The 429,894-nt window shown below is 35.1% G+C and overlaps 29 protein-coding genes and 1 long non-coding RNA gene across 95 annotated transcripts; 20 read left to right on the top strand and 10 right to left on the bottom strand.

Annotated features, from left to right (window-relative positions):
* Positions 1 to 3,698: 3,698 nt before the first annotated feature.
* LOC106172165 (opioid-binding protein/cell adhesion molecule homolog) lies at positions 3,699 to 10,410 on the bottom strand. Its single transcript, XM_087001821.1, has 10 exons — positions 9,875 to 10,410; positions 9,624 to 9,739; positions 8,601 to 8,805; positions 8,158 to 8,313; positions 7,128 to 7,265; positions 6,551 to 6,838; positions 6,180 to 6,233; positions 5,965 to 6,056; positions 5,305 to 5,509; positions 3,699 to 5,079 (listed from the first exon to the last, which is right to left on the bottom strand). Exons 1-10 carry the CDS (start codon positions 9,942 to 9,944, stop codon positions 4,991 to 4,993), a joined length of 1,413 nt encoding a protein of 470 aa, XP_086857947.1. The 5' UTR covers positions 9,945 to 10,410; the 3' UTR covers positions 3,699 to 4,990.
* Positions 10,411 to 12,014: 1,604 nt separating this feature from the next.
* LOC147764414 (cell adhesion molecule CEACAM1-like) lies at positions 12,015 to 14,284 on the bottom strand. The gene is made up of 4 exons (XM_087001822.1): positions 14,140 to 14,284; positions 13,832 to 13,935; positions 13,065 to 13,284; positions 12,015 to 12,215 (listed from the first exon to the last, which is right to left on the bottom strand). The coding sequence occupies exons 1-4, from the start codon at positions 14,225 to 14,227 to the stop codon at positions 12,208 to 12,210; spliced, it is 420 nt and encodes a 139-aa protein (XP_086857948.1). The 5' UTR covers positions 14,228 to 14,284; the 3' UTR covers positions 12,015 to 12,207.
* Positions 14,285 to 15,995: 1,711 nt separating this feature from the next.
* On the bottom strand, positions 15,996 to 107,994 carry LOC106172222 (protein amalgam). 5 transcript variants are annotated; one of them, XM_087001817.1, is made up of 9 exons: positions 106,953 to 107,994; positions 35,151 to 35,266; positions 29,324 to 29,528; positions 28,661 to 28,816; positions 28,003 to 28,050; positions 22,812 to 22,943; positions 22,017 to 22,304; positions 21,092 to 21,277; positions 15,996 to 18,977 (listed from the first exon to the last, which is right to left on the bottom strand). In XM_087001817.1, exons 1-9 carry the CDS (start codon positions 107,134 to 107,136, stop codon positions 18,868 to 18,870), a joined length of 1,425 nt encoding a protein of 474 aa, XP_086857943.1. In that variant the 5' UTR covers positions 107,137 to 107,994; the 3' UTR covers positions 15,996 to 18,867. The 5 variants fall into 5 exon arrangements, with proteins under 5 accessions (XP_086857943.1, XP_086857944.1, XP_013408308.2 ...); XM_087001818.1 differs by lacking the exon at positions 28,003 to 28,050 and adding an exon at positions 23,981 to 24,025; XM_013552854.2 differs by lacking the exon at positions 106,953 to 107,994 and adding an exon at positions 77,736 to 78,161.
* On the top strand, positions 18,130 to 111,577 carry LOC106172325 (uncharacterized). Its single transcript, XR_001239417.2, has 4 exons — positions 18,130 to 18,248; positions 28,679 to 28,740; positions 30,072 to 30,220; positions 110,584 to 111,577. It is a non-coding gene; the product is annotated as an uncharacterized LOC106172325 (long non-coding RNA).
* Positions 109,663 to 129,363, bottom strand: LOC106172184 (uncharacterized). 3 transcript variants are annotated; one of them, XM_087001814.1, is made up of 32 exons: positions 129,019 to 129,363; positions 128,659 to 128,739; positions 127,182 to 128,221; positions 126,922 to 126,999; positions 126,586 to 126,627; positions 126,357 to 126,449; positions 125,993 to 126,103; positions 125,585 to 125,671; positions 125,267 to 125,329; positions 124,974 to 125,075; positions 124,584 to 124,667; positions 123,143 to 124,393; positions 122,622 to 122,762; positions 122,177 to 122,324; positions 121,627 to 121,736; positions 121,276 to 121,413; positions 120,426 to 120,600; positions 119,638 to 119,775; positions 119,291 to 119,354; positions 118,922 to 119,033; positions 118,401 to 118,643; positions 117,883 to 118,134; positions 117,490 to 117,703; positions 116,940 to 117,193; positions 116,480 to 116,601; positions 115,045 to 115,222; positions 113,989 to 114,174; positions 113,019 to 113,193; positions 112,616 to 112,750; positions 112,130 to 112,260; positions 111,687 to 111,800; positions 109,663 to 110,857 (listed from the first exon to the last, which is right to left on the bottom strand). In XM_087001814.1, exons 3-32 carry the CDS (start codon positions 128,211 to 128,213, stop codon positions 110,579 to 110,581), a joined length of 6,252 nt encoding a protein of 2,083 aa, XP_086857940.1. In that variant the 5' UTR covers positions 128,214 to 128,221; positions 128,659 to 128,739; positions 129,019 to 129,363; the 3' UTR covers positions 109,663 to 110,578. The 3 variants fall into 3 exon arrangements, with proteins under 3 accessions (XP_086857940.1, XP_086857939.1, XP_086857941.1); XM_087001813.1 differs by lacking the exon at positions 128,659 to 128,739; XM_087001815.1 differs by lacking the exons at positions 126,586 to 126,627; positions 128,659 to 128,739.
* A 112-nt stretch (positions 129,364 to 129,475) lies between these two features.
* LOC106172195 (uncharacterized) lies at positions 129,476 to 149,968 on the top strand. Of its 3 annotated transcripts, none has more exons than XM_013552815.2 (12): positions 129,476 to 129,658; positions 133,177 to 133,346; positions 136,979 to 137,064; positions 139,373 to 139,513; positions 141,826 to 141,981; positions 142,366 to 143,941; positions 144,120 to 144,654; positions 144,874 to 144,996; positions 145,890 to 146,047; positions 146,330 to 146,418; positions 146,788 to 146,928; positions 147,258 to 149,968. In XM_013552815.2, exons 2-12 carry the CDS (start codon positions 133,209 to 133,211, stop codon positions 148,999 to 149,001), a joined length of 4,887 nt encoding a protein of 1,628 aa, XP_013408269.2. In that variant the 5' UTR covers positions 129,476 to 129,658; positions 133,177 to 133,208; the 3' UTR covers positions 149,002 to 149,968. The 3 variants fall into 3 exon arrangements, with proteins under 3 accessions (XP_013408269.2, XP_013408285.2, XP_013408276.2); XM_013552822.2 differs by lacking the exon at positions 129,476 to 129,658 and adding an exon at positions 129,833 to 130,003; XM_013552831.2 differs by lacking the exon at positions 144,874 to 144,996.
* A 441-nt stretch (positions 149,969 to 150,409) lies between these two features.
* Positions 150,410 to 158,581, top strand: LOC106172358 (uncharacterized). The gene is made up of 12 exons (XM_013553018.2): positions 150,410 to 151,078; positions 152,159 to 152,332; positions 152,793 to 152,966; positions 153,296 to 153,442; positions 153,682 to 153,846; positions 154,155 to 154,301; positions 154,756 to 154,905; positions 155,124 to 155,300; positions 155,760 to 155,943; positions 156,285 to 156,550; positions 156,730 to 156,869; positions 157,399 to 158,581. The coding sequence occupies exons 1-12, from the start codon at positions 151,012 to 151,014 to the stop codon at positions 157,555 to 157,557; spliced, it is 1,950 nt and encodes a 649-aa protein (XP_013408472.2). The 5' UTR covers positions 150,410 to 151,011; the 3' UTR covers positions 157,558 to 158,581.
* Positions 158,582 to 159,662: 1,081 nt separating this feature from the next.
* On the top strand, positions 159,663 to 164,731 carry LOC106172134 (uncharacterized). The gene is made up of 8 exons (XM_013552737.3): positions 159,663 to 159,826; positions 161,559 to 161,588; positions 161,919 to 162,002; positions 162,144 to 162,244; positions 162,442 to 162,541; positions 163,010 to 163,183; positions 163,404 to 163,564; positions 163,936 to 164,731. The coding sequence occupies exons 1-8, from the start codon at positions 159,757 to 159,759 to the stop codon at positions 164,038 to 164,040; spliced, it is 825 nt and encodes a 274-aa protein (XP_013408191.2). The 5' UTR covers positions 159,663 to 159,756; the 3' UTR covers positions 164,041 to 164,731.
* A 141-nt stretch (positions 164,732 to 164,872) lies between these two features.
* LOC106172605 (uncharacterized) lies at positions 164,873 to 171,516 on the top strand. Of its 2 annotated transcripts, XM_087002179.1 has the most exons (6): positions 164,873 to 166,036; positions 166,595 to 166,647; positions 166,978 to 167,187; positions 167,594 to 167,770; positions 168,027 to 169,170; positions 169,379 to 171,516. In XM_087002179.1, the coding sequence occupies exons 2-6, from the start codon at positions 166,608 to 166,610 to the stop codon at positions 169,767 to 169,769; spliced, it is 1,962 nt and encodes a 653-aa protein (XP_086858305.1). In that variant the 5' UTR covers positions 164,873 to 166,036; positions 166,595 to 166,607; the 3' UTR covers positions 169,770 to 171,516. The 2 variants fall into 2 exon arrangements, with proteins under 2 accessions (XP_086858305.1, XP_013408849.2); XM_013553395.2 differs by lacking the exon at positions 166,595 to 166,647.
* A 256-nt stretch (positions 171,517 to 171,772) lies between these two features.
* Positions 171,773 to 182,363, top strand: LOC106172624 (uncharacterized). 2 transcript variants are annotated; one of them, XM_087002188.1, is made up of 11 exons: positions 171,773 to 172,027; positions 173,361 to 173,570; positions 173,800 to 173,976; positions 174,234 to 174,299; positions 177,480 to 177,693; positions 178,004 to 178,032; positions 178,378 to 178,443; positions 178,685 to 178,894; positions 180,835 to 181,011; positions 181,257 to 181,322; positions 181,510 to 182,363. In XM_087002188.1, exons 1-10 carry the CDS (start codon positions 171,964 to 171,966, stop codon positions 181,319 to 181,321), a joined length of 1,278 nt encoding a protein of 425 aa, XP_086858314.1. In that variant the 5' UTR covers positions 171,773 to 171,963; the 3' UTR covers position 181,322; positions 181,510 to 182,363. The 2 variants fall into 2 exon arrangements, with proteins under 2 accessions (XP_086858314.1, XP_013408879.2); XM_013553425.3 differs by lacking the exons at positions 177,480 to 177,693; positions 178,004 to 178,032; positions 178,378 to 178,443; ... (2 more) ...; positions 181,257 to 181,322; positions 181,510 to 182,363 and adding exons at positions 175,305 to 175,704; positions 175,905 to 176,651 and having other exon boundaries at positions 171,859 to 172,027.
* On the bottom strand, positions 181,822 to 189,877 carry LOC106172615 (E3 ubiquitin-protein ligase rfwd3.S). Of its 2 annotated transcripts, none has more exons than XM_013553406.2 (15): positions 189,733 to 189,877; positions 188,688 to 188,931; positions 188,146 to 188,277; positions 187,797 to 188,000; positions 187,434 to 187,519; positions 187,123 to 187,225; positions 186,642 to 186,820; positions 186,374 to 186,476; positions 185,804 to 185,905; positions 185,394 to 185,557; positions 184,796 to 184,996; positions 184,276 to 184,370; positions 183,996 to 184,087; positions 183,308 to 183,496; positions 181,822 to 182,909 (listed from the first exon to the last, which is right to left on the bottom strand). In XM_013553406.2, exons 2-15 carry the CDS (start codon positions 188,793 to 188,795, stop codon positions 182,760 to 182,762), a joined length of 1,908 nt encoding a protein of 635 aa, XP_013408860.2. In that variant the 5' UTR covers positions 188,796 to 188,931; positions 189,733 to 189,877; the 3' UTR covers positions 181,822 to 182,759. The 2 variants fall into 2 exon arrangements, with proteins under 2 accessions (XP_013408860.2, XP_086858306.1); XM_087002180.1 differs by lacking the exon at positions 189,733 to 189,877 and adding an exon at positions 189,251 to 189,644.
* A 564-nt stretch (positions 189,878 to 190,441) lies between these two features.
* Positions 190,442 to 200,406, top strand: LOC106172639 (alpha-1,3-mannosyl-glycoprotein 4-beta-N-acetylglucosaminyltransferase C). Of its 3 annotated transcripts, none has more exons than XM_013553436.2 (4): positions 190,524 to 190,663; positions 196,600 to 196,817; positions 197,031 to 197,156; positions 197,644 to 200,406. In XM_013553436.2, the coding sequence occupies exons 2-4, from the start codon at positions 196,670 to 196,672 to the stop codon at positions 198,708 to 198,710; spliced, it is 1,341 nt and encodes a 446-aa protein (XP_013408890.2). In that variant the 5' UTR covers positions 190,524 to 190,663; positions 196,600 to 196,669; the 3' UTR covers positions 198,711 to 200,406. The 3 variants fall into 3 exon arrangements, with proteins under 3 accessions (XP_086858313.1, XP_013408890.2, XP_086858312.1); XM_087002186.1 differs by lacking the exon at positions 190,524 to 190,663 and adding an exon at positions 192,612 to 192,955; XM_087002187.1 differs by lacking the exon at positions 196,600 to 196,817 and having other exon boundaries at positions 190,442 to 190,663.
* Positions 200,407 to 205,857: 5,451 nt separating this feature from the next.
* LOC147764413 (alpha-1,3-mannosyl-glycoprotein 4-beta-N-acetylglucosaminyltransferase C-like) lies at positions 205,858 to 214,519 on the top strand. Of its 4 annotated transcripts, XM_087002181.1 has the most exons (5): positions 206,520 to 206,674; positions 207,895 to 208,117; positions 211,488 to 211,705; positions 211,926 to 212,045; positions 212,470 to 214,519. In XM_087002181.1, the coding sequence occupies exons 3-5, from the start codon at positions 211,558 to 211,560 to the stop codon at positions 213,699 to 213,701; spliced, it is 1,500 nt and encodes a 499-aa protein (XP_086858307.1). In that variant the 5' UTR covers positions 206,520 to 206,674; positions 207,895 to 208,117; positions 211,488 to 211,557; the 3' UTR covers positions 213,702 to 214,519. The 4 variants fall into 4 exon arrangements, with proteins under 4 accessions (XP_086858308.1, XP_086858311.1, XP_086858310.1 ...); XM_087002182.1 differs by lacking the exons at positions 206,520 to 206,674; positions 207,895 to 208,117 and adding an exon at positions 205,858 to 206,032; XM_087002185.1 differs by lacking the exon at positions 207,895 to 208,117 and having other exon boundaries at positions 206,453 to 206,623.
* A 1,163-nt stretch (positions 214,520 to 215,682) lies between these two features.
* LOC106172372 (CB1 cannabinoid receptor-interacting protein 1) lies at positions 215,683 to 219,011 on the top strand. Of its 3 annotated transcripts, none has more exons than XM_013553044.3 (3): positions 215,683 to 216,087; positions 217,757 to 217,901; positions 218,217 to 219,011. In XM_013553044.3, the coding sequence occupies exons 1-3, from the start codon at positions 215,921 to 215,923 to the stop codon at positions 218,376 to 218,378; spliced, it is 474 nt and encodes a 157-aa protein (XP_013408498.2). In that variant the 5' UTR covers positions 215,683 to 215,920; the 3' UTR covers positions 218,379 to 219,011. The 3 variants fall into 3 exon arrangements, with proteins under 3 accessions (XP_013408498.2, XP_086858315.1, XP_086858316.1); XM_087002189.1 differs by lacking the exon at positions 215,683 to 216,087 and adding an exon at positions 217,055 to 217,188; XM_087002190.1 differs by lacking the exon at positions 215,683 to 216,087 and adding an exon at positions 217,197 to 217,337.
* A 129-nt stretch (positions 219,012 to 219,140) lies between these two features.
* Positions 219,141 to 222,108, top strand: LOC147764412 (uncharacterized). Its single transcript, XM_087002191.1, has 5 exons — positions 219,141 to 219,392; positions 219,913 to 219,975; positions 220,304 to 220,433; positions 220,598 to 220,698; positions 220,900 to 222,108. The coding sequence occupies exons 1-4, from the start codon at positions 219,374 to 219,376 to the stop codon at positions 220,692 to 220,694; spliced, it is 309 nt and encodes a 102-aa protein (XP_086858317.1). The 5' UTR covers positions 219,141 to 219,373; the 3' UTR covers positions 220,695 to 220,698; positions 220,900 to 222,108.
* Positions 222,109 to 222,289: 181 nt separating this feature from the next.
* On the top strand, positions 222,290 to 224,275 carry LOC106172365 (alpha-1,3-mannosyl-glycoprotein 4-beta-N-acetylglucosaminyltransferase-like protein MGAT4E). Its single transcript, XM_013553031.2, has 2 exons — positions 222,290 to 222,850; positions 223,162 to 224,275. Exons 1-2 carry the CDS (start codon positions 222,622 to 222,624, stop codon positions 223,812 to 223,814), a joined length of 882 nt encoding a protein of 293 aa, XP_013408485.2. The 5' UTR covers positions 222,290 to 222,621; the 3' UTR covers positions 223,815 to 224,275.
* A 1,133-nt stretch (positions 224,276 to 225,408) lies between these two features.
* LOC106172650 (ruvB-like 2) lies at positions 225,409 to 233,284 on the top strand. Its single transcript, XM_013553446.2, has 15 exons — positions 225,409 to 225,483; positions 226,165 to 226,219; positions 226,676 to 226,800; positions 227,235 to 227,307; positions 227,644 to 227,773; positions 227,934 to 228,000; positions 228,410 to 228,516; positions 229,056 to 229,149; positions 229,445 to 229,568; positions 229,871 to 229,965; positions 230,343 to 230,461; positions 230,829 to 230,948; positions 231,150 to 231,279; positions 231,516 to 231,630; positions 231,932 to 233,284. The coding sequence occupies exons 1-15, from the start codon at positions 225,475 to 225,477 to the stop codon at positions 231,961 to 231,963; spliced, it is 1,395 nt and encodes a 464-aa protein (XP_013408900.1). The 5' UTR covers positions 225,409 to 225,474; the 3' UTR covers positions 231,964 to 233,284.
* A 320-nt stretch (positions 233,285 to 233,604) lies between these two features.
* On the top strand, positions 233,605 to 267,000 carry LOC106172396 (uncharacterized). 27 transcript variants are annotated; one of them, XM_087001786.1, is made up of 18 exons: positions 233,605 to 233,794; positions 243,236 to 243,334; positions 244,774 to 244,872; positions 246,455 to 246,526; positions 248,101 to 248,125; positions 248,835 to 248,924; positions 250,540 to 250,575; positions 251,938 to 252,039; positions 252,470 to 252,544; positions 252,925 to 253,005; positions 254,099 to 254,209; positions 255,601 to 255,724; positions 258,170 to 258,190; positions 258,540 to 258,640; positions 264,078 to 264,121; positions 264,684 to 264,725; positions 264,954 to 265,053; positions 265,399 to 267,000. In XM_087001786.1, the coding sequence occupies exons 2-18, from the start codon at positions 243,279 to 243,281 to the stop codon at positions 265,456 to 265,458; spliced, it is 1,239 nt and encodes a 412-aa protein (XP_086857912.1). In that variant the 5' UTR covers positions 233,605 to 233,794; positions 243,236 to 243,278; the 3' UTR covers positions 265,459 to 267,000. The 27 variants fall into 27 exon arrangements, with proteins under 27 accessions (XP_086857912.1, XP_086857950.1, XP_086857936.1 ...); XM_087001794.1 differs by lacking the exon at positions 233,605 to 233,794 and adding an exon at positions 239,867 to 240,043; XM_087001824.1 differs by lacking the exon at positions 244,774 to 244,872.
* A 1,087-nt stretch (positions 267,001 to 268,087) lies between these two features.
* LOC106172483 (uncharacterized) lies at positions 268,088 to 285,190 on the top strand. 6 transcript variants are annotated; one of them, XM_013553296.2, is made up of 13 exons: positions 268,088 to 268,201; positions 270,988 to 271,083; positions 271,707 to 271,739; positions 273,142 to 273,196; positions 273,360 to 273,476; positions 273,815 to 273,901; positions 274,440 to 274,589; positions 279,730 to 279,951; positions 280,417 to 280,457; positions 281,687 to 281,713; positions 283,006 to 283,042; positions 283,222 to 283,302; positions 284,617 to 285,190. In XM_013553296.2, exons 2-13 carry the CDS (start codon positions 271,028 to 271,030, stop codon positions 284,617 to 284,619), a joined length of 909 nt encoding a protein of 302 aa, XP_013408750.2. In that variant the 5' UTR covers positions 268,088 to 268,201; positions 270,988 to 271,027; the 3' UTR covers positions 284,620 to 285,190. The 6 variants fall into 6 exon arrangements, with proteins under 6 accessions (XP_013408750.2, XP_013408741.2, XP_013408682.2 ...); XM_013553287.2 differs by lacking the exon at positions 281,687 to 281,713 and adding an exon at positions 281,300 to 281,362; XM_013553228.2 differs by lacking the exons at positions 281,687 to 281,713; positions 283,222 to 283,302 and adding exons at positions 281,300 to 281,362; positions 283,351 to 283,675 and having other exon boundaries at positions 268,103 to 268,201.
* Positions 285,191 to 288,917: 3,727 nt separating this feature from the next.
* On the bottom strand, positions 288,918 to 293,568 carry LOC106172138 (uncharacterized). Its single transcript, XM_013552752.2, has 7 exons — positions 293,072 to 293,568; positions 292,574 to 292,753; positions 292,044 to 292,218; positions 291,673 to 291,955; positions 291,206 to 291,310; positions 289,836 to 290,081; positions 288,918 to 289,547 (listed from the first exon to the last, which is right to left on the bottom strand). The coding sequence occupies exons 1-7, from the start codon at positions 293,226 to 293,228 to the stop codon at positions 289,260 to 289,262; spliced, it is 1,434 nt and encodes a 477-aa protein (XP_013408206.2). The 5' UTR covers positions 293,229 to 293,568; the 3' UTR covers positions 288,918 to 289,259.
* Positions 293,569 to 293,704: 136 nt separating this feature from the next.
* Positions 293,705 to 338,378, bottom strand: LOC106172541 (laminin subunit alpha). Of its 2 annotated transcripts, none has more exons than XM_087002700.1 (72): positions 337,942 to 338,378; positions 333,825 to 334,061; positions 333,407 to 333,577; positions 329,362 to 329,575; positions 329,084 to 329,202; positions 328,761 to 328,851; positions 328,334 to 328,430; positions 327,929 to 328,104; positions 327,479 to 327,616; positions 327,077 to 327,214; positions 326,720 to 326,854; positions 326,255 to 326,392; positions 325,761 to 325,940; positions 325,272 to 325,430; positions 324,881 to 324,980; positions 324,421 to 324,577; positions 323,943 to 324,112; positions 323,392 to 323,592; positions 322,976 to 323,141; positions 322,629 to 322,789; positions 322,281 to 322,395; positions 321,590 to 321,672; positions 321,171 to 321,312; positions 320,563 to 320,692; positions 320,064 to 320,212; positions 319,575 to 319,690; positions 319,089 to 319,306; positions 318,450 to 318,808; positions 318,032 to 318,172; positions 317,644 to 317,793; positions 317,214 to 317,315; positions 316,777 to 316,860; positions 316,423 to 316,544; positions 316,075 to 316,183; positions 315,734 to 315,847; positions 315,317 to 315,435; positions 314,879 to 314,971; positions 314,103 to 314,320; positions 313,740 to 313,840; positions 313,312 to 313,492; positions 312,982 to 313,119; positions 312,570 to 312,721; positions 312,274 to 312,378; positions 311,860 to 311,971; positions 311,336 to 311,506; positions 310,912 to 311,105; positions 310,288 to 310,404; positions 309,869 to 310,026; positions 309,476 to 309,614; positions 309,003 to 309,102; positions 308,624 to 308,743; positions 308,191 to 308,376; positions 307,748 to 307,902; positions 307,075 to 307,248; positions 303,855 to 303,985; positions 303,044 to 303,194; positions 302,507 to 302,631; positions 301,884 to 302,209; positions 301,379 to 301,475; positions 300,989 to 301,112; positions 300,386 to 300,544; positions 299,421 to 299,563; positions 298,909 to 299,079; positions 298,497 to 298,612; positions 297,945 to 298,110; positions 297,500 to 297,689; positions 297,107 to 297,271; positions 296,706 to 296,859; positions 296,116 to 296,246; positions 295,621 to 295,726; positions 295,217 to 295,339; positions 293,705 to 294,884 (listed from the first exon to the last, which is right to left on the bottom strand). In XM_087002700.1, exons 1-72 carry the CDS (start codon positions 338,341 to 338,343, stop codon positions 294,742 to 294,744), a joined length of 10,938 nt encoding a protein of 3,645 aa, XP_086858826.1. In that variant the 5' UTR covers positions 338,344 to 338,378; the 3' UTR covers positions 293,705 to 294,741. The 2 variants fall into 2 exon arrangements, with proteins under 2 accessions (XP_086858826.1, XP_086858825.1); XM_087002699.1 differs by having other exon boundaries at positions 299,421 to 299,590; positions 337,942 to 338,377.
* Positions 338,379 to 339,482: 1,104 nt separating this feature from the next.
* Positions 339,483 to 372,460, bottom strand: LOC106151265 (uncharacterized). Of its 9 annotated transcripts, none has more exons than XM_087000839.1 (22): positions 372,332 to 372,460; positions 367,239 to 367,310; positions 363,762 to 363,961; positions 362,805 to 363,110; positions 362,174 to 362,297; positions 358,556 to 358,567; positions 357,051 to 357,244; positions 354,133 to 354,293; positions 353,546 to 353,693; positions 352,968 to 353,059; positions 351,995 to 352,208; positions 351,524 to 351,654; positions 350,862 to 351,024; positions 350,489 to 350,653; positions 349,863 to 350,021; positions 349,440 to 349,527; positions 349,221 to 349,287; positions 348,386 to 348,433; positions 347,037 to 347,138; positions 345,186 to 345,352; positions 344,844 to 344,959; positions 339,483 to 344,597 (listed from the first exon to the last, which is right to left on the bottom strand). In XM_087000839.1, exons 3-22 carry the CDS (start codon positions 363,913 to 363,915, stop codon positions 342,073 to 342,075), a joined length of 5,136 nt encoding a protein of 1,711 aa, XP_086856965.1. In that variant the 5' UTR covers positions 363,916 to 363,961; positions 367,239 to 367,310; positions 372,332 to 372,460; the 3' UTR covers positions 339,483 to 342,072. The 9 variants fall into 9 exon arrangements, with proteins under 9 accessions (XP_086856965.1, XP_086856970.1, XP_086856968.1 ...); XM_087000844.1 differs by having other exon boundaries at positions 358,556 to 358,568; positions 362,193 to 362,297; XM_087000842.1 differs by having other exon boundaries at positions 367,249 to 367,310.
* Positions 372,461 to 372,478: 18 nt separating this feature from the next.
* LOC106151267 (tartrate-resistant acid phosphatase type 5) lies at positions 372,479 to 377,346 on the top strand. Its single transcript, XM_013524434.2, has 6 exons — positions 372,479 to 372,652; positions 372,987 to 373,195; positions 375,118 to 375,242; positions 375,416 to 375,616; positions 375,809 to 375,956; positions 376,543 to 377,346. Exons 1-6 carry the CDS (start codon positions 372,607 to 372,609, stop codon positions 376,786 to 376,788), a joined length of 975 nt encoding a protein of 324 aa, XP_013379888.1. The 5' UTR covers positions 372,479 to 372,606; the 3' UTR covers positions 376,789 to 377,346.
* Positions 377,207 to 398,399, bottom strand: LOC106151269 (SET domain-containing protein 9). 3 transcript variants are annotated; one of them, XM_087000856.1, is made up of 8 exons: positions 398,334 to 398,399; positions 396,980 to 397,404; positions 396,603 to 396,726; positions 396,160 to 396,275; positions 395,728 to 395,851; positions 395,151 to 395,363; positions 394,058 to 394,896; positions 377,207 to 377,642 (listed from the first exon to the last, which is right to left on the bottom strand). In XM_087000856.1, exons 2-6 carry the CDS (start codon positions 397,233 to 397,235, stop codon positions 395,273 to 395,275), a joined length of 711 nt encoding a protein of 236 aa, XP_086856982.1. In that variant the 5' UTR covers positions 397,236 to 397,404; positions 398,334 to 398,399; the 3' UTR covers positions 377,207 to 377,642; positions 394,058 to 394,896; positions 395,151 to 395,272. The 3 variants fall into 3 exon arrangements, with proteins under 3 accessions (XP_086856982.1, XP_086856980.1, XP_086856981.1); XM_087000854.1 differs by lacking the exon at positions 398,334 to 398,399 and adding an exon at positions 397,974 to 398,180; XM_087000855.1 differs by lacking the exon at positions 398,334 to 398,399 and adding an exon at positions 397,963 to 398,155.
* On the top strand, positions 378,897 to 382,775 carry LOC147764411 (tartrate-resistant acid phosphatase type 5-like). The gene is made up of 4 exons (XM_087012142.1): positions 378,897 to 378,989; positions 380,824 to 380,900; positions 381,817 to 381,964; positions 382,539 to 382,775. Exons 1-4 carry the CDS (start codon positions 378,897 to 378,899, stop codon positions 382,773 to 382,775), a joined length of 555 nt encoding a protein of 184 aa, XP_086868268.1.
* On the top strand, positions 379,040 to 389,067 carry LOC106151266 (tartrate-resistant acid phosphatase type 5). Of its 4 annotated transcripts, XM_087000850.1 has the most exons (10): positions 379,040 to 379,664; positions 379,817 to 379,941; positions 380,824 to 380,950; positions 381,238 to 381,412; positions 381,817 to 381,964; positions 384,362 to 384,570; positions 384,916 to 385,040; positions 387,744 to 387,944; positions 388,211 to 388,358; positions 388,616 to 389,067. In XM_087000850.1, exons 6-10 carry the CDS (start codon positions 384,469 to 384,471, stop codon positions 388,856 to 388,858), a joined length of 819 nt encoding a protein of 272 aa, XP_086856976.1. In that variant the 5' UTR covers positions 379,040 to 379,664; positions 379,817 to 379,941; positions 380,824 to 380,950; positions 381,238 to 381,412; positions 381,817 to 381,964; positions 384,362 to 384,468; the 3' UTR covers positions 388,859 to 389,067. The 4 variants fall into 4 exon arrangements, with proteins under 4 accessions (XP_086856976.1, XP_086856977.1, XP_086856978.1 ...); XM_087000851.1 differs by lacking the exons at positions 381,238 to 381,412; positions 381,817 to 381,964; XM_087000852.1 differs by lacking the exons at positions 379,817 to 379,941; positions 381,238 to 381,412; positions 381,817 to 381,964.
* On the top strand, positions 390,331 to 394,531 carry LOC106151268 (tartrate-resistant acid phosphatase type 5-like). The gene is made up of 6 exons (XM_013524435.2): positions 390,331 to 391,144; positions 391,515 to 391,729; positions 392,368 to 392,492; positions 393,085 to 393,285; positions 393,570 to 393,717; positions 394,044 to 394,531. The coding sequence occupies exons 1-6, from the start codon at positions 391,099 to 391,101 to the stop codon at positions 394,287 to 394,289; spliced, it is 981 nt and encodes a 326-aa protein (XP_013379889.1). The 5' UTR covers positions 390,331 to 391,098; the 3' UTR covers positions 394,290 to 394,531.
* LOC106159640 (NADH-cytochrome b5 reductase-like) lies at positions 398,322 to 405,244 on the top strand. Of its 2 annotated transcripts, none has more exons than XM_087000857.1 (7): positions 398,322 to 398,474; positions 398,791 to 398,968; positions 399,450 to 399,747; positions 400,118 to 400,254; positions 400,586 to 400,778; positions 401,134 to 401,337; positions 405,079 to 405,244. In XM_087000857.1, the coding sequence occupies exons 3-7, from the start codon at positions 399,469 to 399,471 to the stop codon at positions 405,112 to 405,114; spliced, it is 849 nt and encodes a 282-aa protein (XP_086856983.1). In that variant the 5' UTR covers positions 398,322 to 398,474; positions 398,791 to 398,968; positions 399,450 to 399,468; the 3' UTR covers positions 405,115 to 405,244. The 2 variants fall into 2 exon arrangements, with proteins under 2 accessions (XP_086856983.1, XP_086856984.1); XM_087000858.1 differs by lacking the exon at positions 405,079 to 405,244 and adding an exon at positions 404,201 to 404,842.
* On the top strand, positions 405,136 to 414,926 carry LOC106159655 (uncharacterized). Of its 2 annotated transcripts, XM_024076245.2 has the most exons (13): positions 405,175 to 405,307; positions 405,573 to 405,686; positions 406,993 to 408,576; positions 408,888 to 408,997; positions 409,297 to 409,425; positions 409,867 to 410,008; positions 410,309 to 410,458; positions 410,768 to 410,828; positions 411,020 to 411,066; positions 411,270 to 411,360; positions 411,655 to 412,213; positions 412,482 to 412,568; positions 413,143 to 414,926. In XM_024076245.2, exons 2-13 carry the CDS (start codon positions 405,593 to 405,595, stop codon positions 413,209 to 413,211), a joined length of 3,123 nt encoding a protein of 1,040 aa, XP_023932013.2. In that variant the 5' UTR covers positions 405,175 to 405,307; positions 405,573 to 405,592; the 3' UTR covers positions 413,212 to 414,926. The 2 variants fall into 2 exon arrangements, with proteins under 2 accessions (XP_086856975.1, XP_023932013.2); XM_087000849.1 differs by lacking the exon at positions 405,573 to 405,686 and having other exon boundaries at positions 405,136 to 405,307.
* A 52-nt stretch (positions 414,927 to 414,978) lies between these two features.
* On the bottom strand, positions 414,979 to 429,683 carry LOC106151260 (ALX homeobox protein 1). The gene is made up of 4 exons (XM_013524414.2): positions 429,275 to 429,683; positions 427,144 to 427,445; positions 417,392 to 417,550; positions 414,979 to 416,869 (listed from the first exon to the last, which is right to left on the bottom strand). Exons 1-4 carry the CDS (start codon positions 429,471 to 429,473, stop codon positions 416,549 to 416,551), a joined length of 981 nt encoding a protein of 326 aa, XP_013379868.1. The 5' UTR covers positions 429,474 to 429,683; the 3' UTR covers positions 414,979 to 416,548.
* Between the last annotated feature and the right edge of the window lie 211 nt (positions 429,684 to 429,894).

Here is a 429,894-nt window from a genome sequence, read left to right as displayed (position 1 = left end):
TAAACATATTTATTTACTTAATTATTTCTCTTTTTTATGATTAGTTCTTACTGCGGCATTTTAAGCATGTGGACTGCATGTGCATTAGGATAATTACATATCCTTTGTATCCATGTTAAATGGAGACAATTCTCTGTAGACCTCACTTAACTTTCACCTTAGATTAGGGTTATTTCTTGGGACAGATTTCCCTGGGTATTTCTTCTTCACACATTTAAATGACTGTATAATAGGATAAAAAGTTGTACTAGCTACATTCTGCATTAATAATCTATCTTGGTAAGGCTGAAACCAGACCCCCCTCCCCTCCCCCAGAAATTGTACAGTCCATGCATACAAAAATTCATATTGAGTTTATTTGCTTTTCCATGACAACATTATTTCACTCAGCACACATTTAGAAACATAAAAGGAACATCAAGCAAAAGCTTTAGAGTGTGGAATCACAAGTGTGGAAACTCTTAAATGGATAGTGCATGATAACATCATGTTTTCTGCAGTGTAGATAGCCTTTCATGTTCTTTTAAGTGAAAAAAAAACTCTTCTTCTTTCTTCTTTTCTTTAGCTAGGTACAGAAATGGGTACTGTGTTTTTGTTGAATCAAGATAACATGTTAGACACACAGATACTGGTTCCCTTAAATCATTGAACCACGATCTTTTTTCTACTGTACATCTTTGGTAAAGTAGGAAGGGCATCTAATTTAGTTTTGCAAGTTTGTAATCAATTTCCTGTATGAAAAAGAGACATATTGAGTAATATATTGATATCATGCAACCTAGCAAAGTTTTTTCCCCAATTAGTGATATTAACTGACAACTTAATGTCGTTGAATAAAAAGGGACAGGGCACTTTTTCTGTTCTATTGTTCTATATTTTTCTTGTTTATTTTACGAAGAACATGCCCTTAAATTAGAAGCTTATACTTGACTGTAAGTTCTTAAGATATCAGCTTGACTGTTAAAAATAACAGTGCATTTTTGCTAAAGGATGTAATGGATTTTATGGTAAACATCTCAAGAATTATTGACATGCACAACATCTTAGTATTGGCATGACTATTGTGCAGTGGCATTATATGTAAATGAAAAATGGTTTTGAATGTAAACATAAAGTTCAGAATAACACTACTGTTCTGCTTGAGTTAAAAAGGAGTAAACATGACAAAATTGCATTTAAAACCATTAAGCTGTCATGTTGTTTTGTAAATTAATTTAATCATCACCCAGTGTTCTATTTATATCTCCAACACATTCATTTCACGATTTACTTCTTTTTTTTTTTTTTTTTTTGTAAAACCACAATGTTGAAAATGTAGCCACCATTGTTTCTTCCCACATCTTGAAGTAAATGCATAAGCATGAAACATGTTTTAACATAAAAAAAGGAAAGTAGACTAAAAATAGAATTTTTAAATACTTGTTAGATTATTCACAGCGCGTTTGTTTCAGATATGTTGAAGCCTTCCATTTTAAGAAAATTATTATCAAAGGTCAGATGCATTTACATGCTACTTGATATGATAGTAAATTTATTTAGTACCCTTATACTAAAAAATTTTGAGTGACTTATTTGTAAAAGATCATATTCTGTAACCTCAAGCAAAATAAATGTCATTACACATCCACTGAAAGCATTTCTTTTCATGAATGATAGTAAAGAATGGGAGGGATCAAAATAACCATTTTCATTTCAGCCAGCTAGCTGAATATTTTCAATCAAATTATAAATGGGAATGGCAAATTGCCAAAAATCACAAAATCATTATTTGTTTATTTCTTATTGCTAGCTAGATTTTTTGTTCTTCATAATGGAATAGTGTGTGTGTGTGTGTGTGTGTGTGTGTGTAGTAGCCAAGATTTCATTCTGTGTCCTGAGTTGAGGACACAGAGCTATGTATTGAGCTGATCAAAGATGTCCTTTCTCTGTTACATGTAGCTTTCAATGGTTCTTGAGATCTTTAATGCATTAAGCTCCATACTTTTTTAGTGAGCCCATTGCTGCCTGCTTTTATTTCCTTTGTTTTCTACAATTTCATTTATCAAATAACTTAATTGGAATTTTATGTGAACAACCAAACTGATATTCTATATGAACAAGCTGTTTTTTACTTGGTGTCATTTTTTTTCAATTTCGGATACTTAAAAAGTCTTTTCACACACCAAGATTCAAAGCACTTGATGTTATTTTCCTCTAGTTGCTCTTTGCTTTCCATTAGTGAACTTGCAGTAGAGTTATTGGAAAACCGTTGTCAGTACTCTGGTTGTTTTCTATTAAACCATTTATCTTGAAATTAATTTTGCTTTGGTGTTCATTCGTTTCACCTTACATGTTAAAAGGGATTGCTATTCACTGCTACTGACCACATTTATATTGATTTGTGCTTTAATTGAAGTTTAATTTTAGTGTCACTTGCTGACTTCTGTTGCAATGAATTTCTATCTGTTTTATAATGTTACAGAATAGACAAAATAATGTTTTTGGCATAATTTGATAATCTCACATCCCTAAAGTATTTAATCAACTGCTATAGTTTTGACAGCCTTAGATAAACACTTTTACATGTTAACTGATCATGTGTGTTTATTAAGGGTTATATACATTAGATTATGAAAGGTTGTTGTGTATGTTTTGTTATACATCTTAGAAAATGGGCAAAATTTATATATAGAGACTCTTATATATGTATCTTGTATATACTTTTTTTTTGCAACCACTTATTCCCAGTATGTTTTACTTATAAAGGAATTTATCATACAAAAAATATTGTAATAACCCAAGTGATGGAAGGTGCATTTTTTTTTGTCCAGTTCAGCACACTTTGAATTGTTATTGCTTTCTTTTACCCCTTGTCAATAACCAATGTTTGTTAAGCCACAAAGAAGTTGTTTTCTCAAAGTTATCAGTTCAGATTTTTGGACATGATGTCACATTTGTTGTATTTGGAGGCATAGAATTAGACATTGGTAGGTATTGAATCAGGCCTGTTTATACAGGGGCACAGGTGCATCACCCAGGGGGCAAATGGCCTAACTTGTTAAGCATTGCATTAACCTGTTTGTCAGGTAAAGAAAGGGCCCAGTGTGGAAAGGAAGCAGAAAGCCCAAAATCCTGCTTGGTTTTCAATAGCACATCCTACTGTTTTCTAGAGATAGGAATTCCTTCTCAGCTTGGGAGCAATCCTCCTAGGTCCTGAGGAGTCTAAGCAAATAGCTAGAATATTACTTTTTGGATGTTGTACAATGGAAAGGAAAGGAGAGGGGAAACTTAATTGGCTCTGGAACTATGGTGTTTTAACAATGCAAGCTTAGAGACTGGCATAGCCGTTGGCTGATGCTTTGTAGTCTAGAAGTTAACTGTGGCGGTAATCCAGCCTATCCCAATCAATTAAGAGAAAATAAAGGCCCCCTTGAGTAATATAGTGAACAATATCATTACAGTAAATTAGAAGGTGAAACTAGTACAGACCTTATTGGCGGTTCCTTATATGCATGAATATATATCATTTTGTATGTTTTTAAATGGGAATATGATAAATCACTCATGTCACATAAAAACATTCATTTCTAAATATGTTTTGGAATGCACTGCTTTCAGTTCATAGAATATTTTTGTGATTGTACTTTCCTCTGTTATCAGCCTCTGTCTATACCACCATTATCATTGCCATCAGTGCTCTTTTAATATGCACCCCCCCCCTCCTCCTGGTAATTTGGCCAATAAAATAATTAAACATCAGGCATAGGGAATGGAGCTTGTAGAGAACTTGTGAAAGAGAATAAAGTTCCCAGTTGCATAGTTGCATGGTATCACCTCATAAAGCATACCATTACAACTGTATTTCACAAAGGCCTTTTTCGCATTAATCACTTTACTTAAGCAATACATTCTGTGCTGGTACACTTTGAGAGGTTGTAGCATGTAATTAAGGTTTCTGGGGGTTTTGGTCCCTTTCACAAATTTTGCACAAATGTGCTTCATGCTATTTAGTTAATTAATTGACCTTGTCAAGCATTGAAGCTCCATTTAGGTGGCTCTCTTATGAAATAGTATAGGTTATTTCAAAAGTTGCCATTCTTTCAAAGTATACTGGCACTGAATGTATCACTAAAATATACCCCTCGATGCGAAAGGAGTCCAAAAAAATAAAACTCAATGTGAAAAGTTTGAGTCAATACTTAGGGGTTGAAAGTTTTAGTGTACACTAACCTAGAAATAATCAGTAGTAGCCCACATAAAAAAGCTGAATTCACTGAAATTTGCTTGTGTATACACTACTTATTTGACTACTACAACTTATAGTACCGGAAACTAAACTGATAATGCATTTACAGTCCAGTTGTGATAACTTCACTTACAGTAGTAACATACCACCTAAGTGATGACTGAGTGATTATCATTTCTTATCATCCCCTTAACTGAGCAGAGCGTGCAAGTTAACTTGATTACCATGGCAATACATAGAATAACAGAGTTATAAGACTAACTTTCTGTGATTGGACATTGTTATCAAATAATCTGCCTGGTTATTCTGTTATTTAGCCTTTACAAATAGATTCCAACTGCACCTGATCTTTATTCCATTCTGTCATTGATCAACCATTTGATAAATTATTTTGTGAAAAGGGTCATAAAAGATTTTTCCACTTGTTAGTGGGAAGCAGAAAAGACTGCATTTTAGACCTGGGAAATGAACCATACACCAACAAGCAAAACTACAAGAATCTGATTCCTGTTGAACATAATTGCTGTTGTTGTGATGATTGTGATATGTGGAGATCTAAAGACTATGGTGTGAAAACTGCCATTGTGGTATGTGACCTCTGATTGTGTTTAATAAGTTATGCCTTTTGATGAGGGTCTGAACGAGAAGTTAACACACACATACTTATATTCAAAATGGTAATACATACTTGATATGTTATATAGCTCATTTTAGGAAGCACTCATTTGTTTTTGCTGCTGGGAATTTCATCCCAGCTTACAATCTCTATACATTATAAATGAAACTAGGAACACAAAGTGTATTGCTGTTGTTGTGACATTTGTTAGGTATGAATCTTCTGTGGGGTGCTATATCTGTAAAGACAAATTAATTTTTAAGAAAAGTTTCTCTTATTTCATAAAAATCTAACCAATTGTTGTTAATATTAGATATTTTATAAGACGTGATTATGTAAACATATTATTTATACACAACAACACATGTAACATGTACTGAGACTTGCTGGGCTTTTCTTTATAAGCATATACACTATCACTTTACTTAAGAGATTGATGCAAACAAACCTTAAATATGTTCACCTTTAACATAAAGTCTGACCACTTTTTTAAGTGAAGGATTGGAACGTATGCCACATGTGTAAGTTCCATGATCAGTCTCTTTGACTGCATCAATGCGTAAATTCCAATCTCTTATAGAAGGCCTCAGAATACTGAAGCGCTTGTTGGCTGAAAATACTACATCATTCATGGTTAACAAGTTCTCATCTGGCCCTACCCAGTACACCTGGAAAACACAAGGAAATATATTTTGTACAGATATTATAAAGCAGAACTCTAATTTGGTTATGTTTGGGTAAAAAAAAAACAATATTTAAAATGCATTTTAGCACAAACGCTGCTAGTATATCTTTCAAAATATTGTGGAACAGGAAGCTGTTTGGAAAATTTCATCTTGGCATAATGCATGATTTATCATTTGCAAAAGGTAATGTTTGTTTTGATTTTATACTGGTGGTACTTCATGAATTAAATTGGACAAAAATTGTATTGTAACTAGTTGTTATAGTAACAAGTAATTAACATTATAAATAAAAAAAAAACATTGATATTAAATATTCAATAAGACCAGTTATCAATGTATTAACAATCTTTATCTGTGAAAAGGCGCAAATGACTGCTGAGATACACTGCATATATAAATTAGTATTCACTCAAATAGATATGAAACAATGAACATACATTTGGCTCTCCCAGGTAATAGACAGAGCATGGCAGCACAGTATCTTGGTTGACTAGCACTGTCATATTGATCTCTGGTGCACCAAGTACAGCTGTAAATAGATATAGAGATACATATGTATGTTCAAATTTGTTTTTTTCAAAATACATCTGGTAAATTCAATGCATGACATGTAACATGAAATCTATTTATCTCGGAAATATGCCATACATACCTGGGCTCTCATTTTTTGGGTTTATTGGTTCAATTTTTCTTGTATCTGCATTTTCTGAATGTAAGACAAAAACATCAGTGGGCATTCTTGTATTCTTTTGATAATCAAAATTATATTCCATAAGATATTTCATTGCAGTTTTCTTTTAGGTCGTTCATGGTTCCAAAGTCTTGAATTTAGTAATATTTTGGTGATGAAAACCACATACTTTGCGGTTCTCATCACCAAAAATAAAATTGTGATTTATGGAACAATAGCTTTTGTGGATTGTATTTTTGCCACAGGATGTTTTAAGATAAAAAATAATTATCTTTTCATGTCTTATCTAGACTTGAGAAAGTACTTTTGAATACTAAGCTTATACTACTTACCATATACTGTCAAAGACCCTTTCACTGACCCAAAATGGTTTTTGGCAATACAGGTATATTCTCCAAAATCTTCTTCTGTGAGGTCATGTATTCTCAAACTGAGGCCTATTGCATCACGACCTTCATTGTACATAACCACACTGTACTTAGAGGAGGTTTGGGTCTCCTTCCCCTTATACATCCAGTAGATTATGGATAATGGCTTTGCAGTAACAAGGCACTCAAGAATAGTGTCTTTGCCAACAGATTGGCCAATTCTAAGGTTAGGCAAGCGTATACGTGGGGGAACTGAAAAAAGTTTCAAAGTTGGATATTTTTGTGACAGGTATTTCAGTGCAAAATTGCCATTTATAAGGTACATTGTAACATTGTGTGTTATGTGATGTTTTTAGAGAAATAGTTTACTGCACTATTGATATAATCAAATTTATTATATGTAACTAATTAATTCCATGCTGATACAAATGGTATTGTTTTTTGTGTATTTGAATGGACAGATAGGTAAATTGGTCTTTGCAGATCAACATGGTACCAATAAAGAACAATCACTTGCTGTTGAAAAGATTTGACAACTTACATCCATATTCCACCTCAACACTCATCAGTCTTGAGGCTGATGTTCCTACTCCATTATGGGCCTGGCACTCATAGATACCATCAGAATGCCTGGAGATATTGTGGATGATCATGACTTCACTGTCTATCTCAATGGCCTCTAAATGTCCAAAGCACAAATTCTTAATAAAGCCTTGATTTGTCAATGTTTTCTTGCATGGTAGTGATGAATTGCTGCCTTTTGAACTCAGATGACATCAGATGATGGATGTACAGTTTTTAAAGAAGTTTATTTGTTTTTAGTGAGGGCATCTTTAAACTATGCTGGTTCAATTTAAACTTATACAATTTTCTATTGCACAGTTTATTTTTTAAACTTAAAGTTGGCTTCTATCTAAAAAGTAGAAAAACCAAAGTGGGACTTTTTTCCATCATGGCTCCTACATAATACAAAGCTAAGCAAATTAAACGTTTTTGTCCTTATGTCCACCCACTTAAAATCATGAAAATGAACAGTTTTATCTGCATATTGGTACTCACTGGAAGTATTGAAGTAACAATATTTCTCCCCACCCCTTTGACCAAGGGGTTCAAGGGATTAAGCAACATTGAGAGTGAATTTTAGGGACCATGCCCACAGATATTGGATCGATCTATCTCCCTGAGGAGTCTTACTAAATTGCCATCGACTTAACCAGCTTGAATGTCTGTCACGCCTAGTAAAGCTGTTAGGGGGTAATTATCTTTACCCCTTAGCTGATTCGGTAGGCATAACAGACATTTAAGCTGGTTAAGTTGATAGCAATTTAGTGAGACTCCCCAGGGAGATAGACTGATCCAGATGGATTGATCTAGGCATGGGAACCCAGTCTAAGTCACAAGTAAGATAGAAGCTATTCACCAGGATAACCTTATTTCCTGATAAAGATGCCCTGAGAGACATGGAAATATTCGAGTTCATATTAGCTGTCAGTATAAGCTGTTGAGTGAAAAAAATCACTGTATTATTGGTTTTTTCTTTGATTTGAAAACAAACCTGTAAAATAGCTTACTCTTTTTTGCATCGGCAGATTCTGTGACCTCTCTTCTATACCATTTGACCTTTGGTGTTGGCTGACCTGTGACATTGCAGGTCAGTATGACTGTGTCACCTTCTTTCACCTTTTGGAGTATGGGACTTGACCTGTTTGACACTATTTTTGCAGGAACTAGATTAATGGAAGACCAGAGATTAGACCAAGATTAGCACCAGGTTGTGCCATTGTGAATCCAAATGTATTAATTGTAACAAAACAAACTTGACTAGGGGTAGTGCTGGCATGCTTGTATATCACCAAACCACCTAAGAAAGATGCATTACATTTTTCCTAAAAATCAAATTATTCATTTAAAAACTACTGCAATATTATTTGATCTGCTATGTAAATTAAAATTTGTATTTCACCTAAATAGGCCCTATACACTTTATTTAAAAATTAATTAATTGAAAGCCTACCCTTTATATGAAGACTAACCACTTTCATTAGCACAGGGTTGGGGCCTATAGAGCACTTGTAACTTCCCTGGTCAGACAATTTTACTTCATCAATGTATAAACTCCAGTCTGTATAAGTAAGCCTTGGTATGCTGAACCGATTGCTGTCTATAACTCTTCTTTCATTATAGGTTAAAATAAATCCCTCTGGATCTTGCCAGAGCACCTTGAAAAGATAGCTAAATAGATAACAAAAGCATCACATTGACTTAATTACAAAAAAGACAACAATATGAAAAAAGTTTACTTGGTTGTCAGATTATGATATGAAAGAAACAGTTTGTATTTGATTGTTATTTTAAGAGTTAAAACTCTGTTCAATTGAAGATTGCTTATCAAAGATAATTTTTACATGATTATTTTTCATTTCCCTCATTGTTTATGTGTATTTTTATGTTTTTAAACTTTTTGATGAAACCATCTCTTTATTAGTATTTAGGACTGTTCCCATAACCCTATTGCACTAGATTGATCCAACTTGGCAGGGATTCTCGCTAAATTGTAATCAGTGTAAGTGGCTTAAATGTCTGGCACACCTACTTGAGCTGCTAGGGGGTAATAAACAATAGTCAGTTACCCCCTAGTTACTTAAGGGAGGCATGCCAGATAATAAAGCTGATTACACTGACACTTTAGTGAGAAGCCCTGCAGATGGGTTTATGGGAACGCACTCTTTGATTCTTCTAGTGAAAGTGCAGGTGCATCATTTTTAAGATGCATGTCATTGAATTTAAACATCTGCATTTATTAATTTTTATTATTATTATTATTTTTTATTGCTTTCAATTTCACAGATGAAATATATATTTCTTAATTATACCATTTGGAGTGCGTATCACAACATGTTGCATTATGTCTGAGAACTCAAGTACATGTGCATATGTGTTCCTGCATGGCATATAGACTAAAGCAAAATGCATAAGCTGCAACTCTGTAGGGAGTGGGAACCAATAGTTTACAAGAAATAAGAAGCCCTTTACTTACATTGAGCCCTCTATCTAGATCCACTGAACATGGGAGCATGGCATCTTTGTTTTCTATCACCGTCACATTGACATGTGTTGTGTTAAAACTTGGTAACTCATACATTCTTCCCTGAACTGTAAAGAGAATAACATGTGTCATATATACCTTTATACAAACTACTGTATTAAAATCCATCTTACATGTCTGCTTCTAGCTCCTAGTGTGACTGGATATTGTTTTCTTCTTGGATTGATATCCTACATATATACCTCCATGTAAGGATCCCATTTCTCCACCAAGTATGAGACAAGAACAAATGAACACAATGATATTTGCCATATTGTGTGACTGTTTCAATGAACAGGCCTGATATGTAATACCAATCTGAATGTTATTATTTTTTAATGTTCAAATATGTTATCATATATTAAAGCCAGTAGCTTTCGTTCATTATTTACCAAGTTTAATACACATTTCAGGAAATCAATTTATTATTTTGATGATGTGCAATAGAAAAATGATGGAGAGGAAATTGTTTTTGTGATAATTGTAGTTTTCATTCCTCACCCAGGTGCATTGCTGTGTAGGCCCACCACATCTATGTGCAGTTGCCCCCAAAAACTGAAGTAGATGATCTAAAAGTTACATGCCATTCCATATGGATGTTTTTAAGGATGAACAAGTAACCTATTTTATGGTAGATTAATTCATTTTAACCTGTTGTAGGAGAATAAAGGTCAATACACCAAGATTCTCTCTTTATTGTCATTATCTAATAAGCATTTTAGGAAATGCTGGATTTCTGATAGATATTGATGTTTAGAAAATGTATTCAATTAGAGTTTGACAGGAGAGGAAATTGATTTATCAGTGCCACATACAGATACAGATACAGATACAGGCCAACACTTTCTGTAGGGGGGGGGGGAGGTAAATAGGGATGAAGGTTAGTGGGCAAAGAGATTAAGAACCATGAATCCATAATCTTTTAGATTACTTTGGAGGAGCCATCAATCGACACACCACCAGAAAACAGTATAACTCCAATTGACCATTTCCCATAGGTCTGCATGTTGATACCCGACACCCGAGGCATCATTTTATGGGAATCATCCTACATAGCCCCAAGTCCCCTGTTGTTGTCACACATTGCCTTACTTTCAAATATTTATCATATTTTAAATGTGTATCAACAGTGGGAGCACATGGAAATCAATCCATAGAAATAATAAGATAAAAGGAATAGTTTTAGCATATCCTTAACAGAATATATGTTAGCCAGTTTATAAATTTGTAGCAGTCCTCCATTATCAAACAAACAAACTTTAGAACAACGGACTAACAGATCAATCTGCGGATCAAATATGGCTACTACTAAGAAGCTTGTCACTTGATTTCCATTTAGAAAATGAATAGGTTCCTTGTGGGGATTACGTAACAAGCATTAAGGTGGGTCGTTGGATCTGTTAGTCTTCTGTTCTGACTGTGCTCAAACTAAAGCAATGGCCATGAAGTGCATTGCTGTTGTTGAGATGATCTGCACATCTATAGTGGGTAACAACAATCGTTTATCATCTTTGAAAGTCTGTCAAAATATTCCTATGTGTTGGATTACAATGGGAGTGCTTTTATGTTAAAGAGGATGAATTTGTCTTATTATAACAAACAATTTTGTGTTTCCAAACATTGTTGTGTATTTTAAACTTTTTAATTCTTAGCCGAAAATGACACTAAAATAGCGCTTAAATCTGGGACATAGACATCCCGTCTGTTTTGCAGCTGTACAGTATGGAAAAGAAAGTCCCAGAATAGTATTGTCACGTTTTTTGTTCATCTCAGGGATCATTCTAGATAAATACAAAAATTTTTCTTCATCACAAATTTTGATGGATGAAGAAAACAGGTTATTGTGCATTGTAATATTAGCATTGTTTCCGTTTTTAATTTCCATACAGAGTATGATCTCCCATACAGGTGAACTATACAAATCATTCAATTTCAGGATTTAAATACCTGAAATACCCTCTGCTTTTCATTATACTGTGTAAGGAAATCCTAGCTGTCATCTGAGCATGTAATCGCATATGTTATGACTCAATCCTGTTTCAATTCCTTCAGACATGCATGACAGCAAAACCACAGCGTGTAGCATGTATATAGTTTCGTTTCTCCCTTTCTCCATTCAAATTCAGCCCAGGGACCTAGCATACATAGTGGAAATTTCCATTGATGACATAATGACCCAGTCATTAAATTAGCTATAGCGAGTTTGCACTTTTTGGCGTGTAACTCACTATAGATGATTTACATTTAGAAGTACACTGATATATGAGGAGAATCTGGTTTTCTAGAATTTCAAAGATGGCTTTTGTATGTGATTCAGGGAAGAACAAAGTAAATAGCTGAAAGTCAATTCAGTTTAATTTAACATTCTTGTTCAAAATACTTTACAACTTTCCAGAAATAAGATGCCTTATGTATATATAGTGCGACTCAAAAGTTACCACGTCAGTGTCATGTATGTAGACATCAGTGTTTCACTGTGATATGATACAATAAATCATTTGTTTTCAGTGGAGCTCCTGCTGCTGGGCACCATTTCTTATGGAACTGAAATAAAATTAAGTGCACTAGTAATATATTTAAATATATTTTAATGAAAATTGTGAGTGTGACACACAGTACACATGTTAGTTTTATATCAAGCTTGCTTAATGTGCAATACTTTTGTGTGGTAATTAAGTTTGTCCAAATTTGTAAGGTATGATGGTAAATAACCAGTACATGACACGCTTGCTGTGAGACCATGTCAAAATGTGATCAGTTTTACTTTCATAACAACAACACGACAATAAATAAAGAATTTGTGAAAACTGACAATAGGAAAACCAGTCTAACTGGAGGTTCTACTTGATGTTTAATGCAAATGCCTGCAGAGGTTACAGTATATCTGTCATTGATGGAATTTGGGGAAATTATGGATTCTCTTAAGAAGAATATTTACTACTAATGGATTGATGTGTTTGGAAATCTTGATGTGGTGAAAACTTAAAGGGAAAATAACTCTTTGTTTCGGCCAAAAAATGAATTTTCCTGGAGTAAACAACAATTTTCCCATACTTACCAATGGTTAATGAATCCATTTTTACATTCAAAGTTAGTCCCTGGTTTTTTCTAAAAAGTTTGGTTTTTTGTTAAAATCTCTTAAGAGATTTTAACAGAGTATAGCCATCAGTGGAGGTCACGTGGTCTAAAGACAAATTCAGATATCAGAATAATAGCTATAACTGCTGTTTTTGTGGTAAAACAGAATATATTATATTTCTATGAGTTATCCACAATGTTTTTATTGTGAAATATAGATCTCATAAGAAGAGTTATTATCCCTTTAATGCTAAGTTTACAAGGGGTTTCCTCAGCGTAAATAATTTCTTTTTCAGTTTGCAGCAACCTTCATACCTTCTACATTAAGACGTATTTGATGTTTCAGATGAACATCAATATTTGTTGAAACTTCACAGAAGTAGATGCCAGCATCATCCACAGATACCCTGTTAATCTTGAGGGAACATTTGGTGTCCTGGCCCTTGAGTTCACAGGCTGTGGACAAACGCTCATCATCAGTGAACACAAAATTGCCCACAGTGAGTGGCTGTAATAAGCCTTCCTTTTTCCATACCTGAAAAAATATAGACATTAATATCAATGAATATAGCTTATTGACAACTTTTGTGCACCATAAAGTGAACTAAAAATTTTTCATAATGAACATGCATGTCACAGATTGATTTTAGTTACCAGCTTGAAAGTAGGGTGTACAATTTTTTTAACAAGTTATGCACTATATATCATTGACACACACACACACACACACACACACACACACACACACACACACACACACACACACACACACACACACACACACACACACACACACACTCTTAAAGTGATCGATGTCACTAAAATACAGGGAATTCAAAAATCAGTTTGAAACCATTTTTTTCAGTTATGCTATTTGTTTTTGGCATATTTTATTCTATATGCAATACAGATATAGTAGAAAATTGGTGGTTTATATGCTGAGAATCATGTAACACTAAATTAAAGATTTTTTTGCTTATATATGATAATTTTCATTTTTGACAAAAAGCTATTTTGTGCATTGCCATAACAAATGCTTTCAAATGAAAACACTGCTAATTATTATTTTGTAAAATACTTACAATGAGCTCTCCAAGGTGATTCACAGAGCATGGGAGAATGGCATCTTTGTTTTCTGTCACCGTGACATTGACCTGTGGCGGTGACACATTAGGTCTTCCATACACTAAAAAGAGAATTACATGTAGATATATGCATATCTTCATACAAACTTCTGCATTGAAATCCATCTTCTAGGTCTGCTATTGGTGTGACAAGGTATCTTTTTTTCTTGGTGACTTGTTTTGGTTTCTTTCTTTTGCTTGATGCATTGATGATAAAATACAAATAATCCTACATATATAAAAATTAAAATATCCTACATATATACCTCCATGCAAGGATCCCATTTCTCCACTAAGTATCAGACACAAACAATGGATCACAATGACACGTGCCATATTGTGTGACTTTTTCATTGAACAGACCTGATGTATAATACCAATTTGAATGTTCAAATATGTTTTCAAACATTAAAGTCAGTAGCTTTCTCTCATTATTTACCAATTCTCATGTGCATTTCAGGAAATTGACTTTATTATTTTTATGATATTCGATAGAAAAATGATGGGGAGGAAATTGTTTATTATTATTATTATTATTGGTAGTTTTCATTCCTCACCCAAGGTGCCCTTTTCAAATGTGTTGGTATTCAAACTGCCATGATGATCATCAGCCCTATGAGCAGTTGCTCCCAAAAATTGACAAAGTGATTTAAAAATTACGTGCCATTTCACATGAATCTTTTAAGGATGAAAAACGAACCTTAGTCTATCATATGGTTGAATAATTGATTTGAGGGAGAATAAAGGTCAGTGAATCAAGATTCTCTCATTATTGTCATTATTTAATATACATTTTAGGACATGTTGCATTTTTGATGATAAATACATTGATGTTCATATTAAAGTGACAGGAAAGGATATTGATTTACCACTAAGAGGTATAGGTCAACTCCTTCAAGGGAGGGAGGAGGGTGGAAGGGTTTACATAAATTAGTGAGCAAAAATGTTAAGAACCATGAATACATAATCTTTTCTGTTGCCTTTGGAGTCATCAATCCACAAATCATCAAAAAACACAAACTCCAGTGGACCATTTCCCACAGGTCTACATGTTATACCTCGACATCTGACCGAGTCAACATTTTATAGGAATCATCCAAGATAGCCCTAATAAGTCCCCCATTGTCACACATTGCCTTGCTTTCAAATAGCTATGAGAATATGTCTGTACTCTTAAAGATTTTAAAGTAGTGTATGTCAACAATGGTAGCAGATGGAAATCAATGCTTAGAAGTAGTTATCTGTTTATCTCAAACTCTATCAATCACCATGAAATGCATTGCTGTTGTTGAGATGATTGTGGTATATTTAGATCTTAGCCCACCTCTGTCATTGTGGTAGGTGACCTCTCATTGTGATTTTGACCCTATCACAGCCTTCTGTACAGTCTTTTGTTAAGGCTTTAGTTTGAGAGAATGGAACCACCACACTCAATGTGTTAATTTTGATTGGGACTTGGAAATAACTTACGAGACTGATTCCTGAGACTAAAATGTAGATTAAGTTTGAAAATAACCCTGACTGGATTGTTTTTCTTGAAATTATGCAGGGTTTTTTTGTGTGTGAATTTTTCAATTTCACTTATTGTTTTTTCGAAGTGTAATTTGAATCTGTACTATCTGAAGCCTTGTGTTATTTACAGTTTCTGGAAGTTCACAGTAACATTGTCTTCAAAATTACAGAACTGATAAATATTAATTAAATACAGTAAGAGTTTGAAAATCACCATGATTTGATTCATTTATTGTTATTATCATTATTATTTGAAGTTATGCATTTTTCTGCAAAATGTTCATTTATCACATCATTTTTAAGGTGTAAATTTGAACTTCCATAGGTCTGAAGGCCTTGGTTAGTCACATTTTCTGAATATCCATGATATCCATGTGTTATTGAAAGTTTATAAGGATTACGCTGTTAAGCATTATGAAATATTCATGAAAATTGACAAAAAAACTTCCTTATTTACATTGGTTGTTTATTATTTTATGCTGATTTAATATTACTGCTTCTGTCAGTTTTGTCATCTTTATGTCTGTCCATATGACAGTTTTGCTACCTTGTCTCCCTGTGCTGGTTAATAGATTTATTCATTGTCCAAATACCAAACCAAGAAATACAATTTGTTTTTGGGACTGCTTTATTGAAAATCAAATTTATTTACAAGTCATTGGTGTTACTGTGACCTTGAATCATACTGAATTTCTAAAAGCATTGTATCTGTTCAAGTTTGAAAAATTACAATATAAAAGTCATATTCAGACCAGTCCCCCTCTCCCAAAAATGGTAAGAAAATTAGGGCAATGGCTTTATCTTTTCAATGGGGAAAATTGACTTTTGCAAATATTGCGTAAACACATTTTTTGGTAATAATTTTTTTTAATTAGGACATCGTGATTGGTTGCAAAAAAAAAAAAAATAATAATAATAATTGAAAGGCAGGCTACCTTATAGTTCTATTGTATACAGTAAAAGCGCCATAAATGGTACACAGAAATATATTTTTTTGTGATTCCAAAATTATACATCTCAAAGATTGATAATTTTTCCCAATGAAAAGATTGTACTCTGGACTCTGAAAATGATTTTTATCATATTCATTATGCATTAAATTGCACAATTTTGCAAAATCCTTACCCATTCTTGTATTCTAATCTGCCTGTATGTCAAATACCTCCATATCAGTAAGAGAATATAAATCTATTTTCCTACAGTTATTACATATGATCAGATTTTAATAGTCATGCCTATACCCAACTAACTGATATACAAAAAGGAAGAATGAGAAGAAATTCTAGAGTTGGACAACCATTAATAATGTTTCTCCACATACTTATCTATCAGCATATAAACAAGGACAGCTGATTTAAATTTGGTAATGATGTCCATAAAGCATAGAAATACAGTATTTTGGTGAAAAAAGAATAGTTTGTATTGTACATGTAACTCTTGAAAATTGAGGGGTTGAGGAGTTGGTGAGGTTATAGCAATGTAAAAAAATTTTTCTCTGTCTTGAGTTCGGTTTCATCCCTTAGTAAAATATTAGATACTTCACCATGTAAGTTTTGGCATTTGATATGGGCATTAATATAATTTAAGATCCCATTTTTAAATACGGTTTTATTTCTTTTGGCAAATTACAAGAAAAAACTCAGGAAGCAGAACACAATGGTGGAAAGGAGTAGGGTATACAGGGTTGCCAAAATTTAGTACTAAAACATGTACATTTATTGTTAAATGTGTAGTTAACAACAGAACACCTGAAAGCAACAGGAACCAATGCTAAATTTGTAGAGTTGGCAACCCTGTATAGAATTTCAATACCAGTTTGTGATCAGACTCCACCAAAACAACTAATATATATATATATATATATATATATATATATATATATATATATATATATATATACATATATATACAGAAAGCCACAACACTACTTGTACAGATACCATATACATTACTACTTTACACAAATTAAAACATTATTTTATAGGTTATTACAAAGAAGCACTAGGGCATAGTGACTGCTCAACATTAAACAAAAGTTTTACAGAAAGCAATAAGAAAGATTTTTTCTCCGATATTATATAATAACTAAATCTTGCATCTATATCATAATCTTAAAAAGTAATACTTGCTTAATTGTTCTGAAATGATATCACAATATTTTACTTTGATTTTTCATTAAAGCCAATCCACATATGTAAAACATAAATATTTACAAATTTTGAATGTGGCCTAATCACAAAATTATGAACTTCTTGTAAAGAATATCATATGGAAGCTCTTTTTTAATCTGCTAAAGTCGACCTAGAATAGTAATAATAATGTAGACATTTAATAAAATACAGATTTTCTTGTGACCAGTATTTACGTATTAGTTAAGGCATTAATGTATCATTGATAAAAACTTATTTATCCACATATACTACGATAGACATATGTCATTGGTTATACAATAAATACATATTTTTATATCACAAAAAGTGCAATGCAGACTGAATAAAATACCTTTTTGTTGTCAAAATTTTCAATATAACATTTGATTGTCATTGAATAAAATCAAAAAATGTTGAAATGCAGTTTACCGCATACCAAAGATGAATTATATGTTAGAAAACTTTAATTGTACCCTTGTAGGTACCAGATCTGCTTATGTTTCATGATCTTAAAAAAATCTTGATATGTTACATGTAACAGTGCAAAGCATCATGCCTGTTTCAATTTAAATCATTTGGGGGAATTAATAAATATTAACATTTACTTGCAGAAGCAACAATGAGAAGATTCGGCTTGCAAGATCACATTGAGAGCTTGCACATAATGCAGGAGAGGTGGCCAAGTAGAATGTGGGTGCACCAGTAAAAAGAAGGTAAACAAAAATGATAATAAAATTTGCAATAATTATTACACATTTCATTGTTATGTTTTTGTATACAATAATGAACATGTTCAATAGCCACGTTAATCAAATTATCACCCTGGTCTATCCCAGGTTCTAAAAGGAAATATTCAGTAATATAAATGAATAATACTTTTAATGCTAAATCAGTTTTATATGAAACTTTGCTAATGTAGATGATACATATGTTTGTAACGTATTGACCACAATTGGGACTCTAAAGATAAAAAGTAATGTTATATATGCCAGTTTGTAACTGAGCATTTTGTCAAATGGTTAACATATTTGTATATAAATAAAATAAATGTACGTAAGTTTTACTTGTCAAGAAAATGACTATTCTTGATTAACAAAATTAGCTTTCAGCTGACTATCCATTACAAAAGGATTTCTCTGTTAGACTGTTACATTTTCTTTCATTAATCTATAATTCATGTATGTATAACTTTACAGCAAATCTCTTCTTAAGCAACTGCCCATGTCAATGTACACATTTTCTATCAAGTGATTCAACATCCTTCATCTTTGCTTATTTCACTGCATCTGTTAAAAAAAGTTGCATCCAGAATGCCTGGTTTTAATGCTCATGTCATTGCAACAGTGCTGTCAGCATTGTTGTCAAGCACAGCAGAGGAATAGTGGTGGAGACTGTGGAAGCTTGACCTTTCTGTCCCTTGTCACTGACACTGCCGATCACACCTAAAGTGAATGTTAATATACAGAAAATGTGTGCTGTTGATAGACATCAGTCTTGTAGAAACCCTCTCCTCCCCCTCCAAACCATCCCTTTTAGGAAAGACGTAACTTGATTGACACTGAGCATAAAAGGGAATTTTTGAATACTGCTATTTACTGAAATTAATATATAGTTCTTTTTGTAATGCAATATGATTATCTTGTAAATAGTGCAAAATTACAACTGATAAATAATATGTTTTTAACTCTCTCTCTCTCTCTCTCTCTCTCTCTCTCTCTCTCTCTCATACATCATATTTAGACATGATATCTATCTTTGTTGATGCTACCATTTTTCAGTGGAATAACAAAAGAGTGAAAGAGAAAAGTCTGAACCAGTTTCATGGTGTTTTTTTTATAGATTTTTAAAAGGCAGCTTGCACCTCACAAGTGCACTGGCCATGATTGATGGCTTTGTATTATCTGTGCTGGCTTTACTGTCCCTGCTTTCATTAAATTCCATTAAATAACAATTTGTAGAACTCCAGGGACTGTATTGTGAAGCCTGGATTACTTTCAAGTGGATGTACTGTAATCTGTGATCACAGCTTTGGGTCAGAGGATAAAAAATTACTAAACCAAAAGTGAAATACTTGTAAGGAAAATGCACATATATCATGGTTACAAAATGTCTAGAGGCTACTTATATTGTGGCTACAGTGTGTACATGTATAGTTGTGTGATTATTTTTTTGTTTCTCTGAAAGAAATTAGCTACCTGATGTTGAAGTGCTTGTAACTTAATACATGTCATGATTACAAAATAGCGAGGCTTTTTGCATCCTAACTGTAATTAATTATTTTTTACAGCAGGGTTGCCTACTTTTTGCACCTGAGCATATTCTATATATTTTGTCTATTCATTCCTTTTGTTTTCAGGTGATTATCAACACTTAATGATAATGCACACAGGCTCATCAAATATTTTTATGCTAAGGGCTCTAACTTATTTGTAATATTTTGTAATGATTTATAAGAACTAAATGATTAATGTGTCATTGCTTCTCTCCTTAGTCTTACTATTACTAATTCCACAGCGCATTTAAGCTAATGTATTTAACTCAAGCAAATGGAATTATATCATTTTCTAACAAAGCTAATTTTCATGCTTGTTTTAATTTTTTTCATCTCTTAGGTCTTAATCTTATCTCAATCTGCAAGTCTGTTATGGTTGAAACCAGCTGTTATATTTATAAATGTACCAGGTATTTTTTTAGAAATTCATTTTGTGGGAAATATATTTTTCATTTCCATTGTAATAAACTCAGTTTATTAATTGCTGAATAAAGAAAAGGTACATATGGGGCTACAATAATTGTAATAAAATCTGAAAATATAATTTCTTAATCACTTTACTTTTGTTGTTTGAATTGCTGATATTTGAATATCATTAGAAACATTTTACTAATCTTTCATGACACCAAATTTTCACCCATATTTACAACTTTAAACATTTTTATTACAGGTAAAGTTTTCTGTTCAACTCCCCTTAGAGAAATAGTCTCAATTGAGCTACATGTTGTATTCATGCTCTTACTAATTATTTAATTATAATGATGTGGAGTGTCACTGCTTGACCTCATTCTACTACGTAACCACTTCAGCTAGTTTTTTAATGACTAAAATAAAGTTGACTCTTATTCTGCTCAAAATACTTTTAAAACTGCACACTTCTTTATAATTTTGGTACGATTAAGCAAGAAGTTATGGCCTCTTCGCAACCCCACAAGTGAAAATGGTGCATAATTGTAGGTAAATAATAACTTTTACTGACTCATTACAGCATTATTTTTAGGATATTGAGTCGTATTGACTATTTAAGGTATATTTTTAATCTATCAATTAATATTTACTCCTAAATATTTATATCAATTAACCCAGGCAACAATTCATTGCATGGTCAAATAATTAGGCAATTGATCAGTGGGATTATACAATAAAAGTGGCCTTGTTTGGCCAAATCTGAAACAACTAATTTTCTGTGTTGCCTCTTTTCTTGGTATGAATATGATTATGAAGGTTTGAGGTAATCTGGGATGGAGGAGACATAAAAAAAAGTATTTCTGGAATGCACCATACCTGGTCTATCATTCTTTGGATTTGAATACCCATTAGTTGATGTTCTGGTGAATGATGTTGCCTCTGGATCATCATTGGATGGTTTCATGACCTCTACCTCTGTGGCAGTATTTTCTGGCTCTTTTCCTTTAATGGTATAATGTGGTGTTGCCGTTGTTGAATCCACTTCTTTTGTATCTATATATTCTGAAAGTTGAATAATAAATATATTTCATGTAAATTTATCAATCCCCTCTAGGTTGTCTATATGATGTCACACAGAGAAATAGAATAGAATAAAATAAAAAAATGTATGTTTGTACTCTTGGTCATGGATGTCATCAAAGAGGGAAGGTGCAAAACTTATGGTCAAAATACCTAAAAAAATGTTTTATTGGCTTGCTGTATATGTGATTTTTGGTAACATTCAATATTTCAGACTTATTGGGTAGATGCTTCTGTGAGTACACAAACTAAAACAGAAAATGAAATTAGGATGCTGCTTAAAGCTACTAAGAACAGCAAGGTTATTATCAGCCCTTCGAATCCCAACTACCAGACTTGGCACCCAATGATCCTGAATTCACTGGTAGATTGGACCACACTACCCATTTTCAAGTTGTGCGTCAGTACACGCTTCAGAGTATCAGACGTGACACTGCTCTTGCCTAGTACGCGAAGTGATGATTCTCAGCGGGGCTGGAAAGTAGTATGGGGTATGATATACTGTGAAATGCATACTGACACACACCTTGAAAATGGGTAATGTGGTCTGATCTACCGGTTTTGTGATCATTTGTTTGTAGAGTTTGGTAGTTGGGTGAACCTGATTATATTTCATTAACACGTTTCTCTTGATTTATGTATTTGTTTGAAGGATACCTCCTTAAAATACAAATAAATCAAAATCCGTGTCATGTAAATATAATGGGTTTGCACTACTTACCAAACACTGTCATAGATTTTTTCACCATTCCAAGCTTATTTTTGGCCACACAAGTATATTCTCCAAAATCTTCTTTGGTGAGATCAAATATCCTCACGGTGAGGATCACTGTCTTGGGTCCCTCATCATATGCCTCCACATCATACCTAGTGGACCTTTGGATTTCAGTATTTCTGTACATCCAGTAGATTGTTACAATTGGTTCTGCAGTTATGATACACTCAAGAATGGTGTCTTTGCCTACAGACTGACCAATTCTTGGGTTTGGCAGACGTACCTCTGGGGGAACTGAAATAAATTTGGAAGATTGGTATAATCAAAGCCTTTCTTTGTTGATAGCATCGCACTGTTGACTTGCAATGGAAACGTTCATATTATCTTTGACTTGCATGTGTACAATGCAAATTGTTCACATTTTATAGACCTTTTCAAATATGAATAAACAATCATGATTTCATGAGACCTATCATGCACACACACATAGGCTACTGTACCAACATTTGAACTTGTTTGCAATGGGTGTGTGGAACATTAAAAAATACTGGTCTGTTTCGACAGTATTAATATAATTAATGTTTAAATAAGCTAAAACAATTATTGAACATGAGTACTAGCTAGTAACTGTACACTTGCTTCCATTGGACAGAAGGCTATGTTGGTTACAATATAGTGATCTTGATCTAATTTGCATGATAAATATTTTATCACTAAAAATATCATGAATTATATGGATCTATAGCCTTCATCAATATGAACATTTTCCCCAGCCAAATATAAAAAACCAAATATACTTACATTCCACCACCACCCTCATCAGTCTTGAGACTGATGATGCCACTCCATTGTAAGCCTGACACTCGTAGACATCATCACAATATCTGGAAATGTTGTGGATGATCATAACTTCTCCATCAAGCCCAACAACCTCTGAAATGTTTTAAAGAAAAATAATATTTTAGAAAACGGGTGTTCTTTATGCTCTGATTCTGTGCTATGGCATTTGTGAATCTGACTCAAAATCATGTATAGAAATATCTTTATTTCTTATAATAAATAGCATCTCAAAACTGCTTGTTTTTTGTTTAGCTTAAATCACTGAAGCATTTAGATGAGTTTGGTTTAAGGTATTTGTATGCCATTTTTCTGGAAATTGATAAATGCTATTAAGTTAAGAAATGTTTATAAGTTTATCTGATTCTATATAGCAAATAAAAGGAAGAATATAACCAACACAGCATACTCAAAAATTTTAAATAAAATCTCAACCACATTTTAAATTAGTCCTGAAACCTGAAATTTAGAAGTTTAAAAATGTTTATTAAATAACCCATATTTAATGTTGAAAATAAATTCTGTTGGAAAAATATATGGTTTTTAATTTATTATTTTCTAGTACAGTAGCTAAGGGTACTTTTATATTTTAATTTCTTCACCTTCATAAAAATTCAAAAATTGAAAACATGAAGTTGGACATGTAAACAGACCTCAAAAAAAAAAAAAAAAAAAAAAAAAATTAAAATAATAATTTGAAATTCCACTCAGTATGATGAATAAAAACAGTGACATTCCATGAGCTAGCAACACCATTGTAAAAAGCTACAGTTTTACATGTGTATATAATTATATAACCTCCACACATACATACATGTTCTTTATTTTTCTGTAAAGACACTTTTACAATTTAGAGGACTGAAGCACCTCTACTAGTGCAATAAACAAAACAAAAAAGTGCTATTCATTGTCTTACAAAAAAAAAAAAAAAAACGATTATAAGTAAATATTTTATAGCTGTAAGGTAAAGTGCCTGTGAGTGGAGCGCATACTGAAATTTGTGTAAAAACATGAAAAGCATTACGTAATGCAAAGTGGCTATGCTGAATTGAGCTCACATAAAAAAAACTATAAAACATGCAGTGAATAAGAAACGGGTCAAACACTGAAAACAATTGGCATGTGAGACATACCAGGGAGGCGTCCCCTGGAAGTAGATAATCTTGAAACTGAGGCTGCTAGAAGGAAAGAAATAATTCAACAAAGCAGTGAACAAAGATCATTGATAGTGCATAACTGAAAACAAATTTGTGCTTTTTCCTAGATCTTTTGGTGCTCGTTCACTGTCCTAAATCTGTATCACATTTTAAATAAATAAATTTCTGTGCTTGTAAGATAACTGGGTTGAATAAATATGTGCTTATATATCAGGCCTACCCAACTACCAGACTCGGCACATAAGGATCCCGAATTAACCGGTATATCGCACCACACTACCCGTTTTCAAGGTGTGTGTCAGATCGCATTGCGGAGTATCATACCCCAGAACAAATTTTGTAGGACGACTGTGGGCTCATCCACACTCGACTGTCACCTTGATTGGATAGTAAATGATTGTCTTAAAATCGCTATATGATTTTAAAACCAGGTGCATAAATTTGAAAACCACCTAGAACAACCTTTGACTTACTTTACAACCTTACTCTTACTTTAGAGTACTCTATTTTATTGTCTCTATGGGGGTATATGGGCACTTTACGACATTCGGTTTGAATGTTTTAACACCTTTTGATAGGGCTTTTTTGCATTGTATTAGATTAATGTGGCAGTCTAAGGTTGTTCTTGGTGGTTTTCAAATTTATGCACCCGGTTTTAAAATCATATAGCGATTTTACGACAATCGTTTACTATCCAATCAAGGTGACAGACGAGCGTGGGCTCATCCTGTCGGTGTTCTGACTGATACTCTGAAATGCGATCTGACACACACCTTGAAAACGGGTAGTGTGGTCCGATATACCGGTTAATTCAGGATCCTTAGGTGCCGAGTCTGGTAGTTGGGTAGGCCTGTATATGAGCACTATTCATCTGTTTTTTTTTTTTTCTCCATAGTAATGGACCAGGTTGACAGGTGTTTGTAAAGAAGAGGAAACATAAGGCTGTTTTGTTTTCTTTTTCATATTTTTTTTCATATTCATAAAGTCAAATGATGAACATCTTTCCATTCTAAAAAATTTGCCCAAAAATATAAACATTTTAATGAAAATATAGTTCTCTCATTGAATTGTTACTAAGTTTAGTTACTAATTTGAAAGTGCCATAGGTATTTAAGTGTATGCTCTCCATATTGCACATGTTTGATGAAAATCACACCCTTGTGCTATTCAGATAAGAGATATATATTCAGCTTTGCTTATTTGGAAAATGCCTTGGCACCCATGGTTTTGATCTAATGGGTACATCTTAGTTTGAATGGTTCAATGTTCTCATCATTGGCTATTGTTATCAGAGAACAGGGACAGTTTTTTCTCAGATATATTGTGTAAATAGAATATGCTTTTTTGGACCAATGAATTTTAGACTAATGAACCCTTCAGACCATTGGGCCTATGAGTTGCCCAGTTTTTAGACTAATGAACCCTTCAGACCATCGGGCCTATGAGTTGCCCACATTAACACTCCTAATGTTAAATATGTTATTGAGAGCTTAACAGACAAGTTTTCATTGTGCAGAATTCTGTGTATAACTATTGTATTTTGAACCACAATAAATAATATCACAAAAGTTGGGAATGATCTGACTGGCACATATCAAATCATTTTACACAAAGATGTTTAAGCAATACAGATGAAGTACCAGGATCTCTGACCTTCACATGTGAATAAATATAGTGCGTCTGCCAGTGCTTGTGCAAATGTGAAAAGGAAAGAACACGAACAATGTCTAAGCAGACAATAGAAAGAAACTAACAATTGCATCAGTTCTAGGTGAAATTTAGCAATAAACAAGTGCAACTTGGCATCCCTGCCCAACCTGCACTTGTGTGATAAACTTGGCCACCACATGTATGGATTTTCAGTGCATTATTCATAAACATACTGATCACAGACAGATTGAACAAAAATTTGTGATAGGACATAGGCCCCCACTTCCACCCCTCCAAAATGTACTTGGTTATTACACATCAGTTTTTTTTTTTTTTTTTTTTTTTTTAGAAAAATGGGGTGTTCTGCAGTAACAGGGTTGCTTCAAAGATTGGTTTTCCAGGTATCTTGGAATGGATGGAATACAAATAAATAGCATCTTAATTTTCATGGTGCTATGAAATACAGCTTTCAACCTATTCTTTAACTAAGTACAATAGGAGAAAAGCTACAAAATATGTCCCCGTTGCAATTGTTAGTCCACTTCACACAAGTGTGCAGTGACAGTAGGGAGAGCAAAGAGTAGTACCAGTCCAGGAAAGCTCTGGGAAATCATCTTTACCTCCTTCGCCTGCAAACAGACACAGGAAAGAACTAGAGAAAAGCTGCAAGCATCAGCATATAGCTATATGCCTATAGGCTTTGACGATGCTAGTATGATTTATATACTATAATAGGAAGACAGTTTATTAGATGAAAAGCTTAGCATATTTATATGATAAATATATTTCTGAATCATATAAAACAATATTTTTGCCCTATGTGGGACAACACTAGGTATATACAAGTTCCATTAAGAGGTTTATTTAACTTGCTTTGCGATTTGTGTGTTTGCTGTAAATGCCCCCCCCCCCCCCCCCTCCAGTTCTCTTGAGAAATAAAAGGAAGAAAAAGTCAAATCTGTGCAAAATAGTTTCAGAAAAACATTGTGGTGAAAATTTAATCACCTTTTTTGTTTGTCAAATTTCTGTTATCATATGTTACTTCATATAAATTGTTTTAAAAATATGTTGTCACTTGATTTAGGTACATACTGGTACCTACACATTCAAATTTAACCAAAATATAGGTTGTGTATTGATAAAAAATAGGTATCAAAGCAAACATGTAAATTACACATCCTGATTCTTTCTTTCTTTTTTTTTTTTTTTTTTTTTTTTTTTTTTTTTTTTTTTGTAGTAGTAGTAGTAGTAGTAGTAGTAGTAGTAGTAGTAGCAACAAAGATGATGCTCATGGAAAATTGTATTAATCAAAATTCTGTGGGCATGTTACATTTCATTTATACGTCAACAGACAAGATGCAAATCATCATCTAGACATACATATTTTGTACTATTGATCAAAGGGTTCTGACAGATTGAGATAGATAGATAGATAGATAGATACCTGTTGTGATAACCTCTTTTTGAAATTGATAATATGTAAAAGAATATATTGTACTTGCATTTGTGGCTTAAATATGAACAAAAAACTGACCTTATTTTATAGCTATAATGTAAATCTCACAGTAAACCTGCAGATACAACAATCACTGTGATTATACAAACCTTCTGTCATGACATACAGGTGATTGAAAATAACCTTAAATTTTACAAAACTCTATTACATAATAAATACAGATTAGGAAATTTTATCTGCTAGTAATTAAATGAAATAGAAATTAACACTGATGAAACAGAAATATTAAACAAAAAGGCTGCTATCCTATTCACCTATTTTTATCTATTAAAAAGCAAACCTTATAGCTATGTGAGTATAATTTGAGAACAAACACATTGTATTTAATATGAAAAAATGCTGAATACAAACACATTGTATCTAATATGAAAAAATGCTGCACAGTTGAAAAATGAGGAAGTTTTTCTACAGCTGATTTTGGTCTTTGAATATACTAGTATTCTTTTTAAAAATGAGTGCAATTGGGCAAGTGATGTCACTGGTAGAAGTTTGTTGATTATGAAATAAACTGATGTAATTTAGACATGCAGTGCTACACGTATTTAAGCAGATTATAATTTAAATTTCATTTAGGTTTTTTATTGAAAGGTAGATGTTTTTTCCAGTTAAAGTAATTGATATTATTGGCATAAAGAGAGAACCAAAAATGAAACAAAATATAGAAGCAGAAAATATAACTGACAAATAATTAACCTGTTGTTAAAACTAATGTACCTATTGTATAAAATTCAGCTAATATATACTAGGGTTAATCTCTCTTAACATTTTCTACACCTACTTCTAATGCACGCAACCTGTTCTGTAAAAAGATGTTCTAATAATCCAAGCCTACCTTTCCACAGTGGAAACAGGGCAGCTGTTTCCTCATCACCTGTAGCCTCTAAGCAATATGACATAATAATGCTAAAACATTGCATGCAGTTAAAAAAAGATACAATCATTTGACACCGAAGAGATATTATTACTAGGTTCTAAACACCACATCACAATGTGCTGTTTTAAGTGAAGTAAAACTTTGTTTAAGTTAATATATCCCTCTGCCTTAGCTGCAACCCTTCTGGTGAAGACGTCTTACCACTTTGCCTGATGGATGTTGAATCATTGATGTTGACAGTTCAATTGCTCCAAAGTAGTGCCATTTTAATTCACCACCCATGTGTCATAATTGGAAACCTTTCTAATGGATTACACCTTTTATCTAATTAGTTTTTTATGATGCAATGTCTAGTTTTGAGTAAGGTATTGAAAAACATTTCTTAGAGGATTTGGAAAGCTTTTAGGGAGTAAAATACTTGCTGACTAATACAATTGACCGAAGATGGTCTAGAAATGCACTTGCACAGCTTGACTATGAAAATGACATTCTTCGGGGAAAAATGAATTACAGAAGCAATTTTTTTTATAAAGGAGCCACTTATATAGTGAAATGGAAAGCCCAACGATACAGCAAATGTTCTTTTGAATTTATGTACCTGTAATGATTTACTTACTTTCTTTCTTATCATCAGACTCTTTGGCCCCTCTTCTGTACCAGTTGACCTTTGGTGTGGGCTGACCAGTGACATTGCAGGTCAGTATGACTGTGTCACCTTCTTTAACCTTCTGGAATGTGGGACTTGACCTGTTTGACACTATTTCTGCAGGAACTGGATTCAAAAAAAGATCACAGATTAGACCAAGATTAATAGCATTAGTTTATCGGTACAATTGGTAGTCTGTAGAACCCAAAAAAAAGCAAATCAGTTCCAATATTTGGACTGCAACCAAGCAAGATGCCTAATAAATCAATAACTCATTTTCTATTCCTGATGTAAAAAGCACACTATGTATACGTATACGTAAGATGTATACTACAGAACCAACAGCAGGTGTAACATTGCATCAGGTTGTGCATCATAATGTGTTAGCTGAGACAAAACTAAGTTGACTAGAAAAGAGCAAGCATTCTTGGTTTATACAAAACTACACTTAAAAGATGTAATAATTAGATATTTTAATAAAAACTAAATTATTCCTGTAATCACTGCTATATTTGTATGTAATATGTAAAAATAAATTTTAAATATACATTAATCGATCTGTTGTGTTAAATTATATTTCACTTGAGTAGATTCCATACAGTTTACTTCAAGTAAAATTAATTACATGCCCACCTTTTACATGAAGATTGACCACCTTGGCAAGCACAGGTTGGGGTCCTATAGAGCACGTATAACTTCCCTGGTCTGACAGTTTGACTTCATCAATGTGTAAATTCCAGTCTCTTAAATAAGGCCGCACAATACTAAAGCGATGGGTGTCTATTACTCTCCTGTCATTCAGGGTTAAAACCTCCCCCTGTGGACCTTGCCAGAGCACCTATGAAAGAAAGAAAGAAAGATAGATAGATAGATACATTATCTTTGTTGATCCATACTCCCTTTTTGACCATCTTCCAATATATAGTAAGTTAGTTGCACATCGATGTAAACTCAAAAATTCTGACTGTCTTCCAGAAAACCCAGAAGACAGCTTCTGCCCACCCCTGCAATTATTACATTGACTTACTTTAAAACAAAAAGATATGCTTAAAGACATGAAAAAGTTACATGATTGTCAGATTATCTTAGGTTCAATCATTATTAACTCAATTGAGTTGAATTTTACTTTGAAAATAATTATCAGTTATTTATTTCCTTTGATTATATTTCAGTATGTTTAGTGCATTTAGAAATCCAGCACTATTAGAGTTTAACTATTAGTGTAAAAGTATTATCTCTAACGTCCATGTGGTTGGTATTTTACTTTTGCGTTTATTGATTTTAATTTGTTCTAATTTTTTCAATTCCACAGATGAAATTGATTACATTATTGATTTATATATTTTCTAATTTATTAGTTGAAATACATTTACACTTCCAGGTATCTTCTTAATGTGCCTTTAAAAAAAGCAACTGCTACATGTATAATCTAGTGCATGGAAAGAGACCAGCAGCCCAAGAGAGAAACAATCTCTTAGATCTTGTTGCTGAGGTCAGATCATCACAGACTTAATTTCCCATTCTTGTTAGGTAAGTCTTTTATATGCCAAAGAAAGGAAGAGAAAGAGAAAGAAAAAAAGACAGAAATGTCTTGAAAATTGGAATTTTCTTGGTTCAAATCCACCATGAATTTTCCCGTACTGATAAGTTAATTTCCTTTTGTAAGAAAAAAAATTACATAGAAAGAGAGGAACCCAGAACTGATAATTATTCTGAAATGTAATTAAGTTTGAGGACCAATTCATGTGAGAGATGCATGTAATGGAGTGTAATAACTAAATTTTCTTTCAAGATGCACACACACTTTTGGCACCTTTCTGATCCCATTTGAAACCTTCAAAAACATCCGGTATACCCTAAGGTAAAAAAAGTTGGCAGAATGTGGTTACTTTTTTAATCAGATTTTAACCTTTAAGAAGTTAGACAATTGTGCTGCATCTTTCCTTTGACAGTTTGATTGGAAACTTTGCGCTTTTCCATAAAAAAAGTTCCCTGTATTCAGCAAAAATTTTCATTTCAAACAGGTCTGCATGACAATAATGTCATTGATATACTTTAAAAAGACATTTATTTCCAAAATATTTCATCACCCCATACCTGACATCCCCAACCCATTTTATTCAATACAATTTTAAATTCTGAATAAACTTTTGCCTTTTTTTAATGGATGGGTCTGACTATCTAACGATGTTAAGTATAAACGAAGGTCATTGTTAATGCCCAATAACTTGAGATTGGAGGAGGCAGTTGACAATGATCAACTTCCATTGTTCATGACATCCTTGTCTTGCTTGATTCAGATTCCCCATGGTGATTAAACTGTTCTTGGCTACGCAATGCACTTATGGTAGAAAAGAGAAATCCATCTTAGGACCATGATGTCCTGTATTCAATTTCTCATGATCATGCCCCAGGTGATATAAGTTTTTCCTGTATTTATAGATTTGAGATGTTCGATGATATTGCAAAGCTTATTTTAGGAAGGCAATACAATCGTTTGATTTTTCATATCCAAGGTGGTATAAAATTTTCTCAAATAAATTTTTAATTGATTTATTTTATACTGAAAATTTAACTTACATGTAGTAATGAAGCTGTCCATACCTAGATCAATCTAGCAGGATTGATCCATATCGGAGGGGTTTCTCGCTAAATTGCTTTCACCTTAAGCAGCTTAGTTGTCTGGCACACCTACTGAAGCTGCTAAAATGGTAGTTAATTACCCCCTTACAGCTTCAGTAGGTGTACCAGACATTGGAGCCTCTTAAGCTGAAAGCATTATAGCAAGAAACCCCTTGGAGATGGGTCGATCCTGCTAGATCGATCGATCTGACAGGGTCTAATATAAATGGTTACATAATATAGATGAGAGGAAGGGGGGATGGAGATGATGCACCATTGTATAAGCAGGGCCTTAGGTATAAAAAATAAACAATTGAAAACCAAATTCTTTCTCTCAAAATCATTTAAGGATGGTATGAAAAATCTGTTTTTTATTACATGTATCTACCTCTTAAACAGTTATGTGAAAGTGCAGTAAAATATTTTATGTCTGACAGTGTTTTGAATCATACTCTATTTGTTTAAAGTTTTCAAAGTCACTTTTTATCATGACTAATTAACCAACTTAAACTATAGGGAAAAGATTTAGTTGAGAAGATGTGAACAGCTTCATAAATTTGATTTTAACATCTGCTTCAACTTCCATATCACTTCCTGACTATTTGCAAGGTGACCCCACTTGAGATGAGGGGTGCTCAATAATTGTATGGACTGCTAGGCTCACTCTCTCCATGGAACAAGAATTCTACTGAGTTTTGATCATTCCAGTACATGTAGATCAATTTGCTTGCAGTTTTCACTTATGTGCATGCATCTTTAGGTTTGGCTGTTCTTCAGGTCAAAACTGTTCTGTCCACTAAAATGACATGTTACTAGCTTGTTTACATATACCTTGAGGCTGCGTCCAGATTAACTTAAACAGTATCATTGATATTGTCATTTAACTAAAAGTTCATTTTGCATGGATCTGCCAGACAACAGTGTCTCACAAAGTCATTATTTAATTTTTAATTTTTTGTTTCAATTTGACTTTGATTTAGATTCATATGAAGGTATGAGGAGAAAGGGAGTTGAAGGAAACTGGAAGGGGGGGTTAGTTTGGTTAACTGGAAATCTCGGGTAGATTATTTCAGGTTTAAGAAAGTTTAAAGTACCTTTGTGATTTGAGGCTTTAGTGTTCATTTTAAGTCGCTGGGATGAATCATGTTTGGCAACTTTGTAAGATACAGGGGCGTAACCAGACCTTTAAAAATTGTACGCACAGATTTTTAAAATTCCCAGCAAAATGTAGACTAACGCAAGAGATGAAGGACAGCGTAATTACAGCATATGTACCACACATCGCAGCTTAATTTCCATTAATAATAAAATCATCATTTGGTCAGAAATATTCTCGCAATTAAAAAAGTTTCAATATTCTTATTACCCAGAACGGTATATTTATTTAAAAGGAGGCTAGCTTCGCATATGTGGAACCCCCTTCGATTAATCCTGGATCCACCTCTAAGTTGAACTAACATACGGTTTCATTCACCTTACATGTGGATGCATGGCTCCCAAAAACAACCAATTGTACGACACGACAGAGCTCTGATACATCTAAGTTTAATTATTTGTTTGTAAAAATTGCCCATGTCACCCTGTTAGTTTGGAGGGGTAAGCTGGGTCAAGTCCGTGTCAAAATTCTTTGAAGCTTTGTAGGAAAAATCCTTCCTTTGTTTCTCTAGCTCCTTCTTAAACCTGGTGTCCAGATTTTATCTAGTGCCCCCAGGGTTGCGGGAGCTGCTCCTTTAAAATAACACTCAGGCAGATTTTTACCTGAGATAAATATTGCCAGCGAGAATGCGTTCGATATTCTCAAGAAAGAGGGTACAGAAGAGTTGAGGGCCACTGAACCCTCCAATTAAGAGGTAAAGGAAGTTCCAGTTAGATGGACGATTAAGATAGGACTTGTTAAGGTTATAGGCATTGTTTACCTCAGTTTGCAAGACGGGGGGGGGGGGGGGGAGTCAGAACAATTGTGCCTATACAATTGATACAGAGGATTTGTATACAGGTATACAGGTGACTTTAATAAGCAGAGGATTTTCTTTTATATTCCATGAAAAATACACTAAATTTATATAAAATAATATCATGGTTGGCCAAAAAATTGTACGCACAGTGCATCCGTGCGTATGCCTAGTTACGCCCATGAGATAGCAATCTCGGAATTATCGCCAGTCACTCACATTATTGCCTGACCAGCTAACAAAAGCTTAGTAATCAACTAAATTATGTGCTACATGTGTATCTTGCAAAGTGGAATGGTCATTTTGATAAAATCTAAACTTGTAGTGTTTTTATTTAGAAGTTTTTTCAGAAAAAAAAGAAAAGTGAATATTTTTAGGAATTTCATTATCATATAGTCTGAATATTTTAGTCATAGCCCTTGAACATTTCTAAACTAAGTATATTTGCCATTGGCAGAGAAGGTGCATAGGAATAAGGTCTTTACAAGGTTGACTTCAGTGTCAATTGATCATTCTCTGAGGAAATCTGCACTTACTATTTTAATTGACATTTCGTAGGACAAATATCATGTTTTGAGGTTGAATTGTCAGTTTGACATTTATGTTGAAGTCAATTTTTGATGGAAGGAACTTGGAACTTCATTCAGGAAAAGTAGTTCACTTACTTTATTTTTAAACACATATAATTAAGCATTTGAGTTTTATTTCATGCTTTGTGGTGATTTTCCTCTTGACATATTCTGATCATTTTACGTTTTTAACAAAATTTAGATAACAACAGTTAATTTTGGAAATTAATGACATATGGAGCTAAACAAAAGTTATGAGAAATATACAACTAGTTTTAAAATAATTTGACTTACAAGGTGGGTAATTAATTATTTTTGAAAAAAAAGACATGTAAGTGGCAAACTGAGAAACAAATTGAATTTGCTCTACCTATAAAATAGTCATGTGTCAGAGTTCACAAAGTGAAATAGCTTGATCATGCAAGTAATAAGGGAGATGGACATTAAAACCTCAATCAATTTTACATAAGATCATTAAAAAAATTAGTTTACTTCCTGTACTAGATAGCAAGACTGCGTAGGTTTTAGAGATGATTCATACTGTACACATGGTCATTTTAAGGTGATAGGCATGAAGTGTGACAGTTGTTAAAGGGTTGTATTCTTATCTGAAGTGAACATACATTTCAGTGGTATTGATCAGAAGGTTGATGGTGTGCTTTATAATGCAGCCTGCCATTTGTCTGTGGTGAAGTATAGCTGTAAGTACCCGTGTGCATCAATAAATGTTTCCGAGTAAATGCACATTCCTCTACACAGTCATTTTTATGCATGTATGTCTCCTTTTTTATTACTATAAGAATATCCAATGTACAAATCCAGTATCTTACAACTAAACATCATATAGCATTAGCTTTTCCTGTGAAGATGGCTTTTCCAAACAAGCCTTACTGCTAGCTCTGTACATGTAGTGCTATCAAAGTACATGCGTGTGTAGATTATATTATACAAAAATCAAACATGTTTCTGGAAATTTTTCCTATCACAATTGTAGCTATGAGTCTCATATTTGGTACTTGAATATCCTTTTTCTCTTCATACACCATATGTGGTGAATATGAAATCTTATTTGGTTTTAGGATGTAATTTGGATAGAGGCATTTTTTACTCCATTCTTTTTTATACCATGTGGTGTACATGTAACAATATACTGGACATACCTGTGTGAGAAAATACCTGTATATATCTGCTAATTTAACTTATTTAGCAAAAGAAATACTCAAGCTGCAATTCTCATGGAAGGATGAAGTAATAGTTTCAGTATCTTAATTTTATATTAAGAAAATAAACATTAGAAATAAGAAGCCTTTTACTTACAGTGAGCTCTCCAAGATGATTCACTGAGCATGGGAGCATGGCATCTTTGTTTTCTATCACCGTCACATTGACCTGTGGTGTGTCAAAACTTGGTAAGAGATTAGGTCTTCCATACACTGTAAAGAGAATTAGATATATGTATATCTTTACGCAAACTATTGTATTAAAATCCATCTTCCAGCTCTACTACTTAGCTCCTGGTGTGACTGGGTATTGTTTTCTTCTTCAGGTGACTTGTTTTGATTTCTTTCTTTTGCATGAGGCATATATTGTGGCAGCAATGGTCATTATTCATAAATGAAAAGGAAATCCGTTGTGACATGGAAGCCCCTTGTCAGCAAGGTAGTGGCATGCATGGTGCTTAAAAATAATCTTTCTTTTAAGAACTTGACATTTTAGATAATAACAAAAAATGAACAATATGCATATATTTTTTGTTGCTCTCTTTGATCTTAGCTGTTCCTGTTAATTTAATCAGTTGAAAACAGACATCATGGGGTAAGGGTTTTTGTCCTGTGCATGTTTGTTTATGTTACATGAGATGGTTCATTTAAGTTCCCTTTGTCCCAGTATTGTGTATTGTTTATTTCCTCAAACAATGATAGGGTCCCAGCATAGCAGAGAGGTCTTTCATTCTTACTGAATTGAAAAGATGTATGAATGTTGCATTTTCTTATGTTTTTATACGTACATGTTTTTTGTTCAATTTCCATATCTTGCAGTACAATCTGCAGCTAAGACATGAACTACGATGTGATAACTGCAATAATGCAGGAAGTGAGTCATTTCAATCAATTTTGTACTTTATTTTTGCTGACGAGAAGTGGTTAACTTTATTTGGTTGGTTTCATACAGAATGATTGATATGAGATATGAAGTTGCATGCAATCAGATAAAAAGAATTTGTTACACTCAAGTAGTAGCTGCCAAAAATCAGAAAGTGAAAAATCTCCAAAAGTACTAAAGCAACCACGAAATATTTTGATTTTCTCCTACATTAATTGTTCACCCTAAACATAAACTAGTCCACCTTAATTGGTGTTTAATGTTCTATTAATTGTCAATTGTAATATTTCTTGATCATTAGGCTACAAGTTCAAACCGAAAGAAAACAGTTTGATCTCATCTAAAGACAAAAAGGATAATGTTGATGATGCCTATGATTGCATTAAATAATCTCCATGCTGTAAATAGGACATGTTAAGGTTGTCTAGACGGTATACCTTCTCTAATTAAGATTGTTCCGAAATTAAGAAAAGAAATCAATATGCAATGTTCTTCAGACACAAATATATCATGTTACCTGGTGATGATGCAGTGTTCTCAGATTACATGGAACGTGCCCAAATTATTACTAATATCTCTGTAAAGTATATACAGTCTGGAGTTGAACTGAGAGGACATTTGCCACTGCATAACAGAAAGTGATGGATGAGAACATAGTGTGTTCTTTAAGAGCATATGCCACCAATTTGGAAAGGCTTTATCTTGATTTCCGGTTCTCATTTTTATTTTAATCAGTCATTTATTGTAAAAATACAGGCAAATCAACTAAAAAAAGAGATTCTTGCATGGTGAATTTATTGATCTATGCTTAGCCTCAATGTTTAGACAAAAAATTGATTAAGGTTGGATTGCTACTGGAAAAACCATTTAAACAAAAAATAAGCCATGTGCATTTTTGTACTTAAAAAACAAGCTCCATTTTATTGAGGGGAAAACCCTTAACTTGCAGGCATCTGAGATACTTAATATGTATTTCTTTCAAAGTTTAGATTGTAGATGTATCTGCTATACCACTCTTTTATGAAATACGAAATCCCATATCTATCGATCTGTGCTTGGGTGATATTTATGGTGAAATACACATCCTTGACCTTTTGGGTAAAAGATAAAGAAGAATTAATTATTGGCAAATAAAAATCTAAATTGTGTGTAGTATTATAAAATGGTGGCTCTGCTCACTGATTGGGTCATACTATAGATATCTGTTTATCTGGAAATTGGTATTCTGATGTCTTCACTAAATCCAATAAAAATTGAATGAAATATTAGAGGACATTTTTTTCCAGTTGTGTATATACATGTTTAAAGCAAATACTTGTTTGCATTTGTGATTATCAATTCTTATGGTACAAGTTTGATAGCCAATAAAATGTTCTAGAGAATTTGGATCAAAATCAGTTGACTTGTCAGTTTTTTTCCCAGTAATGTACACCTGACTTTTGTCCAACATCAAGTGGTTTTTTTCTCAGTGAAAAATGATTTTTCATTGATTTTGGCTAGGATCACCTTTTAAAAGCCATGAGACGCCATTGGAGGAGGATTAATGGCCCATTAATTCTTAAATAAACATAATTAATGACATCATTATTGTTTGATTACAAACATTGGTGAATTTTGAAATGGTTTGCATGTCAGATAGGGAGAGATGAAGGAGGAAATCATAGTTAAAATATGCAATAAAGCGTTTTTATTGTCTTGGAAGCTCCCACCCCTTAATTATATCAAGGTGATCACATGCTTTCTGATTAGAAATTGTAGAGCAGAAGATCTATTTCAGCTCTATGTTTGTACTACATGTAAGTGTGGGAGCTTGACAAATGGTAATTGCATAGATCTAAGTATCTGTCCCTCTTCTGGAAATTAGCAGTACAGTAGGACAATGTTGAAATGAATTGTAATGGTGATGACTACAGGGAACATGTATTGCTTTTGCCTCACTGGTCAGTGGCATATCCATATATAGTAATATATTAAAACTGGTAGTAGTGTTTACGTACATATATCAAAATTCAGTGTACAGACTGCAATGTATGGCATGCTTTAAATTAGTATTTGGTATGACACTTCACATTAGATCCAGGTTCTGTTACACATATACTAAATAAGTACCATGCTGTAAGAGCACATACATTGTATATTTGTTTGGTGGGTGGAGGGAGGGCGCAAGACAAGTATATAAAAAGAGAGGATGAATGTCACACAAAGAAGAGTAATTATGAATGAAGCAAAATTGCAGTATGCAACCATGTTGCTGTAAAAGATACTAGTATGTGGTACCTTTCTTAGAACATTATTTTTACGGATCATATTTAAAATGTTAGGTCTTGGTGATATGAACTAATTTTGGACATAATAAACAGGGCATTTTAGCCACGTTCTATAAGTAAACTTTACTAAAATAGAAAACTGATGTCATTTGCTCAGATGCTATTTGCTATGTATGCTGTTGGGCAGTAGTGATATTAAAATCATCCACTCATCTTTAAACAATTTGTGATGCGGTCATCAATAAACCCCATGCAACAGATGCCTTTCTGACTGTCAAGAAAAATCGATAACTCCTTTGCCACCCTAAATGAATTAGAACATATGATTCTTACTGATATCTGTATTTGTATATGTCCAGAGAATACTGAAAATCCTGACTACTTTTTGACCACTGCAGGGTTTGCTTATAGTATGTTACAAAACTATTATATCGGACCCTGTGTGAACTTAGATGGTCATAAGGAATGTGCTCCTTGCTCTTCACCAGACACACCCCTTGGTATTAAGAGGAACACACCCCAGTCTGTTATTTTATGTAAGTCAAGCATGGCCTCAGATGTAGAACCCTTTCCCATACCTAGATCGATCTAGCAGGATTGACCCATCTCTGAGGGGATTCTCACTGAATTGCATTCAGCTTAAGCGGCTTAGATTTCTGACATGCTTACTGAAGCTGGTAAATGATAGTTAATTACCCCCTAACAGCTGAGTGATTACACCCAACTGCACACTATGAACTTCCTCTGCTACTGAACCACCATTTAAGGGGTGGGGTAGTTACATTAGAGTAGATGTCTGAATTGGGTGAGATCTCACAGAGCTTTAATTTAATTTTTATTTAATTTTATTAAATTTTACACACTGTTTTAGTGACCCCTATGATATAAGAGGGTAATTTATGACCAGTGCCCATATGTGTGTGTGTGTGTGTGTGTGTGTGTGTGCGTTTGAGTGCTTTTTCTTTGGAGATTATTTTATTTGTTAACAGATGATCACAGATGGTTAAGGTCCAATATTTTGATGATTGGAAATTCAGAAGGGATACAGGCTCCCTCTTCCAGGGGTCTTCTCAGCCTACTCTAGCTGTTACAGAATGTGGATGAAAGGCCCCTGTGGGATTTGAGATGATCAAGCTGTCTAACTCATATGTAGCCAACCCACCCCTACCCCAGTGCACACCCCTACCCACCCCTTAGTACACTGATACAGCAGCAGAGGAGGTGATTGCAGGGTTGACTGTAATCACATAGCAAGGCACCTTGAATAGGTCTGAAGTCATGCTTAACCCACTGTTTACAGCTATAATTAATATATGGACAGTAATAGGCACTTCCCAACACCAAAGTGTGAAGTTTTCCCTGCTGTTTTATCGTTTTTGGGGGTATATACTGTACATATAACTTGCATGTTGTCTCTATATAGTGTGTTGTTTAAGTCTAAAAGTAATCCATAAATAGAACACGCTATGATTTTCAACCACAATTTTCATCATCAAATTATTGTTTTTTGATGATAGTGTCCCAGACAGCCTCAGTAATCTGGCCCACATCTGGCCCAGATCTGGCAACGTCTGGCAATATCTGGGCCAGATTTTGCCAGACACTTGCCAGATCTGGGCCAAGTCTGGCAAAGTCTAGCATTTATGCCACATTTTGCCAGACACTTGCCATATCTGGGCCAAGTCTGGCAAAGTCTGGCATTTATGCCACATTTTGCCAGATGCTGCCCAGACTTGGGCCAGATATGGTACTTTCATTTTCAATTTTTATTTTCTATTTATTTATTTTTTATTGACCAGTGAGCTGAATGCATTGAACTGACGTCATTTGATAAATTTTGATTTAATTTATCTCTCTCTCTTTTCTTCAAAGTCCCCTCATAAGTGTGCTATTTGTTTTCACTGAATTCACTGTTCTAAAACTTTTTTTGAACTACTCGTTCCGCTGTTGTAAGATTCCGCTTTTTATACTAAGCCGGTCAAGGACCCGGATGTAGCGTTTCTTAGAGTTATGGATATGAAAAAAGCACAAGCGTATCAAACTGATACAATTCGTTGAGTGATTTGATTCGTGATGCGATTTATTTCGAAGGCATCAACACTGGCGACGAGGATTAACACTAGTGCAAAACTGTGAGTCAACTTTCTTTGAAAAAATGGAGGAAAAATGTGAAATTACGGAATTCGAACCGTACAGAAGTCCAGAGACATTAGGGTCACGCTCGACGCGATGGCTAGACAGTTTTAACCTCTTCGCTGATGGAAAAGATTGATCTTTTCAAAACCAACGGACGGCATGAATAATGAACAAAGATAGAAAATTAAAAATACATGACAGAGGAGACGCGCGCTTGTGTTGTATTCAGCAGGGACAGGTGTACAAGATTTTTTCAGGACTCTCCCAAACACAGGTTAGAAACATGAATGTACATAAGACAGTTAACGCTTTGAATGAAATTGGAACACCAGAAACTGTGAGTATGATGAAACCGAAGTCATTTGACAAACCAAGCCAGTCTAAACATTACAAGTTTAGACATAAAAAACGAAGTAGAAACTCCCTGACTGAGAAAAACATGGAACGTTGGATCACTTTGCAAAAGTCTGCAAAACTGAAACTATTATTCATGTAAATGACAGCTTTGAACATGATAATCCAGGAGTGCATATACATTTGGTGTGGGAACCAATGCAATATACACAGAAGACATGGAGGAAATAGAGGTGTTAATCTCAGTGTATTACCAGATTCAGGTGCATATTGTAATATCATTGATGAAAATACATGGAGAATGCTGAAATCCAAGAAAAATAAATGTGATTCTTGTGGAGGACCAGAAAACAAACAGTATTATTCATACACGTCTGAGAAACCTTTAAAAGTGAAGGGAACATTTGAATGTGACGTAAAGGCAAGCAAAGGAAGAGACCAGTAGTAGTGAAAGGACATGGGATTTGATATGAGTTGATTAGTTTTGAGAATTTTCAGTGTGGTTTAAGGAATAAAAGTTGGAGTTCATATGCTATTCTGCAAATGTTTGAAAAGACATTTTAAAGACTGAACTGTCAATTAACATGTTTTGAAAGGACCGTTTCTCTCCAAGAAAGGAAGGGATGTTGTGTTTTGACTTGACATTTGAATGAACTGTTGTTAACTTGGTAGAGTTACTTGTTCCATTGTTGATTCCTTTAATAATTATAAGCTTGTCAAGGAGCCGGATGTATAATTTCTTAGTGTTATGGATTTGAAAAAAGCGCAAGCATTGCAAATTGGTTCAATTCATTGAGTGATTTGATTCGTGATGCGATTTAATTCAAAAGCATTGATACTGGGGTTTGTTTTTGTGCACATGTAATTCTCTTTTAATTGTACATCTATATCTGTGCTGGAGTATACATATTTTTTTTTTCAGAATTTACATGTATGTACAGTACTGTAGCCAGCATGCAAATTGAATTGAAACAGTTACTGCATGGTTATTTATAATTTTGTTATAACTCTCCATCATCTAAAAAACAATGTTTTTTCATTCATTATTCAAGATTTATTCATTACAAAACTATATTCATTAGTGATTATTATTATTAATGATATGTTTGAATTAGTTTAAAAATGACAATGTATAATATTATTTAGGTTGAGGTGTGCAAAAATATTTCCCCCTCAAACCCCTCCCCCCCCCCCCCCCCCATGTACATGCATAATTAATTACAATTTTTGTAATTTGTGTTAATTCAGATTCGATGAGCAGCTTTGTGTTGAAAAAAAAATTGTTATAACTGTTTTCTTTGCATGTATGTAAGTGACATTTCCTCCTGTTAAGTGTCTGTATATTTGCCTTTTTGCAGTGTAGTTTGTTTTTTTTTTCAAACATACATTGTTTTGTACAAAAAGACAAGGAGTGACCCTTAATTTGTTACATGTTAGTTGCCAGCAAGGTTATATAATGTGTAATAATTTTGTTTAGGGTTTTAGCACAGAATAAATACTTGAATCTTGAATCTTGTATGTCTTTTTTTTTTATAGTAATCTTATTGAATAATTAAAAATAATTTAAAAAAAAAGAAAAAAAAAACAATCTGGGCCATATGTGGTCCATGTCCGGCCCTAATCTGGCCCACTTCTGGTCCACATCCGGCATGCCATACCTTTGCCAGATATTGCCAGTTCTGGGCCGACATCTGGCCACATGAGCAAATGTGAAATAATAAAAAAAAACAATCTGGGCCATATGTGGTCCATGTCTGGCCCTAATCTGGCCCATTTGAATATGATCTGGCCCACATCTGGTCCACATCTGGCATGCCATACCTTTGCCAGATATTGCCAGATCTGGGCCGACATCTGGCCACATGAGCAAATGTGGACTGGGCCAGATGTGGCAATGTCTGGGCCAGATCTGGCCCAAACATTGCCACATCTGGCCCACATGTGGCAAGCCATACGTGGGCCATACCTTTTGCCAGACGTTGCCAGATCTGGGCCAGACGTGGGCCAGATCACTGAGGCTGTCTGGGGTTTGTTTAATGGTCAGTCAGATTGGTGTTAAACAACCAAGCCTTCCAATTGCTTTTCATGAACACCCCCCCCCCCACCCTTTTTTTTTTAAGAATTGACTCAGACAGTCTAATATTTTGGCATATCTGTCAGATAATGTCATTTACCAGAGTCATCCAGGAATTGTTACTTAGCTGAAAGTAAAAAAAAATTAAAATGAATTACAAATAAATATCTCTTCCACTGGCACAATGGAACCTTACCAAAGAGAGGAGATGAAGTGGTGCATAATTAAATAAACTTGTGGTCAATGCTAGATCAACTGTTCAAGCCTGAACATTAGGATTTATTAAAACTGGTTACCTGTTAACAGTTAAGAGTTGAGTGACTTGCATTATCAGATATCAGTATATGCTCAATTCATTCTTTGTTCTTTTATTTTTATTATCTTAAATGTACATATAATGGTTTCATGTGATTTTTAATTTGTAGATACCTGTAGATAATTGAAATAAACAGTTTTAATCTAACAGTATTTATAAATGGAAATTTGCTGCAGTGCACTAGAATGATTCAGACCATGTACAGTCAGTTCTAGATCCTTTCCTAGTAATTTCAGCATTAAAGAGATACAAAATTAAGATTATGATTGATACAGATCAGCCCATTATTCCTCCCTCCCCAGTCGACTCTAAACTCAGTTATTGGCTTGATCCATACTCCCATGAGTTATTTGGTTTGTGGTACATGCATGAGGGAGCAATGAAAGGGGAGGGGGAGACTTTGTTAAGAGATGAGTGTATTATTTAATGAAATAGACCTACTTTGTGTGATTTCTAGAGATGTTTTTTTGTCATCTGAAGATCTATATGGTATAGGTATAAATGCTCTTAGCTATAAGTAATGTCTTCTATTTTGACCACTGCAGTTGCCAAGATTACTGTAATAGCAGTAAACATGTATCAGTACTGTGAGTTTAAGAAAGCTCAACCATGCAATTTGCATGCAATGTAATAGCATGACTTTTGAATCTTTTCTTTAAGTATGCAGCTATTTCTGTCAAACAGAGACAAACAAGTAAAATAAACGAGCAAAAAAGTATTCGTTGTGAGATGTGAAATAGTCCTTTTCAATTTCCCTAGGGCACATGCTTATTTTATGAAAGATTAAGGACTACAGAAAAAATATGTACTGAGTAATTTGGATATGGTCTCCAGATGATAACACAGCAATTGAGAAATACATCTAAGAAGTAATTAAAAAGTGACTTTTAGTTTTGTCTCGCTATATAAGCTGTCAATGCTGCCAAAAACGATTATGTTTTCATCATGGGAGTATGACAGATGATAGCTGCATGTAAGGTAAACTCCCACATGCTCATGGAGAGGTTCAATTTTTAATATACATGAGGAATAATATATGTTGCGATGTAAAAGCTTTCCATTTAGAAAATTCTGGGGATTTTCTATTTTTGACTAAAGAATTCAAGATATCAAGTTTTGTAGGCTCAATAAATTCAATTTTAAGATTAGAATTGAATTATTCTTCAAGATATTTAAAAATCTGTAACATAACATAACCATTATTTTTAAAACTTGATAGAACTGATCCTGGTTAGCAGTTTAAGGGATAGTTGATTTCTTATTTGAGACAATAGGAGGGTCAAATATCAACCGAATATTATCCTTCTTCTACAAGAATTTTTTTCTAATTTCGTAAACAGTTGGTAGAGGTTACCACTCCTTTGATACAATTTAGTTTCTATTCTGTGTAATATTTTATTTCATAAATGAGTTATATGTGATAGTACTGATAATATATTTCCAATTAAATGATTGGTGCAGGCCCACAACTCCTACTGCTTATACTATCTTGCCTCTCAATTGGGACCCTCTGCCTTTGCAAAGACAGGCACAGTAAGACAGCAAGCACAGTAAGGTGTTGCTACAAACACAAACATGTGTTAATTTGACAGCACTGTACAGCAGTGACGTTCTGAAGCAAATGGATTAAAGTGGTAAAGAAGTGCATTCTCTTGTACTTCCTAGCATTACTTCACATTAGAGAGGTATTGATCTAGAAGAGATTACAAGTGCTTTCATTTTCTGAGACTTCTGTAATGGATCTCTATATTTGGTTGTTGCGTAGAGAATCTCTTCCTTCTCAGTCGCCAAGAACATTAACTCTTGTATAATTTTATTCTGAATTGATATTTTAAGCATTCTTTTCAGTGGTGCTTTCAGAAATTATGTCACCAATCACCAGTATTGCATTCTTTATGTTACGGCAAATCTTTTGATAATGATTGAAAAGGAAAGATCATTTGTAATATACTTGTAATAACAAAACTACATAAATTCATAACTTTCAAAAGTATGGGTTTTTTCCAGGCTAGATTTAATGCTGAATTGACCTTAGGGGTATAGGTATTCTTCACTTAATTAACAAATGTTTGAAGTTAATAGGGCTCTCTATTTTCCCATAATAGTAGGGGAATTTTCTCATTATCTTACATGCAGATGCTGCAATGTGTAATTTACTCAACCACAAGGGAACCATTCGTTTGGAAGAAGAAAAAAGGACATGAAATGAGGATGAAATTATGTTATCTGGGTATTATCGAAATTGAATGTGTCCCGACAGATTATACTTTAATGTCCCTGCATGAAGTTATAAATCGCAATACAGTTTGAGATTTGTTAGAGCCAGGAACACATTCTCTGCAGGAAGAGACATCAAATATTTGGTTCTTGATGCTTTGATGATAACAATATATCTTTTCTTAACTCGGTAGAAAAGGGGGAAATGATAAGGGCGTGCATGTTGTTCTTCAAAGACAATTGTCCAACATTAAGAATAAATCAGAAGACAGAACTCAGACTTCCAAGATATTTACTTTTTCAGTGATAAGGAATGACTGAAATGTTCTTTTGCTTCCTATCATTTTGCTCCCTTTTATTTTCATCACCATGCATTGTTCATATTTCAGTTATGTATTTTTACTCAGCATCCTGAATACCAACACACAATATGTGACTATTTTAAGCAAACAGGTTTTCCTGTAAATCATAATTGTATTTCCGACTGCACACAATTATTCATATTCAGAGTAACATGTACATGAACCAGTATGATGTAAGTCACGTCAACTTGCCATGTGCTTCTCCATTTAATCCCCTTTGCTGCCCTGTTTGGAGATTTGAGTATTGAACTGGAGAAAGGGAGACGTGTCACATATACAAATTAGTACACCAGAATTTAACAGACATCAATTTTACTGATGGGACTATGATCCAATATGCTGTTTAAACTAAAGCTGCAAAGAAAAGTAGTGTCAAAGAAATAAGAATAAGGTCATGATATACATCACAATAAACAGGCTGTAGGTGATAAACTTTTCAAAGAAGTAATTTCCAGGAAGCTACCACTCTTACACAGATCAAGTATATTGTCCTGATAATCTAGCGTGAAAATGTCAGATTAAAGGAGGAAATGAGAATTACCCGTTTTATTTTTAATCAAGAATATTTCCTCCCATCGGGCTCATCTTATATTGAAAATATTGCATATATTTTCTACTTAATTGTTTGTAAGATGGATTTTCAACTTGGCAGTGTGACAAAGAGATTGATATTTTAATCTTTTTTAAGAGGCAACATTTAGCTAGTATCATAGGCAGGAGCTACTGATCAAAAATGTAAGGACTATAAACTGGCCCTGCAAAGGTATATTGCCAGAGCAAATTGTGGTAATTTAAGGCAAGGCAAGTACCTCATCTGCTTCTACTGTAGATCACTGTGACTAAGATAATGTAATTTAGAAAAATATTGTAAATTCACAGCATTTTCCTTATAGGAAATCGTGTCAGTTCTTACAAATGTGTATAAGCACTTTTTTTTTTCAGGCAAAAACTTATCAATTAAAATGTCAAATTTGAAAATAAATAGGACTTAACATTTTGTCTTTACCTTACATGTATGTCATAGAAATGTTCTTCCATGTAGCCCAGGTATGAAAATTATATTGGCAGCAAAGTGCATGTACCACCTTTTCTTGGTGGGCATTTGTTTCTTGTCAGAATAAGTTTTCATTTTGTTGTATAGTTGAGAAGTGCTGTTGAGAACCTTGCACGAGCCAAATATTTTCTCTCCAGTTCAATTAGCCTTTTAGGAATTGAATCCAGCTATTTTTACATGTGATCTTTTAAATATATCTCATGCATGGACCTAGCTGGAATTACTAGTACATTACATGAGCAAATTTTTGTGGATATTTTCTTACCTTTCAGCAATGCTAAAGTTTAATGTCATATTTTATAGATAAGCACCTGAAGCACAGTAGCTGTATGTACTTATGATATTATTATATTAATTTAACTATACAATAACACTAAAAAAGTAACAGAATTGGCCCATTATGATACTGACCTATTATTTCTCTGTCACCATCCTGTGACTTGCATTGGCAGACGAAAAATGATAAAATGGCAAACAGAATACTATAGACCTCCATCCTGTCAAGTGTATGAATTCAATCAATGGTAAATATACGATTGAACTATCCTCCCACAAAACAACATTGAATGTCGCTCATGGCCTTGCCTTTCAAAGTGATGAGGTCCCACAACAATGAATATTTTACTCTATTCAGTGTAGATGCTGAGGGTCCAGTAATGTCCAGTTTATCCCTGTGAATGGTCAGTGTGTATAAATCAATCTGTAATTATCCATGTCTATTATCTATATAACCAATCTATAGACCCTTGCTGATTCAGTGGTTGTCAGTATTTACTGCATGTCTTACAGAAACAGAAGTCACTGCTGCCTATGAGTGCAATAATTCGAAATCCCAATTACTTTGCTGACAAGTGATATTTTCAAACAATATCGAGAGCTTTTGTGAAAAAAATGTCACAGTTTGCCTGGGACACCTATAAACTTTCTCCTTTTTCTGTTTTTTCCCCTTTCTAGCCTATGCTATATTGTTCTTGAATAAGCAATGTGTATTCAGCTTAACCTTCAAGTTGGATAGCAACACACTGAGAACCTCAGGAGAACTTCAAGAGGCCACTTTTTCAGTCAGGTTCCAACTCTTGCTAAGCTCCTACATGGCCGTTTTACAATTCATAAAGTGCTGTGATGAATTGCTGCTCTGTGTTTCCCGTGCTCTTTTCACCTTCACTATCTCTGACGACCTCTACTTTTTTATTGGCTCTGTACTTGAATACTTTTCTACGTCCTAATGTCACAAGCCAGGCTTTCTGTCCTCTTTCTACCTGTGTGATTTCAACAAGAGAGACTTTTTTCAAACTGTCATCAAACTTGGCACAATCTCTTGGTGACAGAGTAATGGAAGGACAATCTACTGGCACCAGTCCTGCTCCAATACTACAGATGTCAGGAAGGCTTGGCAGCTAGAATCAATGGCTTAATGCCATGTAAAATGTCCAATCAGTACACAGCACACTGTCTCTTAATGCTCATCTCCTGTAAAGTTTTTACCAGTAGCATGGCCCAGGATGAGGTAGAAAAAGCATTTTCATGTATATTGATGGGTTGGAACTAGTAGTGGGTCACACTGGGTGAGAACTAATACGGCTGATGAAACTGTGTTCAATGATAATTGATCTCTATTGAATCAGAGTTGAAATATTGGCATGTGCATACTGGCTTGCCATGGAATCAGATCCCACTACTCCTATGTGTACTTTTATATATTGGAATTCTCTGTAGACTTATTTTTCAAATTTTTGAAGAATGTGAAAAAACAAGGTAACCAGGATGTTGCAGCATATTTCTTTGAAGCTTAAAAGTTTTTTCTAGTAAAGGTTTAGTGAAATGATTTTTTGCAAAAACCTACTGGTAACTAGATGGTATTAACAAGTAGGATGTTTGCGTGTCAAAAATAATGGTTGTATAACTTTTATCATGCTATTATGCTGTATTTTAATTTTTTGTCAAATATCTTAAATAATCAAGGAGGATAGGCCTGGTAATAAATTGGATTGATGTACTGTTCTGGGACCCCTTCCCCCTTTCCTGATCCACAAAACACAGAATTATGCAAAGTTCTTTAGGTTTATTTTTTGGTGCTGTTACCAATGATATTATCAAATGTTGCATCTGAACCACAGTTATTAAAGAATTGATGACTGGAAAATGATACCAATGACAGTTTGATAACTAATTCACTTTGGCAGGGCTTGCATACAATTCATCCCCAAGGCAGTTTCATATGGCATTTGAAAATCAGATTAGACTTAGAAAAGGGCTTTTTGATTTGTTTATTCTTTTCTTTTGTAGAAATTGTATTATATATCCACTTATTGAAATTAAATTCAATCCTTTTTTTTTTATACAGAAAAATTCAATTAGATGTTGACTAATAGCATCGCTGTTATGGACACTGCCTATTTTTATTGCTTTTGCCAAGTGAGTGCTTCAAATTTGAAACCACTAAAATAAAAACCAAATGTATTTAAGCTGTTTTGTTGCATAAAAACATAATTTGGAAATATGTTGTCAAATCTCATAATTGAAAACATTATTGATTTAAACTACAATGTATAAAAGCACCAATGTTACGCAAGTACTGTAATACTGTAAGGGCATGACCCCTTTGTTTTACATGTGTTCTGCAAACTATAATAGTCAATAAAAAATATAGGGTGTTAGTTTAACATTTAATAAAATATTTTTTGGCTTCCCCTGGGCATGTGCAAAACAAATTAAAACATTTTAAACAATATTTGACAGTGGAATTCTTATTGTAAAACTGTGATACAGTACCATTAACTCTTGTTTAATGATTGATCCCATATGGTAAATATTTTCATAGAAATGGGCAATAGATTTATGAAAAAGGTTTCTTAAAAGCTCCATGCATCTTATCAGGTTGTGATCTTCAAACTAACAGTACCAGTATGATATCTGTGCAATTTCATTGTGTAATGATTTGTAATTTTATGAAAAATATTTTCTCAGCCTCCCTCCCAGGATACACATCTATTAGACTTTAAATGGTTACATCCTCTTTCCATTTCTAGGCTAACTTTTTTACCGTAATTTATGTTTTTTCTGTGTGGGAAACTGGCAGTCCTCTATTATCTACCAGTCAGATGGATTGCTTGTCCAGACAAAAGCACGATGTTTCAATTTCCTACCAGTTGAGGGAATTAAAAGCCTCATTGCCTAAGGTTGTAAAGGAGAAATCTATGAGAGCACTGCATTCTGTGTCTCTAGCTGGCCATTTATTCAGGAGTAGACTCACTTATTTGGGAGATGGGAACAAATCTTTGAAATATTGATCTAGATCTGGCTGGCATTTTACAGCATCATTGTACTCTACACATTAAATGCAACCGATTTTGCATAACATGTGACGTGCACCCTTTTAAAAGGCGACCATCTGATCCCTATCTTATACTCACAGTAACCATTGATTAGTTATACATTCACTCTCTGTAAATACCATATCTAAAATGTATCCCTTGTTAAATTACATAATGTGGTTTATGGCCAGGTTGCCCCTTTATGATGTATCATTTTGTCTTCTTTTTTTTTTCAATTTTTGTAAGATTATTATTTTTCAAGCATGGTTCTTATAATTTGATAGCTGTTATTTACCATAGTCTAAAAGCCCATAAGAACTCATCCTTTAAGCTGAGGATCTCACTTCAATGAATCCATTTTAATGCACTTAAGCTTCAGATGTATGAAGTGAAAAAAAATACTAACTGATAAAACGTATGATGAAACTTTGACCACATAATTACCTTTCAATGCAGAGAGATGGGCATATAAGACTTGGACAGTTTACTGATCACGGACATTATTGATCTTGATCGAAGGATAATTTGATATTGACTCCCAGCTCTGCAGGCACAGCTTTGCTGTCTGGACTGCATTATATCAATGAGCACAACTCTGAGCTGACATCTACAATTCCTAAATCCCGTAGAGAGCTCGGCTACAAACTAGGGATTAGAACCTGAGCTCTGCCAGCAGGACAGCATCATCAGCTTAGGCAGTGGGTTATGACTGTCGTCCCATCAACAATAAATTATGTGCATGAGTACTTTGGTTTGAAAAATACATTAAAGAAATACACTTTATAAATGCGTTTGTGTCCACCAACATGAAATACCAACTAATCTCTTCAAGATTTACTCAGGCCCTGGTAGTCAGTATAATTCCTTTTTATGGCCAGACACTACATGTGTCTAGACATATAGTCATCACCTGTGTCTGACATTGCTGTCACCATGCACTTTTTATTGAGAGCACAATAGAAGAAAAAATCAGTTACTTTTGATTCTAAAATTTACAGGACTAAAATATAGCTCCGAGTTCAAAAACCAGTATGGTTTTATAATATTCCTGTTTTTTATCTTCAATACTTGATTTATTTCCATTTCAGTATGATATATATATATAGAAGAAATAGATTTCAGATTTGTATAATAAAGGATAAGGGGGGGGAGTACAATGATCTGTTACAAACATCACAAAATGCATTTGCATGCAACCCTAGGTTTTATATTCCACATGCATTTAGATTTTGCCTTAAAGGTACAGGTACATACGAACCGAGCATCGGTAGAGCGTGGATTCCCAGTAACACGTGTAAACCACTTCTACTAGATTCTTATATGACTCAAATAAATTCGACATGCCAAGGAATAAACTGAATAGATCACTCGATTAGCCATAAAAGACCTTTAGACTGCTCCTTTCTTTAAATTTTTGGTTGTAAATTTTACCTACTTTCGTGACCTACTTTCCTGCCCCATTGACATACAGCTTAGAATGCCAGCAGAAAAATCCGTTCAAACATCATTTTCGGGTAAAATTAAACAATGCCTTTTGGTAATTCTCTTAGTTATACTACTTGAAACTATATGCTGGCATTTGGTTGGTTTTTGTGACAAAAAATTGACTTTGTATGCATCTTTAAATCAGCACCAGTCTGTTTATACAAACTGAACTACACCAACACTGTACCGGTAAGCTCACCATTATATCATTTTTATAGTTTACCATTCCAAATTACTAAGATTCTAAGAAATATTTGTCAAAAAAGGCATGGATGAAGTGTGTTCATATACATAAACATGCCTTTGAAACTTTTTAGATAAATCAAGACATTTTATTACTTCAAGTGCCTTCATAGCAATTAATTTCAATTGAAAGTGGAGAAATAAAATTGTCAACTGAGGATATTTTCCATTTGTATTTTTTTATGTTTTATGTTTTTAAAATTCTATTTTATTATGAAAAAAAAAATATTACTGAAACACAGGAGGATTCCTGTGATATCAAGAAGTTTGATGCCCAATAAGATGTCTGTCTAGAATGCAAAATACTGGAAAAACATAAATGGGAATCATTAATTGCCAGTGACATCATAAAGATTATGTTACTACATGTATCTTACAGACAGAGAGTACCAAGATTGCAATTGCTTTAAGTAACATCTATCTCAGCAGGTGGAGTCTTTTTTTCAAAATACTTTTTTTCAAGATCCTTATTCCGCTGTGAGATACATGTTGCATGTACTGTTACTTGGCCTCCTTGTACAAATGTACTGTAGTTACTATACATATATGCATACCTGCACTTTTGCACTACTCTCTCTCTCTCAGAGACCTGCAGAGTGATGACGTAAATGTTGTGCAAAAATTCTCACTGGACCTTTAGGTGAAAGGTAAGAAAAGGACCAATTCTCTTAACTTAGGAGTCTAATTTTCTTTGCTTTTGTACAGCAACTATAGGTTCTAAACTCATTATGTAATATGACTTCACTTATCAGTCTGGCAAACAGGTCACATGATTAGAAGGGGTTCCCTATACTGTACACAATCCCTTTCATTAATTTCAAGAAAAATGGCAGCATTCATGCCTGGATATACCACCTTTCACAGAAAAGCAAAAAAAAATGTATAGTTTTTGAAACTCAGTTGAACCAAGGACATTTATTGACATCTAATACTAGTAGGTCCTTGGTTGAACAAAGTCTTGTAGGCTTCACAATTTCTTTCACTTCTGCTGGCGGTGGAAACCCAGTTTCCCAGTGTCACAAGCATCTTTCAGGTATGAATGATCTTTGATCAGTAATGAGATGAAACAAAGCATAAATAAAGTATGTTTTCGAAACTTAATTTGATAGTTAAAATTTCTCTGAATACGTAGTGGAAAAATTCTTTCAGTGACCCAGGTGGAAGGTAACTTTGCACAATGGTTGTATAATGGAAGCAAATGATAAGCAAATAACAGTATATTGCAGTGAACCCTTAAAATTTGAATTGATTAGTCTTCAAAGTACTAATTGGTATCAGAAGTACTGTTTTTCTTAATTAAACATTAATTTTGACATCTATAAAAAATCACTTGAAATCAATTTATCATTAATTTTGCAAATTCTTTTATGACTCACAGCAATGAATATTATCAAAATTACCAGTTGAACATTTCTAACTCATCCAAATATTTAAAGATCATCTCAGGTACTGACATAAAGCTTCTGCTGAACAGAAGATTGAGAGCAGCATGCCCTTGGTGGATGAGATTGAATTATTGCCTTTCCCAGAATCTAATACAAAATTTCATCAACTTGTATTTCTGCCTGCTTCAATTTAAGTATTGATTTTCTCTCAGTGGTTGTTCCCACAGATCTAAAATAGTAGGACCTGTTTTTAGGAAAGTTTCTGTAATTTCTTTTCTTCCTTTTGAAGTTCCTTAATACATTTCCTTGATACAAGCTATTGTTAGAGAGGTTTTGGGTCAATAGTACATTGTCATTTTATTTGTCATTTTAAGTGGAGTGAAATTGTAGGGAGCTAACGCGAATCAATGACAAAGCAGCAGTAAAAAGGGGAACTTATTTCACATGATCTCAGCAATCTTTGGGAGGAAAAATCAATGTGTGAAATTGCATGGAAAGGTTAATTTCCTGGTAATAAAACAACAAAAATATCCGAGCAAAAGGCTGAAGCTTTGCTGATGCCCTTCTGTGCTATTCTGATGGCTTTGATCGCCCGATGATGCAGAGTTGGAGATAAACCTAATGTGTTTCTGACTTTGCCTCGTTCATGTAAAATGATATGACAAATGAGTCTAAGCTTTACCATGTTTGGGGGGTCAGAAAGTGAAAATGAGAATATTTTAGCTTTGTATGTTAAATTGCAATTCATGTTAAACCATCAAAAAGAAATCTTTTAAGATTGTATATTTATGAAGCAGATATTGATGCAATGATAGCTAGATTTTGCTATAAAAGTAGACTCAAAGTATAAAATAGGCTACATATTTTATTTTGTGTTAAAATGTACTTTTCCAAAACAAGGTATGCCCTGATATTGGTATGTAACGTTTAAATGAGGAATACGGTAAAAGTAAAACTGTCAGCCTAACAAATTACTATGAAATTATAATAATTATCTCCAAATGTCAAATAACCATGTATGTTCATAGTCTGTCACTCACATGGGTGGTCTTAGCTAACAGTGATCAGATAGTTGCTGATAAATTATTCACACCATACACATATGTTTATCCTAGTATAACAGTTAAAGACAATCTTTAGATGATAATTAAGTCATTATATATTACCATTTGGCTCATTATCCAAGCTTAATTACTGCAGCCCCATTGTTTCTAAGTCTGCCAATATTGATGTAGACATTACTGCCACTGCACATTATTATAAGACTAGATCAACACTGCTATAAATTCTTTATTCATGCCTTATGGTGTTTTCTCATGTAGATGTAAATTTACCCAGTATCAATTGATTTATTTTGGTTTCCTTGACAATTATTGTGCCTTTGACAAATGTAGATATGTTTAATCACTGTTATACAGATTTTTTTATTTGAAATATGTTTGGAATGGCCTCTCTGTTGACAATGGTTGTATGATGTATATTAAAATTATTTTTGCATATATATTGAAATTTTGGAGCCTATTTAAAAAACAATTGAAAAAAGAATGTTTTGCCCACTGTAAATATAAGAAGTATTAACACTGAAGTGGCAGCTGATTTATCGAACTGATGTAAATACCTCAAAAAGCTGTGAACAAAAGATTAAAAGCCCTGCCTATTCTCAGGGTTTCTCTCTTTACTTGCAATTAGTCTAAATGCATTTTGAGCCTTTAGGGACTTGACTAGTTACATTCATTGTCAACTTAGTAATGTACTTATTTGTTTTAATCTCAGTTTCTAACTACTCAATTTTTGGAAAAAGTTGGGTATTATTTTCTAATTTTTTCTGACTTTTATTTTTCATTTGTACTGTAATTGTGATCATGCAATTAGGCTCTCAATCTTGGTCCGTTTCCAGAGTGGTTTTAACAAGGGATGTTTTACATCTATATTTAGGAAATACTAGAAGGCGCTTGACTGTTCCCAATTGCAATGTAATCCATAACTATAAAAGTTAAGTAGTCAGAAAAGTGACTAGATGAGAAGATCTAATGAGTGATTACACACACTCCCAATAATTACCCAGAAGTTATGTTGCTATGAATTACAATCTAAATACAGTATATATGCTTTCAGGACCAAGCTGGACTGTGTCTGTTGTGATGCAAAATTTTAGAATGATTTTTAAAAACTTTAAATGATTATGTATGACTGCAATTCCATTACAATTTTATTTTGTTAAAAATAGCATTCTTGATCACAAGAGGGTTTTAATAATTTTTGTCAATAAAAAGTGAAGAGTGACAAGTACAAGAGTTGGGTACTAAAATGTTTCATTTTTACGTACTTTTAAGAAGTTGTGTCTTTTAGTGAATCCTGCCATTGACAGCTTGAGTTGACTATAAGCTTTATCTATCCTTACTGAATGCTGCCACTTATTTATGTTGTTTTATTGGCATGATGGTGAACAAATTAGATGTGCCCCAAAAGTTATGAAGAAAACTATGAAATGTCACATGGTCTGCCATGTTTTTGCTCAGCCCATTCGGAACTGGATGGCATACATCATAGGGTGGGCTGAGTGCGTCAACAGGTCAGTCCATTTCCTAGGACAAATTACCAGCAATTGGTCTGGAATTGTGTTATAAAACCTTTATTAATAAGGTATGTGGGTCTTCGATGCATAAATTTTTTTTAGATTTACAATCAGAAATTTACTGAAATTGAATTATCACCACAAGCAACCTTGAGGTGTTCTATTCAATCAAATAAATTATACTGCAAAATTTTCTCAGTAAATTGGGATGGAAAACCAATCAATTATTATATTTTTTATTCATCAAATTAATCTCTCTCTCTCTCTCTCTCTCTCTCTCTCTCTCTCTCTCTCTCTCTCTCTCTCAGCAGCCAAATTTCCATCAAATAAAAAAATCACGTAACAGACCCTGGGTAAAACTTCATCCAGTTAATATGTATAATAAGTAAATTATGCCATCTCAGTATAATTACATTAGAAGGAACTTTACAACAAATGTCATTTAGATGAATAAAACACAACAAAGTATGCTCAAAGGGGTATACAATTTCATATGTTGTTTGGCAGCAAATTTCCTAAAAGAACTTTTATTGAAGACAGGGTAGTTACAAAAAGCATGTGTAGATCTATAAAGTCCCTCAATTTCAATTTAGCAGCTTATGTCAGTACATGCAAATTTTGATATTTCAGTCGCATTTACAATTAAGCAATTGTCACCATTTCAGAGTGCCTGTCAAGGATATCTTTGAACTTGCTACATTTTTGTTACTTCTGTTGGAAGGCCCACCACCACATCTGTGGTACTAGCAAATGGCCATGCACATTTTGTGTGGCCTTTAAAATGTAGAGTTTGATCTATTAGGAAAAGAAGACTAGATCTATTTGAGGTTCTTAGAGTACTGTTAATACAAGATTGCGGCCTTAGAGACAGTCCCAGTTATGATGCGAAATAATAAGTACCAATGGGGAGTCGCCGGATCGACGTACTCATAACGGGTTGTCTGGGTGACTCCCTATCGCCACTAAGCCTATGACGTAATTTTCAAACATAGCAAAAAATATATCTTTTCACTTAATTTTACACTTATTTTGAAAAGGAATAAAATATGGTTGACTTTTCCATTAATATGCTTGAGTGACATTTACCTAGATGCAAAAAGGAGTAAATAGTGATATATAGATTGGGATCCCTATGTAATCTGGTCATCTGATGATGCCAAATCTACTATTTCAGGTTAAGATTAGTGAGTCTCAGAAATCCACCTTTATAGCTTCAGGGCACATTTTTTTCTATTAATATTATCTATTTGAGATCTTCCTTGTCTATTCCCATAGCCTATCCAAACATAAGCAAAAGCTGGAATAGTCTGTTCCTTCTTAGCCTGTTATTTCTAGTGCATTAAATTCATCTGAACATCTCACAACATGTGCAGTGGAAGTGGATTGCTTTTAGATGTGAAATTATTTGATCTACTTGAGGGCCACGTGTGTTAAGCTACAATGCTATTTTAAGTGCTGCAGCCTTATCTGTGCAAAACAGCTCCAACAGTAAAATACTTTCTATATCTGTTCTCTTTAATTCTTCCTTATAAACTTGTTATGGGGAGTAATTTTGATTTTTATGGACAGACACTATGTGTTTGGATGTTGACATTTAGCCATCACTTTTGTTTGTCATTGCTGTTAGATTACCATTGCCATTGCTGTGAGCTTGTTTCTTGTTTAAAAAGGAAACTGTGTACATATTTATAATATTCTCAAATTTACAAGAATATTTAAGGTGGGTAATAGGGTTAACTACGCTTAAAATCATGTCTTTGAGTTTTTTGTGTTTCTATTAATCAAAAAAGTATCTAACGTTGGATGTAATAATTTTTTTGAATTTGCACCGCGAAATGTGTCTTTTGATGAGTTTTTCAAACGGCACGCGCCCCTGTCAGGCTGACAACTCTGTTGCTAAGGGACGTTGCCATGAGGGGGGCGGAGCATAGTTACTGAGTTATAAGCCGATTACGTGTGCGGTGATAGGTCATAAGTCTTACATCAGCTAAGCAGTGAAGGAGTCGAGTACGCTATGGGGAAGAGAAAAGTTCGTGTTAAAAGTCTATTTCCAGAGGAAAGAAAGAAAATTTTGAGAGTATGTGGGCGGTTGGAGGAAAACCAGTATTTGTTCAGTCGGTTGACGAGAGAGAGAATCTACCTGGAGTGTGCGCTCGTAAGATTTTGAAGGACTTTGAACAGCCCTCAGAGTCTTCTGACAGTAATCGTGAGGAAGAAACAGTGTATACTGGGTACAGGCTTTGGCACAGTGGACAGTTGTTAGAAAGTGCCTACAAGTCATGTGTTTGTCATGTGTGTGGCGGCGACGTTGTGTTGGTCGAAAGACAGTTACAGCTCAAATAAAAGCATCATGAAATGTTTAATAATATTCGTCTTTCTTTTTTCTTTATGTAACCTAATAAATGGGTGAAAGAGTAAATCGAATCATCTAAATTAATTGAGAAATGTATTTGTAAGAAAAATTTATTACTAAAAGAAAAAAAAAGCTAGAAACAATACTTTTAGCCTAGCTCTTAATTTTGGCGATATATATATCGGCAAGCGTATCTGCGACACGTTACGAAACTGGAAATTATTGTTGGACGCCGTTTGTAGAAGGTATAAACTAATGTTGACAAAATATAATTTTATTCTCCAATAAATGAAATCAAGGAGCTTTAGAGACACGCAAAAAATTGATGTGAATGGCCAAACGAGAGAAATCCAAGCAAGGGTTGACAGTATGATTTAAAAAATTACAATGAAAATAAAAATGCATGTTAACTTGCATTTTGTGATGTTCGGAGAAAAACAATGTCAAAATCACAGATCAAGTGGGAAGAAAGAGTTCAAAATGTACCCAAAATAAAAATCACAAAAAGACTTCTTGAAAAAAATTAATACCCCACCCCCGAGTTCACAGTTACCAGGATAATCAGTAAAGAACTACTACTGTCACCCAGTTTTATCTGATCACTTTGCCGATAACAGAAAAGGAATCTCTCAGGTAAAATTACTCGATTGCTGAGGGATACCCATTGAAACGTTCAAATACAACTTCACACCTCTTAATTGCGGTTAAACGTAATCGCCTTTGTTAGCGCTTCCTTCTACATATCCTTAACACCCTACTGGGCATCACTAGGCTAGGGTCCTGTCCAGAGCTGTCAATCAAAATGGCAGCACGCTTACAAGCCTAACGAGTGGTCGGAAAATGTAACAAAAGCACAATTTGCTGCCCTTTCAAAGCACCCAAACAAAATATTTTTAGATGACAAGGAGCAATGGTTCCATCTGATTGTATAACCGATATCAGGTAAATTTGCCAGCTAAGCATTTGACTAATAAGCTCTGTTAACCAACCTGTGAACGTTTTTGGCTGTTTTAACAGCTTTCTATATTGACGAGATAAGTGAATCGCTGCCAAGTGTATCTCACTATCTGAGCAACCGATCGTTATAAAAGTTGCACCTATTGTTGTTGGGAATGTGGACTACAGCATGATGTCAGGGGTTTAAGAGAAAATTGTTTGTTTGAAAGTTATCGTCTTTTGAAGTGAATAACCCATTGAAATATGGGGTAATTTAACGTAAAAGATGATAAAATCAAAAGTAAATAGTTTAAGACAATTCCCTGGTACCGCGCTGAAGTGCTTTTACCCAGCTTTATGAGGCCTTTTGAATCACTTGAATAGCTGTCTTGGTTATAGAGAAAATCCCAATTCCGAAAACGGCATTTTCCCCCTAAAATTGGCACTATAGCGTCATCCGTTGGACACTGTACTTAATCCCTGTCTTTAATTTGCCTTTTGGGAAGTTTGTTTTAATTTTTTATAAAAACTTATAAGCCCAGGGCTTTGTTTCTATGACTTTGGTCCTTTTACTATTAGTCCCCTTTATAAGAGTTAAATACAACTTCAGTTAAAAAAAGCAACCTGATTGGATTAGTTTTCTTGAAGCAATGAAGTTTTCTATTTTTTTTTTTCATTTCCTTCTAATTAGCGTTTTTAAGAGGTGTTTTTGAATTCATGGGTCTGACGCTCTATGCTTGACAAATTTTCTGAATGTCCACAGTAACATTAGTACATAATTAAAATTGGTGGTGATAAAGCTGTTAAGCATTTAGTACTATTGCATCAAAATCATTAAAAATGTTTTATGCATTTTCTTAATTTTAATGAACATTTCGTTCTGCTCCTATCAGTTTTGTCACTTGTATGTCTGTCCATTTGCCAGCTTTTGTGCTTGTTTATATATAAGGGGAACTAGGGAATCTTGACCAATTGGGAAAAATCATATTTTAAAACTTGAGAAAATAGGAAATTGCATTTTCATAGCTGGCAATTTAAACCATTAGAGCCATATCACAAGGGACTTTCTCTCTGGGTGGAATCCAGAGTGGGATTGATTTTTATATTTATGTGTATCTTAGTTTTCCTATTTTCTAATAGTGGATTAATAGTTCATTAACCTTTCAGCTTGCTGTAATTGATGGTTCAAAGCCTAGGCCAGTGTAAGAATATACAAGCACCGCCATTTAATGTCTGATCAATGACCTTTAATTTTTCTTCCAAGATGCGCATTTTTGTAAACTCATCTCACAGGAAGTAAGTAGACTTGGGGCCAAGCGTGGGTCCAACCTGACCAATGACTTTCTTGAAAATTAGGCCCTTACTGTGTTAATTTGTCACAGATTGTGTCAATTCTCCAAAAAAAAAAAATCTGTATATTGATACCTGCACTTGCATACTTGTTGCAGTTTTCTTGTCCGTGTGTGTTTGAGTAAGGGAATTCAGATGTTTATGACTTCTTCAGACTGAATATTTAATGTACCACACATAAGACAATCTACAGATTCATGCATTATGGCATTTCATGCTTAAAACCATAAGAAATTTCCCCCAATATCATCTAGATAATGTATATTGTCTGAGTGCTGTATGCGGTGTTGGACAACAAAGACTATATTGCCAGACATTTTAAATTTGTACTGCACATAATTTGCAGAGAACTGAGTCAGCTTTTAAAGATTTATGGCAATGTCTTCTGATTTTTCTGTGGAAATCTTTTAACTTTGTCTAGGGAATATTTATAAAAGATTACAGTGTTGGCAAGGATGGATGTGTTACCATCAGACCATGGTTCAAAAGGCTAATGGAAGTGTTGTTGCTTTTTTTTTTTTTTCAGTAAAAGATAAATTTGTTTTTCTTGGAAAAAATGATGAGTATTAAGTGGATGAAGGCCTTATTATTAAATATTTCAGCATTATTTTCAAATAATGGTCTTTTTTTGCAATTTATCTGTAATTCTGATTTGATAATTTTTATTACCAACATTGATTATTTTCATTTTTCATTAAAATTTTGCTTTCATTTTTTTTTTTTCATTTCAATATGTATTATTTAGCTTAAGGTTATTCTTTTAAGGTAGTTTGTGTTTTTGTGAAATGCCACCAAATAACGATTTCCAAATTCTTTGCAAATGTACTTAACAGCTCTCATTGTTTTGCCTTTAGATTTTGCTTCAGTTCAAGTCTCTAGAGACCAAAATCTGTAATTTCTCTAATGTGAACTCAGAAACTAATGTATAGTTGAATTGCTGTAGTAAAAAAGGTGCCATTTTAAAGTGCCACAACATGGACATTTGGGTTTTTGAAGATATGGATAGGTATTATATTGATAAAGTTAGTGAGCATTTATTATGTGATTACCACACCAATTTAAAAGCAATTCCACTAATTGCTTTTTGCACATTCTGGCAACTGTGATCTTAGAAGAGAGAAATGTAGAAATTTAATAATTCAACTGTATTGACAGTTATCAACTCAACATCTGTGTCCTACCATTAAGTAAAAGCAAATTGAATCTTGACTAAACTGAGACCACTGGTTTTGAGAAGTGAGAATAAAGGAGGTAGTGATGCAATTAAACATTAACTATGCAAGACTTTGTTAACATCTTAATATTCAGAATGAAAAGATGCATTTTTTTTTGTTATATTAATATTAATACTTGAACTTCCACTCACTGTCATTATGTCTACTTATTTAATTAGGCCATGAGAAGCAGGAAGATTGTAACATTAACACAAACAACTTCATCTTTTATGACTTTAATAAGGGCAGATGGGGAAAGAAATTTGATGAACAAGTCTGTCAGTACCACTGCATATGTGTATGTAACATGTATGGATAATGAACACATTGCAGTAGAGGGGATTGGAAAAACGCAATGAACACAATTGAACATGATTGAGCTAAAACACAATCATTGATTTCCCATAAATGACTTGAACTGTCCAATTCATCACAAAATGTTAATAAATAAAACTCTTACTGATTTAAATCCATACCTTGTGTATATAGTAGGTAGATACATATGCTTGTGTATAATTGAAAAATGATTCATCAATCCAGGCCCTAACAGGAGAAGGGCAGTTTCGTCTCACCATCCTTGACCCTCTCTCATGTGTGCTCACTCTACATGCTGGCTATGAGCAGGTGATAATTACATGTACACTAAAACCTGCTATTCCTAAATTATGAATAAACTAAATAATTAGGGAAACTGTCCAGCTATATACACAATAGGGTTACTGTATGCAACAGATAAACTGGGTCTGTAAAGTGACATGAGATTTATCAGCTTTTAACTTTTAAAATCATTGTACAAAAAGGGAAGAAGAATCTAAAAAGCCTACCCTGTAAGTTTAAAGAAATATATAGTTTTAGGATGCTTGTGAACTACAATGTTTTTCAGTTCTTAAAACCAAACAGCAATATGCCCCTTCAAGTTCTGCCTGCCAACTGATATCAGGTTAGTCATTTATTGAAGTTAGATTGATTTTTACAAACTAGTTTTACATATAACAATGTGTTCATTATTCTTAAGTAGATTTCAGAAAAGTAGGCCTATTTGCTAAATGTTTATCACAGTTGTACTTGGTGAATATATCGGGTATGATGTCTTGACTTGACTATCTGATTTGCCTTCAGCATTGTGTTGCTAAATGTTGAGAATCTTCATTGTGTTTGTGACATTTGCAGATCTCAACTAACACAACTGACACAACTAAAAAAAGGTGTAAAGGAAACCAAGCCATCAATAGTTGTGGTTTCTATATAATTCCGAGTTAATCACAGTTCTGCTATTTTGTTCACTCTTGAACAGCTCTTATCATGAAACATTTTATTTCATTGATTTGGTGTAAACTGGACAGGAAGCTGATGGTTCTTGATCAATTAATAGTACCTGTGATTAATGAATAACAACTTCCACTTGAGAAGACATGAAAGTTTGATGCATTGAAAGCTTATTCATACACTTAACACAGCAGTTTTGATGGATATTTTATCTACAATAGATCTATCTATTTACCTAACTATCTATTTAATTATTTGTTTTTGCATTTTCAGCTTACTGCCATCTTTTCACACTATGCCTCTATTTGCAGCTGCATGTTCACATCAGTAACTAACTTTGATTGTATAGCTGGGTGGACTACCTTTTGAGTAATGGTGAACTGATGACATAAAATTTGGACTGTTTGACTATTGTTTTGTTGAACAGTGTGACCACAACCAGATGCCTCATAGTACTCTGTATCTGTTTGAGTGGACAAATTGAATTGACTGATGGAAATCAAAATCTAGTTTTCTCAGGATAAAATCAATGTTGCATTATGTTAGCAAACTGCCACACGTCAATTAGACCTTAATCTGCCCCATAATCACTCCCTGAAAACATTTTCTTAATAGAAATCTACTTCACAGAATTCTACATATCATTCTGTATATCATTCCAAATTTATATATATACAGCTTTTCTAGTTTATCCAAGATGAAAATAGTCTCTTCAAGTTGAGCTTTGCACTTTAACAATTCAATGATGAAGATATGTTTAAACCCTTAATGGTATAATTATATTCCATTATTACTAATGCAATCATCAATATTACTTTTTGTATAAATAGTTTATTGAGCATTTCCTTTTTCCACCCTTCAGGTAGGAGAAAGTATAGATAATATGCCAAGAACAGTGTAAAAATCATTAAAAAGGATTTTCTTTCTTAATTATAGTAAATAGGCCTTTTGTGTATATAGTGGTATTTGTTTCTCAAGAATAAAGCCACTTTTCTTCTTTGTGTAGACCATGTACAGCTCTTGTTATCTTTTGTTGCTTAAGTGAAACCTGAGATATTGGTTTAATTGACACAGTATTGTCATTTAGCTATCATGGCTAAGGAAAGAAGTTACTTTTACAATGACCCAGAGTTCACATTACCTAATGACATCAGATTAACAGAATGGGGAGTGCCTTAGGAAAGTGGTGTCTTTGAAAAAGTAATTAAGTTCTGAAATGAAAGTGACTTTTTGCTTGGAGGAGAACAAGAGCACTGATAAAGAGAAGATACCATTATGCACAAATTGCTCCATCTTTTAGCCAAGGAGTATTGATCACTAGTCAATCAAAATTATATACATTTATGCCATAGTATTACTGTGATAAATACCCCTTTTATTAGCTGGTGGCATAAGAGAGATGTATACTGTGGGTGTGATTGCTATGGCTCTGAAGTAAAATATTTTGGATAAAATGTTTTAATTTACACAACATTATAATGTATGGGGCATTTCAGATAGTTATCTATCAAATCTGCTCTTTTGGATGCACTTGCCCCATCTTTTATTTCTAAAGATTTAGATTACTGGACCCAAGGAAGTGGTCTAGACTACCTCTTCCTTCCAATTTATTTATTTATTTATTTATTTATTTATTTATTTATTTATTTATTTATTTATTTATTTATTTATTTATCTTTTATTCATTCATTCATTTCAGGGGGGTTCATTAGCACCATCCTTCTCCTTTACATAAAAAATATTCATCTTTTTGAATCTCACAAAAATTGAAAAAAGTGCATCATCTTGACTATTCTGAAGTAAAGTGGCATTGCCAAATGTTATATTGGCAAAATACTTGGCAATTTCCCTTGCCATCTTATATTTTAACCAGCAATCTGTCCCATTCTTTCTGAATAAAAGATTATAAAATTGTCCAATTACTGTCTTATCATTGACACACCTAACTGCCTTTTTAATTATGTGGGAAGTATGACATTCTAATCAGTTCATCACTCCAAAATAAAATCGCTATCAGCGATAAAAAGAGTTCTGTTGTTTTAACATGCATATTATACCATCTGGATTGCTACTCAAGTGAATAATGTGAGATTCATTTATTTTGCCACAGATAATTCTTCATTGTTCTCAGATGCATTGTGGATGAATGTTGTTCATTTCTATCATTAGACTTTATGTAATTGATCACCAACCCACTTGGGAGAAATTGGACACCACGCCAGCGACATTTGTATACCCCCGGTATATCTTGTTATCTCTGTAAGCATGCATTAAAATTCAGTGATAACAAGAAAAGAAATTTTATAGATTATTTTAATGACTGTTCATTTTTTCTGCCATTTAGCTTACACATGTCAGAGACAGGAAAAGCACATAATAGAATCAGACAAGAATTGGTTGAATGTGAAACATCACCTGTGTACTCATATTCCCAACCCTTTAGACAACAATTTATCCAGCGCTATCATTGATTACAAAAGTTCTTTTGTTTTTCTTTTCTTTTTTAATGGCAGGAAAAATAATGCCAGCCACATATGGAGTCTGTTTACAGTGTTGATACATCTTCCCCCTGAGCTCCAGAATGATTTCCCTTCACTTCCATTGTGGTCAAAAATCAATGAGGTCATTTTCAGGTATGCTGTCTGACTACGTATTACAGTAAATGTCTTCATAAGCAACAGTGCTGTACTTAGATAGTGTTGCAAGCTGAAATAAATGTTACACATTCCCAGTGATAGACTAGATATTGCCTATTTGTTAAAGATTATATTGTTCACAATCATGAGCCGTATTAGCCCAGTTTACTTTGAATTGATATTCATTGTGATGGTTAGTTGTTCAGATTGATTTGGACAGCTACATACAAAGATACCTTTGAATTCTGAGTATGTTAAGCTTGATATTACATGATATATTTAATGGCCTGCCCCCCCCCCCTTCCCCAGAATATAAAAGTAGAAGCTTTCCATATATTATTGTACCCCCTGAACTCTTCAAGTAAATTTAAGAGTATAATTTGTATTTGATATTTATAAATAGATACCTTTCCATTGTATACTTTAGGCACATGTTGCTGTCAAAATATATAGGTTTGTTCGAATAGTAAAAAAGTCACTTGCTACATTATCTTTATTTTCCTACATTATCTGCATGATTAAATGTTGACAGTAACACAAAGGTAATAAGCCTGCTTGGTGTATTTCGAAAAGCATTATTTAATATATCATGACGCATAGCATGATGCCAGTTGGCAAAATCATAGTTGTAAAGATAAATAGAAATGTGATTCAAATTGAATATACCCTCCCAAAAGAGCTAGAAATGATGGAGCAAGTAACAGTAATTGGCAGTCTCATTTTTATCTGTCAGTCAATGCATCTTGTCTTTGATTTTTGGCTGTGGCTTATCTTTCATCACTGATGATCTTTTTATGCTGTAGAACTATATATATGATGTACCAAGACTGGATGCAGGAAGAGAAGAAGAAACATGGGCCAAACAAGTGTGTGTGTGTGTATATATGTGTGTGTGTGGACCCCGTACATGTGTGTGATTGTCAAAATTTTATTGGGCCTTGGCTTCAGTGATTATATTTTCTCCTTTTTGATTTTTCCATCATTTTTCATAAACATGGAGCTTATAGTTGTGTACACCAATTATTTTTTCAACACAGCTCAGGGATTCAGTATCTGGAAAAAAGCATTAATAAAAAAAACAGGCCTGTAGCCAGAACTTTCAAAGGGGGTTCTTTTTTTTTTTTTTTTTTTTTTTGAAAATTGGGCATTTTTGCCCTTTTAATTAATCCAACATGAAAAACGGCATAGAAACTTGTTCATATTTTGATTCAGAGCAGTTCATTTGAACACTCCCCTCACCCCCCACCCCAAAAAAAACGGTCTTGGGGCCTGGATACGATATACTATCCAAAAGTGCCATCAAGTTTTTACAGTAACTAATAGGCAGCAGCTTTTTTTTCATCTGATAGCACAGAGCATCAATATGGAGATGTGGCCATAATGTAGATGATCATTTGTGATAATAATCAAGGTTATTAATCACTGACCAAATGGAGAAAAAATTAGATTTCTGAAAATTCCCTCGGTATTTCTGTTTAGGAAGGCACATAAATTAAACAGCAATTAAGTTTGTATGGCATGAGTAATTGTAGTAAATGACTGATAGTAATTGGAAAATGAAAATGACCAAAAGCACATGGCAAGTATCAGTGACACACCCATTAAGGCTAGCTGTTGCTAGGCATTTGGACTGAATTTTTAGGAATCTGAAGGTAAATGCTAGAGCTTCTTTTGATGAAATGAGAGTTAAAAGCAACATAGAATGTTTATTAATATGGACTGTTTATATGACAATAGCAGCATATAATGTATTTTACTATGACTATTACTTAAATCTATCTAGTATTTTCACTCCTTTGTAAGGAAAATCCATGTATCATGTCTTTCCATAATTAATTATTGTTAAATTTTTATCATCCCCCCCCCCCCCTCCCCCAAAAAAAGAGAGAGAGAGCTGAGAGGCAGAACAAGGTTGTCATCTGCTTTGTGCTCTTATCTGCCATTGTAGGAATTCTCTTAAGATTTTATTTACTTGGCTGTCTGCATTGATTCACACACTGAGTTCATTTGAGATAGAAGATGTCTGTAATGTAATATGACTCACTGCTCTTTCTAGGGGCCTAGAAAATGTTTGATGATTATTTCTTAACAAACAAAAAAAAACAAAAGGATAAAGATGAAATAATTCCATGTGCTAATTACAAACATAATTGCGTACATTAAACTCCAAATATAACTCATTTTAACATAGAGTCTGTTGGAAAGTTTGTGGTTGAAGTCTTGTGATTTGCAAAACATTTATTGTGTTCACATTTAAGACTTACATAAGACTAAAATGGTTTTGCAATGTTTTGCAATAGCTGCTGACGAATTGCATTATGATTTAGTCTGTTCAGATCAGAAAAACTTTAAAAGCGTTTCTGTAGCCAAAATAGAATGGAAAGAGCATGCCAAATGGCATCCCAGACATGTTCTGTAATACAGTCCGGACTCCCTCTAATACAACAGCACTTAATGATGATTGTTTTCTGTCTCTTTAACCTTCGTGCAATATTGATCTTACATGCACAACAAAGCATGGAAGATTTTAAAGAAATGTCTCCAATCTTTAGCTTCTTTGGAAGGCTGTTTCATGTTAGTTGGCTTGGTTGCCATGGATAGAACCCACACAGCAGTGTGCACTACATGTATTGCTGTTCCAACCTCAGACTATTGTTGGCCATCTGAAGACTAGGTGTGGGCTTTATGCAGTCCTGTAGTCAGCAATTTCAAAAAACAAATGTTCTTTTTCTGAAAAATTGGACCTTTTGGGGGCATCTTGATAAACCAAAGGTTCGTTGGTCTGAAGGTTCATAATTGGTCCGAAAAATAGTAACATTTTCATCGTTTTTTTTTCTTTTTTTTTATCAAGGGTTCATTAATTGGTTCTATAGTGAACATTTGGACCAATAAACCTTCAGACTACCTTTTACCACTTGAGATATGGACATTTTCCAACAGGGCAGTCCTTTCGAACCTTAAACCCACCCCCTGTCTCTGGACCTGTTATGCTACAGAAAAGTTTACTTTGCTTCAGTACATCATGTAAAAATATAAATATATAAATGGCTTAGTAACAAAGCAGTTGGTTTCAGTGCAGTCAAAGTTGGAATGCAGATATGAACTCCTATTGACTGTCTCTTGATGCTTGCATGCTGTTTTACATGTAGGTGCTTTAAATTGCAACTCGTTTAAGGTCATTCCTCTTAGAGGTAAATAATGAAGTTAATTTTGCCCAACCAATATAGCCATGCAGTCTTGTGAATAACAATTGACATTTAAGTGGATTTTTACCTTACACATGCCATGTGTAGCTTGTAGGTAATGAAAGGTAAATGTAGTTTACTACAGTTGTATAAGTTAATCAGAGAGCTTGACTCAGTAGCGTTACAATTTGCATGCCACTAAAAGACATAAAAACAGCTTAACAACATGTTGAATATGCATTTATTGCAGGAGTCTTTAAAACTCTTTAAAGTCTTTCTATTGCATATTTTACCTATGAGAATAAATATTTACATGTTATTACATAAATTTATATTTACTTTCCTTTCATGTCAAGCAAAAAAAGTAATAATACAGTGGTAATGGTGTCCTAGGAATACTTTAATTTGAGGAAACTTTTTCATAATAGTTTCACAGTATAGTAGCTTCTATATTACTTTGCAGCAATTAAGAACAGAGAAGGCTAACAGTGGAGGAAATCCCTCCCCAAGCTTCCATTACAAATATACCTCCTCTAAGATCCTTTTGTTTTTAAACATACATGTATCTTACAAAATTTGGCAGCTTCAAATGCTTGCTGTTGCTTTACTGCACTCAAAGCCCCATTCCAAATTATTATTGTTATCAGAAAGATTCAGTAGTTGCATGCATATCCATATCTGATCTTATGTCCTCAGACTGTACTTTTGTGTAAAGTGTCAGGGGTTTAAGTAGAAACTTATAGCAATTTGTCAACTTCGTAAGATAAATGTGGCAGCAAAGCCTCAAAGTATCACAAAAGGCCATTATTGAAGTATCAAGGAAAGTAGGCTCAGGTGTTGTATGATTTATCCAAATGTAGAATTGCATTTACTGCTTAGTTGGTGTTATATGAGATGGAAAGAATATAATAGATTGAGTTTACTGCTCTGAGTAAAGGGTATGCAAATAATGCCAATGGCACTTTGTGAGTTAGCAACCCATTTTCTTTTCCCACCCTAAAATGTGACAAAATATTTTTTCCCAAATAATTTGCTGCCTTTTTTCACTGTTGCAGTAGCTGTTGTATTTACATGTGTGATGTTGGGACATTTAATTTAGTCACAATAAACAGAGTAATCAACTGCAAATATATTTACTTAACTTGCTATCTTACATGAAAAATTCACATTTCAATAAAAGTAGGCAAAGTTGCTCATTGGTTTTTCTTTATTATCTGTTATATATAAATCATCCATTAGAGACTATATGCCTGGGGGTGCTTTCACATGATAACTAGTATCATGATTTGCTGTCTCTTGGAACTATTAGTGTTGCAATAGTAATTATTACCTCAGAAGATGTTTTTCTAGGACAAATACAGTCAATAACTTTGAATATGCCTTTTTTGTCTTTTTTTTAATTGACATCCTCAAAATGTTCATATTTAGACTTTACTTAATCCCTTGACAATAAATTGCAGCTCATGTAAATTTAAAAATTCAATTGTCATTTCAAAGATCCTTCTATTTTCAAAACTATGATACTGTCGCACCAATAAGATATTATGAGGTGAAAGGCATTTGGATTTTTAGATTTTTAAAAAACGTTGATCCCACATTGAAACTATGGCATGAAACTATGTTGTTGCGTTGAGAATTTTTTTGTTATAAGCTAAAATTATGTTATCTCTTTTAATATTCATACACAGCATACATTTTAAGTATTACCTATAAAGTTTTCATATACTCATCAACAAATGTTGAAAAACTTAACCCTATCAGAATGTAAATTTCCTCAGTAGGAGTTAACAGACAAATTACCTACCAGCGGATACAAGTTTGTTTGAATTGAAGCAACTTAAGAGGACTGAGAAACACAAGTCAAACAACTCAAACTTTTTGGTTTATGCTTTAAGAAAAGCCCCAGGAGTTCAGCACAAACTTATATGTAAGCATCCATCTTTGTCATCGTCAAATGGATGAGTGATGTTATATGCTTTTATTGCTCATCAGAGCCTAAAGACACACACGGATGCTCAAAAAACATTTTATTTCAACTTGAATTGATACCCCTGTGCTTATTGGGAACATTCATAGCCAGTTGAGAGACAGATAAGCAATAAGTATTCTATCACCAGCCAAGCTTGCAGTGAACTTAACATACAAAGATGTATTAAGAGATGGTAATGATCTGAAAATGTCCCCATCAGCAATGAAGCTGAACGACAGACCAGGCTTATTATACCTGATTGTCCAGACCTGTGTTTCAGAAGGGCCAAATTAAAAATAACTCATACAGAAATGAAAGTCATATGAGATGGCAATTATTATTATTATTGTGAAGCGAATCTACTGATGCATGTGTCCAGGAAAAGTAATCATAATGGTCTAAGATAGAACCACAGAGGTTGTTCAAATGCAATAAAGAGTTTGAGGCACTATTTATTGAGGTTCATTAAAGAAACAGTAGAACTACTGGAAGCTTTGCCTTTTTAAAAAGTACAAAAATCTTTTAAACTAGAGTAATAGGAAAGAAGAAACAATTATTGTGTATGCTTGTACTGTGTAAACTTTTGTATGGCTTTACAAACATGCACTATAAGATATAACACAAAAGTTATGAAAATATGCAATAACTGTCTCACACGAGAAGTGTCCTTACCGAAAAAGCACTAACTGAAAATCATACTGAATTTGACAATGACTTTGACTCAGATTTATTTGCCAAAATTTTATAAAGTGTATTAGAGAGATAAAAGCTGGACAGATATTTTAATTGACCTATTTCTTAAGTGGTTCTGTTTGCTGGAAATGCCAACCAATTTTGCCACCAGAACAAATGAGGTCCTCTGGGGTTGAAATCCATAGAAGTGACACCTTGCCTAGCGCCAGTTGGTCTTGTGTGAACATAAGTGGCTTATGACCATTGATCCATTTTAACTGACATGTATGTTATTCCATAGACTCAAGAGTTGTAGAAATGCTAGGGCACTATCTTGCTAAGGTGATGTGTGTGCATGTGAGCATATGTTTGTGTGTGTGGGGGGGGGGGGTTCATTCCTTTGCTATCCTCAAGTTTTATGTCTCTTAATCAAAGATGTACTTGCTAGAAAATGTTGTTTGATATGTATATTTCACATTGAGATGATCTTAATAACTAAAGGTAGAACCAGTTTAATCTTCATACATTGACAGAAGTATAGGTACTATAGCTAGAAGATGATGAAAAAAGATTAAAGCATTTTTTTGGGGGGGAGGGGGGGAGTAGGCATGGAGGAGGGGCTAGATCATTAACTACATAGTGTGCATGACGGGCATACTGTAAAGAATAAAACCAGTGAAATGACTTGTTCCTTAGTACTACTTGAATTGACAATTATACAAAGTGAATCTTATCAACATCCTTCTTGGATATTGCTTTTCTTGTTTTGAGTTAACAGGGACACCAGAGACTTGGAGAGACCTATTGCAGCATGTTACCAAGCCATTAGTTTATAAAAACTAATTGACACTTGTTTGTCATGACAAAAATAATCAAGATATTGTCAGCATCAAGCAGTTGAAGGATCAAGAGAGTATTGATTTACCTTAATAGTGCATACATGATAGGACTTGGACATAAGTCACGGGAGAAGAGATTTTTATTCAAAGTACTTTATTTGCTGCCATGCTACAAGTATTTAATGAAGAAGTCCATTATCCTTGGACCTCCCTAAATAATTGATATATCCTCTGTAAGTGTCTATTTCAGGACACCTAATAAAGAAAAGCCTAATGTAGGGTTGTTCTTTTCCCATTAGCTGAACAAGAACTTTCACTTGTTTTCATCACATTATCAGGTTCAGCTCTCACTTTATTACTCTGCCAGTGCTCAATTGTGATGTTTTTTCGTGTACTGAGTGGCTCTCCCAGGAGCAAAAGGGAAATGAAACCAGCTTTATCAAAAGAACAAACACATAAGGTACACATTATGGACTCAAAAACTCAACATGACATATTACTGTCCACATCTTCCATGATTGTGCACAAATTCTTCATCTAGTCCAAGTCATTTTGAAGACAGATTCTGTACAACAAAATGATCTTTTGACTGAATTTCTTATGCATAAATACTGTATATGTGTTGGTTTCTTCAGAATTATCAACATTCCACTGTATGCTTTCAATATGACTTTTCTTTCAAACATTTAACTTGTCTTATTTGCCCACTTACATAATGTCTGTGATCTTGCAAGGTGCAAGTTCAGAGTTTGACTAAGCTCAAGCAGTTTTATTGAATCAGATATTATTTAGCATAATTTGCTGCATGACACCAGTGATAGCATGTGTGGGTCATGTGGTTAAATCACTTCCATCAATCTTTTCTGAATGTATTTACTTTCTAGCAACATTTTGCTTTTAATATGCAGTTTTATTATTCAATCTATGCCATTACAAGTTGTTCCTTGGGGATAACAATCACATTTTAATTACTATTATCATAAATTAAATTATTGTTATAATATAAATTTGAAGATATTAATCCTTGTTACCTTTCCTAAACTCTAGTTGGTATTCATTGCAACTTTGTGAGATTATTATTTTGTGTTCAGGGCCGTAGCCTCCGGGGGGGCAGGGGGGGCAGCTGCCCCCCCTGGGATTGGAGGTGCAAAAAAATAATCGCAAAGGTAAAAAAAAAATGATTGCAAAGTTGGTATCAATTCTGTGAGAAAATGCACTCATGACCACTAGACAATCATTCAACAATCTGTTTACAAAGGTGTACTGTTTTTAGCCAACTCAGTTCATGCCAAAAAGCTATCCCTCCCTTGGGAGCTATCCCCCAGGCAAAATGAACCCACAATTTCTAACTTCTGATTGAGCAATAAATAACAGTTAAAATGCACCAAAATTCAGTATTATACATAAAGTTTTTAAAAATTTTCCACACCGTGGGAGGGGTGACACACCCTCCCCCCTTCGGGGCTTCGCCCCCTCGTGTCCGCTTACTGCCCCCCCTGGCATTTTGCTCAGGCTACGGCCCTGAGTGTTTGTGCATCCTTTATATAACATGCATGCAATAACGAAGCTATGTGGGCATTTAGATCGTCATCATACCCCCTGTAAACAGGGATTTGGGAGGGGGGACATAGTTCATATATATTCTTTATAGAGCAGCCTGATATTGTATTAATTGTGTTAAAATGTGATTTATTAGCTACTTTATTACTGAGACAGCTGATTAATCTGTTCTTATTCCCATGGCAAAGATAGCAAGAAATCAGAAGAGATACCAGAGATTATCAGACAAAGGGGAGAAAAGTACCCAGAAAATCAGCACAGCACATGCACTTTGTACATTTTGGTTATCATGATTCATCGGCGCTGGATGACTGTTGCAAGGGGAATGAGTTGTACATGTAATTGAATCATATATTAATCTCACCTACAAAATGTAATCATTTAGTTCAAGAATTTTTGTATAAATTCTTTGAAATCATTTTTGCCTGAAATATTTTTCTTAAAATTTTGTGTCATATTACATGTACATGCCATGCAATTAAAAATTGCATTAAATTATACCTAATTGCCCATAAAAACAATAGAGTTACTGGCAAATATGGGCACATAGTCATGTAATTAATGCAGGTTCTGAACATAAAACTCTGTGATGACAGTATAATGAACAGAACACAGCATCATTCTCAGTATAGCCCGAAAAGCTCTGAGTAATCCAAAGCCATTCTGCTGTGGGTTGATTGCAAGTTTGTGTCCATAGGGGCTTGGCGCTGCCTTAACAATCACAAGCTTAGGCAGAAGGTCTTTAAAATGGTACAAGTCTTATTTAGTATCTTGTACTTGAAAGCTCATCTGGGCTGAAACACAATTTTCACTTTGTCTTAACAGTGGTTGTTATGAAGCTTCCCACAAATCTCTACTGGTATAGTGTGAACATGTAGTATGGCCATGCATTCAAACCACAAGATCAGATTTACCAAGTCTGTCCTGAAGCCAGATTGTGTCATGTTTGTAACTCAGGGACCAAAATTTTGCTGGGAGGGAGCAGCAGTTTAATTACATTGATTCAGATGGATAAAAATATTTAAGAGAAAATGAAAAGTAAAGGGGAAACTGTCAATATTATAATGGAAACACATGTAACCCAGCAAATACATCTTGCCTTCAGGATGTATATCTTCTGTTAACCTAAAAGAACTGGAAATTCGGTATTGATGTTTCTTGCTAAAGGGTCATTGTCAACAAAACAGAATATCCATTTACCAACATACATTGTACCAATAGGAATGCTACATATTTACTTTGTTGTTGCATTTCTTTACTTCATCTTTTTTTAAAGATTGGCTATATTTCTAATGTTATTTTCTTCTCTTTATTCTCATCGTGATCATTAAGCTTTAATGAAAAGAGAGTTTAGAACACATTGTTAAAATTATAATTAGTTCTAGTCTTTCAAGAGTTATAGTCTGTTAAAACAAGTGTTTAATTTAAATGTCTAAATTTTATTTATTCTATTTATTTATTTATTTTTATTATATATCATCATTATTATAATTAGTAAAAGTATACTCTTTTTTATTTTGATTTACTCGTTACTTGTATGGTGGTACTTTTCATTTTCAATAAATAGAAATAAGACAATTCACAACATGCATAGGTGAATAGGTTCTTCAGTTTTGTCATTTGTAATTTGTCATTTTTCCTATAACTTTGCTGATCAGTGCATGCGTGTCATGCACAACACAATTCCCAATATTAAATTATTAAATAAAAAGTTACACAAAATAAATTTGTGAAAAGTTACATCTTCATTTCTCAGATTAAAGTATTTTAGAATTATATTTCCTCTTTTCATGCCCCTTTTTCAAAGTCAGACTCTGTTTAAATTACTTTTGAGCCACTGGGCGTTTGTTTCCTATATCTGTTGATTTGATTGATTAGACAATAGATACATCATGGAATTTTTCATGGCTTTTAGTGGATTGTAATTACATACATTAATGGCAGCACTGAACTACTGGGCAGATCTAAGGAACAGAAAACATTCCATTAGTCTTCAGTACATAAATATGCTACAGGGGAGTTCACTGTCTTTCAGAAGTTTTCCACAAGTGCACTGATCTCTGAAATATAGGGAAGATTGCATTGCATTTCATTTGTTCCCATAAAAACCTCTTGGCCTTGATAAAGGAACAGATATTTACTATCCGAATTTCACTTAAAACAAGGAAAAAGCTAATTATTAAGTTTCACTGATTAAATGACTTGAAATATGTTTTGCTTATTGTCTATAATTCTAGCACATATGCAATGGAAAATTGTCCTGGTATTTTTACTTCAAAGGAAAAATGGATAAGTAAAGACATGCATGCACATATGTCAAAAAAATTTTTTGTCTACAATTGTGATAAAGCTTTTACTTCATTAGCAGCATGTCATGAATTTTGAATTTTGGGAAAAGCAGTAAAATGCCATGATTGCTCTTACAAATCTAATAAATGTTTAATCTCGATCTAAATCCCAATCTGATAAAAAGACTTCCCAAAGAACATTCCTTCCCCGGAGTTTCATTTGAGTACATTTAAGTACCTGATATTTCATATATGTCAATGACAGACTTAAACACATGTCAGTGCTATACTTATCAGCTTATTTCAAAATCTGTATACAATATGTATAGTAGAAAAAGTTTTCATGTAAGTCTTCATATGTCAGTTGTTTAATATTTATTTTTGTTTTTTATTTAAAATACAGATATTTTGTATTAATTTGTCCTAATTTGTCTTAATAATCTCATTTCATTGGTGGTGTTTTAAATGGTACAGATGTTGGCAAGGTGTGGCTTATTGTTTACTTCTTACAATGGCTTTCATTCAAAATGTTAGGTAGATTGTTAATACCAATTTTTAAAAACTAAGCCTTATGTCTATTGGTCCCACTCTGACAAATTTTGGTACAATTATGTTCCAGTATTAAGTGTTGAAAAAAAGGGAAATAATTTTTAAGTCCAGGGCTCACGTTTTTATTTGTTTGATTTTTCACAGATGATATACAATGCTGTCATTAGTTTATTCATTGTATGAAATAATGGTCCTGTCATCAATTTGTCACAAATTTCCTTTCCAAATTTTCATTATGTGAACTAATTGCATCCTGTACATCCATGCAGTATGTTGTTGTGTACCTCAAATATTCCAGTTGGAGAACTGTGTAAAATGTAACAAAAGCCTATACATGTACTAGTGCATATATGTACTTTAATTTGAATTTATACATGTTGCTGCAAAATTGGTAAAAAGGGTTTTATGTCCTCCTCACACACATTTCTGCATATGTAAAGACATTTTCCCTCTGTACACTGGCAGTTACACATACACCAAAAATTGTACGTATGCATGCATATGTCACACATCCACGTTAATAAAGAGCACTCAGAAATCCCACTGCTATGTATGAAGTCATCAGGCAAATAACAGTATGTTTGCTCTGAGAATATAGAATTTGTGATGGCATTGCATTACCCAGAGAACTAACACAGCTGATCCATATCTATATCTATTAATTGTCACTAATACGCTATGTTGTAGATACATAATACAAGTAGATATAAATCCAGTTCCATCTTCTTACAATGACACTAATGATTATCACTGTATACAACAGCAAGAATATTGCATTTAACCCAATAATACATAGATATAATTCACACTGACATTGGGAGATTATAGATAGTATATGGAAGTATTCTGTATGCACAATGTTATGAATTGCTTAGTTTGCTTAAGCTTGAAACAAAAAATGACTATTTGTGAAAGTGCAGGCAATTTAAGATTTTGTCTATCTGAAAACGAAAGTGTCGTTATTTATTTATTGTATGTTGCTGGTAAGTGCTGTTTGTATTCCATAAGAAATTTGGTTATGGTTATTGCTTATCATATTTTTTCATCTCTCTGTAATATTCCATTCTAAGCTTCATACATGTATTGCATTTTTTATGAGATTGTGGCTTGATAAACATTGGTACTGTTGTCCTTGTCCACCTAATTCTGGTTATAAATGGCCAGTTGTAATATATAATGAATAAATAAAGAACAGCTTACCTGTGCTTAGCAGTGTGCAGAGGACTGTCACCAAAGAAGTAATTATCCTGTTGCACTGATTGAAATGCATGTTATTCATGCTTGGAAATAATACTGACATAAGGCCTTTAGAGTCCCAAAGTCTCGGTGTTGCGTCAGTTATTCCGTTGACACTTGCGTTGTCTCTCTCCTGAAGTTAGTTTCTCACCCTAACATGTACTGATGCAGTTTGATGTGTTCCATGGGACACCCCATACAATTTTAGTCTCCTTGAAGTTTCTGTGAGATACCCTAAACTACATTAGCTGTTCCTGCTTCCACCACTGTGAGGCGTCTGTATGTGTAAATTATGTATAATGCTTGCTCAAATTCAATTACTCATTGATTGAGTTTGACTAGAAATTTCATTAATATACCTAAGAGCTCCTCGCAGAAATGCTCATGAATAATTAATTGGGTCACTGGAGCAATGGATGAAGCGCCCCACTGGATTTATTCAACAGGGGCTTTTGCTTTCCCAGAATGCAGATTGTTGGCCTTCTTATAAAACCAGATGCAGAATAAAATTGTTTAATTAGCACGTCTTCCAAGACTGGATGTAACCACACAATACAAGAGCCCGTAGGAAAGCAATGCCCTATTCTTCACCAATCAATAAACAGCTCTAAGTTTTCCCATATTAATAAGCCCATTAGATAAGATAGCGATGAGTCTTCAGAAAATTTTGATAATTATTCCTTGATTAAACTAATGGAGAAAACACCTTGCTGGTCGAACTCTAGTCAAAATTAAATAAAGGAATACTAGAATTGTTTCTTCTGTTATTCTGGCATGTAACACATGTCCGCAAAGGCAACAGGAGCATTGATTAATGGTACTATTTTTGCAGATCCACTGCCCCCAGTGGAAATTGAGTAAATTTCAGGTTTAAGTCATACTTTGAAGTCTTACTGGTTAACTGAGGCAAGCAATCCAGATAACACGTAGATACTATTTTTTTAAATTTTTCAAATGGAGAGAGAGAATAGAATTGCTTTGCATAAATTATAACACGTAGATACTATTTTTTTAAAGTTTTCAAATGTAGAGAGAGAATAGAATTGCTTTGCATAAAATTTGTTTTTACCATTTATTTTAACTTAAAGAGTGTGATGGAGCCATTTTATGTCCCCTCCCCTTTTCAGATAATGGTTTTAACTTTTCAAATGTTATGCATTACAAAAATAGCAAAAATATTTTCAACAGCAGACAGATCTTCACTATGACGTTGGTGTCTCATCATCATCATGTTTCATTATCAGTACATCTCCCTTGAGGGTGAGCTCAGACTTGAAATGGATCTCAATGTCAAAAGTGCACATTTTGCTTTAGAGTTGTGTTAGAGCCTTCTGGACATAATAGAAAATAAAATTGGGGTGCTAGGCAAAGTTAAAATTGAGATAGATATGACCATTATACACCGCATTGATTCCTGTTGAGGAAATGTAACATCTGCATGTAGGTGTGGAGACTATGGTCTCTATAGGAACTAAGCTTATGTTGTGTGAGCATTTTTTTTAACTTGTTTTAAGACAGGTGCATTCTCATTTATTTTTCGAAAGATAAAAGAGTTATTGATTTTTCTATTCCCCAGACTGCCAGTGGCTTCTTGAAATGTTTGTCATAGGTTCCTTCATTTGTTGGCAAGTAAATTTTGTTTCTAACCATGTGGAACTTCCTAGGAGAAAACACATCTGCCAGATGTAACATAACAACTTTGTTTGTGTATGTGTGGTGTAACTCTTCAGATGGAATTTTTTTACTCATTTGATTTTTAGGCATGTCAATGAGTCTTTTGAAAAAATTAATAAGATATACATTTTTTGTTTAGGTAATGGACATAGAATGGGATGTTAAGTTACAGTCCATCACTATCATCATCACTATCATCATCATCACCATCATCATCACTATCATCATCATCACCATCATCATCATCATCATCATTGTAATCAATATCTCTCATGAAATGAGACATAGATACCAAAAATGAACTTTTTATATACTGTAGGGACTAACATAGATATCAAGGTGTAAAAATGGTTTATTTATGCAAAATAATATACCTCCATAAGCTCTCAAGAATAGCAAATTATTAAAGTACTTTGCCATGTAGATCATACAACGTTCCCTTTGATGGAGAAAATCCAGATAAAATTAGTATATGTAGCACCTAAAGTGCACCCAGGAATAACAGTTTATTGAGCTTTGAATAGAAGTGCAACTGTATAGTTATTCCTCAACATATGTACCATATTATATGAGTACTGTTATCTTAGATATATTGTACATAATGCATGTGTGGGCAAGTCTCTAAAATATAAGTTATTATACCAAGGCCAATCCAGGGAGGATGGCGAAAGCCCCCAAAAATCAATTAAATGAATAAATAAAATACAACATAAATGATGAACCAGGAGAATGGAAGAATGGAGAAGAACCATTTTCAATCTCTTCTTGACACTAGTGGACTGACTACTGCCCAGGGAATTACCATATATTATGACCTACTAGTAACCCCCATATGTATTCACCAGTGCAGACCACAGTGAATGCCTCTCTGATATTAATTGTCTGAAAATAATAGTCTTAACGATAATTGAAATAATTTATAGGCTAAGTTAAATTCAATATCCATCTGTCTATTGATGTTCTCTTGATTGTCATGGATAATTAGAGAATTCATTTATTACATAGAATATGGTAGCTGATGGAAAATTCACAAAATGTGCTGCAGTATGACCTCACTGTACACTTGAAATGGATATCTTTTTAGAAGTAAGACCAAATTGTAAAATGATGTGCCCTTTCCATCATTAATGCCATTTTCATTTCCATTTCCATGGTACAGTTCAGAAACTAGGTTATTAACCTATTCGATACAGCGGGTTGTAGGTGTGCTCTCCTTGATTAAAGGAAAGAAGATTACCTTATTTGAACTGCTTGATGAAATGTTACTGCGATGGTGAGATGAGGTGGTGGAGAACTGGAAACATTCATTATTGCCAGGTTCTTGCTCAAAATTCCATAATGTCCAACAAGGTATAAAATTAGTATTCCATTGGCAAATTCCATACTTGAATATTTTGATAATAAATGATGACACTCTATTGACTAACCATCATATCAATGATTATATTATAAGGTTAATTAAAAAGAATTTTGATAATCTACATGAAAGGAAAACATAAATAAAGAAGCTAGGGAGGAGAGACATGACACATCTCAAGCAGTGACTCATCCCTCTGGATCCAGCCTTGCTTTTGTGGAGATTTGTCTTTTAACCTTTAAATATGTAGCAGTACATTGTAAAACATCCTTACATTGGCTAGAATGTTGAACTGGAAAAGGGAAGTCATAAAATGTTAATAATGAAATATTATTTTTCTGCATTAAACTGAGTAAAGAAATTCATAAAACCTTTAATACCTGATATTTGCTTTTCAAAAACTTACCCAAAATATATGGTGAAAATATAAAAAGAATAATAATAATAAAAAAGCTGTTCACCCTGTGATGGCTTTTATCCTGTGTTCTGCAAGTGCCTTCATTTCCCCATTTATTTTCAAATTACATTACAATTTCCTAAAATGAATTACAGAAATTAGCACAAAAAAAGATGGCAATAACATAAAACTATTCACCATATGATGGCTTTTATCTTGTGTTCTGCAAGTGCCACCATTTCCCTACTTTCTTTAAATTACAGTGTGATTTCCTTCCAAACATATTTGTAATTCTCTCGCCCACAGTAATGTATCTCCCTTAATCCGCAACTTAGATCTGTTGTAGCCATAATTATAAGGTATTTGCTAAAAAAGTTTTGATAACACTTTCTTGATCATCATGTTGGACTTTTGCTATAGATTTACATGCATTTGTGCTTTAGTGTCACTCAGAGTCCAAACCCATCCCCACCCCCACCTCAAGTAAAGGCACTTTCTGCTTATTATATATCTGAGGTGGTCATATGAATATTGTTTCTAAGATTTTATCTAAATTTAAAGTGTGTCCTTGTAAAGAAGACCAATTCTCAGTTTCGTTATATTGCATTTTGCAGGTTAATGGTATGAATTGTCTTTTTTGTATATGTGTGTATTTATGACTCCCTTGCTCGAAGCTGACTTGATGGCGCCTATTTCAAGTTGGAGCTTCATCAACATATTCCTTGATCATGTATATTTAATTATATGTACAAAAATGTTGTAATATTTTAGTCCCTAATGTAAAACATGGCTACATTTTAACGTATGGCTTCTTCTGCCTGTGTCATAGTTTTGTTGCAAATTTCAGTGAATGAAAATCAGATAGAAATCTTTCAACCTACACAGTGAAATAAACACAACTGACAAGGCATGCATGCTTTTTAAAGGTTGTACTACTGAAACCATAGGATAGGTTTTTTATCTTGTTCACATTTTACTTATTAATCTTCAATTTTCATGCTCAGAATTGAAATGCATCTGTAGTCCCAATGTGACTTTCAACTTATTTTTTAGATACTAGTACAGTGTATATGCTTATTTCCTGACCCATCTAATGTAATATGCATACTTAAATAAGTTTCACAATGGCAATGGGAATTTTAAAAGCATTTTCTTTAGTTGTTGAGCATCTGCTTCTAATTTCACAGCTGTAGCCTGTTGATGTTGGGCACCTAAGCCACTGAACATCTTTTAAAGTGTTGCTAAGTAATGGATGTAGATGTGCCACCTGCTTCCAAAAGTTTGCTTTTAGGTCAAATAGTTTCTGTTTGAGCACAAGGTATCTTGGAAATCTGAGACAGTGTTGAACAGAAGAGGGCAATGCAATGATTGGTCCCATTTTTGCCTTAAAAGAAAAAGCAGTTGTTTATAGTATTTCCCTCCTTTTGTAACTTGAATGTCTAAAACATTATTTTTTAATAAACATTTTTTCGGGGTATGTGTTAATCAAATTTCAAACATGAGAAATGAATTATGACTCAGTCATTGTCATTAAAGTTTTGTCCATGCCAGTCAATGTCAAATTGAATTACAATGGTTTCTGTTGAGTTATGGTATATTGACATCTTAATTGCACCAGGTGAGAAGAACAGCAATAATATCTCTAAGAAATTTCATAATGATATTTGGCAAAACACATTTTGAGGAAACAGCTTGACAAAATTAGATTTGTTACACAGGGAATGAAAATGATTGGATAAGGTGATGGAATTACTAAAATGTTCCCCTCTTGCTATTAATAAGATTTAGTTATTCAAGTTAGTTTTATCATAGTGCTTATAATAGTCTCCATGTAAAATTGACTTAGTTCAGTTTTATACTTGGGCCAGATAATCAATGAAATGAACCATTCTGTTTTGACTTTTATTTTTAACCATACTTAAGAAATGGAATCGAATGAAATCGAAATGGAAAAACTAGAAAAAGAAGTTGCTCAAAATATGATGAAAATAGCTAGTTCCAGTATTTTTTCAGTTCTTTTTATAATGAGTAAGTTTAGGGATTACTACTCAGGGAGTACTTTGTTCCAAAGGATGTGATCATCCCAACTTAACTGATGAGAACCAGCAATCAGTTGGCAAGGGAGGGGAAAATAAGTTTATTGAGCCAACCAACCCACTTGGGCAAGCTTGCTCTAGCATGTTACATTGATATGGAGGTTTCCCTTGGTGAATTGGAACTATGGTAAGTAGGCGTAGAAACTTGGAGCATTCAATATCTAGAACTGGCAAAAACTGTTGAATGTCAGATGGTCTTATCATAATATGTTGTCTGCTTGTAGTATAAGTGGTGAAATTAATAGATCTGAAATTGAATTGGCCATAAGTTCAATATTGGAATTATAGCATGATATTGCACTAGGATTTCTTCTCTATTATGTCCCAGGAATGATGTTTTAAAACCTAAAAGCAAGTTAAATGAATTAGATAAAAACCAGAAGCAAGATTTCCCTGAGGGGAACATTAGTTCATTTCTTTCGTCTACAGGGTATTAAAAAAAATTATCTGATGGAAGCTTAACTTTTGACAGTTTTGTTGTATATTAGACTTTTAAGCTCAAATTTGCAGAATGGTCAGTTTTAGTTGATTTAGTATTATTTAATAGTTTTAAAAATATATTATCTGACAAATTCTTTCATGTGACATCTTTGTGGCACATTCATTGATTTTTTTTTTCTATTTAAATGTAATATCTATGACATTTTTTAAATAAAATTATCATTATTGCATTGATTGATCTTAACACAATGATTGCTCTCTTTAAAATTACAGTGGTTAATTTTCTGCTTTGTTTTGCATGAAATTGCTGACATCAAATGACTTAAAACTTGCTGCTCATGTTGACCTAGATCGATTACTGCAAATTGCTGTAGTGCTCTATTATGCTGTCCTTCTTTATACCAATCAGCTTTGCCCCAAGTGAATTTGGTGAAAAGTATTGCCAATTAACTTCATTTAAAGTATTAACTGACAATTGGCAGAAATTTTTCAAAGGTTTCCATGCTGGGAACCTGAAGAAACCAGAAATGCATAATGTTTACAAAGTTGCACATGTATTATATTTACCACATACAGATCCATAGGCAAAGGTTTTTATAAGTGGCAAGACCAAGCACCTCGATGCCCAGACCAATTTTCTTAAGGCATTTTTGTCAGTAAAATATAGGGAAATCTGAGAAGTGGAATGGAACCATGGTATAAAGAAGCAGTGTGTGCTATGTCTTAATCAGTGTATCTCTTTTCCTTTATTATGAAGATTTATGAAAAGTGGATTTTTGGTCATTTTAAAATAGTTGGCCATGAATTGCAGTTGGTTGTGCATTGTGTCTCACGTAATTGTGATAGGTGAGCTGGCACAATAATGTCTACCATTAAAACATATTTGAGTTGACAAGATGGGATGCTAAATTATTAATTTTATATTGCATTAATCTTGCCAACAGATACATCAGTTATCACATTTTTTTATTATTGTAAGTGACTGGAGTACTTGTAAAGATAGTCTGACATCCAAGTGCCAACATTCCACTTCTGAAGCTATAACATATTAATACCATGTCAGTTCATTATGGTTGGTTTTAAATTTATATTCTTGAAATTCTGAAATATCAGCATTTTGAAGGAAAGTTGATGAAACAAATTATCATTCTATACTTTTGACTGAAATATATTTAGTTAGATGAAACATATCAAATTTGATAAAGATGGAAAAATTATGCTTCTGGTATTTACCTAAGAATGAGGTATATGTTGGAAACTATTTTCTTTTGCTGTTTGATTATTTTTGCAGAATTATTGACAATATTGACAACCACTAAGCAAATTTATGTCTATGAAATTAAAAATAAATCAATAAACTTTGTCATGGTTACCAAGCATGTTTATATTTATTCTTATTTTCTGCATAATAAAATTGACATTTTTGGCAGCATGCTGAAAATTATGTGTGTAGCAAACATTTGGAAAGCTTTTCAAAACCTAATTTTAGAACCTTTATTTGGTTGGGCAGTTATAATTATGCAACTGAGGCAGTTGTTTGCCAAGTTTTTATTTGCATGTCTGCTATCTAGACTTTCCTGTCAATCACACCATACCAAGTATAGGATGCTGGCCATTTACCTTGCCAGTTTATGTTCATTGTTTTTGAGGAAACAAATGTGAATACAAGTCTTCTGGAGAGATAATTGTTCTAAATAATTGTCCCAGGAGCCAACACAAGATACCTGCCATGCATTTTGTTTTGTAGTTGAAAATATTCAAACATTGAACCAATTCTTTTCATGTTTCAATAAAGACTACAATATTAGCAACCCTATGGGTGATATTATATTTTTTATTAATTGGGTTGTATGCTGCATTCAGATGTGGGTAATTTTACTTTTGTAGTAAAAGTACTCGCCTCTGTTGCAGGAGAAATTGGTATGCTCTGTTCCCCCTTCTCCAATCCCTGTTGTAATTTCCATTCATGCAGCAGCCGTTAATGACATTCAGGGTGAAACAAAGTTTTATTTAGAATAAAGCTTTAAAAAGTTGTCTGAGTTGTTCACTTTTGAGCTCCATTATACAATACATGTAAGAAAGACATGTTATTAAATTAACAGTCATGTTAAACTCACATACCTCAGACATGTCCCCACTTCAATAGAACTTGGATTACTTTGGAAACTATACTTGCAAAAACAATAGGTATGTTTGTTCGGATCTCTCAAATATGGAAGGCTGGGCATTTTTGATGTCATCAATTGATATTGGTGATGCTTATCTTGTAGAAGTGGGGATGGTGTGAAAAATAAACTTCTTCCTTCACCTTGTTTTGTGTAGAAATGACAGTATTACCTGATATCTTTCCAATCTGGTATCTTTCCAATCTGTCAAGTCACCTGTTGACAAAATGGGCATTTGATGTTTAATTGATATTAAACTTAGCTTATATAATAACAACCATATCTTAATGAATGCTGCCCAATGCTGATTGATAATTAAATGATAAAAAAGTTGATTGATTCATACAAATTACTTATATTAGTCTGTCATTGCTGTCCGACAGTTAAGACAGGCATGTTATAATCATTAAAATGGGAAAAAAGGTCCTTTCATTCATTATGTTTGTTTACAGCATTGTTGTTCTACACAATGTCCTTAACCTTGGTATTTAATCTGGTTTCATTATGCTTAGTTTTTCAGAATTGTAGATAAATCAGATCATGCCAGGCACTCAAATGAGACTAACTGCTTTATTTAATAATATACTGTACAGCAGCAAGCATGTTTATGTAAATAATTCAGGTGTTAACTGGCATATCGGATGGACGGGTGCTAGTAAGCTAGCATTGGCCATCTAAAGTGATTACAGTTACATGGGAATGTTGATGAACACTTTAAAGAGAAATCTCTAAACAAAGTCACTGCTTGTACATAGTGCTCAGCATGTACTTCTGCATTATTGTCTGACTCACATTTACTACTTGGACTGATTACTGTTCTTTAGAAAAGTGGTGCCGTGCCATTTGCTCAGCATAGTTACGTGTAGTGTAATAAGTGCTGTCACCAGTGAATCCAACTTTACACTTCTAAAGCAGTAAAGGAAAATCTGTGATACATAAAATATACATCTAGCAAGTCTGTAATGCATATGAACCACCTAAGTAGTTTTTAGTTGTGTCCACAGTATATACAATACCATATAAAATTCCAATTTCATGCCAAGACCAAAACAGCAGTATTTTGACTCCTTTGTCTTATAGCTCATAATTTTTTGCCTTCGTCTGTTTGTCCTATAACTTCATCAGATTCTTTGAATGTGATATTTCTAATAAAGTTGTATAAGAATACATCATTCATGAGATCAATCTGATCATTCCAATTATTTCCTAATTGTTGTTTCTGTAATAGGCAGCATTAAGGGATTTTTATGAAGGTGCCTGGATTGAATCTCATTGAAATGGAAAGTGACTGTATGACTGTCAGTATAGTTTCATTATATGAGAAATCACATCTTAGATGACAAGTAACTTTTCACCAGCAGGGACCATTCAAATCAATGGCTTGGTTGCACCAAAACCTGTTGTCTGACTAATATAGAAAGAGGACGCTTTGATTTTGAGCCTTGCTGAGCACAATGAGGTACCAAGGCATGCCCTCACTGGGTCTGTTCACCCTCCTGATCCTTCCACTAACAACTCCACTCTGAGATTACACAAATGATGAATACATACAAATGGTGGAGTTCACATTGTTTTTTGTTAGACCTGCCCTGATTCCGACCTTTAAGTAATCAGTCATTTTTGAAAGAAAAAGGTTCTTGCTTGAATTAAGAATCTGCCATTACAATAATGGCTTGGTTGCAGCACAGTTTCCTTGAATGAAGAAATCACATGTTCTAGATAATCTTAGTATTATAGGTCACATTCCATCAACTAAGAGCACTAAGCATAACCCAAAGTAATCAATCATGAACTGGTTTCACGTTGAGGAAGAATGTCATTGGCAACTTGGTTCACAAAGTATAAAAAGTTTATTGATCAATAAAGTATGATCAAAAAGTAAGATTAAAAAGAAATGTGATTGAAAAATATTCTTAAGGATATTGGCAGGTTGTTAAAATAATCATTTGTCATGTCTTACCAAGGGGAGAGAAGGAGTAACTCTGAGACTTGAGTCAAAAGGATTACTGTTGTATCTACTACTGCAAAATACTCAAACAATTTTTTAAATATCACCTTCACAAGGGAGGGGGGGGGGGGTGATATGCAACTTATTACAGTCCATAATTGTAGAATGGGATGGAAGTTTACCAGGGCAATTATTGAAAAGTACATAATTATAATAATTTTTATCCTTGTAAGTATTTTATATTTGTTTCATATCAATATTTTCAACAGATATTGAGTTAAATGAATTATTCCATTTTACCAATGAATGGAAATTCTATCCAGCTATTTTCCTCATCATAATAATTGTTGATTTGATAACTCATCTTCATTGACTCCAATTACAGTTGTGCTGGATATAAAATTGTGTCACTTTACTAGAGAATTGATTATTTTTACAAATCCAGATGCTATTTTCCCATTTTGAAAAGTCTAGTGGGAAACTATGGGATCCATACTATACTCACTATGTCAGGGTGCTTTTTAAGGATGGTGATATTTACTTAGTGGTTATATTTTTCATGTTTCAAGTGGCCTACCTGCAGTGGCTATATGTTTACAATCTATATCAAGACTTAGAGGCCATTCGGAACAGAAGTTCCAAGGATCTACATGCGCCATTAAATGGTTTAAATCATGGCTCTGAGGTTTAATTGCTAGCCCCCTGCAAGGACAGAGCGTGTGGAGATGGGGAGACCATCAGCGGATTAGTTGGCTCTTCTTTCATGTAGGGTCTGCCACATTTGATTCGTGGATCTATAGATATGTTCTGAATGGCCTCTTAATCATTCATTAAATTATTTCCTATGCATTTACCTACAAACAGATATTTGAAATTTATCTATACTTAAATGACAAATTCGCAATATTCATTTAAAGTTAGCTTCATGTATCATGGCAATAGACTATTTTTAATCATATAAGAACATTAGATCTGTGAGAGTTTTCTACCTGTTAAAAGCTGTTGAGTGTAACTAAACCATTTTAAGACAAACTAATATGATTCTGGAGAAAAAAACTACCAATTTATACATTCCCAAGAGGGTTTAATTTGTTTTGTGTATATGTCTTGGCTTGTTATAAGAATAGGTGTTATAAGTACTGAGCCACAGGTCCCTTTATGTAGCTTATTACTTTAAAAGTGTGGAACACACTGCTTGTAAGTACCATGAGACTGCCCAAGGGTGTTCTACCTTCCTTTTTTATTGAAAATTAATCCATGTTTGATTGAATATGGAATACCAACACACAGGATACTTACCTTTTCTTTATTATCACTAGATAATGTAGAACAGATTTTATTAACCAGTCCTGCATACTGTGCAGCCATAATGCATTCAATAAAAAAGTTTATTCATTTGTTTGTACTAAGTTACTGGGTAAGTTGTTCTTCTCTTTTCTGGTCTAGTCTGTAATTAGTTTGTAGTAGCATTGAAACTTCACAACCCTTCATAGGCACACAATACATGTTGCACCATTATAAAGCAAATGAAAAAATCCTGGAAATTTTGTTTCTGCATTGTCAGCAGCTCGGAACAGTGCTAAGCAGGTGCAAAACACTTGTTAGTTGTTACATAATCTGTCTGCCCGTATCTGTCTGGTAAACCAAGCACTATAGTAAGGAAGGTATCTGTCATAGTAGAGCAAGCAATCAAGATCAGAGCAATAACTGTCAAGATCAGAACCATTAACTGTCAGAGGGACTTGGCAGAGATATGCCAAGCGGCAGTGACAGAGTACAGTGACCAATCCTGTAATTTGGTCTTCTGCACAGGGTCACAGTGTAGGAAAGATCATAGAATAAGCCAGAGAACTCATTCAGAACAAGTTGATCCACAGGACTAACAGATCTGCAGATCAAATATGACAGACCTACTGAAAAGCAGTGCCAACTAATCAGCTGGTGGTATCCCTGCCTCTACACGCCTAGTCCCTGCAGGGGCCTAGCAAGTAAACCTATTTTAATTTGTTTAATGGCACGTATGTGTGGAGGCAGGGAGACCATCAGAGGATTAGGTGGCTTGCTTTTAAGTGGGGTCGGCCATCAGGCCTTCCCAACTACCAGACTCAGCACCTACGGGTCCAGTATAAACCGGTTTATCTGACCACACTACCCGTTTTCAAGGTGTGTGTCAGATCGCATAAAAGAGTATCATACCCCATCACAAATTTTGTAAGCCTACCTGTCATCCGGGTATCGCGCCTCGTTTTCGTCAAGTAGGAGTCGTATGAATACAACAACATGGAAATCGGCAATCCTCGGCTCATTCCGCAAGCTCCATACTATTGTCGAGTGCGGAGACATTGGTGTAGTTCCGAGTGACAACATGGCGACAGACGACTCACTGAATCTCGTCCAGAAAATATTTAACCCCCGACAGATCATTGGCTATGTTCGAACCTAAATTTTATGTTAAAAATTGCGGTATTGTCAGATTTTTAGCATAAACAGGGAAAATTGCAGCAGCGCATGAATGTAGATGAGATGCACTACTTTCCGACCCCGCTTTAGACCACGGTGGAAGTGAAGAACAAAAGATTCAGACGTGGTGTAACTCGCATAACCGCACGTCTTGCATGAATGCGTTATAACCCGCTAATGGACCCGTGGTCTAAATAAGATAGATCCCTCGTCAGCGAGGGTTATGTGACATCCACTCGTGCTTCGCACTCGTGCATGCCACATAACCCTCGCTGACTCGGGGTCTATCTATTACTAGGATCATCGCCATCACATCGCGCACCAGGTAAAATCGGTGTGGTGGCTGATACTCTTTTATGCGATCTGACACACACCTTGAAAACGGGTAGTGTGGTCAGATAAACCGGTTTATACTGGACCCGTAGGTGCCGAGTCTGGTAGTTGGGAAGGCCTGGCCATGTTTAGTCGGCAGATCATCTGTTCTCAGTGCGACCAGAGACATATCTGTGAATATCTAGTGAAAAATCAATCTGTGGCCCTGGTAGAGGCTTAACATTTATCATCTCCATGCATGCGAGTAACTAAAAAAAAAAATTCAAGAACAAGTTGAACTTTATACATGTTGATCATGCATCTGTGAACAGTTTTGAATGCTATATACATGTACTTAAATCATTCAGGGAAAGGTGCCAAATATTCCAGAAAAATTTTAATTTGGCTATATAATTTTTAGGTCCAACAATAAACTAAGGACACTATAGTGGTTTGTTATTTATAATTAGAATGATAACAGCAGCTCCTGTTAAAAAACGAATCCAAGAATTCTTTCGGGTTTACTAGGAACATACCTTTGTACATAAGAAAATTTTCCTTCTACATTACAATATAATAATTTTAAATTTTTTTTATTTTCCTGACTTGACTACTCTAAAGAAGTCTTTGAGGGATGAAGCATGTTTGCACTTAATTGCATTTGGGTACATTATACCATGTATATTTAAGGCTCTATTCCCATAGATTTTAGATCGATCTATCCCTGCGGGGAGTCTCACTAGATTCAGATAATCCGACTTAAATGTCCGTCCCGCCTACTACAAGCTGTAAGGGGGTAATTAACTTTCGTGTTTGCCTGGCTGACAGCTATTTAGCGTGAACCCCCAGGGAGTTAGGTCGATCTAAAGTAGGTCGATCTAATCTATGGAAATGGGGTGTAGGATAGATACAGAAGTTGAGCAGTTTTGCTTAGATGCATGCACATGGGTACACTTACTTAGAAATTGATAACTTGCATGATGTGATTGCATGTTTTCCTTTTTTTATAGCTAGATGTTATAATCAACCTTGAACTTAAGATTCTTGCAGGCGATATTGTCAACTGACATTGGTAAAGTACATGCATAGTCTTAATACATGTACCATTGTCCTTTACTATTAGTTTAGTTTATTCACTGTAACATATGCATCCACCTGGGTGGATGAAAATGACAATATAAACATAATTTTAGTGAATGTGTTATAAAGCAATTACAATGTGTAGGACTATTTACTTACTAAAAAAATTAACTTGAGTTTCTATTACTACTTCTAGATCCCTCCTAGCAAAAGTGGAGAAGAGAAATTAAGCTAGTGCAGTGAGGGTTTCTTCTTCTTGGGACTTCATAATGATGGTAAACTTTTCATCAGTCGTTCTGAGACCAAAGTGTGTATAGTGTTTTGTAAATACCTTATATAATATTGTTTGCAGGTCATTGTACAGGGGCAAGTTGTGTGAAAGTGTTTTTCATCTTTAATTTTGTTTTTAGAACAGTAATAGCATGTTATTAGTGACATTTACTGTGCCCGAGTTATAAATACTAATTGATATCAGCCTCCAATATAGGGGGCATGATTACCCCAATTATTTCATGCACTTAAAAAATAGTCCAACCTGGACATCAGTAATACTTTCTGAAATAATTGTTGAGGTTAACTTCTCATTTAAATAGTTTGATTTTATAGAAAATGCTACCAAAATGCTTGGTTAAAATAGTTCAGTAAAATGATAAAACAATATACTATATTTAAAGAGGGTAAGTTAACTTTCCTTCCACATGGCTCTCTGAAGGTTGATACAAGGATGTTTTAAAATCAAAACTTTCGAATTTAAGTGAAATTAAAATTTTGTTTAGAACACATTGATAGATATTGTTAGTTGAAATTACACAACATAATGTAACATATAATATAAACAATTTTTAATATGACCTAATGAAAGAATCCAATTATGCAGTTTTTGATTGCTGTTCTTAGGTGACCTTAAATTATATATGCATTGCCCGACTTTCTGAGGTCTGGAAAACAACATATTGATGGAAATTAGAGTCAGTTTTTGTTTTATTTTATGATATAATACCTGGATGTTAGTGGCCTCCAAGATATGTCAGAAGTTGCAGCCCTGTCATCCTGCTTTGCTTTTGTCTGATAAATAATGTCTTTTTTCTGTGATTGGCTATTACAGCAATTACACCTTAGGTTGATATAATGATTGGTGATAATGTCATCGGTTGATATTAAAATTTATCAGACCTCACATTTCTGGATACAAGATCTGCTATGCTTATTATATAATAATTAAGTATATCTTGATGTTTACCATTTGGCAAAAATGCTGAACCTGAATGAATTTCTCAAATTGGCCTGTACAATGTACAAGAAATTTGAATTAAGTTTTCTTGGACTTAAAATCAAGTTCAGATATATCATATCACAGGCTCACATCTTCAATTTCTTCATTTTGGTTTCTTCTATCACTTTATCCGTAGTAAATAAAAAAACATTTTAGGCTTGCTCTTTTATCTCTTGCTTGCCAAAAACATGCAAATCAACTGGGAAACCACTATAAACAGGGTTGGGAATTGGCTTCGAATGAAAGCTAGTCTATCAATAGCAACTGTTCCAACTAACAAGTGAGCCTATGTGGTTCACCTGAGATTGTCCTATACAGGAATATTCCCCTGTGCCTCTTTGATTCTAGTGAAGGAAAAAATCCAAACGAATGTGATTAATTTCGATATCTGAAGTCGGCGAACTCTGACATATCTGCTGTTGGAGTGGTACTGGCTTTTTCTTGGTTCTAGAATTAATGAATATATGCATAGGGAATGAAAACCTTTTATGTTGTAATATGTTTCTGACATTGCCTGTCTGTTGACAAGATGCTTCCTGCCTAACTTGACAGTTTACGGAATTTGTTTGATTGAAGTTATCTATATTTCAGGGAATAAGGAATGCACAAAAGCCTAGCAAAAGCAGTGGGCAATCTTTGTGTACAGGTACAATGTATAAATCATGTTGTACATCTTTGGTTTGTTGCCACTAAGTGAGGGTTTACTTTAGATTACCTTTCTGAAACCACTGTAATATTTGCAAAGCTGCATAATATCAACACAACACCCATTCAATGGTATTGATCATTCAACCAAAATGCTCAGATGCTTGAAAATAAAGAACCTCGTAAAATTCAAATCATTTTATATATTCATAAGTGATCATTTTGGTACCTCTGAGTTCCCTATCCCATCTTTTTTTACACTAAAATTATAATTACATAACTTTAAGAAAGGTATTTTAAAAAATAATTCAAAACCCATTAAGTCAACCATTATGGACATTTTTATTAGATTTTTAATGATATATAACTTTGCTTTGTCCTCTTTTTGCAATCAGAGACATTATTTTGACTTCTGACAGTTTGTTTTTAGTCAGATTTCAATAGAACATTCTTGGTAATAGATTCTGGACTGTCTTAATGTTTTTCTCAGGTATGTAGCCAGAAGTTTGAAAATGATGGCAATCATCCCTTTTTATGGGAAGGGCCGGACCGCTGCTCAGGAATCAGCCTTATTAGTAAGATACGTCTGGGGAAATACCCTATTATCTACCCTATTATCTGAAAGAGCTGAGAAAAAAGTTTGTTCTTTAAAATATCAAAAATTCAAGAAAAAAATTATGAGTAGCACAGGAAAATCTAGTAACGTCTAACTAAAATTTGTGACTTGAGCTATATTGAATTATCCTATATAGATATATTTAAAGTAAAACAACCAATTGCACCTTAGTTTTGTGTATTGCTGTTGATGATGGAAGAGGTTCAACTAAATTATGCAACTGGTTGAATATTCTATTAAAATTTCTCTATTTTGAATACCTACAGGTAATTCATTCAAAACATTTTTCAAATGATCAAAATTGCCTTAAATAAACCACGTTTTATTAATTATTGCATTTCTTCAAATTCTGATATAAATGCACCTCGAAGGGTTTAATACCAAATGTGAATTGATAGACTTTCTCTTGAAGGAAGCCAATTGAGCAAAGACAGGCCGTGGGATTTTTTCATTACACTAATCAATATTGTCCTGACATATACACCCTTTTGTCAATGAAATTGTGACTCTTCATCAATCTAATGAACCATAGAAAAAGATAATATTTCATTTTCCCTTTTAACTGGATTTTCAGAGAAATGACAACTAAATATCATTTGGGAAATAGGGGTTATCCACTCTAGGTGTTTCATGGGGATGTTTTTAGGTTCAAAACAAAATATACACACTAGGACCATGCAATCCAGATTATTTTGTATGACTTGTATGTGCCTGGGGCATCTTGTAGAATAACATTGCTGCTGTTGAACAAAAAGAAATATTGCCATTCTTCTACCGGGGTATCTCAGTCTTGCCCCTGTTCTATCTCAATCTTGTCCCTCTGCTATCTCATGTACCTTCATAATTGAATCTAAACTGATGTGGTGTGCTCCCACAATTTGTCAGCCGATCAACTCTGGATGTTGGTGTCGAACATTGCATTATGGTATGATGGAGAATTTTCCATTTTAATGCATTCTTCATGTAAAGGTCTAAAGACTACTTTCATGAGTTCAAAAAAGGATTGTGAAAAGCAAATGGTCAAAATGGGTGGGTGCATATGTGTGTGTATCACAGTGTGTGTGTGTTCATTTGTGTCACAGTGTGAATGTTTGTAACGAGAGAGACATAATTGACAAAGATACATAGTTTTAGAGACTTGTAATATGGGCATGAAAAGAGTTGAGTAAGTAGTTGGAATGGTCATTGGAGAGAGTTAATTTTTTTCCTGAAATCAATAAAAAGCAAAATGCCAAGAGACTTCTTTTGGCTATAAGTGCTTAGTAATCCTTCAGTATTGCCAGTTGCTGGTAAAGCTACTGCCAAGCACTCTCATGAGATAATTTCTTTCATTTGTTGTTGCGCATTGTGTTTTTCAAAAAGAAAAGGGTGATTATTTGTATATTCCTAGAGAATCAAGTGTCATTGTGAACAGAAAAATTAGATTAGTCTTCAGCCTAGGTTCACTTCAGAGGTATTCATGACTTAAAATGATTGTTTTGCCTTTGATAATTTCATTTACTTGTTTTTTACTGTGCGATGTGCTTTCCCATTATTTCAAATAAAAAACTAGGAACCAGTTTATAAAAAGTACATAATTAAAGTTATAGGTTGGCCTTGCTTAGAAATGGAAAATTTTTAGTCATATTTGCCTCAGGATAAATCAATGGTAGCTAGTCTACTTATGAAATTAAAAGGGGATCTTGGGCCTGTTTCGAAGAAAGGATGAAGTGGTTAATATGTAGGAAAGACAGCTGCTATTCTAGTGGACTACCACTGATTTAATCCCATATCTCAAAGTGGAACAAAATTTTTGTTCTGTTTCTGTCATTATAGATAATGCCAACTTCTGACTAAATTCTTTTATGAAACCAGTCCTTGATAAAATTGGTCAGTATTATTCAAATACATTGACATTATGCAATCAATTATTACTGTAAGGTCCATGCTGTATCAAAAAATTTCCCCATGGCTGTGTGATTCCTTATGTAAACAAAGCAAGTCTGATCGAGACAGCCATCCATTTTAACATTCAGGACAGGGTGGTTAGAAATTGAGTACATTCAGAATAAGTTGATTTAACAGATCTGTGGACTAAATATGGGTGGCCCACTTAAAAGCAATGCTGCTAATTCCCTGATGGTCTCCCCACCTCCACAACCACCATTTTAAACAAATAAAACCTTGGCTCCAAGGTTTAATTTTGAGGCCCATACAGCAACGACACGATTGGAGGTGGGGAGACCATCATGGAATTAGCGGCATCGCTTTTAAGTGGGGTCAGCCATATTTTGTCGCCAGATCAGTAAGTCCATGGATCATCTGTTCTGAGTGCGCTCATTGAATCCTACTGGTATGTTGGAAATCTTCTGTGATTATGGTCAAAGCAAAATCTCAGCACTAACGACAGACTGTGATAGATAAGTCAATTTTATTTCACAGAAGACATTGACTGAGCTACCTAATTTAAGCACTCATGAGCTCTTTCAAACATTACATGTTTGCAAATTATGCAAGTATATAACAATTGGTATAGCAAGAAAGAGTAATGTTATTAAAACAATTAATATTCCTGTTTAACTCCCATACTTTGCAATCAACTTTTTTACCTTAATTGTCACCTTTGGTCAATTGTCACTACTTGTGAAGACTACAGGCATGTTCCAACAAAATTTATTTAAACTGGAGATTATTAATTTTTTAGGATTATTCATTATTCAGGAGACTTTTTCTATATTTTTTATTAAGAAGAATATAAAGACAGACTTTTTTTTTCAAAATCAAGTTCAAAACTATTTTACTGTATTTACTGTAATAAAAACCTTGCATAAACTGTTTCTGTGAAATTGATGCATCTATTGTATCCATCTTCTTACAGAGTCAACATTCTTGTTAATTTGACATGTTTTTGTTTGGTCAATTTATGCCATATATTATGAATTTGATAATTGGAAGATACTATTTCGTGCATTTCACCACTTTGATATTCAGTTCATGTGTTTATCCAGATCTGTAAGTGCTATTCTGTGTATGTAATCTTCAACCTTACCATTACAGAGCACTGTATCTGATCTATAAAGACATGTGTTAACAGCTGTATATGCCCTTATACAAATAATTCACAGACCATAAATCTATGCGGAATAAGCTTATTAAGTACCAAATGGAAACAGACACAAGAACATCCTTCAAGTGGTTATGGAAGGATTGTTTGTGTTTGTGTACGTGCTCTGCTCTGAGGATTTGAGTACATGGTAGGGTGGATCTCATTGATTAGCTCAGGCTTAATTTTGCCACATTTAGACCAATTAAGTATTAGAAATAAATGCCTTTATAGATATAACAGAATAACAGAATTCTGGCACACTTAAATAATGTCTTGCACTAGTCTTGTTTCCTCGGCATTTAGATGGATCGATCAATCATTATAAGAAAATTGATTTGTAGGGACATTTAATTCTTTTTATTGTAAACTTTGACATCTGCTGTCAAGTTATTAATTTCTTTAACCTGTTAGTGTTTATATTCAGACTTAAAATGTGTGCGTCTTCAGCCAAGAAATGGGTACATGCAGCTTTAATGGACCCATAAGACACTACTGGTAGATTGTATAATGGTCCTAAAGAAAATGTTTTGTTAGAAACAATGTGGTCATTTTTTTTTTCAATATCCCTGCATCATTACTCCCCATTAGGTTGTTAACATGCGTGCATTGTTACTCTCCCCTAAAAATAATATTATAGCATGGGGAGTGTCAAGGACAAATGATTTAGATATGGTGAATCTCCAATAGCATAACAGGCACCTGTCAATAAGCACTGTTATTGTTTAAATATAGACTTAGAGTTTGTGTGATTTCAGCCAAGAAACTGGTACATTCAACCTAAACTGAGCCATTACACATTAGGTTGCATCAGCTGTTGCATAATGGGTCCAAGATACAGCTAATGCAAATGTTCTTGTATATGGGGTCATCTGTTTTTTATTCCCATATTGTTACTCCCCCTGCATTGTTACTCCCTTAAGTAATATTATGCTATACTGCTATGAGTGTCAAGAGCAAAATACCCAGATGTGGTGTATCTTGCATATACGTCTCATATTTGAGTTACATCATGCCTGGATCTTTTGTCCTCGCTGCCTGTGGTCATAAAAGTCAGATACAGTCATCCACTCTTCAGCAAGGTGTATGCAACATCTACTGCTCTCCTCATATCATGTACGTACAGTACACCTCACAGACTTAAATTTTTTAACTTCATCATTCCACTTTCGGCAGCACTAGTGGCAGCAGCAGAAAGCTTGTGTTTAGTAACGTGCCTGAAATTGCCTCTTTTTCATTCCCACTCACCCTCACCGATACTTATTTCATCATAGCCACACTTCAAAGTAAATTCCATTCTTTCTGCTATGATAAGGGTGAGGATTTCTATTCTCTGCCAAGTTAAATTTATGAACTCCAATTTGTGAACTCTTTTTTTTTTTTTTTTTTTTTAATATATAGGAAAGCTTAAATACTTTTGGGTAGTTAGGGTAAGTGTTATTAGATAGAAAAGCAATAAATGCTTTTAAGCTCACTCGTTTGTTGTTTTAACTATGACACATTACACCCACTGTTATATTGCCATACCACTACAACCACAGGCAATTGGAATAAATGAAATTTGTTTGCCTCAAAGAAACAAATTATTTCACATTGAAAATGCTTCCATGAAATTGTTTTAAAGGGAATGTCTCAAACTTTTTAAGTGCAGCTTTAAAGAAATATCAAAGGTAAAGGTTAAGATGACTTATTCAAAGGGTCCAACAAGATTTTTTTTTTTTTTTTTTTTTTTTTTTTTTGATAAGAAAAATCAGGGAGGGGTGCCTTACAAAAAAAAAAAAAAAAAAAAAATCATGGCGAATCCAAGCTCCTTATAGGGCTGGTGCTAAGATGAGTTTGCCAAACACCTTGACTTGTTTGAGGGTATTGTAACCTTTTATTATCATCCAGTTTTTTTCCTGCATCTAATTATTCAGTAATGCATCTATCTTTGTGCTGATTTAAAATAATAAAAAACCCTCCCAAATATGAAATATCAGCATTTTTATTTCTTGTTGCAATGTTCAAGCATAGGCAACTCAAATCTTTAATCATCAGTTTAACACCTTTCTATTTTGAGGTGAGATAGCAATTGGTATGGTATGTAACTTCATCCCTGAACAAGATTTTAAATTGGCAGAGTTGACGATAAATGTATGGGCTACAATTATGTGCCGTCATTTTGGTTTAAACATTTTGTTATGGAATATGAGCCCCTAATTACAGATTTTCATTAAAAAGGTATTATTTTGCTTTTGACTTAAGAAAAATTGCTGGCAGGGTTTTGGAGTACTAAATTGAGTCATTAAATTGGTATTGAAATGGTGATCGTGGGTGCTCAGGTTAAAGAGAAATTTGAGAAACCAATTTTATGTAATAGATAGACCCCGAGTCAGCAAGGGTTATGTGGCATACACGAGTGCGTAGCACGAGTGGATGTCACATAACCCTTGCTGACGAGGGATCTATCTTATTTAGACCACAGGTCCATCAGAGGGTTATAACGCATTCGTGCGAGACGTGCGGTTATGCGAGTTACACCACGTCTGAGACTTTTGTTCTTCACTTCCACCGTGGTCTAAAGTCTATTACCCCAAAATCGCAATTATGATACCATTGATAAGATGTCATGTGTAAATGTGAATTAATATAGTCACTGAACACTGAAGATTTATTTATTACCCAAAAGAATGTATGTAAGGCAGTAAATAGGAGTTTTGGGCATTTGGTGCCAATATCCTTAAGGTCACGAAGGTCATCTATTGAAAACCTGTGAAGTGGATTTAACTTGAAAAAGGGTTTAGTGGGAAACTTAATATTCTTGCCATTTCAGGTGCTCTATATGTGATTAACCTACCAAAATGAATTTTTCCTCAAAGAAAAAGCAATTTTCTCCTACTCACAAATTAATGTTCGACCTGTCCCTGCACTTGGATTCAATGTCTTATTCTATTTTTTAAATTATATGACCAGTCATTTAGATGCCATGTTAGCCATGCCTTCATGTCTTTCATAAAAAAATATTAACATCAGGAACCTTTTTTTAGGGGCTAAAACTGTTTTTGAAGGACTAAATTGGGAAAAATGAGTACTTACAAAGGATATGTATATACATAGAAAAAAATGACATTGAGAAGTTTTCAAACGTGTAAAATCAGTACAGTGTACCTTGAAGTATAGATATGCCTGACCTATTTTTTATATGCCTTTAATTCTGTTACCATGGAAACTTGATCTCATCCTGCTTTCCATTACCTCTAACAAAACAATACATAAGTGGTGGTGTGAATCATGTTAAGTGACATTTCTCTTTTTATTTGTTAAAATATGTCTATCCTTATTGAGTTTTGGGTTTATTGGCTATGCAGAACATGAGGTTATCTATTTTTAGCTGTATATAATCGTTTTTCCCAACCTTTCCCTTTTTTATGGTTTATTAGATCACAACTGTACTACACCATTGTACTGGTATGTGTAATGTTTATTTACATCTGTATCAATTAGTGGCATACCTGGGAGCTTCACCAGTGATACATTATAAAGTGACTTATAGATGTTATCTACTATACTTCTATAGAAAGTTTTAACATTTTCTTTTTCATGGAAAATATAGCCCAATTATGAATGATTCCTCACTAAAGTGTTCCTGCAAGCCTAGAGGATTGATGTGTATTTTTCCTACTCCCATGGGCATGATCAGTGTAACATTTCCCTCTTTTAGACTAGTTGGCCTACTGCAGTTTTATACCAGCGGATGTTTGGATATTGAAAATACTGTGCATGTACATGTATTTCAGCTTGACATACCATTTGTTTAGTTGATTTTATCTTAATTGATAATGGACATAAGATATGAATTGACTGAATTACTTTTTTCTGTTTATTAGGATTCATACCTCAAATCTGGTCCTGTGCCCGATTTAAAATTGTCAGAAGAATGAATGACATTCTTTGCCAAATGAAAGATATGAGTTTAATTTATTTTGGAGCCAAACCCAGTGATAAGAACTAATTACGTAAACCTCTAGATTGTAGTTGTGTTCATCTCTAGACTAACATCTCTCACTGAGTTTTTTTTTTTTTTTTTTTTTTTTTGTAGCCATGCAGCTATTTTAAATAAAGCGAGTGAACATCTCTAGAAACAATGAAATAGTCGTATACATAAGTTCAAATTAGGCAAATGGAATGTAGTTGAAAATGATGTCCCCACTATATATGTACATAAAGCTTTAATTAGGAAAGGAAATTTGATTAACTGGGGTGACTGGAACAGTTCTAGATCTGATATGCATGTTTCTTATTCTGGTGGCTCACATGCTTGTGTGTGCTAGAGAATTTAAAAAATGGGAAAAATTAGGAAAATGGAAAAATGGCAATAAGATTGCCCTGTAATTATATAGCCTACATATTATGTTAGCTAGAATATTTTATTATTTAATCATGGAAATATAATGTATCGTCAGCGAAGAGACACACAATAAATCATCAGATAAAGTTTGTGCTTTTTTCCTAGAGAAGTGTAATTTTTTTTGAAGACAATGTTTACATAGCATGATGGAGCCAGTTTGTCTATTCATAAGTGCTCTCTGTTTTTTTACAAATCACACTTCCCTGCTTTCTGAACCATTAACATACACATAGTCAGTAGCTTAACATGTACTCTTAAAACGTCCTAGTTGGATTACATACTCAAGGGGAGGGATAGAAAACTACTAGTACATTTATCAAGTGTAGTATGATTCAATCACAAAGTGTGAAATGTTGTAAGCATTCAGGAAACACAATTATTCCCTTTCAATTATAGTGCTTTGAGATTTTTGAAAGCTGCAAGTTTTGTTTCATAGTAAAATCTCATGCCCACACTACATTATTACTCATATATACAGACACTGTTTGGGTCTTCATATAGTCAGATTACTGTCTGCCCACGTCTTCGCTGTTGCTGTCACCTCCTGACACTTCTGTTGTTAACTGCCAAACAGTATTTTGGTTTTGTTTAGTTAAAGGACAGGTTCCTTTCTAAAATCAACACTATCAATTCATATTTTACAAAATTGATTGTTAATGTTGAAATGGAGAAGCGGGAATGACTTTTTTCTGTTAAGTGTCTGGATATTTGCAAACCTTGCTGCCTAGGTTTTTTCCAAGACATGTCTGTATTAAAAAAGTAATTTTACTTTTTGGCATAGTCAAATAATTTTCCTTATTGGGAAACCTATATACTAAATACAATCTGGCACTTATTTGAAGGCTAAATTTTGGTCGCTTAATTTTCTAGTTTCCACATTTAGGCTTCGTTCACATGCAATGTCTATTTTCTATTTTCTATTTTCTATTTTCGGTATGTCTTATGATCACGGTCTGTGCACTGAATATCCCGCCGCATAATTACTGGCAACGCGAGCCAGTTACTTATAGTAACTTATAGTAACTGGCTCGCGCTGCCAGTAATTACGCCGCGGGATATTCAGTGCACAGACCGTGATCATAAGACATACCGAAAATAGAAAATAGAAAATAGAAAATAGACATTGCATGTGAACGAAGCCTAAGGCTTCGTTCACATGGAAAGTCTATTTTCTAAAAATCTATTTTCTATTCCAGTATCTTATGATCATGGTCTGTGCCCTGAATATCCCGTGGCGTAATTACTGGCAGCGCGAGCCAGTTACTTATACAAAGCTGTAATTAATTCTCGGCTGTGCTCGCATTCTATAAAATCTCATCCTCCGTTGCCGCATCGCTTGCCATCGAATCATGATGGTTGTACTCGTATCTGTCGTGTGTATAGCTTCTTCATCTTCTTCGTCTTGTTGTTGCACAAGATCGACAAACACATTTTTCATAGCAACCGTGACCGCCACTGCGCAAGCGCCAAGGTATCAGAATCTCCTCTGAGTACAGCCGAGAATTAATTACAGCTTTGGAAGTAACTGGCGCGGGATATTCAGGGCACAGACCGTGATCACAAGATATACCGCAAAAAGAAAATAGATTTTTAGAAAATAGACTTTCCATGTGAACGAAGCCTTAGTAGACAGTGCCAGCAGCAAGGTCTCAGTCAATATGGATTTACACCAGTTTTTCAATATTTTGCATCATTCATTTATAAAAATGCATGCATATTTATACGTAGGTGAAATGGTAAAATCCTTGATGTGTCAGTGACACATGCAGGATAACCATGCAAGATCGATGAAACAAAAATCAAAGGATTGCTACAACCTTATCATAAATAATGAATATTAAAAAAATAAGTTGAATGTCAGTGCCAGTCTCGTCATTGCCTTAACTAACTAGGTAACACATAAAATAGATACTGTAATGTAGTGGCATTTCTTATCCAGTTTTTTTCTTTTTATTTCTTTGTTTCTAGTTATTTAAAAATGCACTTACAAGTTCCAGTGTTGCTCATTAATATGAGTCTTACATTGTAGCAGAAAAGATTTGAAGATTTTTCATTATAATGGATTCCATATGTTTAAAACATTTACCAAAACTTAACATAACAGCATTGCACTTGATGATGTTATTGAATTAGTGTCTGATTATTTGGCAAGTACATGTTTCAATGATGATAACTAGGGAGTACTCCAAGAGAACAGACCAAGGTAAAAGACAATGCAAAATTATTTTAAAAATATTTTGAGACCAAAAATCAGTTGAATTGGAATTACTGTTTTCCCTTCCGAGTAAGAGTTTTCCCCAACAGTATTGTCAAAACATTTTTGAAATATCTTGTGCAACAACATAAAGATAAACAAACATCAATGAAAATATAACTTATGATGAAAAAAATCTAATACTGGACCTATAAAAAGTGATAAAGCAAGAATCCAGCATTGCATTCTGACCACTGATCTTAAACAGGGCAATGAGTGCCATATTGACCTGATGAGCTGGTCACATGACAGTTTCGGTCAGTTGGATAGCTATCTCTTGAGGGCTTGGTCCCAGTTGTCCTTCATTGGCATAGGTAATAATGATAGTAGCAAAGCAATATCTTCATGCTTGAGAAGTGTCATTCGTTTAACCCTGTTCAGATTTCACACCAACTTAGTTAAGCTACACCCCCCTTACCCCATCTTCAAGTTAACACTAGAATTGGCAAAGCTGCTGTCCAACTGCAGAAAGTCTAAACAAATGTAATCACAGGTGGAAAGTGATATGTTCTTTACATTATTCCTATATTTCTAATTCTGCACCCATAGCTTGTAATAAATAAACCAGGTTGGTGACTTGTAAGCATTGGAAAGCAACTAACATATGCTTTCATACTAGTATCTTACACAACTCAATCAACATTAATTTTCAAAGTGAATGCACAGTGAGCAAGACCTTTTGCAAAAAAAAGGTAGATTTATCCTTGGTTAAAATAGACCAGAATTTCAAGTGTTAAACCTCCCCCTACAACACTTTTGTAACCAGCCCCAGCACTTCTGGGCTTGCTTGCACTTGTGGTCACTGGAAAGTCCTCTGAGACTGTTTTGGCATCTTAACACCCATCAGAACAAACACCATATGTATCATGTGAGGGTGTTCCTCTATTTTGAATGCAGCTGTGGTATAACAAAAAGCTGTAAATTTGTTCATGTACCTGTTTGTGGCATTATACCGGGTATACATGTTTATTAGGTAGGTTCTATTGTACGCAAACATGAACCATTTTTTCATGCCTACATCCAAAGCCCCCAAGATGATATAGAATTTGATTACATTTATTGTGATTGTTATCCTGCCTTGAGCCTTTTAACAAATTAAAGTCAAATGATGCAATTTACTGGTGGTTTCTTTATTTATGTACATAATTGAATATTATTCTTTTTTAAACAAAACAAGGCAATTTACATTTGATTGATGCTATATGATGTATGGTTGTAAAGACTAAATTGCTTAATCTTTTCCAATAATAACTGCACCACTTAACTATATCCATTAAAGCACTTGCAACTTTTTAACTTTTATGCTGAGAGAAATGAATTGTATTAGCACTTGCTAAATGACTGGATCACATGCAATGTTAAAATGGCAAAAGCTGATCAAACAGATGGTAAGTACTTGATAACCCAGGGGCATAATAATACATTTATATCTAGAAAAAGAACATTGAAACCAACAGATCACCAGGACAATGATTGTTTTTTCTTTATTTTCCTACTTAGAGGAGCTTCAAGACACTGCGAAGAACAACATTTTGCACAGACAAACCATCAATATTAATGAAGAGCATTTTTCCCCTAGCATGAGTTCAATGGTCTCTAGTCTTCAGCTTCCTTTAAATCCAAAAAAAAGGGTTGACAAGCTTTATATATGGGTTATCATGGTAATTACTTTTAAATTTCATTATCTCTTGGAGTCTGCTGAAATGGCCAGTAGGCTCATAAATCACCGTTTTCTGCTGACAAGTATCAAGATATATGCTAGTAAAAGCACTGTATTTCCTGAAATCAGAAACTGGGTAGATGATATACCTAAATGATTAAGATGTTAAATGTACTTAAGTACATGTATATATAAATGAGTATACTGAGAGTGTAGAGAATGGCTATTTCTTGGTCCATGTTTCAAAAAATATACAAATTCCACATCAGAATAAATGCACATTGTATGTATGTATGTATGCATGTATGTATGTATGTATGATGTGTCATCTCTTCTAAATCAGCTGGAATAAATTCAAAATTATGATTCAAAAACTCAAATTTCCATTTTATCAACCTTTGCAATTGCATTGTTATCTTCACCATATCAAGGATATATACATACTGCTTTGATCATATTAAGGTTTACATTTTGATTGTAATGAAAATAATTATTAATTACTGTCTCCTGCAATAAATATACAACTGTATGACAGTCAGTGAAATTCTTAATACCACCTTGGATGTACTATAAGATTTACAAGATCAGTGCATTCTTAATATAGATTTTAAAATGAATAGATAAAAGAACATATTTTGCATACAATACAGAAGAATACATAAAATGAATACTTGATATGAATCTGAATATGTAACAATTTGACTACATTTAACAATATTTCCATAAACATAATTTCCATTTCCAGTGGGAATGGAAATACTTGGCATTTTGCAATAATATATTTTGTATTTGCCTAATGATGGAAAAGAATTTCCCTAACACCAAAACAAATGTAAAATAGAAACTCATATAAGATCATTTGAATTTTGATCATATTGTTAAACTATGCAATTTTTAAAAAAAATTAAACCATTTAGGACTACTGCAAAATATAGAGAAATAAAATTGAAAGTAGCAGTAGAAACACATGCTGCAGGGGCAGATGAGGACAGTCTCCTGAGCCTTCTGGAAGGAAGTCAAAAAAATTTGCCGAAGATAATTTTGTAATGTTAAATTATTGGATTTCTTAATAAATACTGAAACTGTGTCAGCCTGGCAAAAAGACTGTAACTTGCCTGATTGGATCTGCATGAGTTTCCAAAATTTCCAAGATAATGCCCGATTTCAAGATTTTCAGTCTTCATTTTGATAATTTTTTTTTCATATGGTCTAAATGGGCTGAGAAATTGCAAGCTACATTTTCAGTTTTTACAACTTTCACCCATGGATCTGCCCCTGTAAATTTAATAATACAACACTGAGCTATAAAGAAAGAATAAAAAGTGCAATATTACCTTCTTCGAAGAGCCATTGCAGTATGTTACAGGTAGCATTATTGGGTTTGAAAATATTAAAGCACAACTTACTGTACCCATAGTCTACTTCACAGCACACCTGTGCCACCTGTGTGCTCATACACAACAGTAGGACTATGATACTTATGGCACTTGATTGACCTGGTGACAGTAATAAGCCCATAGTTGTTGAATTACTTCTTTCTGCAGTGTAACAGTGGAAACATTCCAATTTAAAGAGCTAAAGAAATATGCACTATCACAGAAATCACAAAATGATTTCTAACTGAAGAGTAACTGCGTCCAAAATCTTGGCTTTAATTATTCTTATTCAAATGATTCATTTTCTCAGGGCTTTTTTTTCAGTGTGTGCCAATTTGATATTCAGCTTGTTCAAACCCACTTTTTTCCGTTGTATTCTTCCCAGATGAGTCCTTGCTGTTGATTATATGTAACACCTAGGTCTCCTCTTGATTTCCTTAAGTATTGCCTCTCCAAATTCAGTTCAAGTGCCTGTTATTGTTCACACCAAATGCTGCATCTATTTGGCCAATCATCAATAGCTGGTGTGAAGGGAGAATAGGATTTCCTGTACTAAGTAAAAATCTATGCTTTGCCACTGTGCCCGATTTCCAGCTTGTCATGGGACCAACATCAGCTCCGACTGACTGACAGTTTGTCAAGTGTCTCTCCTGTATGTGATCAGTTACAGGAGCGGATATGATCAGTTACAGGGTGGATATCATCAGTTATCCAGATGGATCAATGTTAAGCTTGGCTATAGCAGCTGCTGCTCACTGATGGACGATTTGAAAAGAGCTGGAAATTGACGAGGACATACTTGACTGCAGTCCAACACCTTCATTACATTTAGTCAGGGTATATAAAGTGTGAAACATTAAAGTGGTCCACAATTCTAGTGGGATTGAAATAAAGCAAAGTTATTGCTAAACTAAGCTTCGCTGAGCCTGAAGCAGGGGCAATGGATTGGTAATCTTGCATTGGTATTATAGAAATAATATAATTATAGGGTCATGAAAAGAAAATTCCATTTCCTTAAAGATTTTGCTGATAGAGCAGCATCTGGTTGTATTGGAAAGAAAACTTGATGGCAAATATACTTTACTATACTCTTTCAATGTGTATGTGTGTTTACATGTGTGCTACATGTGTGCATGCATACATGATTACAATACAAGTCACCAATATCCATGGTTCATTTACTACTCAGTCAAGTGATCACAGTTCCCTTAAGAGCTTTTTCTTTCAACTCTACTTGGTACTGCTTGAAAAAGAATGCTTCAGTAAAATGGCTTGTAAAAAACAACTTGGCATTTCAAACATTTGATTGCCAACTTGCATATTAGTTCTTCATCTCAAAGCCGAATATTATTTTTTAAAAATCAAAAATTATAGGCACAAGTAACCTATCTCTCTAACTATTTAAAGTTTGAGAGAAAACAATGCAAATTAGTTTGGCCAGTAATTATGATTTGTAAAGAGTATAATCATAAAAAAATTGTTACTTCTAAGAAAATTGGGAGTAAAATGGCTTGCTGTTTAGTTTGGTTTCTTGAACCTCAGTGTGAATTATTCATCAAAGCACATTTCAAGATCCCCAGACACTTTAGTCTGAAACCAGAAAGATGTGCAAGACATTATTCTATCTATAGAGATAAACTAAAATAATTCATTTAAACAACTGGAGTTTTTCCCAGTCTAGATGCCAAGTTTTTTCAAAACATCAATTTAGTAGTAATACCAGCTCTTAAGATTTTATCAGGGATAAAAAATTCAACAAGCATGCTGTTTTCTTTTACAGGTGAGTCTGTGATTCAAAAGATTAACCAATACAATATTGGCCAAAGGATTTTCCTTTGTTCAGTTTTGCACTGCTTCTGTCCTCAGAGGTACATGGCCAGAGATTGAGGAAAATTCTTCTTTCTTACTGCACATACAGTCCAATCCCCCAAAGTATTCATGTCAGAATTCCCTCACTTCTGCTGCATTGCTTCCAGTATTGATAGCTTTTCTGACTGGGACAATGGGTCATTGAATAGCAAACTAATCAAATCTGCAAATTGCTAAAACTAATAAAAATTGGGGAAAACTTAGTTATCAGTTATATTTTGGCTGTGTATTGTTGTGTAGTTTGAGATGTTATCGGTTTTAAGTTCCATGAAAGTTGGGTAAGTGCGAGCAGGGGATAAAATATCTGGAGAAGATCAATACACAGTCCTTCTTACCTTCTATTGTGATACTGTATTACAGCTCATAATAGTGGAATGTATCCTGTCTAGGGGTAATGAGATTGTAGCAGTATATTTGTAGTTGCTGACATGAATACTAATGATAATGCACACAATTGATCTTTCACCTTATGCTCCATTCACTACAGATATAAACCGTCTTCGATTGATTGCATCTTTTTAAACTTGGATCATTTTTTGGACCAAAGCTAAAAAGTAAAGGCAATCAGTCCAATTCCACTGTTTAAAGGACATCAAAATTTAACTTAATTTTGATCTAAATGTAAATGTTTAATTTCTGAATCTTTAAACCACCCATGCCCAGAGATCAACTGAAATGGTATATTAACAAATTTATGTGAGATGTTATTCAGGTAAATTTTTAATAAAAGAGTTTTCAAATTAATCCCAAAATTTTCACAGGTATAGCCTTAGTGCATGAACAAAGACACCAATAAAAATTGATATGTATCAAAATGTATTACAAACAGCAACCATCTAAATCAAATTACAAGGTGTTTGTAAATTAACCATTTTATAAAAAAAACACTGATAAGAAAGTCAAGCATTTAGTCCATATCCAAAAAATAATGAGCACAGAAAACGACAAAGCATACACATGTATCATGTGATAAATACAACAATATCTTTACAGCCGTCAACAAGGATTAATCCATCTTCTCAGAAGGTATCACTCTAGCTCCCACAAATGATAAAATGACTATTCATCTTAAGAAGACAAAGAACAGCCTTAACTGGCCAAATGTCAATGAACCTCCTTAACCTTATGTTTGTCATTGATGCATTTGATGCATCTTGTATTACTGGGGATGAAGGAAATAAAACTTGGCATCAGCAATTACTTAAAAGAGAGGGTAATTGAAATGTGTATTCTGACATTTTTTACATGTAACATTTGCCTTTCATATCTATTTAGTAATATCTCCAATTTATCAGATAAGTAAACCTTTTACAAGAATTGACATTTATAAAATGCAATAAATACATATCAAACAACTTGCCAAAAACATTTAACCACCAGTTTATGAAAAATAACCATCACCTTTGATAGTAAAATGGAAAAAAATTCCTTCAAAGTATTTATAAAATCTTACTTAACATTATTAAATCAGCACACATGAAAAAGATGAAAAACAAGTCCACTCTTATGCCTTAAATGATCAACATTTGGTCTTGTCACATGTTCATAATTAATTTCACAACACTTTCTGCCACCAGTTTTCTACATGCAATGAACCAGATGACATTTACATTCTATGTGACAGATTCATAAATTGATATCTCTTCAAATCTTACATATGTTTTCTCTGTTGAAAGTTACCAGACTTCCCTACACTAAATGGAATTTATTTTACTTCAAGGCTGGTCACCAGTCCCATTTGCATGGACCTGAGCCTTGACCACCATGGACTGACCACTCCCTGTGGCTGATGGAATACTGGTGGACAAAGAGGTGGACCCCCTCTCTTCTGTAGTTTGGGTGAGGTTGACCACAGGATTGGGCAGAAGTGAGGGCATGAAGGGAAGAGTGGCTGGAGGTGTGCTGCCTGCCTGAGCCTGGTGGGTTTGGGCTTGGGCTTGTTGTTGTTGAGCCTGTACCTGCTGGGCCTGGGCTTGTTCTGCACCAGTAGGGAGCTGAATCAGAACAAAAATACTAAGAACAAGAAAAATATGAAATCATGCTTAATATTTTTAAATTAATGATTAATAAGCAAAACCACTTGCTTTGATTGCCAAAAATAAATGTGGGTACGTTGCTTATTCAAAGCTGATGGTGTGGTTCAATAAGAGAAGAAGAAAATCACAGGAAGATTAACTTCTATAGACTGTGACAGCCAACTTTTTATGACAAATAGGAGGTTAGGGTCATGAGGCTCAAGTATTTGATGGCATGCCCTTAAAAAATTCAATAGCTACAAATCTATGCCATTTCTTGTTAGAACTAGTGCCTACTGCAATATAATAGTTCTCTCTGCTTCAGAGTATTATCAGAAATAATGTCACAGTATGCAAAAGAAACTGGATTTTCAGCTTCTGAAAAAGTTGGCATTTCTTTATTATTCATTTCTATGACATTTTCCCCCATTTTGAATATCTGGACTGCCAGAAATCTCTGTGGAACCGTTTCGTGTTTGTTTCCCCGACCTGTGGGATCACTTTCTGGATGCCAAAGATAATTTAGATGTTGTGATTATTTAGATAAAAACTGCAAAAATTAAATTGTCTGCTGCCACAAAATGGCGAGTCCAATAAAAAGCAGATGGGGATTAGGGGACAGGTGTGATAGCCAGGTCATGACCTTTTGTTTGTTCGAGAATAAATGTACCATGGGTTGGTTTTATTTTACTTATGCTATCAGATTTGCTGTAAATGATTATTTCTTTGTATTATCTTCTCGTAAAATTAATCCTTCATTTAAGAAGTTTCAATTATTACAAGAATCTGCTTGCTTTGAACAGTATACCTTTTTATACGGGAACCCTTGCTGCTTGAGGATGGCCTGGAAGTGATACATGAGCTGAGTTTTCAGAAACTGCTGCAGACGTCTCTGCAACTCATCAATTGACACACCGGGGTTCTGAAAGGATATGGAAAGTACTCTAAACAACTGCATACAAGTTACATGAATCAAGATAAACATCACTTCATAGTAATATCCTGTTGATCACATCTTTTTAACTGTACTGAAATTTTTTAACACAAAATCCTTTCCAAATTTTGGGTGCCTTGATAAGTACTCAATGCATCATTATCTGAATTATAAGTACATAAATGTTATTTCATCACACACTAATAAAACCGCCTGGAAAAACATCCAACTCTGATCATATATAATTGATGCTGCTACCAGACAGATCAATAATTTACTTTCAATAAAGATTTTATTATAATCTCTCATGCACTTACAGTCTTTAGAATAGCCTGTATGACATTGGGCAGCTGCCTCTGTAGTTGCTGATGAAACTGTGGGGTTAGAGGCACGCCAGGGGGCAGATGTTGGTTGATGCCCAGGGTCAACTGCTGGTTCAAATTTGGGACTGATAAAATAAGATTTTTTTTTAGAAATCATGAATTTTCATGTGCAATGATCTTCCAACATTTTGTGATTTAATATGTTAGTCTCTACAACTGCACATCTTGTCTTTGAAAAATGTGTACCAAATAAAAATTATCTCTTAACGTTATTATCCTGGTATGATAGAAGTGTTGTTTAACACTGATTTGTCCATCTGATAGAAATGATACACTAAAAAAATTATCTTTTTTATGGGTCATACTAAACTTTCGATCATTGCTCAATAAATAAAAGAAAATTTCAGAGCAATTATATTCACTTGAAAGGTCAGAACCCAGTCAACAAAAACACATACACCCGAGGTGTGTAAAACTCACATGATGCTAGACTGGGTGGCCTGCCCCCCAGAGAGGGTGGATGAGCTGGTCTAGGGGCAAGGTTACGATAAGGCTGTGACTGAGGTCTTGGATACATGAATTTGAACTGCATAGGGGGTGGCGGTGGAGCAAATGCTGCATCAACAAAGAAAAAAAAAAAAAGAATTCAATTATCTGTAATGGTAATTCAGTAGATTAAAGTATTGGAAACAAGCAGTTATGAAAGTCACTAAAATATAACTTTGAACACTGCTAAGAATTTTTTCTGTTAGTCTGAATAGAGTGGAGTAAATCTTGGACAGTCTCTAAACATCTCATTTTCATTATGGTAAATGAATCTTTACAGTTTTTATTTTCTTATGCTATCATTTTACTTGAATCACCTCACAAATATCATTTTTACCTGGTCCCAGATGTGTAAAAATTCCCTGCTTTTCATTTTCATACTCTTCCCATGCTGTCTTGCGTTCCTCCTCTGTCAATGTTTCTTCCTCTATATTCTGCAGCAGGGAGTCATGCTCATGGTAGCCAACCAGCCAGTCTTGTCGAGTACTGAGAAGTTCGGCTAAAATTTTATCCTGAAATTTGAGACCAAAATGTGCATTAAATCTTTTTTCTATAGTCCAATGACTAATTCTTTGGCATATAACATCCACAATTTATAAATCTATAGTGTTATTTTAACAGAAACTTCTAGAATGCCAGCATTTCAGAAGAAAAAACTGAAGATATTTCAGATAATATAAACTCTTTCTTATTAGACAGTACATAATAGTTTTAAATACACTTTGACACATGCATGAACAATCCATCCTTTTAAGCTTTTGGACCAAAGTTGAACCTTAAAGACAATAAATCCAGTATTGTTAAAACGACGTAAAAGAATAACACTTACTAAATTTACATCTAAATGGAAATATTTAATATCAGAATTCTCATTTTGTCACCAAAAGATAATATATCAGAAGGCAAAAATATTTCTAAAACTAAACATGCACATAGTTATGGTGTACCATAAAGCCAAAATATTTTAAAGGCAAGTTCACTTTCTGGGCTCTGGCATCAATTAATTCAACAGTAGACCACTTGAATTCATTTTAGCACGTGTCCCAAGTGCATCAATCTCTTTATATTATTTTTGGGCACACTGACAAAACACAAATTCATTTTGTCTACTTCAGCTAAATGAAAACTTCATTGCCAATAAAATAAAGGGCTTGAACAAAACAATCAATGAACAGTTATTGAACATGTTGAAATATCCACAAATCATAAATTTAAGCATGTCATAACCCCTGAAAATCAACATTCAATTTATTGTCTTTAAGAAAAATTAGTATCTAATGATATATTAATCAAGAAGAGCAATTTACTTTTGGCAGCTTGGGAGTTGGTTTCTTTTTCCTCTCTGGATCGTCCAGTCTCTCAGGCTTGAAGCTGTACAACTCTGCCAAATCAGCAGCAGAAAAGTGCCTCTCTATTTGTTGTTCATCAACTACTCTTTGAGCCAAAGATTGCTTGGAAACTTGACGCTGGTAGATTTTTTCTTCCATTGTGCCCTTCAAAGAAAAAAATTTATCTTCAGTCATCTCTTGCTTGCAAGTTCTTTATGGATGCTGGTCAAAACTGAAACTTGTTACTGTGTAAAATTTTATGCTCAAATGTATGCATAATCTGACTGGAGATTTAGATATGTTACAAAGAAGAAAAGCAGTTGAATATTGTCAACACCCCATCAAGTCATCCACATGTCACATTTTACATTAAAATATACAGAAACAGTATTAAAGTCTTTACTTAGCCTGAACACCAAATTTGATTAACTTGCACAAATCTTTTTTAAATGAACTAAGTACAAATATACCCCACTTTCAGACACTGTGCTCTGTTCACTGCTATTTTATTGACTAAAAAATGTAATACAGCTTATCCTGTGTAGGATTTCTACACAAACTCCCGACACACTCAAACACACACACATGCTAAAAGTAAGAGTTACTACTCCCTCTGAACAGGTGCTGATATATACACAAAAAATTGGAAAAGTCACATGATTTGCTTAATTTTGTTGCTATTCAGAAAAGGCATTTTTGGAAAGCCTCCATGGCCCCCGTAGTAGTAGTCGTTTATACAGATTTAAACAATAATATTAAACAAATAGAGCATAGTTCCCCATGTACTTAGATATTTCACAACAATATAATTTTGATACATGTGTTGCAACTGACATCATATATGACAAATAATAATAAAACATCCTTTAATGACCAATCAGACCCATAAAAATGGGGTCACTCAAAAGCGAACAGTGATATTGAATGACAGTAAAATACAGCATATTGTAAAGAACAGGGCATTGTAACAGACCAACCAGAGGTCTAGAATTCTATAAGGGGTATAATTCATAAAAATATAAATATTTATCATACCTGTGCCAGAAATCGATAAACAAACACTGGTTTTTCCTGCCCAAATCTGTAGACCCTGAATATGGACTGGATGTCATGGGATGGGTTCCAGGAGGCATCAAATATTACCACACGGTTGGCAGCCTCCAGGTTGATCCCCAGGGAACCTGCCTTGGTGGAGATCAGGAATAGACGGCCCCTGAAATACAGAATGGCATTTACAAACATAGGGAGAAAGCTTACTTTCTTATTTCAGTATTTCCAAGATTACTGTGTATATGGTAGAAGCACTTATTGCATAAAGTTTCTGCAATACTAGGACTAGGGAAAAACTCTTGGATTAACAAATTGAAACGATACTCATTAAAATACAATAAAATTGAAAATATACTTATTAAAATATAATACTCTGAATACTGTCACCTACAGTATTTTTGTTTTATACCACTGAAGAGATGTGAAAATAATTATACTGAAAAAGAACCCCCCCCCCCCCCCCCCCGCACCACACACACATTCAAAATTATTATATCAAATCTCAAATGAAATTTCATGTCAGTCTTTCTTTTTAAAAATTTGTGTTCACAGTTCATTTTACAGTCCCAGCCAAATAAAACCCTTGTGCAAATAACAGAACAGTCATGCAGCCTAATACCACACTGTATGTTGCAGTAGTCTATAGCTAAGTAAGTGCATTAAGTCACACATGTTGTGCATATACACCAGCCTACTATTCCCCAGTGTCTCCTATATTGAATTAATCCCCATTCGCCACCAGTTCTAATGTCTCAGGAAATGTGTTGACTGGGTTTTACAGTTCACTGGAGACTGTACTTCTCATTTTTCACATGAAAATGCCCTTACGCAACTTAAATTATTTATCTCATAAACCCCTTTATTGAAAGTTGATACTCATGTGGGACATAAGGTTGAGGAGGAGCAATCTATATCAGTTTATACAAGTTTTTTTATAACTGTGAAGGCAATTCTGACAGCTTTAATACATAAAACAATTGGCATTAACCTTATAATACAATAGGGTTAAACTCCCACACCAAAAGTACTTTGAAAAGGCAGGTAATACTCAAATTTAATCTCTTTTATCCAAAGTTAACTCCAAATAACATGTGCTCAGCTTTTAGAAACCCTGATTTTAGTGTGCATCCACAGACTCACTTAATGCACACTAAAACTGGGGCATTCACAACCTCGGCACCTAGGACCTACTTTACTGAATCATTTGGGACAAATAAAGCCAAGATAGTGTAGTTACTCTGTGCTGGAATTATTTTGTGTGCTTTATATCTTTAAATGTGAAAAAAGATCAAGTGTCAAGACAAACCTACCTACTAAACATACTTTTCGCTAGGGAGTTCAACCCTTTTTGTAGTATTTCTCTTCTTTTTTGATCTTATTTATGCCATTTACGGCCATACATAAAAAGCACAGTAATTACTTTGTATTTTTGTGGTCCTGGAAGTCTCCCATATACTTCTGTCTGTGTTGGGCAACCGTTGAGCCATCAATTCTAAAGTAGTCTTCATTTTTGGTCCACGTATTATACAATGGATTCAGCTTCTGAAATTTACATGAATTTACTAAAATTACAAGAAAGTTACTTTAAACAGGAAGTTTTGCAACTTTTTAGTCAATACCACATAAGCACATGTCATTTCCATTTTTTGTGTGTGCCTTCTAGTAGCAACTTCAGACTATTTACCAACTGTCCTAAACATTTAAAGAAAAAAGATCTCCAAGATTTTCATTTTATTTCACAGCATGAGATAACTTGCAAATATAAAATGTTTATGTCTGTTACATAGACTTTGGTATCCAGTTACCAAAAAATCTCTTCTAGGCTTTGATGGAGTGTGACACTGCACATAAAGCCACAATGAAGCTTAAACTTGACTTACCTTTTTTGACTTCTTCAGGTTGGTTCCTGCCTTTGCCTGCTCATTTATGCGTGCCAGGAACTGTTCTATCAGATCCAGAGACAGCAGACTCTGACTAAAGACAAGCACCTTGTCCCCAACTGCTTCAGCCATCCTGATGATATCAAACAGCAGCATTAGCTTCCCACTCAATGCTGGGTCATGCTGGTCTTCTTCTCTGATATATTCCTCCCACCACTCCTTTTCACGCTCCTTTGGTGCCTCTTCTATGAACTCTGTGAAGAGAAACAATTAGTCAGCATGGTCATCAACTACAACCATTTCTACTGAATATTTGGTTGGTTTAATACATATATATTTCAGTTAACTTTAAAGAACCGATTTTACAGTATCCTTCATTCTTTCATTTTTCCTATTAAAAAGTAAGAACGTTTCTACATAATTTTGAAAAAAAATATTTTATGGCTTCATAAAGAGTTCTAAAAACAGTTCTAAAACATTTTTAAAACTAACAAAAACATACTGAATTCTGTGCCCCACATAAACCACTTCTTCATAACATAATATATACCTTTTCCTCCTCTTCTTAGTGACTTCCATCCTCTCACATATTCCCCATGTATTCTTGTCCTCAGCTCATCATCTAGGTCCCTAAACTTGATCTCTTTGTCTTCATCTTTCTTCTTTGGCACTTGCTTGGAAGACTTTTTGTTTTCAGAAAGAACTGAGGAGCTTCTTGTTCCTTTACTTAACTTGGTGTCCTCCTTACTTACATCCTTTTCAGTCTGAAAAACAAAGAGTTATAGATGTTTTTTTTTTATTAACAACAAATAACTAAAGGTTGGAATACATAATTGTTACAAAAATAAGACACTGGATGAATGCCTTCAATCTTATACAAGATGATGAATAATTTATTGACATATCTTAGCTCTGTTCACTTCAACAGAAGGATATTACTAACCCTTCCTTTGCCTTTCAAAAGGGCTTCTTTCCTATTTTTCTCTCTGCTACCCTTAGAGACTTTTCCTTGTGACTTCTTATTCTTCTGGCTGCCTTCTTTGGAAACTTCACTTTCAGATTCTGATAATGACATGGCAGATTCAGAGGAGATGTCACTAGGGGATGTTGTCGACTCCACCTCCTCTAAAATCTCTTCTTCAGATTCCTCATCTTCACTGCTCTCAGCAAATGAACTAGCACCATCATCAACCATCTGTCCAAACAAAACATATGACCAAAACATGTTTACAAAATTAGTCTTAATGCAAATAGTACATTTAGTGTATATTTTTATATTATAAATATCCTACTAATTTTTCTGCAATGCAATAACTTCTCAGTCAGTTTAAACTGTCATTAACACTTAATCCATACACAAATGACACACATTTAGTACAAACAAAAAACCCAATAAATACAAAACTGGTAACTTGATAGTTAATTTCACAATTTCACCAAAGCCATGCAACTGGCCCATACCCTGTTCTCCTGCCTGATCTGCTCCAGCCTCAGTACCCATGGGTGTGTCCAAATCCTGTGCAGGTGATGGTAGTCCTGGAACAGGCTAGCACCAGTGAAAAAGTTTTTAGGCACGGCTTCACTGCGACCTGTGCGCTTCAGATATTCTTGGTATAATGTCATCTGAATGGGGGACAGACGGACAGACAGTATGTACTCATACTTTTCTGGAAGATACTTGGTAAGGGCAGAATAGTCTCTTCTCTGAAAGGAGAATGTGAGACAGTATTTTTACTAAAACTGTAAGAACACATAAAATTGTTTTCCTCAAGCAAACACATATCTATTTTATGTATCAATAAGACTTTGCCACAAAACAAAAATATCTTGAAAGTCAACTATTTTTTCCAGCTCAATTATATTAAATTACTTTCTGCTCATCTTCACAGAAATTACATCCTAAGCTTTAAATGAGCTATTTGTGGGTCAATTCTCCTGGTTTGCATTTAACATCCATCCATAAGGATTTAATCACCGCATACCTGCACACACCCAGACAGCATTTCATGTAGAACATGAGACCTCTTCTTCATCAGTTTCACATCTAACGGAGTGGAGTCAGAGCACTGTCCATTTGTGATGGGATTGATAAACCTAATGGCACAGAAACGAATGGAAAATTAAAACAATAAAAATTATACTTTCAAGATATTCTGGTGCTGGTGGCAAGTGGTAGTTTAAAGGATTGTATGACTCATTGCTATAAAAACTGCTAAAATCTGATTATGTAATCTGCACTTGCCTGATGTCATGTCCAATTTTGGTGCTATTTAAACTTAACTTAGTGAGCTTTTTGTGTTAATCTAATTTTGAGCAAAGAAATTAGTATTAAGAAGTAAAAACATCCATACCTATTAGAGAATTCTTTGCGAGTACCCAAGAGATTAGGCTTGACAAAATCCACCATGCAATGGTCTAAAAATGTAATAAAATTTTACATAAAGATTACATCGGATTCTGTTTGTTGTTATCTTAACAAAACAAAATTAGATGAATGGAGCTACTGATATAATTGATAACTTAAATCAATCATCACTTCACAAAAGGAATTAAAATGATATATATAAAATAAATTATTAAAAATTTTACAGTAAAAATAGGTGAACTTCATAAGTGTTTACCTTAGTCACAGTAAAAACTGATAAATGTATCAAGTCTATTGTAAACAAAAACAGAAACAATGAAAGTCCTTCCTTACACTCAGAAAGATTATTCTGAAGTGGAGTCCCTGTAAGTATTACCCTTCTCAAAGTTCTGATTTTATTCATGGCTTTAGAAATGGCAGAGCTGTCATTCTTCAGCATGTGACCTTCATCACAGATCACAATATCAGGACCTAAAATAGGATTGCATGAAGTCTGAAATATCTCAAAGCCGAAACAGTTCCCACCCTCATCTTCCTCTCATTTTACAGTGTCTAGACAAGGAGGAAAAACTTTTACAGCAAAACAGATATCATTAACCTGGGATGTTTTTAGCCTGCAGCTCTTGCCAATAACACTATCTCTGATGATTCCAGTTATAAAAAAAACATAGTTGTGAATTTTGTGTGTCAATTTATTGAGTCATCACCATTTCATTACTAAAATGTAACACGTAGCAACATCTTAATCACATTAGGTGCATTAATAAAACTCAAAATTGAAGTTCACACATTAAGTTTCCTGATGAAGAGAGACAGTAATAAATTTTGTTTGTCCCAACTGATATCAAAAACTGATCCAAAGTATGCATTTGGATAAAGTTCTCTGCATGACTGAAAAAAGGTGAAGATAATGTTGGGCCTTAAGGGAAAAGCAACAAAAATTCTGTCAAAATGCGTTTCAATCAGCTCCCTACACTTCAAGTTATACTACATGCTTAATAAAATGCATTCACAAAAAACTTGTTTTTATATAGCACAAAGATAATCTAAAATTGCATGCACAAATGCAAATGCCATATGGATATAATTTAGCAAATAAAGTTCAGTGGAATATGACTTACCTGGATCCAAAAGTGTAGTCGTGAAGATCTCCTTCTGCACTTTACTTTTTGTATGTGAATGAGACAGAATACGGAACATCTGATATCCAATGATCATGACTCCTCCACCATTATGCCATTTCTTCAGCAACTCAGATCTTTCCTTGTTGACTTTTACGCTGACAATCTCGTACACCTGCAATAAAGACATGCAACAAGGAAAATCTTAAATACTGGATAAATAAAAGAAAACAATACAAACCAGCAGTTCAAAGAGGCAAGGGCTTCCTTCTGAATAGGTACCACCAGTCATTTTTTTGAAAATGGAACAATAATACAAGATAATTTTGCAGCAGACTGAGATGTAAGAGGAATATTTGAAGGTAAAGTGAATATAATAAGGTTTATGATAAAGCATATTACTGGTGTAATACCTGTGCAGTTTAAAGCACCAGCCCTCAAATTGAGTAATATTGGAACAGTAGTATGAGACTTAAAAAAAAAACACAACTACTTAGGCATAATAATACTGCAGGAAGGCGATTAATATGTCTGAGATGATTTGCAATTTGCAATATTATTCAACAACTCTTATTGCTGATGAGATATTCAGTCATAAATCTGTTGGAACAATGACTGACATGCAAAAAGTCTCAGGGTGTATTTCATCTACCTGAACAGAGGTAAAATTCCTTATGGGTAACAAGGTTTTAGATGGAGACACAAGCACAAATGCACAAATCCAGATTCTTGCAAACTGGAAATGCACATATAACACAGCTTTACCTTACGAAAGTACTTATTATTATTATTATTATCACTTCTAAAATTCACTCTTACTGCACAAGTATAAAGTCTGATTATTTTGTACCTTCAGCCTATCCTTTTTGTCTAGCCAGTAATTCAGCTCATGCTTCCAATTCAGCACTGTGTTCAAAGGACACACCACGAGGCAGGTCTTCAACCCTGTCACCTTGTTAGATAACAGTGTGTGGACTAGTGTTATTGCCTAAAAAACAATAAAATAAATGAACAATAGCACGTGAATATTGTTTAACCCAAGATTTCCATGCAAAAAAAAAATCCATCTACCTAGTTATTACAACATCAGTTTTAGAATGACTAAGTTAAAAATGTTGATTATAGTAAATTACATGAGTGTAAAGTAACAGAAGAATGTGTCTGTGATGTAGGTAGGGATGAGCAATATCAATAAGCTTACAGACAAAGTCTTCCCTAATCCCATACAATGTGCCAGAATACAACCACTGCCTTCTTCCTTCTTCAATGTGTCCAGGGTCTCTATGCAGCAGTCCCACTGAAACTCTACAGCTGGAAAGAAAACGGATATTTTTTTCAATAGAAAAGAAAGACTGCATTTTTTATTTATTGTAAAATGCTAGCTTTTAAAACCACGTATCTCTATGTTATCACTTTAATGACAGTTCCAAAAACAAAAATAGGTTAAAATAAAAGGTATAATGTTGGACATAAGTCCTTATCTTCATAAAAAAAATAATTCACTATTCAGCAAAGCTAATAAATATACAGAAACTTGGCATAAGAAATTCCATTGGTCTATTTCTACATAAAAAGGCATATTTCAGTAACATCAAAAAATTACATATATAAATATCCAACTTAACAATGCTTTTAGTGAACAACTTCACGAACAGTGAGCAATGACCAACAATCAGGTTGTAGGCCAGCCATAACAAATATTTATGTCTTATAAAATCTAAATATTTATGTCTTATAAAATCCAAAATTACCTTCTACTTGATGTGGTTTGAGCTTCTTTGCCAGTTTGCTGTTCACTTCAATTACAGGCTTTCCATTGGCATCCATTTCCAGCACTAGCTTGGTGGTCACTGGACATTTATTGGGGGACTTGGGATCTGGGACTTGGACCACATGGTGCTGAATTAAGATACACAGAGTACGTCATGTACTGTCAATTACAAAATATGGGAGAAATGTTTCAAGATAAATCATTTATAAACTGTCTAGCATGCAAATGTTGTTGTATTGTTGTTCCTGCTGGATTACTTATTGTTTCACAATGTTAAATAAGAGGACTGTTTTTGCTTATAAAACTGCACTCTAAAAAAATTGACTTATTATGCAAAGTTAAAGAATCCAAGTTTTACAAAACACATGTTTTACACATGTTTAACAAATCAAATATCTACAAATCTCTTAATTCTTAATATCCACCTTTTTCTTAATCTCTTCAACTCTCTTGAGTCTTTCTTTTTCTGCTTTCTCGGCCTCCAATGTCTCCTTCTTCAGTTTGCTCCTCTTAAAAAGACGCTGGATATCCCTCCTCTTGTACTGCCCAGGTGTGCCATCTTCTTTCTTAAAAAAAAGGTTAAAAATCGTATCCAAAATACATCTTTTTCCTGAAATCCAGTCTTGACCAAAATTACTTCAGTAACAAAACTTACCAACATTTTACTTCACTGGAGTGCAAGCACCTTGATATCAAGGTGTCCACAATACTTTGAAATAGGGAGCTACTTTGGACCTCAACTAAAAATTCATGGGGTTCAATGTTGAGTAACTGTGAGAAAACAAGTTTGGAAGGAACTCAAATGCTTCCCAAAGTTGTCCTAAAAAGATCCTTGATAAAATGTAATAACCCAATGCAATCTCCACCTTTTTTTTCCTTTCTCACATCCCCAAATTTGTCTAGCAAAAATCCTAGATGTAATGTAATAACCCAATTCAATCTTTACCTTATTTTTCTTTTTCTTTCCTTTTTTCCCTCCTTCTACAGATTCCTCATCATCATCTGCTTCATCATCATCAGCTTCTGCCCCACTCTCACTTTCTTCTGACTCATCTTTTCTGCTCCTGGTTCTCCTTTTGGTTGTCCTCATAGGTGATCTTTTCTTCCTTTTCCCATTTGCTATTTTTTTCTCCTCTTCTTCCTCGCTGCTCACAACTATAATATCTCCATCATCTCTTGTGTCAATTTCACTTTCATTATCACTTTCAACTTTCTTTTCATGTGTTTTTGATCCTCTGAGAGACCTCTTTGTTGTTGATGATGCTTCTTTCTTTTGTTTACCTTTACTTCCTTTGATCTCCATTTTCTTTTTGCCCTTTTGTTTCTCTTTAGACACGGATCCCTTTTTACCTTTGTTGGATTTCTTGTTGCCCTTCTCCGATGATGAGCTTTCTGCTGATGTGTCAAGGATTTCTATATCAGAATCTTTAGATATATCATTACCTGAAGTCTTCTCAGCCTCATCTTTTTCCATTTTCTCCTTGACAGGATCCTTGATAGCATCCTGATTTTTGTTGCTAACCGAAGTCTTAGGGATATTACAAGATTTGATACCATCCACCTTAGTTAATGAAGAATCCTCGGAGCCCTTTGTTTTCATCTCACCCTTCCCTTTGGAATCTGCAGTTTTACTGGCCAATTCATTGAGTTTGCTTGTGTTACACAGAGAACCAGTGGTAGTAAAATACAACCTAGACCTGTCTACATTTGGTATAGGTGCCTGGCTGGCACTTAATGCTGAGAGTTGCTGGGAAGCTACATTGTTTGTTAATGGGACTGAGGATAATACTGGTGACTGTGTCAAATCAACAATGGCAGGCTGCTGTGCTTTTTGACTCTGTGACAAAGTAGATGATGTCGAGGAAGAAACTGATTCTGCCACTGACACTAATGTTGCTGGTTTGGCTGATGATGTGGGTGCTGAGATATGAAATCTTGCTGCTGAAGATGGAGGCTGTCCTGGAAGCCTAGTCTGATTAATTGTCTGCCCCTTAGCATTGGCTAAGGTATGAGCAGCTAGCATGTCTGCCATCTGAGCCAAAGCCTGACCAGGGGGAAGGGAATTTGACCCAATCCAGCCATAGCCAGGAAAGAATGCTGAACCAGAAGAAAACCCTGGGCCTGGAGGTTGTTGAGGGGCTCCACTCCCAGATGCAGTCATTGAGGTGCCAGGGAATGCTGTGTTCTGGGATGCTACCTGAATGAAGACCACTTGATGTTAACCACTGAACATATCCAGGTGTACAAGAAGACCATTCGTAACTTATTTTTATTACAGTTCTTAACTAATAACCTTAACTAATTTTATATTTAGAATTAAATTGCCAGACCTCATTACAAAACAGTAATCACTCTTCCTTTATAAACATTTGATAATGGATACCAACCTGTGTTCCAATTCCTTTCATAAGATTTTTAAGCATTCCCTCTAGCATGCCATTGACTGTGTTTAGTGTAGTAGTCTCATTTTTCTATAACAGAAGAAAACCCGTCATAAATTGATATCAAAGCCAAACATCACACAAGCCTTCAGTTAGGTCATTTTTAACTTTATGGAGGGGCATGTAAAATAAAATAACCCAGACTAATTATAAGCCCTATTCAAATACCTTTAAAATGGCTAAACTTTACAGACAACTGGACCTATAGACAGTTACTGGTAAACTAAATATAGTTGTTTAACCATAGCCAAAACTGATGAACTAAACTACCAATTCTAAAGAGTGTGGTCACAGACTGTTGCATGTCATTGTTGTTAAGTTTTAAGTGCACATTACCATCCTATCCTGCTCATTCTTCCACTGATCCTCTCTGGCTTTTTTCACCATTTCTTGCAACTTCTCATTTTCTTGTTGCAACTGGAGCAAGGCCTTTTCTGTCTGTAATATCATATTCACAATCCACTGATATAGATTAAAATATAGGTTTAAAAAGTTTCATACTACCTTAAGCAATGAATGTGTTAAAAAAAAGAAACATAACATAAACTTATCATTTATCAAATTTTCAAGACAGTTTTCTTTCAAGAAAAAATTTTCATAATGTGATTATTGTGAAAATTGTAAGTCACCTGCTTCTGAACCTCCTCATTTTTCTTTTTCCTTTCCTCTTCCTTTTCATAGTACTGTTCTCTCTAGAAATTGGAACATATATCATCAACACCTTCATAGATAGGTTAAAAGTCTGTTAAATAACAAATCTTTTTCTGTAGGTCACAAAAAGTCAGCATATGGTCTTTAAGTAGAAACAAGCTGCTGGCAGTCACTGTGTACAGCACATGGCATCATGTGGCTTCTAAATATACAAAAAGTGAAAAAAAAATCCTATTTCACCCCTCACTGGTAAACCTGTATTCAATAAGTCCTGTATAACCCTATTTACACCTTACCTCCTTGGAATGCTGCAGCTCCCTCAGCCTGGATTCCAGTTCCATGTTCACTTCAACTGCAGACTCCAAGGCAGTCATTTCACTTTCCTTTCATGAAATATGAAAAATATTACAGCAGCTGTGGTTTGCAGGGGATTTTGAAATGAGCAAAACAAGGAAAAAGTTTTAAATTTATGAAAAATGTCATATTATTTGGTTTTATACAGCAATTTTTTATTAGCACATTGCATAATTCTATGATCACTTCGTTAGAAACAAATTATCTTAAAAGCTTAATACTAAAACTTCTCATAATTCATTCCCTTTCACAAGACAAACCTACCATTTATTCATGACCCTGAAAAGGCTACTGCAATGTGAATTGTTCATAAAAATATACGTTAGTACTAAAACACGGTTTCCACTCACTATTTGTTTAATTGAATCCTTAAACTTGGTAATCTGTGATTCTAAGGGGTCGTCACTGCATTCTGGTAATGTCAAAGGTCGCAGCACCACTTCTGGGTTGTTATCTATTACCTGAAATATTTAGTTTCACTCATTTAACTATAAACTTGAAAATTGCATCAGAAAAGCAGATTTTTTTAAATTCTCTCTTGAAATGACTTTTCGAAAATTCCAAAAAATGTCATACTTGCAATGCTGTTTTGTGAGTCTGTAAAAGAGTATATGTACACAACGCGTTAGTCATTAAAAAAGCTTGTGATACTCATTCTTTCAATTCATTCTTTCAATTCTCATTCAAGAGATTGGAATTTTTTCAAATTCATACCTGACTGCTATTAGATTTTGTAAGTTGTGCAATTTTCTTTTCCAACACTGTATTTTGTCTTTGAACTTGTCGCAGATCCACTAACTGCTCTTGCTGAAAAGAAAAGGAAGTGGTAAATTGATTTTTCCGTCTTTTTTGAGAGGTATAAAGAAAATTTAACTTTTCAAAATTTCAACAAAACTTCAATGACATAATTTACATTGTGTTAGGCCATAAGTTGTTTACGCACCTTCCATATCAAAACATTTTTCAGTCGCTTGACCTCATCCACCTTAAATGTAACATACATTTTATAAACAGATGCACATTTAACCAAACACTGGCAACATAACAAAACTACAAAATCCTTCCTCTTTGATAAACAGATGCAAATACTTCAAGTTGCTCATTTTTCAAGATAAATTTTTGGCAGTTTTCCCCTATGTATTGTTCTGCCAGCAAATTCATTCATGTGAAATAAGACATGCATACACTTATTACCTTTGGAAAATTACTTAACAATTGGTCATGGGGTTCAGTTTGCTTAAGTGCATGACAATAATTACATGGTATCACTTTATCTTACCTGCTCTTCTTTTTTCTTCTGTTCTTCTTCAGCTTTTCGTTCTTTTTCCACTTCTTCAACCGACAAGGTTTTTATAACCTGAAAATTTAAGTATTTCATTCAAAAGATCCCTGCCATTTATGTAAAATAAATATGGATCTGACAACAGTTAATAATTCCATAAATTTTAAAGAAAATCAAATGCCACAGTAGCATTAATCAGTGTGCATTAATTCTCCATTTCTGTAAAATATCATTTTCTAAATAAAAATTGTGTTTACACTAATGTCTTCTTCTTCAGAACTATCACCAGATGAATCCTCTAAATGTCTGTCTCCATCATCATTCTCAATGGCATCAACATCACTTTCCTCCTCACTTGAATCTTCTGAATTTGACTCCTGAAAAGACTGTTTGAACTTTGTTTTAGAGGTAATTGTTTTCAGTTGACTGGTATGTGAGGACTTTGGTTTTGATGCAATGTCTTTCCTTGCAATTTTTGGTCTCCTAGCAGAAAGCCCTATTGCTTTATTAATGAGACCATTTGCTTCATCCTCATCGCTTGACCTGCTGGCTGAATGGTGCCTTTTCACTGGTGGAACCCGTTGTCTCAACTTTCTCACGGTGCCCTTCTCCAATTCAAGTAATTCTTCATACAGGCTCTTGCCTTTTGGTTTAACAATTTCTTTTTCTTTCACAGAACTTCTGGTAAGTCTACTTTTGGGTGTCTCGTTACTGGCCTTGCTTAAAGTTTTGGCTTTTGCTTGTTCTGAACCCTTATCAGTTTGTAAGAATGTGGTTTTATCGCCATCTTTACAACTCCTCAGTATTTTTTTAACTGGGGTTTTACTATTCACACAGTTTGTTTTACCTGGATCATTTCCACTCACTTTTTGAGTTCTAGAAAGTGTAAGTTTAGGTGAGTCAATGATGACTTTGCTTTCTTTAAATAATCCACCTGGGGAAGACAACAGCTTTATATTTGTTTGTGCTTCTACTTTACATTGCCTTGCTGTTCTGCGTTTTATTCCATCACTGTCATCATTATCTTTACTGAGTTTATCTTTCAAACTAACTTGCTGCCTGATTTTTTCCTTTCCTCCAAAACTTCCAGGGTCATTATTTTTATTCTTGTTTCCATTGCTTGCCTTAGGCTTTTTGGATAGCTTTCCTGCAACAGGTTTATGTGCTTTCTTTTCTTTCTTTTTTGAAGACCTCTCTGGTTTCTTTATCTTCTTGGCAACAACTTTTGAGGTTGAAGCTCCAACATCAGCTCTACCAGGTATTTTTCTTGATCGCAGCTGACTTGGCATTTCAGTTTCTAAAAGACAGAAGAAATGTCTTCAAATGGCTGTTCACCAGTATGTTTTGAGAGACAGAAAACAAGAGTAACCTAAACGGAGTCCCAACCTGTGTGTCTTTCATTGGAACTCTTAGAATATAATTTCCATTAAAGTGCTAGTGTATCAGTTCACACACCACTTTTGATTAAGTTTTCAGCTTTGTACTCCAGCTACGCTGAAATGCTACCAAATCAGTATTCCATTTGTAAGTGACAACAGATACAGCCTCGAGAGTTTCTAACACAGGGTGTTATGAGGCTTTATCCGCTGACCACTGAAGTATACACTGATGCTGTTCCATACCTCCTACTCCTACTACTAGAAACTGTAACTATTCTGCTCACCTTGCTAGTTAAACTGTTAACACCAAAAACTACACAATGCTTAGTTATGAAAACATAGCAAAACAAACAACCTGAAGTGAACTAGCACATCAACTTTTGATGAGACAGAACTGTTTCACATAGTCGGAGAAGGAGCGAGTTGTAGGTTTTTTCTGGAAATTTTAAAGAAACGCAATTACAATCATTTTAAAATGCACGGTAGCCGGATGGAATCAATAGAAGTAAAAGAAAATGAGAATCCGAAAATCATTTTAGTTCAAATGAACGTTCAATTTACAATATCTTAGTAAAATTTACCCGTGTTCAACTGGCTGGTTTTCGCATCTGGCCCCTCACGTAGTGTACACAAACAAACACTGGTACCAACTCAAAATATTTCATTGAAAAACACATGACGTACAAAATATATATGCACCTTAGTGCATTCTTACCTTATATAGATTTTACAAGAGTATCATGATAAATGTATCAGTATTTCTTGCGAAGGGAAGTAAAACTTTGAAAGACCCTCGGTTTCTGGATCTAAGGTTGCTCGGATCTTTCTGCGTTTAGTTGTCGAAATAATTTGTGTACAAAAAATCTAGTATAAGATGAAAAATCTTTACTCTTTATATCTAAATTAAGCCAAAATGAGTAAATGGTTGTTATTTATATTAAGCAATCTGATATGACAAGTTATTGTTCTTTATAAAAACTATATTTTGAATAAATGACTCCTGCTGAAACGAAGACGCTCCAGTGTCGATGACAAATATACTGTTTTAATATATCAAAACATTTGTATGAGTTAACAAACTTTGTTTGCCCTTCTGTGACATTTCGTGGACAAAATGAGCGATTTTGAGGCAAAAAGAATTCTAATGTTGAATAATTTGTGTCTGCACAAAACATGTTAAACGGATGCAACTTTTAGCCACTCTTTGCGGTAAAGTGACGTCATCTGCCCATCATTTATCCAGGGCACAAACATTCGCCGGCGATCGGGGCGTGCAACAAGTACGCTGATCTCTAAGCAAGGGGTTTAAATTTCGAAACATACGGGACACCCTACAACACGTTGACAACAAACAGGTGAGCGAACATTTTCTTAACATAACTTGTCTTTTTTAAACATACTTTGAATAACTGCCCCCGCGTGGGTGTGCCAATGACGGCATGTTGTCCCAGACATTTCCATTTTCGGCGCTTGCCGGATGACTAAGGCGGTGACAAACAATAAATTGGAATCCCGACATTGGTTGTTGACGGTATTACTCATCTAGATATGCCATGTGCTGTAGACATAGTAAACGTGTAAGATATTTGTATGTGACTGACAGTATTATTTTTTAATATAAATCGGGTGGATTGGACCAGCGAGCAGTGTTATTTACAAAAAATAAATACAGGTACAACAGGAAAGGTCAAACCTGAAAGGTAATGGATTGTGTCATTGGGAATGTTACGCTGTGAATTATTCGTTAAGATGTAGTTAAGTTACACATCTTTTCCATACCTATTTGCTTTTTGATGGGGGAATAGGTCTGATGTTTAAGTAATAATATCGACTACATGTAAGTCAAACGTATTTTATTAATTATAGTGCAGGGATGTGACCTTTTTATCAGTCAACATGTATGTTCATGTTGAAACTTTTTACATTATGAGTAATAGTAAAAGATAAAAGTTGTGTTCAGAAGTGTGACATATGTACAATGCATTTGATTGTATATGTACTAGTAGTACTATGTTGCATGTTTTGACAGTAAAAATGAAAGTGACTGGCAAAGGGATTAAAGAAAACTTGATCTTATCTTTCCATTTGTAGTTGTTCATTGCCATCAGTGGAATGACCCATTAGATTTAATTTGGCACTTTAGTAACTTGGAAGGGTATTTCACTTGATTACAGATAATGATAAAGGAACTTTTTACAACTACATAATGAATTTATTTTCAAAGGCATGGCCTTGAAATGGACCAGTTGAGTAGACCTTAATGTATGGGTCACATAGAGTGCAGATGCATGCCTTGCAACATTAGGAAAGTGTGATTTATGCAGGTAACAAGTAAATGCAGTATATTATTAAAAATACAGAAAGGCACATGTTCACAAATATTATTTTCAGGGCCGAAGACAGGGATGGATTGAAAAATCTGTCCACTTGGCTGTGGTTCATAATGAAAATTTGAAGTAGGTTCTTTACCATTTTAGGTCAAATAAAAGAATGAAAGGTCCACTTTTTCAAAAAAAGACTCTCTCCCTTGAAATAACTGGCTAAGACATGATATTACTGAAGTAGTTTTATTAAAAAGTTGCCTCAATTAATTGATGTCAGAAACCTAGGAGGTTCTTCCTAATCTTTTGAGTACCTTTTTTTTTTCAATCCAGTACCTCAGGACTACATTAATCAGAACAAATTTTTTATAGTAAATGGAGCTGCAGGTGTCTGTGCTTCATTCAGTCAGCCACTGATATACTACTTTTTACCTTTGGGAATTGTAATCCATACTTTTTTAATTCTACATATGTATGTTTTTTGCAAGGCCGAAGAGAAAGTGAATTATGTCGTATTTCACAAGAACTCTGTTGTAAATATCAAATTTTGATTTTAGATAAAAGCTTTTTAAGCTTGGTGCAGTTTAAAAGTAGTTTAATACCTGGCTAAAAGCAGTCTATATTTAGTCATTCAGTGAATTTAAAACACCGTTAACAAAGTTAAACAGGAGCTGCCTAGCCAGATCTGATAACCATGTCTGTCAAAACAGGATGGAAGTTTGTAGCAAAAGGAATAACTAAGCAGTTAGGCCTCTGTCAAAATTGTTACAACACATAACCAGGGAACATTAACAATCAAAACAGCTTCGATAGCATTTAATACCAGATTTGATACAATACAAAAAACAGTTGATTGAATTTTCTGTTAAACAAATTAGTGTTAAATGTCACTCGTTGCACCTTTCAATTTTTCACATAAATGTTGCTTGTAATGTGGGGAAGTTTACAAATAAATCTCCAGACAGACTGGTACTAGTTTAAGTTCACCTGTTAAGGGCGAAAAGATGAAGGAAGGTAGCAGGTCTTGTCAAAACAATATAAAACTTTAAAAAGAAATGCAGATGAGCTGGACAGGCATGTTTCTATGTGTAGTGATACAGAAAAGTACTAAGTTATCACCCTGAAGGTCTGCTTTCACCAGTTGGCTTGTTTCTGGGATTTTATTTCCATTATGGTCCATTTTAATTCTTCCCACCACTGCCTCTCCATCAAGAATTTGCTAGCAATTTAAAAAGTCAGATGCTATCATGTCAACACCTGTGAGAGGTCAATTGCACTGGGGCTTTCTTCAAAAGGAGATAAGTTCTGTTAGCTAATAATGTCAAAATTGTTAACCTTTGAAAAAAATCTTTTTTTTTTTTTTTTTTTTTTTTTTTGTATAGGATAAGAAAAAGACTTCTTTACATGTTGTATTATCAAGGTTTTAAATACCAACAGAGATATTGCACAGATGATTATAGTAATTTTAACTGGTGAAAACACATGTACAGCATGTCAGTAGGTCTGAATGGTGTAAATGATATGTTGAAACTCTCCCTAGGGTATTGGCGATTGAACACTCTTGCTCTGTAAGTATTCAGACTAAGTTTCCATGTATTGGTCTCTCCACCTGCTCTGCATATCCGTATGCATGTCAGACGCCTGTACTGTACATTACACACATGGTGCAGTATACATTTGTTTTTTATTGCAACTGAGGTCTCATGGTCTATGGTTTGGCGTATGATACACAAGTATCTTCTCTTCCTTGGGGAGTCTATATTTAAAATGTAAATAGCAAAAGTGATTGCATTCTCCATAATGTTATGAATATTTCATTTTTGACTGATCATAGTTAGTCCTAAATGGGATTGGCATACATAGTGTTGAAAGTCTGTGATTATCTTGAGGTTGAATTGTTTAAGAAGCTGATATGCAACCTACAGTATATTCCTGATGATGGAATACTTGCAGCCTAATGTGCTCTGTCAACCCTAATCTGATAAAGTCATTTACACTCAAATCTGTTCTCATAATGTGAAGAAAAGTGGGCTTGATGAAGTTGGTTGGTTCATTAGGATAAGGCACTTTGTGAATTCGTGGCATTTTGCACACATAAATACTACTTAGCTTGTTTGAATTATTATTTTTAGATGTATGTGTCCACAATTTTAGTATGGGCATTAATTACGTGTATTTAGATTGCAGTTGGAAATTTTAAATGCCTTAATGTTTTATGTTTTATCAGTCTAGTATTTTGATACTTAACAAATATTGGGTAATTATAGTCAGTCTTATGTGCAAAACATTTAGACATAGAATATTTATTAGCCAGCAGTAGTCAACTACAATTTGTTGAAGACATTTGAATATATATACTGTGGAAGAATTACCTATGAAATGTTGAATGGATCTTCTTTGCAGTACATTCTTTGAAAAATTGGGTTATTTTAAAAGAAAGTTATCCTTTTAAACACACATTTTTAAGTTACAGCAAATGAAACACCTTTTTTGATTCATTGATAACCTACATTCTAAATAATCATATTGCTTTATGTTTTTATTATTTACAGAAACAAAAAGCTGAGACAATAGGAGAACCAAGATGAGTGCTCCATCTGATTTTAAACTTGCTCCAGTTAACCCCAAAGACCGGCCGCGTCCTTTCCCACCACGATGGCTGAAAGGACAAAAATACCAGGATGTGGCAGAGTTTCATGAAATAGATGAACACGCTATTAGGGTAAGTTACACACAGTATATGTGTGTGTGGAAGAGATAGAAGGATGGGATGGGCTAGCTGTTACATTGCAATTTTGTCACACATAATATATACATAACAATCATGTGCATTAAGGTTCTAAAGCCAGGCATGGTTTTACAAGATAAATGTGTGTAAAGAGTCAAAGGAAATTGCTCCATTTTAAGTAACATAACATTTGCGTAAACGTAGATATTCTCACAATTCCTGTATATGTACATTTCAGAAGCCAGATGTAGCCTTGTTGCCAAGTTGTTTTGTGCACAATTCCTGTCATGTAGTCGGATTTCATTGATAAACGATTGTTGAAGGCTCATAAACTCAATGCATCATAAAGTTTTGGTTGATGTGCTTGGAATGACAATGAAGTATTTTGACCCATGTGTGTGTATTTATATACTGATGAAAGTATGCTCTAGTGGTGGTCATCAGCATAGATCATGTTGTTGTCAGTCTCAGTGGCTAACTGTGACAGATGTGAATTTTAATACAGGTCACTATCTCCACACATTTTAAGTGGATACTGATATATAGTCTGAAGTCAAAAAGTCCTAAAAGTTTTGTTGGTGATATGGTCTTATAACATCGAAGTAGTCTCAAAACTGGATGACATGACCCATAACACCTGAATATGTCTTCCCCCTTATATTTTATTTTTTTCCTGTGCACAGTGCTTTATAAATATCTTATTCTTGTTCATATTTGGTTCACTAAAACCTAAATAACCTGCGGGCTTAGACAATAAAAGCAGCTTTCATCCCTTTCCTGTAACCCTATTCATTGTTATCTTTTAATAAATGGAGGTAGTCTTCCAAATCATTGTAATTTTTAAATTTAATACTATGAGTAGTTAAACCACATTCTTGTTACACTTATATGTCATTTATTTGAGATACCTTTGCTTGTTAGCCATAATTTTGCCAAGCTAAAAAGTTCTAGATCCAAGGACCCACATAAGAAAAGAACCTAACTCAAATACTGGTATGCTTAGATCTAGAACTATTGCCCCACCCCCACAACTCTAACCTTAAGTTCATGGTTGATGACAATCTAAGCACTGTGCAGTGATCATATATATTCCCTGTCCAAACTACTTAGTTCTGTCATTTTCTCCTCTTCTTATTTCTTAGGCTTGTAAAATTCAACATTCAGGGGCCATTTAGCTTGAACCACAGATGTTTAGTCCAATAAATTATCCCCAGAGCTTTGTTTCCAAGGTATCTTGAAATTATATTGACTATAGATCTCCTCTCGCCAGCACTAATCTTATATTTAAGGGGGTCCTAAACACTAGCTGGTTTTGAAAAGTGGCTGTACTTGCAGTTTAAATGTATCTCAAAATGAAAATTTCATTTGCCAGTTTTGACAGAAGGAGGTACTTTTATGTAAAAGGGAAATTAGAGTTGTATAGTTATATTTTGTCTTGTGCCATTAAAAGTATTCTTCAAATTAAAGATTTACCGAAATGGTTGGTTTGACATTTATCTATTTTGCTTTATTAACTTTTTTTCAATAAGGATGGTTACAGTTCTATTGAGCTTTAAATGCTGCATTTTTTCATATGCCAGCCCATAACACCCCTTTTATAATTCAGTAAATACTTAATTTTACACCAGCCTCTATTTGTGTTACAATTTGATCAAAGTCCTTGGCCTTTTTCTGTTGCAGTATGAAAGAAATATGTTTTGCATCCCCACAGCTGTGTGGAGATATTTCTACCCTCCATACTATTTGCACATAATATTTCAACAGTGCTACACTGACCTCGTAAATTGGAACAAGTCTGCAGCTATATTCTTTGGGAGTGTCCTAGATTTGAAAATGATATTTGGTGGCTTTATCAGTTTATCTACAAGAAACCTCATGATTCTAATTGTTGTTGATTTTCTGTCATTTTTTTCTTCAGAATTATAAGCGTTTTGGAGATGTTTGTACCATCCATGCTGCATATATACAATACATCAGCAATGCTACACTGACTTTATAAATTGAAACAATTCTGCAGCTATATTCTTTGGGAGAGAACAAGATTTGAAACTGATATTTTATGACTTTATCAGTGTATCTACAAGAAACCTCATTATTCTTGTTGTTGATTTTCTGTCATTTTTTTCTTCAAAATCATTAGCATTGTTGGATATATTTCTACTCTCCACACTATGTGCACATGATATTTCAGAGATACTTCACTGACCTCATAAATTGAACCCAGTCTGCAGCTGTACTTTTTGGGAGTGTCCAAGATTTAAAAATGATGCTGAAGGGGTTTATCAATGCATCTACAAGAAATGGTTTTTGTGGTTTAATATTTTCCCCAAATCATTAGCTTTTCTTACATAAATTTATATATATATATATATTCATTTTGCATCTTTGATCCTTTATTCTGAATATAACTCAATATAGAAAATACCAATGAAGTAATCGCTATGAAAATAGCAAAGACAAGTATTTATCTTATATGAATTCTTTTTGGTCAAGTAAGGCTTGCTCAATGACTATCAGCAGAATGCTACTGGCTATACTGACCTTCAAAGGCTTTACACTTCAAAGGTAAAAAGACCAGTCATAAATTACCTGTGAGAAGGAAAGTTATCATCAGTGAAAGATGGGAAGCTCCCATAACCCGTACTTTTATATAACACCTAATTTCTTGTGGTTTTGTCAAAGCTATGGAATTGTGGCCACTTTTGCAACATGTCCCTTGTTGCAAGTTGGGATTAAAAAGGTCAATATCACAATAACCCTGGTGTGATTTTCATAGTTACAGCTTACTGCCCTGCCCACCATCTTTATGGCAGGACAAAAACAGGATTAGATTTTCTTCCTTCTGTTAAGTTCGGCTGTCACAATATGACTAAAATGTGGGTATTCTCCATGTGTTTGACTTTCCTTATTCATAACACAAATATTATGATAGTAATTTTATGGCTCATTGTCAATTGTGTGAATATCTGTTTTTGATTACATGGTCTGTTTACCTCATCTCGTTTTGCATGCATGAATGAGGGGCTTCACTGTGTTTGAGTATGACCACAGGAGGCAACACAATAATGAACAGATCATTTACCATGTGATGTAGTTAAAAAAAAAAAAAGACTGAAAGATTGGATCACAAATTTCCCCTTAAGAAGTATCATACCTGATATATTGTGGATTTTATAAAATGTAGTGCATATTGGCTCTTTAAATGAAAATAGAAAAGTGTACAAACTGACACGAACATAGAGCATTTGCTTACACATTCCTTGAGAAATGGAGAAAAGTGCATTTCAACAGTTTTAATAAATCTATAATAAGATCAGGGTAAAATAACTTTTGGCGAAAAGTCGATGTCATCTTCTGTTGCTTCTTAGTTTGATGTTGCAGATAAGGATGCTCCCTGCAATAGTTCATTTTAAAGATAAAATTACTTTGATCAAAAGTAAAAAGTTACTTAAAAGGGATATTTAAAGGACCAACAGGTTGTTGTAGTTAAAAGAACAGATGTTTGTGCAGCAATCCCCCTCTTCATCTCTTCTATATATAGCTGCTAAGATGATAGTAATTTTATGGCTCATGGAGAAACTCCTCCCAGACATATTTATCAATTATGTTTGTGTCTTTTCTTGCAGGTGTCCCAGACAAATCACAAGAACTTCAAAGATTTGATATGGCACCTTGTCTTCAACCAGAGGATGTCAGAGTTGGAAGCTGTCAGGTAAGTAGACACACCTGACATGTTATAGCTTACACCAAAACAGCTGGTCAAATTGGTGTCCAGAGTAGAACTTCCAGCAGCATAAGATGAAGATTGGCCAAGCAGTGTGGCAATTATGCTTTAGAGCAATGGCTCATTGTATTACATGTATTAGTGCCTTGCAATTTTTGCCTAGACTATATGTGTGTACATTCAGGAAGTAGCTACTTTGTGGTCAGTCGCCAATTTTTGTCTGATATTGAATGTTTGGATACACAACACAACTCAGCTGGAGAAGAGACCCGATGCTGTTAGTATGTGTACATGTTAGTGGCTGCTGTAGCTTTTTTATAGCTTTCAGTTTAGCAAAAGTTAGGGCAAGTTGAACTTAACTTTATGCTGAAATACTTGTAATACTTGTTTACCTCCTTTCTTTCTTTCTTATTTGTTATGTGAAGTTTGCAACGCTTTTATGCTCCCTTTTTTCTATAAAGTAAAGGGCTTCCTGAACTACAGCAAACAATGAAATCTTGAACATGTGGCAATCTCTCTTCTAAATTTGTCTACCAACCCTCATTTATTGTGACTTAAATGTTACATTATGTAAAGCCCATCATGGTATCAGATTATCTATTTGGCAGATTAAACTACAAAGATCTCTTATACTTCTCTTATACTTATTTTCCATTGTCTTCCTATGCTTATTATTGTGTTTTATTTGTCTGTAGTTCTTCCTTTTTATACCTCAGTGCATGTTTTTCTTATTCTGAAGTCTGAATAATGACAGAGGCGCCTGTCTGATGTTAGTTGAAGGAATACTTCTGTGTTATTGATGATGTTTTTTATGTTCCACGATTCCTTAGGGTACTTAAGGTCTTACGATTATCCACAATATTTCATGCCCTAATTCTGATAGGCACTTTGGTTGCATTCATAGTCAGACCTTATGTCAGAAGAAACTCTAACTACAGCCCCAGATGGACATATTACCACATGAGGCTGTGAAATCCCACATTTATGCAGTCTGGTGCTTGGTGATGTCTGAGAATATTTTTGGTTTCAGTTAGTGTAGTTGTAAATGTAGTTAAGTTAGTTTGGTTGAAAATGTGGGGGTTTAAGTCAGTCTAGTCGTAAAAGTGGCTTTGACTGATGACAAAATATGTACACCCACTTAGCTCACGACAGTAACTTGGATTCTTGGTGGATCTTTAAATCACGGCTTACAATAAATAATGGAAAATGGATGTATTATTGCTACTCAAAGGACAACGGAATAATTTTGTTGAAAGAATTGATGGAAATGAGAAGAGAAATTACCGTATTATTCTTTTGTTAAGTAATTTGTAGAACAGTTTGCAGGAGTATTCTTGAGATTTGTTATTTTGTTTAAAAGTTACAAAAGAATGGTAAAATTTCACATGCATTCCCGTTCTCACTGTTTCAGTTTCAGGCCTTGATGGAATAAAATGGATGAAAGTATGTATAGATTAGGTGCCAAGTGAATTGAAACACACTGCCAATGAAACCTCTGTAATATATCTCATGCTAGAATAAATCCTCTGTGAATAAGAACCTCCTAAGTTTTATGTTCCTTAAGAATGGGGCAGTTTTACAAGTAAACAATTATGGACAAGATATTAGGGGTCAATAAAAGTAATGGAATTGCAGATTGGATTCACATACTTGGGTTGAAAAGGACAACAATATGTTTGGTGATAACCACATAGAAAGTTATTCCACACCAAGACTTTTTTCTTAGTGCTCTTCACCCATGCTCTGTCCATGAAATCAGCTAAGCATTAAGTTGATCACAGGTAGTTTACCTGCTGGAATGTAGTCCAAGTGATAAAAGTGGGAAGCAGTTTGTTCTGACTTGAAACCGTTGTGTAAGCAGATGAACATCTCAGTTAATGTTTACTTAATGTTAACTAGAGGTTAGATTCACACTCAGTTTTTCTTGTGCTTGTACTCTGTCATTCCATTGTGGTGCCTCAAAATATTAGAGAGACTGTAGTGGCTTTAAAGAATCTTTCACCTGTGTCTGTCTGCCTGTAACTAGGCATTCATTGTTAGCCTTTAACAAGATACTATAAAATTCTTGAGAATTCAGCAACTTTTTTTGACTGTCAAGATGGACTGATTTTATATGTCAGTCTGTATTTGCACCTTTTAAAAAACTTGTGGTGTGTGCTGCACTGAATACCATGAATTATTTTATGAAATGTGCTCTTTATTATGTAGGGATTTCAACCCAACTTTATTTTAGAAATACTTATATAATGCACTCATTGATCTTTTAAAAGATTTTTTTCTCATTTTATTTGTGCAGGGCCATATTTCGATGGATGACCTCCAAGAACCTGCACACAGTCCAGTTTGACAAGGAGCCCAAGAATTCACCAGAGGAGATAGTTTGTGGCTTCAGAAGCAAGAAGAGCACCTATGCACGCATCTTTGAGACATTGTGCCTGTAAGTATTATTGTTTTAACTTTGCACCGTTAAAGTTCAGGACCAGTTTGATCTATATGTGTACAACAAAAATGGACAGCGGCTGATTGATTTTTGCGTAAGCAATGTGATGAGCTACTGACTTACTGTGAAATGGCCATGATTAGATTTGCCCATGAAACTCAGGTCAGTGCAAGTCGACAGAACCCAAACTTCACATTAATTTGTAACTGAAAATAGAAAAGCAAGTTTTTTTCAAAGCCCCGGTGCAGCTAGTAAAATTCAAGGTCAAAACTCTGAGTCACAACTTGCCAGCACTACTGTGAAAGTAATCATTTTCCAATCACGAGATGTGATGTGATTCAGCAACCACCTTCAGCAATATTGTATTCCCATGTTAAATTCCCATCTTACTTGTAACCAACCTTATGGCAAACAGCTATAGACTTATTTCTGAATTCTGCCATTAGCTAACTTCTAGACAAGCACCTGTTCTTGCATATTGTACCTTGATGCATCATTAAGCTTCTTGGTCTATACATTCAGCCTGAAGTATTACCCAGATTTAGGGGAAAAACAACAAATTATTATTTGCCTTCATTAATGTTGTTGTACCAGATTACACTGATGAACAAACATAGATGTGAATAGTTTTCTTGCTATAATGCATCGAGTACCAGCTTTACATGTAACTTGCATTAACAGTATTGATTGTGTGCAGTTCAAATTTGGCAGAAGAATTAACATACAGCAATATGAGATAGGGCACAAGTAATTGAATTAAGATATTTGCTAATTAATATATGTCATTAGGTAGATGTCTGAAGAGTTTGTGTATAGATTTTCAAGTTTCACTAATCTTGACTTATGTTCTTTACTATATTAATACAGTGTTTGAATCTGACCTTCTATTGTAAGATTAAAGAGTTTTTTCCAAAAGTCTATATCACTGGAATAATTGAATTCCTAAATTCACACTTCCATATCTGCTGTTCAAGTATATTTATTTAAAATTGTTTTTTCAAAGTTTCCAGGCTTATGTTTCTCTCTGCATTGCCCATAACTGTATAACTGCATTTTGTATAACTGCCTAATTTCATTCTGTAAATTGTCAAGTGCCCCCCCCCCCCCCCCCCCAAAAAAAAAAAAAAAAAAAAGAAAAAAATTATCACCAGTATAATTGAAAGCACTGCCATTTTTATAGGATATTTCTACCATCATTTAATTTTAGTGCATCTTTATTATCTGTTTCATCAAATGGATCGCCTCTGCATTGATATTGTACTGTGATAATCTTCCATGGATATTGAAAATGACTTTCAAAAACCATTCCCATCTCTTTTTATGGTGAAATAAATGGAAATACGTGGTGTCTGATGAAAGTACCAACAGGATAAATAGACCTGTTGGCACACCATGCCTATATAGGTAGAATAATTGCACATTAATGCCATGGGTAAACAGTATAACCCAGACCTTTGGGTGAACTTCTTACTTTTCAGTGCTATTATGCAGCATTACTGATGGGAAGCTATATACATTTACTGAGTATTGCCTTCACCTGTAGCTATATGAATATACTGAGCAGATGTGTTTTTACGGCATGGTTATGACACATATGTAGAACATGCTTTAATCTGCATAGAAGCAAGCCCGCATGGTTGAATCAGAATCTCCAATTACCTATGTGAAGGCATGGCTAAAAATGTAGTGTACATTGAAATTACTGGAAGATTTGTTGATGTTTCAATGCAGGAAGTATTATCAGAAGTGCTATATTTACTGTACACACATTAAACAGGACCAAAGAATAGGTTGGGATTGGTAAATACAACAAAGACGTTTTATTTAATGTACAGTATTTTATCTGAGCTCCAAGTCTACATAATAAAGTTATTTGCCCAGACATGTAGTCTGAAGTGATAACAAATTCAATATCCAAGAGAAAGATAAATCTATAATTTCAGTACAAGGTTGCCCTATCTATTGAACTGTTGGATAATTCCTACTTAAGAGGCCCTCAGTCAATGTTCTCTACTAGCAAATTTTACTTTAATCAACATTTTTTGACAAAAAGCTGTGGAAAAAGGTTCACTGAGCATAATAATCTGAGTGAGAGCCTTGTAAGGATTTTCATAACCATCTACAAACATCTGGAGATGTAAGCAGTATGATTTCACTCTTTTCATGTATATTTTGACATTCACTGAGTTATGTACAACGACAGGGTTTACAAAGAAGGGGACACCAATCTCACCTGAAACATCAGGCAATATATATATCTAGATGTATTAGGTCTGTTCAGTCTTTATGTTATATATTTTACATTTCAGTTATTCTGGCATTCACTGTGTGACACTAACTGGGTTTGCCAAGGGTGTAGACTATCGTCCTGGGGTGAAGTTTGCTGGTGGCCCATACAACCACAGCTGGAATGCAGTGTATGTGGACGGCTCCTGGCAGCTGGTGGACAGTCACTGGGCTACAAGGTAAGTTTTCCATAATATCGATATAGATAGAGTGGGCTGTAACACATTACCTTGTTCATGTGGAAGTATGATAAATGTGACATTGGGGAAAAACACAGTTGAATATGTTTTTTTCTAAGATAATTATGTTCCCTCTCTGTAGCTATAAGTAACTGCATGCCCTAGTTATAAAGGTTGATTTATGACTGCTGATGATATAAAATGAATAATGATGATAAATGTGTTTCTGGTTGGATATTATTCAGTATGTGTACCAAATCGGATTCTCAAAGTTCAGTACTTGGATTACAAAAAATGTACATGTAAGGCATCAAAGATATTAGTAGGGTTATGAATACTTATTAATTCCCTTGATGTGACATGTGTATTATTTTGTACCTCCAGGTACCTGCAGTCAGAGAAGAACTCCCCAGAGAACCTGGTCTACGAATATGATGACTTTTACTTCCTTACCAACCCTGAGCAACTCATCTACAGCCACTGGCCTGAGGAGCAGCCATGGCAACTCCTTCCCCGTCCTCTCAGCCTGCCAGAGTTTGAAGACCTGCCCCTGGCCAAGTCTCACTTCTTCAAGTGTGGGATGCAGTTCTGGAGCCACAACACTGGTACCATTCTCACCGAGCGTGGCAAGCTCACTCTCACTCTTGGTTTCAGGAGTCCCACAGCTTTCACCTACAAGCTGGTCTTTGGGGAGAACAACAAGGAGGTTTATCAGGGTATTAAGCTGAATCGGTATGTTCTTCAAGAAACTCTGGAGAATCAGGTTAACCACTATCTGCGGGCACCATTGGAGGGGTCTTACTATCTCACTATCTATGCCCAGAAGGTTTCCAATGAGATCAATGTGGAGAATGTCTTCAATGCTGCCTGTGAGTACAAGGTCATCTGTGACCGCCCTGCAGATGACAGCACCCCCTATCCTCAGACCTCTGACACCAACTGGGGTCCTGGAGCACCTGTGCGATCCCTGGGGCTGAGACCAAGCCACAAGGAGGGGGTTATTCAAGCCATCAATGGCAGAGCTGAGCTGCGCTTTGCCAAGACCCGTCCAGTGAGACTGCTTGCCAAGCTGCAGAAGAATGGTGAAGATGAGGGTCAGTTGGATGAGTATATCCAACACCATGAGACAGAAAACCAATCCACGTTTAATTTGGAGCTGCCACAGAAGGGTGAATATGCCCTGGAAATTTATGCCAATGACCCAGAGAAGGATGACAGCACCTATACCCATATTTGCCAATATGTTGTAGAGTACTCAGCAGACAGCTCAGATCAACAGAACTACGGCACCCTGACTCTGAAGAAGGGCTACAGGCAGTCACCAGCCAGAGGTGCTGATGTGAAATACAAGGAGGGATATCAGTCTCTGCCAAGAGGAAGCCACACAGAGGTCCGTGAGGGTTATGGATCTATGCCACGCAAGAGCCAGTCTGGACAGGACGTCAGAGAAGGCTATGCTACCATGCCTGCCAACATGAAAGGAAGGCGATATGACCCTCAACAAGATGGTGTCCCACTGCCAGGCCTAAATGATCAACTAAATAAAGAAGTGGTTGGACGCAGTCACCTCACTCAGGAAGAGTTCAGCAGGTACGAAGACTCTTTCAGGAGCCCCACATCCAAGACTGAATACTATGGCGCTGGCACACCAGATCAGTATGGCTATTCAGACAAGCAGGCTGGCAGAGCTGGTCCTGGCATTGTACAGTACCAGAGAGACCAATATGCAGGCGACTCTGCAGGAAGAGGACCTGCAGGTTATGATCAGCGTAGAGCACCAGAGCAGTATGATAGCTATGGTCGTCCAATTACTACCACCACGACCACTACTACTGTCTTCACTGACCGCTACCGCCCTGATAGTGCTGGCAGACCAATGAGAGGAGATGAGATGACAGAGAAAGTCACCCTGTCTAAGAGCCAGGAAGAACTGGCTGCCCAGAGAGCCGCTGAAGAGCAGGTCAGTATTTTTTACATTAAAAAATAAATATTTTGACTCTTTTCTTTCATTCCAAAGCTAAAACATTTGATCTATTTCTAAAGGATGGATTTTAGTGTAGTTCGGCAAATCCAAAATGGTATAATTTTTTCAATGTTGTCAAGAATTTGTGTTAAAAGAATTTACCCTTTACATTCAGATCCAAGCTGAGAAAAGAAAAGCGCCCCAAACTTTGCCAAAGCCTACTAAGGGTAAGCCTGGTACTGAAGAATTCCCACCACCACCACCTGAAGCATTTGTCATCAGGGGAGATGAGGAATTGCCCCCACCACCTCCCCCGCTGCCAGCAGAATATGGCAAGGTGCAGGATGTCACTGTGACAACACCAGGCCAACAACAGTATGTTATTGGGGCTGATGGACAACGCCACCCTGTCAAAATTGAGTTTGTTACTGGAGAGACACAGAGGGGCATCCAGGCCCAGCCAGCACCTGCTCCCAAAGGAACACCAGTCAAGATAGAATATGTCAAGGAGTTCTCACCAAATGTTCCCAGACAACAAGGCAAACTTGGTGAGACACCAGATGGCAAGAAGTCACCTCCTGTGACAGGGTACCAGCAGTGGAAGTCTGACTTCCCGCCACCACCACCCCCAGAGAGAAGCGACTCTAAAGGATCACCTAAGAAAGATGCATACAATGTCACCGTTTTGCACGAGTTTAAGACACCAGAAGGTATGTTGTATTTTAGGGAATCGTTGCCTTTTCCTAATTCTCTGCAGCCATTGTGTGTATTGTAGTAACCTCTCTGTCTGTTTGAATCTTTTGGAGGTTGGACAAGGTTCAAGTCCTTTCCTGCACACATCAATCTCAGACACTATTAAATAGAATTGTTTTCACTTGCACCTTATATTCTTCTTGATTGTTTCTATATCTTTCACCACTATATCTTAGATGGCCAAGGGCCACCAAGGAGACCAGAGTCACTCTCCACTCAGCCACCAGTTTCCCCTCAGAGATACTCTCCTATTGAAATCCGCTTTCAAGTTCCTTTAGGAGATAGGACGCCAAGTCCAGGTTTGGTGGCATGGCGTGTAGAAAAGCACCACCACCCATTGGATTGTCTTTATTTTGCATTTCTTTCTGCACTTTTGATTGATTTGGTTAGTCTCTAACTTGAATTTCCTAATGTCTGTTTAGGCAGCAGGTTTATCAGTTCCTTCTTTTGGATGCTAAAGCATTTCTTGTTTGTTTCAAGGAGTTTCATGAAGGTATATGGTTGTTGAGTAACCCCAGCAATTCTGGTCCCTTCCCAGGATGCAGTGGTGGTGCAATGGCTGGTAGTTGCCAAATATTGAACATTTCTTTCGACAGTTTTTTTGCATTGCTTTAGCTTTGGTTTCATTCACCACAAACATGAAAGTTGCATACCTTCTTATCCTGCAATTACAAGCTACAATGGATGCTCTGTCATAGTTTTATTCCAAAGTCATTAAACTTTGTTTTGAAAGTTCCAGGTTTTGCATGTTAACCTTCTTTTAATTCATTAATAAGTCTTGCTTTATATTTGTTGTAGACAACTTTTTAATTTTTCAGTTAATTCTTGGTTGTCCATATGAACTATGATTCTATAAATTTTTTTTCTGTTGCCATGTTGTAGCATTCTTAAGCATAATGTACAGTACGTATCATATCAAAAAATATATAAGACATTTAGATTCAGAATGTCCAAATTCTTCACTGTTATATATACAAGGAATTAATAATATGTGTGTGTGCGTGTGTGCATGCGTGCGTGCCTGTGGAAAACCTGACCAAAGATGTTTTCTTTAATTTCAGATCTTGTAGTTATCTTTCAAAATTAAACAGTCTGTAACCTGTGCTAATGCTTTAATAGCTTTCAGCTCTGAAAAGTATATACCACACTGAAGATAAGGTCTCTTCAATACTGTATTTGGTTTTGATTCCAGGTATTGGCCAGCCAGTGGCCCCCGCATCCTTCCAGCCAGTCCGTATTGAGACTCGTGTGAAGCCCCCCAGTCCCGCACCTCCTCCAACACCCCTGAAGGAAGAGGTGTTCACAGACAGGACAATGGCTTTCAAGACCATTGACAGGCATGCCATGGAGGTAGGCAGACCATTTAATGGCTTTGTTTTAGAGTGTTTCAGTTCTTGGTACATCATTTTCAGTAGTATTAGTAACAGTCCTTAAGTTGACATAATTCTTCTCAATAATGTTATTATCATTGTTATGTTGTGTAGAAACAATAAATTGTTCCCTTTGGTTAAATTTCCAGGCAATTTGATTTCAAATTACCTAGAAGCTCAAATAACCAGACATGTTTTGGAGACAGGGAAAACATTTTGAGTGTTAAATACTTAATATACAGGGTAGCAATTTTGTTTTTAGGTTTCACAAAAAGAACACAAGAGTTTCAGAGACATGGTATGGGCACTGATTTACTCCAAAGGCATCACAGATGACTTGAACAAAGCTAGGTAAAAGGAACTTGCAATTTAGGTTTAAAAAGTTTTTGACTTGAAATTGTGGTAATTCACAATGTTTTGGCTAATTTTTGAAATTTCTACAATTCATCTTTAAACTTTTACCAATTTTTAGTCCCCATTAGTTTTGAACAAGGAGTTTTTGATTCACAGTAATATTTTGAAGAAAACTGTAACCCTTTTATTTAAACAATAGTGTATTAAAATTTAATTAAATTTCTGTTGTATGCACTTTTACACATACTTTTGTGTATAGTAAAGGTTTTTTCTCACACACACACACACACACCAAAGAATTTAAACATAACTTCATCAGTATATATTATTTATTGATTTGATCATTACCTTCACTTTACATTACAGAGCTATTTTCCTGTGGTTATGTACCAAAGACCTGAGTAAAATGCACTTTGAGCACGTGGCTCCAGACACCCCTGAAGAGATCTTGATGGGATTGAAGGAAGGAAAGGCCACATATGCTGTCATATATGAGACTCTCTGCAGGTAAGAACCTAGGAGAAACAGGCGTTGGCTTTTTAAAAAAACTATGAAGTTATTAGATGCTGGAGAAAAAGTGTATGATAATGTTTCCCTAAGTGAGAAAGAAATATGAATGAAAATGATTATAGTACTATTTGTGTATTTGCTGTCTGATTTTGAATACTATTCAAAGATTTCATTGGTTTAGGTTGGGATTATTTGTCAAAAAATGTAACAGATTAGCAGACTGTTTTGCGACTCAGCAAGTTGTTAAGGTGGGAGTTTGTTTTTCCTGATCTCCTGTTTGTATCCTATGTTTCCATCCTTTTCACTGTTTTCTGGTCATATTTCAGTTATGCTGGTCTGCACTGCAAAGTGATCAGCGGTTATGCAAAGGGAGCAGACTACAAACCTGGCATGAAATTCACTGGGGACACGGCTCACCACTCCTGGAATGCTGTGCTCATTGATGGCCACTGGCGCTTAGTAGATTGCCACTGGGCTGCCAGAAGGATGATCGGCAAGAAGGGAGCTGAAAATGTCAGATATGGACTTGATGAATATTATTTTATGATCGATCAACGCCAGCTTATATACACTCACTTCCCTGATGATCCAAACTGGCAACTGCTAGAGAGGCAATACACATTAGAGGAATTTGAAAATCTTCCACCTGTTAAGTCACTGTTCTTTAAATATGGCCTGGACTTGTTAAGCCACAAGAATGCAGTTATCTACACAGATGATGAGGTGGCCGTGCAGGTGGGTTTCTCCCTGTATAGAGGTCCTGGATTAGAATTCCACTGCAGTCTGGCTTTTGAGGATGGGCGTGAAGAAATAAGGGACACAAAATTATCCAGGTTTATCCTGCAAGAAACAGGGGATCGTTTTGCCTCATTTAAAATCCGAGTCCCAGACCAAGGATCCTACAAGTTTGTCATCTATGCCAAGGAAGTTGGAGGTGAGGATGCAGAGAAGATGTACAGTGCTGTCTGTGAGTACCAAATTGTTTGTCTTAGCACACCCATAGATCCAACTCCCTTCCCACCATGCTCAGCACCAACCTGGGGCCTTAGTCATGGAGCAGCAAAGAAGTACGGAGTTGTTACCAATCAGATGGCAGCAACAGTTGGAACCACAAACGGACAGGCAGAAATCAGATTCAAGTTGGAAAAACCATTGTTGTTCATGGCTAAGATGAAAAGTAATGACTTTGATGAGAAGGACCTGGATGGAACTGTTATGCATCGTGTTGTAAATGATACTGCCATATTTAGTATTTCGGTGCCACAGCAAGGCGAATACGGATTGGAGATCTTTGCCAATGAACCAGCCAAGGATGGGAAGACCCTTTTCCACATGTGCCAGTACTTTGTGGTATGTAACGAGAGTAAAGTATCTGGTGTCCGCTATCCACAGCTCCCTGCAGCCTACCTAGGGCCCCAGCCAGGGTACACCAATCTCAAAATGAATACCATTTCACACAAGGATCCTCTCATTGTTAACCATACCGGTGAGCTGGAGGTTGAGTTCTCTCTCTCACAACCCATGCGCGTCACGTCGAATCTCATCGAGACCGCCAATGGCCATGAGCACCCGGACAACATCCTGCAGCAGCAGCAGAACAACTCGTTGACCTTCAACCTGCGACTTCCACATCCTGGTGTCTACAAGTTCCAGATCTATGCCCAGTCTCTCACGGAACCCAGTGAGAATTTGCCAGGTGTATACAACTATCTCATCAACTGTGACAATGTGAGCCGCGTGCCAGTCACTCCCTACCCACGTCAGTTTGCCCAGTGGAAAGAAGGCTGTTACCTGTATGAGCCACAGGATGGCAAACTGAGCAGCCAGCGCCTTGGTGCCAATGTGCAGCATAATTACCTGTTTTTCAAACTGGAAGTCCCTAAGGCAAGAATGGTGGCTGTTGTCGTTGGCGAGGAGTGGGAACAGTTGGAACCCAAGCAGACTGGTACCTGGGAAGGCGGGGTCTACATGGATAAGTTCTGGGGGAAAGCCACTCGCCTGGCCGTCACTGCCAATTATGGAGGTAGCACTTCTAGTTATAACACACTGCTGGAGTTCAGCTTGCATTAACTGTTAAGTTGCAAATAAAAAAAAAGTGCTGAACTTTTGATATGCTTTAAAAAACTGCAAGTTCAGAATACGCAAAAGTGGTAGAACATGGGTTTGTTTTATTGCAAATAGTGATACATAACTCACATAAAATTTGGTAACTTTAGGCCAGTGACTGTTAAGTAATACAATCTTGCAGCATAGAACTAATATTCAGCAAGCCCCTAGCTTATTGTGTTTATTTGATATTCACTGGGCTTGCTTCTTGCAAAACCCCTACACATCTCAGTGTGTGGCACCTAGTGCATTATATTAAGTTTATCGTACATGACATATTTACCAAGAAAGTTTTTCACACTTGGCAACAGACTAATCTCAGTTACATAGAGACAAACTTCAAGCGGATTGTTTAGATGCTCGAACAGCAGATAACATTTGATGGAAAAGAAGACTTGACTGTATAGCTCTGCTTCTTGTCATCTTTAATTCATTTTAAGGATTTGTGCAATTTCCTGTACTTGGAGAGCAAAATGCAATCATGAATCTACATTTCAAAAAGGTTGAAATATGACTTTCTGGTCTAATTATGTTAAAGCATCATAGACAGTTTAAAATGATTACAAGATCTGCACTTGATGTGACGCTCATGTTTTGCCTCAGTAACTTAGATTTGTTCAACATTTGTTAAAGTCTTGAGCCTTGCATTTTTCTTTCTTGTACTGCTTTAGAAGCTAGTAGTGATACATAGTGCTGGGTTTTACAAAGGACGAATTATTTGAAATGGGTTTTTTATACATATATCATAGATTGACATGCTCTTTTTGCTTTATCAGAGCTTGTGTTTATAGATATGTCCACATTGTATTCCACATATACACATGTATGTATAATTCAGACTGTTTGGTTTTTCTACCAATATTGAGATGTTATTATTGGATGAAATAAAGAATGGCTTTTTATATTCAATAAAGTATTGCTTTGCCTTGAATTATGGCCTTGTGTTTTTATTTAGGCATGTTGTACGACAAAAAAAAACATTTTGATTCTTGGAATTACCAATGAAATCTCTATCTGGAGATAAAAAAATTGAGTTGTTTACCTGACTGAAATGCGATATAAACCTATGCTTAAGTCTTCCGTAACATTTTTGTACCCAACAGTGGCTGTGAACCATATTGTGGCAAAAGCTAAAATAGGTGAAAGTCGGTTTATTTGATATTATGGAATCGTTTCGTGAAACGGGAGATGACTGCATAGCTTCGAGGATGTCATGACAGACATGATTCAAACCATTTAACAAAGGTAGTCCAACACCTCCCTATGCCAGCAGGTTCACAGTTTTGTTACCCTGAGTGACAGGGCTCGTTCATTATAATGTTGCTAATATGGGTTATAAAAAATCAAGATCGAGTTGACAAATAGCTGTAAAATATTTCCAATTTTCTCAGTCGGTGTCTATCTCTATGGTCATATGCCTTGAGTATAACTTCTTGCTGACAGAGAGGCAGCTCCATCGAAAGTCTTTTCTTTGACACCTGAATGCAGTTGTGGTGATCACAGATTGGTACAAGAATGGGCCTTGAAATAAACAAATACTAAAGATAAAACTACATAACCTGAAAATTACGGCAAGATTCACAAATGGTTAATGTTCGTATTAAGGAAAATTGTACCTTGCAGTTAACGCTAGTCGACCTTCCAGACACAAGTCTCCATAGTTCGTTGAATTTACAAATCGTCCTTGAGCAAATCTGAAGGAATACATTAACAGCGGGTTCTTGGGTCTTCCACACCCAACTTATTATATCAAAACGCTGTTCTCGCTTGTAGGTATTTGTCGTGCCATGATTCTTACCTCGCCCTGGGCCATATGTAGAATCCCCGCAGGAAAGTGAATTAGCAATTCAGATCAAATCCATTTTCTCAAGGCTTAAATAGATGCATACTGGTCAAACTGCCGTCAAAAGACTGTAGGAAAGACTAAAGACTTGTTACAAACAATTTTGGGAACGTCTTTTTGAAATTGTTAGCATGGATGTGCCGATTAAAATCCGTGTCATTTTTGCGTGGATTGTTTTCATAAATCTAATCTCTTTAGGTAAGTACCTGTAGTGTTTGTATTCATTCTGATGTATACCATCATCCGTAAGAACTTCATATGAGTAAAGATGTAATTATTCATAGAAGCCGTGGTATCTCTCGTTTTGTTCACATTTACTGTCACTGCAAGTATAGTGTGATCGACCAGTTACAGATTTATACTTTCAAAAGACGATGGAGCGAATGCAGGTAAAGAGACTGCAGACAGACTGGTACTAAAGTTCAAGGGTAAGGTGGTAATCTACTTGGGGATAAATGGATTTTGATTCTGGTTGATTCTTTCTACGTAAACGTCACATTCTTATATTTGTATCTAAATGCATTTCTTAATTACGAACGAAAGTCTTTGCCATCTCTCTTTATTTCTTTTTATTTTATTTTTTTCTTTTTGATCAACTTTGGATAACTAATATGAATCGGTTCTTGATTTAAGGCGTCTACTGGTAAAACCAAGAATTATTTTTGATGTGTGTTTGCATCTTTAAATGTACAAGGCAGTTTTATCAATCTTTTTTAGTATCTTCGGATGTGTGTCAAATACCATTACTTTCCTTTTTATCCAGTTGTAAAATTCTAATCTGATAACTTAAAAGTAAAAGAGACTCACTACAGGTGAATGTTGACGTTTTTATGAATAATGAACTTGTGAAGTTTGCTGATAGCAAAATGACGGCGAACGCTGAGCCTCCCAGGAAGGGATATGCTGAATTTTCCACAAGATAACGCCATCCTTTAGCAATTTATACGACATTACAACTCTTAGAAAAAAGCTTAGAAAGAGATTTCTTTTTACTTTTCGTTTGTTAAAACCTTTAGTATGTATTAATATTTTTGGTGGTGGGGGGGGGGGGGGGGGGCGCTATTTATGGATCTACTCAACAAGGCACAAGAAGCCACATTCTAATTCGTTTAGAAATTTATTGATTGAGATAAGGAAATATGCATAAGTGATGATTCTAGCGGGGGGGGGGGGGGGGGGTGATGAATCATTTAAAATTCAGTTATCACGAAATGTTACAAAACTACTTAATGTACAAATATCAAAACTGATATGCTGAAGTAACAATTGTTTTTTCAGGTTCTTCGCAGTTTTGCTCTTCGATTCGTACTACTACAAGTCGTTGTTATCCATTCAGCTCTTGTAGCACAGGGGTTCTGTCTGTACCAGGTATTAGCGTAAGGCGGTATGAATGCGTTGGTGGAGGACGACCACCAACGATTGCCTTCGTTCGATGTACTGTCCAGTGCTCAGGTATATGTTTTCCCCCCTAACACACTCTTCATCAAAGTACGGTCACATTGAAAAATTGAACCACTTCTGTAATAAAGTAAACTTCAATTACTTCATAAGTGTGTAGTCTACTACTACTATGTTGTGTCGTTCCATTCATTCTGGTGTCCGGCTGTTGTTTTAGAGGCTATTCAACTTTCCCATTGTGACCACATCTTGCGTCTTTCAGTGTAATTTTTTCTTGATGCTTATTTTCCTGTGTATCATCCAATGCCGCCTTCGCCTTTTGATTTAATTAAGATACCGTTCCAAAGGCTTCTTTCACGTTTTCACCACTTCCTTTCATAAACAATGGTGCATGACCTCAAAATTCGATGTTTTTTCAACAGCCGATGAAGTTTGCGTGTTTCAAACGTATTTAAATACCGGTCGAATTAAGTAGGCATCTAAGTGTGCATACTTTAGGAAAAAATATCTCTAGGACCAAGAGTGAATGGAGGATGGACCGCCTGGTCAACTTGGTCAAGGTGTTCACGGACTTGTGGAGGCGGAAACAGAGTCCGCAGACGATCTTGTACAAGCCCTCCCCCGCAGAATGGCGGTTTAGATTGTCCTGGAAGTCCTACACAAAGTCAATCTTGTAACACCAATCCATGTGAGTTTCCGATATTGTGTTATGTTATGTTAACACTCTCTTGATTATATTATATTATATTATATTATATTATATTATATTATATTATATAATATAATATTAAAATGTATGATTTCAAGAAGGTACCCTGTAAGGGTCTGCAAAACCCGGTCACTTCAATAATCTCATTTTGTCAAAGTACCTACTGAATTTTCCTTTATGAATTGTATCAACTTTTTCGGCTTTTTTTTCGCATCACTTGTATTTAATTGTTCCTCTCAATATTTCTGTTTAAAAAATTACACATTCATTTTAACACTGTCATATTTCGCTCGGTGGTTTTAATTTAGGTAGGGTTATAGGACATTGGGAAGGTTGGTCCGTTTGTTCTACAACCTGTGGCAGAGGAATGGAGACACGACGCAGACGTTGTACTGGAAACTGTTCAGGAGTGTCGCTGGCACAGACAAGGGACTGTAACATAAGAGAATGTTCAGGTACTATACCTTGAAGAAAAGCTCTCTCTCTGTCTCTCTCTCTCTCTCTTGATAGATTTGAATTATTTAATGGTGTGAGTCAAAGAGGCCATTTAATCTAAAAGCAGAACCAGTAAAGCAAAGGCAACAGCGAAATTCGACAGACTATACAGTAATATTATTATATTTAAAAGCCTGTCGATTTAGGTAGGCCTATAAGTGTACATACTTTAAGAGAAAAATATCTCTATGACAAAAAGTGAATGGAGGATGGACGGCCTGGTCAACTTGGTCAAGGTGTTCACGGACTTGTGGAGGCGGAAACAGAGTCCGCAGACGATCTTGTACAAGCCCTCCCCCGAAGAATGGCGGTTTAGATTGTCCTGGAAGTCCTACACAAAGTCAATCTTGTAACACCAATCCATGTGAGTTTCCGATATTATATTATATTATATTATATTATATTATATTATATTATATTATATTATTAAAATGTATGATCTCGATTTTTACCTGATTTAAAGAAGGTACCCTGTAAGGGTCTGCAAAACCCGGTCACTTCAATAATCTCATTTTGTTGAAGTACCTACCGAATTTTCCTTTAAGAATTGTACCAACTTTTTCGGCTTTTTTGGCATCACTTGCACTTACTTGTTCCTCTCAATATTTCTTTTTTGAAAAAATACACATTCATTTTAACACTGTCAGATTTCGCTCGGTGGTTTTAATCTAGGTAGGGTTATAGGAAATTGGGAAGGTTGGTCCGTTTGTTCTACAACCTGTGGCAGAGGAATGCAGACACGACGCAGACGTTGCACTGGAAACTGTCCAGGAGTGTCGCTGGCACAGACAAGGGACTGTAACATAAGAGAATGTCCAGGTACCTTGAAGAAAAGCTCTCTCTCTTTCTCTTTTTTTCTCTCTCTCTCCCTCTCTTTTGATAGATTTGAATTATCTAATGGTGTGAGTCAAAGAGGCCATTTAATCTAAAAGCAGAACCAGTAAAGCAAAGGCAACAGCGAAATTTGACAGACTATACAGTAATATTATTAAGAGCAACCACAGTTACCCACCCTTGGTTTCAGAGCACTAATGGCAACGTTTTCTAATTATCTTTATTGGATCCCCATTGTTATGCAGATTTCAAACTGTTTTCATCACACTTACATAGCTATCCATCAGGCCTATGTTTTTGTCACTGAATCCGTGTTTAAGTTGGGGTATACTTCATATCCCGACTTGAACACGGAATCAATGTTTAAGTCGGGATATAAAGTATACCCCGACTTAAACACGGATTCATTGTTTAAGTCGGGGTATACTTTATATCGTAGTGAACGGCGGATGGACTCCTTGGTCGCCGTGGTCGGCGTGTTCAGCTGCAGGAAGAAGATATCGCAGACGGTCTTGCACTAACCCTCCACCTAGGTATGGAGGGGCCTCTTGCCCGGGATCGCCGCTGGAATTTGGCTCTTGCAGTCAGAGTAAGTGATTTAAGAGTTTATCGCGTTTAAAATGCTAAATATATACAGGTAAAGAATCTAAGGTATATAGATATCTTGAACTAGTTATTAATTTTATTCAGGGCAGTCAGTTTACCTGTTGTTCTAAATTGTGTGTAAACTCTTGGACAAATACAAATGTTTTATTCGTACGCACCAGATAGACGAAAATCACTGAGGCACCATCTTTTTAATTTCAGCTGTAGCTGTCAATGGTGGATGGGCACCTTGGGGATCTTGGTCTACTTGTTCTCAGCAGTGCAATGGACAAAGAACACGGGAGAGAACCTGTTCCAGACCTGCTCCACAACATGGCGGCAGACCCTGCCCTGGGGGAAACTCCGAGACAAGTACCTGCAATGTGGGGGCATGTCCGAGTATGTGAAATTTAACTTCATTCACACTGGTTTTTGTGTGTTTTAAAGATAATAAAGGAGTCGACATTCCTCCCTTTATGCCGAGTTGTAAAGCATTTTTGGTCACCCCTTTTCTAAAAATACTGAAGACTTATCCTACTTCTTGTCCTCCCTCGCGGTATTATTATACTGTTATGTACAATTTGTTACTATTATTATAATGTTTCGTTGGCAAATGTCTAAGTTGTAATTTTCTACCGGGTAGTTACTCCATAGGCCCACATAGTGTTGCTTCTTTTTAGAAACATTTTTCTGAAATTTTTATCTGTTGTATCCTGTTGCTCTAGTACCGTGTGACAGTCTTTCCACCATTTTATTCTAAAAAAATATCACCCTCCAGGCATCCGCCTTTGAAAAGAAATCATCTTATTTAACATTGTTATCACACCATATAATATTCCAACGTTACGATTCTACCAGGTTGCGGTGTAGGTCAGGTCTCCCCGAGTGTCCTACAGCAGCAAAGGATAGTCGGAGGCACGACGGCCGAACCCAACAGCTGGCCGTGGCAGGTACTTCTAGTGACCAGTTCAAACCAGGCGCCATGCGGGGGGACACTGGTCAGCAACCAGTGGGTGGTCACGGCTGGGCACTGTGTGGCCAGGTAAGATGGGCATTAAAACTTTATCTTTGATACAAAACTGGTGCAAAAGTATTCGTGCACAAGAGAGTACTTATATAAATATAAAATTTAAAACAAACGTGCATACACATCAATATCGTTTAAGAGATCGAAAAGTGTTTTGCGGGGGAAAAATTCCCCAAGTTGGCGAGTTGTACATTATTTTCTTAGATTATATCGAAGAATAAAATACCAAAGAAAATTGCTTTGGGTTTGTGAGAGGAACTGATACTTTCCATTTAGATATGAAAAACGAAGCGGAAAGAAAAAAAAATACTATAGTGTTCAAATATTTCATATTTCTGGTTTTCTCTGTTCTACAGCCGACTAGACCCTGGCTCCTGGAGAGTGCGTGTGGGCGAGCACGACCTTACAACCTTCAGCAGCATTCAGAGAGATATCCCGGTATCCAGAGTGGTTCCTCACCCAGGTTTTGATGAATCTACTTTAATCAACGATATCGCCTTGGTACGACTCAGTCAGCCGGTGACTCACAGTGATAAGATAACACCAGTCTGTATTCCAACTAAGGATGTGACAGCAGGGACGAAATGTGTGGCGACTGGATGGGGAGTGACTTCAGAATCAGGTAAACAAATATAGAAACGTTTGTAAAAAAATATATAGTTTCTTTCAAGCTGTTTGTACAAACGTTGAAATATGCGCCCGTGTTCTTTAATGTGTGCATGTGAGCGCCAATGAAAGCTGATGACGAAATAAAAAAAAAAAAAAAAAAAAAAACAAATTGATTTTTTAATTCAATTTTAGGAAGTCGCCCAGATTTGCTCCAGCAGGTAGTGTTGAGTGTCGTCGCTCGCTCCACGTGCAGGTTGCGCTCTTATATAGGCAGTTTTATAAAAGACACAATGATCTGTGCGGGTGGAGAAGACGGAAAAGACGCTTGCAATGTGAGTAAATCCATTGGTTTGTTACGTCGTTTATGTGCACTCCTCACTATTCTGCTAACAATATTTTCCATTAACAATCTTTTTTATAGAAAAATTCTAGAAAGCGAGTTTGGTTACCGTGTTTTAAGTGAGTGGATAGATTGAAATTGATTTTGGGCATTAATGGAAAAGTACCAAAACCGACATCAATTCCGTTTGGCGCCTGTGAATTTACCCTATACCTTGAAGTGTGCCTTCAGGCCCAACAAAGAAGCACATGGATGTCGATATTCTCACACGTTCCAAAATAAATGTACTTCGGTAAATGATGATAATAAAAATAATAATAAACGTGTCATTTGGAGAATTCTAGTTGTGATCAATACGTATGCATCATTTAAAAACCTTTCTAAAGCACGAATGCGTTTGCGTTCATTATAGTCTTATTTTGTGTTTTCATTCACTTATAACATTTCCTTGTTTGCAACCCATTCATAATGTAAAAAAGTAGTGTTTTCAAGGCTATCAAACCGGCCTGTCTCTTTTTTAGGGCGACTCGGGCGGCCCTCTGGTGTGTCTTGAGGACGGTCGCTTTATTCTCCAGGGTGTGACCAGTTTTGGTATTGGCTGTGGTCGACCTATGAAACCTGGTGTTTATACCCGCGTGGCGCTGTATTCAGAGTGGATTCAACGACACATCAATACATGAACAAGACTAAAAAATTGATAGATTTATGCTTACCTATTTCTGTTTTACGAAGATAATGCGATGTGGGGCAGCGAAATCCGGAGTTTTTGCCTCTAGAAATGTGCACCACCTATTCTGCCTTATAATATTATAATATCTTTATTATTTTTAATATTTTTAATATCATTTTATTTATTTGTTTATCAGTGAAATATTTAAAGAATTCAAATTTCAATATTGCCCAATAAAAGCCCTGGACTTCAGAGCTGACTGCAAGATTTCGGTAAGAGCACATTTTCAAGTCTGGCTTCAATAATTGAAAGGGCTTACAATAATATTGATAGTGATACGACTAAGACAAGAAAGCCTAATAAGGTTAATTCAAGAAGAGCATTTTTGAGCCAAACTTCTAACTAAGTAGACCCTATTTATTAAAAAATGTATCAACCATTTATCAAGTGTGAACAGATAATTTGATGCTGAACAAGATAATTTGAAGGCGACAGAGCACTTGTTTCTAATCTAATTTTATATCTTAGACCTTAGCAACAGATAAGAGGCATTTTAATTTTCAATATCTAAGATGTAATGTACCTCTATAAATGTATTTGATTCAAGCTCCTAGTAGCAAAAAAGAATGAATGAATATGATGCTAGATAGACCTATATATATAACGGTATAGTTTAGATGGTGTGATTTGGTATATCAGTGACCTAGATACTGTATCTGAATCATTGCCTTTTTAGAGAGAAAGAATGAGTATGGAAAGTAGAGGAAATGTGTTATTCTAACTGTTATAAATGCTTAGTAAATTGGATGTGAGCACATAAAAACGGGTCTTTTATTATGTGAACCTCTCGCTAGGTTGAATTCATCCTCACAAACTGGTAATCCATACTTAGAAAAAAAACTTAAGGCCGTGCGAACTTTGTTCCTGAAATGCTGCTGACTAAAATGGCAGTGGGTCCAAAATAAGTGCACGCGAACTTGTACTGAAGAAATTCCAATTTGTTTTTAGAAAAATAAACATGATGATATCAGCAATTTTAGTTCAGATTGAACCGAAAACGAGAACAGCTCATTCCCAACGAAAAAAAGGGTTGTTCTCAGCCAAGACACACTTCCGTGACTTAGAGGTAACATTGGTGGAAAACGAGAGGATTTTGAAAAATGAATGCGTTTTCAAAAACATGGGAATAAAAACAAGCTGTTACTACTGTTTATTCTACAGTTTGGCACACCCCAAGACCCCCACCTTCAAACAAAACACACACACACACACACACACTTAAAAGAGAGGATCCCATTGGGCAGTAGTGGTCACAACAGTTCATACATTTTTATTCATATCTCACTATAAATGCAAATCGAAAATCCTGAAAATCACAAATCACCGGGTATTATGACTTCGTTTCACGAAGGGCGAAGAATAAAAATCGGCACTGGAATGGAGTGCTTCACGGATCACTCTAAAAAAATGAACGTTTCAGACATTCGCGAATTCAAAGTGGCTTTCTCGGGTCCCAAAGGACCCCCCCCCCCTAAAAAGAGGTACTCTTGTCCTTTTATGCCACACAGTTGACCGGGTTACAGATGTGTTACCAAGTGAGTGCATGCGTACTAAGGAAACATAAATAGTTACCCAATCAGCATGTATGACTAACACATGTCAATTTTTTTTATATTCCTTATTTTATCCAGGCAACCTGGATAAAAAAAAGAGGAAAAAAGAGGGGGTACGGTTCAAAATTGATCTGCCATTATCCCTTCGCCCCCCCCCCCTTCCTCCGAATCGACAACTGCCTGTATTTGGGTAGGGCAGTATGCCATTTGAAATAGTACTTTAGAAAATTTTTGACTTTTCACCCATTGCCGGCCCCCTCTTCTACTCCCCCCCCTTCCCCCCCCCCCCCCCCCCCCCACACACACACACACTTAGTAGGCAGTCTCCTCCTCTTCTACCACCCCCTCTCTAATGGGATTAGCAACCTAACAGCGCAACAATCCACTGATACATTTGTTGTCTCCTGATTCCTATAACCTTGAGATAATTTTTGCACTGAAAAAACCGCACAACCTTCCGGACTCCTGTTTATTTTGGCTGCTACGCAGTGATCAAACTCCAACTCACATCACCTGATTCCCTCAAATGCCTGGGCCCTATAAATAGTCAGTTCAAGCATCAGAAAAACACACGGACATCATAACGCAGAAGATATATGATGGAAAAGATCGTCATAGTGGTTGTTTCCGTACTTGCCACAAGTTCGGCAGGATGGTTTGATACATGTAAGTGTCCAGGTCCGTAGCCAGGGGGGGTTCGGGGGGTTAGAAAGAACCGCCCCTTTTGCTGGGAAAAGGTCCACTCTGGGTAAAACTTGATCTAGGTACATGAAGTTTTCATGGGAAAAGGTCCACTTTTTCAGAAAAAGAACCTCCCTTTTGAAATTGCTGGCTACGGGCCTGAGTGTAATAACATATTTTTTCAGTTATAGATTACAGTTAGAATTATAGGGTCATTCCGTTGTATTTTTCCCCTTTATGACAAACATTTCTTGACACTTACCGGTTTGCCTCAGGAATACGCAGATATGGCCTTTCTCACATCGCGCGGAATATTTGTCTGTATCGCAACAGTTTGAGATATCTTAACAAGTAATATCACTTCGGGCAGTTTTGCCCTCTTTCACGTGTTCGTTTCCAAATGTTTGGACAATCAAAATTAACCTCGTTTACTGGTCGTGAAGAGCTCGAGAACTCCGTTTACTGTTAGATAACTCTCTCACGAAATAACCAGACTTTATCAGTTGTCAGTCTGTCAAAGCTTTATGATAAGGGTAAGATAATTGCCCAGCACGACGCGAAAGTAACTAGTCTAGTGTACACTGTAGGTGCAGTGGCAATGCATTGTTTTTATTTAGATTAGACACATTTGTATCGATACATACGTTACTGATATTAGAAGTATAAATATTTTGATGCATCTAGAAAGATCTACATAATAGTTGTTAAATAAAGTCCGAGCTTTCGGCCCCTGGGCCTTCTTCGGGGATTATGAACAAAAAGTAGCAAAACATAACTACTTTTTGTTCATAATCCCCGAAGAAGGCCCAGGGGCCGAAAGCTCAGACTTTATTTAACAACTATTATGTAGATCTTTCTAGATGCATCAAAATATTTATACTTCTAATATTACCAAGATCTATACGGTGAATCAACATGAATCCTCATACGTTACTGATACATACGTTACCAAATTGAGCGTAGATTGTTGTTGTTGTTTACGTTGTTATACGTCGATGCAACTGTGTGAGTGCGTGCGACGTCATGCACGCATGTTTGTTTTTACGTCGGAAATTTCTCTTTGTTAGATTGTCATACAGAGTTTAATATCCATCGATACATACATTACCTTTGTTTTCAATAACTGTTAGCTGCTTCCAACATCTGGTGAGTCAACACCTATTTTTTTACTGTACATGTATATTAGGTTACAATTAAATAGAAACAGGACAAAAGATGTAAGTTGTCTTCAAACTATTTGTTAAAATTATCCACATGATACATGAAATTAGAATTTTGGACTAGCTGAATCATAATTCTATACCGTACCAAATGGCACCGTTCGCCCTCTAAAATACCAAAATTTTTCGGGGCCATTCAGCGGGCCCCGCACCTTATGCCATACGCATACGCGGACCCCCCCCCCCCCCCTTCAAACAATCCTGGATCCGCCCCTGAGTTACACTCAAACGAACTAGCTAGTTTAAAAAATAATCTGCCATATTTTGTACACTCGAAACGCTCTTTTTGCAGGTCTATTGCATACTTCAAAGCTTGCAAATATATTTTCTTCATCTCAGTCAAACTAATATTTCATGTTTTATTCGTAATAACTTTTTAAAACTCGTCACTCTGAAAATTCTGAAAAGGGGATGCAAAATTAAAAAAATTATTATACAAGTTTACCTGAAAGTTGCATATCTGACATTACAACTGTCAATGAATATTTGTTTTTCAGTCCCACAGCCAGAATGGAGAGACCTTTCCGGTGAGTGTGAATTGCCTTTTAAAATGACCTACTGTAGTTCCGACAGTTTAGTCTCTCTCTCTCTCTCTCTCTCTCTCTCTCTCTCTCTCTTACGCACACAGAAAAACAATTGTACTGCATTTGACGACTACCAATCTCCTATCCATGTACATTATTCAGCTCCAACAACTCTTTCGATACCACCTTTGCGATCTTTATGCGAACGGAATGGGTGTGCTCAAAGCTGTTATAAGGTAGTCAATGCCTATATAATTACATTGTCCATAGTTAAGGGAATAAATAGATGTATATATATATTTGGAATATAATTTTCTCTCTCATTGTCATCAGTTACCTTCGGGAGCTTCAGTCGGTTACCAAGGAAGGCAGAGGACGCTATAAGTAGCGGTTGGATACTGGACAAGCCATGTAGTGGTGAGCAAAAATGGATCTCAATTCATATTCAAATACATTTTTACAAAGTGAATAATAATAAATGGGCGTTCAATTGAAACGAAATCGATAATCCGTGCACCGATATTGAAAAAAAAATGAAAGTATCCATTTATTCTGTAGGAAATAACCCTTATTTTGGGAACCGGTATATCCTAGATGGTGATGTTTCTACCATGCTTCTCTTTGATAAACAAGGCTACATTGCAGGGATCCAGACAAAGGTAAGGATCCGCAATAAAATTAGGTAATCGACCTCCTGGATAAACCCATTTTTTGTGTCTCTCATTTACTCTAGCATTTGTTTCAACTTTGGATATATGGATAGCGGAGAGCATTTCTGTAAGAATGACCTGCAAAAACAGTCCTCTTTCAAAAAACAATTGCTGTAACTTTTACAGTGAATGGCATTTCTTTTAAGATTCCAAAGACAGATGAATACCCTGACGCCAAAATCAGAAAGTTTTTCATCGAAGAAGATGGCGCTATGGTTATAACTGCTTATTTCGTCCAAGACCCTTGTAAGTATTATCCTAACATACTAAGACTATCCCTGACACTTACAATAAACCAGACAATAAACGCATTGGGGATGAATTCAAGAAACTTGTGAAACTTATATAAGACCAATTTTTTCAGATGTTCACTGGATTTTTGGGTCTTTTAAGCTGGAAGTATATTTGTTAAGAGATGGAAGTTACATTTGAAACCTATTGACAGATAGTTTTTGAGGTAAAAAAAGGTGTAGATCCCACCAAAAGTGTATTTGAAATTTTAATTTGACAAATAATTCCAATTCAAAAGATATTCGTCACCCAAAGCCAATCTTTCATTTATTTATTTATGTTTTCACATGGGCTTCATAATGTTTGTTCACATTGATTCTATCAAAAACGTCACTCCCCAGTGCTGTTTTTCCATTTTGTCTTGAGTATGACCAAATAAGGACACCCCTTGCTTGATTACAATAAATATGCATATTTCCCTAGCAACCATATGTACCACAGGACGCACAGCGCAGCAGTTTCAGGAGGAGGGGACAGGGACCGCACTTCACATCCAAAGCGGCTCAAACCCTCGCACTGACTTGATGACCATCCCCATGCTCCAGTCCGACATGGCGGGGACACAGTGGACAGAAGGACAATGCTTTTGGGGCATGGGTAAATATGGCTTATATCAGCTTCCATTTATTTGTGACCACGCTATTATCAAATAACCAACCTCTGATTAGTTATTATTGGCCGTAATTTTAACATTCGATCACTACACGGGAGTAATTGTATTTCTTGAATAAACATCCAATCTGTTTACATACTGCATGGTCACATTGTAGAAAAACAGATAATAGAAAGCATTAGACCAATATATTTTCCTCTCCAGGTAAACACTACTGGTATAATGTACGCAGAGATATGGACTGTAAAGAATTTTATCCTGTCTTCGCCATGTACAACAACGGAAAACTGAATTCGTTTGGTTGGGCCTTTTACGGGCACTTCTCATCCTCCCGATACGAACACCCGTCCAATACCAATTTAGAGGTAAACGGCAGGATTTTTTAATATGTGATGTGTTGAAGGTGGCTGTCAGATCTAGCCACACCCAATAGAATAATACGTTAACCTCCATCAATACAAGGTCAGAAAGGTCAAATGTCAGAAAGGTCAGATCCTGATATTTTATACAAAATTAGTAAATTATTTTTGATGAAAATTTTTGTTCACTTGTGGTGGAAAATATTTTGTATAAGGTAGCATAGCACACTTTAAAAATTCTTGAACAGTGATCTTTTTTTATAAAGAGTGATTTATTATCAATTTCTTAATCAGGAATATTTTTCGTAATATTATAAATATACATGTTTATATTAGTAGTTAAAACTTTACATCTTGCTATTTCTTCACAATTTCAGTTCTTCATGAAGCCGGTTCCCACTTGTTTGACCTCGGGGGAATTTAACGGGTTTTCCACAATTCACATATACCTGGACCGTCGTCCATACTTTAATTTCTGCTAATAACCAGGTGGTAGAAAAATCAAACGTCAATTCTCTTCTGGAAGATGTTGATTCTGATCTTGCCATTATTGAAAATGGACAGAAATTTAGTTCTGAAATAGACTAATTGTGCATTGAATTGTGACAGTGCGTTGAAATGTGTTAGATGAGCCACAATAGTTCAGACACATTGCACGTGCCCTATGAAACGATTATGCAAATGTGTTTAATAGTCTACCTTAAAAGACATATGCAATGTGATATATATATATATATATATATATATATATATATATATATATATATATATATATATATAACTGTGCATTGAAAGATTTTTTTGATAATGAACATAATTCTGTAGTATCGAACATTTCAGCGTCTTGCTGTGTCGTAACATAAACAAGCAAAAAAAAAAAAAAAGTGATTTCCACGTTAATTTGAATAAAATCAACCAAGGATGTTTGCTAGCAGTTAACTTGAAACATTTGCCTCCAGTTTTTCTTTCAGTTAAAAAAAGCATTTGCTTACGAGGTGCAGGCATTTGTTTGCTTTGGCAGATAATTTACCAAAAAGATGAGGCAATCTTAGAAATTTGTCGACTGGCTAAGTTCTTTGGCCTAATGAAAGTAAAAATGTCAACTGAATTTCCACCCTCAATATCACTCTGTATGATAGTAAGTGAACACAGAATATACTTCTTTTTTTGTCATTTCGTTCATCGATCAACCTAATCATCAATCTTGGTACACAAACAGAATCAGTAAAAAGCGGATAAGTCGTTGGGGGGAAGTGCAAATTGACAATCAGGGGAATTCTAGTCGAATGATACATGTCATTGCATCCATATAATACTTTGGACACAATTGAAGTCTTTCTGGTAAAACGTTCAACAGAGAAGCCGCAGAAAGAGAGTTTTAAAAAAACCTTGTTAGGGCTTGTCAACGTGTACTAGTACAGGTTGTATCGCCAAATTATACCCCTAGATGAGAAAGAAGCCCAAGTTACGCGAAAAGCCAGTTTCATAATTTCATATAGCCCCACCTTCTCTCGCCACGTTATCACAATTACTGAACAAAGCAAAAACACAACGTTTAAGTTTTTCATTTGGAATATGAAAAAGCTTTTATCTTAGCACTCCAACAGTACAACCGAGCTGGATTCTTGAAACCAGGCATTTTCAATATGTTACAAGGCTACGGAGCAGTCATGCAACTTCAAAAGCATTGAATACGAAGATATAAGCTATACATGATTTCAAGACGACTAGACTAAAATTTACTGAATATATGAAGTAAACCAACAAAATATCATATAATATACAGTGGCAGATTTAGGGGGAGTGTCAGGGGGGTCGATTTCAGAAAAAATTACATTTCTAGTCAACTCTTGAAATTAGAATTTTGATTCGCTGAATCATAGTTCTAAACCATACCAAATGGCATCGTTCTCCCTCTAAAATATCAAAATTTTTCGGGACTCTTCCCCTGGCACCGAACCCTACGCCAAAGGGGGGGGGGGGTCGGCTTCGCATCCGCGGGCAATAGTTGGCAAAGAATTCGGTTGTGTTAGTGAACGGAAACAAAATCATTCAAACAAAATTAGATTCGTGGAGATGGCATCTGGAGAAAAATCATTATAGACTCATATATTTGAATTCGTATATCAAAAGTAAAAACTATATAAGTTGTGTTATTTTATTAAACGAAAACCTCTTTCTCTTTCTGATTTTTTTCTCACCCTCACGAAACACTGGATATACCTGACAGGTATAAAATTTCCCCTATGCAGCATTCATCTCTATTCAACCAAGAAGACGGTTTGTGCAAAAATAAACTCTGACAACAATGCATCACGATCACAATAGTTAGAGGAAACTGCGTTTGAGTTTTACACCGAATAGCTGGTATAAACATTTTTATCTTCCGGGTTATATGTACCTTGTGCGTTTTCTACACCATGGTCGCATGGCTAGCGATTCTTGGGATCACGGTGGCAAGTGTACTTCCAGTTAACAGTAAGTTGTGTTGGCAATTAATAGTTAGTACTTTACGATGAGCGCGTGGACGATTTGTTAAAGGAAGAAGCTGTACAAAAAGGCGTTGAGTTTTACCTGTAGTTGACCTCGGGGAGATGAACGTGATAAGTCCGTCTTCTGTGTCCAAGATTTTTGCGTATCGTCAAATGTCTACGCTTTTAACGTCGGAGCTTCCATGTTTGATTTTCTACCATACTTGTGAAGTCTTTGGCTTGGCAATAGTCTATTACAAAGATGTTGAAAGCCCATTTTGTGATTTTGTATAATATTTTAGTGGGCCCTTGATATCAGAGGGTACCTAGACACAATGTACGTTTATGTTGTCATGGGACGAAGCTTGTTCCGAAAGGAACCGAGAAACCGATTATTTAAACCGCAATCATTGATTGTAATAATTTCTTTTACAAGAAGAATCTCCTAATTAACGTTAAAATAAATACCACCTGATCCAGCTGAGGAAGCGGACCTTCTCCCGAACTTCCTGGCTACGTGCCTGGTTATCCATAATTCTTTCAATATTTTTCGTTTTTTGCCAAGCTTTGGTAGCTGCATGAACATCAAGACAATAGATTCGAGTTGCACTGATAATTGTGAGTTCTTAACTTTAAATCGCTTTGCGCAGGGGAAAGGCTGCGGCCGGCTATTGTGACCGGTACTGGATAGGTGTAAAGAAAGCACAAATGAATTCTTTGCAATTGAAATATCAGACAGGGTCTATAAACGATTCGTTTACTTATTGCTTAAATTTACTATATGTTTGTAGGTAAAGAAATCGCCACGTAATTTTATCTATCTATCTATCTATCTATCTATCTATCTATCTATCTATATATATATATATATATATATATATATATATATATATCATCACGTATTTAGGATGGAAGTGGTGACGTTATTCTGCATACCGTTTATTGTAGCCGACCCGTGTGATCCGCAAAATCATAAAGTGCGTAGCGGAGAATGGAGGAGAAGTGTCAACTACACCAAGGAAAGTGGAGAGGTTGCAATTTGTGATCGGTACATAGATGAAGGCTGGTATAGATTTAACAGTACGGCTGGCAACGACATGCCCACGTATTGTGTGTTGCCAAACCACTGTGGAACGACATGGCCAATTTGGATGAAAGGTATTCAAATCCACAGTGCATCCGCAATTTTTTGGAAAATATCAACTCAAAATTTCATCTCCAAATCAAAATAATATGATGCAGGTATCTGAACCTCTTTTAATTTATGTTAGACACGTAACTGTTTACGCTGTTGATATTTGATGACATTTTTCGTTTAAAGTCATGGGCCTAAGCTTTTCTGAAACAGGTTGTACACGGCCGCTTACTTGTTATCAGAGAGGGAAGAGATACAAAACTTTTTTTCTTACTCGTTAAAAGTCCCATACGTTTAAAAATCCCCGTTGTTTGAGGAGATAAAGGCTTAACTGTCTTGTTTCCAGTAGGCCTACCCCTACTAACATACAGATCACACCCAAAGCTAATTGTGTTTATAATACCATTGTCAAAACATTTTGTTCTGTAGGAAACCTTCCGACCAAAAACCAAGAAATAAACGCCACAGCTTGTGTTTATAATCTATACGCAAATGAAGACCGATGCTGTTACAGAACTTACGACATAAAAGTGAAGAACTGCAATGACGAATTCAACGTGTATTACTTGGTACACACCAGTGGATGCTCGCAAGCTTACTGCGTTGGTGAGTTGAGGCTTAATGATGCAAACGGGGTTTCACAATTTCTTTTGTTTATTTGGAAAAGTATCTTAATAGTATGCTCACTAGGAAGGCTGCAACTTGATTGGTAAAAAGTTATCCCATTAGCACATGTATATTAACCGTTATACTTAAAAGAAATTCATTAAAAATCAATGAGGTGATTTACCTTTCACCTTTATGTTAAAATCAGTCTTCCTTGTTTTGTCCCTACATAACACTAATATTTATTTGTCTTTAGGTACTGAGGTGCCCTGCCCTGGACAAACCGGAGGATTTACTCCTGACTGCGACTCAATATCTTCATCTTCTTCTCCAGCGATAACAACTGCTGATAGCTCTTCTGACCTACAGACAACTTCACCTGTCATATCAACATCTAGCACTTCCATCTCTCAGCATACGACTTCATTTTCCTCTACATCTCGATTTGCAACACCAGCAAATTCCCCTACTGCTTCTGCATCCCACCCTACAACTTCACCTATCGCCTCCACATCTCATCCTACAACTTTACCTACTACCATCACATCTCATCCTGCAACTTTACCTACTACCATCACATCTCATCCTACAACTTTACCTACTACCATCACATCTTATCCTACAACTTCACCTACCATCTCTACCTCCCTTCCTACAACTTTACCTAATACCTCTACATCTCTTCCTACAACTTCACCTATCACCTCTTCATCTCATCCTATAACTTCACCTACCACTTCTACATCTTATCCTACAACTTTACCTACCACATCTACATCTCATCCTTCAACTTCACCTACCACCTCTACATCTCACTCTACAACTTTACCTACCACCTCTATAACTGACCCTACAACTATACCTAGCACCTCTACACCCCCTCTTACAACTTCACCTACCACATCTACTGCTCATTCTGCAACTTTAACCACAACCTCTACATCTAATCCTACAACTTCACCTACCACCTCTACAACTCACCCTACAACTATACCTAACACATCTTTATCTCATTTTACAACTGTACCTGCATGTACATCCCTCCCTACAATTTCACCTTCCACCTCTACAGCTGATCCTACAACTTCACCTACCACCTCTTCATATTATCCTGTAACTTCATCTACCTCTTTTACACCCCATCCTTCGACTCTTTCAACTATCCCTACCTCTCATCATATAATATCGTCTACCGCCTCTTCAACCCAATCTAGAACTTTATTTACTTCCTCTAACTCTCTTACTACCACTTCATCACCTGTCTCTACATCTGACATGGAGGACACAACGGTGAACACGTGGTTTGTCATCGGCATTGTCATTGGAGTGGCTATCCCATTAGTTGGTGTTGTTCTTATTATTTGTTATCTTCGCAGGCGAATAGATGCAAAAAAGAAAAGGTAAAAGTTACATTTAACTGGCTATTGGTGTGGTCTTTATTCGGTGTAAAGCGATCTAGGAGTTTTTAAATTAATTCTCTACGGTTTCTTATATTCTGTTTCTCATTTGAGCTCTATTTCATAAGTACAAATCATACAATCACAAGTGATACGTTTAATAAATAAAGAATTAAATAGAGCGATACACTCCAACTTCTCTGTTTTTTAGTGTCGAGCCTGTAAATGAGTATGAACATCTTGATAAAAACCGGGGAGTCGACGACTATCAACAACGAGTCACTTTTTACGACGAGCCAGACTTCCAAATTCAGCCACACGGTCGCCAGACAGCAGCATCTTTAGGATACGAGGAACCTCCAGATGACTTCAGAACCCTTCAAAACCATCGACACAGTGTCGTCAATGGGGAAGTTCAAGGGGAGCATCACTATGAGAGTCTTTTAGAAATGTCAGCAGCCGGACAACAGGGGTTCAGGACATCGATGCCACGTGGTCGCTACATGGGCATTGGCCAGACTTTCCAGGGGACACACCAAAATAACACGGAGTCACTATATGACGAAATACCAGCTGATTTAGTAGATTGCAATAGAGTTTAGTCCATTTTTAGTGGTATTTTTGACGATGTGAATGTAACATTTTGGTTCTAAACACTCAAAATGACTTTTGTGAAAATGTTTTTCTTCTCAATATGTATCACATTTTCTTTAAGGATGAAATTGAAATGATTAGCGTACCCGGCTTACTTTATGTAAATAGAATATTTTATATTCTTAAAAATTCAGGTTATTGATACTTTCATGCGATGTAAGTATTATTGACATTTTCAAATCTGTTATTTACCAAGTGATCGCTTGAATTTCTTCTAAAGATGTCTACATTTACTGCAAATGTGTCTGTTTTTTTTTTCTTTTTTTTTTAGACTTCCTTGTTAAATTTAGTTTTAACTGTATTGCCAATTCAAGACTAAGTTCAATAAGAAATTTACAAAAAAGAAAGGAAAAGTTCGAACAATTATCTTTGAAAAAAGACCAGTAACGAGGTATCATTTGACATGCAAAATGTTATATTTGGTTTTAAATAATTTATATAATTTCATTAAATATGTAATGAAAATCTACCTATATTGTAAATCGAAAAGAGGCGAAGCAACAAATATAATTTTCTTTTATATTTGTTCTTGAAAGAAAAGTTTCTGGCAGAAAAAATATCTCTCAAAAAATGGACTCGGAAAAATTTTTAAAAAAATGGACACGCTGGCAGCTTCTTTTTGAAGACACTTATAGGCCTATATATCTATATAGTATTAAAAGTAATTTTGAACTAGGCTCTCTATTGAACTAGCAAGTTGTACACATATGTGTTATATATATATAAGTACATAAGCCCTTAGTGTACTAGTAGAGGCAGTTTCTATATCTTTATTACCTCCACCAAGGTGGTTATGTTTTCACCCCTGTCTGTTTGTTTCTCATCAACATAACTCAAAAAGTAATGGACCAATTTTGATGAAACTTTCAGGGTAGGTGGGAAATGGGTTAACTTAGAAGTGATTAGTTTTTGGTGGTGATCCGGATCAATAATCAATCAATAATCAATAATAATAAAAAATCGCTGCCTTGGCGGAGGTCTGCGCTCTCGGAGTGCTTTTCTAGTTCGTATATATCCCATATCGTATGTATCCCATGTGATGTTTATATATAAGGCGACAAATCAAAACTAGTAAAAAAAAAAAGAAAGAAAGAAAGAAAAAAATTAACTTGATGATTTAAATGGTTTAAATAAATGGGTACACTGGCAAATTCACTTAACTTTCAAATATAAACTGACCGACATTACACACTGAAGCGCACGGGATCCAGCAGACTGTGTACAAAGTGAGATCTCCAAGTAGTAGAACATGAGTGCAGTGTGCCCACATTATGATGAACTGTTTGAAATCAAACCCACTATGAAACGTTCGTAGTAACAAAGAAAAATCCATAATTCTCATGATATGTACAGTTAAGGCAAGTCTCTGTCAGTGCGATGGCCGCATTTATTCAGAAAACCTTTGAGAAAAGGAAGTTATCGCTCAAATGAATTGTGCCGTATCCAGTCAGTATTGATTAATGGGAAAATTAATTGTGCACGAACTAAATGTTTTACATACCACGTCTATGTGGTTTTATGTAGTCTTATGTTATTGTATTGTAGTATAGTGTTATTTTGTATATATACCTGTCAAATTGTGCCTTTTCATCAGTACATGCTCGTTCATATTTGCAAGTTGCAATTAATCACCGATATTTTTGTATGTTTTAAACGCTACCTTGAAAAGAAGTAATAAGATATTGTTCAAAACCATTTATATTATTTATTTATTGTTCATTTAGGCAGAAATATTTTTGTTGCTTTGGAGAGAGAGAGATTGTGTGCGGAGGGGGAGGAGGGAGGAGGAAGTTTTTATTATAATTTTCCACGAAGTATTTTTGTGCTTAATTTCCAGTGAAATGCCCACCACGTCAGCTTTTATTCACCTGTCCAAATACCTATTTTTATGTTTGCGTAGGATCTTTGTTAGTTGTTTACAATGTACAAGTGTATTTTTGCAGTGGGAAATTTTGTCATGGGTTCTGAACAAAGGCGCTTTCCTTAAATGCACATGAACAATGAACTGTATTTACAATGCATGCGCGATCGAATATTGGGTTCTAAACCAATTTCCTTAACTTCCTTGTCTAGAAGTATATTTTATCGCAGCATGTTAGTGCTCAGAAATAACGGCGTCAGCGAAGATATAAGTCAAAAAAGATGAACAGACACTTTGCCGTGTGTGTGATGTTGGTGGCTTGGAGTAAATCGATTGCTGGCGAACGTAAGTATTGCTCTCCATGCCGGAATACCATCAATAAGATTTTGCTAAGCACTGAGCGAGTGGCGAACTTTCTTCAGTTGACTCAAATCTCCAAAAAGGCGATATGTATTTATGTAAAAAAGGAAGAGAAAGATATTAGAACATACCAGGTAGAAAGCTTTATACCTACCACTCCTGACTTGCTATAATTTGCGGAGCTGCATATGCTCATACAGAAAGGGCACATATATTGATTGTATCATAGAATGATTGTATGTACATGTCATTTATATTTTCCTTTAGATAGACTACACGGGCACTTTCACTCGTGCATATGTTTAGTGCTCCACTGTTTCTTTTATTCTCAGTGGTGGGTCATTTATTGGTTTAAATAAACGTCCCTTAAAGTTCACTTCACACGAGTGTCTGAATTAATTAAAAATGATATAAATTAAAAGGACTGTACTCAATTTTTTGAAAAAGATAGGGAAGAAAAGTGTCTGATTGAGGTACTTGATGATGAGGAAGGTCGACCAAAGTTATAAAGGACAATGCACAAATGAGTCATATAATTCATACAAAAGCGGTCGCTAAGCGTAAAACTTCGACGTCAAACCAAATAAAAGTTCAAACACAGAACCTCCTCGACGTCATTTATATTGACTGGAATACATGTTTTGTTAACACATAAGGGGGAGTCCCGTTTTTCAATAACCAATGAGAGTGAAGATTTGAAATCGCCCGTGTTACAACACTGTACACTGAATGACCTCTTTAGTGTACGGATTTTAATTGTCACCATTATGTTGTGGTATACAAATAATAATAATGATAAAATCATGATAACAACAATATGAGAATGGTGATACGTAAACAGAAATAAAGGAATAAGATGAAATGGTGATTATCTGAAATGGAAGTAAAATAACTATAAAATGAAATAACGATCCCACTAGTCATGGTTGAAAAGGTTCTGAAGTACTGGTTATTTAAAGGAAAACATCAATGCTCAGTCTTGTTTGTTATTTTGGCAAAAAACTATATCTTTGCTTTCAAAATGAGATTCTGATCAGGGGGACATAACCCAATATGAGCGCCTAATCTATGTAATATAGGTTGAGAAAATGATATAAAAGTCATTATTTTAATTTTATTTTCTCTTCATTTTCATTACTGGCCTACTTATCGATATTTCGAAACTTGTTCATTTTCTTATTAAATGTGTAAATTGGTCAGTGTTGGGTTTTAAGCAATGATTATGCAAGAACCAACAAACTTTTCTAAACTAGTGTTGTGGGGCCTTTTTTTTTTATATGAATTAAAAACGCTGTTATATATGAGTAATTTTCTACAGTTGACCCCTGTGATCCCAGCAATCACGTGTTGCGAAAAGACGAATGGAGGAGAAGTGTCAACTACACCAAGGCAAGTGGTGAGGATGCAATTTGTGATCGGTACATAGATGACGGCTGGTATAGATTTGACAGTCCGGCTGGCAACGACATTCCCACTTCTTGTGTGCTGCCAAACCAATGTGGAACCACATGGCCAATTTGGATGAATGGTATGATAAATTTAGACAGCTTTTATCTTCTTTTTTCTTTGGTTGTCTCTATTTTGTGTTAGCCCTTGCATTCAGTTAAATTGGTCTTTGAAAGAAATTTCTTTTATCACTGAAGAATTTTACGCAATAAATACTATAATTATGAATTCTATAACAGACAGGGGAAGCTTAACGCTAGCCTAGTGCTCCACTTCTTTATGTGTCTTAAAATATAATTTTTGTTCTGTAGGTACCCTTCCAACCAGTAACCAAGAAATAAATGCCAAAGCTTGTGTTTATAATTTATTCTCAAGTAAAGACCGATGCTGTGACAGAACGTACGACATAAAAGTGAAGAATTGCAATGACGAATTCAACGTGTATTACTTGGTAGGCACCAGCGGATGCTCCCAAGCTTACTGCGTTGGTGAGATTTGAAACAGAATATATAAAAATATTAACGAGTAGATTGATTACTTTTGAACTAAAAAAATGAAGCAGAAATATTTAAGCAATTTTCATTGCTTGGGGTTATAAAATGGAGTTGCTTTGAAATTGGCAAATATTGGTAACACCAAGATTAGTCTGATTATTGAAACAAAACTATTTTGATTTACAAAAGAAAAGCAGGAAAATGTTCAAACGCATATTACTGTGTAAACGGTGCAACATTTTCTATTCCAGGTACTGAGGTAAAGTGTCCTCCAGGAGAATATTCTAACAATGGTTTCACTCCGGGGTGTGGTCCAGGTGAGAAATATATCAACAATAGAAAGCCAGGATGGGAAAGGTGTTGGGGGTACCCACGCGGAATGGTCCTGACGAGAATTTTTCTAATCCACAAGGGTGGTTCTCAATAACGAATAAAACCGGAGTTCACTTGCTAATTATTTACAAACCTAGGGTTATGCCCCAGTGTCCAAAAAGTGTCACCAACAAAGAAAGAGAAACACCCGGAAAGCGGTCTGCACGAGGTGAAGGAAGTTGATAAGTTGTAAATAAATGAAAATTTCATTTTCTCCATATTGTCCTAGCTTTACAATTTCCAGTGCAGTTTCTTCACCCACCCGTACGTAAATCAACAATCTACTGGTTACCTCGCCCTGATTGGTTTCCATACTCGGCATAAATAATAATGACATTATTCAGGCCTTTTTAAGAATTACAGCGAACTCTATTTGAAAGCCAGAAAAAAAAAATGCCCAGAAAAAAAACAGTCGATATAAGTAGCTTAATGGATTTTTAGGTAGTTATGCTAAGTCAATCTTCTTCCTTGATCTATCAGTAAACGAAGAATAAAATGTTTACAAAAGTGTATGGAATACCTATTTACATCTGCGTTACATTCATAGGTCATTTGCAATATTCTAATCATAAGATGTAGCAAAATATTCTTTTGTTCAGTGCCTTGTATTAAGAATTTTCCAGTGGGGGAAAAACGTTTTCCTTTCGAAAGTATAGTAAGATAACAGTGCAACCTTTCCAGATAAAGTGAAAGGGGAAGTTTCTTCCAGGCAAATTACAGTAGAATGGTCCTTTTTCAATATTCTTATTCAAAGATTGGCTCAAACTGACGTATGCACTCTGTTTTGCATCAACACATCGACGTTTTCAACTTTACTTTGGAATCGATAATCGAATTCATAAAAATAGCATTATGGTTTCATATAAACTTTCTCTTTTATTTTAATATTATTTATTCCAAGTCTATGATATCCACTCAAAAATAATAAAAAAATTCTATCCTGCTTTCAGAACCAGAGCCAACAACTATGAGAACTGCAACTCCCACACTGCCAACCAGCACCACTGGAGTCAGTTCTTCCGCGGGGCCATCTGAAACACATACAGCTCCACCTCAAACTACCATTGTGACCCAGCATGTAAACACGTCGACAATGCCATCATCATCATCATTAACAACAACAACATCAGCAACAACAACAACAATAACAACCACAACAGCACCTGTATCACAGAAAGCAAAACATGACAAAAAACAAATCGAGACCCCGTCTACTACCACTTTGTCGCCAGATCCAGTGGATCCACACAGTTCTGAGAGAATTGTGAATATTGTTGTACCAGTGGTCGTCTGCCCTCTGATTGTGATTGCCACCATTGTGATCCTTGTAATGATGTGCAGGAAAGAAAAGTAAATACACACCAGAAATCAGAAATATAAAATCTTTTCACTAAGAATTTAGTTTTAGTGTGAATTAATGTAGCCAAAACTCTTCTTCTTTCGAGAGCCAGGTTCTAATATTAAAAATAATATTCTGGCTTTTAAATCTTAATCTTTCCTCTTATTTGACATAACCCAAAGATTATTAGGCCACACTTATCATATTTCAGACGCGTGAGACCGATATGTATGGAAGCAGAAACAACGGACAGCTTTGTAATCGGACGTCAGACGGAGACCATTTCCACTGAGAATGATTATGTTATAAACGTAGCATACAACGGGGGAGTACAGGCCTGCAATATCCAGTACGCCAATGATGGACATCTTGAGAAAAAAACCCAAATATACGAACCTTACGAGAAAGAAAATCCTAACGAAAATATCTACACTAAACTAAGTTGCTCTGAGAAGTGCTAAGAATGCAAATAAAAACAAAGCTAATGTTGTTGGATGTTGGAAAGTGCTATTCACTGGTTTTTTACTGACCAAAAGTTTGATACATGGTTGACATATAAGTTATCATGAAACTCCATATATTACGATTATAAGAAATGGGAGTTGCCCAAATTGACTCGGCTGTCTGGCAATTCACAATATTTTATACTGCTAATTTTATATCTCTGTTTAATTCCCAGTACCCTGCAGATCTCTTAATGTGTCAAATCATTTTTAAGCAAGAGCAAGTTGTTCTGAACTACTATTATATACGGGATTCTCCATATGTTTTGTTTTATTTGATTTTATTATTTTTTGTAAATAGTACCCAGTACCTGCTTATTTTACAGCCATGGTTTGCTGTTTTTTAAAGATATATTCATAGTACAATGTAAACACTTAACTATTGGTTTATACCTGTCATTTATCAAATTGATATTTACATGCACAAAATAAAGACTTATAAAAAAGCTTATAAATATCCTTGCCTATATTAACCACAATTCTCCGTTTTAACATAAAAACATAAACCTTATGGGCGATAATCCCAGCCCATCAGCTTCAATTTTGGTGTTAAAAAGTACTTCCATCTGCTAAAAGTTTTTCACGTATCTTTGTTGCTTGCAACAAGGTCATCTTAACTATAGGAAATACATGTAGCATTTGCCCACAGGAGAGTTGAACCACTTCCTTGTCTGGTGTAAATAATCAGCGAAACAGCAATCAGAGAATTACCACATAGCGAAATAAAAGCACTAGCAGTAAGCACTTAATAAATATTTAATTTGCCATTGGGGATTATATTGTAAAAGCTTGCTACCGAAAATGGCCATTCATACAGATTAAATGTTATCTTCAAGCAATGTGAATGGAGACAGCTCATTGGAAGAATGGATTATCTGAATATAACAATAAGCAACAAACAATATCGCTGTAGACAATAACACCATTTAATTAGTCGTAGGTATACATTTTCTCCAAAAATAGGTATTTGATAGTCTAGGATATTGATTTGGAAGGCTGTTAGCTCACAGAGTCACTTACATTAGAATCCGTGATAAATGATGTAGTCATAGAAAAATAAATATTAGGAAAATTGACTTCAATGTCAAAATCACGAGGCATTTATCGGAGTCCTTTTCAAAGGTTTCCCATTTTTTAAAAATACAGTCTTACTTGTACCATCATGTCAAAAACACGCACAAGACGTTTAACATACTTTCTCATTTTTATTACTATATTCGCTTGGTGTTATACAGTGGCGAAATGCGTTGTTATAAAATCAAATCTTTTTCACGTCATACCAGGAAAATATTTACCAGACCACGTACTGAAAGCTAAGCTACAGCCAGGCGGAATTAGTAAAATAGAATGTGCAGCGGAATGCCTGAGAAATGATCTGTGTGTGTCTTTCAACGTAAGATCTGACAATACTGTGTGTGAACTGAATTCTGCTGAAGACGTCACCTACGACAGGAGGTTGCTGGTTGATGATGCTGCCAGCCAGCACTATACAAAGGTATGTACATAGTCATCTGGAAGATAAGAAAATCAAAGGATAATGAATTAATCAGCTCAAAAGATTCCTTAAAAATTCTGTTTATATATTGATCTGTTTCACGTGTAGTTAAAGATATTGTCTTTTTCACACATTTCAGTGTTTGCATGCAATGCCTTTTAAGATTTTCAAAGATAAAAATATTAGCATTAAAGATCGAGATGGATATACTTACCATACCGATATTCTACGTTAAATTAAAAAAGATTGAACAATAAGAAATAAATAAGTACAATATGAATGATCTGCTCGTTTTCACGTTTTCTTTTAAGTCCTGCGTGGCAGTGCTGATGTTAGGGCATGTATGTTTTGCTTTCCATTTTCCCTTTTAGTTATATTTATACCTTGGAATAAGTCATAAACTGAACATATATAGGTAAAGAACCTAGTCTAATATAATTTAGGTTTGTAGGTTTTAAAGGTTACACTGATCTCGATAGTGCATTTTTAAAGGGGGGTTACATACTCTGGGCGGCCTTGTTTGCTTATTCAGTTGAGGATATTTTCTTGAAAAGATAATAATGCATTCGACACACACACGCACACACACTGACCTCAACAATACAGGTATATAGTACATATGCGCCAATTTCCAAGCCTATTTCTATGTTGTAAATATTTCTTATTTATAATTTTTCTTATTTTAGCCACTGATGTTCCCTCTAATTCTGGAGAAATATCAACCGATAGTTTAACGCCAGAATTTGGTCCAGGTAATATATTTGAAACAAACAGAGCACAGGCCAGAGTGTTCTCCATCTGCTTATTATTCATTTCTCACAGTTATAAGTTCTAGCGACTTACTTGCTTGCCTGTATTTGGTCTTAGCGATCGGCTTATATCCGAATATACATACTTTGGAAGAAGAAGTATTCAAGGTTTTAAAGCAGCCTAACATTGCGCGCTTTGAATACATTAATGAATAATATAGAAATGGCCAAATTCATATTTCAGATGACCCCTGTAATTCAAGCAACCATGTCTTGCGAAAAGACGAATGGCGGAGAAGTGTCAACTACACCAAGGCAAGTGGTGAGGCTGCAATTTGTGATCGGTACATAGATAATGGCTGGTATAGATTTGACAGTCCGGCTGGCAACGACATTTCCACTTCTTGTGTGCTGCCAAACCACTGTGGAACCACATGGCCAATTTGGATGAATGGTAAATTATGGTCATCTCCTTAGTCATTTCATTTCATTTATTCATTACTTTTTCTCTTTTTTTCTCACAGGTACAATATCCGCGTTTAAAAATGTGAAATTTTATGTCTAAATATCGTGCAAAGCTTATATTTTCCTATTAACACCAAAATTTAAAAAAAAATTGAAAATTGGAACAATATAAAAAATAACGATTTAGTGACAGAACACTCATTTTCCCATCGATTTGAATGAGGACTAGCGCGATACGCAGGGTGTAACGAACTTGGACCTAGTTCTCCTATTTGGTCGGTGCAATTTTTTGCAAATTTGTAACGTACTATTTTTATGCCTATTTAAACATTTTAAACATTTTTTTAATTCGAACGTTAGAACATGTAGCGACCGATCTACCGTAAAAGACGATAAAACTCGTCAAATAAAAGTGTCTGATGTTGACGTTTCTTTCTGAAATGTACAAGAAGACATAAAGATATTAATATTACGAGAAACATTACTAATCGTTTTTTTTAACTGGAAAAACACTCCGAAAGCGCAGACCTCTGCCAAGGCAGCAAAGTCTCCACCCAATGCCGTTTCACCCCTAAATTTTCATTCTATAATGATTTAATTTTTTGATTATTGATTATTGATTGATTACTGATACGGATCACCACCAAAAACTAATCATCGGTTCCTTGGCCCACTTCTGATAGTTCCTGAAAATTTCATCAAAATCGGTCCATATCTTAGTTTTTTATTTTGATTATTGATTGATTATTGATCCGGATCACCACCAAAAATTAATCACTTCTAAGTTAAAGCAATAATAACTCTTCGTTTCGGCCAAAAAATGAATTTTCCTGGAGTAAGCAACAATTTTTCCATGCTTACCAATGGTTAATGAATCCATTTTTACATTCAAAGTTAGTCCCTGGTTTTTTTCTAAAAAGTTTGGTTTTTTGTTAAAATCTCTTAAGAGATTTTAACAGAGTATAGACATCAATGGAGGTCACGTGGTCTAAAGACAAGTTCAGATATCAGAATAATGGCTATAACTGCTGTTTTTGTGGTAAAACAGAATATATTATATTTCTATGAGTTATTCACAAGGTTTTTATTGTGAAATATAGATCTCATACGAAGAGTTATTACCCCTTTAACCCATTTCTGACCTACCTTGAAAATTCCATCGAAATTCATCCATAACTTTTTGAGTTATGTTGATGACAAACCAACCAACCAACAAACAAACAAACAGGGGTGAAAACATAACCTCCTTGGCGGAGGTAATAAAATGGTATAAAAATGCGGGGACGTGGCGTGTAATCATTTGTGATAAGTAGGGGAAATTATTTTTTTCAGGGAATATCGATTTGGTGGAAAAAGCGGATTCCCCCCAATCTAGCATAAGATCCAGCAAGACGTGCGGATCCTTTTCCCTCGAAAAATTTCATACTCCATCCTACGACGGTCCAGCAAGATGTGCTGACCTCAAACCTATTCATTTCTGAATGTACTTGTTCAATCATTTTAATTTCAGTACGACACCGGGCACATCCCCATAAGCTGATTTCGAACATCATACTTGAGTTTGTCACATTACTTTATCAGCATGTTGTTATATTCAAATTAGCTTAGATCAAGGAGACAAAATACTGTATTCAACATTCATAAACGAATAAAACATTTCAAGAGCACAATGAAGAACAAATTAATACTGCATCGACACTTTACATAATGAGCGTGCTATATGCTGCAAAATTTTCTTCCAAGCAAAAATTTCAGAACGTATAAAATTTGTTTAATGTTTTTTCTTTGATTCAGGGTTTTATTGGATTCCAGATAAATTTAGCTGGGTTGCCACTTTGGCAATTTTTAGCAACTTACAATATCCGTTAATTGCCATAGAAACACATCCTCTGACATATGAAATGAGAAAGCCAATTGCTATTTTTATAGGTACCCTTCCGACCAGAAGCCAAGAAATAAATGCCAAAGCTTGTGTTTATAATTTATTCTCAAGTAAAGACCAATGCTGTGACAGAAGTTACGACATAAAAGTGAAGAACTGCATTGACAAATTTAACGTGTATTACTTAGTAGGCACGGATGGGTGCTCGCAAGCTTACTGTGTTGGTGAGTCAAAAGAACTGTGCAGTTTTACCGCCTTTAAGGTATAGAGATCTACACGTTTTCAGCTAGATTTTTGTTATAAACTTGATATTGAGTAATTGTTTCTTAAATTGTTCAAAGTAGCAAAGCTATTTTAAAAGAGATTTGAAATCGTTATTCAACGCAGTACAATTGGGTGGTACAAATATAGATTAAAAAGGCTAAAATACTTTAGATACGTTTAATTAAGCTGAAGTTTTCTATCTCAGGTACCGAGGTTCCCTGTCCTCCTGGAGAAAATTCCACCACGGGGTTCACGCCGGGCTGTGTATGAGGTAAGGATTTGCTTCGTCAACAATAGCGAGCAGATTGGGAATGTAATGGGCACATAACAGGCCTTTACACATTGAATGGAAAATGTGCCACCGACCGTCGGAAAGTTGTTTTCTTTTCATTCAAATATACTGAAGTGGAACATTTTTCATATTACGACTACCACTGCTTTTTGTATTAATTTTTCAGTAAATCCATCGTGGCACCCTTTAGCATATATATTGAAATGTTTGACCAAAAGGCTGTGCAAACTGAGGACAAAAAGTGGACAATACGGTTCTGTGACTGTGGTTATGCTGCAAAGGAAGAAGGTGCAGAACTTCTATATCAGTGGCAATTTAAATATACTGAGGTCTTCAATGTCTGAATGAGCAACAGCAATGTCAAATATAGTTTTTACAAGAATCAAAACCCCAAAGAACAAATCTGATCTGATCCATGTGGCACAAGACCATATATAATGAAGACAAGGCTTATTTGAAATGAAACAAATGTGATCCCTTTTCATCCTTTTTGAAATCAGAAACATTTATTTAATAATACTGCTTAACATAGTTTTCTCCGTTACTCTTGAAATGTACAGACCATATCCCAGTTTATAGTGTGGAGTCATATTGGTGTAACCAAGGAGTTGCATGTGTGTGTTGTAACTCCTTGGTGTAACTTGTGTAATGTTCATGCCAATTTAAAAAACTACATGCTTTTTTGTGCTATGCATAGATAACACTGTAAAGTCTGTATACTGTCAGTACAGTATCTATCCTTGCTGTTTCATGCCTCTTTCCTGTATCCATGTAAGCAATGTGTTTATGTTTTGCAATGTTTAATTATGGACTTGTTAACATATTTATTTTTTGAAATGCTGTGATGTGCCTATAGACTGTAATGTTACAATAGTATGCCTACATACTACTGTTATACATTTAATATATGCACGTTTTCATAAATTTATGTGTATGAAAGAAGTTTTCAGTTAAGTGTTTTTGCATTTTTCTTATAATATAAATATTTACAAATCTAATAAAACTAATTCTTTTTTTGCACATTGTTTTTATGTTATACCACCTTCAAAGTGCTTAAAGCAACTGTTCATTTTTAAACTATTAATTAAGTTTAAAGTAGAATTCTTCATCAACACTGATTTGATATGTTATTACATGCACAAGTATAAAAATAGAGATCATATATCCCCATACATTTCTCTTTCACACTTATGAAACCCATTAAGAATTAATATTTTACGAACATATATACATGCAGTAGAGAAAGACATGATGTATTGGATAGAATGCATGATCTAATGACCAGCTCTCTACAAAGCCTGTTGAACAACCCATAACCCTGACAACAATTTGCAAGGATCATTTCTCCTTTTTAAAGACTACATGTTCTCATGAAAGTTAAACATAGGAACTGAATATAACACGAAAAACGTTCCACTAGCTCCACTTATGAACTTTGATCAGTTTTTCTGTGAGCGTAGCCAGATATTGTTGTCCATTTGCCATGAAAGTGCATACATCTAGAACAGGTCCAGTAGAGGGGAGTTTTTGGGTGACCAAACCTGTGCCTGCATCCCACACTTGAGCCTGTAAGCAAAAAAGAAAATGATTTAACCAAAATTAGGTAATTAAATTTACATTACCCTACTGTAGGTTTCCAGAGTACAAATTCGAATCAGTAAAAACTGATGTATAGGTACTGAGACTTCAGTACAACAACTTTTAAGAGCATATAAGCAAACTCCAGGTAAAAAAATCCATTTCTTATAAGTAAAACTAATTTTGTCCTTAACTGGGCTTAAACTTTAACAATTACCGTGTCAGAAACCTTCTATGCAAAATCAACAATGCTACTTTTCTCCTAAAAGTCCACCAAATGAGATGTTAAAACATTATTAAAGCACAGCTCAACCCGGCCTCATGCAGTGTTCACAATGAGAAAGCACTTCCTATTAATTAACTCGCATCCTAAGTGGTCTACTTACAGAGACTGTCCCCTCATCACCCACACAAGCCAGTAGCTTCCCCTTTCTGCCAGGGTGTGGAAACAACCTCCCTCTGGCCAGCATCTTCATAGTATTCCCTCCATGGAAGGTCTGGACCAGGTTCCCACTGCATACATTGTCTATCTGGCTGGGGTCCTGACTTATATTGGTTGTGGTCAGCTCGTACATCTATGAATATGATGGGGAAAATGCCATTATTTTAAAATTATCTCAAATTTTAGAATATATTGTAAATGGAAGAAGGCATATGATCACAGCCAATTCATCATTGCAGGTGAAGAGGCAAGTACTACATTACCATCTACATTAATTCTTGATGAAAGTAGAGTTTCATTTCTGATCTCAATATAAAAAAGATAAATAATTGAAGTCCACCAATACTGATGTATCCTGGACCATTTTCAATGAACATTCTCGAATACAACATGAAGTGTCAAGTGTCTACTTTCAATCAATTTCTAATTTTTATTCACATATAAATGACTTAGTTTAACATTACCGTAAAGCTATACTAATGGGTAGTGTTTTCATAACATGTTTTACAATACAAATATATGATAATTAAATATGTGTGATTTTTTTATTTCCCTCATATTCTAGATGTCTTCTTTGAAAATGTACATAGCATGTGCCTAAAAAAGACAACCTGTTTTATTGTGTCTCTTACCTGGTGTCTCACTGAAGGATGTTTGCTAGTGGGCCGGAGACTGACCAGAACATGGCGAGTACAAGGCTCAAATGTTAAACACGTTAAACTACCTGAAAATCATTTGTCAAAGATGTTTTAGAAAATGCTCAGAGCAATAAAGTTACCTTACAACATATAAATTCAGAAACCTAAATAATGAAAACACTTATATCAATCTTCAGCAAAAAAATTCAAGAAATATAATTATTTCAACTAATATTGTGCACTAATAGACTATTTTTTTCTCATAAAGATTGACCTTCTACTGGCATCACATGCAGTTTGAAATCTGTGCCCTCTCTCTTCTCATAAAAGAATGTCTTATCCAGTTGCCCTACTAGCAGGCCACCCAGGCTGAAATCATAAAAGCATGACAATGCCAGGTATGGAAATAAACTTAACAGAAAATTAATACAAAACAGACTCATGATGTATTAGAGAACTTACTTGTTTTACTTTTCATTTACACATATCTAGGACTGCCCTTAGCAAAATATCAGGCCTGATGCAAATTTGCAGCGAATTTGCTGCAAATTAGCAGCAATAAAATTTTCCTTGCAAACCCATTCCCACAAACCTTTAGTTATCAGCAATAATGCCGCAAACTTTTTGCTAAGGATGTCATTATTATCGATTGTATTCTATTTCAATTGACACATTATATATTATATGAAATATAAGACATCATTAGAGAAACCAGCATCAAGCACTAGTTCCCTTGCAAAGAACTGTTTTTCTACATTGTGGATTATGATGAAATTTAGAATTTCACAACAAACCTGAATGAGGAGTTTGAATCCGTGGGAACATATTGCAATGACACCACAGGTGACCTTGATCCATTTAAATTGAAATTTTCAAGCTGTTCAGTGCTTTTGCGAATATCAAACATGACCACAGAGCCATTCTGTTTGCCAGCAAAGAAATAATATGGATCCTGGCTCCATACGCAGCTCCAGAATGGTGCTGGAGAAGTGTACCTGAATAGAAAAATACAAAAGTGAGCGTATAAAAAAAGTGGCCAAATGTGCCACTAGCACCTGCTTACAGTGAAAGAAAAAATTATTATGTATTTAATTATCAACATTTTAGTGTTATTAATATTGCCAATGAACAATACTGCCAATGTACAATGTAATGTTGTCAATGTACTCTATTACTTGCATGTATCCATCAACTACCTTTCAACCTAGAACAGGCTGTATATATCTATATATCTTTGCAAAAATAAATAAATAAATAAATAATGAATAATAAATAATAGTAAATAAATATAATAATTAAGAAAGAAAGAACAGAAACACTTGATCTTTATTTTCTTATTATTCAGACTTTTGAGGCATAACACTCAGAATTCAAAAAATTTTTCCTTCTTACGTCTGTACAACAGTGTTGCTGATTAAACTGGTCATCTTTACAGTCTTGTCCACAGAACAACTCAGCAGTAAGCTATCTCGTGACTGGGGCTTGAATGATACATCGCGGATAGCTTTGTTGTGTATTGCCACATACTGGGATGTTTTCAAGTCAAAAGTGCTTATCTGAAATTACGTAATGTTATACAATATAAAAAGTTACCAAACACTGATTTTTTTCTAAAATGATAGTAGATATCCAGCCTGAAAAATAATTTAAACTAAATCACTCTTTTGATCACAAACATAGTAAAACTTGTTTTAATAAATGATAGGCAAAGCAATTTTTCACAGAAAAGAAAAATTAAATGAACTAATTTATTTTGGTTTGTTTAAGGCCTTATGTTCGGAGAACAAAAAAATATTTATTACCTTTTTTATCCCAAACCCAGGAAAAAGAGGACTAGCTGTGGGCTGGGATACCACTAGAATGCCTTGACTGTCACAGTGGGCCATGACTCTGCAACCACCAGCCTAAAATGAATAGAAAATTACTTCTACACCCCAAATCACACACTGCAGCATCACAAACACTGCACTGGTTTATACTTTGACATGACATCGGTACAGGTACAGACACAGAAATGGGTACAGAGAGCACCTAAAAATGAATATACTGTGACTAAAAAATGGGCACAGACACCCAGTAATAGGTACAGAAAGCACCCAATACTATGTGTAATGTGCCTGTAAATGGGTACAGACACTCAGTAATGAATAGAGAACACATTTAGTAAGAGGCTGATACATGTATGACATCTAGAAATGGCAACAGACACAATAATCTATAGAGAGCACATCTAGTAAGGGGGTGATATGACATCTAGAAATGGCACAAGACAGAATAATAGTTACAGTGTCTAGTTTCCTCTAGCCTACACTTGCAACTGGTGCAGTCAGTACACAGTTATCAGAGCAGGCCTGCTGTGGTTTAACACAAACCTCCCATATTTTGATAGTTTTCTCCAGTACAAACATGCCATTGTTCTGACTTGACTGTCCTTGTGAACTTGAAATGTTGTGGTTTGCCTGTGGCTGTAATGTCCTGCAACAAATTATTAAATAAACATATATGTGCAAACTTAACTTTTTCATTCAAACTGAATAGCATCATCAGGTGTTACCAAAGAAAATATAAATACATCAAATAGGTTCAAATGAAGTGTGAAATAACTGTAGAATGAACAAATAAACAAATGCATTAAATCACCTGATTGACTGAAGTTGCTGCCTCTGTCTCTCTATCTCTTCACGCATTCTATTGCACTCTGCTATTGTATTCTGATACTGCATCTTCATCTGTGCAGCACTTAACTCTGCTTTTCTTCTAGCCTCTTTTTCCAACTCCAACTCTTTAAGGGCACGGTCTCTGTCTGATGTGTCAACAGCCTTGGATAATGAAAATGACCTGCTTGATCAACTGTATGAAAGCTGCATCAATTCTAATACATGTAATTACTATTTACTAATTATTTCTTACCGTCAATTGTTCAATTTCTAATTGTATTTTAATTTCATTTTAAATATATCACTATTACTGATGTAAAAACTTATATAGCTTTTTTTCTTGTTTTTAGTAGTACAATGTTGTATTAATCTCTCTCTCTATCTCTCAGACACACTGATTAATTCAAATTAAAAAATGTAGAGAAAAGAGAACAACAAATTAAATACATAACTTAATTCCCTACCTTTAGTGCCCTTGCATAAATAATCCGGATGTCAGCCTTCTTAGCTTTAGCATTGCACTGTGGACATTTACCTCCCTGTCCCTTCAACCATTTGTCTATGCAACTATTCATGTATTTAAAAAGATATATATGAGAATACAAACAAATAACGAAACAAAATATAAATATAGATAAAAAAATCTAAAGACTTATAAAATTCAAACACATTGAGAACTTAAAATTTTTCAGGCTACAGATTTCCTAGGTAAGAAATACTTCAGTTTACAAACAAAATCTCACTATATAGGTTTTTAAATATTTAAACAGCCTACCTGTGCCCAAATAAATGACCACATTTAAGAGAAGCTAGCCGATGATCTCCAGATGTAGTCCATTCTTCTAAACATATTGGGCAGCACTGGAAATAAAAACAAATCTTTTTCTTACTCAAATACAGTTTTCTTTCCTTGCAGAAGATTATCTTTTTCTTTGTATATGACTGCATTTGGATACAGAACACAAATATCTGTTTAACAAAACTGAAATATCGATCCCAATCTTCTGCTGCCATGCTGCAATAAGTGAATTGTTACTGATGGCCTTAGCACTGGATTTTATATCGGAGCAATGTGTATACAATTTAAAGTGGCAATATTTGGAAATAATTATTTTTAAGTTTTGAAAAAATACAATACCTCTGAATCGCCATCCTCCTCCTCAGCTGTCGATGTCCCAGGGTTGACACTGGCCATGCTACCAGCAGCTGAGGCAGAAACCTTTTTTGGGCTTTTGAAATCCGTCATTGACGTATTTGCATGTGGGGAAACTTCTACTACTGCCATATCTTCTACTTCTTCAACAACAACCACTTCAGATGTATCAGATTCACCACCATTTGTCTAGAAAATAATGTTAGAAGCTAAATGAAATACTGATATACTTTGTCATGAGTTACATTTCAGCAAGACTGGTAGAGCATAGAGATTTCACTTACATTTGTCAAGTGAACAGGCACAAAATAAACAATATCTTAACATGTCCTACCTCTGTGGCATTTCCCGTCACACTGGTAATAACCACTTCATTATCCTCTTCACTATCAGTGACAGTGACATCAGAATCAGTGTCTTCTTCAATTGGGACAAACTGAATTCCCTGCTCTAAGTCATGTGTTCCCTGCAGAGAGTCAAAGTGTTCATAACATTTTTAAAAATAAAAGTAATTAAAAAATTAGGCTATATTTTCACTGTCATCATCAGTAGAAAGCCAGCAGGCTTATATTTACTGGATTTTCATAAATACAATAGGAAAAACTGAAAAACAGAATTGGCACATTATATGATACCTTGAACGAAAAATTGATAAAGGTGTAATATACAATGCAATAAACACTCACCATGTGTAATATATATAAGGCATAATCTAAGTTTATTTCTAACTTCAGGAGTATATTTTGAAATTTATATTCTGAGCATCACAACACTTAAACTTCTAAATCCATCCAATCATATGAAAAAAAGTAGATAAAAGTGGAGAACTTTTTTTTCAACCTTAGACAAGCTATTATATAAAAATGCATAACGTACCGGTTGGAGAGAAAAGTCACCAATATCATTTTGCTGTCCACTTCCGGGTGGTGGTGGTATGACTAATAACATACTCTGGCCATCACTTTCTGAATCTGCCTGTGCCATGGTAAGCAACCGTTTCCTCTATGTCCATATAAACTGTCTTGACATCTTTACATCTAGACTTCAACCAGCATTTAACTTAACCGATCTCATTGTTGTCATTCCTTTTCTGTGCATGCAATAGATTATATTATCAGACCTGAAATAACAGAATAATACACGATAATTTATCAGTTGAGCTGTGGATAAACATTGAGTGTATTCCACAAACAGTATGAAGGGGAACAAATCTATGTACCAATCAAATTAGATCACCCACACTAGCATGAAAATCTGTGTATATTCCTATTTATGGTATGTACATATATTAATCAATAATATTTTTATCAATAGTTATAGAAAATATAGGTCATTTCAAACTCATAGCTAATGAAACTGTACATATATCATGTTACAAGCTGTAAACAGTAGTGCTCTTAAGTAATAAAGCATGAATTTTTGTGCTACTGTACACCCACACATCACACACAGGTTCAGGGTTCTATCAGGAGTAGATTCTCATATAGTTTTCAGTACCAACAAGTTAACAAGCTGATAAATCTCCTAAATACATGACGCCATCCGCAGCAGCATCAGTTCAGGTAATTATATAAGAGGGTGGTTGGCTGTAAGGGACTACTGTATGTCGGCAATTAACCACCATTTGTTTTTGATAATATTAACTTTAAATTACCATTCCCTAGTAGTGTAAAGCAATATATTCTAAAATTCAATTAGAGCACGTGCTACAGGATTATTATTTGGTGTACCAGGATAACATTTAACAATCAAATCAAGTACAGGCACATCATCGACAGTGAGATCTCTCGATCTTGCCTCTGTTAAAATTATGTATCGCTAGCAAAAAAAGAGATCGCCAAAACATCAAACTGGTAATCGGTCCAAAACACATATAGCTTCATATCTAAAAGTTTTTAATACGCAATTAAAGGCTACATACAAATTTACTCCAATTTTATACTGAAAATCATGCCACTGCTGGTCAACGATTCCCGCTTGTCTTTCACACAATTTGAACGATAGATGGCGTGTGTTATTCTTGAAAAGAGGTGACACTCAACAGGCTTCAAACAACTGCGCATGCACGAAAAGTGCGCTGTTTGAAATAAACAAGTTGGTGAAATTGACAAAGCCTGCCGGTGGTTACCGTCTGGTTGATTTTATTTCATTTGCTCTCTGGTGTCTTTTTGAAATTTTAAATTAGAAATGTTTTATTGATTTTGTGTTTTAAAAAGTAAATCCATCGGAATTCCTTAGAATAACATTTATTTTAGCTTCATTACAAGTGGATTCCCATTGTATTATATGTGGCCCCAATTGGGATTTTTCACCCCTCCCCCACTCTTGATACATAAAATGCGCCATGTGCCAGATTGAAAATGACATTGCAAAATGTATTTAAAATCGTAGGAAGGTTGATTGCAGATAATGCTGCGAGGGCATTCTTGTTCCAGGGCGAACTCGGCCAATATAAATTTTTTAACTTGTCTCCCGGTTTTGCAGCGCCAGTTCTAATTTTTGAAAGCGAGGCAATGGAACCAAACAATACGATGCAATTTGTAATCTCGTAAAAATTGCTATTTTTCAATACAGACCATAGCATGGAGTAAATCGAAATGCGACTCTTTTATTATTATGATCTTTAATAATCATTAATATAAAATGCACGATTTAAGAAGTTCTTGTTCCCGGCCTTTTTATTAACTTAATTGATTTTTTAAAGTATTTGGAGATTAAAAACACAAAAGTTGTCTGGTTTCATATCGAGGCACTCCGTTTCGTTCGTGTGCTGGTGACACTCATTGCGCAACTCTGCGCCGTGACACGGCTGGAAGAGTACATTTACACAAGACCAACAGTGTAAGGAGCGGGTAAGTCATTTTACCCCTCATTTTCCCGTGGCGTGGGTCTCGATGCCCGCTTTTAAGGGCACCGAAAAAAAAAACTGGTATTTTAGAGGGCGAACAGTGCCATTTGGTCAGGGGGTGGAAACGCGCTACTTATACAGATTCAGATTCTTTATTGACAAACACCTTCACATAAAGGTACAATCAATTACAATACGATACTAGTGGCTAGAACATAGAACAGACAAATAAATAGATAAATAAATATATATATATACACATATAGATTAGCAATTGTTGAAATCAGTGACTGTACACATGTATACGAATGTCGCATTCCATAATCAATTTACCAGGTTTGATCTACACGCCCAGTCTCTGCTGACAGCGCATAACGGGTCTCACACTGGTACTATGATCTGGTTTGGACATGCGCAGAAAGACTTACTCTCTTCTCCATGCATTTCTGTACGAATATGAGGAGGGGCGTAATCACATCCATTTCTTTTGTATTCATGATGTGTATAAACATATCCGGGGGAGAGAGGGCATTAGTATTACATAGGAAACTTATATTTTCGTAGAAAGCTGCCCGTAGTTCCTTATAGGCCTCGCATTTCAGAATAAAATGTACTTCATCTTCAACCTCTCCGGAATTACAGACTTGACATAATCTTAGATGGGGCGGGGTTGGGGGTTTACTGTACCTCCCCTTCTCAATATGGAGTGAGTGAGCGCTGATTCTTAGTTTGCAGAATGTAGCCCTCCGTGCTTTATCAAAGGTCAGAACATAATTTTCGGTCTTAAAATCCTTCTTAAATTTTGTATATGTTCTAAGTTTGCTACTTTCCTTAATTGCCTCCCCCCATTGCAGGTCATACACTTTCTCGAGAGAGGCCCGGATATTTTTTGTTGAGACATTAATCGGTTTGGCTAATGGTCTATCCCAACACTCGACTTCACCACTAATTTGGAGTATTTGCTTTATGCCAAGGGACCAGGCACCACCTTTACTTTCAAATCTGTCTGTGTCGAGGGCTAAGGTGGCCAGGGATTCTTTACCCATAAAGTTAAGCTTATTGAGGTGAAACCAGTATTTTGTTGCCAGGGCAAGCATATGAATTAACACTGGATAGCTTCCTAATTCGCCTCTGGTTGCTAGATTAGATGCCTTCCTGTGGACCCCCAGTATTGTTTTACAGGCTTTAACGTGGACTTCTTCAGCCGGTGGTCTGTCACACCTTTCCAGGAGGTTATTCATGCTAGACTTAAGGATTAAAGGGGCCCATATTTCACAGCCGTAGCTAAGTATAGGGAGTATAAGCGTGGAAAAAAGTTTACGGGCAATTGACGCTGGGCTAGAAAACAGCTGGTGGCGGATTTTAAAAAATGCTTTTTGTGCTTTGACTTTCAGTACTTCCATCGCTTTATTGAATTTTCCTGAAGGTGTGAATACCAAACCCAAGTAGCAATATTCTGAGCATATTTCTATTTTTTCGGCTCCTAGAAAGAAGGTTAGGTTATTCAGTAAGCGGCCAGGTTTGTTAAAAATCATAATTTTTGTTTTTTGGACATTTACTATCAGCTTCCAGGTTTTACAGTATTCCGCCAAACTATTGAGGGCAGCCTGAAGTCCATCCGGGCTCTCTGATACTAGTGCGAGGTCATCCGCGTACATTAAACAACTAAGAGGTTTATCCCTAAGGTGAACAGGGTTGTATTTTTCATTGTTGCTGAACAGGTCGGGAATGTCCCTAATAAAAATGTTAAACAGTAAGGGACTGATATGATTATGACGAGCCTAACCGTCAGCACCGGATATTAGTTTGTGACCTTGAGGGGCAATAAGGTCGCGCGACAAGGTTATTTTCAGTTGCACCCTGGATTACGCACGCTTGCTCCGCAAGGTGTCGCCTGTGGTAGGGGGGCAGCACAGCCCATATGGATACTGTGGCGAAGGTGACAGGTACTTCCAAACATTTTTTCATAACTGTCATTATTCCTCATTCTATTCACAAATTTGATATTTACGGCAATGGAAAATGTGGCACTGGCAAAAGTGGGTCTTGGTGCGTTGACAGGCCGCACAGGTGTCCCCAATTAACCGCCGCCAGAGAAGAGACCGCAAGCATTAAACAACACGACCTGTAGATATTGGAAATTTGGCAAAAGTTAAGCAACTGAGGCTTTATTAGATTTGGGCAGAAATCGAGAGGAATGTCCAGTGACATGCCAAACCCCTAAGTTCAAGTCTTGGCCCTTGACACCAGTAACGCACCCCTTAGTCAAGAATCTGAACAAATCAATGTTGGGCAGGTATGCACTATTTTCTACAGGCGTTTTGTGATTTTATCAACTTGATTGTCAAGTGCCAGACTTTGTTTTGTTCCTAGGTACTAGTAGCAAACTTTATCAGATAACAATCTGACACTAATCATGCTGCACTAACATCGCTGTAAACCCAGTTATCAATGCTGTCATCTTTACCTGTATCATTACCGGTATTTTGCCAGTGTAGTGGTACGTTTGCTACATTTGAGTAAGGAAATATGCTTTGATGCTTATATTTATTTGTAATACGTTAGCATCAACCTGTTAATAAAAACTTGGAAACTTTAAATGTTATTACACAATAATGTATAATGATGGGAGATTTTATGATTAAATGCTTAGAAGAAATAATAAAAACAGATTATGTGAAATATAAAATGAATTGATGTTATTAGGCTTGGTCTTTGCGGCACGCGCGAACAGTAGTCGATCTACCACACCTGGGTCTTTTGTTTTTGACAACTGTTCACTCGTCAACGAGGTGCTTGTTCTAGACTACAGACTGATATGGGCATTTTTACAATCCTGGACACTTTTCAGATTTTCCCACATATTGCTAATTAACAAATTACATACATACGATCAAAGAATTCTTTTATCACTATCTTAGAGAATGGTGTAAGTGAAGATAAACACTGAAAATAGAAACCAAATATCACCACCGAGTCCAAAGTTATGCTAAAGCAAAGCCCGAAAAATGACCAAAAATTTTTCCCGTTTTAGTCATATGAAATAAAAAGCAATCTGAAATAAATTAAAACAGTGTTTGACATTGCATTTTTTTGGATTATAAAACACTCAGTAGTATGGTGGAAGCAAAAAAGTTTAAATATTAACAGGAGAGAGGTGTATCCTAGTGAAAAAAAGCCTTTTAATGGCATGCTGGTATTTCCGTTAAACGAAATGTCCATTCCGAAACAAAAATAAATGACTTTCAGAAAATATATCATAAAACATACAGTATAATTTACCATCCTAATCATTATTTGGATGTATTGGTATTGTTTGTATCAAATAATGAAATCTGCACAATGATTCTGGAGCTTGACATGGAGTGCAAAATAACCCTACCGTGTTTTTCTGTTAAATTTGTCCATTCCGAAACATTGGGTTTCTCTTACATAAAAAGAACATGTTGACACCTAGCCAGTAACAATATATATTTCTCTAAAGCCCAGGACATGTGATATTTATTTTTATATAAGAAAACCACAGTGCACAGAAACCCATTTAACTGTGGTCTTTTTTGAGATGCTTGTTAAAAATTGTCCATTCCGAAACAAAGTACCTTTACATTGCCAATGTTATAAATAGAGAGAATTCTGTCTTTAATGCTGTATGTTTCACTTGACATGAGCAAATTACTGTTAGAGCATCATGCATACGACATGAAAATAATAGAAAAACATTTCTTCAATGGCATATTTTTTAATTTCTATATATATCCTCAACAAAAAAATTCATTTTTGCAAGTCAGGATCTTTTCTTTGGATCTACTAGAACTTCCATTGCATATTTTCCCAAAGTTCATGTATTTCAAAGTTAAATTAACAATTAATTGAAGAGATTATATCAGTATAAATAGAAATATAGGCAATTTGGATGCTTTGTATCGGAAAGGACATTTTTTAACACATTGTCTAAAACACTTGTTTACTCTTTGGTCTGCTCATCTATTTATTATTCATGAGGAAGAGGATGATGGGAAGCACATCAAATTTATGTAGAATATAATTTTGAATAATATAGCTTACCTTACTTTAAATATTGCTTACTTATGATGTACAAAAAAGTATTCGAAAATAGTTATGAAGCTACACATGTTAAAGTTGCAAGAGTCAGTTCACTGGCACGGTTTACAGAGGCGCTTGCAGGCAGACACAGGGTTATAATTAACTTCCTGTGATTATCTATAATATATACATACATCATGATATATATATATATATATATATATATATATATATATATATATATAATTTAAGCAATTTCGTTAATGTTAAATAAATGTCCATTCCGAAACACAGGACATGCCTAAAAGGACATATTTAAAAATGTAATTACTAAATTTAAACCTGACCTTGTCAAATAATATTTTATACAGCTATGAGCTGTAACAAAAGGAAGTAGAATAGGGTATAATGGAGTGTAGAAGACTCTATTTTATATCATGATCAAATACTAAGGGAGTAACATTTCAAAAAAGAATCAAAAACTATCCAAAATGACTAATTAATGTGATAAAAACAGTTCAGTTTTAATCTAGTTTACTCATATTTTGTCTAATGATTGCTTCACCTGTACCTTGTAAACCAACATACTATGAGATCTTAAGGCAATTTCATAAATGTTAAACAAATGTCCATTCCGAAACAAGGACATGTCTAAAAGGACATATTTTTTAACATGTCTTTACTGTTGGTAAATCTGACATTGTCAAATAATATTTTATACAGCTATGCACTGTAACAAAAGAAACTGGAATAAGGTATAATGGCATAAAGAATACCTGGAATATATCTCAGAATCAATATTTAATAAAATAAAATTCCAGTAATGAATTACTAGTACAAAATAGACAAAACAAGCTCAAAATGTAATAAAAAGACTTCAATTTTAGTTCAGCTTCCACCTATTTTGCCCAGTAATTCATAGACTTCACCTAAAACTTATAAAAACTCAAATACTACAATATATTAAAACAATATCATAAATGTTTAAAAAAATGTCCTTTCCGAAACAGGGATGTTTCGGAGAGGACATTTATTTTAACATGACACTGCAATTAGCACACATGTCCGTGCAAAATAATATTTTACACAATCATGAAGCATAACATAAAGAACTAATGCAAGGTAAAGTGAAGTACAGAAGTCCTCAGAATATCTCAGAATCAAAAACTTCATGGAGTCACATTTAATACTGAAACAGGAAAATTATAAAATGTCATTGATTCGTCAAATTTTGGATATTTTCATCCATTTTTTTTGCAAATACATAAAAGAGCAATACTCTCTGAGTAAAACTAAGTGGTTTTTTGGAGATCAATACCTTAAATTACCATAAAAGTCAAACACTTCAAGGTTTAGCTTATGAAAATTAAAAAAATGATTTTCAAAATTCAAATAATCATATCTTTATACATACACAAGGTTTTATCTCGGGATTGTCATTTCTTATACCCTTCAGGTCTATACTTTCAAGAAAAGTACACATTTCAACACAAAAATGACTTCTATTTTTGACCCTTGGTGGGAAAAAAAGGAGCCCAGGTTTGTAAAAATGCCCATATCTACTAGTACTACCAGTGGCTTCATTAGTAACGTTCCCACAATTTCACACAATACATGGTTTTCTGTCTGTGCGTACATACCCTGAATTCGTTTAGCCTCACTGACGAGAACAATGGACGTTTCTCCCCCTCAAAATTCTAAATTCAAGAAGGGACCATTGGTGTGATTTTTTTTCAGATATCGAAGGGGTGGTCAGAACCCCCCCATGACACCCCCTTAAGTCCTTAGTTGTTGATTATTCCATTTTTTGAACTTATATGTATTTTATTTTTTTATTTTATTTTATTTTATTTTATTTATTTATTTATTTATTTATTTATTTATTTATTTCTACAGGTTAAGAATGTCTTGAAGGCATTGGAACAAAGAGGATTCTTAAATTTGTGAGAAGAAGACAGCAGAAACCATGCCAAAAAGTTCACGTCGGTTACATGGACAATTTCTTGCCACTGTGGTCATCATTGCATGTCTTTCGTTTTTTCAAATACCTGATATATCACAAAGGTATCATGCTGACATATCTGAAAATGTGGATGAACTGAATATGCTGACAGGTACCTTTTTTTAAAGGAAAGCATACTGCATATTAATGGATTTTAGACTTTGAATATAATTACCAGAAAGAACATTGTTGGATTATTTTAAAACATGAACAAAAGCAAAGTAAAATGTTTTTAAAGTAAAATGTTTATTCTGTGGGTTATATGCATTATATTTTCAAAATATGAACATGATGGATGTGATTTAGAAAACTTCTCCTTTTTCAGAGGCATCAGTTGAGAAGGTTAGTTTCTTTGAGAATCCAGAGTCACAGATAGACACTGTGGAAGCGAGCTCTATACAACATTCTTTTGTCAATGTCAATGTCATGGGATCAAGGAGAGACAAAAAAGGTATGACAGTAGTGACAGCATGTGAAATATTATCATGATATTGATCAAGTAGCTTTTGATTATTAATTTTTTTATGCAGAGCCATATTATAGCTTTAATTTTTCAAGATATCAGCAAAGCAAAACTTACAAATTGTTTCTGAACTGTGGGTTAAATTTTCATAAAGTTTATAAAATATTACCTCATGCATCATTCTTATTTCATCTTAACTTTTTGCATAAAGTAAACATTAATTGTTTATATTGTGCTGGGCCCACTCTTACACATCTTAACTTTTTGTGTAAAGTAAACATTAATTGTATATATTGTGCTAGGCCCACTCTTACAAAGGTCTGCTCTTAAAGTAGTTACTTTTAGCCAGATCAATTTTCATAAAACTCATACGATGAATACAACCATTTTTGTCATTTTACATTATTTGTGGTTAACATTATTTTTTTTCTAAATATAATGTTGTTGTACATGTCATGTTTTACTTTTTAATTAGGTTTTCTAACAATCGGAGTTCCATCTATTAAAAGATTAAATGGAGATGGATATCTCTTTCAAACACTGGAGTCTCTTATCAGTGAAATATCAGAGCAGGAAAAAGAAGAAGTTGTTGTGATGGTGTTTTTGGCAGACTTTGACAGGCATCATAATCATCGTGTTATACACATGATAATGGAAAAATATGAGGTGTATCTGAACAGTGGATTCCTTCAAGTTGTCCAAGTATCTGAGGAGCTCTATCCTCAACTTGATAATTTAAAGAGAAATTTTAATGATGACCCTTTACGAGTCAAGTGGAGATCCAAACAAAATATTGACTTCGCCTTCATGTTTATCTATGGTCATAATATATCTAGTTACTATATTCAGATTGAAGATGATGTGGTGTGCGCCCCCAAGTTTATTGCAGCCATTAAAGATTATATTTCAATGGTTAGTACAAAAAAATGGATCATGCTTGAATTTTCCCATTTGGGATTTATTGGAAAATTGTTGCGCTCGCAGGATGTTCTACTTCTTGGGCAATACCTGTTGTTGTTTTATGACGAACAGCCATGTGATTGGCTTATCAACCACTTCATGACATCTATGGGTCAGAAATCAAAATATATAAGAAAACCAACACTTTTTCAGCATGAGGGTCTAGTTTCATCACTGCAGGAAAAACCAGTTCTTGGCTTTAATAAGCTAAAAGACAGATATTTTGGAGGGAAAGATATCCCAACATTCAAAGAACCAAATCCCCCAGCAACTCTTGAATCAAACATGGCTCCAGAAGCTAACAACAGCATAGAAAATGCATATGGGTATGATGATAAATATTTCTGGACAAGGCCATCACCAGGTGGTTATATATTGGTGAGATTCAAGGAACTTATTAGAATTGATGCCATTGCCATTCATACCAGTAATGAAAATCATAAACGTGATTTTTTAAAAGCTGGTGTCGTAGAAATTGGCAAAGTGGATCCAGGTGGTTCTTCTGACTTGAATGGTTCAGCTGTGAAGGAGTGTGGTCGTTTTGAGGTTGTTGGAAAAATTGACAGCTCATTATTTTACTGACAGGAGCTAAATAAAACAAATTCTGACTACTACACTGCATGTATACGCATAAGAGTGAAGAGACCTCAGCGGGACTGGCTACTTGTGCAACACATACAAGTACGAGTGAAAAGGGAAAAAAAGACTGAGCTGTCAATCACAACTGAGACAGTTCCACACTCCTAATCAGGGTTTTTTCAAGACATGTGCTTGTGCAGTAACTGCATCATTTGGGCTACTCAGGCCTGTAGCCAGCAATTTCAAAAGGGAAGTTCTTTTTTTGAAAAATTGGACTTTTTACTTTGAAACCTTGAGGATATAGATAAAATGTTTCTCAGAAGGGCCTTTTCCGGAAAAAAAGGGGATTCTTTTGAAACCCCCATGGCTACTGGACTGCTATTTGAAAGAAACTGAAAACAACATACATGTACCATTTAATATCTCACAAATTACATCCAAGTAAATGATTGTGTTTTCATTTGGAAAGCTACAACTGGCAAAGGCATCAATTGGTTCACTCAGCTATACATTAATTGTTTTTTTCAAAGGGATTTAGAGAATGCCAGTCTTAAAACACAAAAGCAGGGAAGAAGAATTTATATGTCAAAGATGCAATATAGTGTGCATCAGATGAAAAAGATGTGGTGCATATTTATAATCTCTGCAATAAGTTGGCTCTTGGACCTCTCATACATATTGACCAAATTAAGACAATTCCATACATATAGCATCTTGATATATATTTCAAAGCATTGCATATAGTGATTGAAAATGTACTGTAACTTAAAGCCAGCAGTGCACTCTTTAAATTGCTTCAAAACCATATATGCAACCTGCAGGAATCTCAGTGTAACTTGGCTGTGCATGCACAGACACAAACGTGCAAGTTCATTTGCTTGCCCACTTTGTACAGGCATTTGTATGCATGAAGGTGGGTGTGGTAATGGGCAGTTTACTTTCTAATCAATATATTTGTCCCATACATTTCAGAATGTAGAGAAGCAAGGCATGGGGGCGTCCACCTTCCTCACCCCTCTCATCTTGATACTGTAAAGAAATGTGCTTTTTAGGTGCTAATATGCCTGTTTCTTAGTGCCTGTGCCATAATCGTATTGCCATTAATAGCATAATAATGACAATATTATTTTTAGTGAGGGTGCTGAATGTCTATAAAATTATTTTTTGTGCAATTTCATTAAAAATAGATTTAAAGGTGATTGGTTAATTGATACAATTTTGAGAGAAAATTATTCAAACATTCCATTCATTATCATGCATTTGCCTTTCTGATATCAATGTTTTTGTTGTGTTATCTGAATGTTTACTGTATATTTTTTATCAATTTATAGTTTTTATAATGCCATATTTGGATTTTTTACCCATAAAACCTGCATTTTATATCTGTTTAGAGTGTTAACTGTTATATTGTTTGGATAGATATTTGTAACATAATTATTGTTAACATAAGCTCGCAGTACCCTCCACAAAAGAGAGATAATTCTATGTTAATTCTGGTTAATTCTATGTACATTTCTGTATTCTGAACCAATAATAATTTTGCTCCAAAATGACATCGTCACCCAACTGGCCTCTGGTAGAGAGTAAGCTTGCATTCTATATAGTATTATATGTAGTGATGTATTGATGATATTGGTGTTGAACAGAATGTCTTAGATAAGCAGAATAATTGTTGAATAAATTGTTGAATTAAAATCAAGTTCTACTTGTTTTCATAGACAGTGTTGTCTTAAAATTGATTTTGCTTTAAGAAAATAGCAGTGTTTTTTATATATCTGAATTATTAAAAAATAGAAAAGCACTCGGAGAATGCAACCTCTGCCAAGAAATAAGGCTGTGTTCACATGCAAAGTCTATTTTCTAAAAATCTAAAAATCTATTTGCGGTATCTTGTGATCACGGTCTGTGCCCTGAATTCCCCGTGGCGTAATTACTGGCAGCGCCGAGAATTAATTACAGCTTTGGGAGTAACTGGCTCGCGCTGCCTGTAAATATGCCGTGGGGTATTCAGGGCACAGACCGTGATCACAAGATACCGCAAATAGATTTTTAGAAAATAGATTTTGCATGTGAACGCAGCCTAATTATCTAATAACTAAACATTACTTACTGACTTAAGTAATTAATCATAGCCAAAATCTAATAATTTCTTCTTTGGTTCATTTGCGACCTTTTAAGAAAATTTCATAAAAAGCCTTACATAATTATTTGATTAATGGAAAATTCCCACATTCTTATCATTATTTCTGCCTTTGTCCGTTTCTGGACTATCCCAAAATTTTCATGAAATCGGCCCATTTGCTACCTATCCTGAAAATTTAATTAATCAATGGATCATCAAAATCTAATTGGGCGTTTGTGACCTATCCTGAAAGTTTTGTCAAGATGTGTCCATTACTTTTGCGTGATGGTGTACACAGACAAAAACCCACTAAAGTAGTATATAAACGACGGGAGCCTTAACAAAAAGGATAGGGCCCTGATAAGGCCCTCTAAATGTATAGAGTTTTTTCCCAAAATAAAGATAATTTGTTTTTTTTTTTTTTTTTTCTTTTTTTTTTTTTACTTCACTAAAAATGAGATGTTTATATTGGTTAGTACACAAGTTGTTGAAAGGTAGGGGTTTGTTTTAGTTTTGCATTGGATGAACAAAAAGAAGCGTATGCGTTATTATTGATCCAAAAAGAGGGATGGTGTCGTACAGTTATACCCCCTTTACACTGGACGGCGTCCTTTCTGCGTCCTCTCTGCGACCATGAAATTTGGCATCGCTGTGGTCTTAATAAGGAGGCACGAGCATTAATTTTGTATCAGAATGAATGCTCAATGATCGGCCAGTTGTCGGCAGGTAAAATATTATAATTTTTAAACTCTCAAATGGGGCCGTACTGCTGGACGCAGAAAGGACGCCGTCCAGTGTAAAGGGGGCTTTACTCGCGTTACACTAAAGTGTTAACAAACAAAGCTCCGCTTATGGTCAGCTGAGACTAGTGTAATATTCACAAAGACAGGTATGCAGGCCAAATACTTAGAGTATTGTGATAGTGTGTGGTTCGCAAACACTAAGTACAGTAGATTGAATTCACCTTTTACTGTTTTTCAATATAGTTGAATGTAAAGCGACCAGTATTAAATGAATGACACTGTTTTAACATAAGCCGGGTAGTATCATAGTAAAGCTCTATTCCTTTTTAAACCAACTGCTGTAGTCACCTATTTGTACTTAGACGCTGCATCAAATACTTTTGATTTCTCTAAACCCCTCCAACCCTTTATTCCTAAATGATCGCCTTGGTTTACACAAGCAAACCAGTAATTCAGGCGGCCAGTGTAAACAATATCTGCTAAGATTTGGGCCTTTTGTAGCCACAACTATAACTTCACAACATTTTTTCAATCCAAAGCTAAACATTGAAGTACTCTTCTCTTCCTTATTAAAATAATATGAGTATATTTCTCTTTCAAGTCAAAATTTCTCAGCATTTTTCCGACGCAATTTTACTCATTGCTGTATTTTTTTCTGACCATCATCACTTGTTCTTTAAAGTTAAACAGTGCAGCATTTTTTCTGTCCATCTTTGAACATAAGTGTTTCCCTTGTTAAATTTAAAGTTAAAAGTTAATCTTTAAAATTATTCTGCTTTAAAAGTATAATACCCATGCTATCCTGCCTTCTTCAGGGACAAAGATTTAACCTATGATTTTTATTTATAAGATCTATGCACCGATTTATGATTTACATTGTCTAATCTGAAGAATAGTGTCATATGTAGAAGTAATTTTTCTCCTTAATACAAGAAACAACAGTTATTGCGTCTGTTTAAAGTAAAACAGTGCATTATTTTTTATTTTTTTCTGTTCGGCTTTGAATACCAGAAAATCTCCCGATCAAAATGAAATGCCAGTGTGGAATTTTTTGTTAAATAAGTCAAACAGTGTGGTATTTTTTTCCTGTTTGACTGTGGAAATTAGTGTTTCCTTGTAAAAATGAAACACCAATATAATATGCAGAAGTATTTTTACCTTAAGTATAAGAAACAGCAGATTTTTTTTCTGATTCAAGTTCAACTATTTTCTGTTCATCTTAGAAAATCAGAAATTTCACCGGTGAAAACGCGTATTAAGATATTTTTCTGCACATGGTCGCGTTTAAACATTATAGTTTTCATTATGTTATGAAACCATAAATTCAAGAAAACGCAGATCATATGGATAAATGTACGTTTATTTGTATTCTTCATTGCAATACACACGGTGGCAATTGACAAACCCTGTGTTACATTGATAATCACATCTAATGCGTTAACTATTGTTTAGTATTTAAATGGACTTTATACAATACAATTCTTACCAAGGTAGGTATTTACACAGGTAGAGTAATGTGATAAGCTTTCCCGTCGAGCTTGTAAGTTGTTATGATCTTCAAACACGCTTCTGCTGCACCACATTATAGTGGATTAACAGCTAGGCAAAAATAAGTTTGTCAAAGTAGTGACATGGATGAATAATGTACAATAAAATATTTGAAGGTTTTCTTCGACTACAGTGCAACAGAACTATGTTGTTCCTTAAAAATCTTTAAAGCGAACAGCCAAAAAATAAGTGTTCCTTGTCAAGTAAAAAATGTACACTTAAACGTCTAAAGGTGCAGTGGACACACCGTCTTCTAAAACCTTACGTTTACAATAATAATAACTGAATGCATCTTTTTGCTGTACATATGAATACATGCTATTTTTTAACAACCTTATTCCTCTATTCTCACCACTTCCACTCTTTCTATTCAGCAGTACATCTAAATACTTAGTTTCATCTATGTCATTGTTGTTTCTATTAACACCTTTACAGCTAAATTTCGGCTTTGTTTCTCCCCCAAAACAATAATATGTCTTACTACAAAGGCCAACGATACCGTCGCCAATCCACTCGGCTTTAAATAACCCCGGCGTTCTTTTATCATAGGCCTCATTTTCTGCTGTATCAGTGCGAGGAAACCAAAGGTGTTTTTCAGCTTCGTACTGCTTACGCATATCAGGTTTTATCACGGCTTCCAAGCTATCTGCCGAAAAAGCAATGTAGGCGGAATCTGTGTCCATTTCACAATATTGGAAATCGGTCGGTTTCACGAATTTTAGCATGAAATCGTAATAAAATTCCAACATGCGCAGCTTGGCATACTGATACACCATGACCCCAATTTGAATGGGTAAATCGTATTTGATAACTTTTTTGTTTAGTTCGATTTCATACGTGTCGTCGGTGATTTGATCTAAGCGCCGAAAGCGGGGGTTGTTCACTTTACGAGAGGCCTAAGCTTCACCACAGTATTCCACTTCACGGTGTTTTTCTTTATTGGTTACTGTTTTACCGTACCCCGAATTACCAATGAGCTTCATGGTATCGGCAACGATGGCTTTTGTTTTATCTTTATCCCCCTCTCTGCGAGCATCGCTCACCGCGTTACCAAAATGCTGAAAGCAGGCTTTAGGCGTGTACTCGACTACCTGGTAGATGTAAGAGACATGAAGACCGTGCTTCACATACCATTTCAAGAGGGGTGTGGCCAGTAATATTTTTTCACCAAAAAAACTGCCTATAAGCGATTTTCTAGGAGCACTCATAATGCCGTTTTCTTCGGCAAAATTTTTCATGTAAGCACCTATGTCAGCTCTGGTAATGGTGGCGTTTTTAAAAATGGGTGGCATTTCTGCAAACATGGGTCTGAGTTCAGAGGGGACTTCTATGTCGCATTCAACAAAACCAAACAACTTGTCATTGCAAACGGCATGCAAAGTTTCTTCAAATTTCAGTTGATATTTGTTTTCGGTGGGGTGCTTGTACTGATTTACAAACAGTTGTACTTCTGCATTTTCTTTTTGTAATCTTTTCCATTCACACTCCCACATTTCAACCAAATTGTACCCTTGTTCTCGAATGTACTGACTATTTTGTTCTGTTTGGATACGCAATGATTCCATGGATACTTTTTTTCGTGTCGTTTATTTCTCTAAATGTGCCGTCCTTGTTTTGGTTAAGATGACAACGGTGGCCATGAAAATAACACCCTTGGTACTGATACACGGTGTTTGTCTCAGAGCAAAAACCATCAACAGGTAGTCGGGGTTGGTAGCCTATGCGTTTTTCAATGTTGTTAAACTGATGCCGGATTTTCTGCCCAGTGGTGTGAGCGATCCAGTCCAACCACATTGTTGCTTCCCTCCCATGGGGATGGGAATATTCGCGCTTATACCCTGATTCTACATGCCTGCGTATAAATGTACCCGTTGGCATGGGTTGCATCAAGCACCACAAGTAAAGCGCATTAGCATCGAAGCCAATGATTTTCTTGCAGAGCTTGGGATCATCTACAGTGGCTTTTCTAATCAAAGTTTTGTTTCTTTCGTGGTAACGATGGAATATAATACTTGGCCCCCCTACGATGGCATTTTTCAGGAGGTAGTGGAGATCGCTATTTTTGTCATCAAAAAGAGTAAAATAGGCGTCTCCAACGTTTTGAAAGAGGTATTTCAGTGTTAACCCTGGTACACTAATACCATCTTTAAACATATCAATTCCCCGCTCAAGGTAAAAGTCAAACATTTTAGCCACTGCTTCCAGCATCGGTTCAACATCTTTGTTATTATACCAGGTGAGAAAGTCGCGCATTGTTTCCATGTTGTTTTCCTCCCACACGCGTTGGCACAATGCGTAATCCACCTCACTTATGGTGTTTTGCTTTAATTGTGAGGCAAATGCTTCACGTGGAGGAAGACAAGGGTAATCGAGTTTATCCAAGGAGTCCATCCATTCATAAGGAAAGAACCCCTTAGATTCTTTGCACTCGAATGCCTTGAGAAACTGACTATAACTACACCCAGGTGCTAAATAATTTCTGACATCTAAGATTTTCAAACTATCTGACTTGAGCACCATAAAATTGTTGTTCCGCTTGACAACAAAGCGCAACTTTTCTCTGTTTATTAACGACGGAAAAAACAATGTTTTCATGGCATTCAAATCGTAATGGCCACTATTGAACCCTAAAACTGGCAATTCCTTGGATGTCGGTCAGTAAAATATCCATTCTTAGGTGTAAGTTTAATTCGTATGTTCCATGTAGTTTTTTTTTTTTAATCTATTATATCTAGTATTGTATTTCTGTGACCATTTTATATTTGCTTGTACGCTATCGATAATCTGTAGCCTACCTTGTATGTTAAGGTTCATTATGATCAATAAACATTCCACTCAATGCGCAACTCTGCGCCGTGACACGGCTGGAAGAGTAGCCTACATTTACACAAGACCAACAGTGTAAGGAGCGGGTAAGTCATTTTACCCTCTAATTTTCCCTTGGCGTGGGTCTCGATGCCCGCTTTTAAGGGCCCCGAAAAAAACTGGTATATTAGAGGGCGAACAGTGCCATTTGGTACTGCACGGTTTAGAACTATGATTCAGCTAGTCAAAATTCTAAATTCAAGAAGGGACCATTGGTGTGATTTTTTTTTCAGATATCGAAGGGGTGGTCAGAACCCCCCATGACACCCCCCTTAAGTCCGGCTGGACTTTTTAAGGTGGTTGAATTACTGCAGAGTCAATATATGTCACTAAAGCTTTAGCCTCTGTGTTGGTACATTCTCTTTTTATAGACTATTTTGTTCCGGTCAGCACTAGATCATATACGGCAGCGGGACGGAAGTGAGTTATCCAACATGGCGGCCCCCGCCGCAATCCCGCAATCGGCAATCCTCGGCTCATTCCGCAAGCTCCATACCAATCAATCGACGGTGAGCCGAGTGGCTCCATACTAACCATACTTATTGTCGAGTGCGGAGACATCCGAGTAGTTCCGAGTGGCGCCGCCGAGACATTTATAGGATGTAGTTTTACAGCAAAATATCTAGGAAAATATACATGTATGCTATATATCCCTAGGGATTCTTTATTGATACACCTTCACAAATAAGGTACAGTCAAATACAGTACATCTAACTATAGCAGAGTACAAACAAGTAAATGAATAAATATACATGATTTTGATGCGATATAGATGAATACGTGTTTAAAAATGGGCCGAAGTACAATCATAGAGGTAAAACAGGGGTCCGCCATATAGATAAACGTCCCAATAAAATATTCGTCCCGATAGATACGTCTCTATACATACACGTCTCAATAGATTTACGTCTCGTTAAATTTACGTTCCTATAGATCCACCAACAGTTTCCTATAAACCCACGTATCTTTAGATCCAGGTACCGCAAGATCCTTCTACCTGTATCTGACATCGTAATTAATCGGCTAAAATGCCGGTATCAACTTGAGATACAGGAATGAGGCTTTCGAGAGATAGTCTGGATGCGAGTACTGACTGACCCACTCAGTGAGATGACTTAATTACAACCTGATATTTATTTATTTATTTATATATTTATTAGGTGTTCAAACAATGTAGGCCTACGTTCGCGTCTACACGTCTTTACTATCGTTTACTATCATTTACTCCATTCCGCAATGTAGGCCTACTTCATCAATGTAAACTACTTGGACATAAAAACGACACAAATTCGTTATTATGTCCAAGATGTAAGTAACTTCTATATAGGCCTATATATATACAGCCGATTTTTGCCTGCAAACTTTGGGTATGTTTGTCAACCATACAGTAATGGTTTCTATCAAGTATACAAGACAGTTATCAGGCAGAATCATTCATGAAATGCCCAAATAAATCATACACAGTATAAAATAAGAAGGGTTTACTTGTAAAACTCTTAACATTATTTCATCAACTTTTGCCGAGTTCTTAATTGACGGGGGTGGTGTGTGTGTGTGTGTGTTTTCTTGGATTAATCACTATGAAAAAATATATAATCTTAGGTTCCTGTCAGAAGCCTTCGTAATCAAAACTAAATGAATGTAACATGAAAATAACAAAACATCTAGTGAAATCATAAATTTCTGTCAGATAATGCATTAGTAGGCCTAATGTAAATTACCCGAGTATTGCGTAAAAACTATCTATAGTAGAATAATAAATTGCTGAAAGGATTAATATGTGTACTCTCGTTTTAAACAGTGCATTTTATGCACTGAGTAGTAGGCCTATACCAATCATTTTGAGCAATAGTGTACCTGTAACACCCTGAGCTTCAGAGCTAACTTGACACTAACCTTTTCACTGTAGCCTATCTCCATCGTGTCAAGTAACTTCTCACCTTCCATTATGAAAAAGAAGCCATGCCATTGGACAATACGACCTCTGCGGTTACGTCACTTCCTGATCTGGATAGTGGAGAGAACCGACTCAAGCATCAGAGGTGGAATTTGGATTTACGGTTTGATTGTGCGTATGCCATGCACGGAATTTACAAACGAGCAACGGGATGATGTAGCCTGCAGTATTTGCGGTAAGCGTGCCAAGTTTTAGGCCGCTCCGATGCCAGGCAGTATTTTATTTCGATTATTATGTTTAAAATTGTGGAATCTTGTTTCACAAGCTTACTCTATTTTATTGTCTCTATGGGGGTATATGGGGACTTTACGACATTCGGTTTGAAGGCTTTAACCACTTGTTATAGTTTATTTTTGCATTGTATTGGATTAATGTGGCAGTCTAAGCTTGTCCTAGGTGGTTTTCAAGTTTATGCACCCGGTTTTAATATCATTTAGCGATTTTACGACGATCGTTTACTATCCAATCAAGGTAACAGCCGAGCGTGCCCACATATGAGTCTTTGCATTCACTTTCCTAATATAACATCTTATACCATACACAACTTTGGGCAACTTTCCCTAAAGGATGCTGTCTTTTACTTTGAATAATTAATTTCTTAATGTGTTAAATGGTTTCATAAGATGCTACAGAACCAAAGTGATTAGCACGAAAATTCAAAATACTTTGAGTATCATACTTTGAGAATAAAAAATTGAGAGCTGCTGCACTGCGGCTGGTTCAGCAACCGGTTTTCATTTCCAACTTTTTGAGGCCTTTGCTTGCATGCGTTAGCACAGACAGTACATATCAGAATCGTCAATAGGAGTGCTACAAAGTGATAAAAAATTTTCTTTAGTCTGTCAGACATAATCTTTATGTAGGGTAGGATTCCCTTTGTATTTTTAGTTATATCTGCTCCCCCAAGGGAGTTTCCAGTTCCCCTTACCATTAAAGACAAAATACTCCATGTGACAAAGTGATGATAATATTGCAAAATGCATTGAAAATTGTAGTAAGGTTAATTGCAGGTAATGCATATAAAAGAACCCTTTTGCAAGGGCAAAACAAGTTTATATTTTTAAATTTCTATTTCCACATTTTGACTGACAGTTCTAATTTCTTATGAGTGAGGCAATGAAGTCAACAACGGAAGATCAATTCTAAGCTGAATTTTTTTTTAACAAAGTTTTTTTGTGTAGCAAACATCAAAACAATTTAAAAGTTATTTCTAAAATCTTCAAAAACAATAATATAAAACACTTACATTAAAACTACTTTTCTTGAGCTGCATATTACATTTAATTGATTTTTTTATAGAAATTATCATCTTAAACATGCTAAAATCATCTGTGTGCCTTCATTCTCATAAGGGAGCTCAACTTTTTGTTCTTGTGCTACACTACGTTAATTGCACACTCTAAAACTGAAAAGTTTAAGCCTTGTCCTAATGATGTCATGTTAACCATAGTGTTTACAGCTGAGGTCACGTAAGTTAATTAGTACACGCTGGTGGTACTCATGGTTTTAGTCCCGACCCGTCTCGTACAGCTCTGCCGGCTCCTGCGGCTCCGCAGGATGGCATGGGATACAAGTCACCGTTACTGCTTCTCCTCCTAGACCGCAAGGACCTGTGTCCCCATCTCTTGGATTTAGGTCACATATAATCTCAACTTGAACCCCCTGGTTTTTTTGTCTCAGTTGGTGCATTGGCCTGGGCGTGGCGCTCGTTCAAACGCACCCTTGTCAAAATTTTTGAAAATTCAATGCCAAATATCTCCCAAACTGAAGGAACTATGAGAAAAAATTCTACAGAAGCTTGACCGAAAGTCATATGTGGAGATTCCAAATATGCCCTTGGATTTGACTTTTGACCTTTATTTCAAGGTCAAACAGGCCAAAATTTTCAAAAAATGGAAATTTTCTGCAAAAAAATATTTGTTTTTGCCAATTTTCAGAAACTACACAGACCTAAACTCTCATATCATAATGAGAGGTTACAATTAGGGACTCCTTTCATCTTTGGGAGTTTGGGGTCAATTGGTGCATTTTCATGGAAGAAGCAGCCATTAGATGCTGAAACTGAAAACTCTCTTATTCTGGAACCATAAATGCCAGAGACGTCTTGTTTGTTGCATTTTGTAGAGCTTGTCAATGCCAATACTGGCAGTGGTGTCAGTTTTTTTTTGTTTTTAATATGGTTTAGGAGATGCGCTATATCAAAAAGTACAACGTTGCAAGACTTTGTGGTAAAAATTAGATGTGAAATACTCAAAAATTAGCAGAGATACGTCCATATTTACTATTGAACTTGAATAGGAATTCATATACTGGCAATCTTATTGTGACCTTGAAAGTGACCTTTGACCTACTTTTCACCATAAACTGAACTTTGCAAATTTGCTGTCTCTTATATCTCGAAAAATGGCAGGGATACGCCCATATTTACTATTGAACTGGAATAGGAAGCCATATACTGGCTATCTAACTATGACCTTGAAATTGACCTTTGACCTACTTTTCACCATGAACTGAACTTTGCAAATTTTCTATCCTTTATATCTCGAAAACTGGCAAAGATACGCGCATAGTTACTGTTGAACTTGAATAACAAGTCTTATACTGGCAATCTAACGGTGACTTTGAAATTGACCTTTGACCTACTTTTCACCATGAACTGAACTTTGCAAATCTTCTAGCCCTTATATCTCGAAAACTGGCAGAGATATGACTATAGTTACTATTCAACTTGAATAAGAACTCACATTTTGGCAATCTTACTGTGACCTTGAATTTGACCTTTGACTTACTTTTTCACCATGAACTGCAAATTGCATATTTTCTGCCCCTCATATCTTCAAATCTGGCAGAGATATGCCCAGTGTTTCTCCTGGGTTTTCTTTTTATTCAACATATATGCAACGCTGATAACACATTTCAAGGAAAACCCATATGTCTACTGTCTTGAAAATCACAGGAGTGATCAATATTACAAAAATACAGCTTAATTCGAAAATAAGCTTGATCAGACTATTTTTACAGTTATGCTGTTTTTTCACTTCTTTTTGCATATTTTGAGAGCTCTTGTTTATTGCATTTTATAGAGCTTGTCAAGCTCAACACTGGTGGTGGTGGTGGTGACCCTTTTTTTGGTTTTCCATACGAATGCGCTTACTCCAGCTGGTGGTACTATAACAGGAGGCGGTATCGCCTCTCTGATCCTCTAGTTGATTACTGTAGGACACGGATTCTCCCAGGATTGGGGGGTACCGTCCATCCAAAATTATCACCTGTAATTTCCTACAAATTTCCAAGGAGTTCAAGCCATCATTTTTCAGAAAAGAAAAAAAAATCATAAGCTGTCCAGCCATCTTTGAAAATATTGGTTTGCTGGGAAAAGCCTTGCTGTAGGATAATGTGTTGAGTTGATCATTTAGGCCACTTGGTTTGAAAACAGAAAAAAAATGACTTCTGCTTTTCAAAATTCACCTTAGTTGTTGGTTATTCCATTTTTTGAACTTATATCTTTTTGTTTTATTTATTTATTTATTTATTTTTTGCTACAGGTTAAGAATGTCTTGAAAGCATTGGAACAAAGAGGATTCTTAAAATTGTGAGAAGAAGACAGCAGAAACCATGCCAAAAAGTTCACGTCGGTTACATGGACAATTTCTTGCCACTGTGGTCATCATTGCATGTCTTTCGTTTTTTCAAATACCTGATATATCACAACGGTATCATGCTGACATATCTGAAAATGTGGATGAACTGAATATGCTGACAGGTACCGTTTTTTAAAGGAAAGCATACTGCATATTAACGGATTTTAGACTTTGAATATAATTAACCAAAAAAAAAAAAAAAACATTGTTGGATTATTTTAACATGAACAAAAGCAAAGTAAAATGTTTTTAAAGTAAAATGTTTATTCTGTGGGTTATATGCATTATATTTTCAAAATATGAACATGATGGATGTGATTTAGAAAACTTCTCCTTTTTCAGAGGCATCAGTTGAGAAGGTTAGTTTCTTTGAGAATCCAGAGTCACAGATAGACACTGTGGAAGCGAGCTCTATACAACATCCTTTTGTCAATGTCATGGGAGCAAGGAGAGACAAAAAAGGTATGACAATAGTGACAGTATGTGAAATATTATCACGATATTGATCAAGTAACTTTTCATTACTAATTTTTTTATGCAGAGCCATATTATAGCTTTAATTTTTCAAGATATCAGCAAAGCAAAACTTTCAAATTGTTTCTGAACTGTGGGTTAAATTTTCATAAAGTTTATAAAATATTACCTCATGCATCATTCTTATTTCATCTAAACTTTCTGCACAAAGTAAACATTAATTGTATATATTGTGCTAGGCCCACTCTTACAAAGGTCTGCTCTTAAAGTGGTTACTTTTAGCCAGATCAGTTTTCATGAAACTTATATGATGAATACAACCATTTTTGTCATTTTACTTAATTTGTGGTTAACATCATTTTTTTTCTAAATATAATGTTGCTGTGAATGTCATGTTTTACTTTTTAATTAGGTTTTCTAACAATCGGAGTTCCATCTATTAAAAGATTAAATGGAGATGGATATCTCTTTCAAACACTGGAGTCTCTTATCAGGGAAATATCAGAGCAGGAAAAGGAAGAAGTCGTTGTGATGGTGTTTTTGGCAGACTTTGACAGGCATCATAATCATCGTGTTATACACATGATAATGGAAAAATATGAGGTGTATCTGAACAGTGGATTCCTTCAAGTTGTCCAAGTATCTGAGGAGCTCTATCCTCAACTTGATAATTTAAAGAGAAATTTTAATGATGACCCTTTACGAGTCAAGTGGAGATCCAAACAAAATATTGACTTCGCCTTCATGTTTATCTATGGTCATAATATATCTAGTTACTATATTCAGATTGAAGATGATGTGGTGTGTGCCCCCAAGTTTATTGCAGCCATTAAAGATTATATTTCAGTGGTTAGTACAAAAAAATGGATCATGCTTGAATTTTCCCATTTGGGATTTATTGGGAAATTGTTGCGCTTGCAGGATGTTCTACTTCTTGGGCAATATCTGTTGTTGTTTTATGACGAACAGCCATGTGATTGGCTTATCAACCACTTCATGACATCTATGGGTCAGAAATCAAAATATATAAGAAAACCAACACTTTTTCAGCATGAGGGTCTAGTTTCATCACTTCAGGAAAAACCAGTTCTTGGCTTTAATAAGCTAAAAGACAGATATTTTGGAGGGAAAGATATCCCAACATTCAAAGAACCAAATCCCCCAGCAACTCTTGAATCAAACATGGCTCCAAGAGCTAACAACATCATAGAAAATGCATATGGGTATGATGATAAATATTTCTGGACAAGGCCATCACCAGGTGGTTATATATTGGTGAGATTCAAGGAACTTATTAGAATTGATGCCATTGCCATTCATACCAGTAATGAAAATCATAAACGTGATTTTTTAAAAGCTGGTGTCGTAGAAATTGGCAAAGTGGATCCAGGTGGTTCTTCTGACTTGAATGGTTCAGCTGTGAAGGAGTGTGGTAGTTTTGAGGTTGTTGGAAAAATTGACAGCTCATTTTTTTACTGGCAGGAGCTCAATATAACAAATTCTGACTACTACACTGCATGTATACGCATAAGAGTGAAGAGACCTCAACGGGACTTGCTACTTGTGCAACACATACAAGTACGAGTGAAAAGGGAAAAAAAGACTGAGCTGTCAATCACAACTGAGACAGTTCCACACTCCTAATCAGGGTTTTTTCAAGACGTGCTTGTGCAGTAACTGCATCATTTGGGCTACTCAGGCCTGTAGCCAGCAATTTCAAAAGGGAAGTTCTTTTTTTGAAAATTTGGACTTTTTACCTTGAAACCTTGAGGATATAGATAAAATGTTTCTCAGAAGGGCCTTTTCCGGAAAAAAGGGGGGTTCTTTTGAAACCCCCATGGCTACTGGACTGCTATTTGAAAGAAACTGAAAACAACATACATGTACCATTTAATATCTCACAAATTACATCCAAGTAAATGATTGTGTTTTCATTTGGAAAGCTTCAACTGGCAAAGGCATCAATTGGTTCACTCAGCTGTACATTAATTGTTTGTTTTCAAAGGGATTTAGAGAATGCCAGTCTTAAAACACAAAAGCAGGGAAGAAGAATTTATATGTCAAAGATGCAATATGGTGTGCATCAGATAAAAAAGATGTGGTGCATATTTATAATCTCTTCAATAAGTTGGCTCTTGGACCTCTCTTACATATTGACAAAATTAAGACAATTGCTTGCATATAGCATCTTAATATATATTTCAAAATATTGCAAATAGTGATTGAAATTGTACTGTAACTTAAAGCCAGCAGTGCACTCTTTAAATTGCTTCAAAACCATATCTGCAACCTGCAGGAATCTCAGTGTGTAACTTGGCTGTGCATGCACAGACACAAACGTGCAAGTTCATTTGCTTGCCCACTTTGTACAGTGTATAGTGATGTATTGATGATATTGGTGTTGAACAGAATGTCTTAGATAAGCAGAATAATTGTTGAATAAATTGTTGAATTAAAATCAAGTTCTACTTGTTTTCATAGACAGTGTTGTCTTAAAATTGATTTTGCTTTAAGAAAATAGCAGTGTTTTTTATATATCTGAATTATTGAAAAATAGAAAAGCACTCGGAGAATGCAACCTCTGCCAAGAAATAAGGCTGCGTTCACAAGCAAAGTCTATTTTCTAAAAATCTAAAAATCTATTTGCGGTATCTTGTGATCACGGTCTGTGCCCTGAATTCCCCGTGGCGTAATTACTGGCAGCGCCGAGAATTAATTACAGCTTTGGGAGTAACTGGCTCGCGCTGCCTGTAAATACGCCGTGGGGTATTCAGGGCACAGACCGTGATCACAAGATACCGCAAGTAGATTTTTAGAAAATAGATTTTGCATGTGAACGCAGCCTAATTATCTAATAACTAAACATTACTTACTGACTTAAGTAATTAATCATCGCCAAAATCTAATAATTTCTTCTTTGGTTCATTTGCATAAGAAAATTTCATAAAAAGCCTTACATTATTATTTGATTAATGGAAAATTCCCACATTCTTATCATAATTTCTGCCTTTGTCCGTTTCTGGACTATCCCAAAATTTTCATGAAATTGGCCCATTTATTACCTATCCTGAAAATTTAATTAGTCAATGGATCATCAAAATCTAATTGGGCGTTTGTGACCTATCCTGAAAGTTTTGTCAAGATGTGTCCATTACTTTTGCGTGATGGTGTACACAGACAAAAACCCACTAACGGTAACAAAAACATAACCTCCTCCACTATCGGATGTTATAAATCCCTGCAAAATTAGTTGAAATCTGTTTGCTAAATGACAGTTGTTCTTGTTTGAGAATATAATGATTCATTGGGTACATCGGGTTTTAGAGATGCGAATCCTTATCATGATTTTTTTAATAGATGTGTTGTAACACCAGATAGTCCACTCGAAATTATGAAAGATATGAAAACCTTCAAAACTGACTGTTGCACAGTGAGACTTGACAAAGTAACCACGAGCTAGTTTGTGTTTATACAACAGCTGACATGACCAAACATATCGTATAATCTTCCTGATCGACCTTTGTGCCTATAAGGTAGACGATGGCATCGGTGTGCAGTTGATAATTATTATCCTGTTCTTCAATTACATCAGGTAGTCTGAAAGCTTTTCTTTTGTCTGAGTATCAGCTGATCTCAATAAAGTTCCGTTAAAAAAGGAGGCAACTATTACAGTAACAAAGTTGGGCACCATATTAACTGGACATTACCATATGCGGGAACGAAAAGGCACGTGACTTTTACCCGATCCCGTGCGTGTATTGTATGAGTATATTGCATGTAAACAATCGAGGTAAACGCCCCTCATGACTGCGACTTGTCAGCACAGCACATATTGATGAACTAACAGAACACTTCCAAAATAGATGGCTCAAAATTTCAAAATTTCCGTGGGAATACGACACCCGTCTAGTGAACGAGAGGCACACTATAAAGAAGATGGTCTGCGATTTGGGACTCAGAAAACTGTGAAATTGTGCGTGCAAACTGTATACGAACTACAGTTTAGAATAAAACCACATAGGGAATTAACGTAAGTTGATGAATTTTATTTTGACTTAACGAAAGAAAGAAAGAAAAAAAAGAGAGAGAGGGAACTGGAAGACTGGGTGAGGGGAGAAGGGCTGGAAAGATGACATTTGTTGATGCATATTGACGTTAACACAGACGATAACACACACACACACACACACACACACATTCAAACACACACATTTCAGTGTCCAGCTCTGCAAACCACCTCTAGCATAAGGGGTCGAAGTTAAATTTTAATATAAACTTAATTTTTAAAGATATATGAACGCATTTAGTTCCTAACAATGAAGGCCTGATTATGACAGATACTGGTCAGATAAATTCCCTTCCTGTTTACTAGGACATGTGACAGATTCGGTTGCAATAAATTGAGAGGATCTCTCATATTCGTCTTCGTTACACATACAAAATAGGGTGAATTGTCATGAATTATATTCCCTAACTTTAATCGCAAAACGAACTTTATGCGTAAACAGGCTAAATTTTGGTATGCATATTACTAGACCATTGTTTGTGAATTATCAAAACTCCAAACAATGATTCCAGTTTTGCGTGTTTGAAAAGCGTTAAAACTAGTGATGCGTTCCTGTTCATTAATTATGCCAATGTAAAAACTTCTCTGCGTTAGCTCAGCCTAAAACTCGACCCCTCATTTTATATCCTTTACCCATTAGTTATAAATTGTATGTTTGAGCTTGTATTCTGACACTTTTTTATGCTTTGAAGCTATATGATAAATGCGATACGGTGGAAAATATGAAAAGCACTGATATGTCAGGAGTTGTGTCGGAGTCGGATGTTTTCTCTTTATACCTGTTAATATACAAAGGAACACTTTTTAGACCTTGGAACGAGCCAGCATTTACTGCACATCTGATTGGGGAAATGGATGAACATTGACGTAGACGTAGATAAAAACATCTCATTTAAACTCGTGAGTAAATTGAGTCGTACAATATAGGTCACACACATTCATAATAGAGGGGACGTTTAGATAAAACGTTTTCATGTGTAGAATGATAAGACATCACATGCACAATGAAGAAGGTCAGTTACGCACACGATTACAGTTGAATGCGGGTTTTAGATGCAGGGTCCTGTAAGTAACTAGGGGCTTAATATAGATGGTTCGCAGCAGAGCACACGCCTCGCGCTTCAAAGTACACTGTAGGCTACTAACTCAACAGTCCACTCTCACTGGAAACGACATGAGTACATGTATTTTGATGATGCTGGTTTCAGTAAACGGTACGTGGGACTCAGGGTAACGATGACTGTCGTTACTGAAATACCAGCAGACAGTGTACAGTCTGTGCAGTCGTCACTGCTTTCTTTCTAAAAAAAAAAGAAACTTTGTTTCGATAAAAAAAGTGCATTTCAGACCCAACTGCTGGAGCTAAGCGTGTGTGTAAATGCCTATGTGAAAGCGTGCATGAGAGAGAGATGGAGCAATTTATATAAAGACGCGAAAGTTATCTAGATTGAAGTTTGTTTTAGTGTTAAAAAACATCTTAATTACTGCTCATAATCATCAACGAAGCCCCTATAGTCAGTTGTTTGCTGGGTCCTAGGTATCAGTGAGTGAAGTGACAGATGGAGACTTTCAGATTCAGAGTGATTGAGCTTTCCATTTCCGTGATATTCATTTACCTCGTGCTATTTTCTAGGAATGTTCAAGTGGATGGGGTTGATCTTGCCCTGAAAGAGGCGAGTAAATCCGAGGATCAGATTGTCTACACAGCTGATTGGGATACTCAATATTCCTCCGTGACCAAGAAGGCCAATAGGTACAGCATGCTAGTACTAATAAATGTAAGTTACTCTTGAAACAGCGCTGAGTTCCATCTCAGATTTTTTTTAGCTCAAGACTCCTCTTTCGTGGTATGGAAAAAATAGCATATAACGTTCTGAAGAAAGATTCGCCTTATTTAACAGCCTATTTGATTTGTATTACTTGTCTTTGGCGCAAAAAATTGTAACGTACCAAAATTTCAGTATCGTGTGTGTCACTATTTTAGTGTAAATGTTCCATATGTTCCATATATATACAAATGTTGATATTGCTTACATTTATGAATATGAGCATTATAGTCGTAGATAAAATATTATACCACTTATTCCCTCTAGATCAAGGATTTGGGGACAATGAAGACCACGATACAGAGCAAGTTCTACAACCCAGGAGACAGCCATCTAACATGGGGAAGTCGCTTGAATAATTTGGAATATGATTGTAAGGTGAACGAGGACAGGGCGTACGTTGATATTGTGAAGGAAACATTCAGATGACGATCTTCCAGGGCCATGACTTGGTTGAGGCAGATGCCTCCGGGGAGTGGTCCTACACGTAACAAAGGGTGGTTTACTTTGTCATTGTTGATGGTTTATTACACTGTGACATTTTCTTCAACCTCTGACTGCGGGTCATACATCTACCGCATATTACACAGAAGACATTTAGCGTGAACGTATATTTGAATTTAGTTTCTTAAAAGAATTTTTGTATACTGTTTCAAAAAAAAAAAAAAAAAATCAAAGTTCTATTATACAGATCGCTGTCGATGAGTAGCTCAGTGAGTGGATGATGCTAGTGAAAACTATCAGATTTCGATATACAGAGGTCAAATTTCCTACAGTGTAGTGTATTTGTTCATAGAACTGGTTACAGGAGAACCCCTCTTATGTTACGAATCAGACAAGGCGCCACAGGACGTTTTCAATGTTTGGCTCGATCATAGATCTATGACTCGATCGAGAATAGTTTGTCATAAGTCATAGCTTAATTGGTGCTAATTGTGTTTATATATTTCAACTTTTTTTCGTATGCAATATAAAAAAATATTTTGTGTTATAAATCCTTTATAGATATATTCCCTTACAGATATAATATTTTTGAAATAAAAGTTGTTTAATGGCTTCAAATGGCATTTATTGAATTCTATGTTGTTTAATTGCTTCAAATGGCATTTATTGAATTCTATAAATTTAAATTGCAGAAACTAACATTTCGAGATTATGTTTTTAAAAAAATCAATAAAGAATGTTGGTTTTTATTTTTAAATGAAATTGAAAACGCCGTTTCTATACAGAATTTGCTCAATAAGGCAAAGCGATTTATGCACTAATACCGCGATTCCGTCGTCTCTTGTCGGGTTATGACGTCATGATAGTCAATGTACCTTAATCCAGTTTTCACATAGCAAAACATTTGTTTCTGACATAACGTTGGGTGCAAGACTACCATTTGAAGATTTTCTTCTTACTTCTATATTGATTTTTCATCTATGGGTTGCAATCAATCAAGTAAGTTTTTATCTACTATATTTTAGTTTTGAAATGAATATTTTTCATTTGAAATGTTTTGAAATAGATGAAATCAGGCTATTAGGGCCTATACCGACATTTTATCATGTAAGTCGCTTTTTTCTAATGAAAAAATCCCCGAACAACATAATTTGAAAAAATTAGAATACTCATTTGGTTCTGAGAAGCTAAAGTTTGGTGATAATCACACAAAAGAAGAGTCAAGTAATGGTTAGTAATGTATACCGGTACATATATGAAAAAAAAAAACTACGTCCATATGCTAAATACAGCAAAGAATTTCATCCACTATCAAGTACTCAAACTATCAAAGATAACATTATGTTCAATTATATTTTTCACAGATTTGAGCTTTGTAGACGAACTTTTATCTAGGCTATTGAATGCTTAAATTTTACCAAGAAGTTGTAATCTACAAGATTAAATCAAATTTACATAAATCTTTATCAATTTTTCAAAAATCGTAGCGTTGCATAGGGCCTACGTTTTTTTATTTCAGCAACTCGAAGGAAGTTAGGACTTTGCGAAAGGATCAGGATGTTTTGTCAGCGTGGTGTGAAAGGTGCATTTTCATAATTGTCAACATCCCTGCAATCTTTTAAATCTAAAATACAAACAGATGATATTCAATATTTTTATAGATAACATACCCGCTGTTTTTTTAGTTAGCTATTTATTTTGAGACAACTTGACAATCATTGGAAAACGTAAACTTGTGATGTTGTGCTAGAGCCCTGCTATGGTCATTTGCAAGGAAAATATATATTAGCTATCTGATTATACAGGTACAATGGCGTATGGAAATGATCCCTCACATGTTCTTAAAAGTAATTTTCATCATCATGGACATCATCATGTGAGAATAACAAAACTATTCTTTGTATATATAGTTGGACCCCGTCCTTCGGATGTATCAACCGGGGAATCGAACATCGACTTGGCGGTCGTCGGCGTGTCAATGCATGTCGCCAAGACTCCAGCAACAGAGACGCGCTTGGGACAAGTGGAATGTAGCAAAGGGTGCGTGTGGTCTATATTCATTTGAAGTTGCAACCCTATGTGCCTATAAAACAACGTCCTCGTAAAGGTTATTTAACGTGTCTTACAAATTGGTGTGAAACAGTTAGTTAAACAGCTGTGTATCATTTTAATGCATAAATTTGCATGATTTAATTTTATATCAGACGGTGTTCCAACGACGACCTCGATATGAGCCATCTGACCGAAAACGACGTCGATGATATTGTGGACGACCTTCTTGGAGATATTGATGAAGCCTGAACCAGTAAAAAAGGCATTTGATTCTTTTAAAATTCACTTGTTAAGATTAGAAATGCAAACATGACGGGAAATGAAATACCCCTTTTTAAAAACACTCACGAATACGCGCACACACAAACACACACATACACGTAAGGACACAACCATAGTATCCGTTTACATTTGTGTTATTTTAATCAATCTATTTTTTTTTGTTGTTTTCCAGTATATGGGTGATATTCCTAAACACCAGGCTTCGTTGTCGCCAAATACCGAGCTCGAGGAATCAGGTCGTGAAGATATTTTCGATTTTAAAATCGAATGTCGAATCTTCATAGACTTCAAGTGATTTTTGGAGCCCGCTGGGAGTTGGTTATTTTGACATAAAAATTCTTTGATTAACCTTTTTTTGTAAATGATAGTGGGCGGTGAATGAAATGATTCTTTCGGACGTGTATATATGCATGTAGGCCTATGTGTACCGGCATATATTAAAGCAGTCATTTATTAATTGAACCCATGCCGCATTCACCAGAAGAATATCAAAAATATCAAAATACGACACAATTCTTTAAAATAAAAACTGCGGTTGTTAAGAAGCATTTTCCTCATATTTTATTCAAATAGGCCCTACATGTATTTCCGTGGTGAGTAGGTCTAGCATAAAGCTCGTAAATTAAAAAAATTGGTATTGTAGGCCTGTTGACTTTGGTTTTCAAAATAATGACTTTATTCCCTGTAATCGCATTTTAATTATCATATGTACATTATGTACTGTAATTCAAGGTCTTCAATCCAAAATACCACTTCACCATGCTGTACATAGCCTCTTATAGTAAACGTACATCAGAGAAGTAGATCTAGACCTACTGTACAGTACATCATGCGAATAAAGATACATGAACGATACATTGTTTATGTCAATAAATAGTTACACATTTAATGACATAATTGTTTTAAATGTATTGCAATGCAGCAGTTCCTTTGTCTACAAAAACCCCTATTTTCAAACATTGCTGTATAAAGTTAATGTCAAATCAATCATCTTCTCAAATCTCTCAGTGAGAATAAAAGAATAGGGCCTACACTATCTGTTGAACAAGTTCACGAAATAGCAGGAGGGTAAAACACAAGCAAGCCCTACTATAGAACTGAACTTATTGTAAATCCTAGTTCATAATTAGTAATAAATAAATGAGATAACGAAAAAATAACGTGTTTGAACATAAGGTCCAACGGCGGTTTGAGGTCCACATACTTGTAGGTCTATGAAGTAGTAATTCTTATCCTATGAAGTGGTAATATACCATGAAGTATCTTAACATGCGTCACTCAAATCGTTCCAAATCGAAAGCACTTCTGTAGTAATGGTCACTGAGTGGTGACCATGGGCAGTTCCAAGGGGTGGATAAATACTGGGGTTTAAAGGAGGAATAATCCACTTCCCTTTTTATGTTACGGTTTGTTCATTGACTTTGCAGGACAGAAACCACCAAATAATTTCCCATTGACGACCATACTAAGAAATGCCTGCAAAACTGTTTTTAGTGGTTTCTGCCCTTCAGTATGAACGGGACAACGGAAGTACCATTTCTGTCCTCCTTTCACAGGTGTTGCGTCTCAGGTGTAATAAACAACGGGTTAAAGCGAGGAGATTAAATGTAGGAGGTAGCAAGCAGGGGCGGATCCAGAGATATTTTCTGACAGTCTTCCAAATTATCTTTGTTGATCCAACCTCCATATTTGACCGTCTTCCGACAGAAAAAAATAGATACCCGTCAATGTAAACTTGAAAATCTGACCGTCTTCCGGAAGACCCAGAAGACGGCCTAAATCCGCCCCTGGCAAGTTTGTGTTAAACACAGTGAAGAGAAAGAAGGAACGTTAAGCTGTTCATGGTTTCAATCATAATTCCACCACAACAAAAATGCATTAGATATGCGGTAGGATGCACTTGCAAAAAATGAAGAAAATATCGATGTTTTTTGTGACAGTGGCTACACTCTATGTAATATGGATGTTGAATTTACTCCGGAGATACTACTTTAAATGGGAAAAAACTAATGGGAATTTTGCCCGTGAGGGACCCATTCCTAGCGGCACCGTGGTTCTTCCTTTGTCTTACTGGAGCCACAGCGCAAAACTCCAAGTGGTTGGCAGGCAGAGGGCTATTAAAGGTGAGGAACACGTGTTTCTTACGTTGGACTGTAATGTTTTGAATTACGTTACCTAACACCAGTACATATTGTCAATCTATGCGACATCAACAAACATGAGCACCCCCCCCCCCAACAACAAAAATAAATAAATAAAATAATAAAATGTCACGAAATAATGATAAAAGAAGAAAAAAATTCTTTCTTATTTACTAGGGACCTGAAATGCAATACTTGTGAAATGTTAATACAATTTTTTACAGAGTGAAAATTTGTCTTCTAAATGTTTAGGTTTTATTCACCATGTTTGATATATTTTCTTTTTACTTCAGGTTTTCAGACTATTGGCATCCTGATGAATGAAAAAGATGGCAAAGATAAAATTATGAGAACAATAAATTCACTGATAGAGGAGACCACAGAAAAAGATCAAATGGAAACAGTTGTTCTCATATTTCTGTCAGTGGACCAAAGCAGCAATTTTCAAATATTAAAGGAAATCATATCAATGTTTCCAACCTATATGAGCAGTGGATTCTTACAGGTTATATACAGAACAAATCCTTCTGACACAAATGCCACTTCCACTCTAGAATCATGGCAAAAGGATAATATTGACTATGGCATGTTAATAATGTTTGCTCAGAGATTTATATTTTCAAAGTATTTCTTATTTCTTGAATATAATGTAACTTGTTCACCAGGTTTTGTTTTCACTATGAAAATGGACGTAGAGTTTTACTCAAAACTACCTTGGATGATGCTGCAGTTTTCACAGTTAAAACTTGCAGGAAGGTTTTATCATTACCATGATCTGCATAAACTGTTGAACTACTTGTGGATATTTCATCAAAAGCTGCCCCCTGAAGCCTTGGTTGAACTATTTGTAGATATAAGAGGAAATGCAAAAAGCACTGGTGTACGAAAAAGGAACTTATTTCAGTATCAACTTGAAGAAAACTTGATTGGTGCATCGGCAACCTGAGCTGCAAACTATGAATTCTGCAAATATTCTTTTTTTCACTTCTATTTTCATTAAAAAGCCCTTACGAAAAGGTCCTATAGGATCCTATAAGATCCAATAGGATTCTATGTGAAATTGGCCCAATTTCATACAGGATTCTATAGGATCTTATTGGTTTTATGCAATCTTGCATTTTGGAAATGAAGCTACGAAAACTGGTTTGCAGCTCCCTGATCTTTGCAAATTTGGCCAAAATTCAGGTTTTGTCAGTAAATAAGGCAACATTTCTACATTAATATTCTCTGTTGAAATGCTTTGAAATTAGTAAAATACTCTGAAAAAATTGGTTTTTTGTTTTGCACAAAAGTTGCATTTGCTGAGTGTGGAATAAGCCTTTCAAAAGTTCTTTAATTGTTTGTTTGTTTTCAAAATTACTGTCAGTTTTAATTCCAGTATATATTTTAAAGAAATTTCAAAAGTTGCATTCATCCTACATAAAATTATTAATTATTAACATGATTTGTGATAGATATTAACATCAGTACTCCCTGCAAACCATTGGCTTTGCGGACTTACAAGGGAGAGCAGGTGGGTGTCAGGCAATTAAGTCTTGCAAAGATTGTTCAGTAATTACAGGGTACAACTCTGATATGTTCAATGTATATTCTACTGACAACTGCCAAATAAAAAATAAGTTGGCTCAAAATTATTTTCAAGGGGGCACCAAAAGTTCAATACAATAAAAGGGGGGGGGGGGAGGTTCAAAATGCACAAAAGAGGAAAAAAGCCTAGGCTCCCTGCAAAGGGCCCGGCCCAGGGTCTCCACATTGAGTCCCTCGTACTCGTCCATAGAGCCCCACCGAAGGAACCTGGAGCTGTCGCCGAGGACCCCTTCAACAGATCCCCTGCTTCTGATAAAGAGGGGTGGTAACAACTGAATAAAGAGTTTAAAGTGCGATGTGATCAGTACTGGTATTTGCCCTTTTAAATCAACTGAAAAGGGGCATACTTTTGAAAAATTTCATAAAATGGTATATATGAACAAATGTTGACATACCTGTATATGCCTGTAATTTAATTTTAATTAAAAAAAAAAATGAATATCTTTTGCGGAAAGCCCCCCCTCCCCCATTTTAGGTCCCATCTGGGGCGTTCCACAAATGAATGAATGAATGAATGAATAAATAGTTAAATGATTTATAAAATAGAAAAAAAAAGTTAACAATATAAAGAATAATAATATAAATAAAAATAGACAAATTAACAGTCACTCATACATTTTGAGTAATATTTTTTTTAGATCTAAATATTAGATGTCAAATTTTGATAACATTTAATTTTTGAGAGGTACTATATAAAAGGAAACTGCGAAAGTCGAAATTGCATGCAGATAATTAACGTACATTATAATGTGTGCTTCACTGACAGGACGGTGTTCACTTTTTTGTTGAATGACCCCAGAAATGGATAGGCATTTCATTTATTTTGAATCGTTAACAGCAGTTCATAATATTTAACAAACGATATGTTTCTTTTTTTTAATATCAACACGTAAAGCCTTTGACGTCAAAAAGTCGGGAACAATAGGCCTACCAGCACACACGTCTCGTGAATAAGAACTGAGGCGCGAAATCTCGCCAATTTAAACCTAATCTCGTATGTTCTCGTGTCTTACATCAACATGGCGGCGGTAAGTGACGCTTTCGCACATGTTCATCCCAGTTCTTTGTAATAATGCTTTTCGCTACTCTAGCTGTCTTTCTGTTAATGGGACTTAATATAGATATTGTTCACGTTATATTTTCTAGTTTTCGTTCACTCGACCGTCTTATATGGTAAGATAAAACAACAGAAGCCGGTTAGGTAGCGTGATGAAAATGTTTCCTTGACTACATTCTGGCATGCATGTGGAATAAACCGTTTACATTTGGATGTTTTGAATTTTAACTAGTCGACAGAAATATTTAATGCTTGGATTTAACGTTAATATTTTAAAATTTGACCCAATTTAAAAACAAAATTATACAAATTTACGATTAAATTGCCCCCCCCCTTTGGCTTCGTATATTGGCAAGAACAGTTATAAATAGTGTTACATTTTTATAATAAAACTGAAACTCTTTTAATGCCTCTGCAGTTCATATTATGTGTGATTCTGGATAAACAATGTATTATTCTGTGTTAAGCTGCGTTTATTAATGGGTGTTGGGGTGGTGTTGGGGGACTGCACACCCCTTGTAAAAAGAATATAAACTTTTGAATTGTTTAAATATTAGTTCAGTAGAATGGTTTTCTTAAGTCTGTTCTTTAGTTACTATAGTGATTCCCTTGATTTTACACATTTCAAGTACATTTTCTTTATATACTTCAGGCAGCGGCACAGAAAGTACAAGAAGTTAGAGAGGTGACAAGGATTGAGCGGATTGGTAAGCAACTTAGGACCTTTGTGAAAATATATACAAGTCTGTTGAATTAAGATCACCATCACAATAAGAAAAAAGTCCTAATCGGCATTTGGTTTGAATTTGGTAGTAAGTCAAGAAAGCAATTTGTCTGAATAAAAGCCTGGTAGTCAAGGTAACTGAAACAGACCCTCCTTTCTTATTTTTTATTATAATGTTCTTATTTAGTTTAACTCTTCAAAATTCAAAAAGTAATTATTAAATACAGAGAAGTATAAAATGTCTTGAAAAAAAAAACAATGTAACTTTGCTATAAAAAGATCCAAGTAAGTTACACAAAATCTAAAGGCAACTTACTACTTATGCTTGATTACTTTGACATTTTGTGGCAGACATATTTATTTAGTCAATTTTTATTTGTGGCAGTTCAAACCACAAGTATAGTAACCATATCTGAGATAATGCTCATTTATTAACAAGGTGCCCACTCCCACATCCGTGGTCTCGGTCTTGATGATGCATTGGAGGCCAGGCAGGTGTCTCAGGGGATGGTGGGACAAACTGCTGCTAGGAGAGCAGCAGGAGTTATACTGGAGATGATCAAGGTTGCTACCAGCTGCTTTACCCAGTTTTTGTATATCTTACTTTTTAACATTTTGGTCCTTTTCTTTTGTTTCCATCTGAAAGACGGGATGCATTAGTTTGGTTTAACTCTGCTCACCAAACCACCCACTCCTTCACTTGCTCTCTCTCTTCCTTGCTCGTCCACTTAATCAGATGCATTTTATTTCTTGCTTTACACAAACACCTTTACTTATCTATGATTGCAAAAGTATACTGTTGTAAAAAACTACCATTAGGCAGAAACAGTTGTTTTTTTTCTTCTAAAATGGCATATTGTATTAAGTATAGTGGTTCATTTGGTCATAATTATATGCTTAGTAGGAGAAAGAATCCCTTGGCAAGATATTGGATTACTTTTTAACAGTAATTTGAAACCATGACACTTAGTATTTTAAAGACCATTGTATTATTACAGGAAGGTAAAATAGCTGGCAGAGCTATCTTGATAGCTGGGCAGCCTGGGACAGGAAAAACTGCCATAGCCATGGGTAAGATAACATTTTTAAAAACCTCTATTTATTGTGGGTGGATTAATCACATTGTAGCAGATGTCATGAGAGGAGTAATAGCTCAAACTTTTACAACATCTGTAGAATTTTGAGAGAAGGGTATTTGGGTATTGTTTTGTTGATTAAAAAAAATAATGATTAAATGAGAATTTGGTGTGATACAGGCACAAGTATTGACATATAGCTACTTGTGTATTATTTGTTCCATGTATGTTATTTATCTCTAACTGTTCATGGCTAGTTGTTACTATTATTAATTGATTTTATTCTACATTTTTTTGGAATTTAAGCTATTATTTATTGTCATTTAAAAAGGTATGGCACAAGCTCTAGGTCAAGACACCCCTTTTACAGCAATGGCTGGAAGTGAAATATTTTCACTAGAGATGGGGAAGACAGAAGCTCTGACTCAAGCATTTAGAAAATCTATAGGAGTTAGAATCAAGTAAGTATCAGAAGATGTATGGTTTAACAATATGCTTAATGTAATTTTTGGTAATTTAGAAGAATTGAAATACATTGTGCGTAAACAGTAGAATTAAAAGTATAAATAATTAGCACATCTTGGTGTTGATCAAACATGTTTTATTTCCTTCTTTTTTTAGGGAAGAAACAGAGATCATAGAAGGTGAAGTTGTTGAAATACAGATAGACAGGCCTGCTACTGGCACGGTAAGTTTCTAAGTCAGGGAATAATGGACAATTTTTGCACTAATGGGATAGAACATAAACCCTAATGTTGTAGCCTATACATGATTTGAGAATTAAAGAATTTGTCTTACTTTGACACAGTCCAACAAAATAATTCATATTTAATGTTTATTTAACTTGAAGCCTTTGAAGTAAACTCTACATAATCTTTTGCTTTTTTACTATTATGTATTTAAAAAAACATGAAGTCTATGTCGTTTTCTTTGCTTATTTTAGTCTTTTCCTCATTAACCCGTTTCTTTTCTTTGTGAATCATTGTTTGACACTTGATTATGATATTTTAGTTCGAACATTGCTGGGTATCTACATAATATAAATGTATAAAAGGAAAATTTGCCTTAGTTTTTATAGTAAAACCTTTTTTTAACAGGGAGCCAAAGTTGGAAAGCTAACTTTGAAAACTACAGAAATGGAAACTATCTATGATCTTGGACAGAAAATGATTGAATCTCTCACCAAAGAAAAAGTACAAGCAGGGTATGTAACTTGTGAAAAAATATATATCATTTGAGACAGCCAAAAATCTCACAACTAAGCATGAGATTAAACAAGGTTTTGTGGCATTTGGTGGGGTCAAAAATAACTATAGACTAGCAAGTGCAACTAGTTAAAGCTTACAGAAGTAATCCACAAATTTTTTTTTGCTTGCTTTCTTTAAAGTTATTAAAAGTACAGTCTTTGCAGAACAGCACATATTCACCATGTTTTTTATGTAACATTTATGTATTGCTGTCTAAGACAACATTCCCAGCATTAAGAGTTTTGTCCTTATTTTCATTGATGTCAGTAGTTATGAAGTCATCAAGACACAGTGATATAATTTTGAAACTTGAATTACCTTGTAAAGAGAGACAAAATGTTGAAAGATGCAGAGTATTATATTATACACATGATTGACTCACATTACACAGGGATTCAGTGATATTTGCTCACATTTTAAGGTGATAACAATAACTTTTCACTTGTTTGAAACTTATGAATTAAGATGTACATCATGTTATACCTTTTTCTTCTAGTGATATAATAACAATTGACAAAGCCACAGGCAAGATTACAAGACTGGGCAGGTCTTTTACCAGAGCTAGAGACTATGATGCCATGGGACCTCAGGTTGGTAAAAAAAAAGCAAAAAGCAGTTTTTTAAATTTTGATTTTTTGAAAAAAATAACTCAAAGCAATATGTAAAAGCTCAAGCACCAAAGTATAGATATTATTGATTAAGTTAACAGGGCTTGTCAAGTCCTGCCTTAGTAAATTTTCTTACTTAAGAATTTATCATAGTTATATGAGCTAATGAATAAGCTTTTTAAAAAATTAATCGCTGTCCTTGTTTTAGGTTTGTGAATACTTTCAGGGCAGTGATATGTGTAAGGGTTCCATTTTATGATTTATCTTGAAATTTCAGACCAAATTTGTCCAGTGTCCAGAGGGCGAACTGCAAAAAAGGAAAGAAGTGGTGCACACTGTAACTTTACATGAAATTGATGTAATTAACAGTAGAACACAAGGCTTCCTTGCTTTATTCTCTGGTAATTTCATGATATGCACATCTTGATGTAATTTTAAATGCTTTGTTATCTGTTGAATTTGTAAGCAGTTTCTGTGGTTTGAGGTAATTTTCATGTTCTAAATGGTGTTGATTAATTCATAAGATTGAAATGAAAATGTCAGTGACTTTTTTTACTGAAGGAGATTTGGACATTTGTTTAATCAACCAGAAATCTTCTGAATTTAATGGATGATAAACTTTTTAATTAATATAATTAATAATAATGACAGATTGTAAAAGAAAAAGAAAAAAATCATCTTGATTGGATAATTTTGTTTTTAGGTGACACTGGTGAAATAAAGACTGAAGTACGAGAACAGATCAATGCTAAAGTAGCAGAATGGAGAGAGGAAGGCAAAGCTGAGATTGTTCCAGGAGTGAGTACTTAATAACATTTTTAGTGCAGTCAGTATTTGGTATTGATGTACACATGCACATTTCCATTTGCTTTGTTGGTATATTGTTTTTTTTTAAATGATTTATCTTGCAAATCCTTTACAAATGTGCAATTTTTTTAAAGTTGTACAATAGATTTTGTGCCACCTGCACCTTAGGGTTCAAATGATTTTTCTCTATATCAAGCAAATTTTGTCAAGTGAATGTTTTTATCTTGGTATTAGCTGACATACATGAATATTGCCTAACTCAATAACTGTAACAAGGTTTCCAGTCCTAAAGTGTCCTAAGTTATTTCTTAAGAACATATTTAACCAAATGAGTCATAGTTTTATAATTATTGCTTTATATATTTTAGGTTCTTTTTATTGATGAAGTTCATATGTTAGACATTGAGTGTTTCTCCTTCCTAAACCGTGCCTTAGAAAGTGACATGGCCCCTGTGTTGATTATGGCAACCAATAGAGGCATCACTAGGTGAGAATTATTGCTAGTAGTATTTTGAGTATGATAAGCTTGATAAACTGTTTACTGTCAAATATCAAAAAGTCACAACTATTATTGAAAATATTGTGTTGTTACATAGGCTGTATTAGATGGTTGGTGTATTTGATTTTTTTACAGAATTTTTATCTCTATTTTATGCATTTGAAAAAAAACTGTGCATCTTAGTTCATGTCTGTATTTTCTCGCATAATACTACATCTATGCAGCATCTTTCTGATTGATTTTAAACCTGGAAGCATTATATTTTCTGCCTCTGTAATATATATATATATATATATATATATATATATATATATATATATATATATATATATATATATATATCTTCATCTTTTAGAATTCGGGGTACAAACTACATGAGCCCTCATGGCATTCCTATTGACTTGCTGGACCGTCTGCTTATCATTTCAACATCACCTTATGAAGAAAAAGAAATCAAACAAATTTTAAAAATCCGGTAAGTGCTGTCAAGTTGAATGGCAAGAAGCTTCAAAATGGCTTTAGTTACTCTTCACAATATTGTGAACAAATCATTAGATTTTAAACAGAAACATCTTATAGGCCTGTCTTGGAAGTTGAAACAGATATCTTTGATGTAAAATTAGAACAGTTCACATTTCTAACAATTTGTCATGATAATTATTTTGTTATGATGCAGGTGTGAAGAAGAAGATGTTGAGATGACTGAAGATGCATTAACAGTTCTAACAAGAATTGGGATGGAGACTTCTCTGAGATATTCCATACAGATCATTACTGCTGCCGCTCTTGTCAGTAGGAAAAGGAAGGTATTACTTTTTGTGCCAGAATAAATACTCTTTCTGCTGTCTTTGTTAAGTTTATGAGAACAAATGTTAATTTATCACAGGTCACCTAAATAAATAAAATCAAAAAGTATTTGTAGACTTCAATTTTCTGTGATGTCAGGAGACTGTTTTTGAATCAAAAAAAGGAGAATAATTGTTTAACCTCACATCAAATACAGCAATTATACTTAAAGTGTCATCTTCATTTTTTTAACTAGGGCACTGAAGTCAGTGTGGATGACATCAAACGAGTATATTCCTTATTTATGGATGAGTCTCGCTCTACACAGTTCCTTAAGGAATACCAGCAAGAATTCATGTTCAATGAATTAGGCTAGTATTTAAACCTTGTATAATATTTTTTATTGAAATAGAAAATGCATAACATTATGAGAGAACTTGTATAATTTTTAAACGATATAAATAAATGAAGAAATTAAGAATTGCACAATATTATCAAAACTATAAAGATACAAGCCACAGTCTTTAGTGCAATATGTAATGACCATTTACAGCCATCTGCAAATATTTAAATTGTACTACATGTTAGCAGTTTTAATTGCCTGTGTTAGTTTTGTTTTCTACCAATAGGTGTCTCACTAACCATGATAACTTTTCTGGCTCTTCCCAATAGGTGTCGACACTGAGCAGATGGAGACTAGTTAATGAAACCTCCCACACATATCAGCCAATATTCCAGGTGATTAATTAGCTCAGGTGTGCTCTTTCACAAGATGCTTGGCCAAAGAAGGAGAACTTCTGACAGACAGACAGCAGCAAGGTGCATCAGAATGTATTCTTGGCAGTGGATCCTAGTTACCACAAAATTACAACAGCTTTATACACCACCATCCCACATTGCCACCTTCACTGCTAATATGTTAACACTGTATAGAGGAAGGGAATGAACACTGGCATTCCACACAGAAAGCATTTGCAGAGATTATTATCATAATGTTGTATTATGAGACATAGAGTAGCAGTGTGGTTTTGTTTATATTTTTGTATATAGCTTTTTATTATAAAGATAGGTTTATCTGATGATGTGTGGAGCAAATTAGGTGAAGAAACAGTGCAAGGTTGGCTCTGTTTTGACTGGATGTATTGGTTGTATAACAAGTAGTGTAAATGATAGACAAACGAAATGTAAAAACATATGTTTATATCTGTTTTGTCATAAAAAAATTATTTTGATGCAAATTGCACGTTTGTTTTGAGGCAATGATACCATTTTAAGAAACTTCATTTGATCTTTTACCAAATATAATTTTGCTTGAATGGCAATGAATTCCATATTCCGTCAAAAGAAATTTGTGACTTAATGATTCATGAATGATTCATATTTCTTATGGTTATTTTATAGTAGCAGCAAAGGAATCTTTATATCTGCGTGTTGTTAATGAAGTATTTTCTCTTCTCATCTGGTTTATATGCTATAACCTACTGACCCCAAATAAACTGGGTTGGATGGAAAACAGATTATATATTTCACTTGTCCTGAGCTTGAGCATAGTTTTTTTCCCATGTAACTTAGACCAGATTACATCACTCACTGATGCTAATACCTGGATGTTATATTTGTAGCAGAACAGTGCATTAGGAGAAGTCATACCATAATTATTATTTTCTCTTAGAGGAATGAGCATTATATTTGCTTGACATACTTCTTTTTTTTGTTTGTTTGTTTGTTTGTTTGTTTTTTTTGTTTGTTTTGTTAGCAAATGCTGATATTTTTAAAGAATTAAAATTCATTAAGTGGCCTAAAAATAGTGCTCAAGTCTTTCCTTGGTCTTTTACACAAGTGCCAGACCAGTTTTCTGTTTTAATGTAGTGGCTGTCACAGTAAAACATGTACTTTCCTACAGATATACCCCTTAACCTTTTATAAACGTCAGATTGCTTATTAGCACCAGATGAATCTAAAATGCATTATACATGTTTGAATATTTTGAGCAGTTTGAAATAAATTTGAACAGATAAAAGTTGATTTTGATGCATCTTTTAGCAAGAAATTGCACACTGAAGTGGTTGTGGCAATCTTTGTAGAAAGTAGGCCTGAGCAGTATTTGATAACCCAGCTATGAGTTCTAAATATGCTGGTAGTAATGCTTTCCTGTAGGAATCCTATCAAGTAACATGATATTACCATATAAGCACATGCTTGGGCTACTGCAGTGAAGAAGAAAGCTTTACCCGCAATACGCATAGTGACGCACAAAGAAAAAAATTATAACATTGAAAATTACTATTGTCTATGGAATGAATATAAAATTAAAAACCCTTGCATTTATTTGCCATTTAAATGTATATTTGTGAACTTAAAACTACAGCACTTGTCTGGGCATTCTGAAGCGCATTGCCAATCACTTACACTTTCGACCAATCAGATGGAGCGCGTTACGTCACTAAGAATAAGGTCCACCTCTCGTCCGAGCTTGATACTTCGCCTCTGACTCTGTTGGGAAGGGAAAATCGAGCCTATTTCTACACATTGGAAGTAAGTATAGTGTCTGTATAATACAAGTACAAATATAAGGGGTAAATGCATTGTCCTGTGCAATTTCGAGAAAATCGCATTTTGATTTTAAGTTGGTAACTTATCGTAAGTTAGAAGCGCAGTGAGATCTTCAAGGCTTACCCAATATGGCTGCCTTCATAGCCGGTTCGTGGGCTTTTAATAACTTGGGGCTTGCTATGTAAGAAAGCATTAGATACCTTAAACTTGTGCATAAAGTAGCTCTTAGACGTTCTTTACAACGACCAATCTATGTTTTAAAATCTGGCTATGCTTCGTTGTTTTACATTCCTACTATGCGGTCAATGTTTACATTTCGAATGAATGGTATGAGGCCCAACAATAGCCCCGCCCAGAAAATGTGTGTCCGTTTCTTTACCTGTGTTTGCCGTAATATTATGTGTATAGGATCCGAATCGACTCCAAATTCATACGACTAAATTGAGGGCACAAAGAAAGACATGTCTTGGCATATTTCAGATGAGGTCATAGTCTAGTTATTCTTGAAATAGTGAGTTAAACAAGTGCTTGTCTTCATGCAGATGCACTTGTCTGAACATCTGAGTAAATTAATCTTGTACATGAGGCGGCAAGAAATTTCATCTGATAAAAATATGCAGCTTGTTTTTGTATTATGCACCACTGATGTTGTGTTTCATAAAGTGTCGAGAAATGATTAATATTTAGTTTACTGTATGCCACCTATAACTTTTTTTTGCTTGACCAGTACATATGTTTCTTTTGTGTAATATGTAACTATATGTGCCAGTATACATGATTATATACCTCAGATATGACTTGAGCGTTATGCACTGTACTGTCTTTGCATTTAATATTGATACTACATGTCATATAACATGACAAAATATATGCAATTTGGTCATTCCATTTACCTAGGTCCTAGCTGTGCCTTGCTAGTTCATATTAGTCAAAAAGTATATATATATATATATATATATATAGCTTGCACTTAGGACATGTTACTTAAGCAGTTTATATGTGGGTCTATAAAGGTATGTTCATTCTATAAAGTGTAGTACAGTAGCACTAACTCTAACTCCGATGTCAACAGATGAACAGCTTGTCTAACATTTGAGGTAGGATTTAGAGAGGAGGGGTTGGGGTCTCTTGGGCATGTTTGGGTGGCATAGCTGCCTGTCAGTCTATGTACAATTGAAGTGAGCATGGTTGAATATACCTGAAATGTAAACTGGCTTACCCTTCCCTCCCCCCTGTACCTTTACAGTAATTGACTTATCCTTGTCTTAGTATATCATTATTTTAAACACTATCAGTGAAATTGGTTTGGTGTTCTCTATATATCTATGCATAAGTGAAATTTTAGCATGGGTATTTGACTTGCATATTGCCGTTAGCTGCAGAATGATTGTGAATTTGTATGATTTTGTCATGGCATGTGCTCAAGAGATAATCTACCAAGGGAGTATTAACTGAAAGGAAAAAAGATACCCAAGTAGTATAGATTTGATATTCACCTTTAAAATAAACAAAAACTGTTCAGTTTGGCATTTGTTATTCCTTCAGAATAAAAAAAAAAACAAATTGTAGTCATCAGACTAGTTACATGGGCTCCTAGCATGCAGAAGTTCATTAAGTCTACTGAAAAAGTTCAGTAGGTATGCCATCATTGCTATTTAATGGTGATAAACTGTCTGTGGAAGAGGAACAGGAAGTATCTGGCTTCTTGTGAAGTTGACTCCAGTATCAGTAAGTTTTCAGGAAAAATGGATCAAATATTGTTAGATATCTGTATGGCTTCAGATGATGCTTTCAATCATGCATGCACTTGAGTTAAGAGTGGCATTGGTGTAAAAGTCTGTTAAAGAGGAAGATTGGGTTTACATTGAGTTTTTTTTAAAGATTTACACAGACACTGCACGTCTTCGTCTTGTAATTTAGCCCTCTGCATATAATGCAGTAAGTGGACTGATAGAGCAAAAGAGAAATTGGAAATTTGCATGCCTCTATTATTTTGGGACAAAATACAGTAAGTGGCCCAGTAGCCTTTGACACTGTTCACTTCCTCATTCTGCCAATTTTCAGGGGTTATATGTGGACTTTCTTGAACCTGTTTGGTTCATATTGATTCATATTGCATATATAGATCCCAAGAAATCCAGATGGACTGTTTTTGGATTCCCTTAGATGTGTTATAGTGTTACAAACCAAAAATATTCCAGGCACGTCTAGGTTTCCTTTTATTTGGAGTAGACTAAGGTAGAAAATATATCTCTACAAAATCCAGGTAAGTTGTTGGGCTCTCGTTAAGATAGACTAGCAGGTGTGATGTTCACTCATGTTTGTGTCAGTTGTGTATTCTGAGGTATTATAGAGTGTATTAAGAAGTTTTTGATTGAGAAGGCCAGTTGTGAGATATGTAGTTAATCCTTTGGATATAAATAAAATTGGTATCAGGAAGTCTAGTCTTAGAATTAGTTTGCCCAAGGAGTTGTATAGGACTCCTTGGTTTTGCCATTTTGCAGATGTGTAAGAAGGGGAGGGGGTTGTCAGTATGGCCAGTTTGCGAGATGACCAAATGTTGAGTACAGTATTATGTAGCCACTGGTGGTTCCTCTTCCTGTCACAGGCTTTCAGGAAATCCACTGATATCACCTACATAATCTCTAAGGTTAAACATTCAACCTAGTTTGGCTTGTTGGCTGTACTATCTCTTCCAGATATTTTCTAAATTGAAAAAAAAAAAAAATAAACCACTATCAATCATGATCTTCTTACCTTATTAATGAATTTTACTTTTTATGATAAGATATCCCATATTGTTTTAAAAATGCATGACTTCAAGCCTAAGATGTGGATCTAGTTTGTAAAACTCAAACAGCACAGTCTCTTATAAAGTGTTATCTTATTATGTTTTGAGGGGGAGACTAAACATATTCAACTTGATGATGAAAATGAGATCAGATTTGTTGAAAGTGGGTATACAAAAGCCTGAAAAATACATTCCAGATGGTTGAAAAAGGGAATGAAGATGTGTGGTGGTGGTGAGGGGGATGTTACAGGAAGGGAGAGAACAGATCAGATCTGAGATCAGTATATGTTAAAACTATTTAGACTATTTTGCAAAAAATCTCCTTAACCAGGTTATGATACTCAGATAAAAAATGAAGACAGTTTAAATTTCAGTACTTCCATCAGTCAGAGCACTGAAGTTTCAAATAGTTTCAAAGTTTATAAAGTATAATGAGTAGTGGTATATGATGTCAGGAGAATCTTTGGACAAAGAAGTGCAGTGACAACCCAATTATTTATCACAAATGTCACCTGAGTAGTTTGGCCGTGATCTGTACTACACAGCTTGACAATTTCATTTAGATGGAAATTTTTGGTTGGGATGTAGGAGGGGGAACAATGCTGTTTGATTTAAGAAAATATGCCAGTGGCCAAAGATAGCTTATTTTTGGTAAAGAATATATGAATATTCATACAGTGTTTCTTACAATTTGTCATTGATTTAAAGCAGATTTAAATGTCTCCAAAATGATTAATTTTATAGCCAAAGCAAAAATGACCTGTTGAAATGTTATCTAGCATTTACAGTTTCTAAGGTGAGTTAAATCTTTGAAAAAGATCGTGCTCTGTCTGTTTGACATCTTTACTGGAGAACAGCTATGCAGTTGCAACTAAAGAGGAGTTGGGTTTTATAGTACAGACATTTTGAAAGAAAAAAAAACATCACAAATACTAAAAGAAACTTTGAAGTAGTTGAAAAATGTGAACTGAAAGTCTGTTAAGTTGACCCTTAATATTTCTTGGCATCAACAACATATTTTGAGTTCAATCTGGGCAACATGAAATAGTATTCTCAGTAAGGCAGTAAGGCAAAGAGTGGCAGATGTAAGTCATCTAGAACAAGATGATGAGGGGCACTTCTTTAAATTGACATTTTAAATTGAATATGTTGTGATTGAGCACTTCAAATTATTGCAAGTTAATGATGGATGAAATGGGAAACACCTATATGATTTAGACATGGGTGCTTCTATGCATGAGAAACATCCATACCTAGGATTGCATGGTACACCCCTATGCTTTCACTTACGTGTTCTACAGGTGTGTCCTCCTTGCCTTAGGTACCCCCCCCCCCCCCACACACACACACAAAGATACCTGTCAGGAAATGTGCAGGTAATAGCAGCTTATACCTAGAGATGCCACTTCCTGGGTTGACATGCTTCTTAGGTTATAAATATACTTCCATAAGATAATCTGCAAAATAAGCTGAAATGTATTTTAAAATCATCCAGAGAAAAATAAGGATGTTTTGATGAAGAAAAAGATGCCTTTTATTTGATTCTATACGTTGATTGGTATTTAAGAATATTGCCCAATGTTAATTTCCAACTCTTCCCCTCCCTCGCATCCCACATGTGTAATATGCATTCACAAGTGACACATAGGCACCTTTTGAAAATGATAAATCCAGACTAGGAAAGGGTGAAAGCTCTTGCACTATATTTCAAGTGAAATCTTCAAGTTCGTATACAACATCATATCTGTAGACTTATCCCTCACCATTCACTCATGCAAAGTTACCTAAGCAGTTGTGACAATAGAGCCCAGCCCCTTTAGCAATAGGTTCGTCAAACCAAAGGCACTTGAAAAAGAATTGGACTCCATAGGATTTAATGTCAGTTTATTTTTAGGTTATCTTATAAATGCTGTTAAAATAAGATAAATTTATAAATTTCATCTTTTTATTTGTTCCAATTCCAACAAAAATTCAAGCATATCACTTATCAGCTCAGCAAGATTGTGTAATCCATCCCTGATTTCTCTCATAGGATTTCTGGAATAGTAAGTTAAGTCATCTGTACTTCATTTCATAGTTTGATCTGTAGTAAGTCCAGTATGATTGTTCCTCTCCCTATGTCCAAGGTATGGGCACCCACAGGCCGTTTCCCATTAAGTGCACCTGTGAAACGTAATGTTCAGTTGGAATAGCTTGTCTATTAGTCATTGTTCAACTGGATTCCAGTGTAAATGAAATTAGTTGACTTAAGTTTACAACATGCCAACTCCATTGGAGTTTTGTTACAGGTAACCAAACCCCCATTTAGTGGAATTATTTGTAGTTGTTTGCTATTCATGTTTGTAATCATTTTGGTAATTGCATATTGTTGAATTATTTTCTGATTTCCGAAGATGAAAATTAGCAATTGGTTAATAAGGCTTTCAGGTTGAGGTGAAATAATTTTATTGAAAAAAATCAAAAAGCTTCATGTGAAACTAATATATCTAAAAGTGAGACTCGGTACACCAAGCCTTGTTTTCTGGTCAAATGGGCACACTGCACTCTCAATGCACCCTGTAATATTTGCTTTGGAACCTGCAGTCCTAAAACATACAATAGCATTTGATTTCTGACTTGGCCTCGACAAATAAATATGCTGCATAGTTAGTGATAACCCTTGAAATTTGATAAAAGGAAAATACACAGGAATTTGACCTGTTCTTTAAACAAAATAGAGCAAGAAGAGGCCAATCTCATTTTAATCAATAAACGATGACTTAAGATAAGGAAAAATGATTTTGCATTTTTGGGGAAGCTATATACATGTGATACCATGTTCTTTAAGTAAATACTGTTCATGGTATGTTTTAAACTGATCTATTTTGCTCATATAACTATCATCCTCAGCTATCAATTAGGTATGAAAATCAAGTCAGGCAAGCGAATGTCAGACTAAAAAATGAGGGCAGTATGCAATTACCAAATCTTGCAGGTATATTCGGATGCATTCTGATGTGCTGAATCTGATTTTACAACATTTTCTTCTGATTGTGGTTATATCAGTTCTACATGGTAGGATTCAGGGAATATTCAGTTTTTAGGTGCAGACAAAATAAGATCGGTTGTATTATTGCTGAGCTAGTTACTGTTTGATTGCAATGAGGACCAAGGTTTAAAAGGAACACAATAAGATTGCCTCTTATCTGAGTATATATGTGAACTGAACCTGGGAGTAACATGATGTGTATCTGCTCACCTTGGTCAGGCAGAAGCTTGATCTAATTTTGGCACTGTGGATTAATCTAAGGTGCTAGCTCTTTACTTTGGTGAAAGGATTGAGTTACAGCCCTGTGCATAGGATAGGTGCACCTTCTGCATTGATGCAAACAGCCTGGGAACAGATTACTTTGCCATAGCCTCAAGTTTGTGGGGTCATTGCTTGCTTGAATTTTTTCGAGGTGAGGAGTATTATTATAATCCCATGCCCACTTATTGCCATCTGTTTGTTTTGTAGTTTTTGTAGACCTATCACTTTGTTTATATAACCTTATATGGAGTTTTAAATACAAGGTCATCACATAGGGTGTGATTTAAGTTTATAGACTGAATTGGAGTCCTGGTGTTTCTATTAAGTTGTAAGTAATCATCCCCAAATTTGTTTCCTTTGTACAATTGCAAGCTATCAGTTTGAATGCTTGGAAATATACCTTCTGTACCTTCTATCAGTTTCATTTACAAGCTGCTCCCTCTTCATCCAGGTAGTATCTAAAAGCTTTCAAACATATTTTGCTAAGTGAAGTAGCTGAGAAGTGGAGTTGATTGCTGATGTTATGTTGATTGTCAAAAGATGTAAGTTATCGCCTTCTTTTGCCCCCCCCCCCTCCACTGGTCTTTAAAGAGTAACTCTGGGATGTTTATTTTTTACAAACAGGATTTAATGGTTGCAAAGGGAAGGTCACAAATGTGGAAGAATTGCATAAAGATACATCATTCCATGTTTTCTTCTTGAAGAAACAACTTCAGGATGTTTGTTTGCTTAAAACAAGGGTTAATGATTGCAAAGTGCAGGCTTAAAAGTCAAAAGCTGGAAGACATCCACAAAATACATTATTCCAGTTTTCTCCTGTATCAGAAGCAGCAGCTACCAGGAGTAGGAATGTTTGCCTGCTTCTAAATGTTGGCAACAGATTAGCATCAAAGTCTACATGTGTATGGGGTGGAAGTAGAGATCCACAGGATTCATCATCCCAGACACATTGGTTTAGGATTACTCACTTTAAGTCCTCTTATTTCAAATCAATCTGTAAATGGAGGACCTTGTTGGGCTGTTATGTATAACAACAATTGTGCCCACCTTAAACCAACCACCTAATAATAATCATAAGCCCACAGGTTGCATAACAGTTAAGTGTAATGTCTGTCTGTACAGTCCTGGTGGTGCTTTAATAAGATTTGCTGTAGTATGTGTGACAAAAGTGCCCCTTTATTGGGTGAGCCAAGTTACAATCAAAGTAAGTTTGAAAGCTGAAAGGGATTTAGTAAGTTTTCTTGCAATGTTATATTTGAAAAAGTGAACCTTAAAAGTGTGGTTTTATGCCCATTTCATGTGTCATTCAGTTGTTATGATTTTGGTATGTTATCATTCTGTTTACTAGAAGTATATGTTGCCTGTCTTACGAAAAGAAATATAATACAGTGAAAAATAAAATTCATTTTTTTTAATAATTAAGGATCCAACAATGCTTTTTGTTCTTTTTCTACTCAGTCTATGAACATATCCCCAAACCTTTATGAACATATGTTAACACTGAAAAAATCTTAAAGCATGAAGTCATGAACTTCTTAGTCTAACCTCCAATTTTAAAAGGAAAAGCACCAATTGTTGTCTTTTAGAGTTTATGTCTGTTCTACTCCAGTTGACAGTCAAAGAAGAAAAAGTTAAGACATCTGAATAAAGATAATGCAAATCTGAAGGAGTTCTCTCTCATGCCTGCAGGTGTCAGCCATAATAACTGTGTAAGGGTTCTGTTTTTTGTAAAATGAACCAAAAGCAGAAGAGATCCCCTGTATGCTGTGATTTATAAGCTTGGTGATTTTGAACTTTTACTTCGTCTCCTGCAGGTAAAAGGTGAAGGAGGTCATGTCCATAGAACTCAATTTATTAAATTCACATTGAGATGTGCTCTTGTTAATACCTGTAGACTGGGACTCTGATGTGTAGGCTGTGTATACAAAATACAAAAATGTGGTCCCATCATGGCATGCATTTTCAAAGCAGATACCTATCCATTTAAAGGTCTGTACACTTTGGCTTAATGTGCATTCAGAGTTGTACTTAAAAAATAAATATATACCTTAAATAGTCTTACTGTTGTCACTGGATTATCTATGTTGAACACAGGGTTTGAAATTCTAAACCACAATGGGGTCTCCATGTTGGATCCTTGGTGATCTGATGATTCTACTGAGAAAGTTGAATAAGATTAGAATACCATAGGTGCAAAAAATCCAGGTAGAATACCTCTGTATATGTTGACATTTTGTAACTCGGTTTATATTTTGAGTTTGCAGATGGGTTCTGTCTGAGAATGCCACAGAATGAAGCACTTAAATTAACAAAGTGGAGAGGTGCTGATAGCACTTGTATTCTATGAAGATATGGCCATTTAGATTAAGATATGGCTTGCCATTAAAAGAAAAAAAATGTTTGTAATGAAATTTTAGAAAATTGATGAATACATATGTATAAAATACATTGCCATTTTTAAACCAGTAAAAGAGTATTTTGATAAATGTTAAGCTTTAATGTCTTTAGTTTTTAGTAGCATAGGTGGATAGGCAAGTCTCTTAGTAAAGAATAAACCTGTGGATTTTAATTACAAGGTCATTTTTCTGTAATGGAAATTTACCTGTAAGCTTTACTGAATCGTTTTACTTTTGCAGGAGCACATTTTTTGTGGCATCGGGATAGGATGCTACTCCTGGTCATCTGAGGGGCACTGGAGGCTCCCTGTTAAATTGTGCTTGATGTACCAAGATAGCAATAAGTATCTCTGCAGAATGATTGATTGTAATATAGAACAACTAGATGGTGTCAGTTGGTAGCAATTGCATATCCCCACACTTTTCCACTTTGTAAAGATGAAAAAAATTTAGAATTAACCACCCCCCAGGGATAGCCCATCCCCCGGTGCAATAAAGTTCCAAAGTGTCCATGCACATCCCTGATGATAGGTCTATTAATCTTCTAAGTTTCGCCTTCTTAAGCCAATCCCCGGGTACTGTAAAATTCCAAAGTGCCCATGCACATCCCTGATGATAGGTCTATCAATACCCCAAGTTTCAACTTCCTAATGGCAATGCTAATGGTCTTGGAGGAAATTACTAAACACACAGACTGACTCAAGGGATAAAATAATCCCTGCCTTTTATACCAAAAGGTGGGGGGATAATAAGAAGTCAATCTAACTGAAACAGTTTGTGGGATAACATAAAGACTAGATTGTCTTTTATGGCTAGAAATTGCAATCACATTCTGCTGAGATACTTGGCTTGACTGGGAAAGCAACATATGGCATCATGAGGTTATTATTTCTGCTTATGTGCTTAGGATTGATTTGAGTTATCATTTATTCATTTTATCTTTGCAGCTTTCGTCTAGTTTAGGGCACCCATAGCACACACAGTACCAACATGAGTGATTTAGAAGCGCGTCGTGAAGCCCGCAGGAGGGCAAGGGCCGAAAGAGAGTAAGTACTGGTAATACTTGGAGAGCCCTTTGGTGCATACTTCTTGATGCATGTTTTTTTATGTCACATGTGAGGAATTTTGTCTTACCACAAGTTTGTTTTATCACTTTTTTGTTTGGTGCATGGTCACATTTGATTACAATTTGATCAGGGCTCCGTAACTCGAAAGCATCACGTATTGTGAATAGCGATATCACATAGAGGCTACAATGTATTATATGGGACAAGTATGGGCGAGTTATGGAATCGAGGCGCTTGCGCTTGGTCGCAATGTGCGATGCTTTCGAGTTACAGGTCCAGTACATATGTTGAAATTCTACTAATATAAATTATTGTCATCTTTTACTGTATTAATTCTTGATTGGGCCTAAGTATAGTTTATTTGTTTTTCTGGAGACCACTCCATAAATGTTTTTGTTAAATTTATGCAACATTTTAACCGAAAAATTTCAGTTTTTTGGGGTATAATGTTTTGGTGTAAATGTATGTTTTTTAATTGTCATCATGAAAATATAGCACTAAATTCTACATAACCCCTAAGCAAGCAAAAAGTATGACATCATTCTTGGTATATTTTGAAAAACAACAAAAAGTTTTGCATTCTTTCGTCACTGCAAACCAGCCAAATTGCGTCATGTTGTGGTGACTTGTGCTTTTATTATAAACACTACTTTAATATTTGTTTAGTCCTGGCATATATTGGTATTGGATATAACACACAATTATTTATCAAGAAAGCATATGCAAATACGCCGTCCTGCCTCACCCTACCATTAAATTACTTGAAATTTAAAATGTACTTAAACAGCCTTTTGGCTCATCTGTCATGAACAAAAGATTCTTTTAATTATAAGTTCAACAAGTCATCTGAACAGATCTTTTCACCTTGTTTTAGTTAATTGGTTTAATTGATGGAGTAACATTACCAATAGAAAAGAAAGGCATGGCTGTATTTGTGTTGTTCAAAGAAAATAGACCTGTTTTACATCAGTTGTCAGATTCTGTTGTCAGGAGCAGATAGGCTGAGCAGTGGAAAATTGTTTCTGATCTGCAAATCAAGGAATAGCCTCTGGTTATCAGAGATAATCAGTTAATGTTTGATATCATTTAACACACAAACTAATTAAGATATTGTATAATAGAGAATTCTTTTGGAAAATCAATTATCATTCAAGCATTTTATTTGGTGTCATCTTCACAATATTAATGCAGTTACAAAAAGTTTGAGTTTTAGAATCATTGCAAGGAATTCATATAAAGTATCATTCCTTAGTTGTGATTGGTATATCTTATAATTCCTTGACATCCATAATAATCAAACAAGGATAAAAGACTAAAAACATTCACTTTCACTGTATTGGCCTGAAAATGTTCCCTCTGCATGGTGTGGTTATATGCATGTGATTGCTGTGAGGTTGCTGTTATTTCTTGCATGTCAGTGCTCAAGAGGCACCCACAACGAACGGCGCTATGGAGGAAGATTTCTCTGAACGATTAGCAAGAAGGAGAAGAGAAAGGGAGGCAAGAAATGCCAAAATGTAGGTATATTCTGAAATTGAAGTGTTTCACCGTGTGTTTTGTGACTTATTTGCCTTGTCTTTTGTATGGTTAAACATTTCTGCAAGTTTTATTTATTACACATGCATAAAGGTTTTGACACAGGATAGTTCTCAAATGTTTGTTGCATACACTTTTATTCAATTCTTCAATGCATCAGATGTTATCATGAAGCAGTATTGAAAATTCAGGCTTTCAAGAAAGTTGTATGTTATAAACATTTGAAAGTACTGGCCTTGTTTAGCATAAATTTATCTTTTTATTTTTTTATTGCAACTGTTGAGCCATTAAAATACCTTGCTATGCTCAGGTGTGTGGAAAGTTTTTGACCCTGTGACCCATCACTGTTTACCTGACTAATATGAAGCGGGGAGTTAATGTATGTTTGATTTATTGCATTTGGTCTTCCGATCTCTTAGAAATTTATTGACCGACCACCTTTGAGATCTTGAGAATGTAAATTTGTTCTTTGGTTTAAGAGGTTTAATGTTTGCCTTTGTTCAAAGTGTCATTGTATTTGCTAACATCTGAGATACATAAACACAGAGGTTATGTGTATGTTTGCAAGTCATAGATATTGTGTTTTTATGTGTCACTGCATCTTTGTCATATAATAAGATGGTTTCCTTTTGCAGTTCCGGCATCAATATGGACAGCTAATTTAACAACATAAAACAAATAAAAATTGTAAAATTAACCCTGTGCTCTTTCAGCATCCCTGACATTCCATTTGCACTCGGTGCTTTATCTTATGATAAACAGAAAATGAGGTTTAGCAATAGTCCATTGAGACTGCCTTAAACTTTTATGTGCAGAAAAGATAACACTTCACAAATGGACCCATAAAATGGGTGCCTGTCATATGAAGGGTTCATAAGATCAGTTCAAAGAAAACTGAGACAGTTTGCAAATGTTTGGACTTTTTCTTTTAGGTATACCGCTAGAGAGAATTTGAAAAAAAATTTTTTTCTTGTGTCTCACAGTGAATGGAACATGGAAACAGATTTCTTTAAGTACAAATTTAATGAAACAAAAAATGAAAATCTTGGAATGACAATCAGCTCATATACTGGTGTAGATACTATATGGATGTCAACATGCCTCGTAATTTCATGATTAAGGAAGTTTGTGCATTATTGTTTTTTCTTAAATTTATCATTCAAAAACTTTACAGTAAAAAAACTTCCAGCTGCTATTTGTATGTTTTCTCCAGTACCTGTTTTGTGATGGCTAATTAAAAAAACACTACTGTGTTGCTATATATGTTAGTAGCCAAATAGTTGCTTCATTGTTTCTCATTTCAGAATTTGGGTTCTCACTGGCAGATTTGGTTTTGCCAGCTCCTGATAATCTTTTTGGTTGAATCAAAATAATTTTTCTTTTTACCAAATTTTCATTAAGTGCCTACCATAATTGTTCGGGTAAAAAAAAATGGGCGATATAAGGTTATTCTGAAGTGAAAATGTGGAGCTTTATCTCCCTGTTTTTGTGATTATTACCTTTGTTTAATGCTGTACTTGTAGCCTGTGTTTTAACCTGTAAATGCTTGCTCTCTACCCTCAGCTCACCTGAAAGTAACGATGTGGAGGATGACTTTGAGAGAAGAAGACGTGAAAGACGAGAACGTCTCAATAGGTTGGGAACCTATGTAGCGACTTACACTTTAAAATCAATATTGATATGTGTAGAATTAATATAGGAGCTTGATATTTTCCCTCTTATATGTTTGTTGTCTATTAAGAACTGTTTTCCATTGTTATAAAAAATTAATATAAGTCTGTTTCTGAGTTTTAATTTCCATATTGTTAGTGATTTAATGTTTTGTCCAGTCTTTATAAATGTGATTTTTGACTTTTTTTCTTTGTTTTTTTGATTTGCTTACTGAAAGTAAGGGCACATTATAGACTGCTTTTCGTAGGGTTGCTTTTAAAATGAAGGCTAGGGTTTATATAGAATAGTTGTAGCTGTGGGCTTCTGGTATGACTAGAACTATCATTCCTCTATGCTTCTATGTTAGTGCTGCTTAACATTGAATTGTCTGAGGCACAGTGTGATCTTTCTGTTTTCTGTGCTCTGCACAAAACAGTTGAAAGTGGAGTAGAGGGTAGCTGTGCAGGGGAGGGGGGGGGGGGGGAATTCATGGTTGTCACCCTGGCCTCATACATTTAAAACACTTGTTAAGTAATTGGTTTTTCTGGCAACCTTTTTTATGTAACTTTTGTTATTGTTTAAAACACTGAGTCAAGGCGGCTTTTTGTGGGCTATCATAGTTTACTGGGCATTTTCTTTCTTGTTATATATAGAATTACGTACTCTCTGCTCCAGGACCTCAGACATATATCATTTAACACACTTTTGATTGCCAAAACCTGTTGTGTAAACAGTTTGAAAGACATAGTTTGGGGAATTTGAAACTTTCAAGTGAATGAAATGCTATTAATTCAGATTTTTTGGGATTGAATGTCAGATCAAATTTTCTTGAGTTTGTCATTTAAATTCTGTGATATCAAGATCCAGAGGATGGTTTTCAAGTGAAACATCCACCATACTGAAGATCTTTTAAAATAGTACCATTCTTCCATGGTGGAAATAATTTGCACAAGTGATTTACACTTTCAAGACATTCCATGGAAGTGTTTTCACCTAAACCGAATTAAAGCAGACAGACGAGAGGCATGGAGCAGAAAATAGATTGGCATGGTGTACCATAATATTATTGTTAACCTTTCAGTTATTTTAATTGGTACCTTATGGAGGCATTCAATTACATATCAGTAGCTTTCTCATTATCTGTTCTAAAAAAACTATTTAAAACATTTTTAGATATAGATTTTTCCACTGTAGATATAGAGGTTGATTAATTGCTTCTTGCTAATCTTTTTCTTTCTGACCTTACTCACGTTTGAATTTAACCAAATATAGTTAATTTCACTTTCTTTATGTTTCAGAAATACTAGTAGTTCACTGTCACTAGAATAATGCATTTTTATTTTCAGCATGTTGCTTTAATGTTGGCATTTTCTGTAGGCTTATGGTGAAATTGCAAGGATAAGGTACTAAATGTAATTGCTATTAGGCTAGACTTAGAGCCTAGATCATAGAGGAAGTAGAAAGCCTGGGGCAAGCAAGGGATAGCTTCACTAGATGTAGAGCATACTTGTCAGCTCTGTTGTCAGGGAAGTTAATTTTTTCTACTTATGTTTTTTCAGAGGAGGTGGCGGTGAAGATTCAGAGGTAAGGTCAAGGTTTAGGTCAAATTCTCTTCAAGGTCACTAGATGTGACCTAGTTTGGTCAGAGATGTTATCCTGTTCTTGTTTTTGTCCATTTGATAACACTTATCCCAGTCTTCCATTTATTTGTGGAGTGGATTTTTGCTGATGTGTCCAAATTTTACTTGGGTTAAAAACAGTTTTACTGTAATCCTTTTTTTTTTTTGTTTTGTTTTGCTTTTTCTGTTTCCCTTTCTTCTTGCCGATTTTATCCCTTTAAAATTAAGTCATATAAAGTTCATCCTGGGTGCAATTTTTGTCAAATGATTTAAATGTTTTAGTTTTGATTTACCTTGCAGTAACTTGTTGATATTTATCTTATAAGTTCACCACTTTTTTATTTTTATGTTTTAAATTCCTTACCCTGTGTGAGCAAAGAGTTTTATTTTTTGCCCTTTAGTTAAATGTGTAAACATCTCATTTTCTTTTAATCATTGCTTTTTAATCAGCTTCAGTTTGGTGTGTTCACATTCTTTGTAGAATGAGATCAAAAGAGTTATGTTTAAAGTTATCACTGTCTGTATGTGTTAACGTTAATTCACACCCATGCTTTGCACAGCACTTTGAAAAAAAAATGCCTGGTGGCAAATTCAGAACCGGTATTGTTTTGAGCTTCTGGCAGTTCTTTCCTCTGTGATAATATGTTGTGTTGTTATTTGTGTGTTGTGTATAGGATGTCTCATCAGCACGCGCCAGGCGAAGACGTCAAAGAGAGGAGGAGGAGGCAGAAGCATCTCCAGCCCCAGAGGTCAACAATGTGCAGGTACAGACTGGATTTGATAGTCACAATTGATAATTACAAGGATTAATAATTTACCTTAGATGCCAAGTTAAACCTTCTCAACTTCTTTCAAAATTCACTGTTTCTCCCCTGAAGGTTATCCCAGGTTATCTTGCTTGTCATTTTTCCTTTGTAATAAAAAGGATAAAGGTGTACCAAATTGAATGAAAATTCAAACTGTTATTTATCGAGAAACACATATTATTCATTGTCATTTATTTGATACAGTCAACTGTAAATGAAAATTATCATCCAAGAATTTGAAATGAGCATTTCTGAATTTTCATAGTTATTGCAAAAATGTCTTGACTATAGTAACCAGGACATACATACATAGAGCAAGAGAATGAAAGATGACTTGTACATATTTTCCTGATACAATTTAGGTTAGTGGTGATTATCTGTGAGTGGGCATGTGTTTACTTCTATGTAGTTTTTCATCTGTCAATTTTACTCTGTTCTAGAGGCTATGTGTACAATGTAGTACTACTGTGTAGTGTAGACTGTCAGTTTCTATGTAATGTGTATTTCTTTGTGGGAATCTTTCTCCAAAGTAACTTTTCTGTCCTGTAAAAGCTGTGGAACTAATTGCAATATGACCCTATTGGTTTAATGGTGCATTTAAAACATGTTCCATTAAGCTCATGATATTTGTTATGATGACATGCTTGTTTTGATGTTTTTTTTAATGTTTCATGCAGTATTAAATAGTCATGTTACAAACATCAAGCTTTAAGAGTTCATTATTAAGCAGGTCTGTTATTTAAGTTTAGAGTATCATTTTACAATGGGGAATTGGTAATGGAATGAAAGTTCATCTATTAAGGTTTTCACTTTTTTATGGATTTGCAGATTAATCTACAGTGTAATATACTGTGACAAATACTAAGATTACTTGAGATTGAAATAGAATATTTATGCATTTGCTTTCATGTGATATTAGCACAAGTAATATATAACATTATTAAGTTAGTGCTGGCTGTAAATGGTAATACTTTTGATAAATCTTCCTAATATTAGCCTGAGTTTCAGAGTCCATGTTGGCCAGTTGCTTTATTTTCAAATTTTGATACATGTTTGTTTGTTGCATCTGAAAATTCAATGAAGTTTACTGCGCCAATCGCTGATGGATGCGTGCCAGTGCTTGTCATGGTACACACCAAAACTTTCCTGTAATAACCTTAGTCTCATATGTATGAAGGTTTGAAAATGAAGACTGGCTCACCTCAGACCTGAAGCTCAGGGCACCTTGTCACTCCCTGTTATGATAAATCTTAGTTTTGATCTGCAATTTTGAAAAATCATAAATTAGTTTTGTCATCATGGTATTTATAATGGTCCCCTTATCCCTATCCAAAAAAGTGTGGCCTTAACCCAGAGATCAATGACCTCATTTTGGAGGTCAGAACCGTACCTTTAGATTCTTATACCAACTCTGTGACCTACCCAAGCCATGACCCTGTCCAAGAGGACTAAAGCAAAAAAAAAAAAAAAAAAAGGCCTATCACCCATTGAATTCGGTTATATAAGCCAAGAGAACCCTGTCAGCATGTCTCTTCCCTTTATTTACCTCCCTTGTCTACCTTTTCCCTCTTAGGAAGAACCCACACAGGAGGAAGAACCAGAAGAGGAGGTAGGTTGGGATAGAATGGCTGGCAACTCTCTCTAGTTTTAGTTATACAGATATGCTTATTGCAGTTTTAATATTATTGGTTGTGTTTTTATTTTTGTTAGTGTTAGTGTTGCTAGTAGCTGATGTCAACTTAGCTTTCTTCATTTAAATGTTTTAGTTATGTGTTTCAGTTTCAGTATAAGAGAAGTGAATTTCAGATATTACGTTCTTGAGTAATTCTTTTGCTTTTATTTTATATATGTATTTTTAGAGTGCTTAGTGTCTTATTTCTTTACATCTGTGCTTTTTGTTGTACGTATGTTGCGCACACTTTTGGAAGGTCTTTTCAGGTTGTGAAAAGAAATTAATTCCATGTACATGTATGTGAAAATTTGCATGAGATGGAAAATACTTCCAACCTGGCAAAATATGGCTTCTATTTTACCTTGTTTTTGCTCAGATCTATCAAGAAACCTTAAATGAGCATAGATTATTTCAAAGATGATTTATTTTGACTGCTCACCTTAACTGCAGTTCCAGTTCTGCAAACATGTTGCAAAGGTTGAAGTATTAAAGTTGAGTTGTTGAAAGTTAACTAGATTGGATGAGAAAAAAGTGTTGCACACCATTTACATGAGTTGAGTTTGTTATTATATGGATATGGCAAGAAGACAAAAGTTCTGGAATTTGTGTCTAGTTAGGCAGCATTCTTATTTGTTTTTCTGTGAAAAAAAAACAATTTCCTGTGTGTGAACTTTTTTCATATATGTTTTTTGTTTCATTGAATTATTTATTTGTAGCTATTTTTGTATTATTGTAATGTTTCAAGTATTGTTATTTTTGTGAAGAACAAGGTAAATAGCATGTATTGCACAGTTGTACTGTTATATAGGAAGAGTTGCCAATTTACCATTCTATCCATCAACCGGTTAAGTAATGAAAATGACTTATGTACCTTTTTTTTAAAAAGTAATACAACATCAGTCTTGATCGCTATAGACCTGCTCTTCAGACAGGTTGTAAGAATAAAAGTCTAAGGGATATGCACTACTGTACACAATACATTATTTACTTGACTTTGTTCATTTCAGAGGCACAAATCTTTTGTGATGATAAAAACTTATAATCATTCAAAAGGCCCTTCATTGTTCTTTGAAAATAGAAGATAATTTTAATGTTGAAAAATGATGAAGTTTTCATTTATCATTAAAACTTTATGCAATTGAAAGGTTAATTTTCTCTATGGTAATGTTCTAAATGTTATAAACTTAATATGGTTGATTGTAATTATGTAGCTGTTGACAATCTAAACACTGTTTTGTTCACTAATGATTTGATGGATGATTCTGATTTTAACAATCAAAATAATATTTGTGTTTGAAGGCTCCAGCAGCAGCTGATGATGATGAAGCAGAAATGGAAGCTATGCGTCTCCGCGAAGAAAGAGAGGCAGCTGCCAGGGAGGCCAAGGAACGCATGAGAAGGGTAAGAAAGATCTGGAAGTGATACTTGCCCAACAACTTATTTCTTTGCCATTTTCTCATCATGGTTGCAGAGGTATCTGCATTTTATTTTGCTTCAATATGGTTGTTTTGTTTTATTTTTCTTAAAGGGCTGTGTTTTGTAGTGCAGAAATTTTACCGAACTTTAATTTCTTTTTTTTTTCACAACTGTTTATTCTTTATTTGTATTTATTCTTGTCATATTTTTTCTTTTTGATTACTTTTGAAAGCTTATATGAACTCAGTTCTTTGCTATGTCTGAGGGTTTTTTTTTTTTGATATAGTTTTGTTTTTAAATAAAAGAAATATTTTTCCTGTCATTTATTTTATTCAAAATGTATTGATTGTCTTGCATGAGCAGCATATTCTATTTGAGTTTTGCTTATGTGTGAGTTAATTTCTGGGGTATGTAGGAAGAGGAGGAGGAGGAAGCCAGATTAGAAGAACTGAGGCAGAAAAAAGAAGAGGAACGCAAGAGGAGGCAAAGAGTAAGATGTGATATATTGTGCAGTGGAAGTTTTTTTGTTGGAAGAGTTTGTTTGTCAAAAGATGTAGTATCCATTTATCCATTTACATTTCATTTTTGATAAGTTTCAGAAAATAAAGCAATAATAAAGATTCTCTTTCAGCTTTGTTAGCATTTGACAAAATATTTCATCATCAGCATTTGGAAGTGAAAATGAATAAATTGCTTGTGACAAGTACTTTGTTTTTAAAAATAATTTTAAATACATTTCTTCTGACATTTTAAATTTAAAGGGCATATTGCATATTTATACTGCAAAACTTCACTCTTGTTAAGGTAGCAAAAATACTCTTATTAGAAACTAAAATAAAAGATGTGTGACTTTGTTGTTGCCAATTGTAGGAAGAAGAAGAACGTGAGCGTGAAGAGATAGAACGCAGGGAAAGGGCTGCTGCTGAGAAGAAAGCTAGAGAGGAAGAAGAGGTTAGTTTTTTTAAGAAAACACTATAAGCATCATTTAAATTTCCCTTTCCTTATGTTCAGTCACAGAAGAGACAAAAAAGAGACTGTTTTGCTTGAAATCTTTGGTCCTTTGTGGGATTTTAATTTGAGTCGATCACAAATAGGGCTTGATCGGACATTTTTTGTTAATAAGTAATTTTTTTCTTTTTTCTATTCAGCATGTATTTCAATCTTGTTTTAGCAATATACGGGAAAGTTTGTTTTTTTTTTTTGCCTTCTTTTTGTAATTTGTTGGAGTTACCCATAGACTGGGTTCCCATACTTAGATCGATCCATCTGGATCGACCTAACTCCCTGGGGGTTCACGCTAAATTGCTGTCAGCTCAAGAGTCTTAAAAGTCTGTCATGCCTACCGAATCAGCTAGGGGATAAAGGTAATTACCCCCCCCCCCCCCCCCCCCCCCCCCCCCCCCCCCCCCCCCCCCGAACAGCGTTACTAGGCGTGACAGACATTTAAGCCAGTTACATCGATAGCAATTTAGTGAGACTCCCCAGGGAGATAGATCAATCCAAATATCTGTGGGAATGGTCCCATAGATGTATAATGTAGTCTATGGGCAATAATGGAGAAATGTAGGACAAATGGATAAGATTTACATATTTGTGGTAATTTACTTAGTAGTTGGACTGAAATTGAAATAGGTTTTCTACCCACTCCCCTTTTATGCAGTTGCTGAGCGTATGTTTATCAGTTTTGGTATGCTAGTGAAGTAATCCTTGTCAGGTCATAACTTCTCTATTTTTACTCAATATTGAAAAGAATATACAAGCATTAAAATTGATGACCATTTTCAGATTTTCTGCGATTGTATTAAGTTGAGTTTTAATCACACAAATAGTGTTTTTCGTGTGCCTATCATTTTGAGATTTCTTGTGTGTGTGCTTGTCACATTTTGAGAAAAATGAATGAATGAATGAAAGTGGTGTATAGCTATGGATATATTTCTCTGTTTATGCCAATAATTTGAAGTTTAATATTTCAGGTAGCAGTGGTATTCCAGAATAAATTGTAATATTTTATTCAGTAACTATGTGTTTGTTTACAAATCAATAGAGAAGGAAAAAGGAGGAAGAAGAGAGAATTAAGAGAGAGGAGGAGGAAAGAAGGAAGAACAGAAGGAAAGGCTTGGGTGGTCTTTCCCCAGAGAAAAAGCAAAAACTAAAGGTATTACTAACCCCACTCACAACAACTAGATAAACAAATACAGCAGTTTATGGAACCTATAAAACCTATCAAATTGGACCAAGTTTTACTGCAACTGTTAAATAACATAATATACGCCAATTCTCTAATACCATTCACTTTATTCTGATATTAAACTATCATGTATTTCAAGTCAATTATTCTTTTATGGTTTGACAATGTATTGGAACTTACTGATATCTTTCTAAATAGTTCTGTGTCAGATTAATATTACAAAGAATCAGTGTTGATATTTGTAAGAAAGTATAAATATTGCTTGAAGAAAAGTTGCCAGTCTTGCAAGGCTCACCAGGAAAATTTTGACTTGCATTGTTTGCATGAGATTTGAATTTTTTTAAAGTGAAAACTCACTGGATTCACATATGAACTCACTGCTTGCATAATTTTGAGCATTTTTGAAAAAAAAAATTCACGTCAAAGAAATATCTGTGTGATAATTGAATGGATACTTCTCTATGAAATATCTGTGTTGCTGTGAGGCTGTCTATTTGGATATCTGTGTGCTAATACTGCATGCTTTTGTGAATTTTTAGATGCATAGATGCATCTTCTATTCATGTTTTTGCATCATAAAAACCTTTAGATAAATTGTGGTGCAAAGGCAACCGTTCTCTGCAAAAATGTTTTTATAGAAACTGATAATAAAATATAACAAATTACTAACCACCACCACACTAACATCTTAACATTCTAACCCCTTATCACTAGTTACTGCTAGACTACAGGCACCCATCAACCACCCATCCCTTCCTTACTTTTCTGCCATAAACCACCCATCCCTTCCCCCGCCTTCCTACAACAACCCAACTGCATTTTACCATCTGTTTCAGCTGTTTGTTGCTACCCAGATCATTGCATAGTTTACTGTCTGTTTCAGCTATTCTATGCCTTTTGTATTTTACAGGGTTTTTTTCTGGAAAAAAGTGTGCATGATAATGGCCAGACCAGCAGGAGATAGTTAGAATTGCAAGTTTTGTAACTTTGAAGGGATATGAGCTTCTTTGGAATTGCTTGGATCAAGTTTTTTTTTTTTTTTTTTTTTTTTTTTTTTTTTTTTTTTTTTTTTTTTGGTTGGGGGGGGGGTTAATGCCAATTCATATATGAATTATAGATACCTCAACTGTTTCAGTGCACCTTTTCCCAAAACTGAAATAATTATAAATGTTTGTATTTGGATTATTGCAGTTTCACAAATGTGTTGATTTCCAGATGAAAGATGATACTACATAGATATAATGCAAAATAAAGCAAGGTTTCAGTCTTGATCCAAGCATGTTTCTTAGTGATTCTGTGACATAGTTTTTTCAATGCCTGAGCCTCACGTTTGACTGCATGTTGTGTTTCTTACCCAGCAACTAATCATGGATCGAGCCTTGCAAGAGCTTAAGGCAGAAGAGGAGGAGAAATTTGCAGAAAAGAAAAGGATACTTAAGGAAAGAGTGCCACCTCTAAATATTGATGGCATGAATGATAGAGGTAGGGACATCATAAGATATTAAATAAAGAAGAAATGTTGTGCTTGCAGTTTCCTCAAAAGCTGATAACTGTAAAATAGGTAAAATCTGATATGCTGGGTCTTTTCAATCAAATTATGCCATTTCTCTGAAAGTTCCCATCCCACCAACCTGTTTTGATAAAGCCTGCATTGAATTTTTAAACCATTCAATACATGAAGAATGTTTCCAGTGATAAATGTTTGTGGCTGGTTGTTCTCTTACTGTTTTCAGCCTTGGGGAAACTATTGTGCACATTCTTTTGTATGAGTCTGAAACAGAAATTAAACTAATTGGCATATACAGAGACTTTCTATGGTCATGAAAATGGGCGAAAATGGGCAAATATTTCTCTTGCTAATACTGATATGCCACTTTTAATTTCTGTTTGACAGAAAAAGATAATTATGTTTAGTGCAAGATTTGCTGAGTAGAAAAGTGTTTGTGTTTTAGAAACTTATTATGCAAAGAGCTGCTGAGGAGCTCCGACAAGAAGCCATGAGAAAGAAGGAGGAGAAAGAAAATTTCATCAAGAATAAGGTGGAACCATTGCACGTAGACGGTGTCAACAACAAACGTAAGCAGCAGCATGGCGCGTGTCTGTATTTGTTGCATGACACTGACTGCTATTTCACTGTGAGACTGATGTTTGTTTTATTTTCACAGAAATTTATCATTTTCACAATGATTGCGTGTTCATCATTTTTCAGGTATCAGAGTTTCTTAGTGATATTGTCCACTTTGGCCAAACAGGGATTATCTAATGCCTCCAAGTTATCATTTTGTTGCATGCACAGCTCTTAGTAAAGATATTTAATGGTGGTAGACCAGACTTGTGTTTGTAACAGATTTTTAGCTTGCCTGCTTTAGTGTAAAACTACACTTTCTCACAAGTGTGTTTTGTTTTGTACACATAATTGATAGTGTGTTCTGGATACTTTGTTAAATATGTATTTTTAAAGATAATTTCTGCAATTAAATGTCTTTTTTTGCAGCATGATGATTGAGGAGGCAAGTAAAAAATGTTGTCTCTCTGTTTGACATATCACTACATTGTTATATTTGTATTCTTTCTGTGTACTTGGTGTAATCGTTTACACATCTTAGTTTTGAACACAAGTACAAACGTAATTGTCAGGCAGAAAATAAGTGTTTTCCTGTGCAACTCGTCTAACTGCTTGTTGTCTCACATATGTTAAGTATGTAATGGTTATGCAAAGGCTTTTCTTTTGTTAAATCTACTAAAAAAAAAACATTTTTTTCTGTTATATCTTTTTGCCTATTAAATTTCAACTAGTAAGTTTGTTCACACTGGTTATAAAACATCTTGCTATAGTGAGAGTCAAATGTTCATTGTGTTATGCAGATCGTCAAAGTTTAATGGCCATGCATGATTCACTTGAGACCTCAATGGATTTCTACCAACCATGACCAATACTTCTAGTATTATTAAAAGAGCACATTTTTTCAACAACTTACAATTTCAGAGGAGCTAGAGGACATAATTAAGAAATTGTATGCTCAGTATTGCACTCAGGAGGAAGAGAAATTTGATATAGAAATGAAAATCCGCAAACAAGACTGGGAGGTAAAGTAGAGGAGATCCCCTCTGTCTGGAACCTCGGAATGGGATTTGCAACTATCATAGCATCTGGAATGATCTGTCTTCCATTCTGGTGTCATAGGAGGACCAACTCCATACAATATTTTATACATTTTGAAGGCTAAAATTTTAATTTAATTTTTTTTTCCAAATACTACTTCAACTTTTTTTTTTTGGTCATAGTTCAATAATATAATCATTTCTTTCCTTTCGTTTGTTATATTTTTGCAAAATTTACAAAATAATTTCAAAGTGAAGACTCTATTACAAATGTTCTCAGCATTACAGAATTCATTTTGAAAATAGTGGAACTTTGTTGGTCTTTTTTTCCCTACCAGAGCTTAGACTGGAGGAACTCTTGCTTGGTGTTGGTCTTCTCCTCTCCCATGAAGTAGGGACTACTCCTTGTGATCTGTGATCATGTTTTATAGTCCTGTCTTCTGCACAATGAACACATTTGTGTTGATGTTGTATGTGTGGGTTTTTACACTAGATCCCATCATCCTATCTATCTATCTTCCCATTGTCAATTTATAGAGGATCTTGAAAGGATTGTCAGAAAACTCTACCAGCAGTATGCCCGCTTACACGAAGAGAAATACGACGTGGAGCTGAAAATTCGCAAACAAGATTTCGAGGTAACCCTTGGAGTATCAGATATGACTTCTATTGCAGGCTGAAGGGTTGGCTGACTGGCTGGTGTAACATTGTCATTGTGCTTGCTGGATGCTGCTACTGCTGTTGCTATTGACATTGTATTGTAACTGCAGTGTTGGTATTGTTGCCATTGTGGGCTGACCTTATGGTGTGTTCTCTTAATTGCAGGGCATAAAGGAGGGCTAATCAGTGATAAGCATGGTTTATTTTAGAACAAGTTGGATACATTGTCACTAATTTATTTGAAGTTTTTAATGGAATATTCTTTGTTGTGATTAAGAGTATTCTAAAAGGGACTAGACCTGTTAAAATGACAATATGTATAACTGAATTTTACTGATATTTGATATTTAATATATTCATCTTAGAATTGTCATCAGAAATTTAGTAACTAAAAAATTTTAATAGCTTAAGTCCCTTTTTAAAAAAACAAAAAATGAATTGATGGCATTGACCCAGCAATTTGTGTCTGATTTTGGTGTGCCCTCTACTATATATAAAGGCAACCCAACACAGTAATAACTTTTTCTACTAACAGAGGAGGTTGAAAGACTCTGTAGGAAGTTATACGAGAAATACGCTCAGTTGGAAGAAGATAAATATGAGTGGGAAGTTAAAATACGCAAACAAGATTTCGAGGTAGGTATTGTATAGCTAGGGTTCAGTTAAGTAGTAGGTATCAGTATCACAGAAATTTCAGAAATGAAGAAAACCCGAAGTGTAAACATAACATTAATAAAGTAAGAGCTTTATCTCTAGTATGTTTCTATTACTCATTGACATTTTATTGAATATGTACTCAAGTCAACGAGTCAACAACTTATCATCAACTTCAAAGATAATCACATTTATCTAGAGGACACTTAGTATGCACACAATGTGTATTAGTTTCTAGACTATCTCTATTTGTTCAGAGTTATATACAAACATGCCAGCTATCTTTCAATTATTTACAGTGTCTAGCTCTTACAACCTATTATCTTGTAGTACCAACAAGGAATAACTATTTAGAGGCACTAAACCATTAATAGCATAGCTTGCTTACTCATAGTATCGTAAACATTGTCTGCATGAAGCAATTGCTTAAGCTATATGTATCGTACAGTGCTATGGTCTTATACAGTTTGAACTATCTGTTTGTTATTTTATTTGACATCTGAGGATTACTCTTTGTATTAAACCCTAATGAAATTTCTTTATTGCAAATATTCAAACTTTTTCAACTGAGCATATTTTAACAGAGTAGATTTGGAAGGTATTAAGAATTTGTGTGAAACCCTTTTTATGTACAGACACAGATGTGTCTGTACATATTGCCATCACCTGCGTCTGTCGTTGCCGTCGCCGATGCCGATGCCGATGCCGATGCCGTCGCCGGCGCCGTGCACTTTCCTTGTAAACACGATAAGTGGAAGGCAGTTTCACTTTTTGGCTTTATATTTACAGAGCTGATGAATATTCATAAAACGCAGGTCAAGTTCGAAAATCAGCATGATCGGGCCATTATTGTAGAGGTTATGCTGTTTTTTCACTTTTCAGCATATATGCAACCTTGTAAACACATTTCAAGGAAAACCGTTAGGCTTGTTGTCACAAAACTCACAGGAGTAATCAATCTTACTAAAACGCAGGTCAAGTTCGAAAATCAGCATGATCGGGCCACTATTTTAGTAGTTATGCGGTTATTTCATTGTTCAGCATATATGCAACACTGTAAACACAATATAAGAAAAACAGAAAGCCCAATTGTCATTAAACTCACAGGAATGGTCAGTCTTACTAAAACGCAGGTTGAGTTCGAAAATCAGCATAATCGGGGCATTATTTTAGAAGTTATGCTGTTTTTTCACATTTCCTCAGATTTCCTCAGATTTAATTCTTAGGCATGTTAAAAGCCTTATTATTTAAGTAATAAGATACGTAAAAGTGTTTGTTTGACATTTCCTGCATCTTTACAACATTGTTAGTTGATTATATAAAAATGATGGTAAACTTGTTATCATGTATTGTGTAATCAAGTGTCAAAAACGGAAATAAACTCATATCATTGCAGTTTGTCAGATTCAATCATCCACTATGTTCGGAATCTCAGAATGGAGGAAATTGGACATTTAACACTGTTCTATTGATACTTTTCTCATTTCATCAATTTTCTTAGTTGGTCATAAAAAAATGGCAGTAAACTGTTTATTTTGTTTTATGTTAAAAAAGTGTTAAAAACGGAAATAAACCCATTTCAGAAGAGTGCTGTCTTGTTTACATTTTGGCATTTTCAAGATGTGACTTTGAAGTTCCATGGGCCTGAAGACCTTTGCTAGTCACATTTTTATGTACAGACACAGATGTGTCTGTACACATTGTCATCACCTGCGTCTGTCGTCGCCGATGCCGTCGCCGTGCACTTTCCTTGTAAACACGATAAGTGGAGGGCAGTTTTACTTTTTGGCTTAATATTTACAGAGCTGATGAATATTCATAAAACGCAGGTCAAGTTCGAAAATCAGCATGAGCGGGCCATTTTAAGGGAAGTTATGCTGTTTTTTCACTTTTTTCAGCATATATGCAACCCTGTAAACACATTTTAAGGAAAACCGTTAGGCCTGTTGTCATGAAACTCACAGGAGTAATCAGTCTTATGAAAACGCAGGTCAAGTTCGAAAATCAGCATGATCGGGCCACTATTTTAGTAGTCATGCTGTTTTTTCATTTTTCAGCATGTATGCAACACTGTAAACACAATATAAGAAAAACAGATTGGCCAATTGTCATTAAACTCACAGTAGTGGTCAATCTTACTAAAATGCAGGTTGAGTTCGAAAATCAGCATAATCAGGCCATTATATTAGAAGTTATGCTGTTTTTTCACATTTCCTCAGATTCAACTCTTAGGCATGTTAACAGTCTCATTATTGAACTAATAAGATACGTAAAAGTGTTTGTTTGACATTTCCTGCATCTTTACAACATTGTTAGTTGATTATGTAAAAATGATGGTAAACTTGTTATCGTGTATTGTGTAATAAAGTGTCAAAAATGGAAATAAACTCATATCATTGCAGTTTGTCAGATTTAATCATTCACTATGTTCAGAATCTCAGAATGGAGGAAATTAGACATTTAACACTATTCTATTGATATTTTCCCCATCTCATCAATTTTCTTAGTTGATCATATAAAAATTGCAGTAAACTGTTTATTTTGTTTTATGTTAAAAAAAGTGTTAAAAATGGAAATAAACCCATGTCAGAACAGTGCTGTCTTGTTTCACATTTCCTCAGATTCAATTCTTAGGCATGTTAACAGTCTCATTATTTAACTAATAAGACATGTTAAAGTGTTTGGTTGACATTTCCTGTATCTTTACAACATTATTAGTTGATTATGTAAAACTGATGGTAAACTTGTTATCATGTATTGTGTAATAAAGTTTCAAAAATGGAAATAAACTCATATCATTGCAGTTTGTCAGATGCAATCATTCACTATGTTTAGAATCTCAGAATGGAGGAAATTGGACATTTAACACTGTTGTATTTATATTTTTCCCATCTCATCAATTTTCTTAGTTGATCATATAAAGATGGCAATAACCTGTTAATTTTGTTTTATGTTAAAAAAATTGTTAAAAATGGAAAAAAAACATTTCAGAACAGTGCTGTCTTGTTTACATTTTGGCATTTTCAAGTTGTGACTTTGAAGTTCCATATGGGCCTGAAGACCTTTGCTAGTCACATTTTCTGAATATCCATGATACTAATATTTTATTATTAAAATTAAACATTATGTAATATTGCATCAAAATTTGAAAAAAAACTATTTTGGGCACTGGTCCCATGATGACCATTTAAGAAAAACCATGTCACTTACTGTTCTCAAACAGTACAGTAAATATGTACAGATGTGTCTGTACATATTGCCATCACCTGCATCTGTCGTCGCCGGCATTGCCGTCACTGTCGCTGTTGCCGGTGCCGTTCACTTTCATTGTAAACACGATAAGTGGAAGGCAGTTTTACTTTTTGGCTGTATATTTACAGAGTTGATGAATATTCATAAAACGCAGGTCAAGTTTAAAAATCAGCATGATGGGGCCATTATTGTAGAAGTTATGCTGTTTTTTCACTTTTCAGCATATATGCAACACTGTAAACACATTTCAAGGAAAACCGATAGGCCTGTTGTTATGAAACTCACAGGAGTAATTGATCTTACTATAACGCAGGTCAAGTTCGAAAATCGGCATGATCGGGCCCTTATTTTAGTAATTATGCTTTTTTTTCACTTTTCAGCATATATGCAACACTGTAAACACAAAATAAGAAAAACAGATAGGCCAATTGTCATTAAACTCACAAGAGTGGTCATTCCTGCTAAAACGCAGGTTGAGTTCAAAAATCAGCATAATCGGGGCCATTATTTTGAAGAAATGCTGTTTTTTCACATTTCCTCAGATTCAATTCTTAGGCATGTTAACAGTCTCATTATTTAATTAATAAGATACGTAAAAGTGTTTGTTTGGCATTACCTGCATCTTTACAACATAATTAGTTATCATTGCAGTTTGTCAGATTCAATCATTCACTATGTTCAGAATCTCAGAATGGAAGAAATTGGACATTTAACACTGCTCTATTGATATTTTTCCCATCTCATCAATTTTCTTAGTTGATCATATAAAAACAGAAGTAAACTGTTAATTTTGTTTTATGTTAAAAATTGTTAAAAATGGGGGAAAAAAAACATTTCAGAACAGTGCTGTCTTGTTTACATTTTGGCATTTTCAAGTTGTGACTTTGAAGTTCCATGGGCCTGAAGACCTTTGCCAGTCACATTTTCTGAATATCCATAATACTAATATTTTATTATTAAAATTGGTCATTATGCTGTTAAACATTATGTAATATTGCATCAAAATTTGAAAAAAAAACTATTTTGGGCACTGGTCCCATGATGACCATTTAAGAAAAACCATGTCACTTACTGTTCTCAAACTTACAGGAAAGAAACATGGGACTAAAATACAGCTTCAGTAGGCAATGCAATCTGTTTGGTAATTCTTACTGCCAGTTAAACAGTTTTTTTGTGAAAATTTAATTTTTCACTTATTGGCATTTTCAAGGTGTGACTTTGAAGTTCCACAGGCTTGAAGACCCAGGCTAGTCACATTTTTTGAAAATCCATGATACGTATATTTTATTATTAAAAATTGACGGTCATTATGCTGTCAACCATTATGTAATTTGGCATCAGAATAGAAGAAAACACAATTTTGGGTGCTGCTGCCATGATGACCATTATGGGAAAACCATGTTACTTATGATTGCCAAACTCTCAAAATAGAAATATAGGACTAAAATGCAGCCTGAGTTGGAAAAGCAGTCTAATTGGCTTCTTTTTCTGGAAGTTATACATTTTCAAAGTGTGAACTTTATACACATTTCACTTACATTGGTATTACCTGTTGAGCATAATTAAAATTTGATGTTGAATTTGCAGTTTAATATAATGTATTTTTGCATCAGAATTGACAGTAGCCTATTTTGTGCATAGTTATTTCCTGTTTTTTGTCTGTACATTTGACAGCTTTGCTGCCTTGTTCTCTATCCTGTTGTCCTGTAATATGTTGGTAACCATCCTTTCTGTATTGTCTTATATTGTCACCCTTTTTCTCTCATTTTTGACTTTTTATCTACAGATTTAACTGTTTCATGTACTTGCATGATTTGCTTTGACAAATGCTGTATGCTTTACAACTAAATATGACATTAATGATTCAGTTTCTTTTTTTAAGTATTTTGTATAGAGTTGAATCAACTTAGTATTGTTGCACATTCAGTATAATAACAGTATTATGCACTGAGAATAGGATTTTTAAAAGCTTGTTGTTAAAATTGCTATACTTATTTTTCTTTAGTTCTCACATTTCTGCATATCCTCGCATATAGTAATATAGAATAATTTTGAAGGCTTACTCATGCTTTGAAGTTTTCTTTAGTAACTTAAAATAACTGCGGAATCTTTTATTGTGCACAGGAAGCATAAATATGTTTTAACATAAACTTTATCTTATATCTAGATCAATGAGCTTACGATAAAAGTAAATGACATCAAGGGTAAATTGTAAGTACTGCTCTTTTTTTTTGCTTTTATTTTTATTAAAATTATATACGTTTTTCTTTTGTTAACAGTTGTTTTTTCTCTGAAGCAGATTACAAAAGAACAAAAGTAAAATACTTCGACAGTTTTAGAAATTGTTTCTATACCTGGCTCTTCCTACAGTGAATTTAGTTAGAAATGTGGTTGTCTGTCTGTCCATCTTCCATCTTTATGTGGGTGTACATTTGTTCAGCCATCTCCTCCGAGAGCTTTCAGTTAGTGTAGAACATTTAAAGTTTTGTGAATTAGTGTTAGCCAGATTTTTGTGGAAAATGGTTGAGGAGTGTGCATACATCACATTCAATAATAGCCTTAACCTCTTAAAATAAATTGTTTCTGGATTTTCCAAGTTGAATATTCTGCGAGATGCTGTAAATACACTAAATGGGGCTGTACCTTTAATTTCATAAAGACTACTTTAATGATTTAAATGAGATTAAAACTTAAATTGCCCGACTTTTTTAAAAATACTTTTTGCCTATGTAAAAAAATTGGTAACTTTTTAGTTCAACATTTTTCATTTTAGCATCAAACCTGTGCTGAAGAAGGTCTCCAAGACAGATGCCAAGTAAGTTTTCATTGATTGGTTCTATAAGCTTGCATACTCTGCTCTCAAAAGTGCTCATGGAAATATTTTATTATAATATAATTTTCTTACTTTTTGAAATTTTTTAATCAAATATATTAATGAACTTAATTGTCGGTATTAATGAACTCGTGCATTTAATTGTATGATGTTTTGTGTTTAAAGAGAAGTGCTGACAGTATTTTGACAAAAAAATGTTTGTATTTCAAGATTGGCCAGGTTTGACAGAAACAAGGGTGGAAAAGAATCCTTCCGCAACCAACTCAAATCAACAGGCCAGAGTAAATATGCATTAAAGGAGGAAGAAGAGGTATACTGAAGGATAGTTTAATTCATTTGAAAAAGCCTATTTGTCCTCTTTCTTTATGTATCTTTTAGGATAATTTTCAAAAGTTGAATAGAACTGTCAAAATAGTAGATTTGATTTTTTTCCATTATATATTCACTGTGGCTCTTTGCACAGTATTACTAAATTTATTTATAACTTTGATAGATGTAAAACCTGTGCAGTTCAAAACATTTAATACAATAAGTAGTTTGGGTAAGCTCAAAATGTATGTCATTTTGTTGGGTTTTATCCAGCTTGAGTTTTCTTATCTGTATTTTTATCCTTGACTAGACTGCAATTATTATCTCAACCTGAATCATTTTCCAGGCTGCAAAAAATCCAGATTGGCGAGAGGGTCTGCAGAAACACCAGGAAGCTGAGAGTTAGATGCAAGGACTGAGAAACTAAAATCAAAACCCAATGTGTGCTGAACAAAAGAAAAGACAAGAACTACTTTCCACAGACTAAGCCAAGAGTACCATCTTGGGTTGCTTTTTTAATCTCTAATTTCCATTCATTTGTTCACTCAATGGAATCTGTAACTCAAACCACCGCCAGATATATTCTTCTACTCAGTTGACTTGGATTCTGCTACTTCAGGATTGTAGATTGAGTGCTGGCAAATCAATGGATTAGGGAGGATTATCCCACATTTATTTATATATACAGTCTTGATACAGGTAGCCATGTAGAGCCAACTCTCTCAACTTGTCAGCATTTATTACTTAAGTGCAATAGTGTGTGATAGTTAATGAACAGAACTGGTCCTAGATCTGAGCATCCATTGAAGATTCTTAGCTCCTTTCAAGTAATTTTTTAAGATGCATCTTAAAAAAAAGAATGACCTGGGCCCTAATGGCAGTTACAGTAGTAAAAAAGGAAGGCTTCTTTTTGTGCAGTTTCAGTTTCACTTTTTAATGGGACATCCCTTTGTTTGTGAAATTGTGGATTCGTACATGTTTTGTTTATTGATGAACAATCAGGAATTATTTCCACTCGTTTGAAATGCTTAACATTCAGGAATTATTTCCACTTGTTTAAAATGCTTAAAACGTGTACAGTTTTTAAATGGACATTTTAAACTCAATCTTATAAGATATTTTAACCATATAGCACTATTTTATACATATACTATTAGAAAGTCAGCTTGGTTAGTTCAGGGCTCTGCCAAGAGAAATCTAACATAAAATTGCATTGAAATTAAAATCCAATGCCAATCTTGCTTTTGCTTTTTATTAAGGTTTCATACTTAGCTTTAAAAGTTCTTCTTGGTCACATTGCATTCATATACGCTTTTAAGCAAACTATCCATGTGGCATTAGATTTTGTAGTTTATTCCTTGTGTGTAAAGTGTGATCTGGGGCTTTTGCTCCTTAACATATTTATATATCAGTATGTAAAGCCTTCTGTAGAAAAAATTAACCTAGCTATGTCATCATTAGTGGAAGCGGTTTGTTAATGATATATATGGAGTCCATATTTCATTGACTTTCCTCCAACAATTTTTCAATAACTAAAGAAGACGTCCTCTCTGTATATCAATTTATCAGATAAAAACAATTCTCACCATACTGGATGGGGACGGTTCCTCACTAGCAACACTGTTGACTGTTCTGCCTCTTCTTGGAACTGTTAGCCCTAACAACAGTAACAACTGGATAATTTTAAAAACTTAACGGGTTCGATGAAGTGTGTGTGAAATCCAATGAACACCATGCAAGAAAAGCAGTATTTACTGCTGGAACATAAACGATTTATCTGATGTAAAAGGTACATAATATGAACCTTTGACAGTCATGGTGGTATACATTAAAATGACAGATGAGTGGGTAGAGCAAAACAGGCAAAGAAAGTCCCATTTTGTAGAAAATGATTGACGTATGTATGAACTTTCATGTTTGTAAACAATAAATCCAGTCATTTTCAAAACAGTGTTATTTATTTTCTTGCTGATATTTACTGGTACATCTGTTTATTTCGATATTTGAATATAATGGATTCATTCAAAGCATATTTCTGACCAAAACACTTCTTAACTTTCATTTATATCATTATCAATGGCATGTAAGAATTACTTTCCAAAATAAGAAAAAAAAAAAAAAAAGAATAGAAACATTGGGAATGTGTAAGTATGGGATGAGCTGCAGAAATTCCACAAAATGCAGCTATGCACTTCAAGAGGTCAGAAAGTTCCTCTCCACAACATTTGATCTTCCCCTGTAAATTAGTTCAGAGGACATTCTACCAATCCCCTTGTGTCCTACAGCAACCTGACAATACCTGCACAAAAATGAACACAAAACTGGCTGTTTACATAGTAATGTGATTCTCACATACTAGCAGTGTCATTAAAATAACAATTTGTCATTTTAGCTGTGACTTCCTGTAATGCACACTTTGTTGTGACCTTTATTTGTTAAATTGTATTAATTTCACAAGAGTGGACATGAAAGGACAGTATCGCATATTACATTGTAGATATTAGTTCTCGTTTTCCTGTTTAGCCGACTAAATCAGAATGTTTAGGATACATTTTTTTATCTTCGGGGATCAATTTCAAAACTTCATAAAATTTTGGTAATATAGTTGGGCACATATACAATCTAAGATAATTATTTCCATCAAAATAAAGCCAGCTTTGTGTTTATTTTTATTGTATGAATTTAATATGCCCTTTGTTTAGAAAATATTTTAGAGAGTTTTAAATTGGCTTGGAACATTATATTAATGGAAAAGTATTTTAAAAAATCCTGATTAAAATCTGTTTAAATGAAACATTTCATTAAAAATATTCTTCCCTTTACCCATAACAGTATTCCTCAAAATATCAGCTGAAAGTGAAACTTGGTTGTCCGCATGACCAAAAACATGCGCTTCTTTTTCATTTTTGTATTTAAGTCTTTTTAATGTGAAAATGTTGAAATTGAAATTAAGGTAGCTGTAGATGACGTATTTACTAAAAAAAATTAAATAAATAAATAAATGCAACGCGCCCCTTTTACAAATTTTCGCCGCCCAGGGAAAGAACGCTGAGGTTATGCACCTGACCTATCAAAACTTTCAACCAATCAATACAATGAAAAGTGGGTCAAGGGTTACACGGTCGCAGTGTGGCGTGGAGCTGGTCCAGGTGGGTGACAATTAAACTGGTATTCGCAGGACCTTGAACGGTTCTTTTAACATAGTTTTTATAAATTGTGCTATTTGTAGAGCATGTATTGTTGAAAGACATGGCACAGAATATACTTTTTTTGTTTTGGCGATAAAGATGATGGCCTTTTGACAAGTGTCAACTTATGAAGCCACCAGGCCTTATCCCTGGATTTTCATCATGGCCGCTTGTCAAAACAATCTCGTTGAATGGGAGGGGACAGAAATTATACGATATATCTGCTTGACGTTGGGTTCCAGCTGTTGCAGTTATTGTTGTAAATGAATCAACTGACAGTAATTTGTTTCAATGCTGCATAGCTACGTTACGTTTCACTGAAATCGTGATGTAATTGGTGACATTAATTGAATTACGAATCATTGAACTTGAACCTTTATTTGAATGGACTTCCCTTACTGATGTAGAGGTAGTGATGTAACCGTGTAATTTAGGAATTACTTACAAGTTAAACACATATAATCAAGTGAGATCCTGTTTCTATACCATGGCAGGAAAGTGTCTAGAAAATTAAATTAATATCCCATCCGTTATAAGTATGTAAGTTTAGTTTGACAAAGGCTCTGTAATTTGTGTAAACAGAGATAAAAGACCAGTTAAAAGAAACCTCATGGATTGTTTATATCTCTGCTCTGATTTAAAGGTGTGTTATATGCATTCAAAAACGCCCCAGTCACATTTTTTGTGCCCATGAGTATCCTGCAAAGCTGATGTTAATTTTTCCTTAATTAGCTTTGCAAAAGCAACCAAAATAATGTCCATACTTTACTTTAGAATAATAGTTATTAATATTTTTCATCCATTCAATGATTGTTTGGGTACATGCGTAAAAACACAAGTAGAGAAGCTTTAAGCTTTCTTTAAAGCAATTGGTTGTCAGTTTGAATAGTTTCTATATTGGACAGATTGACTTAATATAAATTCAAATTAGCAAACTAATAAAATGTCAAAATTTATTATACTAATGGATCTTATGTGGGTTTAAAGTTACTTATCACTGTGTTGGTATAACTAATGTACAAGATATACAATCTAGGTATAAGGCATTACCCTAACACACAGAAAAAAAAGACATTCAAGTTGCCAGAGCAAATTTATTGTGCAAATTTATTTGTTTTTAAAATACATATATACCTAACCGTGAGCAAATATCGAAAATATAATTCACCATATGTGAAACATATGGTATGGATTAGAAATATGTACTGGGCCTATTGTGTCGAAACTGTCTATAGGACTCGCAAAGAAATTATGTTAAAGACTTCTTGTAACATTTTTCTAAATCTTCATTTGAAATACACCGACAGATTTAACAAAAGACTCTTATAAGAACCATTAGCTTAGAAAGATTTTGTGATATTGTTGTCTGAGGATGCAGTTTTCATCTGTTTTCTGACTTAGAAAGCCCTAATTGTATCTGAACATAGCTCAAGACCTATGGAGTTGGCAACACTGCTAATGAAATGTAACATTAGATACACAGGTTAAGATTTCTTCTGTTTGGTCTCTCTCTACACAGACCCTACCATAAAAGTAGTGTTAATGAAAGGCATATGACCCCTCTTAAGTGTCAGGTGTCTTCAGACCTCCCCATTAAATGCAAACAAAATTTGAGAGAGGGAATGTTAAGTTTATGCTGGGGTTATGAAATGTCAAATAAAATCAAGAAATAATTCATGCCTCCCACCAATCTCCCAGCAAGGGTGAAGTATGTCCCTAAAGCCTTGAATGAAAGGTAATTGGAGAGATATCTTCAGGTGTATGGTGATTTGACGCCATTTTTAATCACATCGACAAACTGGGACTTGTTTGCTGACAAATATAACCATTGGGACTGTAGGTGTTTGATGCTGAATGAACTTCTACTACATGCCAAATCCTGTTTTTTAGTTCCGAGGACGTGTATGAGAGAGAGTATGAGCAAGAACAAACCTCGTTCTATATTTAGTCTACTGAACACTGGTTTACGTTTACTGTTAAAAATGTGCACAAAAAACATCTGCATTTTGAGGGGTTTTTTACATAAAAACTTGAATTCAAAGGAATGAAAAGTATTTGAAACCTAGTAGTAATGAAAAGAAAAACATGCATTATTTGAAAGAGATCTGGAGATTGCTTCAAGCTGTGTAGAAGGATCATGGAGGATGTCAAGACAGATGGAAGATTGTGTGTGTGTGTGTGTGGGGAGGGGGGGATACTCAGTGGCCTGCCTTGCACTCTCATTTTTTAAAATCATGCCTACAAGGGAGTGGCACTCTATGCTGCCACTATAAATTTGACATTTAAAGGCTCCTACTACCAATTAAAATTTTTAAAAGGCCACATACTTGTTTACAGAATAGTATGAATATTACTTAACTCAGGTGTTTGATATTCCAAGTGTAACACGTATTCTTCACGACTCCATGATCTCTATACATGATCTAGCTGACATGAAGGCTTGACTATACTGCTTGATTATTATTACTGTGGTTTTGCTCAGACAAGGAGCGCTTATCCAATGAATGTTCAATTTGCATGCACCTGTGCAAGTACCTGAAATATTTAGATTTTAACTTTTTGATAACCCTAGTACATCATTGTATTTTTAAAATAATTTTTTTTTAAGGTACATACCTTATCTGCTGCCATTAGGAAGAGTAGGTATGGAAGCTTTGGCATTGTAGGGAAGCAATTGCAGGCAAGAGTTTTAAATTTTAAGTTAAAGCTTTGAATGGTTATGATTTATTCAGTTTCTTCTCTTCCAGGAAGTCCTCTGTTGTAAACCCGAGAGACTGAAGTCAAGCCATGGCAGATGAATGGAAGAAAAATCTTCGCCATGTGTCTTCCCCTGGACATGAGGAGTAAGTGGAGTTTGAAAACGAAGCTAAAAAGAACCTAGATTGTGTTGATGCCATGGTTTGCATATTTATCTTCAATCCTATTTTCACTAATAAATTGACACCTGTGTATGCTTCTTGTGATGTCTTTTAAAATATTTTTTACCACCTACCAATGTTTTTGCAAATGTGATTATTTGGTGTTGTTGTGTCCCACTACTAGTGTATTGTACTGTACTGTATTGTATTGTATTGTATTGTATTGTATTGTATTGCATTGTGAATATCTGTTAGTGCATTTCGTTATTAAAATTAGTTCTATGATAATAAAACATTTTTGTACTGATCCCACTCTCTGTTCTGTATGTCATCTCTTGCTAATATTATATGTTGTTTTTAAAGGACTCTTGTGATTAAAGCACTATTAAGACTTTGGACATTGACAAATGATAACTCACTGTAAACTTTGATACAATCACTAAATTGAGAATATTTCTTCTCATCTTTTAATATTCAAATTTTCAAATGTCATTCTGCATGTCATTTTCCTGCTTGATAAAAGAGCTTTGTTTGTGAGTTCAGAGCTCAGATTAACCGTTTTCCTAAACTAATTAATTCTCCTCTCTCTACCTGACTGTTTTTTTCAGAGATCACTCACCAAGAAGGAGTGTCCGAAGCAGGTTAGTGAGGGTTTTTGTCTAAATTTTTTAGTGTTTGTTTTGTTTTTTCATAAAGAGGGAAAATTTTTTATCCTATTACTGTTTGTGGACACTTTTTGTCTTTGATATAGTAGTTGAGAATTACATTGCATCTTGTTTTCCCAGAATATGTAAAGATTATGTAAGGAACAATTTTGAGTTTTTGAGTTTTTATCATTGCTAATAAGACAAGAAAAAATACTTTCATTATACTTCTATAAGGGAAACTTTTTTCAAAAGATACTTTGACAGAAATGTAATATTTCACTAATAATTTCGAAAAGTTTATTAAAAATGCTCATTCACGTTTATTTCTCACCCATCCCAAAGTTTCCTTTTGTCTCAAACTTTTCTTTTCTGCCTTGAACATTTGTACAGATGTTATTAAGGACAGCAGATGAAGCAGATACAGGTTTGTTAGTTTGAAGGCATGTTTGTTGCACTGTGTTTGTGCATTTTTTTCCCCCTCTTTCAGAGTAGTAGTGCCTGCAAGGATCTTATGATACAACATAACATTGCGTTTTAACCAAAGGACATTTGCATGTATGTGTTGTTAATTGTTGTATTTCATTTATGGTCAGAACCATATTATGTATTTTTGTTTGAAAAGACAAGTGTTTAAATGAAATGCAAAATAGCCTTGCATGCTTGTAACAAAATACCACAAGCCCCTTTGTTCACTCATGTTAACACTGGAAACCACACGGATCTGGGCTAGTGATGATAAACAACTTCAAGGAAGCACATTCCAGTCACTTCAATGAATTAAGTTTGCTATTATCTGCACCCTTTTAGTTGATCTTTTTTATTCAGTTTTGTCAATAATAATTACACATCTTGTTGTTTGTTTTCCCCTCTCCAGATATCAGTACTTGTATATAAGAAATGAAAGCAAGCAAGATGAATGATATTTGGTTTTGGAAAATATCACTTACTTGTGTGTACGTGCATGTGTGTGTGTTTTGTGAAAATATACATCTCAAAATATTTTTACTAAGAATACATTCCATGATATCATATAATGATGCTACATCTATTTCATGCAAGCATTTATGATATATTTTGAATTTTTTAGGGTCTTCTGTTTTGTAATATTTATTCAAACCATAGCTTGTTATGCAACAAATAAAAGATTTGTTCCAGGTTTTGTATTCAGAAAGCATATACATCTTTTATAAGATATTTGGATTTATAAATGATTTCATTCTTGTCCACTTATTTATATTTCATCGAATCATCGATACATTTGAAAATCAAATCAGATGTTATTATCACTTTTTTTCAGTTAAAGCAAAATCATCTTTAGCAATGGTCAAAATTTGCATGTGCCAGGATAGTTTTAACAAATACCCAAAATTAATATGAACAAAATTGAATTATTCAGATCTTCTGAGCCCAATGAAGAAGAGCAGAAATGGGAGGCAGAAAAGTTGATAGAGGTAGGTATCAGTGGTAAGAACTTTTTAAACACTGCTTGTGAAGCTAGTGAAAACTTTCTAAATTGAAGATGTGAAAAAATGATGATTATCAAACATTAATTTTACATTTTTTTTTCATGAGTTTATAATAAAGTAATTTTTATTCATTTGAATTGTTACATAGGAAACAAGACGCAAGAGAGAGGAGGAAGATCTAAGATGTTTGGCTGAAACAGAGGAACTCAACAGATTGGAGATGCAGAAATGTGAGGCAGACCTGAGAGAATTAAGGGAAAGACAGGTGAGTTGAGTGGTGGCTTAGATCTTTCTGAACACAAGAGTTTTATTTTATTTTATTTATTTATTTTTTATTTTTATTTATTTATTTATCTATTTTTTTTTTTTTTTTTTTGGAGAAACTGTTGTTTTAAATTTAAAGATACATTTTACTGTACTTCCAAATATTGACATGCCCAATGGAGGCCTTTCTCTTAGTGGAAAATCTTTGGATGTAGAGATAAAAAAGGGTGAATATAAATTGCATGGATAAAGATTTTTTTGTAAATACTTATTTTCATTGAATAAATCTGGTTGAACATTTGGCTACTTTATTGAGCTTTGATTTCTTTTCCTTTTAAGGAACGTCGCAAACAAGAACGAGCAGAAGAAGAAAAAAGACTGGCAGAGAAAAAAAAGGCAGAAGAAAGAAAGAGGAGGGAAGAGGAGGTGTGTTGAGGTTATCATATGATTCATCTTTTTTTCCAAATGCATCATTTGAAAAACATATTTAATCTAGTCTAGGCAACCATGTAAGAAAAAACAAGCTTTCATGAAATGTGTGTGTTCTTTAGACTGTATGTCATTCATGTACAAGCTTTCATAAAATGTGTGTGTTTTTTAGACTGTATGTCATTCACCAGACTCGTCTCATGTCATTTTGAGCCAACAGAAATATTTCAGACAGAGACAAATTCTTTACCTATAGGCCTTTTACATTTATAGATGTATTTGTAAATTAGCCAGACATGTTACAGTTAGGGCTGTTTTTCTGATGCTTCTGCTTGAAAAATATTTACAAAAGTGACCTCAAAATAAATATTGTGCTAGAATTGGGTTAACATGTTAACATTGGGTTCAGTGCATTGGTGTAAGCTGTTCTTATACAGCATAACATTATATAATAAGTATGACCACATCTTGACTATATTTAAATAAATGTTGGCCAATCTTTCCACCTCTTCAGCAATATACCTTTTATTTTAAGGAGGAAAGAAGAAGAATCAAAAGGGAAGAAATGGAGAGACGACGCCAGGCAGAAGAAAAAAGGAAAATGGAAGCTGAAGAAATGGTCAACAAACCAAACTTTATCATCAATAGACGATCTACTAGTGAGAATCATGATGAAAGTGATGATGTGAGTAAATGGTATTATTTGAATATGTATTCCCCCCCCCCAATTCTTCCCTAAGTTTACGTGGAAGGAATAGATTTACTGTGGGATAACATAAGTATTTTTTCCAATTCAAAATGCTGCATATTATTCCAAAAGTGTCCACAATCCCTAGACACCCTTGGAAATTGCCAAAATCCACAGCTATGAGGAGAACCGTCACTCCAGGAGAAATAACACATTGTAAGGCATATAAGCGATGTAAAAGATGGACAAAATATATCTTTTTAGGAGAGAGATTCACTGCAAAAATTTTATTTATACAGACTGTATGTGAGGGTTAATCTGTGAATTTTGATTTATGGTTGCAAGTCATATTGCTTTTTACCAGAAGGGAGTTAATTGCAAATTGACTGGCTGTATTGGACAGGTCGAGTCTTAATTATTCCCATGCCAGATCTCATATTTAATTCATATTCAATTGTGTTTCTACAATCACTTTGTCTCATCAACCACAGTGTGAAGCATGTTTCTCCACCAGTTGTCTGAACCAATCAACTTATCTTCTCTAGCACAATTAATCATTTTTGCAAACACTTGTGGGAATTTTGAGAGAGAATTTTGGTAAGCTGCTATACCGTTAGTCTTGTGATTTTGGCTCCCTCAAGAAAATTAATAAAAGATGCTGTTTCACATTGCCTCCCATGCTTTTTTGTACTTGAAAAAATGTAAAATGTCAGAACTAGAATACATTTATAGTTTCTTTCAGTGATTTAGACTGCCACCTTTGAGTACTACAAAATCAACAGTATTTACATAAATGATAAATTCCAATTCATTATTTATTATATCTTTCTGTGCTTAGTGGGAACAGTTGCGTAAGCTTACAGGTACTGGTTATATTTATGATTAGACACCTGCTGGAGGTTGTTAACTTGTACACAATGTGAAGACTTTATGCTTCTGTCAGTAGTTTTTAGGGATAGAAACTAAAGGGTTATCTGTTCTCTTTTTTTTTTGTTGTGAGAGTAAACTATGTCTTAAACTTTTCTGAAGGAATATTCAAGATATAAAAGGTTTAGCATATATCTCTGCATTATAATAATAATAATTATTATTATTTTTGTCCTCCATCAGTTATAAATTATTGCACATTCACAATTTTGGATCTTCTATTTGTAAAACATTTTCACTGTGTTGGCTCTTATTTTCTTTAAGTTAGCATAGTTTATATTCCAAGGAGTTCCCAGTAATGCCCATTTGGCAGAGAATTAAGAACCTTTTACCGCCAGGGTGTGGATAAACAGACTGAATACAGATTAAGGGGAAGAGACTATCAAGAGGGGGCAGAAGATGATTTTAGTCTGCAATGTTTTTGTTTTACCAAAAAACAAAATGTTTCTTTTTTTTTGTGTGGAAAAAAATTGAGAAAGAAAAAATATTGCGAAGGAATAAATATGTTAGTAGCGATAATTGAATTAACCCTTACAAGGCTTCAGTTTGAACCTGATATAAAATTGATCAGTTTGGTGAAAAGAAAGGGGGTCCTTACACATGGCATCTTATGGAGCCCCAAACAGAAGAGAGCACAAAGATTAATGGCAGGGAATTTAATATAGGAAGGAGGGGTATATCCTTGTAGTTGTCTGAAAGGTCTGCTGGCATCTTATATCTCTTGAAAACTAAACTTGCATATGCCCCAGAGTGGTTATTAAGTTAAATAAATTAGCCCAGACTCTGTATTTCTTTAATTATTTTTCTTATACATGTCTTTGGCTAGAATTAACAGGTAGTAAGTCCCTGTTCTGGTTACAATGATAACATTAACATCAAACAAGTTGTAATTTATGATTGGATGACAAATTAGTCGAAACAAACAGAAACATCAGCTGAGGGCTGAGCCATTTTGCAAGTTGCCTCTGGATTGTGAGTTTGTCTGGAATCAGTTCTGTAGGCAGGCAGAATCATGGCGGAACTCGTAAGTTCTTTTTGTATTTTCATTTTTTAAAATCCTTGTTTAAGGGTTTCATTCAAAGACTAAAAAACCTTTTGAATGTTTTTGTGGTGTGTTTCTGAAAACTTTTTTGTTGAGACAAAGTTGATATGGATTTACCAATTTTGAAGTAATTGCTGAAGGAATCATATTGGTGCTCTTTTTCATCTGAATGATTTTTTTCTGTATTGTTCTTTTTCTCCATATAGAATCACTTGCAGCTTTGTCTTGCTAGAAATACACAAGAAAGTGTCATTTTTTTCCTTTCATTATCTTGTATATATTAGTTATTCAGAAACAAGAATGATGCAACAGAAATTAGCCTTTGGTTTAATCAGAAGTAATATGCCATATGGTTTTTGAGGATTCATGAAGATTTTGGAGCAGCTAACCTTTCACCTTAAATTTTCCTTAAAAAGTGAGGAAAGATCATCATCAGCTATCACAACAGAAAAGAACTGTGCAGCATGGAATTTGTGGATGGAAGAGATATAAACAAATTGTTGAACAGAAGTGTCTAATTTCTGAACACAAGTTACTATAATTAACAGGAAATTGACTGATGTCTTTTATTATTTTCTGCAGCGAAAATATTTCAGCCACTATCACTTATTAAACAAGCTCCTCCTAGTGCAGTATTGGATTATTCAGAATTTATTTCTTTGTGATGCATTGACAAGGGCAGAAGTAAATGATAAAATGATGAAAGGGGCTGTGTACAGCTTACAGGTTGTCAGAAACTGATGGCTCCTCACATCTGTGAGGCAACCCTCCACCTGATCAAGTTTCCTGTGCTAATCCAGGTAGTCCAGAACCATGTGATCCTCCAGGAATGCCTACAGCAGGAGAAGTTCTGCACTGATATCATACTTTACTTTTCAGATACTGCAACCATTAGTGCGTGATATATTAATTGATCCATTTACTCTGTGAAAATGATTTTTATGCTCTTATGTTTTGTGAAATGTAGAGGCATGCTAACTAGGGTCCTTTGGATGCTGTTAACTCTCTATGAATTAGATTAGGAAATAGTTATAGTAAATATCAAATTTGACTATAAGATATATTGGTTGGTCACAATGTTTCATTGCCTATTTAAACTGAAAATATCTTGTTGGAATTTTTTGAAATGAGATAAGATTAGTTGAACACCTACAACTCTCCCCCCCCCCCCCCACCCCCTCCACCCCCCATGACACATATACAGGAATCACATACAACCTTACTGTGGTATTCTCCTTATCAGCCTTTACCTTATATATTTAGGCCATAAAACTTAATCTGACATCATAGTTTACGCCTCCTGACTATACCTAAAAAAACATTAAATTTCTGCTGTGCATTTGGGATCTTAGATATCCTAACCTGGGGTGCAGCCTGACTGTGTATACATAAAGATCACACTGTTCATTTCGAGGACTTGGGCTTCCAATTCACTATCATCAGGATTTTAAGTCATTACTTTAAGTATACAGGCAGTTCTAGTTTTGAGTTACACACACTTCCAGCAAGATGTCTCTGGAAGCTAAGGTATGTGTTTAATATAGCTGTAGTAGTTTTCTGGTAGTAATTATGCACCCAGTGACACGCTTGTTATGATATTTGATTGCTCTTTTGAATATTTAATCGTTCAAATATGAGTGTGTTTTGTCAGGGCTTATTTAGGTCATACGTATAGTTTTTATCAAAACCAGAATGCCAGAAAGAACAGTAGGGGTGTTTTTCCTTAACTCTTTTATGATTAATTAACACATTTTAGAGACTTAGGTTGAAATAATGGTAACATAAATGGTTATATTTAAGAATCATTTAAACATTGTTAATGGAATTATATCCTCAAAAATATATGTGAAAACACATCTAGCAGGCAGTTACCAGGTTAAGAAACAACCCAAGACCTTCCTCCCCTGAAAAGCAGAATTGCACTTGCCAGCTTCATACTGATTACCATTTTTGGCACACAAGTTAAGTGGGGAAGATGGGGGGTACCCAAAGGTCAGATTCTTTCCTTGACTTTTACTTTTTTCTTCAAATGTGGTTTTGATATAAGTATTAAGGAATTTTAGAGTAAAACAGCATTATAAATTTGTGTGTACTCTGCTGGGCATCAGTTGTGTGTTGGGTACCTGTGCCTGTAGGAAACTTGGCTATTTCCAGCCGCCACCAAATATGGAGGTCGTCAGACAGGTGTAGTAATATTGCTTCTCCTCAAGATAGCTAGCTGTAGATAAAGTAGTTATTGGCCTATTCACCCCTTTTGATGGTCAGATTTTGTTTTAATAGAAGAAAATATAGAGAAATTTCTACACAGTATATTTTAACTCCAGCAACTTAATGTTGTTAAACTAAAGATCCAGATTGTTTATAATGGTAGATGGGGTGAAGTGTTATGTTACCTTGCCCTGGATCTGCCCCAATATATTCCCAGCCAGGCTTAGAACATGAATGTTTTGCCAATCAGAGGGCCTATTATTGGCTGCTTAATGAAGCTACCTGGATGTGCATGATTGACATATCCTTGTTCAAGGATGGTGAATTTTTTTTAACTTTCTTGTAGCATGTCAGCTCTGGTATTTTTTAAAGAACCTGTTACTTACTAAATACATGAAAAAAGGGGAAAGTGAAAAAATATTCAAAAGTTTAAAGAAATGTTCATAAATTTTGCTCCTAGAATGTTTGTACTCTACGTTTCGATAGGGTTAAATGTATAAAGAAGAGGTTGATTTTGAAAACTGTTTTGAAGAAATTATTTAAAGAGTCTTTACAAATCTGGAAACATATCTTTGACAGTGACATTTATATGGATAAATACAACAGTAGCATATATTTTGATATATTTAAGTCCTAAATTGGTTCAGATATTAGATGATCATAAAAAAATTAAACAATTACATGATACTGCATTTAAATTTCAGCACTCAAGCTTTGATCACTTGCATTTATAAATTTTGCCATGAGTAATAAAAAATGTTCAAGTTTTTGTGTAGTCATACAATCTTGCAAGGTTCTCTAAGATTTTGTTTGTATTTTTATTTTTAAACACATGGGTAAATAATTTATTTGCACTTAAATGATTGAAAAAAAATTCGGCTAATTGTCTTGTGCTTGTAAGAAAAAAGAAATAGTCAATAGAAGATACATATGAACCTCACAATGTTTGTGTTATTTCAGATGGGAAATGTGGTCCGGGCGAAAGAGGACATGTCCAAGTCCAAGGAACAGTTGGAGGAGGAAAAGAGAGCTATTCTCAAACAGAGAATTGAGCCTCTGTCCATTGAATCCTTGAATATTGAGCAGTTGATTGCCAAAGCCAAGGAAATCCACCAGAAGATTTACAACTTGGAAAGTGAAAAATATGATCTGGAAGAGCGCTTCAAGAGGCAACAGTATGATGTGAGTAGAGACAGGGTCGAACTGGAGATTGTTTGTGTTGATGATATCATATGAAGATCAATTATGATACATCAAGCATTAATCTCTATGTTTTTTAAAGTTTTTTTTTTTTATCTTGTCTTTTGGGCATACTATTTGATGGTGGTCTATGAGAAATTATAAAAAATTGAAGAACCTTGATCAAGCATTAAATTCTGAATCATCTCATCACCCTTTTTAATGCAGTTTAATAGATAAGAGCTGAATCTCTTTGGAAAAGAGTTTTTTGAAACGTGAAGAGTTAAATTTTTGACATGATCTTTTTAACGCCAGGCAACATCATCTAATGAAAAGGGGCTTGAAATAAGGAAACCAGTAGGTGTTCTGTATATGCAGTAAGATGGAGCTTGCAAGGTGTTTACCTGCAGAATTCTATGCATATTTCATTGTGGTATTCATTACTAAGATTTTTGTTATTAATTCCAGATGATGGAGCTTGCAGAAAGAGCCAGACAGATGAACAAGGGGTGAGATCACTTGTTTCATTACATTATGCCTGCTGAAAGATTCCTTAGGGAACATTACGAATATATAGATAATGTTTTATTTGTGTTAAGTGAGACAGCTGATTCCTTATAATGGCTATCTTGATAAGGAATTTACAGCAATTTTTTTTTGTTTTAAATATTTAAAAAGGAAGAAGATAAGCAATAATTTGAAGATGAATGAATTTATTGCATTTTGTTTGTTAAAAACATGTATATCAATTAAGGTCATAAATCACTGTCACCATTGACTTCATATGGTGCTTCTAGTATTTTCCTCTCATTGATGTGATGAACAGCTAGATTTCTTTGAAGATTGTTTTGAAACTAGATGAAAGCATTCAGTTTGACAAGCTGTTGCCCATAAACAACCAGAATAGAGAGGAATAAGTCAACTTTTCTTGAAGAGAGCATTTAAGTCATTATATTGTTTGTTTAAGATATCCTAGATTCATTTTCTTTAATACTATAACAGCCAGCTGAATCAACATGTAAAGTAAATTTTCATAAGATAATTCCACAAATTTTGTGACACAGAACAATATTTTTCATAGTTTATGGCTAAACATTTTTTATATTCTGTTGCTTACAAAAGTTCCTACATGTGCATCTATAGGCACAGTAATATATCATTTTCTTCCATTTACATGGTGAAAATAATTTTGTTGGGATAATGACAAGAATTCATTGATTTGGCTCAGAGAATTAGGTGACTGATGTTATCACTTGAATACATCAGAAAAAAGTGCTAAAACTAGTCCAGTACCTTGTTTCTTGCACTTCACATATACAAGTCTTTTATTGTGTCCTTGTTTGCATGTTAGTGGAGAAGACCAGAAGAGCCCCCACCAACCCGTGAGTGTCAGGGTGATTCCCAGGGGAATAGTGTGAGTCCCTGACAAGAACCCAGCTCTTAGGGCTGATAGACATTTTCCTGGCAGTATTTACATTGTCTGACACCTTGGCTTGCATGTTGAATCTCAGAAGAGGTTCAACATTGAGTGGCAACTGAGATTGCCTGTGAAGATATATCACTTACTGGGCGTCAGATTGGGCTTATGTTACTTGAGGCTGTCAGGCTTTGTAAAGAGCAGACTGTTCTGGCACTTATGGATTGAGATGATCCTAGTCAGGACTGTCATTATCTAATCTAATCTACTAGAACAATTAATGTACATTTACTAATTTATTAACTAAACTATATTTTATAGGAAAAAGAAGGGTGCTGTCCAGACTGAGTAAGTAGGCATGCATGACCACCTCTCCCTCCTCCATGTTGTGAGACTAGGCCAAGTTGACCTAACTGCACCAAAGTCACCATTAAGACATGTTTTGAATTTAAACCATTTTAAAGTATGAAACACACCACCAGAAGTATGTATTGAGAGTGCCCAATGATAGAACCCATGGTAATTTGGTGTTGTGTTTTAAATTCTGATATGGTATAAGTTGAAAACCTGTCTGACTATGCCCTCATATTGTGTTTTGGGGAACTGTTCCTTTAAAGACCCTCTCAAAAATGTAGATAGTTGGATTGTGAACTAGTTTGTACCCCACCTTCAGCATGCACTGTCCCCACTGCTGCAACAAAGTGTTCCACTGGTTTTTCATCCTCAATCTCATCACAGCCCCTCCCCTCCTCATTACTTCTCCTGTGTTTTCACATACACCACTCTAAAACACTTTGAGTAAATACACTGCACCATCTAAAAATTATTTCTGTACTATATGTCTCTGCTCATCAGTTTCACCACCAAAACTTGCAACATTTGCATTCTTGTGTTTGACATCAGCAACCTTAGTTCATACCTTGATAAACCTATATTGAAATCTGTTCAGTTTGCATGACATTGTAATATGAATTTGTGTCATTTATATTTTGGTTCACCACTAGTATTATAGTATTTAGAAATGTAAATGTGAGACCATGCTTGCTATCTGTCCCCCACTCCAACCCCCACCCCCCTCCCACCCCCACATGCACACACATACACATACCCACACCCTGTAAAATCTTAGATCTGCTAGTGTTTTTAACTAGAGTGGACTGCATTTTCTGTACCACTGTCAGCATTTGTTTTCCCATTTTGCACCCCAGGCCTCAGAAGTCTGTGTGACTTGTTAATGCATGGAATGCACAGCAGTACAGCCCAGTCTTTGCAGTCGCCCTTTGTGTAGTTTATATATAACATTGCATGTTGCAGAAGTAGCATTAGTGTCAGGGATCATTTGTTGTTGTATATGATTTATGAACACACACACACACACACACACACACACACTGTGGTGGGACAGAAGAGACAACATCTGTAGTCAATTTTGTCTTTTAAATATAAAGTACACCATTATGAATCTCACTATGACTGATAGCACAATGTATGTGTAATATAAAAAGCCTTCAGTTACATATCAAATAGTCAGCAAGATTTAATTTGCTTTGAATTTTTGAAAATATATAACATATGTTCCATTGTTTATGAAATGTGGTTATGTAAGATAAAATAATTTGAATATAATAACTTTATTCTAGGCATGATAAATTAGCTGACAAGTACTCTGGCATCCCGGTAAGTATGTGAATCTATTGAATATCCCCAGATTAGAAATTGGGCATAAATGATTACAGTTTTTAAACAAAGGATTTGAAACTCTGGTAAAACTTATTAAAGTTATAAAGTCGAGTTCAAATTTGATAGAATTGTGAACTTTAATGCATGCAATGTTTTCTCCCTGAAATATTTTGCAGCCCAAAGTTCCTTTGGCAAGCAAGTATGAGAAAAATTTGGACCGAAGAAGTTTTGCAGATAAATTGAAGATGTTTTCAAAGGTATGGTGTGAAAACTATTAATGATATTCACTTATCTTTTATTTTTAGCCCAAGATCCAACTTTGCAGTAAATATGAGCGACATACAGATGGCAGATCTTACACAGATCGCAAAAAGGCCTTTAATTCTACAGATAAATTTACATTTTTCCCTTCTGAAGGTGAAGTGAAAAAAATTAATGAAAAATTAGCTAAAAAACATCCAAAGAAGAAGGCACAAGATCCAAGTGACATTAGGTCGCGGCCCAGACCGAAGGCCAAGTCTCCTCCAAAAGAGCCAGAACCTGAGCCAGAACCAGAGCCGGAACCAGAACCGGAACAGCATGAAGAAGAAGAAGAGGAGGAAGAGGAGGAGGAGGAGGAGGAAGAATAAGGTGACAGGAGTGACAGCATGGCAAGCAGCATGACCTCTTCCACAGCCAGCGTGATTTTTTTAAATTGATATCTTCCACCTCATGTTGTTCTGCATGGAGTTTGACCTAGCAGTTTATCTGTTATTAACCCAGTTCATGTTTTTTTTTTCCATTCTATAATGAATGATTATTTTTTCAGTGGCGGTTGACACTGTTTTGTATTATTTTCAGTGCGTGGGCTACAAAGAGAAGATGCATGGAGAGCTTTGTTCTATAGATGGCATTGATTTGATGTGTTGAATGAATCAGTCACTTTTCAAATGCGTGCCTAGATTGCATTGGTTTAATGTGTGCATTTATATACATGTTTTTTCAATGTCTTTTGATGAATTGATCAAAATGTCCCATTTGAACACAGTGTGATATTAACAGCATCTAATAGAACAGAGTTTCCAGTAAATGTTACTAGATAGACTTTTTTGACTAGGTATTATGACATTTTTTCACAGCTATGTGTGGGTTTGAACAGTGATAGTTTAAGCACCTAATTTACATATCACCAGTTTTTGCTCTATTTCAGGGTTTTATTAATGACATACTGTTGTAATTTTATGCTTTGCATGTGTATTTTTGTGCCTGTGTCAGGTGTGGAAATTATTGAAATATTGCCCACAGAGATGATTTCATGGATGATGTTTCTGATGTTTGAATTGAAAATTTCTTACAACTTGATTTGCCTCGTTTTCTTATTCAAACATAAGGTTGTGAAATTGTGAAATTTTAAAACATGTAAACCTTTGCAAAAAGATATATATATATATATATATATATATATATATATATATATAATAGAAATGTTTTTAACCTGTCTTATTTATGGTTCTACATCATATGTTTTGTCCAGTTCTTATCTCTAGTGGTTAAAAATACTTGAGTGACACTATTTTTAATTCTCGTTTCAGTGACAAAACTGTGAACAGTGTGGGTTATGTATTGTATCTGACAATTGGCTGCACCCTCCACATACCACTTATAACTGGCCATTCCAGTGCTTCCTTACAACAAGCTCAAGCTGCCAGTGGATTCCATGCAGATGATCCTCATAGATAAGAGAAACTTGTATAAACTATACATATTCTTTTCTCTATAAATACAGGCTTGTGCAAGTTCAGCCTGCCCTTGCACATAATATAGTAAATGTGTATGGACAGGGCTTTTAGTTAAAGAAACTTTGGAAGATTCACTTGGAAACGCCATTTGACTATCAAATATAAAAGATCTGGACATTGAAGAAACTTTTGTTGTAACTCTGATAAACTGGACTTAAATGAATACATCTTATTAAAGGAAAGAAAGTACCTAGTGTGTAAACATTTAAATACTTCTGTCAGACACTAACATGTTTTTAACATCGTTTTAATGTCTTATCTTAAATATTAGTTTACTTCACCATCTGTGACATTTGTAGACATTTTACAGTATCTCAATTGGTTAGAAGAATCTCTACTATAGATAGTAAACAGCTTTTACCTATAACGTTGTTGATGTTTTGATTTTGTGATTCAAGTGTGCTGTGATCTGAGGAGGCCATTTGTACGTTTATAAAAGCCAAGTAATGAAGATATTTTCATCTTTCATCCTGTCAGTTGCAATTTCTTTGTCAAATGTAGTAACCCTCACCTTGGTGCATTTAGTTGAATAGCCTTAAAAAACTACTCGGGTCTCTGGCTTACCATAGCAACTTGATTTAACTCTAAAGAACAAATTTGGATGTCTTCCATATGATTTCCGAACTAGTCTGTGACAATGGTGAGATAATTAAAACCATGTGCAAAAATTGAACTCAAGGGCCAGAAAATTGTTTTGTCATCTTAGCAAAAAATTATGATTTTTAAAACTAAATTGTAAAAGCATCTTAACGTCAGTTTTGCCAGTGGATAGGAATATGCTCTTAAATGTAAGTATTACTGCATTTATTAATCAAACGCATTCTCTTTGGCACAGGAAAGAACATTCCCTTCCAGAAAAACGTGTGCTTTCCATAGTCTACGCTCCCTGTTCTAGCAACACGACTCCATGGGCAGATCGTGTCCAGTTTCATCGCTGATCTACTGGGTTGAAATTGAAAGTTATTATTCTATAAAATGCATTTTGAAATGAGCTTTCTTTCAAACCCATGCTTATCACCACTTACAAATAAGGAAGCAACTGATTTGTTCACATCGAAATGATGCATGTTGTATTCCAGTCTTATTTTTGTATCCCCCGTCAAGTACAAACTGTATCTTATGATATGATAGAAAAGATCAGTTTATGATGAATGACCAGTTTCAAGGGAACGCCCCTTCTAGAAACACAAGTGCGCAAATGATGTTTGAGTTGAAAACTTTACAAATGTTTTCTTTTACAAATACACTCATCTGATAAATTTTATTTTTCACATTGGAATACTGTGCTCTATTTAGAAGGATGACTACAGTCAGCGGGACACTATCTGTAGCATTACCGTTAATAGTATAATACCATCACCATTCTATTCATATTCATAGGTTGGTTACTTGTTACAGTGGAAAAAACCCCACATAAGACCACCCGCAAATGATAAAATATCGGAACAAGGAATGGTGCAAAGAGCATAGTATTGCCAGTTTCCATATATATATGGGTGATGTAAACCTATCGATCGATAAAACTCTACTGGTTCTCAGCAGCATCTAGGGCAGATAGACCCCTGGCTAAATGCACTAGCACACCATAGTATATCGATTTGTTTTCCGTGTCAGTGGTGGATAAACGGTCGTGCAACAGAATTCACAGAATCTGAGATTCCGTCTCTTGGAGAAACGCAGCGTTTAATATGAATCTGCCAATTTTACTTGGGTTACTGTTCTGTTTCCCTGCCAGTTCTGGCGGATTCTTCATAGTATACGATGGCATACAGTATTCTGCTGTATATAACTCGTCAGGCAGTTTTGATTCGGAGCGTGGTCCTGACATCTGCTTGGCGTTCGAAGATATTGTCTGCCCAACGAGAAACTCCGAGGAATGCTACGCAATCAGCCGAGGCACCAACTCTACTGAGTTGACCCGTATTGGAACAAGCAAGAAATGCTGCATCAATGCCTCTGTCATTCATACTAAAGACTCGTTTAAGACCTTTAAGGTGCTCCAGGAGACCCGACTCCTAAATCCAACCCTTCAAAGCCCAGGACGTCGAATAGATTGTAAGGTCAATGCTACGTTCTGTGCAATACTGGAACCGCCATATTTTGTGCATCGTTTCCAATCACAGTGGAACTCGATAGAATCCGTTAATTTGTCACAGCATGCACCACTGAATGAAACGGTTGCTTTAAACGACATAGCAGTCACCTACGACGGCAGGATTCTTGCTGTTGGTAAAGAGGGTGTTTTATACCATGTGGAAAAATGGGGAGTGACCTCGAATCCGGTGATCCGATCAGAGAGAATCCTGAACGCAACTGAAAATTTGAAGCAAATCGTTTGTAATGGAAAGTTGTGTATTGTAATAACTAATAAAACAATATATTTCTCGCAGGACGCTGGGAGTTCTTGGAAACGTAGCACCAATTTTAAATCTGCCGTTGAGTCCGATTTAATTCAGTGCAAAAAGGATGATGATTTGTGTTGGTTTTCCTTTCCGTATTGGACCAGTGTCTCCTGTCTTAACGGTAAGCAGTGTGTAGTAACAGCAAAAACATACACCTCCAACCATGGGAGCAACAGCTTCGTCCACCGCCCTGGTGGGTTATGTTGGACCACGGATGGTGCTCAGTCCTGGCTGTGCGGTGCATACATTTACAAGCAGGAACTAGCTCTCCACGAACCAACGTGGGCCTCCGTGGAATCGGTCCACTGCAATGGCGAGGCAGGTGCCTGCGTTGCTATCACCAGACCTCCAGAGCAAGGCGTTTTGTACTTGACTTGGGAATCACCGATGGTTGTTAGAATCACTGCCTCAATGTTCGAGCTTGGAACCCATTTGGCTGGACATAATTGGAAGTACAAAGTAGGCGGCTTAACTTTGAAATCTTCTCCCGAGGAGGTTTTATATAACATAGCTGATACCAACCCCGTTCTTGATACGGGAAAGGGTGCTGCAGCTCATATATTGCCTTCTTTGTTTCTTTGGCAAATACTTTTAGTATTGTGTTTGCAAGCAACTTTTAAATGAATGCATTGCTCTGTTTAAGGAGCAAAATCGCATATATTAATGTGGCTTAAATCGCTCACAAGGTAAAATCCAGCCGTAAATCGGATAACCATTAGAACGAAACCTAAGCACTACCAATGACATTTTATCTGTGACGGTATGCATGGAATAAGCGTTACCGCCTTCTCACGCAAAGTGGTATTTGGGCAGAATCAAACATGCATTTGGATCACATTGATGATAAAACAACTCAGGATATAACAGACCAAAATCGAGAGTTATTTTGGTTTTCTACGTCAGGGCTACATCTTGATCTTAGGTAGAGTCTGTTGCACGCAGCATAAGTATTGGACACAGAAGTCACGGAATTCTATATACCATTTATTGTAATTTCTTTCGTTTGTTTGTTCCTAAACGAAATTGTAGGTCACTTTTTAAAAAAGAAATAGGTCGTAACCAAAACTGAAATTAACGTATGATGCTGAGTTAAAGCTTAGTTTATTAAATTATCAAAAGAATCAGGTAGTACTAAGAATAACACCAGGGAGCAAAATGGGTTAAAATCGTCGAAAATTATTTATATTTTAATGACAGTATGTGTATTATTGTTGATCGATTCATTCCACTAATAGCTTGGGAAAGGCGATGTTTTCAGAATGTTGTTAACATAAAAAAGCCATTTACAACCAATGTCTGCATTGTATTGATTATTTTCAAATGGTGTTGAAAAAACACTCATTCGGCCGAAATGGTCATTACTGGGTTTAGTTTCATAGAGATTATATTCAGCAGCGATAATTCCCACGAAATAATGTGATTTTAGATATGAAATATCAAACAAACACCTGTAAAGAATTTTAGAAACAAAGATAGATAGAAGCACATTTACATTGTTGCCAATGTTCTGAAACGATGCTAGTCAAGGGGAAATAAAATCAATAAAGAGTTTGCTTTAAAAGACAAACATTACAAGATATGTGCACACCTATTTGCAAATACTGGAAATCCATCGATTGATGGTATGGATGCTCGGCGGTATACTGCATTCCAGATGTTAAATCTGTGGTAAAACCACTACTAAAACAGCTATCAGGTCGCTATATATTGATTATTAGTGAAGGGTAATGGCAATGCACACAAATCCAGTCGTTTTAAATTATCATTGGTTCGTATGGTTCTTGTCATAATAAACAAACTTCTTACTGTAAGTTTTGCCTTTAAAGTTTCATAGCAAGATAATGAGAATGAAGACATCGAAAGGTATCCAAGATGAAACAATGAAATAATCGGTGAGTGGTGTGAAATGGTTGCCCAAATTTTAACACTGTTCCCACATGGTATAGATATTTAGAATATATACTATGCATTTACGAAAAATGGAAGAAAAACTCCGTCGGTCATACCCACTGCTCGCTTTAAAAGACAAGAGGTCTATATTGATGGGTGTGGCTTTAAACTGTCCACATATATGTACTCCAGTACTCGGAATGGAGACAAAAGTTTACAATGATAAAACCCATTAGATTCAGTAGCAGGATGGTAGCCTATAGAAGTCACCTGCAAGCCGTGGTGGGTTTGTGTGATACGGAGCGGCTCAGCAAGCCAGACTTCTTCATTACTAACTATATCATCGAACGTTATCGTGATATTGCGTCCGCTCTTCATAAACCGAGTCCTTGGGATAGCAGCTGCAAGGGAGAGAGCATGGTAGATAGCCGCCTGCAATAACCGAAAAAGATACCAAATATCGTTTTTATTGGGATCACTGTATAAGTGCAGGAATCACTACATTTTTTTCAAAGAAGTCTTATCAAACCACGATTTATACCTTTAAAATTGTAAACTTACTTTAATGATAGTACTACCACATTTGTATCGCACTGTTTTTAAAATATATTTGCAAAAGAAATTTCCATAAGAAATTCAACTGCAATACTGCAAACAATTGAATAATTAAATCAATATCCCATACGATCAAAAGTGGATCAGTTGATATATGAACTTTACCTGGTTGACTTCCTTACACGATAAAGGTTCTGAAAAGTTCCCGTTCGGAAGATATCTTTGAACGGCCTCGCTACTGGACATTTTGGCCTGGATTTGAGAAGGAGACTGTTGGTAAAAGGAGACGTCCAGAGGGTTGAATGGGTACGTTATCTCCGTGTACGTTGTTATGGAAAGTTCGCCGTCTTTGGCAACAATGTTGGGTTCGTCTACTTGCAGGGATATCTCATTAACTAATTGGTTGTATACCTGAAAAATGAACATGTGTGAAATTAAATATTGGCCTATTCGAGATACCCGTAGTTGGTGATTTTTAGAATGGGAACATAAGAATAACCATATCTGGAACCAGAGAAGGTACTATCTGGTGATACGAATTCTGTGTTTCCCAAAATACTCTCTTTTGATACATTTCCATATCCATGTATTACATTAAAAAGTATGGAGATTATTCTTCCTGTCGTAATTCTTTCATTATCTTGTCGACTGGCAAATTAGTATGTAATTCCCTGGATCAGCAGCAGGGACAACTAATAAAAAGTAAAAAAGAATCCAATAAAGGCATTATGTATCACGCAAATTAGAAGGGAAGACGTTCCAATGAAACGTGATGCATTCTTATGAACTTCAAGTCTAAAGTCAACACAGCGCAAACAAAAGTAACTGCTGCAGATTGGAAACCATAGCCTAAGGCTTCGTTCACATGCAATGTCTATTTTCTAAATTCTAACAGTAATTACGCGGCGGGATATTCAGTGCACAGACCGTGATCATAAGACATGCCGCAAATAGAAAATAGAATTTAGAAAATAGACATTGCATGTGAACGAAGCCTAAGTCTAGTTAATTACATGGCAGATAATGAAATTTACGCAATCGATTAATCCGTTTGTATTAGAAATGGGGTCTGAGCACAAAATCAGTATTGGCGGAGAAGAGAAAATCACGTCCAGATTGAGAGCGAGGGTTCAACCCAGAAATCAAGGTATGATGGAGACCATAAGTGAGCATTGACGTATGTAACGAAAAGTACATCTTGCAGGGTGATACAAACCTAGTTAACTATTGAGAAAAGCTCAATAAACTGACAATAATAAATATCTCCAGTCTATGTTAATGATTTAGTATTTCCGTGTATTTAGGCCTATTGGTGTGCATTGTACTGTATCATTAACGGATATGGCATTGTCATAAAAGTTTTTTTTTTTAATATTGCATACATGTATATACACTTTTGAAATGATGTGGACAAAAGTCATATTGTTCATATTAATTTACACTTTGGAAAACGGCAAAACAAATTTAATTGTCGTTAAAATGTTTTTAAAAACCTCACGGAAAGAACTAGAATTGATTGTGTTAGAGTTCCATACGTGCAGTTTCTGTGTATCAATAAGTCTAGAGATAATCTGTTGTCCGACCACTGACCACGGCGATGTCTGACCTAAAGAGTCCATTGATCGCACGGCATAGATAGGCTGAAAGGCAGAAAGACCCTTTTTGTTAAAAATGAGAAAACAAGTTGGCATTTTTAGTTTCATTCTTCAATTTCAAATCCTAAGGGACCGTTTGCAGATTTTTTTGATAAAATATTATCTTCTAAAACCTAGCTATGAATCCAAAAACGCTTTTCTGATATAAGACTAGATATTAAAATAGTCGGTTAAAATAGAGAACTGACACTAAAATTGTCTCATTTGGTGTAATGCTTCTCATTTGTGCCAAAGGCATCTGTTGCAGTAAATACCAATGCAAATTATTGTGAGTCTAAGAAACTCAACCACATGAAATTTGAAGACCAACAAAAGGAAAATCATAAAACTGTGTGTAATGGGACTACCTGCATACGTTGTTGATTATCTTGAAAATATTGCTTTAGTTGGTTTTCCGCTACCACAACCAAATCCGATGGCGTCTTCGCTGTTGCAATCATAAAATACTTGGACGCATTTGCTATCATTTCGTATGCGTAATCGTTGGACACTTCAGCGGGGATATCATTTTGCAGGACCATTTTTGGCATGACACCAGAGGCAAACTGTCCGTGATTTACACCAGGCAAGGTGATGACAGGACTTCTGTATATCACAGCTTGGTCTTTGGCATGTAAATCCTGAAGATTCCTAAAACATCCAAAAATTGATTCCTGAAGATATTGAATTCAATGGGCTTCCAAAACGTTCAAACCACATATCCTTTGACCATACTTACTGAAATGTTTCCTGAATCCTGGTAATTCTGTTCAACCCGTCCATGTCACCAGACAAAGTAAGAACAGGCACAGGGTAAGCAGACATATTGTAGGACCGCGTGAGGTAGGAGCCGTACAGTAGAATACCAGATATGTTTTTATGATTGGTGTTTGCGTAGGCGCTGAGAAAAGTGCCTGAATAAAGATGTGATTTATTGAATTTGAAGTTATTTGAAGACACGTTATGTTTATTATATTCAAGAAAATCGACGTAGAAGTGCAACAGCACGACTGAATATAAGCGTTGTAGTTCATATGTCTAGTTTTTCAAACAGACAAAAAAAGAAGAAAAAAAAAACGTAACAAATAGTGACAATAACACAATAATAATAATGACACCTTTTCTTTGGGAGAAATAAATAGACGCCACCACAATGACAGGGATTAAATTACAAATTGTTACTGCAAAGACACATCGTCGTCAGTGAAGTTCCCTAGGCATTTCATTTAAATGTAGTTTAGATGAAATAAGTTTAGCGATTTTTCTTACCACCCAAACTATGGGCCGCTAGGTAAATTTTAGATGCCGAGGTCATTCCTGCTTTGTGCATGGCACCCAACGCACTCTCGATACCCCCTGGGAGCTCTAGAGGATTAGGGGTGTTGGAAAAAAATCCTCCAACTAACCCTACCCAAAGTTTGAACGGGGCTTGCACTTGTAGTTTCTCAGCTGAAAATACGATAGAGTTAAAGAAATAGAAGTATAGATATTCCAAACCAACCTCGAGTGAATGACGAGTGACTTCTTCGGTCTAAAGGACGAGACCGATAGTAAAGATCTGTCTCATTTTTTCTTGTAATATCTGTACATACCTGAAGTTCCTTTTTTTTCACATTTCTTTAACAGTCCCCTTTTATTTGTCGTCATATATCAATGCAACGTACTCACTCCTTTATGCAATCTGCCCTAACCAACCTCCTTAATTGTGGCAATGCATGGTAATATGTTCATGGTTCATGTTAAATTCAATCAATAAAATAACCTCACCTAGAGGGCGATACGTGTAACCCTTAATCTCTGCTCCAGGAATGATCACCAATCCGAACTCTGGACCATCCGTATACCTTGGCTCTAGAACAGTGACATTAACGGTAAATACACTGGACAAAGTGCTGACCAAAAAGACGAAGTGGACGACGCCCATTTTCCCGTTTTCTGGAGATATATACCTCTCTTGAATGGGTCTAAAATGTTGACGCGATAAACCCAGGACTTATGAAGATAGAGCGGCTCTGAAAATTGGGTTATCTGATTGTATAACCGTGTATTGTTTAACAGGTGTAAGGGCATGGAACGAGTATATCTCTCTCGTACAGTGGACTGTATCTGTCGTATAAAAGTTCACCTTAAACTGCCCCACTAACATAACTTCTCTCTTTCCTCTCATCCATCAATGTTTTTGTGAGATGATCCCAGCATTTACGATAGTGTGCCGGAGCTTTGTGTATTACCACGGCGTTGAACAGTAGATAAGTCGCTGGTGTCGTTCGCCAAGTTTTATCAATAAACCATGGGATCAATAGTGCAACATATTGATATACAAAAACGGTCTAATGATCGCAGATAAATGGTAAATATTGTGATTAGGGCCAAATTAACAAGTTTTAATAAACAAACACGTTGTTCTGCTAAGTTTTCGTTTTATTTTGCGGATAAGTTGGATGGAACTTGACATCACTTATCACAATACTTTTGGAAGGATTCACACCCAAAGAAATATCGTAAACTTGTGATTAAAATCCTCAATAATACTGCTGTATCGACTTTTTGATCTTATTTAAAACAAGTATCCTTAAGAAATAAAACAAAGCAGAGATTTTGTTATTTTTCTGTCATAGTGATGCTCAAAGTCGGTCCTAAGTCTTTTTTTTTTTAAGATTAAAATTTTGCTTAAGATCTTGCAAAGTAAAGAACTTTTTGGGTCTTCATGTTTACATGTCTTAGTGTCCAAGCAATTTGTTAACCGAATGATTCACAGTTCTTCCTCTCATTGCTTTGTTTACTTGGGGGGAATTAAAACCATATGTATCGATATTCCTCTAAAATGTCTTAGAAGTTAAAATCTCCAAAATTGAGCAAAACTAGTCTCAGTTGTCTCTACCCAGCCTGTCCCATATGCGACTCAACACAACACTACATTTACACAACACTAAATACAAGACAGTATAAAAAGAAAACATTTAGAATATCAAGCTTATTAATCTCATGAGTAACACTGCTGAATAACATTCTCTCTCATTACCCTTAACAGCACTGAATATTATTTGCACAGTTTGACAACATGATCTTTGTATTTCTTAATATCATCATATCTGAAGTAAAACTTATCACGGAACAGGACAAAAACACGTATCACTAATAATACAAACACTGGTAAAACTGCACTTGACAATAAAACAAGAGTCGTTTCTTCAACAATCATAATTTCACATGGGACTGTACTGCTGATATCTTTGTGTATGGTGAAATAAAAACTGGAACTGAGAGCAATAGCTCGTCACAAATAACATCACCCCTGTTTCATTTTCAGTTCCTGATAAAATATTCAGTTTTTGATCCAGATATTCTAGACTGGTCAGAGACAACTGTGGTTCAAAGACTTCACTTATTAGAAGTCTTCACTGTGGGCCATTCTTCATTGCCATAGCTGTATCAGTTTAATATTTGGGACAGGTGTTGAGGTTGACATCTCCAAATGTCTCTGCCATGGCAAAGTTCTTCAGCTCTTTGTTGAACTTGACTGCTCTGATACAACCCACAAACTGCTGACCTGTTTGGATACCTTTGGCCTTTGTTACATCTAAAATTGGGAAAAATACATCTTAAAAACAATGTTGACAACAGAAGAGAGGTGGTAACAAAATTCCTTGCTATAAGCGTATCTGTATTCTGTAATGAAATATTTCCTGCTGTCCTGGTTTTTTTACCTTTGCTAACAACACTAAATCATTCTTAACATCATATATTTGCCATCAAATCAATCACATCAAATAGCAAATAGATACAATCACAGACAGGGCCTCATTCCTATTATCAGCTACTTTGTTATCCAAATTCAAAATGGACCTTGGGTTAGTGTTACTCTGATGAATGACCAGTTGCAGCTGGTTATGACGAAGAGGAAACTCTTACCTGGCACCCCACCAAAGTACAGTGGATCATTGGTATCTGTGGAGGACTGGCCCTGCTTGCCAAAGGCTGGCGCCACAAACAAACCATCCACCGTCAGTGCAACCACATTCTTGGCTTTTTGTACTGAAAAAATAAAAGAGAATTTTACAAGTGATATTGTCTGCATATTTTTCTTAGTAACAATATTCAGGAGAAAAGTAAAATGGCTCAATGAAGTTTAAGTTTCTAAAAGGCAAATATTTATTTTGAATAAAAAAAATAATCATTTAAAGAAGTCAAAATTAAATAGGAAACACTGTGTGAATCTTGTAGCAACTGTTAAACAGTATACTTTAGTTTTCCATTTAACCAAAACATGACAGGCTTTATAATTAAATAGTTCTGTAACATTTCCCATAACCTACTTTTTACTTCATGCCACTCTCCATTACACATGGTATTGCGGGCATTATCAGGTGGTGTGTACTTGGCTGTTATTTCACCTCCACCATTATTCACATTCACAATAAGCTACAATACGAAAAAGCAATATCAATCTTAAGAACATAAATTTACATTATCATGGAGTTTTTTTATGAACAGGTTTGGACAAAAATAAAAGATGCACTGGACTAAACAAAAAAATAATTTGCAGTGTAATGTGTTTTTTACATAAATAAAGTTCAATGTTGTCACTTTTCACTAAAACACCTTTTTGTACTTGAAATAAATTCACAATGACTAAAAAGACATATCAAAAAATATTGTGTAATTTAAAATTGCCTAATAAAAGAAATTTATTTCACAACTTCAAATATTTTTAAACTATACTGAACCTTATAAAATTTTTAATATAGTAGAAAAAAAAATTAAAAAGAGATTTTGGCCTAAAACAAAAAAATAATTATCTCCATTCCTACCGATCCATTTATCATCTGCACAGCCAGATAGTCCCCTCTCTGTGACGTCACGGACATGATCACACCTGACAGTGTGCGTGGACGGAACTCAAACTCTATGTCCAGATCTATGCCCACTTTGAAATTGTTATCTAAAAATAAATTACAACAAAAAAGAAATCAATATCAATTCTATGGCACAATATTAACGTATACAATATAGGAACACAAAGTAAAAATGCTAAGAGTAATACATTTTGTTTTAAATGATAAAAAGATATTAGCTTCTAAATGTTTGGTGGTGAAGAAAAGTCCAGACTCAAAAACATATCTTTCAGAAGTTAAAAGGAGCAAAATAAAAAGTATAGAAACAAGGACAAAAACACAGAGTCAATAAATACACCAGAGGCTCATCTATTCAATCTAATCCTCTTAAAATAAAACAAAAAAACTCTCTCCGAGACTTGTTTTCCTACATAAACTGTAAAGAAAGACACACATTTCCATTCCAGTGTTCACGTCCCCCCCTGCCAAAAAAAAAAAAAAAAAAAAAAAAAAAAAAAAAAAAAAAAAAAAAAAAAATTTCTTCAACATTTCTCAGTACTTCTTACCAAGAGTGAGATATCCACCATCAGCGCCCACATAGGCTCCTACTTCATAGTCATCAGAACAAGAGCTGACTGCAGTCTCGTTGTCTGGGTCTCCAAATGGAGTGTCATTCAGTGCAAAGCTCCTCACACAGCCCATGAAGCTCTGGGTTACATCCTGAAATGGGAAATTACAAAAATTTTAACAAGAAATCAGCATTATTAGCAGTAAAATATAACAATGCAATCTACCTGTAATTATCCAACTAAAATAATGTTGTGAGATACAATGCAATAAACTTGACCTACATTAAAAGTGCTGTTCTTTTTAGACCCATTGAACCTCCTTGCAATGACACATTCAATATTTAAAGCCACAAGGTCTTTTTATAAGAGGATGGATGATAGCACGCCAAATGATATACCTCCACATTGCTGGCAGCCTTCTTTGCTCTCTCCTCACTGATACCACCCATAAAGTAAGGAGGCTTCACATTGATGGAGGCCGCTTTCCCAGTGGACTGGCCCTGGGCCTCCTCTTTACCATCTATAATCAGGGTGCCTTGCTTACGATTTCTCTTCAGACGTACCTGTTTTCAAGAAGAACATGTGTAATGGAAATGAAATCAAATAATGAACGAAAGCATTTTAAGGCAAATACATCGCCTTAGGCCACTACGTTTCAGCCTTATCACAAAGCCCTCAGGTGAGTTATAATGGGTTGTCACCCACATAAGATGACAATAATCTGTGCATGAATCTTTTTGATGCAAAACACACTTGTCTACCCTTGTACTTCAAGAAAAAAGTACACCTACCTCATGCCACAGGCCATCGTTGTATGTCTGTGAGGTACGGAGCCATGCAGTGCCTGAGCCACAGTTGAAGCCAAACACCACTCTGCCCTCTTTCATATAGGCTGCCAGGAAATCAGTGTGCTTGCTGTCTGCAGCATACAGCAGCAGTCCACCAGATGATGTAGTCATGATCTCAAAACTGATGTCAAACCTGAAACAAGATGGCGGTATATTTTTATACTTTAGAAACAGGACTTGTCTTGACATATAAAGGTGAATGTGTGCTTTGAAAATTATTGATTACATAGTTGTCTACTTATGCTTTTTGTTGATATTAATAACACTGACAATTGTTTTTTTCCATTATCTCATTTGAACTCAACTAGAATGACTAAGAAAAAGAACCAGAAATCCAAGCCTTAACCCTTGAAAATTAAAAATGAACAATTGTCACATAAATACTTACTTTTTAGTGATCTTGACATTGGCAATAGGTAATTTGTTGTATTCTTGCCTGCTGTATGGTTGTGTACCAAACCTGACCCCAGTGTCCCCATCACCAGAAGGTGGAGCCTGTGTAGGACGTAATGGCAAGACACATTTGTCTGCCAATTCAGTAGTGGTTTCATTGCCTGATAAAAATGTAAAAAGTATGAGAGAAGGGCAATTTGACAGAAACAAATTTTACTCAAAGAAAGTGCAGACATATATTGGGGTATTGAAAAATATCAATTTATCCTTTTCTTACATTTTCTTACAAAATTTCAGTCCTTGTACTTGTCCCAAACTGTTCTGTCAAATAAAGTTATCATCTAATCTGTTCAGGGTCCACAGAATTAGCCTTGCAAATGGATAATCAAGTGTTTGTTGTAGCTTTATCAAAATTTTGAACATTATTTTCTCCTTCAAAGTATCAGTAGAATTAGTTTTTTAATGGATCACTTGCAAATGAAACACCAGCATATCAGTGCAATCCTAGTGATTTTTATTTCACCCACTAGCACTTAAACATATTTACCAGTTGGTGCAGTGGGAATCAAAATGCCACTAGGTGTCTCTGGATCTGCGACCTGGCAGCCGGCCAAGGACACATTCTTCATGCTTGCTGGTGGGACAGAGCCAAAATTGACTATACTGGAACAACAAGGACATAGAGGAGTCAGGATAATAGCTAACTAAAGAGAATACACAGGGCCAAAATTTCTGTCAATTCTATAAGGTCTACACATGTACTTTGTGTCTTATGAGAGGAGACTTAGTTCTTGTTTATTAAATGTCTCTCCTTTAACCTTGGTTTAGTCACTTTAAGTAATATACACTGCACAATGCTTATCATTCTTACTTCAATTTGTTTAAATCATGACCATTAAAAAAAAAATTCTCCACTTCTATCTGGTCCATTATCCAAGTAAAACGGATAAATAACATACAGGGTATTCACAGTAATATCTCCTATACATCCATCAAATGGTGCCACTTTTATGGTGGCTGCACCCTCGGGTACACCACCAAAATACAGTGGAGTGGTGGTCTTCACACGGCGCTTAGTTCCCGTTGCCCTTTCCTCGCGTCTTATGTTATCGTCCACAACAACTGTCAGCCTGGAAGGAATATAAATAACCAGATGACTACAGTTCTAATGTAAATCATCACTGCTTAAGATACTGAAGCCAGGGACAGTGGCCTCGTCAACAAAATAGACCATATCACCACACACTTTAAAAACTCGGGTCATTTAACACAGTTTAAGGCCCCATTCAGAATAGGGGCCTAATATGGCGAGCCACAACAAAGCTTGCTGTCTAATCTGTTAATAGACACTGAATAGATATCCTGTGGGGAAGTACTCAAGTGGGTCGGCCAAATTTGACCCTTGGACTAGTTAGGCCCCTAGTCAGAAGCATCTTTTATCACATTTAAATTTCTTAAGACCAACACTCACTTTGTCTTGTCCTTGATCACAGTAACGTAGTGCCATCTTCCATCGTTGTATTTGCCCTCTGTCTGCAACTTGGTCAGCTGGTTGCCTGGCTCACTCTCAACAGTCAATTTACCTTCATCCATGTACACCGCAAAATAGTTGGTCTGGAAAGACGTGGTATCATCCGTCACCTAGACAGGTGGTGGTTCCATTAATATAGTGCCACACAAACAAAGCCACGCTGTGCCCCTAGCTGGTATGTTAGCAATGCCCCAGTAGCTTTTTGACTCGCACTACAGCTAGTGTTTGCAGTATTGCAGACAGCCAAGGATAACACATACAAATGCTATGAGGAGAGGGACAGTCAGCCAAAAGTTTCACAAAAACAGAGTTGAAACAAAGATTAACCATAACACAGGGGGCAGGGAGGCAAGTTGAGAGCTGCTACCAGGGTAAATACTGACACCAGGTGGAAGCAACCAAGCTTTACAGGACAAGCTTACATGTACAACAATAGCATAAAACAAATAATAGGAACTGAATACATTTTTCAGGTTTTCACATGTAACAAAATTAAAGCAGACAGTAAGGGTAAAGCAATGGATTAACATTTAATTAAATACAATATGAGACAGAAAAAACTTCTACACTCTATTCTATTTCAAACAAAGGTAAAATCTACAAAGCATTTATGAGTGATAATGCCCACAAGAAAGTTCAAATATATTCAGCTCTTTCAAAAATGAGAAGATTTATACTGGTCAATTGTTTGGCATTAACACAAAAATAAATGATGCAAGTGTGACACTTGGGGCGAGTTACAGAGTTACAATTTCCATAACACTGATAGCAATACATGTATCTTTTTCTTCTGGGCACGATTACACAGAGGAGAAAAATATGCATACACAAGAGGTACAAGCCTCTAAAAGTAACCCAGCAAAGCCAAAGCAGCAGCAGCAGCAGCAGCAGCATGGAAGACTTACCTTTCTATCATTGGCTGCATAGAGGATCATGCCATCCTCAGCATTGGTTTTAATCTTAAATGTAGTCTCAAACTTAGAGTTGACATTGATCGGTTGTGCCTCTCCATCATATGCTACATAGCCTGGGCTCTTGGCTTCAAATGAAACCACTTTCAGAACCTAAATTAAATGCAAACAGTTATGATGCTTTATATTAAAAAACTGTTGAAATAAACAAACACCTGCCAGTCAGAGTTGGACAACTTTTTTTTGACAAACTGCAAGGTTTCAAAGTTAATTATCTTGGTGTTACAGCAATTTTTCAGATGGCAGGACCCCAAACAAATGCCTGGAGATATATATTTGTAAGCAAAAGAAAAGAAAAATGTTGTTTCTGTTTTCTGTGGATTTTTCAACAACAGTATATACAGCCAGTTGTCAAAGTGGATGGCTGGTTTTATCATCTACAGCAGAAAACTATCTGAGGAGACATATTTAAGAGAACAAACTTATCTTTGTTTGAATGAGCACATTTTCATATAACTTGCAAGGCTTCAGAGCCTGCAACTATTTTACAGAAGTGACAAACACTGTTAAGAAATACAAAATGTGAATATTTCTCACATCTTCTCTGCAGTCATCCTGGAACCCTTTCTGTGCTACATTGTCACGCAGGTTGACGGTCTGTTGGTTCAACTCCATGTTACCAAGACAACCTCTGAAAGATGTACTGGTCTGGGCAATGTCACTGGAAATAAGAATATGAAAAAAAATATTATAAATTTAGTTTTAAGTCGTTTCTTACCAATATCTGGATATGACACAAATGCTGGGAGAAATGATTTTCATTTTGTTGTATTTATTTTATTCTTTATTAAATTTCTTTATTTTACTATAATTATTTTTTTAAGTAAACCAAAATTCAGAGAACAGAATACACAAGCGCAGTTAAATCATAGATAATATTTTATCACAAGATGAACAATTCTGGTATGAATATTGTATCCCAATTACCGGTATTTGACTTGAGGGACTCCATTATATCCACCAATCCAAATGTTCTTGTCAGTGCCCAGTTCATTGGCATTGCCTGGTGCTGTACCCTCAATCACTAGAATACAAAACAAACATTAAAGGGCAACTCCATGCAATTTACCCACCAAAATTTTCTCTGGGAATCAAGCAATTTTCTCCTACTCTCGAATCATTGATCTTTCCCTCTCTGCATTTGGATTTGACATTTAATCAAATTTATAAAGGCTGATTTGGTTTAAAATTACAGGCCAGTCATTATAACCAGGAACCATCTTCCTAGCTTCCATGGAAGTATCAACATCAGGCCCCTTACAAAGTCAAAACCATTTCTTGCTATAAATTCTTTACCTGCACATGAAACCAAGTGAAATGCAAACAATAACAAAAACTATGGAAGTGAAATCGGCCCATTAATATTAAATTAGATGCCTCGTGACATCAGCTTTTCAAACAAAACATCATATACAACAAGCTTCCAACCTACCTTTCTTCCCATCAACATTTATCAGCCCATCTTTCTGGAACCTCCCAGCTTCCACGGAATGAACTTTGTTGTCATTGTATTTTTCAGGGGATTCCAGGCTCACGGTGCCACCACCTAGATTATAACGGAAGACCACTTTCCCACCAACTAACTCTACGGACATAAAGTCACTGTCTCCTATCAGGAACAACAAAGCGTTCTCAGAGTAAGTCTTGAAGTCAAACTTCACTGTGCTTTCCTCAGATGGGTTAAAGCGCTTCTTGTCCAGAAGAACATAGCCATCTCCTTTGAACTTGTGGAATGTGGAAGTAGATGGTACGGTTGGTCTAAAAACAGGTGAAAAATAAATAAACTGACAGCCATTTCTGTGATGTGTATGCTTGATACTTTACCAATAAAAAACCTCTTTTTTGCAACAGAGCATCAAATCAGTCAAAAAAAAACAACATGCATTTAACTTTTCCAATAAAAAAGGTGGCATAAACACAAAATCTAACATTTTAGAGTCATTTTAGAATCTTCACAATTTAATTTTCTGTATATTCCTCATAATCACAGAATCAGAAGTTTTCACTCACTCAAAATACAACAACCCACAAATGACTTTAATGCAAAAATATTACCTTTCAATGGCACCAACATAATTATTTGAGGCTGACTCAAAGTTCCAGAGGCCTATGGGAATATTATTGAATGTGACTCCCTCCAAAGAACCCTCAAACTTTTCTCTTGACACTACGTCTGGCACCTGAAGGCAAAGGTCACACAAATTATACTTCTCTTATAAAATTTCAAATTAGATTTTATCAACCTTGCAAAATCAACCTGGCAAAAAAAAAGATGAACAGTGCTTAAAATCATGTAAGTGCATAATATATTCTAATCTGAGTATGAAACCTAATGGTCAAAATGAAGCTCATGTGGACAAATGTCCAATATCTGTGAAATAATTATTCTCCACTGACAGTTTAAGTAATTATCACTCAGTTTATTACCAAAAAGGTCTTCATGTCTTGCCAGATATCAACAACTGATCTGAAGCAAGGTGTCCGTGATGGTAGAAACTGTCACTAAACAGATCCAATTTCTTTTACTGTGACCTGAAAACTTTCACACCTTAACACGTTATGTGCATAAACTTAGCTGTAACTAGCTTTTACCTGAGCATCCTCAGGGATTCCTGCAGCATAGATCTTGGTGGTCTCAGGGTCCTCAAGGTTCAGGACATTGTTCTGACCTTTGGTGGAGCCCTCGTTAAACACATCCTCCTCCATCTCTGTCTTCACTGTCAGCACCCCACTACGCCCAGTCCTGGACAGGAAGACATAGGTGAGAAAGTGGTGTAATGAATGATTTCAGAATTTATAAGGTACACTCCATGGGATTTACCCACTAAAATGGATTTTCCCCAGAAAATGAGCAATTTTCTCATTCTCACAAATCATTTATCTATCTCTCTGCACTTGGATTCAACCTTTGTTAAAATTCATTAAGGTTGATTTTTAAGCTTAAAATGACTGGCCAGACATTATTACAACGACCATTTTTCTATAAGCTCCAATGGAAATATCAACATCAGATACTCTCGAGAAAAAATATTTATGGAGTTTAATCATTTTTGAGCTGCATGTTAGGTTTTATAAGAAGCTGTGGATAGCTAAAATAAGCAAAGAGAGGATTTTCAAACCAATGGAGAGTACCTTAAAGGGAAAAGCAATATTAATATCCTGTTTGAAAAAGCAACACAATTGCATTATTTAAGTTTTGCACAAATACACTAAGATGAGTAAAAAAAACCTCTCTACTCCCCAGCTCTAGAATACCTCAATACTGGCATCAAACCTATAACTATAAACCATGCTTCCATACAAAACATTACATATAGTTTGCAATCCCCTTTGCTTATGTAACTTTACTATTACTATAGAGACTACATATGATGTATCTATATTAAGAAGTGGTCATTTATACCTCTCTGCAATAATTTCATGCCACTTGTTGTCTGCCACATTCTTGTCACTTGTTATCTCTGCAGGCCCATCTCCCAGGTCAAACTTGAACACTGGTTTGCCTTCCTTCAACTCTAGGGCCATGTAATCCATCTGAGAGAGCAATGGAATTAATCTTAGTTTTTGCAAGGCATGAAGACTATTTTGACAACACAAATTACAAAAAAAAAAAAAAATAATAATAATAATAATAATAAAATAAATAAATAAACTAGAGGATCAGAGAGGCGATACCGCCTCCGAATATTGTACCACCAGCTGGAGCAAGCGCATTCATATAGACCCCCACATACACAAAATAAGGGACACAGCCACCAGTTTTGTGCTTGACAAGCTGTAAAAATGCAATCAACAAGAATTTTTAAACTTTTGCAAAAAATATATATGGTACAATCAAATTTAAGTTCTTCGTAAGATAGGTCAAGGGTCAATTTCAAGGTCACAGTAAATTGCCAGTATATGACTTCCTATTCAAGTTCAAGAGTAACTATGGACCTATCTCTGCCAGTTTTGGAGATAAAAGGGAAGCAAAATTTGCAAAGTTCAGTTCATGGTGAAAAGTAGGTCAAAGGTCAATTTTAAGATCACATTTAGATTGCCAGTATATGACTTCCTATTCAAGTTCAATAGTAACTATGGACCTATCTCTGCCAGTTTTGGAGATAAAAGGGAAGAAAAATTTGCAAAGTTCAGTTCATGGTGAAAAGTACGTCAAAGGTCAATTTTAAGGTCACATATAGATTGCCAGTATATGACTTCCTATTCAAGTTCAATAGTAACTACGGACCTGTCTCTGCCAGTTATGGAGATAAAAGAAAAGCAAAATTTGCAAAGTTCAGTTCATGGTGAAAAGTAGGTCAAAGGTCAATTTTAAGATCACATTTTGATTGCCAGTATATGACTTCCTATTCAAGTTCAATAGTAACTACGGACCTGTCTCTGCCAGTTATGGAGATAAAAGAAAAGCAAAATTTGCAAAGTTCAATTCATGGTGAAAAGTAGGTCAAAGGTCAATTTCAAGGTCACATTTAGATTGCCAGTATATGACTTCCTATTCAAGTTCAATAGTAACTATGGACCTATCTCTGCCAGTTTTGGAGATAAAAGAAAACAAAATTTGCAAAATTCAGTTCATGGTGTAAAGTAGGTCAAAGGTCAATTTTAAGGTCACATTTAGATTGCCAGTATATGACTTCCTATTCAAGTTCAATAGTAACTATGGACCTATCTCTGCCAGTTTTGGAGATAAAAGGGAAAAAAAATTTGCAAAGTTCAGTTCATGGTGAAAAGTAGGTCAAAGGTCAATTTTAAGGTCACATATAGATTGCCAGTATATGACTTCCTATTCAAGTTCAATAGTAACTACGGACCTGTCTCTGCCAGTTATGGAGATAAAAGAAAAGCAAAATTTGCAAAGTTCAGTTCATGGTGAAAAGTAGGTCAAAGGTCAATTTTAAGATCACATTTTGATTGCCAGTATATGACTTCCTATTCAAGTTCAATAGTAACTACGGACCTGTCTCTGCCAGTTATGGAGATAAAAAAAAAGCAAAATTTGCAAAGTTCAATTCATGGTGAAAAGTAGGTCAAAGGTCAATTTCAAGGTCACATTTAGATTGCCAGTATATGACTTTCTATTCAAGTTCAATACTAACTATGGACCTATCTCAGCCAGTTTTGGAGATAAAAGGGAAGCAAAATTTGCAAAGTTCAGTTCATGGTGAAAAGTAGGTCAAAGGTCAATTTTAAGATCACATTTTGATTGCCAGTATATGACTTCCTATTCAAGTTCAATAGTAACTATGGACCTATCTCTGCCAGTTTTGGAGATAAAAGGGAAGCAAAATTTGCAAAGTTCAGTTCATGGTGAAAAGTAGGTCAAAGGTCAATTTCAAGGTCACAGTAAGATTGCCAGTATATGACTTCCTATTCAACTTCAATAGTATTTATGGACCTATCTCTGCCAGTTTTGGAGATATAAGGGACTAAATGTTATAATTTTGGAGTTACCATAATGTGCCTTAAATTTCGTACAGAAAAAATTAATTAAAATAAAGAAAATGTCATTTTGGTCAAAATCCTTGAAATAGGAGGTGCTCTGAAGTTTCAGAAGTTCAAATTTGATGAAATAATGTCATTTTTGAACACAAGTTGTCTGCTTTGCCAAGCCTTATGTTTTATTTTTCCAGAGTTCAAAATTTATTATCCATTACCATACTGCACAATTTGCTTTTACCACCAATATGTACTTTTTGATACAGTGTAACTTGAAAACCGTATGGAATACAAAAAAACCGAGACCACCCCCAGTGTTGGGCTTTACATGCTCTACAAAATGCAAAAAAGAATGGGTCTCTAGCATTAACGGTTCCCGAATTAGAGACAGTTTTCAGTTTCGGTATCTTATGGCCGCTACTCCCGTGAAAATGCACCGATTGACCCCAAATTCATGGAGATGAAAGATGACCTGAAGGGTAACACTTTCCAATAATATTATTGGTTAAGTCTGTGTAGTGTCTGAATAACAGGGCAAAAAAAATTTTTTTCGTAAAAAATTTCATTTTTTTGAAAATTTTGGCCCATTTGACCTTGAAGTAAAGGTCAAAGGTCAAATCCAAGGGTATATTTGAAATCTACACATATGACTTTTGGAAAGCCGTCTATAGAAATTTTTCCCATAACTCCTTCCGTAGGGTAGATAATTAGCATTTAATTTTGCCATTTTTAGACAAGGGTGCATTGTAATGAGTGCCACACCCAGACCCCAATACCGACAAAGCCTTAATTTTACGTGGAACGAGTTGAGATTATAGGTGACCTAAATCCATGAGATGGGTATGGGGGCCCTTACCGTCTAGGAGGAGAAGCGGTAACGGTAGCCGTCCGGCGGAGCCGGCGGAACGATCCGGACGGGACCGAAACCATGTGTACCGCCAGCGCTAACGCTGGTGGTACAATAAATAAAGTTACTGAAAGCTTTACAGGCAAGTTTTTCCTTGGCTCTTCAAATTTTGAAAAATATGTCCCTTAATAGAATTCACATCAACTTTCAAAGAAATCATTGAAGTAATTAGAATTGTAGCCTTTTAAAAATATTTTTATGGCTCGATAAGATTTTGTAAGTAGTTAAGACACGACATCAAAACCTGTAAAAACAAGTTAATAACAAGTCAGATATTTACAGTGGGCACAGCTGCTCCAGATTTCGCATCTGCACCAACATAAAGCAGCAGACCATCAGTGTCAGTGGTGTTGACAAAAGTGGACAACTTGGTGAAGGAGCCAGCATCCTTCAGTTCCTGTGGGTTACGCAGCTCCAAGGTGGTGTTGGGGAATACAGTCAGACCCACACGGATCTGGAAGGAAAAATAAATGATAGTATGTATAAATGTCTAGGGTAGCGATAACACTCCCCAATGCTAAAACTGAATTACATTGGCTAAACAAAACAGGGTTGATTTGACTTGTTTTAGTTGAACTTAAACCATTTGGAGAAAAAAGGATGAAAAAGTAGTGATTTGGCTAAGTGAAAAAATTGCTAGCACTTTCTTAGTATATACACACACATGCACGCACACCCATGCACGCACGCACACGTGCACACACACACACACACCAATAATGATAGTCCAGAAAGCTCCAGAAGACATTTTCAAAATGCTGTGTAAATCAATATCAGTATTTAGTTGGTACGTGGTTTATTTGCTTGGGTTAATCTCATACTGATGATAATTTCTGTTGTGGTTCAATATTTCATTCAATTCTAGCAGCCGTCCTTCACATTTACCTGATTTTAATCAAAATATGGGGCATTATTCATCCATGATGAACAAAAAATGATCTATTTGAACTCACACTATTTGCTCTCTCCTGTGCCTGGATTATCTTCTCCTTCAGTTCAGCTATCTTAATTCTGAGGTCTTCTGCTACACCATCTATCCTCTTGGACTGGTCATACAGCTTGTTGATGTCTCTGGTTGCATTTGGCACAAGAGCTGTCAACGACTCAACTAGAACAACAAATTAAAGATGCAAATACCAAACTCCAGTTTAACACTTCTATTTGGATTTTCTTACATGAACTTTCCCTCTGAGGCAACATGTATTTTTCTTCTTATTTTTAAATAAATAAGCTGAGGAATAAAACTTTCACCTCTTTTTCCATAAAATAATATCAACAGACCAAAACAAAAGATTGCATCTGCAATAAAGTCTCTTTCTTTCTGTCAAACTACTCTAAGATAACTAATAGGTTCAGATTACATGGTATATAAACTCTGTCTGGTCGAATTTTTTACCTTGCTGCTGGGCTGCGTCTATGTCTGTCTTAACCATGTCAGCATCTTCGCTGATCTGCTGCAGTTTGTCCTTGTCACCTGGGAGTTTGTCAATGATCTCCTGGACCTTGCTCCTTGCAGCATCCGCCTTGTTCTCCGCATCCATGGCCTTGGCAGCTGCTTCTTTGGCCAAATTCTCTATGGCTCCTGCAAAAATAAAAATAAATAAATAAATAAATTTATTCATTCATTAAAAATTCTTACTCATTCCATTTATATTTGTCACTCTACATTTGGATGATTGGTGAATTTTATTCAATAGATAAACTAAAATCTACGTTTCATCTCACAGATAACATCACAACCAATAAGAAGAAAGATCTGATAGACTTCTTTACAAACATAAAAGATGATAAGTTAAAAGATAGTTAACTGGTATTAGAAAATATCATACCCTTTGCTGGAAGCATGCCCAGGCCCAGACTGAGGTCTGTCATCTTGTTCTCTGTTTGGGCATTCAGATCCATTACTTCTTTGGTGGAATCTACAGCCATGTCCAGGCGGTCTTTCAAGTCTGATAAAACATGCATTGTTTATATGACCATTGCTGCACACACAGGTGAAGCCTTACTTTAATGTCACTTGTATTTAGCGTGTTCAAGAATGATGCATTCCAACTGCAGCAGTAATACAAATATCACTAGTGAGACTTATCTGTTTTCAGAAAGGAGCTAAACAATCACATATTGCATGAACAATAGTGCATATTTTGAAGTATAAAAAAACAGCAAAGTGAGAGTTACTTCCCCCAACATTCCCACTGGTCTACCTACCTCCCCCAGCCACCACCCTAGCTTTGAGGTCCTTTGCTTTGGCCAACAGGTCCTGGCTAACCTTCAGGCTGGCATCAGCCTCATCTGTCTTACCCTTGCTCTATAAACAAAGAAGTGTGTGTGTGTGTGTATATATATATATATATATATATATATATATATATATATATATATATATATATATATATATATATATATATATATATAGCAAGGCAGGTAAAAAAGACTAGCCACCGCAGTGGGACAACAAATTGCTCTCAAGTCTTTTCAAATTACAGTCTAATGCACAAAATGTACAAATTCCATATGTTTTGGGTGTCACTTTTGCATACAGCCTGGCACATGGTTTCACTCTATCTCTGAAGAGTTAACCCCACATCATCTGGATTGCACAGTGATGCAGAAAAAAACCCAACATAGATTATTTTCAACAACAAATAACATTTAATTTGTGATCTTTAAAATAAAGTTACCAGTTCTAGAGCCTCCTTGGCTTCATCTACAGCCTTCTGTGACTCATTGAGAGCAGTTTCAATAGAGTTAGCTATGCTCTCATATGCCATGGCTGCCTTCAGTGCATTGTCTGCTACCTTCTTGGTGTCTGCTATCAAACTAAAATGCAAGTGATTTACTTTTTTAAATTCACAGTTTAAAATGTTGATCAGATAGTCGCGAGGAGGGGAAAAAAGTGCACCTGCTATCCTAGCAATTTAAGATTTAAGCCAAGTTCATACCCTTTATGTAAAAGCCAACAATTTATTTCTATCTGAATCAACACTATGTGCAATGAAAATGAGCAATAAACTTAGTCACACTAACAATATGTATACCCACTGTATAAAATACCTAAAATTCAAAATTCTTACTTTGCCAAAATATCAGCCTGCTGAGCAAGTCTGTTGGCATGTACTGTTGCATTGTCCACAAGGGGGCGCAAGTTCTGATTTTCATCAACAAGACTTTGCAGGTAATTCTTCAGTTGCTCCTGGGCCTGCGTCAGTCTGGTGGAATCCCTTTCTATATCCTGAAGTAAAATCAAAGAAAGTTAACTTTTCCCAGTTAAGTTTTCTTCTTAAAAAAAGTCTGCACTTAGTATTTTGAAAATAAAAGCATGTTTAATGCAAGTGCAGAATTCTGGGCTGTCTTTTAACATGATGAAATTGACAAAGAACAGTAATACATTTCATATTTCTATTGCCCAAAAAATTAGAAAATATTTAATATTTGGCTTATGTTCTACATTCTACTTAGAGCTCAGCAAATACAAATCCAAGGCACTACTGACTCTATACGCTGTCCTTGCATCTGCCACATATTTGCCAGCATCTGTCAGCATTTGACTGGCCATTTCTAGTAGGGCCTGGATCTCATCACGCAACTTGCTGCCTTCACCCATCAGAGTCTAGAACAAGATACAACTTCATAAGCATTCAATGAACTACTATGATGTGAAAGATGGGATAAAAACTTTATCTTGATACTATAAACTTGCTAACATTTTAAAAGCTATGCCAGATACCTGGACACAATTATCTCCCTACTGATAAATCCAAGAGACCTGCATAATTTATTGTTCTATTTTAACAGGTCCTCATTATTTTGCTAATATTATGTACTGAATATTGTATTTTGCAAAAAAAAAAAAATGTCATGTTATTTTGTAAGTTAGTAAACCTCTTATCAAATATTTTACTTATATTAACCAAGTCTGTCACTGGGAAAATATAAATGAACATCAGCTATGTATACAAAATTAAAACAAACTGATATACTTTTCATATTTTTAAAGATCCTGTGACCTTATAACACCACTGAATAGTCTTCTAATAAAACATACCACACATAATTAGATAACCATATACATTATTTACACACTGATTTTGATGAACCATTTATAGAATATGCTTACATTCAGTCGATTTATTTCCTGTCTGTTCTTATCATTCCATGCCTGGGCATCCCTGGACTGCTGATTGGCACTAGCTGACCTGTCCTGGAGATCTTTGAGACGGTCATCATAAGTGACCAGCCGTTGTTGCAACTCTCTGGTTTTGTTCTGCTGTTGGTCAGCAACTCTCTTCAGACTCTTCACTCTGGACAGCACTGCATGGACATTAAAAGTAACAAAACAATATAATATACAGTTGATAGAACAGTTTATGATTATGTAAGTAAAAAGGGGGGGGGGGAGCTTTGAAAATTCTGGAGTTAAGATAGATAATTTACCTGATAACCGAAAAAGACTAATAAGTTGTAGCAACCTGCAAATGTACTGATACAAATACATTTACTTGTTGCTAAATCTAAATTCCATTTATTTCTTTAACACTCACAGTCCTCAGCCTCTCTTAGTTCTGCCTGGACATTGTCATCATTTGGTAAGAAGTTCCTGTTCTTGATCTCCTGCAGGATCTCCTCTCCTCTGGCTATCAGCTCATCTATGTTCTGGCCCTCCAATCCCTGCTGGATTTTCTGTGACAAATCCTGGACATATTCGACAGCATCTGGAAAGCAGAGAGTGAGAGTCAAATGGCTTAAACAGCTGATCATATTTTTCACTAAGAAGAAATTCTGGTTTCTGAGGGGTAAAAATATCAAATATAAACAAATGCAGAGTTATTTTTACGGTTACAGTAAATATAGTGTGAATAAAAATGTTCTGCTGCAGAGTCAAGTTACTCTCATCCGAAAAAAAAAAAAAAAAAAATGTCCGTTACTGGGAAAGTACAGTGTGATGGTCAGTAAATACTAGAAAATTATTGAAAAACTCAGGAAATTTTGATTTCATTTCCTAATTCAAATTCCACAGTAGCTTTATCTGTTCCTAAAAGTCCATCATGAGACAATATCAACTTACCTCTTGCTAGGAGTGCAGCATTTTGGACTTGATCCTTGGCATCTAGGGCAGCATCTCTGGATGTTTTGGCTTTATCTGCTGCACGCACGGCATCAAATGCTGCATTCTCAGCCTGAAGTAGATTTTGTTTAAAACTAACTTGATAAACATGTCTGATTCAGTTTACAGGTGGTAAAAAAACTTCCTCTGTAGCAGATGAATTGTCATTCAAGTAATTTAATTACACTAAATTTTACTATTTAAAGGCTTTGATGATTGTGAGATATGAAGTCTTGTTTAGAGGATGACAGATGACCTTTTAAATTGACAACATTGTGACTCTTACAATGAAAAAAAAGTGATAATATGATCAAATATTTCAAGTATTTATTTATGTTTTTTTTATCTGAAGTAACAAAGACCCTCAAAGCTTACTCTTGTGTCCAGATCCTGGGCCTTGTTCTGTAAGTCCACTACATCCTGTTTGAGAGGCTCCAAAGCAGACAAGTCTCCACTCACTTTGATGTCTGCCAAACGAGGCTGAAAAAAATGGAGGAAAAAAAACAACATTATCTTACATGTTCAGTGATATAGCGAACCTGATTTAAGGCTAAAAGAGGCTACAATTCTGACTGAAATTTTTATTTTGTTGATACTAGAAAAGATCCATGATTTCAGTGGTCAGCACCATAACATAGAGAAATCAAGGTAGGCATCTTAGTGTATGTTACCCTGAGTTGTTCCACTGCAGTACTGATGTTGTTCAGTCTTTCTAGAGCAAAGATCCCAACACTTATGTTTTGCAGGTTACGAATGGAGCGGATAACATCCAAATCAAGGAATTCTACATCATCCAGTAGGATGTGAATACAGCTGTCACATTCTGGAAAAAACGAAGTGTAATGATATCATAAAACTGAATGCAGAAAAAAATATGAAGTTGCTCATGATAAAATGATAATGCAAAAGTAAGTGTGTGCTTTTCCATTGTTACAAAAGCTTAATATCTTTTTGATTCAAATGATTTTTTCTTAAAAACCATGTATGAGATGTAAAATCAATTTAACAGAAATAATGATAATAATTTCATTTTAAACATATCCACCTAACAATTGTCTTCACCATTCTAATAGTCTCCCTCACCTCTGCACCCTTCCTCAGGTATGAGAACCCATCTGTCAAAGCACCTGTCACACCTCTTTCCTGTCACACCTGGCAGACACTGACAGCTGCCTGTCAGAGGGTCACATGTGGTGGCGCCATCTAGCTCACAGTCACATTCTAGATATGAAAGAGACATTGGATGAAGGGCAAGGTTTTTATTACATTTCTCTCTGTAGTTCATACCTCCTCAAGCTGTCCACATAAAGATCATTTATTTAAGTATTTAAGTACATTTTATAAACAATTTTTAAAAAGGTTCAACCAGCATTAGACCAGCATTAGAGCCTGGATGCTGACCATCCTACTTACTAGTACATCCAGATGGTCCATAGTTCCAAAATCCATTCTGACATCTCTCGCACTTTTTGCCAACAACTCCAGGTTGACACTGACACTGTCCTGTCTCATCGTCACACTGTGGGCTGACTGACGCCACGTCGCAGGCACAGGTCTCACAGCCGTTACAGCGAGTAAAGCCATAGTGGCCAGGCTGGACAAAAAGTTCAAATAATAATAATAAATGGAATTTCGATAACTGGATAGTGAGCATGTAATTTCTGAACAACAAATAAATGTTCAATATCACAATTAAGTATGTAATAAATTGAAAGATTTCCACTGATGTGCAATTAAGCATTGTTGAACTTTACATGATACACAAACATAAAATCTTGCATACAAAGAACATCACTGTCTCATTAGTCTACTCTAGTTATTAATTATGTTTCACCACTTACAGCACAACGGTCACAGTTGCGGCCCACAACATTGGTCTTACAGTTACAATAACCATTGGTGTTTTCACACTCCACTGACCCACACTGGTCACAGGTACAGGCTAGGAGGGAAGACAACATATCATACATACTAAACAGTAACAGTCAAGGCTCTAGCATCAACTTTCAACTATTGCAATTATCATACACTGAAAATGTGTTATGAGCACAGAAACTGCAAAGATAATAGTTTTACAGGGTGAAAACAGGATAAAGGATGACCAATTTTGCTTTTTTTTTCCATTTTGTAAGACAACACTTCATGTCATTTGACTTTTTAGTTTCCATTCATAATAAGATCCTTCTCTCAGCATCAAAACTTACGCTGACAGTCTTTAGCCACCACAGCATCTCCCCAGAACCAGTCCTTACACCTCTCACAGTAGTCCCCAGTGGAGTTATTTTCACACATCCGCAGGTTGCAGATGCCAGAAAAGCGGTCACATGACCTGGGGTCAGTGAGGTCAAGGTTGCCACTGCATGAGCAAGGTCGGCACACCTCACCTGGTTGTGTGGGGTCACCATAAAATCCAGGAGAACACCTAGAAATATGGGTAATGAATGTGGTCAAATGTTAATATTACTGAATTGGTAATTTTTTCATTTGTAAGCAGTTACATTCTTGTCTAAAAGATGCATACAAAGCCAATATTTTGCCACAAAAACTGACCAAATGCCAGCATATAGTTTCAAGTAGTATAACTAAGATAATAACCAAACGGCACTGTTTAATTTTTCCCGAAAATGATGTTTGAACAGATTTTTCTGCTAGCATTCTATGCTGTATGTCAATGGGGCAAAACAGTAGGTCACGAAAGTAGGTTAAATTTCCAACCAAAAATTTAAGGAAAGGAGCAGTCTAAAGCTCTTTTATGGCTGATCAAGTGATCTATTCAGTTTATCCCTTGGCATGTCAAACTTATTTGAGTCATATAAGAAACTAGTAGAAGTGGTTTAGATGTGTTACTGGGAACCCTAACTCCACTGATGCTCAGTTCGTATGTGCCTTTAAAAGCAAATTTGTATTCAAAACACTTGATGATAATATACAACATAATTTTTTCAAAAACTTTTTAGAGAACACAAAAAATTAGATATACCTCTCACATCTGGTTCCCTCATAGCCTTGTCTACACTCACATATGATCTGTCCTGTCACACCTAGAGGATCTGGGCCACAGCTGGTGGCAAAACTATAAGAAGGGAAATCATCTTAGTTTAGCACTATGAAACTATTCATTTCACATTGATTCATTAATTTCAATTTACCATAATCTATAATTCATCGTAAGATACTTACCAGTTTTCATCTGCCAGCATAAAAAGTAAATAACATGCATTAATCCAGTGTTTATATAAATTCATCACAATATCGTATCCAGGAATTTCTCTATACACAAGAACACTTTCGAACAGATCTTCAAGAGTCAAAAACAACGAATCTAAGATGGTTTCAAGAAAATGGCACCAGCTCCTGCTTTCTGAGTTAAAACTATGGTCCAGAGAGACATTTCAACAGAATGTTTTACACTGCTTACTTGTTAGAGGTTTGAGGCAGAGGACAGGGGCAAATCTGGCACTCCCCAATTCTTGGATCACCATAGTAACCCTGTACACAGAGCTCACAGTGGTCCCCATACGTGTTACCAGTACAACCCTGAAAGAAAATAAATAATGAATATTATGGAAACTATAAATGCATCTTTTGATAACAGAATGCTCAATAAGGGCTATTAGTGAAAATAGGAACTGAACTAGGTAGGGATGTGTAAAAATCTAGGTAGGGATGTGTAAAAATCTTAATCATATCTTATCACTGATACCCAAATTATTCAAAATTTGAAAAACTTGGAACAATTCTAGCCATCTCTGTCAAAATATGAAAAACTTGGAACAATTCTAGCCATCTCTGTCATATGAACTCGAGCACACATGCACGCACACTCAGTACTTACAATGCACACACCAGTCTCCTGGTCACACTGGTCTGCATGGCCATTACATTCACATGGTACACACACCCCACGGTATGGTCCAGTCTCCTGTCTGTAGTAACCCACTGCACAGTCCTAGGGGAAAAATACACCATTTATCTTGTCACTTGGGAAATATCTTATATTGGTGATAAAATAAAGAACTGAGAAATGCAGAAGGTGGAGAGGAAGAGAATTGCTATATATCTCATTAAGACGTAATATCATTGTGCATGAAAAGGTTTTAAATTTCCATCTAGAATCAACGACACAATTCATACATTCAAAATATTATAACTGCAATAGTATAAAATGCCTCCTACCTCACAGGAGCTTCCCCTGTAGTTGGCTGGGCAGGCACACTGCTCTACGTTCATGGCAGGGACACCAGCACCACTTTCTGTGGCAATATCCAACAGCACATCACTCAACCTGACAATTATAATACAGGGATATCAGCACTTCTTTCTATTGGTTAATGATTTTTTTTGTTTACGCAAGAGCAACTTTTCAACAACATGTGATATTAAAGGTCATACAATTCTAACTTTTGAGCAGGTAAAAATATGTTTTCGTGATCAGTTTGTTTCAGATTAAAATCTGTAGCAGTCATGCAAAATGTCAAAAACCTGGTGGGCTCCATCTTGCTGATAATCTACACACACTATTACCTGCTAGACTCCATCCTGGTGTTGTAGGAAGCCTTAATCTTCAGAGAGTCCAGAGCTACCAGGATCTGCATGAACTGTTCTCGTGTTGCCATGTCACCACTTAACTCCAGCATGAAGTTAGTCTAAAACACCAGCAAAATTCTCACCATTTCTTCCATGATAAACACATTAAAATCCATTCTTAAATCAAGGTGCATGTCATCTTCACAATTCTCTTTTCTCACTAGATTATTGTAAAATTGTAAACAAATCGCCAAAATGTCACTAAAACAGCTGGTAAAACATCACCTTTGTCAAATTAAAACAAGATGGCAGAGAGGGGTTTACAGACATCAAGTAGTGAATTACTCTCACCTCCAAGATGTCTACTTCCACAGTTTTCTGTTCTCCTGGCTGCAGTTGCATTGGAAGTTTGTGAACTATGGTCAAGTTGTTACCCTGGCAATTTAATAACACAGTGAGCATCACAAACAGGCAATAAATGTCCAGAACAATTTCATAATATATAATGTACAATGTTGTGGAATGGGTTAAATGGGTCTTAAATTTCTTATTTAAGAAGTGAAATAAAATCCAGTCAATTTCTCATTTATTCCCAACTATTTGAGTATCCAAGCTTCAACAGTATCAAGTACCTAATCAGACTTTTGAAAATATCAAACTAATTAAACAGTACATAATTAATTTTCTACTTTAACTAACAACAGGCCACCTAAAATATCCACAGCACAAGTAGGTTTTGTTGAAGAAGAAAAGTCTTCAGGCTAATTAATTTTACTAGCCTAACTCACCTGCAGTTTAACATCAGCCTGTTCCATGTATGTGCCTGAAGCATCTCCACGGTCTGAGGTGTATGCTATGGTAAATATTAGCTTTCCACCAAAGGAGGTAATCTGGATGGAAAACATATAGATTGTCAATATTTCAATCAAAATCACTATCATTTCAGTTTTCATAACATTTAATGATTTTGTTTCAATTATGTTTAAATTTTTTGCCTTTTTATCATCTCAGTTAAGCATCAAATATTTTTGTAAGTACACAAATTATGAAAAAGTCCACCTACATGCACTTAAAACTTCACAAATATTTATAATAATAATCTAAAAATTCCCCTTTTTACTCTCTTGTAATAACTGTAATCTTCACCTACACTCAACTGATTCTTTAACAACTGATATATTAGGTTTGGCCATCAAATTCTATGCCTTATTCACAAACCTTATTTCCAAGGTACTCATCAGGAGCCAGCCAGTAGACCCCTTCCCCTTCTGGGTCTAGTGGTTCCCCCCTCAGGTCTGCCTGCAGAGTGGTGCCAAACTTCTGGGGATTGGCGCCGTTGGACAGCTGCCAGCCTTCCATCTCAGAGACCTGGAAACCAAAGGTGATAAATGATGGTTAGAATGCCCATGTTCTGCTTTATGGAACTGCTGATTTTCAATAAGCACAGCTTCAGTAATGCTCATGTCCAGAGATATTAGTCAAAGTGTTCTACAGATTAGTGTAACAATGCATAATAGGTTCTATGAAATTATTATATCAACGATAATATCATAGGTATCAGTCACTGATGTTTTCCCACAACCTCATTCAAATCAATGCCTGTTACCTGTTCTCTGAAGAGAGTTGAGCTGCTGCATTTACTGGTCTTGCCAAAACAGAAACATTGTGTACAGCCCTTGGGGTTTCTTTCTTCCAAAAAGAAAGTATCAGCACGGCAAGTGCCACAGCGTGGACCATCAGTGTTCACCTGAGCAAAGAATAAAATGTTATATGGTGATAAATTAAACCTCAATAAAAAATCAGATACGACTCAAGGACAAAATGAACCAAAAAATTCCATATTCAATTTTAAACATTATACTTCCAAGCTTATAGATATTATGTTGTATTGAGTTTCAACACTGATATGTTTTTCTAAATAATTAATGTCGGTGACTTTCAAATAACATTTCTTTATCATTCTAGCTAGATACATTATATGTTAATAACTAAAAAAAAAGAATCTTCATAAAGTGAAAACACACCTTGCACAAGCAAGCTCCCAGCCTCTGGTCACAAATCTCCTCAGTTGTCCCCCTGGTGTCACAATTACACTGGCTACACTGTGGGAAGTTATAGTGACCAGCAGTACATTTATCACACCTGCGTCCATCCACATTGACCTTGCAATTACACTGTCCAGTCTGGAGATCACAGTCCAGCTCTCCACCAAACTGGGAGCTGACCACTCCGCTGGGGTCACAGTTACAGTCCTCACAGCCAACGATGGGGTCATAGGCAAAGGTCTGAGGAAGGCAGGTGTCACAGTTTTGACCGGTCACCTTGGCTGGGCACACACAACGTCCACTGACTGGGTCACAGAGTCCCAGTGGGCAGTCACATGCTGCAAATAGTGATAAATGTTTAAGCAAGGTAGTGTTATACAGTAAGCAAGTAATATTAGATAACAGAAAAGAAATCATTTGACATAATTCAGTAACTTGATAAAAAGTACACTATTAGACCACAGTTTAACAATAAATATTTAATGGCAAGTAACAGAACTTTGAATTGTGAAGTTTTTATAAATGGTATCATGTAAGATAATGTCCTACAGCAGTGATGCAGATACAATATTCAATTCCAAGACTTAGCACGCACACAAAGGCATTCTATAGACTTACGTCGACAGTCAGGGAATCCAAAGTATCCAGTACGGCACTGAGTACATTTCCTTCCAATGACGTTAGGTTTACATCTGCACTGGCCTCCAAACTCATTACATTGGAAACTCTGGCTGCCGTCCGAGTTGCAGTTACATTGCAGACCGCCATTGTTGTAGTCAGTGGTCAGAGAGAACAGGGCACGGCGACAAAATGGTTTCACTGAGGGACTGTCAGGACTGAAAAAGTTTTTTTCTGATTTCTATAGTCTGATCTTCAAAAACAAAAAACAAAACACTGCTACTAGGGAATGTCAGTGTGACCAAATTCATTGTCTATTCAGTCAGTTACCAATTAATTAATGTAAAACTGAGTTATAAGAAATGTTTCCCAATTTTTAAAATACATAAAAGACTAATCCATATTGTTTTATCCTTTTCTCTGCTTACAAACATTTACTTTTTACCTATCTAATCTAACCTCCCTACTGTGTCTGTTGTGCCCTACCTGATATTGAAGTTGTCTCCAGCACACTCCAGCAAGAACTCTCCTGCCTTATCAATGGGCTGAGGCTGCAGTACCTGGGTGTCATATTGGAATGAAGGGATGGCCAGGATGTAGTCCTGCAAGTTTGGAAATAGAAACATTAAAACTGAGCAGAAAAATCATTTAGCTTATTGCCGCTTTACAGAGACCTTACAATAAAAATTACTGCTTCTACTAATTAATTACAACTAACAGTAAGAACTAGTTAAAAAATACCCAAGACTAAGTTAAACAATATACCCAAGTTATTGTCCGAGTTACTACAAATAGACATTAAAAGAATAACTGGACAAATAACAGTTCAGTTACTCATTTATAACTCAACATTTGAAACTCAAAATTCAGTAGAGAAGTGAAAAACAAATTCTGGCCGGAACACCATGTTTCTGTCAGAGCTAATATTGCCTTTTTGAAGACTAAATTGAGAACACCTGGCATGCTGACACTCACCAACCACAGCTGACTGTCAGCAGTGTTATTGAATACAAGGCTGAAGTCATTATAGGGGATGTCCACAATGGTAGGGTCCAGTGTACCGTCCCATCTGACCACTGCTCTACAGCCTGATACTCCTGGGCAGTAGTCTGCACGGAATGTGCCTGGAGAACACAGAAAAGTAAGGTATATATACAATATCACATAATTTCTAAATACATTTTCAAAAGTGCTCTTATATTACAACTAGCTGTAAAAATTTCATTTTATGTAAATTGCTGACAATTTTTTTCCTGAAACACTTATTCACATCGACTGTTAGTATGTGCAAAGAGGAAAACACTCAAATATATCACATTCCCTGTCAAACTGTAATAAACATGATTACAACTGATACTACCTAAATCACCATAACCACACTCAAAATGTGATGAAAAGACTTATTATGAATAGATGTGTGCTTGCAACTATTGGAAAATTGTTACTCTTAAAAGTTTGAAGGAGAAAACCTTACCTTTATAGATGTTTCCATTGACTTCCAGAGTGACAGGTACATCAAATGGAGCAGAGGACGGGTTGTAGTATTGGACAACTATCACTGTCTCTCCTGGATTACTGATTCGGACATTGATCCTCACAGTGGGCTAATGGAGAAACCAAGCACAGGGTTATATACGAACACACTGAATGATAGATATTGTTGTAGCCATGGGGAAAACTCATGAGATACTGAAGGTCCAGAGGACCTGCACTACAAAAATTCTGCAGGCCCTCCTAATTCTATGCAGGTTCAAGTTAGGTTTTTGATTTTTGTTTGTTTATGTTCACATGTGATTTATCATTACATATTGTATTATTACATAAACCTGTGGTATCAATATACTACTCTGGCATTTGAAAACGTTCTGCCCAGTCAGACTGGCAATTTCCCTGTCTGATTGTCATCAACTGTGGGGGGTATACACAGTATCACTTTTCCACTATGCACCACTATCATTTCTGAATCTTTTCTCAAAATGTCATTAAAAACTACTCTCAAATTTTAAAAGGCAAACCAGTACATGCACATACATATGCACGCACACACATTATAGACTCAGTCATCTTTCTCATCCAACTTACCTTTGTCCGTCTTCCTATTTCTACCAGGCCAACGTTCACATCTATGATCTCAGGAGGCAGATTGGTAGTGGCTGGATTCTCATTGTTCTCTACCTCCACTTTGATAGAACCAGTAGGGGCACGGAAAGCTCCTTCTATGCATCTAAAAATGAAATTGTAGTTTCAGAAAGATTCATCAAATTACCATCCACGAAAAAAATTTCCAATATATAGTTGCACTGTATTGAAAGTTTAAGTCCTGTGTAGCAAGAAATGTTTCACAAAAATCACACTCATTGTGACTTTTATATCAAGTGATCCATCTGAAAGTTTTCTTTTTCTTTTTTGGTAATTTTTCACCAATATATGGCATTTTACTTATTTTTCTTTTCTTTTGTACTAGAAACTGTCATATGTTAAAGAAATATTCTGTAACTTACTTTCCATCTCGTCTCACACACTTGAGCTTGGGCGAGACATAGCCAAAGTTCCACTGGTCCAGAGGAATAGCAACCACAGATTCCTAAAAAAAAAAAAAAAAAAAAATATATATATATATATATATAGATAGATAGATAGATAGAGAGAGAGAGAGAGAGAGAGAGAGAGAGAGAGAGAGAGAGAGAGAGAGAGAGAGAGAGAGAGAGAGAGAGAGAGAGAGAGAGAGAGAGAGAGAGAGAGAGAGAGAGAGAGAGAGAGAGAGAGAGAGAGAGAGAGAGAGAGAGAGAGAGAGAGAGAGAGAGAGAGAGAGAGAGAGAGAGAGAGAGAGACTTGGCTTTAATAATTTTTTTTTTGTTTCTCTTGGTTTACCACAAGATTTTCTCTATTTCCATAAAAAATGGCATTGGTTTCTATAAATGATCAGCATAATAACATGCCACAGACTGTATAAAGTTTGGTTCCATTAATTTTGTCTGTCTTGATCACTTTCTTCTAATGTCTTTAAGATGCTGTTAAATGATAATTTTGTATTCCCCAAACTGTCTTGACATATTCATTTTTTTCAATAGCTAAGAAGACATGGCCACCTAATAACACAACAATTGCATAAAACAACCCTTCATACTGATCTACATCTGGTCAATTGCATCAGATGTTAACGACTGAACAACATGATGAAGGTAGACTCACGATGGCAACATCAGTGTCTAAGTCCCCAGTAAGAGTGATCCTTGCATATCCAGACTGCACATCAAATACTGCCACTTTGCCATCTGCATCTGTGACAACCTGACGGCACAACATGCTGAAATAAATTGACAATAAATATTATTGCATGAAAATAAAATCTGCTCAATAAAAAAAATTGTCATTTTTGATTAAGGTAGTACTCTTCCTTGTCAGCTTAAGGAGTTACAAACTGTGGGTAGATGTCATAATTTTTCCAGCTTCCTTAAAAAAGTGCCAGGGAAATATAACAACTAAAAGAGAACAAAGCATAGAATGTACTCGTTTTTTCTTTCAAAACTTATCCAATACCTGTAGTCACACTTGTATATGGCCACCTTTCCCTTCTCCCTACCATCAGTGCTGGCCACCTCTACCTGCAGCTCCTGTCTGTCTGGCTTGCTGGTGTGGTACTGCACTATGAACACATACTTCCCAGGGTTGGGGAGGATTACATCAAGGTAGACAGATTGCTGGAATGAAGAATAAAGTTCAATGGCATTAGATATTAACATCTCAATATCATAACCTTAGAATAAAACTAAATACTTCTGTTTTAATTTTCTTTCAAGAATTTACTTTTTTGGTGACAATTCTTCTGAAAGGATAATGCAGCTGTTGTGTTACTGCAATACAATGAAAATCAACAGAAGTTAAACCTGTGCATTGTTGAGAAGGGCTAAGTCCTTGCCACCCAGGGCACCCACTATCTTAGAGTTGTCCAACAGCTGTGTCTTGATCCTCTGACCATCCTGAATCACATATCCCTGGTCACCATTGACACTGGGGAAAATACTCACATCCACATAGGCATAATGGAGACAGCTGTAAGGAAGTAGGAGGTATTTCAAATGTACAATATTACTTAAAACATTTAATATCTTTAAATGATATTGACAGTTTGAACGCTCTTTTAAGATTTTATCATTTTGAAATACACTCAAAAGTTTCCCTACACTGATACATTGATGCATCAGTTATGTAATACAGCAATCTTTCTATACTCACATTAATTTGTGGTAAATTCTTAAAATTTTGCAATATATAGAGATGAAAAAAAGCAGTGTTCACTTACGGTTCCCCTCTGTCAGGCAGGACACATGGCTTGTTCACTCTCTCCTGGAGCACTGTGGCCTCATAGTACTCCTGTGGCAGCAGGACCAGGTAATCCACCATCACATCCTCCGAGGTCTTCAGAGAGATGGCCCACCTTCCTCTGTTCAACACAAAGGTCGCAATGGTGCCGTCACTGCCTGCTGTAGCCAGAGCAGGAATGCTGGAAGACAGTATTATGAAGCTGAATATAAGCCACCAGCTGTAATAAAACTACATTTACAGCTTTTAATATACATTAAGTTTTTTTTTTTTAACCTCTGATTCATCTTAGTTATAAGTGTGAAATAGAGAAAGATATTAAACATTTTAAAATGAGCACATCTACAAATCCTTCAATAAACAAATGCAAGATATTCAGACATCTTAATTTAAACATACGGTATTATCCATACAATAACAACAAGTAACAAAAACTTTACTAGGCACATCAAAAATTGAACTATCATATTTCATTTATGTTAAGCATTCTGTACTGAAAGAAAATAAAACCATTTATCTTAATCAACTTACGTAGTTGGCTTAAAGACCACCTGGTTGGACTGTATAACATCTGTGGAGGTCTCCAGCTGTGGCGTGACAACGATGTCTGCCGTGATGTCAGAGGGGCCACGGTTGACGTATCTGTAGATGATACGATACAGACTGGACTTGGTGAGACTGGCATCTACTATCACCTCAGGCTGGAAAGTGAGCAAAGACAACCATGTGATATGTAGTAAATATAAAGATGGGAATGTTTATTTCTGCAGAGTAATTCTGAACCTTGATGTGCACAATTAGGTGCTTATTACAGTTTTGTGGAATAAAGCATATTAAGACAGTATGCATCATCAGACGCAGTATTTGTACTTTTTCTCTGTAACGTGTGTAACAGACACACCTCGACAAAAGATAGATATATATTATCACACATTGTGAGTGCTCTATTCTATTATTCCAATGCAATAAAATGCATAACAAAGATTTACATGATGTTCCTCTATCTTACCTGAATTCTAGACAGTATGGCATACCCTCTCCAGGAGTATCCAGGGAAGGTGTTGTCATCGTAACCATACCTGACGGCAGTGTTCTGAGGGGTGCGGCCATCCTCCAATTCATACTGGTGTTGGTACAAGGTGGGGAAGAAATGTGTGTTCAGAGGCCTTAAATGATAAATTAATTACTATAATTATTATTAAGAAAGTCATAATCAACATCAGCCCATGTTGTGGTTTGAAAGAGTGGAAGATATAGGTTTTACCAAGTCCTGATGTAATGATATAACACTGATATCATATAACAAGCTGGGGGGAGGAAAGGGGGGGGTGGTGACAAATTTAAAAGAATGTCTATAAGTCCACAATCTGCTTTTCAAGATGTGCAATTTCTTTGCTTTTAATGACTAACTATCAAGATAAACGAAAGTCATATCAGTAACTGTACACAAACAGACAACCCATACTCACTTGTCACACCTTCTACCATTGACCCTTGGTCTACAGGTGCACTGACCAGTGTTCTTGTCACAGTTGTTGTCCAGAGAGCCACCCATGTCACAATCACAGTCTGAAATACAGATCATTAAAAAAGGCCAAGTTATTTCACAAGTTCTTATAGCAGCATCTTTTTACTTGTGGCATATGATCATATTTTTCTTCTGACTTGCAGATCTTGTTCCCAACTCTCAGCTAGTCTCCCTGGCCTGTGACCGTATCTCATATTTTTAGCAAGTCAATACATGTGATAAGAAACCAGACTTTTTATAGTCTCATAAATCAGCTCATATATTCTACACATGCAATCAAGATTTTAAAGCTAGGCAATATTTCTTTTTCTCTGCGAACAGACTTCCAGTACCTGTGCAACCAAACAGGTTGTTATCCTTCAAGTTATATGTTCCATCCACACAGGTGGAACACTGCCGTCCACTGGCAAATGGTTTACACTGACACTGACCACTGACTGGGTTACAGATCCCATCTCCTGACACCGTGCCTGGACCAAAGCAGTCACAGCCTGACAAAAGAAAATTTCCCAAATTTAATTTACTGTAGCTATTAAAGACTAGCATATTTCAAGTATAACAAGTTTAAATTAGAAAGATGCTAGAAACCATTTAGCCTATATGATTATGGTGAAATACAAATAATACACCAGATTTAAATACGGACCACAAGATTATCAGATTACACTAGCATACACTACCAAAGTCATTCAACTCCCTTTTTTTAAAAGAAAGCTTCTTTAAGCAAGCAAACTGCTGACCTGCCAAATAACCATCAACTAAGATGTACAGTGTCATATTTTCCCTATTTTTCCATTGTTATCCAGTCAACACCTCCCTACCTTCACATCCATCCACATTGTTGATGTTGAGGTTCCAGTAGCCTGGCTTACACTGGTCACAGATGTGGCCCTGCACTCTGGATTTACACTGGCACAGCAGCCCTGGGGTCCTGTGAGAGCCACAGCCACCCAGTGGGTAACCTGCCACCTCCATGGCCCCAGCTGGATTACAGTTACACACTGAAATATAGGGGCTTGTAGGTTAATTGTTTGTTGAACTTTTGGTGTGTTTCTATCTAATTTATGTTGCAGTATCATATTTTCAAAAGATAGAAAAAAAGCTTTTAAAACTAATGTCTGTTTCATTAACTAGACTAAAATGAAATATACATGCCCCTGGACTGATAAAATCAAAATTTTCCTCTAACTTGTTTGTTGCCAACATTTCTTATTATTTGGCATTCTTAAAAAAACTTAATTCCGAATTCCTTTTGTTGAATGACTAACCATATTTCAAAACTGAAAACTATTGTGACACTCTGGAACTATCTTACCTTCACAGACTGGGTAGTTGTAGAAGTTGTCAGCACATTTGTCACAGGTCAGTCCCTGGAAATTGCCTTTACAAGCACATTGGCCTGTTACCTGGTCACAATTAATACCAATAGTACCATAGGTGTCACAGGAACAGGCTGAACAGTTATGAAAAAAAAAAAAAAAAAGAGAGAGAAAAGAAAACGTCAGTGTCACAGAGTTGTTGTTGGGGTTTTAGCTACAGAGTTTATAAAAATGTAAATGATTGCAGTGGATGATAAAATCATTCCTTTCATTATGCAATTTTAATTTTTTTTCAAAACCATAACCTTTATCAATATTTTCTTTCTTTTTAACCAAGTATTTTTTTCACTTCATCCCCCATCCTTCCATTTTTAGGGGAAAAATATTGCACTCTTTTAATATCCAGTGCAAAAAATAGTGTTTCTGTCATCTTTATGATATTCTACTTTTCTTATACTTACACAAACATTCAGGATATCGGTAGTAGCCAGGGGCACACTGGTCACAGTTCTGTCCACTGAAATTAACCTTGCAGCGACACTGGCCATAGTTACTGCAGAAGTTGTCTGCTGACCCTGGGTCTGCACACTGACAAGCTGAAAATAATCAATAACATTTAAATTAAAACCAGTAAATTAACTATGTTGAATTCTTGGTGCTAAACAAGCAAAATTAGGGAGAAACATGCTGAAAAAGTATTTCACTTGTAATTTTTTTCTCTTAAAAATTTAAAGAGCACAGAGTATCTTAAAACTTTATTCATTCAACTTTTGAAACTGGTTTTCTGACATACCAATTTACTCATGATTGATACTTACGAACACAACGAGGATAGTCATAGTATCCGGCAGCACAGCGGTCACAGCGTGGGCCACCAAAGTTCTCTTTACACATGCACTGACCACCAGTCTTATCACAAATCTCTGGCACTGTGCCAGTAGGGTCACAGTCACAGGCTGGAGGAGAAAAATTATTAAATCCAAGCTAACTCAAGAATGACTAGAATAACCTTAGATATAGCTGCTCTTGCCTCTGGCATTTACCAGGTGAGGAAAATGTTTAAATTATTCCCAGTGATTATTAAGCAATAAAAGAGGATAAAATCATACAAATTTAGTCTCACATGAGAAAACAAGGAAGTCTATTAAATGCAAAACCTGGGGCAATAATCTCACAATTTAATCATTATTTCCATACAATAAACATAACAGGCTACTTACTTGAACACTGTGGGTATCCATAGAAACCATCCTGACAGACATCACAGTCTCTGCCACCAAAGTTATTACGGCAGGTACAATCACCAGTCTCTGTGTTACAGATGGAGCTGAGAGATCCTATTCTGTCACAGCGACAGGCTGTAATAATGAGATCAAATAGTAGGGTATCAATCAGTGTTGCTTCTTAATAACTGGATTATTTTTGTTACTCAGTGGAATAATTTTTTTCAGGCGAAATGGTAATTCCAAGACAATATTCATATTATAATCGATATTATTACACAAATATTAGCACCCCTCACTAAGTTACATTTAGAAGTCAACTGGTTTATGTTGTTATCTACAAAACAGACAAAGAAAGGTGACCTAAATATCAACACATTTGCACCATACAGCTCATACCATGTGACCATCTCTTTTGATTGAAAAAATTTTCAATTTTTCTCTTACCAGTACACTGTGGGAAGCTGTGGTATCCCAAGGCACAGGAGTCACAATAGATACCAGAATAGTTGGGTTTACAGGGGCACTGTCCACCTCCCACCTCACACACCTCGCCCTCTGTACCATTGATATTACAGTCACAGGGCCGGCAGTTAGGATAGCCATAGTAGCCCTTAGCACAACTGGAAAGGAATTTAAAAACAAGGGATTAACACACTGGTCATTCTGTTTTCAACCAAGAACTTAAAAAAATTTGATAAAAGGGGTTATCTCTGATATTTCCTTCACCTGACATTGTGAAAACCAATGTTTGAAATTAATCTCAGGTTAATCAGAGAATTTCTTTTATCTGACAGATTATAGCTAGGCTCTTAGAGATTCAGTTTTGTAGACTGGTGTAGTGCTACCCACCTGTCACAGTTGATGCCAGTGTACTCAGGACGGCATTTGCAGATTCCAGTTCCTTCCTCACAATCACCAGTGGAGAACTTCAGGTCACAGTTACAGGCTGTTAATGTAGAAGATGCCTGCGTAATTGTTGCACAAGGTACATATACACCAGAACATATAAGTTCCTTTTTATTAATTTTTCTGAACCATAGGTTTAAACTTTTATGGACATAGTATGTAAATTCCATTTTTTATGATTGGTTTACCATACAGACACAAACAATTTAAGATGCTTTCTTGTTGCGACAAAGCTGAAATCTTCAAGTATCTGTTCAGATTTATTTTCCCAAACAACATCAAACCATGGTGCTTAGGTAGAATATATTGACACCCTGTAAGTTTTTTAATTTTAAGAGTTGCTATTTAAATAAACAAAAATGTTTTTTACGTCTGCAGGCATCAGTGGCATTCCTCGGTACTCCAAAGGGTCTGTAGTACCCAGACACACACTTCTCACAGTTGATTCCCTCAGTGTTGTCCTAAGAATGAGCATAAAAATCATCACCAAGCATATCACAATGTGCTCAGATAGAATTCTTTGCATTGGAGTTGGTCTACCTCAACCACCGCATGACATTATTTCTACTGTTCATAATGCAGAAAAACAGACCTATACTTCTCAATCATTACAAAGCTGGCAATCTTAAAAATCTGACAAGATGGTTCAATAAGGAGTATGGTGGGAAAAATTAACACTACAAAGTGCCTTACCCTGCAGTTCTGGCATACACCACCACCCTCATAGTTGCCCTGTCTGTCCACACTGAGACCCAGGGCATCTACTGTGGCATTATACACACACTCATCTGTGTGACCATAGCACTGGCAGCCTGGAGATGATGTAAGTAAAAAGAACTACATATTTATATAGTCAAGTGGTTAGGATACAAATTAATCAACACTCTATTCTTTTAAGTCAACTTTCATAAAAACAACCGATACTAATAGCATAAAAGGCAAATAGAATCCTCACTCCAAGCCCAACTTACGTTCACACTCAAAGGTGTTAAAGTTGTCAGCTCTCTGCCATTTCTTCTGCACAAAGCCAGGGCAGCACATCTCACACTGAGCACCACACGTATTGTGCTGGCAGCGGCAGAGAAGCTTGTACAGATCATTTGGATCTGTCTTGTCACAGACGTCAGCATGGCCATTGCACACACAGCGCCCACCAATAGATATGTCCTTGATACTGTAGAAGTACTGTAAATACGAAAGGGTAGATTTAATTCATCTCATCAGTTCTGATGAACACTTTTAAAATAAATGGCTGTATTTCAAACACAATCATAAGATGCATCCAATGTGTAACCAAAAACATACCACTACAAATTTGGACTTGGAAAAAACTTCACTGCAACATCTCATTAATTACAGTTTTAGATATGCAAAGATCAAGTCACAAGAAAAAATAGCCCAGATGCTAAAAGTAAAATTGAAATTAAAGAACTATCCCATTCTAGTTTTTTATCAAAAATCTAGTAAATTCAATACACACCAATACAACCTCACACAAAAGAGAGAGAGAGAGAGAGAGAGAGAGAGAGAGAGAGAGAGAGAGAGAGAGAGAGAGAGAGAGAGAGAGAGAGAGAGAGAGAGATTCAAATCTAAAAGCTATCTTTTCTTTTTTAATAATCACACTAGGTCAACAATGTCAAGCTATACTTTCTGAGTCATCATACAGGAAATAATTCATAGAGTGCAAAACCTTCTGTGTGAAAGGGAAGACACATGAAAGAATGAGATGATGCTGTATTTTTTCACATGGTTCTTTGTCCAAAACCACATGATCAGGAAATGTAGGCACTTGATGATCTTCTTTTTCTTAACCACACACACATGGCTGTTACATCCCTGGAGAGTTTATACAGTCTGGCAACTGTTTATATAAACTGACTATATACACTGTTTGCCCCCAAGTTCCCAACCTATGCAAAAGGGACCTTTTTACAGTTTCTAAGGAAGAATAGGGATTACTAGTACTACTAGGGATTAAGACAGCAGAATGTCAGCAGAATGCCAATGGTGGTTTTTACCAATTATTTAGGAAATGGCACCAATTCTGATTGTAGTGACTAATTTGAAGGAGAAAAAGACTCTAGATTTGGGAAACAAATACAGCTTGTAAAAAACTCCCATGCCTGAATTTCATGTTAATACACAAATCAAGTAGGTCAGACATCATATTTCCCTCTAAATACAAATACAGAAGCTAAAACAGCATACATAGGAAGAGAAGTTGTAATGTTTCCTATCAGATAAGCCCCTTTGTGGTATACATTTCAAGTATTTGAAAAGGGACCATTCAACAACAGGAAAATTAGCCAGGCATTCTGAACATTGAAGTAAATCCCTGCCATAACAGTTGATCTGGAATGTGTCAAAAATATAGGTTTACAAGTCCACAAGATAAAATGGGAGCTATAATACGTAATAGAGGTTATACACAGCAGACAATACTGGACTATTAGAATATCTGATATCTGTCAGGGCTGAGCTCAGCAAAGGAATTTTAACCGTATGTTTCAGAATGTCTTCAAATCCACTGCATAAATTCTTCTGCAACATTACTGACATTAAAAACCTAATTTTCCCAAAAGAAGGCCTCAGATAGGGATAAGAGACAGAAAGAGAGTGCCTCACTTTGTATAAATCAATAACAAATAGTCAAGACTCCCCTCCTGCCTAATAATATCCCCAGTCCATAGATGCCTGTGTAAATGGCTGTCCATGTGAAATGGACCCCTCAATGAGGTTTTTGTCTGGAATGAGTCACTGCTTGACTGTCCACACATACCCTGCCACTCAACAGAAATTTTCTTTATTGAGAGGAAATGGCTGAGAAAGGTAAGATGAGAAAGCAAGGATAAAGGTACCTGCCCTGTTCTTTTTATTCAGTAAGACCAGTTTTGTAGTGCATTTCAATATATCTTATGAATGGACAGGGTGTTCATAGCTGATTTGTTCTTCACTGAATTATAAGAAATAACGAGCACCTTTTTCACTTTCTTTCTATATAATTATTTTATGAATCTGAGCCTCAACTACAACATACAATATCTGATTTTATGCATTTATAAAGCACAGAGTGTGCCCCAGTCTGTGTACTACAACATACAATATCTGATTTTATGCATTTATAAAGCACAGAGTGTGCCCCAGTCTGTGTACTATCACTTAAAAGTCAAACCTTTGTATACTTTGGTAACCTTTTCTCAAATATATTCCTTTCATGTCAAACATTGCTCTACAGAATTGGATTTTCTTGTTCTGTTCTTTGTCCCTTAAACTATGCACAGCTTGTTAAACCACGTAACATTATCTACCCTCATTCTTCATTATCACACCAATGAGTGTGTATAATCCAGGTCTACCCTGTCATCTTTGTTGGTGTACTGTAAATAATATGGTTGCTCTCTAAGGCACTACTGCCCTCGAGTCTCCAGCCATTCCGTATGTCATTTGTTTAGTCACATGATGGTGCATCCCATAATTTGGTTTCAGCACAAGTTGCTCAAGTTAAAAATTATGAAACAAAATATGAACACTGAAAACTGATTTTAAAAAAATAGAAAAAATGACAAGCCTTTGTGAGTTCTGGTTTAACTTTAAAAGATTACTATTTTATATGAAAATATTAAAATATTTAGTTATGAAAACTTTTTTCAGACCTTCTGATCAGGTTATTAAGAGGATGCATGTCCAATGACACATTAGGTCTGTCTCGCCTACTCTATAATCAGGTCCCTATGTATGTAGGTATGTATCTAAGACCATTAGACTGCCTGTCTTGCCTGAAGAATTGTACCACCATCTATGATGTAAGTTTATAGATGGTCCTGTCTACCTGAAAGGACTTAATGCATGACCCTTCTCCATTGTGTTATCATGGCCCATCACATGTGTTGTCTTCCAGTGTCTAGTCATCTAGTCAGAGGGAAAACATGACTGCTATGTAGTCTGTCTTTAAGGAGATAATGAGTAGCCTCTGAAGTGACATTTCCTACACCTTCAGGCATGTTGAAAGTCTGAACTTCACCTTACACCTGGACAGGCTCAGTATGGTCATATTCAGGAATGAAGCTGTACATATTAAGTCCAGTAATAGTCTTCACTGCATTTCACAATAGAACTTCAGACCAAAAATTTAGAATAATTCAACATTTGAAAAATTTACACAAGGCCATACAAAGTAATGACTTTTATTCTAAAAAGTTTCCGCCTTTTTGGTGAAAAAAAGACCCAAATTTCCAATTAACTGGAGTTATTTAACCTTGGTCTGTAACTAATAACCAACTTCTGATTTCATTTCTTTTTGTTGATGAAGATCCTAACCCATACATATTTTCTGTAACATCTCTTTGCAAATTATTCCCTGGAAAAAAAATTCATGAATTTTGGGAAGACTACATTTAGGGCGCATTCCCATAGATTTTAGATCAATCTATCCCCGTGGGGAGTCTCACTAGATTACTGTCAGATAATCCGGCATAATCTCTGTCTTGCCTACTACAAGCTGTAAGGGGGTAATTAACTTTCGTGCCCGCTCGGCTGACAGCTATTTAGAGTGACCCCCCCAGGTCGATCTAGTTGGATCTATCTAATCTCTGGGAATGGGGCCTTTGACAAAAAGACTACATTTAGAACAACAGCCATTTCTTAGAGAGTCAAAAAAAAATAATAATAAAAAAATTTTTTAAAAAGGTCCATTTAGGGGACAACCTGCTTGAATATAAACATCTATGTTCTATCTAGTTGGATAGATCTAATCTCTGGGAATTGGGTCTTACACAAAAAGACTACATTTAGAAAAACAGCCATTTCTTAGAGAGTAAAAAAAAATTTTTTTAAAGAAATAAAAAAATAAAAAAGTACCATTTAGGGGACAACCTGCTTGAATATAAACATATATGTTCTATCTTTGTAGAGATAGCTAGTGTACAATACCCAGCAACTATTCACTCCACCCCCATTTCCAACCTCTCTACCATTATCAGTAGGTAAAATGATTCACTGGCCGTCCAGTCCACTCACCCTTCTGGTCACTGTTGGGTCTTGCCTCTGAACAGCCATCAAGTGGCCAAGCAGAGTTTTTGTCCTCATGAGACGGAGACGGATATTGGTAGCCTCTGTCCACTCTTGGAGTTTGTCACTGGCGTGGAAGTTCATGGAACTGGGACGATTATTGACCAGGGATACAACAATCTGAAATCAAAATTGAAAAATATGTTTAAAGCAAAAATAAATAGAATCAATTCTTCTTTAATAGGATTTACTGATGAGATTAAAGTGTACTTGCACAGTAAAAGTCGATTTTAAACAGTGTAGCATTTGGCCAAGAAGCCGCAGCTGTTCTTTTCAAAATGGGTGATGATCTCCAGACAAAAGGGGCAAAATTAAAATATGTTGACCCCCTGTTCTATATTTTTGCAATATTCCTATACAAACTGACCTCTCCTCCTTCAAGGGGTACTATCTTTGAGTATTCCACAGTGCAAATGGCATCATCATCATATACAGGCTGGGAAGAGGCTCGTTTATTAAAAATGTTGTAACAATCGCTTTCTGTGTCTGCAAAGTACTGCCATGGTTTCCAAGTCTGTCCATAGTCGGTGGAACGTTCCAGGACCCAAACACCCGGCCGAGGAGAGTTGGCCATCTTGATGAAAACATAGGCAACATGAAAGACCTGAAAGAGAAAGGTGTATATTTTAACTTTTTATTATTTTTTTCAAAGGCAATCATGTCTTATTACGTGTCCACCCCTCCTAATAAATAAGTAAATAAATCTAGGCATTTTGATCTTTCTTATACTAAAGCAAATGAATTCTCAGATATCCTGAAGTACCTATTATTATTATTATTATTATTATTATTATTAGCATTATTATTATAATTATTAATGGATTTACTATTCTCTTTCTAGTTTCAAATTACTAATTTCAACCTTTTTTGTTCCTGAATTTAATTTTCATCACTACCAAACAATAGCTTGGTTTTCAATATTGGAGTCATATAAATCTTCATCACATTTCCACATGACCTGTTTATGTCTTGTGCAGACTTTCCTATACAGTAAAGTTTACCCTCTTTATTACTGCCAAAAGGTTCAAATTGGTAAGCCAGGGGTGGTTTACATATGAAGATCATAAGGTTTTAGGAGGGGGAAAAAGACTGGTATAGTGATACAGAATGATGAATGGCAGACAAGAGGTCACCACAAATATGCACCTTAACCATGGTAACTAAGCTTACAGGGAGTATCAATAGTATACCCAGATGGTATTGGTTTACTCCGGGGGGACAGCGCGCTGTGCCGAAGGTTCGCTGTGCCGAGGGTTCACTGTGCCGACAAAACCGGAAAATTGGTCTAAAATCGGCTAAGTTTTTCCGGAGCCCCAAAATCAAAGGTTCGCTATGCCGATGGTTCGCTGTGCCGAGGGTTCGCTGCGCCGAAAAAGTCGGCTACCCATCACCCATTGTGCTTGTTATGTAACGTGGCGAGCAGTGGCCTTTTTTGAAAATAAACGAGTTTTAAAAGTTCTCTTCTTCCATCCGTACCATTTGGATTTGTTAAAACTGCGCATTGAAGGTTTATCCTTATGGACATAAACATCTTAAATCGCTTTAAATAATCAGTTCTGTAAGTTAATATATTAATTATTTTTGGCACTATGGGCGTCACCCACATTTAGGAAATTACTGACAAGAAAACATTCTCTAATTATTTTTGGCGAACTTGTTGTAGTTATTGGGTGTGTGTAAAATTAACATCTTTTTAAAAACAATCGGCATAGCGAACCCTCGGTATAGCGAACCTTCGGCTCAGCGAACCCTCGGCATAACGAACCTTCGGCATAGCGAACCCTCGGCACAGCGAACCTTCGGCATAGCAAACCCTCGGCACAGCGAACCTTCGGCATAGCGAACCCTCGGCACAGCGAACCTTCGGCATAGCGAAGCGCACCCTACTCCGGCTGGAAATGCCACACATTTTACAGTGCATTCTATTGTATATAAATCAACATGGCATTTGTATCCAATATGTGAGAGGAAGAGGGGAGATTATTGCCATGATTGTTCTCCAATCTGAGACTTTTTGTTTTCCAGAATGTGCAGAATTTCCGTATTTCAGTTGCTTTATATCAAACTTAGGCCTCTTCAACAACCATTTTACATAAATCCCTTCAGATATTGTTTTCAGAATTCTTTCCCCTTATACAGCCATATATCATAACTTTACATGACTAATTTCAAGTGAAGTTAAGTCTTGAAACATAATATGCATCATCAAGATACACTAAATCCATCATTTCATATAATGTGGCACTTATCTTATCCCATCTACAAGTCTTACTAGTGGGTACTTAGTCTTATCATTCAGCCCTATCTCCAAGCTGTACATAATCACTATGAGAGGCCATTCATACCTGACCCTTGTAATAAATCAGAACATCACTTGATCATGGCTCTGTCTAACAGATTACATGACCAAAGAACCATACCGCCACCCCTTTATCTGGATTGCTACCACTAAAGCTATCTTCTCATTTAAAAGAGTGCAAGTCATTATCTTGAGCCAAACTTAAAATATATAGCACAAAAAGAACTGCTTTAACTGGAATCAAAGCAGCACCACAGTGTGAGGAGTGGTAGGTATTGCATGTCAGGGACACTCTGTACATAATCTTAATCACCAACACTCAAGTTATCTCCCTGATGACAAGGTAGAGCATGTTATCTTAATGACAGGATGTAATCCAGGTGTAAGACAGGTGAAATGGGAGGCTTCAGGTAATACATGAGGGGGGTGACCAGATAGAGATGATTCTATTCCTTTTCCCCTTATCATGATCTATTCAAGCTATTTTAAGGATAATGTGTATAGCACACCGAATTGCTCTCTGGCTTAACACTCCCAGGGATTAGGAGACACAAAACATATCCTGCCCCCCCCCTCCAAAAAAAAAAAATGCAACAAACAAGCAGTCTGTAGAGAAGTGAACACAGACAAATGCCAGGGTAAGATGCTTGCCAAGTATTTCATCAAACAGCCAAGCTGCAGTACAGAGTATACAGAGCTATATGCTGAAACTAGCCTCTGGCTAGTGGGCCAAAGATCTGAAAGATTTCAACTAAGGGCCTCTTCAGAACCAAGTTGATCCACGGACTAAGCTGCAGATCAAATATGGTATACACTTGACAATGGATTTCCTGCTTCCCACACGTGCTGTCCCTGCAGGGGCAGAGCAATTAAATCTCAGCATGCACTCAAGTTTGTCCTGCTATATCTGATCTGCAGCTTAGTCCGCGGATCAACTTGGTTGTGAACAGGCCCTAACAGTTTAAATATTAATAAACTGTCTGAGGATTTCCCTAAACTGGATGTGTGCATGTATAGATTGATGGCATATGCAATTAAAGGAAGAGATGCGTTCAATAATTCTATAAATTTGGTAGTCCAGCTTAGTTCCCTTTTCAACCTCAATGATTTCTAGTGATATCAGTGATATGATATAAACTTAGAAAATTCAACATTTCCATACTTAGTCTAGCAAATTTGTAACATCTAATATTGTATTCAAAACTTGTATGTAAGAGGTTTGCTTAACGCACTTACACATATTAAAACCATATGCACATATAACAAAACAGACTTTTCTCGATACTTTAACACTATGCAAGTTTTCATCTGCGAGTGTATACACAGATATTTAAACTATGTGTACACTGCCAAGAATGGATTTCTTTAATCTTTGCAGAAGCATATGGGGCAAACTTGGTGGTCTGTGTATGGCAATATTTATACAAGAAGGTCGACAGCTGCCTGTACTGCATGAACCAAGTCTGGTGATACAAAACCCCTTACAATCACTCCCAACTTTCCTGTTTGTGAAAATAATTGTGGCCTTTATGGGTGTAAGGGTTGAAAGTTATCTTTAAATGTATGGACAATACAGAGGGTGTAATTAAGCAGTGTGATTAGTTCTGCCAAATCAATCAACACAAAGAGAAATGTGATCTCTATGCACCATTTCCGCTAGTATTCAATTTAATATTTCACTCTTATTTCATAGTTAACAAATATCTATCAGAGCACTCTAACGATTGAAATTTTGAGCTTTTCTCTACTTCTATGAATTTATGTATATAAAAGTTCATTTCACATTTGAGAACTCAGGAAGGTGGACCTTGAAATAAGTTATCAGTGAGAAAGTCATGTTTCTTGAGCAACTTTCTAAGTTCCTGACATTTGATATTTTAATACAAAGTTTACAATATGCTAATACAATTAATATTTAACCTGAAATTTGACAAAACAGATCACATGCAGTAAATAACATAGCATAAGTTTATTTCATGTGCATACATGACGAGAGTTTGAGTGAAGACAATTTATAACAAAACTTTACATAACCATTACTCCAAACTTTGATCAGTAGGTCAGAGTCAAGTTACAGATAATTTAAACCTGAATATATTCCTAATTTCCATATGAGAGGGGAAAAAATTAAGCACCTTGCTGGACTCAGTAATTTAATAACTCATTCATTCATTTGCACCCTCACCTGTCCCAGGTCGATGGTAAGGTTGACTCCATTGTAATCAAGTCCACGAGAGAGAGGGGGGCTTTGCCACCATCTTTCTGTGCCGTCTATCGCCTGCTCCGGGGGATGGGCATGCTCTGGGTCGTTCGGGTTACAGAAGTCGCACAGCTGCCCTTGCTTTATGATCGGGACCTCGCCAGAATCTGTGTAACGATGTTCCGAAACTCCGCCGGTCGCACCGGTAAGTTTACAGAACAATTCCGGCTCTGAAACGTCTTCGCCACAAGTTGCAGTTGCAACTATCTTTCTTCCTTCAGCAAGATTAAAATAAGGCGGCGTTAAAACTTGACAAGATACTTTTTCCAGCGAGATAAGTAAAATTAAAAGAAGAGAAACTCCGAGTTGGAGTTCCCGAACCGCCATCTTTCTCGCTTCTGATGGCTGCAAGTGCTCGGAACAGCGAGTTTAAGTTGCGTTGAGATGGAGGGGTGACAGGTTTGCGGTCAAACATTTCCGGGCTCGTATGATCACAACAACAAGCGTTTTTTCAGCAAGATGGGTCCCTCTTCTTGTCTCACTGAAAAGGCTCTCTGTTGCTGTACCGTAGCTTCTTGTCGGGATTTAAAAGAATCAAAAGCACTCGCTGTTTTTTACAACATCAATATAAATATAATCTCTTTTATAGCTCTTCCTCCCTCCGATAAATAGTTGACTAACCTCGTCAAAAGTGTCTAATTCGACAAGTAAACTTCATTTCCCCTTGCCTGATGTTGTGAGGTTTACCTTTTTTTCAATTGAACGACGTTTTTTATTGTGTCTATTCTGAAAATTCCAAGATCCAATATAGGGCCCAGTTATAGTCCACGAGCCCTTTATTAGGACAGGGAATTATATCGGATATAAGGGCCACTTAGTCTTCTTATTTGAAAGTGAAGATGAACTAGTTATCAAGTCGTAATTGTTAGAGTTTAAACGCAAACGCAGTATTTCTGTCATATCATCATTATGCATAACCAGGGACTTGTACTGAAGTTCTCGGCATAATCAACTACATAACTCGATCGATTTTCCTATGATGTAAAAAATAGCCGATTATCTATACCTAAAAAGTAGGACCAACTAAAACCTTATTTATTGGGCCCCAATCTAAAACAACCGCATAAATCATCGCTTCATGTTTTAATTGGCGCACAGGAGATTAGTCGACATACCCACGCGTCAGATGATATAATGGTAATGAAATTAGAATAAACGCTATATTAGCGATTCATGATATGTCTGAAGCCAGATCTAGAGCGAGATAAACCAAGGAGTTACAACAGAAGGAGATTACTGTTATAACTCCTTGGATAAACCGATTTCAAGATTGGGATATAAGGATATTTTCTTTTCATTTGACCAGACGACAGAAATAGAAATTGCGCTAGAAATAACTGTACACCAAATATATTTCTATACTTTTTAGCCAACATTAACCTATGCATGTAGGTTACAATCGACAATTTGTAAGTAATAAAATTATTTTTTAGATCAATGAAAGACTGGACAAGACAACACGAAAATAAACTTTTTTCACAAAGTTTATTAACTTTAAGAAAAAATAAAAGCTTTTTCTGCCAAATATTATGTAAGTTATAAGAATAAGTAAAAATGCAATGGCATATTAAATGTTTACAACCTCCAAGAGTGAGGAATCTTCTTCAGAGCATTTGCACTGGCACACTTGATAAAACTCCACTTTTTGCGGCAGTTAAAAATCTCATTCAGTGACATCCTAAAATGTGTCAAAAAGTTTACTTTAAAAGCTTTAAGAACGAATGATTTTAAAATATAAGTACCCATCTTCTTTATTTTGTCTAAAAACATTAAAGTCAAATTTAATTGAATGCAAGATCCTTCATATAAAATCTTAAACTGATCTTTAAGAGACAAAACAAGCAATTACAACTAAATTCTGTTTGTTGTCTGAAATAATAAAATTCACTTTCATAATTTCCATAGTAAGTACCCTTAACCAGAACAATAAGACAAGTATGTGCTGAGCAAACTGAAGAAGTGCTATGCATCTTCTAGAACAAATTTTACCAAAGCATGCCATAATAAGTTTCCATAGAACAGCAGACACCTTCTAGTAGCATCACATCTAGTCTGTAATGCACATATTTTTTCTATAACTATTAAACTGTTGAAATAATATGGTAACATTTGACAAAAAATTTCTTCAAGCGCATCACTTAGCAGAAAATGGCTACACTGCACACACACCCACATGTTACTGATAAATGTTTTCATAACATCTGAATATACATTTTAAATCCAATTTTAATTAGTGCTATAACTTCAAATTATTACATTGTTTTTTTTATTAATTTTTGTATTAATTTTTTATAATGAAAATATTCATTATTATACAATACAAATGTAAGTACTCTATTTACTACTTATTAGGGATCAACTACTGGGACTCTGTCTTACTGCAGTAATACAACAATGTTTTTAATTTTGGCTATATATCAGTACGACTGATTACACATGAATAATAAAAATAAAAAAGTAACATTGCCAAATACATTCTTATGCATTGGTTAACAAGTGCACACTCAAAATATTCAGATTTCAACTCTGTATCAATGTAATATTAGCAACATACTTTTAACATTGTAAAAATTCAGCCTATTGCTTTTATATTTTACAAATCATTAAGACTTTCCATAGCTATACATGCTATCTGACAATAAACTGACTTAAAAACTAAATAAGCTCTTCAAAATAGTGGCTTTCAGTGGCTAGTGTCCAATATCCAATCATGGTTTTACAAAATGTTCAACTAAATATATGATTACATATGTACATATTGTCTTACATGGGAGTTACTGGAAAAGTCTCACATCAGCAGTTCCTCCCAGCTGGGGAATGTAATACAGAGGTAATGGAAATTAACAAAAAATATGATTTCTCAATCCTGATGAAGAATGATATATCATCTTTCTTATAAATGTTTACTAAGAAATCACAAAATTTGCTATAAAACATTAAAAAAATACCTCAAAACCTTAAGGCAAATGCTACTCAATATCCAAACTCAAATTCTACAGTATACAACGTTTATATTCCAAAAACACCAACATCTTTGTCAAAATGAAATGTTCAAAATAGAAATTGATAAGAAAATTATTGAGATCTCAACTTCAAAACATTTTCAGTCAACAACTCGAAAGAAATTCTCCAGTGTACATTTTTTAATATTATATCAACATGTACACTTAGTAACCAAAATATTGATTTAAGGATAAAAAGTACAAAAAAAATGAGTTAATATTTGAAAAGATCTCAGCTAAAATATATGCCTTTAAAGTAAAAGAAAACAGTCTCCAAATCATTGCTAGAAAAGATGATCAAAGATTATCTTGCTAAGACCACTTTATCCTTATTTTGGAAGAACTACTAAAAATAGCTTTGCGCTCTATATGATACACAACTTTATCTCCAGTGTTCCACTCTAAAATCTCAAGTGGTTACAAAAGATAAAAAAACAATGGCCATTATATAAAATCCTCATAATCATCTCTCTGCACCATTGAACACAATTCACTATAAGCATGCACACTAGTTTTGTACGCCATATGGTGTACAAAACTAGTTTGCAAAGATCATACTGGTGCTTGCAATCATAGCCCTCCAGCATTAGAAGCCAAATCCTGGAATGCAGTGTATAAAATCACGACTATCATGTTGATTATTCATGAAACACTCTGATGGATTTGCCTCAGGCTTGCAAATATTGGCTAAGTACCCCATAATCTGTCTATATCCAGCCAATATTTTTCATTGTGTAACCCAAATAATCTTCAAACTTTGAAGTCTCAAGTCCATTTACAAATGTATCATACTTAACCCAAGGGTTGTATTTTATGTTGCATGCTAGTACTCCTCCCCATGTAAAACATTCTAATGCATTTATCATTGTCTACTAGACTCATCTTTGCCTACATAGTCATAATCTCAATTATTATAAGACTATTACCACCTAAATGGTAAAACAGGCACGACAAAGCAAAGAATAATAAACCTAGAACCATTACCAATTACTAATGGCTTCTGTCATATTCTCAAAAACAAAGGCTCAATACATGCCTTTTTTGGAGGGACTCCTCAAGTCTGATTGTCTTCTTGGTTGATCACATCCTTTGGAGATGACAGAGGTGATCCATAACCACTATCTCTTTTCATTAAATCCCCACGCTTATTTGTATCTTGTTGATGCGATAATGTAGCAGTATCAGTGGTGTTTGGCATTGTCACATAACCTTGGTCATTTACAGGTGCCATCTTAAAGTGAGATGGTGAAGATTTATTGGACCAGTTCTTATTATGAGTCAAGTCTGAACCAGTGCTTTTATAATTGTCTTTCAAGGTGCCATCACATGCACCCTTGTCCCGATGTTGGCTATTTTCTGCTCCACCCACGTGGGTATATCTACCTATAGCATCATTATTATTTTCTTCTTTAAGTGACACCATCACTGGATCTGAAACATGTCCTGTGTTAGCATTTGGGACTTTTTGGGACTTCAGCTTTGATGGTGGAACCATATTCTTGACAGCAGCATCTGCAGTGGTACTGACTGATGGTACCACTGGTGGTGCTGTAACATACCCAGTATTAGCTGCAGATGTGGTACTGGGTACAGAAGACATTGTTGGTGGTACCGTCACATACCCATTTGTGGTTGTGCTGAAAACTGGTGATACTTCTGTTGTTGGTATTGGTGTTACATTCCTGTGATTGGTTGCAGCACTAGCCAGTTGTACCTCTGGTGCTGTGACATACCCATTGTTACAGGTTGCCGGTGGTAATACTGTTGGTGCAGTAGTGACATAGCCATTACTATTTAAAGCTGGTGAAGTTATCTGTGGAAGTGCTCTCTCTCTGGTGGAGTTGACAGTGTTATTTACTGGGGGTGGTGCTGTCACGTACCCATTTACTGTAGAAGTATCAGGAAGTGGTTTTCTCAGTTGCCCATTACATGTTGCCTTACTGGCTGATTGTACTAAAATTGGTGGTGCTGTCACATACCCAGTATTGGTATTCACACATGTGGATACAATCACAGGGGGTGCCGTCATGTACCCATTACCAGCTGGTGTGTTATCTGATGCAACAGATGTTCTAGGTGCTGTCCCACTGTTGGTTGCAGCTTGATGTGTCACTGGAGGAGGAGAAGTCACATACCCATTATTAGTTATGTTGGAAACTGTTGGTACCTTAGATGGAGCCCCCTCACGTCTATCAGCAGCAATGGTGTTGGGTGATGGTGCTGGAGCTGGGTCTGTAACATACCCAGTATTAGCTGTAGATACAACTGATGGTACCACTGGAGGTTCTGCTGTCACATAGCCATTGTAAGTTGCAGCTGTGTTGGAAGATGGTGGCACTGGTGGAGGTACTGTCACATACCCGCCGTTGGTTGGGTATTGAAGTGGAACACCTGCTTTTATTTGTGAGGCAACAGGTGCCAGCACATTATTTCCAGAAACAACTTGGTCTGATTTCCTTTTTGGAGACGCTTTGACCACTGGAGCTGAGGCTGAGACAGCTGGGGGCATTGTACCAATGGGACCTTGCTTATCGTTATCTAATGGAATGATGTTTGGATTAGCTACATACCCTGTATCGTGCTCTTGGGCAGCTATGAATTTTGGAATCTCAGTCACATATTCACTATTTTCTATAGAAACCCGTGGGTCTTCAGATGAATCAAGCTTTTGTACATCAGGTGAAATAAATGAATCTTCATTATCTGTGTGTACATAATTTTCTGATGATCCAGGACCCTGCACGTAAGAACTAAAAACTTCGTCATCCTCATCAGTATTATCAAGAACTGCATATGTCCCAAAATTCTTACCACTGTCTACTCCTTCAGGAATAGGCTTTGACAGTTTGACAGTTACTCCTTGTTCCAGTTTTTCTGTCATGCTTGAACCATCACCTTCATCATATTCTTCATCTGGTGCATTGCTGACCTCAACATACTTTCCACCAGCACTGAATTTGTCCCCAACAGATAGTGGAGAGGTATCAGCATTTTCCAATGAATTTTTCTCTGGCACCTCAATACCATATGCCTTATTCACAGCAATAAGGGAGGACTTGGAAGTAGATTTGTCTTGATTTTGGGGCACTTGCACCGTATCCATCTTACCTGCCTCTGATGAAGGCAGTGGCTCTAAGTATTCATCCCCAACAGGGTTACTAGAGTTCTCAACTGGTGGGGGAGACACACCTCCATTCAAATTGTTGTTATTGATATTCTGAGAGGCAGCAACCTGCACATAGGACCCCACAGAACTATCTGCAGGATCAGTTGGTGGTGACAAACAGATGCCATTGGCAGCAGTTTTCACATATGAACCTATCTCATTGTAGCTATGATCCATCAAGTCTTTCTTAGACATGGAATGACTGTCATCTGGTGATTGCTTCTGAGCAGTTTTTACATATGAAGATATACTTGTATCCAATGTTTCTGGCTGTGATAAAGAATCCTGTAGCAGAGGTGGAGGTTTATTTGCTGGTGTTCCTTGTCTTTGGACACACATAACAGTCATATTATCTGGTTTTGCTATGCTTGACTCATCACATATGGGGTAACCGGCTTGCACATAGTTTGTACCTAAAGATAAAATAAATATATATAACACATCGGTACATATATATCATAGTGGTATAAATACACACTCCTTATGCACAACTACAGAGAACTATATCTTGGTAAATTGACTACTAGCCTTAATCTTTACTAAAAGTGCTAAAATTTGTTTGTATTTAGACCTTCACTGCTCATTATTTTGCCTCACAAAACAATACTTTTTATTTCTTTCCTGATAACTATTTCTTATAAGACATTAACAAAACTGACCAGGAACTGTCTCCAAGACTATTTGCTTGCCATGATTCATTCCAAATTGACTGTATTCAGGAGCACTTGGTGTACTATCACTGGTTTCCGACTCCTCTGGTAAAGGAGTAAGGCTCCTATAGAAATGAAATGGTTTTTAATGGTTGTTAAGGTGCTGATAAGAAATGACTGAGCAACCATTTCTGTAACAGTTCAAACTATCAGAATATTACAATGATATAACATGTGTAGACTAATTTATGGGCATCATTGAGTGCATGCTTCTTTATTTCACACAATGTAAGCAGAACAGCTAATTTCATACATTAAAAGCAAAGCATTTTCAATCTTTACTGAAAGTACCTTGTAGGGATCCCCTGCACATAAGGTTTTGGACTCTGTGGCTCTTCTTCACATCCTTGATCCCCATTACTTCTGTAGAACTCTGACGTAATGCTTTCATTCCCACTGTCATGGCTATCCTGTGTGGACAATGTCCTCACTACAGTACCATTGATCACAAGATGGTCCTGGAAATATGTAATTGTTTTAAGTAAAAAATTTATGACATATTAACTTTTTCTACAATACATACTAAAATGTTGTACCATTTTTTCATAATATTTACAAAATGGTAAATCTTGTATAATAATATTTCTTGGCATTTTTTTCTTTCTAGTGACATTTACATTGCAAGGGAATATTGGCAGTTTATTATGTACATCAATACTTATAATTTCAGACTTTACAAAAGGCCCAGGACCATCAGACAATCCTGACAAATTTCGCCTCAGTCCGATAAAAATTCTGTACTGTTGGTCCTTATGTTTTCAAGTTTTTTGAACAAGAAAGGAGAAAAAGCTCTATTTTCATCGGTAAATTGTGAAAAAAAAAGCCACTCAGTAAATTTAAAGTAAAACAAAAAACCATTTGGCAGTTATGGGGCGAATGCCATATGACAGAAACAGCAATGGGGACGACATGGACAGACAGACTGATCAGAATATATACAGACACTGTAAAAAAAAAAAAATCAAATTTGCATTTTTTTTTATAAATTTGATTCAGTCTGTCAGATTTTGCTTCAGCCTGACAGAATTTTCAAGCTTGTTAGATCAAATTTCTCACAGTTTTTTGGCCTTTCGTAAAGTCTGTCATTTGGTAAAGGATATAGATATAATCAAGCTACATAACATTAAATAACATATACCCTACATGCACTAAGAAATAACATGCTACATGCAGTAACAAATACAACACATCATTCTTTATTCCCTGATTGGATATGCAAAAATACAAAACTAAAACATAGCACATGCAAAACCAAGACAACATGCAAATATCCAAAGCAAATCAGGAAAGTTAATATAAAATCAAAATCAAAATCAAACATGGAATGGAAGATTTGTGAAAATAGAGTTGTTATTGGATAAATGTTATTGGTAAATGGGATGAGATGGTACAGTATGTGCCAATACACTTCAAATCCATACAATTCCAGTACATTTCATACTGAATATTTCATACTGAAATCTCTCTCCATTAATTATTTAGCAATTTTTTTTTCAAAACAGGAATACTACTGACATCCACTCAGATAATTTTCCTCATGTCACAAAGTCTTTTAAGTTTTATTATATAAAATAATACAAATCTTTACACACTGCTCATATTCCCATACAAAAAAAAAAGATATTAATAGATAGCAATTAACTGCAGTACAGAATCAAAGCAAAGCCAAAGGATATATGAGTGGTAATTTCAAGATACATGTCCATGCTTTATAAGTGAGCTGGTCATGGTAGAACTGTGAACAGTGAGCACAGGGCAATACTGAGGATCAGATGCAGTGAAATTAATATTTTGTGAAAGGACAGTACACTCAGTGCTAGGATAAATATAAGAGGTACAAATAAGTCATGAGCATCATGTACCACCAATCTATTAGACTTCAGTTAATCTAATGCATCCACGCAAGCCAGGAGATAGTGATGCCATTAAGCATACTAGGTCCAAAGCACAGTCAATTGATCAATCAAATGTTTAAAAATTTACTCTCTTAAATGAGGGTTGCTACGTGCTAAGGACTCATTATGTGATCAGTATCACCTGCACCAGGTGGATGAATTACACCAACTTAATACCAATTCAACACTGGCCTACATAGTGGCTCACATGAATTGGTTCCCAAATTTTAACCTAAATATAAATTACCTCAGTTAGATTTTCATATATAAATCTAGTTTTCTCTGTAGGAGTGTTTTGGGCAGAGTCCATGCGGACATCATAGGAACCATCTTTACCAAGAGCATACACCTAAAAACAATATACCACAAAAGCTTGATAAGAAGTTCAATATCTTGCATTGTCTATCTCAAAAATATTCTTTTTAGTTTTTAGTCTTTAATCAAGCTAGAGATATTCCATAGAAATCCCATGTTAAAGCCATGACTGCTATGGGAAACTTAACATATTAAATGGATGATAACTAGTTAAATTAACTCCTATCTACATTTTGGTCGAGATTAACATCTGAGGGTCACAAACTTTCCAAAGATAATTGCTTTATATTACTGGCAATATTTGGATTGATTATGTTCGAGTTTTAGGTAATCTTTGGTTTTGGTCAATTACTGGACTGGGGAAAAAAGACTTCAAACATTACACATTCTGTGACTATTTGGATGTCAAGTACAAACACAATAGCCCCAAACCCTATGACTTCTAAAATGTTAAGGCATAACAGCTAGGGGATTAGTAGGGTGGGGAGGGAAAGTACAAAATCTAGCAATAGGTTTATTTCTAATTATGTTGTCTACTGCAAGCTGGGGAACTATACTTGGTTCTCAGAGTAATTGTCTTTTTGAGACAACAAAGGACAATGTGATGTTCAATATCTTATGTCACTTTTTGTTGAGGCACATCAATTAAACATAAAAAACTTCCACCATCTCCCCAAAATATGTTACATTTCAAAAACATACCAACATAATAATAAACATTTATGAAACATTACTTCCACCATATCTTTACCATATCAATTTCATTCAATTGAAATAAACCAACCACCAAATTTTACAGTTAATCAACAATGATCAAGTATGTATGAATACAAATACAAAGGAACAGGGCAAAATACCACAATGAAGTTGGTTTAGATTCTTAAATCCATTAAATTGAATAAGTATAATCATTTGATAGTGTGACACCTTTTATCATACATTCCCTAAACTACTTCATTTAGCATTATGTAAAACATTGCCTGAAAATTTCAGTTCAATTACATTAACTTGTTCATAGTTGAGTATTTTGTAATTGAACAGATTTTCAAGGTCTTGATATCAGTAGATAAAATTATAATTTAAAATACATTCATTTTTTAAAATTAGTTTATTATATTAACCACAATAAGCACTGACAAGTAAGAATGAAGCAATAAGTATACAACTAAACAATCCCACTGACAAGACTTTCAGATCAAAACAAACTATCACTTTAGTTACACTGCAAGAAACACCGTAATTTCATAAAGAAAACACTCGCTAGATTTACTCTCTACTTACACTTACAAATCCGCCATTTGATGCCCCATGGTAATTTACAGTATATTCCTGCATAAATAACATCAGATCATAAACTGAAGACCAAAATAGTCTTGGCTAAGGTTCTTTTGGACCCAATTCCCTTTTTGTCAAATCATCAATCTTTTTGCCTACATTGGTTATTTTGATTAAAATATCAAACTGGCCCAGAAAAATTAATAAAAATTTGGTGAAAGCATATATGAAGCAAAAAAAAAAAAAAACAAAAAAACAATGGACATTCATTTTTGAGGCTTCACAACAGCCGCCACATTGAAAAAAACATGCCCTAATGACACAACCAATTGTTCTTATTACATTAAAAGATAAAGTAGAAATTGGTGCAATAAAACTGCTAAAATATTTAAAGTTAAATAACCATGAAGACAAATTGAAAAAAATATATATTAAAAATTAAATTAAGCTGAAAAATATTTGTTGTGATATTGCAAAAGCTGACACATAAGCACAACAGTGCAGGGCTTAAAGGATAAAATAATTATAATAATAAATAATAATAATAATAATTTACTTATTGTCATGTTTATACAGTTAAAGTATAAATGAAAATTAATATGATTCCGTGTGCCAGTGTTTATGTCTACGGTCTTGCAGAAATTACAGCCAACTTTGACTCGCTGAGTGTGGTTGATTAAAAAAATTTGAAATCCAGTCACTGTGTGATGTGTTAAAATTGAGATAATTAACATGTTTCTTGTGCAGTTTTAAAGGCAATATCGTGTTAAGTAAGATTAACAGCATCCTCAGTAGACCTGATCTTAGGATATGTAAATTAAATTTATTAAAAGATACTTACCTCAAGACTCTCTGGAATGTTTATCTCAATTTTCTTAAACATATACTTGTAACAGTTGCGACCACTCCTGTGAAAGAGAATTATTTCAACAGAAATTAATTTTTTGGAAACATTAAGATACTGTTATCATTCCAAAGAAATCTTATCAGACATACATAATCCTTACTGGTGATAGTTCTATGGTCACAAATTCACATTGAACTGATACATTACACTTACTTGAAACACAAAATGATTCCCAAAATGATTAAGACAGTGCAGACGACAACACCAATTGTAATACCAGCTATTTCTCCCTTAAGTAATCCTAAAAATATAAAATATATAAATAATGTATCTGCATTCAATAAGGAATCAAATCCTCTCAATTTTAATGAGCACTACAATGCACTGTAAAAGTCAAACAAAGTAATTTAATAAAATAACTTCTAAGGTCATAATTTTACCAATTCAAATGAAAAAAAAAGATGTTATTCTACTCATTTTTTTTCAATGAATAAAGATTTTCTTTTGCAGCCAAATCAAATAGTTTTTTAATTTAATAATGTACTGGAAAGGAATAATATTTTACATACTTCGATGCAATGTAATAAAGCTTGTTTTTATGGCTAATATGGGATGCACATGTCCCTATAAACTCACCACTGATCCTGACCATTTTTGGAATACTAAATGGTCCTAAACCTACAATGGATTTTGCTGCAACTCTCACACACATGGTTTTACCAGCTTCTAAATCCTCCATGGACCAAATGAAGGTTTCTGGGTCATCCAAGGACACCCTTTCCCACACACTGGATTCTGTAAATTAAATATTGCATAAGCTTTGTAATAACAAAATAAAAGCAAGTCTAAGCAGTTTAATCAATTCAGTCCCCTGAGCTAGTTACACTTCAGACATTAAATAGCAAATTTCAGTTAAACAGTGCTTGCTACTTCAGTTTATTGTTGAAAGTTGCACAAGGTAAAAGTTTGAATTCTGGTGCTAAACATTCTCAACATATTCTTAGTTATTAATTTTAAACTGATGGCTTCACAATGAAAGCCAATTCTTTATCAGAAATGCAAACATAGAGGTATTTGTACATCATATAACTTGTAACACTTGTTAAAAACAGATTAGAAACCAAATATCTTTTTCACATCTAAGCAACCAAATTATACAAAATAAATAAAATACTGTATATAATTGTATCATAATTTTCTGTGATTAAATTGTTTGTCTGACCTACACTACAAAAAAATTCAATATGAAGCAAAATTCTTACTTATATTTGAGCAGTTCAGCTCCTCTGTGACATAAGCATACTCTACAACATAGGCTACCACTTGTGCACTGCCTGTCTCCTCACAGGACATCTGGGCCCACTCCACAGTGACCTGGTTGTGCGGCTGTAGGGATGTGCTCTTCAAGACTGGGCCCCTTGCTGGCACTGAAATACATATAAATACATTTAGAAATAAGAGAAATTTTGAGTCATTGTTGTAATAAATATGGTGCCCAACCTATGGAATATTGCCAAAGAAGTTATCAGTTGTAGTGTAGCTAAATCAAATTGGAGACAATAAGGTACTGGTTTACAAGACTATGGTGGGTGGAAAATGAAAACAGAGATGAAGAAAATGAAAATGGGTCCTTACCAGCCCCTTCCTGATACAAGCATTGGCTCCATGTTAATCCACCACTTATTCCATTCACAGTGACTGCAGCAGCATACTGGAACTCTTCAAATGCTTCAGTGCCATTGAATGGAACTTGGAAGGAAGAATTCTTGCCAGAGATTGTCTGCCAACTGGGGGATTCCTGTGAAATAAAGGGGCTCATCAGCTGGTACTTATATAAGTCACGAGAAAAAATTTAAAATATAAAGCATGACAATCGTTCACTAGCTTGTTGCAATCACATCCAATGGTTTCCTCAGACTCTATGCTAATAAAGAATTTGATTTTCACTGAGGGATCTTTATATCTACTGTGTCTGTTACATAACAAACCAATATCAAGTTTAGAAATTATGCTAATTATACAACTGTTACAGCATTGCATAATTTTTCCTATTTGAAAAAAGAAAACATGCATTCTTCTTCTTCTACTTTACTAATTAAACAACTGTTACAACATTGCAAAAGTTGTTTTGGTCAAAAAAAAATTGCATGCTTCTTTTACTAAGATACTTGGGGCACACATTTTGAAAAAGAACAAATAATATGTTTGTTCTAAAAGGAATGTAAGAGACCAGTGTGCAAAAACTGACAGCAAGCCAAAACATATCACACAAATCAAAGAACATAAATTGTACATACATTACAAATCTCTGCAGTGCTTTTACACCAGAATAAGGTAACAGTGAAATCATCTGGCACACGCCATGTCATTAAAACTTTAGTATTATTGTCCACTTTGGTGACAGCCAATTGCTTCACCATAGGAGGGTCTATAAAAAACAAAGAAAATTAAGCAAATAAATAAATAAATTATGAGACAATAAATAAAAAGAAAAAAAAACCTTGAATTGGGAATATAAATATACAACTTCAAATTCAGAACAAGCTTGCACATATGAACAGATATTAATAATATTGCCTTTAAAAAAGGTGACAAGAACAAATAAAACTAAATCATTACTTGTTTTAGCAACCCCTTTAACAGTTCCATACATAAAATTGAGTTTATAAACAGAAGAAAGTTTCCAATAGAAAATTTAACAAAATGAGCAAAAATTGTGTTGGGTGTGACACAAGGCACATCTAAAGCAACCTGGTATTTCTACTCACCCTCAGACACGGAGGGGATGTAATAGTATGCTATAGGGGATGAGCCTCCCTTTGTTATGGCCTGCAGTTGCATGGTATGTTTTTCTTTGGGTGAAAGGATTTTTTCTACAGTGTATGTGTAGGCTCTATTATCAACATACATGCTGTTTGAGGTACCGTTTGGGGTAACTAAGTAATGTGTTATCTCCCCATTTCTGTCCATTGGTAGCACAGGCTATAACAGAAAAAAAATATTTGTTTGAGACCTTTATTAGCAACATGTCTGCAAAAACAAGTATTCAGAAACAAATCTTGAAGCAACAAAGTAACTACCAAATGCTTGAAACTAAGGATAAGAATAAAAATGTTCGGAATATTATAAAGAATTAAGATTGCAATAAAAAAATCAGAGACATAATACTAGATTACAACATAATAAAAAATAAATCAAATGGAATGTGGGAAATTCCTTTATCTTTAGAGTTAAGTCTGTTAAGTAACTTAATTATCGTCCAGAAAAACAAAATATGGAAAATATTTTTCCAGATGGTAGTGATTTATGCAAACAAAGAGGAAAAGAGGGAAATCATTTCAAGGTTCAATGTACTTGAAAATTATTTACAGTTTTATCTAAAATAAATGACTGTGAGCTTCTGGACACTTTTCATACCAAGAAATAACAGTCACAACTAAATACCACTTAGAAGGAAGGTTGGTTAAAACTGTATTTGAGTAATTAATCTTAGTAAACTTTCACAATCTATTTAGATAATCAAAAAATCTAAGAAAAATATTATAAAAAATGACTGACTTGGATGGCATCAGATAACTTTCATGACTATGTGATCTATAAGGTCTTTGAAGAACTAAATGGTGAGGAATAATCAAACTTGCATAGGTAAGTTAAAAACAAGAGAACTAAATAAAACATTGTACTTATATTCTAAGCATGAAGTAAATCATTTTCATTTTGAATGGCATTAAAAATACTCACCTGCCAAAACAGTTTAATATTCTGGCAATTTAGGCCACAACTTTCATCTCTGTAGAACAATTCTGGTCTATTTATTGGAGGACTAGCTGGGGCTAAAAATCAAAATAAAATAGTATTAATGAGACATTCATAAAGCTATTCTTCTCTTAAACACTGATTATCGAAATGAGGTGCACAAACTGGTACACATACTCAAAATTGAGTCCAAACATTCTCGTGAGAAGGGCAGAGGTTAGGGTATATGCAGGTATAAAACATATCTGGTCTCACTCTCATTCTCCTTTGACAGACTGAAATTTTGTAAAGATGACACACTTGGATAGGTCATTGTGGATCTCAGTGTATATTTAATCTTTCCTTTCCTTTTTTTTTTAGAAGGAGTGTGAGGCCCCCTATTTTGGTTTTTGGGAAGCACGCTCCCCCTTCCATGAATCTCCAACCACAGCACATCTGGCAAAATAAGATTGTCTTTTATTAAACTTTTTTGAGGCATTATTTTTGTTGCAACAGTTATTGATATGCAATAAAAATTAAAGTCAATCAATAAAATAATGAAAATAAACTCATCAGAAGCTTACCATCTGGAAGTGTTCTAACTGTCAAAGTGTTCTTCATATCACTATCATAACCACCAATAGCAGGGATGGCAGTAACACCCACTCTGTATTCTATGTCTGGCCACAGGTTTTCTAGTTTAACCCTAGTTAACTTGTGAACTTCTCTTTTCTGAAAAATAGAATTATTTCCAAAATTCATGGATAACATACTAACAACATACAGTTTGAATGCATTAGAAAAGTGATCCAATTGAAAATGTGAGGATTGGCAGAAATGACTGATAAAATACTACTTAACAAAGGTTTGTAAAGACATGCATTCATACTGAATAATGCCAAAATGCTGTATGCTCTAATCCTCTTTTCTACCTTTACTTTTAGAATTAAGAGTTTCATTTGACAATATCTAATACTCCAAAGACTTATGAATAGTAAGTTCCAATTGCTTACTTAACTGGGGTTTACACAGCTCATTTCTTACATGCAGTCATTAATTAGTCACTGCATAAAAACTATTCTTAGATATATAAAATGAAATGATTCTATCAAATGCATGTTCATATTGACACCAGTGAAGAATAAGACTCTGTTAACGAGAAATTACTTACAAGAACCTCCTCTCCACCCCAAGGTGTTGTACAGTTGTAGTGTACTGTATAGTTGTATGCCATCTGGTTGCGTCTTTGCCCATCTGATGATTCCTGCCACTCCAGTGTTAGATTCCTCTTCCCAGAAGAAATTTTTCTGAGCTCAATGGGGTCAGGTTTAACTAAAAAGATAAAACAAAATATGTGAAGCAGTGTCAGATACATGTGAAATACCTTTAAAATGTGTTAGAATATCATTTATTAGTCTGAGATTAAAGAATTAAAATCATGACAAATTTGCCCAGATTGTGGTAAAATTTTCACAAGTCATGATAGAAATGCAATTATACTTAACAAATTGTTTAAAAAACAAGCTTATCACTTGGTGCATACAATCAATGCACTCTGAATTAATGCAAAACTTTTCAATAATAATTCCATTTCCTGTGCATCACCTACCCCCTCATGAAATCTAACAAACCATGAGAACCTTCACCTACCCCCTCATGAGATCTAATAAACCATGAGAACTTATGAACATAATGATAAAATATTAAAATTATTAACACATGGTATCTAAGGGTGCTTTCCCAGAGATTTAGATCGATCTAGAGATTAAGATTTAGATCGACCTAACTCCCTGGGGGTTCACGCTAAATTGCAGTCAGCCGAGCGGGCACCATAGTTAATTACCCCCTTACAGCTTTAAGTAGGCGGGACAGATGCTTAAGCCGGCCAAGCTGACAGTAATCTAGTGAGACTCCCCACAGGGATAGATCGATCTAAAAATCTATGGAAATGGGGTGTAAGTCCTCATCCAATGAAACTGATGCATTTAGTTTTAGGGCACATTCAGATTCACACACTCAAGTGCAATCAGTGGAATCAGCACACCATAGTTATTACCCCTAACAGGGGCGGTTTTAGGGCGTCTTCTGGGTCTTCCGGAAGACGGTCAGATTTTCAAGTTTACATTGATGGGTATCTGATTTTTTATATCGGAAGACGGTCAAAAATGGAGGATGGATCAACAAAGATAAACTGGAAGACTGTCAGAAAATAACTCTGGATCCACCCCTGCCTAAGCTCCATGAGGAGGCATGTCAGACGATGAAGCCGATTCCACTCACTGCACTTTAGCGATATTCTCCTGCAGAGTTGAACCCAGCTAATATGATGTGTGAATCTGAAAGCAGACTTAGTGAAAATTGCTTCATGGTGTTCACTTGTACACCTAGTGTACAATTGTGAAAGGTCAAATCTTTTTTGCTACGTGAGGTATTTATTTCAAAATAAATGCTTTTTCGCTTCAACAAAATAAAGGACCAGAGTTTTGAAAAGTTGACATGAACATCAAAACAATAACCAAACTGTCATGTTCAATTATTTAGGCTATCTCAATATATCCCTCTTTAATTATCTTTGATTTCAAAGTAACTGTGGCAAAGCAATCAATTCATTAACCACTTCCTGATATGAAGTGTGTTGGGAAAACGCAATTATTACTTGTGTTGATTTTGCAGGTTCCTAATGGATTTGAACAAAATTAAATGAAAAGGATACTGTCAGAGGATACTGCTGAATGAAAGACAATTGCTCTTTTCTAGTTAAATTCACATGGAATTCCGTGAACTGCATTAGTTTGAATTTGATTGCATTAGTTTGAATTTTTTTAATAAGTTTTGTACTCTCATGTTACTTTCTGCAGCATAATTTCTTTTATTGTGTTATCTTGTAATTATGTTTTGGAAAGAAAGTATAAACTAATCACATAATGGTAAAAATTAGAGCATTTTTTTTTTCAAAATAAATGCTTTCCACTGGCTTTGCAAATTAAACCAATGAAAATTGTGCAATAAAGTGAATGACCATTAGTATTATGAATATAATTATGGAAATGCAAACATCAAAGATAGAAGTTCCTATTGAACAGAAACTAATGAATTGTTTGGCTGCTGTTTCCTCCATCCTATTTAAATGATGCATATAGCAAATTGTTGCAATATTTTGAATTATTCAATCAATAAGTCTTCATTCAATTGCAACATCAGCAAAAGCAAGCCAGTATAAGGTGTGTAAACAGTATATGAGTTTCTAAACTGGCCAGTCATTTAGAACACCATGTCCTCCTTCACAATTCAGAGTAACTGTTAATAACATGTACCTTTATTAAATAATTTTTATAGTTTTTAAGATTTAAATTGGGAAAGATTTCTTTGTAGGATATGCAGACTTAGAAAATATGACTTTGAGAAAATTGTTAAAAGGTGTACAGTGTACTTTTAATGTCAAGAAAATTTGCTTAGATTTGGTGAAACTGGCACCCAATATTGACTTCATATCATAGCTTTTCCCAGGGAACCATCCAGCCATCATTTGAACAACCACTGGCAAGGGATTTCATTTGTGGAAGAATTTCAGCCAGAGATAGTACCAATCCAAGCAAGACAAGAAAGTAATTTTCATATCTTCAGTGGGAGACCGTTCGCAATCCAAGCGAGACAAGAAGGACTTCCCTTGAAGGACTTCCCTTGTGGAAGATTGTCAGCAGTACATATAGTTGCCAATTATTGTTAGCCCCCCTGGATTTTTATTTTATATATATATATTTTTTTTTAGGTTTATTTTTAAATCCCCCTCACAGCACTTGAAAAAGTAGGATTCACTGAAACTTTGAAGAAAATTAGATTATTTTGGATGGCCCATACCCCTTATCCTGCTACATATATAAGCCCTGCTACATATATAAAAATATTTGTTCACATCTCTATTTACACAGAGGGAGCTGGTACCAGTCATAGCAAAGTGAGTACCTGATAATGACATGCATGAGATTCTCTCTCTCTCCCTCTCTCTCTCTCTCTCTCTCTCTCTCAAGCACACACACTTTCAAGTTTCAATCAAAACATGAAGACCCGTTGAATATCAAATCTTCTTACCAATTAGAGATGCGTTGACCTTGAAGTAACTTCCCGGAATGTCAGGATCTCCCTCAGCAAATGCATGCCCAAAAGAATTGTTTGTGTAAAGGGCTATCCAGTAGACAGTATTTGCATGAAAGCTATCTCGTCCATGACCACTCCAAGTACAGGATGTCTTGGTGAAATTTGTACAATAAAATGGTGTTGTTACTCTGAAATAAACATGCAAAAATACTGACTGCAAGATTTTTCATATAAATACTAAATATTAATATAGTAAATACTTGAAAATCATCAATAAAATTGATTCTATATAATTTTTTTTCTTGACATTAAACAGACAAGATGATCAGACATGAACATTAAAGAATAAGAAAGCAAGTAAAATACATAAAAAACATAGTGTAAATGAAAGCAGAAGACTAGGAGGTTCAACATTTTAGTTGTTAAGTTTTGACTTCTTTGGCATTAGATGTTCAAGGAATTCAAATGTTTCATCTGATTAGCATGAGCAATGTTTATTGAATTCAAGTTTCTGATTTTTTTTCAGATTCCCTTAATTCTAGCACCTCAGACATTTCCCTCTAAAGGAGCATCCAATACTTAAATCTTTAAACCCATAAAAATACAAAAATCCAATCATGCACATGAATAATATTCCAAAACCCATTCACATTCTAGTACAAAAAAATTTGGTTCATCTTCAAAAAGGAAACAAAAATGGGTTTTAAACAGAGCATTTGACCATAAAAGGCCATGAAACTTGAAAGTGTGCTCAATGCATGCATATATTTGGCAATAAGTTAGGAACCCATGCAATTATTCATAACTGTTTTGTGTTTGACTGTGTGCACCAGAGTATGAAAGCATGCGTGTACATGTTTAATGGGACATATGGCACCAACTAAGACTGTCCAAACATGAGCTTGAGATAGCTTCATTTAATTTTTCTGTATATTTCTACCCATATAAAAACTAATTATCAAAAATTAATAATAACCAGTATCTGATGCTTATAATCTAATAGCTATACATATAATTTCATTAATGTTTAAATTCCGTAGCCTTGATTTACTTCCATGCAAATCAAACCAAATTGCTTCGTTCAAAACTTTGACTCTCTTATTAGCTGGCATGCTTTGTAATCCATGCAAATCACACAAACTCATTTGCCTTTTTATAAAAATATGATTAATTGATATTTGTATTAATCATTTTTTCAGAAAAGCATTTGTGAAATAGGGCCTAAAAAGCAAATCTCTTTATTTGAATTATTTGTCAAGCAATGAAAATGTCCTAGAAAGCAGTACTGCTAATTCAATCACGCAAAATTTCAATCAGTGCATATTAAACAATTATAGGTAAACTGTGCAGAACAAAACAAACTGATAGCTTTTTGTGCATCATGAAGAGTGAAGTTTTATAAAAATACAGTGTTAGTAAAAATTGAAAAGATATTAATGGAAAAATAGTTAGTATTATCAATCATCAATAAGTGTACTAAGTAGCATTATTTTACTTACTGCCCTCGATTCCTGTAAAAATAAAAGTAGACATTATTTTCTCTTTTTCAAATATTATATTATTTTAAAAAAAGAGAGAATACAGTGTGATTTTGTCAAATTAATATACGTTTTATTAACCACACCCACTTTATAATTAGTCTTTTGCAAATTATAGCATGATTTTGGTTTTGGAAAACCCCATCAAACCAGGGAAAACATGTACAAGCATTAATAAAAACTTACTTAACAAGGCAGCAAAGCTGTCAAATGTACAGACAAAAAGCAGGAAATAACAATTCTGATGCAAAAGTACATTATGTTAAACTGCAAATTCAACATCAAATTTTAATTATGCTCAACAGGTAATACCAATGTAAGTAAAATGTGAAACAAGCATAAGGCTTCAGGCCCATGGGAGTTCAAGTTCACACTTTGAAAATGTAAAACTTCCAGAAAAAGAAGTCAATTAGACTGCTTTTCCAACTCAGGCTGCATTTTAGTCCTGTATTTCTTTTTTGAAAGTTTGGCAATCATAAGTAACATGGTTTTCCCATAATGGTCATCATGGCAGCAGCACCCAAAATTGTGTTTTCTTCTATTCTGATGCAATATTACATAATGGTTAACTGCATAATGACAATCAATTTTTAATAACAAAATATATGTATCATGGATTTTCAGAAAATGTGACTAGCCTGGGTCTTCAAGCCTGTGGAACTTCAAAGTCACACCTTGAAAATGCCAATATGTGAAAAATTAAATTTTCACAAAAAAACTGTTTAACTGGCAGATTGCATTGCCTACTGAAGCTGTATTTTAGTCCCATGTTTCTTTCCTGTAAGTTTGAGAACAGTAAGTGACATGGTTTTTCTTAAAAGGTAATCATGGGAGCAGTGCCCAAAATAGGTTTTTTCAAATTTTGATGCAATATTACATAATGTTTAACAGCATAATGACCATCAATTTTTAATAATAAAATATTGGTATCATGGATATTCAGAAAATGTGACTAGCAAAGGTCTTCAGGCCCATGGAACTTCAAAGTCACAACTTGAAAATGCCAAAATGTAAACAAGACAGCACTGTTCTGAAATGTTTTTTTTTCCCATTTATAACAATTTTTAACATAAAACAAAATTAACAGTTTATTGCCATTTTTATATGATCAACTAAGAAAATTGATGAGATGAGAAAAATATCAATAGAGCAGTGTTAAATGTCCAATTTCTTCCATTCTGAGATTCTGAACATAGTGAATGATTGAATCTGACAAACTGCAATGATATGAGTTTATTTCCATATTTGAAACTTTATTACACAATACACGATAACATGTTTACCATCATTTTTACAAAATCAACTAACAATGTTGTAAAGATGCAGGAAATGTCAAACAAACACTTTCACGTATCTTATTAGTTTAATAATGAGACTGTTAATATGCCTAAAAATTGAATCTGAGGAAATGTGAAAAAACAGCATACCTTCTAAAATAATGGCACGATTATGCTGATTTACGAACTCAACCTGCATTTTAGTAAAATTGACCACTCCTGTGACTTTCATGACAATTGGCCCATCTGTTTTTCTTATATTGTGTTTACAGTGTTGCATATATGCTGAAAAGTGTAAAAAACAGCATAACTAGTAAAATAGTAGCCCGATCATGCCGATTTTCGAACTTGACCTGCGTTTTAGTTAGATTGATTACTCCTGTGAGTTTCATGACAACAGGTCTATCGGTTTTCCTTGAAATGTGTTAACAGTGTTGCATATATGCTGAAAAATGAAAAAACAGCATAACTACTAAAATAGTGGCCCGATCATGCCAATTTTCGAACTTGACCTGCGTTTTAGTAAGACTGATTACTCCTGTGAGTTTCATGACAACAGGCCTATCGGTTTTCCTTGAAATGTGTTAACAGTGTTGCATATATGCTAAAAAGTGAAAAAACAGCATAAATTCTACAATAATGGCCCGATCATGCTGATTTTCGAACTTGACCTGCGTTTTATGAATATTAGTCAGCTCTGTAAATATAAAGCCAAAAGGTAAAACTGTCTTCCACTTATGGTGTTAACGCTGAAAGTGCACGGCGACGGCGACGGCGACGGCGACATGATCGGCGACGACAGACGCAGGTGATGGCAATATGTACAGACACATCTGTGTCTGTACATAAAAATAATCTTGGTAGCAGATGTGTATTGTTGAATAAAATAGAACTATTAAAACATAACAACTGTATGTTTATATTTTTACCACAGCATGTCTAGTTTGTATGTTAGTCTAATGTTATCCAAAATGTCCTGGTGAGCACATAATTTTAATTTCTAAACTAGGGTGTTTAGCAGCAGGGTTGCATGGAAAGGCATGATTGTTGGACATCACTCAATTGTTCTGAATACATTTTTGAACAAATCACAATCAATTAGTTTCTTTGTGCAGGGATAAAATTAAATTTAAACTTAAAATTTATGGTTACAGACAGAGGTTTAGGTTTAAAAGTTTTATGAAATATAAACCTTATCCCAAACAATGACAATACTAATTTGTAATTAGGTCTCAAGCTGACGAATAAGCAGAATGTTTCACAAAAAGCAGGGAAAGAATAGAACAATGAAAATGTGGAGGTTAACCAAACTTATGCACTGTAAAACTGGCAATGTTTGCTGACAGATTTTCAGCACTCAAAATAATTCTTCAAATATGAATCACCATGAAACAATAAAAGCCAATAACTTTTCTGTAACACAGTTTGATTCTTATCAAATTGTGCTTTAGCATAAAATGCAGCCAAATATTTTACTCTTAAAGTATATTTCCATCCATTTTGACAGTAGTTAAGAACTATTGCCAGTCTTACATTACCTCTGTTAAAAGACAGTTCACTGACTGAAAAATCAAAGTTTCCAACCAATATGTTAAAGAAACCCAAGGAAAGAACACAAAACCTCACCACTATGTGTTCATTGTTGTAAATACTAAACCTACCATACCCTTTTACAGTGTGAGTGTTCATATACACTGATTGAGGCACACATGATATGATCTGGGAATGGGGGACATTCATGATATTTTGAATTTCTTTTTCTTTAAAGGCAGCGCATAAAATGTTATTGCAATTCAGCAGAATAAGTCCCTGCACCGACTGAATTAACTGAAAGATTTTTTAATTACTTAGCATTATTGATGAACATAGACTTGGACAGCACAAGACCAATGTTTGTTATCTTCAGTAAAATAGCATTAGTTTACTGTGACAATTAAGTGACAATTTTAACAAAAATCAACACAACTTTAGAGGTTAAAACATTTCTCTTTTCAAATTATACCTCTACTATTAGGAAACTAAAAAAGGTGAATTAATACTGGGATCACTCTTTATTACCCTCTTTCCTTAATGTTAAAAAATGTCTTTTAACAAAAGAAAAATGATTTCTCTACAAATCAATTAGGCTCCAAGAATTCACTGAATAATATACCATGTCCACCAAAAAGTAAACAGATTTATCTCTTCTGAAATACTTTGCCTAGTTGGTTGAAATAAATTGGCCAAAACTTAAATTACATTAGAGTGAGCCCAGTTTGTTAAAGTGAGAAAAAGCACAAAAAGCAAGGTTCCAAACACTAACACACGGGATTGCACTCCCCATAACAAAGTCACAGTGTCCTCTTGCTGTGGAATCTTATAGCTGCAGGTCATGTACTTCTGGGCATATACAATACAACTCACTGAGGTCGGTGGTTGGGGTTTGGCTGAAAACAGAGGCTAAGTTTAAAACAAATGTTGTATAATTGCATGTTCATTGCCTTGGTAAAAAACATGTTAGGCTGCATTCAGAACAGATAGTCAAAAGACTAACTGGTCCGTGGATCAAATATGGCCGACCCCACTTAAAAGTGATGGCGAATAAACCCCTAATGGTCTCACTGCCTACTACACAAGCCAGCCCTGCAGGGGCCTAGCAATTAAAACGTATTCCATTTTCTCTACCCTAATTACTGATGAGATGCTTTATTTAAACCAAAGATAAATGTTTGTGTAAAATCTAAGTTAGTTTAATGAACTATTGACTAAAATCCTATCTTTAAAGTGTCATATGTGATAAATAATAGCATTTTTTTACACTTTATCCTCAGCGTCACATGTCAACCCCATTAATTGATAAGATGGATCCAAATGCATTTTAGAAATTAATAATGATAAGTTAACAATCTTTCCATATTACAAAAGTGATACTATCATTAATTTTAGCTACTTACGCCCAACATGCAAAATTGTTGCTCCAATGCACTTTCCCCTTAAAAAACCATTGTCGCCGGCATAACAGTAATACTGATTCTCATAGTTCCTCCCCTTATTAGGGACTGCCTCTATGTGGAATAATACCGTTCTTTCATCTGGCTCTTCTCGGGTGTGTTGGGGCAGTGGATTGAGACCTGGTACAAAGCTGTGCAGATGCAACTGCGATGAATTGTAACGTATCCCATCAATAACAGTCTGGTCTAAGGTACAGTTGAGGGTGTAGTTTGAATTTTCTGTCAGATATGGATCCAATGGTGTTAGTTCTGAAAATAACAAACAAACTGATAATAAATCATATTGATTAAATGTTGCATATGGTGTTAATCCATGGACTTCCATGTCTTGTATTTTTGACAGCCTGTGGTGAAGATCCTAAAACCATAAAAATATTTCTAAATGATAAACAGTGAAGCAACATTATCAGATATCTAATCTATTCTCACTTTTTCAAATCTCTTGCTTCTATTCCAATTTAGAGCATGGCTTTAGTGCATGGGGTTTAAGTTGGGTGAAAATATTTTACAAAATACTATAGAGTGCAGGTCAGTAAGTACCAGTAAACTCTCACTTATACCAGGTAGAATTTTTGTACCTTTTTAAAATCATAGTCCCATTATTGACACCATAGATAATTAGGAATGAGAAGTGCCTCCTTTTGTAGAAACAATTAATCTATTAATCAAACAATCTTGGACTTTTTTTACTGAAAAAAAATTATATTGGATTTATGCCAAACCATAAACAGACAAAAATTGGCTGGATTAAGTGTAAAGAAAATTGACTGAGTGTTCTAAAAATTCCAAGCCTTACAAGAACTGATCTCAACTATCTGGCCCTAAATACTCTTAATGACAGACACAGTGACTACAAAACAGTCATACCACTGAAAATCAGTATGTTTTAATAATACTTACCTCCATACTGAGTGCAGTAAGACTGACAACTCTTGGTGCTCAACAGTGTCCATAACAAAACAGCCAACAGCCCTGCTCTCCACTGCATTTGTTCCAACAGCACTAATATAACCATGAAGAATGTTCTAGGAAAGCAACTTGCATGAAAATACATGAGCACTGGTTGCTCCACCCCATGTCTTGGGAATTAGTTTTTTCATCTGGAAAGAAAAAAAACTACTTTTTGAAGACAATTGTGCATTGTTCTTTATTAGTTTACTAGTATGTTGATTGACAATTAACTTAACATGCAAGATCAGGCTTTGCAACTTTTTCCAGTCTATCCACAATGTGGTATTTAGACACTATAGTGTTAATAAAGCCAATGCATTGACAACTGTTAATAGAAAAGAACTGACACGAATGAAGTGCAAATTTTATAAATCCTTCCAAATAGGCTACAAAATTTTGTCAGCACAGAATAAGAAAGTCTGATATTCACAACTCACTTCCACATTTCACTGGGATTTGAACTTTGTGAATAGTCCAATAGTTAGGGAAAAATCATCCCTAAATCACATATTATAAGCAATATCAGATTGAAGTATTAAAAGATAATTTTATAGATGTTTACATATTTTTATAATTCACTTTCCTTATAACCACACATTGCCCTAAGTAACATTACATGCCATGACTAATTCTTCGGTCCATTATCTTTCCTTCCCACTGACCCATGACTTCCTCTTTTTCAGAAATGTTTCCCATTTAAACAAGAAGACTTTTTTTTTACTGCCAGAATTAGACAAAAGCTTTTACTTTGAAGAAATGCAATACATAATATCACAGCAACAGAATTTTCTGATGGTACTAAATTTAGGTTTAGTTATAAAAAAAAATCTATTCTTATTAAGGAAAAAAGATAATTTATAATGACCACAGTTTTTTTTCAACAAGTTGTTTGAGATCTGCCTAAAAAGTGAAAAAATGTACCTTAGCTTTAAATCAGATGTATGTTAATGGCTATGTTATCAGTGGCAAGAAAAGTAAATAACAAGAGACTGGATCAGCTAGTAGCTGCTACGCATATCAAACTGCATTCTCGCTGCATTCTGTTCATCTTCAGATAGATGGCATATTAATGTGCATTTGTCACTATTAACACAAGTGGCAATTATTGCACATTGGTGATGAATGAATATAGAAAGGGAACAGTGAGCACAGTGTTATATTCAGGATCTAGTCTGCCCTATGAGCCATGGAGTACTGATATTAACAGTTAAGTACCTCTGCCTAGCATACTCTCTCCAATTCCATTTAATTTCATGGTATATGGTATGCTGACAATACAGGAGGGTTGCCAATAACCTGTAGAACTAATGGTTAGTAGATTATCAGTTTCTCATATCTTAATAACCATTTGACCATCACAATCTCAAGTTGAAGTTCAAGTTTTCAAACACAGGAGAAAGGGGCAGCCATGGCCATAAAAATAAATGGATTTGTCTGATATGAAAATGCTGTCTCCACTTATTCCGTATCTTATTGCCTTTATAGACATGACATTTTAACATCTTATCTTCTTGCTTTATTTGACTTTAGTTTTGAAATTTAACAATTCCAGAATCATCAGTGGCTAGATTTATGACATGATACTGATACAATAAACAAGCAAGCATCTTTCTCACTCAAGTTATCACATCAATTGTGTTTATTTTAAATATTGTGTTGCATTCAAACTTGGTCCTCAAATGCCTGCTTCTCTAATTCAATCTGATAAAACAGGACACTTTCAAATCATTTTTGTTTTGAAAGATCATATTCAAATTTGATAGTCAAAAGAGATTAACACACCTGAATAACCATAAAAGCTGAAATCTGGGTAAAGTGATCATGTCTAATTGACTTTTCCAGTTAGCTACCATGCTTCTCAAGAAGGGTATTCAGTTTAAATCTGATTCTAAGCATTTTATCAGATATGTCCCAAGCTCAAATTGGATTGACTTCAAGATCTTTGCTTGAGCAGGAAAATGTATGTGAACCATTCATTTCCAATTAATTTATGTAACTTTAGACTCATGGGCAATATAAGTATTTTTGCATCAACAAAATGAAAATATCAGACAGATTTTAATAACTTAAATTAATACTGCCATATTTACAGAATTTCCCACAGGAAATTGAGGTAATTTCTTTTTAATGTCTCAAGGTAAGATAGCTTAATAGATTGATAATCTTCAATCTAAACAGTTCTAAATATCAGTAACTAGTGACATTTGAAGGGTAGGCAAGATGGGGATGGGGGAAATATGTTTCTTTGCTCTCAGAAACTTAGCTGAAAAATTACTTTCGCTGTACCCATTTTGGCTCATTTAGAGTACCTTTTCATGTTGATTTGTTTTAAAATTCTGCACTCTCAGTATGGTTTTATCCTTTTGTTTCATTTTTCTGTCTAAAGTGCTTCATTTTCTGTATTTAATCCTTTATTTTCTGAGTACACTTTATCTCATGTACTTTTGTGATCCTTACATTTAGTCTGCCATTTTTTCACTTTTGGTACACAAGTCAAAAAAAAAAGGACAGCTGATAGTTTACCAGACAGCAGTAAGTCATATGTCACATGTTTTGTTTTCTCCTAAACTTGAATTTGTAGTTTGAATATGTGCCAGTCCATGTAATCCACACTGCAATACGTTAATGACAATTTTTCACTTACATGTTATATATAATCTAAACTCTGACTTAATCCTTTGTTTGAAATCAATAAATTATAATTTTAAAATGAAATATAACACTATAATAACACATCCTAACTGTTGCTACAGTACACCCATAAGGAGATTACAAAAAAAAACTTTTCTTTGCGACAATGCATATCACTTGCATGTAAAAAGCTCATACAGGCACTAAGTAAATACATATATTCTCACAACAGTTCCTGTGTAATTGTATGGTACAATATACCCCATTATTAGTTGTTTGTGTATGCCCCGAATAACAGGACATAGATACACCTTTATCTGGGTCAACCATTAAAAACATTCACCCACAGTCTCTATTGAATGCTAATACTGCATGCCCTAGTTTATCTATGTTATAAAAGTTGCAGGAGATTAAAAGATAATTAAGGCATTAATTTTGTTGTGAGTTGATTGAATTCATATTTGTACATGTAACACCTCCAGCTTTTGGCTCTATATGCATGATTGTATAATAATAAAGGCCTTCATAGGTGTTAAGCTAAGATTTTTTACCTACTGCCCAATTATTCATTATATCACTACAACAATTCATTAATTTTTTTAATTTGATAGTCAAGGTAAAAAAATGGAAAGTCAACTAGTCATTATTTCTGGAAAAAACACAAATAAACAGTGCCAAAGTCACAAATGTCATAGTGTGTGTGTGTGTGTGTGTGTGTAAGAAATATGAAATTAGCCATGACATGCATTTCTTTCTGGTCATATATGTTTTGTTTTACAGTAATGCCTTAATTACCTGTTCTAACCTTGGAGTCATTCTTTTAATTGTCTGGTTCCTGTATCTTAGATTCTTACTTTAGCTTCAACTCTGAAATTATTACAAAAATTTACTAAAAAGACAATCAAAATATACAAACCAACATATCTGAAATACCAATGTGTTGACAAATAAGAAAGCACCAGATAACCTACAATAAAAATACTCGAATATAGTTGGTGGATTAAGAAAGACCACAATACCACTTTGGTTTTTGGCATGTGACTCCGGTGACTGACATTAAAAGGCTTTTATGCAGGAAAGGAGAAATAAGAGAGGCAAAAGACAATGTAAATCAAGGACAAGAAGACCCCTATACATAATCTGAATCCTATCTAAATTGAATAAATATACAGATGACAAACACTGCAGAAACATGTACAAAAAAGCAAGTTCAAAACACCTTTCAGAAAAAGAGGAAAGGTGTGATGTGGTTTATAAAGTTAAACTTGAATTTGGGGGGGGGGGGGGGGGGCAGTCAATACAACCCCAGTTTCAAAAATAATATTCAGGAATTTCCAGTTATTGAACAGAAAGAATAACCTGAATCTCAAACAAAATCTAAACTCCCAAACCTTCATTGTGACTTACAGGTTCCATGTTGTAAGTTTGAGAATTATAGTTAATAACACGGATTTCCTTTCATGACAGTGAACAAAACAGGGCATCAGACCCACTGGATTTCAAAGTTGCAAGTTGAAAATGCAATCTGTGAAAAATGAAAAATTCACAAAAAAAAAAAAAAAAAAATCCTCACTTTTAAAAAATTCAAATAGGCTACATCTTTAAAGGTATCAGAATTGTAATGTAGTAGCTTGACTTTATGCACGTGCTTTATCTTATAACTAAAAATAATTAAAAAGGTTCTCCTTTATTGGTATTAATGAAGAAAGTACATAGCAACAACGACACTTACGGATACAGTAGCACCAAAAGTTTAAAATACAGGCACTAATAGTAGTTTTACCTACAAATATATTTTTCTTCAAAAAAAATTTTCTGTGTGTTTCAATCATTCCTACCCAATCATTAACACTGAACAGAAAATACTTTCCATGCAAACTTAAACAGAAACTCAGTTTTCCTATCTTTTCTTACCCCAAAGTTGCTGGTGGAATTTGCCAAAAATGGACCAGTCTATAAATTTAATTGCTTTCCAGAACTGTCTGCAGGATAAACTCCCCAGTTAGACCACTGAGCCCATGGTGTTGTCACAAGACATCACATACATTTGTTTCTGGCTACTATTGTGACTTTTAAACAGGATCTAAAGGATTAAATTACAAAAACTTAGGACACTACAGCCGGGACTGTTTTACTGCAACAATAAAAAAAAATTAAATATACCAAATGTAAGTATTTGAAAGTTACATAATACTGTTCTTAAATAGCTTTTCTTCAACTTTTTTGGGAGTAAAACTTTTAATATATATATATATATATGAATATAACATAACACATACACCCACTGGTTGATAATCATATCAGTCTTAATACTTATCCAATAAACTGTCCATGCTTTAAGTATTTTTTTTTAATTGCTTCCTTGTTTTCGAATGCTTATTTACATCAAACAAATTGTTTTTCCAGTGAACCAACCCTTTAAAATTAAAGAATGACAAAGGGAAATTTCTGTACTTGTTTATTAAGTCTAATGGGAGTATGATATTGCTGAACAGGCATCAACCATGTACCAAACAGTGACTGGTCCACATCAACCTACGTAATAGTCATTCCAACAGCACCCATTTAGATATATTAAGGACCTGACAAATGATCTGTAATGGAATAAACAGCCTAACATACAGTACAAATTTTAGGTAGCTGATGGAGTGTGAGAACCCATTTACCTCCTATTTATCACTCATCTACATTTAGTAAACAGCAAGAAATCATGGATACTGTATTTCTATTTCAGTGAACATATTCACGCAAAATCGATTGAAACATTAGTAAGTCATACTGGAGGTTGCAGTTTTACATTAAAAAACAAAGCTATCATAACCTTGTATCTCACACCATTGTTGGTGCACACAATCAAATGAAGGTGATAAAACAGCTCTATGCTGCTAAACCTTACATTTTCTTGCAGTGACAGGTATATAGGGAACCCTACAAAAAAAGGTTGACACAAGTCAGCTTATTACAAACTTCCAATATTCAAATACAGCAAAACAGATAAACAGAAACATGAGCTGACCGATGCCTTATTCTATCCAGCTTATTTATTCTGAGACAGACTGTAAACAGATGTATCAAGTCTTTGACATGCTTCTCCTCTGAAACTAGGAGATAAGTTAGCCCTGGGAACAAATCCATTTTTTTTTAAATCACAACTTTCATATCTTAAAAAATTCTGCTATGTGCTTTCTCAGTTAAATCATTTACTTATATATACTAATCTATCTGTGTGTTTCATGATTTCCAGGAATGTTAGTCCCCACCCAATTTAATAAAACCAAACAAGCCTATAATCAGCTTAATGTCCAAACATTCTCCGAAAAGTCTTCAATTTGTCTCTTGAAGGTCAGATCTGGCATTTAGTGATTGGACAATTCAATATGGGGAAACTGTGACTGTGCAGTAGAGTAAATATCGAGCCCTTCACTGTATTTCATAATTCATTTGATTTATTATCCATCTATACATGTGAATGCACTCACAAAAATGTTTCCGGCCCTGTAACTGGTATTGACATAAGAACTATAAAATGTTGTTTATGGGCTCACAGTGTTATGTAAAATGCTGAGTGCTATTCAATTTTTGAATAAAGAATACTTCTTCTTGACAGCTTTTATTGATTTAAATAAATCTTTTGACCTGGTGTAACACTAAGAGTATTTGAAATTAGACTTGGCTAAAGGATGCAATGGAAAATATGAAACTAATTATGTCCATCTACTGCATAGACAAAAGGCAGATTAAGCACTTTTCCATAGAATATTTGTAAGAACTTGGAACCTGTTTGGTTAATTCAACCTTTTAGTCATATTGTCATTTTTTAATTTCTCTTGCATAAAAATGTCATTCTTAAGCAGTACAGTGCTACAACATAAGAATCATTTGTTACAGTTATTTATAGTGAAAATTGTACAATCTCATAAAATATAATCCATTTTCCATTATAAGAGTAAATAAAAAAGCAAAAATGTTTGGTACTTCAAACAATATAAAACCCCTACTTGAATCAGGGCCTTACTATTGCAAAATTTGATCTTATGGCATAAACAAAAATACTGAAATTCAGAAGTTGATTATTCATGCAATTGAACAGAATGTCACTGGGTGGGCAAGTCTAATTATTGCCAAATCAAATGAGAAAAGCCTGCAAAAATAAATTACTTGTTACAAAAGAAAAAATGTTTTCTTTCTTTCATCTTTTAAAACTTTGAAGCTTAAGAGAGGCTTTTGTTTTCTAATAGTCTTTGGTAAATCAGCTTTAACTCGAGCATCAATCTTCAATAGTATAAAATTATATTTCATATGGTGTACTTAAGAAAAAGTACTCAACAAATTCAATGAAATGTACAATAACTATGCTTTTTAATTTAAAGAAATAGGAATGAAAAGGATTGCATAATATCATCTTATTCAAACTTCCACATAATTGTATTACATTTGCTGAGAGATCAGTTCAAACAAAAGCAGTTGTACTTAGTTCCAAGATAATGAAATGTTTCAAAATGAAAATAAGCATTTGCTTAAGCCAAAGAATATATAAAAAAATTTCAAACCTTTTGTATAATTCATCAGTGGCATTGTCAAATATGCATCAAAAATAGGACAAAACCATTGTTAAAAGAAACCAATCAAAGACAAAATTCTGGCATTATGTTCCTATCTTTTGTTAGATTATACGTAGTTTAAAAGCCTCTATGAGAATGTGCAAGAAATTTTTGATGAACTAAATTAACTCAATTGCTATCATCAGCTAAAACTTTAGTTACATATTTGTTAAATAATTATTACACCAAATTTTTGCCATATTCCCTGGTTTTAAGGATTAGTTTAAGTTTGGTTTTCTTTTAATTAATATCCACAAACAAGTATGCATTTCGTACCAGTATCCGCAAAACTTGTGTTTACACATTATTCAGAAAGGTACTTTTTTTCAAAATTTTCAGTTTGAATGACTAATTTGTAATTTTTAAATAACTGAAAATACTTTAAGCACACAGATTCAGTGTCTTCATGTTTGTCTGCCAGTGTCATTCCAAAGGATCTGAGCTGACTGTGCTATACTGACTTCAAAGCCTTAATACTTTGTAAAATACAACAAAAAGATGCCATTTAATTCTGTTTCAAATAATTATTTATTTTTATGGAAGACAGACTATTTTTTTTTTTTTCAATATTACTAGATGGGTAAAACTTAACTAGCCAAACTTAATGAAGTTGTCTTTAACTTTTGGACAATTTTTTCGATACTTATGAAAAAAGTGTGTCTTAATATTAACATATGCCAGTCTCTATTAATATAAAAAAACAAAAGTTGCTCAACAATTCAAATACCATAGAATCTACTGGTTCATATATACATTTCAAATACCCTTTCAATCCAAAACTTTTTTCACAACTTTCCAACATTACATCCAACTTATTCAACTGATATCTAATCATACTATGCAATTTTTTCTACAAATAATGATAAGATACCACTTTCTGACAGGTCTCACTCTCCTCTCTACTGATTTGAAACCATCCCATCAAAGTAATAGTATCCACGTTAATAACAGCTTAAGTTGAAATAGGTCAATATTATGGAATATTGCTGACGAAGTATATGCTGTTGGATTAGAACGCCAACCATGAACTTTAATAAATAAAAAATACTACCTAAATATATTTAACAAAAACTGAATCGATCGATCCTACCCACACAACACCCACTCACTGACACGATGCATTTCAAAGTGTAGCAAAAGTTTCTCACAGTGTCTTCCTTAGTTATAACCGTACCTAACCACCAAATTATAACATATCTGATACATTAAGCTCACAAAAGAATGACTACTTTTTTAAAGTTTAAAAATAAAGATAAAGTAAAACAACTATTGTGTTTTATAACATACCTTTAGTTTAGTGCTTCCTGCTTGTTGCTGTTGCTTTATTTAGTTCAGAAATTCTGACCTGCCTCCAGTTCCAGGAAGTATTTATTCGTCATTGTCACATGACTAGTGACGTAGGCGTCAAAATGGTGGTGATTACAAGTTTACCTGAGCTGACCCAGTTTTATCTAAGTGGAATAAGAGCCAGTTTTCAACTTCAAGTGATTAAGTAACTTATTAAGTTTTAGGGTGGATGTTTGCTGAGTAGCAGCTTGATTCATTTCCTCAATCGGAAGAAAATGTTTTTCAAATGTGTGGTGTTTGTGTTAAACTGCGTGTTTGCAGGTAAGGACGTGATTCTGGCGGATTGATTCAAATCCAAAGATAGAACGGAATTATAATACTGGAAGGGGGGGGGGGGGGACTTAAGCAACGCGTGCTGGAATTCGATCCCTTTTTAAATCTAAACTGAGCGAATTGAAATCTAAATCCTGTCAACGTGATGATTTCTTTAATAGACAGCTTTAAATTCAAGAATATAAACTAAATAAATATTTTTTTTATAATTTAAATAGTCTTGATTAAGTTGATATCCATCAATCCTTTCTCATTTTGTTTGCCATTTTGTCACCAAATCAGTTAAATCATTTATTTAAATTTTGCTTATGTTTTAATTCAGTTGGATGGGCATCAGATAGTAGCTTAAGATTTTTGGCTGTGGGTGACTGGGGAGGTCTCCCCTCCAAGCCATACACCACACATATAGAGACTTCTGTAGCTCATGCCATGGGGAAGACAGCAGCCAAGTACCAAACCAAGTTTACCCTAGCACTGGGTGATAACTTTTACTTTGATGGTGTTAAAGATGTGGATGATACCAGATTCAAGGTACTAGCACATACATGTATATAAGTACTGTTATTGTATACTTAGCATGAATTTCATGCGTTAGCACTCCAGTATTGACGATTTTGAGCTGTATGTACACTGTACTAACTCAATTAAAATAAGGACTCAGAAAGTGTAAAATGAAAACTGGTTTCTGCACCAGCCGTGGTGCAGGAGTTTTCAAATCTTTATCTTTCCTGTCATCTCCTCAACTTGCACATTCCTGGAAAGCCAACCAGTTTTCCCATTGACAGAGCAAGATTCGTCTGCCTGTCTACCAGTAAGGTTTCTGTCAAATCATTTATAAGCTCTCGAGGAGAGAATGGCCGACCGCAACAAACAATCAGATTCCTCTGCAAGAAATCTGTTTGAAATCTTTCCCCACCAGAAAACAAACACAAATAATCACAGTGTTTATGCAACTACTATTCTTTACATTAGTAATAGTACAGTAGGTTGTTTTCTGGCAGGAAAAATATTACATCATTATCATTATTTGAAGAAGTCTGGTTTTATTTTTTCTGGGTGCTTAACAGTGGCTTAACTGTTAGTAATCAAGCAGATGAATCTTATTTTACTCATGGCTCTGTCAATAGCAAAACTGGTTGGCTTTACAGGAGTGCATGAGTTAAAAAGATGAGAGAGATGTAAGATAAAAATTTGAGAGCTCCCATGTAAACTGGTTTTTGATTTACACTTTTTGAGGCCTTTGGTTTCATGCATTAGCATAGTATACATATCAAAATTACCTATAGGATAAGATGAGATAAGATAAGATAAGACTTTATTAAGCCAATTTTAAAAATCGGAAATCATTTTCCATTTGGGACAAGTTTGATAATATACAGAGTAAAAGTAATACAATAGATAAATTAAGAATTTGTTTTTCAGGCCTACCCAACTACCAGACTCGGCAGCGAATGATCCAGAATTCACCGGTAAATCGGACCACACTACCCGATTTCGAGATGTGTGTTAGTACGCATTTCACAGTATCAGACGCGACACCGCTCTTGCCTAGTACGTGATGTGATAGTAACGATTCTCAGCGGGGTTGAAAAGTATTGCATCACCACTCAAAATTTGTTCAAGGTATGATACTGTGTAATGCGATCTGACACACACCTTGAAAACGGGTAGTGTGGTCTGATCTACCGGTGAATTCAGGATCATTCGGTGCCAAGTCTGGTAGTTGGGTAGGCCTGTTTTTGAGATCAAATTAAATGAAATTAAAGTGCTAAGGCATGAATTTTGAGCTAATGTATTCTGTACAATGCATTGGTTATGGCCTATTTTCTTTTAGCCACTTACATTTAAGTTCTATTTATATATAAATATCTAAGTCTAGATTCATACATATGTGCATATATAATTTTAAAGGCATAAAGCAGCATGTAAATTGTACTAAGTAAAGCAACAAAAACCTAGTTTTGCAACCTCAGCAAAATACCAACAGCCAAGCACTGTATATATTTGTTGCTTTAGATTTTTATGAATATTTGCCATGAAGTTAGATATGAGTAGATTACAGTTTACTTATCAAACTTGGCAAACATTGCACCTGTCATACTTTAGAGAAGGGCAATATTCATAGCTTAAGAAAATATGGACTCAAAATTTATATCATATAAAGGAAAACTTTTTTTTTTAATGACAAAACCATTGTAAAGTGAATGGAGCCTTTAAATCTCAGTTTGCACCTTTGTTAGCATGGTTTTATCATTGTCTCCTTGGGCATGGCCTTATTGTCTGAGTCCAAACTTGGCATCACATGAGCATATATGGCTAAAATATTGTTCATACAAAATTACTTTATCAAATGTCACAAGAATTGCAACTACGGTTACACACATACACATTTGAATTTCTAACAATACCTGTCCACTTATGGCCACTTGCTAAAGGTTAAAATCTTTATTTAGGATACATTTGAAAATGTTTACACTGACAAAGCCTTGCAGACACCATGGTTCCTTGTGGCAGGCAACCATGACCATAGGGGAAATGTTTCAGCACAGATTGAGTATTCCAATAAGTCAAAGAGATGGTAAGTGAGAGTGCTGCATAAAAGATGAATGCTTAACCTTAATAAAACGGTCATTTATGCAGGCTTTGTGTCTTTTTTACATGACATTTTTATGTATACTTGCAACAGTTTAGTGCAAATGTCCAGTTATCAAATACATTTATAATTTATAATAATTTATCATTTAATTGCAGGAATTTCCCAAACTATTACTATCCCCTTCATTTTACTATCCCTGGTTCTAATGCCACAGTGAGCATTTTGATGCTGGACACTATTCAGCTCTGTGGAAACACCATACATGACAAATTAGGGGACCAACCCCAGGGGCCAAAAGATATAGAGAAGGCCAACACACAGTGGCAGTGGCTTGAAAGCAGCCTTGAAAACAATAAGTAATAATCACATTTTTTATAAGAATTTTTTAATGGTGCAGCATTTTATGGGAACATGCATAAATATCAAAAATACATAAATGGCAGTTTTAGATGGAAAGTTTCAGCAATTGGCCTTCAGTTTGTTTTGAATATAAGAAAGAGAGAGATTACAAAAATGTATTTAATAATTGCTTGTTTTATTTTTTGTAGTGCCAGTTTCATCATAGTTGCTGGGCATTACCCTGTGATATCTATTGCTGAACATGGTCCAACATCATGTCTAGTAGAGACCTTGATGCCAATGTTGTACAAGTACAAAGTGACCTCTTTCTTTTCTGGGCATGATCATAATCTACAGGTATGGATTTAAACAATTAACACTTCCTCAGGTGGAAACTTTATGAACAATGTTTTCGGTTTTTATCATTTGAAGCCATTTGAGATTGGTAAATTGTCTTTTACTGGAACGACAATGTCTGCCTAGAAAACAAATTGAGCTGATGTGACTGCTGATGATTCAATCTATCAAGTACCCTAGTATGTGCCAAGTCTTCTGTGCCTGTTTTGCCGGGGCTCAGTCACTACCCTGGGGAATAGTATTCAGTTCCATTGTGGCAACATCCCAAAACTAGACATTGTTATACCACTTCTAGATAAAATTTGAAGTAGTTTCCTTTTTGCACTTCCTTGTCATGTTATATGTATCAGTGTTGGATTAGCCTTTTTTTTAACACCTCTCACATGATGGGGAGAAAAGAATGATTTCAGTTTGATTAAGTTTGCCACTATTAGTTGTGTGGTTAGAGTGTCCATTGTGTGAACTACTTTGTCAAACCAATTTCCATTCTTTTTTATATGTGAATAGCACTCTTATGTAATGTTTACATAGTTACATTTTCTTCTTAATTTTCAATTACAGATATTTATATAAATGTCCATTTCAGCATCTACAGGTCAACCAGTCAAATGTGTCTGTGGATTATTTTGTCATTGGATCAGGTAACTTTGTGGATCCCTCCACGGCGCATGTCAGCAAAGTTCCCAGTGGCTCTCTGAAATACCACTGGGCTAATATATTGAAACCTGGAGGATTTGCATACATTGAAGCAACCCCTCAAACCATGACCCTCTCATTTATTCAAGGGGATGGTACATACTTATACAGTCACTCCATGAAACCAAGAAAGTAAACTTACAAGGAAATCCATTGCAAATATTATTGTATTCCAAATATTATTGTATCCTTTTATAAAATCCTTTAAAAAATTTACTGATGAGTGCCAATATAGAACAGTATCCTTAAAACATATCTCCTTGCTTTTAAGAAGCAAGTTTACAATCAGTCTATTGTGATATCCTTCCCCTACATCGAATGCCACTTGAGATTAACAGCTAGTTAATTGTCAGCAATCCTTATCCTAACTGGACTTTGTTACAGTTTCTCTTGACATACATACTGTAAAAAATGTTTATTAACATAAATGAAAATTTTAAGTTCAAAATATCAGCACCAATACATTAAATATGTTTATTTTCATATGATAAGAACTAGTCAGCCTATTTTTATTTCTATACATAATGATTGTATTATTCGATTAATTTTATAAGGAGATTTAATTGCTGAATTACTCATAAGCATCAATAATATTAATGTGCCTATTACTAAAAGTGTTTTGAATATTTTTTTCTGTGATGTCCCATTAAGAAATAACAAATATAGTGGTGAAAATAAAATATGATTTTTGCAACTTCTTTTATCTGCTTTGCTTATTTACATAAATTAAGTATTGGTGTTTAAAAAAATCATAAAAATGTGCAAATACTTGAAATTAAGTATGGTGGATGGTGGTCTCTCTCTCTCTCTGGATTGTAAGTAATATCAGTTTTTCCACTGAAATATCTTTCTCATTGACTGAGAAATTATTTTTAAAGCATGAAATCAATCTACAAGTACAATCGGCATATCACTTCACAACACCAGGGCCCAGTTTCATCAAGGCTGGATAGCATTGTCCGGTGGTTAAAAATGGCTGCCGTCCTCTGTCTTAAAATATAATAAAAGTATATTTTAATAATATTTTTTTATATTTATATTAATTATTTTACAAATTATTTTGAGTTACATCTTTAACATCTTGAACTTGCTTTTACTTGGTTGTAAATGTATGTTCCTTCTATACTTGAACAGTTTCAGTCAAAACATGCAATGATTTGATCAAAGTAACACATGTAGATTTTCAAATTATCACTTTTAGGCAGGCATTTGATTGTGCCAATTTTCCCACACTTTTACTATCCCCTTCAATTTATTATCCCTGGCTCCCAAGCCACAGTGAGCATCTTGATACTGGACACTATTCAGCTCTGTGGAAACACCAAGCATGACTTTGCAGGGGACCAACCTCAAGGGCCAGCAGATATTAAAGTAGCAAATGCCTAATGGAATTGGCTTGAGGAAAATCTCATAAACAACAAGTAATCGTTTCTTTCATATCATTAATAGTACAAAAGAGCTTCAATATTTCAGGGGCAATAGGGGCTTTGCCTTTGCAGCATGCATGAACAGCAGTCAATCTACCCCACCTGGGCCTTTTGTTTTTGCCAACTGTTCATTTGTCAGTGAAGTGCTCGTTTAATTAAGACTACAGACTGATATCTACTAATACTACCAGTGGCCTCATTAGTAACACTCCCACAATTCATAGTTTTGTAGTGATTTGGAGGGGAGGGAGGGGAGAAAACACCTGGGATTCGACTGGGATTTGAACCCGGGACTCTTGCAAACCATGCAACTGATCTCCCAACTGAGCTACCAGGCCAATCCAGGCCAGCCACTACCCCTGCGGAAATCTTATTTAACACTCACTTAGGGTTCTCAATCAAACAATGTTTTTTTTTTTTTTTTTTAATGAAAAATGTCCTTTATCTATTCTAGGACATTCTGAAGGACTTCCCAAAAACATTTCTCAAAATGTTACTTTCATTACAGAACAACATTAGTACTGTGAAGAAATACACCAAATTTTCTAGAATAGATTGAAAACCGTAAGTGAACGTTAAATGAGACAAATTTTCGCAGGGGTACATTTCTCCCACAAGTGCCAAAAGACATGAGTCCAACAGCCCTGCCACATTTGTGGCAATTTTGGGGGAGATAACACCTTGTTTGACCGAGATTAGAAACCGGGACCCTCACAAACTGTGTGACGGCTCTCCCAACTGAGCTACCGAGCCCAGGCCAAACCCAGCCAGCCACTACAGTTTTCTGTCTGTGCGTACATTCCCTGTAGCTCATGCCATGGCAGCCAAGTACCAAATCAAGTTTACACTAGCACTGGGTGATAACTTTTACTTTGATGGTGTTAAAGATGTGGATGATACCAGATGCAAGGTACTAGTGCGTGGACGATAAAAAAAAGAAAAAAAAAATGAGAAAGATTGTTATTTTGACTGGCAATTTGTTATAAATATCTCATTGAAATTGAATAAAGACACCTTTTGATTTGGAACTGAAGACTGCAGTTGAGTTCTTCATTGACACCGACATTGCTTGATAACTGGTGGAGGACATGAGCAAATTTATCAAATTTATAACAAATTAAAAAATAAGAATCTTTCACCTGTATCTTTTTCACTTTCGCCTGAGAAACTCTGGACGGAAACTCTCACACGCACTGTTGCCGACCCATGCGGCAAAATAAATTGAAAAGTAAAACAAGTGTATTTAAATAATAACTGTTATTATTATTATTTGTTGTTGTTGTAATTACGATATTTATCAGTATTTATCATTGTTTGTTTCATTTAGAGAACAGTAGTGTATAAGTTTTGAGATTATTTCCAGTGACCCAATGTTAAGGGTCAATTAATTTTGAGAGTAGTGAGCAGACCATACTAGGGTGTAGTTCACTCGTGATTTAGCAGCCGATGCGCATGGGGGTTAGCCCATCGTATGATTTTGTCACAGATACGCATGGGGGTTAGCCCGTCGTATATGTATACATTTTATTTATTTATTTTTATTTCAACAACAGGATTATCTCCAAGTTATGTAGCTGCAAATTGAGTAAGTTATTGTTATTTAATTATTTATTTATTTGTTCATTATAGTATCATAAATTATGTGTTTACTTTGTTCATATTCACCATTAATTGTACTCCATTGTTAGTATTATCATTTTTATTTTTTATTCATTACATTTATTTCATTATTTTTAGTTTCACCATTTGTCTTATGTATGATGTGATGATGTGAAATAAAGGCTACTGAGATATGAATCCTGAGTTGTTCAACACGCACCTAATGAAGTGCCAACACATCTTTTACTTTTGACTTCATTCAAGTATGTGGGAACAAAACGCTTCCACAGTGACTCACTTTTGAACCAAATAAACTTTATCATACATGTATACTTATCATGAATTTCATGTATCACTACTCCTATTGACGATTTTGAGCTGTATGTATACGCTGTCCTATCACATTTGATCAAAGGCCTCAAAGTGTGTAGAATGAAAACCATTTTTTGAATCAGCTGTCCAAAGGAGTGCTAAGGCATGAATTTCTTGCTAATGTATACTGTACAATGCATTGGTTTTGGCCTATTTTTCTTTTAGCTAATTACATATAAGTTGTATTTATATTAAAGTCTAGATTCATACATATATATAATTCTCAATGCATAATGCATTGTGTAGATTTTACTGAATAACACAAGAAATCTAGTTTTGCAACCTCAGCAAAATACCATGAGCCTAATACTGTATTATTTCTTGCTTCAGATTTTTATGAATACTTGCTATGAAGTTAGATATGAGCTAGTAGATAACAGTTTACTTATCAAACTTGGCAAACATTGCACCTGTCATACTTTAGAGAAGGTCAATGTTACTAGCTTAAGTAAATATGGACTCAAAATTTATGTCATATAAAGGAAAACATTTTTTAAATGACAAAACCATTGTAAAGTGAATGGAGCCTTTAAATCTCAGTTTGCACCTTCATGGTTTTATCATTGTCTCCATATGCATGACCTTATTGCCTGAGTCCAAAGTTGGCATCAAATGAGTATATATGGCTAGAATATCACTCAAACAAAATTACTTTATAATTATCAAATGTCACAAGAATTGCAACTACAGTTACACACATACACTTTTGAATTTCTAACAATACCTATCCAGGCTGCTTATGGCCACTTGCTAAAGGTTAAAATCTTTTTTAGGATACATTTGAAAATGTTTACACTGACAAAGCCTTGCAGACACCATGGTTCCATGTGGCAGGCAACCATGACCATAGGTGAAATGTTTCAGCACAGATTGAGTATTCCAAAAAGTCAGAGAGAGATGGTAAGTTAGAGTGCTACACAAAAGATGTATGCTTAACTTTAATAAAACAGTCATTTATGTAGGCTTTGATATTATTTATTTAAGATCTTGTCTATTTTAACTAGCACATTTAAGATGTACAAGTTTTACATGTCATTTGGTCAATTTCAACAGATCACAAGGTCATATTAGTAAGTTTGTGTCTTTTTTAGGTGAAACTTTTGTGTATTCTTGCAACAAAGTTCAGTACAAATATCCAATTATCAAATACATATATAATTTATAATAATTTATTATTTTAATTGCAGGATTTTCCCAAACTATTACTATCCCATTCATTTTACTATCCCTGGTTCTAATGCCACAGTGAGCATTTTGTTGCTAGACACTATATTCAGCTCTGTGGAAACACCAAGGATGACAAATTAGGGGACCTACATGTACCCCAGCAAACACGCAATGGCAGTGGCTTGAAAACAATGAGTAATAGTCACACTTTTTAATAACAATTTTTAATAGATATAAATGGGGACACACATTAATAATAATAATGCATGAATGGCAGTTTAAGACCCCATTCCCAGAGATTAGATTGTTCCAACTAGATCGACCTAACTCACTGGGGGTTCACGCTAAATAGCTGTCAGCTGAGCGGGCAAGAAAGTTAATTACCCCCTTACAGCTTGTAGTAGGTGGGACAGATATTTAGGCCGGATTATCTGACAGTAATCTAGTGAGACTCCCCATGGGGATAGATTGATCTAAAAACCATGGGAATGCACCCTTAGATGGAACCTTTCAGTAATTGGCCTTCAAAATGTTTTGAATGTGAGAGAGAGGGAGATGACCAAAATGTATTTAATAACCGTTTGTTTTACTTTTTGTAGTGCCAGTTTCATCTTGGTTGCTGGGCATTTCCCTGTGATATCTGTTGCTGAACACGGTCCAACATCATGTTTCTTAGAGACCTTGATGCCAATGTTGTATAAGTACAAAGTGACCTCTTTCTTTTCTGGGCATGATCATAATCTACAGGTATGGATTTATACAATCAACACTTCCTTAATTGGAAACTCTATGAACAATGTTCTTGGTTTTTATCATTTGAAGCCATTTGAGATTGGTAAATTTTCTTTTACTAGAACGACAATGTCTGCCTAGAAAACAAATTGAGCTGATGTGACTGCTGATGATTCAATCTATCAAGTACCCTAGTATGTGCCAAGTCTTCTGTGCCTGTTTTGCCGGGGCTCAGTCACTACCAAAGGTCCTGGGGAATAGTATTCAGTTCCATTGTGGCAACATCCCAAAACTAGACGTTGCTAAACCACTTCTAGATAAAATTTGAAGTAGTTTCCTTTTTGCACTACCTTGTCATGTTACATGTACAGTGTATCAGTGTTTCATTTGCCTTTTTTTTTTCATACTTCTCACATGATGGTGTGAGAGCATAAGTTGTATGGTTAGGTTTTTTATTGTTAGTATTATTTTGTCAAACCATTGCACTCTTTGTTATACGTGAATTGCATAATAATGAAAAATGGCTACATTTTCTTCTTAATTTTCAATTACACAAGTTTCATATTTGTATAAATTTCATCATCTACAGGCCAAACAGTCAGATGTGTCTGTGGATTATTTTGTCATTGGATCAGGTAACTTTGTGGATCCCTCCATGGCACATGCCAGCAAAGTTCCCAGTGGCTCTCTGAAATACCACTGGGCTGATAAATTAAAGTCAGGAGGACTTGCATACAATGAAGCAACAACTCAAACCATGACCCTCTCTTTTATTCAAGGGGATGGCACATACTTATACAGTCACTCCATGAAACCAAGAAAGTAAACTTACAATGAATTGCATTGCAAATTTTGTATCCTTTTTAAAATCCTTTAAAAAACTTATTGATGAGTGCCGTATGGAACAAAATCCTTGAAACATATCTCCTTGCTTTTAAGAAGCAAGTTACCAATTTGATATCAGTCTATTGTGATATTCTTCTCCTACATCGAATGATATTAACAGCTAGTTAATTGTCAGCGGTCCTTATCCTAACTTGACTTTGTTACAGTTTCTCTTGACATACTTGCTTTTTGAAAATGTTTAATGACATAAGGATATGATAACAACTAGCCAGCCAATAATATTAATTTTCCTCTTACTAAAAGTGTTTTGAATATTTTTTCTGTTACATTCCATTTTTTCTGTTACATTCCAGAAACAACATGTAGAGGTGAAAATAAAATATGATTTTTGCTACTTATTTTATTTGCTTTGCTCATTTGCATAAATTAACATTAAAATGTTTTTCAAAAATCATTAAAAATGTGCTAATTATTTAAATATAAGTACAGTGGATGGTGGTCTTTCCACTCTGAATTGTAAGAAAGAAGTAATATCAGTTTTTCCACTGAAATGTCTTCCTCATTGACTTAGAAATTAAAGCATGTAATCATTCTAGAAGGACAATCAGCATATCACTTCAAAAAACCAGTTGTTGAAGAGGTGATATTTGAAATCATTTTTCTTGTATCAGAGAAATATCTGTCATAGTTCAGGCAAGATAAACGGAGGCAATAACAGATGGAGTAACTGTCTTTGCTCAGCAATGAACAGTTCCAAAAATATGTTTCAAATGGTTGGGGGCATTCATAGACTGTCATTACGATTATGGAGGGTTTTTGTAATATCAGCCATGGTTTTTGCACTTCAAGATAAGTTTGTGGTCTGGCAAAACATTTGCACACTAGATTTCTATGAATTAAAATATAGTCACATTTGAAATCTTTACAATATTATCTGATCTGGCAAATTCTCAACTCAGAATATGACCAGTGTGTCTGCCGACAAGCATTACAGGCTATGATGTTGAAGCTTGATAATAGAGTTGCAGCTAACACACATGGTCAAATATTTTAACATCTTATCAGCCTCAAAAATGGCACATTTTCAGGGCTCAGATTGTGTTAAATGGACAACATTAACAGCTAAGCTATTTTCAGCTTTAGTTCATTATTTTAGGCATATCATGTATGATTAACAACCTGTGTCACATACTTGGTATTCTGAACAATTGTTTGTCAGCAAAACATCAGGCTATATTGGTAAATGATATCCAGTTATATCTATAGTGTAATGTTAGGTTTGCTGATCAACCCATAAGGAGGGTTTATGTTGGCAGTATATAAAGCATGCATTTTGATAAACACACAATACCAGCTGCATACTCATTCAGCAACACTAGAAGAAAAAATAATGGCAATTGCTGGAGTATTGCTGGCATTGTGCTGCATGATCTCAGGTAAGAATTTAAATGAAAGGCACGTTAATGAAAGTTGTCTTCACCTTGTTATTATAAGCCACTTAACGTTTTTTTTTCATGTGGAATGTTTCATGTATGTCTCAGATATGTTATCTAATTTTTTTCTCAGTTGGATGGGCATCAGGTAGTAGCTTAAGATTTTTGGCTGTGGGTGACTGGGGTGGTCTCCCCTCCAAGCCATACACCACACATATAGAGACCTCTGTAGCTCATGCCATGGGGCAGACAGCAGCCAAGTACCAAACCAAGTTTACACTAGCACTGGGTGATAACTTTTACTATGATGGTGTTAAACATGTGGATGATGCTAGATTTCATGTATGTCTCTATGATTGTTCCACTTTGTTTTACCCTTAGACTATCTAATGTTTGTGCAGATTATTTGTATCCAAATGTAATTTTGAAAAGCAGCATTTAATAGAACTATCATATTTATAGATTTGTTATTTTCTAGCAGTAGGTCAAAAATGTAAACATGCAAGAATTTTAATTCTTAGTTGGTAAGACTGATTTTAAGGTTGATTGTCATATATCATTTCAGTCAGTGGCCAATATTGATAATTTTCTGGCAAAATGACATAAAAGTAATTCACAGTTTGTCATTTCACATGCTGGTTTCATTTTGTTATGCAATTGTTTAGCACTGCTGACATAAAATTTCAGGAAACATTTGAAAATGTATACACTGACAAAGCTCTGCAGACACCATGGTACATAGTGGCAGGCAATCATGATCATAGGGGAAATGTTGATGCAGAAATTGAGTATTCCAAAAAGTCACACAGATGGTAAGTGACCAGATTTGTGCATGTAGCCTTTTTTAAGGAATATGTATTTGAACAAATGCATGTCTACTTATAGGCATTTCCACTGATTAACATCTAAACATTTTTTCTATCAGTTATCAAATTTTTGTCTTAAAATATTATAAAAACATAATAATAACATTATAATAATATTTTTATTATATTATATTAATTATTTCACAAGTTATTTTAAGTTACATGTTTAACATCTTGGGTTTGCTCCAACTTGGTTGTAAATGTATGTTCCTTCTACCCAGCGGGCAAATCAACATTGAATCAATGTTGAATCAACGTTGATGGTCAACGTTGAAACTATGTTGATATGACGTTGACTATGAAAGTTGACTCAACGTTGAACCATCAAGGTTGAATCAACCTTGAGGTATCAATGTTGAATCAACGTTGACCGTCAACGTTGAAACTATGTTGATATGACGTTGACTATGAAAGTTGACTCAACGTTGAACCATCAAGGTTGAATCAACCTTGAGGTATCAATGTTGAATCAACGTTGACCGTCAACGTTGAAACTATGTTGATATGACGTTGACTATGAAAGTTGACTCAACGTTGAACCATCAAGGTTGAATCAACCTTGAGGTATCAATGTTGAATCAACGTTGACGGTCAACGTTGAAACTATGTTGATATGACATTGACTATGAAAGTTGAATCAACGTTGAACCATCAAGGTTGAATCAACCTTGAACCATCAAGGTTGAAACAACCTTGAGGTATCAATGTTGCATCAACATTGATACCTCAATGTTGAATCAATGTTGAAATAAAGTTGAATTTGAAAATTGAATTAACGTTGATATATCAATTAGGCTATCAGGATATTTGATTGAAATTTGCCTGATGGCTGAAGGTGTTCTCCAAGATATCAAGCATTTCTTGAAATAAAAAGACTCAGATCTAAAAAGGGGGGGAAATTAGGAAAATTACCTACAAAAAAGGTAATTTCGGAAGAAAAGGGGGGGGGGTCCAGACCCCGGGACCGGCCCCTGTATCCACCTATGGGTCGTCAGATTCTTTTTAAACTTTCCAGTTTGATGCTCAGTGTTACGGACCAAAACAGCCCGAACATAAAAAAAACACAAACAACAACTAACTTAACTATGAATATAATATATTACAAACAATGAACATACACTACATAAACTAACTACATGTAATACTATCATGTTGCATAAACTTTAACATTTGTCAAATACAGTTAAATTTTAACAGATTCGTAGACAGTTAAGTTTTGAAGACGCAATGTCACAGTTTTACGAGTCCTTTTCTGTTAAACGTTCCTCCTGATAGTGTGGGGTTTTGAAGACGCAATGTCACGGTTTTCCATGTCCTTATCTGTTGAACGATCCTCCTGATAGTGTGGGGTTTTGAAGACGCAATGTCACCGTTTTCCTTGTCCTTATCTGTTGAACGATCCTCCTGATAGTGTTGCCTCACAAAGTACTGTTAATAAAGTACAGTTTTTGTACTGATAAAGTGTTACACACTGTCCACACTCGCGTGTTGCATCAGTTCATGTTATCCAGAGTCTCGCACTTAATAACAGTCCCGCACTTCATTTACATTATACAAGTATGCAGGCACATACGGTAATTACTCATAAAAATTAAACAACAAATTAGCTTTATTAAAATAATTATAACGTCACATCAGGTAGTTAAGATAATTTTAAGAATACAAAAACAAAGGGTCACCAGTCTAATTTTTTTTCTCACAGCTAACTTAAACTTCCAGAAAAACAGGCATTTTTGGCTTTTTCTAAGCCGTTTCTTCAACCTTGAGTAAAATTTTGTCAATTTGCCATAAAGTAAGGCTGGTGACCCTATGTTTTTTTCTTTTTCTTAATGATAACCTGTGGAAAGTTAAAAAAAAAACTGACGACCGCTTTTTTCACAAAATTAATTTTAATGAAAAAGGGGTAAAACAAACGTTTTATGAGGGGTAATTACCCCTATGCATACCTCTCTAGTGAGATAATCATTTAAAACTATTATCAAGGTTATGATTAAGGTTATAAAGTTAAGGTTGACCCAATGTTGAGATCCAGTTGATATGTCAACATTGACAAAGGGTTTACAAACACAGGTTGATTCAATGTTGAAATCCTGTTGATCTATCAACATTGAAAACTGATTGACAAGAAAAGGTTGATTCAATGTTGAAATCCTGTTGATCTATCAACATTGAAAATTGATTGACAAAGAAAGGTAAAATCAATGTTGAGACCCTGTTGATCTATCAACATTGACAATTGGTTGACAAGAAAAGGTTGATTCAATGTTGGAATCCTGTTGATCTATCAACATTGAAAATTGATTGACAAATAAAGGTAAAATCAATGTTGAGACCCTGTTGATCTATCAACATTGACAATTGGTTGACAAGAAAAGGTTGATTCAATGTTGAAATTCTGTTGATCTATCAACATTGAAAATTGATTGACAAAGAAAGGTTAAATCAATGTTGAGATCTTGTTGATCTATCAATATTGATGGATCAACATCATCTCAACCTATCCTCAATGTTGAATCAACGTTGAGTGCCCGCTGGGTATACTTGAACAGTTTCAGTCAAAACATGCAATGATTTGATCAAAGTAACACATGTGGATTTTCAAATTATCACTTTCAGGCAGGCATTTGATTGTTCCAATTTTATTTGCAGGAATTTCCCTCACTATTACTACCCCCTTCAATTTTCTATCCCTGGCTCCCAAGCCACAGTGAGCATCTTGATGCTGGACACTATTCAGCTCTGTGGAAACACCAAGCATGACCTTGCAGGGGACCAACCCCAAGGGCCTGCAGATATTAAAGTGGCAAATGCCCAATGGGATTGGCTTGAGGAAAATCTCAAAAACAACAAGTAATCATTTCTTTTATATCATTAGTAGTACAAAAGAGTTTCAATTTTTTGATATAAGGCAATTAGTCTCACGGGCAAATTTATGTGACATATACATTTTTTTTTTTTTTTTTTTTTTTGAGAGGGCAACAATGAAAAAAATGTAAGTCTGTGGCTATAATTCTATTAGAAATCATTTTGTTGGTGCATTTTATAAACTGGTTGGGAGAGAGAGAATTGATAGAAAATCTTGTATTGAATTTCTCATTTTGTTGTACCTTTTCTAGGGCCAGCTACATTATAGTTGCTGGTCATTACCCTGTGATATCAATTGCTGAACATGGACCAACTAAATGTTTGACACAGAAACTGATGCCCATGTTGTACAAGTACAAAGTGACAGCTTTCTTTTCTGGACATGATCACAATCTGCAGGTATACATATAAATTTAATGTTATCATATAAGCAACATAATCATACATGGGAATGATATGAATAATATACTCAAATTCTTTATACTTACTTTGTTTAGCAATTTCATAATGGACTGGCTGTCTGTAGCTATAGGAAAAATAGTTTACACATTCCATGGTCAGTGTAAAATGGTTATTTTGTTATGTCATTGTATTTTGGGAGATATACACATTTCTAGTACAGTTAATGTTATTTTTTATGAAAATGTCAATTTCAGCATCTGCAGCATACCCAATCAGGCGTGCCTGTAGATTATTTTGTGATTGGATCTGGAAACTTCGTTGTCACCTCCACAGCACACCACAGTGCAGTGCCCAGTGGCTCTCTGAAATACCATGGGGCAGACAAACATAATGGCGGATTTGCTTACATTGAAGCAACCCCTCAAGCCATGACCCTCTCTTTTATAAGTGGAAGTGGTGCACATTTGTACAGTCACTCCATGAAACCAAGAAAGTAAATCTGTACTGGATGGCATTACAAATATTGCAAAAAATGTTTATTAATTTCCTATGACTGTAGTTGGAGAGTGATGATATTTTTTTCTTTGGAACAATATCCTAGACACTTTTCTTCTCTCTTCTGTTTTAAAACAATGATGTTATTTGATTTTATAACATTGTGGTGCCTTTCCATTTTCACAACTGAATAAAAGATTCTAAAATTTGATGTATGTTTTGCTTGTTTGTTTTCTGTCTGTAGTTGTTAGCTTTGTTTGATTAAGAAGTTCTAATACTGGGGTAGTTTCCAGGTCTGTAGCCAGCAATTTCAAAGTTTTTTTAAAAGAAAATGCCCTTGAGAGGAGCACACCTTGTTTAGCCAAAATGTCAGTTTGTTCAGAACTCATTGCCCCTGGTCTCATCAAAAACTATATATATTAGTGCAAAGAAATGTCATGACATACATATATCCAAGAAATCAGGCACCATGTTACTCTCTACTCAAGGCTTAGCTGACATTATTATGTACTCCAAATCAGAAGTCTGTTACCTGGTACAGCGTACACTATATTTTCACCCTTTCTAGTATCACAGAGATATCCTACTTTGTAATATGGGTGTGATAGTCCTAGGGGTTAACTGGTCTGAGGGTTCATTGGTTAAAAAAGAAAAATCATAACATTGTCATCTGTTTTTAAATAAAATGGTTTGTTGGTCATTCAGTTGGTCATTGTGAACATTCAGACCAATTTCAGACCTTCAGAAAAATGAACCTTTGGACTATTCTCTTGCACCTCGTATATAATTTCAAAAGCAACCAAAAGCATGGATTTTTATAATCACTGATTTGTTTAATAACAATTCATTATCAGTGAAATGTTAAATTTTAGAAACAGTCAATGACAAACTCACCATACCAATCCAAATTTTATGTTATGTTATAATGCTTTACTTGACAGGCTCATGATAACCATACCAACCAGTTTGCTTAATAGAATCAGGGAATTATATCGTAGACTACGATATAATTCCCTGATAAAATCAAAGCTAGTTCTTGTACTTGAAGCTGAGCTTGTATTTTGTGTAATCCTCAATAAGCATTCCAAGTCCTGCCAACCTTTGTGTCTATTTCATTTTTGTCAAGATATTAATACTGTCCATGAAACTTTTTATGTGCACTCAGCCCAGTCTGAAACCCCTGCTGGCCACCCTTTGATCATTTCTACAAGCACAGCAAGTACTAAAGACAAAGAATACAGATTCAAAAACCCATTGACGAAAACAGATGAGTCTCATGGTTTGAGTATAAAGAAAAAGCAAAGTGAAAAGTATGATAAGCTCCCTTCCTGACCAGAGCATAGGCAAATCTTATCTCATCCTCTCAGAGTAGATTTTATATACCCTCTACCAGGGCCACAGTTATTATTGTGGACATTTTTGGCAGACCAAAATGACTGTCTATTTATCTAGAGACATCTGTGAATATCTGTGAAAATCAATCTGTCCCCCTGGTAGAGGGTAGATTTTATATGGGATTTTCACTTTTTTCCTTGCATATAACACAAATTGCAAATATTCACTTGTCAAGTTTTGAATTACATTTCATTGAGTGTGTGTCAGGAAACATTTTCAATACATTTTTCATTTCTCTATAAAAATGGATACAAATTAACGTAATGGAATGAGTGCATTTGATCATGCCTGTAATAATATGCTCTAAATATGGTTTGAATAGCGGGCTGCCTCTTTCCAAAACATGGATCCATCCCCATCAGGTACCCTTAAAGAGGCCCATAAAATCTTGTAGCTAATTATTTATGCTCAGTACTGCAAATTAAATGCCTCAAAATGCACAATTTTACCTTTGCAAGGAGAGAAAGTAGAGGTAGTAAAAATGCCACTCCTCTTGATCTATGAGTTATTTTAAAGCCCTGGAGTTAATTTATAAAGTCAACAATTTTCAAAACAGATAATGTACTAAACTGAAAACATGATGAGCTACTGCAATAGGTTATTCTCAGCTTAGGCACGTGCATGATAACTATTTCTGTCATCCAAATATTTTGAGCGATTGAAATTAGTAAACAATAGATGGTTATCTTTGTGATGTTATGTTTAGCGTGCTGGTCAGCTAATTATAAGGACAGTACTCAGTTTAAATCAGGAAGCGAATAAGAGAGTTGATTTGACAGTATATAAAGCCACTGAGTTGACCACCCATGTGTTTTGGGTAAACTGAATTCACCTGATTGGAAGCAAAATGTTGACCACAAGGATTGTGCTTGTATTCAGCTGTATGTTCACAGGTAAGAATTAAAATGAAATTAATGGTTGTCTAGTCTATATTTTCTTTTGTGTGCACTTGTGTATGATAGTACAAAACCAGAAGACTTAAAAATCTGTTATTTTCGCCACACCAATTGCAATATTATGTAATATTATGAAAGAATGGAATTTTTAAAACCAATTAGATCGAGGATTTATGTGGAAGAATGTGCCAATCTTTTAATGTGTCAGACAGATTTCATAAATAATAAAAATATTTACAGACACATTTACACTTACATGTACACCTTATACATGTAGTATGATTTTTTAATGATTTCAATATTATGCCATTTTGAAATGAAACAGATTTTTAAAATATGATCGGTTTGGTAATTTTTTTCACTTCAGTTGCATGGGCTTCAAGCAGTCCTCAGGGTTTAAGGTTCATGACCGTGGGTGATTTTGGTGGTCTCCCTTCCAAACCATACTACACAAACTTGGAGAAAACAGTTGCTCATGGAATGGGGCAAATTGCAGAAAAGTATCAAACCAAGTTTACCTTAGTACTTGGAGATAACTTTTACTACAAAGGTGTTAAAGATGCACATGATCCCAGGTTCAAGGTATTAATACATGTAGCTCACTGCTACTGCATAAATTAAATATCGATGTTCAGACATCATAGCCTGATTTTCAGAGCCATTGCAGGTTCTCTTTATCATTTTCAAATTTCTATACGTCTGCCTGTCGCGTCTTAACTTCAACAGAATTTGATAGAAGCTTACCTCAACAAACTATCAAACTGTCAATTTTTTTAAATAATTTTTTCACTCATATTTTATGAGTTCAGCTCAAATGATTGTTAACAGCTCATGATGTAACCAAGTCCTAGTTAATGACAACTCAAAATATAAAAGTGTTAAATTGACGAAACTTGAGCAAATCTCTACATTGTATGATTTTTTTATACACTTCGAGTTCCCTACCTATGCTTATCCATTGCAACAAGAAATATAAATGCCAATATTTTATATTTGTGAGGGATTTTTTTTATTGTTTTAAATCAGCACAAAGGTAGATGCATTATTGAATAAATAAATGCAGGAAAAAAACCTGATTTTCGATATCTGGATGATTACAAAGGGTTACAATATCCTTAATGAATATGAGTGTTTCACAATGTTGCATGTATCAGACAGATACATAACTTTAGGACATAAAGAAATAGTTATTTTTCTAGTTATCTTCCATTTTATTTCAGGAAACTTTTGAAAATGTATTCACTCACCAAGCACTGCAGACTCCATGGTATGTAATAGCAGGCAACCATGACCATAACGGAAATGTTGCTGCACAATTTGAGTATTCCAAACTGTCACACAGATGGTAAGTAACAAAGATGCTTACAAACTTAAAATGAAATGTTCTAGAGCTCCCCAATACCATTCTCACCAAGACTCAGGGACTATACAAGGTATTAAAAAGTTGCTTTGAGAAACTGAGAACCAAAATGAATACACTTTCTGCCTGTGATTAGCCTAGGTTAAACAACTGGCAGAGACCACGCATGGTCACCTGACCTAGCTGTAAAAATGCCTTTTGTGGGATATCATTTCCGAGCAATAGAGCTGTCCCAACCTGACTGGAAATTTTCAAATTATCACCTGGAAAGAGTCTGTTAAAGTATGGAAGAAGACAATCACTACTAAAGGCTCAATGCAGCCATCATGTTTTTTGGACTATCATTTTTGTTTTGAATGCCATGTGTATTTAAAAAGTGCCCAATTCAAACTTCAAGATTTTATACCAACTGTTCTACAGTAATACCAAACATTGTCATTAAATAAAATATTTATAAATAATAGTTGATGATGTTAGAGAAATGGTTGAAATATTACAGGCCATTGTGTTCAGGAGTTTCAAATCAAAATGCTTTTGACAATATATGTAATTTTTTTATTTCCAATTTTAATTGCAGGAAATTTCCAACTTATTATTATCCCCTTCACTTTACTATCCCTGGCTCTAATGCCACATTGAGCATCTACATGCTGGACACTATTGTGATGTGTGGAAATGTCAAGAGTGACTTCGATGATGAACAGCCTCAGGGGCCAGAAGATATTGAGAAGGCCGAGGCAGAGTTGCAATGGCTTGAAAACAACCTCAAACATGACAGGTACATACAATCATCTCCTTATCATCACAAGACAAATGAGTTTCAGTATCTTAATTAGTCTTGCAAAAATTATATCATATGTGTATAAAAATAATACAATGTTGAGATTTGCTCAAGTTTTATATGGAAACTTTTTAGTTAATGGATTTGAATGTCAATCTTATTTCAGAGATCATTTCTGTTTGTCATTTTTTTTTTGTATTATTAGAGACACAGAAAAGAGAAAGTGGTTACGCAAATAATAGCAATATTTATCCCTGGATATTTTGTTTGACATTTTCCAGGGCTGACTATGTCATAGTTACTGGCCATTATCCAGTGATATCAGTTGGAGAACATGGACCAGCCTTGACTATGACAAAGAAGTTGATGCCTTTGTTGCACAAGTACAAGGTGACATCATACTTTGCTGGACACCAACATAGTCTGCAGGTGGGCATTTATTCCAAATTAATTCATTTTGTGTAACCGTTTTAATTGTCTTATTAATTGCCTGGTTGTCTGATTAAATGTTTAATTAATTGTCTAGTTGTAGATATTACACATTTTCATGTGGTAAATAAATGCTTCCACATTTAGCCAGTTTGCATTAAGCAGTTTTCCAAAATCTAACTAATGATCAAAGTATTATAACAGTTATCTAAAGTAATGGCACTGGGCATATTTTGTATCTACCTTTTTTATGGATTTTTCTTTAGTGTCGAGATAACACCTTTTTTAGTGTTTCAGAATTTAAAATTTGACAATGGCAATTTCAGTATCTGCAACATACCATGATGGGCACTGCTGTGGATTATTTCATCATAGGATGCGGGAACTGGTGTTCCCACTCTAAAAAGCACAATGATGTCCCTAGTGGTTCACTGAAGTTCCACTGGTCTGACACACACAGAGTTGGTGGATTTGGCTACATTGATGCAACACCTCAAGCCATGACCTTCTCATTCATTGCAGGGGATGGGAGACAAGTGTTTAGCCACACCATGAAACCAAGAAAATTATAAAAGATCATGAATGCTTACATAAGAATATTTGTTTTGCTTGTACTAGTACAGAATTCGCCATGATTTTTTTATTCTGTGATACCTCTCCATTGCATCTGATGATGACAGGATTTTGAAATAACCTGTTAGCTATTTTGCCTGCAGTCCAGTTCTTTGCCCGATTAAATTAAACTTTATTTTTTTCAACTGTATCTTTTAACATCAAGTATAGAAGTAAATAAACAATAACAATAAAGCAATAACATACCGGATCTCATTGTTGTAGCAGTGTAGAAAAACTTGCAGTTTCTACAACCAAAAATGGCACCAAAAATGTCCAAAATGAACAATGTTCTTTGCTATTTCAATAAACCATTGCTAGTTGCAGTTCAACTTGGTTAAGTGATTGTTCAGAACTTTTTGTCCCTACTTGATGATCTGGACGATGGTTTTATTGAATTATAATGGATATGTAAGTGTGGAGGTGCTGAAACTTTTTATCTCCATATCATAAGCTGATTCATCAAAATGTAAATGATAAAAGTTTTATCAAAATGTAAATAATAATTTTTAACATCCATGTGTTAGACGAGTCATCCAAATAGCTCTTGAAGTCGACTCATGACACCTGCAATAAATAAATTGTAAAATTAACCAAACATATAATATTCCAACATGCATGCTGATCGCAATGTATTCTGACCTTTACATTTAGATACAATACATTTTTATAATTATGATAATCTTTTAACAATAATTTTTTATTGCCATTTTGCAACAGTCAGACAATTTAGAACTAAATGATTTTTATAACTTATTTTAAAAAACCCTGCACAAGAAATTTACAAATAAAATAATTCAGTAAGAAACAAAGTATTTTACCTTTAAGTGAACTGAATAAAGTCAAATGCAGTAAAAGAAGCATACTGGTATTTTCACACCTGTGTTGAAGTGGTATGAGTTAATCATACTTAGGACTGATGTGACATGTTACTGACATATCCTTATGAATGTACCACCGTGAAATACGATGAAAATAATTCTTCTCCCTTTTGAATTTCTCGCAGAGATATCAATGCCACAACTCTTAAATTTCTGAAATTAAGAATATATATATATTAAGTGGATATAGCCATTATAGTGAAATATAGATAGCTCAACAAAAGATAATTATTTTTAACCTCTTATTTAAATGCAAAATTTTCCTTGCAAAAACCTATGTAGAATGACTAAGAAACCAACTGAATTACATGTGTGATTTATCGTGTAGCATTTTCACCATTAAACACATGGCTAGATTGCAGGTGTACTGTCAGCATTTTTCTGTAACAGCCAAAAATAACACATGAAAATTATCAAGATATGATAACCTGAACATTATTCTGTCAAATCTACATTTTAATAAAAAATCATGGAGAAGTAAAATCCACAAAATTATCTACTCTCTTTCAAAGCATACCTTTCTGACATGTGGCTTTCCATACTATAGGGACTGTAATGGACATTTGGCAGATACTTTCTCAAAGAATGAGGGAAAGAATTGGTGATTTCAAATTCCTGGTAGGCAACATTTGCAGGATACTCTGGTTATTAAAACAAAATCAACATAAACAATGACACGAAACAAAGTAAGTTTGTACGTCAAAGCATGTTTTTAAATAAGCAATTCATCCATATATCATTTCAAAGGCAATTATCATTTACTGTCAGAAAAAATATTAACTATTATTATTTTTAATTCATTCATACTTAAAAATACTTCAATTTCATGAGAATGTTACCAAGTTACTGTATGAAACTACTGTTCTTTATATTGGCTGGTTGTACAAATTCCTGATATTTTAAACTATGTGTAAAAACACATATTTCTAATAAAAGAGGAAAACCTCACCATTACACTGATTATTTACATACTGTCCTACTGCCATTGGATTGACAAGATACTGGGTTAACCACGTCAGGTCATATGTACTCTCAAGACTTAGACGGTCTCTGAATGCTGAAGATCTAAAAAGATATCAGAAAAATACATCCTGCAAAGCCATCACTATACTAACAAGTAATTTTATTTAAAAACAGGGCAGTTGAAGCCACACTTGTTTCTTTGTAAAGAAAATACATAAATATAATTTTTTCAGTGTCTTAATTTGTTCCTTTTTATGTGCTTCTTCAATAAAATACATATAGGAAAGTTATACATACCTAACTGATATTCTATCACACTGTTAACATTGTGAAATATGAAGTACTCCCTTTGGATTGTACTTGCTCTTTTGCATAATTTCATGTGTATTCTAAATATTTTGTTAAGTAAATTCAACAGTGTATACCAACCTGTATATCATCTTAGAAATTCCCCTGTCATTACCATCAATATATACCCCATCAATACAACGGAATATAAACTGATTATGGAGAGACTGGAAGAAGATTGGCTCAAAAGGTTCATAAATTGTTCCTGAAAGCAAACAGAAAACTGAGCAATAAGATCCCTGTCAATACATAAATATGAATTTTCAAATCAGAACACCCACTAGTTATTAGATATAAAGAAACCATTAGAAGCATTTCTGATTGAATTCTTCCCTCTCATCAAATAAATGTGCAATCAGAACAACTGGTAGGATAGAGGATCTGATGCTAGTACATGGGATCTAGCCCTGCAGATACATTTAAATTATTTATTTGTTTCAATACATATATCTGCTGACCTGGATATAGTGCCACAACAGTTCCTTTTGGGACTGTCCCATCCGTGACTTGAACCCCATAGCCACCATCTTTTAGATAACTTGCCGTTCTTTCAATGGAAAATCCTAAAACTGTCTTCATGATTTTCAGATTTCTCTTATATAAAACAGTGATGTCCACGTTTTCTTCATTTTTCACAATGCTTTCAAATTTTGTCAGTAAAAGATTGTCATTTTTGTTACAATTACTTTCTTTTGAGAGGTCATTCATTCTCATGTTATCAGAATAATGTTTTCCAGTCTCTAAAATTTGCTGATTAATATCACTTAATCTATTGCACTCATTTACACTGTTCAAAGCAGTGAAAAATCTCACTATGCATTCTTGCAACACTTCATCTGTAATTACTTTATCCGATAATCCTTTTGGAACACTTCTTAATTTTCTGAAACAGAAAACCACTGGCAATCATGAGACATTCCAATATATTAAAACAACCCATTAAATAAAATATTGCTTCTCCTGAACTTTGAACACATTAAAATGTAGCTTAATGCATATGGCATATTTGTAAATCAATTAATTAGATATAGCAAATAAAGACCATAAATTATCAAAATGCTTTCTACTTCTTTTAACATTTTGTCACAAAATACATGTACTGTACTCTGATATTCTATACTATACCCGACATTGTAAGGAGTTTTCAACCACCTTCGTTTTCTTAATTTTATTTCGTTTATTCACTTTTTTTACCAATGAACCTTTAGACCACTGAACATGATTTAGATTGACCAAACTCTCTCGTTTTTTAATAACGATAATAACATTTTTAAATTATTATAATATACTTATTTTGCTTTTTGTAGGGAGCAATCAACTTCGGACATAAGATAACTGAATCTCATAAGTTTGTTAGGGGCTCTAAATTATTTCGCCCGCTTAAAATGTCACAGTACAGTAGTATTTGGTAAAGTACCGAGGTTTATCAAAAACATCATACATAGTTAGTACCTGTTCCTCAAGTTTACCGCAATCCAAGGGACAAACCTATATTTGTACTGATGCCACATTGTTGCAAGTTTCTTAAGCATTTTCACTGATACCTTGACCGCTCGAATAAGACTTTAAACGTCGCCGAGAAATAATGTTAAGCTTCGAAACGTGATACTTGTGGGCGCAGCCATATTGACTAGGTTCACATTTATGCGGCGTCTTGAACCGAACAGAACAGGCAAACGTTAAAATTATTCTTAATATTTATTTCAAATTATGGAAGCATTATTACACTGAAAAGACAATATTTTTTATATAATTAGTCTGTATTTTAAATGTATAAAGATTACAACACAATTTTTTATTAAAAACAAACACCTCAATTTTCCCTCGAAGAATGGCCATCGCACGGAGATTGTTCTCTATCGTTTTTATCGAAACGAGTCTCTCATTTGAAAAGAGTTGCTGATAACAACATGATGGATGGCAGCAAGGAGGTCGACAAGCTCAATAATTCCGGTGAGTTACCGATATATTACAAGTAATTGACTGGAAGTTGGGTAAGGGGATAATACTTTGTTGATATAGAAGATCATCATTCTGTAATATTCAAATCATTTTAAATAATCCAGCAGGTTAAATATGCCAACTCGAAGTCTCGTAACTTTCAAAAAGTTTCATCGACATATGGCAACAACCAGCACCACCAACCTTATACCCCCTCCCCAATACACTTGTGCGCGCGTTCGTTTACACATCATATCGTTAGCTGTGGTGTTCATTAGGAGTGCACACCCTGTATATTATTTAGTTTTTAAGTTTTTTTATATATTAGGATTGTCAAGAAAGAGAAAACTAGAATCAGAGCCCTCTCAACAACCCAGCGGTACCAACAGTTCAGTAGCACAACAGGACCAAAACAAGTGTAAGGTGGAAGACGGCTTCTCCTGGTGGACTTGTATGCAGTATAATATGCCAATGGAGAAGTCCAAACCACATGCAATTAATAAACAGTAAGAGCATTTTAAATAAATAAATAAATAGTACATTTTGATACATTAATGAATTCCAGGATTAGTTTTCCTTTAGCTAAGAGGCTGTTGTTTTTCAAGTTTTTTTATGATAGATTTTGTTTAATGCATTTTTAAAGTAAAAATGTAAAAAAGTTTAATAAATGTTTTCATATTTTCAAGAACTCCCGATTATCCGGAATTGCAAACCCACAAAAATAAAATAAAATAAAATTCTCCCATCTTACCAAGAACACCATCTGTTTTGAGGAAGACCCATTGTGTGTAATATTCACAGGAACAATATTACTGACATATGAAAGCAGATTTTTAAAGAGGAAAATCTGGTGATCTAAAAAATGAACTACCCAGCTGATGCTGCACAGATGTACAGAATGATGAAAATGAATGTCAGTGTAGGTGGTTAATATACAAAATCAGTTATCATTATGTGTGGTGACTTCAAAACCTTTTTCTGGGCTAGGTAACAATATAATGGTGAAATGGACTTCACTGGCCAAGATGACCAGTGTTGTGATAGGACCCTTGAAAAAGAAATAGATGATATCGACCAGAGTGACCAATGTCCAGAAAGACTACTTGTATCAGAAAAGAATAAGACTGACCAGTATCCTGAGAGGCCTGTAGAGCCCCTGGCCAGTGACTGCTGTGGCTCAGGCTGTATTCCATGTGTGTTTGACCTGTATGAACAAGAGTTAAAGCTTTGGAAAGAGGAGTGCAGAAAGATTCGACAAGGAGGCAAAGAGATTTGTGATCAAGAGGTACAGATGAAAATTTAAACTGTTTTGTGCGTATGAATTTTTTTCTCACGTGCAGAATATTGCAAATCAATTTTTTTGTGTGTTTTTTATTGGGATTTTAGTGTGCATGTAAAAACATCATGTGTTTTTTTACTGCAAAATAGATGGGTTTACTGTTTTGACAAGTATTAAAACATATTTCAGAATCAAAGAGATTTATGAAGTTAAGATTTAGCCCTGACATTTTTTGTCAAAGATTTTATAAATTTTGTTTTCAGGTGTAAGTTACAGAATGATGTTTTTGTTCAAGTTCTGGAGTGCTTCTGAAAAATCGACCAAAATATTCTAATTCTATTTTTGAATAAATGTCAGGGAATATTGCTTGTTTTAGGTTCTTTGTCCAGAGAAATATTTAGGATTTAAGCTGACCAGTATCAAACCAGTGACTAGGGACACTTTCATGTACAGATTTGACATCCCAGGAGGTGCACGACTTGGTTTGAAAGCTGGACAGCATATTGTGTTAAGGTAATCAGCTTGTCATACACGTCATATACACTAATATACTAATACATATGCCTTTGGTATGTTACATATAAAGCAGATTGGATTATTTTAATATTAAAAACTCATTCTGTCAATTGAGCAATACATTTTATTTGCAACAAGAACCATTTTAAAATTTGATTTGACGTAATGAACATAAACAATTGTATGCACAGGTGCAGTTTTTGCACATATCAGTAAGCAGCATCTTTTAATGCTGTATCATGGTATTTGGACACTTAACATTTTTATATAAGATAAACTTACAGCATTTGAAGTAAGTTAAAATATCTGTGTACTGATCATTTTACAGGGGGAGCATAAACAATCAGACAATTACCAGACAGTATACACCAGTGAGTGAGCTAACTGCACAGGGATATTTTGATGTATTAATCAAGTTGTACCCAGGTGGGCAGATGTCACAGTGTATAAGGTCATGGAAAGAAGGGGACCTTATACAGTGGAGAGGACCCTTTGGGTTATTGCAGTATGTGCCTAATGTTGTGAGTTTTTCATTATATCTTCTCCAGAAAGAATGGTTGATGGTAACATTTAAATGTTTTTTTTTTTTTACACTTAAATCCTCAGTGGAAATATCACTTTGGATTTAGAGTTCATTGAATTCTTTCAGTCCAACAAGTATGAAAACTAAACAGAATTTAAGTGTTTGGATATTAAAGATTTAATTAATATCTGCAAGTTTTAGTTGTTATTGTGGAGATTGGGAAAAATTGCTTTCAGAAATGCCTTGTGAATGAATGTGACATGAAAGTTTATGTAAATGGACACTTTGGTACTGAATGTTTCCATCTATGACTCTCCTTAAGGTAATGCGTACCTTTTTTATTTATTCTTTAGTTTAGTAAAATAATAATGCTAGCTGCAGGCACAGGGATAGCCCCAATGACTCAGGTGATCAGAGTGATACTAGAGAATGAAGATGATGAGACACTGATCAGTCTGGTATATGCCTGTAGAACGTATGAAGACATACTGATGAAGGAGCAGCTTGACCAGTGGTCAGGTTACTGGAACTTCTCTGTGCAATATGTTTTAAGTCAAGTAAGTTTATGATGTCATTTATGATTGACTTTATGTGTTTCTTACAGGCACAGCAAGGAAAATTTGATTGGCCAAAATGAAATGTTTTCCATGTATTTATAATGTCATTTTGTAAAATATTTAGCTTTTCTTGTTTATAAGTACAAATTATAGTGGATCATATCATACCTGGAGGTTCTTATTGGCAGTTGAGACAGTATTCAAAATACGGTAATGTGCCATGAATTTCGAACAGTAGAAAATAATTAAATTTGGGAAAAGATCGTTCTGGCCGAAATTCATGAAATGGAGGTGCTCAGGACTTCTGAAAGTTCGAATTTCATGGAATTCTGTCAATTTTGACCGGAAGTTGTCTGTTCGTCGCTAGGCCTTCTGTTATCTTCTCCCGACGATCTATTTAGAGTTACCATAATATATGATGTGTGAGTGTCGGTAATTGCGACCAAAGGTATACACGTACTTTCACCCGATCACTGTGTATGGCAAATAGGTAGAGCGGTACTGTTGTCTAGGGCCGCAAAACAGCATCGTTATCAGTAGTGTCGTTTTTCAAAAGCGATTCTGGCAGCCAGAAACTAGTGTCGTTTTTCAAAAACGATCCTGGCGCTCAGAACGGGAGTGGACGGAGGGAGAGACGGCCGACGATTAGCGTCTGCCACGGCCAGATAACCTTTACTATGGAAGCTAAGTGTTACCGTTGCTCCTTTCCGTGCACTGAAACCAAGACGACAGCCGATCAGTGTCTATGGCGCACGTGCAGGTAGCCTTCATCTGCGATAAGTGTCTTCCGCGACCAGGTTCGTTGCCTTTACCGTTAAAGTCGGGCGGAGATTTACGAGCGAATGCGTCCTCATCTCGCCGTTCGCGGGTCGGTGTCTCCGACGCATACGTAGCCTTCCCTGCAGAAGCCGGCCTCGGCACTACGGCCTCTCCTCCGTGCGGGGAGGCTACTACGACCGCAGATCGGCCAAGATGACCGCTGATTGTTGTCTGCGATCAAATATACTAGGTTTGGGGGGGGGGGTGCAGGGCCGTTTTTTTTTTTTTTTTTTTTTTCGCTCAGGCAACCCAATCTTAACCAGCAGCAGCAACTGATTTCCTGGCGCATAGTTGCATCAATGTACGCATTTGAAAAGCGTGTACGTTTTGTCATTGAAACCATTTTGTCATTGAAACCATCTTCAAACAAACGCGAGAGATAGGTAATCTATAGTAAACCGAAAAGGAAGTTTTTATATTCGTTCAAGGGACTGGAAGATCGTCAATGGGAGATAGTGAGCGATCTGAGCGCGACATTAAGCCAATTTCCACACTAGTTCAAGGGACTTCGTTACTATATTCGTCAGCAAGAGATCGTCAGCGATCCGAGCAAGCATAGAAGCTTGGACTTTTTGTCCATGCTAGAAGGCAATTTTCATGTAGTCAGCAGGATATGGTTTGCTGGTTTGCGACAGGGGCGTAACCAGGCATACGCACGGATACACTGTGCGTATATAATTTTTTGGCCAACCATGATATTATTCTCTATAAATCTAGTGTACTTTTCAAGGAATATTATCGAAAATCCCCTTCGATTATAAGTTAACGTCACCTGAATGTACAAATTCTCTGTATAATTTATATATCCACCATTGTTCTGACACCCTTCTCGTTTGCTTTCACAGAACTGCTCCTTACCATCTGAAGTCCAATCTTAATAGTCCATCTAGCTGGAACTTGCTTTACCTCTTAATTAGAGGGTAAAGTGCCCTTCAGCTCACAGGTAGCTTTTGTCTTGAGTGTATCGAACGCGATATTTATCTCAGATAAAAATCTACCTGTGTGTTATTTTCAAAGAGCTGCTCCAGCAGACCTGGGTGCACTAGATAAATCTGATCATCGGGCGAAACAAGAAACAAAGGAAGATTGATTTTTCCTGCAAAGTTTCAAAGAATTTTGACACGGACTTGATCCAGCTTAACCCTCCAAACTAACGGGGTGGCATGGGCAATTTTTACAAAATTTACGAACAATTAAACTTAGATATATTACAATTTTATCCTTTAATATAATTTTGGGAGGCATGCACCCGCATGTAAGCTGGGTGATGTCAGTAAGCCCCTAGTTAAATAAATATACCCTTATGAGCAAGGCTTTTCCCAGCGAACCGTCCAGCCGTCATTTGGACGGCCGCTGACATCACCGGACGGCCTGTATTTTCAAAGACGGCTAGACGGCTTGCGACTTTTTTTTTAATGACGTCTTGGCTTGTCGGGAAAGCCGTGGACGTTGTAAGAAATTTTCTTAGAGTAATTTGACGTACCTAGCTTTTATGATGCGTCACAGATGAATGGTACTACTTTGTAGTGTACGCTGATATTCAGTCACGACGAAAATACTTCCTAAAGCTTACAAAACACAATAAAATGTTTCTATGAACTTTAAGATACACATTCCACGCCGTATGCAGCAGTGACAAGAGTGACCTTCATGCGGTACAAAACACTAAGCAAACTACAGGCCAATTTGTGAAAGGGGACACCTTCCGGACCTTCACACGCACGGCAACTGACAAAGCTGATTGACAAAAAGGAAAATTTCAAATTTTCAGCGAGAGATCGTTCGCAATCCGAGAGAGACCAGGAGGCATTTTTCATATTTGTTAAAGAGACTTCGTAAGCCAAAGGGCGAGACGAGAACGCAATTTTCGTATCGTCAGCGTCGCAATCCTAGTGAAACGAGAAAGCTCATACTCGTTCAGTGGATTTCGTTTGCGGAAGATCGTCAGCCGGAGATCGTTCTCGATTGTTTGTAACCCTCCATCCCTCCCCATTGGAATTTATAATTTTTTAAAATATTTTACATTTCATTTGTACATTTCAAGTGACTTCATTAGCGGAAGATCGTCAGCGGGAGATCGTGAACGATCTGAGCGAGACAAGAAAGCAATAATGGTAATCTTTATTGCAGCTTTTAATATTGCTCTTTTGTTCTATTACTGAAGTCTATACTGTTAACAATGCTATTGTGCGCCTCAGCAAAACTACCGATCGCTATCTCAAACCGAATACTGCGGTAAAGAAACAACAGCCCGACAGTACAACTCTTAATAGATTCTCCTGTTATCTGAATGAATGGATATGACGATGTTGTTTAGCGTCCTAAACTAACTGTACTGATCGTTATCTTGCACCTTGGGTCGCACGCGTAGTACTCAGGTAAAGGTACGCTAGGGCAACATTGCCGACTGTTAGATCTTTATAAGCGCGAGAATAGCCCGGTGGCCGATTTTAAGGTGTACGAAATTCGCGAAATCAAGATCGCGCAAAATTGCTTACTGGCCGAAATTCATGGTCCAGAAAAAACTCCAGACGGCCGATTTTAAGATCGTTCGAAATTCAAGAGCCGTTCGAAATTCATGGCACTTTACCGTATGTTTATATAGTGATCTGAATAAAAACAATTGTTTAATTGTTGATGATCATTATAGAAAACTATTGAATTCAAAATCTGTTTGCCAACCAAATTTTTTTCCTCTTTAGATGATGAATGTTTTTAGTAATAGTATAACTATAAGTGATTAATAGAACATTTTATGGTGCTGCACATAGGGTTGCTTCCAAGGCATCATTTGCCTTTTATATTCTTTTGTAACCATTTTGATGTTATTTATTTTCTAACTCAACTGTTAAAATATTATTAATATAAAAAAGAAAGAGGGAAAATAGTAATAAGGGTACCAGTTGTGCTTATGCTTAGTAGGTATCATCTTCTTTTAGGACACTCAAGAAAATGTAATCCAAGTAAAGAAATACAATGATACAGTGCATCTTGGAAGACTTAATTCCACATTAGTTTCCCAGATGGTGCCATTAACTGAGACAGGCCAAGTCCTGATCTGTGGAACCAAGTCTTTTGACAAAGATATGATCAACCACCTTAAAAAAGTCGGATGGGAAATGAAGGATATTTTCAAGTTTTGAAATGCAGGGTGAGAATTTTTTTAATCGAGCTATTAAAATATTGTAATGAGAAATATTAAATATTAATTGTCACATTGCAGAATTACCCATTGTTTGCTCAATATAGCTTACGTTAAAATGTGTCTTGTCACAGAGCAGATTTCCCCAGTTGAGCACCCATTTAATGACAGCATGTACCCATACCAGACCAGTTTTATGCCCTTACTGTATGGCCTCCAGCAATGTTACTACTGCCTTGCCTCATATTTCACTTGGAGAAGCATGCCATTGTAGATGTGGCTTTGTAAGCCAAAATGTACAGACACCTTTTTCTGTACATCATTGGGGCAACCCTCGTGTGTATTTTGTTGACCCTGGGGAAGTGTGAGACTGTGGCAGGCACTTATGGTAAGAATCTTTTTATCAAAGAAATAGATTGATTGTGCCAGACTCTGCATATTCTTAAAGTAATTCTGCTTAAAGTAATTCTGGTAATTCTGCTTAATCTGTCCATATACACACCATGTCTTTTATCGTACCAACATTTTATATGTGCACTTTATGTGCAAGATCCTTTTTAAACAGTCCTCTAGATCTATTAAAAAAGTTAGACACATGAAATTCGCATGTCTTGTTCAAGGCATTTTTAACTAAGTTGCACCCTGCTATATTATGGCATATATAAAACAAATTAATAGGAATTTGCTCTTTGAATCAATAGTAGTATTTTTTTGGCAGGTCACTGGACATGGATTTTTTAGAATTTTGAGTTACTATACTTTGTTACACAAAAACCTTTATGTGCTTTAGAAATGCAGACATTTTTTTTTTCTCACTTTGGTACTGGCTTTTTTTTTTTTTTTTTTTTTTTTGAAGCGTAGGTGAATTGATTTTGATATCTTCTGAGAAAGTGTTATGATGGACCTGAAAGTACATCATGAACAGCATACTTAGTCCAACACACCTGTTATATATAAAACTATACACACATACATGTGATCAAACCCAAAATATTGTCTCCACCATTAACCTAGGAAGTTCCTTGAGGGTAAATGCCTGAGGCTGGAACATGCCTTTCCAGCAGTCACTCCTGATGACCAGAATTCACAGTTGGCACATAAACTATAGACTCATACTAGCTTATAGATATTTAACTAGTTCAGTATATTATTTACTATAAATAAAAACTGACAGTGTCATAGATATTTTCCTGTTTATCATTGTGCTGATTTATGGTTTGATTTCTGTGAAAAATCCAGCCATTTAGCTTAAAATAGTATGCTAGCCCAGAATTATTTCATTATTGGTGATATTGTGTCTGAGGGCTTTATGCACAAAAGTTAATTACCCCCTTACAGCTTTTAGTAGGCTGGACAGACATTTAAGCCGGTTAAGCTAACAGCAATCTAGTGAGACCCCAGAGGGAGATAGATCGATCTAAATATCTGTGGGAGTGGTCTCTATGTTGTATGGTGATATGACATTTTTTATAATTATGGACTCTAAGGTTTAAAACAATTCCTTTTGAAACAATATATCTACAACCCTTGAATGCAATATGATTTGAATAATTTTAAATGGCATAGAAATATTATATATTGTATGAAAGTCATATACTTCATGCATGTATTACAGAATGGCAAATGATAATCACTGTTTTTAAATCATGCTCTGTAGTTATTGGTATTATTATTATTATTAATTCTATTTTTAGCAAAATTTTATGATTGGCATCCCTTGGGTGTACAGAGTCCTCAGACCTCAAGGTGGATAAAGCTGACAGTCCGTGGCAATGTGAGGGGTGTGGCAGCACGTGCAGAAATGCACAGGGGGCACTTGCTGAGAAGAGAGGCACCTTCTGATGCAACAAAGCCACTGGATGGTAAAACGCTGCAAGACCAAGATATACCACACCAGCCTCATACTTCAGATGATCAAAGAGTGCCAAACAAGCCTAATGTACCAAAATACCCCAACAGACCACATGAGGCTAGAGAACAAAATGGTACCAGAGTGCCACAGGAGTTTAGAGTACCCACCGTGTCTCACAAACCCAAAGTTCCTGTTGCTTATGCTCCAACACACAGGGCAAGACTTCCAAGTAATTCTGGGTCACTACCACAACCTGTAAGTCCTACTGACAGCACCAAAACCCCAGGGCCTGGAATACCACATGAGATCACTGAATCATATAGTCCAAGAGTGCCATATCAACCGAAAAGAGTAAAAAACACGACTGTAGCATATAGTTCAAGAACACCATCCAATTCTCCTGTGATACACAGGACAGCACCACGAGGATCTCTGACATCAGTACAAAAGAAGTCGGGGTCTACTGCCCCGCATATTCACACAATATTTGGTGAGAATGCACACAGTGGAGCAGACCACCTTCAGAGGTCCATCGCACCACGAGAAGAAAGTAGTCATGGTCCAGTGAAAAAAACTTCAAAAACTGTGGCATCTGCCTCCCATCCTGGTCACTTCAGGGAACATTCTAGTTTACAGGGTTCTACCTCCACTAAAGGAGATGCCAGTCCTGCTTCAGAAAATCAAGATGGAAATAATTCTACTGTGACTGTTGAATTGACAACCTCTTCCCCAAAACTTTCTGCTGAAGAAAAGTCTACCTTCACTACTCCTATACAGTATACCCAAACAGTTTCACCATTAGAGCCTAGTAAAGAAAAAAGACCTGTTTCTGTGAACAGAGAATTGGAGAGAAATATTCCAGACAGTGTAAATAATTCTGCTGCAGAAAAGACTAGTGCCTCATCTAATTCTAATGATAATGCTACATTTCCATCTGCAAATGTGGAGACAGAGATGCTTTCTAGTGTAACAAACATAACAAGAAATATAATGTATCAAGTGAAGAATCAGACAGCAAGGTCACCAACGTATGATCCACAAGCCACCACAGCTTTTCCTAGCAGTACAGTCACATCTGAATTTAATTTAACCTGTTCTCAGGATGCTGTCACCACTTCTACTGAGCAAACCATATTGTCAACTCAAAGCATAACTCCCGATATTGAGATAGATATGAAGCCAGAAGTTTATAGGATAAAAACAAATGACACGAATATGACATTGCCAGTGGTAACAGCAAGGCCACCTGGAGACAAAGAGCATTCGCCAATTGAAATTGAGAGTCATGGGTCATGTGACCCTGTCAGCCATGATGGTTGTGATGTTGAGAACTATGAACGCTGTGTGGCTAATGCTGGCATTCAGATTTCTAATTGTGAATGTCTGCACAGTTATATAAGAGATGGAAAGACAGGGAAATGCATTGGTATGGGTGGAAGCTACAGGACTGATGTTCTTAAGTTATAAAAGATCAGCTTAGACATTTGTAATGAAAAAAACCTTTTGAAATATTTTTGAGCAAAATTTCATCAGGGAAATATTTTATATTTGTAACATATTGTTTTCATTTTCCATTACAAGACAAGAATAATGAAGTACATACTTCTTCAGAATTTTTCAATGATGATTCCAGAAGTATGATTTATGTCTTTGTCTTAACTTGGTAATGGATTTGATGAAACTTGATTTAGGTAAAAAATTGTTAACCAACCCTTTGGTTTGATCTTATATTTTCAGGTGTAAGGTACATCAAAGGAAGCATGACATTCTTGAATACCTACAGGTCAGAGTTACAAGATCCAAAGTCTTCCTACTACAAAAATTTTTCAAGCCAGGTTGAATATTCTGTAAGTGTTTTGCAGCTGGTCTTACCTTTTCTGGTCCTATCTGACTAATTCATCAGAAAATCTGAATTAATTCCAGATCAAGAGTTTTTTTATTTGTTCAAACACTTTTCTATGTTTTAAAATGAAGTTTTGTATTAAATTGTAAACCTCTTATGTTGATGTTATAAATTTTGCATTTTTTAAGAAACCATAGTGTAATGAAAATAATAGTCATCATGTATGAATAATTATTTAAACAGTCTTTTTCCACCAGTATTCAATATATTTTACAACCCCAACACTTTCCCTGTTTGTTAAAGCTGATGGATGCAGGTAGCAGTTTGCACTCTGTACTACTGGGGGTCCATGTGGCTGGCTACAGTGAGGGGAGCACTAAAACTGATATAGAGTTGGCCATAGATAGGGAGGTGTTGGCCACTGGCCGTGATGTAAGTGACTTTTTAAGTCGGTACTCTTACAGAGTGGTAGACTGGGTCAGTCGTTCTCTGTGGGGGATTTTTGCTAAGTGCAATCAATGGAATCCCCCCTGCAAGCCTCCTCAAGCAGCTAGGGGGTAATTACATGTAACTTGTAACTAGCTGCTCGAGGAGGCTTGTCATTCAGTTTAGCTGAGAGTGTCTTAACTAGTATAATGTGTCTATCTAAATGCTCCCCCTAGATGCATAATAAACACAGGGTTAGTGCCAACAGCATTTGCAATTGTTTTCAAAAGTTAAGCATTTAGTTCCAATATTGTAAAAGTTAGGTGTAGATTTTAGGTCAATACTTAGACCCAATGGCAGGACATATACTTTGTTTTGCCTATAATAATATGAGACAGTTTCAGTGAAGTTTAACTGACATTTGATCCTTTTTTTCTGTATTCTCAGATCAAGGGAGCCATACAAACTGGTTTGAATATGATGAAGCAACACTCACCAGATGGCACTACTGTGATAAAGGGAACAGATTTAATCATAGGGTCCCAAGACAGCCCTGTTGATAACTTTTTCAACTCTATTACTACATCCGGTATGTCTTCAGCTATTTAGAATAGTATTTATTTCATCTGATGTTTTGAGTTATCCTAATGTGGAAATATTTTTGTTTATTTCCCAGACTGTTCTTGATATTTGTTTAAGATTAGTATTAGTCACTTTTAAAGTATTGTATCTGCATCAAACAGTAAAAAACAGATTAGAAAAAGTTAACTTCATCAGTTTAATAGAAAAGGACAGTCTCTTGTCTTCTGATTTTAAAAATTGCATTCTATTAAAAAAAGGATATTATAAACCATTTGTGCTGTAACATTTCACCACTTATACATTGTAGAGGTTGATGCATGTGAAGACCCCTTATTTAATTACTGTGATGTGAATGCCCAATGTATCCATGTTGAGAGTGCATTCTCCTGCCTGTGTAAGGAAGGTTACAGTGATGTGTCTCCTCAACTCTCACTGGTGCCAGGGGAAAAATGTATATGTGAGTACACATTTTTTGCCATATTAACTCACTACAGCTCCATAAAACCCTGTAAGTGAAAATATCTTCCTAAGGACATTGTAGGGGAAAATGACAGCAATGTTCTCATTGTTCTTCCCACTCTTTTTGAATCTAGTCTAAAAAAACCTTTATGAGTGTTAAAGAGGAAAATAATAACAACCTTGTGTAAATGTATTAGAATGTTTGCCATACTGAGGATATGTTCCAACAATTAAAAGAATGCCTGAAGTTTAAAAGGGAATATGATTTTGGTAATATGTGTTGATGTATTTCACATTTTCACTATAGTGTCCTGTAGCTGCCTGAATGGAGGCGTATGTGACAATGTGGAGGGTGAACAAATGTGCAGGTCAGTGTTAATAACATATGTCACTACTGCTGTTCCAGCATATATATATTGTCTGATAATGATATAAAGTATATGTAGGGAGGAATGTGAGGGATCATGCTAACATTTTATATTTGATTTACTTTTCATGTACTTGCACAGTCATGTTATAGAATCTGTTTTCTTCAGGAGAATTTCCTTACCATTTTCAGGTGCATCAATTGGTTTGTAGGGAAGCATTGTCAGCTAAATGGGTATTGTAAGTTGCAATTTATGTTTTATTGTATTTATGTTATCTTTGAACTTTTGTAATGCAAGATGTTTTAAGTATTTGATTATAAATCATATTAATAGAAAATAAAAAGGCTAAAATTTGATTGAATGCTAATAGGTTATACTTAGAATTATTATAGTAAATGATATGAGTATAAATATTTTAATATTTTTTTCTTTGATTTTTAGTAGCTTTTGTCATTATTCTGTGTGTGTTTTGTGGATTTATCCTGGTTACCTTGATCACCTGCTGTTTGTGTGTCATATTTGCCAGAAAAAGGTAGGTCAGCTACATTGTTTTGTATTATGCAGCTGTATGTTGCTTGTCAGGTTTTAGCTCTTAATGCTAAGTTGTACTTAAAATATCTCTTGAGAATATAATGTAGATAATGGACTTTTTTCATTTATCACCATTATTGTTGGTGTAATTATTATAATTTTGTCAAACTACAATGTATAAGTAATACATTAGAATTAGATGTACTTGATATATTTTTGAATTTTCACTTGCATTGTTTGATTTTTTTCCCTTAATATTATTTTTTCAAAGTTGTTGCTAAATATTTAATTTAAGTGGAAAAGCTGAAGCCATTAAGCGCCATCTAGCCATGTGTGCCAGGCCTCCATCTCAGTTGGAATCAGCTTTTATGTCGCTGCCTAGAGACAACAACTTGACCATTCCTTCTAGCCAGCAACAACGCCACCTATACCAAGGTCCCACCTCCACTGCAACCCCATCTCAACGTAGCTGGCAAACGCCACCTCAGACACCATCACGCTCTCCTCAGCATCAGTCCCAGGATTTTGGAATCAATGTTTCTATCAGCATGACTCCACCTATGAGCCACAAAAAATGGCCTTCTTCAGCCTCTCATACCCCAATTCCGCCTCCCAGGAGGAATCTGAGTAACTTTAGCCAATCCCACCATGCATTGTCCATGGTTCCAAGCCCACCTGAGTCTCCACGCAATCCACGCAGGTTTCAGTCCAGTGAGGCAATTATGATGTCTTCTTTCCCTCAAGGCTACAGTAATAACAAAGGGGGGATATTGAAGACCAAAAGGTTTGTCGGGGGTTCTGAAGAGGATAGAATGTCAACTACATCTGAACCTATAAGATGTGCTGACGAATTGGTAAGAAATATACATTGGAGCAAAAAGAGATAACTGTCTCTGTAAGAGATATATGTTGAAGTTATACTTGTTATTTATTAAACGTGGAACATTTTGATTAGATTTCCACATTTTGATATTCATGGATGCTCATTTAGAATTTTGTACTTATCTAAATGAAATATTTGGTTGCGCTTTGGATATTTAGAAACCCTATTGCTAGCATGAAGAGTCTTGTAAAATTTTAATGCATTGTATAATATTAGAATTATGCCTTCTTCTTTTACAGCTTCTTGATCCTCAGGAATACAGCAACACAATGAATGCCACAGATGCCCAAGAGGGCCACAGGTATAACACTGTGAATAGCTTCCAGGTAAGTAGAATAAGGATTATTTTAAAAACACCTGATATTGCATACGCCTTTTGAAGATTTAACAAGACTTTTATTTTTCTTGTATTTGCATAAAGGCATAGAGGGCACAATTTTTTCTTCAATTTAAATTGCATGAGTTGCATTAAAACAATTGACATTGGAAATCAAGCACAGAGGCTCATACATGTAGTGGTAATGAAGTTTGTTCCCCAAACAGAATTTGATATTTGGTATAGAAAAAGGATACATTTTATCTATCATAAAAGTTTAAAAAAAATATCTGTACATTTCACCATTTGTATTTCATGATGAATAAATGAAGAAGTGAAGTTCATTTCAAGCATTTAGGGAAAATGGCAAAAAAAGTCAACAAAACCTGTTTAAGTGGATTGCCCCCCTAAGCTTCCAAACCAGGTTACTCAGTGTGTAATCTGAACCTGGGTAATTACACAAAAATTGAATTTTAGATGGGGGTCTTTTAAATGTGTATTGTATACCGAACAGACTTAAATACAGAACAGAGTATCTAGATACTTGAGAGCATAAAATTAGGTTCTCTTTTTTATTTAAACAGAATCCACTTTACAAGAGGAAAGCCAAAAGCACAGAATACATCCTAGACACTGGACTTAGTAGATTGTGAGTTGCTGGATTTACTGGGCAATGTGTTCTTCACTTGAGCATGAGGAATGAAAACCTCGAGGAAAAGGCCAATAGATCTCGTATATATAGTGGATTTGGCAGGCACTGAAAGAACAAGTTTTTCAAATTTGACACCCGTCTGAGCAAACAATATAGATACTCTCACTCAGGAAAAGATGAATCAAATCTTAGGAGCCATACTGGGCTTGTGGCCGTGAAATTACTCTGTTATTAAGTGAATGCTCTACAACTGTTTATTTCTCCATATGTTAACCAGACTAAAAATTGCAATGTATCTCTCCTGGGCTTTTAGAAATGCTCATTATGTAGACTGCAAGTGTGAATTCCAGATACAGAGTCCAAAGGAAATATCATCCCCACAGAATCTTGACTACATTGCATGCCTACTAGTAAAGTGATTCTTAGAAGGCAAAAAAGCTTACAATTAAAACCTTCAAAGAAGGTACGAGAAGTACACAAAGAAACAACATTGTCTTATACCTGGTGATAATTGAAAGAATAACTGAATTGGGTTCAGAAAGCTACTGAAAATTAATCTTTATTGTGAAATTGAATTTGGCTAAGATAGTTCTAGCATAAATCTGTATCAATGACCTTTCCATTTATTTACCAACTCCCCCAGTGGTGAGCAATGTAAATTAAAACAAAGAGACTCTGGCTTGGTCATTGCATAATAGTCCTAATATTTACTTACTACTTTTATTTATTTATTTATTTATTTATTTATTTATTTATTTATTTATTTATTTATTTGCATATTTATTGCACAATTAATTAAATAATTTTCAAATTGTACATATCATATTTATCATTATTTTTCACAGATTTTTAGATTGATAATATAAACACCCATGATTTCTGATGTTATCAGGTGCAAACCTACTGCCTTTGCTTTGTTTGACAAACTTTTGTCATCTATTTTGCGTATTCCTGTCAAGTTGAATAGATTTCCATAGCTTCTTCAGAACCAGTTAGTACTTAGTTTAATTATTCTTTATGGTGTGGTAAAATAAATATGAGTAAAAGTGTAAATTTTAAAATACTTTTTGTATAATATTCAAAGTGACTTGTTTGTGTAATTTACAAAATTGTTATATAACTTATTTTCATTGTGAATAAACGGGGCTTACTATAACATCCAGTAAATAAGTTTGTGATTAACGATAGCATCGAACCATCACACAACGCAACAGGTCTCTTTAAAGTGTCTCATTTCTTTCTAGGTTATCTTAAATTGCAAATGAAATTTGATCCAAAAAACATTGTCTCATAGTTGATGTACGTTTTTCAGTTTTCATTCTTTGTTTACATTCTTCATATTGTTTACTAGAGAGCAATACTCTGTGACATGCCAGCACCTTTAAAAGCATTGCATGTACACAAGCGAGATTTGGCGCATGATAGGCGTCTGTTTAGAATTGGAAAGTTATGTCATTTCAACTTTGGTATTACAGATTAAGAGCGGCGGCAGAGACCCTTTCACCTGGATTTGCTCTGAAATTTAAAACGTTTTACCTTGGATGTTTTCCCTTTTTCTTATCAAACTCGATATAAACCTCTGCTTTACAGGATTTTCCTGACATTTGCATGTCGAACATATACATAAGTGTTCTGGTCGCTCACTCTGAATCAAACATGATTGTACTAAACTACTAACCTTATTCAAATAATAACAAAATACTTTAGCCATCTTAACCCTATGACTACATTTATTTACATTTTATTGCAACGTTTGGCACTGAAAATATCACATCAGAATGATTTATAGTATCTTGATTAATATGGCATCATTCATCAATACAGGTAAAATAGTTCTGAAGGCACTTTGTGAATGCGGTGATTCAAAATTCCATCAGCTGATAAACGAGCAAAAGCACTGAAATTATAAAATATTTTGAGAACCAAAAACTAACAAAACTTTTCTTTTGCATATCCTAATAAAGCATTAAAGGAAAACATTCTTAAGGTCTTGAAAATCTTTCACCGGCGCTGACGTGTAGCTTGAAAGTATTTTTTTTCATAACCCCTTTTTAAAAGGGTTGGTATGTTAATGTCCCGCGCACTACTCTCACGGATACCATGAAGTTATAAAATGATATGTGTATATTATATCCACCGGTATTTCATCTTACTTTTCTATATACAATAAATATCTTACTCATTTCATATGGTGAATTTTGTGAAAAAGTGTAGATCATTCGTAATTTCTAAAGCGCGAAGCTTAGCGTCAAAATTTAAATCAAACATAGTACCATATTTGAATATATATACATATTTACATTTTTTATCTAAAAATATTAATACTTTAATTCAATTTACAAAGAAAGTGCCGACATTAGCTTTTGTAAAGATTTGGACGGATTTCAAGCAAAGATGTCGTTTTTCCAAAACTATAGATCTTAACATAAAGATATGCTTCTTACAGTTACTCGCGATCATCCCTCAGCAAAATGAAAAGTTTGCAGCAATATTGCTGTAAACTAAAAGTTTGCGGCTACGAATTTGCAGGAGATTGCAAAAAATATTTTATTGCTGCTAATTTGCAGCAAAGTTGCAGCTAAATTGCAAGAAGGAGCAGCAGGCCTAATACATTGCTAAGGGATCATAAGCCTTTTTTCGCCAATCAAGATGTATTTAACATTACTGATACTAATTCTATGGCGTAACTTTCGTCTTCAGGCACTTTGTAAGCGACGGAAAGATCACAAAGTTCGTTTTGCTATATCAGTCATGTCGGATTTAATAGCAAAACCATCAGGATTAAAGTGTTTTTAACTCCACACAACTTCTTGGCAGCACTGATTCTGCGTAACCGATTATTTTGCATATAATAGTGATCAATGCTGTCCAGCGTGATTTGCCTGTTTTCTGTACATGGGACAAATCTGCAATATATGTGCTGAATTCATCTGGTGAACATTTCTGCAAAACGTGATTGATATCCATGGATTCCCATATAGATTGAGATAGTTGTCTCTTGCATTGTTCGAACAGAAAAATCTTAAATTGACGTAATCGTAGACAGAACGTGGTTCAGTGTGATATTACCTAGATAAAGTGATGTCAAGGAATTTAACAGCCATCAGTCCCCGTCCTTGGCTTTTTGGACCTTCTTCAAGGTAGTCCTACCAAGTTCAAGCAGTGTCAAACTATAAATCCAGCTGTCGTCGAATTTCTCTCCTTCCACGCGTTTAAGCAATTGTAATGTTGCCAACCAAACGAAATTCACCTTATTTGGCGATGTTGTCTTTATTCTTTATTTGATTGAAGACATTTCGACCGACTTGACACCCAACCATGTCCATATTTAACTAAACCTACTTAGCGTACGCACTAAGCATACCCATATTAACGCTATGTTCACGGGCTTTAAGTCTCAATGCCTCAATGCTGGAGCTCCTTCGTTGATCACAGGGGTCTAGCGTCTGGGTGGGGGTACACGGTAACCCCATGTGCGGCGCCTGGGCAGCGTTATGTTGAGCCAGAGACGCGTTGTGCTGCGCGAGTTGGCCCACGTGCGATAGATTCATGAAGTTTGGGATGGCTTGGTGAGGGTTCATACACGAGTTCACGTTCATATTGGACATGGAATAGGCAGTGTTGCCGTTGTTCGGCCACATTTGGTTCTGATGCATAGGCTGCAAAATCAAGAAATACATAGATAAATAGACAGATGAATAAATGAAATACCTAGAAAAAAGGGCTAAATCAAATAATGACAATCTAAATAAAACTCGTCTTGATTGTCGAAAACAAGATTCAGTTTACAAATCACACAAGCTACACAGTGAAAGGGCATGGTTATGTCGTCTATACTTTAATACGGGAAGCCAAACTGTGCACAATGTGTAAATTTGCCAAGAACTATAATGAATATAATATGTTCTAATATTTTGTAAAACCACTATACGGCACCTTGGAAGGTTCAATAATATCTCATACAAATACACGTATTCATTATAGTAAAATCCCAGCAATTTACTGGTAGTATTCAAATGTATTAGATCAGTTTTTGATCTTCATAATAGTGCAATAGAGTACCAAAACCATAAGTGTGCTCATATTCAACATTTGTCCCCGCTGTCTGATGGCACTATATCTCATGTTGCTTCTCTATCTTTATTACCGATTATTGTAATGTTTATCTTCATTCATCTTACCTGAAAGTTGCTGACTTGAACTTGTGGATAGGCATCTGGTCTTGGAGCGATCGGCATCTCGTAGCCCGGGGACGTCCCCGTAGCCATAGCTCGCATGGACTGCAACTGGCCATACCTCTCACGCTTCCGCCATTTTGCTCGTCTGTTCTGAAACCAGACCTGCAAAACGAAGAGTGGACAGTGTTAGACTGCAGTGATTGCACTGTTATACCGAATTTGTTCGCTGCTGCCACTGATACAGAGGTAACATAGGCCTATACTTGAATTGGCAAGGGGACCACCCCCACCCTCCACGAAAAAAGAAGAAAAGAAAGTAAATGCGTTTATCATATAAAAAAGACCAAAAGGATTAACTGATAATTGTAATTACCGCGAAAGAGTATTATTGAAAGAGTATGTACCAAAAGATAATTTCATGCCATAAGACACGGATAAAATCGTTCTTATGTCCAAAGTCAATATCGCTCTAAAGTGTTCTTAACTGAAGCGTCGAAATCCTTACTTAATGGAAAACAACAAGAATACGTTAAAGAACATTAACACTCCAATATCTCTCAATTTATTTCCATGTTGTAAACAGCACATATAATTACGTAAGTTGTTGAAAAAACTGAAATCGTTTATTGTCTCCTGGTAGATTCTAACAATCTTAGACAGCGAGCGTGTTTTCTGCGGCGAGGAAGAATTGCTTAAGAAGTCTTTGTCGCTGAAGGGATGAAACATGAAGCGTAAGTTGTATCTTTCCTAAAGAGAGCCTGTGGGGCGCAGAATCTAATTAATTAATGCATTTAAAGCTAATTCCATTAATCATAATGTAAATCGTAAAGTCACCACATGGCTATACAAGAGGTCAATTTAAGTTGATGGCAATTTGTGAATGATCTTGTTTTATCTGTTTTAAGCCTGATTGGAGTTTGTTGGGATTTGTAACCGAAGAAAATGCAATTTAGAGTCGGTGAGATGGGGCCAGATAGTATGCGACCTCTGTGCAAGTTACAATTTTACCAACCATGTATTACATTCGAAAATAACTGCTCACTGCACCCCGGTACCAGATTATATCCAATCGGAACCTGGTCGGAGAGAGCATAAGTGTTTTCTCTCAAAATTGAAAGTAAACTGGTTTATTTTCTTAATAAATATGCTGATACTGATCAGGCCCAATGTATATAGCGAGCCTAATGTAATTTCCCTCTCCCCAGAGGTGAAACCTCTGTCAGAAGCGCTAAATATTACCAAAAAGCCTTCCAATCCTTAACCACTTTTTGTTACATCTAAGAAACTAAGAAAAGGTCGAGACACCTTTTGTAAGTCGAATCCGAGCAGGGGGCAACTGTACAGAGAATGGTTGCACATTTTCCGGCCCGTTCCTACGCCAAGAAAAAGAAGAAGCAATTAATTTATTTTTGATTTTGCGTTCTAAGTACTGGTAAGAACAATACCCGTCTAATCAATAGCAGAGAGGACGTCGAATTCTGAATACTATATTTACGGAAACACTTGTGCTTTATCTTTTAAAAATATTTTTCTTACTTTAGATAAAAGGAAATGAATAATGCGTATCCTTTTAAGGTAACCATTTTTCTGTTCATTATAATCTATCTCTGTAAGCAAAGACTACTGTATGTAATACTTCTTCAACCTTGTAAATACCTTTTCAGTTTTTTTTTTAAATAAACTTTATCAGGTATGATGAGGACAATTAATTCAACGCGTCTTCAAATGCAAGCAAAATACTGCCAGCATGCGAAATCTAACAGACCAGTTCTTTTATATACCGCTGCATTATTAAATGCTTCTTTATGGTTTTCCAAATTTTCCAAATTGAATGAATGATGCCGGATGGTAAGGTTTAGTCTAGTTTGATTAACATAATAATTCCATGAATTCAATGGACATGCAGGTTTCCTTTTTATTTTATAACATTATTATTATTATTATTATTATTATTATTATTATTATTATTATTTTCTTTTTAGAAGTCAAACTTTTTGTTTTATAGTTTAAAAAGCAGTTCTGCACCCAAGTCGGCAGCTTGTCATAATCCTCACATTAGGTTTTTATCTCCTTAGCAAGCTAATCCAATTTTAGACGTATTTCTTCAAGTGGTGATAACACATCTTAAATGTTAACGTTTTTTAAATTGGGCACAGTATATATATTTTTATGTTTTTTTTTTATGTTCATGTCCATAAGAGACTTTATTTCACCAGTCGAGGATTTTACTCATTTTCGACGGAGGGTGTATATTTTTTATGTTTTTTATGTTCATGCCCATAAGAGAACTTATTTCATTATTCGAGAATTTCACTCATTTTCAACGGAGGCTCAGCACGTGGATACCTGTGGCTGATGGAGCAATAACCAAATGAGTTTCTCAAAACGTTGATTTGAGTTATTCCTTTACCCCTTATCAATCGATTGTGCCAAAATTTTATTCATCTTATTTGCATTGCAATTTTCGTAAGCTGAATGTTCTATTCAGATGTTTTAACTCAAACTGACTGAAGGGATTTTGAGCAGTTTGCAGAATCTTATCATAAAGTGTCTGGGGATTGGACTTTATTTTAAATTAGCTTCGGCAAAGTACTGCAAAAAGGGTATTCATTCTACAAATATCGGACAATTTGGAGTTAGTAAAAGAAATACGACATGAGAATATCTTCTAATGCCACAGTAACAGGATGCCATATAAAGCAGAGGTTAAGGGTGTAAAATAGGTCTAATATTTGACCAATCTCCAAATTCGTTTCAGCATATGTTTTTGGTCACAAGGGTCAAGTCTTCTCGTGTCCTTACACCTAACCCTGCAGTGACCAGGCCAGTGTTATCGGGGAATCAGAACGGCATGTGAACCATAGGTTGAGGTATCCTAGAGAGAAAATCTGCTGCAATACAAACGGATTAGAAGCGTAAAGTCTGAGAGGCTAATTTGACTGTCTAGGTAGAATATTGAACACATATGAAGAAAGCGGAGCCATGCTTTCTGACAATTAGTGCACAGAAAAAATTGTCCACGGACGGTAAACTAAATATATAGTGTACTGGTTATTATATTTCAACAAATTTGTGCCATTTTCAGTTGTTTACATGTAAAAATCGTATCATACAAAAATAATCTCGGGTATCTTTCTTTTTAAGTGTCAGGCCTGGTGCAGGCATAGATGATCATGGCCCTCCAGACCACTCTACTTTCAGTCAGTTGTGCGAGTTCGCTGATTGGCGGTCGTTGATTTGTTGCAAAAGTATTAAAACTAGAAGCCAATGTGTGATGTTCTTTGTCTTCCTCTGCTTCTTCCTCCTTCAATTTTACCAAATAGTTTTGAGTTTTTCTGTCCGTCTTTCCTGCTGGTATGAACCAGATGTTTCATTTGTCTTTTTCTGGTTGTTTTCATCAGTAACCATTGTACCAATTCTTTAACACTTCCTTTCATTGGTCTTTCTTTCTGTCCAGGATATTTTCAACAATCTTCTTAGGTACCACATTTTTGTAGCATTTAGTGTTGTTGGGGATATTCCACCATTCACATCCATACAAGAGGACTGACCACGAGTTGGTTTTCAATGTTCTTATTTTAGTGTCCATAAAGATATTTCTGTTCTTTAGTATTGGGCTCATCTTATTAAATGTGTTTTTTGATATTGATACACGTTTTGCCTCTAAAGTCATATGAACTCGAGATATTTAAATTGGTACAATAACTCTCCTTTGCAGCTGATGTTGCATACTCATCTCAGGTATATATATATATTTGTTATATGCAGTTATATACAGTTTGTAGTATTCTATATTTTAAAAGCCTTGGCTTTGAAGATGATAAGTCTGTTCCGAGTCAAACATTCAAACTTTTAATAAACCTTCACTTAATTTTGCTCAGCCCTTTAAGACTGAAATTATTAATTTTTGAGAGATTCCTTTCCTATTAAGGTATTTTTTCATAATTTGAATGAGTTAATGTTATCGAGCAAATGAGTTAATTTTATAAAGCACCACCTTACGCAGTAAGTAATGAATTAACAGACTAAATATCAGTTATAACGACTACATAAGAAAAATGATAATAATGATCATAACGAGAATAAGTATGTCAGTTTGTAATCCAAGGCGTTTTTATAAAACCAATATTGTACGTATTTAGCTAACACCGAAAGGCATTTTTACTGAAAGACGCATGGATCTTTGGTGTTTCTATTTTCTAAGTGCTGCTAATATATCACGTAATTGCAGACCTTTACCGTCATACGAAGTTGTTTCATGTTGTTACGCTTGTTCCCCTTGTACTGGCAGTATAGATAACTCGTTGTTTATTTATTCATACACGGTATCCCTATGTACATCTGCTCCCTTGTATCTTCAGGGACTCGAATATAAATAAACTCGGCCGCGATGCACTCAACATTCCAATGCATTACCGAATAAAACAAACTTCCCATTGATTTCAATTTATACCAATTTGGTTCCTCATTTTACCTAAGTGATTATTATGCAAACACCGCGGAGATGACCTGGCGCTCGTAAGATTCACAGTTTATTTTCATGTGGCTGGTCATCCTTGAGAAGTAGCCACTGGAACAATGTAGACGCAATTATTTTCTATCTCTGTTTAGGAGTCTAGGACTGGCATGGGAAAAGACGGAAATATAAAATATCGCATCATTTGGCATGTATATATGTGAATGACTTTGGCGAGACGAGTCTGTGGTATAGTGAAGCACCCCGTCCTCATCTGGCTGTTTTTTTGTGGCTAATAGCCCGTAATTTACTCTGAGCTGTTCGGCTTAATTATTCTAAAGGTATCCAGACTGTAATATCAGATTGATATTTTATCTTATACTTCCGTCCTCTGAGGCAACTGGAGACTAAGCCATCAGAATTCGTTGTTTTTGGGAGTAAAAAGCGCACTTGACCCGTGTCAATCACATATGCTTTGGAATCTTCCCAATTTCTTGCATCTCCAACTTCTCCACTAATAAAATGTTGAGTAATCACCTAGAAAAATTAAACAACAACTTTCCCTCGCATTCTATGCAAACTTTGAATATTGAGATCCCACGCGCTGCCTTTGAAGATCGTGCTTTTTAATCAGTCTGACATGCCAGCGTCTTGTAAACATGGCGCAAACCGATGTCGGATTTCGCATCGTTGCTCTCTCGACTCTGTTGTAGAGATCATTTTCACTCTGCGATTTCTGCTTGACTTTTTCCTGCCTCCCATGTAAAGCAATTAAGGCACGTGACGCCAGAATCGGTCCTCGACGTCTTGAAATTGGGGTTAAAACGTTAAATTGAACTGAGAGAGAGAGAGAGAAAGAGAGAGAGAGAGAGAGAGAGAGACCATGAAGTTTTAAGTTTATAATAATATATTCACGGCAGATGTTATTGTATTTTGTTAGTTATTGAAAATCATATATCATCTATATTTTATCTATAGTTATAGCTTGCCTACACTGTTTCATTCTGGGAAACAAACATGACTATATTCTGAAAAGACGTTTTCCTATTTTAATTGAACCTTGGAAATACGTGTATGATTATAAAAATATCGGAACCAGGCTTTTGAAAACTTCTAACTTCAAGACAATTTATTCTCTAGAAAGGCGTTTCTTTTTTCCTTGCAAGAAAACTTCAGGATATTTGAAAGAGGATATGTCGGCTTCACGAGCGTTCACTGTAGTCTTTCGGTTTGCTATTTTTGGATATGTCAGCGTTATTTAGCCTCATACTTTTACCCGGTTGCTTCCATCTTTCTAATTGGCCTACAGCTTTGACAAGACTTTCCAGCAACCTTTTACTTGTCGAACATTATCTTGGACGGTTTTGTCGATAAGTAACCAGTGGATTTGTAATTTGTATAATTGCTCTCACGCAGACCCACCGCTTGGTCACACCGACGACGATGGGGTAAAGTAAAGGGAGGGGTAAGGGTTAGTTTTCTAATTAGTTATCAGAGAAAGCAACTTTTGATTCCTGTTTCTCTTTGTTAAGTATTGACTTTCGTTTTGCTGCCTCTGGTTGTATGTTTTATTCTTTTATGCAATTACCAAGAAAATAAAAACTGACAGTTAAATTTGTCTGATGTACCCTCAAATAAGTTTCTTGAATAAAGTCGCATTTGGTTATTTAATGACTGGCGACCATTGGCTTTACTTTGTAACGTTTTACCATCCACATTTCAAATACAGCAAGTCGGTCTAAATGAAAGGTAAAAGGCGAACTACAAAACTTACTAAAATGGTGCATAATACAAAATACTGTTATATTCATATCAGTATTTTATCCACCTGATTCAATAATAATTTGTTTCCAACCTCTTATTATCTTATATGTCTGTTTTGCTTTCATTTTCGCGTCTACGTATGTATTGTGGAATCCTTTAATTCCATAATCTATATCTATAATCTATTTTACACGCATTTTTAAAACTTAAAATCTACCATTTAGATATACCAAATATCACGAAGTTAACTGTATATATGAAAATTCAAAACTGTACTTATAGGAGCTGCATTGCTAGTTTTTTTCTCTTCTTTTCAGCATTACAATCATGGAAGTTAACTCGCGGAGATGGGGTCGAAAATCGATCATCATAGCCAGATTCCTCGAGTTTAAATGCAAGTGCCCGTGTATAACAGCTGTTTGAACTTCGACGAAAATCCAGAGGTGAAAGTCTCTTCCAAAAATCAGCCATGCAAAATCTCCAGCTCTGAAATGGTCGCATTCTATTGGATTGGAAGAATTGACGGGATTGTGGCTGTCAGACGTTGTACTGCTGCCTCTTGTCTCTAATCTAATTTACCATTCAACAACGGATCGGTTTTCTTGTAACAAGAAATGTCAAAATTTACACATCGATGGCTCAAGTCGACTCTCAAAAGTTCTTGGTCAATTAAAAGATAGAGATCGCCTCCCCTTAAACAATTTGTATTGATAAATTTGCCGCAAAATCAGCCCCAGGGTTTATGTCATTAGCTATCTTAATTTTTTCCTACCGCAAGAGACATGTTATCTTCATGTAGGCCAATCATGTCAAATTTGTTCACGGAGGCAATCACGTAAAAGATTTGCAAATGTTCAGAAAAACCTGGTCGTTCGACAGAGAGAGTTTAGGCACCATATGTTCTTTTTTTCGTTCTATTCAAAGGCATAAAGGGCACATTAATGAAAAAAATCATATACTTGGTAATTTAGACACTGAAATATCAAATAATTTACGATAGTTCGAATAAATGTTTTCACATGTACGCAAACCAATGGTCAGTTCAAAACGTTCCTTTCCAAAGCTATTTCTTGAAAAAAAATCTTACCTAAAAGCGCGAGAGAGAGAGAGAGGGATATTGGGTCAGAAAAATATACACCGAGGGAAAAAGAGGAAAGGACGCTGGAAGATAATCACGCGTTTCTCGAAATTGAGAGCGAAGCATCGCAAAGTGGAGATATTATCTCTCACTTCAAACTCCAATCTTCAATAGCTAGTTCCCTCTGCGTTTTGGCAAGGGTATCAGGGTCGAAAACTATCCCCTAAAATCAATTACAACTCTTGTATTAATTTTACAGAATCCACAATGATAAGAGCTAGGGGTGGACTGAGGTCGCAAGTCTAGGTGGATTCACAGAGTCTAGGCTTCTGCTGTAACTCGATGTGATAAGGCGTAAATTGCAAATGGCTACATTATACGATATACACGTTAGACACGGGAGTCCGTGATGTGATCTGTTGCTCAAATAAATAGAAGTGGTGAGCTTAAGATTTGTTTGTAGCTTTCTCACGCCGATTACGGATTAATTAGACGATTTCATACTGTTGATTTCCGTTTACTCAGTATACTTGAAATACAGAGTTTGACAAAAATTTGTAACTAAAGCACACTGTGTATATTTAGGTATTTTGAAGATTTCAAACTGCTGATTTCCGTTCACTCGGTATATTTGAAATACAGAGTTCGACAAAAATTTGTAACTAATGTACACTGTATATACTTAGGTATTTTGACAAATTTCTGATTAAATCTATGTAATATTTTCTGAGTATTTGTGTTTAAAAAGTCTTAAATGCGCATCTTTTTTTCAGTTAGAAAAGAAATCAATGAAAGTGGAAGTATATGGGAAGGGGTGGTGCTCATAAAAAATTACAGCCATTTCTTGTCTAAAAGTCAAAATATTTTAAGGCACTGTATCTTTCACCAAAGAAAAATAAGCTGTCAGGGACACAGGCGATCACATCCAGGGAGTACTCTTAATTACTGTTTTGGAGTTTTTACTGCACACAGTTGCAGTTGTGTTGCGGTTCTTTTGAAAGTAATGATCAAAAACACTTTGTCAAGGAAACCACTGAAACAGGTGACATGAAATAGTTTAATAATTTAAACAAACTATTTTTTCGGAGCATAAGATTATGGAAATATATTTTTGAAAGCTTCAGAAAAAGGAATGACAATTAAGTTCACAATGCCTTATTGCCCAAATTTGTTGAAAAATGTATTATATGCAGAACCCAAGACGTTGTATTACAGCAGTCCTAATTGTGATGTTTGTGGTAAAAAAAGACTCGCATCTGAATAGTTTAAAAGAACATAGTTGCTCTTTGGTCGACCCTGCCTCGGCCTGCCTCATATATTTCCACTATAAAAGCCTTACTTGGGACCATAAATATCAGTTTTGTATATAAGTTTGTGATGGTGTGTTTTGCAAAGAGTTGTTGACTGTCTGGAGGACGAAGGCCTCTGAATGATAACTACTAGGGCGGCTACTTGCTGAACGATTTACATAATAATCTATTGTGCATCTTTGTGATTAATCTTTTGGCGTATCTTAAGTTGCTACACTTTTTGAGCGGTAGGTCTGCTTTGCTGAGTATGAACTACCCAAAGGATTGAATTCCAATTTTAAAAACTGCTGGTAAATCATTCAATTGGTATCAGTAAAAGTATAATGAAACAGTTGTTAAAATTTTCAAAAAAAAAAAAAAATGGAAAAAGGTGGTAAAACTTTTGAAATTATTTTGCAGATCAATGAAAATTTTAGAATATTCCATTCTTAACGGAAATCAGTCTGGTATAGATCACGTGCCTAAGTGATCTTTATCTTTGAGTACTTGCTTCCTCCTCGCGGCTGTTTACGCCAGTTTACTTTCATAGACTTGGAATGATTGAAAAGTGTCACGGTATTCAGGCTAACTTCCCACGCCGATTCCAAAGAGCATATTCTTTGTTTTAGAATGAAAGCGCCTAGTTTTATCCTTGCGTAAATATAACTTGTACTAGATCAAACGCTTTGTATGATTTACTGAAATGTATGGCATTACATAGATGCCTCTGACTTGAGTTGTAGGAAGGCATAAATGGGTTCAACTTTTGTCTTGGTGTAAATAAATCAATTTGAGTAAAATGTTGTTCAGAAGAACCATGCAAATATATTTAGAAAAGTGCCAAAGTTAATTCTATTTCCGAAATAAGGCATGGCTATTCCAATGTAGATGAACACAAAATCTACATATAATATCTATCGGACTTGAACGTGTTTGTAACATTTCATTTCCAGCGTCCTATATCATGTGCTACAATTTGGTCAGCTATTGCCTGATCATTTTGACTTAAGTGGACAAGAACTGATTACAAAATATCCCAAACTTGACATTTTACACTGAAAAAAGTCTCCTGAAATATGGAATGTTGAATAATCGAGATAACGATAAAACAAGTATATCATGGCTCATAATATTACATTAAAATACTATCCATATAGACCGGTCGTACCTGCACCCTGGCCTCAGTGAGATCACAGCGCAGAGCAAGCTGCTCCCTGGCATACACATCGGGGTAGTGGGTCCTCTGGAAAACCTTTTCCATTTCCTCCAGCTGATAACTCGTAAACGTGGTGCGATTTCGGCGCTTTTTCCTCTTGGGTTCACCGTCCCCGTCGCCCTGGGAGTTATCACAGCCTATGGGATCCTTGAGAGCTAGATCCGGGGAGATACTGCTGGGATTGCCACAGCTGTCTGTAGGGGACGTTGCTCCCAGACTGCAATTGTCGCCATCGTTGTGGATATGCATGTCGTCTGCAAAACAATTTAGACATGATTGGAGATCACCGTTTCTAATGTGGACGGAGAGCAATTATGATCATGAAAGTGTGCCACGATCGACCTTAATGAGAAACAGACGAACCATTAAGTTACTTTTATATCAACTATGCTCGTTATTCTATTTCTTGTGCATCTTCTCATTTGTATTGATATCAGAATCATCCTATTTACTTATTTAAGGAGTTTTATTAGACAAAATTAATCAGGAATGCTTAAGATCCCATTTCTGCAAGAAAAAAAAGAGTCATAAAATCCACGTTCTTTACGTATGAATTAACACATTTTGTGGTACATTGACTGCTGAAGGGCAAACAGCTTCGAAATAAAAATAAATACGCGGAAAGGGACCGTTCAAAATATTTTAATCCACTTTTAAAGCAATATTTCAAAGACACTTTCATCTAAGCGAGTCAAAGATTATTTGCTAAATTCAATACAAAGTTATTCATTTTATTAACATTAGTCAGACTAAAATAAAACTAATGGAATGAACAAGGCATATAAGCGATTTTACAGCATATACACAAGTCCTCTCCATCTGAAAATTAATTTCTATAAACTAAGAAACTAAGTTTCGAATACAATTCACTGGCAGAATGCAAACTTAAAAAGAGCATAAAAGAAAAACACTATGTTACACTATGTTTTGCATTTGAAAGTTACACTGGCCCTCTGGCCTTCTGGTCATACGTAAGTACCTTTCAGTGTTCAGCATAATGTATCTGTAAATAAATTTCATATTACTATAATCTTCTAAGAAAATAATCTGCCTTCAATCAGAGCGTCCCAGGTGGATAGTGAACACGCGAAGCCTGCTTATACGATAATGTATTAAATTAGAGACACTTAGCGAAATTTGTTCAGGATATTCTCCGGTAAAGCACAAATCCGTATTACGATCATCAAATTGTCTAAATGTACGAAAAGGAAATATGTTTTGAGATCCGGTTTTGTTTTAGTCTATTTAGTTAATACAATAAAGAGGTTCGTGTCTTAATGTATTAAATTAGAGACTTTTGCCGTAACCTGAACAAGTAAATTTTCTGAAAAGGAAAGACATGTAATATCTTTGAGCGTATATTGCCCGAATTCAAAATGAAATGCAAAATAATTCCGAATATAAAACCGAAACCTAATAAAAGAACCGCTATTGCTGCATGTAGCGAACACATTAAGAATGCTTACACTCTGATGTTTTGAAAAGAGACATGTCGGCTTACTATGATCATCGGATTGTCTAAATAAGAGAAATGAAATGTAATAAAAGTACCGTTTTTGTGGATGCTCCTACTTGCAGCTGCGGGTTATAAATCGAATTTACCAGCAAGGCTCCTCGGTAAAGCTTTTAGTTTTTTTCTTAACAGTTAAACAACTCCTTGAAATTAAACGAGTTTGAAATCGCAAATCGAGTGAACAATGTTCATGACCTACTTCGCCTTTCTTCTCCAAGTCTATTAGAAAAGTTGGCGCCCGTTCTCCATAGAAGCTAACGAAATTTTGAAATTAAATCCGAAATAAAATATCTAGGTAAGACACAGGGTTTAAGTAAACTGCTATGAGCTTTCCAGGATGTCTTACGAACAAGACACTATGTGTTCCTCTAAATTTATCTGCTTAGCAGAGGTGCCTCTCCCATGGTCTAACGGTGACAGATTCGATTAGAGTTGAAGCCACTTAACAATTATTTCATTATCTACTAAATTATTCGATAAGGCACAGTAACAAACCGAGGTGAATTTGTTAAAGAAAGCTTTGTCTGGTTAAAGCCTTGTGGAAGGTAAGACATACAAACGTAGACCTACCTCTGTTCATCTCCCTCTTGTTACCAAGGATTTCGTCAATGGAGTGCGTGTTCAGGCTGACCGTTGTAGGAGTACCCCTTAATGGAGAGTGATTCGTCTGCGTTGAACCTAGATCCAAACTGCTATCATGAGTCAAATTGGTCGAGTATTTATCAAACATATTCTCAGACTTAATGAAATGTGGAGCTTGTGTTGACATCCCTTCGTTCTCCTCCCCTGATTGCCGCCTTTTTCTTATCGAACTCTACCTGATCGTCTGGCCGATCAGAAACGATCGTCTGCGTTTACCAAAGATGCTCAGTTTTGGAAGACCAGCGCCTCTTGGTCTAAGATAAGAAGCAAAAAGCTGGCAGACGACCTATGTAGCTACAGCACGCAGACGATGTTGTTACATGGATAAAGTTTCCAGCAAGCGGTCTCGCGAGCCTATTGGCTGAGGCGTCTTTACCGCCTTAGCAGTAGCATCCGCTCCCTGAATCGGGATTGAGTGACAAGTAAACAACAAGGTTCGAACAACATGCCAACAGATACAAGTGGAATGGGAATGTTGGAACCTTACGAAAACAACCACGGGGATGGGAGATCGTGTGAATCTATGGATGACCTTTCGTTTTTATTCT

Source organism: Lingula anatina, chromosome 1, assembly GCF_051362555.1.
Source record: "Lingula anatina isolate TDL-2025a chromosome 1, LinAna3.0, whole genome shotgun sequence".
NCBI lineage: Eukaryota > Metazoa > Brachiopoda > Lingulata > Lingulida > Lingulidae > Lingula > Lingula anatina.
This window is presented reverse-complemented; position numbering and strand designations above follow the sequence as displayed.

What these genes read in the sequence shown, in the direction of transcription:
- LOC106172195 (XM_013552815.2), top strand. Translation starts at nt 133,209, where the DNA reads ATGAGTGCTCCATCTGATTTTAAACTTGCTCCAGTTAACCCCAAAGAC. An exon ending in ATCTTTGAGACATTGTGCCT is followed by an intron (nt 139,514 to 141,825) that starts GTAAGTATTATT and finishes TTTACATTTCAG; the next exon opens with TTATTCTGGCATTCACTGTG. An exon ending in AGATAGGACGCCAAGTCCAG is followed by an intron (nt 144,997 to 145,889) that starts GTTTGGTGGCAT and finishes TTTTGATTCCAG; the next exon opens with GTATTGGCCAGCCAGTGGCC.
- LOC106172184 (XM_087001814.1), bottom strand. Translation starts at nt 128,213, where the DNA reads ATGCCAAGTCAGCTGCGATCAAGAAAAATACCTGGTAGAGCTGATGTT. An exon ending in AGCTGCAGCATTCCAAGGAG is followed by an intron (nt 125,330 to 125,584) that starts GTAAGGTGTAAA and finishes TCCAATTTCTAG; the next exon opens with AGAGAACAGTACTATGAAAA. An exon ending in CAGGACCACAAAAATACAAA is followed by an intron (nt 115,223 to 116,479) that starts GTAATTACTGTG and finishes TCTGTATTTCAG; the next exon opens with GGGCCGTCTATTCCTGATCT.
- LOC106172605 (XM_013553395.2), top strand. Translation starts at nt 165,979, where the DNA reads ATGGTCGCATGGCTAGCGATTCTTGGGATCACGGTGGCAAGTGTACTT. An exon ending in AAGTGTACTTCCAGTTAACA is followed by an intron (nt 166,037 to 166,977) that starts GTAAGTTGTGTT and finishes CGTTTATTGTAG; the next exon opens with CCGACCCGTGTGATCCGCAA. An exon ending in ATGGCCAATTTGGATGAAAG is followed by an intron (nt 167,188 to 167,593) that starts GTATTCAAATCC and finishes TTTGTTCTGTAG; the next exon opens with GAAACCTTCCGACCAAAAAC.
- LOC106172615 (XM_013553406.2), bottom strand. Translation starts at nt 188,795, where the DNA reads ATGGCACAGGCAGATTCAGAAAGTGATGGCCAGAGTATGTTATTAGTC. An exon ending in AGGAGGATGGCGATTCAGAG is followed by an intron (nt 187,520 to 187,796) that starts GTATTGTATTTT and finishes TTTTATTTCCAG; the next exon opens with TGCTGCCCAATATGTTTAGA. An exon ending in TTTATGCAAGGGCACTAAAG is followed by an intron (nt 186,821 to 187,122) that starts GTAGGGAATTAA and finishes TCATTATCCAAG; the next exon opens with GCTGTTGACACATCAGACAG.
- LOC106172358 (XM_013553018.2), top strand. Translation starts at nt 151,012, where the DNA reads ATGGATGTGCCGATTAAAATCCGTGTCATTTTTGCGTGGATTGTTTTC. An exon ending in CATAAATCTAATCTCTTTAG is followed by an intron (nt 151,079 to 152,158) that starts GTAAGTACCTGT and finishes TTGTTTTTTCAG; the next exon opens with GTTCTTCGCAGTTTTGCTCT. An exon ending in ATCTTGTAACACCAATCCAT is followed by an intron (nt 152,967 to 153,295) that starts GTGAGTTTCCGA and finishes GTTTTAATTTAG; the next exon opens with GTAGGGTTATAGGACATTGG.
- LOC106159655 (XM_024076245.2), top strand. Translation starts at nt 405,593, where the DNA reads ATGTACAGACACCTTTTTCTGTACATCATTGGGGCAACCCTCGTGTGT. An exon ending in GCCAGGGGAAAAATGTATAT is followed by an intron (nt 410,459 to 410,767) that starts GTGAGTACACAT and finishes TTTTCACTATAG; the next exon opens with TGTCCTGTAGCTGCCTGAAT. An exon ending in GAGGGTGAACAAATGTGCAG is followed by an intron (nt 410,829 to 411,019) that starts GTCAGTGTTAAT and finishes TACCATTTTCAG; the next exon opens with GTGCATCAATTGGTTTGTAG.
- LOC106159640 (XM_087000857.1), top strand. Translation starts at nt 399,469, where the DNA reads ATGGACTTCACTGGCCAAGATGACCAGTGTTGTGATAGGACCCTTGAA. An exon ending in AAGAGATTTGTGATCAAGAG is followed by an intron (nt 399,748 to 400,117) that starts GTACAGATGAAA and finishes TGCTTGTTTTAG; the next exon opens with GTTCTTTGTCCAGAGAAATA. An exon ending in GGACAGCATATTGTGTTAAG is followed by an intron (nt 400,255 to 400,585) that starts GTAATCAGCTTG and finishes ATCATTTTACAG; the next exon opens with GGGGAGCATAAACAATCAGA.
- LOC106172639 (XM_013553436.2), top strand. Translation starts at nt 196,670, where the DNA reads ATGCCAAAAAGTTCACGTCGGTTACATGGACAATTTCTTGCCACTGTG. An exon ending in TGAACTGAATATGCTGACAG is followed by an intron (nt 196,818 to 197,030) that starts GTACCTTTTTTT and finishes CTCCTTTTTCAG; the next exon opens with AGGCATCAGTTGAGAAGGTT. An exon ending in ATCAAGGAGAGACAAAAAAG is followed by an intron (nt 197,157 to 197,643) that starts GTATGACAGTAG and finishes CTTTTTAATTAG; the next exon opens with GTTTTCTAACAATCGGAGTT.
- LOC106172372 (XM_013553044.3), top strand. Translation starts at nt 215,921, where the DNA reads ATGGCTCAAAATTTCAAAATTTCCGTGGGAATACGACACCCGTCTAGT. An exon ending in AAACCACATAGGGAATTAAC is followed by an intron (nt 216,088 to 217,756) that starts GTAAGTTGATGA and finishes GCTATTTTCTAG; the next exon opens with GAATGTTCAAGTGGATGGGG. An exon ending in GCATGCTAGTACTAATAAAT is followed by an intron (nt 217,902 to 218,216) that starts GTAAGTTACTCT and finishes TATTCCCTCTAG; the next exon opens with ATCAAGGATTTGGGGACAAT.
- LOC106151267 (XM_013524434.2), top strand. Translation starts at nt 372,607, where the DNA reads ATGTTTTTCAAATGTGTGGTGTTTGTGTTAAACTGCGTGTTTGCAG. An exon ending in TCCAATAAGTCAAAGAGATG is followed by an intron (nt 375,243 to 375,415) that starts GTAAGTGAGAGT and finishes ATTTAATTGCAG; the next exon opens with GAATTTCCCAAACTATTACT. An exon ending in GGCATGATCATAATCTACAG is followed by an intron (nt 375,957 to 376,542) that starts GTATGGATTTAA and finishes TGTCCATTTCAG; the next exon opens with CATCTACAGGTCAACCAGTC.
- LOC147764413 (XM_087002182.1), top strand. Translation starts at nt 211,558, where the DNA reads ATGCCAAAAAGTTCACGTCGGTTACATGGACAATTTCTTGCCACTGTG. An exon ending in TGAACTGAATATGCTGACAG is followed by an intron (nt 211,706 to 211,925) that starts GTACCGTTTTTT and finishes CTCCTTTTTCAG; the next exon opens with AGGCATCAGTTGAGAAGGTT. An exon ending in AGCAAGGAGAGACAAAAAAG is followed by an intron (nt 212,046 to 212,469) that starts GTATGACAATAG and finishes CTTTTTAATTAG; the next exon opens with GTTTTCTAACAATCGGAGTT.
- LOC106172134 (XM_013552737.3), top strand. Translation starts at nt 159,757, where the DNA reads ATGATGGAAAAGATCGTCATAGTGGTTGTTTCCGTACTTGCCACAAGT. An exon ending in GGCAGGATGGTTTGATACAT is followed by an intron (nt 159,827 to 161,558) that starts GTAAGTGTCCAG and finishes TTTGTTTTTCAG; the next exon opens with TCCCACAGCCAGAATGGAGA. An exon ending in ACTGGACAAGCCATGTAGTG is followed by an intron (nt 162,003 to 162,143) that starts GTGAGCAAAAAT and finishes TTTATTCTGTAG; the next exon opens with GAAATAACCCTTATTTTGGG.
- LOC106151266 (XM_013524431.2), top strand. Translation starts at nt 384,102, where the DNA reads ATGTTGGCAGTATATAAAGCATGCATTTTGATAAACACACAATACCAG. An exon ending in TGGATGATGCTAGATTTCAT is followed by an intron (nt 384,571 to 384,915) that starts GTATGTCTCTAT and finishes ATAAAATTTCAG; the next exon opens with GAAACATTTGAAAATGTATA. An exon ending in GACATGATCACAATCTGCAG is followed by an intron (nt 388,359 to 388,615) that starts GTATACATATAA and finishes TGTCAATTTCAG; the next exon opens with CATCTGCAGCATACCCAATC.
- LOC106172138 (XM_013552752.2), bottom strand. Translation starts at nt 293,228, where the DNA reads ATGGGCGTCGTCCACTTCGTCTTTTTGGTCAGCACTTTGTCCAGTGTA. An exon ending in TTACACGTATCGCCCTCTAG is followed by an intron (nt 292,754 to 293,071) that starts GTGAGGTTATTT and finishes TCGTATTTTCAG; the next exon opens with CTGAGAAACTACAAGTGCAA. An exon ending in AGGATTCAGGAAACATTTCA is followed by an intron (nt 291,956 to 292,043) that starts GTAAGTATGGTC and finishes TGGATGTTTTAG; the next exon opens with GAATCTTCAGGATTTACATG.
- LOC106151265 (XM_087000839.1), bottom strand. Translation starts at nt 363,915, where the DNA reads ATGTATTTTCATGCAAGTTGCTTTCCTAGAACATTCTTCATGGTTATA. An exon ending in CATCCCCTCCGTGTCTGAGG is followed by an intron (nt 351,655 to 351,994) that starts GTGAGTAGAAAT and finishes TGTTTTTTATAG; the next exon opens with ACCCTCCTATGGTGAAGCAA. An exon ending in GGAATCATTTTGTGTTTCAA is followed by an intron (nt 349,288 to 349,439) that starts GTAAGTGTAATG and finishes TCTCTTTCACAG; the next exon opens with GAGTGGTCGCAACTGTTACA.
- LOC106172541 (XM_087002699.1), bottom strand. Translation starts at nt 338,343, where the DNA reads ATGGCGGTTCGGGAACTCCAACTCGGAGTTTCTCTTCTTTTAATTTTA. An exon ending in TGACTATCCTCGTTGTGTTC is followed by an intron (nt 326,855 to 327,076) that starts GTAAGTATCAAT and finishes GATTATTTTCAG; the next exon opens with CTTGTCAGTGTGCAGACCCA. An exon ending in ATGCAGCCAATGATAGAAAG is followed by an intron (nt 299,591 to 300,385) that starts GTAAGTCTTCCA and finishes CCACCTGTCTAG; the next exon opens with GTGACGGATGATACCACGTC.
- LOC106172624 (XM_087002188.1), top strand. Translation starts at nt 171,964, where the DNA reads ATGAACAGACACTTTGCCGTGTGTGTGATGTTGGTGGCTTGGAGTAAA. An exon ending in CTCCCAAGCTTACTGCGTTG is followed by an intron (nt 173,977 to 174,233) that starts GTGAGATTTGAA and finishes TTTCTATTCCAG; the next exon opens with GTACTGAGGTAAAGTGTCCT. An exon ending in CTCGCAAGCTTACTGTGTTG is followed by an intron (nt 181,012 to 181,256) that starts GTGAGTCAAAAG and finishes TTTCTATCTCAG; the next exon opens with GTACCGAGGTTCCCTGTCCT.
- LOC106151260 (XM_013524414.2), bottom strand. Translation starts at nt 429,473, where the DNA reads ATGTCAACACAAGCTCCACATTTCATTAAGTCTGAGAATATGTTTGAT. An exon ending in TCACTGAGGCCAGGGTGCAG is followed by an intron (nt 417,551 to 427,143) that starts GTACGACCGGTC and finishes TTCGTTTTGCAG; the next exon opens with GTCTGGTTTCAGAACAGACG. An exon ending in TTCAAGTCAGCAACTTTCAG is followed by an intron (nt 416,870 to 417,391) that starts GTAAGATGAATG and finishes TTGATTTTGCAG; the next exon opens with CCTATGCATCAGAACCAAAT.
- LOC147764411 (XM_087012142.1), top strand. Translation starts at nt 378,897, where the DNA reads ATGGCAGCCAAGTACCAAATCAAGTTTACACTAGCACTGGGTGATAAC. An exon ending in TGGATGATACCAGATGCAAG is followed by an intron (nt 378,990 to 380,823) that starts GTACTAGTGCGT and finishes AATCTTTTTTAG; the next exon opens with GATACATTTGAAAATGTTTA. An exon ending in GCAGGCAACCATGACCATAG is followed by an intron (nt 380,901 to 381,816) that starts GTGAAATGTTTC and finishes TACTTTTTGTAG; the next exon opens with TGCCAGTTTCATCTTGGTTG.
- LOC106172650 (XM_013553446.2), top strand. An exon ending in ATGATGCCATGGGACCTCAG is followed by an intron (nt 229,150 to 229,444) that starts GTTGGTAAAAAA and finishes TTGAAATTTCAG; the next exon opens with ACCAAATTTGTCCAGTGTCC. An exon ending in ACCAATAGAGGCATCACTAG is followed by an intron (nt 230,462 to 230,828) that starts GTGAGAATTATT and finishes TTCATCTTTTAG; the next exon opens with AATTCGGGGTACAAACTACA.
- LOC147764414 (XM_087001822.1), bottom strand. Translation starts at nt 14,227, where the DNA reads ATGAAAAAGTCACACAATATGGCACGTGTCATTGTGATCCATTGTTTG. An exon ending in AATGGGATCCTTGCATGGAG is followed by an intron (nt 13,936 to 14,139) that starts GTATATATGTAG and finishes TTCTCTTTTTAG; the next exon opens with TGTATGGAAGACCTAATGTG. An exon ending in ATCACCTTGGAGAGCTCATT is followed by an intron (nt 13,285 to 13,831) that starts GTAAGTATTTTA and finishes ATATTTTTTCAG; the next exon opens with GTATGGAAAAAGGAAGGCTT.
- LOC147764412 (XM_087002191.1), top strand. An exon ending in TTGTCAGCGTGGTGTGAAAG is followed by an intron (nt 219,976 to 220,303) that starts GTGCATTTTCAT and finishes TTGTATATATAG; the next exon opens with TTGGACCCCGTCCTTCGGAT. An exon ending in CAAGTGGAATGTAGCAAAGG is followed by an intron (nt 220,434 to 220,597) that starts GTGCGTGTGGTC and finishes ATTTTATATCAG; the next exon opens with ACGGTGTTCCAACGACGACC.
- LOC106172396 (XM_087001786.1), top strand. Translation starts at nt 243,279, where the DNA reads ATGAGTGATTTAGAAGCGCGTCGTGAAGCCCGCAGGAGGGCAAGGGCC. An exon ending in GTGGCGGTGAAGATTCAGAG is followed by an intron (nt 248,126 to 248,834) that starts GTAAGGTCAAGG and finishes TGTTGTGTATAG; the next exon opens with GATGTCTCATCAGCACGCGC. An exon ending in TGATGGCATGAATGATAGAG is followed by an intron (nt 255,725 to 258,169) that starts GTAGGGACATCA and finishes TCTTAATTGCAG; the next exon opens with GGCATAAAGGAGGGCTAATC.
- LOC106172483 (XM_013553228.2), top strand. Translation starts at nt 271,028, where the DNA reads ATGGCAGATGAATGGAAGAAAAATCTTCGCCATGTGTCTTCCCCTGGA. An exon ending in AGAAGGAGTGTCCGAAGCAG is followed by an intron (nt 271,740 to 273,141) that starts GTTAGTGAGGGT and finishes TGAATTATTCAG; the next exon opens with ATCTTCTGAGCCCAATGAAG. An exon ending in ATCATGATGAAAGTGATGAT is followed by an intron (nt 274,590 to 279,729) that starts GTGAGTAAATGG and finishes GTGTTATTTCAG; the next exon opens with ATGGGAAATGTGGTCCGGGC.
- LOC106151269 (XM_087000854.1), bottom strand. Translation starts at nt 398,053, where the DNA reads ATGCTTAAGAAACTTGCAACAATGTGGCATCAGTACAAATATAGGTTT. An exon ending in GCGGTAAACTTGAGGAACAG is followed by an intron (nt 397,405 to 397,973) that starts GTACTAACTATG and finishes TTTCTGTTTCAG; the next exon opens with AAAATTAAGAAGTGTTCCAA. An exon ending in TGTAAATAATCAGTGTAATG is followed by an intron (nt 395,852 to 396,159) that starts GTGAGGTTTTCC and finishes TTTAATAACCAG; the next exon opens with AGTATCCTGCAAATGTTGCC.
- LOC106151268 (XM_013524435.2), top strand. Translation starts at nt 391,099, where the DNA reads ATGTTGACCACAAGGATTGTGCTTGTATTCAGCTGTATGTTCACAG. An exon ending in ATTCAGCTGTATGTTCACAG is followed by an intron (nt 391,145 to 391,514) that starts GTAAGAATTAAA and finishes TTTTCACTTCAG; the next exon opens with TTGCATGGGCTTCAAGCAGT. An exon ending in CACATGATCCCAGGTTCAAG is followed by an intron (nt 391,730 to 392,367) that starts GTATTAATACAT and finishes ATTTTATTTCAG; the next exon opens with GAAACTTTTGAAAATGTATT.
- LOC106172222 (XM_087001817.1), bottom strand. Translation starts at nt 107,136, where the DNA reads ATGGGCTTATTACTGTCACCAGGTCAATCAAGTGCCATAAGTATCATA. An exon ending in GCAATGGCTCTTCGAAGAAG is followed by an intron (nt 35,267 to 106,952) that starts GTAATATTGCAC and finishes TTCTCTTTACAG; the next exon opens with TGTATGGAAGACCTAATCTC. An exon ending in ATCATCTTGGAGAGCTCACT is followed by an intron (nt 29,529 to 35,150) that starts GTAAGTAAAAGG and finishes TTTCTTTCATAG; the next exon opens with GTGCTCTGGCAAGGTCCACA.
- LOC106172165 (XM_087001821.1), bottom strand. Translation starts at nt 9,944, where the DNA reads ATGGCAAATATCATTGTGTTCATTTGTTCTTGTCTCATACTTGGTGGA. An exon ending in ATCTAGATAGAGGGCTCAAT is followed by an intron (nt 8,806 to 9,623) that starts GTAAGTAAAGGG and finishes TATCTTTTCAAG; the next exon opens with GTGCTCTGGCAAGATCCAGA. An exon ending in ATTACCTGGGAGAGCCAAAT is followed by an intron (nt 5,510 to 5,964) that starts GTATGTTCATTG and finishes TGTGTTTTCCAG; the next exon opens with GTGTACTGGGTAGGGCCAGA.
- LOC106172365 (XM_013553031.2), top strand. Translation starts at nt 222,622, where the DNA reads ATGCACTTGCAAAAAATGAAGAAAATATCGATGTTTTTTGTGACAGTG. An exon ending in CAGGCAGAGGGCTATTAAAG is followed by an intron (nt 222,851 to 223,161) that starts GTGAGGAACACG and finishes TTTTTACTTCAG; the next exon opens with GTTTTCAGACTATTGGCATC.